Here is a 457,218-nt window from a genome sequence, read left to right on the forward strand (position 1 = left end):
AATTGCCCCAGCAGGGGTGGGAGGTTAATTGCCCCAGCAGGGGGCAATTAACCACCATTTGTCGTAGACCCATGAATGAGGTGTCAAACCGTGCGGCTTATTCGGGAATGGGATGCTATGACTTTTCTGAAGGGTGGGCGGTTAATTGCCCCAGCAGGGGGCAATTAACCACCGTTTGCCGTAGACCTATGAATGAGGTGTCAAACCATGCGGATTATTCGGGAATCGGGTGCTATGACTTTTCTGAGGGGTGGGCGGTTAATTGCCCCCGCAGGGGTGGGAGGTTAATTGCCCCAGCAGGGGGCAATTAACCACCGTTTGTCGTAGACCCATGAATGAGGTGTCAAACCATGCGGCTTATTCGGGAATGGGGTGCTTTGACTTTTCTAGGGGGTGGGCGGTTAATTGCCCCAGCAGGGGGTAATTAACCACCGTTTGTCGTAGACCCATGAATGAGGTGTCAAACCGTGCGGCTTATTCGGGAATGGGGTGCTATCACTTTTCTGAGGGGTGGGAGGTTAATTGCCCCAGCAGGGGGCAATCAACCACCGTTTGTCGTAGACCTATGAATGAGGTGTCATACCGTGCGGCTTATTCGGGAATGGGGTGGTATGACTTTTCTGAGGGGTGGGCGGTTAATTGCCCCAACAGGGGGCAATTAACCACTGTTTGTCGTAGACCCATGAATGAGGTGTCAAACCGTGCGGCTTATTCGGGAATGGGGTGCTATGACTTTTCTAGGGGGTGGGCGGTTAATTGCCCCAGCAGAGGGTAATTAACCACCGTTTGTTGTAGACCCATGAATGAGGTGTCAAACCGTGCGGCTTATTCGGGAATCGGGTGCTATGACTTTTCTGAGAGGTGGGCGGTTAATTGCTCCCACAGGGGTGGGAGGTTAATTGCCCCAGCAGGGGTGGGAGGTTAATTGCCCCAGCAGGGGGCAATTAACCACCATTTGTCGTAGACCCATGAATGAGGTGTCAAACCGTGCGGCTTATTCGGGAATGGGGTGCTATGACTTTTCTGAAGGGTGGGCGGTTAATTGCCCCAGCAGGGATAAGAATCTTATTTTTTTCCCATGACAGTTGCTTTCAGCTGCCATAGATTTTATTAATTATACTGGCATCTCTAAGTAAATTTGCAGAGTATCCATCTTCTGTAGTAATTATTCTAGCAGGTAAACGCTTGTAGTTAAAAATAAAAATATTGCCATGCTGCATGCAGCAGGATAATAGGGCCCCACTCTTTGGATTTTGGCCCAGGGCCCAACAAGGCCTTAAAAAGGCCCTGCAGCTTGCTTTCATTGTGGGACTTGTTGTCCCTTAACCTGCCCAGGAGCCAGTGTACCATAATATGCAGCCAACCCCAGACTCTCATTCAATATACTGCCTGGTTGCTAGGGTAAAGAAGACCCTAGCAACTGGATTGCTGTTAAAAACCAAACTGTAGGAATGCAAAGCAGAAACCTAAATAAATGAAAAAATAAATGAAGACCCATTGCAAGTTGTCTCAGATCAAGACCAATTGCAAGTATAGCCTGTACAATCTGCCAAACAGCTAAAGACAGTCTGTGCCAACAAAGCAATAAATGGAATAAAACCCCTGGTATTTAACACAAAGCAATAAAAAAGATGACAATTGGCTAAATGACAGGGACACTCAGTGGTTTGTAGCAAATGTTCCCTGTGCAGTTGTGTAAACTGCATTGAGGTTGTGTCATTCGGAGTCCCTGATGGTCAAAGATAGAGCAATGCACCTAAACTAGGCCTCATCAGCAGAATAGAATCTAAATCCTATGTAAAAATATCAATTTAGGTAAACCTGCAGCCAGCAGTGATGCTGCCCCCCCCCCCCCCCCCATTAAATAACAGTTCCCTCTCCCACAGCAGCAGTAGAGCTGTGTGCCCTACTGGCCAAGGCTATACCCAGCATCTGCAGCTCATTGCATACCAGTTATGGTGGAAGAGTCTATTACAAAGGGGGAAATATGTTTGTTTCTGCTTTGATTAAGGAAACCGAGGAAGAGGCAGGGATAATATTGATGACACGCACTGTGCACTGAAAATGGCAATGTTTTGTTGATTCACCCCAAAGGCGTAAAGGGTGGGCAATTGAAGGTGTCTACATTCAGACATAGTAGAAAATGGCTGCCCTTGGGCAGCCAACATAGTAGGGCCCTGCCCCGCCCTGCCCTGCTGGGGCAATTAACCACCCACCCCTCAGAAAAGTCATAGCACCCCATTCCCGAATAAGCCGCACGGTTTGACACCTCATTCATGGGTCTACGACAAACGGTGGTTAATTGCCCCCTGCTGGGGTCTCAATGTTAAGTCTATGGGCGGTTAATTTCCCCCTTGCTGGGGCAATTAACCGCCCACCCCTCAGAAGAGTCATAGCACCCCATTCCCGAATAAGCCGCACCGTTTGACACCTCATTCATGGGTCTACGACAAACTAGTTATTCGCCAAAATCCCCATTATTAGTCAATGGGGCAAATTTGGGGACCTCTCTTGCCCCGGGGTTAAAACTTCTGACACAGGTTTCAAACCTCTTCAAATGTGGTAAGTTTCACGTTTCTAAAACATTCCCTCTCTGCGCTAAAATCCTTCATTTCATTCAGTCGGCTTGGATAGGCCAACTGCCAAGATGACGATGACAAGCGGACGAAAAAAACATCCTACAAGCGGGAGGAGCAATCGTGGCTAAGTGGTCAAGGCACCCGCCTTAAGCATGCCAGCCAGCCAGCCAGCCAGTAGTTCTAATCCCCCCATAGCTAGAAATATGCCTCACCACTGGTTACGCCCTTGTGACCCCTGGACAGAAGTCACTTAACCTCCCTATGTCCCGGTGACCGCTTGGCCCAGAAATGGGCTAAAGCGGTTGTCGTTATGACTTTTTACAATGGCAGCTCACAATTTATGATACAGGTATGGGACCTGTTACCCAGAATGCTCGGGACCTGGAGTTTCTTTCTGTAATTTGGATCTCCATACCTTAAGTCAACTAAAAATAATTTAAACATTAATGAAACCCAATGGGATTATTTTGCCTCCAGTATGGATTCATGGGATCTTAGTGGGGATCAAGTACAAACTCACTGTTTTATTATTACAGAGAAAAAGGAAATTATTTTAAAACATTAGAATTATTTGCTTATAATGGAGTCTATGGGAGATGGCCTCTCTGTAATTTGGAACATTCTGGATAATGGGTTTCCAGATAATGGATCCCATACCTGTACCACCATAAGCATGCCTGCTTGTCAAACCGTGCGGCTGATTCGGGAATGGGGTTCTATGACTTTTCTAGGGGCGGGCGGTTAATTGCCCCAGCAGGGGTGGGAGGTTAATTGCCCCAGCAGGGGGCAATTAACCACCTTTTGTCGTAGACCCATGAATGAGGTGTCAATCTGTGCGGCTTATTCGGGAATGGGGTGCTATGACTTTTCTGAGGGGTGGGCGGTTAATTGCCCAAGCAGGGGGCAATTAACATCCGTTTGTCGTAGACCCATGAATGAGGTGTCAAACCGTGCGGCTTATGCGGGAATCGGGTGGTATGACTTTTCTGAGGAGTGGGCGGTTAACTGTCCCTGCAGGGGTGGGAGGTTAATTGCCCCAGCAGGGGGCAATTAACCACCATTTGTTGTAGACCCATGAATGAGGTGTCAAACGGTGCGGCTTATTTGGTATTTGGGGTGGTATGACTTTTCTGAGGGGTGGGCGGTTAATTGCCCCAGCAGGGGGCAATTAACCACCGTTTGTCGTAGACCCATAAATGAGGTGTCAAACCTTGCGGCTTATTCAGGAATGGGGTGCTATGACTTTTCTAGGGGGTGGGCAGTTAATTGCCCCAGCAGGGGGTAATTAACCACCGTTTGTCGTAGACCCATGAATGAGGTGTCAAACCGTGCGGCTTATACGGGAATGGGGTGGTATGACTTTTCTGAGGGGTGGGCGGGTAATTGCCCCAGCAGGGGGCAATTAACATCCGTTTGTCGTAGACCCATGAATGAGGTGTCAAACCGTGCGACTTTTCTGAGGGGTGGGCGGTTAACTGTCCCTGCAGGGGTGGGAGGTTAATTGCCCCATCAGGGGGCAATTAACCACCATTTGTTGTAGACCCATGAATGAGGTGTCAAACCGTGCGGCTTATTTGGTATTTGGGGTGGTATGACTTTTCTGAGGGGTGGGCGGTTAATTGCCCCAGCAGGGGGCAATTAACCACCGTTTGTCGTAGACCCATAAATGAAGTGTCAAACCGTGCAACTTATTCGGGAATGGGGTGCTATGACTTTTCTAGGGGGTGGGCGGTTAATTGCCCCAGCAGGGGGCAATTAACCACCTTTTGTCGTAGACCTATGAATGAGGTGTGAAACCGTGCGGCTTATTTGGGAATCGGGTGCTATGACTTCTCTGAGAGGTGGGTGGTTAATTGCCCCAGCAGGGGGCAATTAACCACCATTTGCTTTAGACCCATGAATGAGGTGTCAAACCGTGCGGCTTATTCGGGAATGGGGTGCAATGACTTTTCTGAATGGTGGGCGGTTAATTGCCCCAGCAGGGGGCAATTAACCACCATTTGCTTTAGACCCATGAATGAGGTGTCAAACCATGCGGCTTATTCGGGAATCGGGTGCTATGACTTTTCTGAGAGGTGGGTGGTTAATTGCAACTGCAGGGGTGGGAGGTTAATTGCCCCAGCAGGGGGCAATTAACCACCGTTTGTCGTAGACCCATGAATGAGGTGTCAAACCGTGCGGCTTATTCGGGAATGGGGTGCTATGACTTTTCTAGGGGGTGGGCGGTTAATTGCCCCAGCAGGGGGTAATTAACCACCGTTTGTCGTAGACCCATGAATGAGGTGTAAAACCGTGCGGCTTATTCGAGAATGGGGTGGTATGACTTTTCTGAGGGGTGGGCGGTTAATTGCCCCAGCAGGGGGCAATTAACCACCGTTTGTCGTAGACCTATGAATGAGGTGTCAAACCGTGCGGCTTATTCGGGAATCGGGTGCTATGACTTTTCTGAGAAGTGGGTGGTTAATTGCCCCCGCAGGGGTGGGAGGTTAATTGCCCCTGCAGGGGGCAATTAACCACCATTTGTCGTAGACCCATGAATGAGGTGTCAAACCGTGCGGCTTATTCGGGAATGGGATGCTATGACTTTTCTGAAGGGTGGGCGGTTAATTGCCCCAGCAGGGGGGCAATTAACCACCGTTTGCCGTAGACCTATGAATGAGGTGTCAAACCATGCGGATTATTCGGGAATCGGGTGCTATGACTTTTCTGAGGGGTGGGCGGTTAATTGCCCCCGCAGGGGTGGGAGGTTAATTGCCCCAGCAGGGGGCAATTAACCACCGTTTGTCGTAGACCCATGAATGAGGTGTCAAACCATGCGGCTTATTCGGGAATGGGGTGCTTTGACTTTTCTAGGGGGTGGGCGGTTAATTGCCCCAGCAGGGGGTAATTAACCACCGTTTGTCGTAGACCCATGAATGAGGTGTCAAACCGTGCGGCTTATTCGGGAATGGGGTGCTATGACTTTTCTGAGGGGTGGGAGGTTAATTGCCCCAGCAGGGGGCAATTAACCACCGTTTGTCGTAGACCTATGAATGAGGTGTCATACCGTGCGGCTTATTCGGGAATGGGGTGGTATGACTTTTCTGAGGGTGGGCGGTTAATTGCCCCAACAGGGGGCAATTAACCACTGTTTGTCGTAGACCCATGAATGAGGTGTCAAACCGTGCGGCTTATTCGGGAATGGGGTGCTATGACTTTTCTAGGGGGTGGGCGGTTAATTGCCCCAGCAGAGGGTAATTAACCACCGTTTGTTGTAGACCCATGAATGAGGTGTCAAACCGTGCGGCTTATTCGGGAATCGGGTGCTATGACTTTTCTGAGAGGTGGGCGGTTAATTGCTCCCACAGGGGTGGGAGGTTAATTGCCCCAGCAGGGGTGGGAGGTTAATTGCCCCAGCAGGGGGCAATTAACCACCATTTGTCGTAGACCCATGAATGAGGTGTCAAACCGTGCGGCTTATTCGGGAATGGGGTGCTATGACTTTTCTGAAGGGTGGGCGGTTAATTGCCCCAGCAGGGATAAGAATCTTATTTTTTTCCAATGACAGTTGCTTTCAGCTGCCATAGATTTTATTAATTATACTGGCATCTCTAAGTAAATTTGCAGAGTATCCATCTTCTGTAGTAATTATTCTAGCAGGTAAACGCTTGTAGTTAAAAATAAAAATATTGCCATGCTGCATGCAGCAGGATAATAGGGCCCCACTCTTTGGATTTTGGCCCAGGGCCCACCAAGGCCTTAAAAAGGCCCTGCAGCTTGCTTTCATTGTGGGACTCTTTGGCCCTTAACCTGCCCAGGAGCCAGTGTACCATAATATGCAGCCAACCCCAGACTCTCATTCAATCTACTGCTCCCTATGGCTTTGCTTCCCTACCTATTCTTATCTATACTGTTATAGGGCAGAACCCTTGTACTTAGTTTACATTTGTAAAGCTATCCCTTATAGGTTTAGCCTGGTAGTACACGCCCCCTGCAGACTATATAGTGTCTAGCAGGAGGGTGTGACTTCCTCTTTTGGCTGCATGCTGTGTCCTAGGCAGAGCCCCAACTGAGCCTGGGTACAGATCCGGCCCAGTAGCCACTTCCATCCAAATTTAAGTCGGGGACAGGGCCCCGTGAACGAGGAAAAGACAGCATAGCAACATATGTAATAGCACCCTCTAGGAGGTGTGAGTTCAGACAGAATTATATAGAAAGAGCAGCCATTTGCTCCATCAAGGACAATGGCAAAGGAGTAGTCTTCCTAACAGGCATTACTGGCCTTAGGTTAGGGACACAGAAGTGCTAGGGAAATAGGTTAGCAAATATGCCTTGCCCTAAACTCCAAAAGAGCATGGGACTATGCCGGTGAGCTTTCCTACCTATCACACTGTTGTTGTTCTACCTGCCCAACCTCTTGATGAGAAGGGATATCCAGGGGAGCATCATATTTCTGCTATTGATCCATTTTACATTGATTGTATAACTGCATGCTGATCTGTGTAACATCTGAGTGAGTATATTGAAGTACCCTGAATTCCATTGTCTTGGACAATAAAGCATTATCTAGTTATTCTGTAAGAATCCTCTGGCGTCCATTTCTATCTATTGCACCACACTACTATATCTAGTTGTAGTTCAACAACACCCTCAGCTCCATTATATACCTCCCACTTAGCGGAGGCCCACTCCTGTGCATTAAGGTCGCATGTAACACATGCTCTACAGCACGCTACTAGCCTGGGTTGGCCATATTATAGCCAAATAGGTGTTACACTTTCATTGTGGGACTCTTTGGCCCTTAACCTGCCCAGGAGCCAGTGTACCATAATATGCAGCCAACCCCAGACTCTCATTCAATCTACTGCCTGGTTGCTAGGGTAAAGAAGACCCTAGCAACTGGATTGCTGTTAAAAAACAAACTGTTGGAATGCAAAGCAGAAACCTAAATAAATGAAAAAATAAATGAAGACCCATTGCAAGTTGTCTCAGATCAAGACCAATTGCAAGTATAGCCTGTACAATCTGCCAAACAGCTAAAGACAGTCTGTGCCAACAAAGCAATAAATGGAATAAAACCCTTGGTATTTAACACAAAGCAATAAAAAAGATGACAATTGGCTAAATGACAGGGACACTCAGTGGTTTGTAGCAAATGTTCCCTGTGCAGTTGTGTAAGCTGGATTGAGGTTGTGTCATTCGGAGTCCCTGATGGTCAAAGATAGAGCAATGCACCTAAACTAGGCCTCATCAGCAGAATAGAATCTAAATCCTATGTAAAAATATCAGTATAGGTAAACCTGCAGCCAGCAGTGATGTATGGGGTGCCGTGTGTCCAAAGTACATTTTGTCTACATAAATACATTCTATAAACAAAGGACAATCCCCAGGACACAGAATAAATGTGTGGCCATGCACACTGGTTACAAATATACAAAAGACATAGTTCTGCGAAAATAATCAATTTTATGCACAAAAGAATATAATTATATTACAAACTCCATTCTGTAAATTTTAACAAGCATTCTGTCTAACATCTGTATAACATCCATACAGCAGAACAAGTTTTTTACAGAATGAATTATGTAAAACAAAACTTTGCACAAAATATATAATGGTGTAACTGACTAGCTTATTCCAAGCTAGATTTTATGACAATATAGATGCTTGTTACAAAAAGGAAGATTCTATAGCACAAAAATCATTCTATCAACAAAATGTATACTCAGTTCCACAAAACTGATAAAATATTCCTTCTGTGAAACAACACTTTCAGTCAAATTACTGAACCAATAGGAAGCAAGTATATTCATTATCCAATAACATGCAAGTTTTAATTGAAATCCATTTACTGGTCTTTCTTCCCACTGTTTGAATTGTTTCTATAAAGTGTTGACCCTGCCCCCCCCCCACACACACACACTCCCACACACACACTCCCACACACACACACACAAAGGAGGATTTGTTTGTAGGATTTATTTTTTATTTATTTTTTCATATTGACCACGCCCACGTTGTGGCCACGCCCCAATTGCCACACCCCATTTTTAAAATAGTGCCCACGATGGCCCAATAGACAGCACCCCCATACTCAGTGCCCCCCATACACAGTGCCCCCCCATACACAGTAGCCCTCCTTACACAGTGCCCCCCCATACACAGTAGCCCTCCTTACACAGTGTCCCCCCATACAGTGCCCCCCCATACACAGTAGCCCTCCTTACACAGTGCCCCCCATACACAGTAGCCCTCCTTACAGTGTCCCCCCATACAGTGCCCCATACACAGTGCCCCCCCCATACACAGTAGCCCTCCTTACACAGTAGCCCTCCTTACACAGTGCCCCCCCATACACAGTAGCCCTACTTACACAGTGTCCCCCCATACAGTGCCCCCCCATACACAGTAGCCCTACTTACACAGTGTCCCCCCATACAGTGCCCCCCATACACAGTGCCCCCCCATACACAGTAGCCCTCCTTACACAGTGCCCCCCCATACACAGTAGCCCTCCTTACACAGTGTCCCCCCATACAGTGCCCCCCATACACAGTGCCCCCCCATACACAGTAGCCCTCCTTACACAGTAGCCCTCCTTACACAGTGCCCCCCCATACACAGTAGCTCTCCTTACACAGTGTCCCCCATACAGTGCCCCCCATACACAGTGCCCCCCCATACACAGTAGCCCTCCTTACACAGTAGCCCTCCATACACAGTGCCCCCATACACAGTGCCCCCCATACACAGAGCCCCCCATACACAGAGCCCCCCCATACACAGTAGCCCTCCTTACACAGAGCCCCCCCATACATAGTGCCCCCATACACAGTAGCCCTCCTTACACAGAGCCCCCCCATACACAGTGCCCCCCCATACACAGTAGCCCTCCATACACAGTGTCCCCCCATACAATGCCCCCCATACACAGAGCCCCCCAATTGCCCCCATAGTGAGTACCTCCAATAGAAAATGCCCCCATACATAGCGGCCCCCATAGACTTCTTGCGGCTCCTGCTCCTTATTCGGCTCCTCGTACGGCGGCGACAGGACCTTTTATAAGGTTGCGCCCGTGCGTACGTGTGACGTCACACGTACGCACGGGCGCAACCTTATAAAAGGACCTGTCGCCGCCGTACGAGGAGCCGAATAAGGAGCAGGAGCCCAAGAAGAGACGGAGCCGGAGCGCTCCGCTGCAGCCAGCGCATCCCGCTGGCCTGGATAGTTTAATGAATGTTCTGCATTTCCGTAATGCGGGACATTCATTGAACAATCTGGGACAGCGGGACGCGCTGTAAAAACCGGGACTGTCCCGCGAAAAGCGGGACAGTTGGGGGGTATGTGCCCCACATGGCTGCACCATCCCCAGTGTATAGATGTGTGGCCTGATATAGAGGCGCCCTCTAATGGCTGCTGTGCTGCATAGCAATAACCATTAACAAAGAACAAACACTCTTAAAAGGGCAGCTGTTAAACTCTACAGGTTCTTAAATGGATGTCTTACAGGTGGATGAGAACTATAAGGGTGAAGAAAATCCCCTGCCATAGACAATACTGAGAATTGCCTCTGCTAAAACACATGTTGAGACAGTTATGAGTAAATGATCAGCATTGTCTGTTTCAGTAGCCATTACAAGTAGCTGCTACTAGTAGCTCTGTGTGTCTTCACCCTAATTCTGTACTGATTCTGTGGCACAAACTGATCTAATGATGTTTCTCTGGATTGTGCAGCTAAAAATGAATCTAGAATAAAGCATTTTAAAACATAAATATAATACCTTCAGGTAAGTATAATAGGCCTATTTATGAATGCCGCCCCCCTTTTTTTTTTTTTAGAAAGATTCTTGCTCAAGCTAAGGGAGTGGGAGTAGGACCCTGAGGGGCAAATTGGTGACATGGAGGGGATGAGACAGCAATGTAGGGGTTAGGAGGAGGAGGGACCAGTGATATAGGTGGGCAGGCTGGGGGCAGAGCCACAGAAACCCTGTGTGTATGGGCAATAACAACCTGGCTTGATTAGGGATTTTGGGCAGGCTGAGGGTAGGCTGGAGAATGACAGGTAGACTGGTAAATTCCCAATACTGGCCCCGGCCTTGCCTGGTATTTACTAGCTAGACTGGCAAATTACCGGGTAGCAACCCTACCCCTGACAAGTCAATAAAACACAAGATATAAATAGCATTATTTCAAATAGCATTATTTCAAATAAACTCTAACATTAGCAGAATAACCACTCATGTGGGGGCCCCTCGATATAGTACAATATACAGATATTTATGGTAGCAGTGTAACTCAGTATATGTGAGACACTTACACCAGTGAGTAGAGCACAAACCCATATAACATAAGCTCCTCCCCCCAAGGATACCAGCTGACTCATATCGTTACACTGCAATATAAGCTCCTCCCCCCAAGGATACCAGCTGACATATCTTTACACTGCAATATGAAGTTGCACAAGTTTGTATAATTCCCCCACTGTAGTAGTGACCCTAATAAGCTTTGTAGGTGATTGTTAGGCTCCAATGCCTGTCCTCCTCCTAGCTGTAATACTGCAGCAGTTAGCTGATAGCGCTTTATTAATAATGTGCTTAGCTATAGTTCAACTACTACATAATATGCGTAGCCATGTGATTCAGCCACTTCAGAACTTGATGCAGACAGGCTGGTTGTACAGTATGATGTGTAGGCCTTATGAGCAGTATCCTAGTTAGCTGTAGTTCAACTACAACACACATCAGTACTATGTGCAAACAAAAGGGATCAGTTACATATTGGTACTTCAGGAGGATCATCAATTATTTATATGATGTATTATGTGTGTGCGTGGTGTTGCACTGGGGTGTCCAGGGTCCAGCAGGGCTGCCCCCCCAGGAGCCCCTCACCTCAGTTGCCAACTTCTCCCCCGCTGCCAGCCTTCACCCCCACCCTGTGAGCACACTGCATACCCCCTTATTCCTCCTTGCAGCCACTATTAGGGTTGGGGGTGGTGCGCCCAAAGTGGGGCCCACTGGGATTCTTTTTTCCCTGTGGCTACATAGTGTAGTAGTTGAACTATGGATAAGTAAATTATTAAGAGACTGCTGTAAGCTAACTAGTACAATATGTATGTATGTAGCGTGTGTGTGTGAACACTTTATAGACAAATTAAAAAAGTGGGCAGATCAGTAAATTAAATCCAGTTAAAAACTGCATATTATTGGATAATGAATATGCTTGTTTCTTATTGGTTCATGAATTTGATTGACAGTGTTGTTTCACAGAACGGATATTTTATCAGTTTTGTGGAACTTTGTATTCATTTTGTTGATAGAATGAATTCTGTGCTATAGAATATTGCTTTCTGTTACACGCATCTATTTTGTCATGAAAATCTAGCTGGAATATGCTAGCCAGTTACACCATTATATATTTTGTCAAAGTTTTGTTTTACATTATTCATTCTGTAAGCAACTTTACACATAACTTTTTTTGTATGGATGTTATACATTTGTGAGACAGAAAGCTTGTTAAAATTTAAAGAATGGAGTTTGTAATATAATAATATCCTTTTGTGCACATAATTGATTTTATTCTCATTCTTCACTAGAAATATATCTTTTGTATATTTTTTACCAGTGTTTATATCCACACTTTAATTCTGTCTACTGGGGATTGCTTTTTGTATATAGAATGTATTTTTATAGACAAAATGTACTTTGGACAAACGGCACCCCATACCCCACCGCCCACTCATAAACTAGTTTGATAACATCTGTACTATAGCCCCTCTCAAGAAAACGATCCCATAATAGCATGGCCTAATGTTGAAAAGCATCCCAAGTTGAGCAAATTCGACATAACTGAAGGAATTGCCCAACCTGGATGCCCCTCTTACCAGCAGCTGGATGGGAGCTCACAAAATGTAACAAAGTGTTACAAGGGATAGGTTTCCTATTTAAATCCATGTGTATACACATATCTGTGGATGTTAATTGGACATCCAATAAAGAAATAGTGTCAGAATGTGACTCAAAAGTGAACGTAATACCCTAAAAAGTAACAAATTGATTAAGGTGTGCTACACAATGGACAAACCAGCTAATTGTAGCCCCAGGTGCAAGCTGAACCCTCAGCCAGGGTAAAACAATATCCAGGATAAAATGAAAAAACAGCAGCACTCCGGAAATGTTGTAGAAAAAAGTGACTTTACTCAAGTGCACACAGCAACGTTTCGGGCATAAACCAGCCCTTTATCAAGCCTTTATCAGGCTTGATAAAGGGCTGGTTTATGCCCGAAACGTTGCTGTGTGCACTTGAGTAAAGTCACTTTTTTCTACAACATTTCCGGAGTGCTGCTGTTTTTTCATTTTACCCTAAAAAGTAACAAAATCTTTAAGTGAAATTCCATCCCCATCCCAAATACCGAGACAATCGTCTATGTACCGAAAAAAACGACCACAGTCCCTCCCCTAGAATGTATATTTTGTACTGCAAAACATGTCTAGTGTTATCAACCTTCGGAAATTAGTCACTTACTAGTAAAGTCATTTGACTCTGAATAATGTGACCTCTGCCTCTTCCGCCCTCTGGAACTAGAACCTAAACTTTTAGCCCTTAATTGTGGGCTCCTCTTCCCCTCTGTTCAGTATTCCAGCCTCTTAAATACATCGTAATATTTGTCACTTTAACAGGACTAATAACACAAGCACTGGCTTTTATATTAGTTTGCTAAACTGAGCTCAGTTGCAAAAGCTTCGGAAGCGCTGCTCATATAATAATAATCTAATCGATCTAATTAATAATGTGCCCCATATTGTCAAATATAAATAGTGGCGGATATTATAGATACTCTCAGATGAGCCACCATTTATACAGGGTATGAAGATACACAGTAAGGCGGTAGTTGTTAAACATTTTCAGTTCAAGCTCCCATTAAAGACCCAGTTTTTTGCCAGGGCCAGTGGAAGAACCTGCCTGTGCTCAGGGACCCCCTTAACTCATGAAATAAGTGCAGATATAAAAAATATTGTTGTATCAGTCATCATTATAGTTTTAAGAATATCTAGGAAAGCAAATTCACCCCAATTCTCACCCTGACTGACATTCAAGCTGGGTGTTCAGGAGTATATAGGGCATGTGTCCCTTTAAATTATGCTGTTTGAAAAAATAGGTGTTGGTCAATGGGCAGTCTTCTACTTTACAAGCCGCTGGTGGGGGGATTAAGCCTGTGGATCAGTGCTGTTGGTCTTGGTAATCTCTCTTCTATAAAAGCTAATGGTGGGGCAGGACTGAGCCCTGGGGCAGGGGTTTTCCTTGACATGGTATGGTGGCTTACTAATTTTATCATCATAATTTTGTAATTAAAAATTCCTGCTGTCTGAAAATACATGCACTTGCATAGATACTAAATTGCTTATAAAACAGGGGACCAGGAACTGTGCATTTATCAATCCCCCCTATCTTTTGTATGCTTGTAGCTTATTTGGCCAGATCAGTCGCACTTTCAGGGTACTTGTATGTTCCCATAACCCCCCTTTTTGTGTATCTAAGACAGAAAATATTCTCCCCAAATATCACTAAAATGGGCTCCCAGGTTCTCCTGCTACTGTTCCAAACCTGACCCACAGTTTACTGCAGTGATCCCCAACCAGTGGCTCAGGGGCAACATGTTGCTCCCCAACCCCTTGGATGTTGCTCTCAGTGCCCCCAAACCAGGGAGTTATTTTTGAATTCCTGACTTGGGGACAAGTTTTGGTTGAATAAAAACAAGATTTACTACCAAATAAAGCCCCTGTAAGCTGATAGTGAGCATAGAGGCTACCTAATAGCCAATCACAGCCCTTATTTGGCTCCTCCATGAACTTTTATGGTGCTTGTGTTGCTCCCCAAGTCTTTTTACATTTGACTGTGGCTCAGGAATAACAAAGGTTGGGGACCCATGGTCTATGAACTACTGCATTAGGGCAACTTAGAATGCAGTTGATGGCCCATATATATATTTCACCAATGTTGCCTCTTGACATGAAAAAAATTCCAACAAAAGGAGAACTTTCTGATTTGGGAACTTGACAACAGTGATGAAGACCACCTATACCACTTCTTATAAGACAGTGTGTGTTTATTTATATATATATATATATATATATAGAGAGAGAGAGAGAGAGAGAGAGAGAGAGAGAGAGAGTAATAAACCTTTCTATTTTTGCATTTACATTTTACTCACAATTCTTTAAATCCTAGGAGTGCTGTCATTGTTCCAGTGCATTTTTTTTGTACAGGTATAGGACCCGTTATCCAGAATGCTCAGGACCAAGGGTATTCCGGATAAGGGATCCTTCTGTAATTTGGATCTCCATACCTTAAGTTTACTAAAAAATCAATAAAACATTAATTAAACCCAATAGGATTGTTTTGCATCCAGTAAGGATTATTTATATCTAAACTGGGATCAATTACAAGGTACTGTTTTATTATTACAGAGAAAAAGGAAATCAGTTTTAAAATTCGGAATTATTTAATTCAAATGGAGTCTATGGGAGACGGGCTTTCCGTAATTCGGAGCTTTCTGGATAACGGGTTTCCGGATAAGGGATCCCATACCTGTACTAGCACCCAGGTTTTGTTGCTGCAAATGGTGTGCACCCTATGGACTATTTTATATATATAAACTTTTCACGAAAAGATATAAATAGTTACCAGGGTGGTATGATAGATGATTGTGCAATGCGATGCTGAAAATCTTGATTGTGAAACTGTAACCATTTGAAGTAGTGACTAGTTAATACTGCGAGAATACTCCCACTGTAGCAGTTAAAGGCTCATCACTTGTGAGAGTTCATATAAGAGGACATATCTTTCAATGAGCTACCCCACTGAACTAGGTGCAATCTAAGGGAGGCTCCATGAAGGTTCTGCTGCTATTTCTGCTCTGCGGAGTTGCCTGCTCTTCAGCAGATCCCTCTAGACACGACAATGATGGTAAGGAACGCACATGGGGATTTTTGGGTATTAAATGTTATGATTATAGGCAGATGGGGGATGTTCTTTTTTCCCATAAAAACAATCAACGCACCAGAGGTCACCCCTTTAGATTAGAGGAACAGAGCTTCCATTGGAAGCAGCGTAGGTGGTTTTTCACGGTGAGGGCAGTGAGGTTGGGGAATGCCCTTCCTAGTGATGGGGTAATGGCAGATTCTGTTAATGCCTATAAGAGGGGCCTGGATGAGTTCTTGATCAATCAGAATATCCAAGGCTATTGTGATACTAATATCTACAGTTAGTATTAGTGGTTGTATATATAGTTTATGTATGTGAGTGTATAGATTGGTAGGTGTGGGTTAGGTGTGCTGGGTTTACTTGGATGGGTTGAACTTGATGGACAATGGTCTTTTTTCAACCCTATGTAACTATGTAACTATGTAACTATATAATACTATAATTGCATTATCTCAATATTAAAAACTGATCTTGAACTGAAAACAGTTTTGGTGTAGATACAGTCTTATTATTTTACTACTTTGACCCAATTATCAACCATTACCTAGCTTCCAAACCTCTTTCTAACCAGCTTTACCTTTCCATTCATGCCATTCTGTCTTATATAGACAGAGAATTGGTATATACCCAACCTTACTCTCATTTCTACTCCTTTCAACCAGAATTTGCTATTTTATCAACCTTTTCTGTACAGATAGCCAACCTTAGCTAATGTATAATATTCAACCTTCCACTCTGTACCTATATAAACAGCCATAACTGTATCTGTAGGGCTTTACCTGCAGTGATCTTTTCTGTTCTGCACTAATTAATTTTACCTACTGCCCTATATATTACCTGCTCTGTAAACCTGAAAGTATTTTACCCTACTCTACATTACGTTCTCTAAATAGCTTGCCCTTCCCAATCACACTCACTTCTGCCTTCAGATTTCCAATACCTTTCAGTTACTTAGCCCTAAGAGATTAAGAGTATAACAGAAACGGGACTAATTTATTGGCAGTTAGTATTTATTGTGCTATATGACATTAGTGACTGTAACTGGTTTTCATATAACTATAACAAGTTTCCTCTGCCCTACACTGGCTTCATTTCTGTAACCATCTCCCACTACCCACCTCTGCCTTTTACTCTCTGCATCCTCTCTTTAACCATCTGCCCCCCATTATACATACTACTCTCTACAGCTCTCCACTCTCTAAAAAGCTTTTGCTTACCTTCTCCTATTTTCTTAGAAATAAAAAATCAACCCTTCAATCTCTAAAAGTATTGCTTTTATACCTACAATACCCAACTGTGCCTTCATTTCTTTAAGACAATGTTTACATATATATATATATTTTTTTTTTTAACAATGCTTTAATAAAAGCTAAGTTTTACATACTTGGAGTGCGACTTGGTTGGAGGATATATATATATATATATAGCAAGAACAAACGGAGCACACCCTATTGAAATTCAAATGCCCAGGGTGCTGGCTAAAAAATATAAAGCAAGAAAAAAGAGCTGGACTCACCAGGACTTGGCAAAAATATAATAAGTTTATTTAAGCAAAGAGATCCATCTCTTTGCTTAAATAAACTTATTATATTTTTGCCAAGTCCTGGTGAGTGCAGCTCTTTTTTCTTGCTTTATATATATATATATATATATATATATATATATATATGTATGTATGTATAGCTTTATTTATAAAGTGCCACAAGGGTACGCAGAGCTGTACAATCTTACAAAATACAAAATTACACACAGGGAGGACAAGTGTTAGAATAAATAAATACAATAAATATATATAAATGCACAGAGTGCCATGTGGTATGAGACACAGTAGGAAGGAGGTCCCTGCCCTGTAGAGCTTACAATCTAAGTGGATGGGTAACATACAGGCACAAACTGGAAGGTAAGAGTGCACCAGGTATGGGCATTTGCCCTTAAGCGCAGGACTAGGCAAAATAGTGGTTTAGTGCTCCAGAAGGTAACAGCTCAGTTTTTTATATATATATATATACAGCTTCCCATCAGTGGTATCAGATTATCAAAAAGAATAAATGGATTCTCCAGTCAACAGCCTCCAATTTTTGTTAAAATTTGCTCCCACCCTCCCTTTCCTTCCAAATAACAAGTAAAATGAATGAACCTTGACCATTCTATGCACCCTGCTAAGTTGGTCCCTGCCCCCTCAACCAACTTAGCAGGGTGCATAGAATGGTTGCTATGGGTAACTTAGCCCTAGAGGGTTGTTTGAACAGGACAATTGATAGATATGGTCCATACATGTAGAGATATAGTCCAGGGAATGTTATTTTGGTGCTACTGCTATGCCAGTAACTTTTATGGTCCAACAAGGTCATCTTTATCCAGCCAGTCAAATTTGTTTCCAACTTTCCAGCTCACTAATTCAATAACAGTGGAGCAGAGCATTATTTTTGTGGCTCTTTTGCAATTACACTTTAATATCAAGAGCTCTCCCTACTCTTGTGGTTTGTAGAATTGCATAATCCCATACGTGCACAGAATGACTGTGAATTATCCAGCACAAGGTTTAAGGGGACATTGATACACTGATTTAGTTCTCCATGGTAAAATGTGAATGTGTTGGCCTTGGCAAACCATCTTGTCTTCTTTATAGCAAATTTGTTCACCATACGCCATGAACAACATAAAAAATGCCTTGAGTACGACAATAATCAAATCACAATGGCCAGCTGTTCTGCAGAAAACGAGGCCCTGTTATGGAAATGGGTCTCCAACCATCGACTCTTCCACTTGCAGTCCCAGATGTGCCTTGGGATTAACCTCACAATTCCACTGGATCCTTTAAAAATGGTTCCATGCAACTCAGATTTAATGCTGTGGTGGAGATGCCACGATGGGTCTATATATGGGGCGTCACAATACAAACTAACAGAAAAGAATGGAGCTGTGACTGCAAGCTTCTCGTCCAATGACGAATGGAGAAGGGATAACACTTTAGAAAATGTGTGTTATCATCTGTACCGTGGTAAGTATCTTACTTTATTTTGTATTTTTTCCTTTTCCTATTTTTATGTGTTAATTCTGCGCACAGAATTAGTTCATTGCACTTTAACTTGTAATATCCAGAAAATCATATATTTTAGAACAATTGTTTTTTTTGTTCCCTTTGCTTAGAATTCAACAGTAATGTAATTTAAAGGCCATAGTGCTGTAGGCGCAGGGTGCACATCCTCAGCACGCCTTCCCTTCTTTAGAAATGTCTTATGCAATTCTGCATCACGGCTCCAGACTGGTCATGTGGCTTTACCATAAGGGGTAGGCGTTCAGGAATTACTTTCACTGCTTTATTACATATGATGCACAATTGTGTGCACATTTAAATGTGCTTGTTCAGCAAAATGGCAGTGCAACATTCACAGTACGACTCCTTGTCCTTCATTCTAGGAGCACAAAGAGCTACAAAATTTGGAACTTTGCACCCATTTTTGAACTTTGAGTGTCGTCTTATGTCACATAAATGAGGCCCACAGACTGCAGTTGATTGAATGGTAGGGTTCCTTTTCTGGGTCGGACTGGGCTGCCGAGACATGGGGAAAAACCCAGTGGGCCCTGGTGGCTCAGACCCAACCCTTTTCTGCCCTCGCCCGTCCGACCGTTCCTCCCTTATGTGCATTCAGGGGAGGATGTTGGGTGGGGGATGCGGCCATCGGGGGCACCTGCAGGGTCCCTGGGGTGGCAGATCCGGTGGGCCCTGCACCCCCCAGTCTGACCCTGTTCCTTTTTACTGCCTTAACTCACTGTCTATATTTAAACAAACTCCTCTGGTTACAGTCTCCCTCCCCTGATGCGCTGAAGGTAAGTTTCACTTGTGTGCAATTGGGGGAGGGGGTCGGACAGGTGGTGGGGGCCCCTGCGGGTGCGGTGTAAAGGCTGCTGCAGGGGATGCAGGGGCCCCTGAAGCAGTAGCCCAGTTCGACCCTGTTGATGCATGTAATGATAGGGGTTAGAACAGTGATCCCCAACCAGTGGCTCAGGAGTAACATGTTGCTCCCCAACCCCTTTGATGTTGCTCCCAGTGGCCTCAAAGTAGGTGCCCATTTTTACATTTCTGGCTTGGAGGCAAGTTTTGGAAACTCAGAGACACAGTTTTACCCCAAACAGAGCCTCCTGTAGGCCAGCAGTCCACATGGGTTTAACAAATAGCCAATTACAGTCCTATTTCATGATGCAAAGGGGCATGTCAGTGACACAAAGGGATGGGCGAGTGACTACAGGGGCAGATCATGGAGTCGGATACAGGAGAGGAATAAAAACAAATTCTAGCTGCCTTCATACAACAGCATATCATTCCTGCCCCAGTCCTGGCTGATATTTTACTGACTAGGCCAGAGAAATGGGGCAAACCTAGCAGGGGTGCAAACTCCCTGGCATGCTGGTATCGTGCTCTGTCTTTATATGATGGGTAGTAAACTACTCATGGGTAGTAAGCTACTCTGTCTCCAGCCAGTAATTCCACCAGTGCTGGGGTGAGGATGGGCAATATAGGTTAACCGTATCAGTTTTTTTTATCTTTAGCCCCTTGAGAAATATTGCATGCTATCATACATCTGCTTCTTTTAAACCAAAACTCTTCAGAGCTGCTACCAGTTTAATATGGAATCCATCCTGACATGGAAGGAAGCCTACATTTCCTGCCAAAACCAAGGTGCTGATTTGCTGAGCATCTCAACCCCAGAAGTTATTCCTGGGGATAATCTGTTGCCTGTGTTTTAGGTGACTGGTTCTGCTCTGATACCCAATGAGCCAGGCTGGATTCCATATAATGGGTGTTGGTATACAGTGTGTTGCATTCACCAAGCAAGTGGAACAACTCTGAGTCTTATTGCAAGCATTTTTGTTTGTTTTTTTGCAGAAATATATACTAACAGAGGGAACTCTGCCGGAAAGCCATGTGAATTTCCCTTTCTCAGACATGGAACCTGGCACCATGACTGTATCAAGGAAGCGAATGACACCCAGGAATGGTGCGCCACCACCTCCAATTATGATACTGATGGAAAATGGGGATATTGCTTAAAACCAGGCAAGTGTGACTCCCACTCTATTCTCCCAGGGTTTCAGTACATAAAGCTCTTTAAGGTTAATGTAAGAGCAGATGTTGCGCTTGCTTAGCAACCAGTCAGCAGGTAGCCTCAAACTAGAACTAAGACTCAACAAATAATTGTACTAGAAATGCTACCCTATATTATACTATATGTCTAGCCATATTGTTTTTTTTAAATGAAAAAGATTTGATTAGTTGCTATGGGTTACTATGGGTTACAAAAACGTAAATGACAAGATGTTCTGCCCCCCAGCAACTGAGACCAGTTTATAATTAATAGGATGTGATAAAGGGGAAAAAACAATATGGGAGCTTAGTATAAATAAAAATCTGAAGCAAAAGAATGTCTATGGGACAAGAGCTTCTTATATTCTGTACACCCTGCAAGATGTGGTATTTATGGTTTATACAGAATACCATGAAGCTGTTCATATCATTTTGATAATATAATTTTGTTTGAATTAATTCCCTTTTCCTTCCTTTATTGAAAGGAGAAGGAAAGTCATTTAGCCATTTTACTGCCAATAGATTTGCCACATTAGTGCCACCTAGAACGCTATATTTATTCTACAGAAAGCTTTACCATACCTGAGTAAAGAGCCCTAGAAGCTCCCTCCATTTGTTTAAGATAGCAGCTGCCATTTTAGCTTGGTCTTCACACCTTTCTGCTGCATCTCTAGCCATTATAGCTCAGATTACACATTCCTAAGGGTGGGGGGTGAGTTTTATAAATTCTTATGGGAGGGGGAGCAGGAGAAGGGAGAGAGGAGAGAGCTGCTGGCACTGGTAATAAAGGATTTTTTTGAGAGCGATCAGATACCAGAACATGTTTACAATAAAGGAGACAAGAAATTGTGTTTCTTTTGGACTCAATGCAGCGTTTCTGTGAGTTCTTATGGCTTTATATACATAGACCTTTCTGATAAAACTTACTGAGTTTTTACCTTTCCTTCTCCTTTAACAGTAAGTGGCTGTCAGGAAAGCTGGGTACAGAATGTAAAGCTTCAGAGCTGCTACCAGTTTAATATGGAATCCATCCTGACATGGAAGGAAGCCTACATTTCCTGCCAAAACCAAGGTGCTGATTTGCTGAGCATCTCAACCCCAGAAGAACTGCAGGTTTTCACTGGTAAGTTACAGACGATTTTCTTTTAACAATGATATCAATTACCTAATGACATGTTCTAGTTTTAGAATGTTTGCTTTGGCAGATAAGGAGGATGTTCCTGATTCGGTATGGATTGGTCTGAACCATCTAGATACATCTGGGGGCTGGCAGTGGTCTGACCATACACCTCTGAGGTTTATTAACTGGGATAAAGGTAATAAATATATATATATACACACACACACACATATATAGCAGAGACCTCTTGTCTATATGAATTTTGTTGTCACACCCCCACCTAGTGTTTAAAATGTATTGGTAAGTAAATCATCCCCTTTTTTGCTATAGTTTATAGAGCAGCAGTGGCCACTCCATGTTGTAGCTCCCACACTTCCCAGCTACAGTCAGGTGATCCCAATGGGCCAATAAAAGGGCAACCACTTGGGGTTTTTAACCTTGAAAGCAAGTAAGTTGCAGGTAAAACTCAGTCCCTATGTAAAATGTATATTGAAGCAGTAGAATCCTTAATGAATCAGATAAAAGTGAGTGTAGGACAGGCCAGGCCGGGGGTGAGTGAGTGTAGGACTGGCCAGGTAAGTGAGTGTAGGACTGGCCAGGTAAGTGAGTGTAGGACTGGCCAGACCGGGGTGAGTGAGTGTAGGACTGGCCAGGCCGGGGGTGAGTGAGTGTAGGACTGGCCAGGTAAGTGAGTGTAGGACTGGCCAGACCGGGGTGAGTGAGTGTAGGACTGGCCAGGCCGGGGGTGAGTGAGTGTAGGACTGGCCAGACCGGGGGTGAGTGAGTGTAGGACTGGCCAGACCGGGGGTGAGTGAGTGTAGGACTGGCCAGGCCGGGGGTAAGTGAGTGTAGGACTGGCCAGACCGGGGTAAGTGAGTGTAGGACTGGCCAGGCCGGGGGTGAGTGAGTGTAGGACTGCCCAGACCGGGGGTGAGTGAGTGTAGGACTGGCCAGACCGGGGTGAGTGAGTGTAGGACTGCCCAGACCGGGGGTGAGTGTAGGACAGGCCAGACCGGGGGTGAGTGAGTGACGGACTGGCCAGACTGGGGGTGAGTGAGTGTAGGGCTGGCCAGACCGGGGGTGAGTGAGTGTAGGACTGGCCAGACCGGGGGTGAGTGAGTGTAGGGCTGCCCAGACCGGGGGTGAGTGAGTGTAGGACAGGCCAGACCGGGGGTGAGTGAGTGTAGGACAGGCCAGACCGGGGGTGAGTGAGTGTAGGACAGGCCAGACCGGGGGTGAGTGAGTGTAGGACAGGCCAGACCGGGGGTGAGTGAGTGTAGGACTGGCCAGACCAGGGGTGAGTGAGTGTAGGACAGGCCAGACCGGGGGTGAGTGAGTGTAGGACAGGCCAAACCGGGGGTCAGTGAGTGTAGGACAGGCCAGACCGGGAGTGAGTGAGTGTAGGACAGGCCAGACCGGGGGTGAGTGAGTGTAGGACTGGCCAGACCAGGGGTAAGTGAGTGTAGGACTGGCCAGACCGGGGGTGAGTGAGTGTAGGACAGGCCAGACCGGGGGTGAGTGAGTGTAGGACAGGCCAGACTGGGGGTGAGTGAGTGTAGGACAGGCCAGACCGGGGGTGAGTGAGTGTAGGACAGGCCAGACCGGGGGTGAGTGAGTGTAGGACAGGCCAGACTGGGGGTGAGTGAGTGTAGGACAGGCCAGACCGGGGGTGAGTGAGTGTAGGACAGGCCAGACCGGGGGTGAGTGAGTGTAGGACAGGCCAGACCGGGGGTGAGTGAGTGTAGGACAGGCCAGACCGGGGGTGAGTGAGTGTAGGACAGGCCAGACTGGGGGTGAGTGAGTGTAGGACAGGCCAGACCGGGGGTGAGTGAGTGTAGGGCTGCCCAGACCGGGGGTGAGTGAGTGTAGGACAGGCCAGACCGGGGGTGAGTGAGTGTAGGACAGGCCAGACCGGGGGTGAGTGAGTGTAGGACAGGCCAGACTGGGGGTGAGTGAGTGTAGGACAGGCCAGACCGGGGGTGAGTGAGTGTAGGACAGGCCAGACCGGGGGTGAGTGAGTGTAGGACAGGCCAGACCGGGGGTGAGTGAATGTAGGACAGGCCAGACCGGGGGTGAGTGAGTGTAGGACAGGCCAGACCGGGGGTGAGTGAGTGTAGGACAGGCCAGACCGGGGGTGAGTGAGTGTAGGACAGGCCAGACCGGGGGTGAGTGTGACTGAGTTGGCCAGCTTGTATATATTGCAATATATGGACAAACAACCCCTTTTTGTTTAAAGGGGAGGGCATGGCTTGGTAGCTTAATGCACAGAATGTCTTAATGTCCTATATATATTGATAATGGGTGAGTGCAGAGGACCTCTTGTCATTGTCTATATACATATAAATATATATATAAGAACAGACTTGCCCCCTTTATCGTACACAGACAGAGCCAGCTTTTCACTGCTGGATGACAAAGACTGCGCTATACTGAACACAGACACCGGCCGAATGGAAAATATTCACTGTGAAAAATCTTTGCCTTATATATGCAAGAAAAACCTAAGGAACACAGAATCTAAAGGTACAGTAGTAACATTACAAGAAATCAATACCCTACATCCACAGACCAATTGCATAACTGCTGTTATACTTTAAATAAAGATTCCAAGGCATTTTCCTGGGGATAATCTGTTGCCTGTGTTTTAGGTGACTGGTTCTACTCTGAGACCCAATGTGAGCCGGGCTGGATTCCATATAATGGGTTTTGTTATATGTTGCATCAACCAAGCAGGTGGAACAACGCTGAGCCTTCCTGCAAGAAGGAAGGAGCGGATCTTATCAGCATGCATTCCTTGGCCGATATAGAAATGGTGGTGACAACATTTCAGGGAGGTACATGCAGCACTGAATGATGAATGTGAATGATCCCCTTTATGCTTAATATATATATATTTTGTTTTTGTTACAGAACAGATCCCCACTAGCGATGAGCGAATCTGTCCCGTTTTGCTTTGGGGAAAAATTTGCAAATCTTTCACAAGATTCGCGAATCGGCGGAAAATGTTGCGCGTAAAAAATTGTGTCACCCACTACTATTCTTTTGACGCCGCAACAAATTTTTGGACGCACGACTATTCTTTTGACGTGCGACTATTTATTTTGACACCGCGACTATTTATTTTGACACTGCGACTATTTATTTTGACGCGCGACTATTTATTTTGACGCTGCAACAATTCTTTTGACGCCTGTGACAATTTTTGGATGTATGGCGAATTTTTTCATCTGTTTCGTGAATCAATCCGCCAATGGCGAAACACGGAAATTCGCCGCAAATCCATGCCTGCCGAAACATTTCGCCCATCACTAATCCGCACAACCACAACCAACATACAGCCTTAATGCTACCCTAGATGTTCCATTTCCCATGTCCACTTGTGATTCTCAAGTAGTTTCAAGTAGTAACCCACCCTGGCCCAGTGCATTGGCCCTTTCCCATACCCATTACTAGTGGTATCTACCCATAACCCACAGGGATGCTATGGGGCATTTCTGGTTGTTTATCCATACACAGCTCAACCTGTTTCCAAATGGCCATTTTATACTTGCCACTGATGACCTGGATGGGTCTGGATGATCTACATAAACCTGTATCTGCAAGTATCCTGCCGTTTTGTTCATGGCAACTTTTAAATTTTTCAGAGAGTGAAGATATTTGGTCAGGGCTTAAAAATGAAGCTTCCCCGGCCTTCTTTGAGTGGTCTGATGGGACAGAAACGGACTTTACTTACTGGGATCGAAATGAACCAACTGGTACCTTCAACTCAATTACTCACTGTGTCTCCTTTGCAGCAAAGGTAATGAAACAAATTAACACAATAAGGCAAAAAAATAGGTAAATAGAAAACGCACAGTGGTTACAATAAATGTTTTTTTTTTCTCAATAGTCCGGACGATGGCACGTTAAATCCTGCAAAGAAGAATTCAAATATATCTGTAAGAAAAAGGGTGAAATTAATGACACCATAACAGACAAGGGATGCCAAAACGATACGGTAAGTTTTTTAGCTTGTTATCCTTTCACTTGGATACTTTGTCTTTCACTTTCACTTCTTACTACACACTTCCTACTACACCATTACTTCTTACAAGAAGGCCGCAGAGAGTATTGCTGAACATTCAAGGAACTTGACACAGGCTAACCATTGGGGGGGTTACGGGGTACATCTGTAGGGAGTCCACAGAGTGACCCTTGTACAGGGTCCTACTGAAAGAAGTGGCTTGGCCTGACATTCATTTTAAACATAGAAAGAGCAAGTAAAATGACAGAAGTAACAATATTCTGCTGTATGAAGAGGCAGTGATATGCTAGATATCATAATAACATCTCCTCTGTCCCTATGTTGTATTAAACACAATGCATCAACACAGTTTTAGGGTTAATAAAATGAGAAGAATAAGCCTTGCGATACTCTACTTAGAACTTCATGCCACTTGGGACATGTTCCTACCCAAGTAAATTGCTTCCCAAAAGATCTTACAGCCCTAATTGTGTGCATTCTTCTTTTAATTAGAACTCGGTAAGACACGGCAACTCCTGCTATTGGGTTGACCCGACAGAAGTGCCCTTCGGAGCCAAATGCAATCTCACAGTGACCAACAAGTAAAGTTCATCAATGATCTGTGCTCTCATTACTTACATCAATTGCTCAATGTTTTATTTAATATACATATATTTGATTGCTAGATTTGAACAGGAGTTCCTTAATTACCTAATGAAAAACCAAAAGAAATTGAATGGGAAATATTTCTGGACCAGTTTAAGAGATTCAAACCATACAGGAGACTATTGTTGGGAAACAGCAGATGGGAAACAGGACATGACCTACTCTAACTGGAACGTTCTTGAGCCAGGTAAGAACATATACCATATATACTGTATTAAAAGCTCCCTGGCCTCTATAAGGTTATTGTTACCAGTGATTTTGTGATTACATTACATGTCTTGATTCCAAGACATTACTGGCTTGGCGGGTCTACTTTTATGGGCTTATTTATCAGTTATTAGTTTGTGAATTCAAGTTTGTTTTTCTAAATCGAATAAACTCACATGTTGAATGCTCAAAACTCTAATAAAAGAAAACCTCAAAACTCTAATATCTCAAACTAGAAATATGGCTTGCCTAGGACAACCCTCACTGACTTTTATAGAAATTTGCAAGCTTTTAGATGGCAAAGCTTTACATTTTTTTTTTAAATACCAAAGTTTTTGAACCATAGCTAGAATTGGGTGAATTTTGGCACTTGAATCGTGAAAAAAACGCACTCAAACGTAGATAAATCTCTCCCATGGTATTGCATCAGGGTCTACCATCCCAAATGTTATGCTGCCATGGAAAAAGTAACTTTATTACACTGTGCTGATAGAAAATAGATAAGGTGTCATTTATATAAGTGTAGTCCCACTAAAATATATGCAAATGTGACCCTGCTCGATGCCCTTCATCTAAGGTACTTGCATGTTTCCTTGAACTACTGTATATGGTTGCACCAAGAGCCATTGCATCCATCCTGCCTCTGCTGAATAATACACCTACTAAAGCCGGGCAACCCTGGAGCTACACCTCAGTGTACCCAGCTTTAGTAGGTGCACTTGTGCATTATTCAGCGGAGGCAGGGTTGACACAATGGCTCTTGGTGCCAGGGTTTCCTGACAGGTTGGGTCCGGTGGTCTAATGGCATTCTCTGGGCACACTGCTGAACTGCCCCTATTTGACTGACAACTTAGGGTCTGCTGGTAGACCTTTTGGGCACCCCGGTTTTTTGTGTTGATACAGAATCTTTTGGGTAGTGTATTTTCTATTCTAAATATTCTCTTTGGGTTGTTTTATGTTCAAGCCTCACGTGGTGGATGTGTTGCAATGGGAACCGGCCCGCCTCTTGGTAAATGGGAAGTCAAAGATTGTAAAACCTTTAAAGCTCAATCTATCTGCAAAAGACAAATTGGATCTCCCAAGCCAGACACTAGGCCCAAACCCACGGACACGTGCCCAGAGGGCTGGTATTCTGGATCTGATCTGTTCTGTTACAAAGTAAGCACCATTCATTTTCTTTCTTTATACCTGTTTTCTTAGATGTTATTTATTGATTTTTTTGATCAATAAACTAGAACAGTCAACACCCCAGAAGTCAAACACCCCAGAATAAGAGGTGCTGTACAAATAGCTGCCAGAACAACCAATTTTAAATGTGTTTTGTATGCAGCTGTTTCATGTTGAAAGAATATTGAGGAAAAGGACCTGGGAGGAGGCTGAAGGATTATGTGAAGAATTTGGAGGACACCTTGCCAGCTTTACTCATGAGAAGGAGAAAGAAACATTAACTGCATTCATATTGTCAGCTACAAGGTAATCTTGGAGTCAACAAGTTATTTATATTACTAGGTAATTAACAAAACTGGGCTAACAAAGCCAATATAACAAATCAGGCAGGAATGGATAGAACAGCATCAAAAAAGATATTCTAGACTTTTGGCATTCTCATAAAAAACAAGGAATTTTCCTTTGCTTCTATACTGGACTTTGAAAGGTAATATCCCTGTTTCCGTTTCCATGGTGATCTTTGACAGAAATCTGACTGGATAGAGGTACAAGAATATGGAGGTCCAGAGGAATATATTACAAGTGGCTGCCAAGTGAACTATGTTACTATGTTACATGCTCCATTTCTAGTAAACCAATCAGGAGTTAGCATTTAGGTGTCTGCTGTTTTAAAGCAAACAGCTGATTGGTTGATATAGTTTACTGCACATGGGGTATAACATTGTTATCATCTCCATATTGTCACCAAGTAGGTCTGTACCCGTGTAAAGATTCCATTAGTCTTAATATAGCTTATTCTTTCTCATCCCAGAAGAAATCCTTGGATCTGGATTGGGCTAAATAAAAGAAACCCCGCACTGCATGGAAGCTGGCAGTGGAGTGATGACCGGCCAGTAAGTTAATATATTTCATGTGCATCATGCAATTTTTAGAACCATTACTAATACCTGCAGTATCAGACTAGGGTACCTGGGGCCATCTAGAGAACTTTACTTCATGCCAGACAAGCCAGTAAGAATGCTGCAAAAACAGACAATGATCATATTAACCTCAGACATCCAAGTAAAATCACTACAGAAATGGAGAATGAGCATATTAGCCTGAGATATGCCAGTAAGATCACTGAAGAAAATGAATAGATTAAAAGCATTATCTTATCTAGAGCTGCACAAGCAGAATACCACCAACTTTTCTTTTTTTCCAGTGTCCCTGGGCTGTCTGTCACGCTCTGCCCTAGTCTATCCTGCTGAAACATCAGCAAAGGATTGAAGATGACAGTGCGTTCCACAGTGAAATGCATGGCCACTTTAAATTTACTTTCTAATTCTTCCAAGAAAGAAAAGTTGCAGACGGGTGGTCAGTGGGCTTGTGATGGAAAGTGGTCTGCTAGCTTCAGGGCTGGCTTGTGGGCAAGCTAATCTACTATAAGTGAGATCTAAATGGTTACCATTAGTGACTGCATCAGTATGTTTGTAAATCAGCCCCTCCTTTTGGCCATGCCTTTCCTTTATGCATTTATACAGTATATGCCTCCTCATGTATGTATGTATAACTTTATTTATAAAGCGCCACAAGGGTACGCAGCGCTGTATAATCTTACAGAATACAAAATTACACACAGGGAGGACAAGTGATATAATAAATAAATACAATAAATATATATATATAAGTGCCATGTGGTATGAGACAGTAGGAAGGAGGTCCCTGCCCCATAGAGCTTACAATCTGAGTGGTTGGGTAACATACAGGCACAAACTGGAAGGTAAGAGTGCATCAGGTATGGGCATTTGCCCTTAAGCGCAGGACTGGGCAAGATAATGTTTTAGTGCTCCAGAAGGTAACAGCTGAGCTCATAAGCTGTTAATATGAAAAAACTGAAGCTGACCAGTTTTCCTCACTTAAGTTTTTACAAATGTGTCCTATCAAACCTCTCTCAAAGTAACTGAGATGCAGAACACAACATATCGGGCATCTAGGCCTGGATTTTTACACGTGTTTAAGATTGTAACGTCATTAACTCCAATATTCAGGTTTTCTGCAACCCAACTCACTGCTGTTCTGAATTTAGGGTTTAGAGAGGACATTTGCTCTAGTGGACCTGAATGTCCAAAAATAAGCATAAGGGGCTCCCACTGGGATTTGTAAAGGGACCTCATCCTTATGTGTTGAGTGTATAAATATATTTTGCCTGGCAATACTGCAAGAGTGCAAAAATGCAAGAGCAACAGTAAACCCTGTGTATCTGGGGGTAAATGGAAAGAACCAATCTCTTTCTGAAAACACACTCTTACTCTGAGGACTGAAGCAATACAGATTTATCCCCAAAAATTCAGTGTTCAGCAATCAGCTGAGACCAAACCACTGCTGACCAAACCACTGCTGCCACTTGGACCAAAGGTTCTGAAGAGCCAAGTTTCTGCATGCTCTTCTCTTCTTGTTGGGTTACTGAAAATAAGTATTTCAGACTCAAGACCCAAGTAAGACTAGGTAGGAAACCAACACTTGAGAATTCCCTATGTTGGGATGAGCCTACCAGTATTTCTAGCTCATTACTTTCTCCTCTTGTACAAGCTCCTGCTCTACAAGATAGTATAACAGACAAAGATATCAGCCCTTAAGGGAATCAAAATCCTGGATATTCCTACACTGTACAATTGATTTTAAGTTTGCAGAGCGATTTCAAAAAATTGAAAAACTGGGCAGCAAACTGGAAAATGAGGTTCAATGTTGATAAGTGGAAAGTTATGCCCTTTGGTAGAAATAATATAGACTCGAACTATCTACTGAATGGTAGTGTGTTGGGGGGATCCTTAATGGAGAAGGATCTAGGGGTTTTTGTAGATAACAAGTTGTCTAATTCCAGGCAGTGTCATTCTGTGGCTACTAAAGCAAATAAAGTGCTGTCTTGTATAAAAAAGGGCATTGACTCAAGGGATGAGGACATATTTTTGCCCCTTTATAGGTCCCTGGTAAGGCCTCACCTTGAGTATGCAGTGCAGTTTTGGGCTCCAGCCCTTAAGAAGGATATTAATGAGCTGGAGAAAGTGCAGAGACTGCAACTAAACTGGTTAAGGGGATGGAAGATTTAAACTATGAGGTTAGACTGTCGAGGTTGGGGTTGTTTTCTCTGGAAAAGAGGCGCTTGCGAGGGGACATGATTACTCTGTACAAGTACATTAGAGGGGATTATAGGCAGATGGGGGGATGTTCTTTTTTCCCATAAAAACAATCAGCGCACCAGAGGCCCCCCCTTTAGATTAGAGGAACGGAGCTTCCATTTGAAGCAGCGTAGGGGGTTCCTCACGGTGAGGGCAGTGAGTTTGGGGAATGCCCTTCCTAGTGATGGGGTAATGGCAGATTCTGTTAATGCCTATAAGAGGGGCCTGGATGAGTTCTTGAACAAGCAGAATATCCAAGGCTATTGTGATACTAATATCTACAGTTAGTACTAGTGGTTGTAAATATAGTTTATGTATGTGAGTGTCATATACAGTTGAGCTCCAAACATCTCCGGACACGATATGCTGCTAAAACCAGGTCTTTATTGTTCCATCTAAAAACTAGACGCCTGACGCGTTTCGTGCGCGCACGCACTTACTCATAGGCATATGTATGTGAGTGTATAGATTGGTAAGTATAGGTTGTGGGTGCTGGGTTTACTTGGAAGGGTTGAACTTGATGGACTCTGGTCTTTTTTCAACCCTATGTAACTATGTAACTATATGTAGGAGCCATAAACTAACATCATGTTTCATTTCAAGGTCTCTGACGTTGTCTTGCCATCAGATTTTAATGAAGATGATCATGATCTCAAAGACTGTGTTGCCTTTATGGTTAGTTGTTGTTACTGATTCTTTTTCACCCCTCTGCCTATGTATGGGCCCTTTCCCACAGCCTCTCCTGACAGATATTTGGCCAAAAATCAGATCAAGTTAAAAACTGAGGACATTATCGGCATGTTGATATTGGCCACTCCTGACAGACCTGCACAGGGGTACAAAAAATCAGACAAAGATCTGCACATTTGGCAACATCCCCAAATGAATGATTCTTAATGTATATGGCCAGCTTTAGAGTTTAGAAAGACACTGATCACATGTTCCCTTCCATATTGTACATAAGGTAATAGGAAACTACCCTTGGGCCTGTGGCAAAAACCTCCTTTCCATATGTCATAGAAACCACAGACTTTCTGAGTTGTAAAGGAAAGTTCACCTTATCCATAAAAGGTGCCATATGGGGGAATATGGCTTTGTTGCTATGGCTCCAGACAACAATAAAATCACCCCCTTCAGCATTCTAATCTCTACTCTTTTTGTCCCTCGAAAATCCTGCACCCCCATTCAGTGCAATATGCCCATCACTTTTTAAAAAAATTGTGCTCCTAATCAAATTTTTTTTTTCCTTTTCTATGAATGCGTATCAGCCATACAGGGATAGCTGGGAAAACAGGATAGTGAATACAATGAGAGTAATGCACTGTGACGTCACTTTGGAGTGGGTGTGCCAGGTTCCTAAGGGTAAGGTAGATTTGTTTACTGTATAAATAGCTGTGGTACTGGGGTGGGGGTGCACCACTTGCAGCTGTACCATTGGAAGGCACAGTCTGCACCTTCCACCACTAAATTAAAAATCTGGTGCAAGGAGCAAAGCAGAGCACTATGCGGCACACAGGGAGCCCTGTATTTAAAAAGAAAAAGAAAAAGAAAAAGAATCGCTCTAAGGGAAACCCTAAAGCGAAACAAAAATTCCTCAGAAACAATATAAATAAATAATAAACAAATAAATGAAAAAATGAAAACAATATAATAAACTAACAAACTATAAGTACCACGTGGTTCGATGAGGTCCGGGTGTTTAAACCCCGGGCCTGCCGCTCAAGTTTTAGAGTCTATCTCTTATGTAGTTTAAAGTCTGAGAAACAGCATGCTCACCAAAGTCCGGCAATGGTCCGGGTGCTCACAGCCCCGAACCCGCAGCTGAGGAGGAATAACTTCAAAGTGGAAGGAAGGACATCGAGCACACTTCGGACACAAGGAATCCGTTAAAATTCTGTACTTTATTTCATCATGTTTAAAAACAAAAGTGTGCCTGACGCGTTTCGTGCGTTAGGAGCACTTATTCATAGGCCTGTATTTAACTGCTGCCATATGGGCTTCCTGATGCCATGTATTCCCCCAAGCCCCCCAATATTGAGTAACATATAAGCCAAAAGCTGTCCATACAGAGTGGTGCTCAACTCTTTGTCCTCCAGTCAAGTAAATGTGGTTGAGGCTCAGAACAAAGTACAAAAAACCCATAGCATTTTGTAAAAACTAAGTAAGCTTTATCAGAAAGGTCTATGTAAATACAGCACTGAGTCCTCTATCAAAAGAAACACAGGATTTGTTTTCTTCTTTTGTGTATTCATGTTCTTCCATGTTAGACTTCCTCTCTCAGGAAAATTCTTCAGGGCACAGGCACGAGTCTGCTCAGTTTGCTCCTCTCTTTCTCTCTCCCTCCCTTCTCTTGCTCCCTCTCCCAACAACATTCACATCCCCTCCCATCAGAATTTGTACCCTCCCAACTCTGTAATCTGAGCTACCAGCAGCTAGAGCTGCAGCAGGGAAGCTACTGAGACCAAGCTAAAATGGCAGCTGCTATCTTAAACAAACACAGGAAGCTTCTAGGGCTGTTATTTATCATTTCTGCAGAATAAATATAGCGTTCTAGTTTGCACTAATGTGGCGAATCTATTGGCAGTGAAATGCCTTTCCAACAACCAAGTTCAACAACTCTGTTTTGCATCAGACACACAACTAGTGTTTATTTTAAACAGAGAAAAATATTTCCACGTCCTCCGTTCTTTTCTTTTTGTAAAATAGCAGGTTTAATTGGTTTATGTGTGGAATGTGCTACTTACCTTTTTTTCCATACTCCATTTCCATTGTATTCAGTTTAGCATGAACTATTAGCAAGAATAGGATTCCTAGTATAACCCATATATTTATATACTGGAACAAGGACGGGATTTTTGTTTCACAATTGTTTAAATGCTAGGAGTGCCGTCCTTGTTCCAGTGTATTTTTTTTGGTACTAGCACCCAAGTCTTGTTGCTGCAAATGGTGTGCACCCTATGGACTATTTTATTTATATATATGTGTGTCTTTTTGTGTGATATTTCTAGCTGATCATTGTGTATTATTCCATTTTCTCACTTCTAGGAACCCCATTGAAGATACCTGAATGGTATATACCAGGTAACCCTGCCATTCCCCAGAGACAATGTAACTAAAGGACCACTAATTCTTCTTTTCATATGACATAAAGTTATTGTGACTGTTGTGATTAGACAGTGTTACTGGCTGTACGTTGTGCTTTGGCTGGTCCCTTCACACAGTATAACCATGACTGTTGCCATGTTTTTCTTGTGTTTCCCTTTATAGTAACCAATTTTGTTCCTTCAATGAGATGCTGTAACCAGATTTAAGAAACTAACGACAGATTAAAGACATTAATGTTATTGTTTCACAAGGCCTTTAGCTAGTGCCCACCTGATTCCCAAAAACAACAACCAGTTGCCACCTTGGTAAAGAGCAGGTCTCTCTTAGTGCCTGAAAATGGGTAATGGACATGTTTTCCCAGAGGTCTGAGCATCCTTGACTAAAAGCACCTTGTATGCGTGACTTTGCTTTAGGAACGATAGCCCCCCCCCCTCGGGACCGTTTTTGTACCCTTCTTAATTTCTGTCACTTTTTTCCCAATCCATCTGTTTCATCCAAATGATAAGGGAAAGACATTGACAGATTTCTCTGAAATAATCTCTGTTCCCTTTAGACTGGAAGGATAGCTCTCATCCAACCATTGTAACTGCACAAGCTCATTTCTGGTTCATAACTGACCCACTCCTTGATTACAAGGAAGCCCAGTTATATTGTTCCAACGCTGGCAGTACATTGGCCTCTGCGCAGTTTCTACATGAGCTCGAAAACATCCAAGAACAACTGAAACATCTGGCAGAAGTGAAAAAGGTAGTGGTGACATCTTTGGCCTTGAGTCCTGTGGGTCCCGAGCAGGGCAGAGTGAATTCTCCTTTATATCTGCCCTTCTGGCGTTTAATTACACTGTAAAATTGTTTTTTTTTCTAGATTTTCCCTTTAACACAAAACTGGTGGTTGTCATCTCTTCAGGTAGAAGAATATTCCTGGTGTGTATGATTTCAATGAAAGATCACTGTGATTATGGTGAAGAATTTAGTTTCATGGCCCTGGGAAAGTGTGGCTTTGGCTCACCTATATGCCCCTGCTAGAACAACAAAACTAGCAACTGTTATAGGGTTTGATATAATATTATTTGGGCCACAGGAGGTTTCTATACTGGATTTGTTGGTGCAGAGTCAGAGTCTGTCCTTGTCTCCCATGACTTTTGTTCTGTTTAATCAGGCGTTTGAGATTCATATTTGGCACCCATGGTGGAAAGGATTGCTTGTTTGTGTCGGCGCAGAGTTGGATCAAAGGTATCGTATGCTGTTTTGCAACAGGAAAATTACTGGAAGAACTCTATAATGTAAGGTCTAGGTACCCGTAGAAACCAATTAGATGTTTGTCAAGAGCAGTGTAACTTGGTTGGTCTGGGCCCCCCTGCAGAAAAATCCTGTAAGGGGGCCCGGCACGACCAGTCCCTCCTCCTATGCCCCCCTCCTGGCCTTCTCATGTCACACCTCCTGGCCCCGACTGCACTGCTATATTTAAGGTAGGAGACGGGCCAGGGAGGGGGTACTATGGTACAGCAGACCCCGCAATCTGGGCCCCCCTGTTACTCCCCCGTGGTTTGCTGTATACATAGTTACACCACTTTTTGTCAAATAGGTGACCACTAGATGCTATCTAATCATCACCCCTTATACTTATTTTCCCTTATATATTTCAAATGGGAAGCACCAAGGGAAACAACCCACCTTTGCTGCCAACACCCCTTGATCTTGCCACTCTGTGTCTTGCCAGTAAATGCAGCACAGCATGGATCAAAAGACTGTAGGAAACATAAAATCCTCTCAGTGATATTTTTATGTTGACCCAAGCGCCACTATTTGCCTCTTGTTTGTAAGGTTCAGCCTCGCTCAGTCTGATTTTTGGGCTGTGAGTTTAGGGGGTATAAGGGTCTAATAGCCAAACTGACAAATGGATTTGGGGCACTGGGCAGTCTAGGACACTGATAGTGACATATTGGTGATCATTTGAAAATAAACAAGTGAATAGTGGCTGCTGGTAATTACATTTGGAGTTTTACAGGCTACATAGAAGGTATAGACTGCTATCAAAAACTGCCGTTTATATGTGAAAGCCGGAACATGACATTATTGGAAAGAAATACTACAAGAAGGGACGTATTCAAAGGGGATTGCCCTAAAACCTGGCTGAGCTTTGGTGACAAGGTAAACACACAGATTCTCATAGCTGAAGACTCATGTAAATAGATGTACAAAGGTTCATTATGTGATATGTGCAAATATGGCTCAGAGTTGTACCAAGCAAAATGCCATTTGGTAAAGCACTTGAGCTTGTCTATACCTGTGCCAATATGCTGGTTGCACCTGCTTTGCAGAATAGGGTGCAAGGTGCCATGTGTTTCCTATGCCCATTATGCCAGTAGGGTAAATGGGACCCAAACGCCCAGATAGATGCTAGAATTCCAAACTGGAGAGCTGATAAAAAAAAAAGCTAAATAATTCAACAGCCACAAAAAAATTAGATAAGAATCAGTTGCAAATTATTTCAGAAAATCACTGTCTATGATTAGTTAATTTAAAGGTAAACTAACCCTTTAAATAAATGCTGGCATTCCCACAAAGGCAGTTGTGAACACATCCATCCAATCCTGTGTTGAAAAGAACTAAGTGTCATTTAGCCTTTACAATTACATGATGAATATTTTCCACTTTGGTGAATGTTGATTCCCTTTTCTTTCTGCCTCTCCCAGTGCTTTATAAAGACAAAACCAAAGTTAATGACTTATCATAACGCAGAAGAGGAGTGCAAAGCATTTGGCGCCACCCTTCCCACTATCACTAGCCAGCGTGAGCAAGGTAACTACATTTAAAAAGGCACTTTATGATTCAGATTTGGGGTCTCCACTAGTGTGGCTAGTTTGCTATGTTTGTATACATATTTGTATGTATATATTGTATATATATATATATAAATAATATGAAAACTGCACTCCCTTAAAACTGGGTGCCCAGAACCAAAAAAATGTAATACATACAATGAAAGTGGTCCGCACTCCAAATATCCGTGTTTCTCAAAGTGCTTTATTTCATAAATTTCACCAATGTTTTGGCTCCTGCTTGGGTGGGTTGGGGGCACCCAAGCCTGGAATAAAGCTGGCCATACACGCACCGATAATATCATAGGAAACCTCGTTTCGTACGATATTCGGTGTGTGTATGGCAACTCGGTGAGGCGACCGATATCACAAAAGGCTGCGGATATCGGACGACTCGCCGATCGGGCAGGTTAAAAGATTTTGATTGGGCAGCATAGAAGGCACCCAAGCAAAATCTATGTTCAGGGCTGAATTGGCAGAAGGAGGTAGAAATCCTATTGTTTCTACCTCCCTATTTGAGGATTCAGCCCTGAACGTCAGTGGAGGGTTGGATGGTTGACTGATGATCGCACGAATGATCGAAAATCGCCAGCTTTAGGCACAAAAATCACTTCTAATACTGATTAATGTGTGTAAATTGATTGCATATTTTTTACATGATCTGGTTATTTTGGCTTGGAATTTCATTTATTGTGTGGCAGTGGGTACAACTAATATAGAAGGCATGCAAGCTGGCCAAACATAGGTCAACATAAACTGCTGGATAGGCCACTCCAAACCAAGATGGTATCTTTTTGGCCTGTGTATGGGGCTAAACTGAACTAAAGGCCTGGAGAAGGCTGGGTATCAGGAAAGCTGAAACTCCTGTTGGCATTGGAACACATTGGCTTGAACAGCAGTTCCGACTTGATGGATCTGCACAGGTCCCTAACGTGGTCCGTTTGTTAGCCCAGGAGCCAAATGATCAAATCAGCTCTATTTGGCCCACCACATCGGGTTCAAATTGGGTAAAGATATGTTGGACAACAGACACAAATGAGCAGATATTTCAGTGTACAGCCTGCTTCAGCAATAGTGCCTTGTAGAGCACCTCAGGCTCGGTATAGGCAAATATCTTCTATATATAAATATGTTATATGCATCCTAATGAAATGTTGTTTTCTTTTCATTTCCAAGATTTCATTACTTCCCTGCTACCAAACATGACTACAGCATTTTGGATTGGCCTGAGGTTTTTTCTATATGAAAGCGAATCCAAATGGATCGATGACCAGGAGGTCAACTACACCAACTTCAATCCACTTCTCCACAGCTTGGATCCTTCTTCAGAGTTCCAAGTGTGTTTTGTTCTTTACAGGTTTTTTTTTTCATCTTGGACCAAACAAAAGTGTTTATACCCTGTGACCCTCCTGGTGAACTAAATGTCCCAGCATCCCACCTTTTAGGTGGGATTTATAGCAGCATCTGAAGGGCTTGTAGGGTAGTCCATCCATATCAGCAGATTTGGAGTGAACTTGAGAATGGTCGGTTTGTTCACCTTTAAGTTAACTTTTAGTATGTAGAGAGTAATATTCTGAAACAATTAGCGATTGGCCTTCATTTTTTATTATTTGTGGTTTTGTAATTATTTCACTTTTTGTTCAGCAGCTCTCCAGTTTCAGCAGTTATCTGGTTGCTAGGGTCCAATTTACCTTAGCGCCCAGGCATTGGTTTGAATGAGAGACTATATTCATAGATTAGGACCTAAAAAGAAACAAAAGTAATAAAAAGTAACAATAACAAAAAAATTGGAGCCTCACAGAGCAACTGTTGTCTGGCTGCCGGGGTCAGTGACCCCCCCCCATCATTTAAAAGTTGGAAAGAGTCAAAAGAAGAAGTCAAATAATATAAAAACTCCAAAAAAATAATGAAGACCAATTGAAAAGTTGCTTAGAATTGGCCATTCTATAACATACTAAATGTTGACTGAAAGGTGAACCACCCCTTTATAAAAAAGACATAAATCCACGTAGTTCAACTTAATATCTACTTGAAGCCATTTCCCATTGGCCTTAATTGGGGGGGCGAACCCCAAGGTTACAGCTAACCCTTATTTCCCTTCATTTCCCATTTCTTTTTTAACATTTTTTTCCAGCTTCGTGAGAGGAATGAAGTCAGTTATATTCATTGTACCTTCGTTCTCAATGATCCCAGATCAACGTTTCCTGGAACATGGGATACCACGTATTGTGGGAGTTATCAGTATTTGTCCCTCTGCCAACAATATAAAGGTTTCTGTTATATTTGCTACGTATTTTCCTACGCTTAAGGGTCACTATACCCCTTACCCTGCTTGGCACACCTGGGATGGAATTATGGCATCGTTCTGCACAGGCTTCTGGGAAACCTGGGAGGTTACTTTTGCTAAAGTCGCATATGGAATGTACCAGTTCTGCTCAGGTTTAGCTGGCCGCCTATCTGATGGCTTCCTTGCAACGTGTGTCTGTAATAACTATAAAGAAGGGATGAAATTTCACTTTCAAAGATATTTAAATGATAATTTATCCTCAGTCTCCATGGAAGAGCTTTCAGATTTCCCTTTTTGGGTAAAATCATTCATTTAAGAGGGGAGTTTTTTCTCTTTAAAGGAGAAGGAAAGGCTAATAAAGAGTTAATCTCAAGCTGCAGGCATACCTTCAGTTCTCTCAATAGTGCTCTTACGTCTCCCCATATTTCTCCTGTTCAGATGATCAGAAGCCAAACAGGACGCTGAGCTGTGTTTAGAAATTTCCCATAATGCCTCACTCCTGCACAGATACCCAGACCTGTGTACTTGCTCAGTTAGTAAGACTATAAGGAAGCTTCCTGCTGATTGGCTCAGATCCACATTCCTAAGGGGGGGAGTGAGTTCTTAGCATTCTTGAGGGAGGGGGGAGCAGGAGAGAGCAGAGAGCTGGGTGTCTCAGGCACATGAATTACAGACACAATAAATCTTTTCACAGAGAACTGTGAGTGCTCATGGCTGTATTTACATAGACCTTTCTGATAAAGCTTACTTAGTTTTTACCTTTCTTTCTCCTTTAAGCTTTTCTTGTCAATATCTGCTCTTTAGTCTAGTAATAGCAATGTGAACTGATATCCATTCACTATACAGCCAGTCCTGGAAAACCAACTCCCATGGTCGTGCCTGAAGATGTGGAATATCAGGGCCAGAAATACAAAATGATCCAAAAGAACGTGACTTGGTATGAGGCCTTGGCGCAATGTAGCCGGCATGATATGAAGCTAGCCAGCCTAACGGATCAGTACCACGTTGCCTTTCTTGCTCTCAAGGTTGGTGCCTTAGGCCATGGAATGTGGATTGGACTATCCAGCAACCAGGTAAGTGTCTGTCTTTGTACTACATGGTTTGGCCCTTCCCTCTTATCCAGCTCTTTCCTTTAACCTCATATCCACTCACCTTATGACTGTGGCTTATAGGGCAGTGTGAGCAAGAAAAATATGTGCTGTATTCTCACAGCAAGAACACTGAAATAATGATATAGTCATATACAGAGAATAATGATGGTTTAGTGAGGCTTATTAGGGGGCAAGGTTTGCTAATGTCTAGTAACTCATAGCAACCAACCAGCATGTTATGTGTTAGGTTGTTATTGGTTCTGGATTTGAACAGTCTTCCCTAAATAGAGACCCGCTGCCATATATAAGTATACAGTTATAGGCTGTTCCATGGAAAGCCGCTCTGGGTAGCCTCTCCAAACCCTCCTCCCCTGGTTGCTGTAGGAATGAGTCTCATTGGAGAACCATCTTGCATCTATAATTATGCTTGGAAAGTCTACTTAGGGTTAGGAGCACAAATGGGAGAACTTTAAGAAAGGTTTATACACTGTATCTTACACATAACTGTTGGTTTCAGCTGGACATGCTTTAATACATGTATGCTAGGGCAGGGGTAGGGAACCTTGGCTCTCCAGCTGTTATGGAACTACCAGTCCCACAATGCATTGCAGGAGTCTGACAGCCACAGTCATGGTTAATTAAGGAAAATGCTTGCTGGGATTTGTAGTTTTATCACAGCTGGAGAGCCAAGGTTCCCTACCCCTGTGCTAGGGCGATGAGCCACAGTGTTAACTTTGTATCATGAATAGTAATTGGTTCATCACAAGGAAGCGGCCCAAACAGCGTAACAATAGAAAGGTGGCCATGCTGTGTATTGTCAGTCCTACGTAATCTGTTCATTTGACCCACTGGCCAATTTGTTGGGTTCTGAACAGCATTAGCCACCTTTACAATCAAACATCAGATCGGTGCTAGGAAAAAATGTATTTATTGCCTCTGGTGATGATCATCTGAATATTGAGCTGAGCAGGATTTTCATTGGAGGAGGCATTTCATGAAAGTGTTCGTACCTTTAAGTTCACTTTAGTATGTTATAGAATGGCTAATTCTAAGCAACTTTTCAAATGGTCTCAATTTTTTCTTTTTTATAGTTTATAGCCTCTTTCTGGCTTTTAAGTGGGGGGGTCACTGACCCAGCAGCCAAAAAACTGTTGCTCTGGGACATTACAATTTTAGTGTTTCTGTTACTTTTTTTTAATAGCTTTCAAATTCAGACCTCTCCTATTCATATTTTAGTCTCTTATTCAAATCAGAACCTGGTTGCTAAGGCAACTTGGACCCTAGCAACCAGATAGCTGCTGAAATTCCAAACTGGAGAGCTGCTGCATAAAGAGTTAAATAATTCAGAAGCCACAAATGAAGAAAAAAATGAAGATCAATTGCAAATTGTCTTAGAATTTCACTCTCTACATCATACTAAAAGTTAATAAAGTGATGAAGCCAAAGAAGCCATTTATGGTGTTGCTAGTCTTTCCCAATATGCCTTTACCATAGTATGTTGGAATATGCTAGGAATTGTAGTCCAGCAACATTTCCTTTATGCAAGACTGGTTTAACCCTTTTCTGTGGTCTCCTTTGTGGTCGGCCATATTTGTCTTGTGCCTGCACAAGTATTTCCAACACTATAATAGTTTCTGCCATTTGTCCTGCCACTACGTTAGTACCCTACAGCAGTGCTGTCCAACTGGCGGCACGCGACCCCCCTCTGTGTGGCCCCCCACCCAGGGGCGCTTCTGCCATTAGGCGAGTTGAGAAACTCGCCTCAGGCGGCAGAAGCGCCCCAGTTACCAGGGGCGGCAAAAAGCCGCTCCTGGTAACTTTAAGAGCAGAATTTCCGGTTTTTAAACCCCGAGTTGCCTTCCCCTGCCATCCCACCGGCGACACTGCAAGTCGCTGGTGGGATGGCACACGCGGCGGCGCGATCGTCGAAAAAGGCTTGCGAGGCTTTTTCGTCGATTTACGCGAAATCGCGCCGCCGCGTGTGCCATCCCACCGGCGACTTGCAGTGTCACCGGTGGGATGGCAGGGGAAGGCAACTCGGGGAGATTAGTCGCCCGCGAACAGGGAGTTTTGTCGCGGGAGACTAATCTCCCCGTGTGCCAGAGCCCTTAAATGGTATCAGTACTGAGATTAACTGCCCCCCCTGCATGGTTCTCATCTCAGATTCAGGCTGTAATCCCCCTGTATTGTTTAAACATGTAATCCCCTGTGTTGTTCACACCTTTTAATCTCTGCATTGTTCCCCCCCTGCAGTGTTCTCACCTCAGGCTCAGGCTGTAATCACCCACATTGTTCCCCTGTTCACACCTCAGGAGCAGTAGAAACCCACAAATAATCCCTGCACACTACAAAAAGAACATATACTGAGCTGGTACTGCAATTAAAAAGTTTTTTAATATATAGTTATTGTGCAGGAGCAGTGCCAGCATTGTGTCACTGTAGGCTGCCTGTGTGTGCCATACACACAGGCAGCATAGGGCAAGCAGAGTATGGCACACACAGGCAGGGTAGGGAAGGCAGAGTATGGCACACACAGGCAGAGTAGGGCAGGCAGAGTATGGCACACACAGGCCAAGTTTGGCACAAACCAGCCAAGAATGGCACACACAGTGAAAGTATGGCACGCAGGCAGGGTAGGGCAGGCAGAGTATGGCACACACAGGCAGGGTAGGGCAGGCAGAGTATGGCACACAAAGGCAGGGTACGGCAGGCAGAGTATGGCAGGTTTTTGCTGTACTACAACCATTAATATGGGTATGGTCATGTGATAACATGGGTGTGGTTTCAAGTGGGTGCAGTTTCAAAAAGGGGAGTGGTCAAAACTGTCTTCCATTATCGGCCCTCCACCACGTAGGTCGGAAAAATTCCGGCCCTCGGTACAACAGAAGTTGGACAGCACTGCCCTACAGTATAACTCATTAATAATGTAACCCCCCCCCCCATTACTGTTAGGATGGAATCCACTATCGGTGGCAGGATGGGAAGCCTGTGACTGTGAGTCGATGGTCTAAGGATGAAGAAGAGAATGAGAAGTGCGTTTATATGGATACTGATGGTTTCTGGAAGACAAGGAACTGTAATAATCAGATACCAGGAGCGTTTTGTTACACTGTACCAGGTATGCTGCTTTTTATTACAGAGGAACTCAGATGCAATACTAACTACTAACTAACATTGAGATTTTGGTAAACCAAATCTGACATGCATCGGTGTCAAAAAATAGTCATATGTTTTATAGCCTGCTGCATTGTGTGTTCTAGAACTTAACATTGTGTGAACTTTTATATTCATCCAGGTTATGATATGTAGTATTAAGTAGTGATAAGATTAAGGCAGCTAGACATAAAGGACAAGTAAAGGTAAAATCACTGGAGGCTGCCAAGTTGTAAGGCAAGCCTCCTTGATTCCAGATGCTATCTTTGCTACCATGCATGCACCCTAGAGAATTATTGTAGAAGAAATAAGGTGGATAGGCACGCCACTTGAAGAAGAGAATCACCAGCCTGGGGCATTTCACCAGCCCTAGGTTACATTTGGGTAATAGATAACATTTGGCACCCCACCTGAATTTTTAACCCTTCCTTCTTTTAACAGTTTGACCAGGCTACACTTGGGTATACAGTAATACAGTACTGTAATATATAAAGGTTACCGGAATTAATCCACATTGCAGTTTATTGATTAGTAGGAATGACATTAGTGCAGTACCAGAAGAATTCAACTAAACAAATAAACCTTAAGGAATATAAAAACAGTTTATTTTATCTTTCAGAGGATTCAGTCGCAAAGCCAGTGGAAAACCACACAGTGTCTTGTCCTCAAAGAATTAAGGACACTCAATGGATACCGTTCCGGAACAGCTGCTATTCTTTTATTTCAACCCATAAAAGGTGGCCCTTGAACGACACACACTCGCGTTTTGTCTGCAGGGACCTCCGTAGGTTGCCTTTCTATTAACGGACATATTATGTGAATATTTGAATCCCTTTGCTCAGATCGGGAGTACCATAACCAGTAGGAGTCAGATAAAGAGAATGATATCAAGCATTCGTCAAACTGGTGAAGGGCCAGTGCCAGGGTAGGGGAGAGAGGGCATAATTCCTTGGACCTTCATCTCAAACAGACCCCTGATCCAGGAAGAGCCTTTCGTCAATTGAAGGCAAAAACTGATATGACCATTGGCTAAATGCCAGTATTGGTACAGACGCTTTAGATCTCAGAGTACAGAGCTCCACTGGTTCTTCATGTTCCCCTTCACACTTGTTTCGGTTCCTTGCTTCTCCAACCAAACTGCAAGTTTTCCCCCTTTCCAAATATTTCTCTTAGAATTAGCTCTGTAGATGTTCTATGGCCGGTTCATCTTTGGGTTGGCGGAGGCCTGGCTTAGGAAATTAAATACTGCTGGATTCCTAACCATTGATTTGTCTTCATCTTCATTTACTGAATGTCTTGTCTCTCAGACCCAGATGCAGTTGTGTTGAACATCAGAGATGAAGAGGAAAACAATTTTGTAATGAATGAGCTGCAGCCGTACCGTGACCTGGTGACATGGCTGTGGTTGGGAATGTATTATGACATCAAAGGTAAGTCCTGCAGAACAGTTTTCTCCAGAATCAATTCATGCTAGAGCGTCTATATACTGTAGGTATATGGATTCAATTTTACTATGTATTTTTTTAATATTAATTTACTTTCTAAAGCTTTCTATATTTAATATTTAAAGGTACCAAATAGTGTGCCCATTTAGTGTGCAAATAGAGGCCAATAGTAATGTGGGAACGAAACACTGTTGCTCAGCCATGGAGGAGAATGCTCAACCCTCCCCAGCTCTACATAACCAATGTATGGTATCATTTTATGGAGGGTTTAGAGTCCCATTAAAATTCTCTATTTATTTGTGTACTCAAACAGTTGCCCTTCATTGGAACTGCTAGGCTTTGTTTTTGACTAAATGTAGCCACACATTATAAGATCTATCAAGCTTCTCTTTCCCTGATATGCGCACCTAAGGTATTGGGTGGTCCTAGGGTCATAATACAATTGACACAGGAGTGGTCGGAGAGAGAAGATCAATGAACTGATGCGGTTTCCAATCCGATTAAAAAAATCAAACCTGCCCGATCGGCACATGGCCAATTTTAACCCATTTATTGGTCAGGTAGGGCCGTCAGGGATCCCCAGATAGGCTGCTGAATCGGTCTAAAGGACTAGTATCGGCAGTTTTTATCTGCCCCCATATGGCCACCTTAAGGGCTCAGTCACATCAACTGGCGGTGGTCTTACTGCAACTACATAGTTGCTATTAGCTATAGTGTAAACAAAAGGTCCACAGTAGCCATAGCTGTGAGTTTGAATCTGGGTAGACACTGACATTGTACCTCCACTATAACCTGTATTTTATTTTATTTTTTCCCTAGATAAGCGCCTTTTGTGGTTTGATGAGACGTTTGTGAAGTATTCAAACTGGAGATACGGAAGGCCTTATGTTTCCAATGAGATGTTTTATGCAGGAATGAGCTTGGAAGGCTTGTGGGACACCCACAGTTTCTCCGATAATGAAGAAGTCATGTCATTTAAATACAAAACTATCGTTGCTTGTAAAATTGAAATGGGTAGGTCTTGTAAAGCCGGAGTAACCCTTCTGAGACAATGCTCCTTTTGTTTACTCTTATATTCATCAAAACACATTTGGTTCCTTCAGGCTCCAAGGAGCAATACAGCCAGTCCCAGCCAGCAGACATGGTGCATGAAGGTCTCACTTATCATATAATACAAAAGAGGCTCACCTGGAATGAAGCGGCTGAGGAATGCAATAAAGATGGAAGTCTGCTGGCAAGTGTTCATAGTGAGGCCCAACAAATATTTTTGGAAAGCATCGTGAAGCAGGATGGTTTCTCCCTCTGGATTGGATTATCAAGCTATGGAGTAAGTTAATGTATCTGTATGTACAAAAGGGCTTGAGCTGGGCATACTTTTTGCTTCTTGTTTAAATCATGTCAAATCTATTTGTTCATTCTTGAGCTAAACAGGACAAAAGGGAAGACTGAAGCTTCTCTATGTTTGGCCCTTGTAAGGTTGATAATTAGATTACAAGGAGTTACAAGGAGTCTATTAACAGATACGAGGAATCCAATTATCATGGTGACTATCTTTGCACTGGTTATCTGATTATCTACGTCACAAGGACCAAACATGAAGGACCTTCAGTTACCTCTTTATCCTGTTTAGCTCAAGAAATAACCAAAAAGCTTTTTTTTATTAAAAACTAGAATAAAAAAGGCATAAAAACATTGGAGGACATAGTGAAGGATGGGGAATTGAAACAATTCAGGACCCTCAAGGAGGAATTTGAGTTGCCCCCTGCCATGTATTTTCACTAACTTAGGCATGGCTTTTATGCCCAGTTCCCTATCAGACTGATACAGGTGACAGATACTTCTCTTGAAAAATACCTGCATAGACCGGACTTGAGAAAGGCTGTGTGATGGTTTTATAGTTTACTATGGCAATCAACCCCAGACCCCCTAACTAAGGCTAAAGGTGCCCATACACCTTAAGATCCACTCGCTTGGTGATCAAATTATTTTGGCAGGTATAGGCAAAGTCGGTCCGGGGACCGCATCAAGATTCAGGCCGATTTCAGGCAGATATCGGTCGGGCAGGCCCGTCGGTAATGCCAATACACGGGGCGATTAGCTGCCAAATTGGTCTAAAGCTGGCCATACACGCACCGATACTATCGTACGAAACCTCGTTTCGTCCGATATTCAGTGCGTGTATGGCATGTCGGCGAGTCGACCGATATCGCAGGAAGCTGCTGATATCGGACGACTTGCCGATCGGCCAGGTTAGAAAATTTTGAAGGCGCCTGACCAGGTTAGAAAATTTTGAAGGCGCCTGACCAAAATCTGCCGTCAGGGCTGAATCGGCAGAAGGAGGTAGAAATCCTATTGTTTCTACCTCCTTATCTGCTGTTTCAGCCCTGACTGTGTGTGGCGGATCTGACGATGTTTCGTGCGACCGATGGTCGCGCGAAACATCGTTAGATCGCCACGTGTATGGCCAGCTTTAGGGACCGATATCAGCAGCTAGAGTCGGGCCGTGTATGGGGACCATTGATGGCAGAGTGATATATCAGACCTGGATGACGAAATGTCATCTTGACCAGATTCCCGAAACAACAATGATAGGTTTATCCAAATTAAATGTATTAACCGTGCTTAGTTAACACCCCACAGACTAGCAAATATATATCCCCCAACATCAGACCTATGTCCCAAATGTAACATAGCAGTAGGTTCATTCTTCCATGTATTTTGTGAAACATTGGCTTTTCCCAGCATTCACTCTCCAAGGATATGTTTATTGGGGGTGCTGGAGGACTTGGGGTTATCAGCATTTCAACAGTTGTGCTATTTGCAATTGTTGTTCTATTTGAAAAAAAGCCATTTTCTTAAATTGGAAATCAACGACTGGTTATATACAAAACATACATTGCAGGCTGAAAACAAACGATATACAGCAGCTCAGAGCTAATCAACTGGCAGAAAGCTATTAGGGGCAGATTTATCAACATTCTGATTTTATCTTTATGGATTATAAAGCCTTCAGATTTATGTTACAGCTGCTATATTATATTTGCTAGGCAAACCATACGGACTTCAAATGGGCTGATAATTCTCAGTATGACTATGAGCACATTCACTTTGCTCAGATAATTTATGCAAAAAATTGCATTTTGTTGGACACCAAAGGACTCTGGCACTCCAACAACTGCACAGACCAACTGGAAGGCGCCATTTGTTACAAAGCTTCAGTTGGTAAGTGGTGATACTTATCTATACAGATACAGGTATCTATACCTATCTATACACTCACATACAGACCCATACTGACCTATCTATCCACTCACATACAGACCCACACTGACCTATCCACTCACATACAGACCCATACTGACCTATCCACTCACATACAGACCCATACTGACCTATCTATCCACTCACATACAGACCCACACTGACCTATCTATCCACTCACATACAGACCCACACTGACCTATCTATCCACTCACATACAGACCCACACTGACCTATCTATCCACTCACATACAGACCCACACTGACCTATCTATCCACTCACATACAGACCCATACTGACCTATCTATCCACTCACATACAGACCCATACTGACCTATCCACTCACATACAGACCCATACTGACCTATCTATCCACTCACATACAGACCCATACTGACCTATCTATACACTCACATACAGACCCATACTGACCTATCTATCCACTCACATACAGACCCACACTGACCTATCTATCCACTCACATACAGACCCACACTGACCTATCTATCCACTCACATACAGACCCACACTGACCTATCTATCCACTCACATACAGACCCACACTAACCTATCTATCCACTCACATACAGACCCATACTGACCTATCTATCCACTCACATACAGACCCATACTGACCTATCTATATACTCACATACAGACCCATACTGACCTATCTATATACTCACATACAGACCCACACTGACCTATCTATCCACTCACATACAGACCCATACTGACCTATCTATCCACTCACATACAGACCCACACTGACCTATCTATCCACTCACATACAGACCCACACTGACCTATCTATCCACTCACATACAGACCCATACTGACCTATCTATCCACTCACATACAGACCCATACTGACCTATCTATATACTCACATACAGACCCATACTGACCTATCTATATACTCACATACAGACCCACACTGACCTATCTATCCACTCACATACAGACCCATACTGACCTATCTATCCACTCACATACAGACCCATACTGACCTATCTATACACTCACATACAGACCCATACTGACCTATCTATCCACTCACATACAGACCCACACTGACCTATCTATCCACTCACATACAGACCCACACTGACCTATCTATCCACTCACATACAGACCCATACTGACCTATCTATCCACTAACATACAGACCCATACTGACCTATCTATATACTCACATACAGACCCATACTGACCTATCTATATACTCACATACAGACCCACACTGACCTATCTATCCACTCACATACAGACCCATACTGACCTATCTATCCACTCACATACAGACCCACACTGACCTATCTATCCACTCACATACAGACCCACACTGACCTATCTATCCACTCACATACAGACCCATACTGACCTATCTATCCACTCACATACAGACCCATACTGACCTATCTATATACTCACATACAGACCCATACTGACCTATCTATATACTCACATACAGACCCACACTGACCTATCTATCCACTCACATACAGACCCATACTGACCTATCTATCCACTCACATACAGACCCACACTGACCTATCTATCCACTCACATACAGACCCATACTGACCTATCTATCCACTCACATACAGACCCATACTGACCTATCTATATACTCACATACAGACCCATACTGACCTATCTATCCTCTCACATACAGACCCATACTGACCTATCTATATACTCACATACAGACCCACACTGACCTATCTATCCACTCACATACAGACCCACACTGACCTATCTATCCACTCACATACAGACCCATACTGACCTATCTATATACTCACATACAGACCCATACTGACCTATCTATCCACTCACATACAGACCCACACTGACCTATCTATCCACTCACATACAGACCCACACTGACCTATCTATCCACTCACATACAGACCCACACTGACCTATCTATCCACTCACATACAGACCCATACTGACCTATCTATCCACTCACATACAGACCCATACTGACCTATCTATATACTCACATACAGACCCATACTGACCTATCTATACCCTCACATACATAAACCCATACTGACCTATCTATCCACTCACATACAGACCCATACTGACCTATCTATCCACTCACATACAGACCCACACTGACCTATCTATCCACTCACATACAGACCCACAGTGACCTATCTATCCACTCACATACAGACCCATACTGACCTATCTATCCACTCACATACAGACCCACACTGACCTATCTATCCACTCACATACAGACCCACACTGACCTATCTATACACTCACATACAGACCCATACTGACCTATCTATCCACTCACATACAGACCCATACTGACCTATCTATCCACTCACATACAGACCCATACTGACCTATCTATCCACTCACATACAGACCCATACTGACCTATCTATATACTCACATACAGACCCATACTGACCTATCTATATACTCACATACAGACCCACACTGACCTATCTATCCACTCACATACAGACCCATACTGACCTATCTATCCACTCACATACAGACCCACACTGACCTATCTATCCACTCACATACAGACCCACACTGACCTATCTATCCACTCACATACAGACCCATACTGACCTATCTATCCACTCACATACAGACCCATACTGACCTATCTATACACTCACATACAGACCCACACTGACCTATCTATCCACTCACATACAGACCCACACTGACCTATCTATCCACTCACATACAGACCCATACTGACCTATCTATCCACTCACATACAGACCCATACTGACCTATCTATATACTCACATACAGACCCATACTGACCTATCTATATACTCACATACAGACCCACACTGACCTATCTATCCACTCACATACAGACCCATACTGACCTATCTATCCACTCACATACAGACCCACACTGACCTATCTATCCACTCACATACAGACCCATACTGACCTATCTATCCACTCACATACAGACCCATACTGACCTATCTATATACTCACATACAGACCCATACTGACCTATCTATCCACTCACATACAGACCCATACTGACCTATCTATATACTCACATACAGACCCACACTGACCTATCTATCCACTCACATACAGACCCATACTGACCTATCTATCCACTCACATACAGACCCATACTGACCTATCTATATACTCACATACAGACCCATACTGACCTATCTATATACTCACATACAGACCCATACTGACCTATCTATACCCTCACATACATAAACCCATACTGACCTATCTATCCACTCACATACAGACCCATACTGACCTATCTATCCACTCACATACAGACCCACACTGACCTATCTATCCACTCACATACAGACCCACAGTGACCTATCTATCCACTCACATACAGACCCATACTGACCTATCTATCCACTCACATACAGACCCACACTGACCTATCTATCCACTCACATACAGACCCATACTGACCTATCTATCCACTCACATACAGACCCATACTGACCTATCTATCCACTCACATACAGACCCATACTGACCTATCTATATACTCACATACAGACCCATACTGACCTATCTATATACTCACATACAGACCCACACTGACCTATCTATCCACTCACATACAGACCCATACTGACCTATCTATCCACTCACATACAGACCCACACTGACCTATCTATCCACTCACATACAGACCCACACTGACCTATCTATCCACTCACATACAGACCCATACTGACCTATCTATCCACTCACATACAGACCCATACTGACCTATCTATACACTCACATACAGACCCATACTGACCTATCTATCCACTCACATACAGACCCATACTGACCTATCTATCCACTCACATACAGACTCATACTGACCTATCTATCCACTCACATACAGACCCATACTGACCTATCTATCCACTCACATACAGACCCATACTGACCTATCTATCCACTCACATACAGACCCACACTGACCTATCTATCCACTCACATACAGACCCACACTGACCTATCTATCCACTCACATACAGACCCACACTGACCTATCTATCCACTCACATACAGACCCACACTGACCTATCTATACACTCACATACAGACCCATACTGACCTATCTATCCACTCACATACAGACCCATACTGACCTATCTATCCACTCACATACAGACCCATACTGACCTATCTATCCACTCACATACAGACCCATACTGACCTATCTATCCACTCACATACAGACCCATACTGACCTATCTATCCACTCACATACAGACCCATACTGACCTATCTATATACTCACATACAGACCCATACTGACCTATCTATCCACTCACATACAGACCCACACTGACCTATCTATCCACTCACATACAGACCCACACTGACCTATCTATCCACTCACATACAGACCCACACTGACCTATCCACTCACATACAGACCCATACTGACCTATCTATCCACTCACATACAGACCCATACTGACCTATCTATCCACTCACATACAGACCCATACTGACCTATCTATATACTCACATACAGACCCATACTGACCTATCTATCCACTCACATACAGACCCATACTGACCTATCTATCCACTCACATACAGACCCATACTGACCTATCTATACACTCACATACAGACCCACACTGACCTATCCACTCACATACAGACCCATACTGACCTATCTATCCACTCACATACAGACCCATACTGACCTATCTATACACTCACATACAGACCCATACTGACCTATCTATCCACTCACATACAGACCCATACTGACCTATCTATCCACTCACATACAGACCCATACTGACCTATCTATACACTCACATACAGACCCATACTGACCTATCTATCCACTCACATACAGACCCACACTGACCTATCTATCCACTCACATACAGACCCATACTGACCTATCTATACACTCACATACAGACCCACACTGACCTATCTATCCACTCACATACAGACCCACACTGACCTATCTATCCACTCACATACAGACTCATACTGACCTATCTATCCACTCACATACAGACCCACACTGACCTATCTATCCACTCACATACAGACCCACACTGACCTATCTATCCACTCACATACAGACCCATACTGACCTATCTATCCACTCACATACAGACCCATACTGACCTATCTATACACTCACATACAGACCCACACTGACCTATCTATACACTCACATACAGACCCACACTGACCTATCTATCCACTCACATACAGACCCACACTGACCTATCTATCAGTTTACCTGTGTAAAAAGCACTTGCCCTTTGACCTTGCACGTTTCTATGGTCATGGAACTTCTTGGTTACTTTTAATATCCTTATATATTACAGTATAGGGTACATTATTCCCTATATAATGAAGCCTTTAACCTGTATCAGGCTACAAACCTACATGTTAATCTGTCATTTCTGCTTTGCTATTAATGGTTAAAAATAAAATAATAAATGGTTTTCTGTAATTATTTTCCCCTGTTTTTCAGCGTCATTAAAAGTAAGAGTGGCCATAGGAGTAACAGCTTTTCTTATCATCCTCTTCCTCCTCTTGGGACTGTTTCTCTTTCACTACAAAGAGCAAATCTCCGGCTTCTCCCCCACAATTCATTATCGGCACATGGGGGACGACACAGAACCATGCCTGTAGATTCCGGTTTTTGCATTCAGATATTTACACATAGATATATGGATATATTTTATTTTAATTAGGTCTTTTTATTTGTTTGTTTATGTGGAACATGTTATAAATTATAATTACCTGGAAAAGCAAACCCTACTGTGTGTATAATAACCCAAAAGAGGATTAGAGGAGCTAGTAAGCTCTTGACGCGTTTCACAGTTCCACAGCGGCAGCGACAATTGTTCCATCAATTGATCTGCGCCTTAGAAGAAGAAACAAAGAGAAGAAACAAAAGAACAAAAAACAAATAGTGACCTTCTGGCAAAAAGAAGTACCCACCAACTTTTGCAAATCTGAAAAGGTGAATTTGTGCTTTAACCTTAGAAATACAGCATAAAACTGAGTCTTATAGTCTCAATAGTGCAACTGCTTCCCAAGATCAAAACACAGCACAGTGAATCCAACCCTTAAGCCTTTGCCAAAAGCCACTCTCCGTGGGTATATGGTAGATGTGCATACTTCCAAACCACTAATTAAAAAAGGCTCATCAATGTTTCTTAAGGAACACTTTCTCCTTGTAGTTATTAGTAAGGACATAAAGGGCGCTCCAGTCATTTGGTGCATTGCGATGCTTGCTGAAAGTCCTTTCCAAGAGGGGTGTGGGGGAAGCTGGGTATTCCCATGCCTTGTGTGTGCCCGCGGGTAGCCGGACATGACACGTTTCGCTCCAATCAGTTTTGCCTCTGATTAAGCTGACTGGAATAAAAAGTGTGTGTATGTGCATTAGGTATCTATAGCTGGACTGGCATTTCAAGTACACAGAGGCGCAAACAGCCCCGCACCGGCCCAATAAATAGTGACTGTCTATGGGATCTTACAGCAGCCCCTCTGGCATTTCCCAGAACCCACAGGTTGCCAGGGTGTATTTAAGGTTTTCTAATTGTGTCATTTTTCCCCATATAGGTTTACAGAGGGGACGGTGGTTTAGATAGAGTAGCTGTATAGCCAATTGGAAATCCAGAAGTGTAGCATACTCATAGTTACAGCCATAACGAGTTGGCACTGTGGGCATGCTACAGAGCTGGTGCTAAACTACTCTTCCCAGCTCCACAGCCAGCCCGAGGCATATTGTCATAGGGTTATGAGCTTAGATCCCCATTCCATCCTGTGCTATTGGTAGACCTATGGCACTCTAAATGCATCTGTTTAATAGACAGAAAGTAAACAAATAATGTGTAATGCTTGAACACTAGTTTAAGAAAAAACTCGAATTGAATAGTCAAGTTGGCGTTTTCACGCCAACGCAAATCACATTGTTGCTTTCATTTTCTATGGGGCTGAAAAGTTCAAATGTTTTATGAAATATGTTTAATGAAATTACTCAAGACTATTGCCACTATCTTCTATAGAACATCTCCAGTTTTTACTTGCCAATTTTCTTTTTTTAATGAACCCTGACAATTTGAGGTTGCTGCCCTCTACTGGGCATTATGTGCAATCACTGCCAGCCTGGAGGAGAAAGAATTGGCCTTCCTTAAAGGGGTACTATAGTGATGTGTGGGCCGGCCCGATACCTGCAGGTTTACCCACAGGTGGGGCAGGTTTGGGCCGACCTCTGCACAACATTTTCAGGTTGTGGGTTTGGGTCGAGCTCTTCTTCTTGCTCTCTCTGCCTGTGACCTTACATTGCGGCTTCCCAGTTCTGGCTCTCTTAAGGTGGCCATACATGTTAAGATACCATACACGTTAAGAGCCAAGCGAGCAGATCTTCTCCCGATATCCCCACCTACGGGTGGGCGATATTGGGCAAATGTAGGCTAATTCGATCGTTTGGCCCTGCAGCCAAACAATTGAATTATAACAGCGGCAAGGGGCGCAGTCGATCCAACTTAATCTTTTAACCTGCCCAATCAGAACAATGTTAGGCCAGATATCGGTCAGGCAGGCCCGTCGTTCCTGCCCATACACAGGCCGATAAGCTGCCGAATCAGTCTAAGGGACCGATATCGGCAGCTACAATCAGCCCATGTATGGCCAACTTAAAGGTATATCAAGGCACCGCAGTGCAAGGAATAGGTATAGCTACAACAATACAAGAAAGCTGGTGTTAAAGGCCAACAAAACACAGAAGGAAACCACAGCCAATAACTGTATAATGCCCCAGGTACATATGGCTGAGTGATAGCGACCAATACCTGTATAATGGCCCAGGCCCATAGAGCTGAGTGACACAATAGCCAATACCTGTATAATGGCCCAGGCCCATAGAGCTGAGTGACACAATAGCCAATACCTGTATAATGGCCCAGGCCCATAGAGCTGAGTGACACAATAGCCAATACCTGTATAATGGCCCAGGCCCATAGAGCTGAGTGACACAATAGCCAATACCTGTATAATGGCCCAGGCCCATAGAGCTGAGTGACACAATAGCCAATACCTGTATAATGGCCCAGGCCCATAGAGCTGAGTGACACAATAGCCAATACCTGTATAATGGCCCAGGCCCATAGAGCTGAGTGACACAATAGCCAATACCTGTATAATGGCCCAGGCCCATAGAGCTGAGTGACACAATAGCCAATACCTGTATAATGGCCCAGGCCCATAGAGCTGAGTGACACAATAGCCAATACCTGTATAATGGCCCAGGCCCATAGAGCTGAGTGACACAATAGCCAATACCTGTATAATGGCCCCAGTGTTCATGGATAAAATACAATTCCGTAAATTAGTCCAAGAACGAAGTCTCTAAAACTTTACCTGATTGTTAGTTAAAACAAAATAGTCTTTAAAAAGAATATGTGGTTTTCTCTTTCTGTGTTGTGTTATTCCTCATTAACTGTGTTTTCCCTAAGGGCAAAGACACACAGAGCTGCTTAGTAGCACTAAGTATCAACTAAACGCCAGAAAATACCCTGTCATAGACAATACTGAGAATTGCCTCTGCTAAAACACACGTAGAGACAATTATCAGTCTATTTTAGTAGCCGTGACAAGTAGCTGCAACTAGTAGCTCCGTGTGTCTTCACCCTAAGGGCTCTGGCACACGGGGAGATTAGTCGCCCGCGACAGATCTCCCTTGTCATGGGCGACTAATCTCCCCGAACAACCATCCCACCGGCGAAAATGTAAGTTGCCGGTGGAATGGCACACGCTGCGCAGGCGATTTCGGCAAACCGCTGAAGTTGTCTCGTGAGGCAATTTCGGCGATTTGCCGAAATCGCATGTGCAGCGTGTGCCATCCCACCGGCAACTTACATTTTCGCAGGTGGGATGGCAATCCGGGGAGATTAGTCGCCCGCGAACAGGGATATTTGTCGCGGGCGACTAATCTCCCCGTGTGCCAGAGCCCTAAAGGCCATGACTTCACTGGAGATTGAATAGGTACATAATTGGGCTGAGGCTATTTTTTAAAAAAAAGTTTCTAAATGAAAAAGAAAAAGAGAAAGAGTTAAGTTTGGTGCAACCCCCCCCCCCCCCGTTCCAGTTCAGCCCTGATCCGAGTCTGTTTTGCCATTGAGCAAGAGTATTTTGGAAGCTGCGTGGGCTGCTGTTGGGTCAGGCCTTAGTGACCGTTCCCTACAGGACACACAAGGTCTCTCCCTGCCAGACCACGTGACTCTCAGGACACTTTTGCTCTTTATCCTTTGGGCACCTCTCCTGGAATAACAGAGGAAAAACCTGGAGAAGAAAAGCCAATGAGGGCTCTAATACTGCTCTCCCTCTGCAGCGCTGCATATTGTGCCGCCGGTCTCCCTGGCTCAGCCCCCCAAGAAAATGGTAAGGAAAGCCAAGAACATTTTACTTTACTGGTAGAAATAGCTGCAAGCCCCATCCTCTTGCAATTACCTTTTTGTACAAAACTAGAACACAGGCTGGTTAATGTAGTTGGTTGGTTAATGGTCAAGGCAAAGTATCCTTTTTGCCTGGGATTAGCAGCACTAGCAACATGATTCCTGAGGCTGGCTTCCTTGCTTGTACTGTAGGACTAGCATGGATTGGCAATAGCAGAGCAATCTAACTACCTTGGACTTGAGACCCTCACTTACTTCTATAATATACATAAAGTGCCCAAATTGGCCTCCCTAAGGGAGATCCACTCTAGAACCTCCTCCGGCAACACAGATTTAACAAGAGACATTCACATACCTATATGCCATGACACATAATACACAAATTAATCCCTATGCCACGTACACTACCTGGAAACTACTTTGTGGACACTCCTAATTCTTAGCATCGGGTACTTAAGCCTCACCCATCATTTTCGACACAGCTGCCGCTACATCATCCAAAGACATTCTTGACAATTCGGTGCTTAGAACTTTGTGGCAACAGCTTGGAGAGGGCCAGGTCCATAGAGATTTAGTTTGAGATAATACAACCTATAACCAATAATGTTCCAACATCTAGTGGAAAGCCTTCTCAGAAGAGTAGAGGCTGTTATAGCAACAAAGGGAGGAGCAACTTCATAATAATACTATTTATTTTGGAATGAGGGGTTGGATAGGCATGACCCCATATTCTTAGCCAAATAAGTGTACCGTACTAAATATAATATAATCTCTGCGGCCTCCCCAAGTGAGATTCACACTCCCTGGTTTTTCTGGCTCCATAAAACTGCTTCTTTATTATCCTTCTAATGCTGAGTAGGAGGTTAATTTATACTGAATATCAGTGTCTTAAACCCAAAGGTTATGTTAACTGCTATGTAAGAAAAATGATAGAGAAGTGCAAGGAGTGCATTTGGATGCAAGTCCCTTTAGCATAGGGTTGCCACCTTATATATGTGCCCTGAGGTGGGGGAATAGGAGGTGATATCCCACGGGGGTGGGTGGGGAAATTGGCGGTTCATAGGAGGGACAATCCTTATAAGGGGGAACCGGCAGCGGAGAGGGTCAGAGTAGGGAGGGATTTATACGGTATTACAAATTTACTTCCAATTACATTGCCAGTAAATTTATAATTCCAGCCCAGGCCCTAGCTGGTGATTTACTGGCAGGGTGGCAACTCTACATTAACAAAAGTGGTTTAACGTGCAACTCACTGCTGGGGAAGTGCCGGAACTACATATGCACTTGTGGATATACATGAGCCCTAGTCTTGTGCATATACAGATCCTACACTTTATCTGATGCCCTAACCTTTGCTTCAAAATGCATCCACCATCTGCGAGAGCACTGATACCTGAAATAACAATTATTGTACTCAGCAGGGCAGATTCTATATATTTACCCAGATACATGAACACACTGGCTATATATATACCATACTACCGTGCCTTTTCAGACAACACCATCCCATTTGGTTGCAGACTGTACAATGCTGAGAGAAGGTCAATATCCACTTAAAATCAATGTGTATAAAATGGAACATCTTGCATAATTTAAGCGCAGGGTTCAGCCGTATCATGTGGCCGGACTCATGTTTCAGCCGTTGTGCAATTGAAATATTTGCAACGTGAGACGGTAACCGGGGCTGATGAAGAGCCGCTCGGCACACTGACTGCAAGGTGCTGTCTTACTGCACCAGGCCTGAGTTGTGGGCTCTAGTGGTTCCTACCAGGCAATGGGACACAAATGCTCACAATAGGCCCTGTCATTCCAATCACACAGAGGCCCAAACAGCCCCCCCCAGCCCAATAAATAGTGAGTGTCTATGGCATCTTACAGCAGCCCCTCTGGCATTTGCCTGAACCCACAGATTGCCAGTCTGGGCCTGTTTGAGACAAAAACAGTTTGTGCTTTCTCAATCAAACATTGCAGACCACTGAGCAAACTTGGGATTTGCCAATCAGATCAGTAGAAATGTGTCAGTGATTCACAGCATGACCGTATTGTTTGCAGCCAGGAACAATAATAATGGGTTAAAAAAACTTACAAAGTGTTAAGGGAAATATAAACCCTCAAAACAAGCTTATATAAAATTGAGAAGAATTCTCTTCTCAGAACTTTTGCAAGTTACATAATTTTTTTTTTTATAGAATTAAGCCGTTTCTACACTGGTAATTCAACAGTGCCATCTGCTGTTTATTCCAGCTAACTTGCTACAGACGGCAGAAAATGATGTTATTGAGAATGGAAAACATCACATGACTGTTCTGTGCTCACTAACTTCATTTAGTATGGAGGTTTTATTCACTGTTGGACGGGTCCCTCTAGGGGCCCACTAAGGAAACCTGAAACCAAGGGTTCAGTTAGATGGAGGCAGTGCCAAATGATATAGAGTTTATATACCGTAGGCTTATGGTGAAAATAAGAAGTAGCGAATGGGAAATTTTCCAGACTAGGATCTTCTAGGACCCAGGCTCACTTAGAAATCCTCAGGCACTCTGACAAACCAGTCCAACCTGGGTTTTCAGGCCACAATTATGTATTATTAGCTGAGCAGATGGAATCTCCTTAGGGAGCCCATGCAGAGTTGGACCTTATCTGTAGCCATAGTTGAAAGGCTCTGACAAACTACAACAGGGCAAGGGCCAGTAAGGCCCAGACTAAGCTGGCAGACCTTTAGGGGGTTACTGTCTGATCCTGCTCTTAAAAACAATTCTTAATTTGTTTAACAAAAGTATTGATGGCGAGTGTTAGAGACTTTGACATCTTTACTGTGTGTTTATTAGTTTGGCCTTCTATCTGCCCTTAGGAACAGGATGTCCATCTCCAGCCTGGGTTTGGTTTAACAGCAGCTGTTACACTCTCCTCCATACTACACCAAAGGACTTGCTAAATATTGAGCCTGCTGAAGAGCTTTGCAAAGGTAAAGATCAAGCAAATCACAAAGTAACTATTCTTACAGATCCCAACCTCAGGAAGTAAATCTTTTTAGGAGTAGGGGATCTATATATACCCAGGAGTGAGAGATTGGTTGGGCAGCTAGCAAAAGCTTTCCTGTGCTCCACTGGGGAGAAGCAGTTCAGGGGTTTGTACACTACACGTAGTGAGGGACTCCAGGGAGCTGTGAGAGCCTGTACCTTAGGGCAGAACAACTGGAAGTATTTCTAAGTACTACTAAGGTGCCTACTGATGCCTTTATCTACTATGCTGTGTACTACTTTTTTAAAGGGTGACCAGTGGTTGACATGTGCTCTTTATGAAATCCCTCCAGAGTTTCCCTACATAGGGACATATGTCCACTAATTTCCAATCATAACCCATGTCTGATATAACCCTAGTGACAACATTGACCTGGAGAAAACTGTAACTGGCATTTCCACGTGATTGGGTGGGAAGAAGAAGAAGCCCTAGAAAGATTAAATCACTACTGGTAACACCAAACAGTTCATTAGTGTTGGATTGGGCACTGGGGGCCACCACAGCACCTAACTTCATGGGCCATCCCATATACCCACATAAGCAAAAGCCAGTTGCTATGTATGAGCTGGGTGCAACATGGTGAATTGGTGTGGTGGCCAAGGCCGGGAGCAGTGGTGCAAGTGGCAGTGTGTGCCGGCACAAAGCACAAAGGTGGAAGTTAAACTATGCAGATGGACTTAGCTGGGGAAGTGGGGCCCAAAATGATTTTTCCTGATACCCTGGTGGGCTAGTAGCTAAATGCTGCCCAAGAGGGCTGAATAAAGGGTAGGCCACACATCAGAAACATTTCAGCTACACATTGGCATTGTGTCAAGTTGCTGTTGTCATGAAGTGCCGACCAAGAGAACTTGATTTACTGACATGGACCCCATGTTTCCAGGTAGGTGCTGCCTGTGTGCATTAAACCCTCCACTGCCTATTAGTCTCCCATGTAGGCAAAGAACAATGATTATTCATCTGAACCTCACATAGGAGTATTTTGTGGCCTTCTATCAACTTTTTTTTAGAAGTTTTTCAAGAGAAAACACCCAGAATTGTCTAAATAATGCCAAAGTACAAAACCCCTCATTCTTACTGTGGTTTAAGAATACTTCAGTCTGACACTTGTTAACATAAATTTCTTTTCCAGCCTATGGTGCCAACTTGATAAGCATCAATACCGAAGAGGAAAACACATTTATATTAAAGATGTTTCAAGCTGAATGGAAGGGTCCAGAGAAAATCTTACTGGGAATGTTCTACGACAGTGATGGTAAGGTCGTACTGACACATTGAATGGTTTATGGTACTTCAACCTAAATTAAAAATACATAAGGATAAGGAACAACAGTTGTTGCAGAGCAATACTGATCATAAAATGCCAAACATGCCAGATGCAAAGAGTAACCAAAGCACCCAATATCTTACTCAACAAAGAAGGTTAGCACACAAAAATGTCATTGGTAGAAATAAAATGCTATGTTAGTCTTCCATACCAGGGTTCCTAATGGTGGTTTTATGAAATGGTATTAGACTACAGCTTCCACTACACTCCCATATTTAATCATGGGTCAAAGCAAGGATGGAATCTTAAAGCAACAAGGCTTGTAGGGCCAGTGGCCAATTGATGCAAGAGGAACCTCCAGTGAGAATCCTGCCTGCTTTGCACACACCTAGCTTCTTGGTACAGTATTTGTTCTTGTGATCTTCCCTCTAGTCAATAAATTCACTCATTACACATCTAAGGTCCAATCCGAGGTAGGTGGCCCAAACCCAAAGGTGCAAGAGGATTCTCCATTGAGAGCCCTACCTGCCAACACCATAATTGATTGATATTGCTATTATCTAACAATGATAGATTGCTGTAACATAAAACTGGGATACCCCAAACTCAGCAACACTGCTATGGAAAGTTTACAAAGTTTAGCATGAAACATAAGCCAATAATAAAGTTTATCACTTCTAAACAGTACTTAGATTTTATTTTTACATCTTGGGTCTCCATTTTACTTCTTGGCAGTCAGGCTGAAACAAGGCCTCTTAGGGGAGGGGCCTGCCAACTAAATACTATGGGGCCGCAGGATATCTCTTGACAGCGACATGATGGGCACCCTACTGTGGGTCAAACTGATAATGTTGTGGGACATGCCAGTGGACATCTATAATAACTGCAATGGCCTGGGGTACTTTCTTGAAGAGCACTACTTCACCAGGTTGGATCCAATGACCAAAGTATTCCCTGCACCCAGTACTATACTATACCAAGTGGGTGCAGGGAATACTTGTATAACCAGATCCAACATGGCTGCATTGGAAAGTTCCCCCCACTAGTGCTATTTTAGTGCTATTGTTATGTTACCCAATGTTAATGTTTTTAAAAATGGCAGTCATATCTTTTTATTACTTCCATGTACTAATAAAGCACCAACATATTCTGCAGCGCTGCATTGACTCGCTGTACTGTATTCAGTAGTGCTGTACTTTATTTCTGCTGAAAATGGAACATTAGCCCCCATAATGTAATACCTTATGTTGCTGACCCAGACGATACTATGAAATGGTTTGACCAGTCTGAAGTGAGCTTCACAAACTGGAGAGGAGGAGAGGAGAAGAATCACAACAACCTGATCACGTGCGCCACAATGAGCACAATCACGGGGCTGTGGCATCTCGACAGTTGTGAAAACGTGGCTGAAATGGCAACTTTGTGTAAAAAACCCACAAGTACGTATCAATAGTTACATGCATATCCAGCTGCAGTAAATATAAATATATACTGTATATATATACTTGCTCATGTACCTGCCATTGCCCAGGGAATATGACTTCACTCTTTGAAATACAGCCATTGGTCAGATTGGCAGGAAGGCCTGTATCCAGCGTTGGCTACTAACTGATCAGGTTGGCAGGCAAATATCATAACCAAGCGTAGCAGCCTTGAAACCCCCTATTTATAAGGTTTTCCCCTTTGCAGTGTACTTATACTAAGGAATGGAGCAATCTCATTGGTCAGATGGCAGGTATGTGATTCAGGGGATATATACTGTAGATGACAAATTCAAGGCCAGCATCTTTGAAATCCATTTGGCTAAAAGTATTTCCATTCTCCCCAGTGCGGGGATTTTTGGATTATTAAAGTAACGTTGTTGAAGTTCAGCAGCTCCTTAGGGCAGTGCCCCCCTTGCTGTTTATTGGACGGTATAAATATGTATGTTTTTCTTCTTCTTTACCTGTGTCCCACTTTTTATTTCAGATCCCCAAAGTGAATATAACTTATCAGGTGAGTTTATTGGAGCAGCAAAATCTCCATGAGTTGTGGGTTTGTCTTTCTTTATTCTGCCTGTCTGGTACTTGGATTGCTAGGGATACCGGATACTGACCTTAGTAACCAAGCAGCAGCTGGAATGGCAACGGTGAAGTTCTTTACATTCTTGAATATAGGAAATATTAAAATGTAGAGAGTCAAATGCAAACAGAGCAAGGTGGATTCTCATTGGAAGAGTCTTTTGCATCACTTGGGCTGCCGGCCCTGAATGACTTGGAATACATGATATTGTGCATTGTGTGTGTTGGCTATGATCCTAGCACTAATTATGCCCAATATTCTTTTGCAGATCAAGGGGCTTTAACAATCACCCTGATCATCTTCATTGTATTCCTTGTAATTAGTGTATCGGCCTTACTCTTAGTATTGTATAGGAGAGGCTCTCCGGGATTTCCATCAAGGAACTACACCTTGGCCAGCAACGTTCTTCCTTACACTGATCAGGATGTATTGATGGATACAGAGGAAACGGAGGACTCCAATGCCTAGCACAGTGGTGCCCAAACAAAGGGACTGGACCCTATAGGTGAACCCAGAACAGTGAAAGGGGGTCGGGCCGCCTGAAGGAACTGAAGTTAATCATTTGCTGAATAGGGCACCCCTAGAAATATAGCAGTGACAATGTGTTCATATGTCCGTAACATTAATATGAGGCACGTTGGGTCCTGTCACTACAGTAGGAAGTAAGGCAGAAGCCAAAGCCAAAAAGCCTAAGACCTGGTACAACCTGGCATAAGGTACAGTCCATTCCAACGCGAGGCATATCAATAAAACATATGAGCTCAACAAGCGTGTTCCACACATGGCATCTAATGACCTAAGTATAATGGGCACTCTGGAGCAGTGAGGCACCTTTTGAAAACACTAATTATATTGATATTATGGGGAATATGGGGTTGAGGACCTTAACACTTCGGCAAATTATAAAGACGACTTACCCTTCTGGGCCTTGAACACAGCAATACGTACATCCAGCGAGGCATTCACTCAGTCCATTAGGAACACAGACTTCTCTTTTAACCCTTTCCATAGGTTTTGCTGTTGTTTAACATGGGTGCAATGAGCAGGACTTGTACTGAACATACAAAAAACATTAGGAAAAAAGCAAGAAAGAGCTAAGGTTTGTTTCATTTCTTAAGTTAATCAGGAAAATATATTGTAATTTCCTGGTTCTTGCAAGGTACTTAATCAGATTACCAATAGAAACCCTATGCCTAATGGACTTTTCTGTAAGACAATGTGGTCAGGGAGGAGTTTGTTTATAAGGAGCTCATCTTCTCTGTTTAACTTAATGTCTCCATGCATAGGCCAATTTGGTCTTTCTGAGTTGGAAGCCTATTGGCCCATGTATGGGGCCCTCTGGCAGGCCTGCCTGACATCTGGCCAATAATCTGCCAGACATTGAACTGTATTTGCTTATTGACTAGATCCTTGTCCCAGCGCCCTGCATTTACTGTCAGTAAGTGGGCACACTGGGTAAAGATCTGCTCGTTTGGTGATCTTGCCAAAAGAAAGAATCTTTAAATGTATGGCCAGCTTAACCCAGCTAATAGCCAGGAAGATAGCAAGTGTGAAACCAAAATAAGTATAATTTTAATTTAAGATAATAGGATAATGAAGATATACTGAAGACAGCCTGAGTCCTCCCTTCTGTGCTGTGAACTATACTTTTCAGTGAATGCCAATTAAAAACAGGGCACTTTTATCAAAAGGGATTATTCTACAGAGAAGTCTATTCCAAAGGATCGACAGCGTCACAGTAACAGTCCCACCAAGGACACAGCAAAGGGAACCTGACAACCAGCATTTTCCAATCTAGAACTGAATTTCTGATACTTGTCATTACTTTGCCAAATGTGAGTTCTCCCAACAGAAATTAGGCGTCAGGTAGGAAAATACGTCCTAGACAGCTGTACAAATAGCAGGAAGGTGCAGTTGTACCAATGGAGGGGAAGGCACACATTCTATGTAGGACTACACAACAACCAAAAAATACACTCAGCGCTTGTGGATGATGCAATGTGACTTTTAGAGAAATGATTTCCAGTAGAAGAACTCTAAGCTGCTGGTACTCGTACCCCAGCGAACTCATAGCCCCTATTGGAATGTTTTGGTGGGGCATCCAGTGTGATTTGTCATGTTAACATTAGAGAAAAAGGCCCTATAAAGGAAAACTATATCCCTAGAATGAATACTTAACCAACAGATAGTTTATATTAACTAGCCCAGGGGTGTCACTCAATCACATAAGGGGCCGAAATCTAAAACACAGGCTAAGTCGCAGACCAAATTTCTTATTAGGATACTTATTAAGATACTAAGTCTTAGTTACTATGTGAGGAAAATGGAAATTGATCACGCTGGATGGTCAGACACACTCACCAAGGGCCACATAAATCCTCAGGCCTTCAACCAAACTGCCCAACAACATGGGTATGTACAACAAGTCAGAAGGTGGGGCTTTCTGCAGATAATCCCACAATCCTGAATAAAGATCTGTTCAAGAGGAAAATGATCATTGGTTGGCTGAAAGAAGAGGAGCTTGTAGCTTGTCCTCTACACTTCCTGCTGTTTAGATAGTTTAAGAAATCCCCCAAACAAACCAATACTAGAACTGGCCATACAGGTATATGGTCACTCTGATACTATCCATCCATTTGGCCTGTGAATGGCCACTAGTGATGGGTGGGGTGACATGGGACCCATGGTGTTCCAGCCGTTACTACTGCCCATAGATAGTTTGCCACTTATAATAGGTGGGGTGATGTGGGACCCATTAATATTGGCCATAGATAGGTTGCCACTAGTGATGGGTGGGGTGACATGGGACCCATGTTGCTACAACCATTACTACTGGCTATAGATAGGTTCTAATGACCAAATACTGGCAGGTCGCAGGGCTAATTCTTCCCTTTGGCCTCCACCTTTTACCCCAAAGCCAAGTCCCCTCTATATCCACTCCCCCCAGCTTAGCTCCGAGGCTGGTCTGACACTTTTTAATAAACTCACACAACTGCCCTCTGATTATTTCAGGTATGGGCGGATTGGGCACATTCTTATTAGCAGCATGGTGGGTTAGGATAGAGTGGGTTGCAAACTGCTGGCCCACGCATCACTAATATCCAGCCTTACAGGCAGAATGACAGCTGCAACGAGGAAATTTAAATCTTTCCATGTTCATTTTATAAGGAAGGGGGAAAAAAGGCACCATTCCCTAATGCACCGACCCGACATGCAGTGTAGGAACATATATTTTCAAGGTTGCAATTAAACAGGAATCATACGAGACAAGGAATGCTTACAATATCTTTATTTCCATTTTACAACTAAAACATCAATAGGTCAGTGTTGAAAGTGACTGTACAGGGTCTAAAATGTCAGCAATGGTTACAGGTGGTTAGAAGTGACATCCAAGCAGCAGTTCTTACTCTCGCTATTGTAAAAGTGTGATATGCACAAAAAAAAAAAATATTAGCCCGACACAAATGAATCTAGTATCAATAAACACCCTCAGATTTCTGTCGTCTTATGAAACTACAGATCGAATCAAAAAAAGTCTTGGATACAGAATTTGCTGTACAAAAACCCCTTTATAGTAAACAATTAACACTGGAGGCATTTTATTCTTATATATTATAAAATAGGAGCCTGCAACTTAAGGCTTGGTTATTTCTCTTAAAAGGAAAAAATAATAATTATGTTTTCTGCATATATATCCCCCCCGGTCCCACAGAATTGTCTAACAGCCTGTTTAGTTATTCAGAGTTCAGTATAGAGAGGACAGGCAAGGCCGGCTACATGTAGAAAGACATAGAAAGAAAAGAACACTGAAAAAAATCAAAGCTCCAGGGCTTGGTTAAACAAACAGGAAAAAAGGCATGGATGCTCCAAAACAAAAAGAAACAAAGAAATATAAACACAAGAGGCCACAAATGGTTGGCGCAGGCAAGGAAAGGCAACCTTTGGAGCCCCAGTTACAATGAAGGTTGCAGTTCTGCAATAACTGTAGGGCTAAAGGTCTCCGACCCCTGCAGCCAACGCATACCAGGAGGAGGAGGAGTTTCCACTTTTTTTTTTCTTTTTTTTTTTAAACATTGTCAAGCTCACAAAGTGTTTAAAGGGCCAAATACAAGTGATGACAAGCTATTATGATGCAGCTGAATATTAAAAATACAAAGCAAAAATGCACAATACGCCTGCAATTCTGTCATCTTTAATAAATGTTGCTTTGCTGGCAACGAGCCGCAAGCCAAGGTGACTGGTTCGATGTCAGTTACACCCTTTCGTCTTCTGAATCTTCCTCCTCTGAAGCTGAAAGAAAGATTTCATATCAATACAGGGTTGGGGGAATACATTTGACTATTCTTACAAATAATGACAGAATATTCATTCTCCCAAGGAGCTAGAGGCACTAAAGCTGCCCATACATGGTTACATTCATTCATTTAATGAACTTGCCAGAACACACATTTTGGCTTCCGGGCCAACAATGAGATCATGAGGGGGGCCCTAGGGAGACCTGTTGGGGGAGGACCTCATCATGGTAATGCAGTTCTTCCCTAATGGCATTTTCTTACTGACCCAAATCAGTAAGGCTTGTACACAGGCCAACAAGCTGTCAACTCAATCTAAAGGGGCCAAGTTGCCAGCTTTTAAAAGCCTGTGTATGTCCAGCCACAGTCTAGTGACCAACTGCAGAGCAGCCACCTCAGCCTATTATGATTTGGTTTCAGATAGGAGGGCTGAATGCTCAAACCTGCTCAATATGGGATAGATAAACCAACTGGAAACACTAGTCTATCTTAAGGTGGCCATGTACAGGCCAATGAAAGCTGCCGACTGACTGCTGCCAGTTTATTGGCATGTGTACGGGGCCCTAAAACAGGCCTTCCCAACAAACATCTGCCCAAAAATCAACTAGATGTCTTTGGGCATGTTTAAAAACCCATTAGGGCGAGGCATCAGCTCAATGATATGGTCCTTGCCCCATCTGCCAGCATTCAGCCGTTGGGCCAAACGATCAGATCAATCCAGTAAAGCGCATATCAAGGTTAAGCATTTCTTGGAATGATCTGCAAGTTTGGCCACCTAGCCAAAGGTTCACCAGCCTAGGTGCATGGCCACTGAAATTTGTGGCTTCAATTGTCGTGGTCAATACATGGCCAACTAAGGAAAAAATACAGTAATAAGTAATGCAAAACATTCCAGTCCAATTAAGAACCCCCCTTGGATTAAGTTGCTGCAATACAATAAGAATGTCCCCCAATACTATCAAAGCATTAGCCATCATGTCTTGTGGGCCTCTACTACATCCAGGACCTGCTTGGGTGACTTTCCTCTGTTTCTAAGGCCTGAGATCTATCCAAACAAAAGGAAAATTAGAACTATAGCCTCACTTGGAACTATGGGAACTGGCAGATATTGGCAGTAACAGTTATTGGCCTGAAATGGTGCTTTAAACCCTTGTACTTGTGGCTTCAGGCAGTTCTCACTGAAATCAACAGGAGGTGGCAGACACCATTTTTAACATTCATATACAGGCTTACACAATGCCCAGTACATGCAATCCCAAATTGGATATGTATGTGTCATTAGGGTGTGGATGTGAATAGATTAGGCTGTTAGACATTAAAGCTGATACCTCAGAAGCAACACAAACACACAGTAGAACCTGCTAGTGCATCATTAATAAGAAATAATGGCAACTCCCATTTCTAAATTGGAACTTACTTTCAAGATCATCCATGTGTGCTTGGAGAGTTCTGGCAAGATTTATAAACTGGGGAAAAATAAAATAGAAAATGAATGCAGACAGTGTTTAAGTGCTTCTAATGAGAGTGTTACAGATACAGAGCACAGGTACTCACTCGAACCCTAGTGCTCGCTTCATTAGCGGCTCCCAGCATGTCAGAGAATCGCTGCTCGCACAAATGGAGTAAGACGACCAGGTACAGGCCAGAGCTGATAAATTCATATTCGGCCTAAAGGGAAGAAAAATAATTGTTTCACTTCTCTCCCCTTAAACCAAGCTGGAAACGTTGGCACTGTCTTTCCATTAAACCAGGTGACACACTGGATCAAGTATGTGTGGACTGCAGCCCTCAGGTACTGGAAAGTTATATGGTTACACACAGATGTGAATATTTGTTCAGACAGACAAACAAGTAGTTCTTTGCGCAATCTAGGCACCCATGTAGGGGAGCAATTTTGCCAGAGCCCAATAGTTGGCTTTTAGGGCCAACAAATGGATCCCACAGGAGTCGGATATAGTATGATCAGCAACAGATGTGGACACCATCAATGGGATATAAACTAGGAAATGGCATAGTCTGGTGCAATTTCCGCATTAGTTCCATACAAGGGGTAATGTCTAAAAACAGGAAATGTACTAAGGGGCTCAGGCTGAAGGCCAGTCAGGTGACCAGTTATATTAAAGGTGGCCCAGACAAATATTAAGGGCTCTGGCACACGGGGTGATTAGTCGCCCGTGACAAATCTCCCTTGTTGCGGGTGACTAATCTCTCTAAAATGCCATCCCACCGGTGAGAATGTAAATCGCCGGTGGGATGGCATACGCCGTGATTTCCCCGAAATTGCAGAAGTTTCCTCCCAAGCAACTTCCGCGTTTTGGGGGAAATTGCGGCGCCGCGTATGCCATCCCACCGGCGATTTAAATTTTTTAGTCGCACGCGACTAATCTCCCCGTGTTCCAGAGCCCTAAGCAACATATGGGAATGAACCAATAAAGCTAAAGCCCTCACACCCAGTGGAATCCTATGTTCTGTTCAGAAACTCATTTTATTGCTGGTCCTGGCTTGCCTTATATTAGGGACCCAACACTCTTGCTAAGCATTTCTGATGAAGAGACCAAATCTAGTGTCTTGGTATCTGCATCCAGTTTAGTTTGATGACTATATTGTATTGGCTCTGTGTACATGATAAATGCAGCATAAGGGTGAAGGCACAAAGAGCTACTTAGTAGCAGCTACTAAATGCCAGAAAATACCCTGCCATAAAAAATACTGAGAATTGCCTCTGTTAAAACACATGCAGAGACAGTTATCAGTAAACGATCAGCATTGTCTATTTTTGTAGCCATGACAAGTAGCTGCTACTAGTAGGTCTGTGAGTCTTCACCCTAAGTTCTCATTACCTGCCGGGACTAAACTCAATCACAACACTTACCCTCTCGCTGGCGTGCGCACGATAAAGTTCCAGGATGTCAAAATCTTCCAAGTTCAGATCCAGCGTCTCTTTGCAGAGTTCACATGTAGTCACACTATCTAGAGAGGATCCTACAATGATACGCAGCGATTAGTCTCTCCATTAGAACATTATGAAAGGTCATTGACTTTGCTCAGTTTGTATGGTGGTTTTCATGCTCTGTGCACAGGTGATTTCATGTAATCGTGTTCCAACTGGATCTTTGGACAGGGAACTAGGAGAAGAACCGATTCATTTTTCGTGTAACACTACATTTTCATTTATGCACTCTGAAATGTACCAATAAAATGTACTTAATTTGGTGTATGCGGGGATCGATGTTCTTTGATTATCATTGGTTATTGATGCTGCCAGCCAAAAACGGACTGCTCTTTGTGGGTATCTGGGCCATTTCTAGGGAACATTGGGCCATATAAACAAGATCCATATGGATAAAGCTGGCCATACATGCACCGATAATTTCGTACAAAGCCTAGTTCGAACGATATTTGGTGCATGTATGTCAACTCGGCAAGGCGACTGATATCACAGGAGATGACTGATCGGGCAGGTTAGAAGATTTTGATCGGGCGCCCAAGCAAAATCTATGTTCAGGGCTGATCGTCAGTGGAGGGTTGGAACGATCTTTTTCGCCAAGTGTGTGGCCAGCTTAAGAGATAATATGAATATGAATAAGAGAAACTAAGTGATCAAGCTGCACCCAAAGTGTTTTAAAGCTTCCTTTTTGAATAAGTTAGAAACCTAAGGGTTGATCGAGGCATTCATGTACAATGTATTGAATAAAAAACAGGTGACAGCCCTTCTGCGTGTCCCTTTAAAGTGCCATTTTTGATCACTTCCCCTTTAAAGCAAGTTTGTTCCGTCCAAACAGAATACTAGAATACTATCACCCATTGCTGCGAGCGATGACAAACGTTATTTCATTTGTTAAATGAATAGGCACACACACCAAACCCCTTACAGAATGCTATTGAGAGAGTTAAATGGCTATGCATAGGCAGAATGCAATCCCCCTATAGAATGCTACACAGAGAACAAACCATGCTCACCAGAATCAATTTTTGCAATCAGCCATTTCTTCATACAGTCCTGATGAACGTACTGAAGACTTCCAGAACATTTACACGGCTCTATGAAGGGATTTGATGGTGTGGTCATTCCAGTCTGGCATATTCTGCACAGATCGCCTTCCTCCTCTTCAGAATCTTCCTGTAGAAGGCTAAAATTTCCAAAAAAAAAAAAAAAAAGCTTATTATAACTTTTTCTCACTAAAAAAACATCAACTGGGAGAGTTTAGCTTCTGGACTCTAGCTGTTGCGACTACATCACCAGTGACAGACTGACCCCATAGCTTTAAACACTAATAATGGATATGCATGAACATGATAAAAACAGATCTTCAGCTTTGTGGCCTACAGAGTAAAGCTGGACATACAAAGGCACATTTTGGAGAGGGATAAGGTTACACCAAGAGGCTGCTGAAATATCTGCTCATCATTACATGTTAAAATACGGACAGCATGACAGGTCTGCATAGGCCTGAAATGTAACCAACCACAGACACCAGACTGGCTGGCCCACCTGTGTGGACAAACTGAACCAAGAACAGTTTCCTTGGCTACATTCCTGGCCAGCTTAACTCTTGATGTAGACTGTGCTATTCCGAGACAATTTGCATTTGAGCTTCATTTTTTGATATATTTAGCTTCTCGTTCAATTCTCCAGTTTGTAACTTTAGTACCTGGTAGCTAGGGTCTACCATAGCAACCAAGTAGTGGTTTAAATAAGAGAGATTTTGGCAAATATGAACAAGAGAGGGGATGAATAGAAAAATAAGTAATAAAAACATAATAGATTTTTGGATGCTCAGGCCAGTGACTCCAATTTGAAAGTTGGAAATAGTCAAAATGTGGCAAATAATGTAGAACTATACAAAAGAAAAAATCAAGACCAGTTAGAAAAGTTGCTAAGAATTGGGCATTCTAATACTAAAAGTGAACCGTAAGGTGAACTACCCCTATAAATGAACTTTACACTATGTATAAATAGGGTTTTGAACGAAAAACTTGCCTTTCTTGAATTTGCTTTATTTTCTCTGGATCTCTTGAGCAACTTTGAGACTTTTCACTTTCTTGTGTATCACTGGTCCTAACATCAACTGTTATCATGACATTGTCTGACAGGGAGCTACTTAATCCACCGGGCACTGAAAAATGCAGAAATGAGCCGGGAAGCATTCCCGAAATGCCAGAATTTCTCCTACTGAAAAGGGAATCTGCCAGGGATGCACTACTAGAAGAGTCAGTACTGGAGTCTGCAGAGGATGCTGTGGCTCCATGACCTTCCTCTGCAGGTTCCACTTCTGGAGATCTCCTCCTGAACGGATAATGAATTCTGTTAGTGTCAGAGGAGGTAGATGATGCTCTGGCTGTTTCATCCCTTCCTTCTCGCCTTCTCCTGGAAAAGAGAGGCGTGCATCTGTTTCTGAGTGAAGATGGTAGCCATGAGGCAGATGATCTTGTTTCTGAGTCCTCTGATCTGTAACTCTCTGCATCAGAGTCTGAACTCTGACTGGGAGAGACAGAGGGCAAACCCCAGCGTCGCCGTCTGAGAAAGGCAAATCCCTGAGATTGTTCAGATGACCTGTTCTCGGATGTATCGGCACTCGGTGGCGTAGCAGCACTGCACTGAGGAGATGTATTTCGTAAACTAGATGGCGATTCCTCTGTCTCTGCTGATCGTCCATTTAATGAGTCTTGGCTAGATCTTCTCGAAAAGAAGGTAGAGGACATGCTAGAAGCAATGCGGGACAGTAAGTGCCTTGTTGAGCGCCTGCTCTCTGTATCTGTAGGCTGCTCTGTAGATCTTTGCCGAGCAGGCGAAAGTCTTCCTGAAGTTCTAGAAGCAGTTTCGTTCCTACTTGTGGCATGGTGGATCTCAGTCGGAGTGTCCCGTGATGGGGAACGAAGGTCTCTAGAAGTCACTGGCCGCAAATTCCTGGCCGAGTCTCGGCTGTACAGCGAGGAGCTATGTTGTGAAGGCAGCTGGTGGCTGAGAGACGCATTAAGTCGAGGTGTGCTTAAGGAATGATCTTTTGGCCTTGCTCCTTGTGCATATGAAGAAACTCTGTCTTGCAGATCTGAATGGCAGAAAGGAATTAAATTAAGCACCCAATATGATTAAGCATGCAATTACACACAGAATAAAAGACAATATATGTTGTTAAGTGGTATGCAGCCTCTTTAAAGTGGCCAAAGTATATTATTGCTAGGCACTTTATTTTGCCCTCCAGTATAACTTTAGTAATGGTGTGCACCTGATGAATCACTAATGACAGTAATGAGAAAGCACAAGGTCTGCTTTTGCCATATTATATTGCAGCTGACACTCCAATGCATTGCATGAATTCATGGAACAGGTAATAGAATTACTGCCCCTGTAAACAAATTGGAGAAGTGGGAAACCCTGGGGACCAAGGCAGAACTGGCTGAAATTTCTCTACCCACCCTGCATCCCAAAAAGCTCAACCTGGGTGGGTAAATGGTGCAGGTATAGTCTGCTCATGTTATTCATAGCAATTAAATGTTCTTTAAGTTTTTGAATTATTTGTAGCTTCCATCTTCCAGCTGTTGAGAGGGGATTGCAGACCCTGGCAGCCATAGAAACTATTGCTAATTCAAACTACAATTTTATTACTTACATTTCTATTCAAGCCCTCTCCTATGCACCTTTCAGTGGCTCTACTAAAGTACTGCCTAGTTGCTATGGGAAATCAGACTCCAGCAACCAGTGGCATACAAGCAGTTGCCAGCACCCTCACACTCATCCTGATGAAGATGGTTAACTATGCACTTATCTACAAAGGAAACATGCCATTGGGCATGTCAATGCAGTTAATCCACAACTGCTCCGATTCCGTTACAAATACTTACATGATGGCGTTGTGTCCACATTTCTATGACTATAATCCATAAGACTGTGGATGGTTGAATCTGTTCTCCTTTCTCTTTCTCTGATATAATCCGATCTACTGGAACCTAGCATCATAGGAGAAGTCCTTGGAAATCTTCCATACCTGCTGGTAGAATCTGGAGAGGCAAGACAGCATCATAAAGCACAACAGATTCACAAGACATTGTATATTCTTAGCATCCATCTTGCAGTTCTCAGGAGAAAAAGCAAGGCAATTACCTGTAAGCCTAAATGCATTTAAATGTAAAAGCTGTTTTCAGAGCAGCCTTGTGGTTTAGGTCTTAGTGAGACATTTAACTACTGTGTTTCTTGGTTTCTGCCTGTCACCACCAGAGATTCCAAAAATGTAATTTAAGAGTGAAGACACACAGGGCTACTAGTAGCAGCTAATTGTCGTGGCTACTAACAGACAATGGTGATCATTTACTTCTAATTGTCTTTACAGAGGCAATTCTCAGTATTGTCTATGGCAGGGTATTTTCTGGAGTTTAGTAGCCATGAAAATGTAGCTGCTACTTGTAGGCCAGTGTGTCTTCACTCTTAGGGCGAAAATGTAAGTCGCCGGTGGGATGGCAGGTGAAGGCAACTCGGGGAGATTAGTTACCCGCGAACAGGGAGTTTTGTCGTGGATGAATAATCTCCCCATGTGCCAGAGCCCTTAAAAGCAGAGTAGCATTTAAAATAATCAGTGCGCCATAGGCCATAGTCTGCCAATTAAATAAAAAAACACAGCCATACCTGAAGTGGAACTTAAACTACTGCTTGTGCTTCTAATGCCGGAAAGAGAGGAATAAGCAGAATAGGATAGTTTCGGTCTCTTGGAGTCCCGGTCCTGCTGCTGGCTGTGCAATCCGGTATACGTGCTCTGAGTCCTCTCCAACGGGTCATATGTTGGCTGAGAAGTTGAAGATGCTGCCGACTAAAGAGGAGCGAAAAAAATCTGTAAGCCAATAAGAATTTAAAGGAACAGTAACACCAAAAAATAAAAGCTTTAAAGTAATAAAAATATAATGCACTGTTGCCCTGCACTGGTAAAACTGGTGTGTTTGCTACAGTAACACTACTATCATTTATATAATAACCTGCTGTGTAGCCATGGGGGCAGCCATTCAAGCTGGAAAAAAGGAGAAAAGGCACAGGTTACATAGCAGATAACAGATAAGTTCTGTAGAATACAATAGTGTTTTATCTGTTATCTGCTATGTGCCTGTGCCTTTTCTCCTTTGAATGGCTGCCTCCATGGCTACATAGCAGCTTATTTATATAAATTATAGTAGACTTTCTGAAGTAAACACACAACTTTTACCAGTGCAGGGCAGCAGCACATTATATTTTAGTTACTTTTATACACTTTCATTTTTTGGTGTTACTGTTCCTTTAAGGGCCTGATCTAGTTTAAATGGGTGGAATTGAGCAGTTTGGGGGGGGGGGGGGAGCAAGTATATTCTATAATCTTAGATACAAAAAATAAATCCACAATGGTCATTTTGCTTTATCTTCTAACCCATATGCTCACAGCTTCACACTACACAGATCAGTTCACTCAGCCAGCTGGCTACCATAAGGCAATACACACAGTACAGGGTTAGATCCATAACTAGAACTTACAAAACGACTCCTGCTTGACACTAATCCCCCAGACAGGGGGCGCTCGTATGCTCCGGTGCAGCGCTGGTAAGATGAAGTGGTGGTCTTCCAGGAAGGCTCAAAGCTGTCCCTTTCTCTGAAGGACCAGTCTCTGCTGGAAGTACGAAAGGTACTGGAATCCTAGATAAAGCACACAACTGGTTAATTTAGGAATATGCATGATTCTTAGGGCAAGTCTACAAATGTTTTTAAACTCTGCTATCACAGTTCAGAGCATCTTGTGTCAGCATGGAACTAAAAGTGGCCATACGCTGAAAGATGCACCTTGAGGTGGGCAATATCTGATGGATCTGGTAGTTTGGCCCAAGGGCCAAACGACCTAATCACATTGACAGGATATAGGTTGTCTGGGCAGAGGACCTTATCAACAAACCAATGTGCTCCTAGCCCCAATGGGAATTTTAAACCGGGCCAATTAGCCAGATATGGGTTGGGTAGGCCCGTCTGAGGGCCTGTACGTGGACCAATAAGCTGCCCACAGTCTGTTGGCAGTTTTTAATCAGCCCATGTATGACCACCTTAAAAAAAAAAAATACCCATGGGACCCAACCTGCTGGCTCCCATTTGTGTCTGGCAGACGCAGTCTACATACTCCATACTTATTACCCAGGCCCATTACATACAGCCACTTTTTGAACTATAATAATCATAACACCAGAATGCCTGAAAAACGTCCATCTGCCACAGCCCACGGGAAAAAAAAAATAAATATATACAAATACCGATTCTTGAAGGTGTAAAAAGAAAAAATGTAAAAAAAAAAATAAAAATCCAAAAAACACGACTTACCTTACAGAGCAGAAGCCATGAGAGCAGGTAGATCCTGATTATGCCTACACTGCCTGAATTGGTATCTTTCAGTACAGCAGGGGACTGATTTTTAAGATCCACACTGATGGAGAAACCAATTCATCCCTTGGAGCCTGCGAAGGGCCACACACTTAGCACCATGATAATGCACCAATCCAAAGTAACACTAGTTAAACCTCCCTTACCCTCAGCAAGAGCAGGAAAAGTCAGTATGACATTAGTAAAAGTTTTGCAATGGCTGAATGGGGTTCTAACACAAAGTAGGGCAAGGAAACCTATAATCATTGCAAGATGGGTGCCAAATTGGTAGGTGACTCCAGTCACTGAAGTTGGCCATACACTGAAAGAGCTGCTCGTCTGGCCAAATGAGTGGATCTTTCCCCAATATGGGGTCAAATGATCCCACTGACTGGGTGCAGACTGTGGGGGCAAGGATCATATTGGGCATACCAGTCAGTTGGTCAGCTTTTATTGTCCCATGTTTGGCCACCTTTATCCAAACATATGTACAGTATTAAACATTTCATCAGATCTCAGAACTGTAAAAATCACAGATACCTAGTAGGTTTGAGAAATATGGCCACGCCACTGACTATAGGTTTCCTTCTCCTATAAGATACCTTTTCCCACAGGACCCATACAATATATATATATATGTATATATTCCCCTAAAACCTTGCATGTAGATAGCAGCTGAGTGGATTCTGCAGGCACCAGAGCAGATAAAACCAAAGGACAGACATGGTGATTCTGCCCTTAGCCCTGCTGCCTGTGCCTACCTTGTTAGAAGTTCTTTAATGGGCTCACAGGTTGCTGTTAACAGTTAATTTCAAACAAGAACAGTTTGTAGCACATGGAACATCCCAAAACTACTGTTTTACCCAAATTAACTTTTCCCCTTCTTTAGTTGGGATTACTTAATTTGGGTAAATCAAACCCTGCGTTTACATAGGGCTCACTATCCATTCAAGGTGAAAGAAATCAGCACTGGCACACATATGCATGGGTGAGATGCCACATTGCCGGCACTATGGGTAGCCAAGATGGCTTGAGGCCCATAGACTGCCCACTTCAGGTTTATGGGAATATATGTGGCCATTTGACCCTGCTAGAAATAAAGATAGCCATACTCATAAAAGATAAGTGTTGAAATAACTTGCAGATGAGTGAATATTTTGCAGATCTGGCCAAGCAAAGCATCCTGATCTGATGTTCAGATCCTTAGTCTTATGTCCGTCAGCTGATTTTGCATCCCAAATTATTAACTGATCTGGGCAAGCTGAAATAGCATTTGCAGTGGCAATTTTTTAGGACACATCCACTGGCTAAATGGCTGCCAGCTCAGGCAAGAGAGGCTACTACATATTGTCTGGCATCTTGGCTGTTCCTAAGAGTCATAGGGGGACAAAATTCAGCCACATGACCTATCTGATTGGGAGATCAGTCATATACAGGTATAGGACCCATTATCCAGAATGCTCGGGACCAAGGGTATTCCGGATAAGGGGTCTTTCCATAATTTGGATCTCCATACCTAAAGTTTACTAAAAAATTAATAAAACATTAATTAAACCCAATAGGATTGTTTTGCATCCAATAAGGATTATTTATATCTTAGTTGGGATCAATTACAAGGTTCTGTTTTATTTCTACATAAAAAAAAGAAAATCAGTTTTAAAATTCTGAATTATTTGCTTATAATGGAGTCTATGGGAGACGGGCTTTCCGTAATTCGGAGCTTTCTGGATAACGGGTTTCCAGATAAGGGGTCCGATACCTGTATTGGGCCAACTTAAAGATCCTGCTGGCCAACAACAGCATTGGATCGGACTGTGGATCTGGTACAAACAAAAAACCTGACCACTGTTTGGCCCACCATCTAGTTAGCAAATTACGAAGCGGGGTGCACATCTGGCAACCCCAGCAAACAAGTTGATCTTTGCATGTATGGTTAGATAAAGTAAACATCTAGTGGGTTTTGTAATAAAAGGTACTACATTTGCCCAGGAGCAGTAACCCATAGCAACCAATCAGCTGGAAGCAATTGCTGGTCACCTATTTAATAGCAAACATTTTATTGGTTTCTATGGGTTACTGCTCTTGGGCAAAATTAGTGCCTTTTATTACATATGGGGGGATAAAGTCTTTCAGTGCACGGACACCTTAAGGCAGGGTTCCCAACCTTGTTGGTCCAAGGGACCGATATCGGCAGCTACTATCGGCCCGTGTATGGGGACCTTTAAGGTAGGTTGTATCTTTCAGAACAGCTTGCTCCATGGATAGCCCAGCAAACAGTCAGATTACCTGAATATTTTAGAGCATGGCACACATGTACTTAAGGTTATTCCCAAGGATATCTGGGCATTTATATGGTACTAAAACAAATTTTTTCCAAATGTAAAAAACACTCCAAACATGGCCCATCCACCAAGAAGGTGCCTAAATAAATGCAGGCCAATCAACCAAAGCACAAATCCATATAGAACGTCATATGTATCAGCAGTGGGGTTCCAATCCTGTATAACCAACAAATGTTCTACTGAAAATCCCCCCCCCCCACCCCACCACTCTGGACAGTTTTACTGCCCTATACAAATTATCCACAAGGCAAATATGCTACCCTTATTATTGTCAAATATAGGGCTTCTGTCACACAAGTAGACTAGTAACAGTTTTCACCGTTTCCTATGGGGCAGGTAGGCTAATGTAAAGGTTGTTGTATCCCTGTAGGGCTCTGGCACACGGGGAGATTAGTCGCCCGTGACAAAACTCCCTGTTCGCGGGCGACTAATCTCCCCGAGTTGCCTTCCCCTGCCATCCCACCGGCAAAAATGTAAGTCGCCGGTGGGATGGCACACGCGGCGGCGCGATTTCGTGCAAATCGCCGAAGTTTCCTCGCGAGGCTTTTTCTGTGATTTGCGCAAAATCGCGCCGCCGCGTGTGCCATCCCACCGGCGACTTACATTTTCGCCGGTGGGATGGCAGGGGAAGGCAACTCGGGAAGATTAGTCGCCCGCGAACAGGGAGTTTTGTCGCGAGTGACTAATCTCCCCGTGTGCCAGGGCCCTTACAGGTAGCAGCTAATCCTGTATGCAATCCTGTATCAGTAGGATCAGGCACAGGTTAGTCTCCTGAGATGGAACGTCCTACAGTGACTGAAAGACTGGGGACAACAGACTAATAAATCACTGTCAGGTCAGACAATCGCAAAAAATGAACACATTTAAGGGAAGGGTGAGGTGAGCAGAGTAGATTATTCTGGCAACATGGCTTCGAGACTTATCAACCACCTTGAAAGTTGAACAAGGACACAGGTGAAATCACATTAAAGGAAAGGGGCCCCCCGGGGGGGGGGGGGGGGGATGGGATTTGTCATGGCTGCTAAAAGTGCTGTGTGGCTACTGAACTCCGTATGACTGTTAGTCATCTTGACCGGCTATGAGCTGTACATTCAGCCCAAGCAGCATTCTCTCTATAGGCAGTGTGTGTTTAATGTAATTCTGATTGTAATGACTATGTCCAGTCACACACAGCTCCCCAAAGATGGGAACCAGGTCACACTGCTGCATAACAGGTTAAGCACACACAAGACAGGTCAGCTGTACAGTCAGATAATAGGCTAAGTGTTAGCTTCAAGGCAAACTACACCCTTTAATATGTACATTTGCCATAAGCAGTAAGCTAAACAACCTTACCTGAAAGTCAAGATCATGTCTTCTCGAGCCGTCTCGCTGATAGGAGTCACTAATTCCACCTAATCGTTCCACCCTTGGAGTCCGTGAAGTTATGGGGGACAAGGAGGTGGGTTGTACAGTTATCCTACGAGGCAGTCTTGATGGCTTTGGTTCCATTGTCTTTAACCTGCAAATTTAACATTTAAAATCCATTAAGTTCATTTCCCCCGGGCCGGCACATTGCTACTGTTTGTTAGCATATATATATGCCTCCTATAAACACACTCTGCCATCATCGCTGGACAGAAGCATTTTTCAAACACTGGCTCTGTTGGATGGAAGCAGCAGACAAAATATTGGGGTAGCATAGTTACATAGGGTTGAAAAAAGACCATTTTCAATAAAGTTCAACCCATCCAAGTAAACCCAGCACACTTAACCCACACCTACCAATCTATACACTCACATACATACACTATATATACAACCACTAGTACTAACTGTAGATATTAGTATCACAATAGCCTTGGATATTCTGATTGATCAAGAACTCATCCAGGCCCCTCTTAAAGGCATTAACAGAATCTGCCATTACCACATCACTAGGAAGGGCATTCCACAGCCTCACTGCCCTCACCGTGAAAAACCACCTACGCTGCTTCAAATGGAAGCTCCTTTCCTCTAATCTAAAGGGGTGACCTCTGGTGCGCTGATTGTTTTTATGGGAAAAAAGAACATCCCCCAACTGCCTATAATCCCCTCTAATGTACTTGTACAGAGTAATCATGTCCCCTCGCAAGCGCCTCTTTTCCAGAGAAAACAACCCCAACCTCGACAGTCTCACCTCATAGTTTAAATCTTCCATCCCCTTTACCAGTTTAGTTGCAGTCTCTGCACTCTCTCCAGCTCATTAATATCCTTCTTAAGGACTGGAGCCCAAAACTGCACTGCATACTCAAGGTGAGGCCTTACCAGGGACCTATAAAGGGGCAAAATTATGTTCTCATCCCTTGAGTCAATGCCCTTTTTTATACAAGACAGCACTTTATTTGCTTTAGTAGCCACAGAATGACACTGCCTGGCATTAGACAACTTGTTATCAACAAAAACCCCTAGATCCTTCTCCATTAAGGAAACCCCCAACACACTACCATTCAGTAGATAGTTTGCGTTTATATTATTTCTACCAAAGTGCATAACTTTGCACTTATCAACATTGAACCTCATTTTCCAGTTTGCTGCCCAGTTATCTAATTTTGTCAAATCGCTCTGCAAAGCGGCATAACACAAATATTCTTCTGTACTTGCCACCATTTCATACAGTATTACAGGCTGACCATCTGGGCATATATGGTCAGGGGGCAATCAGACCAATAACCTTGCAATTCTGGTGGGTCGAGGATAATTGGTCCACATGAAAAAAAAAAAGTGTTGATTGGTTGAAAGGAAGTGATGAGGAGTGGCACATCTTTTGCTCCTCATTCAATTATTCAATTATGGAGCGATGATAATTTGTTTACACACATGTATGGCCCTTGGCCAACCATGCCAACTGGCCAAGTGTAAAGGTGGCCATACACGCCAAGATCCGCTCAGTTGGTGAGGTCGCCAAGCAAGCGGATCTTCTTATGGTATCCCCATCTACGGGTGGCCGATATCGGGCTAGATCAATGGGTATAGGCGTCCGTTGGTTCCCAATGCGCTCCCCAATCCAACCAAAAATCAAACCTGCCCGATTTCAGGCCAGATATCAGTCGGGCAAGCCCGTTGTTAGTGCCCATACACGGGCCGATAAGCTGCCGAATCGGTCTAAGGGACCAATATCTGCAGCTAGAATCAGCCCGTGTATGGCCACATTTAGGGATACCTTACAGGCCTTTTTTTGAGTGGTAATAACAGGGGGGTGGAGATGAAAAGAAAGCCAACCACCCCCCCGTCAACATTAACGCACGCTAACACAGTAAACAGATGTATCAGGGAACTTTCAGTAACCAAGTTTCCCCCATGTCAGAGGCACACCGTAAAGTCCTATGAAGTGATGCATGTAGGGGCTTGAATTCCATAGAACAGGAAATATTTTGTAAATGCAGCCTCTGTCGCTTCCAGAGAACCCGTAGAGCAGCACAAGCAACAAACGTCTTCAAAGGATCATTACTACATGGCCTCAAGTGAAATTCCCTCTCATTCTCGCATGATACAGACACCCATAGCAATCAGGGCTGTAGAGTCGGTACATAAATCCTTCAACTCCTACTCAGTTTATGGTACCTCCAACCCTGACTCCTCTGTTTTTAATATACTGATGTATTTCCCATGTTGACTGAAAGAACAACATACAAGGCATTTATCACTGCCAAAGCTCAGCAATTTTAAAGGGGTGGGACACCTTTAAGTTAACTTTTAGTATGTTATAGACAATAGGCCAATTCTAAGCAACTTTTCAATTGGTCTACACAACTTATATTTGCCTTCTTCAGACTCTTTCAAAGCAAAAAATTGTTGAGGCTACAATTTTGTCAAATTATCTCAGAATATTACGTTACATCTTACTAAAAGTTAACTGAAAAGCTAACCAATCCCTTTAAAGCTATATGAAGATGGTGGCTGCTTTTGGGGACAAACCAAAGAACTACTGGCTAGGACACACTACCCTATTGGCCACCCAGGCCTTTCCCTGCCAACATGAATGAGGATACTGTTTAAGTTTGGGTCTAAATCTAACTAAACCTATGTCATTATGGCTTTTAATTTTAAAACTACAAACATTCCTTAAAGGGGACCCGTCACCCTAAAAAATAATTCCAATCAATGTATCACCCCAAAATCTTATTTATTCACCATCTAGGTGATATCTAGGATGTGCTGAACGGAAAGTTAAAGTAATTGCAATTAAAAATCTGAGCTGTCAATCATATATTGCCTGCCCCGCCTCTATGCCGCAGGTATGGGTGATTTCATTAAAAAAATAACTGGGGTTTCAGGTTTCATTTTTATATACAGCTTTTAATGTGTGGGTGACAGGTCCCCTTTAAGGAGTGAGGGAAGGATAGCTAAGACGCGCATTCAGTTATATAAAGCACAGCACTAAAACTGTCAGAGCAATACGGATGTCAGGCACACCTGCACACATAATTTATGTGTAAAATGACAGCAAGAGCTATTTACTGGCAGGCTCGCTGCTTCACATGGTCTGGGGACGCAAGGAACCTAAAGGAAATCTATAGCTTACGGATATACAGCTACAACATGATTATAACATATGGAACACTGATAATACGGCTGCGCAAAGTGAAAGAACGAAGGGCTGTAGGGTATAGAGGCCAACATTATTCATTCATAGCAACAAAATAGCAATAAAAGTCATGTGATAATTATTTAGTTTGGCCAGGAGCATGGATTTGCCCGTATCCGAATCCAGCCGAAAAGTCAAATCTTGGCCGAAACTGGAACCGAATTCTGGATTCAGTGCACCCTTACCCAGAAGGCTCCGAATTTCGGATAGACTCCACTGTAATCAAGTAATTCAGATTTTTAAAAATAATTTCCTTTTTCTCTACAATAAAAAAAGAACCTTGTACCTGATCCCAACTAAGATATAATTACCACTTATTGGGGGCAGAACAGCCCTATTGGGTTTATTTAATGGTTAAATGATTCCCTTTTCTCTGTAATAATAAAACAGTACCTGTATTTGATCCCAACTAAGATATAATTACCCCTTATTGGGGGCAGAACAGCCCTATTGGGTTTATTTAATGGTTAAATGATTCCCTTTTCTCTGTAATAATAAAACAGTACCTGTACTTGATCCCAACTAAGATATAATTACCCCTTATTGGGGGCAGAACAGCCCTATTGGGTTTATTTAATGGTTAAATGATTCCCTTTTCTCTGTAATAAAACAGTACCTGTACTTGATCCCAACTAAGATATAATTAATCCTTATTGGTGGCAAAACAAGCCTATTTGGTTAAATTAAAGTTTAAATGATTTAAGGTATGATGATCCAAATAATGGAAAGATCTGTTATCCACAATGCTTGGGACCTGGTATTTTCCGGATAAGAGATCTCATACCTGTATTAGCAAATCAGAGGATGACCTCTCTAACAAGTAAATACATTTATCATGTATTGCTAATATACATATATTAAATAGAGGATAGTGGACTGTTGCTCTAACTCTACCCATAACTTTAATTCTACTTTGAGATGAACCATGGGAATCTAAAAGGGGGGGGGGGGGGGTTTAGCTTTTCAGTCACTGACTCCGGCAGCCAAAACACTATCACTCTGTGAGGCTACAGTTTTATTGTTACTTGTTATTACTTCTTTCTATTCAGACCCTCTCCTATTTGTATTCTTATCTTTCAAACCACCGCCTGGTTGCTAGGGTAACTGCACCCTAGCAACCAGGTAGCTAAAGTTCCAAACTGGAGAGCTGCTGAACAAAGTTAAATAGTTCAAAAAATCACAAATAAAAAATGAAGTCCAACTGCAAATTTAAGAGAGTAGCTTGCAAGCCAGTATATAAGCCTGGGAGTGCTAACAATTACCTTTAGTTTGTAAGCTCTCTTAAGCAGAGTTCTTAGATCATATTTTGTCTCTAACTTGCTTGTTAAATTATAGTAAAGAACATATTAGAAATTACACATAATAAAATAGCAATCTTTATTGTGTAATCTCTAATGTGTTTATTACCTCTGGGGTCATTAAGCCCCTTGTTTATTTAAGATTAATAGTTTGGAGTATTTCAGAACATCCCCATGTGGTAATTACCCATTTATTTATCTAAAAAATACCTAGAGCAGTGCTGTCCAACTGGCGGCCCGCGGGCCGCATGCGGCCCGCGACCCCCCTCTGTGTGGCCCCCCACCTGTCTGGCTGCTTTGATGGCTTACCTTTGTGTAAGCTTTAAATGGTATCAGTACTGTGATTAACTGCCCCCCCCTGCATGGTTCTCACCTCAGATTCAGGCTGTAATCAGGCTGTATTGTTTAAATATGTAATCCCCTGTGTTGTTCACACCTTTTAATCTCTGCATTGTTCTACCCCCTGCAGTGTTCACACCTCAGGCTCAGGCTGTAATCACTCCCATTGTTCACTTCTTCACACCTCAGGAGCAGTAGAAACCCACAAATAATCCCTGCATACTACAAAAAGAACATATACTGAGGTGGTACTGCAATTAAAAAGTTTTTTAATATATAGTTATTGTGCAGACTGTAGGAGCAGTGCCAGCATTGTGTCACTGTAGGCTGCCTGTGTGTGAGCATAGGGCAAGCAGAGTATGGCACACACAGGCAGGGTAGGGAAGGCAGAGTATGGCACACACAGGCAGGGTAGGGAAGGCAGAGTATGGCACACACAGGCAGAGTAGGGCAGGCAGAGTATGGCACACACAGGCAGGGTAGGGCAAGCAGAGTATGGCACACACAGGCCAAGTTTGTCACAAACCAGCCAAGAATGGCACACACAGTGAAAGTATGGCACACGCAGGCAGGGTAGGGCAGGCAGAGTATGGCACACACAGGCCAAGTTTGGCACAAACCAGCCAAGAATGGCACACACAGTGAAAGTATGGCACACGCAGGCAGGGTAGGGAAGGCAGAGTATGGCACACACAGGCAGGGTAGGGCAGGCAGAGTATGGCAGGTTTTTGCTGTACTACAACCATTAATATGGGTATGGTCATGTGATAACATGGGTGTGGTTTCAAGTGGGTGCGGTTTCAAAAAGGGGAGTGGTCAAAACTGGCTTCCATTATCGGCCCTCCACCACGTAGGTCGGAAAAATTCCGGCCCTCGGTACAACAGAAGTTGGACAGCACTGACCTAGAGGATGGAATGGACTTTTGATGTAAAATTAGAGTAAAGAGCTATGTAGCTTGGGGGATCTATAAAAATAAAAAAAATGATCTCCTTTAACAATAGCAGGGCTAATTCCTGAATGTTTAACCAGCCAATAATGTGTCTCTGCTCTCTTTGCAGAGTCTAGAGAAATCTCAGGAAAAAAGGACTAAAAAACAAAATATGCTCATTCACTGAAACAAGAATAACTGGTAACATTCTTAAAGGTCTTTTATTTTCTCTGTGAGCCCTTTAAGGCTGATGTCACATGTGGCGTAGGGCTGATATTTTCGGCAAGCGGAAAAAACGCTTGGCGAATATTCAGCCCTACGCTCGAGTGCAGGCACATGTAGCCGATATACGCATCAAAACGCGAGAGAATGCAAAGTCTCGCGTTTTCATGCGTATATCGGCTACATGTGCCTGCACCCGAGCGTATTCCATTCATTCGGGTGCAGGGACAAGTAGCAGGTGTAGGGCTGAATTTTCGCCAAGCGTTTTTCTGCTTGCCGAAGATATCAGCCCTACGCCACATCTGGCATCACCCAAAGACTTAGGGGCTTATCCAATGTGTAACTTTTAACTTCAATATTCATAAAATTACATGGAAAGTTTAGATACAAGGCCAGCACTGGCTAGTGAGGGAGCAAAGGGATTTAGATATTCATTATTTAATTACCAAATTTTGCCATTTGGATTGGGTGTTGGCCTGAGAAAAGAATAAAGGACCACCCCCCACATAAGCCACAATTTTATAAAGGGTGGCAAAACAGTTAAGGCCTGGGTATCTATGGTTGTGTTTTAATGGGAGTTCTCCAACTCTATACCATCTATATTAATATCAGACTAAAGGTGGCCCCATACACAGGCAGATTTAAGCTGGTAATTCTGCCCCTTCAGATACAGTGCCTGTGTATGGGGCCCTCCAACAAGCCTACATGACCAATATCTGGCCAATCAGGCGATTGTACAAGTTTGCCTTTCCTGTTGGACTGCGGACCCCATCAGCTCGTCAATGCCCTTGCCCTAAATCCTTGTTGCTGTCATCTGACTGGTGGCCCTAGGGTCAAATGATCATATTAACCAGATATCACCCACCTGGGAAAGATTGGCTTGTTTGCCACCTCAACATATATAGGATATGATGTATGGCCAGCTTAAGTCTCTGATGACTTATTTACCCAGTGTCCCCATCAGGACAGTAAAAAGATATTGCTGGCCCTGTTCAATGTCAAAAGCCCCAGTCACAAACTGCTCTTGGAGCAACTTGTCATCTGAATGTATGAAAGCTGGTATCAAACTATCATGTCTGTACAGGGGGCCTCCAGCATTCCCACATCAGGCAAGCTTAAGAAGGGATGCTGCAAGATGTAGTTTAGCAAAAGGATGAAAACAGATAGTTACAACCCTCCTGACCTAGTTAAGAGAAAGAACACATGATGTGCCTGCAACTGCTTTTATTACCAAATTATACCTGTATATACATGATTAGGCCTTCCTCTCAAAACTAGTCATTAATGTACAAAACCATGATGAGACTAAGGCCTAAAATCAAGGTCAGCAATGTCCCAGCGAGCTGAATTTTCCTGTAAAGAAATACTTGCCTGCAAACAGGAGTATCCGGTTCATACGTGAAAGCAAATCTATCGCTTTCCAAAGGGGCTGAGTCATTGCAAGATCCCTTTACAGCAGTGCCTTTCTCACTGCACACTGTGTATCAAGTAAAAGGGTGTTTTTTCCCCTTATTATTCTGCCAATACTGTATGATTACAGTCCCTGAAATGCCAGATCCCTGCTGTCCTACTCAAAATGCATTATAAACTTTGCTTTTTCAGGTCTATTGAAAAAAAAAAAAAAAAAAGTCAAGGATGTAAAAACATTTAAAAATGTGTATACATTTTTGAAAAATATGCAGCAGTTTGGCAGGCTGGTTGCGTATATACTTTGCTCTTGGCAATCTCTTATTAAAAAGCTAATCTGCTCACTTATCTTTTCAAGAGGCTCTTTGGACCCTTGATAATGGTTGACGTGCACCATCACAACTGTTATCACAATTCCCATGTAAGTTATTTTCTTCATCAACAAATGGGTTGGCCTGTGAGCAACGGCATGGAGGCACGACTTGCCTGTCTGGCCCTGTGTTGCCTGTTCAGCCGGCCATACACGCAGTTTTTCTTTACTTAACGAGCAATTTTTCATCAGACATTGGTCAGAAAATCATTTCTCATTAACAATGAAATATGTCTATTGACCAGTTGTTGCAGGACCAAGCAGGCAGCTACCAAAATTTTTCCTAAGCTTCAACTAGACTATATTCGCTTGAGTGGCTCGCTCGATTTGTCCATCAATGAAATAGTTTTCGTTAAAGGACAAATCTTAGTTTTAAACTATCATTTCACGATAAGTTTGGTCATACGAAAGACCTTTGAAAAATCTACACGTGTATGGCCAGCTTTAGAGTGCCATCCCACCAAAAAAGGCAATTTTGTTGATCCTTCGTTCTCGCGGCATTGTGCATAAAGCAATCACATGCGCCTGAAGCGTAAAAGACATAGTCAAGGGCATACATAAGGAAAAATCTTTGGGCATATGGTAATAATAGGCAAAAAAGATTATCCAAAAAAGTCAAGTCAAATGTAAAAAATTATTCCTAAAAAGTGAGAAGAAAATTTTTTTTAAAAAAAGTACCTTTACCTAACTGAATCTTATGGGGACAAAGGGGAATTTAGTGATAGTTTGATAATAGTAGGCAGATTGGGCTTATTCAGTAAGTAAGCATTCTTTGGTTCATTCTAAATAAGTCCACCATTCCACGTGATGCCTGAAATAGCCGAAGGTGAAAGCCGATCCATGGAACTAAAAGTCACACAGAAATCCAACTTGACCACCTGAAGGTTCTAGAAACTTGTTTTCTCATAAATACGATTGAGACGGTCTGTAATAATAGATATCTTTGATTTTTCACTGACAAAGAACTCACTTTACCACAGGCATTCCTGTCACAGGGTGATGGATAAGGTACAAGCAGGTTGAAGTGGTGGAATAGATTTCCCATGGCAGACTAACAAGAGGGAACTATAAAAAGGTGCAGCAGTTACATTTGTTTGCCAATCCCATATCCACCACCAAAATGTGAAGGTTATTTAACTGCCTTATATGAAGCCACCACCTCAACAGGACAGGAGACCTCAATACACACTGGGCTTACAGCAATGACTTTTAGTTAATTAGAACAGGATTAAGCTTGAATGAGAATGGGTGTTGGATATTTTTGGAAAGTATGTCAGGATGACTTCATATTTGGTCTTAAAATGATCAAAGGTCTAGAAAAAATGTTGGACTGGAAAGAAGAGCCTTATCCCAAAATAGCCTTAGGGTTAAAGGACACAAAGCACAGAGAAGCTGATCATGGAGACCAAAAATGGTGAAAAATAAATCCTACTGTACTTTGGAAGAGTTTCCTCCCACACTCCAAAACATATATGTAGGTCAATTGGCTCACTTGTGTAGGATATGAACCTTAGGTTGTAAGCTTTACTGGGGAAGGGACAGATGAAAGATAACTTATGTATAAATGGTGACAGTGCATAAAGTGATAATCTGTAATTATAATGTCTTTAATATCATTTTTAATTATATGCACTGAACTTAGCAAATACCAGCACAGATTCCACCTAAACATACAGAGGCCACAATGTTTTTGTTCTTAAAAGCTTCAAAAGCAAACAACGGAAACTCCAAGCCTTCCATACACTGAGCACCTTGCAGACTAACATGCTTTTAAAAAGGTATAATGCCTCAGTGCCAAGTTTATGTTGGGTGCATTACTGGCCCACAAACATACAATAATAATCACCTAGTAAATGGTCAGCATGGAGTTTATACATGCCGCCTGTCTGATAGGTACTACAGGGTGTTCCAGTTGTCAAAACTATGAACGGAGTTTACAGCTTACAAATGAATGTGTACTGAAGACATAAGCGCACACACACCCCACACTATATGTACTAGTGTGAGAAGGGCAAAGTAGCAGACACGTGAACAGCATCTATCATGCCATAGTGGTTAAGTGGCAGCAGGCAGAGGGTGGCTAATCAAATAATCTTTAAATGTAAAATATCATTAGGAATAAATATTTCAAAGTGATACTGACCTGTAATCTACACTATACGGGCGAGAATCCTTTTACAAATACCACCCCACCCCCCCCCGAATGTATTGTTTACAATTCTGCTGCAGTCTACAAATGAATCTAAGACACCCCATTTAGTCAGTCAAGCTGGGGCATCTAGAGCTTTTAGCTGGCCTTACATGCACAGATATAATTGTACGAAACCTGTGTTTCATACATCTTGGGACTGTGCGCGGACTCAATTAATATGGACAATAATGGACAATTTTCGTACCATGGCCATTGGTTGTTTAGACAGGTTAGCAAATTTCAGTCGGATAACAATATCTGTGCATGTATTGTGTATCTGATAATATTCTTGGGTGGCCTACAATGTATTTCCAGGACATCAGTTTTGTGCGATTGTTGCCTGGCAATTATTAATGGTCAGAACATCATCCAAATGTTTTACTTTTAGTACTTTAATCCTACAATTACAACCTGAATATTAGTTTTAGATTGTCGCATTTAAACATATGATCAATACCCGACCGTTCAATGTAAGACAACTAAAATCTAAACATGTATGGCCAGCTTTAGTCAACAGGATTTTCAAACTTGCCCAATAGGTACCTGGACACATTTCAGCCAGACACCAGTCAGGCCCAAGTGTGCCATACATAGACCAATAAGCTGCCAACCTGGTATAGAGGGGCAGAGTTGTCAGCTTTTATCATCCCATTTATGGCCAGCTTTAGAAGCTGAACTGATTCCTTTTAATTATAAGAACCTTAGCCCCACTTTTATAGAATACAATTATAAGGGCAAGTAAAGACTAATAATAAACATGTTCATATTGCATTAAGTGCAATTAATGTATATTAAAAAATAAATAAAAAAAGCTTAAATGCACAATAATGTTTATCTCTGGCCCTCATCAATGTCTCCTGGGTCATGGCAGGTATATTACACCTACACTCAGGAACTCAGGATGAGAGAAATATTCTCATAAGACACATGGCAGAGATGATTTATCTTTTTATAGGACAGTGTTGGTTACAGTTTCAACACAGAACCAGCAAAACCACTGAACTTTAAACATATAAAGCCCAAGCCACTAACAAGACATCACACTAGCACCTGCCATGCCCTTCCTGTTTATTTAAGGCCACTCCTACTACATTGTGATTGGATGTTAATAGCAAAACATGGAGGGAGTATAAAACACAGGCCCAACTGTACAAGGCAGCACCTAAACCATAAAAAGCCATGTTTTTTTTAACTTTCTAAGGGACCTAAATAAAGTTGAGTGATAAAACACATTTAAATGACTTTTCTGCAGAAAGATATTACTATAAAAGAACATAAGAGACCCACCCTAAACAGCATGCGTTCCAGTTTTTGGGTCACAGCCCATAAGAATAAACAGACAACGATCCCTCTAAATCAGGGGTGTCTAACTGGTGGCCTGTGGGCCAGATGTGGCCCTCCACTGCTTCAGATTCCACAGAGTGCTGTGTATAACATCAACCTAGTATAATTTGGTCCCAAAATATGTAGTTTATTAAATAACCATCCCGCTACATGGAAAAAGTTGGAGAGCACTGCTCTAAACTATCATGCTAAACAGAACAATAATCTTTGTCATTCAACAGAGCAAAGTAGTCCGCAACCAGGCATTTTAGAAAAAAATCCTTACATTTAAGCTTCTATATCAAGCTTAGAAAATGTCAATCTATAGCACTTTAAAAGCCAGAATCTACAACCCACAGCACTTTAGGGTGTTAAAGCAACATAGCGTGCTCTACTAAGAAACCTATCATATTACCAAAGAGAAGAAAGCAAGCTCATAAAAGCTCCTTACAAAAAATCTCTGAATAGAAGAGCCCCAGTGCCTTGTGCTTTATTCGTGATCCAGTACTGCAATAACTGGTTCTTAATAGGAGCTTAAGGAACCACAAACGCAGGAGGATTGTAGAAGGGAAACCATACAGAAAGCATTTAAAAAGGGACAGATACAGTAAGCACATTGGGCAAAGCCATCATAAAGTAAAGCACACCCCAGTAACATTACCCTGGATAAAGTCCTGCTCCAGAGAGCGTCCTGAGTCCATGAGTGCTTGAGAGGGCTGACGGGACTGTAAGGAATGGGGCGGTGAGTTAAATATAAACAGCTCCCAGCATGAGCAAGCGCACAGCTCAATGGAGAGCAGGGCAGGGACACCGTATTCTCACTCGCTTGATACCTGATCCCTTTCATGCCAGGACAGCTCACAGCCTGCAAACAAACCTGACAGCACCAACACAGATAATAAAAGTCCAAAACTAATTATCCCCTCCCCAATGTTTCCTCCTCTGCCTTCTCTTATATGGAATTGCGCTGTACACAGGGTAAAGATGGCCCTGCTTATTAAAGCTTATAATCTAACCAAAAATAATTAAATTTAAAAAAAAAATGGAGGGGTAGTAGGGAAACCAGAATAAAATACAGATGAGACACCAAGCCTTTACCCATCAGTGAATGCATAAAATTGCTCAGAGCCAAGCTACAGGGCTCAAACTAGGGCAGACAGAAGAGGAAGGTGTTTAGGGTGCAACAATCGAGGGGCACTAGGCATATATCTCTTCTGCCAGGCTGCAATGGAGGGTTTTGGAGGTTGTAGCGCTTTGTTACACCATTAAAGCACTGCCCCCCACCGTGCCTCTGACACATTTGGCCTAGGGGTGCCAAGCTGTCTTTATTAGAAGGAGTCCTCAATCGGTCCAGTCAGATAAACCTGTGCCCAAGCTGGACCTGCTGACCCACAACCTGACCCGCTAAACCACTAGGTGCCTCCCTCGACCTGACTGATTTATGGATACTCATAAGGTAATCTAAACGTAGCTTCAAGAAAATGCACCCTTGCAACCCTTCTCCCTCCCTGACTGGCTCATCACTACTTCTTATACTTAACCATTTCTCTCATTTTACTGAGTGACAAATAATAAATTGAATTATTTTATCTGTGACATTTATTTATATTGCAAAGCACTGAAACGCAACATCACTTTAATGTGACTGGTACATTGGGAAAAAAAAACAATGTGAAAATATAAACTACAATCCCCAATTTTGATAGAATTCCCAGTTTAAGAGTTTTAAAATCTGTTTTGGGGTATGAACAAGACTTCCACAATGTCCAGAAGGGATTTTGGGTCCTGGGTGTTTGTTTAGGTGGATGAGCTCTATGCACCTCAATTTTCAAATAAAGCCACAGGGCTCTGTCGGAGCAGTCATTGGATATTTACTCTAGTTAGTTTGGCCTTGGATTAAGGCAATTGCCCTGCAGAAAGATAAAACTTGGTCCAAGTTTCTGATATTTTTTAGCAGACAAACTAGTTATTTTGTAGTATGTGTATTTTGCTCCACCTATTATTCCTTATTATTTAATAGGAAGCCCAGTCCCTGTGGGTGGAAAGTAGCCCACAACATGACCACCACCATTGTACATTATCATGGGAACAGTCAATTCGAACTTTGGCCAGAAATCTCCAACTTTGTCTCATCTGACAACAAAACCTTTTCTTCTATCGCAACTGGGTCACTTTCCTGCTTTATGGCAAACTCCAGACATGCTTCCCCTTGGTCCTGTTTGAGTAACGGCTCCTCTTGTGCCACCCTTGCACCCAGGCCAGTGTTATGCAGAGCTCTGGATATGGTTGACTGATGCACTTTTACGCCCGTCTCAGCTACTGAACTCTGTAGCTCCTTTAACGTAATTGTTGGCCGCTCTGTGGCTTCTTGCACAATTCTCCTCCTGGTTTGAGTAGAGAGTTTTGAGGGTCGACCCTTTCTAGGCAGCGTCTGTGTGGTCTGATATATCTTCCACTTTCTGATAATTGAACCAACAGTACCCAAGGGGACATCCAAAGTCTGGGATATTGTTTTGTACCCTTTTCCCAATTTATGCATATCTATTACTTTATCTCTGACTTCTTTGGCATGCTCTGCCATCTTCATTCTCTCAGGTCTCCTTCAGATTCGGAACCTGAATACCGATCCCTTAAAGGACCAGTAACACCAAAAATGAAAATTAATTTGACCAGACATTTATTTCTATCTTGTATAAGTAAAACTCTTCTTTGATGTAGAAGCCCTGGCTTTATTGTGGCATGTTTATCAGCTTGGCTTTGTTCAGCCTTCTTTTATATGTTGTCTAAACAAAACCCCACGGCCCAATGTATTCAGCAGAACCCTTAAGGTGGCCATACACGTAGCAATTCAGATCGTTCCCACCCTCCACTGACGTTCAGGGCTGATATGGAGGTAGAAACAATAGAAATTCTTCCTCCACCAGCCGATTCAGCCCTAAACGTAGGTTTTGCTCGGGCACAAAATCTTTTAACTTGGCCGATCGACAAGACGACCAATATCCGCAGCCTTTTGCGATACTGGTCACCTCTTCGAGCCGCCATACACGCACCAAATTTTGTACGACACCGATAATATTGGTGCGTGTATGGCCGGCTTTAAGCTGACCATACAATTGGACCATTGTCCAACAATTTTGGTACCATGACGATCAGTCACGTTAGAAAATTTGGGTTGGATAATACTATCTGTGCATGTATTGTGTATCTGACAATATTCTTGGGTGACCAATCTATTTCCAGGAGATCACTTTAGTATGGTTGTCTGGCAATTATTAACGGTCAAAACATTGTCAAATTTGTTATTTGTAGGACTTTAATCCTACAATTTCAACTTAGATCAGAATGAGGCCAGACCTGCTTGCATGGTGACCTCCCCAAACAAGCAGATCTGGTCAAGTATGGTCCCATCTTAAAAAGATTGTCCCTCCTTTAAAATCAAATTTAATTATGACGTAGACATCTATATTCTAATTTACTGGGCCTTTAAAAGCCAGAACCTGTGTAAATTAAGCTGGCAATAAACAGCTGAATTGATTCCTACCAAGTTGGCAGCTAACTGCCCGTGTATGGGGGGTGGGGCAGAAGGTGCCTAGCCAGATCAACATTAGGTCAAAAATTGTCCAGATATTATGCAGATTTGAAAAGTGGTCAAAATAGGTAACCTTACCAAAGCAGCAGATTCTGTGTAAGGCCAGCTTAAGAGCTTTAGCAACATCGGGAATAAATATTTGCAAACAGCATATTTGATTTATAGGGTTACTCAGAACTTTTTAAAAAAAAGTCAGATTAAGAAAAATGTTCCAGTGCTTTGAAATATAAATCACAAAGTACATTAACATGGATTTATACAGCATAGTTACAACCAAATACATGGTCCTGCCTTATTATAGAGAAAGAGAAAATCAACCCAAACTGAAGAATTGTTTAATTAGTATCCTACTGAAAATGGCAAGGTCATAATTCAGAGCTTTGCAGATAACAGATCCCATACCCACAGTAAAAAAGTAATAATTATGCTATATGGGCTAGCTGGGGGCCCAGGGCAAACGGGGCCATGGCTGGTTATAGTAATGTTTTAGTGATGTGCAGGTTGACCTGCAACCTGCGGATGTACATTTAAGTCAGGTAAGGTTTGAAATTTGGGCAAACATAGCAGGTTCGATTTGGGTACGGGTCAGACTGGGGAAGTACACTCTTCCTTTGCTACCTAAGAGCACAAGTGGCATACGGAACAGAAAGACGCGGGTACAGGTCCTACAATATCAACATTCTGTGTGTTAGAGTTAGGTGTGAGTTTTTCCTGACCTACTCACTAACTTTTCTTTGTGCAGGCTAAGGGTACACGCAAAAAGAGAGCAAAATTGCCAGTTTAGATTTAGTTTCATAGCAGAAATGGAAACTAAAGGGCAAGCAAGAAAGCACATGGGTATATAAACCGAAGTTGTACAGAACAAAGTCTTGAGTGTGGGTATGTTAGCTTAATTTCAAATATCTTTGTACCACCGACACTTAAGGTCCCCATACACTATAAGATCCACTCGCTTGGCGATGTCGCCAAGCGAACGGATCTTCACCCGATATCCCCAGCTACGGTGGGCGATATCGGGTAGCAAGTGGCTTTAAAAAAAAATAATTGATCGTTTGGCCCTGGATTACATTTGCGGCCATGGGGCAGTCGGTTCAGGGAACGCATCAACGAGCCGATGCAGTCCCCGATCCGACTGGATTTTCTAACCTGGCCGATCGATATCTGGCCAATTGCAGGCCAGATATCGGTCGGCCAGGCTGCTCGTTTCTGCCCATAAACGGGCCGATTAGCTGCCAAATCGGTCCAAGGGACCCATATCGGCAGCTTCTATCGGCCCGTGTATGGGGGCCTTTAGCCCGAGCCTTTGTACCCCTTGTAAGCTTTTACAGGTTACTTTTGTCGGGTGGGCCCAAACCAAGCACTTTCCTGTTGTCCTTCATTAAAGCACAAGGGTGGCTGCAACAGGTGCCCCGTTTTCAGGCTACCAACAAAAAAATGCAATTGCCCATAGAGTTTAACGGGTTGGTTCACCTTTAAGTAAACTTTTAGTATGTTAAAAAATTACCAAACAACTTTTCAGTTGGTCTCCATTATTTTAATTTTTTATATCGTTTTTCAACTTTTGGCCTTCTTCTTCTAACTCTTTGCAGCTTTCAAATAGGGGTCACCGACCCCGGCAGCCAAATAACTGTGAAGCCACAGTTTTATGGTTACTCTTTAAAACTTCTTTTTCTATTCAGGTCCTCTCCTATTCATATATCAGCCTCTCTGCCAAACTGAGAAGGTGGTGAACAAAAAGTGAACTTAAAAAAAAAAAAAACACAAATAAAATAAAAAATGAAGACCAACTGCAAATGGACTCTGAATATTACTCTTTACATCATACTGAAAGCAAACAGAGATGAACAACCCTTTGACAACAGCTGGAGGGCTGCAGGCTGGACATCCCGGATTTATTTATAAGTATGCAACAATTGGTATCTAATAGATCAGGGCTCTCAGATCCCTCCATGCCCCAACATGGTGCCCTCACACCCAGGGCCCTGTACTAATACCCTCTCAGCCGTACCCTAAAGCAGACTTCATTAGTTCTGTGCTCACACCCTGGAAGTGCCACGCTGTGGGGCCACAGGCTACAGAGGGTTAATTGCAGGTTAAACCACTAATAAACCAGCAGCCAGCGAACAGCTCCAAGGTTAGTGTGCAAGGATACAGACACAAATATAAATGTCCCCCAAGCAGAGGGGAAGCGAGCCTCACCTTCCAGGAGCCGTCTCCGCCCGCCCTTCTCACTCTCAGAGAAAAAAATTAAAAATAAAATCTGTAAAAGAAAGATGGCGTCCTCTCTTATTGTCTCCGGCCCTTCCACTCCAGACACGTGATCGCAGAACGCGCAAGCGCCTTCCCAAGCTGTGCGTCACAGTGACTTACGTTGGCGGAAGAGCTTTACGCGGCCATGTTTCTTGTGGGCAAGGGAAAAATGTAAACAAATCATGACGCAAAAAGAGAGCGACAATAATAGAGGCGCAAGTTCAAGACGTTTGCTGTGCTGGTAAAATGAATTTTCAACCAACGCAAGTGGCGCTGTTTTTCAGATTCATTATATTGTCAGATTAAAATAATATAGTGAAAAATGCAATCATTTATTTAGATATTTTATTTACTTTTATTTAAGTGCTTAGAAAAGAGCTCATAGCAATTTCGAATTCATTACTTTTTAGGGTGAAGACACACAGAACTATTAGTAACAGCTACTTCACTGCTACAAAAATGGACAATGCTGAATTGTCTCTATTTGTGTTATAGCAGAGGCAATTCTCAGTATTGTCTATGGCAGGGTATTTTCTGCCATAGACAAGTAGCTTGCTACTAAGTAGCTCTGTGTGTCTTCACCCTTAGGAGCACATTCATCAAAATACGATTGTTACCGAATACAAAAAAATTGTATTTTTTCTAAGTATTCGTACTGTGCATATTTTTTGCGACTTTTTCGTTAATTTGTAGACTTTTCATACTTGCAACAATTTGGACAGCGATTTGTGCTACAAAATTGTATTTGTTGCAAAGAGTACAAAAGTTTCGGATTCATTTAAGCTTCAGTATCATGACTTTCCTTGGGCCGGGTTGGAGCTGCAGAGTGCCATTGAGCCCTATGGGAGACTTTCCTTGGGCCAGGTTGGAGCTGCAGAGTGCCATTGAGCCCTATGGGAGGCTTTCCTTGGGCCGGGTTGGAGCTGCAGAGTGCCATTGAGCCCTATGGGAGGCTTTCCTTGGGCCGGGTTGGAGCTGCAGAGTGCCATTGAGCCCTATGGGAGGCTTTCCTTGGGCCAGGTTGGAGCTGCAGAGTGCCATTGAGCCCTATGGGAGGCTTTCCTTGGGCCAGGTTGGAGCTGCAGAGTGCCATTGAGCCCTATGGGAGACTTTCCTTGGGCCAGGTTGGAGCTGCAGAGTGCCATTGAGCCCTATGGGAGACTTTCCTTGGGCCAGGTTGGAGCTGCAGAGTGCCATTGAGCCCTATGGGAGGCTTTCCTTGGGCCGGGTTGGAGCTGCAGAGTGCCATTGAGCCCTATGGGAGACTTTCCTTGGGCCGGGTTGGAGCTGCAGAGTGCCATTGAGCCCTATGGGAGGCTTTCCTTGGGCCGGGTTGGAGCTGCAGAGTGCCATTGAGCCCTATGGGAGACTTTCCTTGGGCCGGGTTGGAGCTGCAGAGTGCCATTGAGCCCTATGGGAGACTTTCCTTGGGCCGGGTTGGAGCTGCAGAGTGCCATTGAGCCCTATGGGAGACTTTCCTTGGGCCAGGTTGGAGCTGCAGAGTGCCATTGAGCCCTATGGGAGACTTTCCTTGGGCCGGGTTGGAGCTGCAGAGTGCCATTGAGCCCTATGGGTGACTTTCCTTGGGCCAGGTTGGAGCTGCAGAGTGCCATTGAGCCCTATGGGAGACTTTCCTTGGGCCGGGTTGGAGCTGCAGAGTGCCATTGAGTCCTATGGGAGGCTTCCAAAATCATGCACAGAAGGATTAAAGTCAGAAAGGTTTTCCCGCCGTTTACAATCGTTCGGATTCGAAAAATTTTGTGACTTTCGGAACGCTATTATGATATTATCATGACTATTACGATTTTTTCGTAAGCATTTTTGTGACATTTCCGATCATCAAAAATTATCGTATTTAATCCGAATTTTTGCCATTTTGGGATTCAAACTCATACTTTGATAAATCTGCCCCTTAGGGTTGCCACCTGGCCAGTAAAAATAATGTTTAATGCCAATGTTAGGGGTAGGGGTTTAAAAAAGAAGCAGGAATATAAATAAAGGAGGGCCTAAATAGAACGATAGATAATGAAAAGAAAAATAGAAAACTAAAACTGTACCCCACACAGCAACAGTTTTTTTTTTTTGGCTGCTGGGGTCAGTGACCCCCATTTTAAAGCTGAAAAGAGTCAGAAGAAGGAGGCTAATAATTTAAAAAGTTAACAAAATGAAGACCTTTATTTGTCCTTGAAATTAAAGAGTGGTTAATTGCTTGCTTTGCTGCAGTTTAAGGGGAGATTAGTCGCCCGTGACAAGGGAGATTTGTCGCGGGCGACTAATCTCCCCGTGTGCCAGAGCCCTAAGGACACATGGATAGAGGATTTGGCACAGATCACTTCTTTGCCCATCTGTAGGCTAAACAAGCAGATCTCTAAATAGGCAAGCGTATAAAATGGAACATCAGTTCAATTATCTAATAAGTATCAGCAGTCCTGAATCAGCTGTATCAGCCTAACTCCCAACCCAGACCCGCTGACCTTCTATCAAGAATCCCCACTACCTGCAACATAAACCGGAAGTGTTGTCACTGCTGAGCAGAAGTGACGTCACTCTGGAGGTGGATCAACCAGGTCAGAGGAATAAAAATAGTTTTAAAGGGATGGTTCACCTTTAAGTTAACTTTTAGTATGTTATAGAATGGCCAGTTCTTCATTATTTACGTCCTGCGGGTTCAGTGAATCAGTGGCGTAACTATAGAGAAAACAGACTCCGGCGTGCCATTGTTACGCCTCTGCAGGGAATCAGGGTCTTTCTGCCCAAAACCCGTCCACTTTGCAGTTATTTTGTGGGTACCCAATGAGGGACTCTATAGTTTATTTTTGCTGCTTGATGCAAAATGTAATAAGACGTAATGTTTGTGACAAGTCTGGTATTTCAAGTTCTGGTGAGCAAAAAATGTATATATCTGCTTTCAAACACGAGACTAGTAAATACTACCTGCTGATTTGTTGCTAGGGATTACTAGACACGCGGCAAACTTTGCACTTCCTGTTATATTCCATTTACTGTGTTATATCAATAGCAGTTTCCATACAGTCCTTCTAACTGGCCCTCCGGTAAATGTCATTTTTGTGCCAGTGGTTTCTACTTAATCTCTGACTGGCGATGCTGCCACTGTCTGTGCTTGGCATAGTGTAAACATATATACGTTATTGGTAGGCTGCATGCTTACACTGAGTAATAATATATAATGCTTCTGTATGGGAAATGCATTCTCAGGCTGATGGGAGTGGTTTCTTGAGAGCATTTAGACCAGTTGATGCCATAGCTCACAGAGAACTTACAAGAGAACTAACAGAGAAAGATACCAGTTTATTATATATTTGTTTAATCCTTCATATGTACTTTAGGGCAGAACACTGTGTGCCAAATTTCCACTATTATTTTATAAACTAAGTCACTGATATGTTTCTTGTTTTCATAATTCCAGGAAATTCTTGTATAACTTGTTTCGGGTGATTTGGTCTTAACTTTCTTAGTCATTTCCCAGAGCCTGTAGCAACAAGCCAACACAAACACCTAGATAACACACTGTTGGTTCCTCCTGTGTAAGGCATGTACACCCCTTAAATGTACCTTGGCCTCTCCTAAATCTAATGTCAAACGTGGACACGGATCATTTCCACTGCGCCCAGTGCTGGAATCGGGGAGGGATGCAGAAGGATCCCATCTTTATTTCTTTGATATATATTTCTTTAGAAAATCAAGAAAGAAAGATTTATTTGAAAATATCCCACCCAGGGGTGCAACAGTTTCAGTTCTCAGAACTTTTTTTGTTGTAATACCGGAGTTTTCTTTTGCTCCTCTCCACTTCTGCATTCAAATAAGGGAGAGGTTAAAAAGCTAAGGAAAAAGAGTGTATAGAAGAAACAAGGTGAGAAAAGATTGCTAGGAGAGAAAAGAAATGGCTGTACTTTAAAGTGGGTGAAACCAGGAAGTGTTGGTGGGTGAGGCTTATTATAACAGTGGGTGTGGCTTGTAATTGCAGGAGGGGCTTATTTTTGGCATACCACACTACACGTGGCGCACATTGCATCCTTCCACTTTTTTCACCCCAATTCAAGCACTGACCATACCAATTTATATGTTTTTTGACCTCTTACTGTTTCCTGACACTATTTACTGCATGATATATTTCCTCTTCTTTTCACTGAGAATATATAGCTTAGCTCTGTGGTGGTGTCAGAATGGGCCAGATATCTTTCATGCCCATGTGCTTGCAGAAATAACCTTATTAAAATGACAAATACATACATAAAGATCTGTAGAACATCTGAAAATCCCGAGGGTAGGCAGCCAGTGAAATAGGGTAAAAGTACACACATTGGTATAGCAAGTCACAGTTAAAGGGGGCTTATATGCTACAATATAACTCTTCTATAGTTCTATGAGCACTTTTGCAATTTACATTATATATTTCTTTACATTGCATGATATTAGAAGTTTTTAACTCTTCTAATATCATGAAGGTGTAGCCTGAGTTCCCCCTGCTGATCAGCCTGGGTAAGGGCCAGACAGGACTGCAAAAGCTTATTTTACCAAAGCAAGATGCGATTCTTGAAGCTTTCTCGCTCAGTTCTATTTCTCAATATTACAGGAGCAATACAAGGAAGCACTAAAATAACCTTCCTCCTCACCCAAGTACAAATGCTCACGAGTGTATTTTCTGACTGAAATCCATCCTTTATGCCCATTCACATTCATGCCCATTATGGCACACACAGAGGAGCTTCAGATAGGATTGCCTTTACTCCTCTGGCAATCATTGTGTGTGGCTTTTATTATAGGGAAGTGATGAAGCAGCTGTAGGCACTACCATGTATGGGAAGGAAGCAGTGTGTTCAGACAGCAGAGCCAACAAGTGAGTCTCCCACACAGTATAAGCAGAGTATAAGCACTGGCACTTAGATGTGTATGTGATTCAACAGAAAGCAATGGAATTCAGCAAATGTTGTTTGAAATGGCCAATTAGAGAAAAGTAGACAACTTAATGATCAATAGGGCCCCTTTTGCTGCTACATTCCACAGAGAAAGCTTGAGCAGAGGCAAAAAATATGACTGCTCCCACATATATGTGTATAAATACAGGGGTGTATTTATATATAGGCACCGGAGGGCCTGTGCCTAGGGTGGCAGCCTTAGGGGGCCACCCTCAGGTGCCTATATAATAAAATAAAAAAAGATAAAATTAAATTAAAATCTTCCCCAGCCACTGCCGCAATATCAAACCTGTTAAAATCCGGTGGCAGAGTTAGGAGAATGAGGGGGTATTGGGCGTCTGTAGACATGGAAGTGACATTGAACCTAAATACAGCCCTGTACAAATAAAATTAGGGATGTGCGGAATCCCAAATTGGATTCAGGAATCCAAACCTTTTTTTTAGCAGAATTAAAATTCACCCCAATCAAAGTGCCCGGGCAACCTAAATCCAAACCCTTACAATCCTTTGAATTATGATTTTTTTTCACATTCTGTGCATGCAGTTTTTTTTATCCCTTCCATGCCTAACTTGCATATGCATTCCGCAGCGCTGTACAATAAGTGGGTTACATACATTGGACATACAGAGTAACATATAAAGCAATCAATAACCGATACAAGAGGTGAAGAGAGCCATGCCCAAAAGAGCTTACAATATACAAATAGGGGTTCAGATTGGTTAGGGATTTGGTCATATTTTTCATGAAAGGCTTGGGATTTGGCCGAATCTTAAAAAAGAGCATTCAGTGCATCCCTAATGTAAATACACTGAGACTGTTATATGCACCAAATTATTATTAACCATTAACAGGGTGTATTTTGCCTTTAACATGGGGAAAACCCTATAAATCCTTTGTTGGCATGGGCCAAAGTATAAACAGCCCCTCACCTGGACCACTACTTGATGCAGGGAAAGGGTCTGATATAAAGCAGAGCTTGCTGAACCAGTTGTGATACCTGCCCATCAGTTTTATAGGAGCAGCAGGAAGAGGCTGTTTTCAGATGCAAAGAGGGTGCGCAGCCTGTTTCATGCAAGATAAATAGGCCAGAGCCTAGGTACAAACAGGCAGGGGGCAGGGAGTGGGAAATGGATGGGCCTCGATTTCCTGCTCACTGCACCATATCTACATGCTGATTCCCCAGCGGAGGGGGAGGATAAGCGAAGGACAAAGGAAGCGGCTGCTCAAAGCTCCTTTATTTTCCAAGCAAGAAAGAAAGCCGTCAGCATTGGGTCTCATATTACTGTCTCTGACATGCAAAGCAGCACTATTGCCCTCTGTAGAGCACACAAGGGCAAGACAACTGAGCATACCCAAACCAACAAGCCTTCTGCTCTCTCTGAACCATAGCTCCCAGCCTCCCATGCTGCATTTCTGCACAAACTCCCCCACTGCTTGGCATTCTGTAGATCAGGGCACTTCGACTTTTTAAACATAGTAAATTGTGGAAAAACCTGCATTGAGGGTAAAAAAACATATTGGTTTACATGTGAATTATGCACCCAGGCCTTTGCCAGGACCATACATTGTACTTGTACTTGTATATACCTCCCAAGTGTCCCGATTTTCATGGGACAGTCACTTATTGAAAAGTCCCATTGATCTCCTGCACTTAACACCCAAAAAGATACAAAGTTTCTCAAACTTAACTAGATAAGTAGCTTTTAGTAGAGCCCAGAATACCCAACACCTGCACTTAGATACAATTGTAATTAATAAGATAAACAGATCTCTTGGGGGAACTGAGACTCGCATCATATCAGGCAATTTCACCTTCATTAGCAACACATAAAACAAGACCCCAAAACCCCCAGAAATGTGTTCAAACTTTACATAAACTTCCAAATTGTGTAAAATGATATTGTGATAGTGATATTTAGGGGGTGTGATCCCTCTTTGCATTTTTCAAATGTTGGGAGGTATGTTTTGTGAGCTTCACTAACGGGGGAAATGACCCAGAAATCAATGGCCGAGATACAGAACTGGAGCAGCTGCTTCTATAACATAATATGGGTCTGCCCTACTATAGCAACCTACTGGTCACAGGTTCTGAAAGCACTGGCTGAGGAACTGGGCTTCTCCCACATACTACCCCCTGCCCCCTGGGAGTTCTGGATTACATTATTGCCACTAAATATATCAGGCAAAGAGTGAACCATCGGCTCCTCCATCCAATTATTAAATAAGGCTATCCTATTGATTAAGCTCACCTACAAAGCCTACAAATTCGCTATAACATTGGCAATTTGGGTGCTGGTCAACAGACAAAAGCATATATTAATGCTGAGGGTCAAGCTACATGACATTCATAGTCTTTAAGAATCTAAGAAGGAAAGATAAATATGAATGTATGATTACAGTAGTAATTGTGTGTAATTGTCCTATTCAAATTCCCACTATGTGCTTCCAAAACCACTGGGTGGTGCTAGAAACAATGTTTTGTGGGAATTGTTCACCACTCTGAATAAATCCTGTATAAGTCCCACTGATACATATTTCTGATTGCAGCAGGCCCGGGATCTACAGATTCTGGCAAATGCCAGAGGGCCTGATGTAAGATGCCGTAGACAGTCACTATTTATTTTGTCTGTGAAGTGTTGTTTGAGTCTCTGTTTACTTGAAATGTCAGATCCTGTTTTGAATTTCAGTCCAGATCTGGTATGCAGCACAAGTTCCCACTCTGCCATGGGAATATAAGTAAGGAAATCTACAGTAATTCAGTCTAACTCAGTGATCCCCAACCAGTGGCTCAGGAGTAACATGTTGCTCCCCACCGTCCGTTGATGTTGCTCCCAGTGGCCTCGAAGTAGGTGCCCATTTTTAAATCCCTGGCTTGGAGACAAATTTTGGAAGCACAGGACAGTCCCAAGTTGTGGGGTGGATCAATTGGGGGGGCTGGGAATAAAAAGGAATGGCCTAGATAGGTTAGGGCAGGGGGCTCAAACTCAATTTACCTGGGGGCCGCAGGAGGCAAAGTCAGGATGAGGCTGGGCCGCATAATGAATTTCACAAAAAATTGGCTCCTTAGCAGCTAATTGTGCACACAGAATGTCTTCCCATAATAACTGTTATAATGGCATAACGTCATTTCCGCAATCAGCAGCTCCTGCCCGCCGTGCCTTGCATTATCCCTTGAATCGCAATAAAAATCGCGATCCATTCATTGCTTTTGAGAAGGCGTTGGTGCGGGCCACAAAATATTGTACCGAGGGCCGCAAATGGCCCGCGGGCCGCGAGTTTGAGACCCCTGGGTTAGGGTGTACAGGTCCGGATTTGTGGCGAGGCTACAAAGGCCCAGGCCTAGGGCGGCACAATTTTAGGGGGGGGGGGGGGGGCGCGAATGGGGGGTGGCCTCGGGGCACTTGGATTTGAAATCCAGCGCTGAGGGTGTAGCCAAAAAAATTGAGTTTTCTTTATCTCAAGATGCTTGAGAAAGGGGTTATCTGACCCCGAAACGTTGCATATCCATTGCAATAAAATTTAAAGGGCTTGTTCCCTTGTTTGCAGCTCTGAGTGCCACTTGTTTTTGTTGTAGCACTGGATTTTAGAGGGTGCCGATCCCTTTAACAGTGAGCACCGAGCCTTGAATTTTTTTGGGGAGCCTGGGTGTGCGGGAACGATCTTTTTTGTCTATTGGATATCAACACATAAAGACACAAATCACCATGAGATGCAATAGGGACTAAACTATTACGTGCTCTGCAAGAGAAGCAAATGAAGGCAGAGGAAGGCTCTGAAGAGAGATGAGTCTGATTACATTATATTGCTTACAGGATACTTTAAAGCTGATCGTACATAAGGTACCAATGTATCCCTTTCAGACTAATTTGGCATCTTATTAGTCCAGGTATGGGGCCTGCTCAACCAACATCTGGCAGCAGCATAACCAGAATGGCCCCTGAACACCCTTAAAGGATATGGAACTTAAATGAGCCAGGCCCAGACATCTGTTGGTTTGGTTTGAGGCAGAATAAGGGACTACCATGGCACAACTCATTGTCCAATGAGCATTCATAAACGGGCTGTGGCTGTTCAAATCAGTTCTGCTTTGTTACAGTCCTAAAGGTTCGGTGGCGCCTGCACACAAGTTGATCAGTTGGTCACTCAGTCCCTTTAAAAACGCACTTGTGTAATGCAGGGACCAACTGCTGCCAAGGAGAAGTCTAAAGCCTTTGCCATTTTCTGCCTTTGCCCTAGAAGCCCCAAGGCTTGGTGATCCTTATGTTAAATGCCCTGGAAGCTTACTTGTGTGCTAACATTATATGTTTATTCTGTATGACAACCCAGCTGCTCTGTATTTCCCATTGTTGGATGTAGGTACCCTACATATATACAATATAAATTGCATAAAGCACCAAACTAAAAATAAGCCTGACAACACACTTTGTAGCAGAATAGCTTGGCGGTGGCTCATTTAAAATGATTAGTGCGTACCAGCCATTTATTCCTAGATTTACCCCCATGTTGTGATTCTAATGAACTCATTTTTCAGAGACCTGGGAATGATTGCCGAGCTCTGTTCTATCCTGGTGTCTTTTAAATGATATTTTGATGGGTTATATCTGACAAAATGAGACGGCCTCGGCCGTATTGCATACGAGAAAACAGATTTCTCTGCACAAAAACAGATTTGCCCCCAGGAGAAATGTTTAGACAAAAGTCATAAAGAAAGAGAGAGACAGATTCAATGGTTCCATAGCTGGAGAGACAGCGCGCAGATACTTCTTCTCTGTTTCTAAACTGTGGGACAATTTCTTAACATAGGTGCTTAATTGCAGCAATGCGATTACCAGCACCAGCGAATTAGGATTATTTAACCGGTGACAGGTGCAATTTAGCCCCTGTGTTGGTAGTTGAGTCCTTAAGTTAGTACTAAACTACAACTCTTGTGGATTTACAGTCGAAGAATAGATGGCTTAGAAAGACTCTTAAAGGAAAACTATACCCCCCCCAAACAATGTAGGTCTCTATAAAAATATATAACATGTAATTGCGTCTGGGGGAACACCCCCTTGCAACCACAATGATGCTGGAAATCTGGGAAACAAACAACATGGGGGGGGAAACATGGTGATTGCGCTCAAAATTGCACTTTGCTCACTGCATTTGCAAATTTAAACAAGCCCTGCAGCCCTGGCTTAAAAATATATCCAATTAATTATCTGTCCCGATGTATATATTCTCTGCACTTCTCGCTCTGACTCCTAAAAATGTTGCAAGCCAGCTGATAGACAGATCTAGAGGAGAGCTGACTGCTGTTACATTATTTTTAAGGACACGGAAAGTCCAATTTGTTGGCACACACCCCAGAGAATATAACCAACTTTTAGCAATTTCCCAACAAGCCCTTGCTCCACATATGAGCACTATGCTTGGTTCTATGCTTCTGATTTGGTGGTCCAGGACCAACACAGGCACAGAACAGTAATACGTTTAATTCTCTCAGTCACATATGTGCTTACAGAGCCCCTTCCATTTATAATTAGGTGAAGACACACGGAGCTACTAGTAGCAGCAACTCGTCATGGCTACAAAAATAGACAATGATCATTTACAAGTTTTTTAGCAATTCTCAATATTGTCTATGGCAGAGCGTTAGGGCTGTGGCATACAGGGAGATTAGTCGCCTTATCATGGGTGACTAATCTCGACAATATGACATCCCACCAGTGATTTACATTTCCTGGCATACGCGGTGCTGCGATCGTGGAAATTGCCTCTTGAGTTGCGGCGCCGCGTATCTGTGCCACAGCCCTTAAGTAGCCGTGACTAAGTAGCTGCTACTAAGTAGCTCTGTGTCTTTGGAGAGTTGGTGAGTAGTGATGAGCAAATTTTTTCCACATTTCGCCACTGGCGAATTGTTTTGCGAAACTTCTGTGAAAATTTGGCGCAAAAAAATTGTTGCACTGAATTTTTTTCTTGCATGTCAAAATTGGCCGCGGTCGTGTCAAAAAAACCCTGCGGGCGACCGAAAATAGATGCGGGCAACAAAAGATGGGCGCAGGCGACAAAAGAGACCTGGGCGACAAAAATACGCGCAACAAATGCCAGATTCGCTCATCAACTATTGGTGAGTGCAATGGCAGAAATTTTATAGGGGGTTCACTCCTTTAAAGGGGTGGTTCAACTTTAAGTTATCTTTTAGTATATTAGCCTATTCCTGTCAACTTTGCAATATCATTTCATTAATTATTTATCATAGTTATTGAATTATTTGCCTTTCTGTTCTGCCCCTTTCCAGCTTTCAAATGGGGGCCACTGACCTCAGCAGCTAAAAAACTATTGCTCTTTGAGGCTACAATTTTATTGTTACTTTTTATTACTTATCTTTCTATTCAGGCCTCTCCTCTATTCATATTCCTGTCTCTTATTTAAACCACTGTCTGGTTGTTAAGCTAAATAAAACCCTAGCAACCAAATAGCTGTTGAAATACCAAATTAGAGAGCTGCTGAACAAAAAGCTAAATAACGAACACCAATTGCAATTGATCTCAACATATCAATCTCTACATGATACTAAAAATTATATTTTAGGGCTCTGGCACACGGGGAGATTAGTCGCCCGCGAACAGGGAGACTAATCTCCCCGAGTTGCCATCACCTGCCATCCCACGGGCGAAAGTGTAAGTCGCGGGTGGGATGGCACACGCGGCGGTGCGATTTCGGCAAATTGACGAAAAAGCCTCGCGAGGCAACTTTGCCGATTTGCCGAAATCGTGCCACCGCGTGTGCCATCCCACCGGCGACTTACATTTTCGCCGGTGGGATGGCAGGTGATGGCAACTCGGGGAGATTAGTTGCCCGCAAACAGGGAGTTTTGTCACGGGCGACTAATCTCCCCGTGTGCCAGAGCCCTTAAGGTGAACAACCCCTTTAAAGATTAGCAGACGGCTGTACATTTCTGCCCGAATGAATCCTAAACCTCATTTTACACTAAACCACAAATTGTAATAACACAACGTGATTATTTTGGTTTTATAAAATCCTTACCCATTACAGCAAGTGGTGGTTTCTTTGCGAGAGCATTAATGTTCAGTATAATGTCTCAACGAGGGGAATTCAATTCAGCTTCCCTTTTTATTAAACCACTTCTAAAATAATCCACAGTGAGTCTTTTAATGATGAATTCATTAATAATGTTTTCCTAACAATAAATCTAAGCGAGGCCAGAAGATATTATCCAGGGGCACTGCTGCCACGAGGCAAGCGGAGAATAGCCGCTCCTGGTAACTTTAAAAACCAAAATTCTCATTTTTAAATTGGAATTTCAGCTGCGCTCTCTGTACACAAGCAATGGGGCCTCCTCTCACCTGAAACTCTAAAAGCTAACCGCTGGGTGCGGGGGGGGGGTGGGGTGGCGGCATCGGAAAGGCCCCTGCTATTTTCTGTCAGTAGGGTTGTGCCATATGGCCAGTTTTGACCCGGACAGTTTTTGGGAGGGCTGTCCGGGTAAAAATTCCCTGCTCAGTTTTTCAAATTAGGGAAACGGGACGAGACTCTCTTACATTGCCAGTGGCAATCGTCCAATCACTGATCGCCACATCATAACCCCATAGTCATCACCCATGACCCTGATGTCACTCATCATGCCCCCTTGGCGTCATTGCCCCACCCGGGTTTCGCTCCTTTGGAAGGTGGCAACCCTATCTGTTATTGAATCTGGCCTGATTATAAAACTGGGTGGAGCCAGAGTACCAGTGTTGCTCCACCCAAATGTTGCTGGACTTCAAGTTTCCCAGATTTCTCCACCATATTATCATGAGCATTATTGTTTAATAACAATGTATACAAGAGGGATCCAGTGGGAATCCTGCCAGTTCTGTTAATACTTTCAATCTGGGGTCTCATTCAATCACCACCAAATGCACTAAGCATTATATTTGATTACAGTTTAAAGGAGAAGGAAAGGCTAATAAAAAAGAGTTAATCTCAAGCTGCAGGCATACCTTCAGTTCTCTCAATAGTGCTCTTTAGTCTCATCATATTTCTCCCATTCAGATGATCAGAAGCCTCATAGGAAAAAAAAACACTGAGCTCTGTAAAGAAACTTCCCATAATGCCTCGCTCCTGCACCAAGACCAAGACCCGTGTACATGCTCAGTTTGTGAGACTATGAGGAAGCTTCCTGCTGATTGGCTCAGATCCACATTCCTAAAGGGGGGGGAGGGAGTTCTTAGCATTCTTGAGGGAGGGGGAACAGGAGAGGGGAGAGAGGAGAGAGCTGTGTGTCTCTGGCACAGGAAAACAAAGAGACAAGAAATCCTGTTTCTTTTGAAAGAGAAGTCAGTGCAGCATTACTGTAAGTGCTTATGGCTGTATTTACAAAGACCTTTCTGATAAAGCTTACTGAGTTTTTACCTTTCCTTCTCCTTTAATAACAGTAAGGTCAAAATGCATTAGATCAGTGCTGTCCAACTGGCGGCCCGCGGGCCACATGCGGCCCGCGACCCCCCTCTGTGTGGCCCCCCACCTGTCTGGCTGCTTTGATGGCTTACTCTTGTGTAAGCTTTAAATGGTATCAGTACTGAGATTAACTGCCCCCCCCTGCATGGTTCTCACCTCAGATTCAGGCTGTAATCAGGCTGTATTGTTTAAATATGTAATCCCCTGTGTTGTTCACACCTTTTAATCCCTGCATTGTCCACCCCCTGCAGTGTTCACACCTCAGGCTCAGGCTGTAATCACCCCCATTGTTCCCCTGTTCACACCTCAGGAGCAGTAGAAACCCACAAATAATCCCTGCATACTACAAAAAGAACATATACTGAGGTGGTACTGCAATTAAAAAGTTTTTTAATATATAGTTATTGTACAGACTGTAGGAGCAGTGCCAGCATTGTGTCACTGTATTCTGCCTGCGTGTGCCAGGGCAAGCAGAGTATAGCGCACACACAGGCAGCATAGGGCAGGCAGAGTATGGCACATTCAGGCAGGGTAAGGCAGGCAGAGTATGGCACACACAGGCAGGGTAGGGCAGGCAGAGTATGACACACACAGGCACTCAGACAGGGTAGGGAAGGCAGAGTATGGCACACACAGGCAGGGTAGGGAAGGCAGAGTATGGCACACAGGCAGGGTAGGGAAGGCAGAGTATGGTACACACAGGCAGGGTAGGGCAGGCAGAGTATGGCACACACAGGCAGGGTAGGGCAGGCAGAGTATGGCACACACAGGCCAAGTATGGCACAAACTAGCCAAGAATGGCACACACAGTCAAAGTATGGCACATTCAGGCAGGGTAGGGAAGGCAGAGTATGGCACACACAGGCAGGGTGGGGAGGCAGAGTATGGCACACACAGGCACTCAGGCAGGGTAGGGAAGGCAGAGTATGGCACACACAGGCAGGGTAGGGAAGGCAGAGTATGGCACACACAGGCAGGGTAGGGAAGGCAGAGTATGGCACACACAGGCAGGGTAGGGAAGGCAGAGTATGGCACACACAGGCAGGGTAGGGAAGGCAGAGTATGGCACACACAGGCAGGGTAGGGCAGGCAGAGAATGGCAGGTTTTTGCTGTACTACAACCATTAATATGGGTATGGTCATGTGATAACATGGGTGTGGTTTCAAGTGGGTGTGGTTTCAAAAAGGGGAGTGGTCAAAACTGGCTTCCATTATCGGCCCTCCACCACGTAGGTCGGAAAAATTCCGGCCCTCGGTACCACAGAAGTTGGACAGCACTGCATTAGATGATTAATGCAGAGCTGGTAAGGATGATTCCCACCAGAGAATTCTCCTGCATCTGTAGTTAAGATTGAGATGCCCACTTTGGAAGCTAAAGGGAGCAAATGGGATATTTAGGTGGTATATATGTGCCCCTTTTAAATCAATAATGCTCAGTATAACTATTCCACAGCTCTACAGGCTGGCTGCCCACTTAAGGGGACACTAAACCTAAATGTAAAGCTGTTTCACTGCACCCCGTATTTAGAAATTGATTAAAACCATAATTGCACATGTAAAACAGTTCATTACTGAGAATTCTACTGACCAAAAACTTATAGAGGCAAAAGAATTCACCAATGAGAATGCTGATTCTCAGCACTGTGTCAGGCATCTTGCTGTTATCTTCCATATGGAAATAACTGTGCCATTTTGGCTTCATTATATTAGACTGGAATCAGACATGGGGATATTGGACAGACTTGCTCAGTGCTGGGAAACTGTGCTTAAAGCTTCCAACTCCAGTTACTGGAAAAATCACATGGAGCCAGATTTACACAGATCAGCTGGCAGATTATTTTCCATATTAATCCAGCCGCTGGTCCTGGAGTGCTGGGGAAAAGTTTAATTGAGAAATATTGATTTAAAAATACAACCCTGATGTTGCTGGACTACAGTTCCCAGCATGCCTTAGTCTTGATCATATATTAAAGTATTCTTTGTTATTAGTAGTCCAGCAACAAATAAGTGAAATGTGGTTGAGCCGTGTAGTACAGTAGAGTTATCAATGTTAAAATGCAGTGTTATATTGAAAAGCAAAAACTATTAAGTAATCTCTCTAGGTCATATAACAGCAAGATGGCTGCTGGTAGGGAGGATTCTGACTGGAGCATATTTGTGCATCTGTAAGTAGGTACTCCATGCTGACTTTTGGGGAATGGACGATGCTACTAGTTTGTTATTTAGGAGATTTTCTTTTCTTTTTTTTCATAATAACATAGTAAGTTAGGTTAAAAAAAGACACACATCCATCAAGTTCAACCTTAATGCCTATATATAACCTGCCCAACTGCTAGTTTGACAAAAATTATACAATTATTTGTCTTTTTTTATTTATATTGGTAATATTTTGAGAGCGAACACAGACTGTATATAAATACAAGCAGTTAACAAACCACTGATTTAAACACAAGCTTGGAAATGATAACTCTTTGCCCTATAACCAACTGTTTTCTCCGTATGACATAACCGTGTTACATAATACGGCAGTGCTCCCCGCCGCGCAGAAAATAAAGCCTTTTGCAGGTCAAGAAACAAAAGCTTCCCCCCTAAAAGAATCTCCCTTCCTCCCTGAGACGAGCGAGAAGAAAGCACAAGCGTATGAAATCAATACAAAAAAAAACACATTTGGCCCCGTATATTTAATGTTTTTCATCTCGCACCTTTCAGGATGAATCGGTTTCTGACGAATTAGCACAAAAAAAGATTGTCTCCATAGTTACCAGTTTTAATAGAGAGACCCAGGAATAAATTGACATTAAAACAGTAGCTTCTTCCGTTGCAAGTATAGATGGATGCCCCAGAACAGCACCGCTCTCGCAAACATCAAAAGTTGCATTGGAAGCAACAGCGCTTAACCCCTTTGGAACCCCCACTGCTTCACATGGAATCTGATTTGCTAATGCAAGCATATAATGCATGTGGCTGTACTGAGATGCAAGCAGCCCTGCATGGGATGTGCTTCCCTCTATTTATGGGGGTTACCGGGGGTTACAGTGGGCCTCCCTTTCCATCAGCACTAATGCACCCTTTAATTGATAATTGAAGTTAAAGAGCATACCTAACAAATATATACAGATATTAAGGCTCATTTACAATGTCCCACGCAAAGTACATTCTTGATGCCTGCTGTGCCTACCTTGTGCCTCAGAGGTTTCTGCGCAGAGGCCCGCTGTTATTTGCACAATGCCCATGCTGTGGGTAAAGTGTAAACAAAATACTGGCTTGTATTTGCACTTTGCACACTGCGTGGGGCATTATCAATAAGCCCTAAAGGCTTTTTTTTGGGCAGAGGTATTTTTCATATATTTCCAATCAATGGTTCCATCTAGTGGCCGTAATTATAGGTTGCACTTTTATGCTGACACAGACTAACCCAGTATGGTGAGATGCAATAAGGGTTTCCCCATGGCACTGAACTGGTGGGCAGCATAAAGCAGGATGATGGACCTCTGGCCACAAGAGGGAGACTATGCTCCATTAACTGCATTTACACTGCTTTTACAGACCTGTATGCACACACACACACATATATATATATATATATATTTATTTGTCTCTCTTTTTTGCATACAGTATTGCTGATTTTATTGTTTGCCATCTATTCTTTCTTATGAGTGAGAGTTTATGTCCCTCCTTCTTGATGAGTTCAGTTCCTCACACAGCTAGCATAATGGTTAAGTTCCCCTTACAACCTTGCACATATCTGCCCAAATAAATGAGGTAATGTACTTACCCTCTGCCCCTCTTTCCTTTATTTACATGTAGCACGTTGCCAAAAAGTTTTATCTGCATCTGAAAGCCCTGACCTGCCATTTTTACCATGCTCACAAGCTACCGGTGCACTTTGCTTTCTGCCTTGCAGTGATTCATGGTGACGGATCTTGTTCTGTACCTCCTCGCTCTGCAATGTATCTGGGAAATTAATTCCATCTGAGATGTGCATTGTGCAACTATTAATGTATTCCCAGGAACTCTGCTCACCTCTGGGTGCAAATGCCTATACCTGGGATACCTATCATTATGTGGGCACCTACTAGGTGGGGACACAGACATTCCAAAGTACTGTCTGAGCGGCTCTGCGTACAACTCCCTGTAAAACCCCTTTCATTAAAGGTGTCAAAATACAGTGCTGCGGAATATGTTGGAGCTTAATAAATAAATGTTTATAATAATAATAAAATGTGTAGTTGCACAGGGTGCCGCTCAGTCCTTCCTGCCTTCTGTTCCGAATTAGCTATTGACGCAGGGAAACCCTGGAGGTTCCATCACCTCCTGATTCCAGGATTCCCTCAGCATCCCAGATACAAGGGCAAGGGGCACAAAATCCAGAGCTAGGTACAGAGCACAGTGCCATTGGGCACAAAGCCAGCATTAGAGGCAAAGTCAGGGGAAGGGTTTGGGGCACCTATGTATTTCTGAGGTCCGACAGCACTGCTGGGCAAAAGGAGGCCAGAGACCTGCAGCAATTCTTCTACATCCAGTACAGGGGGAAATGTAAATAAAAAACCTGTGGCCAATATATTGGACAAACAACCACATGAATGTTCCTCCTGTGTTTAAAAAAAAATGTTTCTCCTGTCCTTGTGGCACGACCCACTAAATCATATTTTAGAGTCCCCTGTAAAGCCTCATGTCAGCAGCCCAATACTCAGCCCCAATAAAATTTTACAGAGGTGTAAAGTGCGGCGAGAGGTCAGCGGTAGTATAAATTTCACTCTATGTGCGTTTGTACTGTGCCTTTATTTATCCAGCCTCAAGTGTCAGCCTTGCTGTTCCACATCCCATTCTGCATAAATTCTGCACAAATAGCACCAAGGCCGCTTATGGTAATGATGATCATAATTAATGTGACATATAAAGCCAAAGGCAGCCAGCTAATTGCCTTGCTTCTTTATGCGGCAGGACAGGTAAAACGCGCCTCCTTCTGCTTCAAAGATTTGCTTTCCTTCTAATAAAGATCCACAGGAAAAGACTCTCTCTTAAAAAACTGATTGCCTTGTTCATTTTTTTCCCATTGATTTTCTGGATTCTTTTAAATGTTTTTTCCCCCCATTTTTGCTGAGTGGGATTCACAAATCCGGCTGTCCATAACCCATAAAACCCATTTTTTAATTGCTAATGAAGAGAGAGGGGGAAGGGAATCAATACTTTTCCTGACAAGGCATTCATTCTTAGATTGTCTTATTTGTGATCAAAATAATATATTCCCTCTTGGTAAAATTACCCGGCTGGATCCTTTACATATGAAGATGAATGTAACCGATCTATTATTCTTTTATCTTCAATCAATCCGCTAGCAGCCAAGGACACAGAAACACATAAATACACTCAGCTCTACGAGTAACAACCACAATACCAATAAAAGGGAATTCCGCCAAAGAACGGAATTAAAGAAAATACAGTAACTTACAGCAACTGACATTAATTTAAAAAATCAATGGTTTTAAAGTTAAGGTGTTGTTCAGCTTTATAGAAACTTTTATATAAACTTGAATTTGAATTATGGTTTAAAAACTCGCATGTCTGGTATTTATTAGGTATTTGAGTGAGTATACCACATTAATAAATTATATTTAATATGCAAGTTTATTTAATTTAGAAAAACAGAATTCACAAACTAGAAAATTCATCAATAAGCCTGGTAATGTGATGTAGCTGTTGATATTCTGAGACAATTTGCAATTGGTCTTCATTTTTTATCTATTGTGGTTTTTCAGTTATTTGGCCTTTAGTTTAGTAGATCTCCAGTTTGGAATTTCGGCAGCTATCTGGTTGCTAGGGTCTCCCTATAACTTTTCTGTTGGTCTTCATTTTTTTTTATAATTTTTTAATTATTTGCATCCTTTATCTGCCTCTTTCTAGCTTTCAAATTGGGGTCATTGATGCCAAAGAAAACCCCCCTTGCTCTGAAAGGCTACTGTTTTACCACTGCTTGGTTGCTAGGGTAAACAACCCCTGCCCTTAAAGTAAACCACCCTTCACAACTCTAAAAAAATTGGGGATTTTGGGCCAATGGATCTTGATAGAACTGTCAGCAATAAATATCCCCCCTCCCCCCCGGTTGGGACCCCGGCTGTGCTGTTCTACAGGTGACACAAGCCATAGGCTGTTCCTGATTATCTCTATGGCCGGGAGTGGGAAGAGGCTGCAATATCATCTGGAACAACTAAAAACAAAACCATTTATGATAGAACGGCGAGTAAAAATGTAGCCGGATCAAAGAAACGGTTTCAGCTTTGAAGCTGCCCTCAGTGTTTGTAAACATGTGCAAGCCCACGCCACTCATTCCTGGGTCTCAGAAACGCCACGAACAGAAACGTCAAGAAGAAAAGACTTCTCCAAAATGTATTTTGTGCATAATGAAAGAAAATGTCATTCTGAGTAACTTTCCTACATTATTAAACAATGTTAGCGAGTTTATAGGAGAAGGAAAACTGAGTTGGAACTCAAGGTTGGGGCAAAGGCCTTGGATGAATAACTTGCAGTGTGCCACTTCCCATCAGAAAGGTTTCTTGTTCTTTACACTTGATGAAGGTTCTGGCTGAATTCAGATCCCGCGATCTTAGCCCACAGTCACGGTCGGACTGGGCCGACAGGACACCAGGAAAAACATGGAGAGCCCCGGCCCAGTGAGTGGTTTGAACGAGAGACTGATATGTTAATAGAAGAGAATCTGAATAGAAAAAGAAGTAATAAAAAGTAAAAATACACAGAACAATAGTTATTTGCCGGGGTCAGTGACCCCCATTTGAAATTAAAGCGTCAGAAAAAGAAGGGACATATTTTAAAAACTATAAAAAAAAATACATAATGAAGAATTGGCCTGTAAACCACCCCTTTAATTATTATAATGTTGGAGGCCCCATTTGTCATTCAGGGACACAAGGGCAGGTTGCAATCGAGCTTTTTACCAGCAATGGAGCTATCCTTGGCTGGGCCCAGTTGCAGGAAATGCAATGCTCCCCCCCCTCCCCATTGCGCATTTTTGGACCGAATTCTGTTTCTTTAGTTCTGAGGCTCCACCAGGCCACAAGGCCTGGGTGCAATTTTTTGTGGGGTCACTGAAGCCAAAAAAAAAAACCCTCTTGCTCTGAAAGGCTACTGTTTTACCACTGCTTGGTTGCTAGGGTAAACAACCCCTGCCCTTAAAGTGAACCACCCTTCAAAAACCCAATTGGGGAATTGGGCCAATGTATCTTGATAGAACTGTAAGCAATAAATATCCCCCCTCACTCCAGTTGGGACCCCATCTATCCTCTCAAGGCAACTTCAGCAATTTCAGCAAATCACGGCGCTGCGTTTGCCATCCCACCGGCAATTTACATTCTAGCCGATGGGATGGCATTGCAGGGAGATTTGTCGCGGCACAACTACTCTCCCCGTGTGTCACGGCCCTAAGGTAACTTTAGTATTCTATCGAATTTCCAATTCTAAACAACATTTCCAATGGTCTTTGTTCTTTATTTGTTATAGTTTTTTAATTATGTGCCTTTTTGCTTTTGACTTCCAAATAGGGGTTGCCGATCCCAGCAGCCAAAAAAACGGTTGTTCTGTAAGGCTACAATTTTATTGTTAGTGTTACTTTTCATTGCTTTGTTTTCTATTTAGTTCCTCTCCTATAAATAGATCAGTCTCTCCTAAACCACTCCCTGGTTGCGAAGGTAATTTGAACCCTAGCAACCAGATAACTGCTGAAATTCCACACTGGAGCGTTGATGAACAAAAAGTGATATAAAAAACACAAATAAATATTATATATATATATTATATATTATATTATATTATATTCTTATTATATTGTATAGATGAAATGATCTGTTTAAAATGCATTGTGTATTGACTAAAGGAAGGGCATGCATATTTATTGGACCCCCGAGATTCCCACATTGATTTCTTACAAAAATATAAGCTCAGAGGCATTTTAACAGGAATTTCATTATCAAAAGGTTTCTGTGATACAGATATTCTCTGAGAATTTTCCAGAAGGGTCTAGTCTGGAAGCTCCGACCCATATTAGTTTGGCATGAAGGCCAATCACTGTACGGATCAGATCACGTATGGCCATATACACAGGTGCAGCTGGTACCTGCAGCCATTATAAACTATACACGGGGGGTGGGGGAAATTAGGGACATGGGTGGGACTTGCCACCAATACTGTAGCCCACAGCATCCAATCAGAAATCTGTGTTCATTTTTGAGTGACTAAGGCCAGTCAGTGCTAATGGCTAATGGATTAGTGCGGGTACGGCTCTGGGGTGAAAGTGAAATGAAAAGCATTTTTCTCTGGTTTATATATGTAGCAATTCCTAAATAAATGATACTGTTTAGAGAATCTCAGCTAATAGATACAAGGACAAATGAAAGATTAGATGATAGATAGATGATAGATAGATAGATAGATAGATAGATAGATAGATAGATATGATACACAGCTGGAAGGTAGAAAGACTGATGACAGACAGCTAGATAGATAGATAGATATACTGTAGCTGGATACTGCACAGAGGCACATTAAAGACAGACCAATAGACAATGGTGCTGATTATTGATAAAATTATAGCAGGTAGACTGATGATATATAGTAGCGGGGTGATGATAAATAGCAATAATATATATAGATGATAGACAACAGAGCAATGATAGTAGATAGAGGCAGGGAAATAGATGTATACATTAGACAGGGAAGATAGATAGATAGATAGTTTGATTGATAAATAGATAATTAATACTGTACATACATACATACATACAGAGGTAGATAGATAGATAGATTGATAGATGATAGATAGATAGATAGAGAGACAGATGCATTTCCTCCAACATTTGCGTACACAGTATATGTGCAACATGGCAATTTACTTGCAACATGAAAATTTTGGTTTATACACCTTTATATTTGTTTTGATTTTTTTTTAGATCAATAGATATATGATATAGAGACAGGCAGGCTATCAGTTTGTCTATCTCTATCTGATAGAGAGATGATAGATAGATATATATATATATATATAAACAGAGCATAATAAACGTGACATTTGTATTCCCAGTACACAAACGCAGCCTAGAGAACCATGGCTAGTTACTTTTACTGAGAAAATCTTAGTTATTAGTGCTTTTATATCACACTCACTCACACAGACAGTGTATGTGTGTGTCTGTGTGTGTATGTACAGGGTCGGACTGGGCCGCCGGGACACCTGGTAAAAACCCGGTGGGCCCTGACCCTAGTGGGACTCGGTGGCCCAGTCCTGACTCTTGCCGGTGCTCCCCCAGCCAATGGTGTTCCTCCCCTGACGCGTTAAACTTAAGCAGACTCAGGGGTGGACTTCGGGCCGGGGCCCCTGCGGTGGGTTAGGGAGGCTCTGCAGGGGCCCCTAAGGGGTGCAGGGGACGCGGCCGGCGGGGGCCCTGCATCCCCCCAGTCCGACCCTGTGTATATATGTGTGACTACTTAGTCAGTTCTTGTGCTGCTCAGAGAGAGGGAAAACTCGTGTGTCACACAAATGAAATGCTTTACTGGGGCTGCTCCGTTCCAGTTTTTAATGAAATTACTGAGTGTGTTGTAGTGAAATGATTAAAATCTGTATTCCGGGAATGTGGCAGCGAAAAAAAAAAAATCAATAAATGCAAGCGCAGCTGCTGTGAGGATGGGAGCACTTTCAGGGAAATAAATACAGGCAGAAAAAGAGAAATATTCATAGCAAATATGTGTCTGTGTATAAACCACGTCCCCCCATACTGTTATATATATATTTATCCAGAGTCTTATTTTGCAACCAAGGATTTTTTTCCCTGTTAAAGCCCCTATTAAGGCAGGATTTGTTTTCCCGCCCTTCCCCCAGTGTTTCTGGATGGCAATGCCTCTGCCTCTCGCACTTATTATGTTACCAAATGACCGAGGGACGCCTGACATTCTCATCCAATGCAAAAAAAGACCTCTCTTCCCCTAATGAAGCGGCTTTGTGAATTCTCCCCATGTGTTAATACTAATGAAGATCCTCCGGCGCAATTAAAATCGCAGCCCCTGGGCGATACCAACACAACAACAAAAATACAAATCTGAACAGGATAAAAGAACGATTCCGTCTATAAACAGAGAAAGTCCCTTGGAACAAACCAGATTTTTTTTTTCAATGTGTAAATAGCAGCTGCTGCTGTGTTTGTGAGTCAGGAGTCGGAATAGCAACGCATGGAAGTTCCTTTGTTTTCAGTGGACTTTAAACCTGACTGCGTTCAAAAAAAAAAAAAAAACCAGGAACACGTGGGAAGTTTAAAGGGTTTTCTTTAGTAAATTGCCCAATTCATAGAGAGAGAAAAGGAGGTTGTTTTGATTTGCGTTAAATAGAAAATGAGCATTGGGCGGTATTTATAGGCGCAGCATTGGGGCGCACAGTGCGATCACCTTACAAGCCATTTCTCACGTCTGCGACTGCTTTTCTGCTGAACACTAATATTTTCTTCTCTCTTCCCCCAGCGACCTTTTATTTGATTTTCTGCGCCGCATCCTCCCTACAATATCACTTACACGCAGGGTAATAAAGGCCATTTATCAAGGGCATCATCCGGCGCAACCTTGTTCCCTTATAATGGCACTTTTGCTATATTTTTGGTTTATAGGGCTGAAAGGGAAAAGCAGTTTGCCTTGAGATTGGATGAAAAGTAGAAAATATTACAGGCAGAGGCAGTGCATTCTTATAGTCAGTGCAAATCACCGGCAGTTACGACTCCCAGATTCTTTAGCATGCCAATGTCAGCCATATTTAAAAACTCATACATGCAGGAGTGTGTGCTGCCCCTTTAAAATGCAACCCACCCAGCGTACATACTGCAATTTACCTGTAGGGCACCTATAGTTATTGGACACCCCAACTCCAAGCATACTCCTGCAACTCCAAATGAGCAAATCTTTCCCCCAATACAATATGATGCTAATGCAATCGTTTGTCCCTAGGGTTAAATGATCGCATTGCAATGAAGGGTATAGGAAAAGTCATAGTGAGGACCACATCAATGAATCAATGTGGTCCCTGATCCTACAAAAAATCAAGCCTGCCCAATCGACATCTGGCCAATTTTTGAGGGCCCCATACACAGGCAGATAAGCTGCTGAGTCGGTCTTATGGACCCTAAAGGTGGCCATACACGTTAAGCTCGCCATCTTCACCATATCTTCTCCCGATATCCCCCACATACGAGTGGGCAATATTGGGCAAATTTAGGCTAATTAGGCAAATTATAATGACGGTAATGGGCGCAGTTTGTTCAGGGACAACATCAATGAGCCGATGCAGTCCCAGATCCGACTACATTTTTTAACCTGCCCGATTTCAGGCCAGATATCGGTCGTACAGGCCCCACATTGCTGCTGCTACACGGGCCAATAAGCTGCCGAATCGGCAGCTACAATCAGCCCATATATGGCCACCTTAATTGGCAACTGAAATCTGCCTGTGTATGGACAACTTAAAGGAGAAGGAAAGGCTAATAAAGAGTTAATCCCAAGCTGCAGGCTTACCTTCAGTTGTCTCAATAGTGCCCTTAAGTCTCCCCATATTTCTCCCGTTCAGATGATCAGAAGCCAAGGAAAAAAAAACGCTGAGCTGGGTAGAGAAGATTCCCATAATGCAACGCTCCTTCAAGACTTGGCGACTTGTTACTGCAGGCAGTGCATGCGCACACGGCAGGAGCGTCTGGTTGCCATGGCGATGCAGCGTAACAAGAAGGTGGGGTAAGCGGGGGGGCAGGTGCTGCGAGCGGCGGAGGGTTTGTGGCAGGAGGGGGGGGTTTGTGGAGCTTGGGGGGGTTTGTGGCAGGAGCGGGGAGCTGCGAAATCTTTGTGACGGGAGCGGGGAGCGGAGGGGGGGGGACTTGTGCTTTTCAGCCCATACAGACATGCTGGACAAGATGGCGGCGCCGTTCACTGAAACAAGCATGTAAGTTCTAGTATGTGTATCTCTGTAAATCTTTCATTAGGCAAGCCAGGAATATAGCGTTTTTACACAGCAATAGTAGTACTATTTAATAGTGTGCTTAATAGATTTTGCCTTTCCTTCTCCTTTAAGCCAGGGGTCCCCAACCTTTCTTACTCGTGAGCCACAGTCAAATATAAAAAGACTTGGAGAGCAACACAAGCACCATAAAAGTTCATGGAGGAGCCAAATAAGGGCTAAGATTGGCTATTAGGGGCCTCTATGCACCCTATCAGCTTACAGGGACTTTATTTGGTAGGAAATCTTGTTTTTATTCAACCAAAACTTGCCCCCAAGCAGGGCCGGATTTGTTGGCCGGGCGCCCCGAGGCCGCCCCCTCTGTCGCGCCCCCCTGCGCATGCGCGAACGGCGAACCTCCCCCCGCGCATGTGCGAACTCGCGATTGCGCATGCGCGGCCCTTTTCAATCGCATACGGAGCAGTGGGGGAGAGGTCCCCATTGCTCCGTATGCGCAATAAACTTTAATATTTTGGTGCGGCGGGGCGGCATGCCGCCCCCCAATTTTTGCCGCCCTAGGCCCGGGCCTTTGTGGCCTTTCCACAAATCCGGGCCTGCCCCCAAGTCAGGAATTCAAAAATAACTCCCTGGTTTGGGGGCACTGAGAGCAACATCCAAGGGGTTGGGGAGCAACATGTTGCCCCTGAGCCACTGGTTGGGGATCACTGCCTTAAGCCAACCCTGCATCTCTTGCAGGGGGAAGGGAGAGCACAGAAGGTATAGGGGGGCCAAAGCAGCACTAGGGGGCAGCACATTTGGGGCCCTAAAACGATTTTGCTGCAGGGCCTAGTAACTTCTAGTTACACCACTGGTGCTATTGGCCTCTGCAGTGAGAATCTTGCCTACCAGCAACGCATCATTCATTTTGGTCTCATCAACTGTGCAATTGTGGCTTGCCAATAAATACTGTAATTAAATGTAACAAGAGAAGGCGTAGTGCTGTTTTCTAATGCTGCTCCATAAAACCTCTCAACATAGATGGAGCAAACAAATGGCATAGATGTTATATAGGATTATGGTGGAAATAATAAAGGGCAGATGGGAATTGTTCCAGACTGGGACCCACTAGGAATTTTTCTGGTTCTCCTGGGCCCAACTGGGCCCATCCGGGCCTTTGGGATTTAAACTGAATGGCCCTGAAGTGCTCGGGGGAAGTTTTATTAAACTTTGCAGGTCCCCCTAAATGTTATTGCACTACAACCCCCAACATATTCACAAATGTTATACCAGGGGTTAAAGAGTGTTGGGTGTTGCAGTCCATCAGGGATGTTTTTCTACCTCCATCTATCCAGAATGAGTGGACCACATACTTAAAGGGTATATAAACTAGAAATGCCACAAAGAGCTAGGCACAAGTGCCAGGGTACTTTTTTGCTGCTTCTGCTCATTGAACCCTGGGTAGGAATAAAAACCCAGAGCAAGTTAAATGGGGTTAAAGGGGTGGTTCACCTGTAAGTTACCTTTTACTATGTTATAGAATGCCCTAGCAACATTGCAGTTGGTCTTTATTGTTTATTTCTTGAAAGTTTTAGAATTATTTGCCTTCCTCTTCTACTCCTTTTCAGCTTCCAAATCACTGACCCCAGAAGCCAAACAAATATTGCTCTGTGAGGCTACAATTTTATTGTTATTGTTACTTTGTATTACTTATCTTTCTATTCAGTCCCTTTAACCCACTGCCTGGTTGCTAAGGTAAACAAGATCCTAGCAACCAGATAGCTGCTAGTGAGCTACTACACAAAAAAACCCACAAAAAATAAAAAATAAAAACCAATTGCAAACCACTGCCTGGTTGCTAAGGAAAACAGGATCCTAGCAACCAGATAGCTGCTAGTGAGCTACTACACAAAAATTTTTTGCACTTTGGGGGGGAAGGGAGGTCAGCAGGGGGTGCCGGTGCTTCATGGCGGGGATCAGTGGGACCCACGGAACTCTTGTTATCTGTATGTTACATATATTTATTGGTCTAATCCTGTAATAAACTAAATATAGCGGCTTTTGAGGTATTTGTCTGCCATCACCTGCACAACAAGTTGCAAAGACCTAGGACAGAGGGTATAATCATACACAGACTGTCATTATTTTCTAATAAAGCTGGACTAAGCTACACACTATATTCTGCATCACAGGTGCCTGGAATATCAACCACCCCCATTACACCCCTCTAAGATTTGCTGCCATAGCACCTTTCAACCAGTAGATGGCATTGTATAGACGTTCCATTTGCTCCTTTCAAAAACTGTTATTTTGAAAATGCTGTTGTTTTGGCTTTTAAGGAATTCTGGAAGTTGCAGTTCTACAACAGCATGATGGAAACCTCTAAACAAGGCATGGTTTTTTTAATGCACACTCTGTATATGTACCTTATGAATGACACCTATGCCTGTATACACAATCTGCCCTTCTGATTCCCAGTCTCACATCATTCAGGACCCAGTGACCCAGTCACTGCGAGCTTTCTTGCTTGGTGTCTAGCAGAGTATTTTATTGCTGCGAGCTTGTTTGTCTATTGTACACAGATTAATACATTATTGCGAGCTTGTTTGTCTATTGTACACAGATTAATACATTATTGCGAGCTTGTTTCTGTACAGGGGAGAATTACATTGCTGTGAGCTTGTTTCTGTACAGGGGAGTATTACATTGCTGTGAGCTTGTTTCTGTACAGGGGAGAATTACATTGCTGCGAGCTTGTTTCTGTACAGGGGAGAATTACATTGCTGTGAGCTTGTTTCTGTACAGGGGAGAATTACATTGCTGCGAGCTTGTTTCTGTACAGGGGAGAATTACATTGCTGTGAGCTTGTTTCTGTACAGGGGAGAAGTACATTGTTGTGAGCTTGTTTCTGTACAGGGGAGAATTACATTGCTGCGAGCTTGTTTCTGTACAGGGGAGTATTACATTGTTGTGAGCTTGTTTCTGTACAGGGGAGAATTACATTGCTGCGAGCTTGTTTCTGTACAGGGGAGAATTACATTGCGAGCTTGTTTCTTTACAGGGGAGTATTACATTGCTGTGAGCTTGTTTCTGTACAGGGGAGAATTACATTGCTGTGAGCTTGTTTCTGTACAGGGGAGAATTACATTGCTGTGAGCTTGTTTCTGTACAGGGGAGAATTACATTGCTGTGAGCTTGTTTCTGTACAGGGGAGAATTACATTGTTGTGAGCTTGTTTCTGTACAGGGGAGAATTACATTGCTGCGAGCTTGTTTCTGTACAGGGGAGAATTACATTGCTGCGAGCTTGTTTCTGTACAGGGGAGAATTACATTGCTGCGAGCTTGTTTCTGTACAGGGGAGAATTACATTGCTGCGAGCTTGTTTCTGTACAGGGGAGAATTACATTGCTGCGAGCTTGTTTCTGTACAGGGGAGAATTACATTGCTGTGAGCTTGTTTCTGTACAGGGGAGAATTACATTGCTGTGAGCTTGTTTCTGTACAGGGGAGAATTACATTGCTGTGAGCTTGTTTCTGTACAGGGGAGAATTACATTGCTGCGAGCTTGTTTCTGTACAGGGAAGAATTACATTGCTGTGAGCTTGTTTCTGTACAGGGGAGAATTACATTGTGAGCTTGTTTCTGTACAGGGGAGAATTACATTGCTGTGAGCTTGTTTCTGTACAGGGGAGAATTACATTGCAAGCTTGTTTCTGTACAGGGGAGAATTACATTGCTGTGAGCTTGTTTCTGTACAGGGGAGAATTACATTGCTGTGAGCTTGTTTCTGTACAGGGGAGAATTACATTGCTGTGAGCTTGTTTCTGTACAGGGGAGAATTACATTGCTGTGAGCTTGTTTCTGTACAGGGGAGAATTACATTGCTGCGAGCTTGTTTCTGTACAGGGAAGAATTACATTGCTGTGAGCTTGTTTCTGTACAGGGGAGAATTACATTGTGAGCTTGTTTCTGTACAGGGGAGAATTACATTGCTGTGAGCTTGTTTCTGTACAGGGGAGAATTACATTGCAAGCTTGTTTCTGTACAGGGGAGAATTACATTGCTGTGAGCTTGTTTCTGTACAGGGGAGAATTACATTGCTGTGAGCTTGTTTCTGTACAGGGGAGAATTACATTGCTGTGAGCTTGTTTCTGTACAGGGGAGAATTACATTGCTGTGAGCTTGTTTCTGTACAGGGGAGAATTACATTGCGAGCTTGTTGGCTGACGTCACTTCGGGTTCCTGGAGCTTTTGCCTTGAAGTGAAGCTGAATAATAAACCTTGGGAAGAATCTCCTTCAATCTGCTGCACAGACACAGACACACAGTGAGGAGCTCAGTTCCACCCTCTGCCTTTATGTCCCTTCCCAGCGCTCCTGGGGAAGGAGGATCGGGCATAGGCAGCAGATTCCCCTTCCATCACTTTCCCCACAAAGTACCCCCACCCCCGGCTGGAGAGGAAGAGCCAGGGACCCCCGATCCCTGCAGGAGTGAAGGTGAGTGCTGGCAGGGGGTTGTTTATCAGCAGCCTCCGTGGGGGAGTATTAGAAGGCTGGGAGAGTGTTCCCCCATCTTGGGGGAGGAGGGGATGAAGTTGGTATAAAGGTGCTGTCGCTTTCGGACGAGTGTGGGACCCTCGGAACTATCGGGGCTCCTTGTGTGTAGGGGGTTTCTGCGCAGGATCTCAGGGCCCCCTCCCCCGTCCGCCCCGGGAATGGGAAGATCCCAAACCTGAGCTACCGGTACCGACAGCTCTGAGGTCCCAATCGGCGGCTGTTTAGCTGGAGGGCTGCCGGGCTACCGGCTCTTGGGCTGGAGGGCTACCGGCTCTTGGGCTGGAGGGCTGCCGGCTCTTGGGCTGGAGGGCTGCCGGCTCTTGGGCTGGAGGGCTGCCGGCTCTTGGGCTGGAGGGCTGCCGGCTCTTGGGCTGGAGGGCTGCCGGGCTACCGGCTCTTGGGCTGGAGGGCTGCCGGCTCTTGGGCAAAGTTTACCGCCCCAGGGAGCAGTTTCTTCTTTCTCTTCTGTTGTTGTAGTGTTTGTCTCTTCCCCCTCACTTCTTCCTCATCTTGCCCCTCTCTTTGCCTCCTATACCCCTGCTCTTCCTCATCTTGCCCCTCTCTTTGCCTCCTATACCCCTGCTCTTCCTCATCTTGCCCCTCTCTTTGCCTCCTATACCCCTGCTCTTCTTCCTCATCTTGCCCCTCTCTTTGCCTCCTATACCCCTGCTCTTCCTCATCTTGCCCCTCTCTTTGCCTCCTATACCCCTGCTCTTCTTCCTCATCTTGCCCCTCTCTTTGCCTCCTATACCCCTGCTCTTCCTCATCTTGCCCCTCTCTTTGCCTCCTATACCCCTGCTCTTCTTCCTCATCTTGCCCCTCTCTTTGCCTCCTATACCCCTACTCTTCTTCCTCATCTTGCCCCTCTGTTTGCCTCCTATACCCCTGCTCTTCCTCATCTTGCCCCTCTCTTTGCCTCCTATACCCCTGCTCTTCCTCATCTTGCCCCTCTCTTTGCCTCCTATACCCCTACTCTTCTTCCTCATCTTGCCCCTCTCTTTGCCTCCTATACCCCTACTCTTCTTCCTCATCTTGCCCCTCTGTTTGCCTCCTATACCCCTGCTCTTCCTCATCTTGCCCCTCTCTTTGCCTCCTATACCCCTGCTCTTCCTCATCTTGCCCCTCTCTTTGCCTCCTATACCCCTACTCTTCTTCCTCATCTTGCCCCTCTCTTTGCCTCCTATACCCCTGCTCTTCTTCCTCATCTTGCCCCTCTGTTTGCCTCCTATACCCCTGCTCTTCCTCATCTTGCCCCTCTCTTTGCCTCCTATACCCCTGCTCTTCTTCCTCATCTTGCCCCTCTGTTTGCCTCCTATACCCCTACTCTTCTTCCTCATCTTGCCCCTCTGTTTGCCTCCTATACCCCTGCTCTTCCTCATCTTGCCCCTCTCTTTGCCTCCTATACCCCTGCTCTTCTTCCTCATCTTGCCCCTCTGTTTGCATGTTACACCCGTATTTTCCCTTATATTGTCCCTGTGTCTCTTTACTGTATCCCTGGCTTTCTTTTCCTGCTGTTCTCCCTGTTTGCCTCTTTTACAATTCCCAGCCCTTCATCCTCCAACTGCCCCACTGCCTCCTTAGTACCCACCTTGCCCCCTACATCCTTTTTGCCCCTCTGCCTTCCTGCTGTATTCATGCCTTTCTTGCTATTTCTGCCCCTCGCCTCCTTCCTGCCCATTTGCCCTTTTGCTCCTGTCCCTCCTGCCCTTATTTCCCCCTCTGCCTCCCTGTTGCCATTCACCCCTTCCTGCTGCCCCTGCCCATTCATTACATGTCTCTGTATATTCTCTCCATTTCGCTTTAGCTATTTGCACTGCAGCAGCAGCTTCTCTCCCTGATGTTTCATGGTGTCCATGGCATTAAGCAACGCACCTGTCCCCATAATAACCCCTCCTTAATTAACTCTTGCCTGCCCCTCCCAGAGGTGACTGTGTGAGACTGGTAAAAGGCACTTCAGTTCCCAAACACCCCCCCCCCCCCCCCCGCCAAACACATGTAGCAGCCCTTTAACCCTCCATTACCCAGGTGTCCCCACTCTCCGGCATGTTCGGTTTCAGTTTTCATTCCCACCATTTCCCTTACCTGGAATAACAACCCCCACCCCAGCTGCTTGATATTTAGTATCCTATTTAACCCCTGTGTGGCTTCTTGGTACCAGCAGTTAACTCCTTTTGCCCTATCACTCATATGTTTATTGAGCTTTTCTGTAGCTCCAACACACTTATAGAATCCTCTATAATATCCACAGAGTGTGTTCCAGGTTCCCAGTGAGTGTTACTATGAGCCATGAACGCGCTTTGCAGCCATTACTCTGTTTAATTCTTGGCAACATCTGCTGGTAACCTTAAACTGTCACCTCCTCCGCACCCCCCTCAGTGTAAAGGGCCCATTCACAGGCTGCTGGCAGCGGCTGGCCCAGGGTTAAGAGGGAGTTAGCTACACATAACTCCACCTAGTATATATGTGTGTGTTTTTTTTAATCAGTAAACCAGCAGCCAGAAGTATTTTAGGGGTTAAGCGAGGTAACTGCCTATCAGGTATAAAGCAGGGGTGCTACCCTCCCAAACCAAACAGGTACATGAGGGTGTCATGCAAATGGGAGTCAGGGAGAAGATCAGAGGTGAAAGAGGTTCTTGCCAAGAGAATATCTTATCTTTAGCTGGGTCCCGGCTCTTCCCTCCTCTTGTGCTCCACTCAGCCTTTTGTGCTGCTCCCTTGCAGAGAGCGGCAGCTGCACACTGGCCGAGTTGTTGAAATTTATCCCTTTGTTTATATAACAATATCCTCCATTTTTTCCCTCCTCCTTTTCCCTTGCCCTCTAAACAACAAGCTTCTCGCCATCTTGAGTCATTTGATTCCCAAGGCTTCCTTCTTTCTCTTCCCAGGTCCTTGGCAGGCAGAAAAATAGAAAATCTTTCATGTCTTGGCTGCCTTTATTTCTACAGACTGAAAGTTTTTTGGGGGGGAGGAGTTGGGGGGGTGCTGCCGCAGCCTGCGAGCTTGCATTAAGTTTCTGCAAGATTTTTACCTGTGTTTGCCTTCTTGTCCTGTGTTATTGTTAGAATTTAGTTGTTTTATTTTCCAAAATGTTTTCATTTTGCTAGTGGAAAACTTATTTCTTCTCATAATTCTTCACAACCATAGCTGTGTGGGGGTGCCAACAGAGGAGCTATCCTGCGTCCCTGCACAGGTGGGCATTGGAAAAGGTTGATTTTTATATACTGGGGGAGTCCAATTAAAGGCATAAGGGTCATTCACTATTGGCAAAGTAGAATGCAAAGAGCAGAAACCGGCACAGTGCACACATTTTTTGCACTTTACACATTGCCTTCTTGTATAAAGAATTGCTGCAGATCTCAGAGCCCTGAGAGACCGGCAGCTACCCCAATGAATACAGCACTGTTTGTTTTATTAGGGGCAGAAGGTATGTAGGCATCCTTCCTCCCACCTCCTACCCACCCCCTAACTGGCACGTCATACATTCAATTTAGTGAGTGGCAGATGACACAAGGCACAACAGGGCACTGTCCTTACCATCTGCCATAAGGACACAGCTGGCCTGCACCCACTGATGCTGTGGCCCGCACCTTACACCAAGATCTGCTTGACCAACTATTAAAGGGTGCACTTCAGTGCCCGTTAGGGTCTTGCACTTTTTCTTCCAATCTGTGCCCATATTATCTACATAGTATCCATGGGATTATTCCATGTATAATAGCCCTGAACACATGGCAACATAAAAGTGATTGAAATTTCATGTAAAATATCTCCCAGAGCATCTTTCAGTATAAATGTAGTGCCAATGACATGTTTAATACTCCTGAGCACTTGCCATGTTAAATATAACACATGGCAGAATATATACATTGGCATGTCCTTGTATAATACCCTCTGTGTATTACAGGATTTTATGTATAATGACCCTAGAACACATGGCGGTATAAATTCAGCGCCAATTTGATGTATGATAACCCCAGAAAAAATGACAGGATAAATGCAGGGCCCATTAAATATATAATAATTACAGAACACATAGCAGGATATATAAAGTGTCAATTCCATGTGTAATGCCTACTAAATTCATTGGCATTGATTTAGGGAGGCTTAGCATCCAGCTATGCAAGTGGGTTCCTGCAGGGAGAGTGGAATGACAGGTCTAGCAGGGCAAGATGGCAGTAGTAGGGAAAGGTGGTGGCCCTAATGATTTATGTTAGTGTTCTATAAGGTGTGACTTTCTAGGGTGCTGGGAGTTACACTTTAACAAAAGCTGTAGGTCTGTAAGTTGGACCACCTTACACTGAATAAAAATGAAGTCTGTCTTGGGTTGCTACCTTTATTTTCTTGTAATACCGGCCTTTGGGTCAGGTGAGTGGGCAGGGGCGTAACATGGGGCAGGGCAATGGACGGAGAGACCGCAGAATGGGTGGGAAATGAGTGGGTGTTTGTACTTATAAGGAGTTATCATTTAGCGGATAGGGTCAGGGAAGGGAGTGATTTGTAGGGTGTTGCAAATTTTGTATTTCCGGACCTAGAGGAGACAAAATTTTAATCTAATAATCAAAGTTTCAGCTCTTTAAGTTACCAGGAGCAGCTTTTTTCCCCAGTCCTGGGTGACCGTAATAAGTTTTTTTTGCTTTGTCCCTCGTTTGCCACATTTAATTCTATTCCCCCGTTTCAGTTGGTCTCCCATAAGCGTCTCCATCTTAACTTTCCCTTTTATATAATGCATGGGGAGCACTTCCGGATGCACATGAGGTCACACCAGTTCTTTACAGGGTTAAATCCATGCTCAGCGGTGGCATTAGGGTATTAGCAATGTCCTATAGGGAAGGTTCCTTATAAAAACACACTGTTACCTCCGGCTACACCAGACTCGTCAGCCCTTGCAAGGAGAAGAACAATAAAGGGCCCTGTTCTTTAAACTGTTTTCTAAACAATAGATTCTTCTTGTCTCACAGAAAGTTCCACCTGTCATGTGATAATCCATGAAACCCTATACAGCCCTTAAAAACTCTTTTGTAGGAACCAGGAAAGGCATTGTCATAGGAAATTGCAAATTTAAGAGTACATATGGTGCTTTAAAATGTTTGGTTGCCCAAGTGGTGGGAGGGGGACCCTACGATCAAATTCACACCCCATTCAAAGTGAATTGGAATTCAGTATAGATATTTTACAAATTGCACCTGAGTGTTTTTTCCAGATAATTCTCTGCTAAGTATAAGATCAGATATTCCACCACCTGGGCCCCCCTTGAATACGAATACAGAGAGAGTATTTTGTTGCTCAAATATTTGGGAGTGCACAACCGCTGCCAATTATGTGAAAATTTAGAGACGTGAAAATGTTTAAATATTGGAGCATCACGCGGAACAGATGGTTCTGAATTATACATGCAAGGAAATTCACCGGCCCTGCCACTGGCAGCCGACAAGGAAGCCGGAGATTATTAGATATGGAAAATGGCATTTTGTACAGATAGATTTTCTGGCTTTTTACTGGACTGAAGCATTTGTGTAGCACTGGATTCAGAAACGCTTTAGGGTAGGTGCCTTTGGGGAGAGAAAATGAAAGAAAAAGAATATAAATTGGGAAACGGTGATATTTCAGTATGTACATCAGGTGTGTCCAGTCTGCAGCACTTGTTTAGCCGTTGTTGTCAGTGGGTTCTGGAAACTGTAATTCAACAACAAATAGGTTGTACATTTCAGGTATAAAATACAGGGAATTACTCTCACTAGCCTTTGCTTATTAAAAGGGTATTTGTACTGTTTGCTCTAAAACAATTACCGGTAGGTATGAGTACATGGTTTCTAATACACACCCCCTTCTCTGTAAATCTGCTCAATACATGACTTGAAGTTGCCATACTGCTACCCAGTAAACCTCAGTAGAGGAGCACAGTTGGTATTTGGCCACTAGAGTGGCACTAGAGTTGTCACCTGGCTGGTATTTGACAGGCCTTGCTGGCAAATCACCAGCTAAGGGCCGTGGCAGTATTACAAATTTACCGACACTTTACATGCTGAAAAATCTGTTGTGGCAGCTTACCTTACTTACCCCATGGCGCTACGGCAACTATGCCTCTCCACTCTTCCCGATCTAACACACTCCAACACCAGTTATGTACCCCATTGTTCTCAAATAATCTTCCACATCATTCAGCCATTGCTTTGTTTGGCGTCCCATGAAGATATTTTTAGAAAGTTAGTGCTTTTGCTGCTTCATGTCCTTCCAGTTGGTGAAAAGAAGGATAAGGAAGAAAGGAAAGTTCTATAAAGGTTTCAGAAACAGTGCCAGACTGGGCCTTTTAGGGTGAAGACACACACAGCTACTTAGTAGCAGCTACTTCTCACGGGTACTAAACTCCAGGAAATACCCTGCCATAGACAATACTGAGAATTGCCTCTGCTAAAACATACAGAGACAATTATCAGTAAAATCAGCATTTTAGTAGCCGTGACAAGTAGCTGCTACTAGTAGCTCTGTGTGTGTCTTCACCCTTAGGGCTGCCTAGAAAAACTTACATCCAAGGCAGGTCCGAATTGGCAATCTATAGGTTCTGGCAAATGCCAGAGGGGCTGCTGTAAGATTCCACAGTCATTTAGTGGGCTTGTGGAGGTCTGTTTGGGCCTCCGTACACTTGAAATGCCAGGGCCTATTTTGAATCCAGAGCTAATCAGGGCCCATGCCTACAACAATTAAGTGTATAAATAACATCACCTGTACAAAGACAGTTCCCTCTCCAGTCATTCAATCCTCTCTCATACCCAACATTCTTCTCTTGTTGTATGAAACAATGGGATTTATACATAAGGAAAACCCCCCAGCAACTAAAGGTTCCATGATTCATTCAGCAGAGGAATGTTACTGAGAGCCCTTTTCAGAATGGATTTGCAAGAGGGCTGACCTTTTTTTAAACAGCAAGTCCTTGCAGAGTTCTAGAAGATCATTGAAGACATTCTGTGCAACCAATCAGTTCTGATGTTTGTTATTGGGTTTCCTGATATTTGTGGCTTTTCCAAATGCTCCAAAACCGGAAGCGACCCGGGGCCCAAACAACTGGATTATCCCATTTGAGGCAGTGTATAGGTGGCCAAATTGGTCAAAAACAGCATTTTTTTTGCCAGAATTCCAGCTTGATTGCTGTTGCAAGGGGGTGATGCGCTTTTCGCATTTGTGCTGTATCTGACACAGTTGCATCCAAAATTAATGCAACTGTGCCATCATCAGAATGCAATCGCATGGAAGTCCTTCTGGTTTAATTTCAGGTGTTTGGTGTGTGAGTGACGCCCGATTCTTTATATGCACGCGTGCTGCACCAATTGACGCTGTGCACAAAGAGATCCAGAGCTACTGCCTGGTGAGGAGGTGACAGTAGTTACAGGGTTCCCCTGCATCAATAGGCACAGCAGCATTCACAACTAGATGGAAATGCAAAGAGCGCTTTTGGACGCAAGTACCTTAATGAAAGTGGTTTTACATGCAACTGTCTGCCGGGAAATTTGCGGGACTGCAACTGAACTGCACGTAAATGAGCCCTAATAAGTAGTATTCCTGAATGGTGTTTTGCCCACTATAGTGCTTCTATGTAGGAAGGATTCTATTGATGACCTGATTTTCTTGTGTTGACAAATGTTAATGACACTCGCTGGTAACAATAAGTGAAACAGAAAGGTTAAAAAAAATCCTTATTTTAAATTCCTCAAATCAACCGTTCCTTTGTGCCAATAAAAGATCTCTTTTACAAACTTTTCCAAATTGGAACCAGCACTATTTTTCATAGGTATGTATATATATACAGTGGTGTGAAAAACTATTTGCCCCCTTCCTGATTTCTTATTCTTTTACATGTTTGTCACACTTAAATGTTTCTGCTCATCAAAAACCGTTAACTATTAGTCAAAGATAACATAATTGAACACAAAATGCAGTTTTTAAATGAAGGTTTACGTTATTAAGGGAGAAAAAAAACTCCAAATCTACATGGCCCTGTGTGAAAAAGTGATTGCCCCCCTTGTTAAAAAATAACTTAACTGTGGTTTATCAATTTCAATTTTCAATTTCAATATCAATTTCTGTAGTCACCCCCAGGCCTGATTACTGCCACACCTGTTTCAATCAAGAAATCACTTAAATAGGAGCTACCTGACACAGAGAAGTAGACCAAAAGCACCTCAAAAGCTAGACATCATGCCAAGATCCAAAGAAATTCAGGAACAAATGAGAACAAAAGTAATTGAGATCTATCAGTCTGGTAAAGGTTATAAAGCCATTTCTAAAGCTTTGGGACTCCAGCGAACCACAGTGAGAGCCATTATCCACAAATGGCAAAAACATGGAACAGTGGTGAACCTTCCCAGGAGTGGCCGGCCGACCAAAATTACCCCAAGAGCGCAGAGACAACTCATCCGAGAGGCCACAAAAGACCCCAGGAAAACATCTAAAGAACTGCAGGCCTCACTTGCCTCAATTAAGGTCAGTGTTCTCGACTCCACCATTAGAAAGAGACTGGGCAAAAACGGCCTGCATGGCAGATTTCCAAGGCGCAAACCACTTTTAAGCAAAAAGAACATTATGGCTCGTCTCAATTTTGCTAAAAAACATCTCAATGATTGCCAAGACTTTTGGGAAAATACCTTGTGGACCGACGAGACAAAAGTTTAACTTTTTGGAAGGTGCGTGTCCCATTACATCTGGCGTAAAAGTAACACATCATTTCAGAAAAAGAACATCATACCAACAGTAAAATATGGTGGTGGTAGTGTGATGGGCTGGGGTTGTTTTGCTGCTTCAGGACCTGAAAGGCTTGCTGTGATAGATGGAACCATGAATTCTACTGTCTACCAAAAATTCCTGAAGGAGAATGTCCGGCCATCTGTTCGTCAACTCAAGCTGAAGCGATCTTGGGCGCTGCAGCAGGACAATGACCCAAAACACACCAGCAAATCCACCTCTGAATGGCTGAAGAAAAACAAAATGAAGACTTTGGAGTGGCCTAGTCAAAGTCCTAACCTGAATCCTATTGAGATGTTGTGGCATGACCTTAAAAAGGCGGTTCATGCTAGAAAACCCTCAAATAAAGCTAAATTACAACAATTCTGCAAAGATGAGTGGGCCAAAATTCCTCCAGAGCGCTGTAAAAGACTCGTTGCAAGTTATCGCAAACGCTTGATTGCAGTTATTGCTGCTAAGGGTGGCCCAACCAGTTATTAGGTTCAGGGGGCAATTACTTTTTCACACAGGGCCATGTAGGTTTGGATTTTTTTTCTCCCTAAATAATAAAAACCCTCATTTAAAAACTGCATTTTGTGTTTACTTGTGTTATCTTTGACTAATAGTTAAATGTGTTTGATGATCAGAAACATTTTGTGTGACAAACATACAAAAGAATAAGAAATCAGGAAGGGGGCAAATAGTTTTTCACACCACTGTATATATATATATATATATATATATATATATAAATTTTTTTTTTTTGTTTCCTTGAGAAAGGTCACAGTCAGTGACCGAAACCAAAACGTCGGGTTTTTGAACCAATAAACACACGTTTGAACTGAAAAGCCCTGCAGAGTGCTGTACTTTATAAAATAAATATAGAATAGCATGCCTGATCCCATACTTGTCCAAATAATGCAGGCATTAGCATTTTGTTTTAGCATTACTGTCTATCTATTCAGTAGCCCCATGAGGGTAGAAAAGAAGAATGTTTGTGATTGGATGCACAGCTTAGTAGGTTATTGTCTTTAAGGTGATTCTTCACTGAGGTACAAGAAGCTCATTTCTGTTCTATATTGGCTGTAAAATCAGGGTATAAAGATATTTGTGTCACCCACGCTGTTGGCCTGTACAGGGCAAAGTGATAGCCCTGATAATTAACCAGTTTAACCAGAAATGGGTTTGATATCGGCACAGGCCTGAAGTGAACTTTAAAATAGGCCCTGGCATTTCCAGTACACAGAGGCCCAAACAGCCCCCTCACCAGCCCACTAAATAGCGACTGTCTATGGCATCTTACAGCAGCCCCTCTGGCATTAGCCGGAATCCACAGATTGCCTGTCCAGGCTTGGTGGGATACTTGGTGGTTGGACCTAGCTGGAACTCAGTTGTCCTGCTTCCCTGTCAATAGTGAATTCACCTACATTTAATTACAGACAGTAAAAAAAAACCTAGGTATTCTTGTCCTGAGCTCCATTCAGGAGATCCACCTTGATATTGTTGCCATCTGGCTATTACCTAGGTTTTCTATATATTCAGTGTTGAAGTTGAGAGTGTTGTTCCTGTATTTTCTCATGAAGAATGTAGGTTCCAGGATTTGGTTCGGGATTCGTCCAAGACTTGGCCTTTTTCAGCAGGATTCCAATTTGGCCAAATCCATGCCTCTGGCCGAACCGAATCGGAATCCTTAAAATCATGTGACTTTTTGTTACATAATCATTGAAGTTGAACATTTTTCATGCGCGCAGTTGTCTTTAGCAAATTATACTAATTTGCGGAAAATTAGGATTCAGATTTGGTTCCGTATTTTTTGCAAACGAATTCGGGGTTCGGCTGGGTCCTAAAATAGTGGATTGGGTGCATCCCTATGTTATACAGGTTTCTGCTGCTGAAATGTACTCACATATATTTAGTATGCCTTGTCTGATCGCTGATATTTTCTTCTTGACCTTCATCCATCAGTGTGAGAAGTAAACATAGCAGCAATGATGGTTAACATTCTGCAGTTGTAATCAGGAGCTGCTGCAGTAGAAAATAAAATGTCCCCTGTAGAGAAGGATCATGCAAAGCCTCTGGAGAAGTTGCATCACCATCATACCTCCCAAGCAAAAAGCAGGACAGTCCTGATTCTGAGCACACATCCCACTGTGTTTGCTTGGCTCCCCTTTAGTTCCTCCCAGGCAGCTTTCTGCTTCCTGTATCTTAAGAGAAAAATCTAAGATGGCCATGAGTTCCATTGTGGAATTCTTTTTAACGCTTTTAATCTATTCATTTCTGCATTGATTTCGTAATTATACTGGCACATCTGGGGTTGTTGATTATCCATTTTATTTAGTGATTATACTGGCATGTTTGGGGTTAATATGCCCTTTATCCATTTTATTTAGTGATTATACTGGCATGGCTAGGGAGTGTAAAATGGGCATAATTGTAAAGTGGGTGTGGTCAAATAGATAATTTTGTCAGATGGGCATAGCAAGTGAATGCCAGCCACAATTAGATGCCACCCTGCGAATTGGGAACACTTTAAGCCCCCTGTTCTCATGCTGATCTGGCTGACTACTACTGAGAATAAAAAAAATGTAACATGGGAGCCTGCCTTTAGCCTGCATCCTCCCAATCCCACAATTCCCTGCACACACAACGTGGAAAGGAAAGGAACATCACAGTGCAATGTATTGTGGGTTATGTACTTCCTGCATGCTGTCTGTAAGCTGTGGAGAAGTTGTAACATCAATGTCTTAGTCCCTTCTCCCCTGCCAGGATTTCAAATAATGCAGAAAGAGAATAATGTTTTGCTGGTGGATTTCAGCATATAAAAATTGTATTCATTTATAATTTTTGACAGACTATAGTGATATGTATAATAGGGGTTTCTGTGTTGTGTGGGGCTCTTTAACAAATTTTGGTTCAGAAGCCGAAGTATTCTGATTGGAAAGATTGAGATCAGCAAGTCTGCAGAAGTGGGTTGAGAAAAGCTTTTCTTTCCCTTCCCGCAGGTGCCATATATACATTTTTATTTTTTTAAAATATTACCGCCTCTCTCCCCCTGTACATAAACACATAAAGACTGTGCTTTGCTACAATTATAGGAAATTCCTCTTGGTTTTGCAAGGCTATAATATATATAACTGAATTTACCAACTGAATACAAACAGGTTATGTAACAATGACCAGGCTTGTTTGTGCAAATATTTCATTGGTTCTGCCTTGCCTCATTTCATCCTTCCCGAAGGAAGCATAAAGACAATAGGAACTGTCACATTCATATTATCGCTATATATTTTTTTATGGAACCTGCATTTTTGGAAGTGGGATATTATTGTGCTATTGTTGATGTCTTTCTAATTAATAGCCTTGTCAGCTAATTCTGGAAAACACATGCTAATTTTTTCCTAGAATTCTGCTTCGGTTAGTTTGGGGGTTTGGCTTTAGCGTTGCCCAACTCGTTAGGATTGCCTATAATATTTTATATAACTCTGCATTTAGCCAGACCATATATAGTTTGATTGCGTGTGATAAAACTGCTCAGACGAGCCACAGGCTTTTCGCTTGCCCTTTGTTGGCCTTGATATGCCAGTGGGATTAACTGAACAGCCATTAATGTTGAAAATAGACATCATGGGCATTTTCACATCATAGAAATTAAAAGCCCACTGTCACTGTTTCTATATTAGTATAACATTCTGTAAGTCAGTATTTATTCAAGATATCATAGATGAGACAATGTAAGTACTGGTACATTGGATATCTACAGTTATGAATTCCTGTCTTCTGTAGGGTTGCCACCTTTTTCCGGTACTAATACCGGCTTTCATGTTGGGGATGGGGTGTGGCATCATTTGGGGTTGGGAAAATTGGCAGGTTGGGTGGGAGAAAGGTGGATGGGGCTGGTAAGTGGGCAGGGAAATGGGCGGACTGGGCAAGGTTATAGGCAGAGTAGAGGTGGGCCCATAAGTATTAAGGGTGATCAGCAGCGAAGGGATGGATTTATTACAAATTTACTTTCAAGTACATTGCCAGACTAGTGCTGGCCCTAACTGGTGTTATACCGGCTAGGCCGGGCAAATAATGGCCAGGTGGCAAACCTAGTTTTCTGTTGCAGGAGAACCTATCTCTTATCTCTTCCTAGTATCAGGGTTTCCTTTACACATTTCATTGTTCATCTGTGCCAGGGACTAAAATGTTTGTAGATAAATCGGAATAACAGCTACAGGTATAGGACCCATTATCCAGAATGCTCGGGACCAAGGGTATTCCGGATAAGGGGTCTTTCCTTAATTTGGAACTCCATACCTTAAGTCTACTAATAAATCAATAAAACATTAATTAAACCCAATAGGATTGTTTTGCATCCAATAAGGATTATTTATATCTTAGTTGGGATGAATTACAAGGTACTGTTTTATTTCTACAGAGAAAAAGGAAATCAGTTTTAAATTCTAAATTATTTGATTAAAATGGAGTCTATGGGAGACAGGCTTTCCGTATTTCAGAGCTTTCTGGATAATGGGTTTCCGGATAAGGGGTCCCATACCTGTATAAGGTTATTTTGCACTGGGATTATGTGTTGGGACAGTGATGTAACTAAAACTTCCTGGGCCCCAAAGCAAAATCATTTTAGGTCCCATTAAACTTTGGCAATGGAGGTGGCCATACATGGGTCAATCTCTCCATCTGAGCAGCCCTTAAAGTGGCTCTGGCTCTGTGCTTTAAAGCAGACATGGTTTATAGCTTAATCGTAGCCCTCACCAATGTTTGTGGACTACAGTTCCCGGCTTGTTATTAAAGGTTAATTCATAGTGGGAGCTGTAGACAGAAGGCCAGGTGGGGATTCTTAAATCAACATTGTTCAATGAAATATTGCCCCAGCTCTTAAGGGTCAGAGGAAAAATGAGTTCTAGAGGAAATGAGAAGCCTCATGCATCTGTAATTATTTTGGACAGTTCTAGGGCACAGTGGGGTAGAGTTATGAACCATTTACTTCCCCTTTAAATATAAGCATGCACTTTTTGCTAATGTGTAAAATGTCACCCAAATTTTGCTGGATTACAAATCCCATATACCAACCTATCAGTAATTAACTGGTAAAAACAGTAGTCTAACAACATCAGGTGTAAGCAGAGCAGGCATGATTCTCACTGGAGGATCCCCTTGCATTAAATAGGCCGCTGGCCCATTGGGAAGTAGATGAAGATGAACGAGAATAGAATATAAACAGTCAGTGTTGCTTTCTTGTTTGTTACAATCAACAACTGCCGCTTACAGACAACTACAAAACTGCCTTCTTTGTACCATAACGACTGGACTACACCTCCCATTGTCATTTTAATTCTGAAAGCTGTTGTCTGGCAATATTTGGGTGGATCAATACTGCTATGGAGGGTATATATCCCCTTTAATGGTGGTGGCTGCTGGTGGCTACAGACAGTAAATTTTGGAAATAGGTGTAAAGTGTACTCAAAAGTGCAAAAGTAACCCATTGCATACCTACCCATACCTACTGGACATTACCAGCTCATAATATCAGTGATTAATCTTGAAATCAGCATGGCAGCTTCTTCCTAGAATCATACTGCAAGGGATAATTTATAAACACCAGGGATAATTTATAAACACTGGGCAAATTTGCTCCTGGGCAATAACCAATGGCAACCAATCAGATGTTTGCTTTCATTGTTCTTCCTGCAACTGGCTGAAAAAGCTTATCGCAGATTGGTTGCTATGGGCTACTGCCCAGGTGCAAATTTGCCCAGTGTTTATAAATGAGCCACTTACCTGTAGATGTTTATTTGAGTCTACTGACCTGTATCCAACCACTTCAATATTGGCAGAGGACTTTTAGAAGGGTTTAGCATATGGTTGCCACCTAGCCAGTATTTTACCTACCTGGGCTGGTAAAATGAATGCTTAATACCAATGTTATTAATGGGGAACAGCAAAAATATAGGAAAGCTGATTTTTTTTCCAGAAAAGTTGGCAACCCTAATCCAGTGTCTGATAATGAAATAAGACTCATTCCATCGACGGGAGAGTTGCAGTCCCTTGCTTAAATGGCCATTAGAATGTAACAACGATGGGCACCCATTCACTAAATATATTAATATATTAACCTAACATGGTTTGGATGAAAACTGCTGATTCTTATAAATGCTGTCAGCGCATATGTCGATAGTTACTCCTCTGTGAATATGATACATTAGATGTTACTCACAAAAAGGAGAGAAAAGGATATTAAAACAGTGGGTTTCTAGCCACTTGCAAACCCCTAACAGGCCATTGTGCAACCAATTTCATTGCTGGATGGGAGCCAACAGGAATGACTGAGTAATTGACTTTTTAAGGTGAACAATATAAAAGGCACTTTTTAATTTATTGTGTGGAGTTCCAGTGTAATTAGCTACCGTAAAAACTTATGGGTTTCCATGTTTGCCTGTTGTCTGAAGGGCTAAGTATATTATCATGAATAATTGTCTGATATAGTATATATGATATAGTGTCAAACTGGGCCTCCTACAGCCCACCAGAGAACCTGAAATCCAAGTCCTACTTTCTCAACAAGTATTTGTAAACAGTGATAAGTGTTGGTGTCATATAGGTCTATGGTCGATATTAAGGGTGAAGACACACAAATCTACTAGTAGCAGCTACTTGTTATGGCTACAAAACCACACCATGCTGATCGTTTACTGATAACTGTCTCTATGTGTGTTTTAGCAGCGGCAATTCTCAGTATTGTCTATGGCAGGGTATTTTCTGGCATTTAGTAGCCGTGACGAGTAGCTGTTACTAGTAGCTAAGTGTGTCTTCACCCTTAAGAAGGGCTAATTGAAACTTTTGTGTCTTGTAGATTGTAAGCTCTTTTGGGCAGGACTCTCTTCACCTCTTGTATCGGTTATTGATTGCTTTATATGTTACTCTGTATGTCCAATGTATGTAACCCACATATTGTACAGCGATGCGGAATATGTTGGCGCTTTATCAATAAATGTTAGTAATAATAATAATAATAATATTGTGGATTTGGGCCTCTCAGGTACCCTAACTAACTCAGCCTTGTGCTTCCTCCTTTTCTCTTAAGAACATGAATGGATCATTCCATGCAAGTCCATCTTCATACTAAATCTTTACTGAATATTATTTTCTATCTAAAGGAAAATTATATGTTTATATAAACTTGTATGCATAAAAAGTGCATTTATATTATAGTGGGCTGAATGCGCTGTAACTAAACATCTCTTAACTGTAGGTCAAAAGAAAGTATATTACACACAATTACACAGCACATACAAAATTATATATAATAGTACAGGTATCGGACCCCTTATCCGGAAACCCGTTATCCAGAAAGCTCCGAATTACGGAAAGCCTGTCTCCCATAGACTCCATTTTAATCAAATAATTCAGAATTTTTAAACTGATTTCCTTTTTCTGTGTAGTAATAAAACAGAACCTTGTAATTGATCCCAACTAAGATATAAATAATCCTTATTGGATGCAAAACAATCCTATTGGGGTTAATTAATGTTTTATTGATTTTTTAGCAGACTTAAGGTACGGAGATCCAAATTACGGAAAGATCCCTTATCCGGAATACCCTTGGTCCCGAGCATTCTGGATAATGGGTCCTATACCTGTATATAAAAAAATACTTGAAAAAAATAACATAACATTCTAACCCCATAGAGAATATTGTGTAAACTCTCAATAAAATGCTGTTGAACTGATATGCAATGTTATGGGGGGGTTTTATTCTAATTGTTTTGCGCCTTTTACTGTGCGTTTGTTGTGATTCCCTGTTATCCAAGCATTTTATCTGTATTGCCTTTATATCATGAAACAGCATTCCCCCGACTCCTTGTATTTTAGTAAACAGGAAATCTAAGTATATCTCAGATATGCTCAGCATTTTAAACTATCGCCGCTTTTCATTAAATTCATGAATATTTTAAATTACGTGATCACTTAAGGTTTTCTTCAGTGAAATTGCTTGCCTAGAAGACTGCAGAGAATGACACTGAATTTATAATGGAAACCATTTGCATAGTGCTGGCTGATTTGTTCTGATTACATTTTGTTTTATTTTGAAGCCTGGATTTTAATGATCTAATCTGGAAAGTGGGCTGTTCTTTACTGGGGACGTGCAACCAAAACTGTTGTTTGCATAATGAAAGAAAATGTAAATCTAAGCATTCCAGTATACATTCATTGGATAATCTCATTGGTTCATTTGTTAATATAATTACATTTACAATCACCTTTAAAACCAATGAAACTGTGAAATGAATATATATATAGTGGCTTAAGGCCCCCATACACGGGCCGATAGAAGCTGCCGATATCGCTCCCTTGGACCGACTCGGCAGCTTATCTGCCCGTGTAGGGGCAGAAACGAGCAGGCTGGCCGACCGTTATCTGGCCTGAAATTGGCCAGATATCGATCGGCCAGGTTAAAAGATTCAGTCGGATGGGGGGCCGCATCGGCTCGTTGATGCGGTCCCCGAACCGACTGCCCCATTGCCGCCTGCATAATCCAGTCGTTTGGCCCCAGGGCCAAATGATCGGATTATTATTTTTTTTAACTTCAAGCTCCCCGATATCGCCCACCCGTAGGTGGGGATATCGGGGGAAGATCCGCTTGCTTGCCGATCTCGACAATCGAGCGGATCTTACCGTGTATGGGGACCTTTAGACATACACTTTCTTTCATGGGAGTTCCCCATTAAAACATAAAATAAATAGCATAAAATTAAAGGGCCAGATTCAAAGATGACAACCTTCTGGGACTAAAATACCAGGTTACACCATTTACACCCTTGCACTGCCCTTTACTTAACTTTAGGTCAGGGGTCCCCAACCTTTTTTACCCATGAGCAACATTTAAATATCAAAAAAGTTGGGGAGCAACACAAGCATGAAAAAAGTTCCTAGGGAGTGTCCAGAAAGGGCTGTGATTGGTTATTTGGTAGCCCAATGTGGACTAACAGTCTAGAGGCTCAGTTTGGCAGGACACGTGATTTTATGTCTCCAAAGTCAGAAATTTAAAAATGATCATTCAATGGGAGCAACATCAAAGGGGTTGGGGAGCAACGTGTTGCTCACAGGCCACTGGTTGGGGATCACTGCTATAGGTTATAAGTGTGGGTCTCTGCCAATAAATCTGGATGGGGTTATGGGTCTGCAGATTAGGAGAGATCCTTAGGTGAATATATACCCCCCTTTTTGACAGAAAAGATGCATAAACAAATATAATGGGTTTTTTTACACAGACATTTCTGATTACACAGATTAAAGGTAAACCATTATAGTCTGTCTGAGTGTTTGCTGGGACAGTTTCTCCACCCCCATTAAGCTCACGGTGTAATGAAACCCCTCCCTCAACTTGTTCCTTTGTAATCTGATGGACCCACTATGAAAAGCAGAGGGACCTTAAGTATTTATCACTTCCAAATGGAACAAGCTTAACGTGTGGAACAAGCTTAAAGGAACAGTAACACCAAAAAATGAAAGTGTATAAAAATAATTAATATATTATATACTATTGCCCTGCACTGGTAAAAGTTGTGTGTGTGCTTCTTAAACACTACTACAGTTTATATAAATACCCTGCTGTGTAGCCATGGGGGCAGCCATTTAAATTGAAAAAAGGAGAAAAGGCACAGGTTACTAAGCAGATAACAGATAAGTAGCATAGATTCCTATTGTATTCTACACAGTTATCTGTTATCTTCTTATGTAACCTGTGCCTTTTCTCCTTTTTTCAATTTAAATGGCTGCCCCATGGCTACACAACAGCTATTTCTATTAACTACAGTAGTCTTTCTGAGGCAAACACACAACTTTTACCAGTGCAGGGCAACAGTACATTATATTTTAATTATTTTAAAACATTTTTATTTTTTAGTGTTACTTTTCATTTAAGCTGACCATACACGTTCAGATATTAGTTGTCTTACAACGAACATTTGGATATCGATTGTACGTTTTAAAGGAACAGTAACACCAAAAAATTCAAGTGTATGAAAGAAATTCCAATATAATGTACTGCTGCCCTGCATTGGTACAGCTGGTGTGTTTGCCTCAGAAACACTACTATGGTTTATATAAATAAGCTGCTATGTAGCCATGGGGGCAGCCGTTCAAAGGAGAAAAGGCACAGGCACATAGCAGATAACAGATAAAACACTATTGTATTCTACAGAGCTTATTAGTTATCTGCTATGTAACCTGTGCCTTTTCTCCTTTTTTCCAGCAGGAATGGCTGCCCCGGGGCTAAACAGCAGCTTATTTATATAAACTATAGTAGGGTTTCTGTAGCAAACACACAACTTTTACCAGTGCAGGGCAACAGTACATTATACTTCATTTACTTTAAAACTCTTTAATTTTTTTGGTGTTACTGTTCCTTTAATGCAACCATCTAACACTTACGTTCAGGTTGAAATTGTAGGATTAAACTCCTAAAAATAACAAATGATGATCATGTTTTGGCCACTAAAAATTAACAATTGTATGAAAGTTATGTCCCGGAAATACATTGTAGGCATTGTATGGTTAGACAATGCATGCACAGATATTTTCATTATCTGACAGAAATTTTCCAGCTCCTCCGACTAAACGACTGATCGCCATGGTACATAAATTGCGGGGACGATAATTCGGACCCCACACGTGGTCCTTACATTGTACAATTATATTAGTGCATGTATAGTCATCTTTACACTGTGAGCCTAAGGGGGTGGGAAACTGGTCCCAGCAAACATAGAGGAACCACTGCACCCAACTGAATAAGCTTATGACAATTAGGGGTGATGTTTTCCCTTTATATAAGGTTCAAAAATTCAATCTCTGTAATTGTGGTTACCTGTTGTGTGTTGTTTCCTTTGCCTTGCTTAGCAATAATTATACAAAAGAACTCCAGTAACAGCAACTCTTGGGGTGATCTCACCAAAAACACAAATAAGAGGTCCAGGTGCACATACTTCAAACCTTAAGCTATAGGAATTTTTTTTTTTTAAATATTATTTTATGGTGGAAACAGCTGACACAAACTGGACCATAAAATAATGTGATGCAGTTAGAACATATTCTCAAACAAAAAATAGCCCATAGGATATTTGCGATGCCTTTTCTTTAAATAAACAATATGTTCTGACTGCATCACGTTATTTTATGGTCCAGTTTGTGTCAGCTGTTTCCACCATAAAATAATATTTATAAAAAAAACTTGCTTAGCAAGCTTTAGTTTGCCTTGCTAAGCATTCTTAGCTTACTTGCTTTGCTAATGAATCTCATGTTGTTCAATTCCTCCAGTGATGAAATAATTGGGTTTGAACACAGTGTTCTGGATGCTGTACAATCTCAGCCGTAAAGCAAGACAGAAAGGCTGCACGATGAGAAAAAAAAAAAGGTGGGGCTGTAATATTTGATTTACACAGTCCCTTGCTCAGTGGAGGTTACACTTTGAAATCCCTATCACGTTCGCACAAGCACTAAGGGCCACTTTCATCAGGAGCCAATTAACCTGCCTGTAGGTTGTTTAAGTGTCTTTGAACTTAGTCTTCACAATATGCTAAATATTGCTATACACTTGCAATGTAGTAGCTGCCGTACGCTTCATAGTGGTGGATAAAAGAGCATTAATACTAAAGCAAGATGGCAGTCTTTAATCAAAGCTGGATCTGTTTTTAAACACTGCCACACCCACTTCTTGTGTAAATAACACTTAAAAGTCAGATCAGCAGATCTTCTAATAAAAATAAAAGTCCCTAGAATATGTGCCTGCGTTTAGCCCTTTGTTTTGTTTGTGTGTGTGAGATGGTGGCTGTGCCGCTCTGAGGAGCAGATGTTTAGCCAAACAGCCTGATGTGCTGCCTTTTCTTGTGGGAGAGCAGAACTGTTCCTTGTGATGCATTGACTTGACAGCTGCTGGATTTCATGGTGTTGCTAAGAAGCCATTAGTGGTGTCATTGAATTGAAACAGAACAGTCACTCCCAGCTTGATCTGCCATTGCAAATGTCTCCGGTGCTACTTTTCTGTGTTGTGGGGATGGCATTAGTTTAGACTGCCTAACGTTCATGTTTACTGACCACAAAAGGGGGCTTGGTGGAGTTAACTCACTCCAGTCTGTCAAATTGTTTGAAAATAATAAAATAGTAATGGAGTAATATAGAATTTACTAGCAACAGTGATCAATTCATCTGGAAAAACTGGAAAAACGTTTTGTTATTAAAGTGCAGGGCCAGGCTCAGACTGGCAATCTGTGGGTTCAGGCAAATGCCAGAGGGGCTGCTGTAAGATGCCATAGACAGTCACTATTTATTGGCCTGGTGGGGGGCTGTTTGGGCCTCTGTGTACTTGGAATGCCAGGGCTTATTTTGACTCCCATCCCAGCCCTGCTATTGGACCCATGGCAAAAAAAATCATAGTTGGGCCTCTACACCCTTCTCTAACCATAGGTAAGGCAGGCAATAAGGAAAACAGGGATCATTTATGAAGTGCAAGGTAGGGTGCAAAGTGAAAAAACAGGCCCGCACTGACATGTTTTTTTGCACTCTGCCATACACTTTGCACCTTGGAAACAGAGCACAAAGACCAGTGCTTCCCCCATGAATACAGAGTTGGCAGCTTTTAGTAGAGCTAAATTTATAAGGCACACTCTCCTGCTGCTTCCTGCCCCCCTAAATTGTATGACATGAAAACATGCTAGTGGGGTGTCTCTATAGGCATGGGGTGCAAAGAGACCTGTTGTTACTGCCTACCCTTAATCCATCATGAGGCGCAGAGGGCAAGTATGCCCCAGAGGCAACACTTGCTGAATAAGCAGTATGGGGCATAATTTTTCACCCCTTAGTATATTAGCACTATGTAAACATGTGCTCCCTGTATAGGTCTTGCAGTTGGCTCCTTCCCATGAGAAAGAGCAGTACAGTGAAAAAGGTAGCAAGTAATGGGTCCAAGTGGGTAACACAATACAGTTGCAGGTAGGCTACAAAAATACAAATGGTAAATTTAAAAGAACTTACAGTTAGGCACAGGCCAGTGGTGTAACTTGGTTGCGCTGGGCCCCCCTGCAAAAAAAACCCCCGAAAATTCTAAGGCAAATATTCCCTCTTCCTCCACTCCTCTACCGGCCTACTCGCACTGCACCTCCTGGCCTGCTTCATTTCGCTATTGTAAAGGTAGGAGAGGGGCCAGGGAGTGGGGATTATGGTACAACAGACCCCCGTGGTCTGGGCCCCCCACAATCACGGGGTCTGCTGTATAGATAGTTACGCCACTGACACAAACCTAAACTTTATTGCTTCAGACAGGTCTGGAACTAGGGGTAGCAGAAGAGGCACCTGCTTGGGAAGCAATTGTTGTGTGCGTGAATATGATAGGGACCTTAGATTGTAAGCTCTGCTGGGACAGCAACTGATGGGATGGATATATAATCTCTGTAAAGTCCTGTGCAATATGTTGGCTTTTTATCATTCTGCACAAATTCTTGGGTGTTTGTGCAGACACGATGGACCAAAGTTTGCTACTTCCCTGCGCTCCAGCTCTGCTCTCTAACAAGTCACTTCCCCCCGTGTTTGTGCTGAAGTCAGCTACCATAGGTTAGGGGGTGACTATGCTTTGAAGAACATTATCAGTAAGTGCTGCTGTTTCCAAGTAATTTGCCACCGGGCTGGAGCGAATGCTGTTTTGTTTGTTAAATGGCTCAGAAATCTGCAAATATCTTTATTACAGGAGATGCACACGGATCTGTTTATGGCGGCATGTATATTCATGGGCACAGCGCTTTTGTCTGGAGACACAGGGCACGCAATATAATCAGGCGAGATTTATACAAAAGGCATAGAAAGCAACACATTAAATAGAAGGAATAGAAAAGGAACAAATGTGAGAGCATAAGATCTTGCAAGCCAGCACTAATACTAATGCCTCACTGTGCCCCGCCAGGTGCCATTAGAAATGTGTGGAGATTTAGCTAAAATGTATATGTTATCTATAGGAATATAAATCTCGACCGGACCTACAGGATAATCATCTCTTAATTTATTCTTTTAATGATACCTCTTTGTTATAATCTATCTATCTCTATCTGTTTGTATGGCTATCTATCTATCTATCTATCTATCTATCTATCTATCTATCTATCTATCTATCTATCATCTCTTTATCTGTTTGTCTGGCTATCTATCTGTCTGTCAATCTATCTATCTGTTGGTCTTTCTATCATCTGTCTCTCTCTCTGCTATCACTGCTATCAATTATCTGCACAAATTTTTCAACGATAGCTCTGTAATCTATCTATCTATTTATCTATCAATCTATAATATACCAAATGTACCTGCCCTGTCTCCCGGTTTCTTTATAATTTTAATTTGTCTGTCTCGATCTATTTGTCCATTTCTTCGAACAGTTTTAAAGTTTTATTTGTAAATGGTATAGCTATCAGAAGAAGCCTGTTTATTTTCTCTGCTCCGCTGTGTCTGAGCACATGGACACGCAGCGCTGTACAATCTTACAATATACACAATTACACATAGGGAGGACAAGTGTCATAATAAATACAATAAATAAGTATAAATACAGAGAAATTAAGTGGTATGAGACAGTAGGAAGGCGGCCCCTGCCCCTTAGAGCTTGCAATCTAAGTGGTTGGGTAACATACAGGCACAAATTGGAAGAGTGCATCAGGTATGGGAATTTGCCCTAGACAAGACTAGACAAAAGTTCCATGCAAAAACCAGTATCCAATATCTACCCATTTTTGTGGACTGGGAGTCAAAATACTCCCTGCCATTCTAAGTACACAGAGGCCCAAACAGCCATCAGCAGCCCAATAAATACTGAGTGTCTATGGCATCTTACAGCAGCCCCTCTGGCATTTGCCAGTCTGGGCCTGTTTGTGGGTAGCCAACATGGTGCACGGCAGGTATGCACAGCCAAGGTGTAAATATATATTTATAATAAACACATAATTGTTTATGCCAATTTGCCCAACATGCTGTCCTTCTGCTGGAATGTCCAGTAAAGCAAGGCAGGTTTTCACTGTGCAATCCCCTTGGGAGGCAACTTTTGACCAGATAGCTTCCATAATGCACCTTTTTTTCCCTATGGCATGAAAGATAGTAACAACTGTTGCTTTTGTGATCCGACACAAGCAGACAAGTTGCACAATTTCCTGAATCATTTCCCAGAAATAAAAGACTAAACCGCTGAAATACATATTTTCGCCTAAAACAATATAATAACTGTTATGCCAGATTTACAGAAACAATGTGAAAAAGAGAAAATTTCCTTTCTTGATAATTTCCGTGCTAAAGCTGCTCTTTGTTCACAGAGGAGACAATATCTCCAGGGCCTGCGTTGTGCTGATGACATTGGCATATTTATTCCTCAGAAAATAAAGGATGATGCCTGAAATTTAAATGTGTTTGAAGTCACGGAAAGCAGAGGCTTGGGCAGGGTCAGATTTGCTACGGCTTTTGAAAAGCTGTTAGATTTTTGTTTCTTGATTTATTAATACAAATACTGTAATTACATTGCCTATCCATAGCTCCCTGTAATATATTTTAACCTGGGTTTATAAAAAAGCCCTATGTACATGGGTTACCTGTACAATACAATGGGGGGAGGGGGACTGAGTAAGTACTGGATTATGAACTGTTTACAACCAGGCTGTATTTGCAAAATATCTATTTCCACAGCACAGCTGTCTGTACGGGGTCACCCCATTAGACTTTGCTCTTTATAGCCCCCCCCCCTGCAATTGCCTGTTCTTTGCTGTTTTATTCATGCAACTGTGCCAATTGACCCAGAACTGCAATGGGAACCCTGGAGCTATCGCCTTCTTTGAAGATGGCAGTAGGTCCCGGGTTCTCCTGGATCAATAGGCAAAACTGCACCCCGTTTGGAACAGAAGGCAGGAAGGACTGATGGGTGCAGAGCACGACAGCAACTGCACTCACAGTCGTAAATAAAGTAAAGGTGTTATTAGCTCATCTTGCCTAAGCCTGCACATACCATGCCAAATGAACAGAGCTTTACATGATTTGGTTCCTTACTTGCTGGGCCAAACCAAGCTGATCCGATGGTTTGACCCCCAAGTCAACAATCATAACAGGTGCCAGGGTCATCATTTCATCATAGGGGCTGAAAAGTAGTGTTGTGTGGGTTGACCCACAGACCCGCAGGTTTACCCTTAGGTCAGACAGCTTAGGGTTGAAATGTCAGCGAGTATTGGTTCGGGTTGGGTGCAGGTCAGACTGGGGAAGAAGTACACTTTGCTTCCAAAGTTTTCCTGTGTTGGAACCTAAGGTGCTCATATAAGTAGTGTATAGAGTGGAAAGACATGGGTACAGGTTGGCTGCAGTTCATAGGATGGAAACTTTTTTGCGAGTTAGGGATGGGTGTGGGCTAAGGTTTTGCAGGTTAATGGTCTGGTGTGGGTTAAGGTTTTGTGGGTTAGGAGCGGGTGGAGTTTCTTCTAACCCACACATTACTACTGAGAAGGCTTTTCGAAAGTCCTGATCAGAGCAGTCTTGGACCAGTTTATAAAAGGTGTCCATACATGAGGAGTTAAGTTATGTGGGCCTCAAATAATTGCTTGTTAGACAAAGACCCTTTCTGCCTAGACCAATCAATATATGAACAAGCCAGTTCCAGACAATCTGGGTTTATTGAGATATTGGTTGGTCTTGGAAGAAAGATGCCACTTCCATTTAATGGAACAAAAGGATATCTGTAAAGGACTATATCCAGCATGCAAATGAAAAAAAAAACCTTGGCCTAGATGTGTCAACATTCAGTAAGGATTTTCCTGTTCATGTCATCAGAGTTAGCTGTATCCTTCATCAGAATATCTATTCCCCAGAGAGAAACATGGGGCCCCTGGAAATTCTGGAGCCTGCATCTCATGCCCAACCTACTGCCTTCATGTTGTTGGACTATAACTTCCAGCAGATGCATTACACATCCTTAGTAGTTTTCCTCTGATTCTAAGAGGGGACCCAGGGCCTTGAAAAGGGAAAAGTGTGTTAGATTAAAATAGGGGTTAAAAAAAAACCAATGCTTCTGAAACCCACCAACAGAAAGCAGAATATAGTGTAAAGAGAAATAATTGTGCCTCCCTCTCCTTGTTTGCGTTCTTACACTCTTCCACCGGCATGCACTCATTAATCAAACGCGCTGCACTCCTGCTGAGGCCAGAGAGCTTCATCAAATTGGCAGCCGGTATTGGTGTAAAGAACAGTGTACTGAAGCTCTTAACGCGCCGGGACATAAATAAATCTAAGGTCTTTGTATGCAAACCCTGGAGGTTAATACTGTATAATTCAGTGTCCTGTCTCTCCTTTTTTTATGATTGATGTTTTTAAATGTTTTGAAGCTCGGCGCAAAGCCTTTTCAGCGGGTCAGGGCCGACGCCATCCGATTGGTCGAAGTGAAAAAACGCATTAAGCTGTTTTTTTTTTTTTTTTATCTTGAAGATTGTTGTCGCGGATGCAAGATGTACGAATGATTGACAGTCCCTGCTGTGATAATGGGCCCAGCAAGCTGAAATGCCAATACTCTAGGCCTGTTTGTTTGAAAGCGTGCAACTATTTGTATCCTTAGTGGGGCTAACATTTAGAACAAACAAATGCCACCGGGACCAGGACTGGTTTGCTTTTTTTCCCCATGAATTGGTTGCATATTCATAATTCCAGAGCAGATGCTTACAGCCAGCACATAGTCATTTGCAAGCTATTATAATCCATTCTGCTCACACACAGCTCAGCCTCCTTCCTCCTTTTTTTTTTCTTTATTATTGATCTACCTGCATTTAAAATCTGGTCACTGCTGCAACCGAGGTCCTTTTCGCTTTAGCTGCGCTTGCAACATGCGACAGCTTCCATTTTTAAATATTTAATTTTGACTAAACGCCGTGCCAGATGATAAAGACTTGGAGGAATCTTAAAGGTCATCCATGACACGTTAATCTCTGATGGAAATAGAAAAAAAAAAAGAAGAAGCAGAATCCTTAGCCAGGGATGATAGGCTGCAATACATTTTAAGAAGCTTCATACGGTCGCATTCAATCTCAGGAATGCATTGTTCTTTGTATCTAATTTCAGCCAGTCGTTTTCTCATCTCATAGATTGCCATGCGTAGCTGCTCAGATGTATCACTTGGATTTTAATCCTTTATCTAGTGGGTTATCAAATATTATTTAGTTGAAGGGAATGGAATTTTACTGCAGCTCAGAACCCTGACACACATACAACACACACACATATACAGTGTATATATATATATACACACACACACACACATGATGGACGATGGAAGAGAGGTTACGAGTAGAACAAGTGTTAGATTTGAGCCACTTACCCAGCTGAGCCCTTGCTGAAATGTAACTCTATATTTTGAACAATATTGGTATATACTGGGTGCAAGAGGTTCTTAACTGAGATGGTGGCCATACACGTGGCGATCTGACGATGTTTCGTACGACCATCGGTCGCACGAAACATCGTAAGATCCGCCACACACCATTCAGGGCTGAATCGGCAGGTAAGGAGGTAGAAACAATAGGTTTTCTACCTCCTTCTGCCGATTCAGATCTGAAGGGAGAATTTTGGTCAGGCGCCTTCTATGGCGCCCGATCAAAATTTTCCAACTGGTCCGATCGGCGAGTCGTCCGATATCAGCAGGTTCCTGCGATATCGGCCGACTCGCCGACATACCATACACGCACCGATTATCGTACGAAACGAGGTTTCGTACGATAATATTGGTGCGTGTATGGCCACCTTAAGGTGTAGATTTATTGAACATTTACATATAGACTAAAGGTGGCCTTACACGGACAGATTGAATCTGGCAATTCGGGCCCTTCAGCCTGATTTGGCAGGTTATCTACCTTTCACATCACATTGAGGATTACATTGGATAGTTAAAGCCCCCCTAGGGTAGAAGGGTCAAATTAGCCAGATATTGCCCACCTTGGGTGGGAATATTGGGGAAAGAATCCACTCGTTTGGTAACCTCGGATATTCACCTGTATGGCCAGCTTAAGTGGCACTTCCTTTGTACAAATGATGAGGTCAACAGTAAAACTAGAAGTAGGCAGAAGATGTATGTGCATCTCGTGAGTGGGTGGGAATGAGCAGAGTGTCAGTGCGGCTGTGTGAACCAACTAGTGTGGAGGGGCAGTTTGGTGTGTGGACCAAAGGGGGGGTTGGCAAAGCTGTTTTGATAGTGGAGTGGTTAGTCAGAACGCTGGGCCAAGCATTTTCTGGGCACTTGTTTGAAAGCAAGCCTCTGTTTGGTTAAATTTTCTGCTTTTTTTTTGTAACATATGGGGGGTGGGGGCTTGCGAGTATTTTATAACTGGAGCTAGTCTGTCACTTGCTAAACCTCATTCATGGATTTATGGTATCCCTGTATCCCCAGCGATGGTAACCTTAGCGATTAAACTTATCCACCCACCAGTACTGAGGCCTCTCTTCCCCTCAGGCCCTCCAGCACATCTACTTCCTGCTAAGGTGGAATTCACAGAGGAAGATCTATAGGTTCCCTCTTCTTTTATAGACTAGGTAACTTCTCACACTACAACAGTGTAATTGGGAATACCTCCTTCCAGAGAGTATATGTTAAATTATCTATTTCACATCTGCTATATATGTGTGTGTATGTATATATATATATTTATGTGGTTTGTCCCTGAGGAAGAGCACAGTTGGTGCTCGAAATGTTGGATCTTTTTCATTAAATATTTTTTTGTTTTCTAACAAAGTCCCTGTGTGTGCGGCTCATTGTCTTGCTATACACATGGTTCTTGCAAGCACCCGGGGCATTTGATTATTATTAGGGTGTGCTCTGTTCTTTTCTGTATATTTATATATATATATATATATATATATATCCTAACTGTCCTACTTTTCCAACATTTGCCACACAATCCATGGTCCTGGACTGCCTCTTAAATGTATTCTCTTCCAGTCTGTGGTAAAATGCTTGGGGGCCACCACTGTGTCTGACATGAAATGCTTGGGGGCCACAGGGTTGTGAAATAGTTAGGGGCCACATAGTGTTGTGGAATGCTTGGGGGACAGCCATAGTGTTGTGAATTAATTAGGGGCCACATAGTGTTGTGGAATGCTTGGGGGACAGCCATAGTGTTGTGATATAATTAGGGGCCACATAGTGTTGTGGAATGCTTGGGGGACAGCCATAGTGTTGTGAAATAATTAGGGGCCACATAGTGTTGTGGAATGCTTGGGGGGCAGCCATAGTGTTGTGAAATAATTAGGGGCCACATAGTGTTGTGGAATGCTTGGGGGACAGCCATAGTGTTGTGAAATAATTAGGGGCCACATAGTGTTGTGGAATGCTTGGGGGCCATAGTGTTGTGATATAATTAGGGGCCACATAGTGTTGTGGAATGCTTGGGGGACAGCCATAGTGTTGTGAAATAATTAGGGGCCACATAGTGTTGTGGAATGCTTGGGGGCCATAGTGTTGTGAAATAATAAGGGGCCACATAGTGTTGTGGAATGCTTGGGGGGCAGCCATAGTGTTGTGAAATAATTAGGGGCCACATAGTGTTGTGGAATGCTTGGGGGCCATAGTGTTGTGATATAATTAGGGGCCACATAGTGTTGTGGAATGCTTGGGGGCCATAGTGTTGTGATATAATTAGGGGCCACAGAGTGTTGTGGAATGCTTGGGGGGCAGCCATAGTGTTGTGAAATAATTAGGGGCCACATAGTGTTGTGGAATGCTTGGGGGCCATAGTGTTGTGATATAATTAGGGGCCACATAGTGTTGTGGAATGCTTGGGGGCCATAGTGTTGTGATATAATTAGGGGCCACAGAGTGTTGTGGAATGCTTGGGGGCCATAGTGTTGTGAAATAATTAGGGGCCACAGAGTGTTGTGGAATGCTTGGGAGCCATAGTGTTGTGATATAATTAGGGGCCACATAGTGTTTTGGAATGCTTGGGGGCCATAGTGTTGTGATATAATTAGGGGCCACAGAGTGTTGTGGAATGCTTGGGGGCCATAGTGTTGAGATATAATTAGGGGCCACATAGTGTTTTGGAATGCTTGGGGGACAGCCATAGTGTTGTGAAATAATTAGGGGCCACATAGTGTTGTGGAATGCTTGAGGGCCATAGTGTTGTGATATAATTAGGGGCCACAGAGTGTTGTGGAATGCTTGGGGACCATAGTGTTGTGAAATAATTAGGGGCCACATAGTGTTTTGGAATGCTTGGGGGCCATAGTGTTTGCCACAGTATGCCATAAAGTGTGTGGGCCATGTTTATTGTGTCTCTCTTTTTGTTTTTCAATGAATTGGATAATGTCTATCTATAAGTTTGTGTAAATGTATTCTTTGTGGTTAGCTAAGAACGTCACTTTTAGCCAAGTGCATTTTTTAGATAATCTCTGTGTAGAAATATCTGGCAACTAATATGAACAGTTTGTGTTTTGCCTCCTGCCAATTCCCAGAATCCTTTGCTTGTCTTGTCATTCATTTATATAAGCTTCTTAAAGAAAAACAAAAACCTGAACGCTTTCTGTGCCAAATGCGGGATCCACCTTTGCTTTCACTTGCTCTAAATTATTAACCATTGAGAAATTTGGTATAAACAAAGCAGTTTGAGGAGAAATCCCATCTAAATGTTACCATTATTATTTATTCTCACATTTATGCTTTTCAGCAGTGATGTAGAACTAAAAGTTTCATGCAATCGAACGGGAAGTTTATAATATATATAATTGTTACTGAAAATAATATTATATTTAGTTTGTTTCAGATTCTTATAGCAACGTAGCAAGCCCTTATTTAGCTTCAGGTCTGTTAATCAGTCTCTGCTGCATTGTTTTAGGAGTCAGGACCAGTAGTGCAGAGAAGGTAAACAGATACTGCTAACTGTAAAGGATATTTACTAATGATGCATATAGACAAAAAACAGCCCTGACTTTTTATCTGACCCTAAAATACCCTCTTAGGACTGTGGCAGACAGGGAGACTAGTCGCCCATGACAAATCTCCCTTGTCGCGGGCGACTAATCTCCCCGAAATACCATCCCACCGGCGAGTATGTAAATCGCCGATGGAATGGCATACGCGGCGCCATGATTTCCCCGACCTCTGCGATTTCGGGGAAATCGTGGCGCCCCGTATGCCATTCCATCGGCGATTTACATACTCGCCGGTGGTATGGTATTTCGGGGAGATTAGTCGCCCGTCTGCCACAGCCCTTTCAATTCATAAATTGACCTAGCAAGCTGCCATTATACCAGCGCCTTATTCAGGGGCAGGACAGGCTGGATAGGTTCGCCACCTTTCCCCACTGCTAACTCTGGGCAGGGGGCAGATGTTGATGTTACAGGGGGTGGGGTAGGGCATTGATGTCACGGGGCAGGGCTATGACATGGCGATTGGCTGGTCGCTGTGTCAGTCTTGAAAAATCCTGCCTGGTTTTCCAAATTTGGGAATTAGGAAATTGGCGTTTGCAATCAGCAAACGCACTTCAGAGCACAGTTACTATTGAAAAAACAATGCATTGTGGGTACAAACATGGTGATTTGCTTATAAAATTGCACTTTGTACATTGCATTTGCGTTCATAAATTACGTGTGAAATCAGGCAAAGATCCACTTGTCCAGAGAGTTTCCTCTTTGGTACTACATGGGCCTTATTATCAACATCCCTTGTAAAGATAGTCCACACTTTAATCATTTACCCTGTGACCTGCTGGAATGGTACATACAGCATTGTAAAGGTAGTAAAACATGGCTCGATAAAAGCTTCTGACTCAGCCCTCCAGGCTGAGTTGACTGCTAATTGGCCCATGTATGAGGACAACTGACCAGTGTACAGATATTGTTAGAATTACCCAGTACATATGATTGGCCAAACTGTGCTATGATTGTGAGCTCTTTTGGGCAGGGCCCTCTTCACCTCTTGTATCAGTTATTGATTGCTTTATATGTTACTCTGTATGTCCAATGTATGAAACCCACTTATTGTACAGCGCTGCGGGATATGTTGGCGCTTTATAAATAAATGTTAATAATAATAATAATAATAATAGTCACATTGCATAGGAGGTGCTACCATTTTGGTCAGTGAATTCCAACCTGCTAAATTTGGGGTTGAGCCAAACCCATGAATTTAGAATTTTGTCTGAATTAAAAAAAAATCTGCTTATTGTGGATTGAGAAAAATCATCAAAATAGTATTCAAATAAATACTAAGCACCTGGCCAAATCAACTCTTGTAAGGGCTCCTGACCTGAATTTTAAGTTATCTGTATCCCTAGCTACAATTCTAATGTTGTCAACCAACATTGGTTCCATATGGTTGGCCAAGGGCCCAAGGCAGAGCAATGGTTCAATTGAATTCCCTGACCATTATGCTCTGTGTGGTCAGATAATTTAGTACCAGTGGCTCTGCCAAAGTAGACGTCCTACTGATCCAGTTGCAAAACCAGTAAGATCAGACCTAAACAATGAGCATGTAACCAGATGACACTGAGATACATAGATGATGTTTTTAATGAGCAGTTCTAGATATGGTCCTAGAGAGAAATGGTGTGTGTAGAACAGAGGAGGCAATACAAGGGCATTTAAATGTGTTACAGCTGTGAGGCCAAATGGAGACTGTCTTTGCCTGGAGAAACTTTCTTAAGCCTGGACAGTTATTTATTATTCATAAGACTTCACTTGGTTTATTTCTTTTCTTCCCCTTAAGCTGGGGCACCGCTATTAAACATAAAGGCAAAGTAGATCTGAATGTTTTATTGCAGATGGAAAAACACATGGAACTGAATGAGCAACTCACAGGCAAGCAGATGTTTCTGAACTACAACACTCAGTGTCCCACCAAAAACCTATAGGAACTGTCGGTCTGCAACATCTCGAGCCCTGAGGGTCCTCTATCTTTGTTTTAGTAATAATACAATACCTTGCATATGGTGATTGGTATGGAAATGATTAACCGTGTAACCCTTTCCTTGTAGGGCCTCTTTAATCTTGGTGTAAGTAAACACTCAGCACATCATCAATCAACGAAGAACCTGGAAAAGTAAATTCTATGCCGTTGGCAGTCAGGTCCCCAAGAAGTAAAATTTATAACCCCTAGCAGGTAAGCAGTTAATTTTGTTTTTATGTTATAATGTGGTGCTCCAAATTACAAAAAAGAATGAGTATCCCCTAGATCCCAAGAATTTTGATCCCAAGGATTTTGGATAATAAATCGCATTACTATAGAAAATATATGCATATGTATGCATTAAATAACCTCAATAATATAATACTGGAAAATAGTAGGAAATACACAGGATATATTAGGCAGTCATAAATAGAACAAAACAGATACTTAACTGTTACCTTCAACAGTTTAAAATCAAAACTTGCCACTACCTCTGAGACCAGTCTTATGACATACAAACCACTGTGTCCCTAGACAGTGATGGACTGGGGGAATCAAAGAAGGCAGATTTCTAAAAACAGGATTATGTGGCTGTGACTATTGGTCAGATGGTTTTCAGATATTGCTAATCACAACAGCTGGCTGTATGCCTAAGTGATGTGGGGCATGATAGAAGCTGTTCAGAGGGCATTCATTATTTTAGAGGAATATTATAGTCACCCTTAGATGTTGCTTTTTCTATTGCAGAGATCAGAGTTGGTCTAGGTCCCCTAGGGCCCACCAGAGAACCTGACACCCTGGGCCCACTCTGACACCAATGAGGTATAGATAGTGCCAGGTATTTATATAGGCCCACTGTGGAAATAACAATCCACTGATGTGAGTTGCACTATACTGGGGCCAACTGGGAGATTGTCTTGTACTTTGGTAGATGAGTCCAACTCTGTTAAAGATAACCAGTCATGTTTTGTTTTTCTGGATAGTTATGCAGTTCTATTTAAACTACAGTTGGGCTCTCAGTGGTTCCATCTGTTTTTGATCTACAAATGTCATTATCCTTAGCTTGGCCCAATCAGTTGCACAGTTGTAGGAGAAAAACATGTTGTCCAACTAGAAGCCATATGCCGATTTTTTTGTTGATGGTTTCCAGCATGCTAGAGAGCTCCATAGAGTTACATGTAGAGGTGATTTCCAAAATAAAGCAAACACTGTGGATAATATTGAAATTTTCAAGAACAGCAATGTCCACATCTAGGGTATGGGTATTCACTGTATGTTTTGTAGCCATGATTTTCAATCTGTAAGCTACATGTACACACAGTTAGATCTGGGTTATTTGGGCACGGGGGGGGGGGGGGGGGGTTCTGTATATCACCGCAATAAATAATGATAAAACCCAGCTGATGGCATGTGATATGGGAGAGTAGTATTTTCCCCCTTGAAAAGAATTCCAGACCCTGTGCCAAAACAAATGAAGCTGTTCTGGCAGCTCGTGAATGATCAGACATTAGGTCATGTTTTAATTTGGCAGTTACCTATGACATCATTCTGTAGTTTGGGGGAGCCCATGAACAGATTGTCTTTTTACTAAATGTACAGTACTATAAAGCATGGAAATCTCCCATGAAATATTTTAATTATCTTATTTGAAAAAGAGACATCTTCCCAATTCTTTTCTGAAACTGTCCATAATAAATGCAGTCTTTTTCTGCATTCTTCACATAGTGCCAGGCTTTTCACCTGTTCTGTGTAAATTAGGTGTGAGTTTCCAGCTAAAGGTTCTTGGAAACAGATTCACTTAATTTCTCTGTAAACCTCAGCACCAATCTTAAGCCTAGAAAGATGCGCTACTATCTTCTGTCAGCACGTGACTGCTGCCTGTCCAGTCTGGCAGCCATAATACAGGCATGTTTGTCCCTTTAAGCCTAACATGGCTTGGATTTGTGGCATTGCTGTAGGAATGGCCAATTACACAGCTCTCCAAAAAGAAATACATTATTGCACATCAGATTTTACAAAGATAGGTAAATTGCTCCAGGGCAGATACAGATCTTCAATATGTGCCATATAGAAACATGTGACATTGGACTCCTGGGGTATGTGGTTTGCTTGTTTATATCTTACATTTCTTTTCCTGCCTTTGATATGTTTGAGATGTAGGTTTCGTATAGATTTTCCCCACCACCATTCACTTACACTAAGGGCCTATACTTTATGGCTTACACCCAAATTTTCGTCCAGGCTGCCACTGTGGGCCCTGTAGTCTGTTCTTTATCCCGATGTCTGATTCCAGTATAAAATTATGATCCCAAAATGACATAATAATTGTTTATGTAAGATAACAACAAGATGCCTGACACAGTGCTGGGAATCAGCAATCTCACTGCATCTATAATAAAGTTTTTGGTCAGTAAAATTCTCACTGGTGTATTGTTTTCCTTGCCTTCATGTCATCTTCTATAGAGAACTAGGGGGCAGCTTTACAGTTGGGTTTAGTGCCCCTTTAGGTGTATTTTCATCCTACCTTTTAACTAAGACACATATCAAATTAACATGCTGAATAGCATATGTGATGCCTGCTGAAGACTGCACTTACTTCTGCACAGACTTGCAGCTTGCATATAAATGCATTGCTAATTAACCAGCATGATGATTGTGTATAGGTCCAACTTTAATAGAAATTGCCAGTATCCCCTCAAATATAGTTATTTGCCTGCCAGCCCCGCACCCAGAGAGCAATCACAAGCAGGAAATCTGGGCCTCCCAGTTAAGGGAGCTCTGAGCTTTATTTCTTTCAGGTGAAGTCAGAACTTGAGACAGCCGCGTAGCTAAAATGTTGCACTAGCGGTGTCCTGCTCTTTGCATAATTTAAGCAAAACAGACAGGCTGAAAAATGTGAGTGAACTTAATTGCAAACGTCTGAGATCACAATTTTACTGGCAGACCCTTTTTTTCTAACCAACCCCCCCTTCCTTTTCAAATTCCAAGACCCAGAATCTTTTCTATGGCAGATGCTGAATAATAATAAATGGAATTAGAGTTGTGGAAATGTGCAAATCATTTCATTCTATCTGCCTGCAACAAAGCCAGATTGGGAAAAGCCTTCACTCTCTATGAATTAGGATGCAACCCTAAATAATAACCCAGGGGGGCTCTGTTTACGGCTCTTCCGGGCATATCTGTTGCTCAGAGGTTTAACCTTTAGGCCACACTGACAAGGAAAAGGCTTGAAATGCATTATGTAGAGGAAATCAAAGGAGTCTGTTCTTAGAATGCCAGGAATGAAGGCCAGCCATGTGTTCTAGGTTTCCTGACCTCTGATACATCACCTCCATTTTAATGAATAGCAAGCCATGCTTTTCCCCCTTCCTATCTGTACCAAAACAAGATGTCATTATATTGTGCACCGAATATCTTCTAGGTTCTGATCTTAAAGAGACATTACACCCACTAAGGAAATATTTTAAAATCAAAGCACATTTAATAGGGAACTTAATGTTGAGTAAGTCAATGTCTGAGAAAATTTCTTTCGAAAGCCAAAGCGGTCTTACATTATTTCTCACGATAAACTGGCCACTGAGTCTGATCATTATGTGGATAAGAATACTTTATCTGTGCAATAATGGCTGCACCCTCTCACAAAAATAACAAAATGCAGATACAGAAGCTCCCTGTGCAGAATAACATAGCATTATGTGCTACTGAACATTTAAATGGGACATAAATCTTCCATCTAAATGTTGCTGGACTATGACTCCCAGCATTTTGCAGTATATTAGTTAAGGCATGATGGGGGCTCTAGTCCAGAAACCTTGACAATAAGATGGCTGGGTGTCAGTAGGGATCATGATTCTCATCACATCTATAAATACGATTGGGGTGTTTATGTTGAACATCTAGGGGGCACATAAGAGCCTGCTTTAGTGAGCATATGTCCCCTGAATGAAAGCATTGTTAGGACATACAGTATATTAATATATATATATATATATATATATATATATATATATAAATGCTTTTCCATTTACCAGGTCCAGCCATGTATTCCTGACAGCAGGATTTCATACCAGTGTCCAGAGAATTACAATGGATTGTTAGAATTGGCAGTATTGCTCTTTTCTTTAACCAGCTATTTAGGCTTAGTAGTAGTAGTTTTTTTGTACATTCTGTTTTAATGTGTAAAAAGGTTTTATTTTTTAATGCACAATAGAAGGAACTTACTCCAATTCCTTCCTCTTTGAGCAAGAAGAGTCACTGAGCCAAAATTACATATTTATTCACCTTTCAAAAGGGGGTTAATTACAGCAACAATGTACAAATGCAATTTTAGGCACATAGGCTTTTATTTTTTACCCCCAACGCAACATTTTCTTTAACAATTCCAGTGTAACTGTAGCTGCAAGGTAGCAATGCCCCTGATGCAGTTGTGGCCTGTGTGACAGAACGTTTGCTGTGTTGCGTATGCTTCAATGTTAACGGAGCTGAAAATCTTAAGTGTTTGGATGGCATTGTTTCTCGTGCTCTGCAACAAAATGTTAGCTCCACGCGATTTTTAGGCATACTTCAATATGTCTACCAAGGTGCCAGTGCTCCAGGATTCCCCTGCGGCAATAGGCGTGCAGAACATGATTCCAAGAGGTGGTGGGATAGAATCAGCAGGCTGAATGCGCTTTGGGAAGTGCAAGAAGCATATATAGCCATAAGTAACTTGAATGAATAAATTGCATTCACACAGTCAGAATCCCGGTTGTTAGACTTACATATAATGCCCTTACTAATGAAGTCCCTCAGCTCTAATCCCAAAATACACTCCTTCAAGCAACCTACATTCTTCTTCTGACCTTCGCCTCTCTTCTCCTCCCATCACTCCTTCCCATTCACGACTGCAAGACTTCTCTCGGGCTTCTGCCTGTTTCTGGAACTCTCTGCCTCGACCCATCAGACTCTCCTCTTTCTTCCAAACTTTCAAATGCTCCCTAAAGACCCATCTGTTTAGAGAAGCATATTCATTGTATTGTATGGGAATCTACAGAGCTTATCTGTTATCTGCTATGTAACCTGTGCCTTTTCTCCTTTTATCCAGCCTGAATGGCTGCCCCTGTGGCTACACAGCAGCTTTGTTTATATAAACTATAAGTTGTGTGTATGAAGCAAACACACAACTTACGGCAGGGCAACAGTACATAATATATTAATTACTTTGATCACCTATATTTTTTGAGTTACTGTTCCTTTAAGATCCCTGTTTGTTTAAATTTATTGTGAAGCGCTGAGTAATTTGCCGGCACTATATTAATAAATGATGATAACACAGGTTAATAATTTGGGTTAATAATTCAGGCTAAATATTTCTATTTATATTTTTAGATGTCATTTGTTTTGTAGGCTATTAAAAGAACAATAAAAATGTTTCATGACTAATATTTATTTTATAGAGAAAAGCAAACCTTTTACTGATACAGGTATGGGATCAGTTATCCGGAAACCTGTTATCCAAGTTCCAAATTAGAGGAAAGCCGTCTCCCGCAGACTCCATTATAAGCAAATAATTCTAATTTTTAAAGTGATTTCCATTTTCTCTGTTAGGGCCCACAGGTTAAAAAAATGCAATTTCTGTATAGTCATCATCATCATTTATTTATATAGCATTATTTATAACAAAACAAAAGAGCTTACAATCTAAATAGGCCAAAATAGACTGGGTGAGTATAAGAAAGGATTTTTGTGGGTGTCAGTGCGTAACAGTAGCTAGCTGGGAGAGCATGAGTGTATATGCACGTGAGTGTTATCTTTAAATACAAGGCATTCACACCCAAGGATACTTTTTACAGCATTTAATTCCTTTTAGATAACTGTCTGCATACCAAGCAATGGAGCTAGTTCATTATTAACGCATTAGCTCTGTTCACTTTATGAATGGATCATTGGTTCTGGAAAGGCCACAGCAACAGACACATCCGTTTTTTAGCACCCTGGACAGCGGAACCTTCTGCCTTTGGCAGTGGCTCTATGCCCAGAATTCTGGGGCAAACCCATCACTTTATGCATCCAGACAAAACATTTAGGGAAACGAATCATTCAGAGTTACAGTGAGACTTCACTTTGCTTCAGAACTTGTCCAGTTTTGTCCTGAATAATGTCTTTCAACTGTGGGAACAGTGACATTAATCTCTGATTGGAGTACTGCATTAAAGGTTCAATGTTAAGTTTTAGTATGTTACAGAACCGTCAGTTCTTAGCAAATTTGCAATTGGCCTCCATTCTTTATTTTTTATAGTTTTAAAATTATTTGCTTTCCTCTTTTGCTTCAGCTTTCAAAAAGGGGTCACTCACCCCGGCAGCCAAAAAACATTTGCTCTTTAATGCTACAATTTTATTGGTTTTGTTACTTTTTATTCCATCTCTTTTTATTCAGGCCTCTCTTATTCATATTCCAGTTTCTCATGCACACCACTGCCTGGTTACTAGGACAATTCGGACCAGATAGCTGATAAAATTCTGAACTGAAATAATAAAAAATAAAGACCAATTGAAAATGTTGTCAGAATAGCACTCTCTGCATTATACTAAGTTATTTTAAAGGTGAATAATCTTATTAATGCAAACTGCATTCATTTCTTATTGCCTTGTGTTTGCGAACACCTAACAGGGTAAGGCTACAGTTGTTGCACTGCCCTTCATTACTCTGCATACGACACCCACCCATATTCTTTATATTATATGACCCACCTGATGCTTTTTCCTAAATATGGCCACATTTTTGTAGCATCTATAGATTAATGTACCTGTACTAGCATAGGAGGCCTGCAAAGAGTGAGGCCACAATTGAGTCTAGGATTGCCACCTTTATAAAATAAGTATATCAGCTTGGCTGGGGGCATGTTTGCAAGGGGGCAGGCCGTGACATCAAGCAGGTGGAGTTATTATGTAGCGTGGGTGGGATTATGATGTCTAGGGGGTGGGTCATGACATTGAGGGGCCGGAGCATATAGTAAGGAAGTGGCAGAGGGTTTGGCAAGTATGGGAGCTAATACATGAAAAAGGGGTGATTGGAGGCGGGCTGGGGCGGATTAACCAGTTATTACAAATTTGCCAGCAAGTACAAATTTGTAATACCGGCCCTGGCCTTGGCTAGTATTTTACTAAGGGTCTATCCATTTTAGGGTGATTGGGTGCTTCTGGTAGGACTTTCTGCTTTCTCACAGGGTTCAACAACATACATTTGATGAGCTCAAATTTTATAAGCAGTTAAACTACTTTTATCCTGTGCCCTTCCTGCTTGCCACAGAGTTTGTGTTTCGTAATAGTACTAAAATGCAGCAGATTTCAAAATGCACTTGAGCAACAAGAGAAGATAGTAAAACTGTGAATAAAACCTATTATTGTGCTGTTCTACATGCAGACCCACCCTTGTCAGGGGACACACTGTCCTGTGCTGTGTACTGAGGGCTGCTTCCAGCTTTACTCTAGCCATGCCTTATAGGAAACACGTATGCTGAATATCACATTTTATTTACACAGAGGATTATGCTAGATAGGTAAGGTTCTTTGTTTTTGTTTTATAGGCACACAAGGTACAGATTTCCAAAAGCATTTTTGATGCATTCGATAACAATGACACAGCGTAACAATCAGATATCTGCTTTCTTTACTGTAACTGCATTCAACAGATCAGTACTTATCATTGCTTTGTTCTCTGTCGAATGCAGTTACAGGTTACAGTAAAGAAAGCAGATATCTGATTGGTAGGCTGTGTTATTGTTAGTGAATGGAAGCCATTGGAATGAGTTACTGCACTTTGGCAAAGTTGTATGACTGTATATGTATTTTAGTGTGTACCTGAAAAAATGCAGTTTGCTGTGTTATTTTACAGTATCACAGTTAAATTTAGATGCTCAAGTGCCTATCCTTGGCATCATTGATTCAATGAAGGCATGGGAGAATAGGGATTTTATTCTATTTATTTATTCTTTAATCCAGTATGTCGCCAGTACGGGTGGAGATGTGTGGCTATTAGGCTCCTTCTCCCCCTGAAACAGGGCCCGCAAAATGACATTGGGTCATGTGCAGGGGAGGGGGGGATACTGGGACATGTGCAGGAGATGGGGGGATATTGGGGCATGTTCAGGGGAGAGGGGATATTGGGGCATGTGCAGGGGAGGGGGGGATATTGGGTCATGTGCAGGAGATGGGGGGATATTGGGGCATGTGCAGGGGAGGGGGGCACACCAGGTTTTCAATCAGAGGTGAAGGAGCGGGCAGGTGCGGGGGCACTTGCGTACTCCAAACACTAGGCCTGCCACTGGGACCCCCTAAGTGGTCTAAAAACCCTTGCCTCCTATGGGCCTTTTGGCCGGGGATGTCGGGACATAGGGATCTGCCCTAACCTTCAGACAAAGGCAGACCTGAAGACTTTAGGTCATTTTGTGCCTTTTGGCTGGGTGACCACGGAGTTTGGGACAGTGCAAGTTACCATATAAATAACCAGACTTTTAATTTGAATGAAAAGTAGATCATTTTGATATATGAAACCAAATTCTTTGGAGAATGCCTAGATAACCAACATGCAGCCCTTGAGTAATTGAATTGCAATTTCCAGGAGCTACTGTAGGGCGCTGGGAGTTGTAATTCCACAACAGCCCAAATGGGCCTCAGAGAAGGTTGTTTTGTCCAGGGTGCTGCCACCACTAAAGTCATTCCGTAAAAAGATTTTCAGGTTCCCACAGTGAATGTATATGTGCAGCAGGATATGATATATACAGTAATTAAGCCATTGGCAAGTGACCTTGCTGCTTATCAACAGAACATTATAAGAATCGCCATGGTGTCACAATGCTAAGGGTTGACATTTTGTACAGACCCTTGCCCTAGGTGGGTAAATGGATAAATGTCTTGTGTTAACAGGGGAAAAAGCCTTTCAGAGCACAATAAGAAAGTCAGCATTACAGAGGAGCCTGTGTCCCCTGAGAATGGGTCGGGAATATAATATTGAGGCTGCAAATTGCTGGACTTTTACTTACTTCTTGCCTGCCATGCAGCGTTTAATGCTTGCGGCTCAGAATGCAGATTTCTTTCCCATGGGGTCTCATCTTGATGGATGGGTTTTAGTTATTAACCTATTCATCATCAGGGCTTCCTCAGTGGGTTGACAGTGTTTTTGCCTAGGACGGGGGTTAATGGATACATCCATTTTTGCCTGTAAATTCTTGAGTTCATGTTTATATGCTTTGTGATCAAAAGCAGGCATGTCCACCAGTATAATGGCAACCAACTAATTAGCAAGACCATTAGGCACAACTGCTTTTGAACGCACATCAGTTAGGCACTGTATGTGCACTGCTGGACCAAGCAATAATAATATTAATAATAATGAAAGAAACCCAGTCAATAACCTGCTCCTTGCAATCCATCATTCTAGGAATGTTGTTAAAGAGAAGTCATTATTTTTATTTGCTTTTATATATTGCATTAATGTAAAAGAATTCCTCAGAGCGTCTCCTGTGTGTGTCACACCACTACTGGCATTCTTACAATCAGGCACCAATGACAGATCTTCAGCCCCTTGGTAAAGTGTCCTAAACAGCTGCCTCCTAGTAGAACAATCCCATATTTCTTCTGTAGAACACAATTGCTCTCTCTCTGCTCCCCTGCTGATTTCATTTTACCTTTCCTTATTCTGCCGCTCAGACAAATGCACGGGTCGTTTTGAGTCTGCCATGAGCTGAGACGCTCAGCAAGTTGCTTCCTATAACATAAGCCCTGGCAGATGCTGGGCCCATTTCAATTAAAGAAGCAGCGCCTTCCAACTGTATTTACTTTCGAGGGGAATTAAAGGCCCGTTTGTAACACTGTCTACGGGAAGCACTGTTATTGCTCAGAATTTATGAGACCTTCTGTGGAAATTACATCCTATATGGTGGTGCAGTCCAACTTTCCATAAATTGGCCAGATTATCTGTTATAAACCATGAATTTATCCGCTGGATCCTATTAAAAGGATGATGTCACCCTAAAGAAGTTTATGAGATTCTCTGCCTGGCTTGGGCCATGACTATGCATTGGAAGAGGGAGCCAGAGTTATATATGATGCAAGGGATAATGTAGTGCCTACTAGACGTCAATGGAAAGAGGCCACTTTTTGGTGCATTATATGCAAGCTCTGAGTTACCCTCTAATATCGTTAAATATAATCGCAAAAGCAATATTATCCGTAGCCAATTTGCTATATTCTGTGGCTTTTAAATAAAATTATGCAATAAAGTACATTTCCCTTTATAGATGCTTCTTACCTGATACACCAGAGACAATACTGTAAGACAGTGATCCCCAACCAGTGGCTCGTGGGCATCATGTTGCTCACCAACCCCTTGGATGTTGCTCTCAGTGCCCCCAAACACGGTAGCTATTTTTGAATTCCTGACTTGGGGGCAAGTTTTGGTTGAATAAAAACAAGATTTACTACCAAATAAAGCCCCTGTAAGCTGATAGTGTGCATAGAGGCTGCCTAATACCCAACCTTACACCTTATTTGGCTCCTCTATGAACTTTTATGATGCTTGTGTTGCTCTCCAAGTCTTTTTACATTTGACTGTGGCTCACAACTAAGAAAGGTTGAGGATCCCCTGCTGTAAGAGATCATTTCACCAATACTCACTTGTCTTTGGCCAGGGGAGGAGGGAGCCATTTTTGGTAGGGATTGCTTCCAATACAGTGCTTTCCACTGGAGGACTTTTATAAATGAATATATAGCAGTCTGCCTATTTTGGGGAGGAGGCTTATCATCTCTAAATGTTAATTCTCTGCCTTTGTCAGGGAAATGCTGAACACATAGCCAGGAACACAAGCAACCAGGTGAATGGTGGAAGCACTGGAATTTGTGGTGTAATTAAGGGCCCATAGGTGCCTCTGGGCATTCCCTGCAACTCAACACCCAAATGAAATCCAAATGCTGTACAGATAGAGATTTGGTCATACTGAACCAAATTGTTGCCCATGTAGTCCTGAGTTTGAAAAACACCAATCAAGCATACAGTTAAACCCATCTTCCTCACCTTTTTCTTCCACTGGTGTCACAATAACATGGTGCTTATAAAATAGCCACAGTTGTCCATTAGTGATGAACGAATTTGTCCTGTTTTGCTTCGCCATAAAATTCGAGAAATGGCAAGAAGTTTCGCGAAATGGCGGAAAATTTGCGAAACGCATTTGGCACATGATTTTCCGCCCTCGTCTTTTTGTTGACACAACCACGTCCAATTTGACGCGACCATGCCCAATTTGACGCGCAACTAATTTTCACAGACGTTTCGCAAAGCAATTTGCCAATGGCGAAATGTGGAAATTCGCTGTGAATCCATGCCTGGCAAAAAATCACTATTGTCCATCTCTAAAAACTGAAAGCAAAAAATGTGCCATTTAACAAATTCTCTCTATAAAAATGCATCGCATAAAACATTTCATATGTAAAACCCTGCTTCATACAAATAAATTATTGTTGTGAAAATATACATTTTAGTGGTATGTGCTGTTGGGTAATTCTAAATAGAAAACTGGCATTTTTAGTACTAAGGGCCACCCCTTGGGATCATAGGATTCACAGTGCACACAAACAAACCAAGGGCACACATACATGTCAAGTCACATCAGCCAGTTAATGGGCAAATTGATGTCCTTAATAGTAAGTTGGGTTGAAAAAAGACATACGTCCATCAAGTTCAACCATAATGCCTATACCTAACCTGCCTAACTACAAGTTGATCCAGAGGAAGGCAAAAAACCCCATCTGAAACCTCTCTAATTTGCCTCAGAGGGGAAAAAATTCCTTCCTGACTCCAAGATGGCAATCGGACCAGTCCCTGGATCAACTTGTACTAAGAGCTATCACCCATAACCGTGTATTCCCTCACTTGCTAAGAATCCATCCAGCCCCTTCTTAAAGCTATATAATGTATCAGCCAGTACGACTGATTCGGGGAGGGAATTCCAGAACTTCACAGCTCTCACTGTAAAAAATCCTTTCCGAATATTTAAATGGAACCTCCCTTCTTCTAAACGGAGTGGGTGCCCTCGTGTCCGTTGGAAGGACCTACTGGTAAATAAAACATTAGAAAGGTTATTATATGATCCCCTTATATATTTATACATAGTTATCATGTCACCTCTTAAGCGCCTCTTCTCCAGTGTAAACAGACCCAACTTGGCCAGTCTTTCTTCATAACTGAGACTTTCCATACCCTTTACCAGCTTAGTTGCCCTTCTCTGGACCCTCTCTAACTCAATAATGTCCCGTTTGAGCACTGGAGACCAAAACTGAACAGCATATTCTAGATGGGGCCTTACCAGTGCTCTGTAAAGGGGAAGAATAACCCCTCCTCCCGTGAATCTATACCCCTTTTAATACAGCTCAAAACCTTGTTTGCCCTTGCAGCTGCTGCCTGGCATTGCTTGCTACAGCCAAGTTTATTATCTACAAGGACTCCAAGGTCCTTCTCCATTATGGATTTGCCTAGTGCAGTCCCATTAAGGGTATACGGGGCTTGTATATTTTTACATCCCAGGTGCATGACCTTACATTTATCCACATTAAATCTCATCTGCCACTTAGCTGCCCAGATTGCCAGTTGGTCAAGATCCTGCTGCAGGGATGTCACATCCTGGATAGAATTGACTGGTCTGCAGAGTTTTGTGTCATCTGCAAACACTGATACATTACTCATAATACCCTCCCCTAAGTCATTTATGAACAAATTAAACAAAAGTGGACCCAGTACAGAACCCTGAGGGACCCCACTGAGAACCTTACTCCAAGTAGAGAATGTGCCATTAACAACCACCCTCTGTACCCGATCCTGTAGCCAGTTTTCTATCCATGTGCAAACGACTTCACTAAGACCAATAGACCTTAGCTTAGAAAGCAGTCGTTTGTAATCCCACACTCCTTCCTGGGGGTATAGTTTTCCTTTAAATGATCAGAAGTTAAACACACCTAGATATGAGGAGTACCACACAGGACTAGAAGGTGCCCTAGGCAACTAAGTAAATAATCTGTTCTCTACTGTCTTTTAGTAATGATTTTCTATGCAGAGTGCCAGCTCAAAAGTGTTGTGTCACGGGTGTCTGAGAGGAACATTATTGACATTACAAGTTGTACCTTGACCACTGACTGGTTTCTTGTTCTTTATGGCCATAACGAAGCATACGAGGCTCTGCGGTTACAGCAGGGTTAGAGATGAGTAAAATGCAATTCGGCAGTGTTTCCAAACACCTCTGTTCCAAGCAGATTAGTGGATACCGTCACTTGCCAAAATGAGCACAGTCCGAGGCAGAACTATGGCAACCAGGCAATGTTATGATTGTAACTATAGGCAAATAAATATACAGCCGGGAAGCTGGGCCTAGGGATTCCTGGATTTGTGGTCTGTATAATGTTATAATGTTTCTGAACAGCACCAGATGTGGAGTAGCAGATAAATATACCATAAAACAACCATATATATATCTGCTTTGTTAAATTGGTCCAGTTCACCTTAAATTATCGAGAGTAGTGTTCTATATTAACCCGCAATTAATTTTAGTTTATAATCATTTCCATTTGTATGTTTTGCTTCTCTCAGGCTTGAAATGTATACAACTCTGTGGTTGTTAGGGCTCAATTACCCTAGCAACCACACAGCAGAACCTGGAATAATATAAAGCAGAACCGGCATAATATATGAGACTTATATGAAAGATAATTATATCAGTAACCTCAAAAAACAATCTTGTCAGTCTTAATTCATTTTTGTTGATCTTAATTATCATCTGAATTGATATTGTTATTAATTAATGATTGTTAAAGGCTACATCCATAGGAAGAATTACTTTACACTATGCAGTGTGCTCTTGATGATTTTGCCCTTCGTAATTACCCTTTTTGGCAGTGATCGTTATGCCATATTATAATGGAGACCTTCTGTGGGAAGGCAGGCCTTTAAATCAGATGTTAACTGCTTGGGTGAGAGCAATATTGTAGGTCTCTGACTAGTAGACGTGATGCTGATTTTAACACACTGTGGGTATGCATCATGTGGTTTGTGGCTTAGCAGGCATGTTCCTATGTCGCATATTGGCAATTCCTTATATAGAACATCAGAGCTGAGGCACATTAACTGTGGGGCTTTACCCCAAGGGGCTCATGTGGTGGATAAGAGTCTTCAGCCTGTGGGTAAATTTGTGGTACTTGTTAATTTACTGGACACTTGTGAAACGTGGTGAATATTCTTGCAATGTTTTCACATAAAAGAACCCTTCTTATTATCTAAATGTGGGCCAAACAAGCATTAGACCACAAAAAACCACCTTGTTACTTTATATTGTCTCCTTAGGTCTTATTTCCATTATAATACTCAGAGCTTCCTGTATATCTCAGCCTGTAGCCTTGTGCCTTTATATGGTCACAGAACCCCTCAGTGACTTCTAATATCCTTATCATTTACAGTAGGGGGTACATTATCCCTTATAATACATGAGTGATACTCAGAGTTCCCTGTATAACTCAGCCTGCAGCCTTGTGCCTTTATATGGGCACAGAACCCCTCAGTGACTGATAATATCCTTATAACTTACAGTAGGGGGTACATTATCCCTTATAATACATGAGTGATACCCAAGAGTTCCCTGTATAACTCAGCCTGCAGCCTTGTGCCTTTATATGGCCACAGAACCCCTCAGTGACTTCTAATATCCAAATCATTTACTATAGGGGGTACATTATCCCTTTTAATTCATGAGTAATACTCAGAGTTCCCTGTATACCATCCTACATACGCAATACAATACCCCTTACAAAGATAGGTAAAAAACTGAAAATAGATTCTATTGTTCTTTTGTATACATTTGTAATTGTGCTGCTAAAATGCAGCTTTAACATTATTTTTTTAGTTCCCTTGGCACATTTACCAGCCCTTCCACTGATCATTACACCCTACTGATAACATCCAGGTACCAGCCCTGAGGACTTAGTGACTGCTGCGCATATAGGTATCATGTATTTCTGCATTATCTTGTGCATAAACCCAGTTGCACATTCATCTACGTAGAATAAAATAATAGTAGTGGTGTATAAGATGATTTTAAATGTTATTTATGACCAGCAGTATAAAAATGGGTTAAACAAACAACTGCCTTCATAAGCAATTACAAATAACTGTAAAACCCACTGAAATGTTTAATGAATGAATATTACAAAGTGCCTTGGAATTACATTTTCGTTCATTGTGCAAAAAATTAATTTTTGGGAGGAGATTTTCTGTGTTGTTGGTAAAAAATACAAATCTGCACATCAGTCCTGTAATGAAATAAACATTGTAGTATGGAGAGTGCTGGAGTGATCCATTTAAGGATTACAATATGGACCTGTTAAAGCCAGAGACACTAGTCCCTGCAAGCAGAGGCTTTAACACCTTACCTTCAGCTTTTGGGCGCTGTGGAGAAGTGGTGCAAAATAAGGCATAAAATAAACAGTGCATGAAGACAGGTTAAGCCTATCTTGTCTCATTGGGTTGATTTAAACAAATCGAAAATAAGCAATGCTTCATCAGGAAATAACTGCTAGCAGCAAACTTTCCTGCAATATGAAAGGGAATTTCTTAGAAAAGGTTATGCAAGGGAAAATGTAACCACTTAAATTACTAAGAGGGCAGTTATTAACTGTATTTCTGTTTAACCATGTTGCCTCATAATGTTTTCCAGGGATCAGTGGCTTTTATTAAAGGGGTTGTTTACCTTTAAAAATAACTTCTAGTATGTTGTAGAAAGTGCTATTTGTTGAAACTATTTGCAATTGGTCTTCACTTTTTATTATTTGTGGTATTTAAATGATTTAGCTCTTAGCAACTTAGCAACTCTCCAGTTTGCAATTTTAGCAGCTATATGGTTGCTAGGATCTAGATTACCCTAGAAACCAGGCAGTGGTTTGGATAAAAAACTAGAATATAAATTGTAGTGGGTCTTAATAGAAAGATGAGTAATAAAAACTTACAATAACAGTAGAATTGTAGTCTCAAAAAACTGGCTGATGGAGTCATTGACCCCCTTTTGAAAATTGGTTGGAAAAGGGAAAGCAAATAATTAAAACATAGTAAAAGAAGGGAAGGTAAAATCACTGGGAGTGCCAAATGTTAGGATATTGGTCCTTTAGACCGATTTGGCAGTTTATCTGCCTGTCTATGGGCATGAACGATGGGCCTAATCGACCGACATCTGGCCTTAAATCAGCCAGATCTTGATGGGGCAGGTTTGATTTTTCATTGTCAGCGCGTATACCCCCCATTTAAATGTAAATGTTTGGCCCTAGGGCCAAACGACCAAATTAGCCCAATATCGCCCACACGTATGTGGGGATATCGGGAGAAGATCCGCTCACTTGGTGACCTCGCCAAGCGAGATCTTACCATGTATGGCCAGCTTTAGGGAAATATTTGAGGTGAATGATTGTTTGCCCTCCTAAACAGACCTGAAGGTTTTGGGGTGAAAACACATTTGCTGTTTTTTCCTACATCTGAACCTTGTTATGAGCTTAGTGGCGGAGGGTTTGGCTAAAGGTAGGATTTCCAAGGTGGGTTTGAAGCAGGGTCAGATTGGGCTGGTAGGACACTGGGAGAAATCCTGGTGTGCCCTGAATGGAGGTACTTAGCATAAAGGTTGCTCATTTTGCCACCCTGACACTACAGTATATAAAATGTCTAGATGAAATAAAGCAGTCATATCATGTCATATCACCAAATGATTTGTACTGTAATTCTTTTTGGTATGTGAAAGTGGTGGGTTGGTAACGGAGTGTTGGGAGATTTAAGTGGTTTCTCATGAAACCAGAGTTCTTTTATTTATTTAAAATACAACTCAACATTCCTGACTCTTGTTCCATTTCTCTTTCAAACATGAATGTCTTATCTGTAGCACAACCCATATGTTGGCTCTCTTGGCTTCAACTGGTAGGGTTACAGCAACTTACAGCAATTTTTAAGTCGTTTCATTGCCGTTGGCAGACCCCTGAAGGACCGCTACCGCATATCTCTCAGAGAAAAAGATCAGTTGACTTGATTCCTAAAAAGACCTTCTCCTGAGGGATGATGGGAGCCTGTAAATGTTTTAATCATATCGCCATAATAGTCATACCGCAATCGTTAAAAAAAAAAAGTAACCAATTCTTCCACAGACACTGCCAAGCTTTCCAGCAACAGCCGCTTGACATTACATTTTGACTTCCTCTCGCACAGCTGATACTTGGCAGATGTTCCGTAAAGGGTAAATAAGGTCACTCCACCATCCAAGTCCAGTGTAAAAAAAAAAACAGCCAAAATACTAACAGTAGCCAACCTCGTCCTTGCTGGTAGATTTATCGGAACAGCTGGAACAGACAATTGGCCTCAAAATTGTGTACTAGTGAATGAAGTTCTCCCCTGAGCCATTGTGACAAAAAGTTTGCTTACCCTTTGATAAATATCCCTCTAAGCTCCTCCCCTTCCCCTTTACTTGCACTACAGCCCATGAAGGCCGAGCACATCCTTTGTCATCTTCCAACAAAACCCTGTAACTGGATTGGGTTCCCACTTACCAATTCTCAGCACCAAACAAACCCCCTGCCTTCCAATGGTTTAGCCCAGATTTTTTGACCTGACAAGGGACAGGTCTTACCAGAAAGTGGGCTGGAATTTGGGGTGACTACAGCCCTTCATCAGAGTGCCTTAGAAGTAGAGTTGACGCCTTTTTAAAATTAATTTACAAAAGGGACAGCCTGAGACATAGGAGGTGATGATGAAAGAGGGCGGAGCTTTGATGATACAGTTGTCTCAAAGGGGATCGTTGAAGGAGAAAAAGGAAAAGAAGGGGTAAGTTTTGGGAGGGTTCTAAAGAAGATCGGGGGCTTAAGGGGGCGGCCAGGGGCTGAACTTAGGGGTATTACAAATTCCTACCAACTACATTGCTGGTAAATTTGTAATACTGGCCCTGGCCTTTGGCAGGTATTTGACCAGCTAGGCTGGTCAAATACCGGCCAGGGGGCAACCATACTTAGGAGGTGCCCCTAGTAGCTCCCCATCTTGTTTTCACGACATGTGCAATGGGCTGCTCTTAGTTACCTGAGCTTATGGACTATACTAATACAGGATATATTTATTGTATAAAAGTCCCAATTCAATGTTAATTAGTAATTAATTCAGATTCACATTGATGGCAGCTCCAAAACCAGTGCATAATGAAATAATGTTTAAAAATGAGCTTCTGTGTATATTCTCTTTCCCCTATGCTTAGCTTGTCAGCAGCAGCTCAGTGCGCACTGAGCATGTGCAGTGCCACTGACAACTTAAAAGATGCCCTAACAAGATGGGGCATTGCTGTGGGCAACTTTGAAAGCCTTGATCATTACCGTTCTAAGGCTGCTGAAACTTAGGGCTTGTGCAGTACGTTCAGTATATAAAATACAACGTTTGTATACATATTTAATTTAGGGTTTCGTTCTCCTTTAAACAGCATTCTACGTATAGAAATGACAACCACTGAACTAGATGACATCCCAAGAGCGCTAATGCAATTTACATTAATCCTAATGAGAAAGAACTGGAAAGACCTCCAGTTTGGGTTTAGGGTATCACTGACTTGGTTCTGTCGGGCCAGCAATTTTACAGCTATTGGCTGCCTGTTCCTTCTGCTGTTATATGTGAAATCGAAGATTTCCTGATTCCATCTCTTGCTCTGTGTTATGTTAATCAGCCTTAGGAATGAACGAGCACCCTGCCAAAGCCTTTAGCTCTGCGCGCTTGTGTTTTAGGGTTTGCTAATACACAGCAGATGTGCCGCGATTATTTATGGTATGTTTTACAACGGGTACGCTGGCTGACAACTTAATGGAGCACCCTCAATATATTGTTTTGCATATTAAAAGGTATCATGTGGGTGATTATGTTTCATTAACTCTTTACTTGCTCCAGGGCCTGCCTCCTACCATGAAAAATTGCCAAAACTGATTTCATTTAATCATGTGGCTTCTAATCATGATTTATTTCAATGGTATGGAAAGTTGGAAATTAATTTGTACACAAAACTCAGTATTTAAACAATCATTTTTGTATTGGTGGGCCCCATATATCTAGTTAGCAGGGCCCATCACTGTCAGAGGGCCCCAGTTGTTAGTTCACTGCCCCTGAGAAGTGGAGACTGCCATCTAAGAAGAATGGGACCCCAATAGAAAAAATTGTTTGGCCAGTCACCCTCAGCCCTGATGGTGGCCCTGGGTTTGTAATGAGTATTATTTGTTGCCCCTCTGTGAATAGAGGCCCTATATTGTGTTTTACAGCATTAGTTCAGTGCTGTGTTTAGATGACACTGCCCTAGGCGCCAGACCTTAGCCCCTCTGTACAACACATTTGCCTGACAGCATTCCCATGAACCAAATGCAGGGGGTAACCCACTTAGCTCATCTGTAGAATTTAGTTTTAAGTATCTGTGGGAAGGCTGGGTTTGTTTTTTTATTGTTTTTTTCTATATACAGTGGTGTGAAAAACTATTTGCCCCCTTCCTGATTTCTTATTCTTTTGCATGTTTTTCACACAAAATGTTTCTGATCATCAAACACATTTAACTATTAGTCAAAGATAACACAAGTAAACACAAAATGCAGTTTTTAAATGAGGGTTTTTATTATTTAGGGAGAAAAAAAATCCAAACCTACATGGCCCTGTGTGAAAAAGTAATTGCCCCCTGAACCTAATAACTGGTTGGGCCACCCTTAGCAGCAATAACTGCAATCAAGCGTTTGCGATAACTTGCAACGAGTCTTTTACAGCGCTCTGGAGGAATTTTGGCCCACTCATCTTTGCAGAATTGTTGTAATTCAGCTTTATTTGAGGGTTTTCTAGCATGAACCGCCTTTTTAAGGTCATGCCACAACATCTCAATAGGATTCAGGTCAGGACTTTGACTAGGCCACTCCAAAGTCTTCATTTTGTTTTTCTTCAGCCATTCAGAGGTGGATTTGCTGGTGTGTTTTGGGTCATTGTCCTGCTGCAGCACCCAAGATCGCTTCAGCTTGAGTTGACGAACAGATGGCCGGACATTCTCCTTCAGGATTTTTTGGTAGACAGTAGAATTCATGGTTCCATCTATCACAGCAAGCCTTCCAGGTCCTGAAGCAGCAAAACAACCTCAGACCATCACACTACCACCACCATATTTTACTGTTGGTATGATGTTCTTTTTCTGAAATGCTGTGTTACTTTTACGCCAGATGTAACGGGACACGCACCTTCCAAAAAGTTCAACTTTTGTCTCGTCGGCCCACAAGGTATTTTCTCAAAAGTCTTGGCAATCATTGAGATGTTTTTTAGCAAAATTGAGACAAGCCATAATGTTCTTTTTGCTTAAAAGTGGTTTGCGCCTTGGAAATCTGCCATGCAGGCCGTTTTTGCCCAGTCTCTTTCTTATGGAGGAGTCGTGAACACTGACCTTAATTGAGGCAAGTGAGGCCTGCAGTTCTTTAGATGTTGTCCTGGGGTCTTTTGTGGCCCTCGGATGAGTTGTCTCTGCGCTCTTGGGGTAATTTTGGTTGGCCGGCCACTCCTGGGAAGGTTCACCACTGTTCCATGTTTTTGCCATTTGTGGATAATGGCTCTCACTGTGGTTCGCTGGAGTCCCAAAGCTTTAGAAATGGCTTTATAACCTTTACCAGACTGATAGATCTCAATTACTTTTGTTCTCATTTGTTCCTGAATTTCTTTGGATCTTGGCATGATGTCTAGCTTTTGAGGTGCTTTTGGTCTACTTCTCTGTGTCAGGTAGCTCCTATTTAAGTGATTTCTTGATTGAAACAGGTGTGGCAGTAATCAGGCCTGGGGGTGACTACAGAAATTGATATTGAAATTGAAAATTGAAATTGATAAACCACAGTTAAGTTATTTTTTAACAAGGGGGGCAATCACTTTTTCACACAGGGCCATGTAGATTTGGAGTTTTTTTTCTCCCTTAATAACGTAAACCTTCATTTAAAAACTGCATTTTGTGTTCAATTATGTTATCTTTGACTAATAGTTAACGGTTTTTGATGAGCAGAAACATTTAAGTGTGACAAACATGCAAAAGAATAAGAAATCAGGAAGGGGGCAAATAGTTTTTCACACCACTGTATGTACATACCCCCCAACATTTGAAAAATAAAGGGACAAAAATATCTGCCATGCGTAGGAAAACTTTTGACAATGCCCACGTCGTGGCCACACCCATTTTATACACCCGCGCCTACAGTTAGTGGAGAGATTGGGCCTGGGTCGGTGGGAAGGGAGCAAGATAACATCTCCCAAAAGATATCAGAATAGCACTCGGTAGTAAGAATTCCAAATCCGGCTTAGGACTCCTCCAGTTACATGGGAGTAGGAGAGACAATAACTTATCTGAAAGCAGTTCTGTGCTATAGTGCAATAAATGTCAGTAAATGGTATAATTAATTATATTGTATGAATTGGTAGATAAATGGTAGAATTAATTATTTGTTGGCAAAGTGGCTCAGTGATTTGCATTTTTATGCACCATGTGTAGTCATTCCAGATTAGCTTCTGCTACAGAGAGTGTGGCTTCAGATATCATGGGGCTGGGGCTTATGTGTACTAAGGGCCAAAAAAAAGAAAACATTGATATCACAAAGTTGTTCCATTTAAGCAATTAGAATCCTTAAACTTTGGGGAATAACTTTACATCCCCTTTAAGGGGGAAGGTCACCATAAAAAAAAACCACACACATTGATATTCTTAGTGGAGATGGAAGCAATTTTGGATACCTGGAGTCAGAGTCGGTACATTTGCCTCCAGGTACCCAAAATTGCTTCCTACTCTACAGCTCTGGCTACATTAGCAGTGGCATAACTTTAGGGGCCCCCCTGCAAACATTTTTTTTTCGGCCCCCTACAATATTGTTTCCCCTTTGGGTCCCTCTGTAGTCAGCTCTGAAAGGCTGCAAAGCACTTTGTTAAAAAAGGGACAGAAATGAGTGTAGCATAAAATGTACTTTTTATATAAGATGTGAATATTGCAATATAATGTAATTGCAAATATATATGCCGGTAGGAGCCCTGGCTGTGGGTGCCTTGGCGCAGTGTATGGGTTACAAACTGCCAAGCATCACAGCAGAAATATAAAGTCTCAGAGAGGCAGCCGATGATTCAGCTAATCAATTTCTATTTCTCATTTCAGGTTTGAAAACAGTGATGCCATCGAACTGACCTCACTCGTCAAAGTAAGTCCTTTCATCTCAGATTTTCCCTTCTTGTCTACATAAATATAATGCTTCTTCCAGTCCAGTGGGGCATGGAATTTAAAGGGAAAGCATCACCAAAATTCATGCGTAATCACTGCAACTGCAGCCAAGGCAAGAATGTTGCAAATTTGATAGGCTGTGACACCGTGATCATGGAATCATGGGAGTTTCTGTATAGAGGGTATTTATATAATATAGAGCACCATGCCTTAAAGGGGAAGTTCAACTTTCAATTCACTTTTAGTGTGCTGTAGACAGTGATATTGATCTTCATTTTTAATCTGTTTGTGTTTTTTGAATTATTAAGCTTATTATTCAGCAGCACTCCAGTTTGCTATTTCAGCATTTTTCTTGTTGCTAAATATCAGTTTACCCTAGGGACTAGGCAATGGTTTAAATAAGAGACTAGAATATCGATAGGAGAGTGTATGTATAACAAATAATTGATAAAAATTAAGAATAGCAATAAAATTGGAGCCTTACAGAGTAATAGTGTTTTGGCTATTAGCGATAATTTGAAAGAAGCAGAAGAAAAAAACAAAAACCGGAGGGCGGGGAATAAAGACCAATTGAAAAGTTGCTTCAAATAGCACGTTCTATAATATAAGTTAACTTAAAGATTAATTACCCCTTTATGGCTACTAAAACCTTTGCTATCTGTTACTGTTAAATACAAGGTACTGTTGCATGGTTACATGGTTAAACTAAAAAAGTCAAGAATTTTTAGTTTAAATAGGACACATTGGATGACAGAGGTTTTGCCTAAGCTGTTGTTTCGGTGTGCGGTGGAAGGGGGATAGGGTTGGTGGGGGGCCCCTAGGTGGCAAACCAGATGGGTTTCTAACACCCCAGTCCGCCAGTTTACATTAAGCAGTGGTTAGCAGTCATGGCTTGTACCCAAGGGTCCTAGGTTTGATTCCAGCCAGGGAAAATTCTATAAGGAGTTTATATGTGTTGGGGTAGACTTCCTTCAGGTACCCCTTTATTCTCACACTCCAGAAACACACAGACACCTGATAAAACTGACCCAAGTATGTGGGAATATGATAGGGATTTAGATTGCAAGCTCCGCTAGGGGCTGAATGATGTATACTTTCAGTAATGGACTGAGGAATATGTCAGTTCTATATAAATAAAGGATAATAATAATGGTACAGTGAGATCTGGGTGTTTCTGTGTTCATTCCTATTCGATGAGCTTATGCCGTTAAATAGTTTTCAAGAGCAATATTTTGGCAGCTGATTCCTATATCTGATGCATGGAGCAAAGAGCTATTTGCTGTAATTTGCTAGTCCTTTAGATCTCCTTCACTATTTTCCCTGCATTCTGTTTTTTTATGTGGATTTGTGCCAAGTCAGTGCTTCCTTCCATTTTGAGCAGAACAAGACAATCACAAGTCAGGCGTGCGCCTCTTCTAATGCAAAATAGATAAAGGGGAGTGTTTAGCAAGATCCCAGCTCTCTGAGAAACAAGGGCAGGCAAAACTTAGTAGGGTCATAAAAAACCAAATGGCACAATTTATGGCTAATCACAGACACCGCTGGCCAGGAATCTAATGTTTCCATTTCTCCTTCACTTCTCTGCCAGTGTAATACCTCATAAACCTTGAGACTGGGAAACATTACATCTTTACATAGGGATTATTGTTTCGTCCTATAATAAATAATTCTCTCATAGTGTTTGCACTTGGAGATAGAGATTGGCCGAAGGTCACACAGAGCTGAGAGCGGGCATTTTAATAGGTTACCTGCTTTAAAAGACACCGGAGTATTCTTTTGCCTGCAGACTCATGTTCTGCCTTGGAAAAACACTGGAACTGATTTAGTAGGTGCTAAATTGCACCCGGGCAGTTGCCAGTAGCAACCAATTTAGCAATAAGTTTTGAAGAGATTACAGTAAGTTAGAAAATGAAAGCAAACATCTGATGTCTTTTTCCGTCCCCATGGAGGTCAAAACATTAGGCAGGGGCCCCCTTAGCTCTTCAGTTTATAGCAAAGTTTTATATATGTATATATATATATATATATATATATATATATATATGAAAGCAGTACTGTATCAGCCATTCAGCCTTAGTTTCAACAATGTATAGAACAGAAAATAACTGCTCACCAGAGGCAGAACTAGGGGTAGGCAGAAGCGGTACATGTCTAGGGGTTGCCACCTCAGGGCAGGGGGTGGGGCATGACATCACATGGGTGGGACTGTGATGTCACGGGGGCACGTGGTAATTGCCTGATCGTCATGTCAATCTCAGAGTTTCTCCAATTTGGAAAACTAGGCAGGCAGTTTTGATCCAGACTGCCCTTCCAAAAAGCAGGCTGTCCAGGCCAAAACCGGACAGGTGGCAACCCTAGGCATGTGCCTAGGGTGCAACAAAGGGGGGTGCTGGGCGAATACATCTTCATCTACCCCTAGTTCAGCCTTCTGAATCTGCCTTGCTGCTGCCTCGCAATGCACTATGGTAAGGACCTCTACACCCCCTGCTCCGTAGCAGCCCACCCACTGCAGGTGTCACTTCGCTGTGGCTGCGAGGGGGGGTGTGATAAGGGGCAGGGGTCATGCCTTGGGTTCCACTGACCCTCGGTCCTAGCACTGCTGTGCCCCAAGTCCCACATTTACTATAGGTTGCTAGTCTTGGGGCTTAATAAATTGAAGGGGTGGGCCAAAGAGTACTGCCACCCAATGCAATACTTTTGGACCTGACAGTGTGCACCTCTGCCCACTTGCACTCTAAAATACACCTGCCCTCCTGCCCACTTGCAAATCCCCTCAACAATGTCATTACTTCCCCCCACCCTTTTCTGCTGGTATACACTATTTTTGTGTGTTCCTTAGCTACTCGTTTCCAAATTACAGCAAGGCCATCTCCCATAGACTCCATTTTAATCACATAATTCAATTTTTTTTTTTTAAATCCCTTTTTCTCTGTAGTAATAAAACAGTACTTTGTAATTGATCTTAACTTAGATATAATGAATCCTTACTGAAGGTTTAGCTATAGATTTTAAAGGACAAATGCAAAGTCAAAAAGTCTGTGTTAGAAGCTTCTTTCTGTTCACTTGATCAATAATAAATGTGGCGCACCATTGCTAACATCCTTCTCATGCACCTTCATAAAATGACTGTTCTAATTCATCTGCCCTGTAATTGCTCCGGCTAAAAGTTTTTGCCAGTGAGCCACTAAACTTACCCATTAACTCATACTGTTAGCAGGAGTTCATTGGGCAGTGATCCCCAATCAGTGGCTCGGGGGCAACATGTTGCTCCCCAACCCCTTGGATGTTGCTCTCAGTGCCCCCAAACCAGGTAGTTATTTTTGAATTCCTGACTTGGTTGAATAAAAACAAGATTTCCTACCAAATAAAGCCCCCTGTAAGCTGATAGTGTGCATAGAGGCTGCCTAATAGCCAATCTTAGCTCTTATTTGGCTCCTCCATGAACTTTTATGATGCTTGTGTTGCTCTCCAACACTTTTTAAATTTGACTGTGGTTCACGAGTAGGAAAGGTTGGGGATGCCTGCACTAGGGGGTACATTTTTAGTCCGAGGGCTTCTGAACCATGTAGTAATTTCCCTGGTGTAACCAGCTGGCAAAAGTGATGACAAAATGCAGCTGAATGTGTATAAGAAATATAATCATATAACCCCATCCTTTACTATAACTTGACACTTCTTAATATGGACTTTGGTCTCCATTATGTATTATAGAGGCGAGGGAAGTTCACAAATGTAGCTTTTGTTCTTTGAGAGAAGAGAAGGACTTGAATATGATCTTAATATATGGGATGGAAATACTGCCACAACTACTACTCAAATTTTGCTGAGCTTTTTCAAACACATAATCAAGGTTTATGAAAGGGAGAATGCCTATGTGCCTAACGTAACAGCAGTCTGTAGAGGCCTACTGCTATTCACACAGTACCCCACACAGTATGCTGCGATTGGGCATTTTTTGCACATTGCACAATGCATGGGAATTTGTGAATGACCCCTTATATCTGCCCTTCTGATGCTCAATTGCCACATAATCTCCCTATGTTAAGTAATGTCAAGATGACTGATGACTATTAAGTTTAGGTCACCAGCTTTGGAAAGTTGGCACAATATGAGCCTTTTATGGAGGGATTATGTCCCTTTTAAAGGAGCAGTTCCGTGTAAAAATGAAAATGGGCAAAATAGACAGACTGCGCAAAATAAAATTGTTTTCAATATAGTTAGGTAAAAATGTAATCTATAAATGCTGGATTGGGCAGATGTCTAAGCTGTTAGCAGTCAGTAACCAATCAGTGACTTTAGATTGCTTTGGAATCTGACCTGCATGCTCACAAACTAACTGAATAGTTATGTCCCATGTGCCCCCCCAAAGTCACTGACTAACTAAGAGGTTAGGGAGCTGAAAGCATGAAGTAGTGTTCTGGCTATAATGTTAGATATCTGCTCACTCCAGCCTTTATAGATTACATTTTTGCCTAACTATATTACAAATATTTTTTTATTTTGCGCAGTGTCTATTTTACCCAGTCTCATTTTTACACTGAACTGTTCCTTTAAGGCAAAAAAAATGTCACTGTCCGCAGATACATGCTCTGAGTAATAGTTATGGCCCTAAAAAAAAGCACTCTGTTTTATTAGTATCTGTACATACCTTTTGTATTTGCAGCTCACATGATGTGCAGTCATAGTCATAATATGGACATTCCTGAGTAGGCAATTATTTCCACATGATGAGGTCCTACACTTTCTGTATTAGACCAGTTTGCTGTCATTGGCATATTGAAGCCACATGTATGTAGTTCTGCAATTCTTCCTCATAAATACTGTCATTCTGCTTGTGTAGATTAGGGAAGGGGCCACCTAAACAACGTTAAGCAAAAAGCAAGCTGAAAAAGCAGCAGCGGCAGGGAGGTACTTTCTGGGGAAATGGATTTAGCAGGAAGGACAGGCAGTAATAAATAAAATCATTCTAAAGGAAGTAATTATATAATTTAGGGACACTGGTAGATTTTTGACAACAAAAAATATTTGGTTGTAGATAAAGCAGTTTTGTTCATTGTGTTTTCAATATGCTAAACAGGATGCCAACATAGGCAGCACCTTCCCAGGCCAACAGTGATATATTTCCTACAGATGGGTTCAATGTTCTTTACGTAATTGTCTGTTATTTTTCGACCATATCCTGTGGGTTTTTCCCATCACAAGCAGGATTGAAGAGTTTGGAATGGAAACTGTATTTATCCTGCCATGTGTTCTTGGGGAAATATGCAGGGAATTGGCAACATATTATCCTACCTTTTGTTATGGAGGTATTATATGAGGTATTAGAAGGATATTAGAAGTAACTTTGACAATATAAAGGCACAAGGCTGCAAGCTGTTATACTGGGAATTCTTGAGTGTCACTTATGTATTATAAGGGATAATATACCCCCTACTGTAAATGATAAGGATACTAGAAGTCACTGAGGGGTTCTGTGCCCATATAAAGGCACAAGGCTACAGGCTGAGTTATACAGGGAACTCTGAGTATCACTCATGTATTATAAGGGATAATGTACCCCCTACTGTAAATGATAAGGATATTAGAAGTCACTGAGGGGTTCTGTGACCATATAAAGGCACACGACTGCAGGCTGAGTTATACAGGGAACTCTGAGTATCACTCATGTATTATAAGGGATAATGTACCCCCTACTGTAAATGATAAGGATATTAGAAGTCACTGAGGGGTTCTGTGACCATATAAAGGCACACGACTGCAGGCTGAGTTATACAGGGAACTCTGAGTATCACTCATGTCTTATAAGGGTTAACGTTCACCCTACTGCAAATTATAAGGATATTAGAAGCTAATAAGGAGTTTTGTAACCACATCAAGGCCTCAGGACAAGTGTTTGTATACAGACCATGTAACTAAAAGATCACTATAATTAAGGCTATGGCACAGGGGTCATTTTAACTGCCATTGTAACAAGACTAAAACCAAGGGTGGTCAAACCACCCTATCTACCTCTGACTGCCAAAGAAAACTGTGGCAAACATCCTGCCTAATGCACAAGCAAAGATGACATACAGACAGACTTGGGCTCAAAAAAACTCAGACATCATCACCAAGGGCTGGTTTTCATTTTCACATAATACAAAGTACTATATTTTGTAGTACAGGTAATTTTTAGTCCGGGTAATTCACAGCTTATATGTATTATAAAGTGATTCTGACATTTATCTAATTTAAAGAAAAATGAAAATGTCAGTATCTTTTAAAAATATTTGTGGATTTGGTGTTAGACATTTCCGCATGTTTTATAGCAGCTTCACTGCGTGTTTGGACTAATGACACTTCTATAAATTTGCAGCTTGGAGCCTGGAGACCGTGCTATTTCCTACACAATGGTGCAGGAGTGTTTGTGCTTATTAATAAGTATGCATATGCCATTTATTAACACCATAAGCCTGACGCGCGGCGTCTGTTCCACTTGTCATGTTAATATTCCAGGCACAGGAGCTGCTAAGAAAACACATTTTAGTTACAAATGAAAAGCTGTTATGTTACGATTAATTGGGAAAGTGTCAATGAAAAACATGACGGGGGGGTCTGGGCGAGGCCAAATATTTTTTTTTAGTAGGGTGATTAAATGTGAATTTAGCAAACCTGTGTGAGTAGTAGGTGTGAAGTGCCCCCCAACCACAATAGGAAATGTAGCAGCTTAATATTATGTGTGGAGGGTAAGAAGGCAAGGATGTGTTTATTGGTCCAGGCAATATATGCCTACTATTTACTATCTAACCAGCAGCTCCTTAGCTACCATAGAGCTGCCATTCCTGCCAGTGGCTCTTGGGGCAAGGAGCAGCCTCCTGGCACGAGCAGCACCGGTTGGGGGGTGTTGAATTTGTAGTTTTTCCACAGCTAGAAAGCTACAGGTTATATTTTATATAGAATGCTCAGACCTGGGGGTTTCCTAATAAGGGGTCTTTCCGTAATTTGGATCTCCATACTCTACCTCTGCTAAAAAATCATTTAAACCCAATTTGATTGTTTTGCCTCCAATTAATTATATCTTGATTGTGATCAGACACAAGGTACTGTTTTATTATTACCGAGAAAAAGGAAATAATTTTTAAAAATTAAAAGTTTTTCGCTTCTAATGGAGTTTATGTATAATGGGTTTCCAGATAATGGATCCCCTACCTGTTTGTATGTGTGTATATATATCATTTAGATTGTAAGCTCTACGGAGCAGGGACCTCTATCCTCTTGTCTCTTTGATTCTTAACTTATTGCAATTGCACCCTTTATTTATTTGTATTTATCGTTATACAGGTATGGGACCCATTATCTAGAATGCTACCTGGGGTTTTCCGGATAAGAGGTCTTTCTGTAATTCGGATCCCCTTCCTTAAGTCTGCTAATAAAATTATTTAAACAGTAATTAAACCCAATAGGATTGTTTTGCCTACAATAAGGATTAATCATATCTTAGTTGGGATCAAGTACAGGTACTGTTTTATTATTACAGAGAAAAGGGAATCATTTAACCATTAAATAAACCCAATAGGGCTGTTCTGCCCCCAATAAGGGGTAATTATATCTTAGTTGGGATCAAGTACAGGTACTGTTTTATTATTACAGAGAAAAGGGAATCATTTAACCATTAAATAAACCCAATAGGGCTGTTCTGCCCCCAAAAAGGGGTAATTATATCTTAGTTGGGATCAAGTACAGGTACTGTTTTATTATTACAGAGAAAAGGGAATCATTTAACCATTAAATAAACCCAATAGGGCTGTTCTGCCCCCAATAAGGGGTAATTATATCTTAGTTGGGATCAAGTACAGGTACTGTTTTATTATTACAGAGAAAAGGGAATCATTTAACCATTAAATAAACCCAATAGGACTGTTCTGCCCCCAATAAGGGGTAATTATATCTTAGTTGGGATCAAGTACAGGTATTGTTTTATTATTACAGAGAAAAAGGGAATCATTTTTTAAAAATGTTAATTATTTGCTTATGATGGAGTCTATGGGAGACGGCCTTTCCGTAATTCGGAACTTTCTGGATAATGGGTTTCCGGATAAGGAGTCCAATACCTGTAGTTTGTATTTATCTTATTGTTTTAAATAGCCTCTGTTGTATTAATCTATTCTACTGTGCAGCGCTGTATATATACACATACATATATATATATTTATATATATATACACATTATATCCCAAGTGGCAGCCCCTACACTGACAGCCCTTTTCCCTGAAACCACACTGCCTTACTCTACACACTCTACACTCTACACACTGTCTCACAATGACAAACCTGTCCCATGTGACCATTTGGCCTTTTTATCTGCTCCTTCTCAATGTCATAAAAACAGTTATTTTCCTTGATTCTATAAACAGATTATGAGTTCCCGTTTCATTATTCATGCAGGCGCTTTATAAATGCTTGTTAATAATACAAATAATGCTAATGCTGACATTGTGTCTGTACAGTACGGTCCTTGTCCTAGGACTCCTGTATAAATGAAATCCAAACAGACAACATTTCCTCTATTTGCAGTCCTTGGCGGTAATATTTTCTTAAAGCCAGGTTACAAGCCCCTTTTGGCCATAGGATTTCAGTAATCCACATAATGCAGCGAGCAACTTGATTCTGAACCCCGGCTGCACAAACATATAAGCATAAATTGCCATTTTAATTAGCAGAGCTAATTACTTGTGACTATCAGCCATATTCCTGGATTTCAATCAAGGGCAAGAAGCAGAAGCTAAAGTCACAGTGACATCAGTTGGATGGCTTTTCCTAGCAAATAAGTGCTTTATTAGGCTTTCTGTACAGATGGTAAATGGAGGGGCTTAGAATTAAATAGGGGTTTTCTGTGTGTGTGGGTCTTAATATTAAGATTAGTGCTTGTCTTTACCAAAGATGGGGGGGTAGGGAAAAGGTGACCGGGCTTTCCCTACAAAAAAGAAGGTTTCTTATAAAGCTTGTGGGATTTAATTCTACTGGTTATGGGCTATTCCTAATCTTGTACATACACTACTGTACTGATAATTAGGAGCAGATTTTCATTTTTAGTTTTGTATCTCAGTCCCTGCAGCACAAGGAGTAGCTATAAGGTACAACACATAGCAGGGGCCAGGGTTGGACTGGGCCGCCAGGATACTGGGAAAAACCCGGTTGGCCCCGGCGGTTCTGACGCAATACCTGTTAGCGCTCCCCCGACCACCATTGTCCTCCCCTGATGCGTTTCACTTACGCACGTTCAGGGGAGGATGTCAGGCAGGTGGCCGCCCCGGGGGCCCCGCACACTCCATGGTGCTCTGGCCTGGCCCCCCCCCAGTACGACCCTGACAGGGGCGCCATTATTTAGGGAGGGTGAGGGTGGGCAGCATCCACTTGGCCACCTCAGGGCACCTCAGCACTGAGCCTTGCATATTATGGTCATTTTTCATAAGGAACCCAGGCCCGAACTGGAATTCAAAATAGGCCCTGGCATTTTAAGTATGGCCAAACAGCCCCACCAGCCCCTCTAGAATTTTCCAGAACCCACAGAGTCTGTATGTTTTTGAAGTGTGGGAAACCAGATAACCCAGAGCAAGTATTTGTATGTTTTTTTGTTAGAAAGCCTGTACAGATTCATGAAGTTTAGACACACAGCTGCAGGGGTCATTTTGGAACGCAGGATGCAACTATCTGGGGCTGTCTTGTTTTGCATTGCAGGATGTATTATACAGCTAACAGTGAGCCATTCATTTCATGAAAAGTTATTTTCTTCTACGATGACCAATGTAAGATTAGAAGTGACCCTTTTAAGGAGTCAGGAACTACATGGGAAGCCATTTAAATCTGTGAGGTTCATCATACTTAAACAGGTTGTTTACCTTTAAATTAACTTTTAATATGATGTATTATTATTATTTTATTATTAACATTTATTTATAAAGCGCCAACATATTCCACAGCGCTGTACAATAAGTAATATGTAGATGGTAATATTCTGAGACAAGTTGCAATTCGTCTTCATTTTTCATTATTTGTGTTATTTGGATCATTTAGCTGCTCTCCTGTTTAGAATTTCAGCAGCTATCTGATTGCCAGGGTTCAAATTACCTTAGCAACGAGGTATTTATTTGAATTAGTGATGTATTATTATTATTTTATTATTAACATTTATTTATAAAGCGCCAACATATTCCACAGCGCTGTACAATAAGTAATATGTAGATGGTAATATTCTGAGACAAGTTGCAATTCGTCTTCATTTTTCATTATTTGTGTTATTTGGATCATTTAGCTGCTCTCCTGTTTAGAATTTCAGCAGCTATCTGATTGCCAGGGTTCAAATTACCTTAGCAACGAGGTATTTATTTGAATTAGACACTAGAATATGAATAGTAGAGGGTTGGAATAAGGAGAGTGTTGGAATCAAACATAAAAAATAATAAAATTGTAGTCTCACAGAGCAATAGTTTATGGGCTGCCGGGGTCAGTGACCCCCATTTGAAAGCTGGAAAAAGTCAGAAGAAGAAGGCAAGTAATTTAAAAACTGTTAAAAAAAAAAAATGAAGACCAACTGAAACCTAGAACTGACATTCTATTACATACTGAAAGTTAACTTAAAAAAGGGGACATTTAATGCAAACATCCCTATTTCTCCTGTGTAAGTATGGCACATCTTCTGTTTTAGCTCATACACCGCTTACTCCTGTTGTTTCTCAATATAGAAACGTCAGCAGTTAATCAATAATTCACACTTATCATATTAACTTATGCATATAGAGTGCACGTGTGCAGGCGTATACAATGGATACAGGCAAGGGGAGGATGTGAGGTGATTTTTAAGCATGCATGCACATATACTGAGACATGCCGCTCACATCTTCTTCATCTATGGTTTTTATTACACTTATTTATAAAACACCAACATATTTTGCAGTGCTGTACAATATATGGGTGCAATATTGAACATACGGATAATGTACAAAAATAACACTGATACGAGAGGTAAAGGGGGCCCTTTCCAACATACCTTTTTTTAAAAGCGAAAATAAGGGTATCCATTATCTGGAAAGTCATTATCCAGAAAGCCCTGTATTACTGGAGCACTATCACCCATAGACTCCATTTAAATCAACTAATTCACATTTTTAGAAAATATAAAATTTTTTATTTACAGGAATGGGACCTGTTATCCCGATTAAAAATGTAAATTATTTGGTTAAAATATAGTCTATGGGAGATGGCCTTCCTGTCATTCTGAGCTCTCTAGATAATGGGTTTCCGGATAACGAATCCCTTCACTGTATACCCTTGATGCCAACTAAGATATAATACATCCTTATTTGAGGCAAACAATCCTATTGGGTTTATTTAACGTTTAAATTATTTTTTAGAAGACTTAAGGTACAGAGATCCAAATTTTATAAAGACCCATATCCGGAAAATCCCAGGCATTCTGGATAACGGGTCCCATACCTGTTATTATGGATATGTAGAATCTTATTAAATGTTACACTTTGAAAATCATACAAGAAGGTTAACTGGCTCCTAATAAAACTGCCCTCGGTGTGTGTGAATGTGTTAGCACCCTTAGATTGTAAGGTCCACCGGGGCAGGGACTGATGGGAATGATGTATAATCTCTTTAAAGTGCTCTGGGATATGTTGGCTCTATATAAATAAAGAATAATAATAAAATGTTACCCATATTCATAAACATATACATATAAATCCACAGTACATTCATATAGCAAACCTTCTACACACACACAGGGACACACATATACATTATTATTATACAGACAATTAATGAAAAACAGGCAATTAGTCTAATGTCAACATTATTTAAACAGTATCAAAATGTGAACCCAGTGTAAATAATCTCTGTGCTGAAAGGAGCCCTACTCCGAGCTCTCTGCAAGAGCATTTGTATCATCTGCCGTATACATTGTTTCAGAGGTGATGTCAAGGTGAAAGCAGACTAGCAGGATGGTTGGAAATCATTGATATTCTGACTCGGAGGCTACAAATGGCTCGGTGGCAGATGGAGTCTTTGTCAAGGAAGAAAAATGGCAGCTTAGGAGCATCATAGCTGTTTTTGCTAGCAGCTCGGCTCACAAGCAGTGACCTTCTACTGTTTGGGAGTTCTCCGGCGCTTTAATAAATCCTCCTTCCTTTCTATCAGCTAAAAGTAGAGAAATGGCAGCATCATAATTCAGTACAAATTGAGTTGTTTCATTACAAAGCAACATAAAGCTGTTTTACAGCCTCAATTTTAAGAGTGTTTTTCTGAAATGGCCGGCTTTTCCAGAAAGGGCCCGCAAATTGGTGGGAAAATGTCATTTTTCGATATTTCGGGAATTTGCACTATGTGTCATATTGTTCTCTGCATATATGGTAATGACAAACAAGCTCAACGCAGAGTTTTTTATTTATTTGTTATAGAAGAAGATGCAATTCCAAGCTACTAATACTAAGCAACTTACTCTAAGGGCAGATTTTTTCATATTTTTTTTTGGTGCCAAAGGACAATATTTGTGCGAAACAGTGTAGCAGAAGCAGCAGACCCAGTAGGGAACTGGCTTTTGGCACATTGTTGCAAGAGCAGTGATGGGCCAAGCTGGCTGGTGTGGGCACGCGCATTGAGGTTGCTGATGGAGTGGGGAGCACGGGGAGACCAACTGTGAGCCGGAAAAATCCGGACTTGGGGCAGGCAGAAGAGGTATTTGCCAACCCCTGCCCCCGCCATTGCACAGGTACCTCTGCCTACCCCTATTTCCGGTCCTGTTCAAAACTCAAAACCTGAGAAGAGAAAGGGACAAAAAGATAATGATGTCAGCCTCAGTTTCATTTACAAATAACTTTAACACCACTGAAAATGCTGAATGAATGAATGTATGGTAAGTTCCTTGGAATGGCTTTTTCATTTGCTATGCAAAAAAAAAAACACCATTTGGGTGAAGTTCCACTTTACTTCTGTTAAATCAGGGTGCAGCATTGGGGCAGTTAAACAAGATGTGTGCCCTTTTGAAGCATGGTATCTAGGTGACATAGATTTCTTTTGTTAAAGGAGAACTAAAGCTTAACTAAAGAAGTAGGCTATAAATGTTGTACATGATGTTTTGAGCTTCTGTAGCAGCCCAATGCAACCACAGCACTTTAGCAGGGAAGATTCGTGCCCCCAGAGATGCCCCAGTAGCCCCCCAGCTTCTTTTCAGCTGATTCACTGCACATGCTCCGTGCTGCTGTCAGTTACCTGCACTTAGGGACCAATATATATTCTATACACTGTATATATATATATATCTAGAATATAACTGTCACAATATAAGGCTAATTAGTAGTAATGCTAATTATTACTAAATGGCAGCTACCAAAGTAGTGCAGTTAGCATCAGAAATTAATAATCAGCCCTGTAGCATCACACTCTATGACTGGCAAACCTCATTTTCTACTTGATAATTTACTATGACACATAAGCTTAGCTGCACAGAGCCCACTGAGCATGTGCAGTGTCACTGACACTTCTAATAAAAAAATTTGGTGACCCCCTGTGACAATTTTGAAGTACTGGATCTTTACTACTATAGAGATGCTGAACATTAAGGGGCACATTTACAAAAGCACGAACGCTCGAGCGTTCATGCGAACGATCCGAGCGTATTTTTGCCGATTTTTTCGGGCGTCCGCACGACTTTTTCGTACGAGGCACGACTTATTATCGTGACTAATACGATTTTTTCGTAAGCATTTTCGTGATATTTGCGATCTTCCGAAATTTTCGTTTCCAATACGATTTTTTCCCATTCGTGATTCGGATTCGTGGATTAGTAAATGTGCCCCTTAGGCTGGTACAATAAGTTCAGTATATAAAATATGGCATTTCTAGTCAACTATGGCATTTCTAGTCATATTTATTTTTAGGGTTTTGTTCTCCTTTAAACATGCATGTATATGTATGTTCCTCAATGAATCAGACTCATGTTTACCAGATGGGGGGGGGCAGATTGTAGCTGCATTGCAACACATGCCCTAGACAGGTGTTACAAGATGCATCTGGCGCAGGTTCTATGTTCATCATCCATTCTGAGCACAACACCCCTGCTCATTTAGAATCTGACTGCACCATATATAAAGGCCTTATGCTTAGATTGCAAGCTCTGTGGTACAGATAATCATTGTATAATACTATGTACAGTTAGCATCTAATTAAATTTTTGTTGTTTTAGTCTGTGAGAAAGTTGCTAAGGAGGCAGTTGCATATGTACCCCCCCCCTCATACCAATTTATGTAGCATGCCATTTCTTTTTTCCCTGGGCTACCCACCTGCCTCATCCTGGCACATCAATGTGATTGAGGGGGGGTCTTATACACAGTGTTAACAAAATGTCTCGCTCAGAGCAATGGAATCTGATAGAGAGAGGGAGAAATTCTGAAAGGTTGCAGGGGGTGGGGGGGAGGAAGGAAGAATGACTGAGCAGAGAAATGATGCAAAAAGCAAATGACACTGAGGTCCTGGTTTAATACATATGTATTCTAGGTTGCTGGTTGATTTCATTAGCAAATCTCATTGTTATGCAATGTCTGTTCTTCTGCAGCAAAATGAATATTGTATTCTCCCAGGCTCAGTGTGTGTGAGTGTGTGTGTGTGTACCCATTTACGTTTAGAGATGGGAAGGCAGGAACATCTTAAATCTCACACTTATGGGCATCTGTTACTCTATGCACACCCATTAACACTAGCTTTGTATTGCTAAAATGTCACTTTAATCAAATGCATTGAATCCCTGACTCCAAAGCATGGGGAGGGGGGGGGGGCTGAGATGGTTGGGGGCAGACATTTGGTGTTTATTTACAATATTAATGAGTATCTATGTGTCAGCACGTCGGGATGTGTTTCTGCTTGTTTGTGTGCCCGCATTTTCACACTTAAATTTCTCATAACATTAACAGAGATGTGGCATAATGATACATGCTCAATTTATTGTTTTTTTTTTCTTTATTAGCTCTAATGAAATGTAAATATAGGCATAATTATGTAAATAAATGTAAATACATTGCAATCATCTTAAATAATGAATATTCTTTACATTTTCATACAATGGTCTTATGTATATACATATATATATTTACATATTTGTATATCTATTCACATATAGATATATTTTTATATAGTATAAATATTTTAAAATATTTATATAAAGCTGAATAGTTTTATATTCCTCCTTAGGACAAAAGGGGACATAGCCTGATCTTTCATCTTGTTGTTAACATATTGAGATTTTTATAAAACTTTTACCTATCAATATTACGCTGTAATCTTAACTTTATAAGGGGCGATAGTGTGGCTGTTTAGGTGGGTAAAAAATAGGTTTATTCCTTTGGCAATGAACAGGGAGTCAAATGTAAACACAGCAGGGAGGATTCTCATTGGGTGATACTTTTGCATTGATTATGCTGCTGGCTGTGGATGTCTAGGAAAATGTTTTATTGTACAGTGTTGCGTTAAGGTCCATCTCTGTGGTCACTTTATCCCTTCTTTATATGCTGGAGAATGCGGTAAATTTTAGTCCAGCAAAAGTTTAGTGGCTATTCTTTTATTAGTAGTTAGAAGCAAACATTATGGTCGCCATGTTTATTCTTTGCTATGCTGTGTGTGCAGATTATGGGTCTCAGGAAAGGACCCTTATTTTCCTTACCTTGTGTTTTCATTTGATAAACCAACTGTATAAAAGCTAATAAGGTTCTGGTCTTTCAAGAGATTGTGAAAAAAGCTCCAAAAATATAAAGAAAGCCATAAGGCCCTGTGATAAATTTGGATGTGGGCCCAAATTTCATTGCCATGTAGCTACCTTGCCTTTCTGCACAGTGGGGTGGTAATAGATTTAAAAGAATTGTTCATGCCCATGAAGCCCATTTCTGTGTCCAGTAGCAGTTACAGTGTGATTACCCCATTTATTAATTTCTGGTGAGACTGCATCAATAATAACAAGAGCCTATCATTTCCGAGGAGCCCTTGGTGGCCCTACAAATGTTATATTAATGATATACTTAAAGCACAACACCTGAAACTCAACCCCCCCCCCCATTAGCCTTAGTCAGAAAATGGTACATTGCTACTGCTCTTTGCATCCCCTTGATTCTGTATGGAAGTAAAGTACTTTAGCAATCAGTAAATGGGGGCATTTAAATAGTTTTTTTGCACTGGGGGCCCCTCTGCCGACTATGTCCACCCTGATCATGTTTTGTTAAATAAAGCACCCCATCCGCGCGGCTGTGGAGTCCCATAAATTAAATAGAGCTGGCCTTGTGCGCTCCAGTTAAGTAAATAGATAGATGTTTCATATGCAAACGACACAACGCTTTCAGAGAGAAGGAAAAAATGCATTTCCATTCCATTCTGTTTGATATTGACCTTTAGGAAATTGATTGTAGGTGATATGTCACCCAAATGGATTCTCATTCCTGCTCGGCACATTTCAGTGTCACAGATCACATTACTGCCAACTAAACAGCCATCCCTTACTCTCGGTCTATTTTTAATTTTTAGCATTTTGTATCCTTTTCCCCATTAGTAGAGACGGTCTGGGGAAAAGAGAGACAGAGAGACAGAGAGAGAGAGGGGGATTTGTTGTATTTCTGTGTCAAATGACATCTCTCTGCTACCATTCTGTCTTCTTGGGAACAGACCAGGAACTGTTGATTGTAAGGTAAATACCTAGACACAGAATTTGTCAGCTAGTTTATATCTTTCCCTTTAGTTTTAAGATATTAAATGCTCCCTTATTTATACATTGATTTTTTTAATGTTCTCTATAAATAAAAACATTCAGCTGGAACAACTAAGCGTTCCCATAGTCAGTCTGGGGCAAATGAGTAATAGTTTATTTTAGTCACTTGATGGCAGACTAGAAGAGGGAATCCCCCATAGTGTAGACGTTTTTAGGAGGAGATGGTCCCACAGGGTCAATTAAGTGGAGGGAATTGCCCTGGGAAGGTAATTTAAGTAAGGGAGTTGTCCCCAGAAAGGGAGTGTCCCCAGTATGTTAAGCTGATACCAACCTAGGAGTTTATGCCCTAGTGAAAGCCAAACTCAACATCATGTTATAAGTTAAGCCAGCTATTGTTTGGGTAGTTTTGTTATGCTCACCTTGTTTGGTAAGAGTTAGGGTGAAGGCACACTGTAGGCTGGCTAGCTGAGCAGTGTGGGCTCCACTTAACAGTTAAGAGGGGTCAGCACCCCAGAATGCACTCCATTGGTACAAGGCTAACAAGGTCCTTATAAACTAAATAACTTCTGTGTATGCCAACTTAGACCAGACACATTAGGTCAGGAGGACCTCTGAGCATGAAGATTACCAAGGAGAGTGTTCTACAGGGAAGCAACATGTACAGCAATGCCTTGCACTGTCTTTACTATGACAAATCTAAAGTTTGGCGGATCACTGTGACAATTCCTCTTGGGACCCTGACCTTAGCCCGCACTCATGCCTAGATGGCCATTTGTACAAAGTCTAAGGAATCATTGGCGCACTATAATGGAATATATTACTGATAAATAGGGTATAATGTGTCTGCCTTTTGTTTCCCACAACATTTGCCTCCTTTCCCTCACAGGGTTGTTTGTGAGAAAGAAAGCTAAGATGTACAAGTTAACTTGCCGTGAAATTCAGATGCATAAATTATAGACTGGAGATAACCAGGTTTAATCATGGAAGCGGTGAGCAGAGATGCTGCATGGATAAAACTGTGCTTTCTACAGAGAAATTGTGCCACCCGCCTGTATTTTCATTTAACGCTTTACATTTACAGCTTACTGTGCTCAGATTGGACCTTATATTGAGTCTGTCATGTGGAAATCAGTTCATGTTGGTCTTGTCCATCAGGCATCAGTTCAGTCCTGCTTTGTAATGCTGGCACACGTGCCAATGTAGAATCTGTGTTGTACTGGAGATTAATAAGAAATATGGGCTACCTGCCCGTGTATGTGTTGAGCCTCGCAGAGCACTAATTTGAAATTGTGTTTGTAAGACTCCCCAAGGAACAGTTACCGAAGGGCTTGGGTTTCGATGCCTTTTTATGACAAGCCAACGGCTTAGCGCAAAGCAGTTTTTATTTTTTTTGCAGTGATCTGCATAACGAAAGCCTATTTGCTTTGTTCAGGAATTTCTATAGTTTGACAAATAACTGTAATAAGGGCGGTGGTGTTGCTACCATTGACTGGGTCTTACAGCAACATTTTGCTTTAATTGATTATCTATTTTGCATACATGTATTTAAAATGTGCATATGGACCCATTAAGTCACATATACTGCTGGGACCACCCCAAGCAACCTGGGTTTTCTACTACTCACATTGAATCCCTGAGAAAAGCTGGCAACTTTTCACCAGGTTATCATTTTATTGACCTGCATATCAAAACAACCAATTATGGTATCAGGAAGGGTGGAAAATACCATCAGATTGAATCAACCTGATTTGGCCCATCATTTGGTTTGGTGGCCATTGATCAACCTATGCTCAGACATCTTAAGGGGGAGGTGGCAATAATTCATTCAGATGTGCTACAAGCTCCATTGTTTGTCTGTGGTCAGGCCCATACTGACAATCTGTGGATTCTGGAAAATGCTAGAGGGGCTGCTGTAAGATGCCCCTAGACAGTCACTATGTAGTGGGCTCATTGGAGGCTACGTGTGTACTTGAAATGCCAGGGCCTAATTTGAATCCTAGTCTGGGCCTGGATATGGTTATAGATAACCTGCATTCCTAATGAAAAATATTTGTATGGAAAAAAAAATATTCTCCATATGACAAATTGCGCCCCTTGGCCAAAATATCACAGGAAACAGTAGAAACCCTGCATGGAGACTTCTAGCAGTTATCATGTGAGACCTTAGCATCCTTGGGTTTTATTGCTTCCCTGGAGGATTTTCTATGAACTTGATTCGCTAATTCATTCAATGGGACATGTATTGTGGGAAAGCCATGCATTCGTCAGACTGCTTGCTGGTTTATTTATAAAATAGTAGCACAATGGGCCCTGTCTGCAGGACAGTTCAGAGACACTCCAAGCTACTGCTTTGTATGAACACTTTCTGAGCTTGTGGAAAATCTTTTTTTAATTTTTTTTTGGCCAATTAAACACTTATTATGATTCTGTGATACATGAAAGAGAAACGTTGCAGGTCTGTAAAAAATATATACCACAATAAACCTATATGTAAAACATTGTTTCATATAAATAAAGCCTTTTCATGAAAAAATCTGCTTCTCTAATATTATCTGCAACTGGATAATCTCATATAGAAAAACTGTTATTTCAAGTACTAAAGACTACACTGTGCTCACACACAAACCAATGGCACTGATACATGCTAGGTTACATCAGCCATTGAATGGCCAGAGCTGTGTCTTTTCTTCCTGTTACAGTTAGGGCTGCATTATTTCCTGTCAGGTGATCAGTCTGACGCACAGGAAATCACAAAATGGCAGCTCAAAGGAAAACATGTAAAAGACCAATGTTTATTAATATTTATATGCCAGTTTGATGAGATATAGATATAAACATTATCTTTTGGTTACATCTGGGTTTAAACTGTGGGGGGATGGATCAGGGAGCAGCCTCGAGGCCAGTCAGAATAGTATTTGGGGAAAATTATTATTTGATCCCCTAAATATTCCTAGAAACCCAGCATGAATGACACCAGGGCTAAAGGTGGCCATACACATTACAGTTATAATCTTTCCCACAACCATTGGTCACGGGAAAGATTGATCGTCTGCTCCACATTAAGAGCTGAATCACCAGATATGCAGGTAAAAACAATTCTTACCCCTATCTGACAATTGAGCATTAATCTTTGGCAATGCTGGGGCACCTTCAAAGGCATCAACATTTTTAGTACTGCATGATGGACGAGATGACCAATTATGGTACAAAACTTTGTCTTGTACAATAATATCGGCGCATGTGGCCACCTTTAGATCTGGGGAAAATGCAAATTTAGATATTTCTGGAGGCTTAGGCAATAAGAGTGAAGTTTGGGTTTAAAGGACCCCAACAAATGTTGTATGCATACTGAAAAATGTAAATCTAAGGAACTGTGTAACATGTATCTTAATTAACGTTGTAGTGGTTTTTAAGTTATTTGTAAGCTGCATTTGGGGAAAAAAGTGTTTGCAGTTAGCAGGGGCTCTGGTGATCCTCCCTTAGCTGTATGCCCTTGTCCTTCATTTTTTGCTGTCAGCAGGGCAATGGCATGGAAGGGGTTAACTTGTATGTTTGTGTGCCAGGTGTTTGCTGGGAATTGTGAGTGCGTAATGGACGGCTGGCTTGCACATACACATCCAGCTTGTTACATTGGGTTAAGTTTTTGTTAAACATTTATCCTGGAATGATTATCTCTGCACACAAAACCAATATTCAGCAGAAAGGTGTGGGAAAGCAGGCACAGGAAAAGGACTGATTGTTGTGCCTGATAGAGCCAGGCGCTGCATCCAGACAGACTATTCTCCCTAGCATTTATTCCCTGAGAACAAAACTGATTTAGCCCAGAGCTTCTAGCGCACAGAGATTTCTGTAGTGGTGGAGGGGCCTGGGACTGTTGTACAGTATGTGGTCAGCTGTTTATGATACGAGTTATTATTGACTATAACTCCCAAAATGTTCTCACAGTCCATTTCCACTGTCACCATATTTGCTTTCTATACACACTTTTCCACAGTTACAGCTCCCCTGAACCTATCTAATTGTAACCCTACCCTAATACACTGTTTATACACACAGTTACAGCTCCTTCCCCTGAACCTATCTAACCCTACCCTAATACACTTGTTATACACACTGTTTCACAGTTACAACTTCTTACCCTGAACCTATCTAACCCTAACCGTACTCTAATACACTGGTTATACACACAGTTACAGCTTCTTCCCCTGAACCTATCTATCCCTAACCATACTCTAATACACTGTTTATACACACAGTTACAGCTTCTTCCCCTGAACCTATTTATCCCTAACCCTACCCTAATACACTGGTTATACACAGTTACAGCTTCTTCCCCTGAACCTATCTAACCCTAACCGTACCCTAATACACTGGTTATACACACTGTTTCACCGTTACAACTTCTTACCCTGAACCTATCTAACCCTAACTGTACTCTAATACACTGTTTATACACACAGTTACAGCTTCTTCCCCTGAACCTATCTATCCCTAACCCTACCCTTATACACTGGTTATACACAGTTACAGCTTCTTCCCCTGAACCTATCTGACCCTAACCCTACCCTAATACACTGGTTATACACAGAGTTACAGCTCCTTCCCCTGAACCTATCTAACCCTACCCTAATACACTGGTTATACATACTGTTCCACAGTTGCAGCTTCTTCCCCTGAATCTATTTAACTCTAACCGTACTCTAATACACTGGTTATACACATAGTTACAGCTTTTCCCCCATAACATACCTAATCCTAACCTATCCTAATACGCTGGTTATACACACTGTTCCAGAGTTACAGCTCCTTCCCTTAAAGCTATCTAACCCTAATCCTACCCAAATACACTGGTTATACACACTGTTCCACAATTACAACTTCTACCCCAGACACCATCTTGCCTTACTATACATTCTGTGCCACAATGACAGCTCCATCACTGACACAATAAGGATAAGCAAAAGTGCTTCTTGAATGAATGAATTAGGACTAAAGGTCCCCATTGTGTGCCACTTAGTGCTCTCCCCCCCCCCCCTCCATCTTGCCACCCAGCTGTACTCACTATTCCAGAGTTTCAGCCCCTGTCCCTGACTCTTTCTTGCCTTACTATGCACCCTGTTCCTGTACCAGCCACTTCTCAGATGCGGCACCGTTTCCTTACCTTCCTACTGCATACAACTGCATCTCCTCTAGGTCTTACCCACCGCTCTATATCTCGTTATTACAAATAAAATACCTCCAGCCTCTGCCAACCTTAATATTCCTTTAAGTCTTTAAACATGAATGTTTATAATTGTTTTTAGTAAGACAGAAACATAACATAAATGAAGAAAACCTTTTCTGTGCAATAGGGATTATTATTCCCCCTTTGAAACACAGTATTTTCTTACATTGAAGTTAACCTGGCACCCGCTCCTCTCTCCAGAGATGCAGTAAGGAGATTTACACCAGGCTGTTCTTCCCCCCCTACAGCCTCCACATGTCAGAGAGCCAATTAGAAGAGGCAGGGGGCAGGAGGGGGCAGAGATAAGGGTAGTAAAGCACTAAGTGTATCGGTGACAGTTACAGCAGTCCTATATAGAGATGCCCCCCTTTACTGTACTCTGTATAATACTTTTCTACCCCTTGTCCTGAGACTTCTGTAGCCTCTGCTTCCAGGGGCGGAACGTTGTATTCTGCTCCAGGAAATGCTGCCATAGATGTATATAAAAAACACCAGAAACTGCCTACTTCACCTAGATTAATTCTGCTGATGTGAGCACGATTACTCCCCGGCTAATCCTAGCGCTCCACCTGCCTTTCAGATTGTTTACCAGGAAATCAAGATGTGTAAACTGCAGGAAGCACTATTTGACCCTGATCCGACAGTGTCTCATTACAATAATTGCTAATCTCTGAATAAGACAGCCATGTTCTGAGTGAGACACAGAGAGCAGCAAGATAGAGTGGTGGTGGGGGGGGAGAAAGGAGGAAAAGAAAAGAAGCCGCTTGTGTTAAGTAGATGCTTGTTGTCGGAACAAGCAGAGCTTTGTAAATGGCTTCAGCTATGAAGCTTTTATAGTAAGGTTTCCTGAGGCATCTGGACACCTCTGGGGGGGTCAGGAAAAGAAAAACCCCCAGGGTAGGATACTATGTACACTTTCATCCTTTCTTCCTAACTGAAGACATATCACAGCTTGTTTGGGAGCGCAGAAGTGCGGCAATAACATGACACCATCCTGATGAAGCACTGACCACAGTAAGAAACTCCATGTTACGGGTTTTCTCCTCCAGGCAAGGAATGAATGGGTGGCACTTGCCTTCTTTATTTGGCTCCTGGCTGTTTTGTGTGTGTGTGTGTGTGTGTTGATGAGGATTACAATAATGGCTGGTGTAAACTAGAAAGAGCTCTGGCTTTGTCATTCAGCTTGCTTTTCTCTGTTCTTCTTTAGAGGGAACATCCTGGATGCAGAGAATTTGGTAGAATCTGTCTCTTTTCAGGTCTTTGTTTGACTTTTTAATGTAATGAATGTGTGTTTATTGTATGTTTCCCAAAAAATTGTTGTTATAGTACAGATATTTGTGTTTGTGGTTTAACTGTCAGGGTGCTGATTTTGTGCCTGCACATTGTATCATTCCGTGATTTAGATTTTTATTTTCCTGTATTGTTTGCTGTTGCTTCATCAGAAGTGAATTGTCAGCGTTAGAGCTGATGTCATCATGACAAGATGGGGCATTCCTGTCTGGCGTGCCATGATGTGTTTTCCTGTTACATACTGGTCACTGGAATTCCATTTCTTTAATTTTTGCCCCTCCCTGTGCTGTTCATTGGCTTTGCGTGTAATTGTGTTAGTATTAAAAGGATTGCTCACTTTACTTTGGGTGAACTTTCCACACGCTATCCAAAGTATGCATTTTTGGCAATAGGGACTTAATAAAAAAAAAAGTGCTTATGAAAGAAACAGGTGTCCAGTCCTGGGGTTCATAGCTATCCTGTTGGAGCTGGGGGTCGCTGACTCATTACTCTACTTCCTTGATGCAGAATTTAGTGAGGAAAAGTCCAGGCAGCTTGAATTCAAATGCAATTGCACGTGCACATGCAAGTGCAAGTGCAAAAGCACTAAATGTCGCTAGAGCGTGGTCCTTAGTGCTTATTCAAAGAGGACATGCATCTTCTAGGGCGCTGGGTGCAGAGTGCAGCACCAGAATGTACCAGGCAGCCCAGTCCTAAGAGACAGCCATAGGGCAGGGGGTAAGTACAGGGTTCTGTTGCAGCCTGCACCCACTGATACTTCTTAACTTAATGATCCAGAAGTTAGGAGGCCGCTAGGGGTTGGAAGGGGAGGGACACCTATGCATTCCTCTGCCCAGGCATCATGAATGCAGAGCTCCCAAACACAAGCAGCATTGCATTCATGGGGGGGTGTGGTGCTCTGTTTTGGAAAGCAGAGACTTGTAGCAATAAAGTGCAGTACAGGGAGTAAAGTGCAGAAATATGATGGATTGCCCCTTTTCTTATAGTTTGCACCCTGCATTGCACTTGATATATTGCTCCTCCCATCTTTTCCTTGCTTATTTATATAGAATTAACTTTATTGGCAACTAAAGGTAGCCAGACATGAGCAGATTAAAGCTGCCAAGTAGAGTCCGTTAGACTGATTCAGCAGCTTATCTGCCCATGTATGGGGACTTCCCTGATCAATATCTGGCTGAAATCATCCAGGTTTGATTTTCCCGTTGGATTGGGGACCGCATTGGCTCATTGATGTTGTCCTTGGCCCTTAGTAATTTAGTTGTTTGGCCCTAGGGCCAAACGATTGAATTAACCCAATGTCGTCAACCTAAGGTGGGCATATAGGGGAAAGATTCTCTCATTTGGTGACCAGATGAATGAATCTTAGCGTGTATGGCCAACTTTAGAAAGGCCACAATGCCCTGACTCTATATTGCTACATACGGGTAATGTTTATTTGACACCAGTTAATGTTTATTTGTTCCTTTTGATATAACTGGAATTTGAGGTTATTTATGTTATTTTAATAGTAAATGGGGTACAGAAGATACTTTTGTTTCCTTGTGTATTTCCACCAACCATTTTCTTATGAAACTTTCTTTTGGCTAAGTTTCTGCTGGTGTTTTTTAATAGGTTCAGCTCCTTGTGGGAGCACTTAATTTTGTATAAAGAGAGCTGGAACACCCAGTGTGTGTTTTTATCCACAGGCCAAAATTCCAATGCCACTGTTTTTTTTCCTATAGAACTATGATATAGGAACAATATAAATATAATATTAGTAGAATATGCTGAATTATGGTTATGCACAAACAATAGCAAGTTCCCACAAGCAACCAATCACCAATTAGTTTTTAATGGTTTAGAGCAGATAAGGTAATGAAAAAAAACATCTGATTGGGGGTTATGGGTTACAAGACTAGGGCAAACTTTTCTTGTGTTTGTACATAGACACATGCCTTTTCATACACAATAGAACACAAAGAGTAAGGAGTAAACCTCCTTATGGGCCCAGGCATTAACTGGATTTTCTTGCAACAGGTTTCAGCTTCTCCTTGAACAGCTGTTGTTATCCAGGTCACTGAGTATCTGCCATTGCTGCTTCTGGTAATTGTTTCCTTTCAATGGACACAACGTTACTCTTGCATAAAGGAAAATGCTGTGCCCCATTCACAAATATATATCAATTAACCTCCCATAGCTTGAGAAACCAAGGCATGCAGTTTTCAGCCTGCTAAGAGAAGCAGTTTTTCCTAACAGTATTTTTTAAAGGGGCAATAAAGGTGTAAGCAAAATGTTAAATGTTTTTAAATTAATATAACTTAATGCTGCAATTTAATTAGGAAAAAAATGCAAAGTTTTAAAGCTATTTGGCTTTTTATTGTTTTTCCCTTCCCCCTTGGTTGATACAATTCTAGTGGAGTCCTGTGTAAAGACCTCTAGGTCATGGGCTATCAGAGGAATTAGTGACAAGTCAACCCAAACCAATCACTCACTCCTGCAGAGACCTTCTGGCTCAACTTCACTGGGGGATGGGGCAAAGACAAGGAGAGTCCTTTACTGCCCTTATAATTTGGTTAGAATCAAGGTAATTTCAGCTGGCCCTGCATGGGCTATTAAAAAACCTGACATTCCATTCCATACACTTGCCAAATCGGCCCCTCCAGATTGAGTCAGCAGGTTATTGGCCTGTATGTGGAGCCCTTGTTAGAACCTGTCTGACCAAAAACACCTATGTATCTTCGTATGCCCACTGTATGATCTGATCAATGGCCCAGCCTGATTTGGCCCAGTATGTAGGTGGCAGAGCTGTACTGATCAGCTGATTTTGTGCCTTTGCCACAGAGTGGATCTCAACTTATATGGCCATTTTAAGTCAGCAGTTTATTGGTCTGTGTATGGGGTTCAAACACAGCTATCCCAACTGATCTATGGTCAGGGCTTGAAAATCTCATTGGTCAAAAGAAAGACGTTTGGCCAGCTTTAGATACAGTGCTGCTTTATTGGCCTGGAAGTCCCTATGATTAAGTTATATTCAATTGATCCCTGTTATGGGTGGTGCTATTGTATTATAAGGCAATACATCTGTACTCCATTTTTCTGCAATTAAAAAAAAGTGTCTGTGTTAATCCTTATTGGAAGCAGCCATGATTGCACTGAGGAGGAACATTTTTCGAAAAACAAATGAAACAGCACTCTCTGGTGGTGAAGGGATGGTAGCTTTCTGGCTTGGTTATACTAAGCTATATACAGTACAGTACAGTATATACATTTTTCTGCATGCTTTTATCTTATAGTGACTTACTACAGCAACTTCTTGCAACCGTGTAACCATGTCTGCATTGAATTAATGCAGTTAGGGTTTTAGTCGATTGCAGAGGTTCATAGATGTCATTTATTTAATCTGGTGTTTCTGCGCGGCTCACAGTTCCTAATTACCCCTTATTTAATCTTCCCACTTTCCTGCATTTAATTTAATAAAGCCAGCCCTAAGGTTTCTGCATTGAACCAGAATGCTGTGTGGCTAAGCTCAATTTCCTGGGGTCAGATTAGTGCCATGTCTATACCACATTTCATTAATTACCTTTCATTCAAATAGATAAACTTGGTTGAATGGTCTTATGTGCATCATTTATAATATCTATCAAATATCTGTCTGTGGACTTAATTATGGACTGGTAACACCCCATGCTATAATGGAGGCTTTAGAGACCCTTATATTTCTATAAATGTTCAGTGAAATCTATTGGCATGAGATATCTGCATATTTGTATCAGTGAGCTGCCATACTTATTCTAATTGGAGCAACCAATTAAGTGACATCCACAGTCTTCAGTGAAATAGTGACCTCCAGTGGTCACTTTGTGATTAATAAGAGCAGAATACTGTCATGGATTTTTAGGTTTTTATTTATTGTTCCATTTATTCAGACCAGATCAGTATAATGACCCCTTAAAAGCAAATACACAAGTGGACACATAAGTGTGGTATTTGCTATTTTTCAAGAGAGTCGAGGGGTGGGGCTATCTCTTGTGCTCTGGTTGTGGGTGGTGCTTAGCTGTTCACATAGTAGTTCCTCCTGCTTGTCTGAGCATAGACCTGCCCACAGGATAAGGTATAAAAAAAATATATAGAGATTTGGTGCCTTGTTGCTATGGGTTACTTCCCTATTGTAGATTAGCCCAGGATTAGCCAAAGAGGCAACCTGTTTGTCTGTCTTTAATTACAGAACCATGGTTTTTCATCAATGTTGAAATAAAGTAAATTTGCACCACCATACTTTTCCCCACAGCGAATTGTGCTTTAAACCCCCATTCATTAAAGATACTTGCATCAAAACCTGCTCAGAACTTTCCTTTATAATATTTTGGGCATCACTATTATAATTGATTGATTTCAGAAGTGATCAGTGTTTTATTACTGTCCTGTTTCCCCACCATACCATGCCCTTATAAACATAAGAGCCCATATTTACCAAAATACTAACCAGGAAATGTGGCGTCCCATCACCCAAATATAAGGAACCCTATCTGTGCATGGGTATCATAAGGCATTATATATATATAACAGTTTAGTAGCAATGTCAGATATCTGAAGAATGTGGCAAAGAACAATCCCATTGCAGAACAGAAAACAGAACACTGGAATGTGAAGTATTAGATAAGATTTAAGGACTCTTTGTACTAAATAATAAACTGGACGTCTTGAAATTGGAAAAGAAAACAGGAGAAACGCCCTTTCTGATTTTAAGTTGCAGTTGACACTGGAAATGTAAAATAAAATAAACAGTACAGGTATGGGACCTGTTATCCAGAATGCTCGGGACGTGGGGTTTTCCGGATAAGGGATCTTTACGTAATTTGGATCTCCATACTATAAGTCTGCTAAAAATCATTTAAATATTGAATAAACCCAATAGGATTGTTTTGCCTTCCATAAGGATTAATTATATCTTAGTTGGAATTAAGTACAAAGTACTGTTTTATTATTACAGAGAAAAAGGAAATCTTTTTTTAAAATTAGAATTATTTCCTTATAATGGAGTCTATGTAAGATAGCCTTTCTGTAATTCGGAACTTTCTGGATAATGGGTTAAGGGATCCTATACCTGTAATTGTCTGTCAAAGTAGTGCATTTAATCAGCTTTTAATAGGGATATACCAAGGATGCACAAAACCAGGATTTAAATCACAAGTTCTGCTGACCACAAATCCGAACCCTTAAGGTTATGTCTTTTAGAATTTTTTTGGGGAGGAAAATCCAATAAATGTAATTCTAAAAGTCACTTGACTTTAGGGATTTGATTTTAGCCGGTGCAGGATCTGCAGGCCGTTTGTATGTTCCCCGTGTTCCTCCATAAGATTCTTTACACAAGCCAAAGGCATCTTTATTGGCTCCTAATAAAATCACACCGTAGTGTTTCTGAAAGGGATCAATCTTCATTGAGCCATATTTTGTTTAACTACAACTTCCAGCACCCCCATGCCTGCTCCTGCTGGGAGTTGCCCTTACACGTCAGTTAAAGAGAATGAAACCTGCCTCTCCCTGATAGAACTCTCTGAACAGCTGATCAGGAGAGTCATTTGATCTCAGAGCTGGTAGAACTGGGTGAAACCAAGGGTGGCTGCCCGCCAGTGATGGCATAATCAGTTTCTCTCATCTATACTGGAGCCCAGGCAATGCCAAGAGAAAGGAGTAGGATAAATAGGATTGTTTGTTTCCTTTTCATTATTTCTAAATGTAACTAAAAGTTTATTAAAGTGAGCGACCAATTTAGATCTACATTCTTTCTTTAAATTTTAACTTTCTTCCCAATTAATAACATTGGCAGGAAGCATAATATATACTGGCCAAACAGGTAAAATACCGGCCAGGTGGCAACAGTACCCCAAAATCACCCACTCTGTCCCCTTGTCCGGACCTTTCATAAAGCAATGTCGGACACGCTAGCACAAAATGTGCCCATTTTCAGTGTTTCCCCCTTACCTTATCCTTACGCAAACCTGCTAACCTACCTTTGTCTTTCCCTGGATGCTATCACTCTGTGAGTTGTTTGCAGCAGTAAAAAATGTAAGATTAAGGGATTTCGCTAAGAAAATATTAAATATTTTTTTGTAAGAAAAACACAATATGGGGTATTTGTGAAAAAGATTCAGTGAAATGTTATTAATTTCTCAACATGTCATTTCTTAATGACAGTTCCCCTTCAACGGAGGTGCTGTGCAGTTATTTTGTGGCTACTGGTGAACTAATAGTGGTGATTAATGGGCAGTGTTTGGCAGATAACTTGCCTTGTTTATGACAGAATAGCCCGTTCCCATGTTTGTATTGCTTTCTCCCTGGAGTCTGCCACTCAGGTCTGGGCTTCGGCCATAGGCTTCCATAAATCTAACAAGAACTGCAATAATGTCTGCGAAGTATAATTACAAAGTACTTTGTAAATGGGCGGCAGTGTATAAATACTAAATACCAGAACTATTAATAGCGATGAGGACTCTTAAGTTAAAGCTAAATCAAATACATTCTGCAATTGCCTTATGTTCTGGAGAGCATCCTTTGCTTGGGCATAAAGGAAATTTCCCTCAAAAAAAATACGCCCTCTCTAAAAAAGGTTTACTTATAGTTCATAAGTGCTTAGTAAAATGTTTGGGTGTAGTGTTTTATGCAATGAAATTGCTTATTCTGCTTATTAGCCATTAATAATATGTTCAGGAGCTGCTATACAGCTAACTGGGCAAAGATGAGATAATAGAAAAAAGAAACATAATTTTTAAAGGGGTAGTTCACCTTTAAATGAGCTTTCAGTATGATGTAGTCATTGATATTTTGAGAGAATTTGCAATTGGTTTTTATTTTTTATTGTTAAGTTTTTTTTTTTAGTTATTTAGATTTTTGTTCAGCAGCTCTCCAGTTTGGTATATCAGCTGCTATCTGGTTGCTAGAGTCTTATTTACCCTATCAACCAGGCACTTGTTGAACAAGAGGTTGGAAGATGAATAGAAGGGCAGAGGGCCTGCATAAAAAGATAAGTAATAAAAGTGGAAGGCATTAAGCCCTAAGAGCTAATTAAACCTTTTTTATAACAAACCGTGAAAATGGGCAGATTGATATTTGCCGTTTGGACAGTTTGTGCTTTGACAACAGGAAGTGTGCTTTGTTTTACTTTCCTTTGCTGAGACAATTGCACAAAGATATTTCACAATTTAACTGTAAAACCAGAACATGTTTTTTTTTTTTTTTTAATTCAAATAATAGAATTTTTTTTTTTTTACTTAATTTGATTGGCAAACAGACAAGTCAACAGCAGTTTGACGGGAAAGGGTGTGGGCGGCTTGGCTGTAATGGAATAAAGCATTTAAAGGTAATTTAAACTTCGTTCTGTCGCACCTATGTTCTGCCTGATAAAATAAATGTTTGGAGATCATATTCAGCCTACTAAAGGCCATTTTTACTAAGTGGTGCACCAGCCAGATTTGTTTTTCCTCCCGTATAATATAGGGATGATTAATATCAGTGAATGAGAGCGGAGAAGATGTTGAGAGGTACCCCGACAACAGGACTGTGTCTCCTCTTAACAAATAACCACAAATAATAAACTAAAATATATAAATATCACCAAGATTATATTCCATAAAAACTAAAAAGCAGCTGGTCAGCCTACCCATGAAGTAAAACAATTCATTAAAGATAGAGATAAAGGTCAAAATTCATATAATAATAAGCAGCTCTTTATCAAGTAGTCCCAGTAGTGCATCAAATAACATGGAGCAGTTCATAAACAGAGTTCAGCAGTCACTTCAGGGAATGGAGTTAAGATGTGATAGATGAACTGTTGCTGGAGGCAGTGGGAACAAAAGCTGATAATAATGTTATCAATCTCCAAAAAGTTACATTTTCTTGAAAAATATATTGAGTTCCTATGGTTACAATGGTTTTTTTTTTAATAAATGGCTATGAATGTTATTGTATCCCATATTTATCTGGAGTTTTAGAGTATATTTTACAGGTTTGTGATACGGTAATGGGCAACCTTTGGGCACCATTTTGTGCTCTTGGTTAGAATTTTCCCAGGGTGATATATTGATGATGTACTTATGGTATTAACTGATGATGAATAATACCATGATTTTTTTTCCCATATATTATTATAATATCAGCTCTTTTACCTCTTGTTCAGTTGGGTACAATAGAGATCATCTTGCTTTTAGGCAACTTTATTTTTGAACTTCTAAGACTATTTTAATATATTTTAACCTTTTTTTGTATGGTGCTTATTATTTTTAACCAGCTGTTGTTTTTATACCCCCCAACAAAAATAAAACCAAAATGTCACCTCTATTTTGCAATTCTAAGTTGGTCTTTTAGCAAGTTGTAAAGGCAACGTGTTGTTTTAAAAGGAAGCTGTCCCTCATGAAGGATACTGGCATCATTTCTGTTCTTCTTTAATATTACCTTTAAATATTTATATTGTCTTAAATAGTGTGCTGTGTCATATTGTTTGCAGGTTAGAACAGGTCTTTGTAGAATTATAAGTTTTACAAGGTACATGGTTTTGTTTGATCTGCTTTTAATAACCTTCTCTCATCCTCATTTCTAGTTACATTTATTAAGGACTCGCTGTAGACGATGCAGACTCTAAATTAGGTTAGATATATATATATATATATATAGAGAGAGAGATGCAAGGTTAGGGGTGCTTTTGATTAAATTGGATTAAAGGCAGACTGGCTTCTGCCTCAGGGGCCCCTGCACCCCCCAATGGCCCTCGCCGCCTTCACACCGCCCCCTCCCCCCCGCAGGAGCCCCCAATACCCTCTGACCCCCTCCCCCGTTCGCGCCTAAATGAAACTCACCTGCGGCGCATCAGGGGAGGGAGACCGGCGGATCACTGAAGTGCCCTGCGGGGTCTCTTCTCAGCCTGTCACTTACAGCTTCTTATGCTAATGGACTCCTGCTGCACAAATATGGCCGCCCCCTCATAGAGGAACATGGGGTATCAGATAGGTAATAAAAAAGCAATGGGCAAATACTTTTATGGCAAAATTATTAAGGTCATGCAAAGACAATGCTATGATAGATGTAAAAAAGGTTTAATTTCTGGTGTCAGTATCTCTTTAAATGACTTGTAGCTGTTGACCTCAGTTGGGAGTCTTGATGACTTTACATGTTTTAGGGCATGAAAATGAGTACTGGGTTTAACCAGTAAGAAAACCAAATTGCAGTGTTGCAGTGACATGTCATATATGTGGTAAAGATTTGAAGTGAAATCTAAAATTAAATCCACTTCAGGTGGTGATGTATTTACATGGTTAGTAAGGGATAGATTTAGGAAATTTAAGATTAATGTTGATTGACTGTAAAATCTTAATTCTGTAATTCTGGATAGAATTCCAGGGAATCAAAGTCTAACTATACAAACCATATCTGGTCAGTCTATTTCCTATCTATTAATGTGAATAGCCAAACAGGACAATTTTTATCCTACACGCCAATCATTACCCAACATTTGATTCCATTAACTTGATTTGATCTGACCTCATGCAAAAGAAGAAAAGCATTTTGTGTAAAACATCTGCAAATTCATAAATGCGTGTAAATTAATGCAAAAGTTTGCTGTGATGCACCTGTTTAGAAAAAATATGTATATTCAATCTCTGGGATTTACTCCAATATTTAACAAATCCATGGACTTGAAGAGGTTTATTGAAGTGAATGGGAAGAAAGACATATGAGTGCAGTAACCTTGCATTTAAACCTTCCATAGTTAGCGTAACCTTTACCAGTCATACATTAAGACTGCTGTTTTGTGTATGGAGGCATTTTCATTTCAACCTTTCCCAAGGCCAGAGATGTCAAGGCCAGTGTGATAATAATGCAATCCTGGGATATTGTAAAACCTAATTCCTCTTCACTCTAAATAAGTGGTTGTCTGACTTTTCAGTTAAAGCTATTCTTGAAGGTTTAACCTTTTGGTCATGACCCCCTCATAACATGGTTACAGATATAGGGAAATATTGGTGTATCAGTAATTCAGACATAATTCTAACAATATGTAGGTGATTAATAAGGTCTCCTCCTAGTTAACCTTCAAGCTGAGCTTTGAGATGTACTTACAAGAGCAAATATGTATTCTCCCCAAATCATACCCCAACTGGCCTTCAGGCTGAACCCCCCTCCCGTCCCCTAGGGGGGCATCCCAACAGTTTGGGAACCAGTTCTCAAAATGGTAACATGAACTAATGTCTAAAAAATGAAATAAGGTATAAAATGCTCAGAGTTAGTTGGTAACTACAGCCTTTATTCAGCTGGCTTTGGATTTATTTCACACATCAGCTAATAGAGCTTCTTCATCAGAATCCTGCATTCAAATCCATTTTTTAAAAACACAAACAGATTTTTTTATATTTAATTTTGAAATTTCACATGGGGCATGACATACTCCGGCCCCTTAAAGTGATGATCCACCCCCTCAACATCACAACCCCACCCACTTTACATCACAACTCCACCTACCCTACCTATGCCTAAAATACTTCCATTTTGAGGGACTAACAAAAGGCATGAACTAAACAGGGTTTCGAGAAACAACCCTGGACTACGGTTACATGTCAATTCATAGAATAAATTTCCAATTGGCCCTAGTCTTTTGCTGGCTTCTTCTATTCCTTGAGATACAAATGGGCAACATTTCCCCTAAAGTTTCCCCAAATATCTTCTGCCAGAATTCCCAGCAACAACTGCAGCCATGCAGGTACAAATAGTTATGCAAATACTTATTCCCTTTTTTAGAATTGGATGCCAGTGATAAAATGGAGAGCAGTGGTGGCCCCTCTTCCCGCGCTCATTAACAAGCAACAAACACACTTTGTCAGGGAAGCAGAAAGGCCCCAGCTTTATTTCAGCAGTCTTGGTCTGAATTGAACCCTGGACCTTGGCTTTTTAATTAGCAAGGTGAGAACTCGACTACACTATCATACACAGTGCCTTTACTAGATGTTACTGACCCCACAGCAAATTCAATTCAGGGCCCCAAAACATTGGTTAGTGGGCCCCCCTGCAGTCTCAGGGTCTGCTTTCTCTGGAGTTACGCCCCTGATCATACTTGCTAATAGAATCACAAATGTGCATGTAAATTAGGATTTGCCAAGTGTAGAAATGGGAAGCTCCTGTTTTTGGGCTGCTGCTCCTCCTGGTTGAGCCACAGAAGGCAGATTTATTTAATGTATACTAATAAATATATCTAGTTCTTTGTGATTTAGTTTCTGTTGCTTTATTGGCATTCTCAGTTACCTTTGAATCCCATGCTCCCCTCCATATTTGTCTTTTTACGGGTCACATATTGTAGCTATAACCACCAACGCAAAACGCCTCTTGTCCTTAAAGTCACAGTGTTCCAAGGCCTTTTTTTTGTATTGTCCGAGTTCCATGTTCTTTACTGAGCCACTGTTATTGCCGACTGTGTGTCCAAGCTGGGTCTTGTGCTCCATAGACATACCCCTTAGCTGAAAATTTGGGACCAGTGTACTCAATGGATCCCTCTGTATCTAATCCAAATATCTGAAGGTACAATCAACTAGTGTCTGCCGGAAGGATGCCCCTCTGCTCACCCAGCCACCCAGTAAACATGAGTATTCCCACACCATTACGAGAAACTGCACATAATATATAATAATTATAACATTTTAAAATGTTACTACTCCTTTAAATGATAGGCATGAAACGTGTGTGTTTTCTTGCATACATCAGTGTTATTTACTGTTCAGTTGTGTTTCCTAAATACTTTATGGGGGATGGATGGCAAAATCACTGGAGTGAAACAGCAGACAGATGCGTGTGGGTGGGAAGTCACTGATGGCATCCTGGGAATTCCCCGTAATGTTTGTTGCTGTCACTGAAACACTTGTCTCAATGAAAGGGAACACATCTCCCAAACTTTAGTCCTTTATTAAGTATTTGCTATATTCTTTAGCAAAACTAAAAAGACCATGGTCATGGTGGACCCATTTTGCACTCTTCCTATGCCCTTTGCTTGCTGCCATGATTCCGGCATCAGTGCAGGGCCTCAGCGGGCCTACAGGCCTTCTGGCGGACCCAACCAGGGGATCAGCCCTGCAGCAGTGACAGGACTTTCACCCCTGAAAGTTATCCAGTTTTCTCCCACACTCCAAAACATACAGGCCGGTTAATTAGCTCCTGATAAAACTGACCCTACTGTTTGTGAATATAAAAGAGGCCTTAGATTGTAAGCTCCACTGGAGCAGGGACTGATGAGAATGATATATGATCTCTGTAAAGAGCTGCGGAAAATAGTAAAATCCCCAAAGTTGAGTAGTAACGTTGTCTAACAATGAATTTGTGTCTTTCCAGTTCAACACTTAATACATTTAAATGGTTAAAATAACACAAATAAAAAAACCCATTGAAACCAACTCCTCTTTCCTGGATACACTAACTTGTAATTAATACCCCTAACCTTGTACTTTACGCCTTGCTAAAAAGGCATTCATCCCTTTCTTCAGCCATCTCAATCTGCCAGGACCGGCCCCAGGAGTGCATTCCATTACTTGGCTGCTCTTATTTTGAAAAAAGAGCTTTTCCGCTCCTGAAGCTGAAACCTCCGGATTGCCAGGGATGCCCTTGTAAGAAAACCCATTAGTGAATAGGATTCCCCAGTGAGTTTAGCGTATATGCCCTATGTACAGAATATTGATGTAATGTGAAAATATTGCCCTTCAGGGTCCCTGGCTCTGATGTAACTGGCATAACCTGGGCTGCCGCTCCGCAGAACACAAATGTACTATTCTCTGCAAGTGAAATACATCAGTACAGGCACAATGTACTGACCAGTATTTCAAATAGAAAACAGTTGCATTCCCACGAGCAAGAGATACTTAGTCCCAACAATTTGGCATGACAATTTGGCAAGTGGAAAGTGATGTTTTATTACAGTCAGTAATAAGACATTACAATGTGACAACTCAAGCAGGGGCAAGCAGGCAGGGTGCTGGGCCAAGTAGTATTGTCATGGGTACCGTTACTACTTGATCTGGCCCTGTCTACCACTAATATAAATAAATGCTAAGTAGTTACTGTAAATCCTAACATATGCCAAAATGTAAGCTCTATGGGGCAGGGACCTCCTTCCTACTGTGTCTTATACCACATGGCACTTACTCTCTGTGTATTTATACTAATTTATTGCATTTATTATAACACTTGTCCTCTCTGTGTGTAATTGTGTATACTGTGTAAGATTTTACAGCTGCGTACCCTTGTGGCGCTTTATAAATAAAGTTATACATACATACAATACCAATACAGAAAATAATTTTCCCTTTCCCCAAGGCTATTTTAGTAGATTGAACAGCCTGAAAGCTAAGTATTATGTATTTAGGGTTCAATGCTGTAACACTATAGAAGGGTAAGCCTGCAAATGTGTCGGGAGCTATGCTGTTACAACCATGCTTTCTATTGATGGGTCTGGTAATAATAAATGATAAGGGCTATGTAACACAAAGCGGCTTATTTACAAAGGTGGGGCAGGGTACAAAATTCCACACCCTGTCCCCAACATGAGCACCCATAGTTTCAGATCTGGAGTACAAGTACCTGTGTTCTAATAAATATAGGGCTTCCTACATTCCATAGTGCTGTATTCATAAGGGAATGGACTGGATGAGACACATAGGTGGCTTCCATTACACTTCCTAAAGTGTGTGTAATTTTTAGCTGGCATAGGGTGCAGAAGGTAGCAGTGCCGCCTATTAAGGTGAGCATTAAGGGGTACAGTTCTTTCAATTTCAGTGCTTTAGCGCTTGTGTCTGGGGCAGAAGTAGCAAACCTTCACAGAGTTTGGACTCATAAATACATCCTGGTATATATTACACCAGGAATGTCCAACCTGCAGCCCCCCAGCTATTATTAAACTACAACTCCCAGCATCCTACTGAAGAATGTGGTATGCTGGGAGTTGCATTCAGACAACAGCAGGAGGCTTTAAAAAGGGCCAGAGGGCTGAATGGTTAGATGTTGTGGCATTAAACTAAAGAGCACATGTTAAATAGAAATAGTGCTTAGGGACTTTATCCCTATTAGCAATAGCAGCACATTATTGGCTGTATGAGCCATGTTTTGGCACTAGCCCGTCTGATAGAGAGTTGGCTAGCACCATGGGGATATGCTGTATTCTGACCAAAAGGCCAATCAAGTGCAGACAGTTGGTCTAATATCTAATTACCATTCATCCTTACTAATTACTGCTGCAGGGATTATTTTGGTGGCAGCCGTCTGTTATGATTTGTAATTTGCTCGAGACAAGGACCTATTTAGAGGTGGCATTTATACATGGTTCTCTTATTTATATATATAATATGACATATATATATATATATAACATATATTATATTATATGATACAATATATATATATATATAAATATATATATATATATATATATATATATATATATATATATACAAAGGCTGGCGTAACAGCCGAAACGTTAGTTCACTTTTTTGCATTAAATTCTGTTTTTTCTCATAAGACCTCATATGTATATATGTGAATGTCCAGCCTGCAACCCTTCTGCTATTGTTAAACTACAATTCCCAGAATTTCTAGTTAGCATTTGTCAGCCATGAGATGCTGTAGGGCAACAGCAGCCAGGGGCAAACATGTGGCTTATAAACATATATATATTTATTTTTATTAATAAATGCGGGAGCTGCCATAAGGCATTATTTGCCATTATACATTTAATATTTATTACCACAATTTTAGTTTACTGCACATTTGTGAATCCCCCACCCCCACGAGAGAATATGATCAGATGGATAGTGTTCTCTTCACCAATTACATTTGCAGGGGGGAGTTCCCAAAATGTTTTGTCTGTTGTCTCTTCTCCAAAGTGGATTTATCTGCTTTGAACGCTCCAAAAGTCTTGATTCCCACATGTAAATGACATTTTGTGTGGCCCACAATGCACCATTTGCTCTGACCTTGACAGCTGCGCACAATTGGACTTTTAATCTGAAATGCAAGTGGAACAAAGTTGAACCCTGTGTGTAACACTACTGGGAATGCATGAGGATACCGAGTTATCCATTCTGGACTGTAAATAGTTAAATAGATGGGCTTCATTTTCTTGGGAGAGTCTTGTTTCCAAGCCCCCACTAACTGTCTTTCAGCATAGGAAGTGAGACTCAGAGGCCTGTATTCAACTGCTGAACTCAATTACACTTATGGGACCTGTTATCCAGAATGTTCAGAACCTGGGGGTTTCTGGAAAGGAGTCTTTCCATAGTTTGTATCTCCATGCTTTGTCTGGTAAAAATAATGTAAACATTAAATAAACCCAATAGGATTGTTTTGCCTCCAATAAGGATTAATTATATTTTAGTGTGGAACAAGTAAAAGGTACTGACTCTATTTGTGTTTTAGCAGAGGAAATTCTCATAGGCAGGGTATTTTCTGGTGTTTAGTAGCTGTGACAGGTTGCTGCTGCTAAGTAGCTTGCTGTGTCTTCGCCCTAAGAGCAGGAATTGTCTTAACTGAATGAAAATTTCAGCTCTTCTATTGCAGAGAGCATGATTGCATGGCGTGGTGTCATTAGGAAGACAGCCTCAGGCTGACCTGGGGCCCAATAATGCCTCTGGGTGCCAGGGGCGTCCAAGACTGCTTTGGATCTGAGTTGGCACTCTGTCCAACCTATAGGCCAAATTATTATTATTCTTTATCTGTATAGCACCAGCATCTTCCTTAGCACTGATAGAGAATATATATCAATCTCTTTCTTCCATGGAGTTTACAATCAAAGGTCCCTATCACCTTCACTATGGTCAGTGAAATCAAGAACCAATTAACCTGCCTACATATGTTCAGGATATAGGAGGAAACCCCCACCCAAGCACAGGGAGAACATACCAAATCCGTGCCCTGGCTGGAATCATACCTAGGACCGCATCGCTAACCAATGCCCCACCATGCACAGGTGCTCTGAGATAAGGGGGGGGGAAAACAACCCCAAATATTTAGCCAGTGGTGCCAAGCAATGTCAGAGCCCTGGAAGTGTCAGCTCTAATAAAATGATTTACCCAAATGCAATAATAAACATGAGCGGCTTGTCGTTTCACATCACATAGCCGTCTCCGCTGGAGTGTGAGTGCTTAAAGCAAGGAGCCTTACATAGGTGTGAGGTTGCTTTCTTTTTTCATTTAAATGTCGGTTAGCGCAGCCCCTTACAATAAACCACAAACATCTCTCTGGTAAACCACACGCCCCGACTCATTTCAGAGGTTTTCAGGCAAAAATAGCAGCACTTTCACTTTCCTCACATTGGCATATTAGTAGCAAAGTAACAGCTTTTAATAGAAAAATATATTCATCTATATGTGTATAATAATGTTATTGTATGCATAATAATTATACTTAAATTCTGATGAAGAATGAAAACTTTATTTAAAAAAATGAATCTATTTGAATAAATCCCTGAGATGCTGTACTTTGCTACACAAATTATTTTATATAGGGCACCCCCAGACAATATAGTGGAAATATTTATATCAGGGATATGCTAGCTGCATCTGTTATTAAGCTGTTAGGGGCTTATGGGAGCTGTAGTTGAACAGCAGCTGCTGGAAGTGGGACTTGGGTGGATGGGTGTAGAAGCTGATATACAGTCTACATCTACTACATCTTTCTAGCTTTCAAATAGGGGTCACTGACCCCAGAAGCCAAAAAAATATTGGTCTGTGAGCTTACAATGTTACTATTATTGTCGTTAGTTTTTAGTCGTTATCTTTCTATTCAGCTCCTCTCGTATTCATATTTCAGTATCTCATTGAAACCACTGCCTGGTTTCTAGGGTAAACAAGACCCTAGCAACCAGATAACTGCTGAAATTCCAAACAAAAATGTAAATAACTGAAAAACCACAAAAAATACAAAATGAAAAACAAATGCAAATGGTGTCTGAATATCAATATCTATGTCATAATAAAAGTTAATTTAAAGGTGAACAACCCTTTTTGGAAATGAATGTGATTTCTAATCTAATATCACAGTTGTCTAAACCATTGCAATTTCAGTGGGTGCAAGCTGTCTCTGGCTGGCAGAATCTATTAATTGCATGATAGGAGGGTTTGGAATCAAATTAGCTGCTGAGTGCTGTAGTTCTGCCATAGCTGAACGGTTTTCTCTTCCGAATCCTTTTTACTGGTAGTTCTTTAGAGATGAAAACACAAGAATCCAAGTCCGTGCTATTTCTACTAATGCCATCTGTGTGTGAATCCCTTTTCCTAACTGATCCTCACCACAATTACTGGAAAGGTTTTTCATTTATTCATCACCCGTTGTATAAAGAAGTGGTTCCTTATGTTTCTTTCTGGTTTTCCTCCCTTCAGCTTCATGTTGTGTCCCCTGGGTCTTCCACTTATGAAAAATACCTCCCTTTTGATCTCTCTTCATTCACTTTATATATTGGAATATTTCTGCTGTATTCTCTCTCTTCCTTCTCTTTTCTAGACTGTCACTGTTAAGGGTTGAACCTGTTCCCCTTATGTTATACCATACCTCCCAACTGCCCTGATGTTTGCAGTCACGATTTTGACAGCTCAGCCCGCAGTCCTGGATTCTTACTGAAAAGTCCCTCATTTCCCTTTGATCTCCTGCACTGAACCTGCACTAAACCTGCACTGAAAGCTAAAAAAGATACAATGTTTCTCAAACTTAATTTAAAAAAGTAGCTTTTGGCAGAGAGCCCAGAAGAGTTAACAAGCTACACCTGCACTTAGATACAATTGTAAATAATAAGCTAAACAGGTCTCTTGGGGGAACTCGCAGCTTAAAGGGCAATTTCACCTTCATTAGAAAAACTGCAATAACACAAAACCTCAAAAACCCCCAGAAATGTGATCAAACTTTAAATAACCTGCCAAATTTTGTAAAATGGGAGTGGTATTTAGGGGGTGTGGTCGCAGAAAAAATTGGAGTGGTCAAAAAATGTTGGCACGCTTTGCGCAGCATTTCTTTTTGTCCCTCTTTACATTTTTCAAATGTTATGAGTTATGCTATGTAGATGTTTTACTGTATCAAGGGGATCACATTATAGAGTAAATCATATGGGGGTACCCAGAGCATTCCACATATACATGTAGCTCAGAGAACACTGCTACCTGGTGGGAATAAGTTCTGGACTGCCCTTTCCTTAAACTACAAACTGACTGCCAAACTTTTTTTACTTCAAGCTCCACCTGAAGGGACAACCTTTGGCTGGGGTCCTTGGCTCGTAAAATGAGTTCAGATATAGAGAAATGTCAGTTAGTTTGAAGAATAACCAGGACAAAAAATACATATTCACTCCAAATATCATCCTGACGGGCCTTCAAGCAAGGTTTTTTAGGTGTTTATAAATGGCCATTCTCCCCCAATTCTCACATTAATAGGCCTTCGGGCTGAACCAACGTCCCCTGCCATTTCTCCAAGCGCAAATGTTTAGGAACCGGTGTTTTAGGGGCTTCCCAGAAATCCTTAGGCAAGAACCACACTGTCTAATGTCCCCCTAGGAATAAGTAAAAACTACTGAAAATGCAAGTTTAGCCCAAAGCTGTTGTAATAAGCAATGCAATAAAACTTATGTTATAGTAAAATTATATTATACTGTGCGTGCTGTTTCAGACTAATATCCGTGCATCTTCCTTAGCAATGTATTTTGCAAGCCAAGAAGCATAGAACATAAGAAGGTCAATGGGATTTCGTTGTGGAGCATTACAAATCCTTCTTTTCACCTTCGCCAGCCTCCTCTCTGCATTGTTACCATATGCTGAGCACACAAGCAGAGTGACTGATGCGCCACTGAGTGTTCTCTCTTTCCCAGCATTAATTGCTCTGTCTCTGCGCAGCCTATCATCATTGCTATAGTTTATTTATAAAGCTCCACCATTTTGCAGCAGTGTGCAAAAAAAAGGGAACATTAAGAAACAATGACATGCGGAATCAGATGGGCAGGTTGGAAAAGCGAAACACATGGATTTCACTGAACTGTCTCTGCAAAATGCCAAGTACCGCTATTTCACCCCTATTTTACTGCAGATGACTTTTTCTTATTCTGTACTAAATTTAAACATAGTAACATCAATAAATATTTGCTTTTTACCCTTTCCATGTTGTTTTAGAGTTGCCAGTTAGGGGATTATGGGAACTGTAGCCTAACAGGCCCAGGTTAGACATGTGACTTTAATAAATGCATATTGATTTCACCCAGGGCATCTACTGGTAACTGAGGCTGGGTTCTTAGGGCAAACACCTCTACCTAAAATATGCCCAATAACAGCCAGTCCCTTGATGGAGGGGATATTAATCTTTCATGGTCCTGTTCTCAAAGAATTTCAGGAGCAACTGCACTGATCTTGCAGTTGTTTGGTTGGCATGGTTCTGGCCAAACACAGCAAGCTCTGATATTAGATTTCTGGCAAGATCTGATTGGCCCATGGGTTCAGCCTCGGACTGGAATTGAAAATAGACCCTAGCACTTCAATTACACAGAGGCCCAAACAGCCCCCCCAACACAGGCCCAATAAATAGTGACTGCCTATGGCATCTTACAGCAGCCCCTCTAGTATTTGCCATAACCCACTGATTGCCAGTGGATATTCTCTGTGTAGATATATGTGGATTACACTGATCCATTCTAGGTTCAAGTGGGTGCAATACCTTCCAACTGGCCCGATTTTCATTGGACAGTCCCGATTTTAACAGCTCGGCCCTCAGTCCCGGATTCTAAAGGTCCCCATACACGGGCCGACTGTAGCTGCCGATATCGGTCCCTTGGACTGATTTGGCAGCTAATCGGCCCGTGTGTGGGGAGAGCAGAGCGGCCTGGCCGACCGATATCTGGCCTGAAATTGGCCAGATCTCGATTGGCCAGGTTAGAAAATCCGGTCAGATCGGGGACCGCATCGGCTCGTTGATGCGGTCCCCGATCCGACTGCCCCATTGCCGCCCACATAATTCGATCGTTTGGCCCCAGGGCCAAACGATCGGATTATTATTTTTTTTACCTAAATGCTCCCCGATATCGCCCACCCGTAGGTGGGGATATCGGGGGAAGATCCGCATCGCCAAGCGAGCGGATCTGCTCGTGTATGGCCACCTTTACTGAAAAGTCCCTTTGATCTCCTGCACTGAATGCCAAAAAAAATACAAAATTTCTCAAACTTAATTAGATAAGTAGCTTTTGTCTAGAATGCCCAACACCTGCACTTAGATACAATTGTAACTAATAAGATAAACAGGTCTCTTGGGGGAACTGAGACTCACACCTTAATGGCAATTTCACCTTCATTAGCAAAATTGTAATAACACATAAAACGAGACCCCAAAACCCCCAGAAATTTGTTTAAACTTTACAAAACCTGGCAAATTTTGTAAAATGGGAGTGGTATTTAGAGGGTATGGTGACAAAAATGGGTGTGGGCTAACAGTTTTCACTGCGCTACACACAGCCCCTCTTTGCATTGTTCAAATGTTGGGAGGTATGGATCTCTAATGTGGTGTAGCCATTGCTTTCCATATAAGTTATTATGTTTGGGGAGACTAACTCTGGTACATGGCAGGATTTAACAATAAATTCCACGCTAGTAAGGCTAAAACTGACCATACGTCTCCATGGTCACTTTAATAAGACTAGAGAGAGAGAAGATAATTGCTGAAAATTGTTGTGGGGTTGTGGTTACAGTAATACAGTATCATATATTTACTAATGTATTATATTGCCTTTTTCCCACAGATATGGAATCTGCAGAGAGGTTAACTACATCAACCCCATCATCAGCAACTTCGTCCTCGCCTTCAACCCCATCTGTCGCTGCAGTTGTTTCTAAAGGAGGCCTTTCCGCTGGAGTTTCACCTCTGAGCTCCACAATCACCGCTTGCGGTAGGTCACCGTCACCTCTGGGGAAAGGGTTGAGTGGTGTAGGACTGTTCTGTCAGCTTTACATCCTCAGTCAAATGCACTATGTATGGTACTGTGTTTTTATTTGCAGAGAACAACAGTGACATTTAGTGGCAGTTGAAAACCATGCAGAACAAACTGTCTCATTGGCTTAGGTTACATCATGACCTTAATTAATATATAGACTATCGTTAAGGGTTGCCGCCTAAAAATACCAGCCAAGGATGGGGCTAGTATTACAAATTTACCGACAATGAACTTTATTGTCTGTTATTTAAATAGTACCAAAACATTTATTTAGTGTTTCAGAGAGATTATACATCATTCCCATCAGTCCCTGCCCCGGTGGTGCATACAGTCTAAGGGTCCTATTACATTCACACACAGTACGGTTAATATTTATCAGGATCTGGTTAACCTGCCTGTATGTTTTTGGAATGTCAGAGGAAACTGGAGTACCTGAAGTGACCCCATTCAGACAAAGGGAGAACATACGTTCCTGTAAATTTGTCATTCCCAGTTGTTCCCTACCTGTTGTTCACCACAATCCTGTCTCCCCGGGTCCTTCTCTATAACCCTGCCAAGTGGTGTAATTGTAAGGGGGGCTTGGGGGACCCTGAATCTCAGACTGCATGGTCTGCTTCCTCTATAGTTGTTAGCCACTCTCTTGTCTACTCTGGCCCAAGTGGGCAGGGAGTGGGGGGCACTAGGGGGTGGAGGGAGGCCGAAATCCCTTCCAGCAGCTATACCATACCAACCAGGCATTGGTTTGAATGAGAGACAGGCATATGAATAGCAGAGAGCCTGAATAGAAAGATAAGAAAGCAAATAGTTTAAAAACAATAAAATAAAAAATGAAGACCAATTGAACAGTTGCTAAGAATTAGACACTCTTTGATATATTAAAAGTTCATTTAAAGGTACATGCATGTTTTGGGCAAATGTCATCCTATTGTGTAAGTGCCTCTTACTATCACTCATTCATTCTCACTGTGATGTTGTTATGCGATCAGCAACATCCAATGAGGCTACAAGCCAGGCAGCCAATCAGGGGGATCACGTAGAATACTTCAGTATACAAAAATGATGAGAATCTAATTGCATTTTAGAGTAAACAGTCATCTGAATGATCACAGTTCTCTTATTTTATCATGATCACTGTCACATCTCAGTTTCTCATGCAAATAAATATTTGTTTTCCAAACACAGAAAATGATTATTTTTTTTCGAAAGAGAGAGAGCTTATTGCCCTCCCAGCAACTAATGAAGGCATTAAAGAGCTTATCGGAGGGTTCTGATGACAGCCATTATTATTATTTTATTATCATGGCTCTTCTTGCTGTTTGCATTCCCGTCCCGTCACATTGCACCCAGTGTATTATTTATTTATCTCTATTTATGTACATTTCTCGGCGCGCGGCTTGTTTGGTATGGAAGTGTCTGAGCCGCGCCGCGTGACATTTCAACAGGGAATAAGTCTCATCAACACTACAGGAAAAACAGTATTTAAAATGTCAGCTTTCTGCTAGAACATTAATCATGAGCTTAATATACCTATTGAGAACTTTATTCTGCCCACTGGAATGTGTTTCATTGGGAATTAACTGTGTATTGCAGTGCTTACATTTAAATAAAGAGATTTTCATTACAGCACTACCGGGCGCAGCTGCTAAGTGAAATGCATTATACATTAACTGCATTACAGGCGGCTGTTTAAAGGGGAAGCTCACCTTCACAAAACTTAGTAGGGCTTGTTTGCAGCACGTTCAAGGTGCAGAATGGACCTGTTCTAAGCAATGTTTCATTTGGTCTTCATTATTTATTTTGTTTTTTTTTTTTATTATTTAAATAAACATCAACTGAAAACGATACTTAGTTTCCGGGGTTACTGATCCCAGCAGGGGTGTTTCTGGCCCCTAAGCTGCCCGTGATTACCTTTATATCACCAGAGGGGGTCCAGGGCCACATCGCTAGTGTAGAAAGCGCAATTGAGTTGAATTTTCCATGATTACCTTTATATCACCAGAGGGGGTCCAGGGCCACATCGCTAGTGTAGAAAGCGCAATTGAGTTGAATTTTCCATTTTAAAAAGACAGAAATTTGGTTCTTAAAGTTACAAGGAGCGGCTTTTGGCCTCTAGTCCTGGAATGCTTTCCTACCAGCAAGAATGTCTGAAGTCAACGGAAGTTTCCTCGGGAGGCATTAATTAAAAATTATCAGCAATGCTAACACTATTTATAAATATTGTACTGTCCTTTTCTTTTCTTTGCTATTCTCTGCACTGTTGGTTCAGACTACATGTCTGAAACAGTACTGCAGTCCTCAACTCCCTTTTGGCAATGCTTTGCTAGATCTGTGAATAACAGCTGTAAAGGAGAATCACAGGTGTGTGGAAGCCATTATAAGAAGTGAAGCCTTGGCTGGAGGGCAGCTGACTAGTACAATAATATTTTAATGGTATATCAAGTCAGAACCAACAGTGTAGTGAATAGCAAAGGCCAGACGCATCTTTTAATTGCATTTATCTTACAAACAATGTTAAATGTGTTAGCCTTAGTCCAGGATTATTTAATTCTTAGAACAGTGGTTCCCAAACTGTAAGGCAGGGGGCTCATCCTGAAGGCCAGTAAGGGTGAGATTGGGCAGTAATGCCTATTTGTTCTCTGAGATACCCCTGGAAGCCCAGCTTAAAGGTCAATTAGGGTGGGATTTGGAGTGAAGATTTATTTGTTCCACAAGATATTCTTGGAGCTATGGCTGAATGGCACAGAATGAGGACCCAGAAAAGGACCACAATGCAATTACATGGGCTTTTTTTTCAACATAACATGAAGCAGTCAGCTGCTCTCAGATTTATTCTCGGTGACAGACGTTGATAGAGGCTGACATTTCATGTTCCATTAGCAGCCTAGCGCTTCACGCTTACCCGTTTGCTTACGACAGAACACAGATAGCCTTGTCTTTAAAAAAGGATTTAATTAAAAAAGGGTCCATTTGTAGTTCTTGTAAGTGATCCTATCCCGTGGCATTTGTGGTATTTATGTAGGGCAGGCTTGCAGGCAGGACCATGGCCTCTGAATGGGACGAAGGAATGGAAATGTCTCTTGGTAACAATAGCCCTCACTGGTGCTGATGGGAATCATGAAAAAGACAGGATTCCAGTAAAAATGGGTGGGGGCAGTTAGATCATGGAAACAAAGACTTGGCCAAACCACTGCAATCGCTGTATGAGCTATAGGTCTAAATTAACTTGTCATGTCATAGATAACAGTAGTACAGCTCTTAAATAGCCATTTTTGGGTCTGGTTGCTCGGATTCCTGACCGTAACAAACAGCCAGGCAGTAGTTTGAATGACAGACAGGGAGAAGAAAGGGCTTGAATAGAACAATTAGTAACAGAAAATGAAAATTAGCCATTTGCAATCTGTTACAGGGATTGACCTCTTTTATATTCATGGTTGAAGAGACAAAGAATAAAAAGGAAGGAAATAATTAATTTGAAAAAATAATGTGGATAAAAAAATAAATGGTTGGAGGGTTGAATTGCTTTCATCATATCCTCGGTGTGTGCCCCTATTATAATATATAAGGATAATAAAAGTCACCAAGAAGCTCCATGACCATATAAAGACACAATGCTGCAGGCTGAGTTATACAGAGAACTCTGAGTATCACTCATGTATTATAAGGGATAATGTACCCCCTACTGTAAATGATAAGGATATTAGAAGTCACTGAGGGGTTCTGTGACCATATAAAGGCACAAGGCTGCAGGCTGAGTTATACAGGGAACTCTGAGTATCACTCATGTATTATAAGGGATAATGTACCCCCTACTGTAAATGATAAGGATATTAGAAGTCACTGAGGGGTTCTGTGACCATATAAAGGCACAAGGCTGCAGGCTGAGTTATGCAGGGAACTCTGAGTATCACTCATGTATTATAAGGGATAATGTACCCCCTACTGTAAATGATAAGGATATTAGAAGTCACTGAGGGGTTCTGTGACCATATAAAGGCACAAGGCTGCAGGCTGAGTTATGCAGGGAACTCTGAGTATCACTCATGTATTATAAGGGCTAATGTACCCCCTACTGTAAATGATAAGGATATTAGAAGTCACTGAGGGGTTCTGGGACCATATAAAGGCACAAGGCTGCAGGCTGAGTTATACAGGGAACTCTGAGTATCACTCATGTATTATAAGGGGAAATGTACCCCCTACTGTAAATGATAAGGATATTAGAAGCCACTGAGGGATTCTGTGACCATATAAAGGCACAAGGCTGCAGGCTGAGTTATACAGGGAACTCTGAGTATCACTCATGTATTATAAGGGATAATGTACCCCCTACTGTAAATGATAAGGATATTAGAAGTCACTGAGGGGTTCTGTGACCATATAAAGGCACAAGGCTGCAGGCTGAGTTATGCAGGGAACTCTGAGTATCACTCATGTATTATAAGGGATAATGTACCCCCTACTGTAAATGATAAGGATATTAGAAGTCAGTGAGGGGTTCTGGGACCATATAAAGGCACAAGGCTGCAGGCTGAGTTATACAGGGAACTCTCAGTATCACTCATGTATTATAAGGGATAATGTACCCCCTACTGTAAATGATAAGGATATTAGAAGTCAGTGAGGGGTTCTGTGCCCATATAAAGGCACAAGGCTGCAGGCTGAGTTATACAAGGAACTCTTGAGTATCACTATGTGTTATTGGGATAATATACTCAGAATACTGTAAATTATAATGTTATTAGAAGTTGGCAAGAGTTCCATGAGCATATAGGGTACAAAGCATATAGTAATAATACAGGTCAGAGAATGTCAATATCACTGCTAATATGGCATAGGTTAAAGTGGAGACTGTGTGGTAAGAGAGACAATAGGAAGGAGGTCCGTTTCCCATAGAGCTTACAATCTAAGTATTTGCTGGCCAATATAATTTGTTAATTTGCTTTACACTTTTATCTATGTTTTATCCTTAAATGGTCCTTCTGATGTTGTATAGGATCGCTGTGCAAGGTCTTTTCTACATGTTCATATTGTGAAACAAGTCTCGTATAAGAGTTGGCAGGGTTTATTTACAGTACTAATTCCAGACGTAGTTCTGCTTTTGCCAGGAAGCAAAGTAAGAACCTTGCCTCACACGGCACTTAACCAAAAGCAACAAAAAGCCACCGCTAGTGTCTATAAGGGCAGGGGCATACATGGGTCCTAAAAATGCCCCTCCGTATGCCAACCTTGTAACTGCTCTGGCCTCCTACCCCATGAAGGAGTTTTTGCAGGGGGTTTTGTTAAGAAATTGCTACAAACTTCCCCAAAAGGGGGGGGGCATCATTGGGGCTGCACCTATCCATCAGCACTGTGCATGGGTTACGAAGGACTCCTTCTGCACCTTACAAAGTGTCCCATCCATGTGCCACCCCTTCTGTATGCCGCAGTGAGAGACAGAGCAGTGCCAAAAAAGCATGGCACTTTGCACCTTGCCACCCCATGATAAATGAGCCATATTATTCTTTTACTCAACAGAAGCTCTGATGTGTTCTAAAGGAAAGTGCTTAGCAAAGCACACAGAATTCAGCCCTGCTCCTGCCATACTGGGTGATTACTATCAGTCAGCAAAAGGGTCTAATGGAAATAGCCATTAATACACATTGTCTCTGAGCAGAAAACACTTTATAAATGTAGATAATGTCTGTGAGCTTCAATTACAAATGCTAATGTACTTTCCCTAACACGTCCAGCCATGCACTTTCTATAGCCAAGTGTCAGCTGTCTGCAACTGCACTCCACCTGGGTCAGACAAACAAGTAACAAATAGATGGAGGATTGTCAGAGACTCGCTAATGTAAATAAGGAACCACTGGCAACACATTGTGTGCCTGTCTCTCAAACATGAAACTCATCGCTAAAGAATGCCCAGTCGGGGAAACTTCTAGTGCTCAGGATAGTGCCTGTTCTATATGAACCTTGTTTACTTACTAAAGAATTCCAATGGACTCTTTAATGCAGATTAGCAGGCATTTCTCTCAATCCACTAACAAGGAGGGGTGACATGAATTAAGGGAAACTACTAACTTTAAGAGACCCTTATGTGCCAGCAGGAAACAGGGACTTAGTCCTGCTTTCAGGGGCCACTGGTCCTTTAAGGCTAATGTCCCATGGACCAATTTAGTCATGATTTAGTTACCTGCAGGAGGAAACTTTGCGTGACGTTGGAAAACCAAAGCGATGTGTGGGCCTTTCCACCAGTGATTGCCTTTGTTGCTGGTGGAAATGCATTTCAGAGCGATTAGTCACCTGCGGTAGCAGAGAATTATAGTGGGAAACTAAATCATTCAGTGGGACATTAGCCTAATGGTTTAATGGTTTAGTAAAGACCAAATAGTAAGGCAAAAGATAGGTACTGGCATATATAGGGTTAACAGAAAGGCAAGTCAAGGCAAGTAGGCAGGTCCTGATACAGTCAAGGTAGGGGCGGTAGGTACATACTAAATTAACAGCAAATCACAAGAAGGGTAAAACAAGCTTACATCCAGGCAAAGGGCAGGCAGTGACAAAAACATCTTCAATAGGCAGACTGACCAGCAGAAAGTAGACAACAATCTGGCTTGTCCAATTGGTGTCACTTGGGCTTTAAAGGTTTGAATTTGGCGTCATTGGTGTCTAGTGGAGCCATACCCAGCACTTTTTGCAGGATTTGGTCACATAAAAGTGCTTTTGGCTGGAGGTCCCAATTTCTTAGGAATCTTCCAGTGAATGTAATTTCTAGCCTTGGGACCCAGGCTGGCACCCCTCTTCCTGAAGAGGCTGGCATCGTTAAAGATTTCCCTAGTGGTATACCATTTACATAATAACATTTATGGAGTTATTTTACTATTCATGTCCCAACTCACTGTGTTACCATTTGCATGTGTGAATGGCCCAGGAAACCCCAAGGGATCATTGGGAAATATAGAACACCCCAAGGAAACCAGCTGGGGGCCCATGGTGAGTAATTCACAATTCCCACTACCCAGTGAATGGCACTTTTCTTGTCTTGTGAAATCATGTTTCTTTTAAAAGCTGGATTAATAAATGGAAACATAACCTGAATATTAAAATTAGGGTTCCAAGTCAGGTTTATTTTGTGGCATTTTGGATGAATCCAAAAATGATGGATTTGGTGCGTCCCCAATATATACAAAGCAGAGGTGCAAACCCGCTGATAACTGACTGAAAGATGAGATTACTAAAGAAGATCGAGCGCTTTAGTAAATAAATAGAACACTTTAATAATCACTGCAGAAATAAACATGTGCCAAGTGTCCACCTCTCCGGAGTTTTCAGGTAGCGCTCACATACATTTCCCTTTCATCAATTCTTGGTAGACATCCCATTCCAAACAACACGGCTTTGTCAGAAGCGCTGTCAGTTTTGTCTGGTAATGAGTGATTGCTTTGGAATCTAAAAAAAGATTCTTTTGAGTGAGCCGGAATCAAAGCTAAACGTGCCATGGCTTTCCAGGTATGCATTCCGACTCCCGGCCAAGAATTCATCTATTCCTCCAACAAATCATTTTATGGCCTGTACAAAGGCAAGAGGGGTCAGTGCAGAACAGGGGCGGCTGTTCACCCATCACTGCTCTTAGAAATGGGTCACAAAAGTGCAAAAAAATTTAATAAATAAAGAGAATGGTAACAGCTTAATCACTTGGCTTTAATAATACACTTACTATTTTTATGAAAGGCATGTTTGCCTGCACTTTATCACTTTTAATATATCAGCTAATTAGTTTTATCTGCGCGCTTAATGATGACATTTAAATTCTAAACACACAAAAGATCAAACCGAAATCAACAATGCGGTTCGTTTCAAAAGCAATGAATTGCACCACACCATCAAGCGAGAGTAGAAAGATTTAAAGAATTTTGTGAAACTAAATGATGAAAGTTAAAAATTTCAGGGGGGTGGGGGACTCGGAATAGAAATAATTGCTGTTTGGGTTAATGATTACTAGTTATTTTGTTTATTAACATGTAGTCACATATACCCTCATTATAACTGATACTTGTAGTTGCAACTTATCAAACAAGTTTTGGTGGAATCACATCTAAGGATAAATAAGGAACAAATTCATTTCTGGGCAGACTGATTGAGTATTAGCCACGTATGGAAGGCTGGAAAGTCCGTTGTGTTTTGCTAATTTCAACTTGGCATCAGTCTGTAACCTTCTCTGTTACCCTCAGGCAGTATATTGAAGTTTTGGACTTCTATAATTGCTGCAGGACCCAGTAACATAATAGTTGTGCAACTAATAGATACTGCTTATGTGACTGTATTACTGTATATATATAAATGTAATCATATAAATGTTGCCTTTCTGTAGAGGTTATTGGAGTAGTGCTTTACTGGTATGTGTCCCTGTCCTAATGGTATTGTGGTATTTTTAGACTAATAATAAAGACAAATTGGTCCAAATGATTGTTCCAACCCAGCTCCAGCATAAATTAGAAAAATAACACCTATTCTGCATGGCATCATGGATAAACTTGTTGATTTATTATTTACCCAGAACCTTACAGGTAATGCTCTGCACTACTGCACCAAGGAATATATTGTAGGTATGACTGTAGCAGGGCATTGTTTCTCCTGTTTACTAGTGTTAGTAACTTAAGTAACTTAGATTAATGGGGACTGGTGGACTAATTCTAGAATTCTATTTCATTACAGGACACTTGTTCAGAACATCTGGAGATCAGCCGTTTAATCTGTCGAGTGCCTTTCCAATGGTCAGCCACCCCATTTTCGGCCTTCATGCAGCCAGCTCAGGGCATTCAGAATTCGGTGGTTTGGGGACACTGGGTACACCCACCGCCTTAGCTGCACACCCTCAACTTGCACCTTTTCCAGGTAACAGCTAATAATAAACCCACCTGTTGCTTTTATATTTTCACAAGCACCAGTCTTTGGACCAGGGAATCTGAACAGCTTCTGGTATCTAAAGCAGCTGCCAAAGTCAACAGTATGGTGGCTCCCATTCAGATTTGTAAATGAAAGCATGTAGAGAAGTAATTAACTATGTTCTCTTACATATCTATAAATCTAAATGAGAATAATTAAAAGGTGATCATTTCTCACAAATTGTTATGCTTACCCTTTAACTGAATGCCACTTACTTGAAAGTAATAGCTAACCATAGACCCCAACTTTTCACTGAAAAGAGCTAATGATCCCCTGCACTGTCTCAGTGACTGATTGGGGAAGGGTCTGATGTGAATGATTGACTGTTCAGGCTGGACTGAGAGCCAAGCTGTTGGATCAGCCTATTTGGGCAGGTTGCTGGATCAGTGTGAGATCCGTTTGACAACTTGCCCAAAGAAGCCACTCTTTACCGGTATGGGCAGCATTAGAAATTGATGGTTCTTTGTGATTAGTGGGCTATACAGAGTCTGCACATATACACTATAAACTGTAATATGGGAAATAAACCTGTATCATGAATTCTCCCTGTTGCACAGAAGGGGAGATGTTTATATTACACAAGGCTATATGCTACATATCTACATCACCAACCATGTAGCACTTATGTAGCCATGATATCATAAGTAAATGGCACTTGTTAAAGGTGGTTGGACTCATGTAGGAAAGTGCAGAGTACAGCCTAATATGGAATCATTCTTATAGAAACAACAATTGGCCTCTTGTATGTTACTTATGTCCAAAGAAAATCTGTATTTGGCTTTATTATTGAGCTTAGTGGCTTTTCAGTAGCTTTAATTTTGTGTTCTGCCTATCTTCAATCCTTTAAACTGGTATCTTGTTGTTCTCTGACCAGAAAGAACTTCTGCTTCAATGAGGTTGGTGGGAAATTGTGGAAATTACAGACAAGGGGGGACTTCTGTCATGTGTCTGGATTTTAGGGACGAGTCAGTCATGGAGAGATTAGGAGAGGTGGGCCATTTTCACTGTAATAACACACAGATCTTGGAGATAACAAGATTGTGGGCTGTGAATTGCAGACCAATCCTGGTATAAAATTATATATATATCACCTTAAAAAGGGAAAGAATTTGATTCTAAGGACAATTGCGTTTTTATCCTAGTGTTCGGACTGAGGAGACAACGTATCTAATGGCTGTGCAATGGGGATGACAGGACAGAGTGTGAGATGATAAAGTAGTAATTGGGTGAAATTGTGTGGAACCTTGGAAAGAAGGAAGAGTGAAAGGGTGGAACTGTAGAAAACTAATGATAAAATATAAGGGGTATAGAGTGAGTGGTGGGGTTTGATAAGGTTTGAGTTTTCCATTTTTTGTTAATGCTTTTTAAAGGATTTATGGATTTAATTGATGGATTTATAAAGTTGTGATTGGTTACCCTCTGTATGAACAGCATGGTCTGTGTCTGATCTTTTTAACACCTTAAGGCCATTTTAGGCTTCTTCCCTAAAAAATACAAATGTTATTTGAGGATGTTCTAAACATGAGATATTGGCAGACGCCAATCCTATGAAAGTGACTTCCACTGTAGGTCCCCCAAGGTTATTGACTGAATCACAGGTTTTTTCGTTAGCCGTCCGAAATGTTCTAATCAGGTCGATCGACTAAATGACCGATCACCATGGTACGAAAATTATCGGGACAATAATCCAGAGCTCACACATGGTCCAAAAATCATACATTATGTATGTGTATGGCCAGCTTTACTCCTGCATCTGGAAACTATAGAGTAACTGTGGGAAGAGAGGAAATTATTTGGTACTCTACCTTCCATTTCACTCTGTTTTAAATAATGACTTCCAGCATATTTATTCCCGAGGCAGCAAAACCCTTATAGAGTGTAGAACATTTCATACAAACTTTACCTCTTCTTGCAACAAAGTTTGGAAAGTGGATATATCATCTATGTCTTTTTCCATGATGGCACTCCAGGAAGAGGACTAACCATCTAACCCAGGGGTCCCCAAACTTTCTTACTTGTGAGCAACAGTCAAATGCAAAAAGACTTGGAGAGCAACACAGACATCATAAAATTTCATGGAGGTGCCAAATAAGGGCTAAGATTGGCTATTAGGCAGCCTCTATGTACACTATCAGCTTACAGGGGGCTTTATTTGGTAGGAAATCTTGTTTTTATTTAAATTTGCCACCAAGTTATGTTTTTTAAAATAACTACCTGGTTTGGGGCACTTGGAGAGCAACATTGAAGGGGTTGGTGAGTAACATGTTGCTCATGAGCCACTGGTTGGGGTTCAATGATCTAACCAGTTGGGTTTATAAGTAGCAGTCACGGTGCTTTACTCCATAGCAGGTCTAACCTTATGTCTATTCCCTCGGGATTTTTGAATGCTTGAGATGGAAGCCTTAAGGTGAGCATAAATCTTAGAGGATCTTTCCAACTTTGCCACCCATGTGGACAGTCCCATACAGAGACTAATAAGCAGCTTATATCAACCTGCCCATGGACAGCTTTACTATACTATACTAACTGTTTTATCCTAGAATATATAATTTATTGCCTCAGTCTTGGTGGAATATATTATTGTGGGAGGATAAATATATCAATCTATGTTCAGATAATTAAGTATTTCTGCTCTCCTTTAGCTCAGTTTGTTGGGTTGCTTGGATATATACGCTGCCTATGAGGAAAACCATCATCATATAGGAATCATAACCTTTCAGGGAGAAGTTGCAGACAACATGTACTGCAATTCTAGCATGTGTTACCCAAGAGAACCTTTATTTTTGCCTCCTCGGAGACAACTTATTTTTGTTTAATAAGCCTTATAGAAAAGTTCTTTATCCCATGAATTGTTCAGCTACCTCTGTGGCCATATTAAGCATCGCTGTAAGCGCCCCAAGGGCTTCACAGGCACAATCTTTGAAGCTATCAAATATCCAGCTGTTGTTTCTACTTATTTCATTCTCTTTGGAATAAATGAATGCTATTTGCTGCTTCAGCATCCCAGCGGCCCAGAATCGCTGGCTACTTGCTGCCCTTTAGGGAGCTTTTGTGTGTACTGTGATCTATTGCTTTGTTCTTGGTGTTTCTTTACTGATAGGAACGGCACATATACAGTATAGAGATGGACTCAATTATACTCTATCAGGCAGGGCGGTGAATGCAAGGATTCAGCAGCCACTTCTGCTCTCTTTTATTGGAAATCGTTATCAACTCTCCATACCAAACACACATAGGAAGACTATTCCCATACTGTTATTTTACTCAATTCCCAAGCAATGTGAGCAAAGGGAAAAGAGGCAATAATGAAGGCTGTCAATGTTAAAATGTGTTGCAATACCAAATGCAGCCACAAGAGCTCTATGCTTGTTTTATTCTTCTAAAGGGGCAATTTGCTTCACAGACACTTTTACAGTTTGTACTACTGCGCAGCAAAGGAGGCAGCCTTTCAAATTAAATGGGGCGAAAGGGCTCATGTTTGCCTAAGAGATGATGTAGAATACATTAGTTCTATTATCTTACACAGTGAGATAAGGGTTAAATGCAATTTGCGTCTCTCTACAGGACCATAGACTGAGAGCACTGGTTGCTAAGAACGAGTTTAATTGGTGGTGCTGAATCAACAGACGCAAGCACTGCTTCACCTACATGTTCCTGTAGTACCATGGCCCATATCAGCCAAAGCTTGCTGCACAGTAGGGACCAGTCTTACACTCGCAGTTGCATTTGTTCTACTTTTAGGAGCTAGGGGGCGCAATTGGGAGAGAATTATTGAAGGTTTATGTCCCCAAGTTGCTGAATTCTGTTCCAGAGCAGGTGACTATATATTTGTGCGTAAATAATTCATGTGTCATTCGAGGCATATCCCGTATCTTATAATATGAAAAGGATGTGCCTTCTGTCTCTACTATATTTGTTACCTTTCATTGTGCTCTGCTTGTAAAAAGTGAAAAAGATGACGCTAGATCCATTATATAAGGCAAAGCTGCCCATTTGGAAGACTGGAGAGTCTTTTATAATAATGTAGGGCCCACATATGAATAAAATAGTGCATAATCAATCAATCTATCAATCTGGATCAACTAGCAGTTAGGCAGGTTATATATAGGCATTATGGTTGAACGTGATGGACATCTGTTTTTTTTTCAACCTAACTTAATATGTTACCTTCTATCTATCATCTATCTACCTATCATCTATCCATGCAACATAAAGAGTACTACTCGTTATTTCAAATTAAGTATAATTATAAGAACAGAACATTCCAATAGCAGAGTCCCATTTATGCGGATGATTCTTTTATTGTAACATTTGGTAGAAAGTTCATTCCAGTTCTGTAACAGTCAGTACAATGTTTCCTTTGAATAGTTCCAGGAATCAGCTGTTGGAAGACTCCCTGACAGATATTTAATCATATGAAAAGGAAAATGTTTGGAAACAAAGTCGTTTTTGTCCCAGCTCTCTTGCATTTGCCTGTTACCAACACCTTTTATCAGGGTTATGCAAGCTGTGGCTGTATAGAGAGCAATTCCTGAAGCTGCTGTTCAACAACATTGAGGGCTCTGCATGTTGCACCCCCTTTAAATTAAGGTCAGGCATGTAAATAACCCAGAATTGCACCTAAAAATGGACCTTTAGCAAACAGTACATTTAATTAATACATTTGCTGTCTTTTTTGTTTGGTTTGGATTATTATTTTATTGATCAGGGGTCTGGTCTAAAGATCCAGGGGGAAATGATCTTATCATGTTGGGTTGCTGGTTCTGCATTCATCAAGGGCAGGACATTGGGGACATGTAGGTCTGGACTCAAAATAGGCCCTGGTATTTTAAGTACACAAAGGCCCAGACAGCATTACAACAGCCCCTCTGGCATTTGCCTGAACCCACAGATTGCCAGCCCAGGCCAGGTGCCATATTGGGGTCCCCTAGCTCAATGGCCATAGACAAGGGTGCAAGTGGTGTATGTGCTCTATGGGAGGCAACTTTGCACCCCTTAGTGTCACAGCACTTGCTCCCCTACTTACAGTAAATGAGCCCATAAAATTTAATTCTGATAACTGTCTATTTGCCTATGATGACACATTGCTAATTGGCCAGGGGTCTCTCCTTTGTTTCCTGAGGTGCAGAATGGTGGCGTACGACCGACGCACACACTCGCGCTGCTTTTTTCCCTCCACTGCTTGGGATTCCTCCTCTGTTTACCCCACCAACCCCAAATCATGACTCTCCTTTCCACCTGCGCAACTCTGTGAAGAACGGGCGGGGGGTCCCAGACAAAGGTAATGTAAATCCCAATGCCTTGTGGCTTGGAAGTGAAATGTGGGTTATTTGTTTTTCAGACTCATGCTAATAAATAAATTTGTGGGTGTCGTAACTGCAGTAACGTAATAATTATAGCTATTGCCATGGTAGGAGTCTTTCTGTTTGTATGGTAATTATGGTTATTAGTTGAACTATACCGATGTAATTGCGTTTTGCAGACGAGTAGATGTATTTTATTTGCTACAGTGCAGTATGTAATTGCATGTTTGCATTTTTTATGTCTATTGCATTCATGTTTCCTGCGCTGCCTTCTCAGAATGGTATCATTAATGTAATAAAGTGCTTATGTTATTGTAGCCATAACCATTTGCATGACAAAAATCCCATGTATGCTGTAGTGCAAGCGAGGCCTAATTTATATTTATCAGGCCAATAGGTTTATTTTTCTGTGAAAGATGATTTTCTAAATGATGTTGACTCTAGGAGGTGAACCAAAGGAGGGGAAAATATCCTCCCTGACCCTTCAGCAGCAATAAGACCCATACCTGGATCCAATGGAGAAGCAAACCCTGTGGTCGCCGTGGGCCCCAGGGGACAAATGGGTCCAGACTGCGGGGTCTGCTTACTCTATAGTTACCCCCAAGCTGGTCTCCTAGGGAGCAAGGAACACAAGGGACTTGGGTGGGTGGGGCAAAACTTCCATGGCGAATGACCTGTAGTGGGTGTTTGGATCATTGTGCCGCAGCCCATAAAGGCACCCTATACTCACCAGTTAGGGATTGTGGAAGCAACATTAGTTGTATAGGGGAATCCATGTTAATGAAAACAAAGGCTCTCCTGTGTATGAGAAATTAATAGTTAAAAATGACTGCTTAGTAAAGCACAGCAAAGATTATTCTATTTCTATATTTATTTGGCCACGTGGGATATTCCATTTAGCACAGAAGATCAAGCGCTATGGCATTTTTACAGGTGCATCTGTGTGTGGAGCTTGTAATTACACAATCTTAACTCCATAGCTGAAAAGGTCCCCAAGCTGGAATCAAACACTCCCCATCAGCTGTGGGTATTTAGTTTCATGGAACTCCCATGCATATTACATTTCCCTGGGGTTCTGGAGCCCTACCTTTATTCCCTTACTTACACATTGTATATTCCCATGCCCTAAGGTAAATGTAAATATACAAAAGCAGTCTTTCTCCTTATTCTATAGCAAATAAAACCTCAATGTGATATTGATGTTTTATACATCTATGTTTAGGTATTGCCACCTTGAGTTCAGGTAGTCTTGTGATTGGTTAAGCCAGTATGCAGTCATAGTGAATCCACTTATACCATATATCATTATACAAGCTTACAGATACATGTCATCTATGTATCTAGGCCAGCAAATAAGTGTTCAGCCTAAATTTTCCTCCCAAGCAAATCCAATCTGGGCTGGGTCTGAGCTGCATAGTTTGGGAACCTGGGCCTTATAGTACATACACCTAAATAGTCAAACAAAATATAAATAATATCAGTCTTTGAGACCTCTCTAAGTCATTTTACTTGTAACAGGCATGAATGGATCCATGAATGGAAGCAGCCCTACATTAGTAACGAGTAACTGCACATCCATACTATCAACTACAAGCGCAAGTACTGTGGGCCAAACAAAGACTGCGGCCTCTGGGGCAACTGGACGGCTTTCTAAGGAGGAGCAAAGCAAATCAGATGGCAGAAGTGAAAAAACTAAAGACAAGGTACTATCCAAACTTGACCAGGTATAGAAGATTGATATAAGATGTAGAATTGCTCTCCTAATCCTTTGCTGAGCTGTAGTTCTCCTGTAAAGAAACGGAATTATATGGTTTACATGGGAGCGCAGTTTCTTTGGCATTGTATTAAATGTTACATGTTAAATTGGCAGAACATGTATTATAACTCCCCCCAATTACAAATATATGCCATTGAATGATCTACCAGTGAAAGTAATCCATGGCCATGTATTTTCCTTAACTTATATTTAAAAAAAAAAGTAAAAAATCTACCCTTCTACCCTTAATGGGATTTCAGCAGTTCCTTACCGTGAGTTGATTTTTTCGTTCCTGCAGAAGCAAAGGAAGAAAGCGGCAGAAAGCTCCAGCTCCAGCGACTCTGGTTCATCTTCCGATACATCAAGCGACGGCGTTAGTAGCAGCGATTCCGATGACTTGGAGGAGGAAGAAGACCAAAGCATCGAAGAGAGCGATGATGATGATTCAGATTCTGAAAGTGAAGCACAAACTAAAAATAAGAATAAGGTAAAATAAAAATAAAAAGATTCCTATATCTGTCCTTTGTATATACAGTATGTGTTATACCTGAATTTTGAATGCAGGTCTCATTTTCTGCCATTGTCGTAATGCGCCATAACCATGATGTAAAGGGGAAATAAACACAGCTGCACGGCGCTGCTCAAGATTACTTTACTCGGTTGTGGCTGGTCTACAAATCCCAGCATTCTTCTGTAGTCCAGTGCTGTAAAATAGAAGCTTAATGGTCGGCTTTAGATCCCCCTTGAGGGCAGTGCTGTTTGGGTCTATTTCCCTAGGCTCCTGACAGCCTCCTCTCCTTTTGGCAATTGTACATGTGCAGTACAGTCTGTGTATGCTCCAATCGCGGAAAAGAGGGGTGTCTCCCACTCAGCTCCACTAGTGGATATAGGCAAGAGCTTATATAGAAAATATTGCCCTTTTTATGGATTATATATATTGTGTTGCTTGTATGTAAATATTTTAACCTTATTGCATTAACATATTTTGTTAAATGTAAATTCTCACTTTATCATCTCTGTATTTATTCTATCAATAATTATTAAGGGGGAAATAAACCTTTCTTTATAACTTTCTAGTTTTCAGCCCCCTATCTCTCCAAAGTAGGCACCCCAAACAGAAGCAAAAGGATTCTCTAGTGACAATCAACCCTACTAGTTCTACGTGAGTCATCTCATGGTTTAGAAAACAGAATATTTGCTCCTAAAATAACCAGTGGGGCAACTTGCAACCACCCCTGGTAAAGTGGCACACCCTGCCGCCTGGGGGCATGGACCTTAAGCAGTGATATTTTGACTGCCCTATGGCACAAAGATTCTGCTCTTCTAAAACAGCCTTTGGGCTGCATGTAATGACCTGTGATTTGTAAGAAAAATGCTAGTAATAAAAACGTGTAAAATAATTTGATGATAGTCTTCCTTTAATGGGTCCAATATTCCCTGAATTGAGAGCAGTCATTTTATCAGTGTAAGTAAATTTCAGCTGCTATCTGTAGGCTAAAGAACATTTTGCTGCCACGGCTTATCCCTGCTAGGAGACACAATGCGCCTTCCCCGATACTGCTGACTGCAGGCATTCACTCTAATTATACTTTGCAGGGTAGACATTTAGGAAACCTTCATTTAGAAGTCTGGTAAAGGGCAATCAGGACATCCGCAGCGTTTAGGTGTCAGGACTGCTAATTTTTCTTTGAAATTCCAGTAAGTGATACAGCAGATGTGTTTGAGGCAAGCATAGCAGGAATGCAAGCTGCTTCGACTAATGGCACGCGCGACAAGGAGAGAGAATATATATATAACATGATAACAATAATGCTGAAATGAATAACTGCAAGCCTTTCTGGCATATTCTTCTTCATTTTCCATACTCTTTCCATATTCTGATAGGCGTTCAAATGCAGTGTGATGTATTCAATGAGATGTGTTCCATTGTCATTTCAGCCTTTATTATAATCCTTTATTTTATATAGCCCTAACATAGCCCCCCTTCAGGAAAGGTAGTAAAAAGGGTAATGATTTTGTATTTTACCATACAAAGACTTTGTAGAACCCATTTACAGAAATAATATTGCTGTCCTATGGGATGCAGGTGTTGTCTTTCTGCCCTTGACATCATAGTGACCCAGCCATAGGCAGACATAGAGCTTATACAGCCATACTTAATTGTATGGATAAGGTAGCTAAGTTTTTAAAATGAATGAAAATGAAAAGACAAACCATCCAACGGGGGGGGGGGGGGCAAATATTATTTCTTTAGTATCAAGAAACAATGTGAAGACCCACACCTTTATTCGCTATTAATACTGCCTCTAATTTATGAGCCTATTTTTTCTCTGTGCCTTTAACACTGCATTGAAATTGATGCTGAAGTTACTTCTGCTCCATCTGTACATAGAAATAAGATTAAGTTTCCATCAGGTTTTACCCATGTAGAGGATATTGGTAAGATGCCTACTGAGAATGTATTATTTCTGATTCCATCTTGGCTCTGTTTTAGGTGCTATTACATAACCTGAAAACTGATGGGAACAAACCTGAGAAGTCCCAGGAGAAAAGAACTCACCAGCAGATACCTCTTATTCCAGACTCCCAGACTCGCTTACCATTCCAGTCCCAGCAAAAACATCCTCAGGTTTTGTCCCAGCATCTTCCCTTTGCTTTCCCAAGCTCTCAGGCCAAGGAGGAGGCTGTGAACAAACACACAAGTGTCATACAGTGTACAGGACTGATCTCTAAAGTGAAGCCTTTGACTCTGCTCAATCACTCCAACAAGGATAACGGCTTGAAGCTTGGAACTCCTTCCACTGATGGACTTAAAGCAGGGACTAAAAATACCTCTGAAGAATCTGCACCCAGTGACTTGAGAATAAAAAGGGTAAGAAATGGGAACACACATGTTACAAGCTATGGAACGAGAAGTAACATCACTCTGGCTGGATGTCAGAGTACAGAGAATACAGTGGCACATATACAGGTGACCAATGCCATTACTGGTATCAGGCAAGGGTCATCTGCGCATCAACATAGTGCCAATTAGGTTTGTAACAATTAGTCAGGCCACTAATATAAGGTACTGTGTTATTTATAAAGGGATATCAGGTCTATTGTCTGGAATGCTTGAGACCTGGGGTTTACCATACCTTTAGGGCTCTGACACACGGGAAGATTAGTCACCCGTGACAAATCTCCCTGTTCACGGCGACTAATCTCCCCAAAATGCCATCCCACCGGTGAAAATGTAAATCGCCAGTGGGATGGCATACGCGTTGCCTTGAGAGGAAACTTCCGCGATTTCATTGAAATCGCAGTGCCGCGTATGCCATCCCACCGGAGATTTACATTTTCGCCGGTGGGATGGCATTTTGGGGAGATTAGTCACCTGCGAACAGGGAGATTTGTCACGAGCGACTAGTCTCCCTGTGTGCCAGAGCCCTAAGTCTACTAAAAACCAGGTATAAATTAAATAAACCCAATAGGATTGTTTTGTCTAAAATGTGAATTTTTGCAACTTTGTTAACATTAAGTTCAAGTAATGTTTTAGTATTAAAGAGAAAAAAAAGGAATCATTTTTTTAAATGTGATTTATTTGCATAAAATGTACTGTATGGGAGGTGGCTTTCTCACATTTTGTTTTTGGGATAACAGGTGTTCTGGATAAGGGATCCCATATCCGTACTCAGGGTCAGACTTGGGGTGCAGGGCCCCTGCACCCCCTCCAAAGAGCCCCATTGTGGTCCCCAAACAATAGGCCGTGGTCCCCACACCCCCCAAACAATAGGGGACAATGTCAGGCATTATGATGCCATAAACTAAGAAATAGCCTGGTGTGTTAAAGCCCTAACAGTATTGCCCCTTTAAGAACATGCCTGTAGAGGAGAATCAACCTATTGTTTCATTTAATGAATCTGAATCACATTGGTTTCCTATTCCTGTATGTAACAGCCGATACACATTCTATGTGTATGGAGGCTCCAGAGGAATGCCAGGCTGTATTCCAAGAATTTCAGAAATCCTCCTGTAATTCAGACTTGCTCGCAAACTGTTATATCATTGGTTCTGCTAAACGATTAGGGTAAAGATGGCTGTTCCTGGATTGTCAGGAGCTGAGACACAAGCACTTTATTTGACTGCCCTTTGTTCTGAGCTAATATAGCAGAAACATACCAAATAACTCTCCTGGCACTGCTGGAACCTTCAGTGAAATTATTCCAACATTAAACTATTGTTTGCTACAGTGAAAGAATGTTAAATACTGTTACACATGTTATATTTAGACATAGTCTCAATGATTTGAGGATTCCCAATGGATCATTCATTCATCATTCATTCCTCAGCTCCTTCCCTATGTGAGAAGAAACCTTCATGTATCCACCTTTTCTGTCCTGCTTTATACTGTCCTTTCTAAAGACTTTATTGCTTCTTTATACAGGATCAACACAAGGCAACATATACAGCACGTATAAGCAAGCCACAGGAGAGCTCCAAGCACCAGAAGAAGTCATTTGCGGGTCTGCAAGTGCCCAACGCTGCCTCTGGTTCTTTAGGTCCCCATGCAACCTCCATAGAAAATAACCATTCAAATCCATTCTTGACAAATGCACTGTTAGGAAACCATCACCCCAACGGGGTCTTACCGAACGTTATACAAGATGTTCCCCTTGCACTTACCACCAAAACAAAGAGCCAGGGCAAAACAAATGACAGTTCTGCATCTGCTCCTGGCTCCCAGTTTTCCTCTCCAATAAATCTGAGTTCTTCGGTGAGAAAGAATTCTTCCAGCCAGCCACCGCTCGGGCCTATCAGCCCTCCAGTTCTACAAAGTATCTGTAAAGAGAAAGCCCCGGGCAAACCCAATTCACCAGCAATAAAGACTTCCCATCGTGTCGGCGCCGCAAAGTCGTTATTAGACAAATTCCGAGGAACCGACTCTGACATTCCTAGCAGCAAGGATTCTGATGACTCCAATGAGGAGGAGGATGAGGAAGATGACGATGAGGACGATGAAGAAGAGGATGAAGATGACGAAGAAGATGATTCTGATAGTCAGTCAGGTCAGTCTTTTGTATACATTATTCCCTATATGTAATTAAAGGCATAAGTTTGCCCAGGAGCAGTAACCTATAGCAACCAACAAGATGTTTGGTTTTAGACAGGTGACCAGTAAATTCTACCTGCTGATTGTTTGCTATGGGTTCCTGGTCCTAGGCAAACTTAGTGCCTTCTATTACATAACCCCCTATGATTTTAGGTGACAAAAGAATACTTCTTTTCCAAGATACAGTGTGGTAAGTGACTACACCTCACTGCAACAAATAATAAAAAAACTGAATTGTATGCGGCACCACTTAGTATCTGGTTGTAGACCATGTATGCTGTCTGATACCCATTAGACTGTGTGCAAGATCAGTGATTTAATTACCCAAAGCAGAAAGCCTGGTAGTATGGTTACCCCTTCACAATGTGTATGGGCATATCAACCAAGCTGATGTAGAGGCCTAGGGCTTTGTATTATAAGGGAATAGAAAGTTCTGGTGTTTAGTATAAGTGTTTAAGAGTTAGTCATTTAGTCTTACGGCTGGAAAAGTCAGATTCAGTTGTCAGTAATGCTTGGGTCTTATAATAGGCAATGTTTTACCATAACTAGGATCTCGCTATGATCAAGAAGCAATCATTGTTGGGCTGGTATCAATTACTTCCATGTGTCAGACTGCATGGGAATTGGTGTGTGTTAGGTTTAGCCAATAACCTGCCATGGCTCAGAATATCAGAATATCAATTTCTTTTCAACAGAGTCAGACAGTAATTCTGAATCTGATTCAGATGGGTCAGAAGAAGATGACGACAAGGATCAAGATGATTCAGACAGCGACACCGAAGGGGAAAAAAAAACACTTAAACTTAACAAAACCACTCCATCCCTGAATAGCACAACCAACAGTATAACTGCGCACTCCACTCCCCTAAACCTGCAGGTCATAAAGAACCCTGGATCCGCTCCTGCCTCCCTGTGTCCTGAGGCCCAGACCCAAGACTTTCTTGCCTCCTCTTCAACTCTTAGCCCAAGCACACCATGTGGTATTGGCCATTTTTATTTCAATATTGTACCCTCATGTTACTATGTTGGCTGGTTGAAAAAACATCACAGAACCTGTCTTACATTTCCATGTGCTTTAGTATGTGTGACTGGCGTGTGCTTAGCTACACCTTGTCATTCCTTGCTGAACCATTTCTCTTGTTTCAGGTTCTGGCAAAAGAAGAAGAGTAACTGATGAACGGGAACTGGGCGTTCCATTAGAATACGGGTAAGTTATTATGTTGTGTTTTGTAGATAACTTTAACACCCTGAACTACAACTCACGGCTTCCCCTTCTGCCTATAAAATAAATAGAGAATTGACGTTCGCATATAAACAGTCATTGATACAAACGCTATATTGGTATTAAATATGGCTGCCCTTTACATACAGCACTGAATCATTCTAATACAATGCATATGTTGCAATGCTCTTTCTATTTTTCAACAGCTGGCAGAGAGAAACAAGGATAAAGAACTTAAGTGGCCGTCTTCAAGGGGAAGTGACCTATTACGCTCCATGTGGCAAGAAATTCAGACAGTACCCTGAAGTAATGAAGGTAAATAATGCTATGAAATCATGTACCATCGGTACAGCTTAATTTTATGTACAACCCTGTCACCACAGGTGTTTTATACATGTTACTGCAATGCTTTGTTCAGTAATATATATCTGTTTTTCTACTGTTGAGTTACAAGTATCTTCTAGAAATAAAAGGGCTTATTTGGCCTTATTCCTTTCTTGGATACAAAAGTGCTACCCCGTTATTGATATTGGGAGCCTTTAGATATTTTATCAAATATCCTTTGGTATTTTCTACCTTCCATAGTTTCCTTTTCTAGAACAGGGTTTCATCTTGTAAAGGGTAAAATATATTAGATAAATTCTTATTAATAATTGTATTTGCTATTCTAATAGAAGGGTCACAGGTAAGCCAATGATGTAGTCATACACTGGGTTGGGTCTGGGTTGCCCTTTATAGAATGCAGTCTTGCCATTCCACATAGATTTTCTCTGTGGAAGCCATAGCTGCTGTTGTAGCTCTACAGGGTCTGTTGGAGAATGCACATCTCCCACATTTAGCCCAAGAAGGCGAGGTTATGTACTGGAATAAGTTTTGCCTTGGTCCTCTATACCATAACAACCTAATAATATGTTTGCATCCATTATCCTTACTACATAAGACCAGTAAAACCAAGAGTTCAATGTTGAGCCATCCCTTGGATTACAAGGGGCCTTTGCACTGTGGTCAGCCTTGAGCTGGTGCAGTCATTACATTTACATGTAATAAGATATATAATAAAGGGAATTTTTTTAGCCATACACAGGCTAATGGGCTTAACTCTGTTGAAGCCTATCTTTCAAGACACCCTGTTATGAATGTTTAGCATCAGATAAATTATCGGAGATAAACTTATACTTATTCTCTTGAAGATATGTTCTGCCTAGGCAGCGCTTACTGCTTGCCTTTTGCTATGTTCCTTTGACAAAATATTCCACTTGGCAGCATCCCTGCAAATGATAAGCAGCAGATTCTCACAATATAAATTCCAGCCCTGCTAGGGCCAGTTTAATGGCTCTTCAAGATACAGACATTAGTGTTTATAATCCTTGATGGAGATATTAATGGCCTCACGAGGCACGTGGTGCATATTTTCAAATATGGGTACAAGTGCTCTTGACTTGCAGGGAAGCTACCATTTGGATATGGACACAATACAGAGATACAATTAAGCATCAACGTGGACCAGTACCCTATAGCAACCCTCCAGCAAGCACTCAGATGCAAAAATCTTATTGAGTTGCAAGGGGGGGGGGGGTACATGGTTGGAGCAAAACAGACATGTAACAGATACAAGAACAGAAATAATGAACAGAACAATAGAAAAAAAACTTTTATGTATTGATCACTGTAGATCAAGTCATATACAGTAAACAGTATTTATGCTCTCATTTAAAGAAGAAAGCAAAGGCGGTATGGAAGTGACACCTACAGTATAACTACAGCTCAGGGCCACATGTAGGAGCTACTCCGCTGCTGCTCCCACACCAGGAGACCACCAGGGAACCTCTGCTGCCTGCACAGATTTTATGGGCTGCTGAGATATATCTGTATGCATACACTAGATGCAACATTTGATTCACTGCATTGATTTCAATGATGCGTCACTTAGTATTGGCTTAGGCTTCCCACTATGATGCACCCATGTTCACCCAATTCTAGGATATTTTACAAAAGAACATGTAGGTAAATTTATTTTACTTTAAGGTCTTGTTTGTAACTTTGTCACTTGTTGGAAATATAATGGGCACATTTGGTGTAGTCAGGGCTACTGCCATTTTGTATGTTGCTCATCACTACTATAGAAAACAATATAGGTAGTCATGACATGAATGACACCTCTCTGATATCATCACGGAGAATGCCTGAAATATTGGATAATTTTTTCTTGTGAGTATAATAACATAAAACAAGCTATTAGCAGCTATAGATCACGTAGTGTTTTGATCACTGCTGCTGAGTATCACAAACAAAAATGCACGGTCAGCTCCCAATGGTGGCAGTGAGAAGTAAGGAGGATATGTCCCGTACTGCAAAGGTGCGCGGGTAAATTTTTGAGAACTAGCTGAGGGCACTCACAAGGCTTTTCATTGCCATCAATGGAAGGTAACCAGTAGTCATCCTTGGTGGTTTGATCACTACTAATCGGTAGTGACAAAACACCTTGTGTGCCAAAGCTCTAAACATAAGCCTAAGCTGCATTATTTAGGGATGAACAAGAAATAGAGATAAGAGACAAATCTGTATGTAAGGGAGTGCAATATTAGTGTTTGTGTGGGCAGCAGAGCATGCCATCTCCTGGGGGAAGCTAGCCAACAAACGTATACTGTCATTCTTACCAAACCTCAAGTGAAAAAATCTGTGATTTTTTCAGTATCTCAGCAGAAATGGAATAATGGATATCTCAAGGGACAATTTCAGCTTCAGTGCAAAAATAAGAGTGGGTGACTTCTATGAAGCCAGAGATGGACCACAGGTATCCACTTCTAAATTCTATAGTCCAAACGGCGCTAGCACCACTGCTGCTGCTACTAAGTCACGTTTCTTACAAATCTGACTTATTATTGGCTTTCAGTTTTCATTCTTTTACTATTTAAATAAAGTAGTAAATTAAAAGAAAATTATATATATAGAAATTGTGATAAAAGAGCTTTATTATCACAATTTGGTTATATGTGTTTAGTAGTAGTACTGTGTGGTTTTGTGTCATTTTTGTTTTCGTGCTGCTACTAAGTTATGTTTTGCTGGCTCATTTTTGGCTTACGCTCATTATTTTCACGCCATTAAAATGTTTTTTAATTAGTAGAAATTGTGATAAAAGAGCTGTATTATCACAATATAGTTAGACTGTACTGTACTGTAGATTTGTGTTGTTCTGTGACTGAATGTTTTGTGTCTGTGTATCTATGTTTAATAGAGTGCTGTCATATTGTTAATATTAATATTATTATGTCAGATACCTTGTTTCATGTACCTATATTGTAATTATTTGACTTAAAATCTGAATGGTGATCCGCTTGGTAACATGATGCAGGTTCGTCTTAGATTTAGCGGAGAGGCTGAAGGAGAGCTCTGGACACCGGATCCTCTGAACTTTTAAATGTGGTGTAAAATAAATGTTGTATTTATAGAGCCCTTATGTGTGAATGAACACCATGCATCACAGTCAAGGAAACGATCCATTACAAAGAGCTAAGTAATTAGATAAAAGTGCAAATTCCTTAATGACCCAACAAACTCTGCAGAATATGCCATCATTTTACACAAGCTCAGACCTGATGTGACCCAAGTCAGTGCTGTCTTGTATAAAAAAGGGCATTTACTCAAGGGATGAAAACATAATTTTGCCCCTTTATAGGTCCCTGGTAAGGCCTCACCTTGAGTATGGGGGGCAGTTTTGGGCTCCAGTCCTTAAGAAGGATATTAATGAGCTGGAGAGAGTGCAGAGACTGCAACTAAACTGGTAAAGGGGATGGAAGGGTTAAACTATGAGGTGAGACTGTCGAGGTTGGGGTTATTTTCTCTGGAAAAGAGGCGCTTGCGAGGGGACATGATTACTCTGTACAAGTACATTAGAGGGGATTATAGTCAGATAGGGGTGTTCTTTTCCCATAAAAACGATCAACGCACCAGAGGCCCCCCCTTTAGATTAGAGGAACGGAGCTTCCATTGGAAGCAGCGTAGGGGGTTCCTCACGGTGAGGGCAGTGAGGTTGTGGAATGCCCTTCCTAGAGATGTGGTAATGGCAGATTCTGTTAATGCCTTTAAGAGGGATCGGATGAGTTCTTGAACAAACAGAATATCCAAGGCTATTGTGGTACTAATATCTACAGTTAGTATTAGGGGTTGTATATATTGTTTATGTATATGATAGTATAGATTGGTAGGTGTGGGTTGTGGGTACTGGGTTTACTTGGAAGGGTTGAACTTGATGGACTCTGGTCTTTTTTCAACCCTATGTAACTAAGTGGGACAGATTCAGACGGAGATGCCATGAAAAAGTGCTGTGAAAATCAGTGTTAGATCCCGTGGCAGTCAGCGCCAGCGCTTACATGGCATTTTTCAAGTTAACACCTTTTAATCAAGAATTTTACACCCCACTACAAATACGCCAAAAATGAATTACATGACTATATCGCCGTGCATGATTTTACCCAGCGTTCCATGGCGTAAAGTGTCCTTTATTTCAAGGTGTTATTTAGAATCATCTTTATAACTATGCCCCTACGTGTGTTTAAATGAAAATAAACGTGATGTGTTACAGGCATAGCCATATGACTGTATGTGGCTGCAGGGTTCTTACCTTCCCTAGCACATAGCTATGTATTGTACAGTTCAGCGCTGTCAGATGGAGATTACCCAGATGCAGCACCACAGACTGTTCTGGAATACTGGAAATAAACTGAGCAGCTGAATTCTGATACATTCCATTCTAGCATTTGGGGCAACTTCAGCCTGAGATCTGAAATTTTTTCTATCAAGCCCATAGTTGATAATATTTGGGGACCATAGGGGGTCACTTACAACATGCAAGGCAGGGCCCAAAGTGCAAAAATTGGGCACAACCTGTATGTTATTGCTCACTAAATAAATTGCTGCAGATGTCTGAATCCTATGAATACAGAGCTTACTGTCCCCTAATTTGGGAATCATTTAGATGAAGAAGTCAGGGAGCAGCAGCAGAGAGTGTCTGCAATACAGCCCAGTACTTACCCGCTGCCCCCTGAATGAGCACTAAAGGGGTGTGCTTTTTCACCCCTTAGTTCTCTGCACTACTGTGCAGGGTCATAGTAAATGCCACTATTGTGTTACTTGGGTTTAGGCACTATAGGCAAAATAAATACTGTATTTTCTTATATCCAGCCTATATTTATACTCCCAGCCTAAGGAGAGCAAGGGGCATGTCCAGGGCATAACATGGTGTGCCAGCTGGGAGCTTGACATCTCTGAACCTCTCTGATTGGCTGGTGAATGTAAAAGAGGTAGACTAACCGTGGGCTTTCTATATATTGCTGGACTGCAACTCCCAGAACAGCCCAGCATATTATCAAGGGGCATACTGTATTCCTGTAGTATCAGATATGGATTCTTGAAGCACCTAAACATCACTGTGACTACCACTCTGCTGCTTGATTAAAAGGCAGGGCCAAAACCAGGGGAAAGCAGACAAGGCACATGGTTTTTTTTCTATATTAGTGCACCTCCTTAGTTCCAGGCCTGAAAGTACATTATTGCAGAAGTATCCCTGTGTCCTATTAATATTGCATATATTTGTCAAAAAGTCAAAATTCCTTTTCATCCCACATTTGACTTTAAAATGACTACATTAAAAGGTAAGGCCAGCTGGGAGCAGGGTGAGCACTGGAATCCTATCACTTCCTACCAGAATAGCTCCGCCTAGTGGTGACAACCCAGCTTCTTGCTGAATGAATGCTTAGCTAAGAGTGACATCTTGAGGGACTGCATTACAGAAAAGAAATATCCTTTTTCCCTCTTGGCATCATAGCATTGCATTGGGGGCAGCTGAGGAAGGCATAGGGGGCATAAACCTTTTGCAAACCTTTCAGAATACTTTTCTCAGCTCTCCAGGTAAAGTAGAAACCCAAACTTAATGACGCTGTATGTTGAGAGTTACTGTTCACTAATACCTGGAGGGCCCTAGGTTATATATCTATATGATCATTCCCCCCTTAGCTGCTGCCCCCAGCCTTTCTATACTACCTTGCATCTACATGGATTAGATTGCTGAACAGAGCTTTCAGTGCCTAGCACACCCATCACTGGCCCCCAATTAGCTGCACAGAAAAATGATATTTAAGAACAAAAGTCAGCTCTCCCATGTTATTTTTCTCTTAGCAATTGGAGGTCTGTTAATTAGTACGGGGGAACGAGTGAAACCGAGATGCAGCACCAATTAATAACTGTATGGTGTTTGTCCTTGGGCCTTTCATGGCATCAGAGGTAATGAGTACTTTTATGGTAACTACATAACATTGTGTGACCTTGGCAGATATAAACACAATAAAAAATAATCCCTTTGGTGACACAAATCACTTTGGGCCCTATTGTCTTGTGCAGGTCTGTAACTGACAGATAAGGGGCAGTATATTTATGTATTCCCATACTGAATATACAAAAGAGTGTTTTTTACTGTAAATGGTTTGCCCCATTGACTCTACTGTGACCTGTACAGAAATGTAATCAGAGACATTGGCTCAGGTTGTAATGGTGATATTGGCATTACCGTCATAAAACATGGCTTGTTAGTTATAAATGTGGTCTTACCAAAGTCAGGCAAGCTGATACAATGGTCCTTTATTCTATAGCCAAGTGTGACAGCAGCCTGAGTATATACAGTATTTGTGGTTCCAAGTATTAGTGGGAGCTGGCATATGGCTTGTTTCAGCCTACATATTTATGGCGGTATGTAATAAAAAGCACTAAGTTTGCCCAGGAGCAGTAACCCCATAGCAACCAATCAGCAGGTAGAACCTTTAAAAGGAATGATCTGTACTAGTATGTTCTAATGGAGGAATATGATTACAACCTCTAATTACATATCCATGGGCGCAGAGTGGGAATATTTGGCCCTTGTGTGGGTGATGTTAGGAGAACTGAAGTTATTGATGTATATGATGTTTAAAGCACTATGGAACATGTCAGCACTATATAAATAAAGAATAATAATAATATTGTGAATCCGACAGGCAAATTACTATTGATAAAGCTACTAAAATCATATGTTTTTATCCCAAAATGTGTCAAGAATGAACCTATCTTTGTTTCCCTGTTTGAAGGGAATGCAGTGGTATCTTCTGAAAGAGGAAGAAATAGTGCCACGGATCCGGGCCATGGAAGGGCGCCGAGGCCGGCCTCCCAACCCCGAGAAGCAGCTGGCTAGGGAGGAATCAAGGATGAGACGAAGGAAAGGTCGCCCCCCTAATGTAGGAAGTGCCGACTTTACTGTCAATGATGATGCCAAGTTGTTAAGGAAACTGCAGGCACAAGGTTGGTTGAACGCATGTAATTGTGCGTATACTCTCATGTAAAATGATGCAAATGTTCCTACTGAATTCAAGGTGCCTGTCTAGTTATCAAAGAATAGAAAAGGTATTTAAGTCTTATTAGGCAGTGTACTTGTAGGCCCATGCCCAGGGTCACATACTAAAGCTAAAGCTGCCCACACATGGTTGAACAATAGTAGTTTTGGTCCAAAGGGCCCAACCATAGTTCCTTGGGATCAGCATCCATTGCTCACAGCTCGAAATCCTGGTGATAGGGGTTACACCTCCTTTATACTTAAATCAGCTAAATGATTTGACCATTAAGGTATCTAGCCAAATTATGCATATCAAATTAGATTATGCGTAACCAATGAAAGTCACAATATTTTTCCCAGGTCTAGTAACCAATAACAACCAACCAAATGTTTGTTTTCAAACAGCTGACCACTAAATGTTACCTGCTAATTACTATGGGTTTCTATCCTCTCTCTCAAGTACATGCTCACCAGTAATATAGTGTACTGTCACATTTCCATTGATATTGAGTACCCTATTGGCTAAAGCTGTTATAATGCTGGTAGAGGACTCACAAGTTATGTATACAAAGATCTATTTAGACAAAAAAGCATCAGCATTAAAAAGTATCAATATTTCATGTTTTTTAGTCTGTATAAGTGGAGGATTATCCTTTACCTGAATTTACCTTACTGAATTATCATCCACTGATATTTCTATAGGCATTTTGAGCTATTCTCACACCAAATAGACAAGTTTTACCAAATAATCTACTTGGTGGCAACAAGAACTCGCCATTCCATTTACCTCCCCCCTTTTCCTCCATTGCAGAAATCGCCCGACAAGCTGCACAAATAAAGCTTCTCCGCAAGCTACAAAGGCAGGAACAGGCTCGCGCCGCCAAGGAGGCGAAGAAACAGCAAGGTACGCTAATAGCTGGCTCTACATGGGGCTGCAGAGTGCCAGGGAAGGAGCGAATAGCTAAATATTCTGTTCTTGTGGTTCCAGCTATCATGGCTGCGGAGGAGAAGAGGAAGCAGAAGGAGCAAATCAAGATCCTGAAACAACAGGTAGACTTTGTGCTTTAGAGCCACCATTTTGGCTTAGATATGTTTCTTTTTGCTCTTGTTCCTGCTGCTATTGGGGGAACCATAACCAGAAGAGCAAATAAGCTGCCTTTATTCTAGCTGTCCTGTCACCTTCTTGGTGTTCCTTAGGTGTTCGGAGTTATACACAGTAAGCTGTGTAAAGGGTGCAACAACAAAGGAAGTTTACAGCAGGGCATTTGGTCGCCCATTGCTAGAGACAGGACCTTAGGCAACAAAAGGCCCATGGTCAAAAATGTAAATTAAATATTATTACCATATGGTATTGTATTATAGTTTTACATTTCCATGATTAGAGGGCTGTGGTGCTGTGGCACAGGCTAGGTGGGAGCATGGGCGTCCACAGAAGGGGGCAAGAGGGGGCACTTGCCCCCCCCTGGAAAAGTAGCAAAAAAAACCTTACTTTCTGCACTGTCTCCTCAAGCCCGTTTTTGCTGTGCTCCGATTGGATCTTTCTTCTTGTGGATTCTCCAATCAGAGCACAGCTTCCTTGACAGACAGTAAAATTGACCAATCAGAGCACAGATGCACACAGGGATCGGGAGATTTTGCAAACTGGAAACAAATGAAGACTGAAAAGAAGAATCTGCAGCTGTAACTTTACCTGAGAACCAACTCTCAACTTTTGCTGCAGATTTCATCCCACAGGCACTATACACAGGTACTATACACAGGCACTATACCCAGGCACTATACACAGGTACTATACACAGGCACTATACACAGGTACTATACCCAGGTACTATACCCAGGTACTATACCCAGGTACTATACCCAGGCACTATACCCAGGCACTATACCCAGGCACTATACCCAGGCACTATACCCAGGCACTATACCCAGGCACTATACCCAGGTACTATACACAGGCACTATACACAGGTACTATACCCAGGCACTATACCCAGGTACTATACCCAGGTACTATACACAGGCACTATACACAGGTACTATACACAGGTACTATACCCAGGTACTATACCCAGGCACTATACCCAGGCACTATACCCAGGTACTATACACAGGCACTATACACAGGTACTATACACAGGTACTATACCCAGGTACTATACACAGGCACTATACACAGGTACTATACCCAGGTACTATACACAGGCCTCTGTTCTGCCTCTATACAGATTTCAAATGGGGGCCAAAAATATTGCTCTGTGAGGCTACAATTTTATTATTATTATAATTTTGTATTACTTATTTTTCCAAGTAGGCCCCTTAACTATTCATATTCCCATCTCTTGTTTAAACCACTACCTGGTTGCTAGGGTAAATAAGACCCTAGCAACCAGATAGCTGCTGAAATACCAAATGGAGAGCTGCTGAACAAAAAGCTAAATAACTGAAAAACCATTAAAAATAAAAGTGAATTTGAATGCGAACTAGCCCTGATCACAAACACAAATGTTTGCAGATCCCCTCACAGAAATGCGCGTATAAATACTTTAACATACTAAACATTTTAGGGTAAAAACAAAAAAGCGCCCCCCCGCACTTTTGTACAGTATCCCTGGGAGTCAGTGGGAACGGCAAGAGGTAGTTGGGAGGTTAACTTTTTACGCCAGCAGCGAATCCACTAAGTGTCACATTAGCTGTAGGTCAGTCTGTGTATGGGCCATCTTTAGCCTCCCCTAGTATCATCCTGCAAAAAAAATATATATATTTATATATATATATATATATATATATATATTTGTCTGTTGCAGGATGATACTAGCTTACTTGCCCCCCCTTGGAAAATTTTCTGCGGACGCCCATGGGTGGGAGGTTACTATCACATGGTACATGAGCAGAGGAAATTGGCCAAGGAAATAGTATGCAGTTAATACTGGGCCCAGTGCACCTGTTGGTTCTGGCAAATGCCAGAGGGGCTGCTGTAAAATCCCGTAGACTGTCACTATTTATTGGTTTATTGGGCTTTTGGGGGGCTGTTTGGGCCTCTGTGCACTTGAAATGCCAGGGCCTATTATAAATACCAGTTCAGGTCCAGAGATGTGACTCCAAGGGCATAAATACAGAGGTAGCAGACCGGTGTTGGGGGCATGTGTGTAAGAAGCCCAATAAGGTTCTAATTAATGAGCAATTACAATATATTGGTAGAATAGGTCAACTTACCAATGTTTTGGGACACTAAATTGAATTTGCTGTGGGACCCAGTAACATCTAGTTATGCCACTGGGTGACTCTGAGCCAAGCACCCTGGTTAGGCCCTCTGCGATAGGTGCGTGCCACTGTGCTGTTATGGGGATGTCTCTAAGAGCAGCCAGTTTTCATCTTTGGTCTTGTGCATTTTCCCAGACACTAGTGGCATGTTGGAGACAGTGGCACTCATACAACTGCAGTCTGGTCACAACAATAGAATGGTCCTTTGTTGGATATTCTGCAGATTTCTAGCATATTTAAACAATGTCTGTTCCCTCTCTAGCAAGGAAATAATGAACTTTTGTTTTCTCATAAGGAAAAAATAAAAAGAATTGAGCAAGTAAGAATGGAAAAAGAACTTCGTGCCCAACAAATCCTAGAGGTAATGCACCTACTGAGCTTTCCTATATAGGGGCTGCTATAGGGCTATGTGGTGCAGTATTTCACTGCATGTGCTGCTGCAACCTTTGCTGTTTCTATATTGCCCTTTGTATGCCTGTAATGTGGTTTCATAATGTGTACTAACCCGCAAAGATGGGGTTAATAAAAGTTGCAGCTGAAGTATATGACCAATCATTAATGTATAATCCTAAATGTGCCAACTTGTTTAAATTGATCAGACTGATAGCTCTTATCAGGTTAAAGGGGATGTAAACCTTCCATAACAGTCTTGCTTCACCCAAATGTTGCTGGACTATAACTCCCAGTATATTCCAACATATTATCAAGTAGGGGTACGTCTAAAGCAACTGGACTTGCTGAGTAATCTGGAGAACGTTCACTTCAGCAAAAAAGTCCATTATGACTGTACCACTACTAGATAATGTATATCATGACCTGGATAAATAAAGCATAATCAAGGGTTAAAAGATGCTGGGGGCTGTAAACCAACAACATTGGGAATAGGTTTTTTATAAGCAATGCTGTTTGATGCAACCTTTCTCAGTTCTCCAGGACCAGCGGCCGTCCCAATGCAAGAAGATCTTCCAATGAGAATTCTTCCTTATCTGTGCACAGCCGACTCCTTCTTCTTTGTTGATCATCACTGGAGATATTAAATGAATTCTTTTTTTTTTTTTAGCTGAACACCTTTGCCTTTCTGATGTCAGATAACAGTGTTATATCAAGCCAAATTTGCACTGTAGATAACAGCAAGATGACTGATGTGCTGGTAGGGAGGATTCTCATTGGAGCATCCTATTGCATCTCTAATGAAGCTTGGGAGGGAATGGAAGGTTTCCGTCTCCCTTAAAATGTCCCCTGGGCCTCAACAAGTGTCCACCCCCAAAATTTATAAACATGAGAACATGTAGCCCATAGCAGATATTTAGCCTTACTTTGATAGACCAGGGACTTGTTGGTGAGGAACATCTTCCTAATCTAACCTTTCTATATGCAGTAGGTTCTTTTGGAGAAGACATTGCTTACGTGCCTATTGCCCTGGGTACACAGTTTTGTATTCTGAGCCACAGATATTGCATATTTATCCTAATGCTTTCATCTGGATGATTTTAACGGGTCCTTATGAAGGTCCCTAGCCCTCTTATGGCTAACTGTACAGCTGCTGAACACAAATGATGTACTTGAAAGGAAGACTGGGGGATTAGCATGCTGTCGGAATTCTGCTCTAATGTGCACTGTCTTGTATTATACTGTCACCCAGAAACGCATGCAGCTTTCTCTCTGAATCTGATAACAACCTCTTCAGATGGTAGTTGTGTTCTTGCATGACCTTGAGACCTGTTTTGCATGCACAGGCTAAAAAGAAAAAGAAGGAAGAAGCAGCAATTGCCAAAATTATGGAGGCCGAGAAACGAACAAAGGTTAGTTTAGATAACCCGCCTTGGTTCCTATTCCGATCGTGTCCGTATGTACGCAAATGTGTTGTGGCTGCTAGAAATAGACACTAACACAAGCTTATTGGTTAATAAAACTCCCCAGTAGGCAGCTAAAATCCAATCACATGTAAGAGGATGCTCCATTGCCAGTCCTACCTAGTAGCACTACATCAGACATCTTGCTGTTATCTAACATAGGGTGCAACATTGCCTTCGTGCTGTTACAGTGTCATCAAACATCAGAAGGGTGAACATATTGCTACTATGGTGCTTTGTACCAAAGAAATATCTTTAATTCCTACCTTGATGATCATATCATAAAAGAATAGGGTGCAGGGTTCTAACTGGAGGATCCTCTTGCATTAAGTGGGCCAATGACCCAGGAAGGCTTGTGTAGAAATATTTTTAATGCAGTATGTGAGTGTATTTATTTTATACATGTTTATTACAATTGGGTGCCTCCATGACACCAGTGCCTGAACTAGGGATGCATCAAATCCAGGATTCTTCCAAGATTCAGCCTTTTTCAGCAGGATTCGGATTCAGCCAAATCCCAAGTGCTTAGCCGAACGGAAACCTAATGCTTAAGATCATGTTATTTTTCGTCAAATGAACATGGAATTTAAACATTTTTAACCACATGCGCAAATTTGGATTCAGTTCAGTGTTTGGGCGAATCTAAGAATAGTGAATTTGGTGCATCCCCGGGCTGAACAGTTCCAAAGATACAGTAGGTAGTAGGTGTATGTGTAAAATACCAGCCAAAGCTGGGGCCGGTATGAGAAATTTACCAGAAACATACTGGCTGGCAAATTTGTAATAACTAGTCCTCCTTCCCCAGCATGTCCCTGACCTGCCCCAAATCCCATCCCTATCTGCCCTAAATGCCCTCTCCAAGCTTTACTCACAAAACGTCCCTCCAATACTGATCCTAATGGCATGGCTCTGCCCCACTTGCGTCATTTCCCTACCACTTGCATCACCAACTCGCCCCCTCACAGACTTGCAACCCTATGTACAGGCTTTCTTATTTATTAAAGGGGAAGTTTACCCTTTTTATATATACAATAGAGCCCTTCCAATCACAATATCTGCTAGATTTATTTATTTTATTTATTTATGGTTATTGCTGCCCTAGATTGTTGATCATATGTGATTGTTTTATTCTCCTGGCTTAAAGGTTACTTTTTATCCATTCTATCTCCCAGGCAAAGGAAATGAGACGGCAGCAGGCAGTGCTACTGAAACACCAGGTCTGTACATTGTCATTACTACGTCTCTGTATTGTTTCATTCTTTTTATAATGTTGCTGTGAGCAATGGGATGGGTGTTGTGCCTTCACCCCAAAAAGCGGGGGGGGGGGGGGGGCCACAACCACAAACTTGAAAATAAACCTAAATCAGTGTCCCTCGTGTAGCGCTCAAGCTGTTGTTCAACTACAACTTTACATTGCAGTTAAATAAGAGCTGCTGCACTGCATGCTGGGAACCCCTTTTGTCAATATTTACAATATATGATAAGTGGATTTTTTGCATTGGAATATGTAGCTATATCATTTTCTGGCCAAGCTCAAAGGCCTGAGCCTGAGGCCAATCCCAGACCTGGCCATGGCAACCCTTCTTGGCACACAAAGAGTTAGGCTGTATGAACTATGCAATGTCTTGCCTACATATTATTGCTTTGCTTTGGTATTTTGGGGTCTTCTGGGGATTTATCTTCTTGCAAAGTAGTTTTGTGATCTGTATTCATTTCTGTTTCATAATGATGTGCCAACTCTTTCTGCCAGGAGTTGGAGAGGCATAGACTAGATATGGTATGGGTATGTTTCTTTTCGTACATCTAACACCGCATCGTGATTTGGTTGTGATATGGTTCCCATAGCACTCCATACAGTGTAGCACTGGCTGTTGTGATATCACGTACTCCTGCATGGCTTAACAGCACAGTGCATTGCATACATCTGCTGCCTTGTCTCACCCCCTTACTGATCAGATTGCCGTGTTTCCAGTATTATTACTAAACAGGAAATATCCCTAAAACCAATGGGGAGCAGCCATGGGGGCCATCAAGTCAACTACAAATCCCAGAAGCTGCACCTACCTTTAAAGGAGAACTTAAGCTTATTATAAAGTAGGGGAGAAATACTGCACATTATGTTTTGGGCTTCTGTACCAGCCCAAGGCAACCGCAGCCCTGTAGCAGAGAAGATCTGTGCCTCAGATAATGGCCCCAGTAGCCCCCTAGTGTTAAACTTTACCACCCAGTGTTTAACGTACAGACTTCTCATTCGATTTATTGGCTGCTCTTCCCCTAAAAAATACATACTTTATTGTTATTCTAAATCTGATGGGATATTCATTGTTAAGTATTAATTACATGCAATTCTCCATAAAATCAGTGAGCAGTTCTCTTTATGCAGTGCATCCAAGGACAGTCAATCCCCTTCCACCCATGCATGTGTATAAGCCATGAAACCGCTCTGATCTTCCCTCAGTCCATAGTCAGTAAACGTCATGTCTAAACATATCTACCAACAAAGGCCCTACATAATTGGCTTGCCCAAGATTATTTCAGCGGCTTCCAAAAAGCAGATGTAAGTGAGTTGACCTGTTGCAGCCAACGTTCCTGCTCTGTGCCCTGCTAGCGAGCTTCTGTAAAGCTTCACAACGTGACTGACCATGAGTACTACACTGTCTCCATTACTCATTGCTCTATTTTGTCGCTTTCGACTGTGTCCCCGCTTTCTAAACCTCAACTAAAACATGCGCAAACTTGACCTTTACGTGTATTTTAGCCTTCGCTGTGACTAGTGTCAGTGCTGAATCTGCAACTCTTGGCTTCCCGTTCACCAAACGCACTGTGTTTTATGTTGTTGGTTTTTTGTTTCGTTCTTTCGTGAATGCGGTCGAGCTGCGTCTGATTATGTTTGTTCTAATAGGAACGAGAGAGGAGGCGGCAACATGTCATGCTGCTGAAAGCTGTGGAAGCCAGAAAAAAGGCTGAAGTAAGTTCTGCAACATCATCAGCAGACGTAATACCTCTCATTTCTTGTAGACCCTGTGTTTAAAGGAAAACTATACCCCCGAATGAATACTTAACCAACAGATAGTTTATATTATATTAAGTGACCTATTAAAGAATCTCGCCAAACTGGAATATATATATCAGTAAATATTGCCCTTTTTACATCCTTTCCCTTGAGCCGCCATTTAGTGATGGGCTGTGTGCTCCCTCAGAGATCAGCTGACAGGAAATAATGCAGCTCTAACTGTAACAGGAAGTAGTGTGGGTGGAAAAGGCAGAACATATGAGCTTGTTTATGCAATATATTTTTAGAGAACCTACATTGTTTGGGGGTATAGTTTTCCTTTAAATAAAATCTTGTGTGGTCAGTTTTAAAATACTAAATTATGAGTGCATATAAAAGGTTTATGTGTGTTCCATTTGTAGTAAATGCCGGTGTCAAGACTAGTATGTGTGAGTATGAGTCTTAGAGGGAATTCTGCTAATAGGTTATAATGAAACTGCACTTTCAGGCCCAATATATACTCCCATGCCCAATATACAGTATACTCCCATGCCCAATATATACTCCCATGCCCAATATATACTCCCATGCCCAATATATACTCCCATGCCCAATATATACTCCCATGCCCAAGATGTGTTGAGTTCAGCTGTAGTAGCAGACTGCATTTGTAACCATCGCTACCAGATCCATCTGTATAATTCAGAGTTAGATTTAGAGGGGAATCTTACAAATGCAGAGTAAGGCTGGGGCCTCAACTTGGAACAGGACATGAAAATGCTCTTTCTGTCTCAGTGACTTCTTTGTATAATTCTTTAGGTGCAAGTGTACTTTGTCTTTTAATAATGGCCATTTGGGAACCCTGGAGCGACCAGCACCTTCAAGGTGTCAGTAGCTCCAAGATTCCCCAGCATGAGTAGATGCACATGGGCATGATTTGCAACAGGAGGCGGGAGCAGCTTTGGATGCAAGTACCTTTAATAATTGGGACCAGTCTTTGAGTCCATCTTTGTGTGACCGCTACTGCCCAAGGAGTCCTTAGATTTTCTAATTGGCAGCCATTTTGTTAACCTCAAGAGGAGTGCCCTTATCTACTCAAGTAACGACTGTATATTTTAAATATTGTCAAAGGAAAGGGAACGTTTAAAGCAAGAAAAACAGGACGAGAAAAGATTAAATAAAGAACGTAAGCTCGAACAACGGAGGCTAGAGCTGGAGCTGGCAAAGGAGCTAAAGAAGCCAACGGAAGATATGTGTCTTGCAGACCACAAGGTATTCAAAAACATGTACCTGTATATTTATCACCAAATATATAAATAACAGCATTACTCACTGCTATTTTATTCTTGTACCATAAAAGCCTTTTCCAGAACTTCCTCGGATCCCTGGACTTGTTCTGTGTGGCAGCACATTCTCCAATTGCCTTATGGTTGTACAGTTTCTCCGGAACTTTGGCAAAGTGTTGGACTTTGACATACACAAGGACATCCCTACACTAAGTGTTATCCAGGAAGGCTTATTAAATATGGGAGACAGCATGGGAGAAGTGCAGGACTTGCTCGTAAGGCTGCTATCTGCTGCTGTTTGTGACCCAGGAGTCCCACCAGGATATAAGGTACTGACACATTACCCTCAGTAAATAGAAACAGGGAGAAAGAAGTGCTCAGTAGGCCTTTGTAGTGTACATTTTTTTCTTGAACTATGAGTCCAATCTTATGTGCAAGGCTGGATTGTTGTTCTGGTGGACTCGCTGACTAAAGATTGAATGGCAAGTCACAATATCTTCTCTCCTTAGTTTGTAGTAGTTCTGGTTACAATTTTTCTGTGCAAGATTAGTTAAAATGTAAAATGAGTTGTCGGCAGATGGTTGGAGGATAAGAGTCTTTTAAAAGGTTGGTCTTGTGGGAACAGGTGAAGAATGAGCCTTACTGAGTCAGAACTTACTGAGCGTTCACGAGTGTTCTCCAGCGCTCCATGCTTGTAATCTTTAGGAGAGTACAAACAAGCACAGTTAAGATAGAATTAATTAGAATCATGAATAAGTTCTATGAAGGCAGGAAGGTGTGTGTCTCTCAAGAGGTTGCTCTAAAGCAGGGATCCCCAAACTTTTATACCTGGCGGTGCCAATAAGAGCAATAATTGGCTATTTGAAAGCCCCTATGTGGACTGGCAGCCTAATGGCAGCCTCTGTTTGGCATTATACTGGGTTTTTATGCAGCCAAAACTTGCCCCCAAGCCAGGAATTCAAAAATAAGCCCCTGCTTTGAGGCCACTGGGAGCAACATCCAAGGGGTTGGTGAGTTACATGTTGCCCCCGAGCCACTGGGCCCTGTAGAAGGGAAGGAATGAGAAGGTTGATCTAATTTGTTGTGTCAGAGTTCCACAAACAGGAGATGATCATCCATCCAAGGTAGTTATAGTTAAAGGACATGTTAAGTGTATTATACTGGGCACACACCCACCCCAATGAAATAGATTGATATGGTTTTTTCCCAGGTCGGTTCTGTTAGGAGTAAACTGCACCAGTCTGTGGAAAAACCTCAGTGACTGTATGAGCCTGGGGTACTTATTTGAAGAGCACTATATCATGGATTAACAGCATTATATCCTTTGTTTATTTATTAGGCCAAAACAGCTCTTGGGGAACATATACTGAATATTGGGATTAACCGGGACAACGTTTCTGAGGTGCTTCAGATCTTCATGGAAGCTCACTGTGGGCAGACTGACATTACTGAAAGCCTCAAGACCAAAGCTTTCCAGGCGCACTCTCCGGAGCAGAAATCCTCCATTCTTGCTTTCCTGGTTAATGAGCTGGCATGTAGTAAAAGTGTCGTCAGGTAAAGCAGCACCCATGCTTAAAGAGATACAGACACCAGAAATGAAACCATTTTTACATCTGTCATAACATTGTCTTTGCATGCTATTTAGAATTTTGTCATAAAAGGATTTGTCCAAGCTTTTACATTCCCTATCTGATCCCCCATGTTCCCCTATAAGGGGGCGGCCATATTTTTCCAGCAGGCGGCCGTTACCATTAGAAGCTGTAACTGACAGGCTGAGAAGGGACAGTCAGGTTGGCAAAACAGTCAGGTTTTGGGATTTCAAGTAACAATTACTTACAAAAGCAGCCCTATCAGCAAAAAATGATCAACACAACCTATAGGCAACTTTTTATGTAGATTTATATATTAAAAAGTTGTTTTTTTTTCGTGTCAGTATCACTTTAAAGGGGAATGTGCACCCAAAAAGAAAAAACTGCAACTAAATTTTATAAAGTTTTTTTAAATCAGAAAGGCTTAAACCTGTTTAAACAACTCAAAGTAAATAGCATAAATGTTGAACATACACTGCCCATTGATCTCTATAGGTTTTATATGCCAAATGTTTTCATTCGAATGTTTAAGATTTTTTTGATAAAAAATGTAATTAAAAATTAATTACATTTGAGATTGCATTTTAAGAAAGGGAGGGGCTCTGAATAGAAAAGTAAGTAATATAAAGTAACAATAACAATTAAACTGTAGTTTTGCAGAGCAATATGGGTTTGGCTGCCGGGGTCAGTGACCCCCATGTGAGGAAAGGTAAAATGATGGAGCTTAGTTGCCAAAATAGTGGAATTTGATGGGGCTGGAATATTTAAATGTGAAAACCTTAAGGCTGTTTGATTGTCTAATTTTCTAACATTTTTTCTGTTTACATTTCAGTGAAATTGATAAAAATATTGACCACATGTCTAATCTAAGGAGAGATAAATGGATGGTTGAAGGCAAACTTCGCAAGTAAGTACTGTGTGTGACACGAAGGGAAATCTATTTATACGGAATAAGTGGAAAGGGTTTACATGTTAGGGATATTCTCAATACAGAACAACTTGCCCTTTACTTTTTGTGTTCTGAGCAGATTATGTTACTAGGTGTTCAGTTTTCAGAAACTACATACATCGAGAATGAAAGGAAACTAAAAACTAAAACAAATTCATGTAAAATTGCTAGGACCGCTCACTCTTTTGCAATTTACCTCATTGTATTTAGTAGATTCCAAGATGTTAGCAAAGAAAGTATAAAGTTAATATAAAGAAACAGTGACAGCAGCACCACCTGCTGGTCAGTTCTTGTGACTACAATAGAAAACAATAGAGCTAGGGAAAAAGCCATTGGAACAGGGAACCAATGCTGCATTATTTAGGAAAGACAAGCGAAGGTTTCTGATGTCTAGGTGTCAGCAGCTTCATCAAAATTGCACAAAATCTATGTGCCCTTTACACAGAAATAATTCCCTTTCAGTGAGAGTTGTGGGTCAGTAACATCTAGGCAGCCATGTTTTGGAGATCCCCCCTATTTGTCTTTCTTTTGGCTTCGCTTCCACCACTAAAGATTCAGCTGAATCCTGTACCAAAATCTGAAACCTAATTTGCATATGCAAATCAGCACAATTACAGGGAACAAAAAACAACCACAATTCTAAGTCACCTTATAATTAAAAAAGTTACGTGATAATTAGGTTTTGGATTCAGTTCTGCCAGGCAATCCTGCAAAAACAAGTGTAGCCTTGCCAAATCCACTCTTAGTTGGTTATTTCACAGTAATAGCAGTGTTTTGTACAAATGTATTTATGTTTTTAAAGGCTCAGAATGATCCATGCTAAAAAGACAGGGAAAAAAGACTCCATAGCTGGGAGTGAAGGCAGCGAGGAGCAGCAGTCTTTAGGAACACCTACTCAAGGCCGCAAGCGGAGGCGGAAGGGAGCAGACAGTGACTATGATGATGATGACGACGATGACAGCGATGATCAAGCAGAAGATGAGGATGAGGAAGATGAGGATAAAAAAGGGAAAAAAGTGGAAACTTGTGATGATGAGGTAAAACGCATAGGAACGTGACCCCAGGGCAGTGACTGGGCAATGTAATAAAAGGCACTAACCAGAAGCAGTAACCTAGAACAACCTGTTTAAAAGCAAATGTCTTATAGGTTGCTATGGGTTACTGGGCAAGCTTGTGCCTTTTATTACATATGGGGGTATGAGCTTTATCTGGTTGCTGGGTTGCATTTGCCTTTGGGAATTTGTTTGGCTTATTTTGATTTCACCATTTCTTGCCTTCCTGTAGGATGATGGGGATCAAACAGCCACTGTGGAGGAACTAGAAAAGCAGATCGACAAATTGCTCAAGGTAACCCCTTTGCGCCAGTATTGTAATGGCTCCATCTGTTAAATATATCTCCTTACAGTCTCTGAAATCTATCCGCCACCACTCCCCCATACAGTCTGTATTAGTATGGCCTTCCCTTACTGAACAAGGGCATTTGTTGCATACATTTAAACACAAATTGAATGTTTTCTTAAATTTTAGCACCTATTCCCTTACCTGGCGAGATGTATTCAACCCTATGGGCACTACTTTCCATCACTTGGCTTACTTATGGATTAAGAGGTGGCAAGAATTCTTGAGTTACTTTACTGTTTACCCTACTTTCCTATATATAGGTGAACCTTGTGAAATCCGAAAAAAAAATTTCTTGGGCATTTTAAAAATGAAAGGGGTGGTTCACCTTTAAAGGAATACTGTCACAGGAAAACATGTTTTTTTCAAAAACTTATCAGTTAATAGAGCTTCTCCAGCAGAATCTTGCTCTGATAAACTTCAGTCACACTTTACTGCTGCGCTGCAAGTTGGAGCAGCCGATCAGCAGAACAATGGGAAGGGAGCAAGATAGCAGCTCCCAGTAGGTATCAGAATAGCACTCAATAGTAAGAAATCCAAGTCCGGCTTTGGACAATAGCTTACCTGAAAGCAGTTTTAATGTGTAGCGCTGGCTCCTTCTGGCACAATGCACTGAGATGGCGCCTACACACAAAAAAATATATTTGTTGATTCACTAAGGAGCGGATTGAATGAAAGACCAGACAGCTGCTGAAATCCCAAACTGGAGAGTTGATAAACAAAGAGTGAAATAGATAAAAAAAAACACAAATAAAAAATGAAGACCAATTGCAGATTGTCTCAGAATATCACTCTATGCATCATACTAAAAGTTAACTAAAAAGTGAACAACCCCTTTAGGTAAATGTAACAAATACCTGAGAACTGAACAAGTCTAGGAATGCTTTGCAACATTTTTACTCGCAAAATTCAGTGAGAAATTTTAAAATTTTCCTATACCTCTGACCTTTTGTTTGGTTGTAACTTAACCGTGACTAAAATTTTCATATTGTTTGTATTTGTCTTTCATCTCCAGCAACAAAATCAGTACAGGAAGAAGCTGTTTGAGTCTTCCCATTGCCTTCGGTCAATGATGTTTGGTCAGGATCGGTACAGAAGGAGGTACTGGATCCTTCCTCAGTGCGGTGGAATTTTTGTGGAAGGCATGGAAAGTGGTGAAGGTATGGCTAATCTTATATCAGCTCTGCGTATTTGGTATACAGATTAGTGCAGGATATTGTAATCAGTTTTTTATCTTTAAAAACCCTACTATGCACCAGCTGGAGCAACATTTAAAAGGGGATGTAAATACTATTGCTCAGCTATAGCTAGCCCATATTTTTCTGCTCTACAACTCCAACGTGCTCCAATATATTATTATAGGAGTTGTAGTCCAGCATTATCAGGTTGGGATCACTTAGTTTTGCTTCTATAGTATGGGTCTATAGTCTGCTGCTCACATAATCACATTCCTTTGGGCAGGTCCAGAAGAAATGGCAAAGGAAAGAGAGAGGAAAAGGGCAGCAGAAAATATCCAGATAAAAGAAGAGATGCTTGAAAGCTACGAGGAGAAAGTAAACTGTTTGAGTTCTGGTAACAGGGAGCAAAAGGATAAAGACAGCACCAATTTGTTCCTTCAAAAACCCGGCTCCTTCTCAAAGCTGAGCAAACTGTTGGAAGTGGCCAAAATGCCTCCAGAAATGGATGTTTTAACCCAAAAAGCAAATGCTTCACCAAACGGATGTTCCTTAGCATACAAGAATAACTGTAGGGGCACTCCCAATAACTTGCAGCCAAGTACATCCCATGGCAATACTGAGAAGCCGGACTCCAGTTCTATTACACCCCCTGTAAGTGGATCAGGAAAGTTCTATAACTCACCAGTGATTCCCAATGAGCAGCTGCTAAAAACTCTTACAGACAAAAACAGGCAGTGGTTCAGTCTCCTTCCCAGGGCACCGTGTGATGACACCTCATTGACTTACCTTGAATCGTCACCAGCTGTTACCACTGCTGCACAATGTAGGCTCCCATCCCAGCCACCCTCACCAGTTCCATCTCCTGTCTCCAGCCAGTCTCCTGTACAGAATACACTGGGGATTAACCCATTCACATTATCTCCACTTCAGGTAGGTGTCTTTGGCACAAACTGTTCGTGGTTTCCAATAAGAATATAGTATGCAATCGTTCTTTCATTATGTTAATGTTGTTTTTAGTTTGTGTCCATGTGTAACCAACTTTGAAATAGGTAATGCCAGAAGCAACCAGCTGCCTGTTGGCTGTGAAACCCACAGACTATAAAATGGATCCCCTGAAATGCCTCTACCCTTGCCCTTAGTGCTCAAACACTTGCCCATAGTAAATGAGCCCTACGAGTTACAGTTCCTGCTATTTTATCTGATTATTTGTTCCTGAAGTGTTTGGCTGTTTGACACTGACTAATGTATCTGTACGTAGATGAAGCCTGGTGTGCATCTAATGGGACTGCAGTTTTGCGGTTGGCCATCACCAGTCCTTCCAGCGAATCTTCCTTTCTCGACGCCAGTACCTGGCATGGGATTAACACCATCAGACGGAAATTCTCACTCTTTCTTGACACCTGCCAGCCAGCCCAGTAAAAGTGAATCACCTATACCCCAAAGTGATAAATCCATCTGCACCCCTCCATCCGCTGTTGAGGTCCCCAAGCAAGTAGATTTCCCAACCCCAAGGCCGATCCCAGAAGGTAAGTGCCACTGAGCAACAGAAAAAAAAACAGAATCACATATTCTGATATATATTAATGAAACATTACAGTGTAGTCTGATGGCTGAACTGCTTGGGGACATTATGCACATAAGACGCCTCACTGCCTGCGTCCCGTTACACACAGGCAAATACTGTAGATACAACAGTGTCTCATCCATATGCTGTGATTATAACCCACAGTTGTGCCTGTGTAGATCAGGGACTGCCAACCTGAGGCTCTCAAGCTGTTACTGAACTAGAACTGTTTCTCTCCAGCTGCTGGTACCAGGAGCAGTGCAAATAACAATGGCAGCATTATTAGCTCCCTCCGCACAGGTCACATCAGCAGAATAAGAGATACAGGCTTGTTCCTGTTTGTGTGCATTCTCATGTTTGTTTCTCATGCTTTATTTGTATAGCACAGCACACATTTGGTCTGGTTTATTGGGATCCAGTTAATCTCATTTACAAGTGCAAGTTCAGTGTGAAAAATGCAACTTTGGGTGCACATTGTCTTGTTTTTTTACAACTAAGAGTTTTTTCCCCATAATACCAGGTTGTGCTTGGCACAATTGTGTTCGATTCATTAAAACATGTACATGCATCCATTGATAGAGGCCACATGGAACCCTGGAGCAACCACCACCTTCAACGTGTTTGTAGCTCTGGGGTTCATGTGTCAGTGGGCACAGAATTCATTGGCGTGACACATTAGTGTTTCCTGCCAAAACAAGCAAGTGTTTCCCACCAGCAATTTACATTAATGCTGGTGGGAAAGCATTTGTGGAAGATTTGTTGCCCACAGTAGCACAGATTTAAAGGCAGTGGTTCTCAACCTAACTAATGCCATGACCCTTTAATACAGTTCCTCATGTTGTGGTGACCCCCAACCGTAAAATTATTCCTAAGACCATGGGAAATATGTGTTTTCCAATGGTCTTAGGCAACCCCTGTGAAAGGGTCATTCGACCCCCCAAAGGGGCCCCGACCCCCAGGTTGAGAACCGCTGTTTAAAGGAAAACTATACCACCAAACAATGTAGGTGTCTATAAAAATATAATGCATAAAGAAACTCATATGTAAAACCCTGCTAAATAAACCAGTTTAAAAAAAAAAATTAGTAGGGCGGGCTATTGCATAATCCTAAATAGAAAATTGCCATTTTAAGAATTAAGGGCCGCCTCCTGGGACCATGGATTCAAAAGTTGCTTTTTCACATTTGCACTACAAACCCCTTGGAGATTGTGCCCTGAGGACCACAGCTCTGTAAGGTAGTAATTCTAACCTCTCAGCCATCAAGGGTCCTTCTGATATGGAGTGCAGCAGTAGGGATCTGTGATAAGCAAAGTATAATAATAATAAGAACAATAACATCTATGGGAGCTGAATTTAGCTGAATCCCCCTTGCCCCAGAGCTGACGAAGAGATGTTTTCTTACAAATTGCCCACAGAAATGCAGTTTGGCTGGTGGAGGGTAACTGATCCAGAAGACTTGAAATCCTTGCTGAAAGTTCTTCATCTCAGAGGAATACGGGAGAAGTCTCTGCAGAAGCAGATACAGAAACACTTGGAATATATTACCCAGACCTGCATGAAAACTAAAGATGGTGGGTATTTCCTACTCAGCTGTAGCTGTTATATGTGTCAGCCTTATGTTTCTGTACAACTTGATTGGAGTCTCCTATAGCTGATCCACAGTAACTAGACTAGGGCTGATTTACTATTATAGATGCTCATTGGCGCATTTATCCATAGCAACCAATCAGATTTTTGTTCTCATTATCTAACTTGTAGTAGGCTGGTCACAACTAATTGGTGTTTAGTTGCTGATGGTAACTGAACTGCTGCACCTATGTAAGTAAATTAGCCTTTATATATTTATAGTATAGTTAAAACACAACAGATTTAACCTTTAAGCACCATCTGTCAAAGAATATATGATGGCAAGTAAAAAGTGCCATACCACATTACCTTTGGTCATCATTCAGCACAGTCTGGGCAGCCCTTATTGCATTCACCGGTTTCTGCTATATTATTTTCTTACAAAGTGATCTTTTTAGTAACTGCACTGGGTTTAAAGGCACCATTAATGATGGGGGTACTGGCACTACCAGAACATAGACATATTGAATGGCTTCCTGGTCTCTGCACAACAAACAGGAATACAATTCCTACCTTACGTTATTATATGCTTTTTATAGTTACCATCATAGAGATGAATGGCCCTGAGGAATGTCAGTTGACGCGGGACATTGTGGAGAACTGGTCTGTAGAAGATCAGGAGATGGAGGTAGATGTGGCCATCCTGCAGCAGATTGAGGACATTGAAAGAAGAGTGGTATCTGCTAGTTTGCAAGTGAAGGTAAAACCTCATTGGTGTCATATGTGACTTATCAGTGCCAAGCTAAATCTCAGGAATTACCACCTGTTGCTTAGTTTACGTGCATACCGTAGTATGCTTGCTGCATTGTGATTGGGTAGAGGGGAAGAGTTCAACAATGGTATTTTTTTGACCACATGACCTATTGTTGCATGGGGGCTCCTAAAGTAATGAGAACACAGGAAGAAAGATTGGGCAAGTGGTATAAACAAGAGCTCTTGGGCTGGTTACTACTAGGAGAACCAATACCATATGGTGCATCGGACCATTTAGTAGTTTTAATCTGTCACCATGTTTTCTTCCGGCATGGCACCAGATATTGCAACTAGATAAGTAAAGTATGAAGAACACCACTAACCTTTGTGTTGCTGCTTAGGGCTGGATGTGTCCAGAGCCGGCCTCTGAAAGAGAAGACTTGGTATATTATGAGCATAAGTCAGTTTCTAAAAGGCATAAGGAACATGGTGGAGAGCGCACAACAGATGAAGGCTCCAATGCTATAGAGCGGAAAAGCGACAACCCTCTAGATATAGCAGTAACCAGGCTGACTGACTTGGAGAGGAACATTGAGAGAAGGTATCTGAAGAGCCCTTTAAGTACCACCATTCAGATCAAACTGGATAATGTGGGCACAGTCACTGTGCCTGCTCCTGCACCATCTATTAATGGTGATGGTGACGGGTAGGTCATTGACATTAATATAACAAATTATTGTGCTTCTTTGCTAATCAGAGCCTATTTTCTATTGCCTTGTATGTTTTCCTCTTGTTTGTCCTTTACAGACCATTTTATTCTGCATGGTGCCGTGTAATACATTTTTTGTGGCGTCCGTTAATAATCCTGCAAAGCTGTATCTTATGTTTCCCTGGTTGTCGCTAAGCTTCAAGGCACATAAGCCGATCTGTGCTCTACATTTGATTGAGTTGCTTTAACTTTTGTACATATTGGCTGTTTATCTCTTTTTTTGTCATTTGCTTGGCTTTTGATGTGTTCAGTACCTGCTGAGAGAGAAAATTCAATGCTCAGAGCGCTTTCCATTATCTACCTTGCAGAACAGAGGATGACATTGCCCCAGGGCTGAAAGTGTGGAGGAGGGCGCTGTCAGAGGCTCGGAGTGCGGCGCAAGTCTCACTGTGTATCCAGCAGCTGCAGAAATCTATTGCATGGGAAAAGTCCATCATGAAAGTTGTAAGCCAAATGACACCTATGGGGGGGGACATTTTTATTTCTTGACAAATGCCATTCCTGCAAAGGCCTAGGTGCACTGAGCTGGTTATACTTCCCCCAATGTGTATGCAAAGGGGGTAATTCTGTTTGGTTTCCCTAATCATTCACTCAGAGCATTAATTCTGTTTTGCATTTCTATTTTTGTCCACTAGATGGTAATATTCTTTTGGGTTGGGGGTCTCCGGAAAAATGCTCAAATGGCTTTTCCATTTATGTATAAATTCAAATATATAGAGAATGAGTGTTCTGAGTAAGCTATACCCTCATACTGCTAATTGGGAACTGGGAAACTGATAACAAAAAGGATATATTTGGTCTTGCAGCCAGAACTTTGGGGAACTGCTTGGTTGAACTATAAAGGGGTTAATGTCACTGGTTTCTTGTCTCTTTGCTTACAGTACTGCCAGATATGCCGCAAAGGAGATAATGAGGAGCTGCTGCTTCTCTGTGACGGCTGTGATAAAGGCTGCCACACGTACTGTCACAGGCCCAAAATCACCACCATCCCTGAGGGTGACTGGTTCTGCCCAGCTTGCATTGCCAAGGTAATATATATCATTACAGCTAACTGTCATTAGCATTGTGCCAGGCTGATCTCTTCCACTGATTCAGCTCCAGTCCTATCTATCCCTGCCACTCACTGCTCTCCGGCCCCTCACTCACTCAGCTCCAACCCCGTCACTCACTGCTCTCTGGCCCCTCACTCACTTAGCTCCAACCCCGTCACTCACTGCTCTCTGGCCCCTCACTCACTCAGCTCCAACCCCGTCACTCACTGCTCTCTGTCCCCTCACTCACTCAGCTCCAACCCCGTCACTCACTGCTCTCTGGCCCCTCACTCACTCAGCTCCAACCCCGTCACTCACTGCTCTCTGGCCCCTCACTCACTCAGCTCCAACCCTGTCACTCACTGCTCTCTGGCCCCTCACTCACTCAGCTCCAACCCCGTCACTCACTGCTCTCTGGCCCCTCACTCACTCAGCTCCAACCCTGTCACTCACTGCTCTCTGTCCCCTCACTCACTCAGCTCCAACCCCGTCACTCACTGCTCTCTGGCCCCTCACTCACTCAGCTCCAACCCCGTCACTCACTGCTCTCTGGCCCCTCACTCACTCTGCTCCAACCCTGTCACTCACTGCTCTCTGGCCCCTCACTCACTCAGCTCCAACCCCGTCACGCACTGCTCTCTGGCCCCTCACTCACTCTGCTCCAACCCTGTCACTCACTGCTCTCTGGCCCCTCACTCACTCAGCTCCAACCCCGCCACTCACTGCTCTCTGGCCCCTCACTCACTCAGCTCCAACCCCGTCACTCACTGCTCTCTGGCCCCTCACTCACTCTGCTCCAACCCTGTCACTCACTGCTCTCTGGCCCCTCACTCACTCAGCTCCAACACCTTCACTCACTGCTCTCTGGCCCCTCACTCACTCAGCTCCAACCCCGTCACTCACTGCTCTCTGGCCCCTCACTCACTCTGCTCCAACCCTGTCACTCACTGCTCTCTGGCCCCTCACTCACTCAGCTCCAACCCCGCCACTCACTGCTCTCTGGCCCCTCACTCACTCAGCTCCAACCCCGTCACTCACTGCTCTCTGGCCCCTCACTCACTCTGCTCCAACCCTGTCACTCACTGCTCTCTGGCCCCTCACTCACTCAGCTCCAACCCCTTCACTCACTGCTCTCTGGCCCCTCACTCACTCAGCTCCAACCCCGTCACTCACTGCTCTCTGGCCCCTCACTCACTCTGCTCCAACCCTGTCACTCACTGCTCTCTGGCCCCTCACTCACTCAGCTCCAACCCCGTCACTCACTGCTCTCTGTCCCCTCACTCACTCAGCTCCAACCCCGTCACTCACTGCTCTCTGTCCCCTCACTCACTCAGCTCCAACCCCTTCACTCACTGCTCTCTGGCCCCTCATTCACTCAGCTCCAACCCCGTCACTCACTGCTCTCTGGCCCCTCACTCACTCTGCTCCAACCCTGTCACTCACTGCTCTCTGGCCCCTCACTCACTCAGCTCCAACCCCGTCACTCACTGCTCTCTGTCCCCTCACTCACTCAGCTCCAACCCCGTCACTCACTGCTCTCCGGCCCCTTACTCACTCAGCTCCAACCCAGTCACTCGCTGTTCTCTGGCCCCTCATTCACTCAGCTCCAACCCCGTCACTCACTGCTCTCCGGCCCCTCACTCACTCAGCTCCAACCCCGTCACTCGCTGTTCTCTGGCCCCTCATTCACTCAGCTCCAACCCCGTCACTCACTGCTCTCCGGCCCCTTACTCACTCAGCTCCAACCCAGTCACTCGCTGTTCTCTGGCCCCTCACTCACTTAGCCAACCGTGTCACTCGCTGCTCTCTGGCCCCTCACTCACTCTATATGTGGGTTATATCTGGCTACTATACGTCTTAAAATGCATTGGTAGGTTAAGCCTCCTGATGAACCCACCGTGCACGCCTGTTTGTGTATAGCAGCAGTCCCAGTACTCTGTAAATATAGGATACTAATAACAATAATTATACTAGCAAAACGGAAACGTCTGCTCTAAATAAGCTCTGAAGCCTTAAAGTCAAACTGCACTTTATATGAAAGGTCATGGGGTGCGCAAAAGTTTCCATTACTCATCTGGGTAGAAGGTCTTATCTTTTTCCATAACCTCGGGAAAAACAAGTTATTCTGCACCCGGGCATCATGTCACATATACATAGAATCTAGTTTTAAATGAACTTTAGCTGCCTGCTGAAAACTAGAAAAGGCTGAATACATCAGGTTTTATTTAAGCAGAATGCTATGGGGTTATGTAATTAAAGGCACTAAGTTTGCCCTGGAACAGTAACCCATAGCAACCAATAAGCAGGTAGACTTTGCTGGTCACCTGTTTAAAAATCTTATTGGTTGTTATGAGTTAGTGCTACTGGGCAAACTTGGTGCCTTTTATTACATATGGGGTAAAAGTATTTTAAGTACTGAATGCCTTACTAAAGAGATCCCACAGGACTTTTATTGGGCAGCAACTGACGGGTTTTTCACTCTCTGTCACTTAAGGTCCTCATACACGGGCTGATTCTAGCTGCCAATATTGGTCCCTTAGAACAATTCGGCAGCTAATCGGCCTGTGTATGGGCACTACCGACGGGCCTGCCCGATCGATATCTGGCCTGAAATCGGGCAGATCTCAATTGGACAGGTTAGAAAATATAGTCGGATCGGGGACCACATGGGCTCGTTAATGCGGTCCCCAAACCGACTGCCCCATTGCCGCCCACATAATTCGATCGTTTGGCCCCAGGACAATGGAGCAACACAAAAGGGAAAGTGCAAGGCATAGTGCCATATTTGTTTAGGCTAGGAATCCTTCTTCATGTGCGTAAAGCTCTCACACACATAATCCCACTGTGCAATAACGGCCTATAAACCATTTACTTCTAACAAACATGTTTGGTTCTTATGCATTTTTTAGGCAAGTGGGCACAACCTGAAAATGAAAAAATCAAACCTGAAAGGGAAGAAGAGTGCGGAGCTGAAGAAAGGCAAAAAGTCCCCAGGGGACACAGGAGAGGAGCAATCTGCAGGAACCCCGGGGAAAAAAGGGAGTAAAGATTCCAAAAAAAGGAAAGGCGACGAAAACAGCCTGAGCCCTTCCAAACAGGAGAGCTCCCCCTCTTCTAAGAAAGCACGGTCAGCAAAGGAGGAATTGAAAGACCTATCTCTGTGCAGGTAAATGCATTTATTGACATGAGTACCATCAGAATGCCGCTAAATAATGCACCATTAAGTCTCCCTCCTGAGATCTTACAGCACTCAGTCATTATTATATCTTTCACTTACTGTATATTGGCCCTTTCAGCCAAGGGTTGTTGGCAGTGAAATAAAACTTCCCAGCGTTGTCACCAATATAAGCCATAAATAATATGCTTGGATTCCAATGGGAACCGCTGCCATAAGGCAATGCTGTCCTGCTGGTTCTATGTATCCAGTTACAATATAATATCTGCAAAGAGCTGATGTCACTCACAGGCCCCCGTTCAGCATATCGGCAGCCTGGGGGCCACTAAACTCTCTTTAAAGACCACTTCCAAAAAAATACCATTCAGATCACTTATATGTACCTAAATGCTGTGTTTGTGTTAGGCTAAAACCACTTATATGTGATTACCTGCTTTTCCTTTAAACATGTCTGAGATATTAAAGGTGATGGTGGGTTCCAGCCTTAGAACTTAGAACCTAGAACTCTTCTAGACAGCAGCCATCTTGGACCTTGTGCTACCTACTGGGGCAATCGCTCTGCTTCTTTGTAGGTGCAGCTATGCCTTTCTTTCTTCAGTAAAGCCAAATCTGAACATTTTTTTCTCTGGAAGAATGTTTGGGTGGAATTTGCCTATTTTAAAACTCTTGTTATGAAAGAGAATGTAATGAAGGTTTTGTTTCTTACCTAATGTGAACTTGTGTTTCCCTCAGTGTAATCTTGTCGGAAATGGAGTCTCACGAGGATGCCTGGCCTTTCCTACTTCCTGTCAACTTAAAACTTGTTCCCGGCTATAAAAAGGTCATTAAGAAACCAATGGATTTTGCTACAATAAGAGACAAGTTGAGCAATGGACAGTAAGTACAGCTTCTCACTGTGTTGTATAGTGCTCCCCACCAATGCTTAAAGGGGTAGTTCACCCTTGTATTCATTTTTTTTCAAAGGTGTTTATTTATGCATTTATAACATAGAACAACATAAAACATCATAAAACATTGACATTGGTTCTACAGACGCGTTCTTTTCATGCCAGGATACAAGTGTTACATTAGGTTAAATAATCAATGATGTCCTACTCGGAATAGTGTTCAATTTCCTATTACAGGAGGGAAGGGTTGGGATTGCCGGTGGGGGTTCAGGTTCCCAAGGGTGACCCTGCAACATCATTCCATGGTTTCAGTCCATGTTCCCCATACCTTGTCATACTTTTGAGGGCATCCTCTTGCTATGTAGGTGAGTTGTATCAACGGCAGGAGGGTTTTTAGTAAATTGAGCCAGTGAGCAATTGTTGGGGGAGAGTGTGCCATCCATTGAGAGAGGATGGTTTTCCTGGCATAAAACAGCAGTGTTCTATAGAGGATGCGTGGTGCTATTGTGGGAATAGTGTCATCCACAATGCCAAGCAGGCAAACCTTGGGGTTGATTATTTTAGGTAGAGATGTTGTGTTTTGGATGTGGTCTAGGACCTGGTTCCAAAAGTGATTTATTTGTGGGCATGACCACATGCCTCTGGGGCATCACATTTGGGGCACTGAGACGAGTCACGGATTCCCATTCGATATAGTCGTAACGGGGTCAGATGGAGTTTATGTATAATTTTGAACTGGATTAGTTTGTCTCTTGTGGAGATCAGATAGTCATAGGCCCTGTCTGTCGCTTCCTCCCAATCTTCACTGTTTAGGTCCGGTATGTCTTGGTGCCAGGCTTTTTGGGCTGTATGGAAGGGAGACTGGAGGGTGGAGAGGAGCAGGGAATATAGTGTGGTGATCAGCTTTTTGGAAGAGGGATTTCGGAGGGTAGATTCAAGTCTAGTGAGCATGAAGGGGACTATAGTTCTTTGGAATTGGTGTCGGAAGGCCTGTTGGAATTGTAAATATGAGAACCAGGGTAGTAGCTCTCCTGTGTCTGTGTGTCTGATCTGGTTCCTAGGTAACAGGGCCCCAGCATTGGTCACATCTCCCAGTGTACGCATGCCCCAGTGTGGCCACACTCGGTATGGGGCAATTTGTTGGAAATTAGGCAGATAGGAGTTTCCCCACAATGGGAGACCCGGGGATAGGATTGGAGGCTTCAGTTTGTATAAGTTTAGAATCTTTTGCCATGCCCTGTAGGGTGTCACAATAACTGGGTGATTAGTTTGGATATCTGATAATTTGCGAAATGGGATATATTTTAACGATTCCATTGAGCTAGCTAGGGTTGCCTGTAGTGGAACATTAGGGTTGATACCCTTGTATTCATTTTTAGTTAGATGTAGATGTGCTATTTTAAGATAAATTTGCAATTGGTCTTCTTTTTTCTATTATTTATTGTCTTTCATTTATTTAACCTTTTGTTCAGCAGCTCTCCAGTTTGGTATTTTAGCAGCTATCTGGTTGCTAGGGTCATATTTACCCTAGCAGCCCGGCAGTGGTTTAAATGAGGGACTGGGATATGAATAGGAGAGGCTTGAATAGGAAGATAAGTAACAAAAATAACAGTAAAATTGTAGTCTCACAAAGCCGTCGTTTTTGGCATAGAGGGGGGGAAATATATGACTGACAGCTCAGGTATGGATGTTTTTATTAAAAAATGTGGGTTTCTTGTTTAATTCTTTTTCTACAGCTTTTTATGCCTGGGTGACAGGTCCCCTTTAAGCATTTACAGGCCTTGTAACAAGCTATAAGCCTCTCATTGCATGATGGTATTAGATTTTTGCACCACGTTCTGTTCTTTATAAGCCTTATATATATATATATACATACATGGTGCAAGTACAGTATTGAATGCAAACTGCAATGGTTTTTACCAATAAAGTAGTGATACAGGTATGGGACCCATTATCCAGAATGCTTGGGACCTGGGGTTTTCCGGATAAGGGATGTTTCCGTAATTTGGATCTCCTACATTAAGTTTACTAAAACAATTATTTAAACAGTAATTTGACCTAATAGGATTGTTTTGGCTCCAATAAGGATTAATTATATCTTAGTTGGGATCAAGTACAGGTACTGTTTTATTATTACAGAGAAAAGGGAATCATTTAACCATTAAATAAACCCAATAGGGCTGTTCTGCCCCCAATAAGGGGTAATTATATCTTAGTTGGGATCAAGTACAGGTACTGTTTTATTATTACAGAGAAAAGGGAATCATTTAACCATGAAATAAACCCAATAGGGCTGTTCTGCCCCCAATAAGGGGTAATTATATCTTAGTTGGGATCAAGTACAGGTACTGTTTTATTATTACAGAGAAAAGGGAATCATTTAACCATTAAATAAACCCAATAGGGCTGTTCTGCCCCCAATAAGGGGTAATTATATCTTAGTTGGGATCAAGTACAGGTACTGTTTTATTATTACAGAGAAAAAGGAAATTATTTTTAAAAATGTGAATTATTTGATTAAAATGGAGTCTATGGGAGATGGCCTTTCCGAACTTTCTGGATAATGGGTTTCCGGATAAGGGGTCCCATACCTGTATATTCCAGAATTCCAGCTTTATTGCTGTTACGTGCATATATATGCTAATATACATGAGACTGTTTGGACTTTATATAATATTATATATAATAATGTAATACCTTTCCTCTCTGCCTTCTCTTTGCAGGTACCCAAGCTTTGAGGCTTTCGCTCTAGATGTCAGACTTGTCTTCAACAACTGTGAAACATTTAATGAAGACGAATCTGAAATAGGCAGAGCCGGACACAAAATGAGAGTACATTTTGAGAAACGATGGACAGAGCTTTTCAACTTGAGCTGAACCCTATGGCAGGACCCTTATGTCCTACTACGGTGGGCAACGCGACCAGCAATGTGATTGGTTATTAGCCAGTAGCGCAACAAACAGACATTATCAAAGGAAGGTCTCGTTCCATACAAACTGATAGCCCTTGGTTTCTTGGTCTGTGTCTTTTATCAACTACTGTTCCGCAGTACAGGGATGCACACCCAAAGGATTTCCAAAAAAAAAACCACAAAAAAAGGGGTGTCATAGTGCAATAGTTGTTAAAAATATTATAAAAAAACGCACTGAATCTTCAACCACCAGAGCTATACTGAGGGAATGGTTCTCCATTCCCTTTCAATAAATAATCTATTTTTTTTTTCTTTTTTCCTTTTTTTTTTAACTGTTTTTGTTTTTATGTTTCTATTTTTTATTTCGTAGGTTATTTTTAGCAAATGTATTTAATTTTATGAATTATTTATAATTATACAGCAGACACAATCTTCGTTTTCTGTGAAAAGGAAGAGTTTAAAAAAAAAACAAAAATAGTCGCTTTAAATCTTGAAAATACAACAAGAATGTTAAAAAAAAACACAAAAAAAAAAGAAAAAAACCCGAAGCCAAGTAAAACTGTTTACACTGAGGTGCTGCCGCGGCACCGATGGAACTTTACTGTAGAACTACAAGTACATTTATATGATATTATGTTGCTGCATCGCTCGTGTAGTTACGTTGTATTTCAAGATGGTGAAGACAAAGCGGAGAAATCTGTATATACTGTTTATTATTGTTTATATTCAGTCTTGTTATAATATGTATGATGTGTACATATTGTCTGCAGATGTTCCCTGATGTCTGCCTTAGAAGGATTGTAGCATTGGGTTTAGTTTCCAGGTTGATCTATAGCTTGTACAGTATCCTCTACCAACACTGTGGAGTCTCCCCCCCATATTGGTAGTGCCTGCCTTTCAAACAGGGTGTAGGGGATATTTAGGGGTTTTGTTTTGAAATTTTATTTCTATTTTTCCTCCTTTTTATTTTCCCTTTTCTATTTTGTTATATGATTTCAAGCCGACTAGGCCTACAGACAAAGGTATAATCATTTGTATCCATGTGAGATAAACTCGTGACGATTTCCTACACACAGTATTTTTTCATAGATGCATTTCCTTTCACTTTGCCTCGGCCGCAGGAGTAATAATAATAATAATAATAATACAATAAAGGCATTTGTAACCACTGTGTTTTATCTGCTGTGTGGTGGACCCATCAGAGGGCGAGGTGACTGGACTTTTTTTTTTTTCTACCAATTGTACTTGAAGTTGTTTTATTTAAAATGAAAAAAAAAAAATGTTGTGAACAGGATAGTTTTTTCCCACTAGTATGTGTGGCACGGATACAATAAAGGACAGTTTTGCAATATGCTCTCGCTTGCTAGTGGTGTTTTCTTGGGCCCATAGCGCACCGCATGTTTACCCCACCAATGGAGAAACGACTGTCACCTCTCGAGCTGTTGGCCACAGACTTGGCCATTTCCAGGTTGAAATGCTGGCAGAGCAAACAGGGCCGGACAGGGCCGGCGGGTCACTAGGAAAAAACCGTGTGGGCCCCCGCCCTTATGGGCAGGTCCCCCTCTCCCAACGTGCCCAAGTATGTGCGCTCAGGGGAGGGGGTTGGGTGGCAGGATCCCTTGGGGGGGTGCAGGGCCTCTGGGGGCAGCCCCGGTGGGGCCTGCACCCCCCAGTCCAACCCTGAGAGCCATGGGCCTTATAAATGTATTCTCTTTCTGCAATGGAAAATATACTCACCTGATATTATAAAGTAAAATAATGGCACAACTTCATACATTTTTGGCCAAAATTCTATTAATATACATGTAAGGGATCCCTTATCCAGAAACCCATTATCCAGAAAGCTCTGAATTACGGAAAGCCCGTCTCCCATAGACTCCATTTTTATCAAATGATTTAGAATTTTAAAACTGATTTCCTTTTTATCTGTAGTAACAAAGCAGTACCTTGTAATTGATCCAAACTAAGATGTAAATAATTCTTATTGGGGGTAGAACAGTCCTATTGGGTTTATTTCATGTTTAAATGATTCCCTTTTCTCTGTAATAATAAAAAAGTACCTGTACTTGATCCCAACTAAGATATAATTACCCCTTATTGGGGGCAGAACAGCCCTATTGGGTTTATTTAATGGTTAAATGATTCCCTTTTCTCTGTAATAATAAAACAGTACCTGTACTTGATCCCAACTAAGATATAATTACCCCTTATTGCGGGCAGAACAGCCCTATTGGGTTTATTTAATGGTTAAATGATTCCTTTTTCTCTGTCGTAATAAAACAGTACCTGTACTTGATCCCAACTAAGATATAATTACCCCTTATTGGGGGCAGAACAGCCCTATTGGGTTTATTTAATGGTTAAATGATTCCCTTTTCTCTGTAATAATAAAACAGTACCTGTACTTGATCCCAACTAAGATATAATTACCCCTTATTGGGGCAGAACAGCCCTATTGGGTTTATTTCATGGTTAAATGATTCCCTTTTCTCTGTAATAATAAAACAGTACCTGTACTTGATCCTAACTAAGATATACAGTGGTGTGAAAAACTATTTGCCCCCTTCCTGATTTCTTATTCTTTTGCATGTTTGTCACACAAAATGTTTCTGATCATCAAACACATTTAACTATTAGTCAAAGATAACACAAGTAAACACAAAATGCAGTTTTTAAATGAGGGTTTTTATTATTTAGGGAGAAAGAAAATCCAAACCTACATGGCCCTGTGTGAAAAAGTAATTGCCCCCTGAACCTAATAACTGGTTGGGCCACCCTTAGCAGCAATAACTGCAATCAAGCGTTTGCGATAACTTGCAACGAGTCTTTTACAGCGCTCTGGAGGAATTTTGGCCCACTCATCTTTGCAGAATTGTTGTAATTCAGCTTTATTTGAGGGTTTTCTAGCATGAACCGCCTTTTTAAGGTCATGCCACAACATCTCAATAGGATTCAGGTCAGGACTTTGACTAGGCCACTCCAAAGTCTTCATTTTGTTTTTCTTCAGCCATTCAGAGGTGGATTTGCTGGTGTGTTTTGGGTCATTGTCCTGCTGCAGCGCCCAAGATCGCTTCAGCTTGAGTTGACGAACAGATGGCCGGACATTCTCCTTCAGGATTTTTTGGTAGACAGTAGAATTCATGGTTCCATCTATCACAGCAAGCCTTCCAGGTCCTGAAGCAGCAAAACAACCCCAGACCATCACACTACCACCACCATATTTTACTGTTGGTATGATGTTCTTTTTCTGAAATGCTGTGTTACTTTTACGCCAGATGTAACGGGACACGCACCTTCCAAAAAGTTCAACTTTTGTCTCGTCGGTCCACAAGGTATTTTCCCAAAAGTCTCGGCAATCATTGAGATGTTTTTTAGCAAAATTGAGATGAGCCTTAATGTTCTTTTTGCTTAAAAGTGGTTTGCGCCTTGGAAATCTGCCATGCAGGCCGTTTTTGCCCAGTCTCTTTCTTATGGTGGAGTCGTGAACACTGACCTTAATTGAGGCAAGTGAGGCCTGCAGTTCTTTAGATGTTGTCCTGGGGTCTTTTGTGGCCTCTCGGATGAGTTGTCTCTGCGCTCTTGGGGTAATTTTGGTTGGCCGGCCACTCCTGGGAAGGTTCACCACTGTTCCATGTTTTTGCCATTTGTGGATAATGGCTCTCACTGTGGTTCGCTGGAGTCCCAAAGCTTTAGAAATGGCTTTATAACCTTTACCAGACAGATAGATCTCAATTACTTTTGCTCTCATTTGTTCCTCAATTTCTTTGGATCTTGGCATGATGTCTAGCTTTTGAGGTGCTTTTGGGCTACTTCTCTGTGTCAGGTAGCTCCTATTTAAGTGATTTCTTGATTGAAACAGGTGTGGCAGTAATCAGGCCTGGGGGTGACTACAGAAATTGAACTCAGGTGTGATAAACCACAGTTAAGTTATTTTTTAACAAGGGGGGCAATCACTTTTTCACACAGGGCCATGTAGATTTGGAGTTTTTTTTCTCCCTTAATAATGTAAACCTTCATTTAAAAACTGCATTTTGTGTTCAATTACCGTATGTTATCTTTGACTAATAGTTAACAGTTTTTGATGAGCAGAAACATTTAAGTGTGACAAACATGCAAAAGAATAAGGAATCAGGAATAGTTTTTCACACCACTGTAATTACCCCTTATTGGGGGCAGAACAGCACTATTGGGTTTATTTCATGGTTAAATGATTCCCTTTTCTCTGTAATAATAAAACAGTACCTGTACTTGATCCCAACTAAGATATAATTACCCCTTATTGGGGGCAGAACAGCCCTATTGGGTTTATTTAATGGTTAAATGATTCCCTTTTCTCTGTAATAATAAAACAGTACCTGTACTTGATCCAAACTAAGATATAATTACCCCTTATTGGGGGCAGAACAGCCCTATTGGGTTTATTTAATGGTTAAATGATTCCCTTTTCTCTGTAATAATAAAACAGTACCTGTACTTGATCCCAACTAAGATATAATTACCCCTTATTGGGGGCAGAACAGCCCTATTGGGTTTATTTCATGGTTAAATGATTCCCTTTTCTCTGTAATAATAAAACAGTACCTGTACTTGATCCCAACTAAGATATAATTACCCCTTATTGGGGGCAGAACAATCCTATTGGGTTTATTTAATGGTTAAATGATTCCCTTTTCTCTGTAATAATAAAACAGTACCTGTACTTGATCCCAACTAAGATATAATTACCCCTTATTGGGGGCAAAACAGTCCTATTGGATTTAATTACTGTTTAAATTATGTTTTAGCAGACTTTAGGTAAGATATTCAAATTTTCCCCATATCCGGAAAACCCCAGGTCCCAAGCATTCTGGATAATGGGTCCCACACCTGTAGAATAAAGCCTGCAAAGTTGAGAAATTTGTGATGCTTGGTGTACTGTTGTCAGTAAGGACCCATTGAGCTGTATGGCTTCCACCTGGATTTATCAGGCATGGTCCTGATTACCAACAACAAACCCAATGAATCAGCTTCATGCAAAGGCAAATTTACTTTAAGAAAATTGCCCAATAACATTCTCCAGCTTTTTCCCATTCCCTTGATGTTCGCGTCAAATTTCGGACCCACATGTGAAGTACGCAAAGGGTGATGTGACTTCTAGGTATCAGTGTATATTTTCAGCACCACACAGTCCCCCGGCAATGATCCTTACAGGTTGACAGCTTTGCCTCTACACTCTGATATGTGAGTCTCCAAGCAACATGAGCAAAAAAAGCTCCAAAGAGGCACAAGAATAATCAGATGAGCACAAACATTGAGCAAAGCTCCATCCTCCATACATGCAGTGTTGGACTGGGCCTCCTAAGGTTAATCAGAGAACCCTGACATCCAGGGCCCACTCTCACAGTAATTCCATGGAGACAGTACCAAATGGTATAGAGAATATATAGGATTATGGGGGAATTGTCCCAAAGTGGAGCCAAGTAGGGTCTGAGCCCAGAAGGAGTTCCTCTGGTACAATGACAGGCCAGTCCCATTCTGTATGTACCTAATAAATAAAACAATCACCATACAAAAGAAAATACTGTTTCAAAATATTGCCTTTTCACATAATGATTTAAATGTTGATACTCACCTACCAGGTTTTTCATCCTTTTAGTGATGTGGACAGGAAACGTAGAATATATGGAGCTGGCACCATGGCCTGTTCATGTGGGTGCCATACATTCCGCATTTAGTACCATTAAAGGGGTTAGTGTCAAACTTAAATGTTGCTAGACTAAAACTCCCACTATAGCACTATTAAAAATGAATAGTGTTCAACCATATACTGTATAGGTGTAGCACAACATCCATTGCTCTCAAGCATATCAGCAAGGAATAATGGAGTCTAGGAAAAAATCAGATGGGGTTATAAAGCAACACTGAAACCTAAAACTATTTTAAAACCCTCCAGTAAGAATTCTGTCTCTGTCGACCTTTGTTATTTTTGTTCTTTTTTACCTCTGGGCAGCAGTATTAACCACCATAGAAGCCTTATTATGCCCAATATTGACAAGCAATAACTGCAAAGCAATCTCAGTTTGTTGGATACCAACACACACCAGTTGGCACTGGACTTCCTGCTTTTGAGTGCTAGAGGGTGCCAAAGAGCTAGTTTAAGGGGAAGGCTTATGTTGCACCTATTGTTCCAGGTCATCCCAATATTTAGTTTACAAAAGCAGATAATGAGGGAGTAGTGCAGGAATCACAAGCTGTAAATACCCTGGAAATCTATTTTTGACCTCTCTTTGTCCAATGGAATGCAATAATTTCCGTTTCATACCTAAAGTGTATCTTTTTTCCCCTCAAAGTGATCATGTGTAGAATGGAGTCCCACGGGGAGGTTTGGCCTTCCCTGTTTCCTGCAGCCTTGAAACCTATTTCTGGCTATAAACCTGTAACTAAGAAGCCAATGGGGGTTCAATAAGGGAAAATCTAAGAAAAGGACAATATGTGCAGTCCTGGTGCGGAATCTGGCACTTAGTTTTATAGCCAGAAACATAAATCTAAAAATGACATTCTTTAAATGCTCAGAATACTCGGCCCCTGTTGGTTGATCATATGGGGGAAATACCACTGAGCCCATTTAATGGCAGGAATTCCTGACTTATAATTCTGTCTTCTCCTTACTAGTATGGCAGTACCATCCCAGGTCCCAGTCTTGAGAACAGTTTGTATGAAGGATAACGTGGGAATGAAGCGATTTGCTGTTAAGGCTGGTCTTAGAAAGTGATATTATGACATTTTACTAATATGTTTTAGATCAGTACAAATCATTTTCTGGGTATATTTTTTTTTTATTTTGAAGGCATGCCTTAAATTGCCACTATATCTGTAGTTAAATGTAAATTATTCCTCTTACCTTATGTTCCCTAGCTTCTATGTTGGAGATGTTACAGACTCAGTTTGTATTGCAGACTTGCCTGACACACCATTGTTCCCATACTCACTGGGCACAGCCTTTCTAATTATGTAGCCTCCCAGTCACATGAAATCCCAGCCTGGGGAATCAGCACTGCGGAGTAGGAGCAAAAGTGGAGGAAACTCTGCAAACTCCTCAGCCAAGATATCCATGCTATGGCTTGCTGTGCTGGCAAACAGGTCAACTCTGAAACAGTTAGTGTCGGACTGGCCCACAGGGATACCAGGAAATTTCCCGGTGGGCTCAGGTGTCAGTGGGCCCTCCTGCTCCTATTTCTGTATGGAAACAATTGACTAGTGGCGTAACTATAGAGGAGGCAGACTCCGCAGTGACGGGGGGGGGGCGCGGGAAACAGGGGCAGTGCCGGATTTCTAAATGACGCACCCCGAGGTGCCCCTACCCCCCCACCCGCCGTGCGAGCGGTAGGGGTTGAGCCCCAAAGATTCGCTGCAGGGGTGCTTGGCTGGTGTGTCGTTACGCCACTGGTTGCATTTTTAATATTTTTTTAAAATATAAAGGGCCAGCCAAATTGATACAAGAGAATGCTCTGGTGGAAACACTGCCTCCTCTGTTCTTTATTCATGGTCATTGGAGACATTAAAGATAACATATAGGACTTTTTTCTGCCCCTGGCTCTTAAATGTAGGCACCCTAGGCAAGTTTGTATGCTACCCTCAGAATCAGCCTTACCAGTTGCACATCAGTCTCACGTTTAGCTAACCTATTGTGATTACCAGGCAGTTTTTACTTGCTGATATTACAGTTTAATTAAACCTCACAAGGGCAGTGCTGTATAGGTGTTTATAGAGACAAAAATAGTGTGCCAGTGTAAGATGTATATATCCATTAAGGTAACAATCTAGTTTGATGGTCCTAATGAGCCCATTAAATATTGCCCTTTTACATCCTTTCCTTTGAGCCGTCATTTAGTGATGGGCTGTGTCACCTGACAGGAAATAATGCAGCTTTAACTGTAACAGGAAGTAGTGTGGGAGCAAAAGGTGGAACTTCCATTCATTGGCTGCTGTGGCCTAGCATGTATGGGTGCCTTGGCTTGTTTGTGTGCATTGTGAATCATATGCATACCTCCCAACTTTTGAAAAATTGCCCTTTTACCTTTGTCTCAGTTCCCCAAAAGACCTGTTTATCTAATTAGTTACAATTGTATCAAATTGCAGGGGGTGAGTATTCTGGGCTCTGCTAAAAGCTACTTATCTAATTAAGTTTGAGAAGCTTTGTATCTTTTTTTGGTGTTCAGTGCAGGAGATGAAAGGGAAACTAGGGACTTTTCAATAAGAATCCGGGACTGAGCTGTTAAAATCAGGACTGTCCCGCTAAAATCGGGATAGTTGGAAGGTATTGCATATGATCCCAGGGGATGGCCATAAGTACTTAAAATGCCAGTTTTCCATTTAGGAGTACCCAATAGTACATACTACAAAAAGTATATTTTTAAGAAAATTGTTTATTACGATGAAGCAGGATTTTACCTATGGCCTGTTTATGCAGCATATCTTTATAGAGACCTACATTGTTTGGGGGTATAGTTTTCCTTTAATGGGCCTGTGAGGGGAGAAGCCAATCATTATGGCAGCACTCACGGCTGGGAGTACACAGGAGCCGAATAATGTGGCTCCAGAATAAACCTTTGTCCTGTTTCTGTTTAAGCTTCTGGGTTGATTCAACAATACAGTATCCTTTCCATAATGCACTTAGAGTGTTTAGATAATAGTCACTATCTATTGCTCGGGCATACGTTGGGTTTTATCTTTCAGATGAGATATCTTGTTGTAAATGATTGACAGACTCAGCTGACTGCTATTTTTACCTGTATAATCACCAGATATGATAGGAATATACTGTAGCTCTGAGTCCAGAGGGCATGACACCGGAAGTGCCTCTTAATAAATGGACAACATGCAAAAGTAAATTCCTCATAAAAATATACATTGAATACAAATATACAGCATTAAAATAGATTTCAGTGAAATATTAGGGACGAGTTTAGTGAATGCAGACATTGCCTTTCTCTGGCCGGCTGTCTTTATACATACATGTGAGGGCTGCCATTTTGTTGGGCTTGTCTGAGGTGTACCTCATAGAATACAATAGAAAACAGCACCCCTGTAGTTATGGAAATTGTGCTTGTGAAGTGGGCAGGGCTAAAAATGGCACAAGCCTGGGGAACCTTTAGTTAGAGTGCCAGGCAGCCATCTTGGTCTGTTTCCCAGTGATCCCTTGCACTGGGACATGTGCACTATAATAAAGTTGGAAAAAGTATAATAATGTGCATGAATAGTCCCAGGGAGGCGCAGGGAATCACTGGGAACCACTGGGAATGTAGAAGGTGGCAGCATGTCACTCAGAAAAATAACCCCAGATCAGCGCTTTTATTTAGAGAAGAGGAACACTGGGCCAGGGCCCCTGGTTAGTGAGTAGAGCAGCTTTTATTTTCCTCTATTGTCCTCTTGTGAATAAGGAGAGAATTTTGTGACCACACCCATTTTTTTGACCACGCCCCTAAATACCACTCCCATTTTACAAAATTTGGCAGGTTATTTAAAGTTTGAACACATTTCTGGGGTTTTGGGGTCTTGTTTTACGTGTAAAAAAGATGAAATTGATCTTTAAGCTGCGCATCTCAGTTCCCCCAAGAGACCTGTGTAGCTTATTAGTTACAATTGTATCTAACCCGTACCTAAACCGATGATACTACTTCAAACCGTTTATCGCTCCAAATCGCTATGAGACTCTTTTTCGAGCGATTTAACAAAGAAAGCACTGTCATTCAAACCTATTGGAATGGCTGAAAGTAAAACCCACTGAGCGGGAAGTTGCTGCGATTTCCCCATTGCTAATTGTGTCATTTCTAATTGTGGGTGGAGAATATGACACATGGATTTGTGGGAAATAGAATCATTGGAAATCTCTGGTAATCGCTTGTTAGGAAAAGATGAGGGACTTGTTGTGGAACTTTTTAAAAATCACAGTGACTAAAGGTGGCCCCACACGTGGCGATTTTAGATCTTTTGTGCGACCATCGGTCGCACGAAAGATCGTACAATGCGCCACTAACCTTCAGGGCTGAAACGGCAGATAAGGAGGTAGAAACAATAGATTTCTACCTCCTTCAGCCGATTCAGCCCCGAAGACAGATTTTGATCAGACGCCTTCTATGGCGCCCGATCAAAATCTTTTAATCTGGCCGATCGGCGAGTCGACCAATATCAGCAGCCTCCTGCGATATTGGTCGACTCACCGACTTGCCAAACATGCACCAAATATCATACGAAACGAGGTTTTGTACGATATTGACGGTGCGTGTATGGCCAGCTTAAGACTCACTAGGGAGGCTGCGCTATCAGTTATTTTGCCTAAAATGAATATTCTCATATGCCTTCCAGCCTCCTGCGATATCGGTCGACTCACCGACTTGCCATACACGCGCTGAATATCGTACGAAACGAGGTTTCGTACGATATTATTGGTGCGTGTATGGCCAGCTTAAATCTTCCCATGGGACATTAGCCTAAAATCTGAACGGCTAGCCTAAAGGTGGCCACACGTGGCGATTTTCGATCTTTCGTGCAAGATCGTACAATCGGCCACTAACCGTTTAGGGCTGAAACGGCAGATAAGGAGGTAGAAACAATAGGATTTCTACCTCCTTCTGCCGATTCAGCCCTGAAGGCAGATTTTGATAAGGTCCCTTCTATGGCGCCCAATCAAAATCTTTTAACCGGCCCAATCGGTGTGTCGACCGATATCAGCAGCCTCCTGCGATATCGGTCGAATCACCGACTTGCCAAACACGCACCAAATATCGTACGAAACGAGGTTTTGTACGATATTATTGGTGCATGTATGGCCAGCTTAAGACTCACTAGGGAGGCTGCGCTATCAGTTATATCGCCTAAAATGAATATTCCCATATCCCCATTCAGTTGACCCATTTGTACTTAATTGCAATCACATTATAATAAGGTGCCATTACTATTAATTTTTAATGTTGTGTTATGGTTACTGTCTGTAAGGTAAACACTTTGCTGCTCCAGTTTCAGTGGAATTCAGTGAAACTAGGGAATAACCATGGCTGCCAACTCTGCCCTGTGTAAGAACTAACGTTCCATTCTAACGCCTGGAAGATAACTGGATCACATTGTATATCTGTATCTGTATATCTCAGTACCAAGTCACAGGAATATCAGGAAGTGACTTCCCGACCAATCACACGTAAGAATGACGCCATATGCCTCCGCCCACTGTCGTTCTCCAGCAGCCGAGTCGACCTACCGTACTGTCTACCAAAGGGGTCAGGACTGTCCCACTTCACTCCGATCACTAGAGGTGGGGGTCGATGAAGCCCACCCTGTTAGCTGTTAAAGGTAAGGTTTACATCATTTTCTGTGTTTATATATATATATATATATATATAAATGTAACGGGCAGTTGTTATTGTTTTACATATTTTCTGGGTCTACAGAGGCCTATGTGCGTTACACTATGTGCTTTTCTTACCTCCCGCCCCCCCCTACATACAAAGTATGGTGGAGACCCCAGCCTATAAAAGCAGCTCACGCCTCTTGGTTTCTTCATAAGGAAAATAAGTTCAAAGTAGTAGGATTTGTTGTTCAGTTACTCAGTCTAATTATATTATATTGCAATTTATGGCTAAAAGATTCCTGTTTTGTTTAAAGGGGAGGGCATTTTCTGGTAGCTATATTCACAGACTGTTCCTTCACTGTGTAAAATCACTTTATAGCACTGAGTGCAAAATTCTACTGTAATAGTAATATAGTGTATAGTGTAACTTTATTTTCAGACTTTTTTGTTTAAAAATATCTGCCTCAACATGCCCCATTGAGTTTTCATAAATGACACTACTATTCTCCTCAGCCCCATTGACTTTAAAGGGTTAACACCAGCTCTCAGGTGGTTTAAAAAAACAATGTACATCTGTAGTGAATTCAAATATGCACCGTTATAAATATCATCACTTTCATTTTTTTGATGGATTCTGCCTACTATATTGAGAAGGGGTGATGGACTGTGTAGGAGTAGGGAGAAATTATAGCTTTATTATTATACATTATTAGTAAATTATTATCCTTTGGAAACAACAGAACTGGGTCCCAGCAGGTTATTTGTTTCTGTCATTTGTATTGCGGAACAACATGGAGGTACAGGGTATCTCTTTTTCACTTAAAACAAAGACATTTTTCATTTTTTGACCTGTATTTATAGAGTATAATTGACAAGTAACCACCGGCAGCTAGTAACAGGCGGATTTCAACCCAACAATGCAGCAGTGACAGGCAGTTTCCCTAAAGTAAATGCTACTACAGCACCTGTAGCCCCTACTGAGTATCCTTAGTAACAGCCTCAAGTAAAAGTGCCATCTAGCTGGCAGCATAGAGTTTACATTTGTTTTTTTTTTTATTTGATCTATACTGTACCACGTTTATTGCCAACCCGCTTTTATTAAAGTCACTTACAGAGAAACAGTTTAATACATTAGCAGCTGGAAAGGCTGCTGCTGAGATGCCAGTGACTAGTAGTATATCAAAATGTAACAGGTTAGAGAAATGGCAACATGGGTTTTTAAGCTTCATTTTGTGCAAAATGGTAAAATTGACACTAATCTTTACTAAGTGCCAAAGGCAACGTTTCGGGCTTCACTCCAGCCCTTTATCAAGCCTGGGGCTGCAAGAAGCTATTTTCACTGTGTAAGCACATGTTAACCGATTCTATTTAAAACTAAACTTAAAGACTCAGATTGTAAGCTCTACGGGGCAGGGACCTCCTTCCTACTGTGTCTCATACCACATGGCACTTATATATATATATACATATATGTATTTATTGTATTTATTTATTATATCACTTGTCCTCCCTGTGTGTAATTTTGTATTCTGTAAGACTGTACAGCGCTGCGTACCCTTGTGGCGCTTTATAAATAAAGTTATACATACATACATACATACATACAAAGACTCCCTTTTGGAGCACTCGCACAGCCCCTGATCTGGGAACTAGCACTTATATTGTAATGTCACCCACTGTGACCTACAGCACTTATATTTGCCTATTTGTGTCTGTAAGTTACCCTCCCATATAGATTGTAAGCTCTACGGGGCAGGGACCTCCTTCCTCTTGTGTCTTTGACCCTTAACTTATTGCAACTGTATTTATCTTGTATTTATCTGTATTTATTGTTATACTTTGTATTTATCTATTATCTTAATAACTCCCTGTTTGTATTAATGTATTCTACTGTACAGCGCTGCGTACATAAGTAGCGCTTTATAAATAAAGATATACATACATACATATAGATTTTATCACCTGATATCTTCTCCTTATAGGTTAAATGAGATGGCGAGGTTCATTTGTGAGCTGAAAGGCCACTCAGACGACGTAAACAGCTGCAGTTTCTCTGATTCCTACGTGGCCTCATGCTCTTTGGATAAGACTCTCCGGGTTTATTCCCTAAAGGACTTTAAAGAGCTGCCCTTTTCCCCACTGAAAGGACACACCTATGGTGTTCACTGGTGCTGCTTTGCTCCCGATAAACCCATTTTAGCATCTTGTTCAACCGATGGCAAGACCATCCTGTGGAATATGCACAATGGGCAGATGCTGGCAGTGCTGGAGCAACCCAGTGGCAGCCCCGTCAGAGTTTGCAGATACTCATCCAATTCCAACTATTTGGCAACTGGGGGTGCAGATGGCTCAATAGTTTTATGGAACGTTCAGCAAATGAAATTCCACAGGTGAGTAATGATGCCCTTAGTGGGGACTGCAGGAGCAGCATTGTGTCAGGTGCAGGACAGGCTTCATGTTTATTTACTTTTTATGCTTAAGAACCAGTGCAACCCTCTGTTCTGTGGTATTGTAAGGCTTTATCTTATAACCTTATGCTAACAAAAATATGCTTTGCACTTATATAAGTTCTTATAAGTACAGCTGGAGCAGCAAATGTTGCATATTAACTGTGTCGGTTAAAAAAAAATAACATTTTAAACCTATTAGGCAGGGGTGCAATGAGGCTGTGATCGCAGAATTCATATAGACAGCATCCATTGCACTCACCCATTATTACGGTAATATATATATATATACACCGTATATACTCGAGTATAAGCCGAGTTTTTGAGCACCAAAAATGTGCTCAAAAAGTCACCCTCGGCTTATACTCGCGTATATCGGTAAGGTGTATACCCCGTGGATGTCCGCTCGCACACCTTCCCCCCGTGGACCGTCCGGTGTGCACAAGCACGGAAGCGCTCGCAGCCTCACCACCAGCCCCCCCTCGTGCAAGTATCGATCAGAACACCTGCTGTGCGCGCCTATGCCCGAATCGGTAAGGGACCCATCTTTTTCTTACCGGCTCGTTCGCACCCCCGCCTTTCAATTGTAGCGCCAAAATGAACCGAGGTCTTGTTGGTGAATCCCAAGCGTTCTGTACTACACCCTCCTGGGATAATAGTGAATGCGCCGAAAGTAGGCACAACCGATTTTTAAATATGCTTCCAAACAGAAGAACCAGACGGAGGAAAGCCCTCCAACATGCAGTGTCGGTACTGAGCCGCCTCACACAGGGTCGGACTGGGCCGCCGGGACACCGGGAAAAATCCCGGTGGGCCCCGGCCCTAGTGGGCCCCAGCGGCCCAGTCCGACCTTTGCCGGCGCTCCCCGCTACTGACTGTTCCTCCCCGACGCGTTCAATTTATACGCGCTCGGGGGGGGGTTAGGGGGGCCCTTGGGGGGGTTAGGGGACGCGGCTGGGGCACCTGCAGGGCCCCTGGGGCGGGAGCCCCGGTGGGCCCTGCACCCCCCAGTCCGACCCTGGCCTCACACACAGCGCTATTCCAGCACTGCCTCTAAACAGGCATTCATTAGCATGCTTAGTGCTAGGTATGCTGCCGGGCTACAATTTCACTGGCCATCATAACTGCCTTGGGCTATGTTGAACATTTTCCAGCAATGAACTTGAGAGTAAATTTATCAACCCCACTTCTTTCATCCTCAGTCAGCCCAGTCACACCCCCAGCCCGCCCACTAACACCCCCAGCCTGCCCAGTCAGCCCACCCAGTCACACCTCCAGCCCACCAAGTTACACCTGGCTGGCTTTTCCATGGCAGCATAAGGCCCCTGTGAACCTGCACAAACTGCAAGTCTACCCTGATGCACTCTCTTAGTAAGTAAGCTGGGCCCCTTGGGTGCAAGATTTGGTAGGTAGATCCACTATCAGGGTTGTGCCCCAGGAGGCTCAAGTGCCAGATGCTTCACTACAAAGATATTTTTGGGCCTGTCTAGTCATGGACATCATGCACTTCTCAGCATCATGTAATTGTAGTATTATGTAAGCCCACCCTAGGCTTATACTCGAGTCCTTACAGTTTTCCAGTTTTCTTAGGTAAAATTAGGTACCTCGGCTTATATTCGGATCGGCTTATACTTGAGTATATACGGTATATATATGACATCATGGATAAGATTATCATGGAAAGAAACAAATGCTGAACATTTTATAGAATATATACAGTGTTTTTATATATATATATATATATATATACTGTATATCGGTATGTAAAGCTTTGTACCCACTAGGTATAGCTATGCCAGCACTAAGGGCTCTTACACATGGGCATTTTTTATGTTTTTGATGCACTTTTGAGACTCAGGTTTCAGTACCCCTAAATGCATCTGCTAACTGATTCCAACATATATTGCTTGGTATGAGCATTCCATTTTTGTTTCATCACCTTTATTTAGATGCAACATGCTGCATTTTTTTGTGCTTAATGCACATTCCGAAAGCAACAGAAACAGAGAGAGCGTCACATTGGGAACTGGCAAAAGTGCAATATATGCCTTTTAACATGTTTAGCAAAAATGTAAATCAGTAAGTCACAAGATCTTTATTACGAATAGGCTGCAGACATAAGGCCTAATGCATTTTGAGCGTGATCTTAGGTGCCTATGATTAAGGGCATGACGCACAAAATGCGTTGGGCCTTATATCTTCAGCCTATTTATAATAAAGATCTCATTGCTTTTTACTGCGGAGTGCTGCTCATCGATTTACATTTTTGGTGTACGGAGGGAAATGCTGAGAGAGGTACACCTGTGGGACAGAGCAATGCATTAATTAAACACAGAAAATATCTCCTATCGCGGTCTGTATGGAGCGTTTTACTATGAGGAGCAGAGTAAACAGCGCAGAATACCTATGATATGAGAGAGGTCTTGAGGGAGTCGTGAGCAGCTTTTTTGTTTATTAACTTTTTACATGTTTAGCATGCTTTACTAAACTCATAAAAAACCCATGTATGAGCCCTAAAACACACCAGCATGGGTAAATCCAGAGATCAAATCCAGGCTACCATAACTCACAGTTGGTTACAATGTGAACCAATCCAATGGTTAATCTTGTCTCTGTCCTTAGGGCGAAGACACATGGGGCGATAAGTCGCATCGACTTTTTGAAAAGTTGCGGCGACTAATCTGCGCAGTGAAAACTCGTGAGCGTTTAGTTGCAGTGACTTCTATTATAGCCTATGTAAGAAAAGTTGCTGTGATTAGTCGCTGCAACAGGCTTGCTTAAAAGTTGCGGCGACTAATTGCCCCGTGTGTTTTCGCCCTTATCTGTGCAGTGGGGGCATATAGTTCAGGGCACTCATGCATAACTAGTAACCCTGAATTTTACTGGAAATGCCTCTGCTGTCTTCTTACAAACTGAGAAGATGACTTAAGGCACTGATGTCTAACTGGCGTTCAGGCTAGGTTGGGTTGCTTTTGCCTTCCATCAGCACTATGTTGCATGAGGTCATGTAACACTGCAAGATGTTTTGGGGGCCTCTGAGCTAAATAATTTGAATGGCAGTAAGTATCATAAGCTTCTTCTGATAATGTAATAAATAATCTGTAAAAGCACATACCAAAAACACAAAGAAGGGAAATTTATTAGCTGAACTCTTGTTTCAATAAAAAAAAGTTTAGGCACCAGATTGTATGCTCTTATTGTTTGCTGCAGTGTTGAAGGTAAATAGTGGTTATTTTCGCTGTTCTACACATGAAAGCATGGGTTTAGGGATGTAGTGCCCCTGCTGGTAGGCAAGATTATTAGCTTGTAGGCCTCATATGGACTCCATTTTGTATATTAGTGTGCATTAGGGGGCTGCCCAGCACTATCTGAGAATGTACAACCTGCATTCACATTGTGTCAGTGAGTGAGGGGCTGGTGCTGAGGGGACCATAGAGTGTGACCGTTATCTCTTGATGCTGTAGAACTATTGGTAACTGCAGGAAATACATCTATTGGCTTTATATGCAGCCCCATAGTTACTGCTGTGTCTAAACTAGTTTATCAATTAGATTTTTTGTCTCAATAATAGGTCCCAAAAACTCCTTTTTAGTTTTCTAATATCCACAATGTGAGTGGGTGACACTTAGAGGTGTTGAATCAGAGAAAGTGCAGCTGTTTACGTCCTACTGGCTAACATTGTAACACCCTGTACTATCAATCAGTGTTTTAAACCCCAGTCTGTTAATGAAGGCAGCTGTGAGTCATTAATTAGCTGCAGTGAGAGGTGGCTCTAATTCCCCTCGCTAATTACTGAAGGCCCAATTGCTCCTCTGTGTTTCGTCCCTCGGAGACTGGACTTCCAGAGGCAGTTGGATGCAGAGTTGCCATAGAGTCCAGCCCTGTGTTCTGCAAATCTCTCCCATTCCAGATGTCCTTATCAGCCAGCCCAGATACACATACAAGAGACTCTCCCTGCAAGAGCGATTCCATCATCTTGTTGTTATTCTACATATGAATATTGCTGTGCAGCATTGGATTCCCTGATGGAATTAGATATCAAAGGGGCAGATATGGTTCTGTTAAGGTATTCAGTGCTAGAAAAAATGTATTCGGTTATAAACATATGAACAAAGAGCAGACAGGATTGTTAGTGGAGGCTACTCTCGTATTAAAGGAGAATGAAAGCCTATATTTAAAGCCCTTGAACTCCTCCAGAGCAGGTCCAGACTGGAATTAAAATTCCTTTCTCTGGCATCTTAAAGAAGCCCCTCTGGGCGGTCGAGGTGGGCGGTCAGGGAAAAGGGGTGGCCTCGGGGTGTCCTATTCTGAAATCCAGCCCTGACCCCCTATACTTTGTCATACCTGTATATAGAAAGAAGACTAGTGCAGCAGGGTTGGCAGGCTCTCTTAAACTACTCTGATTTTTATGGACAGGTACGGAAAATTGGGCAGAAATGGGTTTCACTGAGGTACTAGGCCTCTGTAGAGCTTTGTATGTTATTATTCTTGGACTAGATCTCCAACAATGCTCTAAGACTGTAGGATATTATAGTCTAATCATTTTTAATAACCCATTATTAAGCAACATTGTTCTGAAATATTCACATCCACTTTTAACCCTTAACATGCCCCAGATCATAGAATATAATGTGCTGGCATTCAAGAGTGCCACTGCTATAGATTTTATGTTACTAGATTTTTGTTTATTTTTGTTTATTCAGTTCTGCAGCCCAGGGCACTGCACTTGGCATTGTGCTATGTGGCTGTAATAAACAAAACCTATACATAATGCCTTTATTGGCTTGTAGAACCCCTCAGTGACCTTTAATATCCTTATAATTTACAGTAGGGGGTACATTATCCCTTATAATACATGAGTGATACTCAGAGTTCCCTGTATAACTCAGCCTGCAGGCTTGTGCCTTTATATGGTCACAGAACCCCTCAGTGACTTCAAATATCCTTATCATTTACAGTAGGGGGTACATTATCCCTTATAATGCATGAGTGATTTTCAGAGTTCCCTGTATAACTCAGCCTGCAGCCTTGTGCCTTTATATGGGCACAGAACCCCTCAGTGACTTCTAATATCCTTATCATTTACAGTAGGGGGTACATTATCCCTTATAATGCATGAGTGATTTTCAGAGTTCCCTGTATAACTCAGCCTGCAGCCTTGTGCCTTTATATGGGCACAGAACCCCTCAGTGACTGCTAATATCCTTATCATTTACAGTAGGGGGTACATTATCCCTTATAATGCATGAGTGATTTTCAGAGTTCCCTGTATAACTAAATAATACATGCATATAATAAAAGAAAGTTGTATTGAAGCAACACATAATTGCATACAGCCCTTTACCTTTACACTCCTGTTTCTCCAGGTCGGCCACAGTAAAGGACGGCTCAATAGTGGCCTGCGCTTTCTCTCCCCATGGAAATCTACTCATTACTGGCTCATCATGCGGGGACCTAACAGCCTGGGATGAGAACCTGAAATGTTTATACAATGACAAGGGACACGACTTGGGGGTAACCTGCTGTGACTTCTCTTCACAAACTGTATATGGTCAGTATCTTGGTTCTCTCTAAGGGGAAATATATGCCTATTTATTACCTGACATATCTCCATTTATTTTCCCTTGGATGGTTAACGATCAAAACACTGCTTATTTTTTGTATGTATTTATCTCTCACTATTTCCTGTTTTCTTTCCCTGGCTAGTAGTGATGTGTTGACTAAAACTTGACCCTAACCCGCCCGCTCCCAGCCCGAACCCTACACCACCTGGCAAGTCCCCTCTGTTTATAGACCTGCGCTCAACCTGGAGTTCCATGCCCCATAGATGGTTATGGAACTCCTTATAGTCTGCAAGAGGGGGTACTTATTCACTCTATATATATATATATATAAAAACTTTATTACAGTATTATCATGGGGTTTTTCCATGATTTGGATCTCCAAAAGTCTACTAGAAAATAATTTTTAAAAATGTGAATCATTTGATTAAAATGGATTCTATGGGAGATGGCCTTAATTCGGAGATTTCTGGATAACAGTTTTTCAGATAACGGATCCTTTACCCATATGTGCAAAGAAATTACTAAAAATCATATATATATATTTTATATATATATATATATATATATATATATATATATATATAGTACTGCACATTTTGTCCAATGTATGATCATATATATATTTATATAAGAACAAATGGAGCATACCCTTCAGTGAATCAAAAGCCCTGGGTGCTGGCTAAAATCAACAATAAAGAAACAGGGTGCCGCACACGGGGACTTTAAGAAAAACATCCTCAGGGAAGAGCACCAGTATCGAAACGTCAGATCTGTTTTAATAAATACATTTTATTAGAGAGAGAGAGACAGTAGAGCAAAAAAAAAAATAATATAAATAATATATGCATTATTATTCCCCATTTTGTCCAATGTGTGTGACCCTTTCACCATTCAGTAATTTCTGTAGTGGTGTTTGGACCTTCATTATGTACTTACAATGTGCAGCGGTCTAGCTGAGGATAGCACAGGTATGGCATCTTTAGGAATGTGTGAATAGTGGGTTGCTGTGCCAGACATGATGCCACCTCCTAATAAAGGCAGGTTAAGCAGTGACACCAGAGTATGTAAAAGATTATTGCACCATAGGTGGGCCTTGTCCTCAGAGCGATTCACATGGTTAGGGTGAAGACACACAGAGCTACCTGCCATAGACAATACTGAGAATTGCCTCTGCTAAAACACATGCAGAGACAATTATCAGTAAATGATCAGCATTGTCTATTTTTGTAGCCATGACAAGTACCTGCTACTTGTAGCTCTGTGTGTCTTCGCCCTTACACCATATAGAGTGGGTGCTGGTTATTAGACAGTCATAGTCATCACATCACTGTAAGTTGATTCCATTTGTGAGACAGCCTTCCCTGCACACCCGATCTGGCTTTCTTTGTGTAACTGTAACACTCATCTTCCCTGAACTTTTCAGAGACTGACTAAATAATGTAAGATTTATAGCCCTTTTATTAACCTCCATTTGATGCCTGCGTTGACTTCAGCACATAACAAGACTTTAACAAAATGAAAGTATAAATACCCTTTGTTTTTCCCTGGTCAAATACAGAACGTGGCATTGAGTACTACCAAATGGCATCGTGTGGGCAAGACAATGAAATCAGAGTGTGGCTGATCTCATTCAGTGATGCACGAGGTATGTACAACGGGCGACGCGAGCGCTTAGGGTGAGGCCTGATTACCAGGATGTCAGGTGACTGCTGAATGATATGTACTTGTCATAATTAGGTTAAGGGATGGGCATGGGATCTATTATGCAGAATGCTCGGGACTTGATGTTGTCTGGATATTGGGTTTTTCTATGCTGCCAACACTGAGGTGCTCCCTGATCTGTGCACTCTGTGTTTACTGGCAATAAGTGGTGTTGCATATCAAAAAGTATGCATTAAGGGCAAGTAATATTATTATAGAGTGGGCAGATCTGGGAGCATTCTGGGTAACTTATTTCCAAGGGATGTACCCCATACCTGTATATCCCATGTTTTATTTGTGGTGCTTCCCACTTTCTGAAGGGTTTTGCATGCAGAGATTTCAAACTGTAACAAGCAAACCCAACTTTGTGTATTTCTTATGCATGAGATTAACATGGCTGTGCTCTCCCTAAAGGCTTTGGAATGAGATGCAAGCTGACTCTAGGAGGGCACTCTGCCCCTGTTCTCTCTTGCGCATTCTCCAGCGATGGTCAGATATTGGTGTCCGGGTAAGCAGTCTCTTGCATGTGTAACCACTATTGTTTGTCATTAGGGGGCAGCAGTGCGACTGAAAATCCTTCCCTCTGTCTTTACTCCATCCAGTTGTGATGTTGTCATGTGAAAGTAATTACAATTGGGTGACCAGATCAATTGAAAATTCAGTGAAGTGACAGGCCTAATAAATGCATGTTGCAGGGCTGGACTGATTGCATTTACATTTAATTGCAATCAGTGCAGCCCTTTTAACTGGATTCTAGATGTGTCCCTGAATTTTCAAGAGATTTGGTCACCCAAAATGACGCTTCTGCTATATATAATAACATGTTATATTGCAATGAATACAACAGGCAGTGATACAGTTGGATCTGTGCAAAACTATCTCTATTAATACAGCCCATTCCTCCAGAGGGGGGTTGGAGAGAGTCACAAGATCCCAGTGGAACTGCCAAACTGCTCTCTGCATGTGTTTTCCCCAGAGATTCATAATAGTAATGTTAAAGAAATCTAATTGAGAGACTCAGTAAAACGGGACAAAAATTTCCCAACAGCCAAAATAGCATTTTGTTAACATGTGTCAGGATAACCACAAACCACAATTATTTGACCACATTATGGAAACCCCACCCCAAGGCCGCATGTTTCCTGCTTATAGACATGAGTGGAACACATTGTGTAGGCTGTGCCTCGCTTTGGCAACAGGACTTTCCATATAAAATGGAGCAGCTCCTTGTAACCGGTCACTGCACGGTATGTGCCAACTCTCTCTGGGAAGGGAAAGTTAAAGGGACACTTAACCCTACCATACTGCACCGCTCAACCACACCTTATTCTGTTGTTGTTTGACTACAAATCCCAGCATATTTTAACATATTATCAAGGTTAATGCATGCTGGGAACTGCAGTCCAGCATCATCAGGGTTGTATTCCTAAAGCTATATTGCACAATAAAACTTTTCCCAGCTCTCCAGGGCCTCCAGCTGTATTACAGTGCAAAATAATCCTTCAATGAGAATCCCAGTTTATCTGTGTAAATCTGGCTCCATGTTCTTTGCTCCTGTAACTGGGGTTGGACGCTTTAAACAGTTTCCCAGCACTGAACAATCTGTCCTTTATCCCTATGTCTGATTTCAGTATAATATAATGACCCCAAAATGACATATTAATCACTGTATGTGAGATAACAGCAAAATGCTTGACAAAGTGCTGGGAATCAGCATTCTCATTGGTGAATTGTTTTTAATGTGTCCCCTTAAGGGTGCACTATAGGGGAGTAACATGGCACTGCTATAATAACCAACATTAACACCCCGAGAGCTGCTCTGGGTTTCAGGTTGGAGAACCCCCTACTGCCATTATCAGTCAGCAGTTTGCTTTTGCGGGTCTGTTTGTGTGGCAACTAGGAGCAAATCCAGCCTAATCTCCTGCATATCCTGCATTAAGTATTTATCATCATCACTTATTTACATAGCTACATTATTGTCATGTTTAATCTTATTTGGTTTTGTTTCCCAAGGTCTGTGGATAAGTCTGTCATAATTTACACAGTTGTAAGTATATTTAATTTCTGTTTTTCTTACACTTTCTGCCTATTTTGTACCCATGCTGCTTTCCCTTGCAGTGAATGTAAGGATGGGAAACTGCCATAGGTTTAGATGGCCATACATGTGCCGGTGTTTTGGTATTTGTAGCCTGGGGCGGTGATCCTGACTGAGCAAATGGAACAATCGACAGGCAGACATACTGTGTATGGCCCTTCGTATGGTGTCTGTCTGTTCACCCCGCATGTCACTTAGTTGGATACCAATCAGTATAAGTGTATGGCCACTGTAAGTGCAATGGCACACAGGGAGATTAATTGTCTGTGGTTAAATCTTGGCAGCTAATCTCCCTGGGTGCCATGACCCAAAACTAGAGCAGAACAGAGAACAGTTCACTTCCCATAGTGGCTATAACAGTGCTGGAACTAGGGGTAGGCAGAAAAGGAATTTTTCATTGGGCATATACCTTTGTCTGCCTTCTTCTAGGGAGGGGGGGCGCGTGTTGGGAGGGCCTCATGCTTTGGGTGACTTCTATCAAAAGTCTGGCACTGTATAAGAGATACAAAAACTTCTATAAAAATGCATATAATATGTAAAGTATATATATATATATATATATATATATAATCAATCCAAATGGTGTCCGCACTCCAAGGCTCAATATTCAATAAAAAATTTTTTGATGAAACATTGAAGGGTGTGCTGGCCACAGATGATTATTTTTTATATATATATAATTATATATATATATATATATATATATATATATATATTATATATGTATATGTATATATAATGGGATGTACCATTGCATGATAAGGCAGTTCTAGTGTAATCCACAGAACACTTTTTCCATTTGAAAATTTGGGGACCCCTGCCTTAGAGTCTCTTAGCATTGCCTTTGCTTGCTTCTTTTATAAATAATAGAATGGATATGACATAACAAATAGATGAATATTCCTTCAATATTATTCTTTATAAATACTGACTAAACACCAACTATGTTCAACTGAAATCTTAATATATTTATTTTTTGGCTTTTTTTCCAGAAAACTGGGTGCATTCTGACTATTCTCACTCATCACACAAGGTTAGTTTTATAAATGATGAATCTCTTTATAACGTGACTTCTTACAATGAAGATGAACTTTTTAACTGTTATATTGCACCGCCCCTATGGGCCCTATTCAGGGAGGCTGCTGGAAACAGACCCCAAACACACAGTTCCTGATGCTTCCTTTGTCATCCTGAATGACCTGAATTTCCACTTAAAGGCATTGGCACGCGAGGCAATGGTGAGCATTTCACCACCTGTGTTTGCCATTGCCCTACACATATCTACACAAAGCAAGGACATTATTGTCAGCAGCACAAGGGTTAAACAGAGCAGGATGAAGCCGCCCGGGTGATTAGCACATACTTTCCGTGTAACAGTCATCTGTGTGAGAGCAAAGGTCGGAGACAAGGATTTATCATATGCAGGGGATAATTATATATATAGGGCAGCATATAGCATTCTAATCAATAGCAAATAATAGTGATTCGTCTTTTTATCTAGATACGTCACTGCATGTGCCTTAGCACCCAAGCACCCACTCCTCGCAACAGGATCAATGGACAAGACTGTGACTATCTGGAAATTAGGGCACTCGGATGAACTACCAGGTGAGGGGTAACATCGACTAATTGAACCCCACACTCTGCTTTAAATCATGGCCCCTTTCATTCTTACCAGTGGGCGTGGCTATGTTTCAGATTTCCCATTGGAGGGCAGAGCGCAGATGAATGTGGAGGCCTGGTCGGAGGAAGAGGTTGCCACTTGGCTCTCCCAGGAAGGCTTGAATGAGGTGGAGCATATATTTAAAGCTAATAATATTGATGGCAAAGAATTACTGCATCTCACCAAGGACAGTCTGCTTAATGATCTCAAAATTGGTAAGCACCGATTGGATTTTGTGGAATGTTATATTACCCCTCTATCCCATGGGTAGTGTGTGGCACTGAACAAAATGCCTCCCTATTCTGTGTACCAAGTGGTAAGGGGTAAGAAATTAGGCTTTGGGGTCCAAGAGGGTGAGCTCGGGGGTAATGCATCAGACTTCCAAACTATATAATAATATACCCCTTGTCTGCCTTTTGTAATACCGGTATGGGGGCTCTAATAAATATTGGTCAATGGAAGGCCCTCACACACACTGTAACCAGAGAAAAAAGCAAAATCTGCTGCTGGACTCTGTTTCCCCCCCCCCCCTCCCCATGTGTAGGAACTGAAATGGCCCTAATAACCAGTCCCTTATGATTATGATTGGGAAGGTCAGTGACCCAGAAGGTAGTAAAGATATTTGATATTACTATTCCCAGCATTCTCAGCCAGCTGTGTAAGTACAATAACATCCAGACCACCATTATTTACCCATACTGTTCTACCACACAGACTCACAATCCTTTCTAAATCTCTTCTGCTCCATTCTAGAGTCCCTAGGCCTGCGCAACAAATTAGTGCGGAGAATTGAGGATCTGAAAAGCAGCACCAAAGCAGAGTTGCCCAATATCCCCAATGAGTTTCTGTGCCCCATAACGTGGGAACTAATGATGGATCCAGTCATTGCATCAGGTAAGGGACAGGGACCTGTGATGCCACTACTAATATTTCACTCTCCATGTGGATTTGGATTTTTAGTATAGGTATTTCCTTTGTGCCAGCTCATTGTTCCTTTAGCGGCGTGCTAGAGCATTAACACGGGCATCTGCGTGAGGCTAAAGGAACAATGAGCTGGCACAAAGGAAATACCTTTACATAGACTATACTAAACATGTGCATTCAGTGGGATTGTTTTGTACGGTCATAGGACTGATGCGCATGTTGCCATTTACAGCAGCCCTGTGCAACTTAAACCTATTCTGCATTATTTAAGCCAGTGGTAGTTTACCTTTAAGGCAAAGATTATGAAGTATAATTTACTAGCTGGTCACGTCAGTGTGCGTCTCCGCTTGCTATTTGCACATGAAAGCTCGCTAGGCACCGGATTATTCCTCTGACAGTTCTGGGATGAGCTCTGACAAAGCAATAGTGTTAGTGCTCCCATGGCAGTGTCATTCATGGATCTGCTAACATCTTATTAAAGGGGATGATTTATTCCAGGATTAGAGACCGTCTCTCGTCCCCATGTTGGTTCTGTTCCTGGCAGCTTCATTCATGGATTGCAGAATTATAGAGCTGGGGCTAAGATCTGGCAGGATGTGGGATTTATGTACTTATTTGCTGTCCATTTGTTGTAAACTGTGTCAAAATAGCCCTAAATTAGAGGCCACAGTCGCCATTAGAACTCGTAAGGTCCCATATTACCGCCGCCTGCCTGGGCAGTGCTCCCTACCCACTAAGTAGAATGAGGCCCCAATCAGCCCATTAAATTGTACAATCCACCCAGACCCCAGCCACTTTCTGCAAGCTCTGCTCTCCTTTTCAATAGGGGGCCAACCCCTCCTGTGGGACAGTGTGGATGTTTATGGCACCTACACCTTCCTGGAGTCAGTCTGCATTTGTGTTTGTGCCCCCCAGGGCTTCGGCCATATCTGTGCCTAAATTCATTCTTTTTGTTCCATACGTTAACCTTGTACCCCTCCCCCTGTTCTATTGCACAACACAGACGGTTACTCCTATGAAAGGAAAGCAATCGAAGACTGGATCAGTAGGAAGAAGAGGACAAGCCCCATGACAAACCTCACACTTGAGAACCTTCTACTAACGCCCAACAGAACTTTAAAAATGGCGCTGAACCACTGGCTGGAAAGACAAAAACACAGCAGCCAATCAAACCAGACAGCCCCACATAGGTAACCCTGGCGGGCTCATCACTCTGGGTACAAGGGACATGTCTGTAGCAACCCAAGAGAGTAAAACATAAACACAGACTTAGAGTCTTGATTCACTCTACCTCCAATCAAATGCCCACAGTCTCCTCATTGGAAGAAGCTGCAGAGCACATTTGATTGGACCCAATATGAAAGGAGCACGTGCAATATGGAGAAATCTATTTCACTATGTGGCCCCAGAATCCTCTGAGAACAGAAATAGATGCCTGAACCTATCTGGGAATCTCATTTATTATAAGTACCAAATGAATGTTCTACTGAAGTGCTTCTTTAGGCTTCAACTCCCATCATCTTGTTCTTGGAGAATGATCGGGTGCGACAGAGAAGGCATTTAGCTGAATGCACTGGATGTATTGGTGCCTTGCTGTATTTTGCTACTGATGGATCTTGCTAATGTGCACAATCTTATTACTTGCCCTTTATTTGATTCTTCCCACTGTAAGTGAGCAGCTGCATGGCTAAAACTGCAAACCAATAGAGGGCAGTCAGCAAGAGAGCCCCCCATACTGGTGCCTTTATACCAACAGAATGCCATTGCTAGGAGGCATAGTTACTAGGGTGCAGTGTCCCCCATAGTAGTTTTAGCTCCCCTCTTTCTGTTTATTGATTAGACACAAAGCCCCAGAACAGTTTAAGCCCAATTCTTGTACCCACCAGTTCAAATCATGCTCCTGTGCCATTTTGCCACCCAGCTTATATTTTGGGTTTGGACCAATGGGTAAAGAACTCTGGCTGGGGATGGGGCTGGCTGCTGGTGTAGAAAGGGGTCTAATTTAATCAGCACAGAGCTTGGGCTGCTGTATATGGGGATCAGTACAGAAGCCCCACACACAAAGCTAAACTAAATGCACATGGGGTTGTAGTTTTCCTTTAATAAACATCAGCTATTTTTGCTATTCAACCCTATTGTGTGTAATAAACCCCCCCCCCCCATACTTACCATCCCATTACCTGTATGAAACCGCCAGATTTACATTTCACCTCCATGGGATATAGGGAGTCTGCCCTTCCAGCACTATGGTGTAAGCTCCGATGCTAAGGATTTCCCAGGTGGCACAGAGGCACGCCATTGTTATTATGTTTTGTCCAATTCATTACCAATCCCTAGGAAAGCACAGAGTACAGCTGTGACCGCTTCTTCCTACTGCAGAACCATTTGCTGCCGGAACATACGGGTTACAATTGGGAGATGAATGAGTATCACCATAATAACATTAGTGTGTTGTTTATACCCAGAAACAATGTGTAATGTTCAATAAGGTAGAAAATTGTTGCAAAGAAGTGATTTAATAAATAATAAATGTGACGCAGTTGTGCTTGAACGGAGCCTTCCCTGTTACACATACGCTGGGTCTCCTCCCTTGTCTTCCTCCCTCTAAAATCCACAGTTCTGTTGTGCTTTACGGCAGAGATTCTATACAATGTCACAAGAAGCGCTTTGTCGCCCATGGCAATTGCCGCATGTAAAACACACCCACCTGCTGGTAAAAGGTGCATTTTCCCACGAAAGCCGGTTCTCCACTCCACAAGAATTTTAGACATGATCTCCTGTGTGCAACAAGTGATATGCGTAACGAAAAGGCACAAGGTTTGCTACAGTTCTAATTACCTAAAGCAACCAATCATAAGGGAGCATTTACTGGTCACCTGTTTAAAAGCAAACATCTTATTGGTTGCTATGGGTAACTACACCTGGGCAAACTCAGTGCCATTTATTTTGCATACATAAGCTGTGGCCTCATGCTGAGACAATTTGCAATTGGTCTTTAATTAATTATTGTATTTATTTTTGGAGTTCTTGGAATTTCAGTAGCTATATGGTTGCTAGGATCAAATTTACCCTAGCAACCATTTAATGGTTTGAATAAGAGACTGGGAGGTGAAATAGGAGAGGGCCTGAACAGAAAGAGAAGTATAATAACAATGAAATGGCAGCCTCACAAATTAATATTTTTTTTGGTTACCAGGGTCAGCGACCCCCTATCTTAATGCTGCATGTGGCTGTGGGAGGGATGTGAGATTTTTATGCCATTGTTTTGCAATAATTTGCCCCCAATAGTAGTTTAGGGCAACCCTTTGCTATTCCGCTGATCCGGAAGTAAATGTGACTCAATGACTCTCTAATACAGAGTTTGTTTATTCCTTATGGAAATACAGTAGATGTGCAAAACAGAGTTACAAATCCAACCGAAGGGGACAGAGATCCAGAGATTGTAAAAAATAAATAAGCTCTATAGAGAAACAGGGAAATATTCTGTTATAACCTTTGTACATAGGAACATACATAGCGCCGTCTGCCCCCCTTACCCTCCCGCAGGGCAAACGCTTTCAGAAAACAGTTAGTAAAATATATATATATATATCTATATACAGAAATGGAAGGATTCCTTTATAAAACCACCGTGCACAAAACAAACACCAAACGCACATTAGAAGCACAAATCTTTTTTTAAAAAAACCTGTTTTTCCAAAACCACAGACTTTTTTCTTGCCGTCTAAACTTCTGTACCATTTCTCTCTCTCTGTACAATTAGCACCTCAGAGGTGTCCTTTATAAAATGAAAATAAAGTGCGGTAACGGTTAGAACTGATATTTCGCATGAATATATATATACCATTCAGTGCAATTCCCCGGCACGGCGGAAGCGCTAACATGCGTGTGTTATACAGCTGTCTCGCTTCTCTATAACATGAGGTTCTATGTACATGGAGAAAATGTAATACTTGTAGAAAACACAATATATTGTTACAGTCTCCCCCACCCCTCTATTAAATAAACCCAAGATTACGGATGATAAAAGGGCAATATACACAGCAATTACATTCAGCCTTATCAGGATCCAACCGCTGTTTCTGGTATCCCGACACCTCTTGCGGGAAAAGAGTCAAATCATCTTTGGATATTGATGCACAAATGGCCCCCGTTCCTGTTTAACCCAATAAATACCAGAGATATTCGGATGCTCTAATTATTCAGAGCCTTATAAGAGCTTATTAGAAACAAACGTTTCCTTACATTTAAAGGCACCGGCACATTTTTCTAATACTGAGTTTGTTGGGAGCCCCCGTTCCATTTTACTGGGGTAGATTTGGGAGCAGTGACTGGTGACTAGAGGATTTCCCGATGTTGTGGTGCTATATGGGCCGACCTATACAGTACTCAGACCAAGTACCAAACGGCCGGTACTGATATCCGTACAGCCACTTTTATACCCTTCTATCCATTTAGTGACCACCTGAATAACCAGAACAACAGTGAAGGGAGAGATTTAAAGAAACATCTCTCTAAACAGTCCCCCAACTTGCCAAAAGTGCCCAACCAAACCTGGGTATGTATGGCCCGCTCAACTCCCAGTTAATGGTCAGCTGGTTGCCCATGAGCCTTTTGGAGCATCAAAAACCTTCACTCTTTTGCCAGTTATAACAGGGAGGCAGAGCAAGCTGTTGGAGTGGCCCCTATGGGGCACCGGCTGCTGACCCCCCACTGCTCCCGTGCACAGCAAAGGAGTTCCTCCTCTCAGAGCCAAGAGATTCTGCAGCAGCTGCAGCACTGGCCTATGTTATAGATAAGTGACCCAAGCCTCTATCCCTGAGCAACCAGCCTAGGACTCATTTAGTCAACTGAGCCAATCTTTGCCCTATTTGGCCTGTTCTTATGCATCTTTTGTGTCATGAATTTGAATCTTCATAGTTCGTGAGGCAACTCCTTAAGAAAGGACCTAAAGGACGTGGGACCTGCAGGGGCAGCACTGAGGTATAACATTAATCATGTACATTGGCATCATAGCACCATCAGAACCTTGTATCATTTACCCTCGGCTTCCCCATTACCAGCCGGGCTGTCGCTGTTTTCTATTTGGCCAAATAAGCGCATCAGGGACCTGGCACCCTCCTACCTGCTCATACCAAACAATGGAAGGCAACGGTAGTTTATCAGAAATCCACAAGTTCTAGATCCCTGAGAAACATTTGTGGTCTTGAACCCCCTGTTGATCCGGTAAAAAGGAGACCATCCACCTCCAGCATTCACTGCCTCTACTTGATCCTCACAACTAAGCCTCCTGCACTGGGTAACCAAAGTGGCCTCCCTAGCCAATTAGCAGTTAGCAGATTAAAATGAAACCCAAGTCAATAAATGTGGACGTCCCTTTCAGGGCTTTCACTTAATCCTGCCATTGTAAGTTTTAAAAGAAAAACAAACAAACCAAACACAAATGTATAAAATTCTGACTCCGGTATCCTACCATATCCCACAAGCAAATGCTGTCAGTGAGATCCTACCCAGCAGCGGAAGTACATTCTGATACCATTTGGGCCGTCAGCGACTACAACCAGTTTTACAAGTGGTTCTGATGCCATGCAACAGTTTCTGCACCGAGTGTCTTTTTCCTGTCCCGCCCACAGACTGCTAAGGCCTCATCTTGTGAAATAACAGACTGCACTGGGAATTAGAGGGCTACCGAGAGTGCACTTGCATAACGACCGCTCTTCCATACAATGCCCGTAACTGCTGGGTCACACGTTTGACTCTATAAAGGATCGCTTTGGTTTAGAGGAAGGCATAGCACTTAGATTTGTCTCTTTAACTAACAAGGACTGTGATCTAGATATAGAGTCGGGGTACGGCTGGGGGGCAGCTTTGGCTACCCTTGGATCCTGCAAGTGACTGGGCCTCAGACCCTTTCCATCTTCCATACCATTATGCATGTTGTCCCCAGAGGAGCTGGGCATAGTTTTGTGATTGCCATAACCAGGAACCTGCCTGGCAGGCATTTTATCAAAGTTTGCACTTGGGACGGTCCCAGCAGAGGGGGTGTCTTTCTGAAAACCTTCTATGGCCTGATTATTCCAACTCCGCCCCGGCGGTGGGTTCTGCTGTAACGATCTCGCTGCTTTATCCATGATGCCCATGAAGGGAATGTTGCGGAGTCTGTGTTCAGTTGTCCCACTTTGTGGCTGGTTCAGTTTCCCTTCTTTACTGCGCACGTCAGGTACTTTAACGCCTTCGGAGAAGCTGCTGCTTGAGAGTAAGCCATGAGATGGCATTTTTTTGCTGCCAGCCCCTAGAGTCTTTCCACCATTGGGTGTCTGGGCTTCCGGCACCTCGAGATGAGCCAGTAGTTTTTCTGCTGTTCTAGCACTAAAGGAGCCTGAAGCTTTATAGGAACACCCCACATCGCTGGCATGCTTTTGGATGCCATGTCCTGTTGGCATTTTATCGCTGTATGCCAGGGCGTGAGCTCCTACACTATTGGATCCAGAAGATACAAGATTTGCCCCATCTCTATTGAAAGCCAGGCTGGCAGGGTTTGAAGAGTTTCGGGAAGAACCAGAGCTGAGTGGTGTTAATGTTGATGGTAAAGGAGCCTTGTAGGCACCAAAACCACTTCCAGTCCTGGAAGCCAACTGCAAAGAATTCATATGCTGATTGGTTTTGACAATTTGGGCTTGCTTAGTAGGCTGCTTTACCAGTGCCTGCTGCAAACCTACATTCTTACTGGGCTGTTCCACAGGGCATTCGGGCCTGTTTTTCTGATTCACGTGTTCCTGAATCCTGTTGCTGCCGAGAGGGAAGTCCTGGGTATGAGGAGATGCTTGGAGATGATCGTCATGCTGTGGGCTTTCCTCTTCTTGGGTCTCGTCAAAACTTGGGCTGCTCAGGGTCTCCCCGAGAGATTCCTCCTCGTGATCAGATTCAGTATGGGCTTGGGAGGGAGGCTGGAACTGCTTCTGCTGTGTCCTTTGCTGCTGCTTGTATTCCTCTTCCACTCTGCTCAGAAGTCTCTTTATTTCTAGATTGTTTGGACACAACTTCAGGGCTTCGTGGAGGTCTGCAAGAGCTGCCACAAACTGCCTGTAAGGCACAAACAACAAGATGCCTATGAATTATTATTTACTCACTGTAAAAGTATTTATACCCCTAATGATGCAAATACTCACACTAATTAACAACTCACTATGCCTCATAACAACATACAGGTCATTAGCACAATAACTAAGACTTTACATAGGTGTGGTCCCTGGGATTATTAATCAATTAACATCCATCATGTCTGCAGTCATGTATAAATGTTTATTGGCTCCATACTTGGGATACCATTTAAGGAGGAAGCAGTTACAATGACAGAGAGGGGTGACTTTGGGGCACACTTGGCAGGAGCTACAGAGAGGAAGACTGCTCCGCTTGTTGGGGTTCCATGGAAACAGTAGCAAAGTGGATGGGAGCCTGGGGTAGCACCGGGGCACAGCATTTAGCATTGGAGTTTGTATGTTCTTCCTGTGCTTATATGGATCTCCTCTGTATACCCCCTGGGTACCCTAAGGAAACCAACGTAATCCCATAGTAGAGCTTACTATCTAGGCCCCCTGTGACTTAGCCTGTAAGCTTTGCTGGGGTGGGGACTGTAGCTCTGTAAAGCACTGTGGGATATGTTTGGTCAATATAAATAAAGGATAAATAACTGAAATGTGCAAACAGCTCTCTCACCTGCTGCTTCTCTTAGCGCGGGCCCTGGCGTAATAGGCTTCGTGGCATTTTGGTTTCAGCTCCAGCGCTTTGGTGGCAAACTCCTCAGCCATTCCAAAATCCTTTGTGAAGAAACAGAGAGGTGGTTATTGTAACAACTCTAGGCGCGATTATCCCCATTCTACAAGCACCTAGATTCAGGAGCAACCACGTTACCCACACATACAGTAGTGTAGCGAAACTTGTGTTATACCTATTATGGCCACCACTGAAAGGTCTCTAAACAATGGGCAATGAAGAGCCTATAAATCCATAGGGGGAGGTTAGGTCATGCAAGCAAAGATTAGTATTTTTTAAAGAAGAACTAAACCCTAAAAAATGAATATGGCTAAAAATGCCATGTTTTATATAGTAAACTTATTTTACCAGCCTAAAGGTTCAGCATCTCTATAGTAGTAATTATTCAGGCCTTCAAAGTTGCTCCCTATCTTGGATTTTGTTAGGGGTGTCAGTGGCACTGCACATGCTCAGTGGGCTCTGGGCAGCTGTTGAGAAGCTAAGCTTAGGGATCGTCGCAAATTATCTAACAGAAAATGAGGTTTACCTGTTGCAGAAGCTGATGCTACAGGGCTGATTAGTAAATTATGATTCTAATAACACTGATTTCACAGCTCCATGTGCTAATAAACTGTATTATTTACTAATCAGTCTTATATTGTGACATTTATATTCTATACAGTATATTGTGAGTGGGCCCTAAGATCAGGTAAGTGACAGCAGCACAGAGTATGTGCAGTGAATCAGCAGAAAAGAAGATGGGGAGCTACTAGGGGCATCTTTGGGGGTACAGATCTTCCCTGCTAAAGGGCCATGGTTGCCTTGGGTTGGTACAAAAGCCCAAGCATAATGTACAACATTTCTAGCCTACTTCTTTAGCCAGGCTTTAGTTCTCCTTTAAAGGGGAAATATGCTCTCTATTTAAATACCTATAGATCTGCTGGTGGTCATAATCAGATCTCATATTACAAGAGACATATATAGATCTGTTGCAATGAACAGAAGCAGGTAGGTAAGTATATATACTCAGCACCTGTGTGAGCCGGTACATACAGGTGTATCAATACTGAACCTTTTACTTACGTTTGTTTTCCTGCGACACCGCGACAAATTGAGAAACAGAGACACGCGGAGTTCATTAAATGCTTTAATTTCCTCGGCAAACCCTTCTCGGGGAAACTTGCGCAGGGCGTACTGGTACCTCTGTGCAGCTTCTTTCATCTTCCCTTTCTGCAGCACAAGAACGCCACATAAGCAAATGTACTTTATATATATATACATACATATAGGGCTGTGCAGCCCCGGCACCGCAGTACAACACTGCGTGCTCTCCCTTAGCCACTTACTCGGTACAGCAGATTCCCTTCGTCCATTAACTTCTGCAGCAGGATGATCAGAATGTCGGGTTTAGAAGTAGCCATTGCCCAGGCTGCGTTTCCTGTAAAGAAAATATATATATATATATTATAGATATGTACATAACATAGTGTATGTATCACAGGCAAGCAGTGCTCCGGCCAGATAGGCTGCCCGCTTACATGAATAGGGAACACGGATATATTTCCTTTACATACAGAGGTGAAGAGGCCGTTTGTCTGTGTAACGCAGCACAGATGTCACTGACACAAAGACAGGAAAATGACATCAGTTTCCTTACACCAAATCTTTCACCTTTGCCGCTCCTTACATATAACCTCTCTCTTAAAGGGAAACTACAGTCTATATATACTGTACAAGTGGCTCCTAAGCCAGAGAATATTTAGTATATGATTCATAAACATTTATTTATAAGGTGTGGGACTTATTTGCTCCTGCTATCTTTGAGCTCTAGCAGTAACAAGAAGCGCCATACATATATATTAAAGGGGATATTCACCTTTAAATTAATGTTTAGTATTTTGTAGAAAATGTTATTCTGAGATCATTTGCAGTTGGTCCTCATTTTTATTTCTGAATTACGGAAAAGCCGTCTCCCATAGACTCTATTTTAATCATGTAATTCAAATTTTTAAAAATGATTCCCTTTTCTCTGTAATAATAAAACAGTACCTGTACTTGATCCCAACTAAGATATAATTACCCCTTATTGGGGGCAGAACAATTCTATTGGGTTTATTTAATGGTTAAATGATTCCCTTTTCTCTGTAATAATAAAACAGTACCTGTACTTGATCCCAACTAAGATATAATTACCCCTTATTGGGGCAGAACAGCCCTATTGGGTTTATTTCATGGTTAAATGATTCCCTTTTCTCTGTAATAATAAAACAGTACCTGTACTTGATCCCAACTAAGATATAATTACCCCTTATTGGGGGCAGAACAGCCCTATTGGGTTTATTTCATGGTTAAATGATTTCCTTTTCTCTGTAATAATAAAACAGTACCTGTACTTGATCCCAACTAAGATATAATTACCCCTTATTGGGGGCAGAACAGCCCTATTGGGTTTATTTAATGTTTAAATGATTATTTAGTAGACTTAAGGTATGGAGATCCAAATTACAGAATGATCCCTTATCCAGAAAGCCCCAGGTCCAGGGTCGGACTGGGTCAGCGGGGCTCCAGGAGAAAACCTGGTGGGCTCCGCTGGCCCGCTGAAAGTAAGTTTAATTTACGTGCCTCTAAGGGAGGGGGTCAGGAGTGTGGGGGGGTCACGATGGCCCTTGGGGTGGCAGCCCCAATGGGCCCTGAACCCCCCAGTCCGACCCTGCTCAGGTCTTGAGCATTCAGGATAATAGGTCCCATACCTGTATTTAGCTTTTTGTTTAGCAGCTATCCAGTTTGAAATGTCAGCAGCTATCTGGTTGCTAGAGTGCAAGTTAATGGCTTGAAACAGAGACAGGCATATGAATAGAGGAGGACCTTAATAGAAGAAAAAGTAACGAAAAGTAACAATAATAAAAAGATTGTTGCTCACAAATCAATTGTTTTTTGGCTGCTGGGGTCAGTGACCCCCCCCCCCCCCCCATTTGAAAGCTGCAAAGAGGAAAGAAAATAATGCAAAAACTATAATAGTTGTGCCCATTTGTTCAGTTTAAGTCTCTGCCAGGCCCTGCCACCCTCTCAGCACCCTGGGGCTGTTTCTACCAAGGGTGCGCAACGTGATCTTTTCTTTGCAGCAAACAGAAACCCCTTGACAGATCCGTACGAGAGTGAAAATGTCCATTCACGTTTCCTTTGATAATCAGGACAGTGAGGAAATAATTTGTACCTAGTTTGGCTCCTTTCCTGAGAAGCGTTACAACCACGGCGGTATTTCGGCATCCAATGGCTCGGTCCAAAGGACGCATCCCGCTATAGTCGACATGTTCGATCATGGCTCCGTTATCCACCAAATACTGCACCTGCATGAAGCCAACATCCAACACGGAGTTTAAGTATTTACTCTGTATAAAGTCTAGCAATCAGCACTTGCGTTATTATTATTATTGTGCTGCCTATGGAGAAAGCAACAAGCTCTATGGGCTCCGTATGAGCGTGCCAGGGTCAGCTCGCTTGGCTCCACGGCGGCACAGGAGTAACTGGGGGAGGAATAAACTTTTTCTGTTCTGCAAAATATCTGCAACTCCCTCTGAAGGGTTTAAACCTTTACTATAAACTCAGAGAAAGTTCTGTCGGCTGTACTCCATCTTTAAAATAAAACAGATAAAGACCATTCCCCCATATAATGTATATAGACGGATGTGCGCGCTGGGCTTTAGGCACGGAATGCAGAGCGCTGGCATCTCACAAATATGTAAATAGAAGATTAGATATGAATTTTACCAGTACTGTGCATGTGTTTAGAAAGCACTGAGGTTCCATTAATGATACATTAAAGCTCTGTGAAATGTTCCGCACATTCCTACAATGCAAAGGGCAAGGAATAGAACGTACAATTTCCGCATCACCGTAGAAAGCGGCCAAGTCGAGTGGCGTGCGTCCGTTCCTATCCATCTGATCGATGGCTGAGCCCCTTTCCACCAGACACTGAACCACAGCCTTGTGGCCCTTTAAACAAGCCCAGCTTAGCGCGGTCAGACCCTCCTTGTCCAGCGCCGCAATGTCTGCACCTGGAACAGAGAACCCAATATTGTACAGTCTGCACAGCAGCGGTGGAGCTACAGAGCTCAGCTGGCCAAGTGCAAACTCTGCCCCATGTGTTACATTAGGCCCCATATTAGCCCCAAGCTTGTGCTTTCCCTCTTATTAGCTTTATTCAACAAAACAGTAAGTTGAAGAGAATTCTCACCTTCAGAGAGAAGGAACTCCACAGTGCCACAGTGGCCCTCGCAGGCAGCCACCATCAGCGGAGTGCGGCCCTGCTTGTCGCTAGTGTTGACGTCACAGCCGTGCTGTAGGAGGAGCCTGGCAATCTGCAGGGAATCAACAAGTGACAACAAGTTATTAACAGGGATGTTTATATGTAAAGATAATAACAATAATAATGTACAACCACAAACCAATCCCCCCACCCCAGACATGTTGCTACATTTTCATTGGCTGCTAAGTGTAGACCATCAGCAATGTCCAACCTGCAGCCCCCAAGCTGTTCAATAGACTATGTAGCAAACAAGGCAAAGTTGTGCTCACCACTAAATTTTTAACCATTAAGTGGGGTGCAATGAGGCTGTAACCTGTCAGCTGTCTGTATGTATGTGCTGTCTATATGAATTTTGTGGTCTCAGCCTCATTGCACCCCCGCTTAATGGTTAAAAATGTAGTGGTGAGCATAACTTTCCCTTGTTTGCTATAGTTTATACAGGAGCAGTGGCCGCTCCATGTTGTGGCCCCACCTTTCCCAACCATAGTCATGTGATCCATCCCAGTGGAGCCAATAAAGGGCAACCATTTGAGGAGTTAACCTTGAAAGCAAGTAAGTTGCAGGTTAAATGTATATTGAAGCAGTAGAATTCATAATGAATCAGATAAAAGTGAGTGTAGGACCGGCCAGACCGGGGGTGACTGTGACATAGTCGGCCAGCTTATATATATTACAATATATGGACAAACAATCACTGTTTTGCTTTGGGGATTTGTATCGCTTTAAATCTGACCCTTCTTAACACACAGGCACAAAAACCCCACATATTGCAGTATATACATGAACACGTACAGAATGTGCACTCTCCCCCATTATATGAGAAAGTGGACTTTTCCGACGGTACATAAGGGGCCACATAGAACGTTCGGCTGGCTCCCACCCAAAGGCCATGTCCAACTGTAGGCGTGATGTGGCAGGGAGTGCATTGTGCCCAGAACTGTATGAAGTGCAATGAATAGATCCGTCTCCACTTAAAAGGCTAAATGAATAACACAAAGCAAGTGGCATCACAAAGAGCCAGACTATCTCATTAGAATTTCTATGGCGATGTCTCTTTAGGGCAAGAGAAAAAAAAAAGAGCTTTCAAACTCCCTCTTGTTGGAAATATTATTTGGCCAGTTTTACGGTGGGGTGGAGGGGCCCAGAGAAGCTGAATTAATGAGCTCCTTGGCTACTACAAAATAATACTTGTTCCACATGTAAGTATCTCTCTTATTCTCCCTTATAGTCAGGCAGCTGCACAGCCTCAAATTATTCCCACCAACCCCATCAGCCATAGCCATAAATCAATATTCATCAATACATTAGGGCACAGTAACTGGCAGCAGCCGCACATCAGTAGGAATGCTTATTACCCAATAGTCATGTGATTTTTAAAGGGAAACTGTACCCTATTCTACTATTCTATTTCATGTTTATTTTCCTTTATAGCTATGGGACACATTGGGACACACTGCAATTTCACCTGTTGCTGGAATCACCCCCAAAGGATGGGTGGCACCCCAGCTTCTAAGTGCCCGCTATGGCATACATAGTGATGTCACCAGTAGGGGGCAGGGCAAGCATTCCATGATACAGGCACCTACAGAAGACATGAGCCTAGCCTAGGACTTCCAGCCTGGGTAGAGAGGCTCTGTCTGTAGCAAAACTCAATTTTTAATCAAATTCATTTGGGCTTTAGTTGTTGGTCACACTCGGCTAAACGCTACTATCTGCACCAGTTGAGTGGTCACTGGGGGAACTCCTACACATTCTCACGCGGCCTTTGACATGAGGTTAAATGGCCAATTTGCAGTCTGGAGAATAGGGGGCGGTAGCTGTTTCTGTTCAAACAATATACACAATTTAATGACATGCATCCCATTTCAACACCCCCCATACATACTCTGTCCCCCAGCTATAAATTACTATAGGAGAGGACACGGCTTATTTATTCCTATGGAAGGGAGGGACAGCCCACTCTAATGAGGAAGAGGAAGGGGGAGATTATTTGCTAATTTGAAGTCCCTTACAGGGAGGGAATGGGCTATAAAGCACTAACTAATGAGGTTACTGTCACACAGGGTGCGGCTAACAGCAATTAAAACTGTCCTAAACACGACAACGTATCTTCCAATGGATTAGGGCCCATCGGGCGCAACACACTTCGTGCAACTATTCCCTTGCCACCCTATCCAAGCAACTGATCTACCAGTCACATGGGGGAATTATTCTCCCATTGGGCAGTTTGCATGGCAGCTGTGGTTCTGCCCACAGATCAACGGACCCTCGGCTGCAAGCTACCTGTGTGGCTTAGCCCTCTGATTGCAGAATGACATTTAATACATAAGTTATTCTTGTAGAGATGGGTCTAACCTCCAGTCCTCCGGGTGTGGTGGAAGCACAGCACAGCTGACGAGGGATGCTGGGAGATTTCCCCAGGGGGCATATCTTGGGTACCCTTATGGGCAGACCCACAGGCCAGCACAGTAAAACAGCAGGACTGTTCCATGAGGAACGGGGGGTGTCACTGTTCCCATACCTGCCAGTGTCCTTGTCTCACAGAACAGAACAAAGGAGAGATCCCACGCCTGTTGACTCGGGATAAAATGGCTCCATGGTTGATCAGCAGCTCACACACCTCCAGTTTGCCCCGTCCAGCCGCTGCTGTGAGAGCTGATACATACAGAGCAATAGTTAGCCAACATGTAGCATTATTGTATATACACAGCCCTTCATATATACCAATGTGGAACCTCATCCCTGATGCACAAACAAGCATACACATAATATTTCTCATGATGGACAGAAATGTAAATGAATAGAGAAGCAGCAGAGCGAATGCAAATGGAGCCCAGGGTATTTCTGCTTCATGTCTCCGGCAGCCCCGGGGCCACATTTACTGGCAGATATTTAGTAATTGAGCCCAGGGGAGTGAGCGCAATAGCATTAAAGCTGGAGAAGATGTCAGTGAGAGAAAGGATGGAGTCCAACAACACTTTTTGCAGCTTAAGCTGATTACAAACAAATGAATAAGTCATGTTCCAGGAAAAAAATGGGAGCGCGGCGCGTGGCAGGAATCCATCAAGTTATTATCACTGGTGAAACAAGGACGTGCAAACACAGCGCTAGAGTCAAGTATGATTGTTATAATGGGTGCAATGAGGGGTGACTGGTCTGGTCCGGATGAGCTAAAATAAGTTTTGGATGAATGGAAATTTTCAGATTAGAGGAAAATACCAATAACTGATTCTGATTGTTATCCCCCATAATTAAAAAGAATTTTTGAGCCTACAGGCACGGGGGCCTTTGTGCCCAACTGGTAATAGCCCAATTATGTGCCGTGTCACTGTACTTGCTTAATGGGCACGGTGCTGGGGTAGCCTACAAATTTCATCCATGTATGTTTAAAGGAAGCCATTTATGCTTTTCTGGAGAAAGTCTCCTAGGAAGGTGAAGCTTTGTATGAATTGAGAATTTGTTGGGGCTCCCCTTTTGGATATCTATGTTTCTTCATGCATTTTTAACAGTTTCAATTACAAATTTAGAAGGCAACAGAAATACAAAAAGTAAACTGACACACACTTAAAAGGGTTGTTCGCCTTTAAGTTATAGAATGTCTTATTCCTGGCAACTTTGCAATTGGTCTTCATATTTTCTATAGTTTTTGCATTATTTCCCTTCCTCTTCTACATCATTTCAGCTTTCAAATGGGGGTCACTGACTCCGGAAGACCCCAGATCATGGCAGACTACATCTAAACCTTCTATTTACAGTCATGGCCCAAATTGTTGGAAAAAATCAAGTATTTCTCACAGAAAAGTATTGCAAAACACATGTTTTGCTATACACATGTTTATTCCCTTTGTGTGTATTGGAACAGAACAAAAAAGGGAGGAAAAAAAGCAAATTGGACATAAACTCCAAAAAAGTCCATGACTGTAGGTCAGGCATCTCAGACTAGAGCTTAAGCATCTTCTATTCATGTAACTTGCTGGTGCTATAAATCAACAAATGATGATGATGATGTAGCAACGCCCAGACCAGAGCACCTGACTACATATAGGCCTTTTTAGTTTGCCCAGAGCCATGCTTTCCCACATTACATAGTAACCATAGGTGTGCGCTCCCACAATTCCTTTGCACTTTGTATTAAAAACAAAAACCTTCCTCCTCTTATTCTCTCACACACACATTGTACATAGGCCAAGCTCTAGTGTAGACTAAAGAAGCCCAATCTCTATATTTCTAGGTGCGACCTACTACACCAGGCCAGGCTACCCAGTGTAGGCCCCAGCAATGTTAAACATACTGGCTGATGTCTATACAGCCAAGCAGAAAACAAACCAACCCTGGATCCGTCCTCAGCCCTGGATCTAACAATGCAGGAAACAAGGAGGGAGAAGAAAGAAGCAATAAAGACAAAGAATGCTGGAGATAATTATGGCCTGTTGTTTACCATGGATTATGGCGGCAGCCTGCGAGCTACACCCTGAAATCCAGTTTACCATATTCGGAAAGTGGCTAACCCACAGCGTTCTTAAATAAACAGTATCATGGCAAAGCTATGCTCAGGAATTCCGTCTATTCTAGTGCTGAGAGACCACCTTTTATCCCAAGCTCAGGCTCCCAGCAGCTCTGTGACCATTAACCTCTTTCCTCCCAGCGGAGCCCGCCACACACCGAGCATCTGAATCCCATTCACTGTCACTCCTTCTCTGTCTAACAGTTACTTATAACAAGCAGAAGAAAATGATAGGACAGGCAAAGAGTCAAATAAATACCCCATCAGCAAAAGGCCGAGTAGGGCAAACCTAGACGAGAGTTGAGGGCTGGGAGAGCAAGAGTCCTGGCAGGAAGATGAAACAACACTGGGAACAGGGAGGATGTTATTGTCTCCCCTCGGCAGCAGAAAGGATCTGACAGCAGGATAAAAAGAAAATAATGACATAACAGTGAATGGTATCCGGGGCAGCTGAGAAATGGCCACAAGTTCCCAGAAGGCCCAAGCTCTGCCTAATATACAGCATTATAAATAATAATGCTAACAGTATGGGATCTATTATCTGGAAAGCTCTGAAGTGCACCAATGCCATGTCATGCCATGCCAATGCCATGTGTAACTGACGGCACGTGGGCCTAGCCCGGCAGGTCTGGACTGGGATTTAAAATAGACCCTGGCATTCCAAGTACACAGAGGCCCAAACAGCCCCCGCCAGGCCAATAAATAGTGACTGTCTATGGCACCTTACAGCAGCCCCTCTGGCATTTGCCAGAACCCACAGATTGCCAAGTTCACACCTGGGCCAGGGTGCAGAATTTGCCCCTGACCACCCACCCTCCATACGTGCAACAACATGACCCCTTGCAAGCGCACTAGGGGCAGTGCCTATTTCTCAGCTAATTGCTGACTTTGTTCCCCAACCTGGTGCTCCTATACACTAAAAAATGCGCCGGCCTAGGGTACCCTAACCAGGGCAATATCTGTATGTTCTCCCTGTGCTCACGTGGGGTTCCTTCGGTTTCCTTCCACACTTTGAAATTATCCAGGCAGGTTAATTGGCTCTTAATATAAGGAAATATAGTGTGTATGATAGGGACCATAGATTGTAAGCTCCACTGGGGCAGGGACTGACGGGAATGGTTGTATAGTTTCTGTAAAGCGCTGTGGGATATGTTGGTGCTATATCAATAAAGGATAATATTAATAATGGTACTAAGTTTGGAGTTTCCTTAGGAAGGTTTGAAACCATTAAACACTTATAGATTAATTGGCCTGTCCTTAACATCCCCAACTGCATTATGGGGTGGGGGTGGTAGAGACAGAGAGCTGAAATGGGCCTGCCAATTGACAGTAACTAATATTCTGTTCCATGCAGATGTCTCGCATTCCCACTTATATTATAACACCATTAGACTGCACACTATTTAGCAATCTTGGCTTCAGTGAGGCACTTAATGGGTACTGGGCAAACAATCAAAAATAGCCGAGCAGAAGCCGATGCCAAATACCAGGGCAGTGCCAAGTTTCTTTTTTTTCCACAAGAAAATATTCCCTATATACCAGCATATTCTGTCTTCTATTTCTTCTCTATTACATAGGTTAAGGTGTGTGCTGAAGATAATAAAGCTGTATATTTCCATATATGCTGCAGACATGCTCTTAAACATATCAAGTACTGTTACTAATGCAGTCTACTGAGCAAGCAATATGGCTGCTCCTATTCATATGTATAAATACAAGAGAAACTACAGCAAAATGAACTGTATTTATAAACTGAATATAGCCTTCCCTTTAACATACACAGGAGAGTACTCTTGATGAAGCTCTTTCCCAAAGCACATACAAATCAATCCACAGCACCCAATCTAGGAGGGAGGGGAGGATATAATGATACAGTGAATAAGAAGGCAAAGGCGCTCTGGCACACTGGCAGGACTGTAGCTTGTTCAGCTGAAGGATCGAGGCGTGGCATGGGAAAGGAATTATAATGTTTCGCTGGAACAGAACATTAGAGAATTTGAGCCGGGCAAGTCCAAGGATGGACTGGGTGCATTCAGCTTGTTTCCTTTGTTTAGGCTTGTCTGCCGGGATAACAAGCGGAGCCGGCTGTAGGAAGTGCATTTTTGATGGCATGTTTAGATACTTCCCCTTTAATAATATCATTGGCTCAGTGCATCAGACCTCAAGACACAGTGCTTGCAATTACAGGTACTTAACAATTAATTTTCATGTAGAGGAATGAGATCTATTCAGTTCTATCCAACTCTGAAATACAAGGAATGACATTTGCTATAGGATCCCTATTTATACAATTCTTCTTTTTATATTTACTGATGGGAAAAGAATCCATTAAGCTTGGAAGAAAGGAGGTTCCGTCCATCTCCAGGCCTCACAATACATTCTTCCATACAATTTTCTATACAGGGTTCTGCCTGGCCACTAAAGGGGCCTAGCACTGGCCAAAGGGTTACTGCAGTACCTGTTTCTCCCCATAGTGTGTCATTTTCATTGATATCCAATGGGTGGTCCTTGCCCTGGTTCAGGAGACATTTCACAACCTGCAAAAAATGATAATGACATTTTGTCAGAAAGAACCAAACAAAACTGTAATACAGAAGGGATCTACCCAACTCTCCCCAGACATTAACCACTCTTGCCTCAAACACCCCATAGTGTGGGCAGCTTCAGACACCCTGTTGTGGTTTAGGCACTTAACCCTTTTTTCAAAATAAAGGCCATGTCCCTAAAAGCTAAAGGATGTTCAGAAAAGCAATGTCTCAGCCCAACAAAGGAGTATCTGGGGGTTACCGCATCGCCTGTGGGAATATGCATAATTCTAACTCATGGCCCCGTCCCTGGCATTGAAAACTGGAAGTTCATTTAAGTTCCCCAACCTTCCCCCCATCCTGTCGCACTTCCATAACATTGCTGCCTACTTATTGTATGAGGCAGAACAATGGCAGGCAACACAATCATAGCTGCCCCGGCCCAGTTATCTTGGGTCACGCTATATTCCTATACAGCTAACAATGTGTGTATACTACATTATATATATATATATATATATATATATATATATATATATATATATATATATATATATATATATATATATATATATATATATATATATATAGATAGATATAGTAGAAAGAGTGCCGCACACACAGGGACTTGATACAAAAGAAAAAGTGGTTTTATTGAAAAAATTCCAACGTTTCGAGCACAATCTGTGCTCTTCCTCAGGGAAAAACCTGAGGAAGAGCACAGATTGTGCTCGAAACGTTAGAATTTTTTCAATAAAACCACTTTTTCTTTTGTATCAAGTCCCTGTGTGTGCGGCACTCTTTCTACTATATTTTTGTTTTTTGACCTGCACCAAGGGCATTTGGACTTGTATAGGGTGTGCTCCTCCCTGTATACTATATATATATAGATAGATAGATAGATAGATAGATACATGATAGATAGATAGATAGATGATTGATAGATAGATGATTGATAGATATATATATATAGATAGATAGATATATGATAGATAGATTAGATAGATAGATTAGACAAATGATAGATTAGATAGATGATAGATAGATAGATTAAATAGATATATAGATAGATAGATAGATAGATAGATAGATAGATTAAATAGATAGATAGATAGATTAAATAGATATATAGATAGATAGATAGATAGATTAAATAGATATATAGATAGATGATATATAGATAGATAGATTAGATAAATGATAGATTAGATAGATGATAGATGGATAGATTAAATAGATATATAGATATATAGATAGATAGATAGATAGATAGATAGATAGAATAGATAAATAGATAGATGATAGATGATAGATAGATAGATGATTGATAGATAGATGATTGATAGAGAGAGAGAGAGAGAGAAAGAGAGAGAGAGAGAGAGAGCGATAGATATTATGATTAGAGAGGATACAGAAGAGTTTTAAAGTAAGGACCATTAAAGGGGAAGCTTACCTACAAAATAACTATTAGCATGTTATAGATAAAATGAGAAAGGGAGAACATCATTCTTTTTCATTTCTCGGATATTTCTGACAGGCAGACTGTAGCTTGCTTGCTAGGGTAATTACGTGTCAGTGAATCACATGACACAAGTGACACGGTATTAATTGAGATTATTTCCTGTTATTATTAATTAGGAAATGCCACAATTGTCAACATTCCTTTCTCTATTTAGCTCACATAGAAAGGAGTCACTAGCAGTAAAGTTTAATGGCATTTAACAGGAGCGGAGGACATTCCTGCACATCAAGTGATGTTAAAAACTAGTAAGCAGTACAAAAACAAAAAAAAACGGGATAATGTGGCCTTTAATCACTGCTTGCGCAGCACTGGCTGGTAGGGCTGAGATTACACAGAAGCTGCTGGAAGGTTGTTTTGCATTTTACTGTTCCTTACAACATAACAAATGGTAGGGAAGCCTGTTACGAGAGGGGCACGACTGGCTCCATAAAGGTTTAGTCTCTGGTTTCCAACACCATCATGAAATATGACCCTGGCGGCTAATAGTTCTCCCTTGGCTGTGAAAAAGCGCCATTTTTTGATTGTTATGGAGCAGAAACCACCTCTAGACACTCTCTGGGGGGGGGGGGGGGAGCTAATGCCGGGCACTGTAATTATGAAATATTTGCCTGTTAGCCCAGACCTTAACTGCCATATTGGAACTAGCATGAGGTGCCCATTCCCAGGATCAGTGTATAACTCACAAAAGCGATTAGACTCTCTACATACCAGGTGACAGTGACTCCCACCATAGATCCATCCAAGTTCCATGGTGATGCCACGTGTTTACTGGAAAGCTACAGATCAAAAGAGCTGGTATGGAGAGGGTTAAACAAGTTTCCTACATTTGCCAAGTTAAAGTCTAGTTGTTAGCCTACTCTGCTGGGTAGCCAATCACAATGAGCTCAGTGAGTTCAATTTGGCTTTGTCTGCTGACCTAACCACTAACAGATCCTTGTTGAGCCTACTCTGAGCCTTCTAACATGAGCAAGGTAGTGGACTGACAAAAGCCAGATACCAGTCAGATACATTCTAATATACCATGCTGCCTTTAAAGGAGAAGGAAAAGTAAAAACTCAGTAAGCTTTATCAGAAAGTTCTAAGTAAATACAGCCATAAGCACTCACAGAAATCAAAAGAAACACAGGATTTATTGTCTCCTTTTTTGTAAACATGTTCTTCTGTATCAGACTTCCTCTCTCAAAAAAAACCTTCATTCCCAGGGCCAGAGACAGCCGTGCAGCTCTCTCCTCTCTCCTGCTCCCCCCTCCCATAAGAATTGATAAGAATTCACTCCCTCTCCCATCAGATCTGAGCTACCAACGGCTAGAGCTACAGCAAGGAAGCTATGAAGACCAAGCTAAAATGGCAGCTGCTATCTTAAATAAACAGAGGGAGCTTCTAGGGCTCTTTACTCAGGTAAGGTAAATCTTTCTGCAGAATAAATATGGCATTCTAGGTGGCACTAATGTGTCTAATCTATTGGCAGTAAAATGCCTTTCCTTCTTCTTTAAAACCTCTCCCTTCCTAGATTTACACAGTAGAAATATAACAAGCTGAATATTTCTTTTGTCCGTATTGGTATTGACCGTACCAGTTAGAAGTGTTCCTAGGCTGCCAATGTCGCAGGCAGGTTGGCACAAGCTCCATACCACCTCCCACGAGCCACTCATTGTGTTACAAGGCAATTATAAGAAAGCAGTCGGGGCATGGAATGATGACACAGGCAGGAACAACTGGCTTTGTTTCCTCCTCGCACACCGACATAATACAGTATATGAATGCCAGAAAAGTATTTTCCTATACCAAGCACACTTCTGTGGCATTAAAGCTGCCGGATACATACGCACCTCCGAGTGTCCCATGCTACAGGCTGCCGTCAGTGCTTGCTGCAGAGCTTGGCCTTTTCGTACGTAGCTTGGCTGCTGGCTGGAGGGCGACCAATCACAACGCAGTAAATATTTAACGATATCGCAATGTCCTCGTAGCGCACTGTGCACCAGAGCGCACTGGCCTTTTTTGTCCATGTGATCAACCTACGAATCAGAATAAGATAATGCTGTTACTATTGCAATTCTTGACTAATATGCATATGTACCCCCTTTCATATTTGGAGTTTCATTTTAGTTTTCTTTGTCTTTCCTACTTTTCAGACTCTACGGGACTCTATTAAGCTTCAGCAAAACACAAGGACATCATTTGTTTTACAAAGGCGGCCTCTTGTAGTGGTATATATATATATATATATATATATATATATATATATATATATATATATATATATAATAGAAAGAGTGCCGCACACATAGGGACTTGATACAAAAGAAAAAGTGGTTTTATTGAAAAAAATTGTTGTTTTTTTCAATAAAACCACTTTTTCTTTTGTATCAAGTCCCTGTGTGTGCGGCACACTTTCTATTATATTTTTGTTTTTGACCTGCATTTGGCATTTGGACTTGTATAGGGTGTGCTCCTCCCTGTATACTATATTATATATATATATATATATATATATATATATATATATATATATATATATATATATATATATATATATATATATATATATATATATATATATATATATATATATATATATATATATATATATATAAATAAAACAGTCCACACGACAGCACCACACTCCAAAATCTGCTGCTCTGCAGCTGCCCCTGTGCACGGGATATCATATAAATATCAAAATAAAACAGCCAGCACCAAGGGTCTTTGTATTTCAAAAAATCTCTTGTGTATTATAATTGCATGTACAACCGATGTTTCGGTCCCTTGAAAAAGGTCCCAAAAGGGACCAAAACGTCGGTTGTACATGCAATTATAATACACAAGAGATTTTTTGAAATACAAAGACCCTTGGTGCTGGCTGTTTTATTTTGATATATATATATATATATATATATATATATATATACTGTATATATACATACACACACGAAACGTAAATAAAAAAATTAAATATCTTCCATAGTCTCTAATGCAACAGTGCCCCCCCAAGGCCAAATTAGCACGTTTCTGTTTTTCTGCCGGGACTGTGCCATATGAGAATGATGCTATAAGATGGCATAATACCTTACATAGCATGTTAGACAATAAGTAATAAATGTGGCTATGGCTCAGTAGCACAGGATTGCCAAACCGTGAGGAATTATTATTATTATTTTTATTATTATTATTAAAACAATAATACAGGGTGTTCACACTTCACGCATGGGAATCTTCATTTTGTGAGCTCACAGATGTAGGCGCGTGTGTGTTTGTGGGGCAGCAGACGTTATAAAAACCATATCACAATCAGGCTAATTAATGGGCGGTGAATGTTATTACAGTGGCATGCTATTATTTGCAAAGTGAAACTGTCCTGCCAAAAACAATGTGGCGGCTATTAAGAAGCTGGTTTAGGAAGCCCAGTGCGTGTAATTATTTATATACGAGAGCATCTGGCGATTCTGACAAGCACCAATAGGAAGGAGTGCGCAGTAGCCATCATAGTCTGCAGTAGAGAGCCATGGGGACCAGCTGGTTCTGATGGTACCGAGATACAGGTTGAATATGGGCTGGGCAAGGGCTAGCAGAACAAATTTTGTTCCCCCCCCCCCTCAACTCTTTTTCTTCCTCTCTCCTGCACCCATGATAGTATCACTTCATTGTTCTGAGGCAGGTAATGGAACCCAATAAAAGGTGCCGTGGGGTAGGTGCAGGTATGGTCATGGGTAAGGAACCAGACCAAGCAAGCCATGCAAGGACATTAAGACTGCACAGATCACTTGATTCAACCCTAGGTCCCAATGAAGAGATCACTAGATAAAAATGGAGGTGCCCGAATAAGGCCAGGCATCCCTGGCCAGAGAGTGCTGGGGGCCAGTTAAGCACAAGAAAAACATGATTTCTAAATGTGTCGCACAAGGATCTACTGACATGGACTGGGCAACAATGACCCTAAGAAGATAGGTAAAAAGAGGTCAAACACTTCAAAAACAGCTGTGTTTGTTGCTTCTACTACTGTCAGTACAAGAAACATGTGTATAAGGGAATTAGTTTTTCCTCCAATGTTGAGTCTGTAAAGCACCTTTCCACCACAGGAAACAACACAACATAAAGCGAGCGCTGCTCTATGCTGGATTGTTGGCTCAGTAGGCTGAGCGTATTAAAACGGATATTTGCCTCACAGATATGAGGTAAAACTTAAAAATAAATCAAATAAGCCATGTATCCTGCTGAACAGATGTGTGTGCCTACCAGGGGAACTTTAAATGGAAAATCCAATTTACACCAAGGCATCTTCATTGAGGCGTGATCACACCTCCCTGGCATGTGTGTAATAGAGAAAACCTGCTAATTTACTTACAACTGAGAGCAAGAGAAATTAGGGGCAGGAGTTAGAGAGACATAGAGAGACACATACAGCTGATTAGTGAGTTTTTTTCTGAGTTTGTTATTAACTGTTCAGTAAAACATAGGAACAGATCATTATCACACCTGTATGAGAGTACTGAATGTTGTCAAAACAAAGTTTGCTCCATCTATAGCTACAACCACATCTGTATACGGAGCAGAAATGGCTCCCTGCATGGGTAGTTGATTAAACTAAATCAGCTCTTGTGGAAATGTCTATATCCTACTACACAGGTAGTGACTAGTCCTAGCAAGACCAAGCTCTATGGGAAAGCTATGAGGTACAAGAGCTGCCTATTACTCTCAATCAGTGGTACAAGGCTAAGTATCCCATGATTACGAGGGAGAACTTCCCAATTAGCAGGAAACCAATATAATTTGGTAAGAATTGATGGATCAGTGGCATGGAGGCTCAGCCTGAAAGCCAGTTAGACATATAGATGAGATCAATGGGGAAAATACATATTTAGTCTTCCAGCTTCACCTGAAAGCTCAGCTTCAAGGTAAAGAAGAGTGAGATTGAGGGCAAAACTGTACCCTATATATTCTTAGAACATTGCATAAATGACTGAACTATCAATTATCCTATATCTGTAACCCTGTTATGAGCTAAGGGGAGAACTAACCAAAGATCTTCAAGAGGGTCTTGAACTAAGTCCCACCGCATAGACAAGAGAAGAATTTTCCCCAAATCTCTCTCTTACAACCCAGTATGTCATATGAGCTTACCTTAGCGCCTCTCTTGCACAGAAGTAAGACAATGTTCATATGGCCAGATGCAGCTGCGTAGCAAAGCGGGGTCATGCCGTTTTCAGACATCCCGTCCACTGAGGCCCCAAACTCCAGCAGAAGACTGACCATCTCTTCGTGGCCCAGGTGGGCCTGCACACACTGAATTGGGGCATTGTTCAAGACTTCGGTCCTGTAGTTGACGTTGGCTCCGGCCAGTATGAGAAGCCGGCTTACCTGCAGAGACAATTCACATATGTTTCCTGTAATGCTACAGGGGGTCTACTATACAATATCTGGGCAGCGATCAGGACGTGGACGCAGTCTGTTTGATGGCTCTGCACGTGGCCCAGAGGAATAAATTATAGGATTAGCCCTCATTGTCTCGCCCCTTGTGGGGGTCAGATTTGCTTAGATGCCTATACTTCTTGGCCTGGCCAAACACACACATCTTAGCTCCTCTGGAAAAAACCTACACAGGTCTAATTAGTAGGCCCAGACCCTCATCCAATAGGATCACTAATCAACCAATCCCAAAATGCTAAAGCTTTAGACAATATCATTAAACTAGAGGGACATCATCCAAAGGAAAGTGCGGCAGAAGATGCAAAGGGAGGGGGAAAAGTTAATTTGCTAGAGGGTAAAATACTTTAAAAGCCTCTGACTTGTTAGCTGTGAATGCTGGGATTGCAGGAACCCCTGACATGTTGTTGAAAAGTTTCATAATGACAGGGAGAAGCTGAAGTGCATTAGAGGGAGAGATAAGTGGCTATTAATAGGGAAAGGAGCAGAATCCCTTGCTTGGCAATAGATGGAAAGTGAGAGAGTCCTACAAATATTTTTGGAAGAAAAGGGCTGAACGGAAAAAGAAATATCATGAAACAGAAGCATCGATGCCAAGAAACGGCTTCACTGCATAACAGCTTATTTTGCACCTTATTTGCCCCTATCAGAAGCTGCCATACTGCTTGCAGCCCTGAAATAATCAACATATTCAACATTTCTAAATTAACCTTTTAATCACAAGGTTCCTCTTCAACAGAATCTGATCACATATGATCACAGCTACTGCACTACAACTCCCAGCACCCCCAATGGCGGCTCAGCCAGGGCCATGAGTAGTTCTGGCAGAGCTTATCAAGCACACGGAACCCTCATTCTCTTGAAATTTCAACAACTAAATTTTTTCTTGTGTTCCAGTTACCTCAGCTGAGGTAGTCACTGCTTCTTATGACCACTAGATGCCGCTGTTCTGCTGATCGCAATGGAAAATGACTCCGGGGAGGAGGTTTAATGGTAAAATGTGCAAAATATGCAGAGAATGAAAGTGCCATCACCCTTTACTGTCAATTTTTAAATGGAAAATACACAGAAAAAGCTACTCCTTAAATCCCTTATAAAAGGAATGCAATTAAGCCAACGGCTGCTGCCATCTCAGGGTTTATCGGAGGGTCCGGCACAGCGAGAATGTTCACCTGCGTGAGATTTACCTTGGATTCCATCCAACACGCACAGCGCTGCACTTTCACTCTTGTGACATGTTTACATTCAGTAAATAACACTCCTATCCAACTGAAACTGCTCCTGCTCGCTCCCCCCACAGCACGTTCAATGGGTGCATTAATGATGAGCGCCATGCCAGCCCCTGATACATATATAATATATTCTATATTTCTCATTTAATAGTCAGTGAAGCAGAACGCATTTGCGTTGCCTTATGAAAGCCCCACTTGTTTGCCAACCGCTATAATCTCCCCTCATATCCAGCAATGGCCTCAAACATCATAAAACGCTGCAATTAATGCCCAGCGGGAGGCGGCCCCCGTGCTATTTAATGATGGAAATACTGAATTTTAACAGCTTCTTGGGGAGACTGAAACATAACATGAACCAAACTAGCCGAGGCCCCCGGGAGAGAAAGTGACAGAGATAAAGTGAAAAGAGAAAGGGTTACGAGAGAGCGGATGGGAATATAATGCACGAGTCGTGATCTGGCGTGTCCTTCCGTACAGCAGGGGCTGATCACGCTGCCCTATGGAGCACAGGAAGGAAGACTAAATGCTGGCCGGAACCATTACACAATATAAAACACATCATGTAAAGACTCATGTGCTTCCTTTGCCTAGGATAAGCCACGCATTTAGCTCTCTGAGCGGGCTGAAGAAAGCAATGGATTTAAAGGCCACATTAGTACTAACATTTTAAAAAGGTGATTTATCATAGAAATTAAATGTAACTAGGCCATTTAGATTTAACACTTTATTTTCCATGTAAAGTGGGCAGGTCCAGACTTGGATTTAAAATAAGCCCTGACATTTTAAGTACACAGAGGCCCAAACAGCACCCCCACAGGCCCAATAAATAGTGAGTGTCTATGGCATCTTACAGCAGCCCCTCTGGCATTTGCCTGAACCCACAGATTGCCAGTCTGGGCCTGAAAGTGGGCAGAAAGAAGTTGGCAGGTACAGGTTTGTGGCAAATCGTGGGCATGGGTCCTTAGTACATTAGTGGAAGCTGGGCACCTTTACACCAAGGATGGGGATAACCTCCATAGCATCACAAAAAGCACAGTCAAGACTCAAGTTTCCCTTCCCATGAATGGCTCAGTCACGCACTATGAATATTCAGGTCACATGTTCTGCTGATGGAAAGCCTTCACCCCCACGCTGATAAATGGGCTCGCTCCCTTCCCAAACTCAATGGCCTCTCTCCTCATCTGACTTGAAGGACAGAGAGCTTTCAGGAAAGGGGGCCACTGCTTTGTTGCTACATTTTAACAGAGCGGAAATTCAGCGAGAGCATTTTCTTTTCTTTTTGAGACAAAACACAAAAAATCTGCACCAGTAGCAAATTCTGTACCTTCACATTGGGAGTGTATAAGTTCCTCAGGGAGGCGAGAGCCGCCGATAATCCATCGGTGCTGTAACCGATCCACAAGGCCTGCAACGTACTGGAGGAGATGCCATTCTTCTTGCTCATTCCCTGAAACAAGTAAAAGTAGTAACATTCAGTTTTATGTTTATTAGCCTATTATATAGCTTATTAGCCTATAATCATATAAAACACAGTGAAACTACGGACCTAAACAAGGTTATGGTTCATCTGCTTTTGCTTAGCTTTCATCAACCATTCTGAAGCCATCATGGAAGCCGGTCCCTTTCATTGCAGCCCTAGTGTCAAACAGGTGATTTTTTTTTTAATGGGGGCAAGGTGGTTCTGATCCAAGCAAGCAGGGTTCTGGGTTAAGTAGCACTGCCTTGGGTGCCAATAATTCTTGGCCCAGCTCAGACAATACTGGGAGCTGTAGTTACAGCAACGCTAGATACTGGTTGGAATCCATTACCTATAACATACTGTATATAGCCTTACATTTCTTTTAAAGGCTTGAAAGAGGAAACATGACTATGGGGCAGATATGCAGTACTGTAGCCCTGACCTCTCATAAGGACAGCTAACTTTCAAGGTGACCCTAATCAAAAATATCCCTGCAAATCCACATGCAACTCTCCATGGATAAATGTATGGAGAGAGACGTACTCTTGCCTACAGGAACGCCTAAGCGTAGATGGGCCTCCTCTGGCCAGTAAAGTGTGGCTATAGTGAATGGAAGAAGTAGAATAGCACAGCTGGGCAAACATTAAGTCTATAGGCAGATCAATATAAATGCCATCTATTAAAAGATGCATAATTGAAACCTTATTCTGCGCATTCCCCTACTGCCAGAAAGGCATCTTTTCCCACTGTACTTATTACACGGAAACCCTCTCTCTGTCTTCTAATTAAATAATTACTTCCAGTACTTAATTATCCAGAGGAAAAGGGGGTGAGTCTCTGGCTAAAAAAAAATAAAACAAAAAAAAAAAAAATGGAAATTCAGTTTTCCTTCTGTTATTTTCCATGTAAGTTGAGGCAACACAGAGGCGTTCCGTCCCTGGCAGGATTATTTTTAGTGGCCTTAAAAGTGTTCCGTCTGTGTTTACTGCATGGCTGGAATTTAACTTGCAAACAATTTACATTTCCCTCCCAGCAAATGCCCTTGGAATTCTTTATTCCTTTTGTTCCATGATTAATGTTTCAAGAGCTAAATTGGCTAAATGAAGATGACTTTTAATGTTATGACAGTGGTTAACTCATGCTGCTAAAGGCTCCAGGAGGGGATTAACTGGAAATGGCCCACCCAACCAGTTGCCAAGCTCTTGGGATCCTAGGGCACGGTGGGACAAACTTAGCTGGGATTGGACATATCTGCATGCTGCAGACTGAACAGATTTATGTGCAGCCATGCAGCATGCATCTAAATTAATTGCTAACGAGCCATGCAGGAATGTGGTTTCAATATGTGGCCAGTATCAAAGGGGTGAGATGCAACCGTAACTGGACATAGTTCTGAGCAGTAAATTCACTATATAAAGTAGATCTTTGCAGGCTGCTCCCACACTTGTTTGTATCATATGTGCATATTTTGAGTGGAATTTTTATCCTGGTGCTGTTGTACAACCAAACAAACTCTGAGCAGCTCAAAGAAGGCAGTTCAAATAAGAGTGTTGACACTAGGGTCTTATGTTCGGCCCCCACGAGGACTATCCAATTTTTCTGTGGTTAACAGTTAATTAACCAATTAACCCGGCTCAAGGTATCAATGGAAAATTCCTAATAGGTTGAGGCTGACTTGGAATTCCATGCTGGTGGTCTCTCGGGAGAATGAACCAGTGGAATTCTGCTATGGGCAATGACTTCCATTTGGCTGCCTAATTTGTGAACTACAAATCCCAGCACCATCAACAATTTTGAACATTTGGGAATGTAAGCTTGGTTCCCTGAAGCACTGGTTTGCAAACTGTGAGGCTGGCCTAATAGGACCCAGAGCGGTGGAACGGCGCGCAACCTGAAGGCTAATTAGGCCTTTGAGAGTAAATATATATATATATATATATATATATATATATATATATATATGATGTCTATAGTACAGGTGGCTGACTTCATCATGATCATTGTTTCATGCATCTTGTTCTACACAATGGTTGGTGTATGACCAAAAAGAGAGACCTGAACCCTAATAATGTGCAAATCTCTGCTCTGCAGTTTTCATTACCAAAACTCCCATCATCCCCCAACAGCCAGTGGTTGCAGGAAAGAGAGTTGTGATTATAACAGCTAGAATGGGTAATCATGTTAAGTCATTATTGCTACCTTAAATATATGTGCTTTCAAAATATGGTGTCCGAGTTCCATTGTCTGCTGCCGATTTAACTTCCCCTCTTGGCGGGAGAACATGAAGGCCAGAAGGGCATGGCCACTTCTAGATAGAAACAGAAAAAGATTCTCATTGGTAACTGAAATATAATATACTGAACAGTAGCATGTGAGTTACATTAGTGATATTAAAACGTTTGCACAACAATTGGCTTCAATGAGCACCCAAAAATATATAAAGCTATATACACATAAGTTCAGGATATTTTCTTTGCACAATGCAGTGTAATTTCAACTTACTATACAGTCAGAATACAACTATATGTGTATGGGGAATAACGTAGCCCCCTAATATAAAATATAATAAATGTCCCCAAGACGTTTAATGAGCATATAAAGGCAGGAGGCCTAACTGGTCAGTTCATCAACTGGGCAGGTTGGAAAATCTTAAAGGAACAGTAACACCAAAAAATGAAAGTGTATAAAAATAATTAATATATTATGTACTATTGCCCTGCACTGATAAAAGTTGTGTGTTTGCTTCATAGACCTTATTATAGTTTATATAAATACCCTGCTGTGTAGCCATGGGGGCAGCCATTTAAATTGAAAAAAGGAGAAAAGGCACAGGTTACTAAGCAGATAACAGATAAGTAGCATAGATTCCCATTGTATTCTACACAGTTATCTGTTATCTTCTTATGTAACCTGTGCCTTTTCTCCTTTTTTCAATTTAAATGGCTGCCCCCATGGCTACACAACAGCTATTTCTATTAACTACAGTAGTCTTTCTGAAGCAAACACACAACTTTTACCAGTGCAGGGCAACAGGACATTATATTTTAATTCTTTTAAAACATTTTTATTTTTTAGTGTTACTGTTCCTTTAACTGCCATTGCATCATGTCAGCCAATGTATTAGCAGATAAGGAAGTAAAGAGGCATCTCCTTTCCACTTTCTGATGTTCTGATTGGTAGTGTATATGGCTCCTCGTGTATGGCTGACTGGTCTAATACCAAGCAGGCTCCTGGCAGGGTATGAGTCTATTTGGCCAGATACTGTGTATGGCTCCTCATACAGTATCCGTCCAGTCTATGGGCCAGTTGGTCATATACCATACAGGTTGAGTCAGTATACATCTGACCTTTAGCTCTGAATGTTGTTTCTTGCTCACAACAAATATGGCAAGTGTATAAATAAAACCTTTATAATATAAAATCAGGATTTTTTTCCATTACGTTAGGTGTCTTATATACTCCCAAGATATGGAATGTTTGGAATGACGTATAAGCTCAAAGAGAATATGCAGCCAAATACGCTTTTATTTACTACTTGCTCTTACCGGGGCTCGCATAAAAACTGTGCACTCTCCCCATCGGCTCGCCAAACAAGCCACTCTCTAAAGGACGGGTGACAGAACATTCGTGTCTTATCCCTCCTTTTGATCAAAAAGCTCGAGAGGGTTTCCATTCTCTGCTGAAAGTCTTTCCAGCTGTGCTCCCCGTAAATACTCCCAGCATTTATAGCCTGGAAAATCTGCTCGTCCGTCATGGGATGCAGGGAAGCCAGTGCCATGTTCAGAATGGGAAGTGCTTTCTCAAAGGCCGAGTTTGTCATGAATTTCATATTGCACTGGAGCAGGTATAGTTCAGAGACAGACACAGGCACAACTTTGTAGCTGGAGCTTTTAATGACCAAATGCCCCTTCTCGAAAAGGTCGAGAGTCAGTTTGAGGTACAGGTAGGAGCCCTGGCTCCTCATAACCAAGTGGTCACTAAGCTTGCCGATGGTGTTGACATCTGTTTTGCCATTGAGAGAGATATTGTTCATGATTTCCTGGCTAGTGCTGTATCTGTATTGGATATAAGCGCTCAGATCGTTGCAGATGTCTTTGTTGTCCGGGAAATCATCTAAGGAAATCTTGGACAAGGGCAACAAACTTGTTATTTCCTGCAATTTAAGAGAAAAAAAAGAGAAAAAAAGTTAACCATCATTTGACTCATTCTGAGGGCAGCAGAAGGGCGGCAGCTTTTATTTTTGTACATGAAATATTCATCTGCAGTGCAAGAAAAAAAGCTAATAGTGTGGCCTAGCGCCGGCTCTCAAGCTGCTAATGGCTTCCATTCCCCCGGCTGCATTTAGTCAATTGCCTGGCAGACAAGCAGTGAAGAGGTAATGTAATTGGCAGGATCAACAATGACTTAGAGGTATTTTGGCAAGTGAAGCGGGATTACCAGGATCACAACAAGCGGCTTAAAAGAACAGAAAGAAGTGCTCTACTCCTAGAAGCCATATTCATTAAATCTCCATTTAGACAAAAATCTCCTCAAAGCTCTCTGGACATTAACCTGCCTGGACATATTTGTCTTTTCTTAGCTATCAACTTTTATTGAGAAAGTATTTTTTATAAATAACTTAAAGGGAAACTATACCCTTGAACAATGCTGGTCTCCTTTATAATTTACCCAATATATGAGCTGCATGTTTTAAAAGGTTAAAGGTTTTTTTTTTAAGGATAAAGGTTTTTTTTTATTAAAAAATATATTTTTTAATACGATGTGCCACTGCATAATGCCATAGTGAAACACTGCAACCAGAGGCGTGCGCTAAAGAAGCAAATGCTCGGTATGGGTGAAATCAGCTCTGGACTGGGATTTAAAATAGGCACTGGCAATCCAAGTACACAAAAGTCCAAACGGCCCCCATAGGCCCAATAAATAGTGACAGCCTATGGCATCTTACAGCAGCCCCTCTGGCATTTGCCACAACCCACAGATTACCAGTCCGTGCCCTGCTTTTCAAAGATTTGCACCATAATAAGTGCTGTACCCCCCTGCACCAGGAGGGAGCTTCCACTGCGGCTGCCATGCTGGGGGCACACCTGCAGCCCTCCTTGCCCCCACTCTCAAATCACAGAAAAAACACTGCAGGTCACCCCCAGGCTCCTCTACAGAGGAAGCACTCAAAAGTAAGAAATCCAAGTCCGGCTTTGGACTCCTCCAGTTACATGGGAGTAGGAGAAACAATAGGTTAGCTGAAAGCACAATGCACTGGGATGGCGCTACACACCAACTGGTCTATGTACTGCTTCTGGCAAGGGCTAAATTAATGCCAGGGTAAGGGGCATTTTTCACACCGTCCTTTGATAAAGTGCCCTTTAGTTTCCTCTTGCCTCCTTATCTAATGGAGTTGCACAGTATACCAAACTATTTCACCGGTATAGATTGGAACCTGCAAAATTGCAGCACACAAAAGTCAGCCCTTGGGTTATCAGATTTGCTGGCTGACCTGCTGAATAGTGGAATACTACACTATGCTATGCACATGTTTTGCCAGGGAATCCAAAGGCTGGTATTAAGGAAAGTGAATGGTAGGTACAATCCCATGTGTGCCAGTTGAACAATTTAGCTAAAAGTGGTCAAACTGCCCAACCGTACTGCTCCATTTATGACAAATTGTTATAGATATAAGCCCTGCAGTGCCACATCCGCAGAATGTGTACAACAGAGCATAAAGCCCATCAGGAATGTAGTGTACACGACACAGCTGCGCAAACCCATATTTGCAGAGTTAGCAGGGAGAGGGGAATGTATGAAATGAAGCTTGGAAACCACAGAGAAGTCATTTAAAGTGACACAAAGCCCTGTTATTTTCTTGCTGAATTGTGCTCGCTACAGCATAACATGTCAGATGTAGCTTTATAGGCTTGTAAAAGGAGGATCTCACTGACCGGGGGGTCTATAGGAGGAAACGAGGAGCGTTACTGGAACGAGAAACCAGCAATAGCACAGACACAATCAGGCTGAATCTGCAAACACACCTTTAGAGACCCAGGGGGCACGGTGAATATGTGGTATAATTATACAATTCTCACACAATTATCTTATTCCTAATCAAAACAGACCTGTATACTCTTCATGCCTGGTGAGGGTTAGAAAAAGCTCCCAGTGGCTGCCAGTAAAAGCTCACATGAATATGTACTGCTAGGGACTAGCAGTAAGGGTCATATATGGATCCCTATGGCTGTCTGTAAAGGCTCACATGAATATGTACTGCTAGGGACTTGCAGTAAGGGTCATATATGGATCCCTATGGCTGTCAGTAAAGGCTCACATGAATATGCACTGCTAGGGACTTGCAGTAAGGGTCATATATGGATCTCTATGGCTGTCAGTAAAGGCTCACATGAATATGTACTGCTAGGGACTTGCAGTAAGGGTCATATATGGATCCCTATGGCTGTCAGTAAAGGCTCACATGAATATGTACTGATAGGGACTTGCAGTAAGGGTCATATATGGATCCCTATGGCTGTCAGTAAAGGCTCACAAAATCATGCAACAGCAGCCTTGCAGTTCAAATAAACATGTTTTCTTTTGTTTAATTGAAGGGATTTAGATACTATTATTGTATTCAGCTGTATTGTGAAACACAAAGGATTGGTATTTCTCTATGAGGCAACTGAAGTGTTAACATGTCTCGTTTTGCCACTATTCACATAAAGAAAAGCTGCCTTGATACAAATGTCACAATTCCAGTAGAACAGAGGAGGCCTGTGTTCATATTTACATGTCGCTGCGTGTTACTAAACCAGTATGAAAATGCATAACCTGGGACTGACCTCCTTCCCCAGCTTCCAATGGGTGTGAACGGGCATGCCAATCTCGCCCTATGGGCATACACCAGGTTATTATAAACAGATAGGTTACCTGAAAATTAGTCCGTACTGTCATAATAAGTTTCATCCAGGGAGGGAAGGAAGAAATGATTTTAGCGAGGAAGGATGCAACGGTGTCTCCATAATCTGGTTTATGGAATTCAGCCTCATTTAAACCATCCACTAAAAAGATGAATTCTTCCTCAGGGATTTTTCTCTCTGGGTCAATAAAATACAATAATAATAATAAAAAAAAAATAATCAAACGGTGCAATGAATTTTTGTGCTTTCTATTACATTGGGGGTTAGGCTGGGATTAGACTGTGAAGTAAGCACACATTTCCAGCAGACTTAATATGGACACTCTATAAGCTATGCTTGTTTCTCTGGTCTGGTCACGAACACACTGGGCTAAATCAGGATGGTGTTGTTGTTTGACCCATGGGTTAAATAATCGGATTGCAATTGAGGATTTGGAATACACGCTGGGACAGGACTATATGAACATGGTCATGCAGCCCACGCCTAATGGAATGTTTAAACTGCAACTTGGAAACGCCGCATGGAGAGCCCCATACATTGGCCAATAAGTTGCCAACCCTGACTGGAGGGCCAAAGTCAGCAGCTCTGAGAGTGTAATCGGCACCAGTCACAAAAACACAACAGATGTAGCTATGAGAATGGGAACGCAGGTGCTAAATACTAACGGGTGCCATTTTCCCCCATAGGGAGTTTTTATAAATAGGTTTTCAATTAATCTCCTTCTTTATCTCATAGCAACATTTATTCCCCCACCTCCTTTTATAAGTAAAACTAAAATCTGGATGTACCTCTCCGAAGGCTTGACAGCGGTTCCAGAATTCCTCTTCTAAAAGCAGCTATAGGGTCTTGTACACAGGAGCGAAGGCTCAGCATGCTCTGTAAATGGGGCTCCTTGATCAGAAGTTCCCGGTAGGCTGACAGCTGATGGGATCGGCACAGCAAGGCTGCAACACTGTGCACAAACTCTGGAACCAGGCACGTATATGTGTTGTCTGCCTGACAATAGTGATAAGCAACAACCTGCCAACAAAGAACACAAATGGCTTAACATACTGTTCCAAGGAACAAGGAAAGTTTTTAATTCCTACAAGTGGCTCAATGGTGCGGCCCATTTACTACTTCTACATAGAGACACTGATCTCCCCCTTCTGCTCCACTTCTGAAAGGGCAGAATATCTTATTTGTAAGTCTAATAAAGATACATGTTTATGACCAGGTCACCAAACAACTGGAATTTCAAACAATTTTAAAGGCCAAATGAGAATGATCTCAACTTTGGTGAGTAATCAGATCATATTTGGGCTTACGCAAACATGCCAGCCACGGACTGCATCCAGAGGCTGGTCTTCACCCAGTGGGATTTTAGACTCTGCCCAAACAATATTAGATATTGGCTTGGAAACTGATCACTTCAAGACTGCTTCCTGGCAAACAGGCACATTAGGAATATGGCACTCCATTTATTCTGCTTTTACTTTTTCTTTGGTTTCATTTTAAAAACTTGTGAATTGTCATTTTGGTAGTGATATTCCAAATGGGTGAGGCCTGGGTGTTAACTATAAAAAGCAAGTGAGGTCTTGTTTAAAGATCTTAGAGAAACCCCTGTTTTAAAGCATTCTCTCACCCATGACCAGAATCCCTAGGAAGACCAGTGTACCTTGTGTTTCCTATACAGTCTTTAGCATCAAATATTTCATTAAACAATAAGGTCCCTGTTACCTTGGAAGCCAGGTGCTTCAGGGAGTCGTCCATCAGCCTTTGATGTTCAGGGCTTCCACGGGTGCCCAGTGTTTTCAAGGTGCTCGAGCCAGACATGGCAAGGCTAAGCGGAGATGTCTGGGAGAGTGGAATTTCCTGAGTGGGGTCTACACCTTATTAAACAAAAATACAGAGACCAATTAGATGTCAGGTGAAGATAAAGGAAGAATATTCCATACTAACCATAATACATCAAACACTGAATTAAGTCAACTGTTGGCTTTGCTCAGTGCCTATTTGAAGTGTGGCACTGCCACTTAATCAATTTCTGTCTTTATTGCAATGCAAAATAACATCTATATGTGTTTGTGAGTAGGAAAACCTGCTTGTAGTAAAAATATCTGAGCACTTGGAGGTCTCCCATAACCCTCTGCTAGCGAAATGACTGCTCCGTTGGCTGGATACACAGTTTCCATAGAAATGTGTGTTTATTTACTGCACTAGACTTTTCCTGGCAGTGTCAGGTGCTGTAACCCTTCAGAGAGGATTCCCACAAAAATCTTATGACTCAGTGACTCAACTCAGAGATGGGTTCCAGCAGCACTGAACTGAAAGACTGGCCAACTGCATTGCACGCAGCCTGAGCAGGAAACTGGAGTAGGAAGTGTGATAGCGAGCAACTGCAACCAGGTCCGTCCATTAACTCCACAGTCAATAAACCATGGAGGGAAACTGGGAGAAGTGAGGCATTGCTTATCTTTCCACAAGCACAGCTGGCTGAGCATGTCAACTCAAACATTACCAAGAAGATAGCTACGAGTGAAAGGTTTCACAATTGAAAGGGATATAAACGTTCTGTAGAAGAGGTGGCCACCTCTGTGAGAGCTTTCAGTAGCATTTGGTAACCAGCAATGTTAAACAAGGCTTTTACTTCTTTAACTCCTAGAGCCACATGGGAGTGACCTCTATCTAATGCACGGGGGCTTGAAATTGAACTTCAATGTTTATTTCATTTAATATGTATATTAGGATTTCCAACTTGTGGTTGACTTACAAATCCCAGCATATCCTAAGACCCTTCAGCTGCCGGTGGAATGCCAAGAATAGTATCTGAACAGCAGCTGGAGAGCCGCAGGTTAGGCCTGCCTGCCATTGATACTAAAATGATATCTCACATTATGATATAATGCACCCTAATAGTCCACGTTTACTTTATGTGAAGGATCAGGAAAGCAGCACTGGATTAACTCATGAGATTCTATTACACCATAAAACTGTACACTGAACGTACTCCTGGGAGACGAAGAGGGACTGTTGGATGCGATCTGCCTCATTCGGGTCCCATGGCAGCTGAGGGCGACAAGCTTGGAAACGATGGCAGTCTTGCCGAATCCAACGCTTCCAACAATCGCAACTCCCCGGTGCTCTGGCAGCTCAGCATTTTTCAGCTTCTCCTCTATTTCTTGAAAGAGCCAGCCCCTCCCGACAAACACTGAGTCTGTTGTTATACTTGGCACCTCAAACAATAGGGGCTTCAGCAGAATGTCCTGTGGCTTGTAGGGGACAAAACGTGCTGCAAAGTAGATAAAAATGATTTCAGTGTCAGAACTGGTAACTCTGTGAGTGCTCAAGGCACATAAAATGAATGCCATGGGGCAGTAAAACCAGACAGAACCATGGGTATGCTAAAGGTGGCAATACTTGGGGATCCTCAGGGCTGGGCTCTATATCTGAAGATAGCATAGATAAGCACTTAATTATAAATAATCCACCCAGGATAAAATAATGGCCTTGGGCACAACCCAGGTCTTACTGGATAAATATCACCTCCTTTCAACTTTATATTTACAACTGCTCAGTGGATAATGACCTAAGAGGCAATTGCAGTGTCGGACTAAAATTTTACTATGGTGAAAAAACTATGCCTTCCACTTGAAAATTGCCTGTTTTACCGACCTTTGATTTCCTGTTGTACCCGGGTCCCCGCAGTGTTATTCCAGGGCATCCTGATTGAGGTTCGCAAAGGAGCATTTCTTTGAACATCCAGGTAACCCAAGTCTTCAAGTTTGGTCGAACTTGTGGCTGCAAAAGTTAGAACGTTATTAGCAGAGATTTTTAGTTGTCCATGGGACTGCCCAAGTGGGCCAAGTGGGTAATACGGTCATGTTAGTTTAATCCACGAAAAAGTGGCCATAAGTTTGAATGTATCTAGTCTATGAGTACATATACAAAGGTAAAGGGGCCTTAACCAGGGAGCTTGAGCCTTACAGGATCTGGTAGGCAGCAATGTTGCAGACAATAGAATGTTGAGGTTAATTTAGAGCTGTTTCCCTATATAAATACATCTATCCTGACAATGGTTCTCTGTGTGTAACCATAAGCACTTCTATAAATGGAACATTGGAACTCTGTGGGGTTTGCTGGCAGACAGATGCAGGCACCTCGAAGGATTAGCGACTATAGAAACAGAAACATACTGAGGGAATTATAGCAAATCAACAACAAAACAAACCAACTGATTTATGATATTCCAACTGTACACAAAGCTCGCCAAACGTGTCACTTTAACATTATGGATAGTCTCTAACATTACGCTGTCCTATCGGGCCGTTCATATGCATAACAAACATTTGACCACTATGCACAATCAGGAGTCTGTCAGTAGGTGAAATGTAGGCTCACTCTACATACTAAAGCATTCAGGGGGTGACCTGCAAACACCTGCACTTCTGGATACACCCACAGAATAAAGGGCACAAGCAGTTTCAGTGTAAGAAAGTCTCCTGTTAGACCTTAGCATTATCCAACAGCTTCCCAGAGACTAAATACCCAACCAATATTATATGTACTATCTCCCCCATTATACCTGCTATCTCACAGCCACAGTCCCTTCCCAGAGGCTATTATCCCCCCCACTGCTACTATAGGCACCATCTCTCCCTACTATACCTGCTATCCCACAGCCACAGTCCCTTCCCAGAGGCTATTATCCCACTGCTACTATAGGCACCATCTCTCCCTACTATACCGGCTATCCCACAGCCCCAGTCCCTTCCCAGAGGCTATTATCCCCCCACTGCTACAATAGGCACCATCTCTCCCTACTATACCTGCTATCCCACAGCCCCAGTCCCTTCCCAGAGGCTATTATCCCCCCACTGCTACTATAGGCACCATCTCTCCCTACTATACCTGCTATCCCACAGCCCCAGTCCCTTCCCAGAGGCTATTATCCCCCCACTGCTACTATAGGCACCATCTCTCCCTACTATACCTGCTATCCCACAGCCCCAGTCCCTTCCCAGAGGCTATTATCCCCCCACTGCTCTATAGGCACCATCTCTCCTTACTATACCTGCTATCCCACAGCCACAGTCCCTTCCCAGAGGCTATTATCCCCCCACTGCTCTATAGGCACCATCTCTCCTTACTATACCTGCTATCCCACAGCCACAGTCCCTTCCCAGAGGCTATTATCCCCCACTGCTACTATAGGCACCATCTCTCCCTACTATACCTGCTATCCCACAGCCCCAGTCCCTTCCCAGAGGCTATTATCCCCCCACTGCTCTATAGGCACCATCTCTCCTTACTATACCTGCTATCCCACAGCCACAGTCCCTTCCCAGAGGCTATTATCCCCCCCACTGCTACTATAGGCACCATCTCTCCCTACTATACCTGCTATCCCACAGCCCCAGTCCCTTCCCAGAGGCTATTATCCTCCCCACTGCTACTATAGGCACCATCTCTCCCTACTATACCTGCTATCCCACAGCCCCAGTCCCTTCCCAGAGGCTATTATCCCCCACTGCTACTATAGGCACCATCTCTCCCTACTATACCTGCTATCCCACAGTCGCAGTTCACTACTACAAGTGCTGGAGGGCTGCCTGGTGGTACATATATGACTATACTGAACTTTCCCACACATAACTGGAGGGATCTCTAAAGACAACTCTGCATGTAGGTAGGTACCCTATAGTCCCCTTTGTACAGTATTAATAATGCGGCTGTTTACATCTGGTTTCCCTACTTGTCGAGCAGTGGGTGGCCTGAAATAAAAAGATTAGATAAGGGAAATGAAAGAACTGGCTGCATGCTTAAAATGATTTGTTACTGAGGACAAATTTTATTCTCAAGAAGAAAGATTTGTATGTCTGCAGGGCCCTGAATCCATTATTCTAATGCAGTTTAGGAAGCCCCATGACTTCATGTTTCTCCCAGCAATGTCACATTCCCTGCTATCCCGCTACTGGGAACTACAAACCCACAGATCTTTGGTTATGAACTGGTTACGGATGCTAGGAATTGTAGTTTTATTTCCCTCTATGAAAATATAGAACCCTAAAGCATTACAGTTAAAACCCTTACAATTACATTATATTAAATGTATATAAAATATAAAACTCTCATGAGTCAGATAACTTAAGGCTAAATAGTGAATCAGGTTTATATTCCAAATAAGCCTTTATCATACCTATCTGAAGCGTGTTCCAACTTGGCTGCATTTTCAGACTAATATATCCCTTGTACATTATTGGAGTGTTAAGGGCAGTAGTTAAAGCGGATGGCCAGGGGGCTGTCGGACTGACTGCATGCCAAGGAGATGCCATTTCAATGATCTAGCAAAGTGTTATGCCCAGTGTTCATTGCTATCTATTTAGTGTTTACTGATATCAGCCAACAATGGAACATCCAGATTACAGAAAGGGCATTCACGCTGCCCCCCCCCCCCCCCCCAACATAAGAGGTTCTGCATCAGCTGAGGCCTTGCTAGCCACTCAATACAGGGAAACATCAACTGCAACATTTCTTCAAGTACTTTTTCCTATAGTCATAAAAAGATACCAGCCTGCCCCCTGGTACAGCCCCAAAACCATCTAACCGCAATCACTGCAATGTGTCAGTGAGGAAAGATTCTAAGACATGAGCAAACATCACAGAACACACCTAAAAAAAAGAAAGGTTTTAGATTCCCTTTCTGCTCCATTATTCACTCATGTTTCATGGAACTGCTTATTTGCATTTATCCAAGTACGCTGGAGCTTTCTACATTGAAAGCAATAAAACAGAGCCATATGGGAAAGCTTCACCCAAAGCAAAAAACATGGAAGCCCATGTTGTTGGGGTTTAGGACAACCCACTTGACCGTGACAAGTTTTGTTGGCGTCGCCCATTCATAAAACAGCAGCCATTGCACTTAAAAAGCCTATTCACCTTCTCTATTATACGATCGATTTGCTTAAGCCCAATGGAGGGGACCAACACCAGAACCAACCCATCTCCCTGTACACAAAGCAAAAGACATGCCTCAGCTCCTACTCTAAAGCCAGCAATATACAGAGAAAACAGTACAGCCCACACCTACTCAGTTCCCATCACTCTGTTCCCTTCCCAAAAAGACACCACATCCTAGCGCTGCTGCTGCTGGCTCATCCTGAAGGAATGCAAGAAAATTATTATTATTAAATTAATATACTAAAAATATTAAGCTCTCCCAAATGCAGAGAAGAATGCTGGTAGGAAAAAACCAAGCCTTAGGCAAAACAAGAAACACATTTTTTTGTTAAAAATTGTCACCCAGCTGATGTAACAGCCAACGTACCCACCTTTTCAGCCACAGGGAAATGGCACTAGGTGCCAAGGGATACATGAGATTCTGTTACCCTATTTACCAGTCAGCAAATACATCAATGAAAGACACAGTGCCGCACTTTTATGTGGTTAGTAAGTCTATAAATATGCCCTTTCATAGAGCTATGTACTGTATCTACCCCTTTCCTATTATGTACTGTATGTTTACCCAGAAGGAGAGCCAATAATAAGTTATGTGCAGACCAGAAATTCTGCTTAAAAGGGCGTAAAACTATTTTCCGAATGTCTGTGCCTACTGCCATAGTTGGGCCAGGGGTAGCCAATCAGAACATTAAAATGCCTGCAGGGCTAGGCTGACCACTGCCTTAAATGTTCACACATTTATAGACAATAACAGCAACAATACAAAATATGAGAAAAGTTGATATTTAACTGAAGTTGATATTTAATAAAAAGTGGAAACTGCAAGAAAGCTGTAAGCAAGTGACCCCTGCAGCTGACATTCCTGTGTGCCTTATGCTAAGCTGCCCATCGAACATCAGCCCACTGAATAAATTAGATGCTATGTTGTAAACCAGCTATTCACTCAGTCAACTGGACCACTGACTGCCTGCATAGACATCCAATTTCCAACTGTCATCCAATTTTCTAAATGTGGTGCTGATTTTTTCTTTAACTAGTCTTACTCATCTGCAAGGTAGGCAAGCGCTAGAGGTAAATATTGGATATTCAGATAACTGATTATAATACACATAAGGATAAAGGTGCCAATATCAATGCAATGCATATTCCACATACCTGCTACAGAGTTGGGCCGCTGCATTACCAGGGAACTGGAGTTCTGCATGTAAGAAACCGGGCCTTCTGCATGGGGGACATCGATCTTCGCTAAACAGTCCGCCGTTGCGCAGGTGTCTTCCTCCACCACAGGTGAGCAGTTATCCGTCCTCCGCTCATGGATCATCCCCTGGTGATGGGACCCAGCCCTTAAGCTGCTATCCCGGCTCCATTCCAGACTGGATCCACTGCGGTCGTCATTCTCGGAGGAACTTGTGATGGTTGCTGAAGGATGAAGAATAAACCGGTTACTGTAAATGCAAACAGGTGAACAGCTGCCATTGACTTTAGACTTTATCCTTTAACACAAAGTGAGATGCTGCAGAGCAATGAGAGAGCGGCAGTCCAAAGCTGTAGCACTCGGAGCAGATTGTTAGTGGTTGAACTTCTGTTGTGACTTGATTTAATACCTGTTATACCGGAGTGATGCAACCAACACTGAGATTATCATTCGGTCGCCCTGCTACAAAACCCAGCAGATAGTTTCCCTCCTCCCCAGCAGTACAACCTGCCTTGCTTCACACCAGTGTAAATAAATAATATGATGGCTGCCACTTTAACATACATATGTATGAAGCTTGCAGGGCTGTCAGCCTTCGGGCTAGAAAGCAGTTCAGGAGGAATATGCTTTTACTCAGGAGCGATTCCCACGGGTTGCTTGTGTGAACATTCAGGGCCTACGGGTGAACTGCAACATTTTAAAGGGAAAGTATAACCCATATATAACTTTTTTCTACACATTTTCATTCTGGCAGCACAGGTTAGTGCATACAGTGAACTTGTTTTGCTCATGAAGTTATTGTTTATGGTTCTCAAACCCTATAGCTGTGCACTATGATAACCTGCTTTTTTTGGAAACCCTTAAAGGGGATGCAAACCCAAATCTATATCTTTGCCTATTGAAAGAAAATGTAATTCCTAGAAACTTTCTAGTATACATTCATTAAAAGCTTGCAGCACTTACAATTAGAAGTGTGTCTGTCCCTTTCTTTACTGCCGGTTCAGCTTTAACCTTTTTTTTTATTATCACAGAATGACCTATTCAAACTTTTTATAGTTTTTGAATAATTTGCCTCTTCCGCATTTCTCCAGCTTTCAAATGGGGGTCACTGATCTTTGCTTTATGAGGCTACAATGTTATTGTTACTTATATTGCTTATAATCTTCTTAGGCTCTCTTCTATGTATCTTCCAGTCTCTCATTCAAACCACTACCTGTTAGTGACGGTAAATTGGCCCCTAGCAACCAGATAGCTGCTGGAATTGCAGCAAAAAAAGTCAAAAAGCACAAAAAAAGAGCATTTGCAAATTGTCAATGTCAATATCATAATACAAGTTGGTTTAAATATGAACTATTCCTTTAAATGAGGGAAGTATTTTCTCTATTTACTTCCAGTCCAGCAGACTGAATTCTACTATACACAACCCAGCTGAATTCAAGTCCAACTAAGTTGGTTCCTGTGAGCCAGCATGAAGCAGAGTATTCAGTATAAAGTAATTTAATACCTAAGCATTAATAGAAGCACATGCTTGTTGTACTGGTCCTGCAGCATTGGTAGGCCTTTAATAACACCCCCGTTTCCATAGTTCAGGCATGCCAAACCCTGCCCCTCCCTGCTGCCAAGAGGTGTAACTGCCAGCACCTGCAGTCAGTTTAATATCCAGGGAATTAGTATTTTCATAATGATATTTTCCAAAGGAATCCCAGACATGAAACTAGAGATGATGATCACTTGTCTTCTTTTTAATCCTGGAAGTTTACATTACAAATGCCCGGCCTCTGACTTCCTGCTCTTTTAGACTTCAGCTCCCAATATCCTCAACAAGAAAGTTTGTTATAGATGAGCCTGACCAGTATCTATGTACTGTGGTACATCAGCAGATAAGAGAGTGGACAGAAGCTGCAGCTTCTCTCCCTTTTGTTCTGATCGATGGTGCACAATAGGAAGGCAGCCATACTGTTTATGTCTCCTTGTATGCTCTCCGTTCAATTCCAATTGGCCCGCTGGCCAAACAGGCACAGAGGGCACATGGTTGGCCCATGTATGGTAACATAAATTTTTTTCTAATCTGTCTTAAACAGCTGATAAACAACAAAAGCCTGTCCCTGGTATGTACAATGTTAAATAGCTTGGGTGCTGCTCGAGCACAGGAATGCCAATACACTGTATATACATTGTACTTCTGAATGATTTAGGAAGGCTTTGCTGTGAGATCCTCCTGTTATCTATGCTTTACGATAATTATATATATATATATTATTGTATAGCATAGATAACAGGTGGATCTCACAGCAAAGCCTTCCTAAATCATTCAGAAGTACAATGTATATACAGTGTATATACATATCTCCCAAATATATATATATCTCTCAAACACAATATGGTCACGTTTTCTGATCATAAACAGAACTTGGCAGCAGCTTTTCCTGCCTTCCAAAAGCCCTCTTACTGTTCTTTATATCACTGGCACAAACAATTTTATGATATTAAAATACAGCTCCACTAGCCAAATCCCAGCGCATAATCTTCGCTTTAGCCCGTCTGGGAAGATAATCCTGTGCATTTTATTTCCTATGGTTTCGCCTCAATCGACACAAGGATTTTACGATCTTGCAGTTGTCTCGGTTTCTATTTTTCCCTTTCACGACCCTGACTTTGGTTCCTCTGTGGGGCTGCTATTAGTGGGCACAAAAAAAAATGGATCTGGATTTCTGGTTCCCTGAAACAGTAATGTAAATGTAGTGAGATTCCGTTGGTGGGAAAAAGTGTTGGTGTAAGAATCAGAGGCAGGAGTTCATTTCCCACAGAATTTTGTCATCATTTATTTTTAGCAAATGTTTGAACTTCATCAAACTCATCATCTGCTATATAAGTATGTGTGCCATGGTACGGCAGGGCTACCAGTTACACCCAGCATGTATGCCTCAGATTCAGTCAGGGCTGGGCAGATTACACCAACTAATGAGGTGGTACCACTAGAAATATGTGCTAGAGACATGGGGTATTTGCTAATCCCTTAGGTCTAGGCCCCATGCAAAGAAACTGCATTTAGGTAAGTTCCTTGTACATTAACCGGGAAACATCAGTATTCTATTCTATTCCATTGACATAATAAAGCACATTTTGTGAAAGATGGATTACCAGTTATCCTTACTCTGAGTTCCCAACACGTCTAAATTAATTGATGCTTCCCTCAACCCTGCTGAAAACAGTTGTAAAACATTTTAAATGTTATATTTCATGTACTGTGCCGGTCACTCGGAAGAGGGATATCTGCTAGCCCCCAAAACATTTGAAGATGACCCATGGGGTCCTGGGCCTTCTACACTTCTGCAACCACCAACCCTCTACAGTTATCAGTTCCCCTTAGTTCTCCTGACAATCAACCGGGCCATACCACAAAAATAAATAAATAATGTCCTTTCCCGCATGGGGGAATGGGCACAGCTCATACCCTCAACCACTCCCTTTAGTGCTCATTTCCTTGCGGCGGATGCATGGGTGACAAGGATGGCGGTGGTTGAAACATACAGCAGACCCCATGACCATATGGGCCCCCTTTACCTGCTGTTAGTTACATCACTGGTTTCCCTGCTGTTACCGTGGCCATACCGGGGGCTAACTGGGAATGCTCTCTGCCAAAGGGACGACACACGGTATGATAACATTACTACTGTAATGATCAAAACAGCAAGGAGTAAAGAGAAGCTGAGACCTGCCCCATTCCTGAACAGTCTGATATTGATAGTACACTGATATTGCCACTATACACATACCAATAAAAATTAAGTTTGGTACGTCTATGGCCAGCTTTACTCTGCATGGGGAAAACATGACTGATGCTCTTTCTTTTGCACAGAACAGGAATGTCCAGCCTGCATCTATTCCAGCAGATATTGTGGCCAATGTCTATTGATACATAAACATCAGCCGGAGGGTGCAGGATGAACACTCCTGGTTCCGATTGTAATAAATAATCTTCATAGTAAAGTGAATAAACAATAAGATAGAAAGCTAAGCAAGGGAATTAATTCTATATTATTGGTCAATACCATGCCCATACATTTAAGTGACTGATTGTACAATCATAGTCTATTAACATCATTCCATGTTCATAGAAGTCTTAAACCTCTACAAAAGATCAAGTTCACTTGCCAAGTAAGTGATGCCTTAATCGTCGCCTCTCCAGAGACCTCTTAGGTAGTTGCTATGTACAAAACGGCATGTGGGAGAGAATAATAAAAAGAAAATATCCCTGTATTCTTTCCCAGATTGCTCGAAAGGCTCCAGCCAGGGGTAGCAGTAAAGCCCTATACAATGGGCTCATTTTAAATAGGACAAAAGAAATCTCAAGGTGCAGGGACACGGTGGTGGCATATCACATTACTAAGCTGCTTACCTATGATGCCACTGTCTTTGCTTTCCAGTGTGGAGCTGGGGCTGCTGATGGTTCCACCAGGACTGGTTTTATTGGCGGCTGTCTTGCTGATGCAGCTGTTTAGGGTTGAACAAGGGCTGGCAGTGCAAGGGGACGCCGTGCTGTTCGTCAGCGTTGAGCAAGGGCTTATTCCATGACTTGATACTGTACACTGTAATAAAAGAGCAATTAATTGCCATGACAAGGCTAAAGGTATAGAATGCTGCATCTTCCATAGTGACAGTTGCGTGCAACAGCACAATCAGTTCCCTTCCCTAATGGCCGGCACAAAATTGCCACTGCGATACCACGGCTACCCAAATTCTCCTCTTGGATATCTCTTTGGGTAGTGTTGAGTAGTTAGTAAATTCAGACTTATGTTTATTTTATTAATCTTTCCACTACTAACACAGACAATGTGAGAAGAATATATATATATATATATATATATATATATATATATATATATATATATATAATACACACTCCAGGGCATACGGCAGACTGGTTCCTCAGGGAACATCCTGACATAAGGCATGTGTTTAAGTACCTATTAGAATAAGGTCTTGTGTTGAACATTAATTAAAAAAAAAAAAACTACTTTCCTAACAGGGTAATTTATCTCTGTATAAACAAACCCCTTCCATCCATAAGCCACAGCCTTTGTTATGTTTTCAGAGCAACTCATTATACAGAGGGCTGTTAGAAAGTGGTTTAAAAGGGTGGTTCACCTTTCAGTTAACATTTAGTACATTACTGAATGTCCTGTTCCTAGTAACTTTGCAACTGGTCTTCTTAATTATTTGTTTATTTGTTTAATTGTTTTTGATTTTTTTTGTCTTCCTCTTCTGACTCTTTCCATCTTCAAATGGAGGTTGTTGACCCAAGCAGCCAAAACCACTGCTCTTTAAATCTTAATGTTATTGTTACTTTTTATTATTTATCTTTCTATTCTGTCCCTCTCCTATTCTTATTCCAGTCTCTTATCTAAACCCCTATTTGGTTACTAGGTTAAAACACCCTAGCAACCAGATAGCTTCTGAAATACCAAACTGGAGACCTGCTGAAAAGAGAGATAAACAACTGAAAAACTACAACAGTTAAAAAATAAACACCAAATGCAAATTGTCTAAGAATATAAATGTCTACAGCATACCCTTTAACATTTCTTGTTTAGAGCAAGAAATCACAAGCTATACAAAAATAATATTCCGCACAAGTCCAATTCATTCCGCTCATGTTAGAAAGGGCACTGCCCCTTTAATGCACGACTGAAGAAATGCTTAGGTAATATCATAGCGCTTTTAAGATCTGCATACATAATAGAGCAAAATTATTATTACTTACAGTTACAGTTAATTACAATGAAGTGATGTCATCGGCTATAATAGCTGCCTAATGAAGTCACTTGTGTCACAACTGAATTAAGCTTGAATAGCTTGAGGCTTCCTGCCTCTTTATGGTGATAAATATAATATCCATATATATTACAGTAGGAGGAATTTCTCCTGTACATTGTTTATGCTCAGAAAGATGGTTACAATGACAAGAAGTGTGTGTATGTGTGAGTGTATGTGTGAGTGTATATGTGTGCCATGATTTGCACACTAGACTCACCATATTTTCAGCCTTCTCATCCATTGGACCTCTGGTAGTGGCTGGAATCCCTTCTCCAAGCAGGAATCCCAACCGAGTCATCAGCTCTTGCGCTGCAGGAGAACAGCCCAATTTCTTCTCAAGTGCTTCTTCTAAGGGGTAAAACACACACAAAGCATTACCCTATGGGCTTTTCACTGCTGCACAACCAGGGGCAGCACTTTCACTGGGGGAGCCAACCTTTCCATATAATCCATGGTAAAGTGATACAGACACACACACTACCCCATCTATACATCCCAACACACAAGCACAAATACACTACAATGGGTGGGGTCTGTCTGCAGGCCTAGAGATTTGCTTAATAACTGGAACACCCATTTTGTGCCACTAATTGGCTTAAGATAGTATGATGTACAAAGATCACAAAAACAACATCCCAGGTAATCTGACCCCCTAAATGAACAGATAGGGGCCATTTAATGGGTGGTAACCCCTGCGGCACTTTGCTGCTCAACCAAACTGTTGCTGGACAACAAATCCCAGAGTAATGTAATATACAATAAAGGATGAGGCATGCTGGGAGCTCTCGCTAAATCTCCACAGCCAGCAACTGCTTTAAAATGCAAAAAAAAAAATCTCCAAAGAGAATCCCAGATGATCTGTGTAAATCTGGCTCCATGTTCTTCATTCCACCAACTGGAGTTGGGAGCTTTAAGCAAAGTTTCCCAGCACTGAACAAGTCTGTCCTTTATCCCCATGTCTGATTTCTGTGTCATATAATAACCCCAAAATGACAATCACCGTATGTAAAATAACAGCAAGATGGCTGATATAAAGCTGGGAATCAGGATTCTCAGTGGTGGATTCTTTTGCATTGATAATGAGGTTTTTGATCAGTTGAATTCTTCATTATTTTCTCAATAATTATGTTTTTCGCCAAATTCTATCGATAACTAAGGGGCACAGTGGGACAGCCTTTAAAGCACCCCCAGATAGTACACATCAGAATCCAATCCTTTCATTACTGCCAATCTCTGCATTAAGCGTGTTAATCTTTACACATTTCCAACTAAGAAATACATTATCGCTGCCTTCACAAGCTGAGAAACTAGGCTGTGCCTGCATATAGTAACTCTGCCAAGCATTCTGCAGCACCCTAGTAAGAACACTACCATGTTAGTGCCCTGAATTACCCACTATGAAAAATAACTCTAATTATGGGTCTAGACATAAATTATTCACATAAGCCAGGCCAACTAATCTGACCAGCACAACCAAATGTACCTGAACTACAAATCCCAGAATCCCCTTGTGGCACATTGCAGAATATTCATAATAAGGCTAGTTAGCTAGGGCTGGCCACACTACACTACACTACATATACACGCTATGATTTAAAATTGCAAAGAAATCTCTGCCTCTCCTGAAGTGGATCAGATTTGCCTGCACAGAGGGTTGCCTTTCTTTACCTGCTTAAAAGTAGTAATGGGAATGAGTGGCTCAGGGCTGGGGACTGGGCAGCTGTATGTTGTGGGAAGGGCATGGAGGGCCTTATAGGTGGGGTCAGGAATGGAACGTTCAGAGAGGTGAGGCAAAGGCAAATTTACTGGCAAGCACATTGTAATACAGGTATGGAATCCCTTATCTGGAAACCCGATATCCAGAAAGCTCCCATAGACCCAATTTTAATCAAATAATCCAGATTTTTAAATTGATTTCCTTTTTCTCTGTAAAAATAAAACAGTGCTTTGTATTTGATACCAACTAAGATAGAAATAATGCTTACTGGATGCAAAATAATCCTATTGGGTTTAATTAATGTTTTATTGATTTCTTAGTAGACTTAAGGTATGAAGAACCAAATTATGGAAAGACACCTTATCCGGAATAGGTGGCAACCATTGCTACAGCTGCACCCTACTTTGCAGAAAGGTGTCGATGTAACTGCTATAAATGGAAGTATCTGCCAGTCCCTTTCAAATCTTTGCCCCGGTGGTTATGACTTTCAAATAGAGATGCAGCGAATCCAGGATTCGGTTTGGGATTTGGCCAGCATTCGGCCTTTTCAGCAGGATTCGGATGTGGTCAAATCTATGCCTCTGGCTGAACTGATCCAAATGTAAATCATGTGACTTTTTGCCACATAAACACGGAAGTGGAAAATCTTTCACCACGTGCAAAATGCAGTTTGCATATGTAATTCAGGATTAGGATTTGGTTCACTATTCGGCCAAATCTTCTGCAAAGGATTCAGGGTTTGGCTCGACCCTAAAATAGTGGACTCGGTGCATCCCTACTTTTGAAACAATGTAGCAGAAGCCACCTGATTAATAAACCTGCACACTGTTTCAAGAGGGAGAACCAGAAAATGGAAAAAGATGGACTGACCCAGCTTCCAATTGAAATTACATGGACACATAACTTTAAAACCATTGTACTGTTGTATTTACTGAATGTGTATTGGAAAGTTGCTTAGAATGACATTTCTCATTTATTAGGCAGAATTTTATTTGGAGGTTTATATTAAGGGAGCGCTCGTACAGTATATTTTACGAGAGTACATATTCTGACGCGTTCTTCATCTGGGACTTTAAATAACAGTTACAATATCCAGGCTTCAGGGCTGCGGCACAGCAATTAAATGTGCACGTCCTGTCTAGCAGTACTTAATATGCACGGAGAGGAAGATTCCATTCCCATTCGCAGCTCTTCCTTCTAATTGAGATGCCGCCAAGGGCAGGCTACTTGCACAGGAGCTGTAAGTGGCTCATTGCGAGTCCTGTCCTGTCCCGCTGCTACATACACATTCATTAGTTGGACCCCGGTGACGTCTGCCTTCCTGTCAGATCTGGAGATGCTGGCCTGAGTGCCAACTTACAGAGCGGAATTCATTAACCCCGGGAATAAAAAGGAACTTCAAAGAGGCCACACAGGCTAAGGATCCTCCCCGCCAGTGTCACCGGCCAATATCTCATTGATTGTGCCGGAATAAAGTCACATGGGGCGGCGGCAGCCCCTACATACATTTAGCTGATGCACAAATATACAGGTATGGGATCCATTATCCGGAAACCCATTATCTAGAAAGCTCTGAATTACAGGAAGGCCATAGACTCCATTATAAGCAAGTAATTCTAATATTTAAAAATGATTTCCTTTTCCTCTGTAACAATAAAACAGTACCTTGTACCCAACTAAGATATAACTAACCCTTAATGAAAGCAGAACAATCCTATTGGGTTTAATTCATGTTTAAATCATTTTCAGTAGACTGAAGGTATGGAGATCCAAATTATGGAAAGACCCCCTTATCCAGAAAACCCCAAGCATTCTAGATAACAGGTCCCATACCTGTATAACTCTATTCAGATTATTTATCTTGGGTTCTTAAATAGTTTCTTCTTCTTCTAGTTTCTTCCCTTCTTTCATACACAAAATAGTAGGTTTACTTCCCCTTTAACCAATATGCCACTAACAATGCAGCTGAACAACTACAACTGTCAGTTTTCAGATGGGGGTTCTGGGGTTTGCCATCAGATGGATTATCAATGGTTTCTCAATTCAAACACTGTATCCCCCTATAAGGAGCAGTTTTCCCATGCACTCCTCACTTCCTCTTAGAATCCACAACAGGAAGTGAGCGCAATGGAATTTGCTTCCAAACGTAAATACAAGACACAGGTTTAGTTCCTTCAAGGTGAATTCAGCCAAATGAGCACTAAGGGGCCAGATTTTGCATTCACCTGTGCATAAATGACTCCCTTAGCCATGTTCATTCTCATATTAGGAGCTTACACTTTGGTAATAGCATTTCTTTAAAGGAGAACTCCACCCAAAAACTTTACCGCACTGGAAGAAATTGCAGTTCTAAGCAACTTTTCCAATGATATTAATTCATTTTTTAATTCTTTTTAAATGTTAATTCTAAATGCAATTGTTATTCAAAGCAGTATTTGTCTGGCTTTATATATTTTCTGCACTACTGGTTCAGACTCCTGAAAGAGTGTAGCAGAAGCCAACCTTGAGGAGAACTGAAAGGGATGAACAATCGCAAGGAAAATTATAAACGACTGCGAATTTTGAATGAATGTAGGTTGGAAAGTTGCTTAGAACGACATTTTCTTTCATGGTGCAAAGAAACAGCCTTTGAATGGAGTTTTCCCTTTTAAGAATGTAGAGAAAGTGTTAGCTCCCGCTGCCAATTCAGCCCAGCCCAGTTAACTCTTCTGTTGCCAGAGGCGCTGCTGCTAGACCCAAGGAGCAGCTGAAGAGTTAACCCTGACACATGAGCCTCTCGGAGCACGCAAGACTCGCAGCAACAGGTGCCTGACAGGCTGGAAGGAATGGGAACCATGAGGCACATGTGGCCGGCTTCATCGGGGCGGCTGTGAGAAGCTGCTAATTTGTACAGTGGTTAATATTACTGCCCCCTCCCTGTGCCCTGACAGGAAAGTCTAGTTTCCCTCACAATGAGCCATGCATGGGGCAACGGGCAAGAACAACAGCCTCGAGCTAGCAAACAACGGTGGTGCCCGGCACAAAACGCTATAGGTAAAGAAATTAACCCTGCGCTGCCAATGCTTTAAACAGTACACAGGGGGTTAAACCGCCACTTGGAACTTTTGCTGAATGACACTGAATTATGTTCTGCAGGGGATTCTGTAAGCTGTAGTTCAGCAACTATCCAAAGATGCCTACCTCTGGAGTTAATGCCCAAATTCTACCCATCAGTGCCATAAAACATGTTCTCTCCTTAGCCATGAGTATTATTTACACATTCGCCCCCAAACCACCCCGAGGGCATTTCTTTTGCCGTTTATGTGAAATGACAGGGTTACAAAATAGAGAACTCACCATTCTGGTTGGGATCCGGCAGCTCGGAGACTTTCCTCAATGGCATAGCGATGGCATCTCCCGGCACTCTGGGACTCTCCACATACTTGGGCTTCCTGAGCAATCCTGCAATGAATAAGGTTGGGGCATGTCTTATTTGTTCCAGATGGGACGCAAGTGAGCGGCACTGGGACACTGCCTGGGTTCTCACAGGAGAGAGGGGGGAATTCTCCGGCAAGCGAGCGAGAGAGCGCGGCTCTACCAGCCCACAGCCAAGTGTTGTCTCAGAGCTGCCTGCTGGAATGTAAACGTCCAGGGAAAATGACAAGCAATTAGCCCTCTAAAAGGAAACTGAATAGGATCCAAAAAGGGGGAATGGCTCTGTTCTTTGTGCCACTCTGTAACACTTTCCTGCCCTGCACTGTTATTCCCAGCAACGTGCCACTCACACAATGCATCTCTTCAGGGATTTCCTTCCTTTATATTTTCTCCCTATAAATCTGCTGCTTCTGCACAATCTGTGCATTCTAATATTTATAGGGCTGTAAACCCAACCATGCATCTGACTAATACATGAAACTCCCATTCTGAGCATCCCCAATGTACATTTATTAAACATTTTCAGCAGGTTTAAAGTTTTTATATTTTTTGCAAAACAGTGTCTGTCTGTTCTTTTTCTGCACTGCTGGTTCTGTCCCTTGAAATAATGTAGCAAAAGGCAGTCTTTGAATGCTTCTTTATGGGGCTGTGGGATTCGGGTTTACATTCCCTTTAGAAGGAAAGATAAAATCACCTTGGGGACACCAAATATTAGGCACCCACCTGTGATTATAGTAACTTACCTGGAACCCAAAAGTGACCTCTTCTCTCACTGTTTTTTTTGAACTACAACTCTCAGCACCCTCTGCACTCCCGCAGGCCAGCTCTGAATAAAAGCTTTGCTAATTTACAATTCAGAAGCGAGCAGCGACTGGGTCCAATAGGTCCCATGGTGAAAACTCTGCTATATATATTTATATATACATATATATATATATAAAATCACACGACAGGTCGCTGACACCAGCAACCAGGTGATGGTTTGAATGTTGGAATGGAAAGTGAATAAGAGAGGGTAGGGTTACCAATTCCTGGTAAGGTAAGATAAGGTGGTCCAAATAGTCCCACACATGGGTAACCGCCAATACCCAGGGGACTCCTTTAACTATTCACGGATTAGAGTTTAACCCAATTACAATCAATACAACATAAAAAGTACAGATTTCAACCCTTTGATAGAGCTTTAGGGGTCACAGTCCCCCCTCCTACAAGCCTGTAATGTACTGTGGCAAAACACAAGCCCATTTACTCTCCCAGCAGCTGGCTAATAAGGCAACTTGCAGGATCATATATCATATGAAGCCATGGGAACTGGCACTTACAGTGTGCGTGTACATCTGACATACATTCTAGCAGCCCATTAACTTACATGAAAGTCACTGACTGGTTTCTCAAGCCGATGAGCATTTGCTTAACAGGAGAGGATACCCATAACTGAGGCTCATTAATTCTCTGTCTTTTTAACTAGGACAATAAAATGTTACTATTTCTTACTTTATTAAATGATGTTAAGAGGACAGGAATGCAGAACAATCACTGGAAGCAATTAGAAATACAATAGATGCCTTCCTGGGAAGAAAGCAGAAGGCCACACTGCCATCTATAGGACAAGTGAGAGAACAGCACGCTAAGACCTGCAATCATTGTGCTTAATTCAAATGCAAGCGCAATTCCAATACAGAATGCAGGTCTTGCCAGTGTGCTTGCTGATGATGGGGTCTGGGCCCCCCTAAGTTCTAATCTTACCCACAATCCTTTGTGGATAAAGCATGGAGGGCTTTGTTTACCATTGCCCCATGTGAAAGTGCAATAGCACTAAGAGGCACAAAACTGCTCACCTTAGGACCCTTGCTGCTTACCTGCTGCAATGGCTCTTGCAGTCTGGGCCCAGTTGAAAATTACAGGGCTCTGTAGCAATTTGAGCCTCTTGGCCCTCATGAAGCTGGCAAATCTGACATTAGTGGGGTCTCCAAGAGTAAGCTCACGTACCATCCCGAAGCCCACCCCTATATAAAAACCAGCATTGCCAGGCCCAGACAGTACTGTATTTATGGGAGAGTTACAGGTCTTTGTTCCCCATTCTGGAGCAAAGTGTAAGAGGTTTATGCCAGTTTTTTGCAGTTTACATAAGATCCTTAGGTACTGTAGCAGGCCAGTCTGACTCTGACCGTCTTGACATGGTACAATTCATAAGGACCAAGTTGGCAGCTTTTATCGACCCATATGTGCCCACGTTAAGGAAGCTTAGCTTTTCCTTGGCAGCCCGTACCTGCTTGGGGCCCTGTTCTAGCGGAAAAAACAGAGCTGCAAGGTAGCAGTTGCATACAAACATAGTAACATAGTAACATAGTAAGTTGGGTTACCTTTGCTTACAGTTACCGTTGCTTTGGATTTGGCAGTTCTGAGCTTCCACAGCTCCACAGTGACATTGCAGCGAATTTATATTCACCGTAATATATACAAACACAGTATAAATTAACAAGCCCGGCTCTGCAGCCGTAATACACTCATAGTGCCAACACTGCATGTAAATAGTTACCGCTTTTTTCCCCTTAAATTCAAAACACTACAGTAATAGGTTTGGGCTTTACTCACAACCAGAGCAGATTTGTCCTTTAGTAGAGGCACAACCTGCGAGATCAGAATACTTATCCTTCTTAGTAATGGCCACTCAGGTCTTTGCTTTAAAGGGGCTGCTAACCTTAACTTTTCATTTGATACAGAGAGTGGTGTTCTGAGACAATTTGCAATTGGTCTTCATTTTTTAGCATTTGTGGTTTTGGAATTATTTAGGTTTTTCGTTGAACTCTTCAGTTTGGAATCTCAGCACATAAATGACCCTAGCAACCAGGCAGCAGTTTGAATGAGAGACTATAATAATAATAATTTAGTTTTGGCTGCCGGGGTCAGTGACCCCTGTTTGACAGCCGAAAAGAGTCAGAAGAAGGCAAATAATTTAAAAACAATACAAAATTAAACATGCAGACTAATTGAGAAGTTACTATGACTTACTAAAAGTTAACTTAAAGATGAACTGCCCCTTTAAGAATATTACCCGCATACAGATCTCCCATATCCATCTGCTTCCCCCCCTTGTTTATGGTAAAAGCAATGCCTGTGTAATGGCCTCGCTTGTTATTAATATTTGCAGTTGTTTAGGTTGAGTGACTCGGGGCACCTGGTGCTGCCCATTACACATACCAGGAATGGCTCGCAAGGTGGCAGGGAGCCCCTCGGAGGGACCTTATGTATAACTGAAATAGTTCGACTTTCCCCCCATCAGCCCTTTCAGTCTCACATTCAGCAAATTTATTATCGGTTTAAAGGGATAATATACCATATATCCATATATATGAGCTGTACAAAGAAATAATAATATTAATAATAAATAAGAGCAATTGCAAACTGCCTTAGACTATCACAGCCCTCAGCACACAATTACTGTATGTTTAGGAAAACCCAAGCTCACACTGTTATAAACATTTCTGGTGTAAATATTTAGGGGAAATATGTGAAAAGCTGATTCCTCAGCAAACAGGGAGCAAGGCGCAGCCCTGGGAGTTAAAGGCCATACATTCCACATTGGCAGCATGAACACGCATTCTTCATGCATTCTTTGGGGGAATATTCTCACATTTGGGAGGGTTCGCTAGGGTTGCTGTCAGAGCTACAAATCAGTGACAGTCGTATGACACTGCCGGTTCCCACTGATAAGTCCAAGGGACGGGGTATTGTGTTTATTTCTGCATGTTTTCACTTCCGGACGCCCCACCGCTCCTCAGCTAAAATGAGCACCAAGCGCAAAGAAGCAGAAAAGTGACTCCTGGGAACATAGAAAAATCACTTTAGCCTGAACTGTGTAAGATACAAGGATGATTGTACAGGAAATAATGTTGATAAGCCCTGACATCATTTTGCTTTTCTGATGCAATGGGTTGTAAGTTTCATAAATCTGCCCCCAAGATTCCGTTAAAGGGGCAGTATACCCCCTTGTTAGGGTTTGTGCTCAACATTCTTTGTGCCTGTTGTTTTATTGAAAGATCTATGGTTTTTGCTATATCTTGACCCTAAAAGGGCATCTAGAGGAACTCCATGTTTGCTCCTTGCGAGCTAGATAGGTTACCAGTATACAAACCCCTCCCTTCAACATTTGTTGTGACTGTTTTGTTACCAGGAGTGCAAAAGGGGATATCTGTGTCCTGGGACTTTAGTTATCTACCTCACAAGGATCAAACATGAAGGAGCTCCAATTTCCCTGTTTGGCTAAAAAAAAAAAATCCATACATTTTAGAAAAAGGTGAATTTTTTAAAAAGGTAAAAAAGTGCAGGGGAAACAATCTTAAAAACACCCAAAAAATAAGAAAAATCCACGAATCCCACATTAATGTCTCTCTTAAACAGAAGGAGAAACATTTCTTAAACAGAAAAATGCTTTTTCCAATATGTGATATAAATTCATTTCATCGCAGGTTTAAACAGCAAACCCTTTCAGAAGAGAATGAGAATGGCAACTGCTGGCTATTAGCCTTGGTTAACTCAGAGAAGTGAAAAGTATTAATTTCAAAAACAAATTAGCAGCAGTGCCAACTTGCTTTCTGGCTATTTCCTCAAATACAAAGCTTAGTTTAAAAACAGACGGCAGTTAAACCTCAGAGTACTTGCAGAAATGTATATAAACACTGCTAAAACCACTGTATATTTCCCTTACTGGGTAATAAGTTGAGGGTTTATTTTTTCTAGAGTATAAGGGGGGCGGTGAGACTGCCCCAAGCTGTCACTATACCCCTCCAATGAATCTCTGCCATTCAAACAATTTGTATGACAGACAATGCCCCCTTGCCTGTGCTACAAAGATAACTGAACTTGTGGCAACTGTAACTTGATTTTCTCTTTGAAGGTGGTTCAGGCTGTCAGCTCTCTAATCCATCATTCAAACTGTCAGCAGGACACATCCCCTTCAGAACTGTTTGTGTGGCAAAATAACTGACTTAACACCATGTCCAGTGCTCCAGGCCATAGGCTTGTGGCACAACATGCCCCTCAGAGAGATTACAGGCCCCAGCCCTGACTACTTTGCGTGACATTTTATTCATTGCAATCTAACCCCAGAACATGCAGCATAGTAGATAATTGTCCCATATTATTGTTATTATGAATATATTATAAGATGCCAACATATGCACCATGTCTAGAAACCCATAGCAACTAGATTTTCCACCAGTCAGGTGTCCCATAAAGCTGGGACACACATGGGACATGGTACCAGGGTTACCCAGGGCACAAATAAGCACTCACCCCAAATCTCCCCCTAACTGGCCTTCAGGCTGGGCCCCCTTAGCCCATAACAAGGTTATAGATATATAGAAACATTGGGGTAACAGTCACCCTGCTATAGTTCCAGGGGTACCCAGGGCACAAATAAGCACTCACCCCAAATCTCCCCCTAACTGGCCTTCAGGCTGGGCCCCCTTAGCCCATAACAAGGTTATAGATATATAGAAACACTGGGGTAACAGTCACCCTGCTATAGTTCCAGGGGTACCCAGGGCACAAATAAGCACTCACCCCAAATCTCCCCCTAACTGGCCTTCAGGCTGGGCCCCCTTAGCCCATAACAAGGTTATAGATATATAGAAACACTGGGGTTTGCAATTGCTGATAAATGTCTCCCTTTTACTTGGGCCCCTGTCCCACAATTTGCTCTAAACTGTAAGTTCCCAAACAACGAAGAAAACATCTGCACTTTGTAAGCAAACTACAAAAATCATCATTTAGAAACAAAAATGCAGTAAAAAGTTCTATGAGATCTATACATATAAATAATACACAGAACTGTGCCCTATGCAGCTGAATCAGGAGAGCAGAATAACTCTATATAACACGAGTGCAACTGGCATTTTTCTCACACATTTCAGGGGAAACTAAGTGGTTGCTAATGCTATTTTTATAAGTCATTTTGTTCCTAAGCTCGATAGCTAATGGACGGGCCGGGTAATGCGATCGCACGGGGGGGTGGAAAAGGGGGCAGTTTGTAAAACAAGTTTTTCCCTTGCTATAAAATGAGAAATGAAACATTAGCCCTGGGGGAAATGTATAAGGAGCAGCCAGTCGCTGATCTATTGTTCCATGCGCTGGATGTTTATTAGACTTTAAAGCAATGTATGCTGTAATGATGTATGGCTAATACCCCGGCTAATGTTACACGCCGATGAAAAAGCGTCTCGGCGGCTAAGGACGTCCGATTTGTCATTCAAGGCCAGTGTACAATTTAATACTGCCCTGCATACGCCAAAACCTAAATATGGATAGTTTTTAGCCTATATATCTATATGAGCAGATTTTAGATGGTAAAATACGAAGGTGCCCATTAGTGACCAGACCACCCTGGCATTGCAGATCATAAATCCCATACCTGTATCTATAACCTTGCTATGAGCGAAGGGGTCCTTGCTCTGTTATGGAGATCAAAGTAGAACTTGCAACTCAGGAAGCCTGAAGAATTCTGTGCTATATGTTCTAATACTTTAGATTGTGAGCTCTTGCGTTTACGGCCCTCAGATCCTAGTTTAATTCTGTAAGATATGTAATACCCCATTTATTTCTAAGTTACAGAACTTGCTGCCTTTATATGAAAAAATGATGATAATGCTCCTTGCAGTCGTTAAACATATTATACCTTTTTTTGAAATTGCCCATTGTTATGACTTTAGAATAATGAAAACGCACAAAGGCTAACAAATGAATCGGTGGCAATGAGCACCTCTTTTACAGAGTTCCAAATCTGTTTACCACAAGAGGGCGCCACAGCTGTTCTGTAATTTGTATTTCTAAGGTACAAAATGGCCTCTACTAATTGTGTACAGTATATTTGGTTCTGTGCTGCCCCAGTTACCCGAATTTCCTAGATATCTTTCATACGGCACTAAATTTCACTAGGCAAAGGTACTATGTACTGGTATTTAAGGGGGAATATAGTTTTTTCAATGGAAAAAGCCATAAGGCAATCAGCGTGTGCAATGTGTGTGAATTTCACACATTAAAATGCTACAAATATAAGATCTCAGTGTTTATTATGATGCTGTGTCAACAAGTTAAGTGCTAGCATTAACCCCTTAGCAACCAGTGACAGTATTAACCCCCTGATTACCAGAAAGGCAGGCACCAAATATTTCAGTCCCACCTCTGTCACTGGCCTGCCTGGATTCATAACTTAGTGTCAGCATTAACCCCTAAGCAACCAGAGCCTGCATTACCCCCCCCCCCCCCCCCCCCCACATACAGTTGCTAGGGAGGCATAAACCAATAAACTTCAGTCCGAGCTGCCACTGGGCTGTATGGCTTCAACAAGTAAGTGTTAGCATTAACCCCTTACCAGCAGAGCTAGCATTAACCCCCTGGCTACCACAGAGGCAAACGTCCCACCGCCAGCTGCCACTGACCTATTTGTCCTAAACAAGCTCATGTTAGTATTAACCCCTTACCAACCAGCACTAGCATTAACCCCCTGGCTTCCAGAGAGGCATAATCTGAAGACTTCGGTCCCACTGCAAGCTGCCACTGACCTATATGACTTAAACAAGCTAGTGTTGACCCTTTACTAACTACAGTTGGCATTAACCCCCTGGCTACCAGAAAGGTTGCAACATTCCTGTCATTGGGAGTGGCTATAGTTATTGGAGACAGAAGTAAACAGGGGACTCGCCACTAGTTTTAAATGGTCTGTTAATATTGATTATAACATTAGAAGAAAATAATTAGCGCATTTCTGTGTTTCCATAAGTAGGACAGCACTAAAAAAAGTTTGTTAATGACATTTCCAGGGTGGTGGTTTTTTTATCATTAGTGAGTGAAATTGCTGTTTTTTGTTGTTATAAATGTTGCCCCAGTAACTGACCACCAATAATTAAAGGGTGTGTTAATGAAGCACTGAATAGAATATTAGACTTAGGAACCTGTTCAATGACTCGGGGCCCCCTGGGAATCATAAGGGTGGGCACCTTTAAAAAAAAATGTTTACTTTAGGCTGTAGCATTCTTCAAAGGACAAAGTGCGACTAATCTTACCTCTGGTTATCCACTTAACAAGCCAAGTGCCTGTATGGCTTTAATGGGCTCCTTTATACGGCGGGGCGACAGAGGCAGAGGAGTGAGTGGATTCGGCGGGGAGTCATGGCTTTAGGGCTGACACAGCAGGGCGAATATCACTCGACCTCCAGCTGAGCAAATCACGAAAAAAAAAAAAATACTCCCAACACCCATAGTCCAAACACAGGGAAGCCAGTAGCAGCAGCAAGAGGGTAAACATTGCAAGCTGCTCTGTTACCTTACTTACTTCAAAGGGAATTGGCGGGGACAATTAACCCTTGGGTGATTCTTACATTGCCTGCATGTACCAGGTGATAATAGTACAGTCAGTAACACATGCAGGGCTTATGGGGTTGTTCACCTTGAAATTACCTTTTAGTATGATGTAGAGAATGTTATTTTGAGACAATTTGCAATTGGTCTTCATTGTTTATCATTTGTAATTTTTGAATTATTTAACATTTTGTGACCAGCTCTCTAGTTTGGAATTATGGCAGCTATCTGTTTGCTAGGGTTCAATTTAACCTAGCAACCAGGCAGAGGAATAAAAGAGAGACAGGAATATTAATAGGAGAAGCCTTAATTAGAAAGATAAGCAATAACAAGTAAAAATAACAACAAAACTGTAGCCTCACAGTGCAAAAGCTTTTGGGCTGCTGGGGTCAGTGACCCCCATTTTAAAGCTGGAAAGAGTCAGAAAAGGAAGGCAAATAATTCAAAAACTATAGAAAATGAAGGTCAATTGAATACTAAAAGTTAACCTGAAGGTTAACCACCCCTTAAAGGAACCTGCACAGGCCAATGAGAGGTATTACAGGCATCAATACCCAGGCCCCCCCAAACATGTCTGTCTGAAACCATGATTTTCAAAGCATGAGCATACCAAAGGTGCCAACGTTAATGTCCCAGAGTCTCAGCGACATATCCAACCACAAGCCCCTTGAATGTTGCTGAAAGCTATATGTATCACTTTCCCAACCAGAGAATGCTGCCTTGCATGGCTTGAAGCTTGCCATTAATGCAGAGCTTGTCCCCTACTGAGGTCCATCAGTTCTTCAAGACAATGCTCCTTCCCCTTGTCTCTCAGCTAGGTGGGTCATACCATGAAGCACAGTCACATATCAGAAGAGGGTCCCATCTTTGATTCATTCAATCACAGCCAGTAGCACAGAATGCACAGAATTCTTGGCCCAATCAAGCTCAAACCATCTGCCACTTGGCAATTCAGTTCACTGTTCCTTCTGACGGCTGTATCCGTAACCTTTGGCGTATACTTATTTCTAGAGATACATAAGCCACATCATTGCAACCATCATTATTTATACAGCTTAAATGGGCTCCATCCATAATCATTCAGCAAACACCGACTTCAAAGGAGAGGCTACACAAACCATTTTCCCAATTGCCGTGCAATTAACACTCCGCTGCCGCATAATTTTTATGGCACACACAGGGAGATAAAGTGATTTGCTCAAGGATACAAGACGCCAACAAGAGTACGGGCATCAGCGCTTGCTTACACAATAAGCTCATGAGCTTTGAACGTATAGGAAATGTAAGGTAAACAGTACATTCATACAGAACAGTTGTTTGCCTTGAGCGGTGCAGTGGGCAGATTATACAGTCTAGATGGCTCAACTACTGAAGGCCGGATTATGTTAAAAGATGTCAATATAGGCTCAGGGGTCCTAAAATAATCTGTAGGGTCACATATGGCTCCTGGGCCTCCAAACAATTTAGGGCAATGACAGACACAGGGGCAATTAGTAACCGTGATTTCGGAATGTCAGTTTCGGCGACTAATCGACACCGCTAATGGTAGTGGTGACTTGTACCACATGGTAGCGGCAACTTGTATATTTGTGCACGGAAGTTAGTCACCATGACTCATCTCTCATTTGCCATGGTTGTGTTTTTTTAAAAATCACTTCAACTAATCGCCCCGTCTGTTTTCACCCCTAGAATAAGAACCCACGGAGCAAGGTACTCGCCCACAATAGATGCTATCACAGCAAGTAACCGCTCCGAAAAGGCTTTCCACCGGCAACAATAGAAGTTGCTGGTGGAAAGCCCTTCACATCGCTTCGGTTTCCGAAGTCACGCAAAGTGAAGGAGAAAACTTTACACAACTTCGGATTACTGAAGCGATGTGAAGGGCTTTCCACCGGCAACTATTGTTGCCAGTGGAAAGCCTTTTCGGAGAGGTTACTCGCCTTCAATAGCAAAAAATCTATCACAGGTGAGTAACTCAATCCTTCGGTTCTTAACCATTAGAGTTAAGCTGGCCATACACGTGGCGATCTGACGATGTTTCGTGCGACCATCGGTCGCACGAAACATCGTCAGATGTGCCACACACCATTCAGGGCTGAACCGGCAGGTAAGGAGGTAGAAACAATAGAATTTCTACCTCCTTCTGCCGATTCAGCGCTGAAGGGAGATTTTGATCAGGCGCCTTCTATGGCGCCCGATCAAAATTTTCCAACTGGTCCGATCGGCGAGTTGGCCGATATCAGCAGCTTCCTGCGATATCGGTCGACTCGCCGACATACCATACACGCACCGAATATCGTACGAAACGAGGTTTCGTACGATATTATCGGTGCGTGTATGGCCACCTTTAGTTTTATCAGGAGCCAATTAACCTACATGGATCTTTTTTGAAACTAAGGATTTTGGATCTTTGGTGCGACCATCAGTTAAAGCTGGCCATACACGCACCGATAATATCGTACGAAACCTCGTTTCGTACGATATTCGGTGCGTGTATGGCAAGTCGGCGAGTCGACCGGTATCACAGGATGCTGCTGATATCGGTCGACTTGCCGAACGGCCAGGTCAAAAGATTTTTATCGGGCGCCATAGAAGGCGCCTGAGCAAAATCTGCCGTCAGGGCTGAATCGGCAGAAGGAGGTAGAAATCTTATTGTTTCTACCTCCTTATCTGCCGTTTCAGCCCTGAAGGTTAGTGGCGGGTCGCAGATCGCCACATGTGTGGCCACCTTAACTGGGCTGAAACGTCAGATAAGGCGGTAGAAACAATAGGATTTCTACCTCCTTCTGCCGATTCAGCTCTGAAGGCAGATTTTGGTCAGGCACCTTCTATGGCGCCGATTAAAATCTTTTAACTGGCACGATCGGCGAGTCGACCGATATCAGCAGCCTCCTGCGATATTGGTCGACTCGCCAACTTGCCATACACGCACCGAATATCGTACGAAACGAGGTTTCGTACAATATTATCGGTGTGTGTATGGCCAGCTTAAGGAGAAAACCCTCTTAAGGAGAGAACATACAAGCTCCACGCAGGTAATCAGAAGGGAAGACATTGCCTCACCACTGCCATCATCTGCATGTGAGGTTCCTAGGAAAGTTGAGAGAAAAATGTCCAACTAAATCTCAAAATGTAATAAGGCCCCCAAACAGTGTCTACTACTGATGCAAACTCCCCCAGTGATTATGTCTTCTCTTCTTCTTTAAGGCTAGCGGCCAGTGGAGACATTTGCCTTCAACCCTTAAGCCTTTTAAAAACTGGATACAGAATTACTGTCAAACTGTATGTTGATTGCAAAGGATGCCGGGGGCAACAGGAATCCCACCAATAAATCTGTACGGCCTCCAAACTCTCTGAGAACCCATCGATTTTTCTGCTCTGACATCATTTCAACAGGATCTATCCAAAGAATGTGTGGGTATAACCCATAATCTGCTCTGTACTGGGGAACATAAACAGCACCCATGAAAGCATGAAATATGAATGTACAGGATCAGGGCAAAAAGGAAGAGAGATGATTGGATGCAGATTGCTGTACCTTCTGGATAACTTCACATAGCAGATTTTATGTGCAAGAAGCTAATTGACTCCCACATTCCATTATTGCCCAATGAGCTGGATATGCAGATGTAAATCTCTTGGTATTTATGTTTTTGCCTTCAGCAGGATGCTGGGAGTTGTAGATTAACCAGAGCTGGCATAGGTTGGGCATCCCTGATATGACTGCTAAGAATATTAAACGATTCAACAGAATGGAATGTTGTTTGTGCTTTCGCCAATGATATTTTATGGTCCCGGATGCCCTTCCTAGGCTTGGGGTCCAGTCTAGAGCAAATGCCAAAGCCTTGCCCTAAAATTTAACCTCCCAACCAGTGCAGGTTGGCCAACCTGAAAATCAATGAGAATAAAATCTGATGGTAAATGCAGATTAACTGTCCTGAATACCCCTGTAACAAGTGCAGCAATGCAGTAAAACCATCCCTGCAAAAGAGACCAGTGCTGTGACCATAACTGACCAAAGGGTCACTGGGGTTGCAGATGGGGTCATGTTTGAACTGTCCTAGTGTGGCAATTTGTCTCCATAAACACAGGCTTGTGCCTATTGTGAGCAGAACAGTACACACTCACTAACACTTACATTTCTTTTATATCTCTTACAAGTGACCTCAGTTTGACCAGCAATAGGCTAATTGGGCACTGATCAAGCTGAATACATGAAGCTGCCCTCACTCAGTAGTACAAATGGGTTACCTGGCATCGAAACAATGCCTCTCCTCATATATTTCTATAACGTAAATTAAAAAGGCAAAGGTAATTATTCTTTGTAAATAGCAGTGGGGGAATGCCAGAAGGCTAGACTTCACTGAGCCTGGGGATCCATTAGAATCAGTGCTGTCCAGATTTATAGCAGCAGTTGGCCAATAATCCCCTACACAAGATGTTATTAGATGATGTCACACAATAGAAGTCAATGAAGCCTTTGGGCAGTGGAAGGGCCCTAAGAATCTTCTAACATATACAGCACATGGGCTTCTTGTTGGACAACTCAGAACTGGATTAGAGAACTGTCTGAAAGGTCCAAACTATTAGACCATTTATCTAGAAAAGAACACAATCATAAAATGTTAGTATCATACATACTGATTAAAGCTATAGGGGATGGTTGGGGGCCACAAAAACCCTTTTGAATGTCGAGATAGCCTGGCCTTACATATTCAGTCAAGCAAACAGATCTCACCCGAGCCAGCTAGCTCGAAATTATTACTGAAAACAGACTTCTAGTTCCAAAACAAACAAAGACTGTACATCATACATCCCTTCCCAGGCCGACTGGCTCAGTAAATCTACAGTATGTCAAAGTCCGTTCAGAAACTGATAAGAAACAAGATAGGAGGCTATTTGTGCTTTGGGTTCCCTTACTGTTATTGGATTAACTACAATGGTAGACAGTACATGAGCATGGCTGCTCTATGCGTTTACGACAGTCAAAGGGCCAGAAAATCGCACTGGTTTATTAAACCATAGCAACCAATCAGAAATGTACTTTCATTATTTCCTTTGAAGTTCTGTTTTGGAGAGGACGACAGCCCATAAATTTGTCATACAATGAACAGGCATTGAGAGAATAATGAGAGCAATCAGTGGTTTGGTAACGATCTACTCTCAAGTATATACAGTGTGAGCAACAAAAAGCTTTATATGTTACTATAGTAACCAAGGGGGCTTTAAACAAAAGTGCCACACCCCCCCTACCAACACATACCATCCTTCAGCAGAAATGGACTCTGGACTATAAACACACAGGCATGCAAGTCTGGTTTGCTTTCTTTATAGCTACAGAGAGATGGGGAAATTGCTTTAAGTCAATTCAGCTGAAGAAATGCTAGTTTCTTTGTATTAAATGTGTTTTACTATTAGCTGGCATCCTAAATTCAATTCCAGTCGGGGCACTATCAGCAGGGTATTTGAAATTTCTCCCCATGTCTCTGTGGTTTTCTTACAGGTACCCTAGATACCACTCCCACACTCCAAAAACTTCCAGGAAGGTTATTGGTTCCTAATAAAATTGACTCTAGTGTGTGAAAGTAATAGGGTCCCTAGATTGTAAGCTCCACTGGTGCAAGGACTGCTGTAAATGATATATAATCTCTATAATGAGCTGCAGATTAGTGATGCGTGGGACAAATATCTCTCAAGATACATCTGACCGTTAAGCTGGCCATACATGCACCAATATTATATTGGTTATTGGTTGGTTATAGTATCGCAAATGCCTTGGATATCGGCCATCTCGTTAATTGGGCAGGAAAAGAGATTTTGATTGGGTGCCGCATCAAGGCAATCGGCTGCCTTAAACCAGCCTAGTCTCAGGCTAACCCGTGCATCACTACTGCCAAAATAGTCACCTCTATATTAAAAAAGGATAATAACAATGTTAAATTGGTTGTTCACCTTTAAATTAACTTTTAGGTGGTGTAGAGAGCGTTATTATGAGACAGTTTGCAATTGCTTTCCTTTTTGATTATTTGCAATTTTTAAATTATTTAGCGTTTTGTTCAGCAGCTTTCCAGTTTGGAATTTTGGCAGCTATCTGGTTGCTAGGGTCCAATTTAATCTATCAACCAGGCAGTGGTTTGAAAAAGAGAGACTGGAATATGAATAAAGGAGGACCTAAATAGGAAGAAAAGTAATAAAAAGTAATAATGACAATAAAATTGTAGCCTTACAAAGCAATAGATTTTTGTCTGCTGGGGTCAGTGACCCCCATTTGAAAGTTGGAAAGAGTCAGAAGAGGAAGGCAAATAATTTAAAAACTATTAAAAAAAAACAAAAAAAACATCAAAAAAGACCAATACAAAAGCTGCCAAGAATAGGCAATTCTTTAAGATACGGAAAGTAAACCTAAATGTGAACTGCCCCTTTAAAACCACAAGCCGAAAGCAATTCAAGGGGCAAGTATAAATGAACATTGGTCTCATACTGCCAAATACTCTCTGGGAAACGCCTCAGCTCCATAAACAAAAACAAGTCAGGAATGTAGATCTAAGAGAAGTTATATGTCACGGTGCACCACTAACGAACGCTTTGTAAGGCATCCCGGAGCCATTCTTTTCTTCCTCGGGATTAAAGAATTACAGCAGAAACTGGGTGGGAGATAATTATAGCTTCGCCTTCATGGTCATTCTCTTGCTACACAATGGGGAAAAGGGCAGTGTCATGCTGATCTCTGGGTCATTATTAAATGCTCTGCGGGGCAAGTAAAAGGGTTACGCTCAAGTGCATTAATAATACGTAAGGGACATTATAGTCTGATGAATGGGTTGCAGCTCCATATTCATGCCATTAGGAACATACGATATCTCCCACAGAACTCAGCGGCACAGAATTATGTAATACAGTATAATATTCCTCCCCGATATTAATTAGCCAAAAACAATAGAGGAGAGCAATGTTTGGACTGGCAGATACAATGCAGTCATGGGGGGAGCTGAAGGCTGTTTAGAGGTCAAGATGGCTGTAACAACTCAGATGGAACTGTATTCCAAGTGTAAATTCTGGATTTACCCTCCCCTGGGGTAGTGGCATACTCAGCGCTGTGTGTGCCATCACCCTAACTTTTTTAGGCAATTTCGGGTGAAATTTGCCCACCTACTGTATTTGTTTTTTTGATTGTTCTGATCATCTTTCTGTAACCAATTAGGAAGTAGAAGGGGTTAGAACCGGCCTGAAGGATCATTAGGTGATAATGTAACGATGTAGGGCATTAGAATATTTACACCACAACTAATGACGTCATCAGCAAAAGAAGACTCTGTTGCTGATCACACATCCAACTTGTCACCCACAGAAGTAGTAATTAAGTCTTTCAAGTTCCCTAATAATACATGCTAAAAATACGGCTCCTTTTGTAACGAGATTACAAGGCGAAGCAGAATGCTTATGTGTGTTTAGCCGCAGAGACCAAAGAAATCAATGGATGTTCATTAGCAGTGTCCAACCTGTGGCCCTGCAGCTAAAGATTCTTGGAGGTTACTATCAAGAACTGGAGAACTCAAATCATATGGATCTTTTTAGGCAAAGATCGGGTCATGATAGGGGCCTGTACAGTCTCATCAGAAGAGGACTGCATGAAAAGCCTGATTTAAACCTGCCCAATAGAAATCCTGTCTATTCCTGGTCAGATTTCGCTCAGGCAGACCATGGACTGTATGGACTGCATCCCTGACCGATACCTGCCCCCTGTGTGGCCTGCTTTACACATCCTTGCCAGAAGTAACATGGGCAAAGCCAAACACATCTGTACAGTTGAGACTGGAGGACACTCCATCAATGGTCAACCAACGAGATATATGTTTGGGGGCCTAACTCATGGACCAACGTTCTATGTTTGAGAATGCCTGGCACTAAAACAAATGAAACAGTACTCTATTGACAATACCATCCTACTGAAAAGACACAATATACAAACTACATAGAAAATGTTCACAAACCTAACATTTATTCTTCAAATATTTATTTTAACCAATAATGAGGATTTTGCCAATTTTGCCAATTTTCTTTTACTGTACATGATGGGTGTAACATATTGGCAATACAAGCTCTCTCTTTCTCTAGGTGAAAGAAACAACAATTACCTGGCGATTTCTTTTGTGCCCGCTGTTGCATGGAGTATGCCTGACGCGGCAAAAGTGGTGATGATGGCAATGACACAGAGACTCCTTTAGCAAATCCCATATGGTAAGGATCGTCCTGGATGCCTGAACTGCCAACTGGAAACTCCACATTGTGACCGGTGAATAAAATATTCTGAGCAAGTTCTTCACCTAGTACAGAACAGAGCAAAATGATACATAAGTTTCAGAATTTGCTATTTCATCTTTATAGAAAAACGTTCATATTTTTTGTTTTAAAATTACATTTATAAATCAAACCATAAAATATTTTTTTTTCTAGTTGCTATGGCCCTGGGAGTCTTTCACTGGATATGGCAAGCAGCGTAAAGATCCTTCTTGGTCACATGTCTGCTCTAGGCCAATTATGGAACACCATCTGTTGCCAGAATTGGAGAACCAAAAGTTACCTATTGTCATCTTAGATTGTAAATTCAGAGGAGCAGCATTAATTTTACCACCGTATCAGTTCTCGGTGCTGTCCAGATGGAGGCCCATGGGCTGGAGGTAAACCTTCAAGAGATTTTTATGGCTCAAGAGCTACACTGACCTCTTTGAAACACATCACACTTTTATAAATAAGGATATTGCAGGTTACAGAGGCTACAGGCAGAGGTATGCAGATCAGAAAGCTATGAGTTAGGTATTATAATGAATCATGTACCAGTGACTTCTAATATCCTTAAATAATAAGGATATTAGCAGTCATTGGGGAGTTTTGTGGCCCCCTGCTGTAAATTATAAGGATATTAGAAGTCACAAGGCTGCAGGCCGAGTTATACAGGGTACTCGTCTTATTACCTATGTATTAAAATGGACAATGTATCAATGTACTGTACTTCTGCAAATTAATGATAAGAATATTAGAAGACTATAAGTTATAAAGGTAATGTATGTCTACATTATTTTTATAAATAAGGGGTGGATTATTCCTTATACTAGACATAGTAAAATGAGTCCTGTAACACAATTGATATCAATAACCAATGACCCCTCTTAGCACCATTTATAATACATTTTACAGGTTATTTGTGCATTACACAGTTCCTGTGTGCAGAGAAAAAGCGATGTAATTAGAGTTTCACTGGCACTTTTCGTTAAAATTTAAACACTTATCTTGTTTGGACAATGCTGTCTGTTCTAGAACCGATTGTTATTACAAGTACACAAGTGCCATAAGCGGTGACATTGTTACCCAGTCGGTAAGGTCGAAAGAAGAAATCAGTCCTTACGCCCAGTGAAACAGGAAACCCCGCAGAGAACAAAAATCCAAACATGCTCTATTTATAGGTGTTTAGCTCAATATGATGGCTAGTACATCAATCTGCCTTCCTTTTATAGCGTACGGCTGGTTTCACTCAAAAACCAAGATGTCAAACAGTACAGCTGACAACTGTGATCTACAAATCCCTGCATCTATTCTAGAGGATACAATGAACGCCAGTGCCCAACCCACTGAATCACCCAGGTCCATATGTAAGTGGCACCAAGTGGCTTTTCATACCTAAGAAATGATAACCACCTTCCCTGTAATCCTGGCATTCACAAACTTTTACTGGGGGCTTTTCCTGGTATCCCAGTGGGCCAGCCTGACCCTGGGTGCACGGCAGGTGTTACATACAGGGCTTCTTTGGGTGCATCTCAATGACTGGCGTGAGAGGGGAAACCTATATGCCTTCTCCTGAACGCCCCTAATGAATACATTGCTGTCAAGTGCAGGCAGAGCTGTGGGGGTGCAGGTCTATAAATGCAGAAAACTGCTGGAATTTTTCAAGATGCAAAGTGCAAAAATACATTAATAAAGTAATAGTTACCGTCACCATCTTGCCTTAATATACCTACAAATACTATGCAAACTACAAATCTAAGGATTATTATACTAGAGAAAGCTTTGTCATACACAATGAGAGCATATCAAAGATATTCTTCAAAAACATGAAAAAAAACCCATATTATTATCCCCATTTTATTATCCACCCCCAAACAATCTTGAAAACTATTTAAGGGATGAGAGAAGCACTTGGCACGCGTGTATATTATGCATTTTGCAGATTAAATAAGGGAAGTTCCCGTCTCCGCAGACTATTAGTTTGGGTTCATTTTCCCATACTGCGGACTAGTAAAGAGAGACGTTGCCTTCCCCAAAGTCCAGTAAAACACGGCTGTAACCCAAGATTTGTGGTGCTTAAATGCAAAAAATGGATGAGATCTGAGAGGAGAAAACAGAAAGGGATTCCAAATATTTATTACACAGAATCTACACAAATGCAGAAAAATACAATATTTCAGCCGGAGCTTAGTAATGTTGCTGAAAGATTTACTGGGGCTGCCCGAAGTAACGTGAAAACTGAAACCCCCATAATAGGGAGATTGCCTTTCCGTGTGCTGTTTGGTTTGGCCGCTCCTTTGGGCGTGTGGGGAGACATTAGTACGACGGAGCTGCGGCCCCCACTTCCTGAATTTGGTGCAAGTTAATGAAAATTTGTGCAACTGGTATTTACGGAGGAACAAGTTATTAAGTGCTGGGAATCATGGACACAGTCTCACACGCAGGCCGGTGTGGCTTCCCGTTCCCAACTGGGATAAATATTATTTTCGGAGCAAATCACACCATATTACGTATTTACGTATTATCTAACATAAATTAAGAACTCCATTGGCCCACTGAGGGCAACAGTAACTCAGATACTAGTATTTAGGGATATTGGTATTCACTGTGAATCTATTCAACCCAAGGGTGCCCCACACACAGGATGATAATTGGTGCTGATTTGATCATTCTTCTTTGAATCAGCGGCTTATTGGCCAGTGCAAGGGGCTATAAGATGCCATAGACAGTCACTATTTATTGGGCTGGTGGAAGCTGTTTTGTGCAACTGAAATGTCAAGGCCTATTTTGAATCCCAGTCCCGACCTAAAGTTGGGCCTCTCTTTGCAGCTAGAACATATTTGCTAGATGGGTGACCAAGCAATGCAAGGACTACATAAATCAGGGATGTCCAAGGATGGCCTCTAGCTGTTGCATTTCCATCAACAGCCTCCAGATGAGAGTTACAGTTTAGCAATAGGTAGCTGAGTTATAAGATACTCCCTCTACATTTGGCCAAAACCCCCTATGGCAAAAAAAAAAAAACTACAAATGGAAAGCAATCAAATAGAGAATGAAAATATTAAAATATTTATGCATTTCTAAATAGTGTATTTAGATGATAGGTGTTTGTGTTCTTATGTATATACACAATCAATTTTGCCTTGTTTTACCACAAATTCCACTGCCTTTTCGAATAGCAGCTGAAGCGCAGAGACAAATACCATATTTAAATGCCACGTTATGGCACACGAGGGCCACTTGTTCTAATAGCTGATGGCACTTTCATTCTCGTACAATGAATTCCGCCTTTCACTGGTCCATAGAATCCCTCTGTGCTGTGGGTGGCAGGGTGAATGGCCTGGCATCCAGATATGAAAGTGCCCCATTCATGCAGCCCCTAGAAACATGGGGGTGGGTGCTGATCTCAAGACGGTAACTTATGTCTCACAAGCGGAAATCCTTCTCTCTGCTGTTGGGTTTAATGAGATTTCTGAAATGTCAGTTTTATTTGGGTTATTCATACTTATTTATACAAGCAGGAACTGCCCTATAGGTTGCTTAAATATTAACCTTTTGATTGCCAGCCAGAGCAGTGAACTGCCAGGGAAAAGCAGCCTCCTGACCCCTTTGCAATGTGCCTTTACGGTTTGGAATAATCCCCATGTAGCTAAGTTAGATATTATTCCCATACCTACTGTATGTATCTTATGCAAAGCTTCTTTCATTTCCCATATTTGCTCACACACTCAGCACTGTCTCCATGAGCGACTACCTCCCAAATTCCGCTGGCGCCGCTCCATCCCCTGTGATGTTCCATGTCCCTTTCCCTAGCGCTATCAGTGTCACATTCTATATCCGTTTCTCTATCTCCGGCATGTTATCTTCCCTCCGTTCCACAGCTCAAACAGGAAAGATTGCCTGGGGTGCAGCAGGCCTGGCAAATATCTGCAGCAACTGTGTCAATATTGTCCCTCTGCATTCAGGTACAATGGCATCCCATCTCTAGGCGGTGCAAACATTCACAGGAATTGTGTGCTTTCCATCATTGCAATGACAACTACCCGTTAGTTTCTCTTTAATTCCCTTGCAAAACTAATATGTGTGTTTTGTGTCATTCCAGTCCCTACACGGCGCTAGGCTACAGATCTTTTGTTATTCTGGGGGTGCGAAGGGGCCAGGTAGAAAAGGATTCCCAGTTAATAGCCCTTGGGTAGTTACAATTCCCAGCATGCCTCAAATGGCCTTCAACAACAACTGAAAGGCCACGGGATAAGCAAAAATGATTTAGAACTAGGGCAGCCATTATTTCCTACTATAACTACCATTACTATACCCCTTCCACCGACGAGTACTATGTATAGAGCCTAGAGTAGCCTAGTGTGTTTGAGCCCTGGCAGTATCAGCTTGGGGTGTCCAGGGTCCATTGGGCCCCCTTCTGCCCTACCACATATTTTCCTCCTAAAAAACTCCTGAGAACTTTCAGGCATTTCAAAATGTTCAAGGGACACATGCAGATCCCTGGGCAAACAGTGGTCCTGGGTCAGCAGGGCCCACCGGGTTTTTCAGCGGTGTCCAATGGCCTGGTCTGATCCTGAACCCTGAATACAGCTCACATAACCCCTAACCCAGGTAACCCCTATCGGTGATGTGCAGGCTGGCCCAAAACCTGTGGGACCCACAGATTTACTAGCGGGTTGGGAGGGATCAGGCCGACCTTGGCACATAATGGGGTTGGGGCAGATTGGGGTTGAGCTCTCCTTTTCACCCTCCCTTCCCATGACCTTACTGTGCCCAGCTTCTACCTCCAGAAGCCCCTATTTATAGGCGTGGGCCTGCCCTTCCACATTTGAGACGTCAGATATGGGGCGGCCGTGGGTTTATAAACAGAGCTAGCAGGTTGGGACAAGGTAGGTTAGGGTCACTAACCCCTATATCCTACCCCTGTGCAAGTGACTTTGGTTTTTCAGCCAATCAGATTGCACAGAAACTAGCATATTCTTTACAGTTTAACTAACGATAATGAGGTCCAAGCCAAATTTAATCAAGGGCTGAGAAGCCAGTTTGTTTACTGTTCCCAAAAAACTGCGAATGCTATTTACTTTCTATTATTCAACACCCCCGAGGGGTGAGTGCCTTGGCAGCATAGTGTAAAATAACTTTCTTATTACATAAATGAGTGCCATGATTTATATGGCATAAAATTGTCCCAAATTTATATTTTTTTGTTGTGTATATAAATAAACATGTATTCAGATCTTGGCAGAAGCTTACATTTGTCTGTGGCTGCCAACGGATTCTGCCTTTGGGGTTTTGAAGAGAGACATGACTTCAAAATCATTAGCATGAGAAGTTTCCATTGAGATTAGTGAAAACAGAAAGCAGTCATTAAAGGAGAAATAGAATTGCTAGCACATTGTGTTTTGGGGTTCTGTACCAGCCCAAGGCAACCACGGGCATTTAGCAGGGAAGATCTGTGCCTATGATGCTCTCCATGTTTGGTGCTTGCAAGGTAGATCATTCAATAATCCCCCTGCATAATGGACTCCTGCTAACAAAACAGTCACATCAAAGGGTGATGGTAAGGTAGCGAATACTGGCAATAGTACTACCCACCTCGCAAGGAGCAAACATGGAGGGGCTTCAGTTTCAATAATAACAAAAAAAAATATTATTTTGTGACCGAAAAAAAGGCAAAAAGAACATTCAGCACTAGCTCTATTCATTGCATCCATGTTGAACAAGGGGAATACTGCCTCTTTAAAAGCTTAAGAAATAATGGGATATCAGTAAGTTTATAATCAGCCAATTCCTACTTCAAAGGTAAATGCTTAGTAATAAAATATTTGTGCTTTCAGCGGTTTATAAATAGAGCTGACAGTCACAGCTCAGGAATGAGAAACTGAATGGTACATGAGATTTTTCACTCTGGAATTATCTTGCCTGAAGAGTCACCTTTGGACCAGATGCTAAAGCATCATTCTTTCCTTCCTTCCTCTGATCAGGGCTTGGAGATAAACACACTGCCAAGCCAGAAAGCTTACACAATATAAGGGTACACAACGCGGGGTAATTTGTTGCCGGCAGAAAATCTGCACTACTTGTGGGTGGCAAAACAAATGAAATACCCTTGCACAGCCCAACCCTGGACTTGAGTGCTGTTAGAATGGGCACAAAGAGGCATACGTTTACACCCCTTAGTGGACAAATCACACACTAGGTTGGCCAAAACACTGAGACCAAAACAGACCAACACCTCACACTATGTGAGCTGACTCAGTGAGTCCTCAACACACTGAACACTTACAAAATGCTATTTATCGCTTCCCTTGACCGAAGAGATCAAGGCAAGCGGAAGTCAGGGCAGCCATGGGAAAGAGCGCAGCATAGGGGCAGGAAGTATAGAGAATCTGAGCTTTATATCTAGATGAATAAAAGGAAAAGTGGGAGGTTCCTGATGGGGTTAATAAAAGTGTGTCTGCTTTCCTGCTGGAAGATACGGCATGGCAGCCTTTACAGAAAAACAAATGAGAAATTTATCAACCAACATATGTAAAACACTTCTACATACTGTACAGGTTAAATGAAATCTAAACACTAAAAATTAATATGGCAAGAAATTGTTAGGTGTGCCAGTGGCACTGCACATGCTCACTGGGCTCTGAGGAGCTATGGAGAAGCTTAGCTTAGGGGCCGTTACAAATTATCTAGCACAAAATGAGGCTAGCCTGTCATCAGCTGGTGCTACAGGGCTGGTTATTAAATTCTAATGCAAATTGCACTGGTTTCAGAGCTACCATATAATGAGAATCTTATTAAATAATGAATAAGCCTTATATTGTGACATTTATATTCCACTGTATATTGTGAGTGGGTCCCATGTGCTGGGACTTAGCAGAGAAGAAGATGGGGAGCTTTGGGGGCACATATCTTCCCTGCTAAAGGGCTGTGGTTGCCTTGAGCTGGTAAAGAAGCCTAAAACATAATTTACAACATTTCTAGGTGGCTTTCCCCCACCTGCCCAATGCAATGTTACATTCCCACACCAACCAATCAAATGCTCAGCACTCTCCTTGCATTCTATTTCTAAGAGCACATACAAGTGAGAGAAATATAAAACGTACTGGGTACCCACTAATCTCTGCAGGAGGCTTTGATTCCCCTTTTGATCCAGCAATGGCAGGAACACCCAGAGCACAAATAATAAATCAGAACCTTTAACCAGACTACTCCAGCATTACAGGACCTTCTGCGGGAGACCTGGGTGGGCTGTGAGTTCAGAGGAACAGGAACACAGATCAAGGAAATAAGTGTTTGGCCTTTTTATCTACAAAAACTAATTTTCAATATGGAGTCTGGTAACTAAGGGCAAAAACATACCCTTACAGTAAATATCCACCCTGCAGCCTTCTTTAATGGATCCAGGTTTCATACAGCTGTATAGAGGAAATATACTGCGGGTTGTTCAACTCTGCTTTTATAATTATAATATGTACATTTTTTTACAATGGCTTTAATACTGTTGGTTACTTTCCTGTAACAATTTCATCCCTTAGAGCCCATTCACAGAGGACCTTTACTTGTGGCAATAGTCTTTGGATGCAGTGATGCCCCTGCCCAAAATACACTTCTGTTGGCAACAGTAGCAGCTCCAAGAATGGATCTCAAACAGCACAACCCGAGGGGCAACCTACAAACAAAACCAGTCCTACTGTGAGCTCAAACACAATAGCAAGTCTCCTACAAGGAAAGTTGCCCATACATTACCAGTAAAACTTGCTGACTTGGCCCCTCCAGACCGAGTTGGCTACCTTATTGGCCCACCAACAGTCCTGACTGACCAAAATCTGGACAAAATTGGTCAGATATCAATAGGACAGGTTTGGAAATCCTATCGGACAAGGAGCACGTCATTGTGTTGATGAAGTCCTAGTCAGACAGGCCTCACTGTATGACCTGATCGTCATAGATTCCACAAAAGCAAGGGAAGGAACTGCTGACAAAGTAGAACCTACATTTCACCCTTTCACCATTTAACATTACTCTATGGGGAAACGGTTAAAGGGACACTATTTTATTAAAGCATCTCCAGACTTCAGGGTTGCCAACGTCAGATTGAGAATATTTATTATTGTTACTATTGATATTGCTGGTTGTGTATCATGCTTATTAGCAGTTATGCTTTTTAATCTTGCCTGTATTGCTCCTATTAATGTTCTGTTTACCCTAACTCTAAATACATTAGCTTTAGTTGGACTGTAGCCTAATAGAATAGACTCCTTTAAGAATGAGCGCTGTAGATACTACTGTGCATGGAAAAACACGCTGATACACAGAAATGATAAAAAGTTTGATTACATTTTAATCTAAGTACAGCACTAATTGAGCAACTGGCTGAGCAAACAGGATGTTATAGAGCCAGACTGGATCCATCACAACATGGAAATTCCTTTCTTGATTAAACGCGCTGGCCGACCTCCCATGGTTCCCAATAAGAAAGGAGGATATTAAAATAAAAAACATATGGAGCAAAATCCAGCCCTGCAGTCAAAGCTGGTTTGAGCTCAAAGCGAATTTCTTCAGGTAAAACTGGTTTTACAATCAGCTTGCGGTAGGGTTCTCCTCCTACGTGGGGCCGGCTCAGGTCCTGCTCAGGTCTGTATGGGTGCAAGGGAATGGGGCAGCTGCTGAACTGGGTGCACAGCCCTTAGCCAATCAGGCTCCAAGGGTAGCAGATAATTAGGGGTTTGATACAAAACATGGCTCTGATATCAAATGTTTATGCTACTGGCACCTGTAGCGCAGGTGAATTAAAGGGCCACTACACCCTTTAAACATTCTTGATGAATTGTGAAATGCGATTACCTGTCCTGGCATAAATGTATTGCTTTAGGAAAACCTAGGCAGTTGCCTCTAGTCTGGAGAATTAAACTGCCGCCCCACTCAGCTGACCATACACAAAGTGATCTCATTCTTCACCCAGTGGGCATATAGGCCACACCCTCTTTTGACAATGGGATAATAACAAAAGGATTATGGCATTTGTACAGGTATGTACAGTGCAGAAAAAATGTGTAGACCGAGCACATGGGAACATCTTGTCATTAAAAACGTATGTACAGAATGCCTGGGACCAGGGGTTTTCTGGATAAGGGGTCTTTCTGTAATTTAGATCACCATACCTTAGGGCAAAGACACACATCCCAAAAGGGGCGGGGTGTGCCAGGCGTGCCTATAAATACAGAAGCCAGAAGAGGTAGCCAACAGTGCAAGGCTTCGGGGAGGGCAACTGAAAAAGCTCAACCCGAACCCGCCCGCGACCCACAAGTTATGTGCCAAGGACAGCCCGAACCCGCCAGACCCCCGGTGGTTACTCACGACTTTTTAAAAGTCAGTTGCAGCGACTAATTGTAGCGACTTTCCCACAATAGGTCACTGCGATTACTAGCCCGCTCAGATTAGTCGCCGCAAAAGAGAAAGAAAGGTAAAAACTAAGTAAGCTTTATCAGAAAGGTCTATGTAAATACAGCCATAAGCACTCACAGAGTTCTCTGTCAAAAGATTTGTTGTGTCTGTTTTCCTGTGCCAGAGACACGCAGCTCTCTCCTCTCTCCCCTCCCTCAAGAATCTAAGAACTCCCTCCCCCCCTTAGGAATGTGGATCTGAGCCAATCAGCAGGAAGCTGACTCATAGTCTTACTAACTGAGCATGTACACCGGTCTTGGTGCAGGAGTGAGGCATTATGGGAACTTTCTTTACAGAGCTCAGTGTTTTTTCTTCCTGTTTGGCTTCTGATCATCTGAACAGGTGAAATATGGGGAGACTTAAGGGCACTATTGAGAGAACTGAAGGTATGCCTACAGCTTGGGATTAACTCTTTATTAGCCTTTCCTTCTCCTTTAACAAGTCATGGCTACTAATCGATGTGTGTGTCTTTGCCCTTAAGCATAAGTTTTTAATAAACCTAATATGGATTCATGCAGCTTAGTTGGGATCAAATGCAAGATACTGTTTTTATTATTACAAAGAAAATGGAAATAATGTTTTTTACAATTTTAATTATTTGATTAAAATGGAGACTATGAGAGATGGCCTTCCTGTATTTTGGAGCTCTCTGAATAAAGGTTTTCCAGATAATAGATCCAATACCTGTAGCACATAACCCCAAATCCATAATAATGCATTAAATAAGGTAAAGTTCTATTGCTAATAATCCTAATGGCCTGTGTATGTTGTCACTTGCTAAACAGAAAGTATGGGCCCCTGCCAACAGGTAGTGTGAGCTGCCATTATTGCTCAATCAGAAGGGGTTATAAAAGACAAAGACCTGTAATATAACATGTAATATAGAATCAAGAAAAGTTCAAGCATGGTTTTGTGTCCCTTTAAGAGCTGTACTGCAACTTATTCCTCTGTTTAGTCTGATTTAGATATTTAATTCAAAATAGGAGAATTAAACACAAGGTATATCAGCAGGCAGAGTGAGGAAAGCCAGTGAGAAACATATGCTGTGGGCTGTACAACTGTTTTGTATCTGCAGAAGCCCAAAGACGCTGTACTGTTTGCTGGTACGGGGCGCACAGAACTGGGCACCGCTTCACACAACGCTACAGGAACAGCCAGACGTTCTTCATATTAAACAAAGGAAGCTCTGTTATGAGACATTTTTTTTTTTTTAAAAGGACAAAAGTCTTATAGAAAAATAAAAGCAGCAGGGGGAAAAAATCTGAACCCTATTGAAAGATGAACGTTCTTGCACAGTTCCCCATCTGGCAATCCACTCGCACAATATGAACATCAGCGACACGCAATGCAATGCAGATAAAATCTCCTATATGCCTGTGTCTGTGAGAGGAATGTTGGTTTATAATGCTAAATTCAGTTTTACTATGGGATATGGGGGGGGGGGGGGTCACTTATGAAGTGCAGGACGAAGCACAAAGATCTGCTTTTCCCATGAATACAGAGGTGCTTGCATTCAGCTGAGGTGTATCCATGAGCTTTGGGTTAGGGGTGATACATGGGTGTCCCTGCAAGGCTGCCTAGCTTGCACTTCATTGTACAGGTATAGAATATATTATCCGGCATTAGGGTTGCCATCCGGGGGTATTTTACTGGCCTAGCTAGTGGTATTACAAATTTAATAGCAAAGTACTTGCTGGTAAATTTGTAATAACTCTTCATCTGGCCATAGCCTGCTCCCATTCCGCCTCCGATCCATCCCAGGTCGGCCCTTTACCCAGTGCTACTCAATTTGTCTCCTTGACATGCCAGATTGTGTCACAACCCAGCCCCCAGCTGTGTCACGACTCCACCCCCAATGTCATGAACATGTCCCCCCCGACAGACACTGCCCTGCCCCTGCTGGTATTAAAGGAAAAGTCATTATAATAATAAGTATAATTGCTATTAGAAGTAGTGATTGCCAGTCCTTTTCTATTCTCTGTCCTCTCTCTGGCATTTGAAACAATGTAACACAAGGCAGCAGACTGACAGACCTGCCATGCTGGAGGAGACTGATCTTTGAAACATTGTTTAAAAAGTAACACCCAGGAGTTCAGCAAATGCTGACTTTAATAGCAATTACATTTGCAACTAACTTTAAAGCATTAAAATAAATAAATTCACATTATGTTTTCCTTATTAGGCAAAAAATTATTTTTGGGGTTGACATGTCCTTTAAAGAAGACAAAAGGTGGCAAACCTATCCAGAATCTAAGTGATCCCATACCTGTATGAATACAGCAAGTGCATTTCCCAACTGTGATTCTTGATACAGAATCAGAGAAATGTAACAAATGCATCACATAACAGTGATATATAGAGGGGTGGTGACACTCGGGGCACTTTGTCACCCAGAGGACAACCCACTCCCCTGCGAGCAATAAAGGGCTCACAATGCCTTGGAGTTTATTCCGATACAGTGCAATCATATCATTAGAGGTATCCTACTGCACTGATGGGTCAAGAAAATCCAATTTTTAAGCAGAGATCATGAGACAGGCAGGGAGGCAAAGGACTCTCGGGAGATAAAAATAGGCCCAATCTCAGCAGGGTATAAAGAGACAAAGCACATTCTCTGCTCTGAGAACCAATTTATCTGTGTTTCATTTCCTGCCAGCTTCGCCAGTATATGGCGGGGCAATTCCAGCACAAGGGGAAGATAAAGTCTGGCTTTATTCTGACAGCGGTGGAAGTTCTCTAATGTCCTATCTATTCACATGGCCAGCATTTTACATTTGCCTGATACATGAAAAAGGCCATGGGGTTAACAAACTAACATTCTGATGATTCAGACCCTGTTGTATAATACGGGCAGTACAGCAGCCCCATGACTTGCTTCTGCTTTGCAATTTCTCCCTTTCTACAGCAAAAGGTGGCCATAAATGTTAAGATCGGCACGTTTGGCGAAGTCGCTAAATGAGTAGATCTTCTCCCGATATACCCACCTAAGGCAGGCGATATTGGGCCAATCTGACTGCTTGGCCCCGGGGCCACATGATTGAGTTTAAACGGTGGGTATATGGGTCATCAGACTGAGAACCACATCAAAGAGCCAATGCAGTCCCTGATCGTACTGTAAAATAAAACCCGCCCAAACGAGATCTGCTCAATTTTATGCCATTTATTGGTTGCAGAGTGCCATCCGGGGGTTCCCATACACAGGCAGATAAGCTGCTGAATCAGTCTGAAGGACTCAAATCATCAGCTGAAATCTGCCCCTGAATGGCCACCACAAACCCTTCTGGCAACTGCCCTTTGCAATACAGATCCACACCCAGTACCAGATCCCAAACACAGCCATTTTGCATGCTTTTACTCACAAATGACACCCAATCCGCAGCCATTCATCAGAAGGGAGTTTAAAAAGGAGGGAATAAAGGGCGACAGGGACAGGGCTGAATTTAAAGGGATAGTTCACTTTTAAAAATAGTTTTAGTATATTATATAATGCCCAATTCTTAGCAACTTCTCAACTGGACTTAAATAGTTTTTGAATTATTTACATTCTTCTTCTGACTCTTTCCAGCTTTCAAGGGGTCACTGACCCCAGCAGCCAAAATCTATTGCTACAATTGTATTGCTATTTTAACTTTGTATTCCTTATCATTCAATGCGGACATCTCCTTTTTAAATTTCTCCCTCTCATTCACACCACTGCCTGGTTGCTAGGGTAATTTTGATCCCAGCAACCAGATAGCAGCTGAAATTCCAAACTGAAGAGCAAAAAAGATAAATTATTTAAAAACCACAAAAAATAAAAAAAATGAAGATAAATAGCAAACTGTCTCCGAATATCACTCTCTACATCATATTAAAAATTAATTTAATGGTGAACAACTCCTTTAAAACGAATGTTCCACCACACCCAACCAAATTGTAGAAATATCAACCCATCATTCTCTGTTCAGTGAGCCCAAACCCAAGTATAGAACCTGCTGGCAATATTTCAGCATGCACTTTAGCTGCCCTTTGTAGTATAATTTTTTTCTCCTGGAAACTATAAATCAGTTTAATAAGAAACCACGTAAAAAGTTGTGTTCTCTCGTCTGGGGAAAAAACAAAGAGCAGAGAACTCACACATGAGTTTATTTAGAATTTGAGGTCACGGGCAGAAATGTAACAGTAATTATAATATATAATGTTGCATTTGCCTGTCATTAAGATAAAAGGAAACGGAAAAATTTAAGGAGAGAAGATTGTAAAGCCCATTTCATTGATGTGTTTTGCTTCAATAAGAGTAATTTATGTATTCATTCTGAACTTAAAAAAAAAAGTTACAATCTCACAAATGAAAGCAGGTGGTATGTAAAGAACAACCAAAAGGGTTTCAAATAGAGGTAAATTTCATCAAAGTGACCAATAAAAAGCTAATAATACTGGGAGTAACAATATGTTAGCAACTTCAAAATCTCTAAACATTTTACAGTGAGCGAGTGTGCGTCCTCTCTAGAAATAAACAAGCCAGGCAGAGCACTTTGCAGGGGAGCACCATATATTTTGCATCTCATTTAGTTCACCTTCGAATTAACTTTTAGTATGTAATAGGATGACCAATTCTTAGAAACCTTTCAGCTGGTCTTCATTTTTTTATTGGTTGCTAGGGTAATTTGGACCCTAGAAACCCCAAACTGCTGGCCCCGTGCTCCCCTAGCCTAAGGCCTATGATGAGTTGATCAGCATTTTAACCCCATCTTCCACTGAGTGCAAGGGAATCACGTGCACCTTAATATTTTTTTTTAATTGATGGTGGGGAAAAAAACCAAAATTAAATTAACATACCTGTGTCTTTTTTGCTGGCTTTTACACCTTCCCGGCTTTTCTTTAAAACTGCCTTTAACATCTTTTAATCCTGAAAGAGACAAAAAAAATATATAATAAACGTTACACACAGGTACAATGAAATGTTAGGACCTGCTTCTTGGGGGAACAGTTCAAAGCGGTAAAATAGGCCTTTAAATCACATATCTGTCTTTAGAAAGACACTGCACTTTTATGTCCTGTAATTAACATCCATCCATCTATCATATAATTGTGTATTCATTTAACTTTGTTACTGTTAATATTAGAAATATCTATGCATTAGTACACATCATGTTTAACCCAAGCCCGTGTAGGGCTGAAGATGGCCATACACAGGCAGATTTCAGCTGCCGATTCGGGTCCTTGGGTAAATTTGGGAAGATTTCAATCAGGCAGGTTTGATTTTCCATTGGATCAGAGACCACATCGGCTCGTTGATGTGGTCCTCGGTCCGACGTGCCAATGGGCCATTGTAATTCAGTCGTCTGGCCCTAGGGCCAAGCGATCAGATTAGCCCAATATCACCCACCTTAGGTTAGCCAACAAACAAAAACACAGTTGGCTTTCTTTTCTTGGCCCTGCATTTAGCCAGGTCTCAGTAGCTGTGCAATACAGTAATATCTGATTCAAAAATAAAGATATACATACACTAATACCAGTAGCACAAAACGGTTATTCTCTTTTTTAGGCAATATAAAGATAACAATCTACTTCATCCAAACATCAGTTCTGAACCTTATTCCTCACAGCTCACCTAAGGCCAGTAGAGAACATGTTCCATGCATCTCCTGGAATTACAAGCACAGCCTTCCCTGTCATAAAGATAACAAAACTATGTCAGTAATTTCTATTTCTCATTCATTTTTCAGATTACAGAGATGCCTAGTGGGTTCAAAAGTACTAGGAGTACTACTCCCCTGTCCAGAGAAATGAAAACAGATTGGTTTTACATCAATATCTGCACCAGACGATCATTTATAATGCAGGAATAATGTTTTACAGAATAAAATATTGCCTTAACCTGATTAGTATAGATTGGTGCTAGCCCACAATACAGAGGCAATGTCTTTCTAAAGGTACTTTTTTAGCTAGACAGAACATGGCTTCACATTTTGCCTCCTTTACCTTTTCCTTATGCCAATGCCCATTATGGACAGCAGCAGACTGAAATCTGCTGGGTCCTTAAGGGACCATCACTCATTAGGAACTCTTATAATGGAATATAACTTCAAACCTACAGACAGATATAATTTTCCCTTCAAATCCATACTTTTTTAAAAACTCACTGGACCCCTATGGGAGGAAATATTCACTGGAGAAATCTCACCTGGAAAAAAATCTGAATTTACGCCAATGCGAATGTAATTTACCAAAACTAGTCATACTCGCCTATTTAGTTAACTGGCTAAAATGTGGTGAATTTTCATTTTGGGTGAAATGCCCTTAGTGAGAACCCCTATAACTTTGTTTTGCAAGCTGAAGATCGCAAGATCCTTTTGGTCCTCAATGGGTTCACATTCTTGACAGATCATTTACAGAAAAATAATTTAAAGCCTAGATATATTCATGAATTTTTTTTTTTTTTTTCAAGCCTTCAAACAAGAAGATCTTTTAGGTTCTCAATTGGCCCAAATTCTATAGACTACTTTTTGCATAATAATTTAATGTCTAACTTTGGATTTCTTTTTTACATCACACTGGACTCCAGGAGGAACCCTAAGGCTCCCCGTCCGTTCCTCAAGGGGCCCTCAATTTCTATGGACTTTTACTGTAGCACATACATTTATATATACTTAAGCTTTTTTAGATGAACAGGGCTGCCACTTTGTTCTACAAGGTACAAGGAGATCTTTTGGTTCCTCCTTGGGCTGGGAAATACAATGGTGTGATTAAAATGGTGCATCCTGTTGCAAAATAACACACAGCATTCCCTGCATACCACATGTAATCAGGGTTAGGAGGCTAAACCTGGATCTCTGGCTTTGAAGCCTGGTGAAAAAATGCTTGGCATGGCACCAAGGCTATAAGGAAACACAAAGCGCAAAGATCAAAACCAGCACTGGATCAGCAACTGGTCTGGTTAGCATTATTCCATCAAACGTTCTATTCCCAGTTCTAGCAAACACTGTTACATGGTTTTGATCTCCTTGAAATAAAATCCTCTGCTCATATGATAAAACAAGATAGGAAAGAAATGAGAATCAGTTGTGCCAAGATGTTTCCCGTACAAGCTGCTTGGAGAAGCACATGGGCTGCATAATGGCTCTAGTAAATTTTATTGCATTTGCTTAGAATTAAAGACTCACCGCCATCACACTTTTCCTATGTCCTTTTTTACTAGTTTTCATTGCTTTTCCCCCCACATCTTTATTTATATATTGTGCAGCAGTCATCAAAGAATGTTTAATCACTCAAATGTCTTCTTGCTCCCATGATGCTTCCGTTCTGATTTCCGTTCCACTACTCACAAATTAGGGATGGATCACACAAACAGAGGAAACCCTCACAAACACAGGAAGAATGTGCCCATTCCATGCAGATCAGAGGTAAACCCTAAAATGCACAATCCTAACAAGTGGTGCTCAAACCTACCCAGCACAACATTTCTCAGTATATTTTAACCCTAAGCACAACCTGCCCCACCCTAGTGACATCTAAGATGAGCAGAGTATTAGTAGTCATCATCAGAGGGGTAAGAGATCTGATGGGTGGCACACAAATGAAAGAGATTGTGATTTGAGAGGTGGGACAGATGCACATTCTTTGAGATAGCCAAGAATAATGTAGGTTTCAGGCTGACCTGAACACAACCTTGTAATGTGCTTTGTTTGTATAAGAATAAACCAAAATGGCAAGATGCATCCACCTCTCTCCTAAGGGCTCTGGCACACGGGGAGATTAGTCGCCAGCGACAAATCTCCCCGAGTTGCCATCACCTGCCATCCCACCGGCGAAAGTGTAAGTCGCCGGTGGGATGGCACACGCGGCGGCGCGTTTTTGGCAAATCGCCAAAGTTGCCTCACGAGGCTTTTTCGACGATTTGTCGCGGGCGACTAATTTCCCCGTGTGCCAGAGCCCTAAAGGACAAGAAAACCCAGGATAAAAGTCTTACCCATCTGTTTGGACACTTTAAAGGAAAACTAAACCCTAAAAAAAACAAATATGGATAGAAATTCCATATTTTATATACTAAACTTACTGTACCAGACTTGAGATTTAGAATTTCAATTACAGTAATGATTCAGGCCTTCAAATCTGTACATAGGGGGTCACCATCTTGGAATTTGTTAGATGTGCCAGTGACATTACACATGCTCAGTGGGCTCTGGGCAGCTGTTGAGAAGCTAAGCTTAGGGGTTGTCACAAATCATTATGCAGAAAAAGAGGTTTGCTGAAGAGGTAGAAGCTGATCCTACAGGGATGATTATTAAATTCTGATGCTAACTGCACTGAGTTCAGAGCTGTGATGTTATACACCTCTGAATTAATTGTTAATCAGCCTGTGTGACTTTTATATTCTATATATACAGTATATGGTGAGTGGGTCCCAAAGCGCAAGTAAGTGACAGCAGAACAGAGCATGTACAGGGAATCAGCAGAAGATGGGGGGCTACTGGGGCCCATACAGAAACCCAGAACATAATGAGCAATATTTCTGCCCCACTGCTTTGTTAAGCTTTAGTTCTTCTAAAAAGCACTTATCAATCATCCTAAATATGCACAATTTCCCAAGCTATATGGTGTTGGTGGAACAAATATGCCCACCATGGCTGTCAAAAAAAAAAAAGTAAATTTCTTGAGGCTCCAGGGTTTTCCAGGAAAATAAAAAAAAAAAAGCTTTTGGGTAAAGGTCATGGTGGATTGTAGTTTGCCCAATTTTTAGTTTCCTGAGTTTTTATTGTTCTTTAAGGTAAAAAATAATCTGCTTTATATTTTAAGCAATACATTGGAATTGGTTACTTGCTTAGTCTGATGTTCATATCTTGCTTAGAAAGCAAGGGGAAAGCAGCTCTCAGACATGGCAGCACCATTATTTTACTGAGCTAGAAATACTCTGGAATGTATGCATTGTTTTCTAAATCTATCCCTGGTCAGTACAATACCTCCTAGAATAACAGGGCAGTATGAGAAAAAAAACATTTTAACGCAAAGTGGGTGTCCCATCTGAATTAACCAACACAACAGAATATGTACTGGACACTGCAATGTTTCCCTTCCCATCAAAGAACAATTAGTGGTTTGTATGGCCCTAATGATAACATTCTGCTACGGGATGTTACACCTTTCCTTGAGACACCTACAGCATTGTTTGTGTTTGATGGGAGACAAGTAAGTAATATTGCATATTTGGTGCCAGTATCACATTCCATTACGCTGATACACAAAACTCTTACTGCTCTAAGGTGCTCATGTTGCCAAAAGGGATTCCGAATGCCGTTAGCACACACGGAGAGTGCCATGGTTTGTTGGGGTGGCTTCCCTGCATGTAACAAAAATAACTTAGAAGGGGAGGAAGAGTATTGCTTACCACCATGATCAAAGCCGAGCATTGGTTAAGGTAGTGTAGAGCTTACACCATTGGACTCTGAAGCAGGTCTGGACTGGGAATTAAAATAGGTCCTGGCATTTCAAGTACACAGAGGCCCAAACAGCCCCCCACTCTCTATGGCATCTTACAGCAGCCCCTCTGGCATCTTACAGAATCCAAAGATTGCCAGTCCAAGACTGCTCTGAAGCAGTGCTGTTCAGAGTGATAATTGGCACCATTTGGTAGCGTAACAAAAAGTCTCCATTTGGCAGATGCCTGGAAAATACCAACTGCCTAAATGTAAAACGCAAATGGTGGTGTTTGGTGGAGGAATAATAGTCTGGGGCTGTTTCTATGGTTTAGGCTGGGGCCCCTGGTCATCTTGATAGCTAGGGTTGCCACCTGGCCAATATTCTTCCAGCCTGGCTGGTAAAATATGCAAATGTTAGAAATAGGGAAAACAGATAAAAATATTGGAAAGCCGGTATTTTTTCCAGAAGAGTTGGCAAATATATTAATAGCAAACCTTAAGGCTACATCATACAATGGTACTCTCGACAGTTCCATCCTTGCTAATTTGTGTTTGCAGAATGCCCTTTTCATAACAATAATGCTCCAATCCACAAAGCGTGGTCTGTACAGAATGGGTTTTATAAGATGGGAGTGGCAGAACTTGCCCACACAGAGCCCTGGCCTTCACCCAACTGGGATAATTTATTTATTTTGAATTACTTCCTATTATTTATATAGCGCTGACAATTTAGAACATCAATGCGAGCCAGGCCTGATCCCAAACCTCAGTTCCCAACTTCACTAATGCTCTTGTGACTGAATGAAAACAAATCCCAGCAACAATGTTCCAACACCTAATTAAACCTTCCCTGAAGAGTATAAGCTATTATAGCAGCAAAGGAAAGAAAAGAGGTGTTGGACAGACATATGTCCAATACTGTTTGAATTGGAATTTACTTCAGCTTCTCCTTGGCAAACCTGTGAAGCTGCACTATTGTACAGTGCAAGATACAAGCTACATTATGCAGCACTGCACTAGCTCCATCTCATTCATGGCCCTACCCTATGATTAAGGCTTGTCTCTGTGCCAGTTCCTTAGAGCTAAAGATAAACATTTTATGGTTTTTTAGTGCCATAGTGGGGCCAGACTAATCAGGGACTTACACAGTGGTGCAATAAACCCTCAGGGTATCTGATTTACTGAATAAGACTTTCCATGGGATTTCCCCTCTATCTTCATGTAACTGTACTTAACCCCCTTTGTACTAACAGGCACATGCCCGTATAATGCCATCAAAGGTCGGCACAAGGCAGGGAGTGCCCCAACAGGAGCTTACACTATCTAAAGGAACTTCAGGTAACTGAGCATCAACTCTGGGATTTGCTTGCAGATAACAATTCCTTCTATGGCTGGGAACATCCAGCAGCTAAAGAGCGTCTTCAGGCAGCAATAGGGAAGTAAATGCTTAGAATTCTTCCACTGCAGTTTCGGAGATCCCCAGTCGACATTTACTTATAAAGTTCCAACACATGTTCCCTGCTTGATTCTATGGAGGTTGTTTTGGTCTGGGAACTAGCACTTATATTGTAGTGACACCCACTATGACATACAGCACTTATATTTGCCTATTTGTGTCTGAAAGTTACCCTCCCATATAGATTGTAAGCTCTACGGGGCAGGGACCTCCTTCCTCTTGTGTCTTTGACTCTTAACTTATTGCAACTGTATTTATGTTGTATTTATCTGTATTTAGTGTTATACTTTGTATTGTTATCTTAATAATCCCGTTTGTATTAATGTATTCTACTGTACAGCGCTGCGTACATAAGTAGCGATTTATAAATAAAGATATACATACATACATACATATTTAAAGGGGTATAATACATTTAGTCCCTTTAGGGCAGGGATCCCCAACCTTTTTTACTTGTGAGCCATACTCAGATGTAAAAAGTGAAAAAGTGAGCCACACAAGTAAGTTCTCTGGGGGTGCCAAATAATTATGGTGATTGGCTATTTGGTAGCCTCATGTGGGCTGCTGGCCTGCTGGAGGTTCTGCTTGGAGTAAAACTGGGTCTCTGTGCTTACAAAACTTGCCTCCAAGCCAGAAATGTAAAAATGGGCACCTAATTTGAGGCCACTGGGAGCAACATCAAAGGGGGTGGTGAGCACGTTGCTCACGAGCCACTGGTTGGGGATCATTGCTTTAGGGTGTCTCACATGGATAGCAATATTGCCATCTTTTGTGGATACATTTTTCTTGGTATGCTCTGGTGAAAGGGCACAATTAATGGGCAAGGTTACCCTGGACTGGGGGCATGACATGGAAGCTAATTCCCTGGCTACCTCTACCTTAATTTTCTTTTTATTTCAACTTGTGGTTTAAAGAAAAAGATGTCCAATTTTCCTTATATTTACTCTAATCCATTACCATTCAATTGTTACAATCTGAACCAAAAAAGGGACATCCTGGCAGCCCAGTGGCTATGATCTGATATCAATGTGTGTGTGTTTTAACCCGCCAAACAATGGAACTCTATAGAAGGAACAACTCCCCATTTTTTCTCATGTACAGAGATAATATAAATATAAAATGTCAGAATAGATATTCTAGTGTACTAAACATTATTCTGCAGGAAAAGGAAAAGATACTCTAATTCTGGGGTTGTTATCTTAAAGTTATTATAAAATGAGCTGCAGATTCAGTAATATGATAACAAACAGGCCCCCCACCATTCCCGATACCCTGTGGCCCAACGATGAATTGCTTCTTTAACTTAACTGCAGGAGAGTTGGCAGCGCTCCTACACAAGCTGTAATTAAGGATGGAAGGGCAGGGGATTTGTAATTAAAGGAATTCCAGAGGTCCAGTCTGGAGAAATTCCACTGTCAGGCCATCCTGAGCCAAGAATGATCAGCAAGTCCGATTCCCCCCCTCTGCGCGCCCTGGAGGCTCCTGTGTGCGATCTTGGCAATGTTACACTGGTGGGGATGGAAGTATAAATCAAGGTTAAAACTCGAATGCAAACGTACAGTTTGGAAGCAAATGCTGCCTTGGTATAAAGGACCCCCCAAGAGAAAGTAGGAAAATGTAATTATCAAGTATTATTTTGGTAAAATATACGGCTGTAACTTGAATCCGGCAATAGAGGAATGGCTGTTAAACATAATTATATTTTATAAGAGTAGTTAAATGCTGGAATGGCTAAACCGGGCAGCAGGCCACGAAGTGTGTATTTGGCAACTCTTGCTTATGTCGAGGATGTTCAACTGGAGACTTGCGGCCACCAAGATCTATTTATGGTCCATGTCTGAACATAGGTTTCATTCACAGTCATTGTTGTCATTATTTGGCCCTGTGCTATTGCATATTGGATAAATAGCCTTCTTTCGTGTAAAAGGTCGGAGAGCACTGGGTTCAGGTCTGGACTAGGACTGAAAAAAGGAATCCACAGATTTTCAGTCTGGGCCTGAGTTGTATCATCTATTTCAGAGAAGGGTCAAAATATGAGGGAACTGCTTAATGAATGTGCAATTTTTTCATTCTGTAAAAATCTGCATGGGGGCTGACACCTTACATCAACTGAGGCATTCTTCATATACTTTAAAGGAACAAGAATTTATGACCACTAGATGGTACTGTTCTACTGAAGTCTATAGAGAATAAATAAGATCATGAATGTATGACCCCTAGTTATTACTCTCCTTATAGTATCCATGGACATCCATGGGAATAAAAATATGTACAGAAAAGTGATGACGACTTGCATTGGACCCTTATTAGTCAACTCCCTGCATGATGTAGAGCAGTGATCCCCAACCAGTGGGCGGGGGCGACATGTTGCTCACCAACCCCTTGGATGTTACATAGTTACATAGTTACATAGGGTTGAAAAAAGACCAGTGTCCATCAAGTTCAACCCATCCAAGTAAACCCAGCACACCTACCAATCTATACACTCACATACATAAACTATAAATACAACCACTAGTACTAACTGTAGATTTTAGTATCACAATAGCCTTGGATATTCTGATTGATCAAGAACTCATCCAGGCCCCTCTTAAAGGCATTAACAGAATCTGCCATTACCCCATCTCTAGGAAGGGCATTCCCCAACCTCACTGCCCTCACCGTGAAAAACCACCTACGCTGCTTCAAATGGAAGCTTTGTTCCTCTAATCTAAAGGGGTGACCTCTGGTGCGTTGATTGTTTTTATGGGAAAAAAAGAACATCCCCCATCTGCCTATAATCCCCTCTAATGTACTTGTACAGAGTAATCATGTCCCCATGTTGCTCTCAGTGCTCTCGGTGGCAAGTTTTGGTTGAATAAAAACAAGATTTACTACCAAATAAAGCCCCTGTAAGCCGATAGTGTGCATAGAGGCTGCCTAATAGCCAATCTTAGCCCTTATTTGGCTCCTCCATGAACTTTTATGGTGCTTGTGTTGCTCCCCAAGTCTTTTTACATTTGACTGTAGCTCATGAGTAAGAAAGCTTGGGGACCCCTGATCTAGAGAGTCTTTATATACCCCCGCCCAACCGGCCCATCTCTGACATCCCCAGAGGGGACTGGGCAGGCAAACAAGAGTATATAAATAAGTGAACGGCAGGTGGGGAAGACAGAATTGAGGGCATGCTAACGGCGGGGCGGGGTTGTCTGTGAGTAGAATTTGGCCCGCCACCCAATAAAGATGTGTTTTGCTGGGTCCTGCAGGTTTTGGGCCAGCCTGCACATCAGTAGTTTTAATTTACAAGCACAAATACACTCTGAATACGCTGTCCATATACCTTGAGATCAGCTTATTTGGACAAAGAAAAATTAGTCTTTCCACCAGGCATCAAGGCAAGGTACCTGCAGGCCATCAATGTGGTCAGGGAATCAGGGACATTCCACCCCCAACCCAAATGCTTTGTGGGTATTCATTTCACAGGTACCCAACGGGATGCAGCTACACACCAATGCAGTCCTTGCCCAGAGGGATATTTAAACCTGCCCAATAGATAACTGGGGCAAGTTCTCCCAAAGGCCATTATACATCGACCAATAAGCAGCTTTAAATCAGCCGGTGTATTGCCACCTTTAGCTTTGCATACCCAAAATTTGGACTGCAATTTTTTTTCTATAAATATTACTGCGTACTGTAGGATGACATTTCAGTGTATTAATGGCACCACTCTTGTTCTGCCCCATGCATAGCATGCCTGCAAGTAAATACTCTTGACACACGTGTAATAAATTGCATCAATTCTATTTAATGGCGCCCATTATATAATACAATATTGTGTTATCAAGGCAGCTACATTGCCAAATAAACAACTTGTAATAATAATACTCCAGCAAAAAGCCAACAGGAGGTTATTCATTTACAAAGAAGCTGGAAGTTATGGAATTGTAAGTCAATATCCGGTGTCCTATGTGCGAGCAACTAGACAGCGTGCACTCAAGTGTATGAATCCTTATTGAATGCATTGTTTGCTTAGTGGTTTTGCAGCTTTTCCTTATCCCAGTAAATATTACTTCTTTTAGGAATTATAATTACTATATAGATCTCAGAACAGGAAAGGAAGAACAGACCTTCCTCATTAATACATTATCATAGTTTCACAAGGCTAAGAACTTGTCAGATGCAATTGGGGTAAATATAAATAAAATATTTCCAGTACATGCAAAATTCATGGTCACTTTGGTCGAAATGATCAAGGCTGGATAAAAATTTGTTTTGGTATTTTGTTGGTTGCCAATTCCCCTGCGACTTAACCGACCCTACTGACGGAGAGTTTCTTATACATAACTAAGCCTGCAGTCCTGCTCCTTTACATGGTACGTTATCCTTTATAATATATGAGTGCTACTTAGAGTTCCCTGTATAACTCAGGCTACAGCCTTGTGCCTTTATATGGTCACAGAACCCCTCAGTGACTTCTAATATCCTTATCATTTACAGTAGGGGGTACATTATCCCTTATAATACATGAGTGATACTCAGAGTTCCCTGTATAACTCAGCCTGCAGCCTTGTGCCTTTATATGGTCACAGAACCCCTCGGTGATTTATATTTTTAAATAGGGGTTTCATTATTCCCTAAATTTAAAATATTAATTACTGGTTAGACTGCATCTATGTATAATTTAATATGTTCCACGAGGACATTTTATTTCATAGTTTAATCCCAGCAGAATCATAAATCCGGCAGGAAAACCCAGGTATCGTGTATAAAGCTGCTTGCAGTTTATGTCTGGGCTCCAAAGAGCAGTTTACAGCTAATGAGCAATAAAATAAAGAAGTCGACTTGCTGACTGCGCCAGAATGAAAAAAAAAACGTATTAGCCGTCGGGGTGACGAGCCCACGCAGACAGGCAGATGGAAGGCTTCAGGAACGGGAAGCACTAATAAACATGGGACAAAATGTGTTGGAAATGCTGGAGTATGCACCCATGGTCCCTATGCAGTCCAGCCATTATTTGCTTATACAAATCTGTCGAAAGACCCACACATTTCAGTACAAAATTCATCAGCCATTATTTATATCTGTCGCTGAGGTTGCCATTCGTGAGAATGCATTCTAGAAATTCTGCTTTAATTTCAACAAGGAAAATGCCTCCTTGTCCTCATCCCATTATATCTTATAAAGATAAAAACAAAGTTTTCCATGTAATAGAGAAATAGTTTGATACCGCACATTTGCATGTCCCGCAAATAAGATCCCAAGCAGGGGGCCATAAGAAACTCTTTGAGGGCCAGAACTTGGGATGGCACTGATACAGGCCCCACACATGGGTATGTGGCTCTACAGCTTGTGGCCAATTAAAATCTCCCAGCATCCTCCAACAGACACAGCCAGCTCAGAATAAGCCTGCAAGCCCATACTATACATAGATATTCCTTTACGGATGGTGTCACTGTGGGTGGTAATGCAGACACAGCAGCCTTTTCTTCAGATTTTATTAAGTCTGTCCAGGCAGAAAATCCCTTCTGTCCATGGTTTTACTAAGGGTGTGATTGAGTCACACACAGACCAGAGATGGGACAGCAGCCACGGCTTCTGCATCCATTCACATCTACTCAGTTGGGCCATCAGCTGATCAAGTGGATCTGTAATATTTGGCCATCCACCTAGATCATTTGGTTCAGTAAGAAGAAGACATGGCTGACATTAAGGAACCCACACACTTAGCAATTAGTTGGCTTATTCCAGATAAAACCCTGTAGGATAAAGAAGCTCAAAGTATCTTATGTGTAAATGATAAACTCCACCCAAATGATTTCCTATTTGTGTAAAAATCAATGGAAGTTAACAGACAAAAAACTGATTAGGGGTGCCAGCCAAACGTAAGCCCCAGACCTGTGTGCTTAGTCTATAAAAAATACACTAGCCCTGGGCACTTCAATAGGGACCACTGAGCAGCCATTTTTATTTCTTTGCCAGGAAGTCCACATTAAGGCTTGGGCAGGACTCATGTCCAGTATATAAATATGGTTAAGTCTTAGGGTACCGGGCAATACTGAAAGTAAAAAAATCACATGCCACTAAGCCAAAACATAAAGTGAATGCTAGCCTTAAGCCTGGGTGTATAGACCCTGGGCTGTTGCTCAAGCACCTTCATAAGGTGCTTATCAAGTTAAAGGAACAGTAGCATCTAAAAATGAATGTGTTAAAAGAATGACAATATAATGTACTGTTGCCTTGCAATGGTAAAACTAGTGTGTTCGCTTCAGAACACTACTATTGTTTATATAAACAAGCTGCTCAGTAGCCATGGGGGCAGCCATTCATACACAGCAGATAACAGATAAGCTGTGCAGAATCCTGTTGTATTCAACAGTGTTTATCTGTTATCTGCTATGTAACCTGTGCCTTTTCTCTTTGTTTCTTTGAATGGCTGCCCCAATGGCTACACAGTAGCTTGTTCTTATAAACTATAATAAACATCGGTGGTCCGGGTGTGTTGCCCTGGACCCGTAGCTTGGGATGAGAGGAAAACTCATCAGGTAATCATAGGCGAGAGTATACAGCATTCAAAAAACTGTTAAATAGTAAGTTAGGTCACCTAATTAGTGACATCTCAACTAACCAATTTTTTAAAAACAATAAAAAGTGATTAGCTCTAATGTGAAAATCATATTGTTTTAGAATAGTTGTGTTAATAGTGTTCTGTATACAATAGTGTATAATATTATAATGTTCTGTATACAATAGTGTATAATATTATAGTGTTATGTATACAATAGTGTATACTATTATTATGTTATGTATACAATAGTGTATACTTTTATTATGTTATGTATACAATAGTATACGTAGCACCATATTTTAATGTTAATACAATCCCGGAAGTAAAAAATAAATATGTAAAAAAGTTACTTAAAACGTTCTCGATACAAAAAGTTACAACATTTTACTATTAGTTGCCATATAAAGTTTAACATGATTTAACTATTCAGTGGGAAGCTATTGCTTAAGTTAATGTGAAACAATATCCTAGCAGAACAATATACACAATAGGGTCCAGGGCACCATGTGTGTCTTTTTATATGAGAGCCGATCTAGCCCAGGGCCGAAGGTCAGTGCTTTGGCTCAATACTGGGTGTCTAAAGAACTGCCACCCCCAACAAGACAAATGTTTAAAATCTACCTATAAAAGGAGAGGACATTATATTTATAAATATTTTATTTTTTTAAACCCACTCCTTTGAACTTCCCAACGCCCCAGATATCTGCCCTGGCCTATGCTCTACATAGGTGCAAAGTTCACGCAGAACGTTTAAACTGCTGATTTGTTTATAGAAATGTGAAATGTATTTGGGAAAGGAACCACAGATTACAGGCAAAGCTGTCACAATGGAAGGGACTGGGGGTACTGGAGGTTTCCTAGTGTTTACAGAACATCACATCTACCTGGAAACATACAGGCCAGCACACAGATTTGTTATTGTTACTAATGTATACAAGGCTCTGCGTACTATACTGTATATACTGCACATTCCTTTGCATCCCTTGAGTGACAGGCCACCCTGGCACTAAAGGGGTTAAACTTTTATACTGATGCCCTCTAGCCCGCGCTTTCTGCCCGACAATGGTCGTCTTTATTAAGCTTTTAACGACAATAATTTGCAAAGACGTTTAATTAGTACTCCCCAGTTCATATCGGGTTTCCCGGACAAAACGTACTCTGTTGTCAGATCCCCAACGGAATGATCGGGTTACTTGGCAGGACCTTGCTACCTTCAGAGCACTGCAGGTATAATGATGCTGATTAAATCCCTGGAAAAGCCTCGACAGTTGTAGGTATTAATAAATATATATATTTTTTAATGTTAAATACGTATTCTGGGATGGCTATGTATCAAACAATGCAGAGGAATATAAATCAAATTGGTTTTATCAGTAGCTGTCACGGTTCCACTGGATATACAGAAAGGGTCAGGAAATCACAGCAAGTTCACTCATGTTCCCACAGGATATATATATACAAATGCTTTTGGGAAAGCTGCTCAAATATCACCAAAATTATTCTGCATTGTATGGCACCAGGATGTTAAATACAGTTCGGAACATATGCCATTAAAAGAGACCCTCACACCATGCACAGGATTGCTCTATGATGTATTTATTGAATTGTACACCAGCTATGTGCAGCGTAATTGCTTTCCACAAACTATATAACCTTATAGGACTGTCGCCATCAGGGGCTTTATGACATGGGGGACCTTGGTTGCCACAAGGGTGCAGGACTACACACATAAGGGGTAAGGATTGTGTGGGCCAGGGCATTGGCCAGGCATGCTAAATGGGCCCCATGACTATTAACAGCAACCTTGACTAAGAATTCCACATTTAAATTCTGTAATGTATACACTAGGGTTATTTTTCACTGCCCCGGCATTAGTGCAGGATTAGCTTTAAGGTGGCCATACAAGGGCAGATTTAAAATGTGGATTCGGGCCCTTCAGACCAAGTTGTCAGCTTATGTGTTCTTGTATGAGGCCCTCCGACTTACCTAACCAGTATCTGGCTTGAAATTGTCCAGGTTATTGATTGGGCAGATTAAAAAATCCCAATGGGACAAAGACCACATCGACCTGTTGAAGCCCCAATGGTCTATATTTGCCATTGCTGTGATCTGACCAATTTAGCTGAGGGCCAAACAACTGGATCAGCCCAATATTGCCCACCTCAAGGTAAGAACATCAGATAGATCATAGTCTGTACTAATAGACACCATATATCTATGCCAGGACAGGTAACCCAATGCACTATTCTCTATGCCTCTTCTCATTTGCACCTCACTACTAGTGATGCGTAGGTCAGCCCAAAACACAAGTGACCTGTTTCCCCTAGAGGCGGGTCACTGTCACCTTCCATATTTGCTGCCAGCCCACCCACTTGAAGATCTTATCCCCTGTCCCTACCACAGTGAGACAGTGAGATACTGAGAGTGCGGGCATATAAACTGCCATGAATTGGCAGACCAGATTGGTTTACTACTACTACTACATCTCTGCACTCCCATCTTCCTTTCCAAATCACTGTCTTTTTCACACCAACCACATCCACTGCCACCTCAATTCCCTCTTTCTGCTCCTTACCTTAGGAACCCTCCTTCAGCCTCTCCAAAACTAAACTCAGATGCTTCCCTCTGGAGCAATAGCTCAGATCCTAACCTTTGGATCACTAGCATGTTACCCAAGCCACTGTGAATTACAGCCCTTATTTACCTCCTATATGTGCTCTATATAGAACCCATCCACTTAAGCGCTATAGGGACCTCTTGGGTCTCTTGCCGCTCAATCTCATATATTTATTTTAAAAAATGTCAGTGTTTGCACTATTATTGTTTTTAAAACTGTGCAGCGCCACATGCACAATAGCGCTGTATAAATAAAGACATCCACTCCAACATTCTATACGTGTGTGCTGACATAAGCAGGGAGGGGGTGAAGATAGATGCCGAAAGCCTGAAGGAAAGGAATGTAAGAGAACGAGACTTTTTTTTGGCACAAATTTATTACAATATCACCAAATACGCTGCATTGTTCACATAATGTCTGTGCTCCACCTGTTGCGTAACTAAAACTCCCACCCAGCGTCGGAATGAACCACCCATGTCCCACCAATGAACCTGCCACCTGGGGCCCTCAGTCACAACTACTGAAACAACACATTGTAAATGTTATGGCTGTTGGGCGTATATAATGAAGAACTGATAGGAATTATTATAAAGACCAAACCGGGACACTCCCTGGTATCACCCAGGCCAATCCAACCCTGCTCCCAACAACCTCCCTCCTATAGATGCTGACATTCTATTTGTGTCATGCAAAGGCACCTACACCTGGAATTAATTGTCAGTAACTTTTGTTTTTGAGGCCAAATACTGTTAGGCCCGTTATAGAAGAATTGCTTAGCTAGCGCAGTTTGCTCCAGCGTTACAGCACAATGTTAATTACCTTGGCCAGGAAGTAAGTCAGTAAATACTAACATCTGATTTCTGACATACTTTTCTTGCCGTCACAGGCCTCAAACAAACGACTTATCTCGCCAACACAATATGACTCATGAGCCCTCGCAGTTCCTCTAAATTAACACTAAAGTGTTGAAAGCAGCAGCCAACGGCAAAGAATCAGCCGGATTCCTAGCCGAACTTTGGCCTCCAGTTCTTGGCCGACGCGGGGCCAATGCTTTGCAATAATTAAAAAAGATGATACTGAATATAATATTCCAACCATATCTCATCCTATCTCAAAGCCAATGGCACGGCTCCAGGCATTTCTGCTGGCCACCTGGTATGAAACACAATATGTGAAACTGTATTCAGCATTCTCAGGCTTGCCAGCAAGTTCAGAGTTTGGGCAGCATAAGTTTGATTATATACCACTGAAGGATGGGCCATTCAGATGATACTTTGGGACTGAAAAATAGAAACTATATTTACTGATAGCTTTGGAACTACTGAAAACACTGGAAAGCTCTTTAAAATTACACTTTTCTGGTTGTAGTTCCCCTTTAATGGTCTTTAACATTTTTAATATTATATTAAAATAATATTAGCTGTAGTATTTAAAGTACTACAGGCAAGTCAAAAGAAAAAAAAATAGATTTTTGACTAATGATAAAGGCCTCTGATTACAGTGTGAGAATAACAGTTTTGATTACTCATTATACAAGATAACATTTCCCTTTAAATAACTGTCTGGAGTACAGTGCAACCATTAAGAAGCTCCAGTTTCTCTTTTGGTACAATCAAAGGATTCAAGCTGACTGCTCCTGAGTCACAGATTGGAAAAGCCAGCTGAATATTAGGGAGTGAGTCAGCAACTAAATACTGAATCAACAGGCTTGCACTCTTGAAAAAAATAATAACAATATGTAAACCCCAAAATTTTTGCCTAATGAAATTAAAGTAATTCTAAGCAACTTACCAATATACATTCATTAAAACATGTAATTAGTGTTATAGGTATATAATCTTATTTAAATTTTAACCACTATTGCCTATCCCTTTTATCCTTTCCAGTTGCCACTATACAAACAATGTAGCAGAAGGCTGATTTGATAGTTTAGGCCACTGGCCAACAATCGGGTCATGAAGGAGGTCAATGCTGGCCATCGGAGGATCTCATCTACGAGCCAATGGGGTCCTCACCCCAACGGTATTTTTAAACCCTCTCAATAGATTAGTGGCCGATGTTCAAGGCCAGATATTGGTAGCTTTAATCTGCCAGTGTATGGCCAACTTTGCTTTTTTTTTTTTACAAACATCCTATGAGCATTTGCTCCAATCAAACATTTGCAAACTCAGGTCACAAAGTGACTCCTGCAACTGTCCTTCCAGTCTCACCCTCTTGCACACCGACTAAGACTTGGAACTCCAGCTCTAAGGGCCGTGACAAATCTCCGTTGTTGCGGGCAACTAATCTCCCTGCAATGCCATCCCACCGGCTAGAATGTAATTCGCTGGTGGGGTGGCATACGCGGTGCTGCGATTTGCCAAAGTCTCCGAAGTTTCCTCTCAAGGCAACTTCGGCAAATCGCGGTGCCGCATACGCCATCCCACTGGCGATTTACATTCTAGCCGGTGGGATGGCATTGCGGGGAGATTAATCTCCGTCACTGCCCTTACTGTGAGGGGCAATAAATGCATAACTGTCAACAATCTGTTCTTTGGTTCGCAGAACTTACATTGGTCCCAAGAATATGCTCATATTATACTCACTTACCCCCCACACACATTCAGCCAAAATCCTCCCCTGTCCCTGGATATTGTGGTTCAGACAATGAACATTTCTGACTGTGTAGTGCAGTACCATTGGCTTCTATTTCCAGCTGCTGCTTCCCCCCTTGGTCCCCCTATTGGCAAAATGGGGGTCTTATTATTATCTAGCAGAGGCAGATGTGTATTTATATATATATATATATATATATATGTGGATGTTTAAGGCTCGGTGCTATTATATTTCATAAGCATGGAGTGGAGGCGTATTTCCTGCGCTGACTGGGCAACAGAAAGCATCACGCTCATCTGTAACCATCATTGAAGCAATAAAAAGCATTTTAATGACCCATTAGAAAGCAAATCAAAGGGGAAGAATATCCGTTCCTTGTAAAAAAAAAAAAAAAAAAAAAAAAAAGAAGACGATGCTCTGTTTGCAACACTGTGTAAAGCATGCCAACATTAAAGGGGACCTCCGCCCAAAAACATGTTTTGCCTAATGAAAGACAAAATGATTCTAAGCAACGTTCCTATATACATTCATTAAACATTTTCAATGGTTTCAACGTTGTATGTAAATGTTTATCCCCATTTGTTTGCTGTCCTCATTTCTGGGTCTGGCTCATTATTATTAACATATATTTATAAAGCGCCAACATATTCTGCAGCTCTGTACAATAAGTGGGTTTATACACTGGACATACAGATCTCCTCCAGGTCTGCTATTATGTTTCAGGAGAGAAAGGTTTTGAGTGATGATCCCCTTAAAATATAAAGGGCAACAAAAGTGTGCTATTATATACTGGGTTTCTCCATGACGGCATGCCAGCCCTGGCATTAGTAAGACCCAATTTCACTTTACAACACATAGTAATATGGAATAAAGTCATATCTCACCAATAGGAACGTTAAGTTGGCCATACATTATAAGATTTGCTCTATTGGCAAGCTCTTTCTCCCGATATGGAGCTAGGATAAGGAACTGACAGTCAATGAGCTGACAGAGTGGTGTTCCCTTCCTGCCCAGGGTAAAGGAAAAACAATCAAGGTGATTGCCTGACGGAGCGTGGAACTATAACCCTACCTGGCTGATTAATCCCACATATACAGCCAGCAGCTGTTTCTCATTATACGCCAGGAAAAACACTTAATTCTCAGCTCTCAGTAACATCTGTGTTCCCATGGCAAGAGCAGCGCCCAGGTCCGGCTACAGTAGCAGCCTCCGTCTCCTGGTCTAGAACACAGGCAACAGGAATGTCTGCTGTCTGCTGTGAGAAACTCATTCCCTCGTGGCAGCTGCCATACTGCTCTAGTGACCCAGCAGCTGTCTGGCACATTTATAGGCCACTATTTACGTGCCACGCCCAAACTGGCTGGCTCTCTGCCTAACATTTAGGGACAATGACTGGCGTCAAAAGGGTCTGAGCACCTCTTAAATACTTATTCCTGAAATAACTCCCATAGTCTCAGTTCTTAAAGAAGATGGAAAGGTAAAATTATTATGGGCAGTGCCAAGTTGTTAACATCTAGGGACAACTAAAAATTTGGCACCCTCTCCCAGTGATTTTACTTTTCCTTTAAAGCCAGAGTCACACAGGGGGAATCATTAGTCCATCAAGGCTAATGCAGCTTCTTAGTGTAGACAGGGGGCTACAGGAGTTGCAACTCCATCTCACTTTGAGTAAATGGTCAGGAAGAACTGAACAAAATCTGGCCAACCCAGGATACTTGATACCTTAAAAGTGTATGGCCACCTCTATAAATATTAATAATTATCATTATTCAACTCCATAAAGTCTTACAGATTGACATTTTTATGGGTCAGGGCCAAAAACTGGGACAATATCAGGAGTTTTGATGCCATGTTTTAGCATACATGTGCGCCATACAAAGACCCCAGCAATAAAATAGAAACTGTACCACCGGCAGTCTCCCCTTAACCTATATAATCAGCCTGTTATCCTTCTTAAATCATTAGCCATTTATCTGTTTTAAAAGCAATTTGACTGGGCCCCAGAAAAGACACGAAAGCGGTGACCCCCCGACCCACAGACGGTGCATTTTGTCACTTTGCAACGCACATCAAAAGGCCTAATCTCCAGGGAGTATCCCTTCCGATTAACGAGCTCTAGATTCTGTTCTGTGAGCTCATTAATGATTTGAAAGGAAAACATAATTAGTAAAAGATACCCTCTGCCATTTTTCTGGCACTGGCCTCAAACATTCCAATTACACAGTCTTGTGCGCTTATGAAGTAGGGTGAAATGCCAGTTCATCTTCTCAAGCAAGTCTCCTGCACAAGTCCCTACATTTTTAGGGGATATAATTAGTAAATTACAATTTAAGAATCTGCAAGTGGTGCCGGTTAAATAAATTGTGCATGGTTATAATTTTAATGTGATAAGGGCCAAACTCTGCCAGACATGAAGTACTGTAAGCTACTGCAAAACGTGGGGATTTTCAGCCTGTGGAATCTACCCATATGCTCCTCAAAACTTCTTGATGTTCCTGCACCCAGAACCACTCCTTTGGCCCAGGTGCAGACACAGAGTGATTTTGTGGTGAAACTGCAACTGGGCCGACGCAATGGTACCCTGTACTGGCACATCAAGGCCATAGGGGCGATTCTCGACCTGTGTTTATGTATAGGTCAAGAGTCGCTTACGTGTGGCAGTATCCTTATATAAGTTAGCAGACCTTAGCTCCTTCCACTAGGGCTACCGGTAGGATGTACAGGCTGAGGGTGGTGCCATAAAAGGGGACTGAGGCAGATGGGGTGGGGAACAGCAGGGCAGATCACGGAAAGCAGAAGTTGGCAAATAGAATGATAGTAAAACTTTATTGGCTAGGTTGGCTAGGTTGGTAAAATTCCACCCACTGCTGCTGTACAGGGCAGAAGGCCACATTGCCAGGACTCCAACATCTTCAATCAAGACAATCAAAATCAAGTGGGGCTGAGAACAGTGATTCAAAAAAGACTCCGTGTGTGAGATCACTCGGCCTTGGGAGTATTACCCTAGAATTATTTTACTACCCCCCCCCCCCCAGAATCATCGTTTCCATTTCCCAAGGAAGGGCACAGCACTGAGCATCGGAGCGGATTTAACGCTGGTGTAAGAACCTGTTCCGTAATCACAGAATGCTGGCATATCATCTATACACCTTCCTCACCAAACCAGTGTTCATTAACCCCAGGCTTAAAGGGACACCATCATTGGAAAATTAGGTAGTGTCTGAATCACTAGCTATTATAGCTTTACAACTGAGATAACAGATAGAGGGACACTGCAGAATGGACCGGAAACACCTTCAAATAAAAGACAGGATTTTTGCTGAAAAAAAAGAAAAGAAATAAAGAAAGAAGCATACTAGAATAGTTTGTAGGTGTATTCATATTTTGGTGTCACTTTTCTTTAAGCCTGATCTTTCTTCAGAATGTAGAAAAACACTTGTGTTATATGATCTGCAACAGGGCAGAACTCTTTATTTGGTCTCCTATACATCAAAAACTGCAGCCAGGAGGGACATCAAAGCCTCAGATCTACTTGTTCCTGCCATTTAGCAGCAATTAGGCATTAGCACCTTTCGCCTGCGGTAGGACCACTCACCCACAGAGAGCCCCCCAGTGTTTTTATTAGGGTTAAACATTCGGAAATGTGAGGCCAACTAGCCGGCTGCTGCCTTTTATGTCTCTCTGATCTCACAGACTAATAAGAGTAAAAGCTTCTCCATAGATGTTTTGTCTCGGGCAAAGGTAGAGAAATCGCAGTCTCTTTATCTAGAGATGAAATGACTCGGGGCCCAGAAGACGGCACAGGCCAACTGACTGGAAGGAGAATATAGGATGCAATAAGGGTACTAAGAAGTAGTAGTTGTAACTTCTAATTTTTAATTTTGATAACAGGGGACCATAATTATGTTGCAGAATCAGCTTGATGTTTTGAAACCACTTATTCTTCATGTTTTAATCACTATGTTTAATAATAGGCAGAATGTTTACATTATTTATGGGATCGTGCAGACCCAAAGTGAAAGGAATGGGCACCCATGCGTTAAGAATCACTGTCATGGGAGGTAAACTAATCTCAGTCTGCGCTTTTCGCTTTTACCCTCCATGGTAAAAAGATAACGTATAATACATACAGGAATATGTGTGTGTATATATATATATATATACACACACACACATATTCCTGTATGTATTATAAAAAGATAACGTATAATACATACAGGAATATGTGTGTGTATATATATATATATATACACACACACACATATTCCTGTATGTATTATACGTTATCTTTTTACCATGGAGGGTAAAAGCGAAAAGCGCAGACTGAGACTCCATTTTAATCAAATCATAAAACAGTACCTAGTACTTGATCCCAACTAAGATATAATTAATCCTTATTGGAGCAAAACTGAGTTTATTGGGATTAATTACTTTTTAAATAATTTTTTTATTAGACTTAAGGTAGGAGATCCAAATTACTGAAAGACCCCTTATCCGGAAAACTCCAGGTCCTGAGCATTCTGGATAACAGGTCCCACACCTGTTATATATTTTTTTGCCAGGGGCCCCAGAGAGGTTAATTTATGCCCCTCGCCCTAGTAAACTGCAGACAATCAATACCATAGTATATGACCTCAGACATATGTTATGCAAACTCCCTGAAATGACATAGGGAGAAAGGTATTAGCCCTACAATGAAAGAAACAAAAAAATCAATGTGACAGCAATTTACATCAAAGAACAAAGATTTATGTTTTTTTTTTCCTTTAAATGCACTTACAGTTTTGCTTTCCTGATGAATAAATTCAAAGCCCTTGCAAAATGTTTTCATGGCTCACAGTGCAGAATTGTTTTCAGTGTTCGTAGAATACTTTAGTCTGGATAAGAAAGATTATTTGGGTAATTTGCAATATTATCAGTAGCACACTGGAACACTGGCTCCAGCACAGCAACTGATTTATATGTTTAGTTTCCCATAGAGCCTATTGGAAATGTCCAAGTACAGAGCTTGAGAATCCCGCACTAGTAAGATGGGATTTGCTTGATGTTTCAGCTAGTAGCAGCAAATGTATGAGAGAAGCAGGACAAAGTTGTATGTGTAGGCAGGGCCGGAACTAGGGGTAGGCAGAAGAGGCAGCTGCCTAGGGCACAATAATTAGGGGGCACCAGACAGGAGCCTCTCCTGCCTACCCCTAGTCTTCCTTCTTTGTCATTGCCCCGCCGCTTGCCATTAGTGGGCAATGACCCATTGCATTGCGCACACCCCCCCAAGTGCGCATGCACGCCAAAGCACGGGGGGGCGTGGTGGCCAACCAGGTTGCCTAGGGCGCCCGGTTGGCTTGGCCCGCCCCTGTGTGTAGAAAACCGGGGGAAACTGACCTTGACAAATACAGCAAGATCTATTGTAGTGATTTTTGATTTATGGGTTGGGTTCCAAAAATGAGTCAATTTGCTCTTTAGAGTTGGCCCCCAACATCCACCATGCTTATTAGCAGCACTTGCTGAGCCCTCAGCCTACTGAGGCAAGTATTGAATTTGTGATGTGCCTTCACATAGTCTACCTCTAGCGGTAATGCAACCACCATCAAAATGCACTACAACGCACTTTAACCTGTAGGGGGAGCAGATCCCGCAGCTGTAGGGGAACACATTATAAGTGGGTTCTTCCCAACGTATTCATGTGCTAACCCAAAAGCAGAGACGGCAACCTGCACAGACCCTTGACCACTGATTCACACCCAACCTCTAAGTGCATGGGCACCAAAGGCGCAATCTTGTACTCCTTTGTACTCTTAAGGTGGCTATACAGGCCACCTTAAGAGTACAATGAGTACAGATCAGCTAGTTTGGCAAGGTCACCAAAGTAGTGGATCTTTCTCTCGATATGTCCACCTAAGGGCTAATTTAATTGTTTTGGCCCTAGGGCAATGAGCAATGTGGTCCCGATCCAAAGGGAAAAATCAAACCTGCCTGATCAACACCTGCCCAAACCTGCGGTCTGAAGGACTCCTAACATGACATTCAAGGTTCTGTGCATTGCCCCAGTCTACAACTCATTACCCTGCCATCACCCCTGAGCAAAAATACCAATCCTTATCCACTTGTCCAGCTAACTAAGAAATGGGCCGTGCTATATCTCAGTACTCTGTTAAAGGAACAGTAACACCAAAAAATTAAAGAGTTTTAAAGTAAAAGAAATATAATGCACTGTTGCCCTGCATTGGTAAAAGTTGCGTGTTTGCTACAGTAACTCTACTATAGTTTATATAAATAAGCTGCTGTGTAGCCACGGGGGCAGCCATTCAAGCTGGAAAAAAGGAGAAAAGGCACAGGTTACATAGCAGATAACGGATAAGATCTGTAGAATACAATAGAGTTTTATCTGTTATCTGCTATGTGCCTGTGCCTTTTCTCCTTTGAATGGCTGCCCCCATGGCTACACAGCTGCATTCTTTATATAAACCATAGTTTGTGAGGCAAACACCCCAGTTGTACCAGTGCAGGGCAGCAGCACATTATATTGGAATTTCTTTTATACACTTGAAATTTTTGGTGTTACTGTTCCTTTAACTTGTGTCAGAGCTTCTGTGTTCAGCAAACGTAGCAGCGCTTTGTGTAAGTAGTCAGTAGGGGCTATGCAAACATCATTTTCTATGATTAAAAGTTGCCCTCAAACCATGACAGTCTCCTTTCAGCCTGCTTCAACACTACAAGGAATATCAAGGTGATGAGACAATGGCAGCTCCCAATCTAGAGATAAACCACAAAAGCACGATAGTCCGAGGGCTTAGAAAAGAATTTTAATGACAGTGTCTTGGGTCCAGGCAAGGGCCAATCAATCACGTGCATCTGTCGGCAGCGTTTCCCAACAAGCTCATATGGGTGCTTCTCATTCCTGCTATGATACAGGAGCAGGCTTTCTCCAGGGAAGCCACCACTCTAGAAGCAACAAATCCCTTTGTGATATAATTTTGATGTTTAAATAAACACTATAAATGTCCTTTTTTTCAATGGTCTTGCTTAAAATTAAATCACTGGCTCAGCAGCGGAATGGCCCTCTTCTTTTAAAATAATAAATTGTAATGATTGTAGAGGGTACCATATTTCTATGCCAGCGTTCACGTATCTAGACCAGCACTTGCTCCGGTACAAGTGTTAAATTAGTAGGGTTACCAGATGACTTGACAATTTAGGGACATGTCTAGAAAATCCAGCTAGAAGGGCTGTACTGACTGCAAAGTAATTTAAATGCAATCAATGCAGCGCTGCAATATGCAATAAATAGAATATTTTCAAGTGATCAGTTAACCCTACGCTACTATGTATTTAAGCCCCTAAACTCACAAGATGCCCTGTACTAATTGGATTAGTGAGTCAATTCATTAATCCACCCAAAGCCAATCAAAAGTGACTGAAAGTGGCAGCATTTCCCTTAAGGGCTCTGGCACATGGGGAGATTAGCCCCGACAAATCTCCCTGTTCGCGGGCGACTAATCTCCCCGAGTTGCCATCCCATCGGCGAAAATGTAAGTCGCCGGTGGGATGGCACACGCGGCGGCGAGATTTCGGCAAATCGCCGAAAATACCTCGCGAGGCAACTTCGGCAATTTGCTGAAATCGCCTGCGCAGCGTGTGCCATCCCACCAGCGACTTACATTGTCGCCGGTGGGATGGCAATTCGGGGAGATTAGTCGCCCGCGAACAGAGAGATTTGTCGCGGGCGACTAATCTCCCCGTGTGCCAGAGCCCTTAGAGACAATTATCAGTAAATGATCAGCATTGTCTATTTTAGTAGCCACAATAAGTAGCTGTTACTAGTAGCTCCGTGTGTCTTCTCCCTTAAGGTGGCCATACACGCACCGATATTATCGTACGAAACCTCGTTTCGTACGATAATCGGTGCGTGTATGGCATGTCAGCGAGCCGACCGATATCGCAGGAAGCTGCTGAAATCGGTCGGCTCGCCGATCGGCCAAGTTAGAAAATTTTGATCGGGCGCCATAGAAGGCGCCTGACCAAAATTCTCCCTTCAGAGCTGAATCGGCAGAAGGAGGTAGAAATCCTATTGTTTCTACCTCCTTACCTGCCGATTCAGCCCTGAATGGTGTGTGGCGGATCTGACGATGTTTCGTGCGACCGACGGTCGTACGAAACATCGTGAGATCGCCACGTGTATGGCCAGCTTTAGGCGCAGGGCATATCAGTGAGCATTCTTATTGTTTAAATGCTGCTAAGAAACAGTTCCATCTGATATAATCCCAGGGCAACTAAGGGGTGCTATATATCATGTTAAGCACCAGTAATCTAAAACCCATATTCCTATGTTTTGAAGTTATTTTTCTGTACCATATAGAAATGAATTCCAGTTCTACTTGTTTATAAGAAGCCGAGTAACACTATCCTTCCTTTGTCCTTGCACCGAGTTGATTCCAATATACTCTGCAGAAAACAAAATATCCTGGTTATAAATATTCCTGGGTAAGAGAGCTAACTAGAAAAGCGATGTATTTACAAGCTGCGAATGCCAAATCTCACTCAGGAAATAGCAGCAGGCAATGTGTGCAGTGCTAATGAGCAAGGCCAGCTAAATATCAGGCAGCACAGCAGTATGGCATTTCCTCCCCTTCCCATGGCTGCCAATGGTCTGGCTCACACTCTTCCAGGTATGCATAACTAAATGGTCCGAAAGCTACCCCACCCTTCACTATACCTCACATCTAAGCATCCTACATTTAAATAGTTTTGGCTTCATAAATAGAATTCTTTAGCCAAGGCAAGTAATGTTCAATCTGGGGTTTCAGAGAGATAATACATTTGTTAACATGTCTTGTAACCCAAAGAATCCAATTAGATGTTACCACTAGGCCTACAGGAGCTTACAATCTAATATCCCAAACTAAGTAACACAACATCTACAACTCAAACGCCCCTTTAACAATATTTGGTCAGAGTCTCTCCTTGGCATTAAGCAAGGCTACAGATATGTGAAAACATATATACAAAAAAAAAAAAAAATTATATATACCGACTGGGTTTTCTTTGGGTAATGCGGTTTCTCACACAGTCCAAAAACATACACACATTATATATATATATATATATATATATATATATATATATATATTTTAACTGGCTCCTGATAAAAATGCTCCCCTCTGTGCATGAATCTTATAGGGATCTTATACTGTAAGCTCCAGTGGGGTAGGGACTGGTGTGAATGATGTATAATCTCTGTAATGTGCTATATAAATACAGGTAATAAAATAAATAAAGACCGTTTAGGGCTCTGGCACACGGGGAGATAAGTCGCCCGCGACAAATCTCCCTTGTCACGGGCGACTAATCTCCCCGAACTACCATCCCACCGGCGAACATGTAAGTCTCCGGTGGGATGGTACACGCTGCACAGGCGATTTCCGAAATCGCGCCGTAGCGTGTGTTATCCCACCGGCGACTTACATGTGCGCCGGTGTGATGGCAACTCGGGGAGATTAGTCGCCCGCGAACAGGGAGATTTGTCGCAGGTGGTCCACAATCTGCCCCTGAAGGTCGTATGCTGGTACAAATAAAATTGCAGGTTTTGGGACAATCCCCGCATATTGCTTAGTCACTTGTCAAAGTGATATAAGGGTACATTACACCGGGAGATCAGTGCTAATGTTCTGATTAAGGGGGTACATTATTTCAGATACAACTAGGACAAATGTCCAACCTAGTATTAATAGTTTCTTTAAAGTTGCCCATACGCGTTCCAATATTATCATACGAAACAAGGTGTGTGTATGGTAGATTGACGAGGCGACCGACATTGCAAAAGCCTTGGATATCAGTCATCACGTCAAGCTGGACAGCAAAATTTTGAAGCCGCCCAAGCAAGCATTTAGGGCTGATTTGTCAGATAGGGGTAGAATTCTTATTGTTTCTATTTCCATATTGGACAATTCAGCTCTAAATGTTAGTGGAGGGTACGAGTGACCTTAATTGTAGGAAAGATCATAATTGTGACATGTATGGCCACCTTAAATATTGGGTACAATCTGCCAGATCAGTAAGGGTAATGTCACATGGGGCATATTGTCAGCTTGAAGATAAGCACAGGCTGGCAATACATTCATATGCTGAGAAGAATATTCTCGTTGTGCCTGCACCCAGAAGCACTGAATCCGCCTGGTGCAGGCACACGCAGCCGATATCCACCAATTAACGCATGACTTGCCGTTTGCTGATTACTGCACTAACCCACAGGCTGACAATACACCAGTGTGACCTTATCCTAAATGGTGCATATGTAAAAGATCTGATTTCACAGTATCAGTTGGTTCCAGGACACCTAACCCAAGTGGAACTTCACACGGGCCCCTGAGAGCAAACACAATTAATGAGACTATTTATTTGCTATATGTTAGAGATACTAGTTCTAGTTAAATCAAGTGTGACCGCTGAGTGCTTTGCACACACACACACTATCTAAATCTCCTCCCATTGCTTTTGCTTTCCAAAAGACTTATCAATTGCCATGGAGTGCCATATGACTCGGTACTAAAGATACTGCGACTCCCACCATCCAGCAATCATTGGCACCTGTAGTATAAAGTTCTGCAGTATAAAACATAGTCACATTGTACAATAATACACATTCTTACACACATCAATAAGGAAGCAGATAAGCTTACAAACGGAAAAATCAGAATTTGCAAGGACAATTCAATATGGAGAACCCCTGACCCAGCCATTACCAGAAATATAACATTCACTGCTGCAAGGTTGTATGAGATGCCATCCAACACATGCTTACTTATGGTATAGTTTACACTTTCTATGAATGATATATGTTTCAATTAATTATTAAGCAAAGTTAAACAAGGGCAAAGACTTAGATATAAACAAACAACAGATATTTAAAGTCCTATGTTTTAGCAGGCCGATATATTACTTGTAAGGCCTTAACTCTCCAGTATGTAGTATATCCATGTAAACAGAATAAGGTTTACATATTTACAGTACATGCTTTCCCATCCCCTCGAGCTGTTCTAGAAGCCACATCTCCCTTCTCAAAGTTACAATATATTTACATGAAATAGACTACAGACTTATATTGCAACAGAGTTTGTCTAAAGAAAGTCCTTCACCATATAAAAGATAAAGAGAAATTAGTGCTTGTTTGATTTACACACACACCTAAGTGCAGTAATGTGAACTGCTTACCAGATGGCAATGTGGATGTAGCAGACAGATATAATGTATCCAGTAGTGGCAACTGACTAGATAGATGAATGTGGCAATCTTGTTGTAGTTCGCAATTGTATCCTCATGTAGAGTAGATCATATGAATCTAATTGCAGAGCGTGGCTGTATCCTCAGTGAGGCACAAAAGAGAAACAGCAACTGGTGCAATATTATTTATTATAAAAGCTCAAATAAAAGAATAAAACTTACAAATTGCGAAGTGACACAAGCTCTTAAAGTAGCCCAACGCGTTTCGTGTACTTGACGGTACACTTCCTCAGGGGCGGGGATCAAATGGTTATCACCCCCAAATGAATAACCTTATATAGTGCTGATGAGACGGTATCTGTGCCTCGTGTACCGACTCTGTCTGATATTAATGACGTCATCAACTCTTGGGCGTCATCAAATGTCGGACTAACTAAATCCTATGTACTATAGGAAGGTGAGCGATACTAATAGTAAAATATAAAATAATTAACTAGGGAAAAAAGTTAATAAAGGTGGGTATTGATAAATGTTAATGTTGATAAAATGCCAAATGGCTATAAAAATTGTGCCCATTGTGCGTGTTGTCATAATTACCATTGAGCAAGCGAAATGAAGCAATCAGGCATATTACCATAAGAACGGTTAAGAACCCAAACGGAGTGAACTACATGGAGCCCTTATACCAACCCGATTGTCTATTGGGAGCAACGGGGCAAGGAGCTGCATGGAAATGAAGCCCTGATTGGCAAGCTGATAAAAATATATCGGAGGTGTAAAAATTATATAGCAACGCGCTATATAGGGAACACAGTGCGCGTCCGTGCCTCAAGCTGGTGTGTAGCAGAAACCCAAACCAAGAACTATGGCAGGAACTACATATTAACGCTAAATTTATAATAACTATAAACACGCGCTATATGAGGAACACAGTGCGCGTCCTAACCGCGTACAGATGTATTCATAAGAGCAGACTAAACCTAATAGCAGTAGTGATATGTTAACACATTTCTACTCATAATATATTGACACATCAAATCTATGGGTACCTCTCAATGATGATCCAGCAAGTGTGTGGTCATTAAGAATGGGGTATTAATATGGAAAATTTGTAAAATAAAATTAAAATGTGGTCCATCGACCCGAAATAAAGGAAAAACCCGTAAACCAACTAAAATGTGATACCTACACATAGAGACACGGTACCGAACCGTCAGTAGTCGAGGCCTACTGTAAGGAGATAACTTAAGATTACTGTGGTATGAGTGCTTAAATTACTACGAAGTCGGATGTTAAAAACGTTATATGATGGGAATGCTTAAGTGATTGTGTGAAGACTGTAGTAATAGAACTTAAAAGGCAGCTAGGTCTAAGTCAATGTTGAGACCCGTCGGCTGTAGCGTGTTCAACTTAAAAATCCAAAAGGTCTCCCGTTGTCTCAACCTAGTAAATCTGTCCCCCCCTCTGATCTTGTGAGAAATCTGTTCTAAACACATAAAGACTAAACCAGAAGGGTCACTGTTGTGTGCTGACTTAAAGTGTCTTGACACACTGTGGTCCATTTTGCCTTTTCTTATATTTCGAACATGTTCCATGATTCTAGTTCCTACACTTCTTATAGTCCGACCCACATACCGTTTGCTACACGGACAAATGAGTAAATAAATTATAAAGATGGACCTGCAATTAATAAACTCCCTGGGGACCGGTATATCTCCATTGATCTGTTTTTTGGGAATAACAAATCCGCAGGCTCCACAACGCTTATTGCCACATTTGTAGGTCCCGTTCAGACCCAACATGTTCCTGCTATGTTTAATGACCTCACGATCCCAAACCTTGGACGGGGCTATTATATTACTGAGAGTTTTGGATTTACGGAAGGAGACTTTGGGAATTTGTCTACAGCTCTCACCCAGAACGGGGTCAGCTGATAGTACATTCCAATGTTTGTGTATAATTTTACGGATGCGATGTGCTGCCGTATTATATTTAGTGTAAAAATTAAATTTTACATCCATGGAGGTGTTGTCACTCACCACAGGAGTCTCTTTTGATTTTTTCTCAAGTAAAAGGTTTCTATCCTTATTTAAGGCCTGGACTTCAGCCTCCTTTAACCAAACAGATTTATACCCTTTATTAAGAAACCTCTCTTCTAGAGTGGCACATTCACTCATAAAGTCGGTATATCTTGAGCAATTACGTCTCGCCCGCATATATTGACCCTTAGGGATGTTTCTAATCCATTGCATATGATGGTTACTGGTGGCATGTAGTAGGCCATTGCGATCCGTGGGCTTACGGAAGAGTTTGGTCTCTATATTATTGTTTGCAATAAAGAGGGTTAAGTCCAAAAAATCTACTCTAGTGGCACTCGTATCTGCAGTGAATTTTAAATTGAACGTATTAAGATTCATATGGGTAATAAACTCCTTCATTATATCCTCCGGACCATCCCAAATGAAGAGTAAATCATCGATGTACCTAGTATATAATACGATGTGCTTGTTATAGATGGGTGACCCCCAAATGTATGCGTCCTCCCAAACTGACATGTAAAGATTGGCATAAGATGGTGCAAATTTGCTACCCATTGCCGTGCCTTGTTTTTGTAAAAAGAACACATCATTGAACATAAAATAGTTATGTGTGAGAATAAATGAGATGCCTTCTAAAATAAATGACTGAAGTGCCAGGGGAAGAATACTTTCAGTATGCAATTTATGTCTGATAGCTTCAATCCCACTAGTATGTGGAATATTCGTATATAGGGCAGCAACATCACACGTGATCCATCTATAGGTGTTTTTCCAACAAATGTTCTTTAATCTGTTGAGTAGATCGATGGTATCTCTCAAATACGCCTTCTGCTTGATAACCACTTCTTGTAAGAAGTGGTCCACAAATTCTGATAGGTTGCTGGTAAGTGAATCTATACCGGAAATGATGGGTCTCCCTGGTGGTTGGCTGGGGTTTTTGTGTATCTTAGGGAGATGGTAATATATAGGAATTCTGGGGTACCGTGTGTTAAGAAAATTATGTTCCTTGTCTCCAATGGTACCAGCTATTTTAGCCGTCTTCAAAAACATGTTCAATTCTGTGACAAAGGTTTTAGTCGGGTCAACCTTTAATTTTTCATAAACTATGTTGTCTCCTAGAATCCTATCAGCCTCCTTGAAATAGTCTAACTTATTTTGTATCACTATACCACCTCCCTTATCAGCCTGTTTAATGATGATAGAGTGATCTTTTGTGAGGGCTCGCAAGGCTGAAGATTCTTCACGTGTAAGGTTCCCTTTGGGTTTCAAGGTGTCTGCAGATAGAGTGTCGAAATCCTGTTGTACCAACTTTTGGAACATCCTAATGTACTCGCCTTGCGAGTCTCTAGGGTAAAAGTTGTTCTTAATGTGACAGTTAAACTTGTTAATGGGTATATCTGGTGAGTAGGTATGTGGGGTTAATGAGGGGTCCCTTGTGAGATAATAGTGTTTCAAAGTAAGTTGTCTAGTAAATTTATGAAGATCTACATATAGTTCAAATTTATTCGGGCCAGTGCTAGGTGCGAACTTAAGGCCCTTATTCAGGACATTCATTTCATTAACGGTAAGTGCTTTATCTGAAGGATTAAAAATAGGGGTCGGAACTAATTTCGACTGCCTTTTTTCTTGAATCCTCCTCCCTGCCCTGGTTCCTCTATATGATGTGCCCCCCTTTTTTGTCCTCTCGGGACAGGGAAAAGATGAAAATCCCTTGTTCCCCTTTCACGGGGTGATGTAGTGGGACCAATAGTGGTCAGATGTGTTATTGGGGATGAATGACCGCGGGAACCCATCCTATTAGCCGTAATAGATGAATAACTCGGTCTATCAATGTTGTGGTCATTTCGTATGCGGGGTGGAGTCTTTTGAGTAGGTGCTGTTGAGGATTGAGCCTGATGTGTATTGTATTTGTGTTGGTGTTTAACCCTCTGTTGGTGGGGTTTAAAGAAGCGATCACTTTCGTGATCCTGATTTGTATTCTTTCCATGTTGATAATTAGCGCTCTGTTGGTAAGGTTTGTATATGTGACCCATTTCGTAATCACGTATCAATTTCCCTTTTTTACGTGTGATTAAAGACTTCTCATGAGACTCACAGCGTTTCAATATATTGCTGTTGAGTTGTTTACAATCTTCATTTTCTCCAAACGGTACTAATTTCTCCTGTAATGAAACAATCTCCTTATCTGTACTGGCCAATCTTTTTTCTCTATATCTGATCAGGAGGTCCATTAATTTAAAGGAACACTGATCAAGTGTGTCCTGCCATTCTGATGTAAGGTCGCTATCATCCATAAAATAGGGAACCTTTTCTATCCTTAACCCTCGGGGAATTATTTTGTTGGTTAGATAATATTGCATATATGTCTTATCGTACCAGTCATTGGCTTCCCTAATAAAAAGTCTCTCCAGCTGTTTTAGCATTTCCAAGGGTTCCATTTCACCTGGTGTCAGTTCATTGTCCAAAGTGATCTTATCATTGCGCATAAGGCGCGCCCTAAAATTACCCAACATCATGTGTCTCTATGTGTAGGTATCACATTTTAGTTGGTTTACGGGTTTTTCCTTTATTTCGGGTCGATGGACCACATTTTAATTTTATTTTACAAATTTTCCATATTAATACCCCATTCTTAATGACCACACACTTGCTGGGTCATCATTGAGAGGTACCCATAGATTTGATGTGTCAATATATTATGAGTAGAAATTTGTTAACATATCACTACTGCTATTAGGTTTAGTCTGCTCTTATGAATACATCTGTACGCGGTTAGGACGCGCACTGTGTTCCTCATATAGCGCGTGTTTATAGTTATTATAAATTTAGCGTTAATATGTAGTTCCTGCCATAGTTCTTGGTTTGGGTTTCTGCTACACACCAGCTTGAGGCACGGACGCGCACTGTGTTCCCTATATAGCGCGTTGCTATATAATTTTTACACCTCCGATATATTTTTATCAGCTTGCCAATCAGGGCTTCATTTCCATGCAGCTCCTTGCCCCGTTGCTCCCAATAGACAATCGGGTTGGCATAAGGGCTCCATGTAGTTCACTCCGTTTGGGTTCTTAACCGTTCTTATGATAATATGCCTGATTGCTTCATTTCGCTTGCTCAATGGTAATTATGACAACACGCACAATGGGCACAATTTTTATAGCCATTTGGCATTTTATCAACATTAACATTTATCAATACCCACCTTTATTAACTTTTTTCCCTAGTTAATTATTTTATATTTTACTATTAGTATCGCTCACCTTCCTATAGTACATAGGATTTAGTTAGTCCGACATTTGATGACGCCCAAGAGTTGATGACGTCATTAATATCAGACAGAGTCGGTACACGAGGCACAGATACCGTCTCATCAGCACTATATAAGGTTATTCATTTGGGGGTGATAACCATTTGATCCCCGCCCCTGAGGAAGTGTACCGTCAAGTACACGAAACGCGTTGGGCTACTTTAAGAGCTTGTGTCACTTCGCAATTTGTAAGTTTTATTCTTTTATTTGAGCTTTTATAATAAATAATATTGCACCAGTTGCTGTTTCTCTTTTGTGCCTCACTGAGGATACAGCCACGCTCTGCAATTAGATTCATATGATCTACTCTACATGAGGATACAATTGCGAACTACAACAAGATTGCCACATTCATCTATCTAGTCAGTTGCCACTACTGGATACATTATATCTGTCTGCTACATCCACATTGCCATCTGGTAAGCAGTTCACATTACTGCACTTAGGTGTGTGTGTAAATCAAACAAGCACTAATTTCTCTTTATCTTTTATATGGTGAAGGACTTTCTTTAGACAAACTCTGTTGCACTATTGTATATATTTTTTTTTTCTCTACATATGCGCTCCGGCTGTATGCATTGTTGAATTCGTTTTTTGGGACCCAGTCAAAGGGGTTATCTGAAGCGGAGCTGCAGGAAGAATACGACAAACACACGATACCGTTCACACAGAATTGAAAACTACATCACATTGAGAGCGCTGAGGACTTTGGTATAGTATATATACCCCACTACTGAATCATTTACAGACTTATATTGTCGTCTTTGTTCGTCCAACCCCACCCCACTGCTGCAATGACTAAAAAAAAACCATTGTCTTGTTGAAATATGCCACTGCTTTGCCAAAGGACAGAAACCAAAGTGGATTTCTAGGCCATAAATGAATGTAGTAGACTGAGCATTTCATACTGTACATGAGACCACTTAAAGGTAGTACAGGTATGGGACCTGTTATCCAGAAAGCTTGGGACCTGGGATCCGGATAAGAGATCTTTCCGTAATTTGGATCTCCATAACTTAAGTCTGCTAAAAATCATTTAAACATTGAATAAACTCAATAGGATTGTTTTACCTCCAATAAGGATTAATTGTATCTTAGTTGGGATCAAGAACAGGTACTGTTTTATTATTACAGAGAAAAAGGAAATCATTTTTAAAAATGAGAATTATTTGCTTATAATGCAGTCTATGGGAGACAGCCTTTCAGTAATTTGGAACTTTATGGATAACGGGTTTCCAGATAAGGGATCCCATACCAGTATAAAGCCTTCTTGTAAGGTGTAGTTTCATTTACTTTAGTTTTATAAATAAATTATATATATATATATATCCTTCTACTAGACATACACTGCAAATTCCACAACGCAACATCACAATTTCTGAAGCGTATTTCTAAATGTGAGAGAAACAAGTCTAACTCTACAATGGAATATGCTGATACTAAGGGCCCTTTTTATAAATTAGTAACAATACTAATATATTACTATTTTCAATGTACACACATATGGAATACAGTACAATACAAATTAGCGGACTGTTTCAACTAATGTTATATTTGTATATATTTCAGGGAAGTCAGTGTGAGGTGAAACCATAATTATTGAAAATATTATAGAAGTGGCATTTCAACAACTTGTGCCTTTTAATAAGCAGGCATTACTATAATGGGTAAGTGATGAAATTCAGCAGGGTTGTAGAAGGTTTTCTTCTATACTTCCTATTTTATACCACAAAGAGCAGAGAATGAAACAAAGAGTCTGGCCCAGGCTAATATCCCAGTATTCCTGAGGTCACCAAAGAGACAAATACGCAGCTTAGTTAAACATTTTCCAGCTGGAGCAGTATATTTAAGCTAATATCAAGCTGTTATTGCATTTGACATACGCTGGTATGTATATATACACATGCCACAACAAATCAAAATGGCTCTCCTCTGAGGAAAGCAGACCCGAGATGTTTGTACTAAGAAGTTTTATTTAAATAAACAATTCTGAACAATCTTTGATAAAGTCTTCAAAAGGTTTGTGCTTATACCGATAACTATCTAGGGTGCCCGGCAGCAAGTTAAAAAGTCCCTGAAACGTCTGCAGGTTGTTTTATGGACATTGCCCCCACTGAGCAGTGCTTCCAGTGCCCTTTCAGCCCTCTCCAATGATGTTACCATTTACCACAATGATCCCACAGATTTTTATTCAGCACAGTACCCAACCTCCATCTCTTGCTCTGAAGGATAATCTGCCACAATTATCTTTGGTTTGGTGTACTCGCCACAAATATGCTATCCTGCCGCCATGCTAGTCCCAAGCGAAATCAAACATGCATTGTGCAACAGCAGTGTGTACACTCACTAGACGCTTATTTATAGAATGCTGGGAATAACATCATGGGTGGGGGGGAAATAAACTATCTGGAGTGTGTCCATTTATATGTACTGCTCCTAGCATGGTTTATATCACTGGCAGCGATGGCTTCTCTTGTCTGAAAGCTTCTTAAAATGGCCAGGAGATGAACGATATGTTTTGCCAATCTTCAAACAGACTCAGAAGCCTAACATTACATGAGGAGCAGCAACAAACATATCATTTGCACTGTGTCCAGAGCTGTCTATGGCAAATTAACTTTCTCTGTCTGCCCTGTTTAGCTCAAGAAATAACAAATAATGACCATTATGCTTAATTAAAACAATAAGCAGAAGCCTTCTTGATGGAACCTTATACTGAACATAGGGGTATGCTGCCCTTTTAAAGGGATTGTTCACCTTGATATTAACTTTTAGTATAGCATAGACATTGAGATTCTGAGACAATTTGCAACTCGTTTTCATTTTTTGTGGTTTTCAGTTATGTAGCTTTCTCTTCAGCAACTCTCCAGTTTGGAATTTCAGGTTGCTAAGGTCTTGTTTACCTTAGCAACCAGGCAGTGCTTTGAATGAGAGACAGAAATATGAATAGGACAGGATATAAAGATAAGAAAGAAAAAGTAACAATAATAATAAAATTGTAAGCTCAAGAGCTATAGTTTTTTTAATGCTAGGGTCAGTGACCCCCCATTTGAAGAGATGTACAAGAGGAAGCCCAAGCACTGTGTAAAGGGGTTGCTACCTCTAACCTTTGAAAGAGACAACTTCACAACCTGTATGGTTAATAACACAGAGATCTGCTGCAGATGGCAATGGATTTTGTATAAACATACATCTAACTTAAATGAAAACAGACCTTTAGCATAATGAATTTATATCTAATGTTTTTAATAGGTGAGGGGCATCTTTCATTTTTAAGAATGTAAAAAAAATTAATTCTGTAGTTTTCGCTACTAAAATATTTCAAATTGGCTCCTAACTTTTACATGAAAAGACTCCAATAAATAATCCTGGCTGCCTCCTAACTGGATTATACCCGCGTCTGTCTCTGTATCGGTCATTTATAGCAATCCATTCCCCAACCCAAATTGCCCGTGGCTCTTACAGTAAAGCTGGATGCCTGTCAGACACTCCACATACTCAAGAACTCAATCAGCCTGCTGCACGTCTGGCCCAAAGTTATTTACAGCTGGACTCCTATTATAAACACAAGGAATTTGGACAGCACCCTAAAAGGAAAGCAGGATGACCGCTCAGGACGACCTTATTTTTTACCCAAGCATGTGATTTGGGTGGTCATAATGAACAGTTTTATTTGGGTCGGTAGCTGGATAAATTATTTATAAATACACTGCAATTCACTAATAATTACATATATAAATTTATGCCGAGCTGCCAAATTCCTCATCCATTTCCTACCCGCAGCGTCTGGCCACAGTGCTCCTTTCGAGCACAGACCTGGGTGGGTAGGAAATACATTAAATGCGCTCATTGCAAAGTTATTTTAAAATGGTTTGAACAGGCACGAGGCAGAGACAATTTTTGTCAGTGACTAATCCAGTAGGAAAGCTGCTTTCGGATCACATTTAGGAAAAATACATTTTTATTTGTTTTATACCCCTCAGTTCCCCCTAAGGAGCAGAACCGCAATATTTTATTTCATTGCAGTAATTCTTTAGTGCCAAAGAAATATAGGAGAGGGAGGTTAGTAGACATTATTAGCTATTACTTGTAGATATCTAGTATAAATAAATTTGAAGCAACTGGACTTGTTTAGTAATCATTGAAGACGTCTTCAATGATTACTAAACAAGTCCAGTTGCTTCAAATTTATTTATACTAGATATACCATGACCTGGATGAATGAAAATCTTCATAGACACTATTACTTGTAGGTTGCTAGAAATAGATAACAAGGCCCATGGTGAAGGCAGCCATTACCACTATGGAGCTTTAGGGGTAAATGTATCATGCTGTGTAAAAAGTGGAGTGAAGCGTGGTGATGTTGCCCAGGACAACCAATCAGCAATTAAATTCAACAGTTATAAAACCAAAGCAAAGCATCTGATTGGGTACTAAGAGTAACATCACTGGTAATGTATTACTCCAACACAGGATGATAAATATAGTGTTCTAAATGCATTATGGGCAGGGTTGATAGGGCAGCAGCTTCAGAGGGCAGCCATGGGGTGCTTATATAGTGGTTCACTTTTAAAGGAAAACTATACCCCCAAACAATGTAGGTCTCTATAAAAACATTTTGCATAAACAAGTTCTTATGTAAAACCCTGCTTTATCAGCCAATAAATGGACAGAGTTCTGCCTTTTGCTCCCACACTACTTCCTATTATAGAGCTGCAATATTTCCTGTCAGCTGATCTCTGAGGGAGCACACAGCCCATCACTAAAAGGATGTAAAAGGGCAATACTTACTTTGGCAGGATTCTTTAAAGGAAAACTATAACCCCAGAATGAATACTGGGGGTATAGTTGGAATACCAATATAAATTATCTGTTGGTTAAGTATTTATTCTGGGGGTATAGTATTCCTTTAAGTTAACCTTTAGTATGTTAATGGTCAATTCTAAGCAACTTTTCAATTGGTCTTCATTTTTTATATTTTATAGTTTTTGAATTATTTGCTTTCCTCTTCTGACTCTTTACAGCTTTTCAAACAAACCACTGCCAGGTTGCTAGAGTAATTTAGTTCCCAGCAACAAGATAGCTGCTAAAATACCAAAATGGGTAGTTGCTGAACAAAAAGCTTAATAAATGGAAAACCACAAATAATAAAAAATGAAGACCAACTGCAAATTTTCCCAGAATAGCACCTCGTTAGTTTTTAGGTGAACAACCCCTTTAATAAGCAGATTCCACCATTTGCTAACTTTCGAGTCCACCAGGGAACACTTGCAGCTAAACCCAGCAAAGGAGCTGGGGGGGGGGGGGTTAATGCCATTCTAAATGTGCCCTCAATATGCACCCAATTTGTTTCAAATGCAAGCACAATTGCATCTGCATAATGGTTAAAATATTCCATTGCATTTGAAGCTATGGTAGTTTGCAGATGAAAAGCCAGTGGGTTTAAACAAATCTATAATTATTCGCTATAGCCCAAACCTTTAATTCAGTTTTTTTTGTGCCTTTATTTTTTGTACAGAAACCCCAAAATGGCGTGGCGGAACAGCCTGTTGCCTCCTGACTCACAAGCAGCAAGAAGACATTCACATAACACGTTCCCTTCGTGCTGCTCTATGAATTCATACATATTTTATCTGTGATAAAAGTGGATCCTCTGGCACCTTTTCTGCAGGGGGGGCTGTTATTTTATAGCTGAAGTGCTTACATTTATCGGCCTCACTGAGCAGCGAGGCGTTTCTCTTGCCGGTACATGCTGCTCGCCAACCACATATTAGACCCAACCTCCATTAACCGCCTGTGTGTGACTCATGAATGAGCGTGCGCGGCGCTGTCACAGTCGCCGCAGACTGCACACAGCTGGTGACAAACAAAGGGTAACTACCTTACTACGGGACAGCAAATTCTTGGGTAATTTGCAGCTCAGTGATGTTTTCTTAGTCAGATCGCTTGTATAGACAAAATTACCTGCAGAGCTGCCCAAACATGTCCTCGCTGATATTCGCTGTCCAGACTATCTGCGCCAGGTGTACTTCTAAATCTGCATTATCCTCAGACAGCCAGAGGTATTTCTGCCCAATGCCAAGGATACAATGATGGTATCATGTAACAGCTGAGGATCATGGGAACTGCTGAAGAAACACAAGCCTACCAAACAAGGCCTTTGCCAAACACAGGCGCATCTCAAAACCCAAACACACATAATTCCTAACGTATATTTGAATTTGATATGTCACGGATATTATTTCTTCTTATTTAATATTCCTTCTGCTATCAAAAAATAAAACTTTGCTCAATTAAATGAATATAATTCTTTGCAAATTTCCAATACACTACACATTTAATATAGTTTTAAGGTTATTTATAAACATAATCATTGCTTCCTTTATTCTCTGCACAGCTAGTTCTGACTTCTGACAGGGCTGGATTTCAAAGTCGTGCTCCCTTAGGCTGGGGCACCCCGCTCACCAACCAAACAATCAATGATGAAGTGGTTTGACGGGTGATATCAAAACACTGTGCACTAAAGGTGATCATACACGGTAAGATCCGCTCTTTTGGCGAGGTTACCAAGCGAGTGGACCTTCGCCCAATATACCCATCTACGTGTGGGTAATATTGGGCTAGTTTGGTTGTTTGGCCCTTGGGCCAAACGATTGAATTAGAACGGTGTGTATAGGCACTGTCGGTTCGGGGACCGCATCAACGAGCCAGATGTCGGACAGGCCCGATATCGCCATCTAGAATTGGCCCATGTATGGTCACTTTAAGACAAGCCTCTCACTAATGAGATAAACCCAAAAAGCAGCCCAAAATTCTTTCCCAGAAATGTACAACTGGGCATTTATAGAGGAAAATCTTAGATCAAGAGCTCACTGTGGATTTTTTCTGACTATCATAAAAATGAATTGATCCAAGGCAAAGTGCCCTGTGCCACTTTGATGATTCCAAGAATGATGTGTTACCATAGACACATGGCTGTAAGATTATGGCCACTCATTTGGGCTTAAGGCCTGACCAATACATGGCACAAGGGATGTAGATGCTTGTGATTTTGTAAGCAGCCAATCCAGGGGTGTAAGTACAGAGGAAGCAGAATCTGCAGCTGCAGTAGAGCCCAGTCGTGAAGAGGCCCCAGCAAGTACTTATAAAAGACAATTTCAACATATCTTGGCAGGATAGGTCAACTTAATTTCGGGACCTAGTTACGTCAAAGAGCCAACCCCAATGGCTATTCCTAGAAGGGTCCCATTTGAAATCTCATCCCTACCTCTTGGCATAAATCATAAATGTATTTGTGCATTAGGCTGACCCCAACTATTTTTTTTTAATGCAAGACCTAACCTGACCCTCCACTGCCATTATTAAGCCATTGCTGACGTCACAGGATGGGGAGGAGAATATAAACAAAAGATGACAGAAGGAAACAGGCGAAATTCTGAAGAACTTGTTCAGTGTTTTTCTGCATTTGGCATTGATATCTGAACTTGAGAGTGCCAACATTAAACACTTATCTGGCTGTGCCAAGCAACGCATGAAAACCCATCCTATGGCAAGTAGCAATGCTCGTGGGTCTGTAACTTTATACAAAATCCTTATACACAGCACTTTAAGCTAATAATTGTGCAGTTTAGCGCACTTGCCTTCTTCACCTACAAAAGAAAATAATCCTGTTGTGTCTTAAAAGCTTGCAAAACATAATTTCTGGTTATCCAGATAGGTCTTTAGTCTTTTGTCTGTTCTGCAGCACAATCCTATCCCACCCCCGGGGCGCATATAACATGTGCTAGTGACTACAAGTTGCTAAACACTTGATCCTCATGTGAGTAACAGGCACAGACATTTACTCAACATTGTTAGCGAGTGACAAAGAGCACCCGGCGTATCAGGGATGTCTTTCACCGGACTTTCCCTTGTGTCCCAATGGCAGTGGGGAGGTGGAATTGCTTTGTCACCATCCTGAGAAAAGAGCCGGCTCCTCTACATTGACATTCCTGAAAACATTCACTTGACAGGACGAGACTGGGAAACGTGGGAACAAGGGTGCACTTTGCTATATTTGTGCTTCCGTTTGGACTCCAGTCAACATAATAACTCAGCTGCCAAAAACAAAATCATGGCTGAAAAACATCTTCAGCATCTATTTGCAAGGCAAGAACGTATCCATATGTAAAGTACCTTGGTCCATTTATTACTTTGCAAAAAGGACATCTGCATACCTTAAGGTGGTCCAAGTAGCTCGAATAGCTTTCAGTTCAGGGTAGCCAGTTGAGGAACTCACCAAAAATGGTGAAATATAACCAGATGTTGTCAGCTAAATTGCACAGGTCTGGTTGACTGTATCAAGGACAGGTCGGTCAACGTCCTCAGCAAATCATACAGGACTATTATTTCTGGTTAGACATGATTAAATACTTACCGCAACTGGGGTTGATGGTTTAAGCTTATGCCACACGTGGCAGATAAATGCAGGCTAGGGATCCGTCTCTATGTTTGAATCAGCGATTCCTTCTGTCTGCACTCGGAGCCACTGCATCGGCCTGGATGCACAATGCATATTCACATGTTTGGAAGCAGAAATCCACTCCATGTCCCTGCACCCAGGCCACCACAGTGGCTCCGAGGGCAGACACAAAGAAGCGCTGGGGCGGATTCACAGCCTGGAGCTAAGGCATCACGTGGGTGGGGGAATATGTGCCCAACTTATATAGACTGTAGGAAAGTGTAGGCTTTACATGCCCTTTAAGACTGATCGACAGACAGACATATAAAATAAAGTATCCCTATTTTAAAATATAAGGAGATCAGAAATGAGCGAGGATCCCTATTACGTATGTAAAGGCTAAGGGCTGTGGTAGACGGGGACTTATCTCCCCGATATGCGATTTACATTCTAGCCGGCGGGATAGCATATCGGGGAGATTAGTTGCCTGTGACAAGGGAGATTTGTCGCGGGCTACTAATCTCCCCGTGTACCACGGCCCTAAAAGCACAAGTGATTATACAAGTATGAGACCTATTATTATTCTTACATTTTATTATTACAGAGAAAAATGAAATAATTTTTAAAAATGTGAACTATTTGCTTATTAAAGGAGTCTATGGGAGATGGCTTTTCCGTAGATTTCTGGATAACGGGTTTGCGGATAACAGATCCTATACCTGTACATATAAGGGCTCTGGCACACGGGGAGATTAGTCGCCCGCGACAAATCTTCCTTTGTCATGGGCGACTAATCTCCCTGAGTTGCCAGAGCCCTAAGACCATGGAACTACAATGATTATAAGGCAATGCTGTATAGGTTCTTTGTGTCTTTGTGTAGTACGATTACACAAACACTGATTAGATAGATAGAGGGGGTTCTACTCTACTTACTAAATGTCTAGAGGTGGCACATACATTACGACTATTAATGATAAGCCCAATGGAGCCTAAAAGCAAATAATATCAGAGCTCCATGCAGCAGATTTATGAAAAAAACCTGGCAAACAGATAAAGAACCAGTAGAGAGCCAAAGTGCTCCCATATCAGAGAAGGCGCAAGCTAAGGCAAGAGGGAGACTTTATAATAATCTGGGCACAATGGCAGCAATGTATAATACCTAGGTGGAAATGTAATAAGAGGCCTTATGCCCTGTACAGAGTACTTTGCTTCTAAGGCCCATCTAAAATGAGTTATTGGCATTCTGGCTGCTGCACAACTATGGTACAAATTCTATACCAGTTATCAGGAGCGCTTAAGGGTCCCGGGTGTATATCACATTTCATTTCATTTTACACAGGAATGTTCTTTTCTGCCAATTGCACACTCAGAGTCATGTCAAGCAACACAACCTAGAACTTGGTATAACAAGCCCAGTAAGGGACACATGATATTTTATGGGTTTTTATCAACATGAGCATAGAAAAGGTACATTTACCCCAGCCAATTAAAATAAAAGATTAAAAGTTGTTAAACATCAGTGTCTTACATGTAACATAAATCAAAACTGGTGCTCTAGGGGTGTGACTATAGAATAAGCAAACTCTGCGACTACTGGAGGCCCAGTAGGTATAGGGGGCCCACTGATGGATAAGCAATTTCAATATGTGGTTTTTAAAAAATGTCTTATTCCCATTCACTATGTGGTGCAGTTATATTCACAAACAAAGTATATATGAATATACTTTTCACCAGACAAACAGCGCCTAGGGCCACAACAGGAGGGACTGACTAGCTCAATTGCACGAGCCTGCAGGTAGTCAGAAACACTGGGCTATTGTTAGTATAAATGTTAGCCTGACAACGAGCCCCCACCCCTAATCAAACAAAAAAAACACTATAACATTACTACATATTATAACTAGAATGAAAAATCCCTTTGAAGTTCCAAGACCTGTGTAAAAGAACTCAACCTGTGGCCTTGCCCCTTTATATGGTTATAGGACTTCAAATATCCTTTTAATTTCACAATAAGGGGTACTATATTCACTATGCAATACACAAGAGCTATGAATATCCTGTATAAATGGTGCCTAGTGATATTATCACTTGCTATTGGCTCAGTGAAATAATAAATGTACCCCCCCCCTTTGTAAAATGTGAGGATATTAGAAGCCTTTATACGGTCATGGAACTCCTTGATTACATCCAATATCCAGTATCCTACTTTACAGTAGGAACGTTATTCCCTACATACCGGTAAATGTTAATGCCTTTTGTATTTGTGCATTGTAAAAAAAAAAAAAAAAAAAAAAAAAAAAAGAATACAGTGCACCGAACCTATTATTTTAGGATCTGGCTGAACCCGAATCCTTTGCAAAAGATTCAGCTGAATACCGAACTGAATCCTTATTTGGTCAAGGAAGGGTTAAAAAGAATTAGCAACTTCAGTTTTTATGTGACAAAAAGTCAGGATTCAGATTCGGTTCGACCAGATGCATGGATTCGGCCAAATCCTGCGAAAAAAGGCCAAACCCAAACTGAATCCTGTACTCGGTGCATCCCTAGTATATGGTGATATGGTTACTACTTGGGGACTTCTAATATCCTTATGTTACAATAGAGGTTACACATTCCTCTAATTGCAATATGTAAGGATACTAGAATTCACCAAGGTGTTTCATATATATATTATATATATATATATATATATATATATATATATATATATATATATATATAAAACGCACACACCACAAGATGGTTGCCAGATGTTTTACCAGTCAGTGGCGCACCCATCTTAGCACCCATCTGATAGCAATGAGCCTAAGTGCTAACAAGGCACCTGAGGAATGCATGAAATTGCATGAAATAATTTTAAACAGGGGTGAATGGAATTTAATTTCCAGTGGTTTAAATGTTATTTGTAAACATAACTGCAACTTATTTGTTTATCTTTTTCTGTTCTGCTTCTGTTTAGATTCTTGAGCTGGCTTCTGCTACATTATTTCAAAAGTCATAACCAGGATTGCAGAGGATTCAAACAGTCAGACAGATACTGGTCTCAATAGCAAATACATTTACTAATAAATGTAAAAACTACTGAAAATGTTAATGTTATGGGAAAGTTGTTCAGAATGACATTTTCTTTTATATAGAGCTGCTATAACCTTACAGCCAAGCAGGGCAGCACATTGAGAAGGTGAAACGGCAAACATTAACTTTTTAGCAGGCAAAATCAGGACTGGAAACAGAGCAAGGGGGGGAATTTCCTTAGGCAACTATATAATAAAAACAATGACATAAGGAGTTTGCATTGCTGACCACCACGGAGGAATCTAAGGAATGTGACCAGCTCCCTGCAAAGGATCAGGCACAGTAATTGTTACCTCCAGGCAAAGTGACACAAGCAATTGACTGGCAATCATAGGCTAACAGCTTTACTGTCAGAGGGGACAGTGAACGGAAAGCAAGTGGACAGCAATTCAGGCCCCTCGGTTAGGATTGGGTTAAAGGGCAACTAAATCCACAAAACAAATATTGCATTTTGCTGCTACCTAAGAAGGAGGGGGAGTGCTGTTCTACTTTCAATAGCCAGCAGCTGGAATCTGCTCTGCTGAAGTCTCAGACCCTAGTTTGCCCTCATTTATCAGTGGTGCAGCACTGGCAGTAAACTGGGGTTCAAACTGCGGAGGCTGAGACTTAAGCTGCATTTGCTGCTGCCTGTGAGAAGCAGTACAGCAGCTCTGGGCCTTTATAAAAAACAAAACAAGCGATGCTTTAATTGGGCTCGTGGCACGCAGCATGCTTTCCAGTTGGCTGAATTTCACTGAAAACCACCCCCTGCTGGCCCCCAGACCTTTGATAGTAAATGATTGCTTTTATTCAACCCTATAGATTATATTTATATTAAACTCCTATAAGATATAACAGAAATTGCAGCAGTAGAGGAAAGCAAGGGCCACTGTAATACAATCATAACATACAGTGCACTGTGACACCAGGAAATTCAAAATTATGAAGTTGAACTAAACTTTTCAAAATTGCGGAAAGCCCTCAGCAGAATAATACACGTTTAACAACTAAGTTCCTGGATCTGTAGGCCAGCAACACACTTCAGGCCAGACAGTCAGCGATGGGTTAAACTGTGCCTGCCGGCTGTGCTTACCTCAGGTTGCAGTCAAGCAGATGATTCAGGTGAGCAGCAGGGAGCTGGCGAGAAGGTTACACAGAAGGAGCGGTGGAACTAGAGCTCTGCCAGGACATGTTCCTTTCCCTCTGCCATTCCAAGGTGCCGGGCAGCCAATACAGCCTTGGGGAGCAGCTTCTTGATCCACACACACACCTTGATTCTGACTCGGATATATACACACCCACGGGCCCTTTGCTTTGGTCCTGTCACGCTTATTGCACACTGTTTGGGCACTGGATCTCCAAGCTCTTATAGCAGCACACTGCCCAGCCTGGAGGCAACAGACCGATGGGAGGAGGTGCAATTCTATTAAAGAAAATGATAAAATTGCAGCGAGTTAATTGCATTTACTAATGAGACATTAACATGAGCACTGATAAATGCAGATATCCTGGTTTGCTCCTTGCCAATTAGTGGAGGAAAAGTTGGTGTAAGGGAAAAGATACAAAAAGGAGAATGGTGAATCTGCTCTAATGCCTCATTAGTAAGGGTAAATTGCCCTTGCGCAATAATAAAAAAATATCTCCAGGAAAGTTATCCTGACAGCCCCCAGACACCCCTACCCCTTTCCGTATATAATAGGTGTAATGTTGGTGCCACCCACCCACTGTCCCTTCCACCCATATGCCCTGCTGGATTTCTCCCCTGCCTACCTACCTGCCAATGCTATCAGTACTTATCCCCATAACTCCCTGCCCACACAGTTATTTCTCCCCTACCTACCTACCCATGCTATCAGTACTTATCCCCATAACTCCCTGCCCACACAGTTATTTCTCCCCTACCTACCTACCTGCCCATGCTATCAGTACTTATCCCCATAACTCCCTGCCCACACAGTTATTTCTCCCCTACCTACCTACCTGCCCATGCTATCAGTACTTATCCCCATAACTCCCTGCCCACACAGTTATTTCTCCCCTGCCCACCTACCTGCCCATGCTATCAGTACTTATCCCCATAACTCCCTGCCCACACAGTTATTTCCCCCCTACCTACCTACCTGCCCATGCTATCAGTACTTATCCCCATAACTCCCTGCCCACAGTTATTTCTCCCCTACCTACCTACCTGCCCATGCTATCAGTACTTATCCCCATAACTCCCTGCCCACACAGTTATTTCCCCCCTACCTACCTACCTACCTATGCTATCAGTACTTATCCCCATAACTCCCTGCCCACACAGTTATTTCCCCCCTACCTACCTACCTACCTATGCTATCAGTACTTATCCCCATAACTCCCTGCCCACACAGTTATTTCCCCCCTACCTACCTACCTATGCTATCAGTACTTATCCCCATAACTCCCTGCCCCCACAGTTATTCCCCCCCTACCTACCTGCCCATGCTATCAGTACTTATCCCCATAACTCCCTGCCCACACAGTTATTTCTCCCTACCTACCTGCCCATGCTATCAGTACTTATCCCCATAACTCCCTGCCCACACAGTTATTTCTCCCTACCTACCTACCTGCCCATGCTATCAGTACTTATCCCCATAACTCCCTGCCCACACAGTTATTTCTCCCTACCTACCTGCCCATGCTATCAGTACTTATCCCCATAACTCCCTGCCCACACAGTTATTTCTCCCTACCTACCTACCTACCTATGCTATCAGTACTTATCCCCATAACTCCCTGCCCACACAGTTATTTCCCCCCTACCTACCTACCTACCTACCTACCTATGCTATCAGTACTTATCCCCATAACTCCCTGCCCACACAGTTATTTCCCCCCTACCTACCTACCTATGCTATCAGTACTTATCCCCATAACTCCCTGCCCCCACAGTTATTCCCCCCCTACCTACCTGCCCATGCTATCAGTACTTATCCCCATAACTCCCTGCCCCCACAGTTATTCCCCTCCTACCTACCTGCCCATGCTATCAGTACTTATCCCCATAACTCCCTGCCCACACAGTTATTTCTCCCTACCTACCTACCTGCCCATGCTATCAGTACTTATCCCCATAACTCCCTGCCCACACAGTTATTTCTCCCTACCTACCTACCTGCCCATGCTATCAGTACTTATCCCCATAACTCCCTGCCCACACAGTTATTTCTCCCTACCTACCTACCTGCCCATGCTATCAGTACTTATCCCCATAACTCCCTGCCCACACAGTTATTTCCCCCTACCTACCTGCCCATGCTATCAGTACTTATCCCCATAACTCCCTGCCCACACAGTTATTTCCCCCTACCTACCTGCCCATGCTATCAGTACTTATCCCCATAACTCCCTGCCCACACAGTTATTTCTCCCCTACCTACCTACCTGCCCATGCTATCAGTACTTATCCCCATAACTCCCTGCCCACACAGTTATTTCCCCCTACCTACCTGCCCATGCTATCAGTACTTATCCCCATAACTCCCTGCCCACACAGTTATTTCTCCCCTGCCCACACTTCCCCTTCTCCTACCGACACTATTACGTATCCTTATCCCCTACTTACACTGCCATCAATTGCCCCTCACCTTTCCCTTCCCACAATTCTGCCCTCCCTACAGTATTACCCAACTTTCCCGGCCATTTATACTCACTTTTCGCGTACTTTCCCTGCCTACATTCTGACTGCTCCCGTACCTTCCCCTGCCTTCTATTTCTCCCCTGCCCCACAGTGGCAGCAGCAAATCATCACTTTTTCTTACCTTTCCTTCCTAACTTTCTACCCTCTCCCGCCGCCACGACAGTCGGCTCTTTTCGTGTCCCTATACTCCGGACTTCTCTCCGGTGCCGCTATTCCTCCTCCTTAGGCTCCTGGTCTCCCTCCCTCCCAGCGCACAGCAGCTAATCCCGCCGGATTCAGCCCGTCTCCCTCCGGCAGAACTGTCCCACCAGGCGGCTTTCAGAGAGCGCAACTCTCCCACCAGCGCACCGCCTCCTGCAGTACCAACAGCAACCATAGGTGGCGCATCCAGCTATCGGGCACAGCCCAGAGCTAAGGGTAGAGCTAAAGGCAGAGTGAAAGGCAGAGGTGCCTGAGGGGGGAGTCGGTGGGAGCTGTTTGGATAAGTAAATATTACACTGTGACAGTGACAGAACTTCCCCCGGGGGAAACAGCAGCTTTATGGGAAGCGGAACTTAAAATGACTCCCATTTGCATGTCTTGTATCAGATGCCAAAGCTCTGAGAGCTACACCCGAACAAGGAAAGGCCAGTGCAGCACAATCTGCTTCCCCACCTCTCAGGAATCAGCACAAAATATTATATTATACTCCTTCATAGGAGAGTTTACTTTAAAACAAATTCTGACTACTCTGTCCCTGGATGCACAGGATATGTAATGCCATTGTCATTTTGTTTTACATTTCTGAATACAACATGCATCAAGCTAACATTTCATTCAAGGTAAACTGCTGCTGTACAATAGACAAATTGGTTCCCAGTGTGCCAGGTCCTCCTATGGGCTGCTTAGGTCAATGGCTTGGCTTGGGTCAGTTGGACCTGTTGCTTTAGTTCCTGTGCCTGCCCTTATAATAGGATCCCTCCCTGTCACTGATGCCAGCAATAGGGATCTCCATGATACTGGTTGCGGTAAAGCTGAGGAATTTGGGCCAATGCTGACCATCACTAGGTTGCATCATGGTAAATTAGGTTTATTCACTACAACTGGATAGAGGAGCGGCTCCTGGACCTCATTTCTTGCCACAGGTTCTAGAGCCCTGATCCACTCCACTTCCAGTTATGGTAACTATAAGTTTCCTTCTAGAAGTCACGGGAATTAGACAACAAAAGCCAATAGGGTTGATTCACTAAAGTGCGTTAATTTTTATCACATGCTTTTTTGCGTTAAAATAGACACAAAAATGAACACGCAATTCGCTACAATAGTATCGCGTGCATTAAGTCGCATATCGCATGCGTTAAATTTCGCGCTACCGCATGCGTTAATTTGCAAGCAGAAATAAATACTAACGCATGATTCACAAACACTGAGACACGCTAAATATCGCATTAGTCTGTGCGAAAATTAACACCTACTTGAGGCAGGCGGTAATTATAGAAAAGTACAGTTAATGAGCTTTTGGCAACACAATATGGACTTTGCAGTGAGATTTATTCAAGTCTGTGTTGGCCCCAGAGTGATGCAGCCGCCAGTTTGCAGGGAAATGGGCATTTTCAGTACAGTAATTTTCCGAAAGTATTGGCATGTACGGCTAACATGGCGTGCGTTTTTTCACACGCGGCAACTATTTATACGCGGTGCGTTGATTAGCGCTCGTTCCATCAAATACTGCATGAAAATAGTCTTCGTGACTAAAATAACGCAAGCAGTATCGCGCGTAAATTAGCGCAAATATCCTTTTAGTGAATCGTGCGCTAAGACGCGAAAAATTAGACGCGATAACATTTTTTATGCATGCTATAAATAACGCATGTTTTAACGCACTTTAGTGAATCAGCCCTAATGGGTGATGCTTTGTCCTTGGTTGGAAGTATAGTTCCTAGTATTATCCAAGAATGAGAAGAATTAGATTGCAAGCTCTTGTATCCACAAGCCGGCGCTGGCTCAATTCCAAGCAGATTTTGGTCAAAATTAATTTAACATCTGTAGGGCTAGTTACATTCATTTTGTCTACTATTATTTCATAATAGGTGACATTTTCTGTGGAAAAGTCTGCTTTTGACACAGGGCAGAAACCATATCCCTCTCTGGGTATGTACCCAATAGGCAAATTACATTTATTCCTATGCAACAAACTCATTCAAAAATGCAAATAATGTCTCTGATTGTTAAGCTTTGGGTGCACTTTCGTTGGGCCTCTTTAAAGTGCTTTAAAATATGTGTTTATGCATGCTTTTAGGAGTCTGGAGTAACTTCAATACAACAGCTACAACAGCAGTTAAAAATAAATATACAAATCCCTGTCAGATATAGAATATACACTGACTTGTGTCACAAACATTTCATATAAAAATAAGTTAGTGAAAATAATACAACAAAAGGATTGTAGATTTGACATAAATGTTACACCACACAGACAACATCAGATGGACACCCTATAGTGCAGTGGTTATCAAACTTTGGGGGCTGGAGTAATGCAATGTGGCCTCAGCCTGAAGGTTATTAAGATTTGAAAGCCCCCCTTGAAGGCCAATATTTGGGGTTGGATATTCTTGGAACTATGGCTGAATCTGTAACCTTGTGGGGGGGCTCTGAAATAGTCTGACAACCACTACTTTAGCACAAAAGGGTCTTAAAGGAGAAGGAAAGGCTAAGAAAGAGTTAATCTCAAGCTGCAGGCATACCTTCAGTTCTCTCAATAGTGCCCTTAAGTCTCCCCATATTTCTCCTGTTCAGCTGATCAGAAACCTCATAGGAAAAAAAAACCGCTGAGCTCTGTAAAGAAAATTCCCATAATGCCTCACTCCTGCACCAAGACCAGTGTACATGCCCAGTTTGTAAGACTATGAGGCAGCTTCCTGGTGAATGGCTCAGATCACACATTCTTAAGGGGGGGAGGGAGTTTTTAGCATTCTTGAGGGAGGGGAGAGCAGGAGAGAGCTGTGCAGACTCTGGCATAGGAAAAACAGAGACAAGAAATCCTGTTTCTTTTGACAGAGGACTCAGTGCAGTGTTTCTGTGAGTGCTTATGGCTGTTCTTACTGATAAAGCTTACTTGGTTTTTACCTTTCTTTCTCATTAAACCTTTTTTTTCAGGTATCCCAGATTCACTTTGTGAACCAAAAATTAGTTTAGTGCTCATTTAAATGACTATTGTCTGTGGTAGAAAGGGTGCATATGCCATGGCTGTTGGTCATCCTGTTGAAGGCAAATTTCCACAGGGGCCTTTATAAAGCTCTCTCTGTAAAAGCAGTTAGCCTAACCCCTCAGATTCTCTTTCCTACTATACTCTATCTACTGTTTCAGATGTGAAAGCTGTTTGTGCAAGAGTGGCAGGTGGTTTGGGGGCCTCAATACGGTTACATTCTTCTCAATGCCCCTTGAGTGACCAGTTTGACCCATGGGGCAACATGACAGGACTGTGGAGGACATTCAGCACAAACAAGAAGAACAAATAAGGATATTATCCACAACAGTGCTGTATTGGGGAGGGGGTTGCATTAGATACTGTATCTCAAATGTTCAATTATAACACTACAGTATCCAAAATTATTTTTAACCTGACAGGATGAGCTGCAAAAGGAGCAACATTCTTACCTTCCCCTTAAGACACAGCCAATAACCAAACTAGAAAAATAGATGGCAGGATGCAATGACAAATGAGTATTGTTCATCTGCATATATATCAGTTATTCAAAGGCTTTTATTGAATGCTGGGAGTTGTGGTTGAGCAAGCAGAAACTGTTTATGGGTAGAAATCCCTTTACTCTGGCACTTTGGTCACTACAGGTAGACCTGTCTACTAAAAGTAAATATGCTAGTGTCCTATACTAAGTTACATACTAGTTACATACTAGCACCTGAATCAACATTATATTAACCAGGTTGTACCGTTGTACCGTTTAAACCAGGCCTGGTAACCCACTGCAACTAACCAGCTTGTTGCTTTCAAACAGGTTATTAGACCTGGTGTGATGTTGGCTGCATGCATTACATTACCACACAAGATTTAAAGGGGAACTCCACCCAAACAAGTTGAGCATTTTTAGAAAAAAAAAACATTACAAGCAGCTTTGCAATATACATCACTTAAAAAATCTGTAATGTAATTATATGGTTTGGAAAAATTACCTAAACCTAGCCCATACCCCAGTCCCCTGCACACGTGATGTCAATAAGATAAAAACATCACAGTGCAATGCATTGTGGGTTATGTAGCTCCTGCATTCTGTTTGTAACCTGTGGAGAAGTTGTTACAGTTTGCAATGTTTTGGTCCCTCCTCCCTAGGATTTCAGATGATGGCAGAAAGAGAAGAACTGTTTTGCAGCTGGATTTCTGCATATAAAATGGTATTTATTTACTCTACTTTTTGAAGGAACAGATTACAGTGATAGGTATATTAGGGGTTTCTGTGTGTGGGGCTCTTTAACAAATTTTGGTTCAGAAGCCGGAGTTCCCCTTTAATATCAGTAACTTTATATTTTGTACTTTGCTAAACAGGCCCTTCCGAAGAACTATCTAATATATTTGCCAGGACAGCCAATTCTGGAGGGGAATTCCACAACATTCCCACCCAAGCAATTTCTATGAATGACACATAACTTTCACATTATAATGAAGCACGTAAGCCATAAAATAACCAGGCCTAGTATGTGAAGAGCAGAATATGCTGGCAAAGGCCATCCTGCACATTGTCCTTTATCATTATATTAGCTGCCTATTATCTGTGAGAACATTCATATAAAAAAAATGTTATTAATTGGCTATTCCTGTTCCTGACTTGATATTTTCTTGTTATTGTGACCCATCCGTTGGTATTTTCATCTTTGCTGTGCTGCTGATTTATTAGCCTTAATGAAACCCCGTTGCTCATTGTAGAGTATTACATTGTTTGACACTGTTTAGTTAAGAGTTCCATCAGAAACCCAATATTTGTATTTCCTTGTCACATTATGGAGTGCACGCCCAAGCTCACATCTTTCACACTATGACAGGACCCTTTATGAACGCACACAATGTTCAGAGCGAGCGGATATCAAGAGGAAGCAGGCCCTTGTGTGTACTGATAGAATCTGGAACTGGGCTCTTCCATGAATTTGTCTTGGCTCCAGTATCAAAGAGACAGGGAAAGGTAAAACTGCAAGCACACTTCCTACTAAACCCGGCCTCTCTACCATCACAATCCCAGCATGATGCCCACTTCTGCTTTATTTGGATCTTTAGAACAGCAGAACCCCACAATACCCCACAGTCCTTGGCCAGAATGGTGTCTAAGATGAGTAAAGGGAAGTTCACATCCGAATTAATTTTTAAAGGAAAGCTATACCCCCAGAATGAATACTTAACCAGCAGATACTTTATATTACATTAAGTAACATATTAAGAATCTTACCAAGCTGGAATATATATGTCAGTAAATGTTGCCCTTTTACATCCTTTCCCTTGATCCACCATTTTGTGATGGGCTGTGTGCTCCCTCAGAGATCACATGACCAGAAATAATGCAACTCTAACTGTAACAGGAAGAAGTGTGGAAGTAAAAGACAGAACTTTGTCCAGTAATTGGCCCATGTGACCCATGTATGTGTGCCTTGTTTTTGTGCACCATGAATTGTACCGTCCCAAGGGACGGCCCTTAATTTTTAAAATGTCAGTTTTCTATTTAGGATTACTCAGTGGCGCATACTACTAAAAAAGTAGATTTAAAAAAAATGGTTTATTTAGATGAGCTTTATGCAATATATTTTTATAGAGACCTACACTGTTCGAGGGTATAGTTTTTATAGGAAATCTATACCACCAAAAGAAATACATAACCAACCGTTTGTTCATATTAAAGGAAAGGTAAAAATGACTGGGGGGTACCAAATATTAAGCACCTTCCAGTACAGGTATGGGACCTGTTATCCAGAATGCTCGGGACCCAGGGTTTTCTGGATAAGGGATCTTTCCGTAATTTGGTTTTCCATGACTTAAGTCTATTAAAAATCATTTAAATATTGAATTAAACCCAATATGATTGTTTTGCCTCCAATTAGGATTAATTATAGTCAAGTAGATCAAGTACAGGTACTGTTTTATTATTACAGAGAAAAGGGAATCATTTAACCATTAAATAAACCCAATAGGGCTGTTCTGCCCCCAATAAGGGGTAATTATATCTTAGTTGGGATCAAGTACAAGGTACTGTTTTATTATTACAGGGAAAAGGGAATCATTTAACCATTAAATAAACCCAATAGGACTGTTCTGCCCCAATAAGGGGTAATTATATCTTAGTTGGGATCAAGTACAAGGTACTGTTTTATTATTACAGAGAAAAGGGAATCATTTAACCATTAAATAAACCCAATAGGACTGTTCTGCCCCCAATAAGGGGTAATTATATCTTAGTTGGGATCAAGTACAGGTACTGTTTTATTATTACAGAGAAAAGGGAATCATTTAACCATTAAATAAACCCAGTAGGACTGTTCTGCCCCAATAAGGGGTAATTATATCTTAGTTGGGATCAAGTACAGGTACTGTTTTATTATTACAGAGACAAAAGGAAATCATTTTAAAAATTCGAATTATTTGCTTATAATGGAGTCTATGGGAGATGGCCTTTCTGTAATTCGGAACTTTCTGGATAATGGGTTTCCGGATAAGGGATCCCATACCTGTAATTGTAATCGCTTACCTTTTACCTCGGGCTGGTGCTCCTGTTAGGAGAAAACTGCCCCATCCCAGGGTAGCTGCGAGGGAGCGACCCCCTTCCATCCCTCTTCATTCTTTTGAATCCTGGGACCGGCCCATGTGCAGTAGGGTGAAAATGGCGACTTTCTTGTTAAAGTTCAGCTTTTCACTCAACTGCGCATGTGCAAGCAGCACAAAGACAGAAGAGGATCTCTCTCACCCCAGGCTAAAAAGGAGTTAAAGGTAAGTGATTACAGTCAATCATTGGCATCCCCAGTGATTTTTACCTTTCCTTCTCCTTTAAGAGGCCTATTAAAGAATCTTACCAAACTGTAATATACTGTACAGGTATAGGACCCGTTATCCTGAATGTTCGGACCAAGGGTATTCCAGATAAGGGGTCTTTCTGTAATTTGGATCTCCATACCTTAAGTCTACTAAAAAAAATCAATAAACCATTAATTAAACCCAATAGGATTGTTTTGCACCCAATAAGGATTATTTATATCTTAGTTGGGATCAATTACATGGTACTGTTTTATTATTACAGAGAAAAGGGAATCATTTAACCATGAAATAAACCCAATAGGGCTGTTCTGCCCCCAATAAGGGGTAATTATATCTTAGTTGGGATCAAGTACAGGTACTGTTTTATTATTACAGAGAAAAGGGAATCATTTAACCATTAAATAAACCCAATAGGGCTGTTCTGCCCCCAATAAGGGGTAATTATATCTTAGTTGGGATCAAGTACAGGTACTGTTTTATTATTACAGAGAAAAGGGAATCATTTAACCATGAAATAAACCCAATAGGGCTGTTCTGCACCCAATAAGGGGTAATTATATCTTAGTTGGGATCAAGTACAGGTACTGTTTTATTATTACAGAGAAAAGGGAATCATTTAACCATTAAATAAACCCAATAGGATTGTTCTGCCCCCAATAAGGGGTAATTATATCTTAGTTGGGATCAAGTACAGGTACTGTTTTATTATTACAGAGAAAAGGGAATCATTTAACCATTAAATAAACCCAATAGGACTGTTCTGCCCCCAATAAGGGGTAATTATATCTTAGTTGGGATCAAGTACAAGGTACTGTTTTATTACTACAGAGAAAAAGGAAATCAGTTTTAAAATTCTGAATTATTTGTTTAAAATGTAGTCTATGGGAGACGGGCTTTCCGTAATTCGGAGCTTTCTGGATAATGGGTTTCCGGATAAGGGATCCCATACCTGTGTATATAGGTAAATATTGTCCTTGTACATTTTGTTTCCCTTGACTGCCTTGGGCTGTGTGGTCCTGACAGGAAATAATGCAGCTCTAACTGTAATAGGAAGAAATGTGGGAGTGAAAGGCAGAATTTTGTGCAAATTGGCTAATGTGACCTAACATGTATGTGTGCCAGAGCCAGCAACACACAGAGACAGTTCCCTGCCTGAGGTGCCATTACCAGCAGTGGCAAAAAGCCATGTATGGAACCACAAATTTGGCTCCCCATCAACCCCCTTCAAGTGGGAGGGAACATGAGAATGAGGCTACATTTTGTGGTTTTATTACTTATCTCTATGTTCAGTCCTACCCCTACTCATCTTCTAGTCTAATTCAAACCACCTGGTTGCTAGGGTACATTGTAGCAACCAGATTTCAGTTTAAATCCCAGACAGAAGTGTTGTAGAACAAAACATTAAATCCAAAAAACACTAAAAAAGAGGACCAGTTGCATATTGTCTTAAGGTTGATGGCAAAGGGCAGGTTTTCTCACTTAAAGGAGAATTGTGGCAGTCAAAATTCCTCTGCTGAATGCAGCTGCTTCCTAGTCATATGAAAGGGAAAGGTGCTGCTTATGGTAGAAACTGGCGCTTAGAGGTGGGGATCACTCACTGAACATTTTGCTTTCGGGCAAATAGGAAAAGGCTGCAGGTAGCCAAGTAGTTAGCCAGTGTTCACCAGTGTGCTGAGTGGGCAGCCCTTCATTAGTGCCCTGATGCATTGGTGGCTACTGGCTAAATAAATGGGGTAAATCCTGTGTTACAAGCAGCTGGATCTTTGCTTTTACTCTATTGCTATTGATTGGCGATCTTGTACCTTATACAGGTATGGGATCCCTTATCCGGAAACCCGTTATCCAGAAAGCTCCGAATTACGGAAAGCCTGTCTCCCATAGACTCCATTTTAATCAAATAATTCAGAATTTTAAAACTGATTTCCCTTTTCTCTGTAGTAATAAAACAGTACCTTGTAGTTAATATAAATAATCCTTATTGGATGCAAAACAATCCTATTGGGTTTAATTAATGTTTTATTGACTTAAGGTATTGAGATCCAAATTACGGAAAGATCCCTTATCCGGAATACCCTTGGTCCCAAGCATTCTGGATAACAGGTCCCATACCTGTACCACCTTATTATTAAATGGAAGGAAGTGTAAGTGTGATCTTTGTGGTTTGCAATGTCACTTGCCCAAGGCCACAGTAAGGGGACACAGAAGCTCCTACGAGGGATCCATCTCAGATCTATTTCCTGGTTTAAATATATAAAACACAATTGGCTTCACTTACATGGTTTGTGAGGTCCTGTAGTACACAAAATAAAAAGATATACCACGTATTTCAGTGCTGTACGCTACCCAACCCACTAGACACTAGACCCACTGGCCTAGAGTTCTGACCTGGACATAAAGAGCAAGTCCCTAGTGCTCAGGAACTAACCACTGCCCCGCCAGGGGAAAGTGAGTTGGGCAGACTGGCCTTGGGGAACCAGCAGTAGAAAATTCCAGCCTACCCATAGTGCTTTAAGGCTAGGGTTTTACTAGAGCTTTTATTATTTGGGGAATTTATAGGAGGTATTTGGGGTTAGAGTTTTACTGGGCCATATGGAGTTCTCCCAGAGGATTTTATGGCCATCATTTTACTGCAGTTAGAGTACGTAAGAGTACAGCAAATAAGGGTTTGCATGGAGAATTTTAGGACTTTAGGGTCAGACCCATGCTAAAGTTTTTGAGAGTCATGATTTGCCAAAAGGGTTTATGGTTACTTTATCCATGTTTAGAGTGATAAGCAATGCATAGAATGTGCTGTAAATAGAAGCACAGATTTAGAGAATATCGGGAATAGCAGCCAGCGCCCCACATAGTACTATATATGTAATGCCAGTGACAGACTGAGTCTCCTAGGACCCGCCAGAGAACCAGACACCCACTGGGCCCCCTCTCACAGCAATTAGATATAGATACTGCCAAATCAGATGGGTTTTTCTAATAACTTTATCTCCACAAACTGTGAATCTCACCTTCATTTTCAGGACTCAGGAGTTGAAAGGGTTAAAACAACTGCAAAACCTGTCACACAAGTAGAACAATGGAGTGTATAAACTGTCACACATGCAGAGCGATTCCGCGCCACAGACACACATACTTGTTATTTATTCACAGATTAAATCCTTGGAGATCGCTCAGACCTGCCCCGTTGGGCATTGGTGCCTGGGCCTCACCATTAAACGTGTTCCGCGTAATTAGCAACAGGCTCAAAGGCACGGCTATGGGTTCCTGTATGTATGGCAGGTTTTATTTGCAGTCAAATCCTGTGCTACATTCTTTTGGGAAACTGGTTTTTTTTTCAATGCCCCTCCCCCCAAAAATAAATATATCCTATAAACTGGAATTAAAAAGTCACATATTGTGTTAGTACTATATTTATTTATACGGCACCACAAATGAATGCAGTGTTTAACAAGGCATAAACACAAACAGGTACAGAAGTGATAAAGAAATGCTGGGAGTTTCAAAACACAGATGGAATGAGGTTCCTGTCCCAAAGAGCAGACAATTCATAAGGAAATAGAAACAAAATTGGGAGAAGTATATGTGTGTTATAAATTTGTATATATATATATATATGTAAAAAATGCTGATGCACACCAGGAAAATGTCATCAAAAAAAGATACTTATTTTATTTAGATCGACGTTTCGGTCCTCACCCGGGACCTTTATCCTTTATCTTGAAATGTTGATCTAAATAAAATACTGGTAAGTATGTTTTTTTGATGAAAATTTCCTGGTGTGCATCAGCATTTTTTTACAAATTTACATTGTTTATCTGATTTGCACCCAGGTTGTAATCCCTATAAGTGTGTGCCTCAGCCTGAGTGATAATAGTCCATTATAAATACATGTAGCCAGAAGCCATGTCACAACCTGAGAAAACTCTGTAGTAAAAATACAAACTAGAACAGAGCACCAGGGACAGATTTATGTTGGACAATGCTGCCCCCTGCTGGTCAAAAGGGTTGTGGGCAATATAATAGCAAAAAACTAATGTTTTGAAAACCTGAAACAACTAGTTGTAATTATGTGTAAAATAAGCAACATAATGGCATCTTTAGCTACTGAAATTGCAATGTAGTAATATGATGCCCAAGTGCAACTGGTACTTGCTGACCATAACTTGCGGGGCACATCAATAACACTACACGTTTAGATGATTTTTAGCCCGTTTACCAAATTTATCAGCCTTCTGTCCTATGTATCACACTAAAACAGGGGGTGTTTAGGTATCCATCTAGCTGCCCACAAAAGCCAAAGCCCTCTGCATTATCCAATCGAATTATATCAACGTAGTTTAGCTTACTAACCAAATTACCTCAAAAATGAGAATAGACTGGCACAAAACTGGACCAAAAAAACCCCGAAAAATTATGTTAAAAAATATATTAATTAAAATTATTAAGTTTTATTTAAAGACAAAACATCTCAAACATGGACAGGTACAAGGTAGGTACAAGATTACCATTTGGCATGAACTTTGAATATAATGTGGCCTGCTTTGTTTGATGTATTTATAGTACTACTCAATACACTTTCAGCTCTTGTATAGTTTTCTTATAGAAACTGATTATATTTAGCTTAAAAGACTTTCAATAATTCTCAAACTTTGTGTGTATATATATTTATAATCATTCTGCATTTAGATTGGTGCTTTTAGCTTTATAAACCATGCTTCTTTAGCCTATGATTAAGTGCCCCCTTTTGGCACGAAACATGTCAAGATGTCCATGTTTGAGATGTTTTGTCTTTAAATAAAACTAAATATATTTTAACTGCATCATAATTTTTGGGGTTTTTTAGCCCAGATTTGTATCAGCCTATTCTTATTTTTGAGGTAATCTGATTTGTATATTCTCCTTTAAGATGATGGCTTTGAGGCTTGAGCATCTCTTTTTTTCTGGGTGAGTCTACCCCATAAGAGCTCCTTTAGCCAAAAATGTATTTATTTCTTGGACAATTCATCGCTTAGCTTACTATCAAGGCTGCTGAATGGAGCAAAAATACATTCAATGTCCAGAGGCCCAAAGAGTGACATTACCATTATGACAAGCTTTAATCACTTAGAACACTGCTGTTCAGCTGGGGGCCTGTGGCCCTCCAAGG

The 457,218-nt window shown here is 42.0% G+C and overlaps 5 protein-coding genes across 30 annotated transcripts; 3 read left to right on the forward strand and 2 right to left on the reverse strand.

Annotated features, from left to right (window-relative positions):
• The first annotated feature begins 15,355 nt into the window (after positions 1-15,355).
• On the forward strand, positions 15,356-64,661 carry cd302 (CD302 molecule). Its single transcript, XM_031893877.1, has 38 exons — positions 15,356-15,521; positions 18,169-18,540; positions 20,428-20,602; positions 21,588-21,748; positions 21,831-21,941; positions 24,131-24,268; positions 24,394-24,579; positions 25,390-25,544; positions 25,635-25,742; positions 26,262-26,350; positions 26,435-26,601; positions 27,586-27,779; positions 27,952-28,094; positions 28,600-28,681; positions 31,550-31,621; positions 32,215-32,308; positions 33,992-34,027; positions 34,605-34,798; positions 34,916-34,974; positions 35,210-35,283; positions 36,059-36,201; positions 36,747-36,852; positions 38,049-38,209; positions 39,007-39,142; positions 40,006-40,232; positions 43,203-43,368; positions 44,023-44,187; positions 44,711-44,833; positions 45,668-45,862; positions 45,952-46,175; positions 47,896-48,070; positions 53,620-53,776; positions 57,328-57,536; positions 60,399-60,512; positions 61,698-61,820; positions 63,092-63,271; positions 63,801-63,827; positions 64,162-64,661. The coding sequence occupies exons 1-38, from the start codon at positions 15,446-15,448 to the stop codon at positions 64,359-64,361; spliced, it is 5,517 nt and encodes a 1,838-aa protein (XP_031749737.1). The 5' UTR covers positions 15,356-15,445; the 3' UTR covers positions 64,362-64,661.
• Positions 64,662-67,166: 2,505 nt separating this feature from the next.
• marchf7 (membrane associated ring-CH-type finger 7) lies at positions 67,167-98,493 on the reverse strand. Of its 3 annotated transcripts, none has more exons than XM_002933281.5 (11): positions 98,359-98,493; positions 81,221-81,386; positions 76,677-76,835; positions 75,807-75,987; positions 75,029-75,184; positions 73,167-74,235; positions 72,146-72,315; positions 71,058-71,167; positions 69,740-69,853; positions 69,603-69,651; positions 67,167-68,183 (listed from the first exon to the last, which is right to left on the reverse strand). In XM_002933281.5, the coding sequence occupies exons 2-11, from the start codon at positions 81,374-81,376 to the stop codon at positions 68,146-68,148; spliced, it is 2,202 nt and encodes a 733-aa protein (XP_002933327.2). In that variant the 5' UTR covers positions 81,377-81,386; positions 98,359-98,493; the 3' UTR covers positions 67,167-68,145. The 3 variants fall into 3 exon arrangements, with proteins under 3 accessions (XP_002933327.2, XP_004917753.1, XP_031749563.1); XM_004917696.4 differs by lacking the exon at positions 98,359-98,493 and adding an exon at positions 93,232-93,331; XM_031893703.1 differs by lacking the exon at positions 98,359-98,493 and adding an exon at positions 77,505-77,638 and having other exon boundaries at positions 81,221-81,301.
• A 29,497-nt stretch (positions 98,494-127,990) lies between these two features.
• baz2b (bromodomain adjacent to zinc finger domain 2B) lies at positions 127,991-285,588 on the forward strand. 20 transcript variants are annotated; one of them, XM_012971060.2, is made up of 39 exons: positions 127,991-128,252; positions 161,036-161,160; positions 183,162-183,204; positions 227,223-227,369; positions 236,112-236,291; positions 241,465-241,623; positions 243,164-243,348; positions 243,700-243,888; positions 245,896-246,273; positions 247,828-248,449; positions 249,189-249,473; positions 249,640-249,700; positions 249,922-250,030; positions 252,408-252,509; positions 256,831-257,041; positions 257,884-257,976; positions 258,061-258,122; positions 260,629-260,694; positions 262,070-262,135; positions 263,359-263,403; positions 263,937-263,969; positions 265,089-265,154; positions 266,310-266,450; positions 266,539-266,793; positions 267,804-268,018; positions 268,886-268,960; positions 269,805-270,039; positions 270,287-270,349; positions 271,416-271,560; positions 271,862-272,508; positions 272,837-273,104; positions 274,558-274,713; positions 275,308-275,468; positions 275,863-276,167; positions 276,539-276,674; positions 277,112-277,258; positions 280,171-280,427; positions 281,169-281,312; positions 284,047-285,588. In XM_012971060.2, the coding sequence occupies exons 4-39, from the start codon at positions 227,225-227,227 to the stop codon at positions 284,198-284,200; spliced, it is 6,561 nt and encodes a 2,186-aa protein (XP_012826514.1). In that variant the 5' UTR covers positions 127,991-128,252; positions 161,036-161,160; positions 183,162-183,204; positions 227,223-227,224; the 3' UTR covers positions 284,201-285,588. The 20 variants fall into 20 exon arrangements, with proteins under 20 accessions (XP_012826514.1, XP_012826525.1, XP_012826517.1 ...); XM_012971071.3 differs by having other exon boundaries at positions 275,863-276,062; XM_012971063.3 differs by having other exon boundaries at positions 263,937-263,963.
• A 9,829-nt stretch (positions 285,589-295,417) lies between these two features.
• wdsub1 (WD repeat, sterile alpha motif and U-box domain containing 1) lies at positions 295,418-312,526 on the forward strand. 2 transcript variants are annotated; one of them, XM_002933267.5, is made up of 11 exons: positions 295,418-295,560; positions 297,541-297,948; positions 303,372-303,556; positions 305,128-305,214; positions 305,685-305,778; positions 307,284-307,317; positions 308,358-308,398; positions 308,867-308,973; positions 309,064-309,243; positions 309,782-309,922; positions 310,956-312,526. In XM_002933267.5, exons 2-11 carry the CDS (start codon positions 297,551-297,553, stop codon positions 311,144-311,146), a joined length of 1,458 nt encoding a protein of 485 aa, XP_002933313.1. In that variant the 5' UTR covers positions 295,418-295,560; positions 297,541-297,550; the 3' UTR covers positions 311,147-312,526. The 2 variants fall into 2 exon arrangements, with proteins under 2 accessions (XP_002933313.1, XP_031749159.1); XM_031893299.1 differs by lacking the exons at positions 295,418-295,560; positions 297,541-297,948 and adding an exon at positions 301,851-302,071.
• A 771-nt stretch (positions 312,527-313,297) lies between these two features.
• Positions 313,298-445,541, reverse strand: tanc1 (tetratricopeptide repeat, ankyrin repeat and coiled-coil containing 1). 4 transcript variants are annotated; one of them, XM_004917690.4, is made up of 28 exons: positions 445,191-445,540; positions 442,496-442,825; positions 396,332-396,389; positions 395,557-395,626; positions 381,150-381,338; positions 364,580-364,684; positions 359,744-359,874; positions 358,109-358,298; positions 353,670-353,933; positions 349,230-349,355; positions 348,565-348,846; positions 347,295-347,446; positions 346,364-346,595; positions 345,586-345,752; positions 342,219-342,826; positions 340,873-340,981; positions 338,539-338,661; positions 335,680-335,916; positions 332,391-332,576; positions 328,973-329,051; positions 324,532-324,665; positions 321,939-322,062; positions 321,584-321,759; positions 320,919-321,051; positions 319,051-319,142; positions 318,788-318,934; positions 317,669-317,769; positions 313,298-317,035 (listed from the first exon to the last, which is right to left on the reverse strand). In XM_004917690.4, the coding sequence occupies exons 4-28, from the start codon at positions 395,615-395,617 to the stop codon at positions 315,697-315,699; spliced, it is 5,487 nt and encodes a 1,828-aa protein (XP_004917747.1). In that variant the 5' UTR covers positions 395,618-395,626; positions 396,332-396,389; positions 442,496-442,825; positions 445,191-445,540; the 3' UTR covers positions 313,298-315,696. The 4 variants fall into 4 exon arrangements, with proteins under 4 accessions (XP_004917747.1, XP_004917746.1, XP_017952958.1 ...); XM_004917689.4 differs by lacking the exon at positions 396,332-396,389; XM_012971011.3 differs by lacking the exons at positions 313,298-317,035; positions 396,332-396,389 and having other exon boundaries at positions 317,665-317,769; positions 445,191-445,541.
• Positions 445,542-457,218: the final 11,677 nt, after the last annotated feature.

The sequence above is a fragment of the Xenopus tropicalis genome, chromosome 9, assembly GCF_000004195.4.
Source record: "Xenopus tropicalis strain Nigerian chromosome 9, UCB_Xtro_10.0, whole genome shotgun sequence".
NCBI lineage: Eukaryota > Metazoa > Chordata > Amphibia > Anura > Pipidae > Xenopus > Xenopus tropicalis.

What these genes read in the sequence shown, in the direction of transcription:
- cd302 (XM_031893877.1), top strand. Translation starts at nt 15,446, where the DNA reads ATGAAGGTTCTGCTGCTATTTCTGCTCTGCGGAGTTGCCTGCTCTTCA. An exon ending in AGGGATGCCAAAACGATACG is followed by an intron (nt 25,743 to 26,261) that starts GTAAGTTTTTTA and finishes TCTTTTAATTAG; the next exon opens with AACTCGGTAAGACACGGCAA. An exon ending in GGCGCAGAGTTGGATCAAAG is followed by an intron (nt 35,284 to 36,058) that starts GTATCGTATGCT and finishes GGAGTTTTACAG; the next exon opens with GCTACATAGAAGGTATAGAC.
- marchf7 (XM_002933281.5), bottom strand. Translation starts at nt 81,376, where the DNA reads ATGGAACCAAAGCCATCAAGACTGCCTCGTAGGATAACTGTACAACCC. An exon ending in TAGTTTAAGTTCCACTTCAG is followed by an intron (nt 75,185 to 75,806) that starts GTATGGCTGTGT and finishes TTGCCTCTCCAG; the next exon opens with ATTCTACCAGCAGGTATGGA. An exon ending in AAGCGAGCACTAGGGTTCGA is followed by an intron (nt 69,652 to 69,739) that starts GTGAGTACCTGT and finishes ATTTTTCCCCAG; the next exon opens with TTTATAAATCTTGCCAGAAC.
- baz2b (XM_012971060.2), top strand. Translation starts at nt 227,225, where the DNA reads ATGGAATCTGCAGAGAGGTTAACTACATCAACCCCATCATCAGCAACT. An exon ending in TGATTCTGATAGTCAGTCAG is followed by an intron (nt 248,450 to 249,188) that starts GTCAGTCTTTTG and finishes TCTTTTCAACAG; the next exon opens with AGTCAGACAGTAATTCTGAA. An exon ending in ATAGACTAGATATGGTATGG is followed by an intron (nt 263,970 to 265,088) that starts GTATGTTTCTTT and finishes TTGTTCTAATAG; the next exon opens with GAACGAGAGAGGAGGCGGCA.
- wdsub1 (XM_002933267.5), top strand. Translation starts at nt 297,551, where the DNA reads ATGGCGAGGTTCATTTGTGAGCTGAAAGGCCACTCAGACGACGTAAAC. An exon ending in CTCTTCACAAACTGTATATG is followed by an intron (nt 303,557 to 305,127) that starts GTCAGTATCTTG and finishes GGTCAAATACAG; the next exon opens with AACGTGGCATTGAGTACTAC. An exon ending in GGATCCAGTCATTGCATCAG is followed by an intron (nt 309,923 to 310,955) that starts GTAAGGGACAGG and finishes TGCACAACACAG; the next exon opens with ACGGTTACTCCTATGAAAGG.
- tanc1 (XM_004917689.4), bottom strand. Translation starts at nt 395,617, where the DNA reads ATGTTAAAGGCAGTTTTAAAGAAAAGCCGGGAAGGTGTAAAAGCCAGC. An exon ending in TCCCTCTTCGTCTCCCAGGA is followed by an intron (nt 347,447 to 348,564) that starts GTACGTTCAGTG and finishes TTGTTTAATAAG; the next exon opens with GTGTAGACCCCACTCAGGAA. An exon ending in CACACTATGGGGAGAAACAG is followed by an intron (nt 324,666 to 328,972) that starts GTACTGCAGTAA and finishes TGTATGTATCAG; the next exon opens with CTCTCACAGCAGCGGCTGGA.